This window comes from Microcaecilia unicolor, chromosome 2 (genome assembly GCF_901765095.1).
Source record: "Microcaecilia unicolor chromosome 2, aMicUni1.1, whole genome shotgun sequence".
Classification (NCBI taxonomy): Eukaryota; Metazoa; Chordata; class Amphibia; order Gymnophiona; family Siphonopidae; genus Microcaecilia; species Microcaecilia unicolor.
This window is the reverse complement of record NC_044032.1, coordinates 321874289-322451004: the sequence shown is the minus strand read 5'-3', so window position 1 is coordinate 322451004 and position 576716 is coordinate 321874289. Positions and strand designations below refer to the sequence as shown.

General features: G+C 46.3%; 4 protein-coding genes across 8 annotated transcripts in view; 1 reads left to right on the top strand and 3 right to left on the bottom strand.

Moving 5' to 3' along the window:
- Positions 1 to 27862: 27862 nt before the first annotated feature.
- Positions 27863 to 29117, bottom strand: LOC115462040 (actin-like protein 7A). The gene is given in 3 exon segments (XM_030192087.1): positions 27863 to 27915; positions 27918 to 27995; positions 27998 to 29117. Coding segments are annotated over 3 exon segments (1251 nt in total).
- Positions 29118 to 90903: 61786 nt separating this feature from the next.
- LOC115462039 (actin-like protein 7B) lies at positions 90904 to 92127 on the top strand. Its single transcript, XM_030192086.1, has one exon. It carries the CDS (start codon positions 90904 to 90906, stop codon positions 92125 to 92127), a length of 1224 nt encoding a protein of 407 aa, XP_030047946.1.
- Positions 92128 to 113589: 21462 nt separating this feature from the next.
- Positions 113590 to 445570, bottom strand: APTX (aprataxin). 5 transcript variants are annotated; one of them, XM_030194337.1, is made up of 9 exons: positions 445490 to 445570; positions 391372 to 391508; positions 363755 to 363801; positions 291759 to 292091; positions 284404 to 284463; positions 283981 to 284207; positions 216257 to 216360; positions 145432 to 145492; positions 114767 to 114847 (listed from the first exon to the last, which is right to left on the bottom strand). In XM_030194337.1, the coding sequence occupies exons 2-8, from the start codon at positions 391502 to 391504 to the stop codon at positions 145476 to 145478; spliced, it is 921 nt and encodes a 306-aa protein (XP_030050197.1). In that variant the 5' UTR covers positions 391505 to 391508; positions 445490 to 445570; the 3' UTR covers positions 114767 to 114847; positions 145432 to 145475. The 5 variants fall into 5 exon arrangements, with proteins under 5 accessions (XP_030050194.1, XP_030050195.1, XP_030050196.1 ...); XM_030194334.1 differs by lacking the exon at positions 145432 to 145492 and having other exon boundaries at positions 113590 to 114847; XM_030194335.1 differs by lacking the exon at positions 145432 to 145492 and having other exon boundaries at positions 113590 to 114847; positions 445486 to 445555.
- A 76406-nt stretch (positions 445571 to 521976) lies between these two features.
- Positions 521977 to 576716, bottom strand: part of SMU1 (SMU1 DNA replication regulator and spliceosomal factor) — a 399226-nt gene continuing 344486 nt past the window's right edge. The window contains 2 exon segments of the mRNA XM_030194333.1: positions 521977 to 522462; positions 572237 to 572389. Of these exon segments, the coding sequence (XP_030050193.1) occupies positions 522364 to 522462; positions 572237 to 572389 (252 nt within the window). The 3' untranslated portion in view covers positions 521977 to 522363.

Genomic DNA, 576716 nt, shown 5'->3' with positions numbered 1-576716 from the left:
ACTACTTGCCCCTGAAACACGTTCAAAACAGAATAATCCCTTTGTGTATCTAAAAGGTAAATGTCTACAAAACAGATGAAGATGTGATTCCATGTGCCCCAATGAAAGGAGAGTTTAATTCTACTTTCATTTAATTTCAGTATATTCTATCATCTTTATAACACCAGGCTTCCGAAGGCAGATTACAACTACAGTTAAGATGAACCCATCAGGAAACAGGATAGCCTCACTGAAATCTGGGCATCTATATATAAGAACAGTGAAAAAAAATAAGCACAAACTATAGAGTTTATAATTGCAGTTTCTACCTGCTACAATAATTTTTGAAGCTGTTTTAGTGATAGTCAATTGTTATTTCTTTTCTCCTCCACCTTTTAAGATGGAGCAACATTAAAGAATGACAAGGTGGATGCAGCACCTCATAAGTTTGCTTGCTTTGTTTTGAGAGGGGGGAGGAGGGGGATGGAAAGTGGAAACAGATTCAAATTGGCTTCCTTACCCCTTGCTTACAGTGGACTAGATAGGTTCACTTCCACTCTGGTGTTGGGCAGCGTTTTCTCCCTTCTCCATCCCCTCCCGAGTTTTGCAACTTTCTCCCTCTCTTCTGCCCGCTCTCCCCATCTGCGTGGTCTGGTCACTTTTACTGTCCGAAGCGCCATTCTCCCTCCAGCACCGGCAGCAATTCCCATAGTCAGCTTCTGACAGCGTGCATCATCGGAAGTTGCAGAGTAGGCGAGATGCGCCTGAGGAGAGGCCCCGATGACGCACGCTGTCAGAAGCTGACTATGGGAATCGCTGCCAGTGCTAGAGGGAGAATGGCACTTCGGACAGTAAAAGTGACCAGACTACGCGGATGGAGAGAGCGGGCAGAAGAGGCAGGAAAAGATTGGAGCCTCGTTTGGGAGAGGGCAGAAAAAAATATTGGCAAGAGGCGCATAGGCGCCATTTTTTCTACAAACCTGTTTGGGGGAGCAACTGCTCCCCCTGCGCCCCACCTAGCTGAGTACTGTATTCTGACTATGTCTAACCCTGTTAAATCTTATTCCCATTGTGGAGGTCAACTTTCAGTGTCGGCCATGTGCACTCTCTGTATTAAGTTTGTTAAATTTAATTTATGACGTGATTAACTTTGTTCAAACATGCTGTCAGAAAAACAGCTTCCACTTGAAACATTAAAAAAGTGTTGCTAAACAGCTGAACTTAGCGTAAGGCAATCAGATGATCCTGGATAATCCCAATGGGGACCTGTTTCACCACTCAGCTTCCTCAGGGGACTAGATACACTGCTCACTTTACTCCTATTGCATTGGAACAACAATTGATTGCACCAACACACCTGTTGTAGTACCTTCAAACTACATACCCTACGCTAGTGGTGACTGCTGCAGCAGCAGCAGATCCTATTTAAAAACTGTGTATCAAGTTTGGAAGTGGATTTGTAAGCAGTTGAAACTCCCCTCCACCTTCACCATGTTGCTCCCCCTTTGGAGTAATAAAGACTTTGATCCTGACGCAACAAAGCTATACTTACAACGTTGGTCTCACTGTGGCTTAACTTATATTCGTGACCTGGTGACTGATGCGGGATCCATTAAGTCCTTTGAACTGCTTCAGGAGGAGGAGACCTGCATTCTGGCGACTGGCTTGCTTACCATTAGGTGCTTCACTATGTGAGTGCCCTGGATGCTTCTACTTTGAATGAGGATGCTGTGGACTTACTTTCTGAAACTTTGATTTTATCCCGAACTTCTAAATCAATTTTATCTTTTTATTAGCTCAGCTTGTGACTTCTGATTTTGATCATGATGCTCTGGCTAACGTTTGAAATCAGACTTTATTGATGAAGGAACGATTTACAGGTGATCAGCTGCGGTTGCTAATAAAACACCTGAAGCGCCTGTATGTCAGGGGCGGACTGACCATTCGGGCAACCAGGCAGTGCCCAAGAGCCCAGAGGCTCTAGGGGTCCCAGAAGCTCTGCCTGGATTCCTGCTGCTCTCCCCATTCCCACCCAATATCTCCCTGCTGTGGCCACCACCCCTGCTGCTGTTGTTTCAGCAGTGGTGGCAAAAACAGAGAAAAAGATCGCAGAGCCGCACTGTTCCTGCTCACAGCTGCTGGTCCCATCTTCCTCTGACATAATTTCCTGTTCTGGGGCATAGCCGGTCAGCCGCAAGTGGGAACAGTGCCAGTCCCATGATCTTTTTCACTGTTTTTGCCTCCAATGCTGAAACAGCAGCAACAGTGGTGGTGGCTGCGGCAGGGGGGTATTGGGTGGGAGTGAGGAGACCCTGGTGCGCCAGTGGCAGTTGGGGTGTCTGGTGGGGGGGAGAGGGGTTGGGTGCTGGGGGGCTGAAAAAAAGACAGACAGTGCATGGAGGGGGGAGGGGTAACTGATGCAGGATGGAAAGGAGGAGAGATGGGACAGATGCTGGATGGAGGGGGAGGAGGATGTTGCTGGATGGAGGGGGACAAATGGATGGAAATGATAAGTGGCAGATGCTAGATGTAGGGAGAAGAAGAGGGTCAGAGGCTGGATGAGGGGTAGAGAGGGGTCCGATGCTGGATGGAAGGGGAGAAGTGGCAGGCAATGGATGTGGCCTAGTGGTTAGAGTGGTGGACTTTGGTCCTGGGGAACTGGGTTCAATTCCCACTGCAGGCACAGGCAGCTCCTTGTGACTCTGGGCAAGTCACTTAACCCTCTATTGCCCCAGGTACAAATAAGTACCTGTATATAATATGTAAGCCGCAGTGAACCTGCTTTGAGTGGGAAAAAATAAATAAATGTAGGGAGAAGAGTAGGGCCAGATGCTGGATGAGAGGGCGAGAGGGGACAAATATCAGATGGAAAGAGGGAGAAGAGGGACAAGACACTGGATGAGGGGGAGAGAAGGGACATATGCCAGATGGAAATGAGGAGAGGAGGGACAGACAATGGTTGAGGGGGAGAGAGGGGATTGATGCCGGATGGAGGGTGGAAAGAGGATGCAGATGTTGGATCGAACTGGGGAGAACGAGAGGGGCCTGAGTGAATGGAAGTGAGGAGAGAGAGAGGCCAGATGCTAGATGGAGAAGGGAGAAAAAGAGGAGAGACTGGATGGAAGTGAGGAGAGAGAAGGGTCAGATGCTGGATGGAAAGGGCCGGGGAGAGAGAGGGGGGGGGCAGACACTGGATGGAAAGGGGGGACAGAGAGGGCAGATGCTGGATGAAAAGGGGAGAGAGGGGGCAAATGCTGGATGGAAAGGGGAAAGAGAGAGAGGGAGCAGATGCTGGATGGAAAGGTGGGGCGACAACAAAGGTAGGAAAAAATGAATTTTATTTTTAGTTTAGGATAAAGTAATGTGGTAGCTGTGTTAATAAATACAGAAAATAGAAATAAGGTGATACCTTTATTGGACTAATTTTAATATATTTTTGACTAATGTTTGGAGACCCAACCCTCCTTTCTCATGTCAGAACAGAAAATCTTAACAGCAGTATACTGTCCTGACCTGAGGAAAGATCAGGAAAAGCTCATTGAAAAATGTATTTAGTCCAATAAAATGGTATCATATTTTCCATTTTTTTTTATTTATTTGTATTTGTTAACCTAGTGATTGAAATATGTCAGATTTTGAAATCTGCATCTGCTGTTGAGACCCGCGAGACTACCACAGGCGGGGAAATAACAACAATGCAGTGGGCAGGAAAGAACATTCTCACCCCCGCAGAGGCCACTAAATCACCAGGGCCCTTCAGGTAGGACCGGGATGGCGGGGGCTTCAGCTGCAACAGTAGGGGGGGGGTAGCGTGGCGGTAGGGGGAGGTGTCAGACAGCAGCCAGGTGGGGGGCCCAGACCACTCTCAGTCCACCCGTGTTACACGTTCATTGTCTTTTCAAGAGTAACAATATAAGTTTCTGCTCCGCCTCTACATTTCCCCTCACTGGGCATTTTTGGCTCGTGTTGCATAAACGATGGAATGCCCTTGTTGTAGGGCTGAGATGGCTACATCGGTGTATATGTTCTGGACATGCCCCTAATAAAATCTTTCTGGATGTGGGTGCTGATGTATCTATGTACAATTCTAGATAGACACTTGCCTCTCCGGGCGGATATTCAATTGTTTTTGAATTTTGTTTCATTGGGCTTGAGATCAGGACCCAACCTTCTGCATAAGGCATTTTTTCTGGTCAGAAGGTATATTTTGATGTGCTGGAGACAGGCTGCTACCCCATCAGTCACCACCTGGAGTTATGAACTTTTTTTATTTAATGAAGATGGATGCTAGTCAGTCGGCGGTCTCCCAGGGCCTGGAAAACTTTTCAACAAATTTAGTCCCCAGCGTGAGATCATTTGCCACATCATGCTCGTTGAACTTATAACTTGAAGTACTGACTTTAGGGAGGGAGGGGGTGACAACGTTTTGGTTTGCTATTGTTTGTGGATCAGACTGCCATGCAGAAACAGCATGTGTGGTTTGGTCTAATATGTCTGTTGTTTGGGTGGTGAGGGGGATGAAACTTGAAAAATCACAACATTGTACTGTTGTATTTTTTCTTTTTGGTGTCTATCTTGGTATTGTGTGGTTCCAATGAAGATATTTGTAAAAAATGACCATGTCAGGTCAACAATAAAATTTATGACCAGAAAAAAAGAGCCATCCTAGATATTGTAAGGAATATGAGGAGGAGAGGGAGAATGAAAGCGCAAGGGGGAAGGAGGGGGCTGGAGAGAGAAAGAGAGAGGGTTCTTTTTCCCCAGAAGAATGGAGGAAAGGTAAAAACTACAACTCCCAACAGCCCCTGAGTAGGACATACCATAGAAACAGGGACTTCCATTCCCAACAGCCCCCCAGAGGTTGCTAGGAGAAGGACAAGAGGGGAGAATTTGGAAAACCTGTCACAGAGAGCTAAGGGAACAAGTTCTGAACCTACCCAATCAGGGAGATGAGGAGCAGCTGAGTGGTGGGTGTGGTGAATGTTGGAATTTATTGTATTTTACATGCATTGCCTGTCACCTATTATTTCTCTGTGATTACTCTGTGACCTCTGATGTGAATTGTTTAGAGAGGTCACAGCTATGCAACTTCCTGTGGGGGTTAGACACAGCACATGGAGCTCATGATCTCTCCTAACCTGAGAGGATCTATGGTGGTGTGAGCATCCATTACCATCTAAGCACATGGAAAGAGCTGATAATCCAAATGTATAGTATTATGTATATATAAGCCTGTCTGATTATAATCTAACTACAAACTGTGAGTAAACAGATGTTTTGTTACTTCAACTTTAAAGTGACTCAGCAGTGAATTATTCTGGGGTGTATGAGAGAGAGATGAAGAAAGAAATTAACATTTCTAAAGCTGAAGCTGTGTGTACTAAAATCTGCTAATTATTTACTACAAATAATCCAACAAAAGGGTTATGGGCCCAGGGCCAGGAATTGAAAAAGAAGAGAAATATTACCAGGCAGTAAAAAAGCCACATTTTTCTCTTAAGTTTTAACAGAAAGATTCAGTCTGTCTCTCTCTCCCCCCACACAGCAGACAGAAGGCTAAGAAAATGGCTGAGGGAGGAAATTCACCATTTTTCTACTCTCTCAAGGTGCCTAAATTAACTGAATTTAATTATCAGCAGTGGGAACTAAGATTCATATGTCTCCTTCGAGCAAAAGGATTAAATATATGCTTAGACCAAGACAGAACAGCTGAAAATATGGCTGAATGGGACAATGCAAACTATTATGTGAAGTGCATGTTTTTGGAAGCTCTCTCAGAGAAACAAGCCATATTAGTGGAGGGAAAAGATACACCAAAGGACATTTTATATAAACTGAGAACTATGTATGCAACTACATATGCAAAGCAGCAACCAATTTGGTTAGCAGAGTTGAATGAAACCAAATTAAGGGATAAAAGTAAGTGTAATGATCACATTATGCATCTTATGTCTACATTTCAAAAGTTAGAACTTTCTGGAATTCCCATGTGTGATGCATTGAAAAGAGCATTTCTTTTTACCTCACTATCAAAGAAGTTTGATGTTTTTAGGTCTGTAAATGAAGCCATGGAAGGGCAATCTTTTGAACAGGCAACATCAAAACTAAGGCAGGAATGCATAATAAATGATTCTGAGGAGATGTGTTCTCAAAGCAAGTCAGAGAGAAATGAAACAAATTTCTTGGCAAAGAACAGAGGAAGGCGGAGCTATGGGAAAACTCCACCCAAGGGCAAGCTGATTTGCTACTCATGTGGAAAGGAGGGACATGTATCTAAATGGTGTAAGGAAACACAAAACACTCCCTCTAGCTCACCTAAGCCAATGGAACTAAAGAATTTTCAAACCAGGAAATGTATGAAAGACAATCATAAACAAAAGGGCTTTCTAATGGCAGAAAAATCTTTAACTATGGTAAATAATAATTCAAATGAAAGTACTTGGATTTTGGATTCAGGGAGCACATGCCATTTAACCAATTCTAAGGATTTCTTTCAGGAAATGAGTCCAGAAGAAGGTATTCTTAATACTGCAAACGCAGGGACTGCTCAGATCCAAGCAAAAGGAATTGGATTCTTAAAATGCAAAGTGTCTAATGAAGTTAAAGAAATTCCTGTAAGTGATGTCTTGTATATTCCCCAAGCAGTTTGCAATATGCTTAGTGTATCTACATTAGATAAGAAGGGATTTGTGATTCATTTTGAAAACAGTAAGTGCACAATCTCTAAAAATGATGAAGTGTATGCTGAAGCTTTTATGCATAATGATGTTTATAAACTGAGCATTTCAGGTGAAGCCTCACATATGGCGCAAGTAAGGAAGAATGATGGTAAATGTAGTCTGGAAATCTGGCACCGCCGCCTGGGACATCGTGATTTTAAGGTGATCCAGGATCTTTACAGTAAGCAACTAGCCACCGGCATTCAGATAAGTGCAGATGCTGGTAAAATGGAGAAATGCATAGACTGTGTTACTCAAAAAGGTGTGAGACCCTCATTTCCTGCATACACAGGAAATAGGAGTAATAAAGTGCTGGACTTAATACACAGTGACTTATGTGGACCGTTTAATATCCCATCATTGGGAAATAACAGATTTGTGCTAATATTCTTGGATGATTTCTCTAGATACTGTGTGGCCTATTTGCTGAAAGAAAAAAGTCAAGTCACAGACATGCTGAAGAAATACGTAGCCATGGTGAGCAATAAATTTGAAAGAAAACCAAAGGTTCTTCAGACCGACAATGGTGGTGAGTTCACTTCACAAAGCATGCGCACATTTCTAGAACAAGAAGGCATTCAGCATATCACAACAGTAGCTTATACACCAGAGCAAAATTCTGTTGCAGAGAGAAAATTTAGGTCACTTGTGGAAATGACCAGATGTATGCTGTCAGATAGCAATCTCCCTAAAAGACTATGGGGGGAAGCCATTCTCACAGCAGTGTACCTACAAAACAGAATGCCAACTAAAGGCGCTGAGCGCACACCACATGAGACATGGCATGGTAGGAAGCCAAACCTGTCACACATAAGAACATTTGGAAGTACAGCATATGCTCATGTACCAAAGCAAAGAAGGCATAAGCTGGATTCCACAACAGAAAGGGGCATTTTAGTTGGCTATGCTCCAGGACACAAAGGATATAGAATTTTGAATCTGAAAACTGGCATTGTTGGCATAAGACATGTTACATATTTTGATGAAAACAAAAGGGTTGATAAAGGCTGGATTATCCCAGATGAGCCTTATCATCCAGAATATGAAACTAGAACCATAATAGACATGCCAGTGTATATAAATGCCATACCAAGGCAGATGTCTGAAAGCAACTCATCTGTATCTAACGAGGAACAGGCAGAGGAAGCAGACACAGAAAGGATCATTGCAGGAGACAGTACAGTTGGAGAAGGGGAATCAATTGGAGAAGGACTCTCAGATTTAGAGGATGCGGAAAGGTCAGACCAACCTGTTGTCAGACGCTCATCCAGGGAAAACAAAGGTGTTCCACCCCCAAGACTGTCTTACCTAACAAAGTCAGCAGAAGCTCAAGAGCCCTTAACATGGGATGAGATTGAGAAAATGCCAGCAGAAGAAGCTGCTGAATGGCGTAAAGCTGCACAAGAAGAAATTGATGCATTGGATAAAAATAATACTTGGATTCTGACAAAATTACCTCCTGGCAAGAAAGCTATAGGATGCAAATGGGTATTCAAGTTAAAAAGGAATGCACAAGGAAAAGTGGAAAGGTATAAAGCCAGATTAGTGGCAAAGGGATATCTTCAAAAATATGGAGAAGATTTTGATGAAGTGTTTGCACCTGTAGTGAAACACACGACAATTAGAACACTTCTGAGCATTGCAGTCTCAAAAGGCATGCAAGTCAACCACATTGATGTGAAAACAGCGTTTCTTCATGGAGATATAACTGAAGACTTGTACATGGAACAACCAACAGGTTTCATAAATACAAAACAAAGACAGCTAGTGTGTAAATTAAACAAAGGTCTTTATGGATTAAAGCAAAGTGCAAAATGTTGGAATGACAAATTGCATGAAATATTGACAAATTTAGGATTTATGCAAGGTGAAGCAGATAAATGCTTGTACACTAGGTGCAGAAATGGACAATATGCATACATTTTAGCTTTTGTTGATGATCTGCTCATTGCAAGCGAAAGTGAGCAAGAGTACAAGGACATTGTAAAATATTTAAACCTCAATGTTGAGATAAAAGAACTTGGTAATGTGTCATACTATCTTGGTATAGAAATTGAGAAACAAAATGATGGTTCTTATCTTCTAAGCCAGAAGCAGAAAATAAATGAGCTTATTGAAAGTTTAGGTATGCAAGATGCCCAAGTTGTAAGCACTCCCATGATCACTGATTTTCTGAAGGATGAAACAGTAAGAGAACCTTTACCAGATAACATCCAATATAGATCAGCCATAGGTAAGCTTTTATATCTGACTACCACATACAGGGCTGATATAGCAAATGCAGTAGGAATTTTGAGCAGAAGGGTCAGCTCACCTACCAAATCAGATTGGACTGCAGTTAAAAGGATGGTAAGGTATTTAAAGGGTACCATTGATTGTAAATTAAAGATTTCAGCCAATAGTAATCCAAAACTAATATGTTACTGTGATTCAGATTGGGCAGGGGATCATTCTGATTATAAATCCACAAGTGGATATGTGTTTATGTATGGAAATGTACAAATTTCATGGGCCAGTCATAAACAAAGTATTCTGAGTCTGTCTTCTACAGAAGCTGAATATGTGGCCGTATCAGAAGCATGCAGAGAACTGATGTGGATTGAAAAACTTTTGCTGGATTTTGGAATAGCTGAACAGAGACCAATCTAGATAATGGAAGATAATCAGAGCTGCATCCGACTGTCACAGAATGACAAGGTTCAGTCACGCACCAAGCACATCACAACGAAATACCACAACGTGCGAGAGTTGGCGAAAGAAGGGGTCATCAGTCTACACTATTGTCACACCAGTGAGATGACAGCTGACATCATGACCAAACCGTTACCAAGAGAACATTTTGTGAATCTGCGTATAAAGCTTGGACTTTGTATGAATAAATAATTGCATGACAGTTATGCATGAGAAGGGGTTTGTTGGAATTTATTGTATTTTACATGCATTGCCTGTCACCTATTATTTCTCTGTGATTACTCTGTGACCTCTGATGTGAATTGTTTAGAGAGGTCACAGCTATGCAACTTCCTGTGGGGGTTAGACACAGCACATGGAGCTCATGATCTCTCCTAACCTGAGAGGATCTATGGTGGTGTGAGCATCCATTACCATCTAAGCACATGGAAAGAGCTGATAATCCAAATGTATAGTATTATGTATATATAAGCCTGTCTGATTATAATCTAACTACAAACTGTGAGTAAACAGATGTTTTGTTACTTCAACTTTAAAGTGACTCAGCAGTGAATTATTCTGGGGTGTATGAGAGAGAGATGAAGAAAGAAATTAACATTTCTAAAGCTGAAGCTGTGTGTACTAAAATCTGCTAATTATTTACTACAAATAATCCAACAGTGAAGAACCCATGGACTGGCAAGGGGAAGAAAGGGGGGGGAGGGAAGACAAGAGGGGCCGATGGATACTTCTGCTCTGGCTAAACTGGGAGGCACCCAGGTGAAACAGCAGCTGGCTGCATGGTATGAAGGCTTGGTAGAAAAAGGGAAAAGGTGGCTAGCCCAGAAGGGGAGTTAAGAGAGCATGTTTGCAACTGTTGGGTATTGGAGTGGTGGTCATGAGGTAGTGCTGGCCAAGTTGGGTGGGACCCTTTTACTCTCCCTGTGGTGATTAAGAGGAGGAGGGAGAGGGGAAAGGTAGTGCTCTGCTTAAACTTCTTTATATGAACTGCTGGAGTTTTTTTTTTCTTTGAACCCTTTGAACTGCTGTGTTTTGGGAATTGCTTCGCATAAATTGCTTTATATGAACTGCTGGGGTGCTTGAACTATTTTCTTTGGGTTAAATACTGTATTTTGGGAATCATTCCTTTTTGGAGTGCGGGGTTTTGGACATTGGGGGGCCAAGCTGCTTGGACAGCAGAGTCAGTACCTTATTTACTTGGTGGATTACCATACTATCTGTTACCTGGAGGATATATGTTTTGTGCCTAAATAAACTGCAAACTGCCTCTGTGATGAGCCAGACCTGTACTTAGAGGGCGGAGTATGATGTGCCCAGGTGGATCCGAAGCGAGAGGCTTCACAATATTAAGAAGATCATATAGGGATTCAGGCCATGATCGAGTATTATGTTCACGACAGGACCCAATCCTATGTGCCCTCTCAATTATGAGAAGTCCCATCAAGCTTTTATTTTATGTTTAAGTCATTTTTATTGGTAAACAGCATATGAGAGATATACATTGTATAACTTCTTCTGGGTCAACTATTATTCACATTGGTCCATGTTTTATTAACATAGTAACATAGTAGATGACGGCAGAAAAAGACCTGCACGGTCCATCCAGTCTGCTGAGGAGGAAGGAGGTGTTTTAGTGAGCTCTGCTGACTTCCAGTGGAAAGGGAGTGAGACCTAGCTCCCTCCCCAAAGATGAGGAGGGTCCCTGGGGAGAAGGCCTCAGGAAAGTCCCAGGCTATGGGGCCTCCTGGGGCCCGGGACCAGAAGGCCGAAAGGAGTGGCTCTCTCCCTGGTTTGACTACCGGGAGAAGGGAAAGGAGTCCAGTGGACCGAAGGGAGAAGCAGCCCAGTGGAGGCCACCAGAGCATTTCCCCCTCCATGGCCCAGCTTGCGGAAGGTAAGCGAGAAGACAGTGGAGGGGGGAGGAAGATAGTACAGGCCCCAGAAGGGCGCTTCCAAGGAAGGGAGAAGGAAGAGGCGATGGAAGTTTGCCAGAAGCCTTTGCTGGAGGCAGCTGAGAGTGAGAGTGAGGAGAATGGATCGTCAGATGAGGAGTTCCTTGAAGTGAGCTATGACCCTGATGATCCAGCAAGTAGTGTGGTAAATATTGTAAGACGAATTAAGCTGGTGGAAAAAGAAGTAGTGGAGCTAGGAAAATGTCTGAAAATGGCAAGAACTATGTGTAAATTTGCCCCAGCGGAGCACAGACAAATGTATGTTAAAGAGGAAGCCCGGATATCAAAGTTGTTGGGGAAAAAAGAACACTTGTTGAACTGTTTAAAAAAGGGCTCTGTGAATCCTTTGAGGGAGCTCTCTGTTAACCGAGAAAGGATGGCTTCAATACCTCAGTCTGGGGGTTCAGGAACACTACAGTTGCAGCAAGCTTCAGTGTCTTCAGCAGCATTAGACTCAAAAGAGTTGTCTGGGTTCAGAGGTGACCCCACTTTAAAATACATGAGACAGTTGGCAACACAGTCTAGAGCACTTACCCAGCAGCCAGAGGATAAGGAGGCAGCGGCAGGACATGGCTCTGAGGTGGGGGCTGGAGTAGAGATCCTACCTGTGGAGGGGAGGACAGAACTCAGTAACTTTTCAAAACTCCAGATAATGGAGGCAGCAGAGGGAGACGCAGGTAGCAGCCTGTTTTCTACAGAGGTGGTGGTCGAAGTCTCAGAGGGCTTACCTGCAGTTGTGCAAACAGCAGAGACAGTTGCCGTGAAGGAGGCCCTGTTGGAAAAGGGTCAGCAGAGGCAGACTCCGGTATTTTTGGCCGGGTCTGCAATGACTGAAGTGGAAACCGAAGCAGCATGGCATCTGGAGAAGCCCCGCCCACGAAGTCCGGGAGCAGGGGAGGTCTTCCCTGAGCATGGAGTAGCTGGCGGTTTACAGGAGAGGGGTCGGAGAGAGAGGAATAGGAGCGGGCAGCAGCTGGGAGCTCATTTGACCAGCTGTCCATTACAAGAGGTGAAATCGGGGGGTGCTAACAGCCAGCCTGTGGCGGAATCAGGAACAGACAAGCCATGCCCCCGGGAAGCGCCAGCCATTGGGAGAACGCAGGAGGGACTGCACCAGAAGCAAGGGGGAAGTAACCCGATTGTTGAGAGACTTTCGTTGACTACAGAAGTGGACATGGCAAGTCTAACAGATGTGCAGCGGGTGGTGGAGCAGACCTGCCAGCAGGACGGCTGGGAGCGAGGAGCCAAGGGGAGCGGCGGAGTTCCGGAGGCTTCGCCCCTGGTGCCGGAGGTTGGAGGGAGTTCGGGGGCAGAGCGAGCAGGGAGTCTGGTATCGCCAGCTGCAGACCTGACTGGGCAGGTGCCAGAGTATCGCCAGGAGACAGAGGAGAGGAGGCGATTAGCCCAGAGGCTGGAGCCTGCAGTGGCAGGGACGAGCAGGGACGTTCCAGGAAGTGGTGATGGGCAGGACAATCAGTTGGAGGCAGCCCAAGCCGCAGAACTGACTATGGACGTTGCTGGATGTTTGTCTGAGAGGGAAGGGGACGGGGGACAACGGGAGGGGGAGGGGGCGGTGGATATTGAGGAAGGGAGAGGGATGAGGGGAGGGGCAGAGGGACAGAAGGGGGGGAGGCAGAGGGAAGGGCTGGAACAAGTGTGGAGGGGGGGCGGTGGGGGCTGGGGTCCAAGTCCTTTGCGGCAGTAGTCCAGGGAGGGGGAAGGAGGGAGGGGGGGAGATCGGGTGGTTTTGAGGGCCCAGGGAGGGGTTGGGGGGGAGCGGGGACAGGGGGTGGACAGCTGCCTAAGCGGCGAAATGTGGTACAGCTGAAATGGATAGGGGAGGGGGCAATGCCCTCCAGGGATCGGGTCTTGAGGCTGGTGATGGGGATGGGGTTTATACCCGAGGACTTTTACGCGTGTATACACCCCATCAACATCCCAGAATATGACTTGAGCTTCATGACCCAGAGGGGGATGGAAATATTCTGGGAAAGGTACGAGGGGGTGAGGGGAAAGGGGGAGTGGCGGGACCTCAGGGCCATTCCAGTCAGCAAGCCGGACCTGGTGCAGATCACCCTGCTCGTGAGAAATGAGTCTATCTCTGGGGCAGATTTAGCCTACTGGCTACAGAGGTACGCGGAGCTGAGATCCCCACTTGCAAAGTTACCGGATCCAAGCAGGGTTTGGGCAGGAGGTTGGGGAGCCCTGGTCAAATTGAGACAGGAGAGCCATGTGGTCCAGCACATTCCTTCGGCTGCCTTTATCGGTCGTGACAGGATACTGTGCTTTTACAAGGGGCAGCCGCGGCAGTGCTTCAGATGTGGTTCGTTTAGGCACTTCAGCATGTCATGCCCAGTGGTAAAGTGTGGAAGATGCGGGGATCAGCATGCCACAGAGGACTGCACCGCGATCAGGTGCAACCTCTGCGGCGGGTTAGGCCATGCATATCGGAACTGCCCTAGGGCGGCCCATAACGAGTGGGATATGTGGGGGAAGGGACGTGGAGGGGGGGTAATGGAGGAGGGGATAGGGCAGGGGGTGATAGGCAGGGAGGGGCAAGGGGGGGAGAAGGAGGGGATGCAGGAGGGGGGGCGGCAGGGGGCTGGGTCAGGAGTGGAGCAGGGGGGAGAGGGGGAGTGGGTACAAGTGCCACAGAGGAAAGGGAAGTTTCGGAGGGGGGGGAAAGTAGGGGTGGGCAGGGAGGGGGTCGCTGCAGGGGAAGAGGGGGGGGAACAGATTTCAGGTGTTGGAGGAGGAGGAGGAGGATAGGGAGGTTGGGAGGGAGGAGGAAGAACAGGGGGAAGGAGAAGAGGTGGAGTTAATGGAGGAAGAGGGGGCGGCAGGGGGGATTGGGGAGGGCAAACGGAAATATGAGGAAGCACTGGAGGAGGGTACTGGTGGTAGGAAGAAGGGCGGGAAGGCTCTGGGGGGAGGGGGAGGGGTGAGGGAGGAGGAAGAGGGAAGGGAGGGAGGGAGGGGAAAGGGGAGTAAGAGGAAAGCTGAGGGGGCCGGGCAGGTGGTGAAGGCCCAAGTGCAGGCTTGGGGGGACAGAGTGGAGCTAGAGGAGGATCTGGAGGACTTGGAGGACTTGGGGGAGGTGGAGGACTCGGAGGAGGAGGTAGGGGGCGGGGGTGAAGAGGGGAGAGGGAGGGATCAGGGGGTGGGTCCGGATAGAGCAAAGAAGAAAGGAAGGAAGAAAGGGGGAGGGGGGGGTAAGGTGCAGACAGGACGGCTGCGGGGGGGGGGAGGGGGATCTGGCAGGGGATGATGTAGACCGCATAGCAGAGGACCTGCTTCAGGGTAAGAAGGGGGTATCCCAGGAGATAAGGAAAGAAGTTGGGAGTGAGCAGACCCGTGACTCGCAATGAGGATGGCAGGCTTAGTGTTGACATTTGCCACGCTGAATGTGGCCAGCATCGCCTCTCCGAAGAAGCAGGGTTTAGCGTATGACTGGTTCGCGAGGGTCCAAGCAGATTGCTTCCTGCTCCAGGAGACTCGGCTGCGGTCCATTGAGGTGATCAGGCGGGCAAGGCGGGCCTGGAAGTGGGGTCCCTCGGTGTGGGGGTTGGCGGGGGAGAGGTATGGTGGGGTGGGGATCTTATTTAAGTCCCACCGGGTGAATATTCAGCGAGTGGTGGAGCTGGGGGTGGGGAGATGTCTTGTTGTTGATTGCGATTTGGGAGGATAGAGCACTGAGGGTGGTGAATGTGTACGGGCCCCAAAGCAAGAAGGAAAGGGTGCTCCTCTTTGGGAAGATCAAGCCCTACCTATACACTTCGCGCCAAGTAGTCTGGGGGGGAGATTTTAACACCATATTGCGGAAAAAGGATAGTGGGGGACGATCGGTACAGGTGGGCTATGACGGGGTGAGGCTGGCAGGGATCATGCGGGAGGCGGAGCTGGTAGACGCGCATGTGGCCTTCTGTGAGGAACAGGAGGGGTTCACGTTCTTTCGAGGGCAGTGTAAAAGTAGAATCGATAGATTCCTGGTAAAGAAGGGGGTTTGTCTGGGGGGTCCACGAACCGTGGACGTGGACTTTTCAGACCACCACATGGTCCTCCTTCAGGTGGGGGGGGCGGCAGCGCAGAGGCCAGGGAGGGGGTTATGGCGACTAAATTTAAAGTGGTTAGGTAGCGAGCAGGTGCGGGAGGAGTACCGCCGGTTTTTGGAAGATCAGGTGTCAGTGCAGGGGGCATTTCAGTCATTGGGGGAGTGGTGGGATACAGTGAAAAGACGAACGCGGGGATTCTTTCTCAGACAGGCGAGAAGGGAGGGGAGGGAAAGGACAAAGTTGGGCATGGCAACAAAGAAAAAGAGGGACACATTGATTTCACAAGGGGGGAGGGAGGAAGAAATACATGATCTCCAAGCACTCCTGGAGCAGGTACAGTACAACCGCTACACCTCCTTGGTGTATGAGCGGGACTTCGGGAAAATGTGTAGCCCGGACCCCTTCGCATGCTGCCGGGAGCGGAGGGCGCGCAGGGTGATGGAGGGGGTGCGGGATGCACAGGGGGTCCTGCAGGACACCAAGGAGGGGATTCTGGGGGCAGTGAGGGACCACTTTGCGGCGTTCCTTTCAGCCCAGCAGATTGATATGGAGCAGATGGAGTGTTATGTGGAAGGAACCCCGGGGATAGGTCACGGGGGACCCCAGCTTCAGGCCCTCTTGAACCCGTGGACAGAACAGGAGGTGGAGGAAGCCATCGGGGCGCTCCACAGGAAGACCTCGCCGGGGCCGGATGGGCTAACAACTGAGTTCTACCAGGCCTTTAAGGAGCAGCTGGTGCCGATCCTGGTGAGGGTATGGGGGGCAGCCCAGTTGGAGGGTTCCTTGCCTAGTTCCTTGACAGAGGCGGCTCTTATCCTACTAAGTAAGGGGAAGGACCCGGCGATGCTGGCCAACTGGCGGCCTATAGCACTGCTTAATACGGATCGAAAAATCTTTGCGCGAATGCTATTCCAGAGAATGAGGCAGGTGTCTGGGGATTTGCTAGCAGCCTCGCAAGCATGTGGGGTTAAAGGGAGAGGGGTCTTGGAAGCTGCAGCGTGGGTGCGGGAGGGGGTAGAACGCAGTAGAGTGGGAGGGCATGGTAGGCTGTTGGTAACACTCGACCAGGAAAAAGCGTTTGATAGAGTGCAGTGGGGTGTCCTATGGAGCATTCTGGAGCGCTATGGGTTTCCGAAGGGTTGGATAGAGCAATTACAGCTACTCTATCGGCATGCGGGGTGTTTTCCCCTGGTTAACGGGTGGAGAGGGCAGGGGTTTGAGGTAGGGGCAGGGGTCCGACAGGGGTGCCCACTCAGCCCGCTGTTGTATGCATACGCCATCGACCCTTTTATAAGACGGCTGGAGAAGGGGGGGGCGGAGGGGCTGGAAGGGGTGGAGGTGGGGGACAATAACCAGTTAAGGGTCGTGGCGTATGCAGATGACGTTACAGTGTGGGTAGCGGACCAGAGGGAGGGAGGTAGATTGCAGAACCTGATCCAGGAATACTCGCAGGCAACAGCGTCGCAGGTCAATTTTCAAAAGTCCAATAGCCTGTGGGTTGGGGATCAGGGGCTGCAATTTGAGTTGGGAGGTAGGTTTCCTATAGCTGTGGAACGTATACGGGTCTTGGGAATATACTTCGAGAAGGGGGATTATAGGCTCTACAACTGGGATAGGTGTCTCCAAGAAGTGAAGGGGAGGGTGGATAGATGGAAGGGGTGGAAAATGACCATGGGGGAGCGGGTACAGCTCATCAAGGCACACTTAGTTCCTTTGTTTCTGTTCGTCAGTTACATCTGCCTGCTGCCGGAGAGCTGGTACACGGCCTTGTATGGGGTGTTCTTCCGGCTGCTCTGGGGCAACAGGACGAATCCGGTAAAACGGAATGTTACCTATCTGCCTAGGAGGGAGGGGGGGGTGGGCATGATAAACCCAGTCCTGTTTTTCAGCGCTTTGTTCCTGCAGTTCAATCTGGGGAGGGCGGTAGGGCGGGAGCCACCGGGGTGGGCTAGGAGTGTCCTGCAGTGGTGGCCGAGATATTGGGACCTATGGCGGGAGGGGGGGAGGGTAGTGGCACTGCGAAGGGGGGCTCCGGGGGGGGTGAGTTATTGCAAGACCCTAGTGAAATTGGTGAGGGTGTGGGGGCTGACGGTGGGGGAGGTGAAGGCAGGACAACGGGGGGTCTGGATGGACAGAGTACGGGCGCAGGTGTTCTCAGCTCCTCTGGCGCTGAGGGACGCACCGGCCCCACGGATGCAGCAGGGGTTACGGTTGATTGCTTCGAACCGCATCCCGGTGAAGTATAAAGACCTGGCGTGGCTGTCCTTTCACGGTAGACTGTACGTCCGAGGAAATTTGAAATATCGCAATGTGCGGGATAGAGGGTGCCCACGGGAGGAATGTGCTGGAACTGAAGAGACGATGGAGCATTTCCTGGTGAGGTGCCCATTTACAGTCCAGGTCTCTGACCGGGTTTCCTCGTTGCTGCAGATCCCCAGTTTCCGCAACTACAGCTATGCGGACTGGGTGTATGGCCCAGAGGGTGGAGAGGGACGCGGGGATCCGGTAACACGCTTTCTGATTTCGGTGATATTGCGGTACTGCCTCTGGATGGCGCGCTGCAGGGTGTCCCTGTACCAGGAGGTCCGGCCGGCGGAGGTAGTCAGCTGGGATGTGGTAAGGGCGGTGCAGGAAGCGGCGAAGTGGGAAAGGGTAGAAAAAGGGGTGGGGGTGGCTTCGAGGTGGTGGAGACACGTGAGGCTTAAGCCGCCATGAGGGGACATGCTTCCCAGGGGATTGTGTGCCAGTTGTCTGAAGGGGTTGTGGGGGGTCGGGGGGGGGGTTGATCCATTGTATTATTGAGGAGGGGGTGTACATAGATAGGCAGACCATGTCTAGCTAGGAGCCTGGGGTTTGATTTGCATGTCCGGTTTTTTTTCTTTGGTCTTTCTAATAAACAGTTTCCACTGTACTATTGAGGAGGGGGAGGGGGTGTACATAGATAGGAGGACCGTGTATAGCTAGGGGCTTGTTTTTGATTTGTATGTTATTTGTTTTTAGTTTTTTCCAATAAAAAGAGTTTTCCAGTCTGCCCAACAAGATAACTCATATTTGCTGCTTTTTGTGTATACCCTACTTTGATTTGTACCTGTGCTCTTCAGGGCACAGACCGTATAAGTCTGCCCCGCACTATCCCCGCCTCCCAACCACCAGTCCCGCTTCCCACCACCGGCTCTGGCACAGACCGTATAAGTCTGCCCAGCCCTATCCCCGCCTCCCAACCTCCAGCCCCGCCTCCCGATCTTGACTAAGCTCCTGAGGATCCATTCCTTCGGCACAGGATTCCTTTATGCTTATCCCACGCATGTTTGAATTCCGTTACCGTTTTCATTTCCACCACCTCCCGCGGGAGGGCATTCCAAGCATCCACTACTCTCTCCGTGAAAAAATACTTCCTGACATTTTTCTTGAGTCTGCCCCCCTTCAATCTCATTTCATGTCCTCTCGTTCTACTACCTTCCCATCTCCGGAAAAGATTTGTTTGCGGATTAATACCTTTCAAATATTTGAATGTCTGTATCATATCCCCCCTGTTTCTCCTTTCCTCCAGAGTATACATGTTCAGCAAGTCTCTCCTCATACGTCTTGTAACGCAAATCCCATACCATTCTCGTAGCTTTTCTTTGCACCGCTTCAATTCTTTTTACATCCTTAACAAGATACGGCCTCCAAAACTGAACACAATACTCCAGGTGGGGTCTCACCAACGACTTATACAGGGGCATCAACACCCCCTTTCTTCTGCTGGTCACACCTCTCTTTATACAGCCTAACAACCTTCTAGCTACTGCCACCGCCTTGTCACACTGTTTCGTCGCCTTCAAATCCTCAGATACTATCACCCCAAGATCCCTCTCTCCGCCCGTACCTATCAGACTCTCCCCACCTAACACATACGTCTCCCGTGGATTTCTACTTCCTAAGTGCATCACTTTGCATTTTTTCGCATTGAATTTTAATTGCCAAACCTTAGACCATTCTTCTAGCTTCCGTATGTCCCTTTTCATGTTTTCCACTCCCTCCGGGGTGTCCACTCTGTTACAGATCTTAGTATCATCCGCAAATAGGCAAACTTTACCTTCTAACCCTTCAGCAATGTCACTCACAAATATATTGAACAGAATCGGCCCCAGCACCGATCCTTGAGGCACTCCACTACTTACCTTTCGCTCCTCCGAGTTGGCGTTCCAGAAATACAAAAAAACTCATGAAAAGGGACACAAGGAGGAATACCGGATGAAACTGAAAGAAGCCAAGAGAGAGATACGACTGGCGAAAGCGCAAACGGAAGAACAAATGGCTAGAAAAGTGAGGAGGGGTGGCAAAATTTTCTTCAGGTATATTAGTGAAAGGAAAATGACTAAAGAGGGAATTGTGAGACTAAAAGATACTGCGAACCGCTATGTGGATAATGATGAAGAAAAAGCAAATTTGCTAAATAGATACTTCTGTTCTGTTTTCACAGAAGAAAATCCTGGAGAAGGACCGCGATGGACTGCAAAAAGTACAAATGAGATTGAAGTGGATAGAGCACCATTCACGGAAGAGAGTGTGTATGAACAACTTGAAAAGCTAAAGGTGGACAAAGCCATGGGGCCAGATGGGATCCACCCTAGGATATTGAGGGAGCTCAGAGAGGTTCTGGCGGGTCCTCTTAAAGATTTGTTTAATAAATCCTTGGAGACGGGAGAGGTTCCGAGGGATTGGAGATCGGCGGATGTGGTCCCACTTCACAAAAGTGGTGATAGGGAAGAAGCTGCAAACTACAGGCCGGTAAGCCTCACTTCAGTTATTGGAAAAGTAATGGAAGCCATGCTGAAGGAAAGGATAGTGAATTTCCTGGAAGCCAATAAGTTGCAAGATCCGAGACAGCATGGATTTACCAAAGGGAAATCGTGCCAAACGAACCTCATTGAGTTCTTTGATTGGGTGACAGGAGAACTGAATCAGGGACGAGCTATGGACGTAATCTACTTAGATTTCAGCAAAGCTTTTGACACGGTTCCCCACAGGAGGCTCTTAAATAAACTGGAGGGGCTGAAGATAGGACCCGAAGTGGTGAACTGGATTAGGAACTGGTTGACGGACAGACGCCAGAGGGTGGTGGTGAATGGAATTCGCTCGGAGGAGCGAAAGGTAAGTAGTGGAGTGCCTCAAACAGAGATTTTAATTCCCCCCCCCCCCTTACCTAATTCTAACATTTCCTTTTAAGTCTAAAATATTAACTTGGTAGTAAACATCAGATCTGAAGTCTCTTATCCTCCCTCCCCCCACCCCTACCCTCCCCTATCCCACCCTACTCCTTCAACTTTTTAGTATCCTCCTATTTTGTCCAGAACAGTATATTCATGGATTTAATATATGACTTCTTGCTGTCGGTGTCATTGTTGTCCAAAATGGGCTCCAACAGTGTTGGAATTTTATGCCTTCCATACGCAACAAATGTATCATACGTGTCCTCCACTGCTGCACCATGGGAGGTTGGTGGGACACCCACTCCGATAGTATTGTCTGTTTACCAGCGAGTGTAGCTCGCTGCGCAAATGCAGTATATCCTCGCTTGGGTACCGTTCCCAATTTTGGGTGACCAAATAGTAAGAAAACATCATAGCACCATGTTTGTCCCCACATATTGGTCACCTGAGCCACAATCTGCTGCCAAAAGTTTTGGATATGCGTACAGTGCCAAAACATATGTCCCGTTGTAGCTCCAGAGGTTCCACACTTTGGGCACTCACCCCAAGGCGATAATCCCATGTGGAATGCCCTTCTCGGTGGGATGTGCAGTCGAAGAGCCATCTTATATTGTAACTCCCAATGTGCAGCTGCATTTGTAACCTTCCTAATCTGCAATATATGGGTTTGTAACATTTGTGCAGTTATTGTAATTTGTAAATCCAGAGTCCAAGTACGTGCTAATTTAGCATAATCCAGTTCCAAAGCCATGTCTCGTATGTGTCTATGATGATATGTCATGGGTACTTTTTGTTGGGACTCCAAAGAATAAGCTGAGGAAATTTCTTCCTGTACATCCTCTGTTAATGATGTCCATGGTAAGGATAACACATAGTGTCGCAATTGTCCGTAGTAAAAGTCATCACTGGTAGGCAAGCCATATTTATTTTGTAACTCGTTAAATGGTTTGAGTCTGCCCTCTGCAGTCACCACCTGAAGAAGATACACTATACCCTTCCTTTCCCATCTTCTAAATACAGAGTACATTTGTCCAGGTACAAAAGAGTAATTGTCACAAATAGGTTAGTATGGTGTCACCTTAGATGAGAAGTGGTGGAGGCGACACAACCATTCCCAGACAGCCCTAGCAGCTGTCATTATCCCAGAGTGCTTCAAGGGGTATGGAACTACAGCACCAGTATTATGTAGGTAATTACTAAAGTGTATCCCTGGGGACAAGCCCAATTCTAGAGACGTATTGGTATAATCACTGGTATGCCTGAACCAATCATTTATATGTCTCATGCCACTAGCTATGTTTAAAAAGCGTATGCTCAGTAATCCCAACCCCCCCGTATTCCACTGGAACATTCAATATGGAAATCGGTAGTCTTGCTTTCTTCCCCCGCCAGAGGAATTGTTGTATGTGGCGGTGTAATGTTCGTTCATCCTTTTTTTTCAGGTATAAAGGTAAGGTCTGAAATATATATGTCCATCTTGGGGCAATAACCATGTTAAAGAGTGCGATCCTACCTAATAGAGACACAGGGAGTGCGCCCCAAGCCCGCAGGGTCTGTGTAGTCTCTGTAAGTAATTTGTGTAAATTAAGGTCGTATAACTGGGAAAGGTCTGCCGGTATATGCACTCCTAAGTACTTAATAGAGTTTGCTTCCCAGGTAAGAGGAAATCTATCAGTCCATCCCTTGTGTGGGCACGTTACTATTTCAAGAGCTACTGTCTTGGTCAAATTTAATTTAAACCCTGAGATTCTCCCGAAGCACTCTATCTCCTGTATTAGCAAGGCCATGGATCTAGGAGGGTCTGTTATGGTCATCAATAGATCATCTGCAAAGGCCAGTACTTTTATAGTTTGGCCTGTTATTCGCACTCCCGAGATAGTTTCCTGATTTCTCAATGTATGCAGGAGGGGCTCTAGTGATATCACGAAAAGGGCAGGTGAGAGAGGGCAACCCTGTCTGGTCCCCCTCATTATATTAAATTCAGTCTCTTTTATACCATTGACATGGACACTCGCTCCAGGGCCACAATATAGCGTTTCAACTGCCTGCATGAACCAGCCCTCAATCCCCATCATCCTCATGGTCTGAAAAAGGTATTCCCATCCCACCCTGTCGAAGGCCTTTTCTGTGTCTGCACTCATTATTACTGATGGGGTTTCTTGCCCCTGGCATGACGCCATAGCCAATAATAACCGACGAACGTTGTGTGTTGCCTGTCTATTTCTAACAAATCCAACTTGTTCGGGGCTTATTAATTTGGGGAGGCATTTTGCTATACCTTCTGCCAACATTCCTGCCAATAATTTGGTATCAACATTTATTAGGGAGATTGGGCAGAAGTCTTCTGCTTTATTCAGCGATTTTCGCGGTTTAGGGATTAATGTAATTAATGCTGTGTTAGCGTATTTTGGAAATGCTCATGTGGTTATCACCTCTTCATAATATTCCAACAGTGCCTTTTGGGCTTCTAGGGGTAAAGTCTTGTAAAATTCCCCAGTGTATCCATCTGGGCCTGGTGCCGATCGGTTCTTTAATTTTTTAATGGCCTGCTGGAGTTCTGTTAAGGTTAGGGGGGCGTTGAGCATGGTTCAATCTTCCGGTGCTATGGATGGCAGGCCCGCCTGAGTTAAGTATTCTTGTATCGATTGTTCGTTTGCTGGGTTCTCCACTGAGTATAATTGCATAAAGTGTTTAGTGAAAATTTTTCCAATTTCACTTTGTGTAACTTTAAGTTTACCGTGTTCGTCCCTCAGTGCCGCCACCGACCGAGAACCCCCCCAGTGCTTTATTACTTTGCTCAATAAACGTCCCGTTTTATTCCCAAATCGGTGTAATTTATATTTATAGTATATTGTGGATCTTTGCTCTTTTTCATGGAGCAGGGTATTGAGGGTGATCTGTATGGCCTTTAAGTGCTCCAGTGTAGCCTGGGTGGGTCTGGAAATATGTATACGTTTAGCTTTGGAGAGCTGTTTTTCTAGTTGCAATATTGTCGCCGCTCGGCGTTTCTTTTGGGTATTGCAATAGGCAATAATGTCCCCTCTAATAACCGCCTTGGAAGCGGACCAAAATAAGATTGGATCTGTTCGTGCATGTTCTTTATTATAAAATGCGTAATCTCCCCATTTAGCCAGTAGATATTCTTGAAATTGGGGGTCCCTGTCCAGGTATACCGGGTACCTCCACCCTGCCCCTCTTATCCCATCGCCCGGTATTTCTAAATCAAGCCACACCGGTGCATGATCGGAGATCTCCTCCGGCCCTATGGTTGCCCCCCTCACCTGGTGAAATATAGTGCGGTCTAGAAAAATATAATCCAATCTCGATAGTGTGCCATGCGCCCTTGATCTATGTGTATAATCATGTTCCCCAGGGTGCAATGTCCTCCACACATCCACTAGGTTTAACGTTTTTATAAACATTTGTAACTCTTCTGCCCGTTGCCCTGAATAGTGTGCCGATTGTGGATTGGTAACATCCTCTTTTGGGTTTAGAACTAAGTTAAAGTCCCCTAGAACCAAAATTTTACCCTGTTGGTGTTGGAGACATTTGCTCCCTAGGGTCCTATAAAATTCTTTGTCATATTCGTTAGGCCCATATATTTTATTTATTTTATTATATTTGTACCCCGCGCTTTTTCCCACTCATGGCAGGCTCAATGCGGCAGGCAATGGAGGGTTAAGTGACTTGCCCAGAGTCACAAGGAACTGCCTGTGCCAGGAATTGAACTCAGTTCCTCAGGACCAAAGTCCACCACCCTAACCACTAGGCCTATCAGGTAAAATTCAAACCCCTGTAGCCATATTCGTAGCATTATAAAACGTCCTTGTTTCCCTTTTTCCACCACTGTTACCTTACAGGCCAACCCTTTGCGAAAAAGGACTGCAATTCCTCCCTTTCCCCCTTGGGCATTTACCGCATGACAGTCACCGACCCAAAATCTTTGTAATTTAGAATGTTCTTTGTCATTTAGTCGTGTTTCTTGTATACAAGCAATATCTGCCCGGTGTCTTTTGAGGGCTGTAAGTATTTTACTCCGGTTTATGGGGGACGTTATGCCCCCTACGTTCCATGTTATAACTGTAAGTGGCATAATTGTATGTTCACATATAAATCCTTATGCCCATAAGCAATAAAGATTGTGTTTATGAGAAACCTTGCATATATCCTAATGATCAAACCCCTGTAATTTACCATAGTAATAATATCTTTGGGGGAATCTAACTTTGGCTCCCCACTTACAATATCTGGAGTAGGCCCTTCTTTCCCTTTTCTCCCCCTCCCCCCTCCTTCCCAACCAAACATATACCCTTTTATCAGCCGCCTGGGTATTCCAGGCGGATGACTTGTGACTCCGGTGATCACCTGAAGTTCCTAACTCCCCAAAACTTTAAACATTATTTCATCTATCCACAGAAAGTTAATACTTGCAGTTAATCGCATATTGTTTCAGTCTTTAAAGGAGTCTTAATCAGGCTGCCTCCAGGACTTTGTTGTCCTTGAGATATTTTCTGGCTTCTGCTACTATGGAAAATGACTGCCATTTCTCCTGCACGTATACTTTTAGCTGAGCTGGATATTGTAACCGGAAACGAACATTTTTCTGTGCCAGCATTGAGCAGAGTGGATGGAATTGCTTTCTTTTCTCTTGTACAGCAGTAGAGTAGTCCTGAAATATCAAAATATTCTTGTTATTATATTTTAACGAGTCCCTTTTAATTTTGAAGCCTTGTAGAATTTCTAATTTATGGCGATAGTTCAATAACTTTGCTATGACTGCACGTGGTCTGGTTCTATCTTCCACCTTTCTGCCCATGCGGTGCGCTCTTTCAATAACCACTGGGCCCATCGTGTCCGTGAGCGCTAGTTCTTTAGATAGCCAGGATTCCAACCATGTTTCAAGATTGCGCTCAGGGACGGATTCATCCAGTCCAATAAAGCGGATATTATTCCTTTCGTGCTCTGTTTTCGTAGGTCATCTAGGAGGTTGCGTTGTTCTGCTAATTGCTGTCTCAACTCTGCAATTATCGGGGCCAAACCCTCTTGAGTCATCTTCCGTTGCTGAGACCCTCGTTTCCAGGTCTCCAAGCCGGATACCGAAGCCATCCAAAGTTGTTTGGTAAGCCTCTAATTTATTGTTCAAACTTATCCATTTGGGTTCCCAGGCCCTCTCGGTCGCTTGTGTCAGTTGTTGGAGTTGGGCCTCTATAAACGTAGGCCCCGGTGGCGTGGGCTCTTCCAGCACCTTAGCATCGCCGCTACTTGCTTTGCTTCTGTCTTTTTTTTAATGTTTTTTGTGCCATAATTGTGGGCAAAGTTGTGAGGAATTTTTCCATATAATGCAATTGCGTTTCCTTGCTTCTTGCTGTGGATAGCGATACTTTAAGGGGATTAAGGTTTCGGAGCTTCAGTATCGAGCTGCACTCGAGCTCATGACGTCACCGGAAGTCCCCATCAAGCTTTTAAGATGCAAACTTTGTACAAGCCACACTTTCAGAAAACCATGAAGCTCTAATTCAGTGATTAATTCAGGTAATCCAACCAGTCTTAAATTAAGACAATTTCAATTTTCAATATCATCAACCTTCTCCAGCTGTGTAATCTTGGTTTTTAAGTAGTTGAATTTCTTGAGGCATGCGGCTGTAATCTGCTTCCAATATGTCCATAAATGGAACTCTTTTGAAACCTGTGCATGCTATAGATATATTTATAAGTATTAGCATTTGTAAAAATCCCTGTTTTAATGTATAGAGTCCATAGAGTTTGCTGTTACTTTTACTGCAAACTCCTATGGTCCTACCAGAGTAGTATATTTTTCACTTCATTTTTGTGTCCGTAATAGCTGGGTAAAGAATTGCAGAATGAGTAGACAAACATGGGAGGGAACTCGTTTAGGATAGAGCCTTCCTTGAGTATAAAACCCTCTGTCATATTGAAAAGCTTGTCTTTGACTTCAAGCCTCCCCAGCCATTGACCCTATGAGATCCTCAATCAGCCCTAAAATCCTAGCAATCTAGACCTAGAAATTCAGAGTCAGTTATACCGGCTACCCCATCTGATATAACTTCAGGAGTATACAGGAGACAGAAGTCTTTTGAAGTGAACAGGGAACCCTCTACATCTTTCCAAGAAACTTTGCAGTAAAGAAAAACTGAATGTATGATTCTAGCAGGGTGACCTAGACCTCTTCCATGATGATCCAGGAACAACTCATAGACTGAAGGAAAACATTTAACATCTACTGGGTTCCTGAAAATCCAAATACATCCTAACAGAACAATGACCTTCCTGTGAGCCTCAGTGTCCCTGAGCCTCATCATAATCATACTTATTGCTGTAGTTGAATCCTTTGCTGTATCTAAATCCAGTAATAGGAACATAGAGAGAGGATGGGGAAGTATAAAAAGAGTAAGAGGATGATTGTGGACTTCTGATTAAATGTGAAGTGCTAAAGATCCAGAGACTTTGAACATATCAACTTGTGATACTTGTTGCCCTGCACTTCCTCTGCCACATTGTAATTGTCCCAACTGATTTTTGCAGTTTCAGTAAATAGTTGGTTCAGAACATTAGCTGTGGTGTGGCGGAGTTATTTGAGAGAGTGGAAGCATGGAGAGAGAAAGATTGCCTTTTGTGTTCTAAGCAGGGCTTCTCAACTCAGTCCTCGAGGCACACCAAGTTCCATCAGGTTTTCAGGATATCCACAATGAATATACATGAGAGAGACTGGCATGCACTTCCTCCTTGATATGCAAATCTATCATATATATTCATTGTGGATATCCAGAAAACCTGATGATTTTCCCCGAGGACTGGGTTGAGAAGGCCTGTTCTAGAGTGTTTGTTATGAAACTTAATAAAAATTTAATGTAAGGTCTCCCATCTATATTTGGGCACAAGGAATCTATCTTAACATGTATACGCCCATTTACATCTGTAAACTGGCTTTTTAAACATGTCCATAGCACATAACCCTTCTAAAATTACCTCCTGTATATGCTAGTTTGACCAGCCTTTACTGGTGAAACTACTGATACTCCCTTTCTATTCACCTTTCTTCCAGAAGATTGATTCAACTTAATTATACTCTGAACGCAAATGAGAAGATTCAAGTTCCATAACATGAGATATAAATTGTTATAATCTTTTACAATTTTATTCAATACCTGATGATATGACCACTTAGATCTGAGTTTTAGGGAAGATGCATTTGTTGAAGGTTCATCGAATGGCAATATAAACCTGATAGGTCATAACTGTTCTTTATTTAAATTTCAGAAGCATTTTCTGTAGACAATTTGGGGCCCATCCTCATCATATTCCCTCTAAATACCCAAAGCTGTTGAAAGGACTTGAGTGAGGCCAAGATGGAACCACCAATCCAGACAGAATATTTTCTTTCTGGGAAGCTGTAGTCAAGAGTTTATCTTGAGGGGATAGATTGTTCAGTTCTCTTTGAAAACGCCTTGGAAACCCTTCTAACATGGTGGAACCTCCACACAACAAGACATTGTTCATTATGGTCTTTTTAAACATGTCATCACATTTATTGATACAGGACATGGTCAAACTGTGAAGCCCTAGTTGATTTAACCCTATGAGTGATGGCTTGAAGAGAGCTTCTGAACAAAGGAATCTTTCTTTGCCAATGGTGATGAGATGACCATCTGGAAGTTCTAAATCTGCTCTGTATTCACTGAGTGGTAAATCCATTTCATAATCAAGATCTGAAGAAGAGTAACAACATTTTATCTTAATGTCTTCTATGATTTGAAGATGTTCTTCTTTAAATTTCTTCCCGGTCTCATTTAATAGATTCATTAGGTATTTAGTGATATCTTCTCCACCATAATCCACTCTTCCTGTAATGCTAGGCATAGTATAACCATCATAGATTGGTACCACATAGGAAACACCATGACCACATTCTACAACTAGACCTGAAGTGTTTCCATAAGAATACATAGAGAGTCTAGACTGATAAGATATGTGCATTGCTGGAGAACAGAAAGTCTCAAAAATCATTTCTGCATATTTTTCTCTGTTGGTGGTAGGACTCAGTGGAGGATCTGATACCAGGACAGCATGCTCCTCAGGAGGGATCTTCATCTCTTTATAAAATATGTATTCCCAAATGTCTTGTATGCAGTCCCAGTCGACCACTATGCCATGTCTCAGTGGGTTGACAAGTTTTAAGGGTACTTTAGAATTGGTACGTTCCTGTCCAACATAGCTTTCTTTACGATTGTCTCCAGTTTTAGCAGTCTTCTGAAGATGCTTCCCTACAGTAGATGAAATCACACAGGAAGGGGTAGGCTGTCCAGCATATCCAGCTTTGCAGTATCCTGTTCCTATGTCTATAATCACTGATCTGGTCTCCTTCACTATTCTTTCTACTTTATGTGGTGAAGACTTGTTTTTCTCTTTGTATACTGCATCTTCTTTGCCCAGTGCAGCCTTTTTATCACGATTTTGCTGTGCTGTTTCTACAGGATCTGAGAGAGAGATCGGAACCTTTTTTCCTGACATTTCTTTTCATGCCTTTAATGTCAATTTATCTCTAAAGCCTTGTGGTAGGAAATATGACAGGAGGCAGAGTATAGTTTCCTTGGAAGAGTTAAAATGATGACATCATTGATTATGATGTCACTTGTACAGCTGAATTTCTGGACAAAGCACAGCACAGCCCTCAATTCACTTTGCTACAGATGAGTTTAGAATTTTATATGATGGTGATCCAGGGTCTTTTCAGCAATAGTCCCAGAACTCTGGAATAAGCTTCCTGGGGAAAGCCTGTCAGAAGGCATATTTCACTGGCTTTTCATAAGAAATTGAAAACTATCCTATTTTCTGCATTAAAGAGTTAAGAAGTTCCTTGTGTCTAAAGATGAAGAACAGTTTTGTTTGGGGAAGTGGTATAAAAGATTTTATAAATAAAATATGCATTATAAAAGTATACAATCAGTGCCTTAATTGAATAATTTATTTTTTATTTTAAAATATATTTGTCATTGCATGTAAAGAAAGCAGAATGACACAAAATCCATCATTAGAAGAACATACCAGAAACATGAAAAAGAAAAAAAAAAAGCAGTGATGAAAAAGAGGTATATTATAATCCCACAACCACTTTGGTTTTGGTCCTTGGGAGTCCACTGAAAGTCGCTTCATAGTAAGAAGCTTATACATTTGATTCTCCATTGTAGTAGGTTGTCTGTGTGTGTGTGTGGGGGGGGGGGGGGGGGGTGAGCTTTATTTGTGGTTTTATTCTTTTTGCTTTTTATATAGCTGAATAACTTTTCTTGTAATCTTTTATTTTCTTGTATGTATAATGAAATAATTTAAAAAAAGCATTTACTGAAATGTTTTTGCAGCGTAAACTGAATGAATTTACAGCTCATTTATGGAACAGTGAATTGAGGACGGCACTTAAACTTCATGAGAATGTATAGGCTGGGGCCAATATTCAAAAGGTTAGCCGACAGGTCCACCAGCCAAAAATGGTACTTAAAAAGTTATCTCTGCCAAGGCCAGACAATCTGATATTTAGCGGGCAACAGACAGCCGGCTAAGACTGGGGCCCAATTCTTAGCGGTGAAATCCACCTAGGTATTTGAAGCTGCTATAATTCAGATTCAAATGTTCTCTCACCTACTTCAATGTCATGAGATATTTTCTACCATTATGCCTTTCTCTTAGTAAATTTTCAGTGCTAACCATTAAGTGGGCTATAGTAGGCATCGGGAGGGGAGATGGGGGGGGGGGTGGTTCGGGTACATGAGGAATTTTGAGACTGTGGCTTGCTGGGTTATGACTTTTGGGGTGTTTTATTCTATTATTGTGTAACTATTGATTCAGTTAGGCGATGGATTATAATACCAAGACAAAGTGATAAGAAAAAAATGCCATTTTACTTTTTTAAAAAATTCTTTATTTATGAATTTCATTATACATTCACATCATACAAATGTTTGAAAACAGGAAAAAAGATATGTTTACATATAAAGGAAAAGTGTCCTTTCTCCTTTTCTGTGTTGCCTTGCTTATATCAGGAAAAACTTCCTTGAGCCAAAAATTGTGTAGACATAAGTTTGAATATATTATTCCTGTCAGTTTTGAAGGCAAATGAAGCAAGAAGAGTCGTGCGTTCTGTAATTGTCTCTAAAGAAGTTTCTAGAACTTCTGTTAGATTTAGTTCCGGGAAAGGTTCAGGAGGTAACAATTTAACTCCTGTAATATAGTAAGCTTTTACTACAGGAGGAATAGCTTCTTTCGGAATACCCAGTATCTCAGTAAAATATTTTCTTAACATATCCGTTGCCGGTATTAGAGGCGACTTTGGAAAATTTAAAAATCTAAGGTTGTTTCGTCTCAGTTGGTTATCTAGGTATTCTATTCTCTTTTGTACATTGTCCCTTTCAACCACAACATTACCAACGAGGCTTTGAAGTTTTTTAACCTCTAATTCATTTAAGTCACATTTATCTTCTTGGATTTTTACCCTCGAAGCTAAAGATTGCTGATTTTGTTTAATTTCCATTACTTCAGTTTTAAATAAATTTGTTGTTTGAAGTAGAGATGAATTTAGTACCTGGATTGCATCCCACAGGGCCTCTAGGGTCACAACAGCTGGTCTCGATTTCTCTCCGATACTCACAGGTGGAGCTGCCATGATGGGAGAAGTCGTCACCCCTCAAAATTCTTTCTGATGTCGACCTCATCTGGCGTTGAGGATCCGACTGGGCCTCCTCTAGCTAGCGAAAATTCCAATCGCGGTTCTTCAGTTGAAACCAAATATCCTCTGGGTCTCGGTGGGGCTGTTTGTAGGGGCGGGCTCAATGACACCGCCTCTGTGCTAAGATCTGCTGGTAATCCCGGGGATCCAACCAGGTCTATATCTGTGCTCCGGGCATTTGGACTCTAAAAGCTTCGAGAGTCGTTTGCCGGAGAGTTGGCCTATCAGCGGGGCTAGGAGAGGCTTTAGCCCCGGTTTTACCCTTTCTTTTCTCCATATGGTTAGGGGAAAAAGAAAGAAAACTCTATGGTGCGTTCTGCAAGAGTTCCAGAGCACTCACGCCACACACCCTCTCACGAGTGCCATCTTGATCAAAATGTCATTTTACAACAACCGGTTTTCTCTGATAACCTGTTAATGTACCATTCCTGGTTTTCATTTTAACCTACTATATTTAACACAATCGGCTTGCATTCAGCATGCCTTTTCCCCTGGTGGCATTACATGCAGCTAGACCAGATGGCAAGGTGTCGGAAGAGAGGTGGCAGAGGAGACAACAGCTGTTTATGGCATCTAACCAGGCACAGCCCCAAGGACAAGGCCCAGCATCAGAGGCCCACAGGGTGTACAGGCTCAGAGTGAGTTACCTCCAGCTCATAGAGGAAGAGGCATTTCAGAGAACCAGATTCAATAGGGCCACCATTGTTGACCTGTGTGTGCTTATTATCTCAAGGCCTTTACTCTGAGAAATCATGCCTTGCCAGTGGCTGTCAGGGTCACCACAGCCCTGTCCTTTCAGGCTACTGGCAGTTTCTAGCACCTTGTTGGGGTTACTACAGGTATCACTCAGTCTGCTACCTGCTGTTGCATTGACTCCTTCCTGTGAGCTCTGCTCAGGCACCTATGTGACTGGCACCTTTCCACACACTCCTGAGCAGAGGCAGCAGACCATGAGGCAGTTTCATGCTATTGCTTAGTTCCCCTCAGTGTTGGGGGTGATAGACTGCACACATATTGCCTTCAAACCACCAGGGCAGGATGAGCAAGCCTACCAAAACAGAAGGATGTTTCATTCTATAAATATGTAGGTAGTCTGCAACGCTAGGCTCCTCATAACGAACATGTAGGCCAGATTCCCCAATTCCTGCCATGATGCCTTCATTCTAGACCAGTCCAGGATGGGGCAGGACTGTGCCAACGGTCTACTGGGAGATGTCTGCTTGTTAGGTAAGTACTAGCAACAATAACGTCTCTGGGATTTGAGAATGCATGGAGACACACATGGTGGTATGCAGGCCTGCAGTTTGCACCACACCTATGCATTGTTTAATTATTTACCGGTTCTCCCTAACCCAGAGGAGTGCTCCATTCACTGCAGTAGTTTGGAAGAATGAGTGGACGCCACATAAAGATGAGAAAATACTGTGCTTATTCACTTACCAAGTTAGACATATAGACAGGCAATGATAGTACTGTCCTTTAAGCTTTCTCATGGATAGTACCCAGCTGCATACAGGTGCAGTCTCTGAGCACTTTCTCCGCAGAAGTAGGATATACATTCACTTATATATGGAAAACTTAATATTGAGTCTAAGGGACACACGTCAAAAGTCCTGCCTTTTCTTCTTCCTCAAAGCACTCCACAACTAATCAAGATTGCTAGGGTGGTCCAGAGTGATTAGAATGTTTATTGGCTTGATTCACTGTCCATTTCGCCAGCATCCTTTTATCTTATGTTTGCAGGTACAGCTAACTCTAGAAATCCCCTTTTCACATTCTGTCTAACGCCTCTGGCTGGAACAGTTTTGCACCAAGTTCCTCTTTCTGCAAGGCTGCAAAGCCATCTGCAGAACTGCACAGCTGGCTTCTCACCAAGCATAATCTCTGGGTCACACAGAGGTGATGCTCTCAGCATTAGCTGTTAGCTTCAGGCTTTCAGAAACTTTGGTTCAGAGAAGGCCCAGACACATGGGCGTAGACTGGGGGGGCGAGGAACGCAAACGTGAACGGCAAACACAAGGACTTACCACCATCCTGAAGACGAAGTCGCAGTAAAAGGCAGGCTCGACTCCGTCCTTCGCTTCCCTGCCCTCTCTGCGTCTGCAACCCGCCTTCCAGTGATGTCATTTCCTTTTGGGTGGGACGCTGAGAGGGCAGGAAGCGAACGGACGGAGTCGAGGGGGAGTTGAGCCTGCCTGTTGGTGGTTTACTGTTCGCCGCTGCCTGCAACAAGCCTCCTTCGCTTAAGTTTCGGTGCTGGGCTGGCTGGAAGTGAGCCCTCGACCACAGTAAGGAAGGAAGAAGACGTGGTAAATGTCATGTTTTCAAAGCTGGAAACTGGTTTGTGAGCCCTTGGGCCACTGCCGAGGAGCGGCAGTGGCAGGCAAACCACCCCCACACCGGAGACAAGGCAAAGCTTAATGAACAGTTAGGCTTCACCTGCACCTGGCCACTTTTCACCAAGGGTTGAGCCCTTGGCTTCAGGTGGCCGGCAGGACTTGTAGGACAGGGCAGGAACAGGATCCCAACTAGACTGAACAGGGACTGAGGGTCAGAGGGGAAAGGAACATACAGGGACAGCAGGGCAAGGAAAGGGTAAAATAAAGGACAGACTGAAAGCTGTAAACAGCCACTAAAACAGGGAGCAAAACACTGACTAACAAGACACAAAACTAAAAGCTGCAGAGCAGCCACTAAGATACAACAGACAAGAACTACACACAAAACTAACCCAGAGACAAGACAAGCAAACAAACAACAATCTAATCTAACTATCCACAGGACTAGCAAGAACAGACAAGAATCAAGGCAGGAAACCAAACTAGAACTGGACTCAGCAGAAGTGCACCAGCACCCCAACATACCAGGGCCTTAGACGATGCAAAGGCCAGCAGAAATGTTCCAAGATGGCTAATAAGCCCAGAAGCAGTTGAGACTCAGTTGCTGCAATCACCAGGCAGCTACGGGTGCTGTGCAGGCTCAAACAACACAAGCAAACCTGGCAGCCTGGAAGATCCGGACCGGACTGAGCTAAAATCTGGAACGGGTGATGGTCCATAGCAGCCACCCGTTCTGGCCACCAGAGGGCGAGGAAAGCACAGACGTAAATCTCTTTTTTTTCCACTCCCCCGCGCAGCCGTCGCCATCTTGTTAGAGGAGAGATTTGGATTTTTCTTTGTGACTACTGTAATTCATTTCTGTTAACTGTTATTTTCATTGGTACTAAATTTACAATATGTTATAAAATCAATAAAAAACTGATTGAACTAAAAAAAAAAAAAGAATTTGAAAGTTTACTAATCTTCATGGCTAGGCTAGCCCTAGCAAACCAGGAGGAGAGATTTGGAATTTTTTTTCTGACTTCTAGTTATAAATCATTGTTAAAAATAAAATAATAATGCCTCTAGCAGCCCTAGTAAACCTGCGGCCTGCATCCACGTTGTTGTTCTTTATTGGTCCATCTTTAGTCTACTAGTACTTACACTGTTTTTGTTGGGTAGGCAGTGCCTTTCAAGAAGGAGGAGAATTTCTCCTCCATCTGTGAGGCACTGCCTACCCATGGAGAAAATAAATAAATCCAGATGGCCAGTCCTCTAACACTGTTTTGTTGGGTGCCTTACAAGATGGTGGAGAAAATAAATAAATTCAGAAAATAAATAATTCAGATGGCCAGATCTCTAACACCGTTTTGGTTGGGTGCACCCCTCTTTCTCGCCAGTTTTTTTTAGGGTGCGACTTTGCAATTGTCTAGTTGTAATCTGCCTTGGGAAGCCTAGTGTCATAAAGATATAGAAAATATTAAAATTAAATTTATATTGTTACCACAGTGACATCAAAATTAATGTTTTTTTAGGGTGTGACTGTGACTTTGCAAATGGATATTAGAAAGTTTTTTGTGAAGCAAGTGCTGAACTACCAGTTCTTGAGTCCCATGAGCATTTAGCATCAACTTCCGAGCAAGCCCTGGCTGCTTCACATCAGTGCTACTCTCCTTAGATGCACCAAGTACAAGTATAGTTGATATAAGAAGCCCAGCTGCTGCTTCAGACCTTGGAGAAAAATGTAATGGACCAAATCAACCACATCTGCATGATTTTCCGAAAAGAATGTTGGGAGCAGGGCCGGTCTTAAGGCGAGGCGACCGAGGCAGGCCGCATAGGGCCTCGCGCTCAGGGGGGCCCCGCGCCAGCGCGCCTCAGGTCGCCCTGCCCCGACCGCCCGAGCACCACTCTCCCTCCCTCCTCCCAAGTTCAACAGCGCGCGACGGCGACGTGGTGGGGGTGGTCCGCCCCAGATGTCAGCGGGTTGGGGGGGTGTTCTGAGTCTGCACCCCGGCGCTGCTCGTCCTGTCTGCCTTTAAAAACCCAATTTGAAGCGCTGGAGTAAAAGGCAGCAGCGCCTCGCGTCTGCCCTTCTACTAAAAATCTCTTCGACGACGTCATTGGGCCTTCCCACATTGAGTCCCGCCCTCCTCTGAGGTAACTTCCAATTACCGCGAGGGCGGGCGGGACTCAATGTGGGAAGGCCAATGACGTCGTCGAAGAGATTTTTAGTAGAAGGGCAGACGCGAGGCGCTGCTGCCTGTTACTCCAGTGCTTCAAATTGGGTTTTTTTAAAAGGCAGTGAGGGTGGTGGGCCTGGGCGGCAGGAGAATGGAGCTGGTAGGTGGGGAGGGACTCAGATGGGAGAAGGTGTGGGCTCTCAGGTGGGGAATGGTGGGTAGGGGGAGGGGGGTTCTCAAATGGGAAGGAGACTGAGGTGGAGGGGTTCATGGATGGGAGAAGCAGAACGGGGTGGGGAGGGGGTTCTTGGATAGTTGAAGGGGACGGGTGGGGAGGGGACTGGGGTTCTTGGATGGGAGAGACTGGGGAGGGGGTTCTCGGATGGGAGAAGGGGACGGATGGGGAGAGGCTGGGGTTCTTGAATGGGAGAAGGGGACTGAGGTGGGGAGGGGGTTCAAGGATGGGAGAAGGGGATGGGGAGGGGGTTCTGGATACTTGAAGGGGACGGGTGGGGAGGGACTGGGGTTTTTGGATGGGAGAGACTGGGGAGGGGGTTCTCGGATGGGAGAAGGGGACGGGTGGGAGGAGACTGGGGTTCTTGGATGGGAGAAGGGGACTGAGGTGGAGAGGTGGTTCTTGGATGGGAGAAGGGGACTGGGTCTGAGAAGGGGCAATGTGGGAAAATGGGGGCCATGCCTGGGCTGGTGGGAAAATGGGGTATGCGTGGGTCAGGTGGGAGAATGGTTCTGAAAAGGGGGGCCCTAATACAAGGCATGTGGATGAAGGGGGCTGGAACTGGGGGCTGAAAAGGAGGTTAGGTGGGATAAGAGGCTGGAGACTGAAAAGGGGCAGGGGATGAAACTGGGGACTGGGGGCTGAAAAGGGGACAGGGAGGCTGGGGGCTGAAGCTCGGAACTGGTGGGAGAAAAGGGCTGGGGCTGAAATGTGGAACTGGTGGGATAGTGGGGCTGGAACTGGGGGCTGAAAAAAAAGGGGCGGAGAGAGGGGCAGATCCTGGATGGGGGAGCAAGAGGGAGGGCAAACCCTGGATGGATGGGAGAGGGAGGGCAAATGGTGGATTGAAGGAGCAGAGAGAAAGGGCAGACAGTGGATGGAAGGGATAGAAAGGGCAGACAGTGAATGGATGGGGGGGAGAGAGAGAGGGCAGACAGGGGCAGATGGTGGATGGAAGGGGCAGAGAGAGGGCAGATGTGGAAGGAAGGAGCAGGAAGAGAGGGCAGACATTGGATGGAGGTGACAGCAGAGAAGGCAGACACTGGATGGCAGAGAGAGACCGAAGACAGATGCTGGATGGAAGGAAGACAGTGAAAAGAAGATGAGGAAAGCAGAAACCAGAGACAACAAACTGTAATAAAATATATATTTAAATTTTTTGCTTTAGGATAAAGTAGTATTGTAGATATGTTAATAAATGTTTATAATAGAACATGCAAACAAGGTAATCTTTTTATTGGACTAATTTTAATACATTTTGGCTAACTTTCGGAGAACAAAACCCCCTTCCTCAGGTCAGGATAGGATACTGTAACAGTACTATACTGTATTGACCTGAGGAAGGATGTTTTGGTCTCTGAAAGTTAAATATATTAGTTCAATAAAATGGTATTTTATTTCTATATTTGTTTTATTTCTATTTGTTAATTTGTAAAGTGGTGATTGGTATTTGTTAGTTTTTTTCAAATTTACATCTGCTGTCTTTATATTTTGCACAGTACTGGAGGACATTTTTTGTTTCTGTGGTGTTGCATTGTATGCAGAGTCTGGCATCTTGGGGTTTCATTTTATTTTTTGTCTAAATAGAAAGTTTATGATTACTTATTCTATAGTGGATTAGGGTGTATCTGTGTTTGTGAAAAAGACATGGCTTTCAGTTGGCACTGACTGCAGGATCGACAAGCCCTGGAGCTGGGGGCCTTGGAGCTCGGAGGGAGGGGTGGCGGGCCCTGGAGCTAGGGTGGGGGCGGAGTTAGGGTGGGGGCAGGGCTAGGGTGGGGCCCCATCAAATTGGTCTGCATAGGGCCCCGCACTTGCTAAGACCGGCCCTGTTGGGAAGTATAACTGTTCATTTTCATTTTTCCATTATGCAAAATTCCCCTGGGTTGAATACTCCATCCAGCAAGATGCTGCATTCTGCTTTCCCTGTCGACACTTCCAGGCAGAAACAGCCTATGATGAGGACTCATTCATCAAAACAGGTGTGCGAGATTGGAAGAAATCTCAGAAAAACTGACAAAGCATGGATCTTCTCAGATAGATGTGAAAAGCTTGGAGAAGTGGCAGTGCTTCAAACTGAGTGAAAAGGCTGGATCATAGGCGGTCGGTGGCCCACCTGTTTGGTGAGGCTAAAGGGGGCGGGGTTAGGGGTGGAGCCAGGGGTGGAGCTTAAATCCATAATTGTCTGTTAACACACAGAAAAAATAAATATAAAAGTCACAATTAATACCTTTTATTAAATTTAGATATTAGATATGTATCATAAGTCAAAGAATAAAGTGGTAGCTCAAAGCATATACTAACCACAATCGCTCAACTGTAAAACACTATGCACAAATTTGTGCAAAAACACACTCAGAACCTTACTGTACCATAACACTAGGCAGACCCTAATACACCAATATACCACCCATATGGAAAATGCAGACCGTCAACAATATGAAACAAGGGATCATAATATCACAATTCTCATGTAGAGGCACAAAAGACCCTTTTAGGGTGGATAGTGTTCACAATGAGCTCCTTTTATTAACGACTATATGTAGATCCTTCAAGAGGTAGTGTGTCATGATTTAGGCTCTAAAACCCTTTCTGATGTTTTGGTGCCACCTCAGTAAGGCCAATACACAATCTCTCCACTGCAAAACACTATACACAAACTTGTGCAAAAACACACTCATAACCTTAGCAAACCATAACAGCACTAATTCCAAGGACAGGACGAGCTACAACCTTATGCGTGGAAAGGCAGCACTGTAATTACACCAGGCTCTAAAACACCGGTACACAACCCAGTGAAACAAAAAAAAAACCCCCAAAAAGGGCTGTAAATACTATACACTAGTAGAATACTGCACCTTGATTACACATGAAAAACACATGACACAACGGATATGAAGGCAAAACTGGAAAGTTACCTCAAGAAGTCAGACTTAGCATGCAGCAATACTAGAAAATTGAAACTTACATGCAAAATATCACAGATGCACATTTTCAAAAGCTGACATATTCCAGTTAATAAATTCTGAATAAAATACTTTTTTCTACCTTTGTTGTCTGATCATTTAGTTTTCTATTCGCTTTGGTCCCAGTGTCTTCTTTCCATTTGATATTTTTTCTCTCACCATGTCCACCATCCTCCTGTGTCCTTATGCGTCATTGTGTGTCCTTATGTGTCCTGTCTACCATCTGTAGCCCTGTCCCTATCCTTTCTCCAGTTTCAGCATCTGCCCTCAAAGTGTTCCGATCCAGCCCTTAAATTCAGCAATTTTCCCTCCATCCATATCCAGCATTTTCCCCTCCCCTCCATCCATGTGCATGTACTTCCTTTGTCTTTCCTTCCTTCCATCCTTGTCCAACATTTCTCCTCTGTTCCCTGCCCTCCACTCCATCCATGTCCAGATTTCTCCTCTCTTCCTCCCCTCCATCCATCCATCCATGTCCAGCACCTTCCCTCTTTCTCTCCTACCCTTCCATCCAGTGTCATCCCTCTTTCTCTCTCCATCCTTCTACCCATTACCCTCTCCCAATCCTTCCGTCTATTGTCTCCCTCTGCTTCCATCCATTGTCTTCCTCTATATCTCCTTCCTTCTAAACAGTTCTCTCTCTTGACCCATTTCCATTCAGCATGTCCTCTCTATCCCCATCCTCCCAGTGTCTTTCCTCTTTCCCTCCCTACCCTTACGTCCAGTGTCTTCCCTCTTTCTGCCCCCTCCTTCCAGCTTTTCCCTCTTTCTCCCTCCTTTCATTCAGCATTTCTCCGTCTGACAGCTAGGGTCTCCCCCAGTTTCTCCCCAGCAGCGTCTCTCTCCTGCCCATGTCCCCTCTTTCTCCCGCCATCTTTTCACTAATGTCTCTCTCTCTGTACCCCTCTTCCATCCAGCATCTTCTCTCTGGCTCTCCCCTGCTCTTTTCCATGGCCCCTCTTTCTCTCCCCATTCTCTCTGGCTCTTCCCTGCTCTTTTCCATGTCCCTGGCTTTCCCCTGCTCTCTTCCATGTCCCCTCTTTCTCTCCCCCATCTCTCTCTGGCTCTTCCCTGCTCTTTTCCATGTCCCTGGCTTTCCCCTGCTCTCTTCCATGTCCCCTCTTTCTCTCCCCCATCTTTCTCTGGCTCTCCCCTGCACTTTTCCACTTTCTCTCTCTCTCCTCTAGCATCCTCGTGCATCTCTCCTCCCCCTCATGCATCCCATCTTTCTCTTCCCTACTACTACTACTACTACTACTTGACATTTCTAAAGCGCTACCCTCCCCTTCTTGCTTCCATCAGTCTTACTCCTTTCTCCACCCCCCCCTTTTCCCATTCCATGACCTGCCATTGCTTTCCTTCCTCCCTCTTCCCCTTAGATATGGCATCTCACATCCTCCTCTCTCCACGCCCCTTTCCCTTTGGTCGCTTCCCCTCCCCCCCCCGGACTAGTGTGGTACCGTATCGCTCTCCCCCTCCACTCCTGTCACGTCGTCTTTCAAGGAGGCTTCCTTCCTGTAGCATCAGTAATGATGTAAGTGCCGTTGCTTTCAGCCTGCCCCGGAAGCACTCTCTGAACAGCTTCCCGCGTAGGAGGGACGCTGTCCAGAGAGTGCTTCCGGGGCAGGCTGAAAGCAACGGCGCTTACATCATTGCTGATGCTACAGGAAGGAAGCCTCGTTGAAAGACGACGTGACAGGAGCGGAGGGGGAGAGCGGCACCGCACTAGTGAGGAGGACGGGGGGGGGTAAAGATCGGGACCGTCGCGCACTAGTCAGGGGGGGAGGGAGCCGGGAGGGAGATGTTAACGAGCTGCACCCGCCCCGCCCCGCCCTTGCTGCACTTCTGGCTGGGGAGGCTTAGCCTCCCCAAGCCTCTTATACCGGGCGCCTATGGGCTGGATCAGTAGCAGCAAAGCTTTCAGAGAGTCATAAGAATGCAGTCCAGAGAAACAGGGATTACCTCTGCAAGGTGTGTGATATTATTAAATTACTTTCAAAACTTGGGTTACCTTTCCGAGGCCATGAAGAAGGAAGAGATTCCAATTTTAGAGGAATTTTTTGTGAATTCTGTGATTTTTTTTCAAACTATGATACAAGTTTCCAAAAAATGCAGGACTGTTATTTTAATTACACAAGCCCCAGAATTTCAAAATGAAATTGTTCAGATTTGTGCAGATCTAGTTTGCATACAAATTGTAGAGGCAGTGAACGAAACAGGCTTCTTTGTGATAATGGCAGGTGAGGCCAGGTCTTTTAAGACAGAACAGCTTTCTGTTTGTATCAGATATGCAGTCTTTTGGGACCCTCACCTACCACGACGACGATGACTTCGTTTTTTTTGCCCGCAGCGGCCAGCGGACGTAAAAGCAGCAAGTAGCGAGCCAGTCTTGACTCCGCGTCCTTCGCTTCCTGCCCTCTCAGCGTCCCGCCCGCCTGAAAGGAAATGACATCAGAGGAAGGCGGGACGGCACAGAGAGAGGGCAGGAAGTGAAGGACGGAGTTGAGACTGGCTCGCTGCTTGCTGCTTTTACGCTGCAACTTCGGGAGTGGAAGTGAGCCAGCCAGAAAGAAGCGATTTGGTTTCCACTCCTCCGCGCAGCCATCGCCGTTCGCTCAAAACACAGGGCAAGCAAACCTGTGAGCTGCTGCATCCACGTTGTCGTTCTTTTGAAGGGGGGGGGCAGGGGAGATGCCAGATAGAATGGGGAAGGGGATTGAAATAAACAGGATGGGCAGGGGAGAGAGGAGAATTGCCAGACAACAGGATTGATGGAGGGGGCAAGGGAGAGAGGAAATTTGCTGGAGATGGATGGAGGAGAAGGCAGGGGAGAATGGAGAGTTGCTGCACGGAGCGGAGGGCAGGGGAAGGGGAAGGAGGAGAATTGCTGGACATGGCTAGATGGAGGGAAAAGGGGAGAGAGGAAATTGGCTGGAGATGGATGGATGGAGGAGAGGGCAGGGGAGAATGGAGAGTTGCTGGACGGAGCAGAGGGCAGGGGAAGGAGGAGAATTCCTGGACATGGATGGATGGAGGAAAAAGGGGAGAGAGGAAATTGGCTGGAGATGGATGGAGGGGAGGGCAGAGGAGAGAGGAGAATTGCTGGACGGAGCGGAGGGCAGGGGAAGGAGGAGAATTGCTGGACATGGATGGATGGAGGGGAAAGGGGAGAGAGGAAATTTGCTGGGTATGGATGGATGGAGGGGAGGGCAGAGGAGAGAGGAGAATTGCTGAACATGGATGGATGAATGCAGGGGACAGAGGACATTTGCTGGATATGGGTGGATGGAGGAGAGAGCAGGGGAGAATGGAGAGTTGCTGGATGGATGGAGGGAAGGGAGAGAAGTCAGGGAGGAGATGCGCATGGATGGAGGGGAGGGAAGAGAGGAGAAATGCTGGACATGGATGGAGTGGAGGGCAGGGAAGAGAAGGAAAAATGTTGGACAAGGATGGAGGGGAGGAAAGACAGAGGAAGTAGAAGCACATGGATGGAGGAGAGTGAGGAGAAATGCTGGATATGGATGGAGTGGAGGGCAGGGAAGAGAAGGAAAAATGTTGGACAAGGATGGAGGGGAGGGAAGACAGAGGAAGTAGAAGCACATGGATGGAGGAGAGTGAGGAGAAATGCTGGATATGGATGGAGGGAAAACTGCTGAGTTTAAGGGCTGGTTTGGAACACGTTGAGGGCAGATACTGAAACTCGAGGAAGGATAGGGACAGGGCTACAGATGGTAGACAGGACACATAGGACACAGGAGGATGGTGGACATGGTGAGAGAAAAAATATCAGATGGAAAGAAGACACTGCATAAAACAGAAGACACTGGGACCAAAGCGAATAGAAAAACTAAATGATCAGACAACAAAGGTAGAAAAAAAGTATTTTATTCAGAATTTATTAATTGGAATATGTCAGCTTTTGGAAATGTGAATCTGTGATATTTTGCATGTAAGTTTCAATTTTTCTGGTGTTGCTGCATGCTGAGTCTGACTTCTTGAGTTAACTTTCCAGTTCAGTATTTTGCCTTCATATTTTTTGATTTCTAGTTCCTTGTGTCATGTCTGTTGTGTCATGTGTTTTTCATGTGTGATCAAGGTGCAGTGTTCTGCTAGCATGTAGTATTTGCAGCCCTTTTTGTTTTGCTTTTTTTTTTTCACGAAGTAGTGTATTGGTGTTTTAGAGCCTAGTGTAATTACAGTTCTGCCTTTTCAAGCATAAGGTTGTAGCTCGTCCTGTCCTTGGAATTAGTGCTGTTATGGTTTAGTAAGGATATGAGTGTGTTTTTGCACAAGTTTGTGTATAGCATTTTGCAGTGGAGAGATTGTGGGATAATGTAATTATATTTAAAAATATCAATTTTTCCATTAAGTATTTATGTGGTTATACTGATGCAGGACAGCTGTTGGGCATCAAGTGAATTCTAAGGCATTATTTTGTAGGATCCCAAGAGACGCTACTCAAACTTATATAGACAGTGCGTGCCCACCCATATTAGCTCTGGGCCCACCCAAAAGCTCAGGTCTGGCTACGCCACTGCATCAACCACAGAAAGAAATAGGTGGCGTGAGCAGTTGTACTTCCCTGTTTTAGATGCCATACCAGCTTATTTTCGAAAGTAATCGCTGGCGAAAAAGCGGCACAAAAGGGACATAGCCGGCTTCGTTAGAGAATGCCGGCCAATCCGAATAATCAATTGCGGGTCGAGACGCTGGCGTAAACGTAAAGCCGGCGAGCTATGGCCGGGCAAATACGGGGCGTGTTAGGGGCGGTGTAATGAGATGGCCGGCAGCAACATATAACGGATTGCAAATGAGTTTCACATGGCCGGTAATAGGGGCAGCACTAGTTAGAGCACAAATAAAAGCGACCAGAGTAAGGGGGAAATTGTCTTTACTACTACTACTACTACTTAGCATTTCTATAGCGCTGCCAGGGTTACGCAGCGCTGTACAAGTTTAGACAAGGGGAAGGACAGTCCCTGCTCAAGAGAGCTTACAATCTAAAGGTAATAAGCTATGTAGTCAGTGTATGTATCTGGAATGGGGAAGGTGGTTAGGCGCCAAAAGCAAGAGAGAAGAGATGGGCCTTGAGTAAGGACTTGAAAATGGGCAGGGAGGGCGCACGTCGTATGGGCTCAGGAAGTCTATTCCAGGCATAAGGTGAGGCGAGGCAGAAGGGGCGGAGTCGGGAGAAGGGTACAGATAGGAGTGATTTGTCCTGAGAGCGGAGGTTACGGGTGGGAACATATGGGGAGAGGAGGGTAGAGAGGTAATGGGGGGCTGCAGATTGAGTGCACTTGAAGGTCAATAGGAGAAGCTTGAATTGTATACGGTAGTGGATCGGGAGCCAGTGAAGCGACTTGAGGAGAGGGGTGATATGAGAGTATCGGTTCACGCGGTAGATAAGACGTGCAGCGGAGTTTTGGACAGATTGAAGGGGGGATAGGTGGCTAAGCGGGAGGCCAGCGAGGAGAAGGTTGCAATAGTCAAGACGAGAGGTAACGAGTTAGTGGACGAGAGTTCGGGTGGTCTGTTCAGAAAGGAATGGGCGAATTTTGCTAATATTATAGAGGAAGAAGCGACAGGTCTTAGCTGTCTGCTGGATATGGGCAGAGAAGGAGAGGGAGGAGTCGAAAATGACTCCGAGATTGCGGGCTGAGGAGACGGGGAGGATGAGGGCATTGTCAACAGAGACGGAGAGTGGGGGAAGAGGAGAAGAGGGTTTGGGTGGGAAGACAAGGAGCTCAGTCTTAGCCATGTTCAGTTTCAGATGCCGGTTGGACATCCAAGCAGCGATGTCGGAGAGGCAGGCCGAAACTTTAGACCCATTAGTGATTGTGTGGAGTTGGAGAGTGGCGAAATCGTTGTTGGGAGAGCTGAATTGGCGTTTGCAGAGAAAGCTGAGAGTTTGTTGAGTACCTGTTACCTGTGTCCCAACGTTTTCACCCTCACCTGCCTCATTTGTTGTTTGCCTTTTCAGCTTTACCCCTTTTACCCCCCAAACCCAGACACCCCTACTCCTTCCTCTATCTCCCCCATCCCCTCTCCCTCTCCTGTTAGTGTCTCCATGTTCATAATTCATTCCCTTACCTGTTTGTAGTCTCTGTTTCTGTCTTTGTCCTGCGTACTCCTGCAGCTGTGTGTGAAGAGTGTCGTTTGCTGCTTGGAGAGTGAGTGGCTAGAGGGTGTGGCAGGAGAGATTGTAGTGGGTGTTTGTGGCTGGTGTGAGTGGCAGCTTCTGGTTGTTCCTGCTGTGTTTCACTGGTGTATTGCACCTGTAGTGTGTGGAAATGGAGGCACTAAATGCACAGGTGGCTTGCATGTTGGAGGAAGAGGGGAGGCACCGCAGGAGGTACAGTGGGGGAAATAAGTATTTGATCCCTTGCTGATTTTGTAAGTTTGCCCACTGACAAAGACATGAGCAGCCCATAATTGAAGGGTAGGTTATTGGTAACAGTGAGAGATAGCACATCACAAATTAAATCCGGAAAATCACATTGTGGAAAGTATATGAATTTATTTGCATTCTGCAGAGGGAAATAAGTATTTGATCCCCCACCAACCAGTAAGAGATCTGGCCCCTACAGACCAGGTAGATGCTCCAAATCAACTCGTTACCTGCATGACAGACAGCTGTCGGCAATGGTCACCTGTATGAAAGACACCTGTCCACAGACTCAGTGAATCAGTCAGACTCTAACCTCTACAAAATGGCCAAGAGCAAGGAGCTGTCTAAGGATGTCAGGGACAAGATCATACACCTGCACAAGGCTGGAATGGGCTACAAAACCATCAGTAAGACGCTGGGCGAGAAGGAGACAACTGTTGGTGCCATAGTAAGAAAATGGAAGAAGTACAAAATGACTGTCAATCGACAAAGATCTGGGGCTCCACGCAAAATCTCACCTCGTGGGGTATCCTTGATCATGAGGAAGGTTAGAAATCAGCCTACAACTACAAGGGGGGAACTTGTCAATGATCTCAAGGCAGCTGGGACCACTGTCACCACGAAAACCATTGGTAACACATTACGACATAACGGATTGCAATCCTGCAGTGCCCGCAAGGTCCCCCTGCTCCGGAAGGCACATGTGACGGCCCGTCTGAAGTTTGCCAGTGAACACCTGGATGATGCCGAGAGTGATTGGGAGAAGGTGCTGTGGTCAGATGAGACAAAAATTGAGCTCTTTGGCATGAACTCAACTCGCCGTGTTTGGAGGAAGAGAAATGCTGCCTATGACCCAAAGAACACCGTCCCCACTGTCAAGCATGGAGGTGGAAATGTTATGTTTTGGGGGTGTTTCTCTGCTAAGGGCACAGGACTACTTCACCGCATCAATGGGAGAATGGATGGGGCCATGTACCGTACAATTCTGAGTGACAACCTCCTTCCCTCCGCCAGGGCCTTAAAAATGGGTCGTGGCTGGGTCTTCCAGCACGACAATGACCCAAAACATACAGCCAAGGCAACAAAGGAGTGGCTCAGGAAGAAGCACATTAGGGTCATGGAGTGGCCTAGCCAGTCACCAGACCTTAATCCCATTGAAAACTTATGGAGGGAGCTGAAGCTGCGAGTTGCCAAGCGACAGCCCAGAACTCTTAATGATTTAGAGATGATCTGCAAAGAGGAGTGGACCAAAATTCCTCCTGACATGTGTGCAAACCTCATCATCAACTACAGAAGACGTCTGACCGCTGTGCTTGCCAACAAGGGTTTTGCCACCAAGTATTAGGTCTTGTTTGCCAGAGGGATTAAATACTTATTTCCCTCTGCAGAATGCAAATAAATTCATATACTTTCCACAATGTGATTTTCCGGATTTAATTTGTGATGTGCTATCTCTCACTGTTACCAATAACCTACCCTTCAATTATGGGCTGCTCATGTCTTTGTCAGTGGGCAAACTTACAAAATCAGCAAGGGATCAAATACTTATTTCCCCCACTGTATGCACACCCCAGAGTGTTCAGGCCCCGTAGCACTTTTCTAGACCTCACTGACCTGCAGTGCCTCACTAGGTTCCGGTTTGATAGAGCTGCCATTCAGTACCTTTGTGACCAGCTCCAACCCCTCCTCCAGGCCGGGACCCATAGGAACAACCCCATCTCTGTGCACCTAAAGATCACTGCTTCTCTCTCTTTTCTGGCCACTGGGAGTTTCCAGTCTGTCCTAGCTGTCAACACAGGTCTCACCCAGCCTTCCATTTCTAACTGCCTCACCCAGTTCCTTGATGCCTTCCTTACCCACACCTCTGAATACATCACCTTCCCCACCCCCCACCCCCAGGCCCTGCAGAACAACAAGGCTGCCTTCTACGCTGCAGCTCACTTCCCCTCAATCATAGGTGTGATAGACTGCACACATGTTGCACTGAGACCCCCCCGGGCACGAGAGGCCACCTACAGAAACCGCAAAGCATTTCACTCCATGAACATGCAAGTGGTATGTGATGCCCAAGGGGAGATCATAGATGTGTGTGCCCGATACCCAGGGTCCACTCACGATGCGTGTATCCTGCAGCACTCGGGCATCTTCCAGAGGTTTGAGCGAGGGGAGTTCACTGGTGGATGGCTACTAGGTAAGTGCAGCTCTGGCCAAACTATACCTCCTGCTCAACCCACTACAATCCCCCCCCCCCCCCCCCCCACTACCACAAGGTACCTGCTCCAAACAACACACACTCATCTTTCTCATTCTGTTTCTTCCCAAAGGTGACAGAGGCTACCCACAGAGGACGTGGCTCATGACCCCCATAGTGCACCCACAAAGAAGGTCAGAGGAGAACTACAACAGTAGGCATCGGACCACCCGTGGCATCATAGAGCGGACCTTCGGACTACTAAAGAACAGGTTCCGATGCCTGGACCGTTCTGGAGGGGAGCTCCTGTATAGCCCCCAAAAGGTGGCAAAGATATTCCTGGCCTGCTGCATGCTACATAATTTGGCAAAGCGCCGAGGACAGGCCCTCCCAGAAGAGGTACAGCCACCAGAGCAGCAGGCCCCAAAGGAACAGGATGAGGAGCCCCCTCCACCTCCCGCCCACAGAGCAGAGCAGAGTGCATACCAGCTGGGGGTCAGAGCCAGGCAAAGACTCATTGACACAAGTTTTCAGTGAAGTAAGTGGACCTTTATTGATATCACATGGTATTTACACACCAACACCACCCCCCCTCCCACCACCATCACCCGCTCAGTGCATATTCCCCTCCCTCCACCCCTCACCCCCCCCAGCAATCACTTTCCCCGCCCCCTCCCCGTCCCCTCCTACTCCTCCCACCGTGCTCCTTTGCAGCTCCCATTCTCCTCCTCTGTGTCCACAAGGTAGCCTGCTGCCTCAGCTGCCCTGTGGAAGTCCGGCCACTTTGTGCTGTGGGCCTTGTCCTGCGATCTGGGCACAGGACCCAGAAGGGAAGCTGGTGTGGTGGCTGCTGGACCACTGGCTGTGGAATGTGAGGATCGCAAGCTCCTCTTCTTAGCAGGTGGTTCACGCATAGTGGAAGAGGTAGACGGCAGTTGTTGTGGTGGTGGTTGCTGCACAGCTGGAGTAGGTGCTCTGAAGTCATGGTGGAGGCCCTCAATGCTGTGCTCCAGCCGTTGGAGCTGCTGGGTCACAGCATGTTGGGCCTCTACCGCTTCCCCTTGCACCTGAAGCGCTTCCCGGTTGCACCTGGAGTGCTTCCCGGTGCAGCTCCATTTCTGGACCACTGGCTGGGGAATGTGAGGATCGCAAGCTCCTCTTCTTAGCAGGTGGTTCACGCATAGTGGAAGAGGTAGACGGCAGTTGTTGTGGTGGTGGTTGCTGCACAGCTGGAGTAGGTGCTCTGAAGTCATGGTGGAGGCCCTCAATGCTGTGCTCCAGCCGTTGGAGCTGCTGGGTCACAGCATGTTGGGCCTCTACCGCTTCCCCTTGCACCTGAAGCGCTTCCCGGTGCACCTGGAGTGCTTCCCGGTGCAGCTCCAATTTCTGCCGCCGGTACTCTTCCATCTGCACATTGTGGGCCAACAATTGTGTGGCGAGGTGCAGTAGCTGCCTCCTCTGGCTGCCTGGCCTGTGCTGAGCAGGTGCCCCCCCTTCTGCATCCTCTGTTTCATCTTCGCTGCCACCATCAGCACAGTCTGTGGGTGGTGGAGGGATAGCCGGTGCAGCAGGTGGTGGAGGGATAGCCGATGCTGCTGCTGTTGGGTCGTGTGCTTCCAACCCATGATCCTGTGTGGGTTGTGCAGGCCCACTGGTTTGCAGCTGTGTGTGGTGGGGCTGGTAGCCACTAGGGCCAGCTTCTTCCTCCCACTGGCTGTCATCACCTGCGTAGCAAAAGGGAAAGAAGTGTGTTGGTCAAAATAATCTGCATTTGTTTTTCAGCATTCATACACATAGCCCACCGGCAAAAACCCAGCAAAGAGGTGGTGAGGAATGGGATTGGCAGGCAAGCCACAGATGCCATTGTGCATGGTACAGAGCTGGAGACAAGGAATGCAGTGTACTGCAGAGACTGATGTGCAAGAGAGCCACACAGGCAGGTGGGTAGACATAGAACTGTGGAAGGAGTGCAGAGGACACAGTGGCTATAGCACAGAGGTGTGGGAAGGAAATATGCAGAGTTTGGTGATGGGGAAGGCAACCAAAGATGTGAAACAGTGCAAAGCTACACACAGTGTATGTATTTTATTTACATTGTATATATCATAGGAGCCAACGTTTCTAAATTATTGGGGGTGCTAAGGCCAGTGGAAATAACCTCTCCCTGGACACAGTCAATGAATATTCTCTATATTGGGGGTGCTCAAGCACCCACAGAGTCAGCTCCTATAGTATATATGATATTGTAAATATATTTACATCTAGTATATACATTGCTAGAACCCCCTCTCCCCCCTGCTCTCCCTCTGTCATGGCTTGTAATGAATAGTGATATGCATTGCATCCTATTTTTCCCCCCTTTCCCTACTGCTGAGGAGCACCACACTGTCCTCCACTTGTGTGAAACAGAGTTTAGTACAGCAGAACACATCCCCCAGCTCCCTAATGGTGAACCTACCTGAGCCCTCAGCCTGTGCTGATGTGTCCAGGGACCCAATGCCATGGATCCCCTCCTGGGGTAAGAGCCCATGGATAATACGTTCAATGGGAGTGAGGTTAGCAGTGTCTTGTGCTGGGGGGTTGGCACCAGCTTTCCTGCGGACATCTTGCCTCAGCCGGCGCCACTTTCTCTTGCAGTCCTCCACATCTGGGCCACAGTGGAAGACTGCATTCAGCCTGTCCCTGACTGCTTCCCACTCCCGCTGCTTTGTGCTAGCAGCTAGCCTTTGGCCAGTGGGAGCGAACAGATGCATGTGCCTCCTGTATATTTCTTCCACCAGCATTTGCACTTCAGCATCTGAGAAATTACCCTTGCGGGTTGGTGGTAGCTTGGGTCCCATTGTACCACTGCAATGCAAAAGGTTCGAAAATACCGAGAACGCCGCTTAAATACGCTGTTATGGCCGGCCACATGAGAATGATATGGGCGGGTCTCACATTTCCTGTTTTGTCAAACTCATTTGTGGAACATATATTCTCCGAGGACAAGCAGGCTGCTTATTCTCACATGTGGGTTGACGTCTGCGTTGGGCCGGGAATCAGCATTTTGCAACAGCAAAAATGTTAAAAGTTTTGCCAGAGTCTTCTGGTGTGCGTATTCGTGGACTGACTTCCCACCTGCCACGTGAGCGTGGTGGAGATGAAAACGGTAACGGAGTTCAAACATGCGTGGGATATGCATAAAGGAATCCTGTGCATAAGGAATGGATCCTCAGAAGCTTAGCTGAAATTGGGTGGCGGCGCAGGTGGGGGGGAAGAGGGGTTGGTGGTTGGGAGGCTAGGATAGAGGAGGGCAGACTTATACGGTCTGTGCCCTGAAAAGGACAGGTACAAATTCAAGGTAAGGTATACACATATGAGTTTGTCTTGGGCAGACTGGATGGACCATACAGGTCTTTTTTCTGCCGTCATCTACTATGTTACTATGTTACTATGTTACATAGCCGGCGTAATTTCGATTATCGCGGAAAATGATAACCGGCCTCAGCTGTTTTCGCAGATGGCCGGGCTAATTGGCAAATCAGATAGCCGGAGTAATTTTGATTATCTGTAGGGAACTACGGTGTTTTCACCTGCACTGTGTTTTGGAAAATGCCTTTCTCTGTGCTGCACTTTAGAGGTTTCCGTTTATAGTATGGGCTGGTATTTTAAAGTGTTTGTGCTTCTGTTCTATTACACCTGCTATTTGGCACTGTATAGTTTTCTATACCTGTTTGTTGTTTTGGGTTCTTCTGAGGGGGTGGGGGGGGGTGTGAGTTCTTTGGCAGTGCTTGAAAGGGGGGGTCGGGCACATTTTGGAAGACAACTGATGTGTGCATTTGTTTTCACACTGGGTGGTAGGTGGTAGCCTTGCATATACTCTGCATTTTCTACATGGGGCCAACTCTCCTTCCTGTACCCTCCAGGAGCTCCTTGCTGTGTGTGATGTGCTCACTCTCTCCTTTGTTGAAGCCTCTGTCCCTTGGAGTCAACAGATTCCTGCACCAGAAGTTCAAGGTAAGCTCATACCTCTCAGCCACCTCTTCCCTTTCTGCTACGCAGGGGCGTAGCCAGACAGCAAATTTTGGGTGGGCCTAGGCAAGAAGTGGGTGGGCACCAAGTGCTCTCCCCCTCCCACCAAACAAATATCTCAGCTGGTAGGAAAATGCTTCTCTCCACTTTGGCAGTCTGCAGTAGACATGTGCTGAAAACTGAGCATTCGCAGGTGCCAGTATCATTGACAGCAGCGTTTTTGTTACCATCAGGGGGAAGTTTTCAGCTGGTGGAGCTTGGGATCCCCACTAGCTAAACATGTGCTACTGTTGGGTGGGCCTGAGCCCTAAATGGGTGGGCCCCGGCCCACCTGTAGCTACGCCACTGCTGCTACGCAGTTGCTAAACAAACACTTTTGCATCTTGCAGGACAGCTGGTCAAGAGGATTGTAAGAGACAGCAGTGGAGTGTAATACAGAACTCTGAGAGCCATGATTTGTTCAACCAATTCATTGTACAGATGTCTTGTTCTCTATTGGACACACTGAGTTGTGGCTGGCTGTGGGGTGGGGTGGGGTGGGGTGGGGTGGGGAAGGGGAAGAGGCCCTGAGAACGGATGTGTACAACCCTCATGGTCAAGGGTTCCCCATTCTCTCTCTGTCTTCACTGCACTCAAATCGTACCTCTATTTCCACCAGGTTCACAGGTATCCACAGCTGGTAGTTTGTGTCCCGCTTTGCCCCTCATGTGTCTCCCTGCTAGGTTCTATCCTTCTTTATGTGGTGAACCCAGTCCCCTGTTATGAAGTGCCCACCCATTCTCAGGGTTGTTGGGGGTGGGGGGAGAGGAGAATGCATACATACATAACAATATATAACAAATCAGTTACCATATATGTTCTTTACTATGCCACTGCTGTATTATTGCTAAGTTAATTTACTGCTTGCATTGTTTTAGTATGTCAGTAATACAGTATTCTTGATGTAGCTCTTGTAAGCCACATTGAACCTGTATCCAGTGGGAACATGTGGGATAAAATGCTTTAATTAAATAAAAATTCTATTAATAATCCCTGAATATGTTTTCCAAATTATTAAACACAGTCCTACAATCATCCATAATTATGGAACCACAACATTTCTGCATTCCAGCCTGCAAACTATTTTCAAGATGGCCACAGGTACGTGGCTACTAAGCCCTTAAGTCATGCTGAGAGCAATGGTTTTTTACAATTCCTACTGCAAATTACGTGCAGGTGGCCACAGCCTGGTGGTTGGAGTGGCCTAGTGGTTATGTAGGAGTGGAACGCCGGATACTACCCGAATACTACTGCCTACCAGAACAACCTCATGTTTTGTGCCTACTGATGAACTTATACTTATGTATTCTACCTCTGCTTTTGGCTTTTAGCCATACTTTATTACTGCACTGGACCTTTGTGCCTTACCCACTTTTATTGTTTACTAATGTAAGACAGAATGCAGGGCTATTAGACATATAGCTTGTAACTGTAACTGTAGTAGCAAGGCGTATACGAGATCAGCTTGCACGTAGGTGCCACATGAATAGGTGGCCTTGGATGGTGCTAACACCCCCGCCCTGCAACTCTGAGCCGACGAGCCTTATCTCCTGTGATAGAAAGGAGCATTGTGTGTATGTAGAATAAGCTGCTAAGTTTCGTTTTTCTTGCCAGTATCTTTTCAGTATTATGACGTGTGTATGTACTGAGAACTACAATTATGCACTGTAAGAACTACAACTGTTTACTGCGCATGCCAAATGTGACGTGTAAGGGGCCTAGTGCGCAGGCCCAGTAGGGAAGTATAAATGTAAGTGTCAGGTGATTTGCGACACACAGTGTCCTGAGATTACTCGGTGCTGTTCACTTGCTAGCAATAAAGTTGCCTTGTTTGGAACCAAATTTGGCCTTTTGTCTTCTGATTTACTAGCCTGTTTCATTGGCGAGCCAGCCAGGAGTGTTATCAAAAGGGAAATCGGATTATATTCTTCCCCTCCCCCACTGCGGTCGGATCGGGTCATCGATCCCCTCCCGAGAAGGTGGTGAGTGGCCACCGCTGATTTCAGCGTCCATCTCCCGGAGGAGGGCCGATCAACTCCGCCTGACTGTAGAGGGGGCTGTGTGGTTCCGGCAAGGCACCTTTTTCTATTTCAGAGAGAAACGTACGACGGCGCAGCCTGCGACCCCGGCGGACAGGCGAGTATACTCTACGTAGTGACCGGCCCAGTAAGGACCGAAGAAGAGGCGTGATCACCCTCTTTTAGCCAGTGACTACTACGGACTATTGGTATAAGACTAGGTCCCGAAACTCACTAGGCTCCGACGACGAAACCGAGCGGCGAACGGGAGGGTTTCTTGTGGCGTATGAAAGTGTGTGAATGGGCTTGCAGTTCCAGGCCGGGCGACCGCGATCTGGTCAGGCCGAGTGTTGAACCTTCTGTGTCTGGTGGAACGAGACCCCTTACTCCTCCACCACCCCTTTCCCCTTTTGTCCGTCACCTGTCCTTTGGCACTCAGGTTAGGATGGGCGGGGGTGGGTCCACACCGTTAGATTTGATGACGAAACACTTTAGCGAAGTGTTCGATCAAGATAAATGCAGCAGGGCCGGGATGATACAGCGATGTCAATTTATGTGGCCAGGGCTAGGGATTGCTGAATGGCCCCCGGGAGGGTCATTTGAGTATGAAAAGGTGGCGGCGGTCATGAATATTGTCATAGTTGAAGGGAACCCAGGCTGTCCCGAGGACATTCCGTACATCCAAGCGTGGTTGGATGTAGTCCGGGATCCGCCGGCTTGGGCCCAACGGAAGGTAGAGAAAGCCGCCCTCATGGTGGTAAAGCAGAGAAAGGGCCGGAAAACTAAACTTAAAACCCTGCCGACCTATGCCTTCGCTCTCCAAAGCCCGGCAACCGCTGCCGTTCAGAAGGCCGCAGGGACCGCCCCCATACGGCCGACCGCCCCTAGAGTGGAAGCCACCGAGGCCACGCCCCCTGCTACCATTGTTAAGGCAGGAACTACGCCCAGTACTACCAACACACTTTCTAGAATGAAAACCCCGAAGGAAACTAGAGGGAAAGTTCAGGGTTTGCCCGAAAAGAAGCCTTTAAAGGCCCCGATACTTGCTACGGCGGAAGCGTACGAAGACGATATTGCGCCACCGCCATATGCCCTATATACCCCGACTTCGCGGGCCTAGCAGAGGGCCCGGATAACGCCGAAGCCTCCGGGTCAGAGTCGGAGGCCGAAGAGATTTCCCGACCAGCCTCACCTGAACCAACTGGCCACGCGACTACCCGGAAGAGTAAACGGGTTGTGAAGAACATTACCCGGTTTCCCCAATCAAGTCCGCAACAGGCCCTCCCTCCCGGCCGTAAAGGGGGGCCCATCAATATATACCCAGTCCGACTATCTACCACTTTTACCCCAAACCCGACAGAAGAAGGGGGTCAGCCCATTGAATCGACAGTTTATAGCCACGTTCCCTTCTCCAGTGCCGACTTGTACAATTGGAAATTGCATGGGCCATCTTACGACCAGAAACCCGAGCAGGTGGTAGAATTAGTGGAAGGCATTATATACAGCTATAATCCTACGTGGGGAGACCTAAGACAATTGAGCGCCCATATTCTGACCACTGAAGAACGCCGTCTCTTACAACAGAATATGGAGCAAGCTGTCCGGGATGCGAACCCAAACCATGCAAACTTACAGAACCTAATAGAAGCGGAGGCGCCCCTCGCTGCCCCTGCGTGGGATTACCGAACCGCTGAAGGCCAGACCCTTATCCGCCGGTATCAGCAGGCGTACCTGGCAGCCTTGAAGAAGGGGAAGCAGAAAGTTACAATATGGGGAAAATCCACAGTGTAGTCCAACTGAAGGACGAGAGCCCGGGGGACTTCCTTGAGCGACTTATGGAGGCATTCAGAAGGCACAGTCCAATAAACCCTGAAGATCCCAAGAACCTCCCAACCGTGGTATGAGTTTTGTTAGTCAGTCAGCTCCGGATATCCGAAGAAAGCTGCAGAGAACGGAGGGGTTTGAAGGGATGAGCATCAGCCAACTGAAAGCTATAGCTGATCGCGTATTCGGATATCGCGACCAAGAGGAGAAGACGGAGGCCGGAAGGAATCGACTAGACGGATGCGGGAGAAGGCAGATGTGCTGGCCACGGTACTGGAAGAGCGCCTGAGGTCTAGACCAAGGGGAAAGGGCAGAAGAGGAAGAGGAACAAGGTCCCCTATAGGACGTAACCAGTGTGCAAATTGTCGGCAAGAAGGGCACTGGTGGGCTGACTGCCCGGAAGAGCTACGGGACCGCCCGAGAGAGGAGGAGCCATGGGACCGCCCGAGAGAGGAGGAGACTAACGACCGCACAGGGGGCCCCAGACGAGGCCGGGGCCGAGGGCCGAGGAGGTTGCGGACGGGATGACCAAAGGGAATGGCAGATGGCTGTTGACGCTACCCGGGACAGCACCGCATGAAGAGACCGGGAGGGCAGAGTCCCCACTGACCCTCTGGTGGAAATTCGGGTGGGGACGCCAGTTAATGAGAGCCTTGCTAGACACGGGGGCCCAGCGATCTGTAATCACCACTGCCATAGCCCCGGCCACAAAGGAAACCATACCAATTGTGGGGGCCTCCGGGAAATCTCTTGCAGCGCCCCTCCTCAAGGAACGCCAAGTCCAGATCGGAGGGACGATGGTGTCTCATCAGTTCATACACATCCCCGGATGCCCAGTCCCCTTGATTGGTCGAGACCTACTCTGTAAGCTCCAGGCCACCTTGAAGTTCAAGACCACGGGGGAAGTGGAAGCTCGCTTCGAAGATCGGCCAGTAACACTTGTCTGCCCAGTGAGAGAAGAATGGAGACTACATGTTACCCCCAACTGTAGGACCCGGCGACTGTCGGTATGACCAGAATACCCCTTTTGCCCAGCAGAGGCGAGCCCTGATGGATGAAGTGCCTAACGTATGGGCAGAAGTGAACTCCGGCGGACTGGCCGTTAATGCTATCCCCATATGGATTGAACTTAAACCAAATGCTCAAGTCGTCAACCAGGGACAATACCACATCCCTATGCGGCCCGGCATAGTATGCAAATTCACTTACACAAACTCCTTCAACAAGGGGTCCTTAAACCGATCAGATCCGCGTGGAACACCCCATTACTGCCGTTAAGAAGCCAGGAACATCAGAATACAGACCCGTCCAGGACCTGAGAAAAGTCAACAACCAGGTGGCCGACATAGTTGCTCTCGTACCGAACCCTTACTCTATTCTAGCCCAAGTGCCAGCCCACAGCAAGTGGTATAGTGTCATTGATCTGAAGGACGCCTTCTTCTCCATCCCCTTGCTGCCGATAGCCAGAAGTTGTTTGCCTTCACGTGGGAAGACTTACAGACGGGAAATAAGCAGCAATATACATGGACCCGGCTTCCCCAGGGGTTCAAGAACTCGCCTACCCTCTTTGGTGACCAACTTGCCCAGGACCTGAAAACGTACCAGGACGAGTACGGGCCGGTCGTCCAATACGTGGACGACCTGTTGGTGGCCCGGGAAGCGTACACGGACTGTGCAGAAGCTACCCTTTACCTCTTGAAAACCCTGGAAGCCCAGGGGTACCGAGCCAGTCGCAAAAAGGCCCAGATATGCGAGATCGAAGTCGAGTATCTGGGGTTTCGCCTCCGAGAAGGAACCCGAAGGCTCGGTACCCCCGAACCCAAGCCATTCGCAACCAACCCACTCCTGCGAATAAGAAGGAATTGCGGGCACTCCTCGGAGCCGCTGGATACTGCCGGATCTGGGTCATCAACTTCGCTGTCCTGACCCAAGACTTGTACGCGAAACTGAAAGGACCTGAACTCGAGGGCCAAAACCTCCAGTGGGAGAAGCACGAACTGAAAGCCCTTCAGGACCTCAAGGAGGCCCTTGTGGCCCCACCAGCGCTCGGACTGCCAGATGTGACCAAGCCGTTCCACTTGTTCATCGACGAAAAAAAGGGATTGGCACTTGGAGTCCTTACCCAACTGGTCGGCACCTGGCAACGCCCTGTAGCATATCTCTCCAACGTGGCACGAGGATGGCCGGGCTGTCTCCGAAGCATTGCAGCGGCCTGTCTGCTGATACACGAGGCCAATAAACTCACGTTTGGCCAGACACTTTTTGTGACTACACCCCACACCATCCGCGGCCTACTCGAGAGCCACGGACCCAGATGGATGACCAACTCCCGATTGGTTAAATACCAAGCCCTCCTGTGCGAAAATCCGGAGGTGCGGATCCTGGACACAACTAACCTTAATCCCGCTACTCTCCTTCCGGCCCCTGAACCACCACTCCACGACTGTGAAGAGGTAATGGCCACTGTGCACTCGAGCAGACCTGACCTGAAGGACCAACCCTGGCAAGGGGGCATCACCCTGTTCACCGATGGAAGCAGCCAAGTAATAGAGGGAAGCCGAAGGGCTGGCTATGCTGTTGTATCTGAGGACCACGTGATCGAGGCTATGGCCCTGCCGCCCGGAACGTCAGCCCAGAAAGCGGAGCTGATCGCCCTCACCAAAGCCCTCCTGTGGGCTGAAGGAAAAGTTGTTAACATCTACACCGACTCCAAATACGCTTTCCTCACCCTCCAGGTGCACGGAGCCTTGTACAAGGAGAGGGGATTTCTGACAGCTGAGGGGAAAGGACTTGCAAATGCCACTGAGATCTGTCAATTACTCGAGTCAGTATGGAAACCGAAGAAGGTGGCTGTGATGCACTGCAGGGCCCATACCGGCCGGACGGACCCTATTGCCCGCGGTAACCACGGGCGGATGATGCTGCAAAAAGGGCAAGTCAACTCCCTTACTCCTCTCATCCTTCTGACCCCGTACTCGTAGTCCAGCTCCCCACAGAGACCCCCATCTACACCCCCCAAGAAACGGAGTGGGCCCAACAAGAGGGTCTGGAGTCACGTAATGGCTGGTGGATACTACAGGACGGGCGCATATGGATACCCGAAGCCCTGGCCTGGGCAGTGACCAAAGAGGCTCACGACCGCACTCACCTGGGCAGGGACGCTCTGGGGCGCCTGCTTGAGAAAACCTACTACATCAACAAACTGTCCCTGTGGACCAAAAATGCTTCCAGCCACTGCGTAACTTGTGCTCGGAACAACCCAAGAACAGGACCCAGTCCTGCGCCAGGGCATGTTCTCCGAGGCACTAGCCCTTTTCACGTTTGCCAGATTGACTTCACGCATATGCCCCCGGCTCGAGGCTACAAAGCCATCCTAGTCGCAGCGTGTACATACACCGGATGGATTGAAGCCCAGCCCACTAGAACGGAAATGGCTAAAGAAGTCACCTCCCTACTGATTCATCATATCCTACCCAGATACGGTCTTCCCAAGCAGATAAACTCCGACAACGGGCCTGCCTTTGCCAGTGAAGTAACTCAACAGCTCAGTACAAGACTGGGCCTCGATTGGAAGTTGCATTGTGCCTGGAGACCCCAGAGCAGTGGAGTAGTGGAGAGAGCTAACCGATCCCTGAAGAACCAGCTGGCCAAGCTATGCCAAGAAACAAAAGCCAAATGGCCCGACCTGCTTCCACTGGCCTTGCTACATCTCAGGTGTACCCCCAAGACTACCGGCCTTACTCCTTACGAGATGATGTACGCTAGGCCACCACCACTACCCTCTTTTCCCGACTCCTTGCAGATACAGGGTGAGAATTCCTTAGTGAGACAGATGAAAGCCTTACACGAGGTAGTGCAAAACATCCAGCAATACACTGAGAGGGTAGCTCCCCTGGTTTTTACCAGTCCTATACACCGGTTTCAGGGAAGGAGAGGAGGTATGGGTAAAAGAGTGGGATGAATCGGACTGTCTGAAACCCAAATGGAAAGGGCCCTCCCTTGTTCTCCTAACGACCCCAACCGCTGTTAAAATTGCAGGAAACCCAGTGTGGATACATTGGACCCGACTGAAGCCTGCTGCTCCTACTAGCAGCTCCCCGAAGCGTTGGACTGCGCATCAACATCCTGACGCTCCACTACGGCTGACCCTCAGAAAGACGTGAACGACAGATTCATGCCTGCCCAGCAACAGGAGCTCAGCTTTTGGACCCACTGCGTCTTTGGCTCTGTGTTCATTGCAGCCTTCATCGTGGGCCCTCATTATCTTCTTGCTGCAACGGCTCGGATACCTCCCACCATATATATAATGCTGAGTCTACTACTCCTCCTTTGCTCAGTCCCGAGCTATCCTGCCACCCTGAGCCAGAATTGCACTGAATGTTTGCGCCTGGTGCGCCATCGCATAGAGGGAGGGTATCACCTGGTTACCACCCTCATCCACCAGACGCAGCCCCCAGAAGGCGATTGCAAGTTCCTTCCGGCGTGTGCCATCATTACCCCGGATGGCCTCCAACAGTTCCACCGATGCCTCCAAGGCAAACCTCACCGTCTGCCATAGCCCCACCAAGCCAAGATATTACAATGTCACCCTCAGTGTAGGACTCCCCGCGTATGTGGCCGGGCTCCCGGGGGTCGAAGGAGATGGCATTCTGTATTACGTCAATTCCACTCGCATCCTTGTTGGCGGTATCCAAACTGTGGCTACACTCACCTTCGACGTTTGCGCCGCCATGGACAAACACCCTTGGTCCCGTAAGTGTGGAAGCCAAAGTTGGCGTCAGGCATATGTGAACGACCACAAGTATGTCTGCCCCTTCAGTCCAGACATGAGATGCTGCTCCCCTTGGGTTTGGCTCCCCTGTGCCGGCGACACTCGAGCCTCGGGCTGGGAACGAGTCTGCGCTTATATGGGAGGAGGATATGCCGGATGCACCGGCCTGGGCGAATTCCGTCGAGGTGCTGGTAACTATGTGTCCCTAGATTGGCCCATCCGAGGCCACGACATGCCCTGGCGAGGGACGTGGGGCCTTGGCATTGACGGCGGAGGAATGGATCCACTGACGTATATTACCATCTATCAGAGCCTTGAGGAGAAGGCACCCACACACTACCAGACCACGGTTGTCGGGTACCAAGATGTATTCGACGAAATTGCTCGCGCTGAAGAGGCAGCGACTAAGTTCCCATCTCCACAGAAGCTCGGAATATGTTCCTCAACCTGGCCGAAAACATCGCCTTCTCCTTGGGAATTACCAACTGTTTCGTCTGTGGAGGCACCGACATGGGTGAGCAATGGCCTTGGGAAGCGAAGGAGATCCGACAACAAACGTGGGATGCGCTCAACACAACTAACATTACCTTTCCTCAGCGCCCAAAGCCGTACGAATGGGCCCTGAGAACCAATATCATAGGTACCCTCTGCGCTAGTCGAGCGCCATCGAAGCGTTATTCTGTACCTGTGGGAGATTCCGCTTGCACGGGGGTCCTTCAGTTTAACGGGAGTCGACATACCTGGTGGCAGACGGACCGCCTGCCTGCCCCGGAGCCCATTTGGACTGAACCCACCTTGAACGCAACGTGGACACACGGAGGGAATGCCTCCCTTGTGGGTAGCCCCGGAGGGCTACTACTACATTTGCGGGCGCCGGGCCTATGAACAGCTCCCGGCCCGCTGGTACGGTACCTGTCTCCTGGGCACCGTCCGACCTAGTTTCTTCCTTCTGCCCCTGCGAGTCGGCGAAACGTTGGGCATTCCCCTTTACATGGAAAAGGGGCCTGATAACATTGCCAGACATAAACGGTCCCTTATAAGCACCAAACCCAAAGTCCAAATTGGGGACTGGAAAGACAACGAGTGGCCGCCAGAACGTATCATTCACTACTATGGACCGGCCACGTGGGCTGAAGATGGTACATACGGGTACCGTACTCCTATCTACATGCTGAACCGCATTATCTGCTTGCAGGCAGTGCTCGAGATCCTTACCAACGATTCGGCATTTGCCCTCAACATTTTAGCCCGATCTGAACACTAAGCTCATTACCGCAGTTTACCAAAACGCTTGGCTCTTGACTACCTCTTAGCCCAGGAAGGCAGGGTTGTGCGGCAAGTTTAACCTCAGTATTGCTGCTTACAGATTGATGACCAAAGCCAGGTCATCAGCGAGATAACTGACCGCATGGTCAATGGGCCCACGTCCCCGTCCAAACCTGGAACAGCGCTTGGGATTGACTCCCTCCCTTACCAACTGGTTGCCAACCTCCGGGAGGTCTACAAGGCCTCCTCGTGATGGGTGGCCTGTTTTTGCTGTCCTGCCTATTAATTCCTTTGTCTTCTTCCCTTAGTTTTCAGGTGCTCTCGCTCCACCATGGAAAGTATCGCTGACGCCGAGCTGCTGCCCAACTTATGGTTCTCCAGATGTACTCCCCCATTCCCCAGGCTGCGAAGCTGACGAACCCGAACCTTGTGGCTGACGTGGACTTCTGTCCTTCCGCATCAATTTATGAGCCAATACCCTTGTGCCAGCATAAGACCGGCTACAAAGGGGGGGGGATTCCACTAGGGGCCCTCCGTCTCAACCCCGGCGAAGTAACCAGCGGCTGCACAAGGGCTTAGGGCTCCTTGTTGACCTCCTTACTAATACTTCTTGTCTCTCATTTCCTTTTCAGGGTTCTGGAATGATACTCTCCATCAGAATGAATGTCTAGTATCAAAAGGGGGGAATTGTAGGAGTGGAACGCCGGATACTACCCGGAAATACTACTGCCTACCAGAACAACCTCATGTTTGTGCCTACTGATGAACTTATACTTATGTATTCTACCTCTGCTTTTGGCTTTTAGCCATACTTTATTACTGCACTGGACCTTTGTGCCTTACCCACTTTTATTGTTTACTATGTAAGACAGAATGCAGGGCTATTAGACATATAGCTTGTAACTGTAACTGTAGTAGCAAGGCGTATACGAGATCAGCTTGCACGTAGGTGCCACATGAATAGGTGGCCTTGGAGGGTGCTAACACCCCCGCCCTGCATCTCTGAGCCGACGAGCCTTATCTCCTGTGATAGAAAGGAGCATTGTGTGTATGTAGAATAAGCTGCTAAGTTTCGTTCTCTTGCCAGTATCTTTTCAGTATTATGACGTGTGTATGTACTGAGAACTACAATTATGCACTGTAAGACTACAACTGTTTACTGCGCATGCCAAATGTGACCGTGTAAGGGCCTAGTGGCAGGCCCAGTAGGGAAGTATAAATGTAAGTGTCAGGTGATTTGCGACACACAGTGTCCTGAGATTACTCGGTGCTGTTCACTTGTAGCAATAAAGTTGCCTTGTTTGGAACCAAATTTGGCCTTTTGTCTTCTGATTTACTAGCCTGTTTCAGTTAGAGCACCGGTCTTGTAATACAGAGGTTGCCAGTTTCAAATCCCAGTGCTGCTCCTTGTGGTCTTGGCCAAGTCACTTAACCCTCCATTGCCTCAGTTGCAAAGTTAAAACCCTCCCGGGACCCAAAAAGCTCTGAGCAAAGTCACTACAACAATATACATTTATATCCCCTAGCCTAGCCTTTCTGTACACTGTGGTACTGTATTGCAATTGTGAAGAATCAAAACAAAAAAAAACAGCACCACGTGCCTTTAAAAATGGAACACAGTTCTTTAATGAATGAGCCTTGACAAAAAGACCCGACACGGGCCGTGTTTCGGTGACTAGCACCTGCGTCAGGGGTCACAGTGATGACGTGGAAAACTTGGGAATAACTCGAATATATTCCTCTACAATATATTATTCCTTACCCCACGTCTCATGTAGTAAAAGCTACAAAGCACCAAGGCACTTTCACTTTCTGTATCAAAATGGATGACGACGTGGAAAACTTGGGGAATAACTCGAATATATTCCTCTACAATATATTATTCCTTACCCCACGTCTCATGTAGTAAAAGCTACAAAGCACCAAGGCACTTTCACTTTCTGTATCAAAATGGCTCATTCATTAAACTTTTTGTCAAGGCTCATTCATTAAACGTTTTGTCAAGGCTCATTCATTAAAGAACTGTGTTCCATTTTTAAAGGCCCGTGGTGCTGTTTTTTTTGTTTGGACTTTAGTTTGTACTTTGTTCCCTCTCTTTTGTTACATCCAATTGTGAAGAATCAAACATCCATCTAATGCTTTTAACATTGGTTTCCCTTTTCTGTTGAGCACTATATAGCATTGCTCAATGTCAAAAGATGGTCCAGCTGCTTGTAACATCTTTGTGGCCCCCACCAATGTGGTTTGATTGTGGGTGAGGGTGTCTGGTGATCAAAGAGCAAAACTTGTCTAGGGGCTACCTATAGATATCTCCAAGTTTCTACTTGGCAGGTCACTAGTGCTACACAATTCTGTGCAGCTCTATGGTAAAGGGGGGGTGGGGGGGAGAAGAGCCTGGATGGCCATTTATGTTCCTCACCACAAATACCCAGCCTCTCCCCTTACCATACAGCCATGCAGTTTGGATGGAACAGGTGGCCTTCTGTATGGCCACACATCACACATATGTACCAAAGTTTCTCTGTCACAGTTCACCTGTCATGCAATCCTTATTGCTGGCTCCTCTCACATAAACCCCAGCATTTGATAATATGTAGTGCAGAAAGAGAGACACACACCCTGGTATATGAACAAAATAAAACTTATATTCAAATTTTGGTAACCAATAAATAACGTATTTACAAGTTCCCCCCTCCCCCCCAAATGTCCTTTAATGGTGGCCATGTCCTCCTGCCTGAATGGCCCTGTACAGCAGGCTAATGAGCAGCACCAGGAGCAGCGTCACTGCCCTATGGTGCTGCTCATTAGCCTGCCACATTGCCCCCATCTGCTGCCTCATTGCTGTCACCTCCTGCAGCAACTGGTTTACCCCATCCACCAGTTGCTGCAGGAGGTGCAGTGCTGGGGCAGGAGATGGGGGTGGTGATGGGGGTGGGGGTGGGGATGGGGCTGCAGCTAGGGATGGGGGTGGGGATGGGGGTGGGGATGGAGTGGAGAGGGCAGGGGGTGTGGGCCCTTCGTCATCCCCCTCAAGGGGAGGCATATCTGCCCAGGCCTCCTCCTGATGGGCCTCCTCCTCCTGGGCCACCACCGCCTCCTCCTGGGCCGCTGCCTCCTCCTCCTGGGCTGGCTGCTCCTCCTCCTCCTCCTCTTCCTGGGCCGCCGCCTCCTCCTCCTGGGCTGGCTGCTCCTCCTCCTGAGCTGCCTGCTTTTCCTCCTCCTAGTCCTTCTCCTCCTCCTCATCCTCCTCCTCCTCCTGCTGCTGGTGCTCTGTGTATGTAACAGGATTGTGTTTGAGATCAGCACATCCAACATAGCTTACATAGTGCAGGAGCTGGCTGGCCTGATGGGGTGTGAGATGCATGAGATGAGATGACAGGGAACCGTGAAAGCTGGTGTGACTCTGAGTACGCAGGCAGACCACAGTCATTGCTCAGCAGCATCTTTGCATGATGATTTGTGACTATGGCTGGCTGACTATTTAGGGTTTCTGTTTAGTAATGTTTTTTTTTTTTTTTTTGGGGGGGGGGTGGGGGGGGGGGGACGACACAAGTTTAATATGAGGCAATGACATCCACTAAGAGTAGGACCTCAGGCAGGAATACTATGAAAGAGTATCCACCCCAGAAAGGGGGATACAGAAATGAGGCATGCCATCTCATTCATCTCACAGGAGGTTAGTTGGAAGTTGCAGCCATACCTCAGGCCTTGATCTGGGATAGAGGTGTTATGACTTAACTAGTTGCTTATTAGTCACATGGAAACTGATATTGTACAGGAACATTTGCAGTATGAAATACATTTACCAAGGAGTACAGGTGCGCTGTTTATAATACTTACTTTGATCCCTGAGGCGCCGTCTGCCGCCCTGACCATCTGAGGCCTCTCTAGCCGGACGCGGTGGTACCTCCGGCGGAGGGACTCTAAGTCCCTCCTGATGCCAAATCTTCTGCAAGATTAATTTTTTACACCAGGAGTCAGGGGATGGGCCTTCTTGCCTTCAGCACACAAATTCCTTTGTAAATCAACTAGAAGAGATTCACAACACTGGGGGGGGGGGGGGGGGCGGGGGGGGCGGTCCGCCCCCGGTGTCAGTGGGTGGGGGGGTGATCCACTTCGCTCCCGCTGCTCCCACCCTACCTTTAAAAAACTTTTTTTGAAGCGTCGTTGCAGGCAGCGCCTCGCGTCTGCCCTGCTGGTAAAAGAAGTAAATCTCTTCGCTTCGAAGTTCGTCGTTGCCGGGCCTCACTATGTCCCGCCCTCCTGTGAGGTAACTTCCTATTTCCGCGAGGGCGGGACATAGTGAGGCCCGACGACGACGAACTTCGAAGCAAAGAGATTTACTTCTTTTACCAGCAGGGCAGACGCGAGGCGCTGCCTGCAACGACGCTTCAAAAACTTTTTTGTAAAGGTAGGGTGGGAGCAGGAGAGGAGGGTCGGGTCGGGGTGGGTGGGTGGGGGTTCTCAGATGGGAGAGGGGTATTGTGGGGGTTCTTAGATGGGGAGGGGGGTTTTTCAGATGGGAGAAGGGGACTGGGGTGGGGAGGGGGTTTCCAGATGGGAGAAGGGGACTGAGTGGGGAGGGGGTTCTCAGATGGGAGAGGGGTGTTGTGGGGGGTCTCACATGGGGAGGGGAGGGGGGTTTCATATGGGAGAACGGGACTGGGGTGGGGAGGGGGGTCTCAGATGGGAGAGGGGTGGTTGTGGGGGTTCTCACATGGGAGGGGGTTTTTATATGGGAGAAGAGGACTGGGGTGGGGAGGGGGTTCCTCAGATGGGAGACGGGTGTGTGGGGGTCTTAGATGGGGAGGGGGTTGTTCAGATGGGAGAAGGGGACTGGAGTGGGGAGGGGTTTCCAGATGGGAGAAGGGGACTGAGTGAGGAGGGGGTTCTCAGATGGGAGAGGGGGTTGTGGGGTTCTCCATGGGGAGTGGAGGGGGTTTTTCATATGGGAGAACGGGACTGGGGTGGGGAGGGGTCTCAGATGGGGAGAAGGGTGTTGTTGGGGGTTCTTACATGGGGAGGGGAGGGGTTTTTTATATGGGAGAAGAGGACTGGGGTGGGAGGGGGTTCTCATATGGGAGAGGGGGTGTTGTGGGGGTTTCTTAGATGGGGAGGGGGTTTTCAGATGGGAGAAGGGGGACTGGAGTGGGGAGGGGGGTTTCCAGATGGGAGAAGGGGACTGGGGGTGGGGAGGAGGTTCTCAGATGGAGAGGAGAGGGGTGTTCTGGGGGTTCTCAGATGGGAGAAGGGGGTGGGGAGGGGGTTCTCAGATGGGAGGAGGGGGCTCTCAAATGGGAGAAGGGGGCTGGAACTGGGGTCTGAGAAGGGGTCATGACGGAAAATGGGGCATGCCTGGGTAAGGTGGGAGAATGGGTCGGGGCTGAAAAGGGGGGCAAGGCATGTGGATGAAGGGGGCTGAAACTGGGGGGCTGAAGGAGGGTAGGTGGGATAAGGGGGCTAGTACTGGGACTGGGGGCTGAAAGGTGGCAGGGGCTGAAATTGTGGGGACTGGGGGCTGAAAAGGAGACAGGGAGGTGGCTGGGGCTGAAGCTCAGGACTGGTGACAGAAAAGGGGCTGGGGTTTGAAACTGGGGGCTAAAGAGGGGACAGGGAGAAGTGGATGGGGGCTAAAGCTCGGGACTGGTGGGAGAAAAAAGACTGGGGCTGAAACTGGGGGCTGAAAAAAAGGGGCAGAGAGGGGGCTGATCCTGGATGGAAGGGGGAGTGAGAGGGAGGGCAGACCCTAGATGGGATGGGAGAGGGAGGGCAAATGGTGGGATTGAGCAGACAGAGAGAAAGTGCAGACAGTGGATGGAAGCGATAGAAAGGGCAGACAGTGAATGGAAGGGGGAGAGAGAGAGGGCAGACAGGGGCAGATGGTGGATGGAAGGAGCAGAGATAGAGGGCAGATGTAGATGGAAGAGGCAGGGAGAGAGGGCAGAATTGGATGGAGGGGACAGCAGAGAGGGCAGACACTGGATGGCAGAGAGAGAGAAGAAAGACAGATGCTGGATGGAAGGAAGACAGTGAAAAGAAGATGAGGAAAGCAGAAACCAGAGACAACAAACTGTAAATAAAATATATATTTAGGGATAAAGTAGTATTGTAAGCTGTGTTAATGTTTATAATAGAACGTAAACAAAGTAATCTTTTTATTGGACTAATTTTAATGCATTTCGGACTTAACTTTCAGAGATCAAAACCCCCTTCCTCAGGTCAGGATAGGATACTGTAACAGCACTATACTTTATTGACCTGAGGAAGGAGATTTTGGCCTCTGGAAGCCAAATGTATTAGTCCAATAAAATGGTATTATTTTATTTTCTGTATTTGTTTTATTTCTATTTGTTAATTTGTAAAGTGGTGATTGGTATTTGTTAGTTTTTTCAAATTTACATATGCTGTCTTTATATTTTGCACAGTACTAGTGGACATTTTCTGTTTCTGTGGTGTTGCATTGTATGCAGAGTCTGGCATCTTGGGTGTTCAGTTTACTTTTTGTCTAAATAGAAAGTTTATTATTGCTTATTCTATAGTAGATTAGGGTGTATCTGTGTTTGTGAAAAGACATGGCTTTCAGGTTGGCATTGACTGTGCAAGATGGACGATCTGTGTTATTCTGCCTGGTTTCATTTACAGTAGGTGAATTGATGTTCTAGTGCTCACTGTAGTGTTTAAGTGCTTTCCTTTTCCTTGTGGACTTGTAGAAATTACTGCTTATGGTATGCTAGAATTGCTCTATAGGTCCTGAGTGTTTTGTATCTTTGGCTGCCTAGTACTAGATTTTGGAGGGGGGGGGGGGGTGTTAAAAAAAATGACCGGCCCCGGTTGTCAACTACCCTAGGTACGCCACTGGGGGGGGGGGGGGGGGAGGGGATGTGAGGACAGAGAACCGTTTGTGTGCAGTATTGTAGGGATGTGGCAAGGTTTGTATTTTCTACTACCTAGATATATTAATGAATATGCATGTAGCTACAGGAGGGTTGGGGGCGCTGAAACACTTACCTCTGTAACCTGTCCCTGATCTCAGTCCACGTTCTGATACAGATAGCCCTGGGGGGCAGATGGTGGTGGTATGGGAAGAGAGCATGCCTGTGCTTGACACACAGGTATACAAGAAGGAGGTTCTCTGCCACAGAGAAGTTGGGGCTCCCTTATAGATATATTTGTAAGTGAAAATAGAAAACGTGCCTCGCCTTATATGGCCGGCCATGCGTGATGGCCGCCCTTACACGCAAAGCTCCATATATGGTTCGCGTTTCCATATATGGATACATCAATACGTGCACGTCTTGCCATGTACAATGGCTCCACACATGGCCGGCTATGACGCAGGCCGTCTTTGACGCATTGTCGTCATGCGTGCGGGGCCTACGTGCGGAGTTTCCCTTATATGGGAATTTTCATATATGGATCATTATCACTTATGCGAACTTCATACACAATATTTCCCGTAGCTGCATGTTCCGCAACTACAGTTCAGTTGCGGACATCCAGATATAGGGAAAATTTAAGGCACAGTGAAAATTATCAAGTACAGTAACGTATTTCTCAAGTACCGTATTCTTAGTATACTTTAGCCGGCCCTGATTTGGCCGGGTTGGACCATGAAAATCGAATGTTTAATGTCGGCGTTTTTACTATGCTTTTGCCGGATCACATTTAGCCGGATTCGATCACGATAATGGTATATTTATGGCCGGCCATATATTTTTCGATTATTCCTGCCCTTTTCCCCCCCCCGCCTGTATGAAGCCGGCCAAATTCTGAGTTCGCCAGCATTTCGATTATGCCCCTCATAGTTTCTGAATTAGACAGATCTGAATTAGACAGGGATCTGTCGGGGCTGCGAGTAAATTGCACTAAATCAGAAGTACTACCTTTATCGGGACACATTGGAGACCCGGGAGTAGCTGGATTGCCAATTCCATATGCCAAGGGCGTAAGGCGATACCTGGGCATTTTTCTTAGTACCAATACTAGGACATTTTATAAGAAGAATGTGACGGATCCTTTGGAAAAAATCAGGCAGTTGTGTGTACGTTGGAAGGACCTACCACTCTCCTTAATGGGGAGAATAACAGTAGTAAAAATGATCTTGTTACCCAAAGTTCTCTACCCCATACAAGTGGCATCTATCTGGATTTTAAGGATGGAGGAGCGTCTGTTCCACTCCATTATCCATTCTTTTATTTGGTGTGGAAGGGGGGCAAGAATTGGACATCAGAAACTCTCGCATAACAAGGGGGCAGGAGGTCTGAGACTACCTGATCTCCGGATGTATAATGTTGCAGCACTTTTGCGTTTTATTTTTGAAGGGTTGGCAGATCATTATCTGGGGGCTGATTCTGTTCAATAATTTGTGAGTGACATTGCCGAAGGGTTAGAAGGTAAAGTTTGCCTATTTGCGGATGATACTAAGATCTGTAACAGAGTGGACACCCGGGAGGGAGTGGAAAACATGAAAAAGGATCTAAGGAAGCTAGCAGAATGGTCTAAGGTTGGCAATTAAAATTCAATGCAAAGAAATGCAAAGTGATGCACTTAGGGAGTAGAAATCCACGGGAGACGTATGTGTTAGACGGTGAGAGTCTGATAGGTACGGACGGGGAAAGGGATCTTGGGGTGATAGTATCTGAGGATCTGAAGGCGACGAAACAGTGTGACAAGGCGGTGGCCGTAACTAGAAGGTTGCTAGGCTGTATAGAGAGAGGTGTGACCAGCAGAAGAAAATAAGTTTTAATGCCCCTGTGTAAGTCGTTGGTGAGGCCCCACCTGGAGTATTGTGTTCAGTTTTGGAGGCCACATCTTGCTAAGGATGTAAAAAGAATTGAAGCGGTGCAAAGAAAAGCTACGAGAATAGTATGGGATTTGCGTTACAAGACGTATGAGGAGAGACTAGCTGACCTGAACATGTTGTCAGCAGGCACCTCTTCGTGCTGTCCGCTCTTGTCTCGACACCTCTCAGTGCTGTCCACTCTCCCCTCGACACCTCTCTGTGCTGTCCTTTTTCACCCACACAATTGGGCTAATCCATCACCTTAGGAGAACTGCTTTGCTTATTTGTAACAAGTGATTATTCACAGTACTATTTCCCCAACGGTATCAGAGAAAACCAGTCTGCCCGCTGTATTACAGCTGCTAGTCTCTGTGCACCTTGTTTCACTTCTCCCACACTCAAAGATCCATAACCGTTCAGTTTTAGAATTAGTTAATGACTTGGGATAAACTGTGGTTCAGTCAATTCCTCTTCTCCTTTCTCTTACTGCCTAGGAGATAGAGGCATTTTCACCACCCTCGCTTGTCAGACACCAACACTCTGACAACCTCCCACAAATGTTCAGACTGACCTCCTTCAGGTAATTCCACAGTTCCATGAAGCCAGACCGCATCTAGGCATTGTCACTGAGCGGCCCCACATCGGCTTCCCTTCCCTCTGCAGTCTCTTCCTTTGCCATCTCCCTTTGTCCTGAGCAAAAGAACTCCATTTGCTCCACCTCCGCCTCCTTCATGACATTGTCACTTTTCTCTCCTAGTTCAATCTCCTCCACTCCATGAAGTCTTCCCCCACCCTCTCTCCAGGTGCTGCTCCTCCTCCTGATTATCCTCCATCTCCCAATCACCTCCTGACTTTACTACCTGCTGGGAGTTGTAGTGCTGTTTCTCTTGTTCCCTCCTCCCTTGCAAGTGCTGCTGGGTTTCTGTAGTTCTCTTCCCTTCTTGCAAGTCTCCTACCCCCTTTTCCCGTCAGAGAGTGCTCTTCCTTTCTTGGCTTACTGCCCCTGTCAGCTCTTCTCTGCTTTCCCTCTACATCCTCCTTACAATGTATACCCTGGAGGAAAGGAGAAACAGGGGTGATATTACAGATGTTCAAATATTTGAAAGGTATTAATCTGCAAACGAACCTTTTCCGGAGATGGGAAGGCGGTAGAGCTAGAGGACATGAAATGAAATTGAAGGGGGGCAGACTCAAGAAAAATGTCAGGAAGTATTTTTTACGGAGAGAGTGGTGGATGCTTGGAATTCCCTCCAACGGATGAGGGGGGTATATGAAAAAGCCAATGCAAAGTGGGCTGCACAGACTATGTTGTTGGACTGTATGGTTTAAATTCGATACTTTGTGGGGTATATATTGTATGTATTTTGACAGTGTTATTGGAATTGTGGATTGTGACCAAAAATTGTATTGGCGACAATAAAAATTAATGAAAAAAAAAAGAATAAGATACAATTTAGGTGATCGACTAGGAGTTTACTTTGAATTCTGATTGTGACAATTTCTAATTGGGGTGTTATGGACTCGGCAATAATTTCAATGGTGAAATGGGAGCGATAAATGAGTGCCAGGCCTCCGCCTCTCTTTTCATTCCTGGTCCAATGAATAATTTTATATCCTGGAGGACAAAGGTCAAAGATTATAGGGTCTTTCAGATTATGGATCCAGGCTTCATTGATAAAGAGTAGGTTGAGGTTTTCTGAGGTAATCCAATCTGTTATTGTTGTCGTTTTAGTTATTACGGATCTAGCATTAATGTAACCTACTTGAATATTGTGGTATGGGGCTAATATAAAAGGAGAAGTATGAATCCTCGTAACTTGTTGTGCCCTATTTAGTTGACTTTTCATACCATTTAGGTGGTGACGTCCATGTGTAGGTAATCTACCCTTAGTATGATGATTATTAATTTGGTGACATGCAGAGTTTTTGATCAGTCTATGGTGATTCAATATGATGGGAATGATCTTGTTATCTGAGGGTAGGGTAGAAAGTGATAGATGAAGCAATGATAGGGAATATATTATTAGGAATGATTTAACAGCATTCATACTGGAGTCAATTTAGCAATTAGTGTACAGAGCTCAGACTGATGATCAGAAGTGACAGCCTAGGAGTAGTATAGCTGGACAATTGAGGCAGACGCTTCGGTGTTAGAAGAGTACTGAAACTCCAGACAGGTACTTGTGGTTCGTTTGTTATTTAAATCACAGTCTTCAGAATCACGAGTCCTGACTCCATAATTTGATAGAATCTCTAAAGATACTGGAAGCCCATTTCCAACAGCTATTTGGTCTGTGTGGAGGGTAAATATAGTTGGGTTCTGTCCAAACGCTCCTCGTGGTGCCCGTCACTTGCTCTTCTTCCGTCTAATCCGGCCCCCAGATCTGCTAGTACAGCGCTCTGCTCCACCCACGCTCCGCTCCACCCACGCTGATTAGTTTCATATACAATGATTAGCTGTCTGGAAGGAGGTGCAGGAGGTGATCAGAGTGCAGGCGGCACACAACAACTGAAGATTGGTGGTGCAGTTGTAGATCGCGGCTGGGCAGCACAATTTAGCGGTATTTAATGTAGGCGGAGTTCAGAGACGTCAACGGCCTAGCTGAAACACCGTAGGTATATAAAATCAACTGTTCACCAGGATCAGGTCGACCAGCAGCACATCAGGCTCCCCGCAACACTCTGGACTCAGCAAGGTAAATGAGAACCAGACCTAACTCCGCGCCACCCGTCGCTGCACTCTTGACATGATTGAGCTGATCCGCAACTGATCCGTGGTGGGCGAAGTCGGGTGGTCGCTAAGGACGGCCGATCAGCAACCCAGCAGGCTCCTAATGGCACCCCGGACCAAGCCAGGTGCAAACCCAGCTAAAAACGGGCCAATCCACGGCCAAATTTCAATTTATCACAACGAGGGTTTCTGGTGTTAATGGCTCCCTCGACCCTCTAAATGGCAGCCATTTTCAGAATTGATCACCTGTGTAAATCCTAGTGCTGTCATCGTGTCCAGAAAGGCAGCTGTGGTGGTATCTGGGATTTTGATGTGTAGATTGAAGTCTCCCATGATCACCAGCCTAGGGTAATTCAGGGTCACTTGAGTAATCAGGTCTAGGAGTTCTTGCACAGATAATGTGTTGTTACGAGGTGCTCTGTAAATCATGAGCAGCCAGATTGGCTTCTTCTCTTCAAGCTGGATTAAAAGAGATTCTGATCCATGTAGCTGGGGGATGGATATTCTGCGCAGTTTGATTGTGTCCCGAATCAATACTGCTACCCCTCCACCCTGTCTTCCTTTTGAAACATAAAATAATTCTTTGTAAGTGCTAGGGTAGTGCAGGTCAAAATGAGATGATTAGGAATTCTCCTATGGGTGGTCCTTTTACAAAGAGTACTTTCTATAATGCTCAGAGCTTCAAACCATAATTGTATCAAGCAGCGGGCCATCATATTCCTGCAAAGTATTAATCATATCAGACATATCTCGTACATATGATGGAATCAGTGGGATGAAGGGTCTTAGAAAAAAAAATCTACAAAAATAGAGACAGGTTCCAACACGGAACCATTGCCTGAAACGATTGGTCAGCCAGGTGGATTGTCCAAAGATTTGTGTATTTTAGGTAATACATACAGTGGGGGAAATAAGTATTTGATCCCTTGCTGATTTTGTAAGTTTGCCCACTGACAAAGACATGAGCAGCCCATAATTGAAGGGTAGGTTATTGGTAACAGTGAGAGATAGCACATCACAAATTAAATCCGGAAAATCACATTGTGGAAAGTATATGAATTATTTGCATTCTGCAGAGGGAAATAAGTATTTAATCCCTCTGGCAAACAAGACCTAATACTTGGTGGCAAAACCCTTGTTGGCAAGCACAGCGGTCAGACGTCTCTGTAGTTGATGATGAGGTTTGCACACATGTCAGGAGGAATTTTGGTCCACTCCTCTTTGCAGATCATCTCTAAATCATTAAGAGTTCTGGGCTGTCGCTTGGCAACTCGCAGCTTCAGCTCCCTCCATAAGTTTTCAATGGGATTAAGGTCTGGTGACTGGCTAGGCCACTCCATGACCCTAATGTGCTTCTTCCTGAGCCACTCCTTTGTTGCCTTGGCTGTATGTTTTGGGTCATTGTCGTGCTGGAAGACCCAGCCACGACCCATTTTTAAGGCCCTGGCGGAGGGAAGGAGGTTGTCACTCAGAATTGTACGGTACATGGCCCCATCCATTCTCCCATTGATGCGGTGAAGTAGTCCTGTGCCCTTAGCAGAGAAACACCCCCAAAACATAACATTTCCACCTCCATGCTTGACAGTGGGGACGGTGTTCTTTGGGTCATAGGCAGCATTTCTCTTCCTCCAAACACGGCGAGTTGAGTTCATGCCAAAGAGCTCAATTTTTGTCTCATCTGACCACAGCACCTTCTCCCAATCACTCTCGGCATCATCCAGGTGTTCACTGGCAAACTTCAGACGGGCCGTCACATGTGCCTTCCGGAGCAGGGGGACCTTGCGGGCACTGCAGGATTGCAATCCGTTATGTCGTAATGTGTTACCAATGGTTTTCGTGGTGACAGTGGTCCCAGCTGCCTTGAGATCATTGACAAGTTCCCCCCTTGTAGTTGTAGGCTGATTTCTAACCTTCCTCATGATCAAGGATACCCCACGAGGTGAGATTTTGCGTGGAGCCCCAGATCTTTGTCGATTGACAGTCATTTTGTACTTCTTCCATTTCTTACTATGGCACCAACAGTTGTCTCCTTCTCGCCCAGCGTCTTACTGATGGTTTTGTAGCCCATTCCAGCCTTGTGCAGGTGTATGATCTTGTCCCTGACATCCTTAGACAGCTCCTTGCTCTTGGCCATTTTGTAGAGGTTAGAGTCTGACTGATTCACTGAGTCTGTGGACAGGTGTCTTTCATACAGGTGACCATTGCCGACAGCTGTCTGTCATGCAGGTAACGAGTTGATTTGGAGCATCTACCTGGTCTGTAGGGGCCAGATCTCTTACTGGTTGGTGGGGGATCAAATACTTATTTCCCTCTGCAGAATGCAAATAAATATACTTTCCACAATGTGATTTTCCGGATTTAATTTGTGATGTGCTATCTCTCACTGTTACCAATAACCTACCCTTCAATTATGGGCTGCTCATGTCTTTGTCAGTGGGCAAACTTACAAAATCAGCAAGGGATCAAATACTTATTTCCCCCACTGTATATTGTTGGGATAACTGGGTGTTTCGCTTGAAGAAATTCTTTTTCTTTCTTAGTCAAAAAGCCCATACGGGAAGAGATGTCAATTAATTCTTGAATATCCTGTTGTATGTCTTCTGTAGGGTCACTATAAGTGGAATATAGAATTCTTGGTCTGTCAGTTGCCTCAAAACCTCATTGATGTAACAATCATTGCGGTACATCAATGAGGTTTTGAGGCCTTTGTTTCTTGGGTTATAAGTTCTGCAATAGTTTTGGTCTAGAAGAAGGATCTACTACAAAAGGTCCTACTACAAAACCAAATTAGGACCGGACTATTCCAACTCGTAAATAAGTTACTAGACACCACCCCTATCCCCACACCCAACACAGACATCCCACCCACAGACAAACTTGCTAACGACTTTAACGAAAAAATAATAAAACTACGCAGCACACTTCCTCATCCAATACCGACATCGAAATCTTCTTCAACAATCTGGACCTATCCTCCAAAAGATACCCAGCTGACCGCATTTGGACAACATTTAATCTCCTCAGCACCGAATCAGTTACACAAGCGAACTGCAAACTGGATACATGTCCCAGTCATCTACTCAAGTCTGCCCCAGACCGCTTCATAGCAGATCTTACATCCCATCTAAACTTCATGTTACGACAAGGTCTCTTCCCTGAGGAACATGGCAACATCCTATTCACCCCAATACCAAAAGACGCCAAGAAAAGCACAAATGATATCACCAATTACCACCCAGTTGCATCTATCCCATTAGTAATAAAATGATGGAGAGCTTCATGACTAAACAGCTTACTGAATACCTGGACAAGTTCTCAATACTACATAATTCACAATCAGGATTCTGATGCCTCCATAGCACCGAAACTGTCCTAGTCACCCTCCTGGCCAAATTCAAGCAGGAGATTGCCACAGGCAAAAGCATACTCCTCCTCCAGTTTGACATGTTGAGCTCATTCAACATGGTAAACCACAACATACTACTAAGAATACTAGGCCACTTCAGAATTGAAGGAAACGTACTTAACTGGATCAAAGGCTTTCTAACCACCAGAACTTATCAAGTAAAATCAAAATCAAACATATCACCACCGTTGAAAAACAGTCTGCGGAGTACCTCAAGGATCACCATTATCACCAATACTCTTCAACATGATGATGATTCCACTGGCACAGTCCTTATCCAACCAAGGCCTTAACCCATTCATTTACGCAGATGATGTTACAATATACATCCCCTTCAGACATGATCTGACAGAAATAACCAACAAAATCAACGATAGTCTGAACATCATGGATTCCTGGGCAAACTCATTCCAACTGAAACTGAACACCGAAAAAAACACATTGCCTCATCCTCTCCATATAACAAATACAAACCCACAACCATAAATACTCCAGGACAGTTTGAAAATACTCGGTGTCACACTCGATCACAACCTTACCCTCGAGAGCCAAGTAAACTCTGTAACAAAGAAAATGTTCTATTCAATGTGGAAGCTCAAACGATTAAAACCTTTCTTCCCAAGAGCAACTTTTCGATACCTAATACAATCAATGGTCCTAAGCCATGCAGATTATTGCAATGGAATCTACGCGGGCTGCAAAAAACAACTCATAAAAAAACTCCAGACCACCCAAAATACAGCAGCCAGGCTGATATTCAGCAAAACACACTTCGAAAGTGCCAAACCCCTCCGAGAAAAGTTGCATTGGCTCCCAATTAAAGAATAGATCATCTCCAAAATCTGCACCTTAGTCCATAGACTTACCAATAAGAAACAAAGTCAGATCATCAAGATCCTACCTAAACCTACACTACCCAAATTGCAAAGGACTGAAATGCAAAACAACTTATGCAGCCGGCTTCTCCTACATAAGCGCACAACTATGGAATGGGCTCCCAAAAGCTGTGAAAACAATCCACGAGCACTTGAACTTCAGGAAATCACTAAAAACCAACCTCTTCAAAAAGTCTTACCCCAATGACCCCACGTAACCCTCTTCACCTACCAACACAGCATGACTATAATCGAACAGGACAACACGCAATCTTCATCCATTCCGACCCTCCACTTATACCTCATAGGATCACTATACAACTTTGTATTTGTTATCCACCGACTGGGCAAACGCCTCTGACGGTACTATGTAAGCCACATTGAGCCTGCAAATAGGTGGGAAAATGTGGGGTACAAATGCAACAAATAAATAAATAAATCTGTATAGGACTGCTATTCCTCCTCCTTTTTTCTGTGCCCTGGTCCAATGGGATATTTTGAGGCATATTTTCAAAGCACTTAGCCTTTCAAAGTTCCATAGGTTTCTATGGAACTTTGGAAGGCTAAGTGCTTTGAAAAATATGCCAATTTATATCCCAGAGGGCATATTTCATTGAGGATTGGGTCATCCTTGGAATGGATCCATGTTTCCAGGCCTAGTTTTTCTCCTTCATTCTAGTCTCTGATTATCTCTGCTTTGTTTATCACTGATTGGTATTAATATATCCAATGGGAATAAGAAGTAAGTTTTCCTTATTTGTGGGTTCTGCCGAAATCCTAATCAACTGCCCTATGGATTAATTTCCTGGATTTATTGGTGGGTTTTTTTGACTTCCTCCTTTGTTCTGTTTTAAACCGGCTGGTTGGGTTCACATGCGGTGTTAGGCTGTTTGTGGTGTGCATTAGTCTGAGCCCTGTGAGGGTGTTCAAACGTCAGTTGTAGTGTGTGAGGATCGGGATCATTTGTTCATCCCTGCATAAGAGAGTGGAGGTCCTGATTGTAAGGATGAGCAGTGTTAGTATTAGGAGCATCTTGTAAAGTGTTTTGTGAGGTGTCATTGCATCTTCTGGTTCTTAGTGTTGTCTATTCCTACATGGTTGGGGTCCTCTCTCTCCGACCACTTGGGAGGATATGCAGATAGGCTGCAAGTCCTTCACAGCACCTGGCAGGCAGCTGGAGGAAGTGCTGAAAACTTGGAGCGTAGACCCCTGGGTGAATCTGGGAGTCACCCCGTGGAAGGTTCGGAGGATATGCAGATGGACAGCAAGTCCTCCACAGCACCTGACAGTCAGCCAATGGGAGCACTGGGCACCAGGAGTGGAGGCCCTGGGTGAATAAGGGTTGACCTGGGAGTCACCCAGTGCAGGCTGGGAGGATATGCAGATGGGCTGCAAGTCCTCCACAGCACCTGGCAAGGAGCCGGAGGGAGCACTGGGCACCTGAAGCGGAGACCCTGGATGGACCTGGGAGTCACCCTGGTGGAGGCTGGGAGGATATGCAGATAGGCTGAAAGTCCTCCACAGCAGCTGGCAGTCAGCTAGCAGGAGCGCTGGGCACCTGGACTGGAGGCCCTGGGTGGATTGGAGTGGACCTGAGCGTCACCCTGGAGAAGGCTAGAATTTGTTGCCAGAGAATGTGGTAAAAGCAGTTAGCTTAACAGGGTTTTAAAAAGGTTTGGATAATTTCCTAAAAGAAAAGTCCCGTAAGCCATTATTAAGATGGACTTGGGAAAATCCCTGCATATTCTAGGAAAAGCAGCATAAAATCTGTTTTACTGTTCTGGGATCTTGCCAGAAACTTGTGACCTGGATTGGCCGCTGTTGGAAACAGGCTACTGAACTTGATAGACCTTCGATCTGTCCCAGTTTGGCAATGCTTATGTTCTTATTTAGCCCTTTCTTTCTCAAAATTAATAGGCTTTTTGCCCTCAGGCTGCCTTCTTAAGATTCCTTTGTGCAAAGGAATAGGCTGCCTGTAACTGTTGGTGTGGATGGATGATGTACTCATATGTAGTAGTGTCGCTAGTGAGATTAACATCCTGTGTTCAGTATAGCAGGTGGATGGACAGTCATTTCCTTACCTGGCATTTCAAATGGTGACAGTCCTGTGGACCTGATAGCCATATGTAAGCAGCCTGCGTGTCAGGCTGCAGCTATTTGGGAGCTTTATTTTTTTGCTACATTCCACTAACCAAACAGGGAAAACATTAGACTGTCCGTCTGTTCCTACTGCTTTCATGTTAAGTCCCTGATGCAACCCTTGAGAAGGCGAAACATGGCCACATTGAGAAGGCGAAACATGGCCACATTGAGAGGTAGAGGAAAGTTGTATGCTGATTTTATGTATCTGCGTTGCATAAATTTTGTTTTATTTCACTCACATCTGTCTGATTTTCTTTTCTGCTTTATTCACTTGGAACATCCCTCTTTACCTCCTTGTCTAGTTGGGTGATAGGATTCTTCTTAGGGTCCTCCTGTTGGACAGTGATTAAATCAAATGAGAGTTCATCAGAGAACCACTGCAACACACCGGATTGTCTGCAAGGAATTTGGCTTGCTGTCTGGTGATAACCGCAACAGAGGTGGACCCACACGTCCAAGGATCTCTTGACAGAGCACCTTCCTTAGCTAGCTGATCAGCAAGATCCTTTTGTAACCAGTTTCTCTTTTGAATTGAGCATGTCTTCCAAGTGGGTAGGTGGGTCACGAATGAATGGTGGACATAATTGGAGTCAGTGCAGATGATAACAGTTTTGACTCCTTTCCCAAACCATACCGACTCTGGCCACCACATCTTTATCACCGTCTCTCCAAAAGGCACATCCATCCATATATACCTGAGGGGCTTGTCTATTATGCTCTTCACCATACAGCAAATGGTGCAGAGACCCTTCCAACGCCACACTGGGAGGAACAGCTGTGATAACTGCTTCAGTGTCATGACCTTCCATAGTACAGTCATGTAATTCATCTAGGCCCTGTGCTACTGTGCTCTTGTGCCTCTGAGTATATCTTACCTTCATGGGCCACCCTTGTAGTGCTAATGTCCAGGATATAATTTGGCCAGTCTTGAGGTCGGTCTCCACAACCAGTTCCTGTCCTTGGACATAACTACGAAAATGTTGCAGAGCCCAGATGGCTGTCAATAGTGCCCTTTCACAGTCACTGTATGTCTAGCTTCCTGCATGTTTTTTTTTTTTTTTTAGCTTTTTCAGTACCTCATGGAACCAGGGGGATGGTTTCACTCTGTGTTGCTGTTGCTACTTGTTGATGTACATGTAATTGACAAAACCCTAGATTGATTTATTGAAGGGTTTTGATACTGCAAATTAAGCCTACACAGGCAGCTAAGCAGCTTACAACAACAAAAACTGAACTAATAAGCAGCTGATGTGGAGGGGGAAGAGAAAAGAGTTGGGTATTGTTAGGAAAGGTATGGAAAACAGGTGTGAGGATGTTATAATGCCATTGTATCGCTCCATGGTGCGACCGCACCTTGAGTATTGTGTTCAGTTCTGGTCGCTGCATCTCAAGAAAGATATAGTAGAATTGGAAAAGGTGCAGAGAAAGGCGACTAAAATGATAGCGGGGATGGGACGACTTCCCTATGAAGAAAGATTAAGGAGGTTAGGGCTATTCAGCTTGGAGAAGAGACGGCTGAGGGGAGACATGATAGAGGTATATAAAATAATGAGTGGAGTGGAACAGGTGGATGTGAAGCATCTGTTCAAGCTTTCCAAAAATACTAGGACTAGGGGGCATGCGATGAAACTACAGTGTAGTAAATTTAAAACAAATCGGAGAAATTTTCTTCACCCAACGTATAATTAAACTCTGGAATTCGTTGCCGGAGAAAGTGGTGAAGGCGGTTAGCTTAGCAGAGTTTAAAAAGGGGTTGGACGGTTTCCTAAAGGACAAGTCCATAAACCACTACTAAATGGACTTGGGAAAAATCCACAATTCCGGGAATAACATGTATAGAATGTTTGTACGTTGGGAAGCTTGCCAGGTGCCCTTGGCCTGGATTGGCCGCTGTCGTGGACAGGATGCTGGGCTCGATGGACCCTTGGTCTTTTCCCAGTATGGCATTACTTATGTACTTATGTAAGATGGCAGGAGGGGGGATGGGAACAAGAGAACAAGATGGAAAAGTACAGAGACAGGTTAAATGGAAGAGATGAAAAGAAAGGTTTTAAGTAAGACTTTGAAAGCTTGCAGTGGCATAGGGGTTCTGAGAGAAGAAGGGAGGGAGTGCCAAAGCTTGGGGCCAAGGAAACTGAAAGCGAAATCTCGAATGGAGGATAGTCGCAAGATCAAAGGAGAGGGAATACAAAGAAGATTGTCAGAAACAGAGCGTAGAGCATGTGCAGGGGAGTAAGGGATAAGAAGTCTGTTTAAGTAAGCAGGGGCAGCCAGGGAATGGTATTTAAAGACCAACAAGAGTCATTTATAATGGATACATGCTGAAATCAGAAGCCAGTGCTCAGTGTAACATGGTCAAAATGATGGGCCAGATTAATTAATTTGGTGGCTGTGGACTGAATCAATTGCAAATGTTTACTAGAGCCAGGATAAGGGCACAGATAGAGGAGAGAGAAATGAAGAGGCAGCATGCAGAATCATTTTGCTCTCTCCCTTCTGTCTTGCCCATGCTAGTAAACAACTGGCATAGATATTTGAGGTCATAGCTCTCAGGCCTCTACTGTTTCCTCTGCCAGTCATTAAAGTTTATGTCAGAGGTGGTGGGTTTTACAGAGGATGCTGTAGCAGTAGAGAGCTACGGTCTTATGTGTCTTTGCTGATTGTGTACTAGCACGGGCCCAGTGGAGGTGACAGTGGGAGGGATGGAGAAAAAAAGCATGAAAAATAGAGGGAGAGGGGTAAAACAGGATGGGAAGAGATAATGGAACAATCCTATATGGCAGGGGGGAGGTAGGGAGAGACAGCACAGTAGTACTGGATGGGAGGGGAGAGAGAGTGAGAAATGGGTAGTACAGGGAGGGAGAGAGTGAGAAACAGGGCAATACTGGTTCGGAAGTGAGAGAGAGAGAGAGAGAGAACAGGGCAATGCTAGATGGAGGAGAAACAAGACAATACTGGATAGGAAGGGGGCTAGAGAATGAGATACAGTAGAGAGGGGAAACAGTGCTGGATGCGGAGAGATTGGCATGGGCAATGCTGAATGGTATGGGGAGAAGAGAGAGACAGGCACAGATGCATGTCAGGGGAAGAGAGACAGACACAGGTAATGCTGGATGGTGTGTGTGTGAGGGGGGGGGGGGGAGAGGAAAAAAAGGAGATGCTGACTGGCAGGGGGCAAGAGAGACTGAGGCAATACTGTATGGGGATAGAAAAAGATGGGACAATACTGCATAGGGAAGAGCGAGACAAAGCAATGCTGGATGTGAGGAGAGAGAGAGAGAAAGATACAGCAATGCTGAATAGTGCAGGAAGAGGGAAGGGAGGAAAAGACAGACAGACAGGGCAGTGGATGGCAGAAGCAGGGTACCAACATAGGAAAGTAATTAGCATATGCAGTATAGTATGGAAAGTGGCACTTTCTGCAAAACAGGTGCTGACTACATACATGTGACCTAACAGTGAAAAGAAAACTCTCAGAGATAAAGTGAGAAATAGGTAAGACATATATCAATCCTATATAACAAAAAGCACCTCCAACGTTCTGAAGCTGAGAAATAGGTCAATGTATTCTGACTATATACATAATAGTGTCCACGTATAAAAGCAAGCAGATTATTAGGATTATGCAATTATATCAAATGTTATTAAGTAATGCATATATATATGAATAGTACCCGTACATTAATTTATTATTATTAACTGGATGAATAATTGATCACCGGGGACCAAATCCTATTGAATGCAATAAGGGAACCACATTTCTCAGCTGCAACTTTTTCATATTTAGCGATTAAACATACTGAGTTCCACCATATTTCATGAGTTAACTTCGTAAAGTCTTTCCAATTTTGACAAATCAATTTTATGGCCACTTGAATCAGTATACGCAGCAGTTTGGACATATGCAATGATATATCCGCATTAATACCAAGTTCCCCTGTAATTATAATTTTGTATGTTAAAGATATCTTTAGGTTTAGAATATGGGATATTGTTTTCTCTATGCGGGAAGGATAAAGTGAAATAAATATAGGAATATTAAGCAGTTTGATCGTAGGAGGATGTTTTTGCCTATTGCTATTTCCTGCTTGAATTTGGCTAGGAGAGTGATTAGTACTGTTTCTGTGCTGTGTAGGGGGTGGAAACCTGGCTGTGATTCGTGAAATATTGAGAATTTGTTTTTATAATCTGTAAGTTGTTTGCCTTTCCATCAGTTTGACTGACAATGGAATGGATGCTACTGGATGGTAGTTAGTGATTTCATTTGGTTTTTTCTTGGTGTCTTTTGGTATTGGGGTGAGTAGGATATTGCCATTTTCCTTAGGGAAGAGACCTTGCTGAACCATGTAGTTCAGATGGGATGTGAGGTCTGCTATGAAGCGGTCAGGGGCAGATTTCATTAGGTAGTTGGGACAGGTATCTAGTTTACAGTGAGTGTTGGAGAACCTGCTGATCGCCTGTGCAACTGCATCGCTGGTAAGGAGGGTGAATTTTAAACAGGTTCAGTCAGTGGCTGGGTCCAACTCATTAAGGAAGATTTCGATGTCAGTGTTGTCCTGAGGTAGCGTGTTGCATAGGTTTGCAATTTTTTCATTTAAATACTTAGCAGATGTCTGCAGATGGGGTGTCTGTATTCGATGTAGTGACCAAGTTGGTGTTTAGGAGTTTGTTCACGAGTTGGTATAATTTCTTCATGTCTTTGTAATCTGTCCCTATTTTAGTTTTATAGTATGATCTTTTGGACTGTCTTATTGCGTATTTGTATTTTCTTTGTGATTGTTTCCATGTGTTGAGTGTGTGTTCGTCTTTTGTTTTTCTCCATGCTCGGTCGAGTTTCCTGGATTGTGTTTTTAGCTTTTTCAGTTCATCATTGAACCACGGTATTGAGTTATGCTTACGTGAGATTCTTGTTTGTAAGGGTGCTATTTCATCTAGTATGCATTTGCGTCTTTTATCCCATTCTATGAGGTAATGTATGGAGTCTGTCTACTTGACCTCTTGTGCTGTAGGATGGGTGTTCTTGTGTTTGGTGTAATCCCTTCTTCTGCCAGTGTAGGGATAAGTTTAATTTGTAGTGATCAGACCAGGGTGTTTCTGTCCACTTAATATCTGTTATTATTAGGTTCTGGTCTGTTGAAAGTTTGTGTGAGATAAGATCAAGTGTGTGACCTTTGACGTGGGTTGCTTGCATATGTGGCCATTTGAGATCTCATAGGTGGAGGAATTCCTTGCATTCTCATGCGTTGATTGAGTTTGGGTCTTCTAGGTGAAGGTTGATATCTCCTAATACTAGTACACTGGGGTTGGTTACACATGTGTTTGAAATGAAGTCCATGAAGTTAGTCTGGCCTTCGTTCCAGTTACCTGGAGGTCTGTAGAACAAGACACAATTCAAGTGATTGCATAGAGTTTTGTTGTGGATTCTAATTGAGGCAATTTCAAGTTGAGGTGTTATTGACTTGGCTGTGGTTTCGGTGGTAAAGTAGGATCGATAGATTAGTGCTATGCCTCTGCCTCTCTTTTCCTTCCTGGACCAGTGTGTAATTTTGTATCCTGGAGGGTACAGGTCTTGGATCCAGGTTTCATTGATGAAGAGTAGGTCAAGGTCATCTGCCACGATCTAGTCTGTTAATATTGCTGTTTTGTTTACTGCGGATCTGGCGTTGATGTAGCCCACTTGGATTGTTTGGAATGGGTCTTCAGCATCTGGTGTTGTGAGGACTTTTATTAGTTGTCATTTCTTTGTTGAGGTGAGTTTGTTTGGACCCTTCTTTGCATTCTGTGGTGGTTGTCCGCATGTTGGTGTTCTTCCTGTGTTTACGTTGTTGTCAGTTTGATGAGGTGTGGTGTATTTGATCAGTCTTTGATGATTATATAGTATGCGTATAATGTAAGCGGGGTGGTTAGTGTTACGTGAATCAGTGTTAAGGAGTAGATTATTAGTAGTAGTTTGAAGGTATTCATTTGGTTTCTTTCGCTGTGGACTATTAATAAGACCGAGTTCTGCTGACTGGATACGTGATAAGACTTTTTTCTTTGCTGTGGGGTCTGGTGTTCTGGTCTTATGTGTTATTTCAGGCTTCCCTCTCTTCACTGACATAAGAGGAGGATCTGCCTTTCAGCTGTTGAGATCAGTACTGGATCAGGTTTCAGTGATTAGATAATGAGCAGAGGAGATGGGAGGGGGAGAGTAGCTCTGAGTCAGGGTCCTCCTCAATCAGTCTCTTAGCAACTAATTGCTTCCCACCCTCCTTGCCCAGAGGATCTTCAGGGCTCAGATTTCTGACTTTGGCTAGGGGAAGAGGGAGGGGAACTTTAGATCATCTTCAAGGTGATTAACACAGAGTTGTGGCAAATGCAACACAAAGAACTCAGGTTGGAAGATTCTGTCTCACTCTGATATCCTGCTTCAAAGTTTCTGATCAATTCTGCAACAGTCACTTTAAGCTAATTTAATTTCTTAATCCTTTTTATGCTTCCTTAAAATGTTAAAAGCCTCATAGATTTGCCAATACAAGAACAGTTTTCCTCCTGGCTTCTCTGGCTGCCTTTGATTGCTGACGACCCAGAGAGGAGGGGTTGCTCTTGGGCAGGGAGAGGTGCTTGAAAGACCAAAGGACTTGACTTAATTGCTCTTAGGAATGTGGTCAGTGCATCTCTCAAAGATTCTGGTTTTAAACTTCCACAAATCTTCTTTTTTTTTCATAAGCTTAACTTTTCTGATAAATGTACTTAAACAGTCCCAAACATTGCTTTCTTAGCTACAAGTTCACTTGAATGCAGATCAGTTGTCATCCAGAATAATACAAGCAGAGTTACTTGATTCACTTTTCCTTTCTGGTTTGATTAGCTCATACAAATCTGCCTCTTCATAAACTTAACTCTTTTGATTAATGTACTTAAACAGTTCCAAACATTGCTTTTCTTAGCTAAAAGCTCGCTTGTGTGCAGACCAGTTAACATCCAGGACTTTTGGGTTTTACTTGATTCACCTTTTCATTCCTGGTTTGATTAACTTACATGATTCTCCCTTTTCATGAGCTTAACTTTCCTGGTTTGATTAAATGCAGTTCAGATGGCTCTTTTAAAGGCACACTTGTGACTTGTCTGCAAAGATTCAGTTCTAAACCTCAGTTGAAAATGGAAAGTTTTATATGCGTGCAGGACTTTGTGCTGGTCAGGATGGTCTGTGGCACTTTCTGCTGTTCACATTGCTCGGTAAAATGTGCTGTGTCAATGTGTAGTTAAGTAAATTTTTACTCACGGATTGCAGGTATGAACTTTAGAGTTTCTGGTTCTGATATCCTTGGATGGTCCACATGATGCAGGTTGCTGTAGGCTTTTTCTTTATTGTCCTAGAGGAAGGATAGATGTAAATAAGGATCCAGCTCCAATCTCAGAGCATGAGGAGTGTTATTTAGGGGAGATAACATTTCCTTTCTCCAGCCAAAAATAAATGGAAGAAGTTCCGAGTAAATTGAGGACTGGTGCCTCAACACAGACTGAGCAGAAGTCAGTAAAAGTTTGGGTTGTAAATAAGCAGAAAATAAGTAGAAATGTAGTTATTTAATCTAAGTTGCAGAGCCTGATGTGAACCTAGCCAGCCCAATGCTGGAATAGAGTGTAGAAACTTCAGGGAAAATTAAAAAGGCATGGCACAGGAGGCAATATTATGTTCTATATTCTATAAAGGTTAAAAAACAGAGTAGGGTTAAATGGCTAATTCTCTAAATGGAGGCATCTGTACTGGGATTGGTGCTTTTTAACAGGTTTATAAATAATCTGGAAATTAGAACAAGATATTCAAATCTGCAGATGACAAACTATTCAAAGTTGTTAAATCGCATGTGGACTGTGAGAAATTGCAGAAGGACCGAATGGGCATCCAAATGACAAATGAAGAATGAAGTTTAATATGGACCAGTACAAAGTGATACACATTGTGAAGAATAATCAAAATTATAGCTACTTGATGCCAGGTTTAACATTAGGAGTCATCCCAGGATCTTCTGTTCAGTGTGTGGTGGCAGCAGCCAAAAAAAAAAAAAAAAGCAAAGAGAAAGGAATAGAAAATTGAATAATGAATGTAGTAATACCTCTGATGGTGCAACTTCACCTTGCACATTGTGTGCAATTCTGGTCACCACATCTCAAAAAAGATGTGGAGGGGCATAATTGAACGTGAACGCCTATCTCCATGGGCGTCTATGTCTGAAAATGGGTACGTGAAGAGGCGGGACAGACTGTATTTTCGAAAAAATGGATGTTTTTCAGCTGGGCGTTTGTTTTTTTTAACGATAATGGAAACTAAAAACACCCAGCTCAAAAACGTCCTAATCCAAGCCATTTGGTCATGGGAGGGGCCACAATTCATAGTACACTCGCCCTGCTGACATGCCAGGACACCAACTGGGCACCTTAGAGGTCAGTGCGGTGGACTTCAGACAATGCTCCCACGTGCATAGCTCCCTTACCATGGGTGCTGAGCACCCAACCCCCCTCCCCCAAAACCTGCAGTTAACTGCAGATCAGAGGTTGTGCTCCACTGGCAACGAGTCTCCCTGGTACTGAGATGAGCAGTAGGTCAGAGCTGGCAGAATGCTGTACAATGCCCTCTTTCAGCCACATTCAAGGTAAGAACTAAATGTACACTACCATAGCTCTTAGGGGTGAAGGGGGCACCTACATGTGGGTACAGTGGGTTTTGCAGACCTCCCATGTACCAGCACAAGTGTTACAGGTAGGGGGGATGGGCCTGGGTCCGCCTGGCTGATGTGCACTGCGGTACCCACTAAAAGTGCTCCAGGGACCTGCATACACACAGGCCTCTAGGACTTGTTGCTGCTATATAACCTTGGCACACCAGTTGACACCTGAAGACTAATCTCTCCGAAAACGTCCTTTATTGGAATAAGCACGCTTACTCACAGTTAACTGCAGATCAGAGGTTGTGCTCCACTGGCAACGAGTCTCCCTGGTACTGAGATGAGCAGTAGGTCAGAGCTGGCAGAATGCTGTACAATGCCCTCTTTCAGCCACATTCAAGGTAAGAACTAAGTTCTGTAGCGTGGCTAACACGTGAAAGGGATCTAAAACTGGCTTACAAAAATGGCCACTACCTCATGACTACCGGAAACAAAACAGGGCAAGCTCTGACCCAGTAAGCAGGGGGAAAAGCACCATGGGAGTAGAGCCTACCAACTACCAACATCGTGAGCATTTGCCACAAGCTAGTGGAATCACGGAGCCCAATACCCTACACAATGCATTGCTGATGTGACTCTGCAGTGCCCTTAACAGAAAAGGTGTCACACTCACCCGAGAGCCACATCAGAACCAGGGAAAGGCTGTCACAGGATAGAACACATTCTGCTGTCATGGAGGTGGGTACGGCATTTGAGGCTGGCATAGAGGCTGGAAAAAAAGTTTGTAAAGTGGGTTGTTTTTTGTGGGAGGGGGTTAGTGACCACTGAGGGAGTCCGGGGAGGTCATCCCCGATTCCCTCCAGTGGTCATCTGGTCAGTTGGGGCACTTTTTTGGAACCTGTTCGTGAAAAAAAGGTGACCCCAAATCGCGGTAAAAACGCCTTTTTTTCGATTATCATCTAAAGACGCCCATCTCTCCTCGGCCGATAACCACGCCCCAGTTCTGCCTTCACCACACCTCCAACACGCCCCCGTCAACTTTACCCGTTTCCGCGACGGATTGCAGTTGGAAACGCCCAAAATCGGCTATCGATTATACCGATTTGGGCGCCCACGGAAGAAAGACGCCCGTCTCCCGATTTGGGTCGCAATATAGGCGTTTTTCTCTTTCAATTATAAGCTGGATAGTGGAATTAGAAAAGTTACAAAGAAGGGCAACCAAAATAATTAAGGGTTGGAATGACTCTCATATTAGGAAAGGCTCTTTAGCTTGGAGAAGAGATGGCAAAAAGGGATAACAAAATCTTGAGTGGAGTGGAATGAGTATCACAAATCGATTGTTACTCTTTCAAAAAGAACAAAGACTAGGGGACACTCTCATATATAGTAATACTTTTAAAATAGATAGAAGAGAATTTTATCTCAATATCTTAATCTCTAGAGGATGAGGTAAAAGCAGTTATCGAAACTGGTTTTAAAAAAAGTTTGGATACATTCTTGGAGAAAAAGTCAGTAAATCCAGAGAAAGATAGCCACATCCAGCACACACATTATTCAGCATCTAATACACAAAGGGTTTCTGCGTTGCTTTTACCATTCACAGTAGCAGCTACCAATAATCCTAAGCAAATGTATTACAATAAGCTCATTAGCATTAAAATGAGCATTCCTTCCTCCCCCACATGAAGTAAATGATAGACAATAAGGGCACCCACTATTGGAAGTGGTGCAGCATTGGAATTCTGATACCCCTTCTTGTACACATTATCCCTGGGGGTAAATAGCATGGAATCCTGCTACTTTTTGGAATTCTGCCAAGTATTTGTGACCTGGTTTGATACTATTGAAGCAGAATACTGGACTTGGTGGGACCTTTGTTCTTAAGGATGGTATCAGCTTAGTGATGTTCTGCCACATAAGCTGCTTCTGCTCAGCTGGTACAAGCCTCTTCACACTTGCTCTTAGCCACTCTATACAAAATTGTTCTTGATAATTTTCTAAAACTTTTTCCATGTGTAATACATGTTTTATCTGTGGAAAATGGAATTATAAAATACACATGTAAACAGCAGGCACCCTGAAAGATTGTGCCTACTTTTACAGGCTCTGCTTTCCCAAGGTCATAGTATGGGTGGAGCTGGGGCAAAAGTATGATGTATGCACATATTTTATATAAAATGCACATGAATGTCTATACCTTTCGAGCATAAAATAGTACAAAAACATTTGTGTGCTACTGGGAGTTATAGTAGGCGCCTATTTATAAAGGTACATAGACACATATTTTATAAAATAGATATAAAATAAGTGCATTTTTTCAGCACCTTGTTATGAAATGACCCCTTCCTTCCTCCACATGAGGTAAATTAATAGACAATAAGGACACCCACTATTGGGTGCAACTTTGGAATTCTGATACCCCTTCTTGCACACATTACTTTGTGATGGACGTCAGTGTCTATGAAAATTGATGCCTTCAGATATTTGTAGGCTGTTTTTACTTGCTTATGTTTGAGTGCCTTAGAAGAGCATATAGTGGGGGGCATGTTTACACTGGACAAATCATGTGCTGCTTGTTATCAGAAATATTGCAGTGATGTGTATTCTTCAGTCCCCATGTCAACCCTGGAACTCCACAGGATGCAGGAATTTCAGAATGACATAACAGTGACTTCATAATCAGAAGGTGCCATGGTTACACTATAGATATAAAAACAAGTTGCATATGGAATTTTCTTATTGGAGTCTATTAATGCTACCTAGAGTGATTGTGAAAAATACCATTGAAAATGGCCATACCTGCTAAAGCAGTTACAACTCACTGTGAAGAAAAAAATACAATTGTAACCTTTAGTGAAGAAGAGGAACATGAAAAAAATCCAAAGATAGTGAAGGAAACAAAGGCAGTAATAATAGATTTGGGAACAAGGTATTGCAAATTGGGGCATGCTGGAAAGAGTAAGCCATTCCGTGTGATTTCTTCAGTGGTAGGTAAACAGCTGGAGACTGACAAAAATGGAGATAACCAAAAAGAAAGTTTTGTTGGTCAAGAACTTCTGACTGCTAACATGGCTTTGAAACATGTCAACCCACTTAAACATGGCATTGTAGTGGACTGGAGCTGTGTACAAGATATTTGGGAATACATTTTCTATAAAGAGATGAAGATCCTTCCTGAGGAGCATGCTGCCCTGGTATCAGACTCTCCACTGAATCCTACTATCAACAGAGAAATATATGCAGAGATGATGTTTGAGATCTTCCATACTCCAGCAATGCATATTGCCAATCAGTCTATTCTATCCATGTATTCCTATGGTAAAATCTCAGGTCTGGTGGTGGAGAGTGGTCATGGAGTTACCTATGTGGAGCCTATCCATGAAGGTTATGTCTTACACAATAATACTGGATGGGTGGACTATGCTGGATCAGACATTACCAAATACCTGATGAAGTTACTAAATCACTCCGGAAACAAGTTCACCAAGGAAGATCTGCACATAGTGGAACATATTAAGAATAATTGCTGCTATGCCTCATTGGAGCTTGACAAAGATTTGAGTTTGCCTCTTAGTGAGTACATGGTAGAGTATGAACTGCCAGATGGAAATCTCATTACCATTGGCAAGGAACGATTCCTCTGTTCTGAGATGCTCTTTAAACCATCGCTTATTGGATCGAGTCAACTGGGACTCCAGACCCTGACCACAATTTGTATTAATAATTGTGACACTACTCTAAAACAGGAGATGATAAACAGCATCTTGCTATGTGGTGGTTCCACTTTGCTGGATGGGTTTCCAGAACGTTTTCAAACAGAATTGAAGGCAGCATTGCCTTATGATAAACCCACCATCATAGCCTCCCCTCACAGAAAATATTCAGTCTGGACTGGTGGTTCTATCTTGGCATCACTCAAATCCTTTCAGCAGCTCTGGGTTTTTAAAGATGAATATAGTGAATGGGGGCCCTCTGCCATTCACAGGAAGTGCTTCTTAGGAAGAGATCCTTAGATTAGCATCTCATTATATTCTAAAACTTAACATAAAATGAAATTAACCTATTTTAAATATTGTATTGCAGAGCAGAAACAAGTAACAAACTTGTCAAGTACCAAATTGCCAAATAAAGTTTGGGTATTTCAAATAACTTCTGCTCTACAGTTGTAACTTTGACAAACATTTAAGTTATTAACAAGATCATCAATCAATAAATGCCAGCAGCAATCTGAGCTGCTACTGGCTTCTTGCTCTTGTCACTCCCCTCCCCCAAAGTTGGTCACATTTCTCCATACCACTTATCCTACAAGCATGTGAACTGCTGGTGCTTGGGCTCCTCTGCCTAGTACCATCACCCAGTTTATTGTCTTGGCTTGTGCAGTCTAGTCTCCCCTGGGCTGCAATACTGAACATTGTAGCCAAATAGTTTCACTGGCTGCAAGAGGCTGAATACCCTGATAACCCCCAGAAGGTTATTATCTGTACAAGCCACACCAACCTAAAGAGAATTATCAGGTAAGAAACAATTTATCCTTTCTTAGCATCCATACCAGACTAGAGAAGTAAGCCAAAAAATGTTTATATATATATTTTTATAATATAAATACATTATAGATATATATAGTCAGGACTTAGTGCTGTGTGATATAGTTAGTCACATGCCAGGAGAACTGCATTTGATAGCCAGCAGCTGTAACCATAGCTTTCCCAAGTATAGAGAAGAAATGGAAACCAGAAACAGAAGACAACTGGAATCAGTGAGCTAGCAATCAAAACCCTACAGGAAAGGGACCACCTATCCCAAGATGACAATGATCACGCAGAACAATGCAAGGTGATAGGCCTCCCAAGCTCCCACAGAACCTTAAACTGACACCAAAGCCTACAGGTGTAGCCCTTAGGAACACAGTGCTTGGCAGACCAGAAAGAAGTACCATGGGCTAAGAAGGAAGAATTAGATAAGCAAAACGAGAGTGCTATACAGCAGAAAACTGTGGAAAAAAGCTGCCACCGCATCAGTGGACACAAGAAAGGCGGGTGAGGGGGTGAGGAACTGAGAGATCTGACCGAGCCACTCATCTAAACAGAGATAGCTGGAAGAAAAAGATTACCAGTGGGCAAACTATGGCGCTGAACAAGTGGCCGCCCCCAACCAGCTCCAGACACTGGAAGGGATAAAGAAGGAAGTAAACTGAGAAATGAACCTATTTCCCGAAAAGACCTGGATGAACCATTCAGCCTGCCTAACAAGAGAATTCATACTATAAAATACATCTTCATACTTGAACTTGATTGTTCGCACCATGGTTGTAGGAGGATGCCTGGAACTGGGCTAATGTTCCACTATTGAAGTTGCCATTGAAGCCTGCTCTAGTCTGAACTGTGCTGCTTTAGTTTCAAGGCAAATCATCTGGAAACTTAAAGCTTGTCCTATCTGTCTTCAGATATCTACTTTAAAACAAGAGCTCTATAAAGTAATGCAAGAATTAGATACAATTAAACCAACTTATAGGACTTTGCAGAATCATAACTTCTCACCACTGCCTCAGAGAATAAAACCACAAAGGAACAGATGGCTCACAGTAGGCTCAGGCAGAATTAGTCATGTGACACAGAAGCATCCACCCGCACAAGTGTTGCCACTACAAAATTCTTTTGCTCCACTACAGCACTGTGATGTTCCTGAAACTAAAATTGAAGCAGAAAAAGCAAGGAAGAGGCAACAAAAAGAAGAGAAGGTACCCAAAGAGAAAAGACACTCACAATTCACTAAACCCAAAACACATACTAGGAAATGTAGTTGGAAAGCAATGACCACAAATGCTCACAGTCTAAGCAATAAAATTCATGACCTTCAAGCCCTGATGTTGGAGACTGACTTGGACATAGTTGCAGTCACAGAGACATGGCTCCATGGTTCCCATGAATGGGATGTAAACATACCAGGCTATAACCTTTTTAGGAAGGATAGGGAGGGACGTAAAGGTGGAGGAGTAGCTCTGTATGTGAGAGATGATATCGCAGCAACTGAAATGACAGGGAAGTGGGGAAAGGAAGAAGCGATATGGATCACCTTAGAAAGAGAGGATAGAACCTTGGTCCACGTGGGTGTTGTCTATAGACCCCCGACACATTTGGAAGAACTAGATAAAGATCTGATCGCTGATATTCAAAAGTTGGGGAAGAAAAGAGAGGTGCTGTTGTTGGGAGATTTTAATCTGCCGGATGTAGATTGGAAGGTTCCGTCTGCAAAATCAGAAAGAAGTAGAGAGATTGTGGATGCTTTCCAAAGTGCTCAGCTCAGACAAATGGTGAACGAACCCACGAGGGAGGGAGCCACGTTGGATCTGGTGCTCACGAATGGGGATAGTGTGTCAAATGTCCGAGTGGCTGCACACCTGGGAAACAGTGACCATCAAACGGTTTGTTTTGATATAACGGCTCATGTGGATGGCAGCCACTCTAAACTCAAAGTCCTGGATTTCAAGCGAGCTGACTTTAACAAAATGGAAGAATACCTAAGGAAGGAGCTGAGGGGCTGGGAGGACATACGAGAAGTGGAAGGACAGTGGTCCAGGCTAAAAGAAGTAATAAACAGGGCCACAGACCTTTATGTAAGGAGGGTAAATAAAAGCAAGAGAAAAAGGAAACCGATATGGTTTTCAAAGCAAGTGGCTGAGAAAATAAAGGCTAAAGAGTTAGCGTTCCAGAAATACAAAAAATCTCAAGTAGAGGAACACGGGGAGGAATACCGGATGAAACTGAAAGAAGCCAAGAGAGAGGTACGTCTGGCGAAGGCGCAAGCGGAAGAACAAATGGCTAGAAATGTACGGAGGGGAGACAAAAACTTCTTCAGGTATATTAGTGAAAGGAGAAAGACTAAAAAGGGGATTGTAAGACTAAAAGATACAGCAAAACGCTATGTAGAAAATGATGAAGAAAAAGCCAATTTGCTAAATAGATACTTTTGTTCTGTTTTTACTGAAGAAAATCCTGGGGAAGGACCGAGAGGGACTGGCAATAGTACACCTGAAAATGAACTGGATAAAGCACCGTTCACGGAAGAGAGTGTATATGAACAACTTGGAAAGCTAAATGTGGACAAAGCCATGGGGCCGGACAGGATCCACCCCAGAATACTGAGGGAACTCAGAGAGGTTCTGGCGGGTCCTCTTAAAGATTTGTTTAATAAATCCTTGGAGACGGGAGAGGTTCCGAGGGATTGGAGAACGGCGGAGGTGGTCCCTCTTCACAAAAGTGGGGATAGGGAAGAAGCTGGAAACTACAGGCCGGTAAGCCTCACTTCGGTTATTGGAAAAGTAATGGAAGCCATGCTGAAGGAAAGGATAGTGAATTTCCTGGAAGCCAATAAGTTGCAAGATCCAAGACAACATGGTTTCACCAAAGGGAAGTCGTGCCAAACGAATCTCATTGAATTCTTTGACTGGGTGACGGGAGAATTAAATCAAGGACGGGCTATGGACGTCATCTACTTAGATTTCAGCAAGGCTTTTGACACGGTTCCCCACAGGAGGCTCTTGAATAAACTAGAAGGGCTGAAGATAGGACCCGAAGTGGTAAACTGGATTAGGAACTGGTTGACGGGCAGACGCCAGAGGGTGGTGGTAAATGGAGTTCGCTCGGAGGAGGGAAAGGTGAGTAGTGGAGTGCCTCAGGGATCGGTGCTGGGGCCCATTCTGTTCAATATATTTGTGAGTGACATTGCCGAAGAGTTACAAGGTAAAGTTTGCCTTTTTGCAGATGACACCAAGATTTGCAACAGAGTGGACACCCCGGAGGGAGTGGAAAACATGAAAAAAGATCTGAAGAAGCTGGAAAAATGGTCTAACGTTTGGCAATTAAAATTCAATGCGAAGAAATGCAAAGTGATGCACTTAGGGAGTAGAAATCCAAGGGAGGCGTATGTGTTAGGTGGGGAGAGCCTGATAGACACGGACGGGGAGAGGGATCTTGGGGTGATAGTATCTGAGGACCTGAAGGCGATGAAACAGTGCGACAAGGCGGTGGCCGTAGCGAGAAGGTTGCTAGGCTGTATAGAGAGAGGTGTGACCAGCAGAAAAAAGGAGGTTTTAATGCCCCTGTATAAGACGTTGGTGAGGCCCCACCTGGAGTATTGTGTTCAGTTTTGGAGGCCGTACCTTGCGAAGGATGTTAAAAAAATGGAAGCTACGAGCAAAGAAAAGCTCGTAGCAAAAGAAGCTCGTAGCAAAGAAAAGCTACGAGGATGGTATGGGAGTTGCGTTCCAAGACGTATGAAGAGAGGCTTGCTGACCTGAACATGTATACTCTGGAGGAAAGGAGGAACAGGGGTGATATGATACAGACGTTCAAATATTTGAAAGGTATTAATCCGCAAACGAATCTTTTCCGGAGATGGGAAGGCGGTAGAACGAGAGGACATGAAATGAGATTGAAGGGGGGGCAGACTCAGGAAAGATGTCAGGAAGTATTTCTTCACGGAGAGGGTGGTGAACGCTTGGAATGCCCTCCCGCGGGAGGTGGTGGAGATGAAAACGGTAACGGAATTCAAGCATGCGTGGGACAGGCATAAAGGAATCCTGTGCAGAAGGAATGGATCCACAGAAGCTTAACTGAAATTGGGTGGCAGGGGGAAGAGGGGTTGGTGGTTGAGAGGCTAGGATGGGGGAGGGCAGACTTTTTATACGGGGTCTGTGCCGGAGCCGGTGATGGGAGGAGGGACTGGTGGTTGGGAGATGGGAAATACTGCTGCACAGATTTATACGGCTGTGCCCTGGAAAAGACAGGTACAAATCAGGGTAAGGTATACACATATGAGTTTATCGTGGGCAGACTAGATGGACCGTGCAGGTCTTTTTCTGCCGTCATCTACTATGTTACTATGTATGTTACTATGAACACAACTATACAGACATTAGCAGGTCAAAGACTGAAGAAGCTGAATTCCGGTGACGTCAACAACCTCGATGGCAGCCTGAACTTAGTGCTCCTGACCAACCCCGCTATCAAAGCGAACTTTAGCGAAATGGGCAACGAAGCATAGACTATCTTTATTTGGAAGGAAGTCCTGGTATGCGAGGGTAATGATGTCCTAAAAATTGAAAACGTCTGAAGCCAAACTGGGAGTGCGGAGCAGTCAGCGGGTTTCTAGAGCTGCCGGGCGCCATGTTTCTCTTCGGAATGAAGAGGCGTCTGACTCAGAATCTATACGCTCGGAAGAGCAGACATGCGGTAATCAGGAGCCTCAGTTTACAAGAGTACTCCATGATCTTCAGAAAGATCTGGCACATATGAAAGCAGACATTGTGGAGCGTATAGAGAACCTGAGAAGTGAGGTTAAGGATGTCGGAGCTCGTATGGAAGATCTTGAAGTGCGTGTTGAGGAGCACGTGGAAACAATGCCACAAATGAGACAGAGAGAAGAGGGTTTGCAACTCAATTAGAGGAGCTGCAATATAAGCTTCATGATATTGAAAACAGAGGACGCCGTAATAATCTAAGATTTCGGGGTATCCCGGAAGTGGGAGAACAAGAGGATGTTAAAAAAATAGTACAAGAACTTTGTACACAGATACTTGCGGGAACCCCAGAAGCGATGATTCCAGAAATTGAGCGAGCCCACAGGGCCTTGGGAGCTCTGGTGAATAACAAGCCAAGAGATATTATAGTTAGATTCTTGAAATACTCAGAGAAAGAACAACTGCTCAACTTATTGAGGCAGAAGGATGTACAATTTAATGAGACCCCTGTCTTCGTTTATCAAGACTTATCGGCATACGCATTGCAGCAGCGGAGGATTATGAAGCCTATTCTGGAAGCTTTGGGGCAACATAATATAAAGTACCGTTGGGCATTCCCATTCACCCTCTGTTTTACAATAGCTGGGAAATATCACAAGGTACGCACTGCAAATGGCGGGACTTTTGGGACCGGATATAGAATCGAGTCCGACGAAGGCAACTAATCGGAATAAAGTGTGTCAGTGGCAACAGGTCTTCAATAAAGCTAAGAAACCAAGATTGAATGCAACTAATCCTGCATTGTAATATGTGAAGAAGATTGGCTGATCGATGGCAGGGACTTCACTTCATTTCCTTTTTTTCTATTCTCTTTTAAATAATGAACATGCGACAGACAAGTGTGTTGCCTCTGTAGGTTAATGTAGGGGGGGGGAGGGGGTGTTGGGTGAGGGTTGTGTGATGGGATTGTTGACTTTGCTTGGGAGTGTGTGAGACTGATAGGAGAAGAGTTTTTGTTATCCTTCCCTTGATCTTTTCACAAGGATGGTGATGGGAGGGTTGGGGGGTAGGGGGGAGACCACATTGCCTTATGTTAGATAGAATGTATGGTGTTGATAGGTTACTGCAAGTCTTAAGGTGACTGACTTAAAGGTTATAACTTTCAATGTGAAAGGCTTAAATGCCCCTAGAAAGAGACAATTAGTTTGGCAAGAAATAATTAGATTGAAACTGCATGTGGTAATGATACAAGAAACTCATTTGAAGTGTGCTCATGAATACCTGTTTAGGCATGCTTCATATTCTAAGTTTTTTTTGCTTCAAAAACAAAGAGGGGTAGCTTTACTTTTTCAAACTAATCTTCTGTTATGACCTGGTAAATGTGAGCCCTTGTGCTCCGACTTAGCACGGCGAAGATGGAGTGACACCGCACTTGGTCAGGCAGCCACACAACCCCTAGCTTCACCTGGGAAGCGACCGCTGTTCCCTGAGAGTAGCCCTCGGGTGCGGGCAGCCACCAGGACTTCTGGAACCGGCGGGGTTGCACGGCCACCAACCCGACAGGCGGGAGTAAACACAGTCCAGGAACAAAGGGGTCAGCAGTGCAGCGAGTAATCAGGAAACAGTCCGAGGTCTGGGCAGGCAGCAACACATCGCAAAGTCAAGAAACAATCCAAGGTCTGGTACACAGGAAACACTGGAACAAGGTAGCCGTCCAGGAACACGGGACGAGAACCACGACCTCTATGCAGCAGAAGCCGAAGCAACGAAGGATTGGAGGCAGGGCTTTAAATAGTGTAGGAATCAGGCTCAAACATGTGCAGCTGATCCAAGATGGCTGCCCCCATCAGCCGAGAAGCCCTACACCCAAATATGGGCTTCCTTCCTGCAGCTGCCCACTCCAAGATGGCTGCCACAACCTGAGATGCCCATCCCAAGATGGCCGACCTATCCTGGAGATACCACATCCAAGATGGCCGACTATCTCCGCCGGACCGCAATTCATCGGCAAATCGGCCGCGCAGGCCTGGAGCCAGGTGAGGAACGTAACATCTTCCCATACAGATACAACAGGTGAAAAGGGATCCAATGGGGAGATATATTTTAATTAGAGGGACTTTTGAAAACAGAGAGGTTACATGGGGCTCCATATATGGCCCTAATGCGGGTCAACTATCATTTTTTAAATTGCTTAAACGACAGATACAATTTTTAATAGGGGGCCACCTTATTTTGGGAGGTGATTTTAATGCTACCTTAAACCCGGAGCTGGACCGTTCTGTAACTGTCTCCCGTGGAGACTGGGTGATAGCTAAGCACGTGGCTAATTTTTTGACCAAACTGGGATTGTTTGATTCATGGAGGGATCTCCATCCTACGGAATGAGACTACTCCTTTTATTCCTCGGTATATACCACATATTCTCGAATTGATTATCTTTTTGTAGACAAATCGCTGGGGGGTCAACTTACAGATGCTCAAATTGGAACTATTACGCTATCAGACCATGCCCCTTGTTTGATGCACCTTAAGTGGCATATAGAAAGCAATTTAACTGGTCGATGGACATTAAACAATACTTTGTTGCAACAGGAAGAGATCTGTGAGGATTATGTTAGGGTACTTGAGGAGTATTTATCCTTTAATTTGAATTCTGGGCCCTCGATAGCTGTGGTATGGAATGCACTGAAGGCTGTCTCTCAGGGACATTTTATGACAGTGGCAGGAGGGCTTAAGCAAAAGAGAGAAGCTGAGATGTGTCACTGGAGAGGTCAGATTGAAGTTTTAGAAAAGAAACATAAGTGTACAGGATCCTTTAGGATCTATAGGGCGCTACAATTTGCAAGATTACAATTAGATGCAGTGATTTCTAAAGAGCTTGAATTTATTAATGAGAAGTTAAGGTTAACTACTTATACTGAACGAAATAAGGTAAGTAGGCAATTAGCACTTAAATTACGTAAGTTAAGAGCGGAGAGAACTATTTTCCATATTAAAGGGCAAAAGGGGGAGACTCTTCGAACGTCTCAAGAGATCAGAAATAGATTTAATAACTATTATGCAGCCCTTTATACGCAAGACACCTCAATAAAGGATGAGAACATTCAGTCATATTTGAAGGCAGTGAACTTACCGACTTTGATGCCAGAGCATCCGGCATTGATGGAGGCCCCGATTGAGATGAAAGAGGTTATTGCTGCCATTAAAACTCTGAAAACTGGAAAATCGCCAGGCATTGATGGCTATACAAGTGAATTTTATAAAAAATTGCTCCCCAATTAGCACCTATATTGGCAGAAATATTAAATTTTGTACGTTTGGGGGGCAACTTACCACCTACTATGAAGGAGGCATGGATTGCCGTAATCCCTAAGGATGTGACTGAGTGTTCTTCATACCATTTTTTATTTTTGTTACATTTGTACCCCGCACTTTCCCACTCATGGCAGGCTCAATGCGGCTTACATCCTATATCAGTGTTGAATGTTGATGTGCGTATTTTGGCAAAAGTATTGGCAACTAGATTGACTATGGTCCTGCCAACTTTAATTCACCCAGACCAGGTAGGATTTGTAGCTAATAGACAGGCCTCTGATAACATTAGATGTACCCTAGATGTTATGTATATAGCGAAACAAAGACGGACACCTTATTGCCTGCTAAGTATCGATGCCGAGAAGGCATTTGATAGGGTGCATTGGCAGTTTTTACATTATACTCTGAAGCAGTTTGGATTTGGGTCTAACTTCATGAACTGGATTAGAGAACTATACTCTCTGCCTAGAGCATGTGTAAAGATCAATGGACAGGTATCTCCCTTTTTTGAATTACAGAGAGGAACCTGTCAGGGATGCCCCCTCTCACCTTTATTATTTGCTCTTGTGATGGAACCTTTAAAATGGGGTATTTGGAATAATCCGGGGATCTGTGGGATACTGGTAGGAGAGTGGGAATCTAAGGTTGCACTTTTTGCAGATGATGTGCTATTAACGCTTACCAGTGTTACTCCAGGAAATAGAGACCTATGGTCAGGTATCTGGCTTTAAAATCAATTTTGACAAGATTGAAGCATTGGCACAGGGTATGGAAGAAGAAAACTATCAGAGCTGTCAGCAGTTGTACCCTTTGAAGTGGGTGACCAGGGCTATCCGTTACTTGGGAGTTTTTCTTATGGGCAATCTTGCAGGAATAAGTGAGGCAAATTACAGTCCTCTGTTGAAAGAGATTCAAGCTGATTTGGAACGATGGGATCTGTTAAGCTTGTCTTGGTTTGGTAGGATTGCCACAGTGAAAATGAATATTCTACCACGCCTATTATATCTTGTTCAGTCTATACTGATGCCTATCGGGGACCAATTGCTTAAGTCTTTGCAAAGTCGGTTACATAAATTTATTTGGCGGGGTAAAAGGCCTAGAATTGCTCGCACTATTTTGTATATGGCCCGCAAAGCTAAAGGAGGGTTAGGGGTCCCTAAACTGGAATTATATCATAGGGCAGCTCAAGCTAAAGCAGCGGTAGACTGGTTTCAGGAGGCCCCGCACAAATTGTGGGTGAGGGTAGAACAATATCTGATTCATAGTCCACTGAAGCTAGGACACTTGCTTTGGCTAGTGCCTAGGCATAGACACTTGGGGTTGGAAGTGAGTCCTATCATTCGCTTTACATTTGTGTGCTGGGACAAAATGGAGCGGATAAAGAGAAGTTATAACTTAAGGTTATCACCTAAAGCTTATAATCTAGCCTTTCCTCAGGGCTGCTCTCCTTCGGTGTTCACTAAGTGGAGAAAGAAGGAACTAGATTTATGGGGGCAATTAGTGAGCGGGGAGAGCTTTGCATCCTTTACAGAATTGGCTGAAACATATAACTTGCCTAGGACAGATCAATATGCCTATTCTAAACTTATTCACTTTCTTGCCTCTTCAGGAAGGCGAGAAAAACTATTTGGAGAGGTAACTTTTTTAGAAGAAATGTGTGTGAGAGATCAGGAGACGAAAGGCCTAATCACCCTGCTATATGGTCACTTAAGAGATCTCTTGCCAATATCATATAAGCATTGTGAAAAATGGGAAAAAGAATTGGGAGTATTTTATATGGCGGGTGAATGGCAGAGAATAGAAAGGGCGTCTGTGAGGGTCTCCCCAGCGGTTAATATTTAAGAAAATTGCACTAAACTACTTTATCGTTGGTATTTAACACCGGTTAGATTGAATCACATGTTTAGTAGTATATCCCCCTTATGCTGGCAAAATTGTGGCCAATCAGGTACATTAAGCCACATATGGTGGCTCTGTCAAAAAGTGAAGGCATTTTGGAAAGCAATTCAGGGGAAGCTACAGCTCTGGGTAGGCTCTGCCATACCATGGGACCCTGCAATATATTTGTTTAACAGGAATATTATGGGAATTGATGAGGCGGGTAAAGCACTGGCAAAACATAGTTTTTGTGCAAGTAGACTAATAATTGCTCAGTCATGGAAACAGAGTAACAACCCCTATATAGTTAAATGGTGTACTTTACTCAGATATATAGCTGAAAGGGAGAGACTCTTGGCAAAAGAGAGGAAACAATTAGCTAAATGGGACAAGATTTGGGCTCCTATGGGTTTGTCATTATGATAGGGGTTACCGGGAGGCTTGTGTTACTGGATAAAGTGTGGAAGTAAATTGTAATAGGGCAATGTGAGGGGTTAGGGAGGAGGCGAGTTTTTGTAACGGAATAAGAGATGTTAGGCTTATTATTGGTTCTATAAAAATATCAAAAATATGACAGCAAAATTTATGGTTATATGTGAAAATGCCTATACAGGTGATGCTGTGCTTTTGAGTCCTCTGAAGATAAGATGAATCAATATGTTTTGCATTATTTTGGTGTTTGTTTTGATATTGTATATTTGTTGGAGTCACGTATATAAAGCTTCCTGTTTAAAATAAAAAAAAAAAAAGACTGAAGAAGCTGTCAGGCAGTTGCCCTATGTCCCAACTACTGCTCCAAATCCCAGCATAGGGGGCAAGAGGAATGCTCTCCCAGAAGCAACAGAACAGCTGAAACACATGGCCAAATAAACAAGAAGAGTGAATTTCCAGAAACCTTGGTAGTAAAAGGAGAAATTAATGACTAGTAGCCCCAACACCACATGCAGCAGCTGTTGGAGGGAAGAACTGTGAGTTGGCAGGCCTAATCCACTGCAGCCTCCCAGAGTGGGCAGTTGAGGTAGGCCAGGCAAACATGTGACTGTATCACATAATGAGTCAGGGCTCATTGCTGTGTAATACAGTTACATGTTTACCTTGCCTGGCTAGGATAACTGCATCTGACTGCCAGCACCGTTGTGTTATACCAAGGCAGACAGACATTAGCTGTGCCTAAGCCATACAACTGGCTGACGTAACCTTGCCCCAATGCTTGTTTCCAAGAAAAGACCAATGGGGACTAGAGCAATCAAGCCCTACAGCCAGGTGCAATGGCAGCCATAGTAGAATAATGGATGCTTTAAAAGCTGCAAAAAGGCTGTGGTGGTACCGCAGAGCCAGATGCTGCAGATGTAATAGAGCTGGCTACTGCCGCAACTATTTATTTTTTTGCTCACACCTTTTTCAGTAGTAGCTCAAGGTAACATTCAGGTACACTAGGTATTGCTCTGTCTCTGAGGGCTCACAATCTAATTTTGTACCTGAGGCATTTGAACTGGCCACCTCAAGACTGGTGCTCTAACCACCAGGCTACTCCTCCACAGCATAGATTATGCTAGAGTTGTAGCTAAGCCCAAAGCTAACTCCTTAGCATAGGTGAGAGCAAACAAGAAAGCTCCCATAGCCGTGCTAAGTGCCAACAGAAACATGCAGAACTACCAAACAGTGTAGCAGTGCCATAGCACACAGCACTATAATAGACACACTACCGAGACATGCCCCACCAGAAGCAGTTGCTGCAACTAAATGAACTGCTAGTAACTGTAGTAATTCCCCAGGGCCAGCTGTAACATATGGCTCTACAACACCCAGGTGGGCACTGAAATGGTATGCCTTGCAGCCGGACATACTAGTGGCTCCATATGTTGCCATGTTAGGCAGTTGGCCACCCATATGGTTATAGGCTAAGGCAAGACACATAGCCAGCCCCTGGAAATGTCAAAGGGCAGAAGAGAACACAATGAAGTCCTGTCACACAACTGTGCTGCTGTGGAAGCTGTGCCACAGCAAAGGCCAATGGCAAGCCATCTGATACAGGCGGCTGGAGCTGAGCCAAAGCAGGCAGCCGCAGCTGGAGCTGTGTCCAAATTAGGCAGCTGTGGGTGACATGGGGTGCAGACACTGAGCAGCCCAGAGACAAGCTGCAGACCCAACACAACACAGCCACCAGTGCTGTGGCACTACTTTTCCTCCCCTGACCTTCCCCCTACCCAATTATTTTAGCTGTCAAGTGCAGCACAGAGAAGAGCCACAGCCAAGAAGGGCTGGGGGCATAGCCCAAAGAACAGCTGCAGACACTGGCCACAGAAACACAGAAGGATCTACTTAAGGAAAAAGCTGTATCCAGCCAAGCTGTACTAAAGGCACAAGAGCAGCTGTGGGTTGTATGGAGAGAAGAAAAAAAAACTGTACAGAGAGATCCCAGTATTCGTGAGTAGAAGGAACAAGCATTGGAAGAGTCTGCCCTGAAATTAAAAAACTGGACCTAGCAAGACTGTAGCCTCTGCAGAAAACAGGAGGACTCCAAAGAGAGTGGGAGTGCAGGCCCCAGAGAAAGGGAAAATAAACTCACAAGCATAGCCTGCAGATATAGCTAGGGAAATGAGAGAGCGCCATATTAGCACAAGAAAGGGCACTGCTGGAAATAAGTATAAGTAAGGCTAAGAACAAGAATCAGCTTAAGGAGTGTCAAAGCAAATGCAAGGCGCAGATAAAGAAGGCCAAGAGGGATTACGAAAAAAAGATAGCATTAGAGGCAAAAAAACATAGCAAAACTTTTTTCGGTATCTTAAAAGCAGGAAGCCGGCAAAAGAATCGGTTGGGCCGCTGGATGACCGAGGGGTAAAAGGGACGATCAAGGAAGATAAAGACGTAGCGGAGAGATTGAATGAATTCTTTGCTTCGCTCTTCACCGAGGAAGATTTGGGTGGGACACCGGTGTCGGAAATGGTATTTCAAACGGACGAGTCGGAGAAACTTACTGACTTCACGGTAAACCTGGAGGACGTAATGGGGCAGTTCAGCAAACCAAAGAGTAGCAAATCTCCTGGACCGGATGGTATTCATTCTAGAGTACTGATAGAACTGAAAAATGAGCTTTTGGAGCTACTGTTACCGGAAGATTGGAGGGTGGCCGATTTTTAAAAAACGTTCCAAGGGAGATCCGGGAAATTATAGTCTGACAGGGAAAATGGTAGAGGCTATCATCAAAAACAAAATCACAGAGTCCATCCGAGGACATGGATTACTGAGACCAAGTCAGCACGGCTTTTGTGTGGGGAAATCTTGCCTGACCAATTTACTTCAATTCTTTGAAGGAGTAAACAAACATGTGGACAAAGGGGAGCCGGTTGATATCGTGTATCTAGATCTTCAAAAGGCGTTTGACAAGGCTACAGAGGAAATTGGAGGGTCATGGGATAGGAGGAAATGTCCTATTGTGGATTAAAAACTGGTTGAAGGATAGGAAACAGAGAGTGGGGTTAAATGGTCATTATTCACAATGGAGAAGGGTAGTTAGTGGGGTTCCTCAGGGGTCTGTGCTAGGACCGCTGCTTTTTAATATATTTATAAATGATTTAGAGATGGGAGTAACTAGCGAGGTAATTAAATTTGCTGATGACACAAAGTTATTCAAAGTCGTTAACTCGCGACAGGATTGTGAAAAATTACATAAGGACCTTACGAGACTGGGAGACTGGGCGGCTAAATGGCAGATGACGTTTAATGTAAGTGCAAGGTGATGCATGTGGGGAAAAAACCCCCCGAATTATAGCTACGTCATGCAAGGTTCCATGTTAGGAGTTACGGACAAAGAAAGGGATCTGGGTGTCGTCGTCGATAATACACTGAAACCTTCTGCTCAATGTGCTGCTGCGGCTAGGAAAGCAAATAGAATGTTGGGTATTATTAGGAAAGGTATGGAGAACAGATGCAAGGATGTTATAATGCCGTTGTATTGCTCCATGGTGCGTCCGCACCTTGAGTATTGTGTTCAGTTCTGGTCGCCGCATCTCAAGAAAGATATAGTAGAATTAGAAAAAGTGCAGCGAAGGGCGACTAAAATGATAGTGGGGATGGGACAACTTCCCTATGAAGAAAGACTAAGGAGGCTAGGGCTTGAGACGGCTGAGGGGAGACATGATAGAGGTATATAAAATTTTGAGTGGAGTGGAACAGGTGGATGTGAAGCGTCTGTTCACGCTTTCCAAAAATACTAGGACTAGGTGGCATGCGATGAAACTACAGTGTAGTAAATTTAAAACAAATCAGAGAAAATGTTTCTTCACCCAACGCATAATTAAACTCTGGAATTCGTTGCCGGAGAACGTGGTGAAGGCGGTTAGCTTAGCAGAGTTTTAAAAGGGGTTAGACGGTTTCCTAAAGAACAAGTCCATAAACCACTACTAAATGGACTTGGGAAAAATCCACAATTCCAGGAATAACATGTATAGAATATCTGTCCGTTTGGGAAGCTTGCCAGGTGCCCTTGGCCTGGATTGGCTGCTGTCGTGGACAGGATGCTGGCAGTGTGGCATTATAAGAGTAGCCATACTGGGTCAGACCAATGGTCCCATCAAGCCCAGTATCCTGTTTTCCAAACAGTGACCAAGCCATGTCACAAGTACCTGGCAGAAACCCAACAACCGCAGAGGCAGAAATAAGTACAAGAATAATTCAGATAAGCATTCATGAAACCCAGCAGAAGCTGAGGTATACCAATAGCAGCACAGTGCTTGAGCACTGGAAAGGACAGTTGTTGGTCCCACTAAAATTCCTATTTATTCTGAAGAGGTCCTAAAAACAATTAACTCATAGAATCGGTTATCAATAGAAATCAAACAAAATAAAACATGGAAAAGAAAATAAGATGATACCTTTTTTATTGGACATAACTTAATACATTTCTTGATTAGCTTTCGAAGGTTGCCCTTCTTCGTCAGATCGGAAATAAGCAAATGTGCTAGCTGACAGTGTATATAAGTGAAAACATTCAAGCATTACTATGACAGTCTGACAGGGTGGGAGGATGGGGGTGGGTCGGAGGTATGCATGGGGACATCAAAGCATATCATTAATATTCTAACAGGATGGGTGTGGATAGGTGAGGGGTGGGGTGATCAACAGAGACATACAGCTTTATGGTTTATAATGGGCTAGGAACCCCAGGTCCTTGTTAAGTCCTTTCTGTTGGGTGTTAAAATATTCAATCATTCTGACTTCAAAGGTCTTACGTTCTTGTATGGTTTTAAAGTTACCTTTCAGTATTCTCACTGTGAAATCACTGGTACAGTGTCCTGGTTCTGTGAAGTGCTGTCCCACCGGGGTGGTGGCCCTACTGGCTGTATTGTTCATGTGATGTCTATGTAAATTGAATCTTGAATCTGTCATAGAAATGCTTGAATGTTTTCACTTATATACACTGTCAGCTAGCACATTTGCTTATTTCTGATCTGACGAAGAAGGGCAACTTTCGAAAGCTAATCAAGAAATGTATTAAGTTATGTCCAATAAAAAAGGTATCATCTTATTTTCTATTCCATGTTTTATTTTGTTTGATTTCTATTGATAACCTTAAGAGTGGACTAACACGGCTACCACACTCCCATAGAATCGGAAAGAAAGGCATGCTATAACTGAAATGCAGCAATGGCTATTTCCCCAGCAATAACAGCAACCAGAGCAGAAATTCTATGCCCTAAAAAAGAGCTGCATTGTAACTCAGAGCAGCTTGAGCAATTGCCATTACCAGAGAGAGGGTAATATGAAACGTTTCCTGACAGAGGTTCTGCTGGAGTGTGGCAGGAAACAGACAGGCAATTGCAATGAAAGGAATTACTAAAAGCCAAGAGGGAGGACTCGTTTAAAAGTCAGTGGGAAAAGAGAAAATTATCTAAGGAAACAGCACAAAGACTGCCAACAGTAGAGAATAAAAGCTCTATGCAAATGGAGTTCCCACCAACCTCACCGCTGAAACTGCCACAACGGTTAGAACTACAGAAGCTGAAGTAGATTGCGCAGAGCTGAAAATGAAACAAAGGATCACTTAGCTCAGAAAGCTAGAGGTTAGGGCTCTTCAGCTTGGAAAAAAGACAGATGAGGGGAGATATGATTGGGGTCTACAAAATCCTGAGTGGCGTAGAACGAGTAGAAGTAAATCAAAATTTTTTTTTTACTCGTTCCAAATGTACAAAGACTAGGGGACACTAAAGGAAGTTACATGGAAGTACTTTTAAAACAAATAGGAAGAAATATTTTTTCACTCAACAAATAGTTAAGCTCTGAAACTCTTTGCCAGAGGATGTGTTAACAGCGGTTAGCATATCTGGATTTAAAAAAGGTTTGGACAAATTCCTGGAGAAAAAGTCCAGTCTGCTATTGAGGCAGACATGGGAAGCAACTGCTTACCCTGGGATTTGTAGTATGGAGTGTTGCCACGATTTGGGTTTCTGCCAGGTACTTGTGACTTGGCTTGGCCACTATTTGGAAAACAGGATACTGGGCTAGATGGACCATTGGTCTGACCCAGTATGGCTACTCTTATGTTCTTAAGGGAGGGGAAATTTTTAAAAATCCACATACTTGCTAGTGAGGAGACTGTCACCCAGCAAATCTGACTAAATAATGTTGCCTCAGGGGGGAGGGACCCAGCCTCATTGGGTGCCACCTAAGCAGGGGGGGATGAGGGACCTGGGCCCCCCCGTGTCATCCTAGCTCACACAGGCACTTCAAGCAGAAATGAGCAAAACTGGCACCCAGAAGAAAACTGGGAAAAGAGCCTCCAGACAAGCACCAACGAGGAGCTACACAATCCATCCACCATCTGCTTAGAGACAGAGAATATACTGAACATTCTATGGCCGCAAGGCAGCCTTAAGGGGTGATTCACAAAGAACTACTTAATTCTCCCATCCACTGGTAGACAGACATAACCCAATGGTCTGGACTAGTCTGGATGCTAAGGAAAATTTATTATATTTTACTATAATCATCCCCCACCCCCACCTCTAGACATTGAAAAACATTGCAATTTGAACAGCATTCTCATAGCCCCAATGAAATTTCTATTATGCTGAAAAAGTGATTAAAAAACAGACAAGAATCATGCTTCCCATATTTTTCCTAGTCACCCACCAGCCACTGGAGAAACATTTACCTTAGACACTGTGGATATTCAGAAAACCAACCAGTTTTGGAGGCACCAGAACCTATCTGGTACCCAATGCACACATGAAAGTCACTCTGCTTTAAATCCTTTATTGAAAACGAAAAATATTCCACAATATTTCCTCGACCACAGAGGTGTCAAAGAAAGAGGATGACGAGAGAAAACATAATTAAAAAGGCATAAACATGGCTCCCTGTTGAGCAAAGGATCATTTATAAAATTGCCACACTCACTTTCAAAGCCTTTAGACTTGGTATCCCCTAATATCTCTCTTGTTTAAACTTCCGTTCATTAAATAAATGATGCTTAGTTCTACCTTCTCCAAAACCTGGAATTAACCCATCACAACGCATTCTTCTTCCTGGCTCCTCATACCTTGAACAATCTCACCCTGGCTTTTCCACTTAGCTTTTGGTGAAACAGTTTGCTGAAATTAACAGTGTTACCTTTCGACCCTGTCTTTCTTTTGTGTGTTTGCTTTACCTTCTTTTTGCACTGTGTATGTCTCTTCACTTAATACCCTGTTTTCCTATACATTAATAGAGGTTTTTTTCTTGTTTCCTACTTTTTAGCCTGTACACCATTCTGTTATGCCCGTCAGCTAGAGTGGTATAGAAAGTTATTGCAAATAAAATAAATAAATACAATTACTGCAACATTAGAAAACAGATGGAAGACTATATTTTGAAAATCTAAATTATGATTGAATACATCAATTTCTTCCTCTTTAATTCAACTATGAAATTGAATGTGGTCATGAACAAACTGATTCACATAGGATTACCTTCCCCTAGCTATATAGATACAAAAAGCTGATTCTATATGAGGAGTTACCACCCAGGAAAAGGACTTTGAAGTCATTATGGAAAATGAATGACCAATGATGTATTCTGGAAAATAGAGCAAAAGTACTAAGAAGGACAACAAAATGATAATGGTGATGGAACACTTCCCCTGGTGAAAAAAAAACACTCAACAGGTTATGGATCTTCAGCTTGGAGGAAAGGACTGAGAGGGGATATGATAAATTCATTAGTGGTGTAGAACAGGTTAATAGGAAACAGTTATTTACCCTTTTAAATAGCACAAACCAAGGGATACTCCTTGAAAGTAATTGTTAAATTTTAAAAGCTATTGCCTCCCATAACTTATGAAGAAAGGCTAAATGAGGACTCTTCAGCTTGGTGCAATGTGGAACATGTTAGTAAGGAATAGTTATTTAAGCTAACAAGCAGTACTAGGGCTAAAGAGGTCTCCATGAAACTAACCTGTAGCAGATTTAAAACAAATTTAAATAAACATTTTTTTTCAGGTAGCACACCAATTAAACTGAAGAATTTATAGCCAGAAACAAAATGCTGGGCTCAATGGACCACAGTGACTCAGCCTGGCACTCTTGATGCTTCAATGCTATAATGATGATTTATCTCCAGCTCCTCTCATATGGGCATTTTTGAAATACAGTGGGGCAATTTTCAAACATCACTGGAGGGGGTTTGGCAAACTCATTTAAAAAAGTTGATTCTCCCATAGTTTTTTTTGTTGTTGTTTTGAAAATTTGTATCAATTTCATATTGTGATGAGGTTAGTGCACAAGTCCCCATTAGAAGGAAAAGTCCCCCAAGACTACATTACCCAGATCCCCTTTTACGTGATGAGGTTAGTGAAACAAGTCCACATTAGGAGGAAAAATCCCCCAAGACTATATTACCTAGAACCCCTGTCAGGACAGGGTGGGAAAGGAAGGCCCCAAGAGCAGGAGTGGAGTCCTAGCCAAGATGGGGAGAAAAGTAGCACAGAGAAAGGCTTGCCATTTTTTCTAGCCCTCACTAGAGGCAGTGTCCTGGATGAAGCTCAATATCCTTGGCTGAGAAAGCAATACATCATTCCTCCTGGGTGTGGTGAGCAAAGGGAGGGATTTCTAAGGACTCTACGAGAACAGGAGGCACAGAGAGGTGGCTCTGAGGGGGAATAAACCATGGAGTATATGGAGGAGGGGAAGGACGTGCCTCTGGAACCCTAAGCAGAGCATGCAGTTACGGAATGGGAAACTACTGAACAAGAGAGCTCCAGCAATTAAAGGTAGCGTGGGAGGACACAGGTGAATAAATACTGTGTAGTGGGAGGTGTGCTGCCAGCCCTTGTAGAAGGGCTTCTTGTGTATGAACTGGAGAAGTGCAGGTAAAAAGGTTGCTGATATTTTTGCTGAATTGATGGACTTACTAAGATAAACTGTTTGAACTGCTTGGGGGGTGGGGGTGGGGGTGGGCAGGGGAATTGGGTGAAGCCTTACCAGAGACTTAAGGGCTATAGCTACGGGCTGCTGGCCGGGAAGCTTATAAACTGTTGGACAGAATTGCTCACTGGGATCTTTATTAGGGGAACTTTTCTGTTCTGCATAACCAGAGCCAACCCTGACGACTGGAACTCAACTCTAGGGAAATCCTCCCTGGATCCATTGGAGTCTTTTGCATCGAACTGTGTGTTTGTGAGAGGAAACAGGCATACCGAGGAGGACCAACTGCCGCTCCTAGAGATATCAGCCTCAGCAGGAGAGATTATAATATGCAGGGGTTTCAAAATGAACTTCCTGTGTACACTTTTCCTCCCTTGACCTTCCCCATGCCCAATTATTTTAGCTGCAGAGAGGAAAATTTATCCAGGTAACTTTGAAAGTTGCCCTCAATATGCACTAGGCCCCAAACCATAAAAAATAATGCCTGCAAGTTAAACCCCATCTTTAGAAGAAAATGTTATTAAATGAAGAAATGCTACCATTATGTTAACTACAAAAGATAGCAGAATTTCATATTCCTTGAACTCAACCCTTTCCCTCTTACTCTAGATCAGTGGTTCTCAACCAGTATGTCCCCAACAGTTGTGAGGTGTGTCACCAAATATTTGGTATAGACAAGATGGCTGTGCTTTCCTTAACAACCATCTGTGCCTGCAATTTGGGGAGGCTAGAGGATCCTGAAAGGTTCTTGTACTCCCCGTATCTGGTCCCCTAATTCTGCTTCCCTAGTACACCCAATGATAAATGCTGCCACCAGCTCTAACGGAAAGTGTTGCATGATTACTGTTCATGTCTGTTCACAACATAGTTTCCGAGTAGTATATTTGCAGGGTTTTGTGTTGCTTCACACTGTTTGGGCCATAGAGGGATTTTGTGTTGCTGTTACTGAGGTGACACCAGAATCTGAATATTTGTTTGTTTTGTATGACAAGTGAAAAGTGTAAGACTGATGTGTCACATACAATTTTTTTAATATGGGACTGAATGGTAGGCAAATTCACTCTAAACTTACTGACAAAATTAAATATTTAGGAGCATTTTTGTTCAGCTGTGAATTTTAGTGTTCAGTATGTCACATAAATGAACATTGTCAAATGTGTCACAACAGAAGAAAGGCTTGCTCTAGATGATCTAGGACTTTCCAATCATATATTCACGCAACAGATTTTCACATGTTCACTGCAGGCCTGACAAAAAAAGTTAAAAAAAAGGCAGAGAAACGAAGATCTTTAACGGTATTATAGAGCAAACCAAAATCCAGAACAATAAGCATTACCAAAATAAGGCTATATTGGTTTTTATAATGGTTTATACTCAGGGCTTTTTTTGAGGGGGTACTGAGTACCGGCACCTTTTCCACTGTCTGTTAAAATTGACCCATGGACCCCAAGTTTTAATGAAAGAGCTCAGGCTCTACACACCAATTCTGACTGGTTTCAGGGGGCCTGGCTATTGTGGGATGGGGTCCCTCAGTGATCACCCCATCCCTGAAGGGTGGCCTGGCATTTGAGTACCGGCACTTTTTTGCTAGAAAAAATGCACATACTATTTTAATTGGACTTAATTTTGGTCTGCTGTCTTTTGTCCTTCATTTTTAGTGGTCTGCGCTCTTTTGTTCGTCATTTTTAGTGTCTGCTGTTAAAAAAAAAAAAAAAAGGTGACACTTGAGCAGGGGAAAAAATATGCCCAGAAAAACAAGCCATCTAACAGGAGGAAGAGGAAGAAAATAACAGCAAAGAAAAAAAATAGGAGGGGAGCAAGTGTGAAAAGAGAAACACATTGTGTGGGCAGGAGAGGGGAAGGAAGACTGCAGTTAAAGTTTGTGTTCATTTTTCTAATGATTTTGAGTATGGCCAAAATAGCACCAACAGACTGCTGAAACACTCTCTATTGTAGCACAATAAAGGAACTCATTTATTAAAAACATTTTTCCACTTTTGTGCCCCACAAAACAAGCTATTGGAACTTAAGCCCCAGGTTTTAAAAGATGGCTGCTCCTACAACAGTTTTCAGGCAGATAAGGAGGAAGTTACAAACAGAGAAGCAGCAAAGAAAAGAGGATGACCATATGAGTAGGGAGGACAACAATTAGTGAATAAGATAACATATCTAGGTTAACTTTAGAAACCATTTTCATGCATAAAATGATTTATGTGCATAAAAGGCCTGTTATAAAATTTAGTAACTCCTAAAATATAGGAATAGTACAAGTAGGTGCAAAGTTGTAGAATAAACATGCTCAGAGGAGGAGTTTAGATTACACATCTACTATGTTATGTTACATGGTGGCATCATGATTTTTACACGTGTAAGAAGGCACGATTACTGTAACATAAGGTATTAGTATTTTATAAAGGCACAGAGGCTAAAATACTACACACCTTCCAGACCAATTAACCTAGGCAACCTGTTATAAAATTGTCCTCATCAAGTAAGTCTCTGCTGTTTAAGATTAAATGTGCTCATGATTGACAAGACTCAATGGAAATAATGAAACACACAGATTCCAGAGAAAACACTGATTGCCTCTTCTTACAGTACCTCCGTGTGCTACATACAAAGTTATAAACAAAAATATGCTGACATGTACCACAGAAACAGTACAGAAACTTCAATAAATGCCATGTGTGCTACTTTAGAGCTAAAGGCTTGCTAAGGATCAGAGGGCTTGTTGCAGCATGTAGCATCAGTTTAGGCCATGCTTTTTCAGGTGCTCCTTCAGTTGTGGAATGGTTGCTTGTTTTTGCTTGCATATATGACATCTCAAAGGCAATTTCAGGAGTTCTACCACTCCTTCTTTCACACTCACTTTTCCATCTTTCTTTACCATCTCTATCACATCTGAAGGAAAAGAAAAAAACCACATTAAATGGTTCAGAATTGAGGCATGCTTCAGGTTGCCACACACACTGTTATGGAACATAAGACTTTTTTCATTAAGTGGATCATTTTTAAAAGCAGGTGAAGCACAAAAATATTATAAAACAGCTAGTAAAACATGCCTGTTTCTTGCACAAATGAAACGGGCACTAGCACGGTTTTCCTTCCGAACCTCCCCCCCTCCCTACTCACCCCTTCGGCGTTCTGAAGGCACTGACCGCCATTGTTGCGGACCTCGGCACGCCACCTTCAATCTGCTGAGTCGTTGGTTATGAAGCCACTGACGCCATTGCTCCGCCCTCAACGTCATCACGTTTGACGCGAGGGCGGGGCCCCAACACAGTGTTTTCGGTGGCTTCACTACCACGAACCCTTTGAACTGATAGGAAGTGCCCGGAGGACCTGACAGTGACGTCAGTGTCCTCAGAACGTTGAGGGTGAGTTTTATTATATAGGATGTTTGTGATATGTGAATAAAGTAACATACATGCACACAGCCCGTACAAGCATAATATTATCCAGCCTGAATGGAGACAGTCCTGGAGCAGACTTCAGGGGTTTGTATTTATATACATACTTTCAAAGAACTGACAATCTGCACATAAAATGACCCATAAATTTTGGCCGTGGTAAAGAGAAGGTATAAATGTATTTGCATACATTTCCCTGGGTAATACACATATATTTTTTTCCCTGGGTAATACACATATATTTTTTTCCCTGGGTAATACACATATATTTTTTGTTTTGAAAATCTGCTGAAATCCACAGAGGAAAGTATTTGCATACTTTTTGTGTGCAAAGTTAAAATTGCTCCTTTAAAAAGAGATTTTCCACCTTTTTTGTCTCACAGCATTTTATATGGCACTAAAATTGTCAAGGCACCCCCACACCCACCCATGGTCCAGCATTTTACCTTCTTTCCTCCTCCCCCCCCCCCCCCCCCCCCCCCCCCCATATAGTCCAGCATTTACCTTCTCTTCCAAGTTTATTAAAGTTTGATATATTGGTCAATCAAAAATCTAGGTAGTTTGCAGCAATAACATCTTATACAAATTAGAAAAGAATGCCATCTTTGACAGGAAAGTGACAGGGAATGAAGGAAAGACAACACAGCAATCTTCAGAGACACATATCTCAAATCCCAGACTCTACAGGAAAAGAAATCATGAGCAAAAAGCAGTTGTAAACAAAAATGCTTGCAACTGTTTCTTGAAGATGGAAAGGGAATCTTCCTGGTGGACATTCAAGAGAGAAGGTGTTCCAAAGCGTAAGTCCTGAAACTGTGAACAGACTATTTCTAATAGTTTGGAGAGGTATCTCCCAAGTAGAGACATAACAGACCAGAAGGTCCAAAAGGTATTGCAGACCACCAGTAGTGAAAAACTTATAGATAAGATACAAAATCTTAAAAGCAATCCAAGAACTGATAGGAAGCCAGTCTGCCTTTCAGAGTAGTGGTGTCACATGGTCAAGTCTCTTGGAACCAGTCAGCAACTTAATAGCCAAGAACTGGCCTTTCTGAAGATGCCTAAGATCAGAACAATGCAACCGGTTAGAGAGAACATTACAGTAGTTCAGCTGACTGATAATGAGAGTGTGGACCAGGACCTGAAGAGCCAAGACAGAGAAAAGGCCTCGGACAGAATACAATAGAGTTTAAAGAAACTACATTGTACTACTCGAGAAATCTGTGCCTGAAAGTTAAGATTTTGTTTCAAAATGACCCCCAATATTTTCACTGTAGGGTAAAAATGAATACTACTCACTGCTATCAACGGGGGTGGGGTGGGGGACTGTAGAATCGGTACTCTCAACCTGACAAAAAGAACCCCTGAGGATTTCTCCAGTTTCAATTTTGAAATCATAAGAACCTAGCAGCAAGATGATCTACTTTATGGGACAAGGCTGCAATATCATGGGGAGAAGTGTGATCAATCTGTACATCATCTGCATAAACAAAGCGTAAGACCAAGAGATTGTGCCACATTGTATAGGGGCCAGAAGGGAACTCTAGAGGACACCAGAGGGAAGTGTGTACAGGTGAGATTGAAAACATTGCCAGCAGACAATATTAGAACGGCCGTTCTGGTAAGAAGCATACAAAGCCAAAGCCATATCAGTAATACCAACAGAGTAACAAATCATGATTGACAGCATCAAAGGCTGAAGAGAGATCTAATATAATAAGGGCAACTGTTTTGTCCTGTTCAAAAAAGCAGAGAAGAAGTCATCCCAAGAAGTGCCGTCTCTATACTGTGACCCTTTCTAAACCCAGTTTGATTGGGGTGTAAAACATCAGAATGACAAAAAAAATCCTCTAGTTGTGAAAGAACAATTAATTCTGTCAACTTCCCCAAGAATGGTAAATTAGCAATGGGCTAATAGTTAGTAATCCCGTAGATTTATGATCCTCCCACCCAATAGTCCAGCATTTACCTTCACTCCCCCCCCCCCCCCCAAATAGTTCAGCATCTCTTCTTCCTGTCTCATCTCCGGCCGGCAACCAGCATTTCTCCTCCTCTCTCTTGACCCCCCCCCCCCCCCTGTGTACCTTTTAAGGTTTTAACATTTTTATTGATAATTCCAAAAGAACATTCCAAATAACAACAGATATACAAATCCAATCTGAAGTTGTACTCCTTTCCAACAAAATATTGATACGATCTTTCATCAATCTTTTTTCCCAGTTTTCCTCCCCCCCCCCAACCACTCTCTTTTTACAACTCAGCCTTTGGACTGATGACAATACCAAGGACCGTCATCCCATTTATGGGTATTAATCCCTCATCAATGTCCCAATAGTACCATTCCTCATCAAACGTTTAACTTTTAATCCCCATCCTCTCCCCTCCCCCCCTTTCCCCCGTTCCTCCCCTTCCCCCTTCGGCTCTGTACCATCCAGGCGCGGGAACTCCCTGGCCGCCCCAGGCAATGCCGCGGACCCCCCTGATCCTGTAGCAATGGTCCCCCTTCCCGCCTCAAGAAAACAAATTCAACACCAGGCTGCGGGCTCTGTGGGGCAGGGACTGGATATATTTATCCCAAATGAAGAAAAACAATTTCCTCCGCTTAAATGTCAAGTGAGCATATTGTGATTATAACAGCATCAGGGCATGTAACTTATTCCTCCATTGCCAATATGATGGAGCTTGGTCGCTGGTCCACACCCCCAACACAGTTCTCTTGCCCAACATCCCTGCGTTCCTGATCAGCAACTTAAAATGTTTATCTTGCAGGCCAAAATCTTCATATTGATCTAGCAGAAATCCCGTATAAATGAATTAACTTCAATCTTACATTTTTTTGCAAATTGGGGATTCTATGCCTCCCGCTTTAAAAAGGCATTCTTGTGTAAAATAAGCTCTGTGCAGCACTTGAAAATTACATTCTCTAAGCTCAGCGCTAATCGATCCCGATGGTATTTGTCCTACTAATTGGTTCAGATCTATCAATGTGGCCGGTATGCCCAAATCCTGACCCCATCGTCATTGCAACTCCCCTTTCTCCTGTCTCTTCTGAATTGCCTCCAGCGCTCTTTACAAGGTTGATACAGAGACCCCTCTACAGTGAAACCTCGGTTTTCGTCGATAATCCATCCGAAAACAATTGGTGAAATCTGAAACCAATGAAAACCGAGGCAATTAACGAGGATGCCCAAAATTGGGAGAAGGATGTCCATCTTCCAATACAAATTGGGAGATGGACGTCCTTCTTTTTTGACGAAATCCGAGGCAACCAACGAAAACCGAGACAAATTTCTCATCGAAAAAATCAACGAAATCCGAAACCTACGTCAACGAAAACCAAGGTACTACTGTATCTTGAATAGGCTCATAAAATTTTAATAGTCGCTAAGGGGAAACCGCGTGTCCTTTACATCCAGACTCTGGATATAGTGCTGTACCTGTCTATAGGCAAACAGATCACGCCCGTCCACCTTTCCTGACAACAGCATCGTCTCCCATGTCATTAATCTCCCCTCAGCGTCTAAAAGGCCTCCAACATATCTAACCCCTCTGTTTGCCCACCGTCTAAAACAGATATTGTCATTTCCCGGTTCATAATCTACATTACTCACCAAGGGCATCTGATCTGACTGCTGCGGATTCCCTTCTAACAAAGTTGTCTGATACTTCCATGACATCCGAATCGATTTCAAGAGAAAGTTGTAACACAACTCCTCTGGGAGTTTAGCCGTAGGGCAGTGAACCAGGGAAAAAAACATTTACCATACGTTGCCTGCTCCAATTTCCTAGGTGTGTATACTTGACTTTCTAACACCCAATCTTCTAGGTGCAGGAGTAGGCATGCCCAATTATAGCTCTGCATGTCCAGCAACCCCAATCCCCCCTGCCGCCACGTACCTATCAGGTATCTGAATGGAGTTCTATGTTTCCTCCCCTGCCAACAAAATTTTGAGACTATTCTGTATAGAGCATTAAGTTATAAGTACATAAGTAGTGCCATACTGGGAAAGACCAAAGGTCCATCTAGCCCAGCATCCTGTCACCGACAGTGGCCAATCCAGGTCAAGGACACCTGGCACGCTCCCCAAACGTAAAAACATTCCAGACAAGTTATACCTAAAAATGCGGAATTTTTCCAAGTCCATTTAATAGCGGTCTATGGACTTGTCCTTTAGGAATCTATCTAACCCCTTTTTAAACTCCGTCAAGCTAACCGCCCGTACCACGTTCTCCGGCAACGAATTCCAGAGTCTAATTACACGTTGGGTGAAGAAAAATTTTCTCCGATTCGTTTTAAATTTACCACACTGTAGCTTCAACTCATGCCCTCTAGTCCTAGTATTTTTGGATAGCGTGAACAGTCGCTTCACATCCACCCGATCCATTCCACTCATTATTTTATACACTTCTATCATATCTCCCCTCAGCCGTCTCTTCTCCAAGCTGAAAAGCCCTAGCCTTCTCAGCCTCTCTTCATAGGAAAGTCGTCCCATCCCCACTATCATTTTCGTCGCCCTTCGCTGTACCTTTTCCAATTCTACTATATCTTTTTTGAGATACGGAGACCAGTACTGAACACAATACTCCAGGTGCGGTCGCACCATGGAGCGATACAACGGCATTATAACATCCGCACACCTGGACTCCATACCCTTCCTAATAACACCCAACATTCTATTCGCTTTCCTAGCCGCAGCAGCACACTGAGCAGAAGGTTTCAGCGTATCATCGACGACGACACCCAGATCCCTTTCTTGATCCGTAACTCCTAACGCGGAACTTTGCAAGACGTAGCTATAATTCGGGTTCCTCTTACCCACATGCATCACTTTGCACTTGTCAACATTGAACTTCATCTGCCACTTGCACGCCCATTCTCCCAGTCTCGCAAGGTCCTCCTGTAATCGTTCACATTCCTCCTGCGACTTGACGACCCTGAATAATTTTGTGTCATCGGCGAATTTAATTACCTCACTAGTTATTCCCATCTCTAGGTCATTTATAAATACATTAAAAAGCAACGGACCCAGCACAGACCCCTGCGGGACCCCACTAACTACCCTCCTCCACTGAGAATACTGGCCACGCAATCCTACTCTCTGCTTCCTATCTTTCAACCAGTTCTTAATCCATAATAATACCCTACCTCCGATTCCATGACTCTGCAATTTCTTCAGGAGTCTTTCGTGCGGCACTTTGTCAAACGCCTTCTGAAAATCCAGATATACAATATCTTTCCTAGTAAGTTTAATCGGCAGTAGTTGTAGCGTATATAACCATCTGGGAAACAGAATCATATGAAAAAATTGGATACGTCTATATACTGAGATAGGCAGTGATGTCCACTGTGACAAAAGCTGACTAGTCTGCTCTAACAAATGAGACACGTTCAGGTCCTGTATCAGAAACGTCCTACAAGGGAGTTTAACGCCTAAATATTTAAAGTGACGCACAGCCCACTTCAAAGGAAAGTATCCCTCCCATTGACGTTTCACCAAGCTACTGGTTGGTAAGGCTAAAGACTTATCCAAATTTAATTTGAACCCTGAGAAGTCTCCAAACTCGTCGAAGCTATCCATCAAAGCAGAGAGGGAGTCCCTAGGATTAGTCAGATGTACCAATAGATCATCAGCAAATGTTGACACCTTAAATTCTTGTCCTCCCATTTCTACTCCTCGCACATCTGGGTTCGACAATATCTCCCGTATCAATGGATCGATGCTTAAAACAAACAACAATGGCGATAGCGGGCACCCTTGTCGTGTCCCCCATTGAATATCAATAGATTCTGATGAGATCCTATTCACCCATATTACCGCCCGTGGTGATTTATACAATGCTCGTACTGCCTTAATCCACCATCCCTCAAAGCCATAGATATCTAAGGTCCCAAACAAAAAGTCCCAACTTACCCTATCGAACGCCTTCTCTGCATCAAAGCTGATCAGCAGAGAAGGTGTCCCCTTCCACTCCACCCAGTCCATTGAGGCTAGTATTTTCCGCATTTTTTTTTAGCTATAGTCCGCCTCATGAACCCAACCTGACTATCCTCTTTCAGAGAAGGTAATATCACCGCCAATCTATTGGCCAGTATTTTGGCAAACATCTTGGCCTCCACGTTCAACAAAGATTTGGGTCTATAGGATGATGGCTTCTCAGGGTCCCGGCCCGGTTTCAACAATACCACCATCCGAACTTCATTTAGAGAATCCGACATATCCCCTTGTCTCTACAAACTTATTGAACAGTGCTGCCAGAGGTGTCGCAATCTGATGGTTTAACACTTTGGAAAGCCATCTGGACCTGGAGCCTTAAACAGAGCCCCTTGTTGTATCGTTCTCAACACCTCTTCTTCCGTAATCAGTTGATTTAATCTAGATTGCTATGAATCCTGTAAAGTTGGTAGTTCCCTCCCTTCTAAATATGACCTATTGTCTAATTCACCCTCCTTCGGACAAGTATATAGCTCCTGATAGTATTGTTGAAAGGTTTCTGCTATTTCCTCATCTGATCTCATTATATCTCCCCCAGGTCTCAGAATTTGCAGTATCTTTTGCTTTCCCATTTTCCGCCGCACCAAACCTGCCAACATTTTCCCCTGCTTATTACCATGGAAATATATCTGGTATTTATAAATTTGCATAGACTTTATTGCTCGAGAGTGTAGCAAAGTATTAAGGGAGGCCTGCAATGCCAAAAGATTTGCCTTATTCTGTGAGGTAGGCCTGCAACCCCACTGCCTTCTGGCCTCTCCCACCTGGTGGCCTAAGCAAATGATAGCCTTATCTCTTGCCTTCCTTTTATAGCTCGTGTATGCTATAATAACCCCCCTTAACACCGCCTTGGTGGTCTTCCAAAATAGTATCGGGTCTTCTCGATGGGCGGCATTATGTATTTGATAGTCTGCCCATTGTTGCACTATATGCTCTCGAAATTCATCATCATGCAGCAGATATGAGGGGAACTGCCAATGGAACTTCTGCCCCTCTCCAGTTTGTACCTTCATAGACCACCAAACATATGCATGATCTGAGACCCCGTATGGTCCTATTCCCGCTTCTTGGACCATAGAAAAAAGATTTCTAGACAATAGCCAATAATCTATTCGGGATTGAGATGAATGGGCCCTTGATACATGTGTATAATCTCTATCATTTGGATGTAAAAGCCTCCACACATCTACCAATTCAAGAGCTGCACAAAGCATAGGAATCCCACGCGAATCCGTCCCCCTTTCAGCCCTATGACCTCATGAGGTATCCAAGCTGGGGTCGTGAACCGTGTTCAGGTCTCTGCCCAGAACCACCGGGACACCCTCATGTTTAGCAATAGTGTGGACCAGCGACCGAAAAAACTTATGATTATAGATGTTAGGTGCATATACATTTGCCAGCAAAAATGCTCGTTGGTTAATCAGCACTTTGGCTATCACAAATCTACCATCCTTTGCCCGCCAACAGCCCTGTGTCTGTCAAACGTCTTCCTAAACAGTATCAACACCCCAGCTTTACGGTCCTGCGCTGAAGCTTCCAGCAAGTGTCCCACCCACCAACTCTTAAATTTAGCATGTTCTGCCGAAGACAAGTGGGTCTCCTGTAAAAATACTATATCCGCCTTCTGCCGATTTAGGAGCTGTAGAACTTTTTGGCGTTTAAATGGGGACGTTATACCACTCACATTCCATGAAACAAATCTTAGCAGTCTCATCCTTTCCTCTTTAATTTCCTCTGAACCAAAAATTCCATCTCCTCCATAAAAGAGAGAGTCAGCCCAGCCTCCGACCCTTCCCCCTTCTGCCTGGCTATAGAAGGATCCGCCTCGGAGGTTTCCCCGACCACCCCCCCCCGAAGCTGCCGCAGCGCCCCCACCCCTCAGACCGCACAGAGCCGAAAGCCCCCCCCTTCCGCCCCTATCCTTATCTTGAACTCCCTCCCCCCTCAACCGCCCTAACCCCTCCCTCCCTCCCTTGTTGCATTCGTTCGCTTAATCTCCCACCTCTAACCCTTATATTCCTAACCAACCTCCCCTGAGGTTTGCTCATTCACATCATACCTGTGTCGCAAAGCTTATTAGGTCACTTCGAGAGAGACTCTCCCCCCCTTCCTCAGAAACAACCCACTCCATATTCTATTCATACCATCTTTCATCAGTGTCACCTTTATGCATGGATCATATCTACTTTATCCTAAAGTGTTTTTCCAATATGCAGGGACAACAGGCTATCAATTGCGTTGCTATCCCCTCCCTCCAATAAACCTGCAACCATAATAACATTTCCATTTCCCCCTCCACCCCTTCTCATAACACATTCTTACTCCTTTACAGTATATGATCTACATCAGCTTTCGCCACATCTATAACCCGATCCAAAGCATTTACAATCCTCCCCCACCCCTCATCTTACTTCTTTCTTCCAACACCAGCGTATCCCAACCCTTACTCTTTAGGTGATCCAGTCTTGTCAGCCCGTTTACAGTATATATCCAATTGCATTCTCAAATTTAACCCCCTTTCAAACTGGTAATGAGTCTTATGCTGCATGCTTATTTAGAACAGTCAAACTTTCCATGTCCACTCGCAAAGCATGCAAATTCCCCTGAACTCGGGACATATTATGTTTCCCAAATGATTCAAGGCCTCAGCCTTCCACGCACCCAGCCAAACTTTGCCAATATCTGGGGAGATAGGAATCACAGTTTCCAACAGGTATATCCCCCACCTCCTACTCTGATATGTTTCCTGGGACACTCCGGCTGCTAATCTACTTTATGTCATAGAATCTCTCCAGTCGTGCTCTCAATCAACAGGTTCTTTTAGATTCAATTTATGAGTCTCATAGCCTCCAAACAGAACGGAGTATCTTCCTCTCTCCCCTCTGCACAAGTCATTCTCAATCCAATAAGGTGATTCACCCTAAGGGTGAATTTCCCGGTTCTGATCTTATCCGTTTTTCCCTCTTCTCACTCAGCAGCAGCCCGCTGCGCCGATACTTGTTGATTCAGGAACTCATGAGCCGCCACCGGTGTGTTGAAGAAGGTAGCTTTCCCATCCGAGAATATCTTAAGACGTGCTGGGTACAACAATGCAAATTGCACGTGTCGCTGGTGCAATGTGGAACAGATCTGTGAATATGCTCTTCTAAGCAACGAAACTCTCATTGAAAAGTCCTAAAAGCAGAGTACCGATTTATTTTCGTACTTCAATGGGCCTTTTGCCCTAATCACTCTGAGGATCTCCATTTTATGGACATAATTTAACAACTTGAAAATAACTACCCTCGGTTTAGCGTCTCCTTGTCTCTTAGGGCCCAGTCTATGTGCCCGCTCAATTCGGAGCGGGCCTGCCGTTGATTGCAGCTAACATAGTAACATAGTAGATGACGGCAGATAAAGACCTGCATGGTCCATCCAGTCTGCCCATGACAAACTCATATGTGTATCCCTTACCTTGAATTTGTACCTGTCCTTTTCAGGGCACAGACCATATAAGTCTGCCCAGCAGTATTTCCCGCCTCCCAGCCACCAGTCCCGCCTCCCATCACCGGCTCTGGTACAGACCGTATAAGTCTGCCCACCCCTATCCTCGCCTCCCAACCACCACCCCCTCTTCCCCTCAACTGCTCCGCCACCCAATTTCAGCTAAGCTTCTGAGGATATATTCCCTCTGCACAGGATTCCTCTATGCATATCCCACGCATGTTTGAACTCCGTTACCGTTTTCATCTCCACCACCTCCCGCGGGAGGGCATTCCAAGCGTCCACCACCCTCTCCGTGAAAAAATACTTCCTGACATCTTTCCTGAGTCTGCCCCCCTTCAATCTCATTTCATGTCCTCTCGTTCTACCGCCTTCCCATCTCCGGAAAAGGTGCGTTTGCGGATTAATACCTTTCAAATATTTGAACGTCTGTATCATATCACCCCTGTTCCTCCTTTCCTCCAGGGTGTACATGTTCAGGTCAGCAAGCCTTTCTTTATACGTCTTGGAACGTAAATCCCATACCATCCTCGTAGCTTTTCTTTGCACCGCTTCCATTTTTTTAACATCCTTTGCAAGATACGGCCTCCAAAACTGAACACAATACTCCAGGTGGGGCCTCACCAACGTCTTATACAGGGGCATTAAAACCTCCTTTCTTCTGCTGGTCACTCCTCTCTCTATACAGCCTAGCAATCTTCTAGCTACTGCCACCGCCTTGTCGCACTGTTTCGTCGCCTTCAGGTCCTCAGATACTATCACCCCAAGATCCCTCTCCCCTTCCGTGCCTATCAGACTCTCCCCGCCTAACACATACGTCTCCCTTGGATTTCTCCTCCCCATGTGCATCACTTTACATTTCTTCGCATTGAATTTTAATTGCCAAACCTTAGACCATTCTTCTAGCTTCTTCAGATCTTTTTTCATGTTTTCCACACCCTCCGGGGTGTCCACTCTGTTGGAAATCTTGGTGTCATCCGCAAAAAGGCAAACCTTACCTTGTAACCCCTCGGCAATGTCACTCACAAATATATTGAACAGAATGGGCCCCAGCACCGATCCCTGAGGCACTCCACTACTCACCTTTCCTTCCTCCGAGCGAACTCCATTTACTACCACCCTCTGGCGTCTGTCTGTCAACCAGTTCCTAATCCAGCTGAAGCGCATTAGTGAGCCACTCTTCCAAAAAGGTTCATAGTTCAATACCCATAATAGTTTCTGGTAAGCCCACCAAGCGAAGGTTCCTATGAGATCTGTTTTCAATGTCATCAAGTTTATTTTCCAGATCCGTTACCCTCGATTGTAAAGTTTCCTTGTCTGTAGTTATTTGTTGCACTCGATCCTCCAGGTCTGACAATCTCTGGCATGATGCTGCAAATTCGCCTTTCAGTGCCTCCATTTTCCCGTCCATCATTTCAAGTTTATCTGCAATCCTCTGAAATTTTTGATCCAAAGATAAATTTAATGCCTGAGTTACCTCGGACACTATTTCGGCCACCCATGCAGAGCTTACTGAACTCGGGCCTCCACCTTCTGTCTCCGCCATTTTGTGACTCTCCGACGTCTTCGTCTTATCTCCTTGTTTCCGCACTGATTTAGATGCAATAGAGACCCTGATCGCTTACGTCAGCAATTGTTCCGTCTTGACCTCAGGTCTCTGCTATCTAAAATCTATTTGTGCTGATTTATGCAGCTGTTGTAGGCTGTTCATTCAGTCGGGGCCCGGGAGCTCTCCTCGTCCACGTCTGCTTTTCAGTGTGGCATCACGTGACCCCCGTGTACCTTTTAAAAGTTTTGTCTCTAGCAGTCGGCAGCAGTAAGTAGCAATTCATAGCCTATTCATGTTAACCCCAGAGCCTATGCGGAAGAAGGAATTACATAAGAGAGAAGGCTCCATGGTTGGTGCAAGTATGAAATCACTGCTCACTGCTGCCAACTGCTAGAGAAAAGAAAACTTACTCTTCCGGCACAAATTAAGCTGGCCCAACTCCTATCGCACACTGGTTGAAAGAACACTGCCTCAATTCTGGATTTAATTACTGGAAAAATTGGTCTAGTTGATGTGATATCACAAAGCTGTGCTTAGCAGCATTTAGAATCTATTCACGCATTGACATCTCTAATTCAGTTCAATTAGGAAGTAAGCCATTTCATTTGCATTAACAGACAGAGGCTAGCAGCTGCACTCGTGCCTGCTAGAGGAGGAGGGGTGATTAGTGTACATCCGGGTAGTAAGTGACCGAGCTTCACTTACCTTGAACCTGTGGGATTCTTAGAGCTGGTTTGGATTGGTAGCAGAGTCTGCCTGTGTTCTAAATCTTTTTTTACTAAACTGATTGACGGACTGAGGCTGCCAGAGTCCTAAAACTTTTCTTCTATAACTGTTTGAGTATATACAGTGGGGGAAATAAGTATTTGATCCCTTGCTGATTTTGTAAGTTTGCCCACTGACAAAGACATGAGCAGCCCATAATTGAAGGGTAGGTTATTGGTAACAGTGAGAGATAGCACATCACAAATTAAATCCGGAAAATCACATTGTGGAAAGTATATGAATTTATTTGCATTCTGCAGAGGGAAATAAGTATTTAATCCCTCTGGCAAACAAGACCTAATACTTGGTGGCAAAACCCTTGTTGGCAAGCACAGCGGTCAGACGTCTTCTGTAGTTGATGATGAGGTTTGCACACATGTCAGGAGGAATTTTGGTCCACTCCTCTTTGCAGATCATCTCTAAATCATTAAGAGTTCTGGGCTGTCGCTTGGCAACTCGCAGCTTCAGCTCCCTCCATAAGTTTTCAATGGGATTAAGGTCTGGTGACTGGCTAGGCCACTCCATGACCCTAATGTGCTTCTTCCTGAGCCCCTCCTTTGTTGCCTTGGCTGTATGTTTTGGGTCATTGTCGTGCTGGAAGACCCAGCCACGACCCATTTTTAAGGCCCTGGCGGAGGGAAGGAGGTTGTCACTCAGAATTGTACGGTACATGGCCCCATCCATTCTCCCATTGATGCGGTGAAGTAGTCCTGTGCCCTTAGCAGAGAAACACCCCCAAAACATAACATTTCCACCTCCATGCTTGACAGTGGGGACGGTGTTCTTTGGGTCATAGGCAGCATTTCTCTTCCTCCAAACACGGCGAGTTGAGTTCATGCCAAAGAGCTCAATTTTTGTCTCATCTGACCACAGCACCTTCTCCCAATCACTCTCGGCATCATCCAGGTGTTCACTGGCAAACTTCAGACGGGCCGTCACATGTGCCTTCCGGAGCAGGGGGACCTTGCGGGCACTGCAGGATTGCAATCCGTTATGTCGTAATGTGTTACCAATGGTTTTCGTGGTGACAGTGGTCCCAGCTGCCTTGAGATCATTGACAAGTTCCCCCCTTGTAGTTGTAGGCTGATTTCTAACCTTCCTCATGATCAAGGATACCCCACGAGGTGAGATTTTGCGTGGAGCCCCAGATCTTTGTCGATTGACAGTCATTTTGTACTTCTTCCATTTTCTTACTATGGCACCAACAGTTGTCTCCTTCTCGCCCAGCGTCTTACTGATGGTTTTGTAGCCCATTCCAGCCTTGTGCAGGTGTATGATCTTGTCCCTGACATCCTTAGACAGCTCCTTGCTCTTGGCCATTTTGTAGAGGTTAGAGTCTGACTGATTCACTGAGTCTGTGGACAGGTGTCTTTCATACAGGTGACCATTGCCGACAGCTGTCTGTCATGCAGGTAACGAGTTGATTTGGAGCATCTACCTGGTCTGTAGGGGCCAGATCTCTTACTGGTTGGTGGGGGATCAAATACTTATTTCCCTCTGCAGAATGCAAATAAATTCATATACTTTCCACAATGTGATTTTCCGGATTTAATTTGTGATGTGCTATCTCTCACTGTTACCAATAACCTACCCTTCAATTATGGGCTGCTCATGTCTTTGTCAGTGGGCAAACTTACAAAATCAGCAAGGGATCAAATACTTATTTCCCCCACTGTATCTTATCTAAAACAAACTTTAATAGAAAAAAAAACCCCGCAGTTCTTTCTTTTGCTGTGGATCTATCCTATTACTTAATCTAAAATTGCTAGTTTTTCAATTTTGTGCTGGAAGGTTTTTCTTTAAACTGTATTGAATTGCTGTGCTGGTGATTTCCTATTCTTTGTGCTGAAGTTGGAACTGTGTTCTTCTCTACTGAGTAAAGTAAGCCATTTCATTTGCATTAACAGAGAGCGTAGCAGGCACTGCAGGATCTGGTTTGTTTTCCCACCCACCCTCCCCTAAGACAACTTTACATTTATAGCAGGTGCTGTAATTAGGCTAATAAGCTAGGAGTGCTCTTACATTACTATACATTACCATTAATTACCATTTAAGCAGGTAACACAACAGGGATCATACAATATCCTATATAAACTACAGAACATTCTTAAGATGGAGTCAGCAGTCCAGCAGTGGGAGGGATGCTATCCAGTCTTTTGCATTGAGTGCCACATGTATGATTATCTCCCAGTTGGTGAGAGGTCATATATGTGTGCCCGATGCAAAGAGCTCCTAGACCTCAGAGATTGTGTTTGTTCTCTCGAGGCTAGAGTAGCAGACTTGGTAGAGATGAGGGAGATAGAGAAATACATAAATGAGACCTACAGGGATGTTGTAGAGAGGTCCCACCTCCAATCAGGTGGCCTCTGTACTACCCTGGAGGAGGGAGGACCGCCAAAAGGTGACGTAGGAAGTTCTCCTGTACCCAGGACCTGCCCACCAGGGGATGTACTATCCTCTTGCACCGAGGATGTGTCTCCCGGTGCTGCACGGGAGGGAAAGGATAGGACAGCTGTTGTAATAGGTGAGTCAATCATTAGGCATCTTTTTAACAAGGCTTACCACAAAGATCAACCAATGTGAATATACATAACTCCTCCACACATAGTTAGAACTGCCTTATAATATCTGCTTGTAATGACTGTTCATTATCATATTGCCAAAGATTCTTCTGTAACACTAAATGTCTATTTTTATTATATTTCCACTACTCATGATGTATTGTAAGCCACATTGAGCCTGCAAAGAGGTGGGAAAATGTGGGATACAAATGCAATAAATATTATTATTATTATTAATAGCTGGGTGGCTGGTGGATGGGAGGATCGCCTGGTGACTTGCCTGCCTGGTGCAAAAGTGTCGGATATCACATGTCACCTAGACGGGATTTTAGATAGTGCTGGGGAGAAGCCGGCTATCTTGGTACATGTAGGTACCAATGATGTAGGAAAATGTGGGAGAGAGGGTTCTGGAAGCCAAATTTAGGCTCTTAGGTAGAAAGCTCAAATCCAGATCCTCTAGGGTAGCATTCTCTGAAATGTTACCTGTTCCAGGAGCAGGGCCCAAGAGAAAGGCAGAGCTCCGGAGTCTCAATGCGTGGATGAGATGATGGTGCAAGGAGGAGGGTTTTAGATTTGTTAGGAACTGGGCAACAAGGGGGAGCCTATTCCGAAAGGATGGGCTCCACCTTGACCGGGATGGGTCCAGGCTGCTGGCATCAGCATTTAAAAAAGAAATTGAGCAGTTTTTAAACTAGAAATGAGGGGAAGGCCATCAGTCGCACAACAGCGTATGGCTCGGAATGAGGTATCTTGTAAAGATATTGTCCAAACAGGGAGGATGGGGGTTCCTGATGGTGAGGTTGCAAAGGCGACTGTAATAGATTCACCTGTAAACTGAAATCACGCAGAAGATAGTAAATTAATACTGTCAAGTAATCAACATAATGTGACTAGGAATAACTAGAAGTGTCTTTATGCAAATGCTAGGAGCCTAAGACATAAGATGGGAGAATTGGAATATATTGCACTAAATGAAAAAATAGATATAATAGGCATCTCTGAGACCTGGTGGAAGGAAGATAATCAGTGGGACACTGTCATACCGGGATGCAAATTGTATCGCAGTGATAGAGTGAACCGGATTGGGGGAGGAGTAGAATTGTATATTAACAAGGGCATTGAATCAAATAGACTGAAAATTTTACACAAAACAAACGACCTCTTAGAATCATTATGGATTGAAATTCCATGCGTTGAGGGGAAAAGGACGGTGGTAGGAGTGTACTACCGTCCGCCCGACCAGGATGAGCAGACGTACGCAGTCATGTTAAAGGAAATTAGGGACGCTAATAAAATGGGCAACGCGATAATAATGGGTGATTTCAATTACCCCAAAATAGACTGGGTTAATGTAGCATTGGGGCACGCCAAGGAGGTAAAATTCCTTGATGAAATCAAGGACTGCTTCATGGAGCAGCTGGTACAGGAGCCGACGACAGAAGGAAAAATTCTAGATCTAGTCATTTGTGGAGCACATGATCTGGTAAGGGAGGTAATGGTGCGGGGGCTGCTTGATAACAGTGATCATAATATGATCAGCTTTGAATCTGCTTTCAAAAAAGTAGACAATGAAAGACAAATATGTTGGTGTTTAACTTCAAAAAAGGGAGATATAATAAGTACGTAAGTATTGCCATACTGGGAAAGACCAAAGGTCCATCAAGCCCAGCATCCCGCCTCCAACAGTGGCCAATCCAGGTCACAAATACCTAGCAAGACCCCACTGCCTTCTTTCCCTATCCCCCAGGGGTCAGTTGCCCCTTGTTCAATATAATGCTTCAACCTTTGGGGCAGGAACTTGAGCAGTTGCAAATACCATTCTATATATAAAATTCATGACCTTCAAGCCCTGATTTTGGAGGCTGACTTGGACATAGTTGCAGTCAAAGAGACATGGCTCAATGGTTCACATGAATGGGATGTAAACATACCAGGCTATAATCTTTTTAGGAAGGATAGAGAGGGACGTAAAGGTGGAGGAGTAGCTCTGTATGTGAGAAATGATATCGCAGCAACTGAAATGACAGGGAACTGGGGAAAGGAAGAAGCGATATGGATCACCTTAAAAAGAGAGGATAGAACCTTGGTCCACGTGGGTGTTGTCTATAGACCCCCGACACAATTGGAGGAACTAGATAAAGATCTGATCGCTGATATTCAAAAGTTGGGGAAGAAAAGTGAGGTGCTGTTGTTGGGAGATTTTAATCTGCCGGATGTAGATTGGAAGGTTCCGTCTGCAAAATCGGAAAGAAGTAGAGAGATTGTGGATGCTTTCCAAAGTGCTCTGCTCAGACAAATGGTGACGGAACCCACAAGGGAGGGAACCACATTGGATCTGGTGCTCACGAATGGGGATAGTGTGTCAAATGTCCGAGTGGCTGCACACCTGGGAAGCAGTGACCATCAAACAGTTTGTTTTGATATAACGGCTCATGTGGATGGCGGCCACTCTAAACTCAAAGTCCTGGATTTCAAGCGAGCTGACTTTAACAAAATGGGAGAATACCTGAGGAAGGAGCTGATGGGCTGGGAGGACATACGAGAAGTGGAAGGACAGTGGTCCAGGCTAAAAGAAGTAATAAACAGGGCCACAGACCTTTATGTAAGGAGAGTAAATAAAAGCAAGAGAAAAAGGAAACTGATATGGTTCTCAAAGCAAGTGGCTGAGAATATAAAGATTAAAGAGTTAGTGTTCCAGAAATATAGAAAATCTCAAGAGGAGGAACACGGGGAGGAATACCGGATGAAACTGAAAGAAGCCAAGAGAAAGGTATGTCTGGCGAAGGCGCAAGCGGAAGAACAAATGGCTAGAAATGTAAGGAGGGGAGACAAAAAACTTCTTCAGGTATATTAGTGAAAGGAGAAAGACTATAAAGGGAATTGTGAGACTAAAAGATACAACGAAACGCTATGTAGAAAATGATGAAGAAAAAGCCAATTTGCTAAATAGATACTTTTGTTCTGTTTTCACTGAAGAAAATCCTGGGGAAGGACCGAGAGGGACTGGCAAAAGTACACCTGAGAATGAGGTGGATAGAGCACCGTTCACGGAAGAGAGTGTGTATCAACAACTTGGAAAGCTAAAGGTGGACAAAGCCATGGGACTGGATGGGATCCACCCCAGAATACTGAGGGAGCTCAGAGAGGTTCTGGCGGGTCCTCTTAAAGACTTGTTTAATAAATTCTTGGAGACAGGAGAGGTTCCGAGGGATTGGAGAACGGCGGAGGTGGTCCCTCTTCACAAAAGTGGTGATAGGGAAGAAGCTGGAAACTACAGGCCGATAAGTCTCACTTCGGTTATTGGAAAAGTAATGGAAGCGATGCTGAAGGAAAGGATAGTGAATTTCCTGGAAGCCAATAAGTTGCAAGATCCGAGACAACATGGTTTCACCAAAGGGAAATCGTGCTAAACGAATCTCATTGAATTTTTTGACTGGGTGACAGGAGAATTAAATCAAGGACATGCTATGGACGTAATCTACTTAGATTTCAGCAAGGCTTTTGACACGGTTCCCCACAGGAGGCTCTTAAATAAACTAGACGGGCTGAAGATAGGAACCGAAGTGGTAAACTGGATTAGGAACTGGTTGACGGGCAGACGCCAGAGGGTGGTGGTGAATGGAGTTCGCTCGCAGGAGGGAAAGGTGAGTAGTGGAGTGCCTCAGGGATCGGTGCTGGGGCCGATTCTGTTCAATATATTTGTGAGTGACATTGCCGAAGGGTTACAAGGTAAAGTTTGCCTTTTTGCGGATGACACCAAGATTTCCAACAGAGTGGACACCCCGGAGGGAGTGGAAAACATGAAAAAAGATCTGAAGAAGCTAGAAGAATGGTCTAACGTATGGCAATTAAAATTCAATGCGAAGAAATGCAAAGTGATGCACTTAGGGAGTAGAAATCCAAGGGAGACGTATGTGTTAGGCGGGGAGAGTCTGATAGGCACGGACGGGGAGAGGGATCTTGGCGTGATAGTATCTGAGGACCTGAAGGCGACGAAACAGTGCGACAAGGCGGTGGCCGTAGCTAGAAGATTGCTAGGCTGTATAGAGAGAGGAGTGACCAGCAGAAGAAAGGAGGTTTTAATGCCCCTGTATAAGACGTTGGTGAGGCCCCACCTGGAGTATTGTGTTCAGTTTTGGAGGCCGTATCTTGCGAAGGATATTAAAAAAATGGAAGCGGTGCAAAGAAAAGCTACGAGGATGGTATGGGATTTGCGTTCCAAGACGTATGAAGAGAGACTTGCTGACCTGAACATGTATACCCTGGAGGAAAGGAGGAACAGGGGTGATATGATACAGACGTTCAAATATTTGAAAGGTATTAATCCGCAAACGAATCTTTTCCAGAGATGGGAAGGCGGTAGAACGAGAGGACATGAAATGAGATTGAAGGGGGGCAGACTTAGGAAAGATGTCAGGAAGTATTTTTTCACGGAGAGGGTGGTGGACGCTTGGAATGCCCTCCCGCGGGAGGTGGTGGAAATGAAAACGGTAACGGAGTTCAAACATGCGTGGGGATATGCATAAAGGAATCCTGTGCATAAGGAATGGATCCCTCAGAAGCTTAGCTGAAATTGGGTGGCGGAGCAGGTGGGGGGAAGAGGGGTTGGTGGTTGGGAGGCTAGGATAGGGGAGGGCAGACTTATACGGTCTGTACCAGAGCCGATGATGGGAGGCGGGACTGGTGGTTGGGAGGCGGGAAATACTGCTGGGCAGACTTATATGGTCTGTGCCCTGAAAAGGACAGGTACAAATTCAAGGTAAAGTATACACATATGAGTTTGTCTTGGGCAGACTGGATGGACCATGCAGGTCTTTTTCTGCCGTCATCTACTATGTTACTATATATGCAGATGATATTACTCTGTTATTACCGACTGTTAAAGAGTGAGCTTCTTCATCTTTCTTTTTCACAACACTTTACCCAACTTACACCCTCTTCCGTTCCCTACCTCTACCACCTTCCTCCATTATCATTTCTTAGTCCACCTCTTTATATATTATATTCAAATGTTTTATCCATTTTGTGCTATCTTGTAAATTTGTTTTATTATGTAAGCCGCATTGAGCCTGCTATAGGTGGGAAAGCGCGGGTTATAAATGTTACAATACAATACAATACATTGAATAAAGGAGAATGGTAAAAAAAAGACCTTAGAGGAGCGAAGGATAGGGTAAAAAACCTACAACAGGTGTGGATGCTGTTCAAAAACAGCGTCCTGGAGGCCAGGCCAAATATATTCCATGTATAAGTAAAGGAGCGCAGAAGACCAAACGACAACCAGCGTGGTTAAAAAGAGAGGTGAAGGAAGCTATTGGAACAAAAATAGAATCCTTCAGAAAATAGAAAAGAACCGACTGAAGATAATAAAAAGTGGCATAAGGCATATCAAATTAGATGCAAAGCGCTGGTAAGAAAGGCTAAGAAGGACATTGAAAGGAAGATAGCGGTAGAGGCAAAAACACATAGTAAATATTTTTTCAGGTATATAAAAAGCAGAAAACCGGCAAAAGAATCAGTTGGGCCACTGGATGACTGGGGAGTAAAAGGGGAACTCAGGGAAGATAAAGAAATAGCAGAAAGATTAAATGAGTTCTTTGCCTCGGTCTTCAGCGAGGAAGATTTGGTTGGGATACCGGTGCCGGACAGGGTATTCGAGGCTGACAAGTTGGAGAAACTTATTGAAATCTCTGTAAATCTGGAGGATGTAATGGGACAGTTCTGCAAACTAAAGAGTAGCAAATTTCCTGGGCCAGATGACATTCATACTAGGGCAGTGGCGTAGCAGGGGGGCTGCCACCCGGGGCAGGGCGGTTCGCCGTTGCACCCCCCCCCCCCGGGTGCAGCATGATGACACCCCCCCCTCGGCGCATCGACACCCCCTCCCCCCCGACCAGCTCCCGCACCCTACCTTTAAAAAGAATATCGGAATCCGAGGCGCAGCGCCTCGCGCCTGCCCTGCACGTAAAAGAAATGTGGACCGTCGGGCCTTCTCTCGCTCTGTCTGTCCCGCCCTTGCGGAAATAGGAAGTTGCGTCAGAGGAGGGCGGGACAGATAGAGCGAGGGAAGACCCGACGGTCCACATTTCTTTTACGTGCAGGGCAGGCGCAAGGTGCTGCGCCTCGGATTCCGATATTCTTTTTAAAGGTAGGGTGCGGGAGCTGGGAGGGGGGGAGGGGGGTGTTGATGCGCCGAGGGGGAGGGAACTGGCAGGGAGCACCCCCCCCTCCCGAGCTGACACCCGTGGCGCCCCGCCCCTCCTGCCCCCCCCCTTGCTATGTCACCGTACTAGGATACTGATGGAACTAAAAAATGAGCTTGCAGAGCTACTGTTGTTGATATGTAATTTATCCTTAAAATCGAGCATGGTACCAGAAGATTGGAGGGTTGCTAATGTAACGCCGATTTTTAAGAAAGGTTCCAGGGGAGATCCGGGGAATTATAGACTGGTGAGTCTGACGTCGGTGCCGGGCAAAATAGTAGAGACTATCATTAAGAACAAAATAACAGAGCACATTCTAAAGCATGGACTGATGAAACAAAGTCAGCATGGATTTAGTGAAGGGAAGTCTTGCCTCACCCATGTACTGTATTTCTTTGAAGGGGTAAACAAACATGTCGACAAAGGTGAGCCGGTGGATATTGTGTATCTGGATTTTCAGAAAGCGTTTGACAAAGTCCCTCATGAAAGGCTCCAGAGGAAATTAAAGAGTCATGGGATCGGAGGTAGTGTATTTTTATGGATTAAAAACTGGTTGAAAGATAGGAAACAGAGAGTAGGGTTAAATGGAGAAGGGTAGTTGGTGAGGTCCCTCAGGGATCTGTGCTGGGACCGTTGCTTTTTAACATTTTCATAAATGACCTGGAGGTGGAGGTAACTAGCGAGGTTATCAAATTTGCAGATGACACAAAGTTGTTTAAGGTCACCAAATCGCGGGAAGATTGTGAAAAGTTGCAAGAAGATATTGCAAGACTAGGAGACTGGGCATCTAAATGGCAGATGATGTTCAATGTGAGCAAGTGCAAAGTGATGCATGTGGGAAAGAGGAACCCAAACTATAGCTACGTCATACAAGGTTCAGCGCTAGGAGTCACAGAACGAGAAAGGGACTTGGGAGTCATCATTGATGATACGTTGAAATCTTCTGCTCAGTGTGCTGCTGCGGCTAAGAAAGCAAATAGAATGTTAGGTATTATTAGGAAAGGAATGGAAAACAAAAATGAGGATATTATAATGCCACTGTATCGGTCCATGGTGCGACCGCACCTAGAAGAGTGTGTTCAATTCTGGTTGCCACACCTCAAAAAAGATATAGTGGAATTAGAAAAGGTGCAGAGAAGGGCGACAAAGATGATTAAGGGGATGGGACGACTTTCTTATGAGGAAAGGCTAAAGCTGCTGGGTCTCTTCAGCTTGGAGAGAAGGCAGCTGAGGAGCGATATGATAGAGGTATATAAAATAATGAGTAGAGTGGAAAAGATAGATATGGAGCGTCTGCTTACGCTTTCCAAAAACACTAGGACAAGGGGGCATGCGATGAAGCTGGAGTGCAGTAAGTTTAAAACAAGTAAGAGAAAAGTTTTCTTTACTCAGAGCGTAATTCGACTCTGGAATTCGTTGCCGGAGAATGTGGTTAAGGCGGTTAGCTTAGCGGAGTTTAAGAACGTTTGGACAGCTTCCTGAAGGAAAAGGCCATAGAATGTTATTAAATGGACGTAGGGAAAAATCCACTATTCCTGGGACAAGCAGTACAAAATGCTTTGCTCCGTGGATCTTGTCGGGTGATTGTGACCTTGACTGGCCACTGTCGGAGACAGGGTGCTGGGCTAGATGGACCTTTCGTCTGTCCCAGTGTGGTGATGCTTATGTGTTAGGAGCAGAGAGAAGATAATGACAAAATGTCTTGAAATGTGTAGTTGCTACTATTCAGTTTCTAGCTGTAAGAGGGTTGGCCTTTCAGTGGTGATCATGAACTGCTCTTATCATAATGGTAATTTCTGTGGTGCTCAGAATTAGTCACTTTGATCCACTTTTGTCAGAGCATCTAGATAAATATGGAAATGCTGGCAGAGGAAGCACTAATTTGTCATCTAACATTTGTGATGAATTCATACATTTAATGTCTGATAAAGGTCTGAATGAAATTATCAGTGAAATAAAAAGTAGCAAGTACTATAGTGGATTCCACCCCTGATATTGTTCATATTAACCAGCTCACTTTGATAAGTACCTATATGTAAACTGCCTTGATTCGTGCTTCAAAAGAGGTGGTATATCAAATTGATAAACAAACTTAAACTTAATATGTCCAGAAAGCAGAGTGCTGAGCCTGTTGAGCTGTTTTTGAAATTCTTATCCCTTCATGGTCATATTGCTAAACATGGTGCTAAAAGAACTTGACACTGATTTGGGGGAATGTTGTGGTCAGAGCTCTGATAATACCAGCAACATGGCTGGTAAATATTCAGGACTTCAGGCACGAATTAAAGATGAAAATCCTCTGGCTGTTTTTATTCCGTGCTGTGCACATTCCCTAAACCAACTCTCATTGGGATGATTACAACTATTAAGGCAGTGTTAGATCAAGGAAAGACTGATTCTGATCTCCTTGGATTTGTCTGCAGCATTTGATTTGGTGAATGTATCTTATTAAATAGACTACAGGAAATAGGAATATCTGCAATAAAATGGTAATGGTGCTACTCCTAGTTTCCAAGTTTATTCAACATTTACTACCCCACTCCGTCAAACCCATTTTGTTTCTTTTGTAGGGTACCGCAAGGCTCCCTACTGGCAGCTCTCTAATTTAATAGTAACTCATTAGCTACATTAATACAAACATGGGAACTAATTTCTTTTCATTTATGCCTACCTTATAAAGATTCTGGCAACTTTCAATTCTTGTTAATTCACAGGAACTTTCAGCACTTAATTCTAACAAAATAAAACATGGAAAAGAAAATAAGACGATATCTTTATTATTGGACATAACTTAATACATTTCTTGATTAGCTTTTGAAGGTTGCCCTTCTTCGTCAGATCGGAAGAAGGGCAACCTTCGAAAGCTAATCAAGAAATGTATTAAGTTATGTCCAATAATAAAGGTATCATCTTATTTTCTTTTCCATGTTTTATTTTGTTTGATTTCTATTGATAACCTTAAGAGTGGACTAACACGGCTACCACACTCCAGCACTTAATTCAAAACCGTCTACAATCTCTCAATGGCTGAATGAGAGTCGGATGTAGCTCAACTTGACAAAAACTAAGGTTATTTTCTAAAGGCAGTAAACACATACTGTTGAGTCTATTTTGCAGATGTTCAAACTTCATTAATGAGAATATGAAAATATGGGAGTTATTGAATGAATTCAGTTTTTACCCCACATCTCTCTTCTGTGGTTGCTGTTTTAAATCACAACAAATTTGATAGTTCACAGTCTGCTGGAAAGCCAAGGCAGTCTGAATTCTGTAATAATCACTCTCTTGATATTAATCACGCTTGAACAATATAAAAAAACTTCTAATAATTGCTCACTTTAATGTAATGCACTATTCAAAGGACTCCGCTCATGAAAGTCAACATTTACAACTGATGCAAAATATTGCTATTAAACTAGTTAAAGGTACAAAGAAGTTTAACGTGTAACACCACTTTTAAAAACTGAAAACTGGCTGCTCATTGAATCGTGCATCATCTATAAAACAGTATTTCTACTATAAAAAATTTACCATTCCAGCTTGTCACTGTTTTATTGCTCCTCAATTCCATACCCTCCTTTATGACATTTCCAGCTGTCCCAACATCTTCTGGTAGTTCCTTCATTTCATCATGTTTTCTTAGATATTTCTTGTAACTTAATGTTTGGTGTTATGGGTCAGCTTTAAGGAACGGCCTCCCTCAGTACCTCCATCAGGAAGAGTCCTTTCAGAAATTTAATACCTACTGCTCTCAAAAGATATAAAAATAGCAAAGTTACTTACCTGTAGCAGGGGTTCTCTGAGGAAAGGAGGCACATATTCTTACATATAGGGTGACGTCATCCAACAGAGCCCCAGTGTGGAAGTTTTTTGGCAGCACCCCACTGCGCATGTGCAACCTTCCCACCCAGTGTGAGCGTGCAGGACCAGCAGTATAATATCAAAGCAAAAATATACAACTCCTAGGGAAGGTGGGGGCGGATGTGAGAATACGTGTCCTGCTGTCCATTTGACAACACCTGCAACAGGTGAGTAACTTCGCTTTCTTCAATCCCTAGCTACCAGGTTCGCCCAACCAGAACCAATTAACCTGAAATGATAATGGGCCTAGAAGGGTGGAGTAGGATTCTAGACACCAAACAAATTCTACAGGACAGTCTGACCAAACCAGCTATCAAGTTGAGTATGCTGCTCTAAGCAGTAATGAGAAGAGAAAGTAACATAGTAACATAGTAGATGACGGCAGAAAAAGACCTGCACGGTCCATCCAGTCTGCCCAACAAGATAAACTCAAATGTGCTAGTTTTTGTGTATACCTTACCTTGATTTGTACCTGTCTTTTTCAGGGCACAGACCATATAAGTCTGCCCAATACTATCCCCGCCTCCCAACCACTATCCCCGCCTCTCACCACCGGCTCTGGCACAGACCGTATAAGTCTGCCCAGCACTATCCCCGCCTCCCAACCACCAGCCCCGGCAAAGACCGTATAAGTCTGCCCAGCACTAGCCCCGCCTCCCAACCACCGGCTCTGCCACCCATTCTAGGCTAAGCTCCTGAGGATCCCTTCCTTCTGAACAGAATTCCTTTATGTTTATCCCACGCATGTTTGAATTCCGTTACCGTTTTCATCTCCACCACCTCCCACGGGAGATAAGGGAGAAGAGAAAGTGTGGATTGATGAACGTGTCACAGCTCTGCAAATGTCAATGGAGGCTGATCTCAAGTGGGCTACCGAAACAGCCATGGCTCTAACACTGTGAGTAGTCTGCTACCCTATTGGACAATGTGCGTATTCCGATGGCTGTCCCCATCCTGTTTGGATAAAAAATACAAAAGGCTGGGGGGACTGTCTATGGGCTTTAGTCTGCTCCAGACAGAAGGCCAAGGCTCGCTTAAAGTACAAGGTGTGCAGTGCACCCTTGCCAGGACGGGCATGAGGTTTTGGGAAGAATGTTGGCAGGATGACTGATTAAGATGGAATTCGGACACTAAATTAGGAAGAACTTAAGGTGCATGTGGAGAATTACTCTGTTATGATTAAACCTTGCATAAATAAGGTGGATCTGCTACCAGGGCCTGAAGCTCACTGACTCTGCGAGCTTAAATGACCACCACCAAAAATAACACTTTCCAGGTCAGGTATTTCAGATGAAAAGAAAAGGAAAAGCAGCTGCTGTTTCCCTGAGAAAGCCAAAATAGGACAGCTCCTCAGGAGAGGACTTTCTTCTCTCCTGTGGAGGGGAGGGATCAGACCTAAAGACCTCTCCTCTGAAACGTTTTTAGGTTCCTCCTCAGAAGTCCAGGAGAGGCCCATTCTCGATCTATCTGCTGCTTTTGACACTGTTGATCACAGCCTACTCCTTGATACGCTGTCCTCACTTGGATTTCAGGGCTCTGTTCTTTCCTGGTTTTCTTCTTATCTCTCCCAGCGTACCTTTAGTGTATTCTCTAGTGGATCATCTTCTACTTCTATCCCACTGTCAGTTGGTGTACCTCAGGGATCTGTCCTGGGACATCTTCTCTTCTCCATCTATACTTCTTCCTTTTGTACTCTGATCCAATCCCATGGTTTTCAGTATCATCTTTACGCTGATGACTCCCAGATCTACCTCTCCACACCAGAAATCTCAGCCGAAATCCAGGCCAAAGTATCAGCCTGCCTGTCTGACACTGCTGCCTGGATGTCTCAGCGCCATCTGAAACTAAACATGACCAAGACTGAGCTTCTTATCTTTCCCCCTAAACCAACCTCTCCTCCTCCCCCAATCTCTATTTCTGTGGATAACACTCTCATCCTTCCTGTCTCATCAGCTCGTAACCTTGGGGTCATCTTTGACTCCTCCATCTCCTTCTCTGCACATATTCAACAGACTGCTAAAACCTGTCGTTTCTTTCTCTATAATATCAGCAAAATTCGCCCTTTCCTTTCTGAGCACACTACCAGAACCCTCATAAACGCTCTTATCATCTCTCGCTTAGACTATTGCAACTTGCTTCTCACAGGTCTCCCACTTAGCCATCTCTCTTCTCTTCAATCTGTTCAAAATTCTGCTGCACGACTAATATTCCGCCAGGGTCGTTACGCTCATATTAGCCCTCCTCAAGTCACTTCACTGGCTTCCTATCCGTTTCCGCATACAGTTCAAACTCCTCTTATTGACCTATAAGTGCATTCACTCTGCAGCTCCTCAGTACCTCTCCACTCTCATCTCTCCCTACATTCCTCCCCGGGAACTCCGTTCACTGGGTAAGTCTCTCTTATCTGCACCCTTCTCCTCCACTGCTAACTCCAGACTCCGTTCCTTTTATCTTGCTGCACCATATACCTGTAATAGACTTCCTGAGCCGGTACGTCAAGCTCCATCTCTAACCGTCTTCAAATCTAAGCTAAAAGCTCACCTTTTTGATGCTGCTTTTAACTTCTAACCCTTGTTCACTTGTTCAGAACCCTTATTTTATCATCCTCACTTTAATATTCCCTTATCTCTTGTTTGTCTGTCCTAATTAGATTGTAAGCTTTGTCGAGCAGGGACTGTCCCTTCATGTTCAAGTGTACAGCGCTGCATACGTCTAGTAGCGCTATAGAAATGATAAGTAGTAGTAGTAGTATGTCAGACTCAGCAAAATAGTCATCATAGGATGCTCGAGTCTTGAGCCTGCCTCAGTCTACTGGAGTATATATATGCACTGACTAAGGCAACCAAGGAAAGACAAAAAAATGAGGGAAAAATGGTACCCACTCATGAGGAAGGCACTCAACATTTAAGGTGCTCAAAGCCCACCTCTTCAATGTTGCTTTCGGCACCTAACCTTTATACCTTTCAGGAAATCTAGACTGCCCCTATTTGACTGATTGTACATTTGTCCTTTAGATTGTAAGCTCCTTTGAGCAGGGACTGTCCTTCTATGTTAAATTGTACAGCGCTGCGTAACCCTAGTAGCGCTTTAGAAATGTCAAGTAGTAGTAGTAGTAGGACAAAGGAGAGCTCACAGAAACGCGACTTCTGCACGCCATAAAAAAAAGTTAAAATAAAAAAGATTGCTGGTCCCGCATGCTCATGCTGGTCAGGAAGGAACTCGCACATGCACAGTGGGATGCTGCCATTAAGCTTCTTAAAGATGTACAATGCTGGGTAGCATCAGTACCAGAGCTCCATCAGATGACATCACCCCATATGTGAGAAATGTTGTCCTGCTTGTCCACGGAGACTTTCTTTTTTCCTCTCCCTGTTCTGTAGGACATATACAGGATAAGGTGTGGAGACGGGCATTCTGGAGCTCGGGGATACAGCAACAAAGCACTCTTTTTCTCCGATTCTTTATCCTATTATAACTGTATGAAACGGTCAATACTCAAATCCTTAATTGCGCAATCCTACCCCATGCAACCTGCATAGGGCGAACCACACCAGATCCATTTAATTATACTTTCACCTGTATTTGTTCACTCCAGAGTCTGTAACCACCTCTCCAGAACTATGTAAGACAGATTGAGCCTACAATTAGGTGGGAAAATGTAGGATACAAATGTAACAAATAAATAAATAAAATATGTATTTTTATTGTAAACCGCCATGATGGTTCGTCTATAAGATGGTATATCAAATAAACCTGGAACTCGAAACTTCATATTGAGTTTTACATGGTGTGCAAATTGAGACACACAAGAGGAGGCACTGTTCTGTTGAAGGGGTTCAAGTAAAAAGGAAAAACATTTTTGCTTGTTGCCTCCTCTCTGTATTGTATTGTATGTTGGCAGGTTGCTTTCTGCTCAGTTACTAACCGTAGGGTGGAGATGCTATTAACACCCTGTACCAAAATGTAATAATAAGAAAAGCTCTCCAAACTAAATGAAGTCCTGTTTCACATTCTCTCTCTATTTTATTTTTGAATATGCTGGAGCAAGTTCATTCAAACAGTGTATATATGCACTGACTAAGGCACCAAGGAAAGACAAAAATTCCCCATAATAGAAGCCTCAATTAGTGAAGGCACCAATTTCTCTACCACCAACTGGGTTTAAAAAAAGGTTTGGACAAGTTCCTGGAGGAAACGTCCAGCGTCTGTCATTGAGATGGACATGGGGGAAGCCACTGCTCGCCCTGGGATTAATAGCATGGAATGGTGCTACTAAATGGGTTTCTGCCAATTACTTTGTGACCTGGATTGACCTTTGCCAGAAGCAGAATACTGGGCTAGATGGACCATTGGTCTGACTCAGTATGGCTATTTTTATGTTCTTATGCAACTCACAACTCCACTCCCTCTCCAAATACTATACCAAAGATCCTAATGTACTGTTAGTTAACTGACTTTTATTAGGGCAAGTTAGTTCGTTTATTGTACAGCCTGGGAGAAATTTCATGTCTGGATTCTGGTTCCTTTGGAGGTCAATGCTTCAGATGCGAATGGACCTGGGTCAGAACTGGTTGAACTAAAGAGCCCCTCCATGTATTCTTGAAACCCATGATAATTTCCAGTTGCCATCATTCGACGTGTGGAGTAACTGGAGATCTCACATTCAGGCCAAAAACATGTAAGGTACCAGATGCAAGTATTACTAAGTAATCTAGTCCTGCTGCGCTGCCCACAATACCTGAAGCCAATTGAGCTCTTCAGCTTGCGAGACATCGAGAGAAAACTGCCCAAAATGGCTCGATGTTCAAATAGCCAATACAAAATTGGCTTGACTATCAAAACATCAACCAATGCCACTTGATGCACTAATGCTGGTGCAATCTGTAGCCAAACACAAATTTTAGAAAACTTCTAAATGACAGCAAAGCCTAAAGAGTATACTAAGGGAAAGGGAGAGAAAACTGAGGAAACCCACAGAAAGTTTTTTTCACTAAAAGGACACCTAGTTATAACAAACTATAGAAATGGGAACAATGCACCCGATGGACCGTGCAGAATAAAACAGGAACTGAACTGACAAAACCAGCTCAGGAAATGGATCTATTTAATGCAATAATAATCTACACATAGTAGAATGAGCAAGGGCCAACTGCAGAGCCTCACAGAAACAGCGCAACCATGAGTAAGAGTAAACAGAAAAACACTATTACTGCATTCATATATATAGAGGCATGTTACTTTACAGGCTTAGTACTGTGCTAATAAAGTCTCTTGCAAAACAGAGGGGAAAAAACTTTTATAAATGCTCCAGGCTCAAACACAGTGTGCAGCAAGTTCGAACAGTCACATACACACATAGGCTTGGCTCCAACCTGGACACATGGGATCCGGGTCTTTAGAATGAGTCAAGGAAATAAAGTCCTACTTTGGCAGTTTTTCATACAATCTGTGAAAGCAAAGGGTTGACGGCTGTTCCTCTTCTCCTGGGGCCTCCCTGGCTTATTTCTAGGCTCTTTAAAAAAAAAAAAATCTGATCTGTTTAAACTCCGCCCTTCTCTACTGTGTACCAGGGAACCTGGGTTCTCAAGGTAGAACAGGGAGGGAGTTTCTTTAAAGGGAACCAGCAGTCTTCTATATATATTAAAATAGAGCTTTGATACCTTTATGCGGGCTCTGTTGGAAGACATCTCCCATAGACGAGGAATTATCTTCCTGCTTGTCCTTGAAGAAACAAACGATTAGCTGTAGTACATGGTCTATTTAAGATCTGTAGAAATTTCTCTCTTTATGACAAAAATCCTTAGTAAGTCTTAGTAGACCTTCACGTTGAAAAATATATCAGACATACTGTTATCTCTTTCACTTAAATGCAACAAAAAACAAAGTGGGAATGATGGATGAAAAAAATATTTGCTCACTTCAGGAGCTGCAAACCTTACACCACTTGTTCTTCACTATTCCTCTAACAAAACAAATGCTGATAAAATTCTACTCCATAAAAAATGTCAAAAGAGAAAGGGATCTGGTGCCCTTTGGTAGCCTGAGAAGAAAAGAAAAAAATTGCAACCAGAACACAACTGAATATTTTATCTACCAGGGTGGGATTCTGGACTGGCCTGGTTATACTTAAAGAAAATTAATAGGCAAGACCAAATTTTACATTACCTTCCCTTTTGCCCACCAGACTAGTGTAGAATGCAAATGATTTAACAAAGCACCCCCTTTACACTGGGTAGATGAAGAAATTCCTACTCCAAGCACCTGAGTACTACAGTTGGAATCCTCTCGAGCATGAACATCAAGCCTATAGTGCTTGGAATAAGATGCCAAAGTCAATACCTAAGTCATGACACTACAAATCTCCACCAGGGAAACTACCTGAAATTCTGCCCAACACATCATTACACCTCTGGTTGAATATGTTTGAAGGCCCTTAGGAAGCACCCAATTCTCGAGACTATAATGATGACAAGACTACTTCCGTAAGCTAATGTACTATTGTTGGTTTCATAGAGGTTTCACCTTTCTTTGCACTTGCGAAGGCGTATGAACAAGTGGTCCAATCTGCAAAAGCCACTGGTCACCTCAAGGTAATGCAATGCTGCCTAACACACATCCAAAAGGTAAAGAAAGCAAAGTTCATCTCCACACCGGAAAGGACGGTAACGTCATCATTTGACTAACATGGAAAGGTGACATCACCTTCAGAACAGAAACCCCTGCTTCAGCAGAACACAAAAAGGGTTTTGACAGGATAAGGCCTGGAGTTCTGAAATCCTCAAGTCCTCTAATTTTATTTAGAGGCTCAACGAGTGGAGGACCACGCAAATGAAGAAATAAATTAAAGGTTCCACATTGGAACCACCAAATGGACCTATGGACATAAATGTGCGACATCTTTAAAGAAAGGTCCTACATCCACATGTGACCCTAAGGAAATATCTTCTAGACGACCTTGACATGCCACCTGAACTTTTAGGAATGTCCAGGCTAAGCCATTTTTCATGCAGTCTTGCAAGAACAGTATTTGGACAACAGAAATCAAAGAGGAAACCCATGCCCCATATCCCAAGATAGCAAGGATGCTTACCCGTAGTAGGTATTCTCCGAGGACACCAGGCCATTAATTCTCACAAGATCCATGTCGCCCGGTGCGAAACGCTTCTACAGCATACTCTAACTGCTTGTGACAGCACTCCCACCACGCATGCACAAGTGCCTTCCTGCCCATCGCGAGAGTGTAAAATTGTCAGTACAGTAAAAAAGCTAAACAAGACAACTCCTAGGGGAGGATATGTGAAAATTAAAAGCCTGCTGTCCTTGGAGAATACCTGCTACAGCTAAGTATCCTTGCTTTCTCCAAGGACAAGCAGGCCAGTTCGTTTTCACATGTGGGAATCACTAGTTACCAGGCTTACTGAAAATAACAATAGGCCAATAAGAACATAAGAACAGCCTACTGGGTCAGACCAATGGTACATCTAGCCCAGTATCCTGTTTTCCAAACAGTGGCCAAGCCAGGTCACAAGTGCCTGGCAGAAACCCAAATCGTGGCAACACTCCATCCTACAAATCCCAGGATATCCCCGCTTGTTGGTGTAATACATTGCAACTTGATTGTCCGTTTGAATGAGCACAATTTGATTGAACAGCTAAGCTCCGAAAGCCTTTAGAGCGTTCCAGATTGCCCGTAGTTCTAGGATAGGATGCATCCCCCGTCTTCTCTGTGACAAGGAAGTACCTGGAATAGAATCCTTCCCTTCTTCCTCTGATGGAACAGGCTCAACCGCATGGGCTTTTAGAAGGGTGGAGAGTTCCTTTGTACCTCCTTGAGCTGAGAGCAGAAATAAGATGCAAATGTAAAGCATAACTGAGACAGACTATTTGAAGAACCCACTGGTCGGAGGTTACAAGGGGTCACCTTGCTTGGAAAAAAACCTCAGCCGACTCCCCCTCTCCCGGCAGGTTGTCCAGAATGGTCACGGTTATAGCGGCCATGCTCTGACGCTAGTTAAAAACTCGTCTCATTTCGAACGGGGAGCCTGATGGGGCTTAGGGGCATGCTGTTGATGAGACTGAGCGTGCTGAAGCTGAATAGGACATAACGAAGGGGGTGTACATACTCCTCTGTAATAGGGACAACTCTTTGACTTGCCCGAAAACCTCCTAGATGAGGAGGAGGGTGCAGAAGGTGTCTGGAGGGGGAGAGTGTCTATGGTATCAGTGTGTTTCTTGATGAGGTCAAATGCAAAGCGCTGATAAGGAAGGCAAAGAGAGACTATTATAAAGAACAAAATTACAGAGCATATTCAAAAGCATGGATTAATGAGACAAAGCAAACATGGATTTAGTGAAGGGAAATCTTGGTGCACCAATCTACTACATTTCTTTGAAGGGGTGAACAAACAAGTGGATAAAGGTGAGACGGTCAATATTGTGTATCTGGATTTTCAAAAAGCATTTGACAAAGTACCTCATAAAAGACTCCAGAGGAAATTGAAAAGTCATGGGATAGAAGGTAGTGTTTTATTGTGGATTAAAAAAACTGGTTAAAGGAGGAAGTAATGTCACCCGGCTAGATGGCAGCTTGATTGCTTCGCTCCCCTCCACTCCATTAGATATCGCCTTTCATCATCGCTTACCTGAAGCTGTTTTGGCAGATTTTGTGCACATCTGCTTTCTGACTCCTTTGGAGATGAGTAAATCACAGAATTTAGCAACTAAGAAGGCAGAGAGGAGCGCGTCCCAATCTTTGGTGAAAACACCTCACTGCCGTGTTGTCTTGGACCCTGCTCCGGAGTCGGACTCTGACTCTGCGCTGTTGGATCCGGGCTCACTGGGCAAGACGGGAGAGATGTTTGGAGGTACCCGACGACTGCGGCATTGGTTGGTGGAGATTAAGGAAGAAGTTAAGGCATCCTGTCAGGATATCATAGAGTACATTGATAATTTGAGGGCAGACATGCGGGACCTGGGCAATCGAGTCGCGGAGTTGGAATCTAAAGTGGAAGAGCATGAGGAGCAGTTCACTATGACACAGATGCGGGTGACGCAGTTGTGCGAGCAACATGAGGAACTACTGTACAAACTTGATGATTTAGAAAATCGTGGCCGCAGGAAGAATTTGTGGTTCCGAGGGGTACCAGAAGGAGGGGACAACGAGGAAGTCCCGGTAATAGTGAAGACATTGTGCAGTCAGTTGTTGGTGGAGGGAGATGAGTCTGAGCCTATTCCTCTTGAAAGAGCTCATTGAGCCTTGGGAAAACCTAGGGAAAATCTTCCAAGGGACATTGTGGTGCGCTTTGTTCATTATAAAGATAAAGAGCGTGTTTTGCTGCGAGCCAGACAAGAGTCCTCTGTACTTTACAATGATACCCGGGTTTCGATTTACCAAGATGTTTCAGAATATACCCTACAGCATCACAGAGCAATGAAACCTGCTTTAGATCTACTTGTTTCAGCAAAAATTAAATATCAGTGGCTATTTCCATTTGCTTTGAGCTTCACTGCTGGCAGGAAATTACACAGTGTGCATAAATTGGCAGAGGCCTGGAAGAGACTACACAAGGCTGGATTTGCACGCACGGCACTTCCCCCACTGCTAGTGGCTCCTGCTATGAGAGAAAAATTGCAGAGATGGAAGAGGGTTGAGAAGGGACGTAAGAAAAAGTGAACTGTTATGTTATGTCTATAATTTTTAGCTATAAGCTATACAGTTTTACTGCAGGTATACTGAACTATTTTCCATCCCCCATCTCTCTTTTTCCTTTGCCACATGAAGCAATTTCTGGCTAGTCACATGCTCTGATGGGGTCTCATGTTGCTAAGGCAATTCAGATACCTGGTATATCCTGTTACAAAACTAATTCACTGAGAAGAGGAATGGCAAGGACCAACTGCAAGCTTCCAGTACATATGAAAGTCCCAATTACAAGTCTCCAGCCCATATGCAGCACCTATGATTGGTCCAGGGTTGAGGAGAGGTGGATGCTCACAACAGCCTATAAAACCACGCTGCAGACAAAGGAACTCTGAAAAACTAGGCATGGAGAGAGAGTTTCAGATCCATCGAATGGCCTATGGTTTTTCCCAAGGGGGTTTTACTTTCCCCCCTTTGATAGAAATGAATTCTCTATAACTATGAATCTTTCTTTCATTCATTCTCTGCTTTCTCTCTGTTCTGTGACCTTTGTATGAGGAACAAACTTTCTTCTTCCTTTCTCTCTTCTTGATCTAATTAGTCTAATTACTTATAATTACCAGAGGTACCGATGTTAGATTGTTGTAAGTTTTGTTATAACTTTACAACTGATGTCTGATGCTGTGCTGGTGGGTGAGTAATTAAAAAGACCAGTGGCGTAGCTAGGGTAGTTGACACCCGGGGCCGGTCATTTTTTAACACCCTCCAAATCCAGTACTAGGCATACTCAGGACCTATAGAGCAATTCTACCATACCATAAGCAGTAATTTCTACGAGTCACACAAGGAACAGGAAAGCATCTTAAACACTACAGTGAGCACTAGAACATCAATTCACCTATTGTAAAACAAAACCAGACAGAATAGTACAGATCGTCGATCCTGCACAGTCAATGCCAATTGAAAGCCATGTCTTTTTCACAAACACAAATACACCCTAATCCACTATAGAATAAGTAATCATAAACTTTCTATTTAGACAAAAATTAAACTGAACCCCCGATGCCAGACTCTGCATACAATGCAACACCACAGAAACAGAAAATGTCCCCTAGTACTGTGCAAAATATAAAGACAGCAGATGTAAATTTGAAAAAACTAACAAATACCAATCACCACTTTACAAATTAACAAATAGAAATAAAACAAATACAGAAAATAAAATAATACCATTTTATTGGACTAATACATTTAGCTTCCAGAGGCCAAAATCTCCTTCCTCAGGTCAGTACAGTATAGTGCTGTTACAGTATCCTATCCTGACCTGAGGAAGGGGATTTTGTTCTCTGAAAGTTAAGTCAAAATGTATTAAAATTAGTCCAATAAAAAGATTATCTTATTTACATGTTCTATTTATAAACATTTATTAACACAGCTACAATACTATATCCTAAAGCAAAATAATAAAAATATATATTTACAGTTTGTTGTCTCTGGTTTCTGCTTTCCTCGTCTTCTTTTCACTGTCTTCCTTCCATCCAGCATCTGTCTTCGCTCTCTCTCTGCCATCCAGTGTCTGCCCTCTCTAATGTCCCTTCTACCCACTGTCTGCCCTCTCTCTCTGCCCCTTCCATCCACTGGCTGCCCTCTCTCTTTCTTCCATCCACATCTGCCCTCTATTTCTGCCCCTCCATCCACCATCTGCCCCAGTCTGCCATTTCTCTCTCTCCCTTCCATCAACATCTGCCCTCTCTCTCTCCCTCCCTTCCATCCACATCTGCCCTCTATCTCTGCCCCTTCCATCCACCATTTGCCCCAGTCTGCCCTCTTTCTCTCTCCCCTTCCACCCACCATCTGCCCTTTCTCTCTGCCCCTTCAATCCATCTGCCCTCCCTCTCCCATCCATCTAGGGTCTGCCCTCCCTCACGCTCCCCCCTTCCATCCAGGGTCTGTCCTCTCTCTCTCTGCCCCCTCTTTTCAGCCCCCAGTTCCAGCCCCCTTATTCCACCTGCCCCTAGTTCCAGCCCCAGCCCACATCTCCCACCTGCCTCCCTTTTCAGCCCCACTATCCCACCAGTCCACAGCCCTTTTCTCCCATCAGTCCCGAGCTTCAGCCCCCAGCCACTTCTCCCTGTCCCCTTTTCAGCCCCTCGTTTCAACCCCAGCCCTTTTCTCTCACCAGTCCCGAGCTTCAGCCCCAGCCAGTTCTCCCTGTCCCCTTTAAAGGCCCTAGTCCCCACAGTTTCAGCCCCTGCCCCTTTTTTGCCCCAAGTTCCAGTACTAGCCCCCTTATCCCAACTACCCTCCTTTTCAGCCCCCATTTCCAGCCCCCTTCATTCACCACATGCCTTGCATCCCCCCTTTTCAGCCCCAGACTCATTCTCCCACCTGCCCCAGGCATGGCCCTATTTTCCCTCCTGCCCACTTGTCAGACCCCAGTTCCAGCTTCAGACCCCTTCTCCCATCTGAGCACTCCATACTGGGAAAAGACCAAGGGTCCATCGAGCCCAGTATCCTGTCCACGACAGCGGCCAATCCAGGCCAAGGGCACCTGGCAAGCTTCCCAAAGGTACAAACATTCTACACACGTTATTCCTGGAATTGTGGATTTTTCCCAAGTCCATTTAGTAGCGGTTTATGGACTTGTTCTTTAGGAAACCGTACAACCCCTTTTTAAACTCTGCTAAGCTAACCGCCTTCACCACTTTCTCTGGCAACGAATTCCAGAGTTTAATTATACGGTGGGTGAAGAAAAAGTTTCTCCGATTTGTTTTAAATTTACTACACTGTAGTTTTATCGCATGCCCCCTAGTCCTAGTATTTTTGGAAAGCGTGAACAGACGCTTCACATCCACCTGTTCCACTCCACTCATTATTTTATATACCTCTATCATGTCTCCCCCCTCAGCTGTCTCTTCTCCAAGCTGAATAGCCCTAGCCTCCTTAATCTTTCTTCATAGGGAAGTCGTCCCATCCCCGCTATCATTTTAGTCGCCCTTTGCTGCACCTTTTCCAATTCTACGATATCTTTCTTGAGATGCGGCGACCAGAGTTGAACACAATACTCAATACTCCGGCACAGACTTGTGCGGTCTGTGCTGGAGCCGGTAGTTGGGAGGAGGGGCGGGGGGTTGGGAGGCGGGGATAGTGCTGGGCAGACTTATACGGTCTGTGCCCTGAAGAGCACAGGTACAAATCAAAGTAGGGTATACACAAAAAGCAGCAAATATGAGTTATCTCGTTGGGCAGACTGGATGGACCGTGCAGGTCTTTTTCTGCCATCATCTACTATGTTACTATGTGCGGTCGCACCATGGAGCGATACAACGGCATTATAACATCCTCACACCTGTTTTCCATACCTTTCCTAATAATACCCAACATTCTATTCGCTTTCCTAGCCGCAGCAGCACACTGAGCAGAAGGTTTCAGTGTATTATCGACGACGACACCCAGATCCCTTTCTTTGTCCGTAACTCCTAACATGGAACCTTGCATGACGTAGCTATAATTCGGGGGGGTTTTTCCCCACATGCATCACCTTGCACTTACATTAAACGTCATCTGCCATTTAGCCGCCCAGTCTCCCAGTCTCGTAAGGTCCTTATGTAATTTTTCACAATCCTGTCGCGAGTTAACGACTTTGAATAACTTTGTGTCATCAGCAAATTTAATTACCTCGCTAGTTACTCCCATCTCTAAATCATTTATAAATATATTAAAAAGCAGCGGTCCTAGCACAGACCCCTGAGGAACCCCACTAACTACCCTTCTCCATTGTGAATAATGACCATTTAACCCCACTCTCTGTTTCCTATCCTTCAACCAGTTTTTAATCCACAATAGGACATTTCCTCCTATCCCATGACCCTCCAATTTCCTCTGTAGCCTTTCATGAGGTACCTTGTCAAACGCCTTTTGAAAATCCAGATACACAATATCAACCGGTTCCCCTTTGTCCACATGTTTGTTTACTCCTTCAAAGAATTGAAGTAAATTGGTCAGGCAAGATTTCCCCACACAAAAGCCGTGCTGACTTGGTCTCAGTAATCCATGTCCTTGGATGTGCTCTGTAATTTTGTTTTTAATAATAGCCTCTACCATTTTCCCCAGCACTGATGTCAGACTCACCGGTCTATAATTTCCTGGATCTCCCCTGTTGCCTTTTTTTAAAAATGGGCGTTACATTGGCCACCCTCCAATCTTCCGGTACCACGCTCGATTTTAAGGATAAGTTGCATATCACTAGCAGTAGTGCTGCAAGCTCATTTTTCAGTTCTATCAGTACTCTAGGATGAATACCATCCGGTCCAGGAGATTTGCTACTCTTCAGTTTGCTGAACTGCCCCATTACGTCCTCCAGGTTTACCGTGAAGTCAGTAAGTTTCTCCGACTCGTCCGCTTGAAATACCATTTCCGACACCGGTATCCCACCCAAATCTTCCTCGGTAAAGACTGAAGCAAAGAATTCATTCAGTCTCTCCGCTACATCTTTGTCTTCCTTGATCGCCTCTTTTACCCCTCGGTCATCCAGCGGCCCAACCGATTCTTTTGCCGGCTTCCTGCTTTTAATAAACCGAAAAAAATTTTTACTATGTTTTTTTGCCTCTAATGCTATCTTTTTTTCGTAATCCCTCTTGGCCTTCTTTATCTGCGCCTTGCATTTGCTTTGACACTCCTTATGCTGCTTCTTGTTATTTTCAGACGGTTCCTTCTTCCATTTTCTGAAGGCGTTTCTTTTAGCCCTAATAGCTTCCTTCACCTCACTTTTCAACCACGCCGGCTGTCTTGTGGACTTCTGTCTTTCTTTTCTAATTCGCGGAATATGTATGGCCTGGGCCTCCAGGATGGTATTTTTGAACAGCGTCCACGCCTGTTGTACAGTTTTTACTCTCTCAGTTGCCCCCCTAAGTTTTTTTTTTACCGTTCTTCTCATTTTATCATAGTCTTCTTTTTTAAAGTTAAACGCTAACGTATTTGACTTTCTGTGTACAGTTACTTCAAGGTCGATATCAAAACTGATCATATTATGATCACTGTTAGCAAGCGGCCCCAGTACCATAACGTCCCTCACCAGATCATGCGCGCCACTAAGGACCAAGTCTAGAATTGTTCCTTCTCTTGTCGGCTCCTGCACCAGCTGCTCCATAAAGCTGTCTTTGATTTCATCAAGGAATTGTACCTCTGTAGCGTGTCCCGAAGTTACATTTACCCAGTCTATATTTGGATAATTGAAGTCACCCATTATTATCACATTGCCCATTTTGTTCGTGTCTCTGATTTCTTTTATCATTTCTGCGTCTACCTGCTCATCCTGGGGAGGCGGACGGTAGTACACTCCTATCACCGTTTTTTTCCCTTTTATACATGGAATTTCAACCCACAATGATTCAAAGGTGTAATTTGTGTCCTGCTGAATTTGTACTCTATCTGAGTCAAGGCTCTCGTTAATATACAATGCTACCCCTCCACCAGTCCGGTCCACCCTATCACTACTATATACTTTGTACTCCGGTATGACAGTGTCCCACTGGTTATCCTCCTTCCACCAAGTCTCAGTAATGCCTATTATATCCAATTTTTCATTTAGTGCAATATATTCCAACTCTCCCATCTTATTTCTTAGACTCCTAGCATTTGCATATAGACATTTCAGAGTATGTTTGTTCCTATTTGCATGATGCTTAGTACCTGACACTATTGATTTGCCATCTTTTGTCTGATCTTTAGTTGTATTTAAGGGCACCTGGCCTACCACGGTCTGTTGTGCAACCTCACTATCCAGAAACCCTATCTTCCCTGTTGGTGAGGTATCTTTGCAAGATACCTTTTCCCAAACCATGAGCTTTTGAGCGACTGTCGGCCTTCCCCCCATTTCTAGTTTAAAAGCTACTCTATCTCCCTTTTAAATGCTGACGCCAGCAGCCTGGTCCCACCCTGGTTAAGGTGGAGCCCATCCTTTCGGAATAGGCTCCCCCTTCCCCAGAATGTTGCCCAGTTCCTAACAAATCTAAAACCCTCCTCCCTGCACCATCGTCTCATCCACGCATTGAGACTCCGGAGCTCTGCCTGTCTCTTGGGCCCTGCGCGTGGAACAGGTAGCATTTCAGAAAATGCTACCCTAGAGGATCTGGATTTGATCTTTCTACCTAAGAGCCTAAATTTGGCTTCCAGAACCTCTCTCCCACATTTTCCTATGTCATTGGTACCCACATGTACCAAGACAGCGGACTCCTCCCCAGCACTATCTAGAATCCTATCTAGGTGGTGCGTGAGGTCGGGCACCTTCGCACCAGACAGGCAAGTCACCAGGCGATCCTCACGTCCACCAGCCACCCAGCTATCTATATGCCTAATGATCGAATCACCAACTACAACAGCTGTCCTAACCTTTCCCTCCCGGGCAGCACTTGGAGACATATCCTCGGTGCGAGAGGATAGTACATCCCCTGGTGGGCAGGTCCTGGCTACAGGAGTACTTCCTACACCAGGGTGATGCTCTCCTTCTAGGAGACCTCCCTCCTCCAAGGTAGCACAAGGGCTACTAGACTGGAGGTGGGACTTCTCTACAACATCCCTGTAGGTCTCCTCTATGTACCTCTCTGTCTCCCTCAGCTCCACCAAGTCTGCTACTCTAGCCTCAAGAGAACGGACACGTTCTCTAAGAGCTAGGAGCTCTTTGCATCGGGCGCAAACATATGACATCTCACATCATACATGTGACACTCAATGCAAAAGACTGGATAGCACCCCTCTCGCTGCTGGACTCCTGACTCCATCAGTGTTTTTTGAGTTTTTCAATAATTTAAAACTTGCTACAGTATTAAGGATATTAGCCTAATATGAAAGTGTCTTTTACTTTATATAGTATATTGTATGATTTATTTAGTATTTCCTTCTTAGATGGTAATGAAATGTATTTAAAACTCTGTAAGAGCACTCCTTACTTGTTACCCTAATTACAATAACTGACTATAAATGAGGAGTTGTCCTAGGGGTGGGTGGGTGTTGGGGAGGAATACTAAATTAGATCCTGCAGTGGCTGTTAGATTCTATCTGTTAATGCTGTGGTCCAAAGCTTTTAAAACTAAGTGGAAAAGACTATGGAGATCAGCTGTTAAAATTTGCTTTTTAATTTTGCCTAACACTAACCTACAATTCCTCCTTTAAACCCCAATCTTTAAGTTCCCAAAGCACAAGCAAAGTAGCGTTCACTTACCAGAGAAATGTCCTCTTCTCTCAGAACTTCCCCAGTCCCCTTCTCCCCTCTGAGCACCCACATCTGGGCTCCCCCACCCTCCCCAATCCCCTTCTCCCCTCTGAGCACCCGCATCTGGGCTCCCCCACCCTCCCCAATCCCCTTCTCCCCTTTGAGCACCCCTCTCAGCTCCCCCATCTGAGTCCCCCCTCCCACCCGACCCGACACACCAACCCGCTCTGTTCTCCTGCTCCCACCCTGTCCTACCTTTAAAATTTTTTTTTGCAGCGCCGAAGTGGCAGGCAGCGCCTCGCGTCTGCCCTGCTGGTAAAAAAATCTCCTCGACGTCGCCTCCGGCCTTCCCACATTGAGTCCTGCCCGCCCTCGCGGTAATAGGAAGTTACCTCAGAGGAGGGCGGGACTCAATGTGGGAAGGCCACTCCGGCGCTGCGAAAATGTTTTTTAAAGGTAGGACAGGGTGGGAGCAGCGGGAGCGGAGCACCCCTCCACCCACTGACACCCGGGGCGGACCGCCCCGCCCTTGCTATGCCACTGAAAAAGACTTTTAATACTCTCTAATTCTTAAATAATTTTTTCTATAATATTTGATGGAATTCGTGTTTTAGCGAGTAGCAAACCAAATTGCGCAGCCTAGAACAGTTAAGAAGACTTTCTGGTTCTGATCTCCTATATGAGGCCCTGATGTTGTGAGATGAGTGTGGATGAGGGTCAAGTATGTGTGTATTATAATTTGTTTTGAAGAGAGGACGATGACTCAGCAAGTTTTGGGGGGGGGGGGGGTTAAATGTGTTGATGCTTGTATGGAGTGGTGGGGGGGATGAGGGCTGTGTCTGGCTGGGGTTTATGCCCTTGTTTATCCCACCAGGTGGCTCTTTTGCGGGTATGGAGAGCTATGGGTTGGTGGAGGTGTTCAGTATGTGGGTGGTGGGGGGAGGCAAGGGGTTGGGGATGGGTAGGGGTCTTTCTGGATGAGGACAATTTGGACTCAGGGTGCTGTGCTCTATTGTTTGATGTCATTCTGTTAAAAGTTATTTACCTGGTTGAATGTCAGCACAAGTTAATGAGTTATAATGTTAAGCGCGAGGTACAAATGTAACAAAAAAAAAAAAAAAAAGACTTAATTCCTGTAGAAATATGATACAACCAGGGGCCCCCACCGGAATGGTGGAAGGCCAAGCCTTAGAGTCAGGCCATATAGAACCCTGGCCAGGTCAACAATGTAATGGCTTGTATGGCTGGAAGCTTGCTGGAAAAGCAGGACACAGCTTTTAGCCCAGATTGAGGCCTAAATGACCTAAAATTGGGAAAGAATAGTCAAGGAATCTGAAATCAAAATGGAAACTGTCAGCCACAAGATGGATTCCCTTATTTCTGTATCTGAGTTAGAAAAAAACTTGTTTTTCTGAGATAATGCCAGGTACAAGAAAATAGGGAAGTAACATTTAAGATAGGGGAGGAGGCTTTTCCGGTGAAGCATCTTGCGGTCAGGCAAGTTTTGAAGTAAACAAGTTTAAAATTGAAGTCTATGGAAACCCACTGATTTGAATGCAGCCAGGAGGGTATGAAAGTAAAAGCAAATTTGGGTGGGGTTGGAGAACTCCCAGATGCCATGCAGAAATGCTGTCAGTCTGTGAATCTACTTGCCTTGTATTGCTTTGGTGAGTTGGAAAATAAAGTCTAATATCTTTGCAGCTTATCCTCTCTCTCTTTCTTATACCATAATCAAAGGAGTAACTAATCTTGTGGGTAAAGATGGGTATGAGAAGGTGTTTATATTTCCTCTACACCCACAAGGAGTCAGATGATTATGGGTACTACTGATAGCCTTCTAGAAGACCTCTCTGGTATGTGGGCAATTGACCAGCCTACCAGAGGGGACCAGGGTTGCCATATAAAAAAAAAATTCCCACACAAAACCGCTCAAAACCGGCCCAAAAACCGCACATACCCCACCCCCGCCGTCATCACCCCTGCCCCTTCTGTCATCACCCCCACCCCCGCCGTCATCAGCCCCGCCCCTTCTGTCATCAGCCCCGCCCCTTCCGTCATCAGCCCCCACCCCTTCTGTCATCACCCCGCCCCCGCCGTCATCAGCCCCACCCCCACCGTCATCGCCCCGCCCAATACGTCAACAAACCCCCCCCCAAAACGTCACAAACCCCGCCTGTCGCCATTAGCCCCACCCCCGCCGGCCGAAAAAACCACCCAAAACCCGCACAGAAAAAAGAAAACGAGCCCAAAACATCGCAACCGCCGCAGGCAAAAGTTTCCTGCGGCGGGTTGCGGAAAACCGCCCAATTGGGCGGGAAAACCGCCCATCTGGCAACCCTGGAGGGGACCCATGGAGCAGTAGATACCCCCATAAAATTCATTCCCCTTATAAACGTTCAGCTCTCTTTATGGAACTGTTGAAAGCTCAACCGCATGTTGTGTGTTTACAGGAAATGCATTTTCTAAAACAACATGTGACGTTACTGAGGCACTCTCGCTATCCTAACATTTACTTTGCCTCTGATGTGCATGGGCAAAAAAAGCAAGGAGTGGTCATACCATTTCATGAATCTTTACTTGTTCAGGTAATCAATCAGTATTAGGCGAGATCCCGATGGTCATTTCCTTTTATTACACGTTTTGCTTGACCGGGTGGCAGTTACTGTAGTTTCAGTCTATGCTCCTAATGAGCATTAGGATCTCTTTTTTGCCCAGCTTTAGTCCACTCTGTCAGGCTTTGTCCATGGTAGGCTTCTTTTGGCGGGGGATTTTAATGCGATCATGCAGCCTGCCATGGACAAGACTGGTTCTTCATCATCGGTGGACTTGAGGATGGCGAAGGCCTTGTAGTCTATGGTTGACTCCCTAGGCCTGTATGATGTTTGGCGGTTAGCGCACCCTGCTGCTCGGGTGTATACTTTTTTTCCCATCTCCACATGCTACTTATTCTCGTTTGGATGATATTTTTGTAGACAAGACCTTGCCGGATGTGGACTGTTCTCCAGTAATTGGTAATATCATTATATCAGACCACGCTCCTGTCTGGGCAGTTATACCTTCCCTCTTGCAGGAAGCTTGTGATAAGACAATGGGCATTGAATAACTTGTTATTACAGGACCAGGATGTATGTCAATCTTTCCAAAAGTAATTGAGGGAATATTCTGATCTAAATATGGAATCTGGGCCTCCTATGGGAACGGTCTGGGATGCCTTTAAAGCAGTGGCAAGGGTTTTTTTTCCTACAGAAAGTTAGTAATCGGGCGCGAAAGCAAAGGAATAAATTGGCTCAATGTATTTCAAGGCTGGAGATCTTGGAGGAGAGACATAAGGCCTTTGGGGATGTGGCTGATCTTTGGGAACTTCAGGAGCTGCGTCTTGAAGTAACTGCTATTCATGATGAACAATTGCAATTTACAAACTCTCGCCTGAAGCAAAATTACTACGAGTTTAGTAATAAAGCAGGTCGGTTGTTGGCTATAAAGCTGTGGAGGGCGAGAGCTGAGCAGCATATTCCTCGTGTGAAGGATGGTCGTGGGGGGTTCCTGACTAAATCTTCTCAGATTATGGAGAGGTTTCAACATTTTCATGAGGTCTTGTACAAAGCAGACCCTGGTATTTCTCCACATGAGATCAATGCTTACTTGCAATCCAAACGTCTCTCAGCCCTATCTAATACCCAAAGGGAGGCTTTGGATGCACCTACTACAGACCAGGAGGTTCTTCTGGTGGTAAAAACCTGCCTACTGGTAAATGTCCTGGACTGGACGGTTTTACCAATGAATTCTCAAGGGCCTTTAGAGCGGATTTGGCTCCCTATTTGGCTTTGATTATAAATTCAGTTCGAGAGGGAGGCTCCTTTGCCCCCATCGATGGAAGCATGGGTGGCTGTTTTACCAAAGCCTGACAAGGATAGGACTGAATGCGTGTCTTATCGCCCTATTTCTATTCTGAATTCTGACGTTAAGACATTGGCAAAAATTTTGGCTAACCGGTTGTCTGTGGTGCTGTCAGATTTGGTGCATCCGGATCAGGTGGGTTTCGTGGCTAAACGTCAGGCTATGGATAATGTGCGGAGAACTGTTGATTTGCTTTACCTTTGAAGGCAGGAGGGGCTACCTATGTGCCTATTGGGGTTAGATGCAGAGAAAGCCTTTGATAGGACCCATTGGGAGTTTTTGGATAGGGTTTTGTCAAGATATGGGGTTTGGGAGGGAGTTTCGTCACTGGATTCAGGCCTTTTATACGTCACCAAAGGTCTGTGTAAGTATTAATGGGGGTAACTCAGCATTGTTCTCTCTCACTCGGGGTCCGCGTCAGGGATGCCCTCTCTCCCCCGTTATGTTTACTCTGTTCATCGAGCCTTTAGCGGTGGCAATTAGGAGTAACCCAGATACAGTGGGCATTAGGTGTGGATCTGAGGAGTTTAAAATCGCTCTTTTTGCAGATGATGTTCTTTTGTCACTTAGCCGCCCTTTGATCTCTCGCCCTAATTTAATTGCGAAATAAGGGGCTTTTTCAGCGGTCTCAGGTTATAAACTTAATGCCTCCAAATCTGAGGGAATGTGTATAGGCTTTCCGTCAACTCTCGTGGAGACATTGCGTGCCTCTTTCCCTTTTAAATGGGTGACTAACCAGCTTATTTTCGAAAGAGAAAGACGCCCATATTTTGACCCAAATCGGGAGATGGGCGTCCGTTTCCCGTGGGCACCCAAATCGGTATAATCGAAACCTGATTTTTGGCGTCCTCAACTGCAGTCCGTCACAGAGACGAACAAAGATCACTGGGGCGTGGCGACGGCGGGACTGGGGCATGGTTATCGGCCAAGGAGAGATGGGCGTCTTTAGCTGATAATCGAAACAAGAAGGGCGTTTTTGACGAGACCAACTGACCAGATGACCACCGGAGGGAATCGGGGATGACCTCCCCTGACTCCCCCAGTGGTCACTAACCCCCTCCCACCAACATAAACCCACTTTACAAACTTTTTTTCCCAGCCTGTATGCCAGCCTCAAATGCCGTACCCACCTCCATGACAGCAGAATGTGTTCTATCCTCTGACAGCCTTTCCCTGGTTCTGATGTGGGTCTCGGGTGAGTGTGACACTGTTAAGGGCGCTGCAGAGTCACATCAGCAATGCATTGTGGTGGGTGTAGGGTATTGGGCTCCGTGATTCCACTAGCTTGTGTTAAATGCTCACGATGTTTTTCACTGAAGAAAATCCTGGAGAAGGACCACGAGGGTCTGGCAAAAATACATTTGAGAATGGAGTGGATACAGCACCGTTCACGGAAGAGAGTGTGTATCAACAACTTGGAAAGCTAAAGGTGGACAAAGACATGGGACCGGATGGGATCCACCCCAGAATATTGAGGGAGCTCAGAGAGGTTCTGGCGGGTCCTCTTAAAGATTTGTTTAATAAATCCTTAGAGATGGGAGAGGTTCAGAGGGATTGGAGAACGGTAGATGTGGTCCCTCTTCACAAAAGTGGCGATAGGGAAGAAGCTGGAAACTACAGGCCGGTAAGCCTCACCTCGGTTATTGGGAAAGTAATGGGAGCGATGCTGAAGGAAAGGATAGTGAATTTCCTGGAAGCCAATAAGTTGCAAGATCCGAGACAACATGGTTTTACCAGAGGGAAATCGTGCCCAACTAATCTCATTGAATTCTTTGATTGGGTAACTGCAGAATTGAATCATCGACATGCTATAGACGTAATCTACTTAGATTTTAGCAAAGCTTTTGACACGGTTCCCCACAGGAGGCTCTTAAATAAACTCGATGGGCTGAAGATAGGTCCCGAAGTGGTGAACTGGATTAGGAACTGGTTGACGGACAGACGACAGAGGATGGTGGTAAATGTTCGCTCGGAGGGAAAGGTGAGTAGTGGAGTGCCTCAGGGATCGATGCTGGGGCCGATTCTGTTCAATATATTTGTGAGTGACATTGCCGAAGGGTTAGAAGGTAAAGTTTGCCTATTTGCGGATGATACTAAGATTTGTAACAGAGTGGACACTCGGGAGGGAGTGGAAAACATGAAAAAAAGATCTGCGGAAAGCTAGAAGAATGGTCTAAGGTTTGGCAATTAAAATTCAATGCGAAGAAATGCAAAGTGATGCAACTGGGGAGTAGAAACCCACGAGAGACGTATGTGTTAGGCGGTGAGAGTCTGATATGTACTGACGGGGAGAGGGATCTTGGGGTGATAGTATCCGAGGATCTGAAGGCGACGAAACAGTGTGACAAGGCGGTGGCTGTAGCCAGAAGGTTGCTAGGCTGTATAGAGAGAGGTGTGACCAGCAGAAGAAAGGAAGTGTTGATGCCCCTGTACAAGTCATTGGTGAGGCCCCACCTGGAGTATTGTGTTCAGTTTTGGAGGCCGTACCTTGCGAAGGATGTTAAAAAAATGGAAGCAGTGCAAAGAAAAGCTACGAGAATGGTATGGGATTTGCGTTCCAAGACGTATGAGGAGAGACTTGCTGACCTGAACATGTATACCCTGGAGGAAAGGAGGAACAGGGATGATATGATACAGACGTTCAAAGGTATTAATCCGCAAACGAATCTGTTCCGGAGATGGGAAGGCGGTAGAACGAGAGGACATGAAATGAGATTGAAGGGGGGCAGACTCAAGAAAAATGTCAGGAAGTATTTTTTCACAGAGAGAGTGGTGGATGCTTGGAATGCCCTCCTGCGGGAGGTGGTGAAGAAAACGGTAACGGAATTCAAACATGCGTGAGATATACATAAAGGAATCCTGTGCAGAAGGAATGGATCCTCAGAAGCTTAGCCGAAATTGGGTGGTGGAGCCGGTGGGGGGAAGAGGGGTTGGTGGTGGGGAAGCGAAGAGAGTGCTGGGCAGACTTATACGGTCTGTGCCAGAGACGGTGGTGGGAGGCGGGGCTGGTGGTTGGGAGGAGGGGATAGTGCTGGCCAGATTTATACGGTCTGTGCCCTGAAAAGACAGGTACAATCAAGGTAAGGTATGCACATGAGTTTATCTTGTTGAGCAGACTGGATGGACCGTGCAGGTCTTTTTCTGCCGTCATCTACTATGTTACTATGATGTTGGTAGTTGGTAGGCTCTACTCCCATGGTGCTTTTCCCTCTGCTTACTGGGTCAGAGTGTGCCTTGTTTTGTTTCCGGTAGTCCATGAGGTAGTGGCCATTTGTGTAAGACACTTTTACTACTACTACTACTTAACTTTTCTAGAGCACTACTAGGATTACGCAGCGCTGTACAGTTTAACAAAGAATGACAGTCCCTGCTCAAAGGAGCTTACAATCTAAAGGACGAAATGTCAAGTGGGGGCAGTCTAGATTTCCTGAATAGATGTATAGTGGTTAGGTTCCGAAGGCAACATTGAAGAGGTGGGCTTTGAGCAAGAATTTGAAGATGGGCAGGGAGGGGGCCTGGCGTATGGGCTCAGGGAGTTTGTTCCAAGCATGGGGTGAGGCGAGACAGAAAGGGCGGAGCCTGGAGTTGGCGGTGGTGGAGAAGGGTACCGAAAGGAGGGATTTGTCTTGAGAGCGGATGTTACGGGTAGGAACATAAGGGGAGATAAGGGTAGAGAGGTAAGGAGGGGCTGCAGATCGAATGCATTTGTAGGTTAGTAGGAGAAGCTTGAACTGTTTGCGATACCTAATTGGAAGCCAGTGAAGTGACTTGAGGAGAGGGGTGATATGAGTATATCAGTCCAGGCAGATAATAAGACATGCAGCAGAGTTCTGAACAGACTGAAGGGGGGATAGATGGCTAAGTGGGAGGCCAGTGAGGAGTAGGTTGCAGTAGTCAAGGCGAGAGGAAATGAGAGAGTGGTTGAGAGTTCGGGTGGTGTGCTCAGAGAGGAAAGGGCAAATTTTGCTAATGTTATAGAGGAAGAAGCGACAGGTCTTGGTTATCTGCTGGATATGAGCAGAGGAGAGGGAGGAGTCGAAGATGACTCCGAGGTTGCGGGCAGATGAGACGGGGAGGATGAGGGTGTTATCAACTGAGATAGAGAGTGGAGGGAGAGGAGAAGTGGGTTTGGGTGGGAAGACAATAAGCTCTGTCTTGGCCATGTTCAGTTTCAGGTGCGGTTGGACATCCAGGCAGCAATGTCGGATAAGCAGGCCGATACTTTGGCTTGGGTTTCCGCAGTGATGTCTGGTGTGAAAGATAAAGCTGGGTGTCGTCGGCATAAAGATGATATTGGAAACCATGAGATGAGATCAGGGAGCCCAGGGAGGAGGTTAGATTGAAAAAGAAGGGTCCGAGGACAGATCCTTGAGGAACTCCAACAGAGAGCGTGATGGGGGTGGAGGAAGAACCATGAGAATGTACTCTGAAGGTACGGTGGGAGAGATATGAGGAGAACCAGGAGAGGACAGAGCCCTGGAACCCAAATGAGGACAGTGTGGCAAGAAGTAAATTGTGATTAACAGTGTCAAAAGCGGAGGATAGGTCGAGGAGGATGAGGATGGAGTAGTGACCTTTGGATTTTGCAAGGAACAGGTTGTTGCAGACTTTAGATAGTGCCGTTTCTGTCGAATGTAGGGGGCGAAAGCCGGATTGAAGCGGATCGAGGATGGCATGAGAGGAGAGAAGAGAAAATCAAGGCAACGGCTATGAACGGCGCGTTCAAGTATCTTGGAGGGGAAGGGTAGGAGGGAAATGGGGCGGTAGTTGGAGGGACAGGTAGGGTCAAGTGATGGTTTTTTGAGGAGTGGTGTGACTACAGCATGCTTGAAGGTGTCAGGGACAGTTGCAGTGGAGAGAGAGAGGTTGAGGATATGATAGATGGGGGGGGGGGGGTGACAATAGGAGAGATGGTGTTAAGCAAATTGGTGGGGATGGGGGTCAGAGGAACAGGTGGTGCATTTCGAGGAGGAAAAAAGATGGGCGGTTTCCTCTTCAGCGACATCAGGAAAAGAGGAGGAGGAGGCCTGGGTTGGTTGGTTGAGGGAGTGGGTTAAAGGGTGAAGAGGAGGAGATGGCTTGGTGGTGAGTTCGAGGTTGATCTTCTGCACCTTGTCGTGGAAGTAGTCAGCCAGTGATTGAGGAGAGAGTGAGAGGGGTGGGGGGTGGGAGCGGAGGGCACTTTGAGGAGGGAGTTAAGGGTGGCAAAGAGACGATGAGGGTTAGAGCTGAGGGAATTAGTCAGTTGGGTATAATAGTCCTGTTTGGCGAGGAATAGGGAGGACTGGAAGGAGGAAAGCATGAATTTATAATGAACGAAATCAGTGGGTGCGAGATTTCCTCCAGAGGCGTTCAGCCGATCGGGCGCAGGAGCGAAGGTATCGGGTGCAAGGGGTCAGCCAGGCTGGGGATTAGTACGCCTTGTGGGACGGGAGATGGATGGTGCAAGGGGTGTCCAAAGCAAGAGGAGAGAGTGGCGTTGTAAGTGGAGACAGCTTTGTCGACAGACTCGGAGAAACATGATGAGAGTGAGGAGATTAGAGATACTAGAGGATAAGGTGGGAGGGTCGACAGCCTGGAGATTCCTGGAAGTAGTGGTTAGTGTTGAGTGGGACTGAGGGGGAGGGTGGTGAAGTGTGAAGGTGATCAGGTGATGGTCAGAGAGAGGAAGAGCTGAGGCGCAGAAATTGGAGGGTGAGCAGGTAGAGGAGAGGACGAGGTCAAAACAGTGGCCAGATTGGTGAGTAGAGGTGGTGGAGCTAAGTTGGAGGCTGAAAGAGGAGGTTAGAGTGAGGAACTGAGAAGCGTAAGAGTCGGATGGGTCATCAGTGTGTATGTTAAAGTCTCCAAGAATGAGGGATGGGGATGAGGGCCTCAAGAAAAACAGAGGAGCCAGGCATCGAAGTCGGTAAGGAAGGAAGAGAGGGACTTCTCAGGGGGGGCGGTAAATGACTGCAACTCTTGAGTGGCAGCGGGTAGAATAGACGGATGGAGTGAACTTCAAAGGATGAGAAGGAGTGAGACTGCGGTAGGAGGAGAGGTTGAAAACTGCAGAAGGGCAAAAGTAGTAACCCGACGCCGACGCTGCCAACTGGGCGTGGAGAATGGGAGAAAAGATAACCTCCATGGCATAGGGCCGCAACTGAGGCAGAGTCGTCGGGGGTGAGCCAGGTTTCAGTTAGGCCGAGCAGTTGAAGGGAGCGGGAGATGAAGAGATCATGGGTGAAGGAAAGTTTGTTGCGGACCGAGCGGGCGTTCCACAGGGCACACGAGAAGGGGAGGGAGGAGGGGGGAGGAGGGGAATAGAGATGAGATTGGAGACATCGTGGAAACGTTTGCATGGATGAGACGAGGACGAGGACAGGTGTGAGGGACCTGGGTTGGGATTGATGTCTCCCGCGGATAGCAGGAGGAGCAAGAGAGTGCGGAGGAGGGTGTGGGAGGTAGGGCCGATGAAGGCGGATGCGCTTAGGAGGAATGGGAGGGAAGGGTTCATGGCAGGAAGGAGGTGTTGAAGGTTGAGAGCTAGGAAGGAGGAGGAGGCCAATAGAGATGGTGAGGTGGTGGGGGACGGGGGTGGGTAGGGTATTGCAGTAGTGAGTAGGACGGGAGAGAACATGGAGTGAGTTCGTGCGGTATACAGCAGTGGGGGGAGGGGGAAAAGATTAGGAAGGGATAGGACAAGGAAGAGAATGTGTATGGGGGCCATAAGTAGTGACTGAGGTAGTTGTGCAGGCTAGGAGGCAGGCGGGGAGGCAGGTAGGTAGTTGTGCAGACTAGGAGGCAGGCAGGTAGTTGATGGGCAGATAAGCAGGCAAGTTGAAGGGCTGATAGCAGGCAGGTTTGTTGATTGGCTAGCAGGCTTTCATGTGTTAGCCACGTTACAGCACTTAATTCTTACCTTGAATGTTGCTGAAAGAGGGCATTGTACACCATTCTGCCAGCTCGGACCTACTGCTAATCTCAGTACCAGCGAGACTCGTTGCCAGTGGGGCACAACCTCTGATCTGCAGTTAACTGTGCGTAAAGGTGCTTATTCAAATAAAGGACGTTTTCAGCGAGATTAGTCTTCAGGTGTCAACTGCTGTGCCAAGGTTATACACCAGCAACAAGTCCTGTCCCCTGGAGCACTTTTAGTGGGTACGCAGTGCACTTCAGGCAGGCAGACCCAGGCCCATCCCTCCCACCGTAACACTTGTGGTGGTAAATGGGAGGCCTCTAAAACCCACTGTACTCCCTTCACCCCTAAGAGCTATGGTAGTGTTGTACATTGTGTCCCTCCCTACGACCAAATGGCTTGGATTGGGACGTTTCTGAGCTGGGCGTTTTTAGTTTCCATTATCGCAAAAAAAAAAACCAAAAAAAAACGCCATCTCAGAAGGGTACCAAATCCATGGCATTTGGTCCGTCCAAACCGTATTTTCGAAACGAAGATGGACGCCCATCTTTTTCGATATACAGGTCTGTCCCGCCTCTTCACATACCCGTTTTTGGCCATAGACGCCCATGGAGATGGGCGTTCGCGTTCGATTATGCCCCTCCACGTCTATTCGTTACCTTGGTGTAAATAACCTACAACGGTCGAGGCCATTTTTCAGGCTAACTACCTGGCCCTCGTCCGAGAGACTCTAGAGACCTGGATAGGTGGTCGTGTTGGAACTGCCTTGGTTGGTAGGACAGTCACTCTTAAGATGAACATTTTACTTAGATTCTTGTATCTCTTTCAGGTACTGCCACTGCAGCTTCCCAGATCTTTTTTGGCTGGGATACAGGATAGACTAATTAATTTATATGGAATAACAAGAGACCTTGGCTTCCTGGGACCTTTATATAAGGGAAAGAGTCAAGAGGGCTTGCAGCACCTGAATGTGTTCTGGTATTATAGGTGGGCACAGGCTTCGTGCGGTCATTGAGTAGTTCCATGCATCTCCATCTAAACGATGGATTTTCTGGAACAACACAAATAGAGGCTCGTCCGCTAAAAACACTTATCTGGCTTGCCTCGTAAATATCGCTCTTGTCGTGGGATCTATGCCCATGCCATTATTTCTACGTTTCATTACTGGACTCTTTGTTTCTACTCCTAAAGCTATCTTATCACGGCATATACCTATTGTGGGTAATCCCTACGTTTCCCCCCTGGGATGGGTGGGGTTTTCTTTTCTCGGTGGGCATGTCTGGGACTGAGTATGTGGGGCCAGCTATTTGAAGATGAGTGTATACCTTTTGTATCCCTAGTGCAGAGTATCAGCTCCCTCTCTCAGATCAGTATGCCTACATGCAGCTGAAACATTTTTTAGTTGCTCCTAGTACTCGAGCATGTATTGTCAGAGATGATTCCTATTTGGAGGACTTGTGCGAAGACTCGAGGGGTACTCGGGGACTTATTACCTGTTTGTATCAACATTTGAGTAAACTAATTCCCGTGTACCATCGTTGATGATACTTTGAAACAGTCAGCTCAGAATGTTGCGGCGGCAAAGAAAGCAAACTCCCATGAGTGCTCCTCATCTGTGTCAGCAAAGAACTCCTCATGAGATGGTCTGAGACAGAGACTAATTTGCCTTGAGTATAAGGAAGTTAGTCCTTGCCTAGAATGGCACTGAGATGCAGGCTTCACCCTCAATTCCGGTGAAGCTTCTTCCATCGACATCGAGGGGGTACCCCACATGGGCAGCAGTGGACACTGCTACCACACTTGGCACTGGCACTCAGTGACATCACCCGCTGGCTGAGGGCCCCTGCAAGGGAGCAGATAGATGACATGGCTGGAGCAAGCACCCTGATGGCAATGCACTATTGATGGAGAATCCCCAGTGCTCCTGGATCATAGGCTGGATGTGCTCAGCAAAGGGTCGCATCAGGAAAGGCTGGAGTGTCTATTCAGAAAACAGCTGTTGGAACTGCTGGCGTCGTCTTGGGTATCTGGTTCTGGTGCATTGGAGACCCCTGCACCAGCACTTCCTCGATGGAGAGGGAGCGCTCCTTCCTGGTGCCGACATTTCTTGGATACCAAATTTCCTCGGTGCCCAGGTGTTCCCAGCACCGTGTTGTCGTAGGGGGATTGATGCTTATGCTTCTTGGGTTTTACCCGAGGACGAGCATCAACGCTCCTCAGTGCCAAGGACGATGTCAAATCCTCACACCTCCTCTGTGTCAGGTCCGATGCTGACTGGTTCCAGGGGCCCTGCACAGTGGGCGGCCTCAAGGCAGGAGGAGACCTGCTCCATGCATGCCCACTCTCAATGTTGGATATGGGTCCTAGCAGCCATTAGAACTGATGCACCTGATGTTCGGACTGGGCTCCAATAATTTTCTCTTTCTGAACCTCTCTGGATAACCGTATTCTTTTCTGAATACACAAGCAAAGAACACAGTTGAGTCATGGTCTGGTCCCAAACACTGGATACACTAGGAATGGGTGTTAGCCCCAGAGATGGTTTGATTGCCACCAAGCACAGCACTTGAAGCCACTGGGGCACCTTCACTGACATGGACGGGGAAACAGCCATGGCCAAATCAAACAATTTGATGGTTATAGAACAAGGGAAAATAACACAAAAAAAAAACAAAAAAAAGAAGGGAAGAGATCCTGACAAAGCTCAGGCATATGAGGGCCTCATGAGCCTAGGAAAATAAGGAAAACTTAAAAACAGGGACAAAAACTAAACCCAACCCTGAAAAGGGGGGGGGGGGGGGGGGGAGGGAAATTAGGGCAAAAAATACCTGCAGGGAAGGCACCAAAGATCCAAACAAAATAATCACCAGGACCACGAGAGTACCACCGCAATGCATTTCTCTCACCACAGATGGAGAGAATTGATGGTCCTGCACTCTCGCAACGGGCAGGAAGGCTACTTATGCATGCCTAGTGGGAGTGCGAGGTGAGCTCTTAACCTGATAGTATGCTGTCGAAGTGTTCCGCATCAGGCGATGTGGATGACGTCACCCACACGTGAGAATCAACTGGCCTGCTTGTCCTGAAGAATCAAAGTCTCTCAGGTTCTAGCATACGTTAAAGAGGTAGACCTTTTTCTTGCTTGAACGAGAGCTGTGATTATCTCATCTGCATATCCTTTACTCCTTAGGTGCGCACTATCAAGAGCCAAACCATAATAACAAAAGTGAAATGGGCTGTCAATCATTGGACTCTGCATGGGAAGGTCCTTCTCCTGTGGAAGTCTCAAGCTCTCCCCTACCTGGAGATGAACAATGTCTATGTAACATGGTTTTCTGGGCCAATCTGATGTCACAAGGGTCACCATCCAAGGATTGGACACCATCCTTTGCAAAACTCAGCCCAAACAGAGGCAAGATACACAAGAAATTTAACCAAGGTGATTCTTGCTGAAGGGCTTCTAACTCTGCAACTCTGTATTCCTTCCAATGACTGAAATATAAGAGGACCTTGGTCTCACATCACTGTAGTTCCCAACTGTTTCTGGATTATAGCAAAAGCCCTCTGATAACTCCCATTCTCCTGAATGCAGAGACTGCCCACTCAAATCAGTTCACTTGCACATTCTCGGAGCCCAAGATGGTTACCGCTACATCTTTTGATCCTCCCTGCTGAATGAGATATGCCACTGCTGTGGCTTTGTCTGGTGGGAAAAGAAATCTGACTACCTTACTTTGAAACCAATGTAGGAATACCAGAAGAGTTTCCAAATGGTTGATGGACCATGACGCCTCACTCGCTGGCCAATGCCCTTGAGCCACTTTTCAGCTGTCATCAACATAAACCAAGCTGAGGCTTCAAATTGCATACCTCTAAAAAGATTTTGAGGTTTCATCCATTAACTTCAGACTACCTTTGGCTTTCAAAGTCCACAAAACGGCATCTCTTAACTTTAATACTGTACTGACCAACATCGTAGAAATGTTGACTATAAAGATTGCATATGGGGGGGGGGAAGAGTCAACAAGGCAGCACGCTGAGATCTGCTCTCTGGAACTCTCTAAGTTTGTTGGCAAAAAAACTCTTTTTCTTCATTTAATTATGCCTCATACAAAACGAAAGGGGTTAGTGAAGGTTGTTACCTCTACGACCAAAATCTCCTCCCCTTTTCAGCAAACAATTGAGAGGGGCCCTGCTGCTGCTTAGGGTGGAGGAGAAACCAAAGCCTTGGGGCTAGATGTTACCTTATCACCTCCAGCGCTTAATCCACCAACTCTCCCTGCTGGGCCTATACCCCAGGGGAGACCTCCTGTATTGGAAGGAAATCAGGAAGGCACTCCGTTTCGAGGTACTGGGGAAGTGCAGCCAGCAGGAGGTCGGGAAGGCTTGTTAGCCCTGACTGAATGCCAGTCATTTTTAAAAAAAATCGAATGAGGTGGTCACGCTGGATTCTATTTGGGAAGTTCTCCAGCGTTTGGACAAAACAGTGGTTAAATCTACAAATGAGATAACAACATTAGTAAGTACTGTTAACACTTTACTGCTTTTTCTTCTATGAAAAAAGAAGTTAATGACCAGATTAAAGATATAAAAGATTAACTAAAATCTGTTCAAGACTGTACTGGGACCTTGATTAAAGATAATATTACTACTACTATTTAGCATTTCTATAGCGCTACAAGGCGTACGCAGCGCTGCACAACCATAGAAGAAAGACAGTCCCTGCTCAAAGAGCTTACAATAATATGTTTTTGAATTGCAAAATTGAACAAATGGAAAATTATAATCGAAGATTGAATTTAAGATTTTTGAATTTTCTAACTGCATCAGGCTATATGCCTATGGATGTCTTTAAAAGCTATTTACTTGAAATACTTAAATTTACCGCTGAAACGATACCTCCAATGAACCGAATTTATTACCTACCAAAGAAAAAATTATCAGGAAATATGGCTGAAGTACTTACTTAAGATAAGAAAGATATTTTAAATATTTCTGACATATTGGAAACATCATTATCAGCAGATTCTGAAAGATTGACTTTATTAGTTTCTTTTGTTTTTGAGCAGGACCTGGAAGCAGTTAGGAGACTAGCCCTCCGTAATATTCAGACTTTGTTCTGTGGGAAGAAATTTTGGACATACCCTGATGTAATAAAATCAACGCAGGATAGGAGGAAAGCCTTCTTAGCTTTAAGACCAGAAATATTAGCATTAGGAGGTTTTTTTCCCACTTAAATTATCCATGCAAATGTAATGTAAAGTATTTAGGTGTGAAGCATGTTTTCTTTTTGCCAGAGCAATTGTGAGCTTTTATCGATTTGAAAAAGATAACTTAGGAAGAGAGAATAACAAGTCTTTTTAGATTCTAGTTAGAATTAATACTGTTTTGCACCTGGAATAAGGATTTCTATAAATAGGTGAGCTATGTGCTAGGCTTTTTGTCTGGAAAATTTTTCTTTTTGTATACTCTTCTTCTGAGTTTGTATGACTATATCTCCCTCTTATAGTGGTCTAAGCCAAGGAACTAAATTTATTTTTTAGTTAAAAATGGGAAACCCAATTTCTTCAATTGTATTTTTCTTCCTGATTTTCATGTTCAAGATTGAAAGCTTGTAAAATCTTTAAATAACAATAAATATAATTAAAAAAAAAAGATTGCATATGAGCCCCAGCCTAGGGGGCTGAATTGAGCATTGTTGCTGTGGACCATAAAAGCTGCATATAGTTTGCAGTGCCTTTTTCACCACAAGAGTCTGAACCTTGACCACTCTCTGCATGGGAAGCTAAACCTTTCCAATCCAAGTTTTGAAATGTGGCCCAATATAGTCTATGTCCTGCGTGGGCTCCAATCTGCTATTCTCGAAATTGATAACTGAACATAGGAATTGCAATATCTGGACCAGCTGAGCTGATTCTACACTTCTGGTTTCAATTTTATGAGCCAATCCACCAAATATAAGTGGACTAGAATTCCTTCTCGGTGAAAAAAGTTTCTCATTGCACGGCGGTTGATTAAGGACCACAGCAAATTTTAGAATGATTAACTCATTCCTCCAACGTAGTGCCTGAAGAGTATTGAAAGCAGACTCATTTGTTCACTGAGGAAAGTATCAGAGACTTTTTACAAAAGTCCATAGACACTGTGAGAAACTGGAAACCGGAAGATCAATGAAAGCAGAGTTATACTTAGAACATTTGCCTTTAATCCTGTTTAAATTTTGCAAATTTTGTGACATTTATTCGGGGAATGTGAAAAGTGAAATGTAATATGCAGTGCATTAATATCTCAAACAGCAAGTTGTATATATCATAAAAACTTGTAGAGTCATCAAGCAGACACGATAAAGGAGTGAATGGGTATGAAAGAGAGAAGAGAGAAGTGTGTATAATTAGATTTTAAAATACACATGAGCAGATTTGAAGCACATGTGTTTAATAAAGACTTTTTGTATTTAAATAGTCTGGAGCAATTTTTGTGATTTATAAAACGAATGCTCCGGTAGTATTTTGAAGTCCCTAATTGTATAATATAAAGTCTTATCTTTTAGTCACAACTATCCAAGGCTCTCCAACAAATTTTTGATTTTGAGTATCAGTTTATTTAATGAAATCCATTCTCAGAAATATGAAACACTGTGGTTCTCAAAGACTATATTGTGGCTATCACAGAGACATGGTTCAATGATTCCAATAAACAGGACACAACAAAACCAGGATATACGTTTTAGGAAAGATGGGGATGGACGAAGGAAGAGGAGTTGTACTGTACAGGAAAATAATATTAATGTGACTGAAATGCAGGGAACCTGGAGAAAGAGAAAATGGAAACTCTATCAATACAGGTGTTGTCCCCAAACCTCCATCACAAATGGAAAAGCTGGACAATAATCTGATCATAGATATCCAAAAGCTGGAAATTAAAGAGGCAGTGCTGTTGCTGGGAGATTTCAATTTGCCTGATGTGGACTGGAACATGCCCATCTGCAGAATCAGAAAAAAAGCAGAGAGATCATAGATACCTTTTGATGTGCTCTCCTCAAACAAATGGAGATGGAACCCACAGTGGAAGGGGGCAATGCTGGATCTAGTGCTCACAAATGGAGAAAGGGTATCTAATGTCCAGGTGGATGCCCACCTGGGCAGCAGTGATCATCAAGAAGAAAACAAAAGCACAAACGGGCCTCCAGGAAAAGGCCCAAAGGTAGACTTTAAGACCTGATAGGGGCCATGTTTCGGCATCAAAACGCTTGCATCAGGGGTCAAAAGGAATACAAAACATTTAAAAAATTACATATACATTAAAATATAATCAACTTCTAAGTAATATAAACAAGGATAAATAATAAAATATAAAATCCACATTAAACTAAACCATTAAATTGACAATACAAATAGAATAAAAATATTGCTGGGAAAACAAAAAATAATAAATCAAAACAGAGAAGCAAAGTATCATGAATTACTACTTATTGAGTAAAAAAACAAAAGCAGCTAAATGCTTACTGCTGAAAAACTGATGATGTGAAAAAACAAAGCTAAAAAGAAAAGAAAAAAAAAAGAGAATTTCAAAAGGGTAATTTCAGAGAAACTTATTATGCAATCTAATGCAAACAAAAAAGGTCCAAGAGGGTGCACCCATGAGAAAAAATAGACTGCAATGCCAAGATTCCAAACGCTTCTAAAATAAAACAATTGGAACAAACTCAATATAGAAAAACAAAACTATGCCTGCGATAACCACCCATATCACAGAACAACAACAAAAAAAAAATTGTGTGTGCTACTGGGCAAAAAACATTTGTCCTTTACTAAATTCAGTGTGCGTATTTCAAATCCAAAGTCAGAATTGTTGTAACACATCAGGAAATTTTGTTATGCGTAAGTTTGCCCACATGAATTAAGCACTTGAAAAGCATTGAATATTTTTTTACAGAACGAGTTTTACTCCAACAATTACCTGATCTACATCAAAGTTTTCATAGTAAACAGTATATGAAAATGTAATGGAATAACAACATTTCAAAAAGGTCTCGTATTACTACTACTACTACTACTACTACTATTTAGCATTTCTATAGCGCTACAAGGCATACGCAGCGCTGCACAAACATAGAAGAAAGACAGTCCCTGCTCAAAGAGCTTACAATCTAATAGACAAAAAATAAATAAAGTAAGCAAATCAAATCAATTAATGTGAACGGGAAGGAAGAGAGAAGGGTAGGTGGAGTAGAGTGGTTACAAGTGGTTACGAGTCAAAAGCAATGTTAAAGAGGTGGGCTTTCAGTCTAGATTTAAAGGTGGCCAAGGATGGGGCAAGACGTAGGGGCTCAGGAAGTTTATTCCAGGCGTAGGGTGCAGCGAGACAGAAGGCGCGAAGTCTGGAGTTGGCAGTAGTGGAGAAGGGAACAGATAAGAAGGATTTATCCATGGAGCGAAGTGCACGGGAAGGGGTGTAGGGAAGGACGAGTGTGGAGAGATACTGGGGAGCAGCAGAGTGAGTACATTTATAGGTTAGTAGAAGAAGTTTGAACAGGATGCGAAAACAGATAGGGAGCCAGTGAAGGGTCTTGAGGAGAGGGGTAGTATGAGTAAAGCGACCCTGGCGGAAGACGAGACGGGCAGCAGAGTTTTGAACCGACTGGAGAGGGGAGAGGTGACTAAGTGGGAGGCCAGCAAGAAGCAGATTGCAGTAGTCTAAACGAGAGGTGACAAGGGTGTGGATGAGGGTTTTGGTAGAGTGCTCGGAAAGAAAGGGGCAGATTTTACGGATGTTGTAAAGAAAGAAACGACAGGTCTTGGCAATCTGCTAGATATAAGCAGAGAAGGAGAGAGAAGAGTCAAAGATGACCCCAAGGTTTCGAGCTGAGGAGACAGGGAGAATGAGAGAGCCATCAACAGAAATAGAAAACGGGGGGAGCGGGGAGGTGGGTTTGGGGGGGAAAATGAGAAGCTCGGTTTTGGTCATATTTAATTTCAGGTAGCGTTCAGACATCCAGACAGCAATGTCAGACAAGCACGCTGAAACTTTGGTTTGGATGCAAGGTGAGATATCAGGGGTAGAAAGGTAGATTTGGGAGTCATCAGCATAGAGATGGTAGGAAAAGCCATGGGATGAGATTAATGAACCAAGGGAAGAAGTGTAGATAGAAAAGAGGAGGGGACCAAGAACAGAACCCTGAGGTACGCAGACAGGCAGAGGGATAGAAGTAGATCCACCAGAGTGAACACTAAAGGTGCGGAGGGAGAGGTAGGAAGAGAACCAGGAAAGGACAGAGCCCTGGAATCCAAGTGAGGACAGGGTATCGAGAAGTATGCTGTGATCGACAGTGTCAAAAGCAGCGGAAAGATCAAGAAGAATGAGGATGGAATATTGACCACTGGATTTAGCCAGTAATAGGTCATTGGAGACTTTAGTAAGTGCAGTTTCGGTTGAGTGGAGAGGGCGAAAACCAGATTGTAGTGGGTCAAGAATAGCATGTGAGTAGAGAAAATCAAGGCAGCGGCGGTGAACAGCACGCTCAAGTAATTTGGAGAGAAAAGGAAGGAGGGAGATGGGTCTGTAATTAGAGGGACAAGTAGGGTCGAGTGAAGGCTTCTTAAGGAGAGGTGTGACCACAGCATGTTTAAAGGCAGCAGGGACAGTCGCAGTGGAAAGTGAGAGGTTGAGAATGTGACAGATAAAAGGAATAAGAGCAGGAGAGATGGCATTAAGAAGGTGGGTGGGAATGGGATCAGAGGAACAGGTGGTACATTTTGAGGAAGAAAGGAGAAGTGTAGTTTCCTCTATAGTAACTTCAGGAAAGGAGGAAAGGGAATGAGGGGAAGGAGAGAGAGGGGAACGGACTAGTGGAGGGAGAGGTGGTGAGGTAGAGAAAGCAAGGTTTATCTTTTGAACCTTGTTGTGAAAGAATTCAGCAAGGGTCTGAGGAGATAATAAAGGGGGAGTTGGGGGAGGGGGCACCTTGAGGAGAGAGTTCAATGTGGTGAAGAGAAGTCGAGGATTAGAGCCAAGAGAGTTGGTCAGTTGGATATAATAATCCTGTTTGGCACGTAAAAGAGCAGATTGGAAGGAGGTCAGCATGAACTTAAAGTGTAAGAAATCAGCAAGGGCCCGAGATTTCCGCCAGAGGCGTTCGGCGGAGCGGGTACAGGAACGTAGGTAACGGATATTAGAAGTCAGCCAAGGTTGGGGTTTTGTACGCCTTACAGGGCGGGTCATCAAAGGTGCAAGAGTGTCTAAGGCAGAGGATAGAGTATTGTTGTAAGAAGAAACAGCCTCGTTGACAGATGTGGATGGTGCCACAGTAGAGAGGAGGTTTGAAACATGGGAGGATGAAGGGTCAATATCGTGAAGATTCCTAGATAAATTAGATAAGATAGGACGGGACTGGGATGGAGGAGATTTAAGTGTGAAAGTTATAAGATGGTGATCAGAGGAGGGAAGATCAGAGGCAAGGAAACTAGAGGGTGAACAGTTGGAGGAGAAGATGAGATCAAGACAGTGACCATTTTGATGAGTGGGGGAGGTGGAGCATAGTTGGAGATTAAAGGAGGACGTTAAAGCGAGTAACTTGGAAATATAAGAGTTGGAAGGATCATTAGCAGGAATATTTAAGTCACCAAGGATGAGAGAGGGGGAGGAAGGATCATGGAAGAAGGCAAGCCAGGCATCAAGGTCACTGAGAAAGGATGAAAGGGACTTATCAGGGGGACGATAAATGACCGCTATTCGAAGAGGCAGAGGAGAGAAAAGGCGGATAGAGTGGACTTCAAAGGAGGAAAAACAGTGAGATTGAGGTGGAAGAAGGGGTTGAAATCTGGAGGAGGGAGAGAGAAGTAGTCCAACACCGCCCCCACGGCCAGCAGGGCGAGGAGTATGTGAAAATAGATAACCGCCATGGCACAGGGCTGCGACTAAAGCAGAGTCATCAGGGCAGAGCCAGGTTTCTGTTATGGCGAGCAGATGGAGGTGACGCGAGATAAAGAGGTCCTGGATATAGGCGAGTTTGTTACAGATAGAGCGGGCATTCCATAGGGCGCAAGAGAAGGGCAGAGAAGAGGAGGGGAGTAGAGAAATAGAGATGAGGTTAGAGAGGTCGCGGTGAGATCTGTAGAGTTGGGATAATAGTTGGTGAGGGGGGCCAGGATTGGGATTGATGTCACCAGCTGAGAGTAAGAGAAGGAGTAAAAGAGAGCGGAGGAGAGTAGGAGAGGTGTGGCCACGAAAGCGTCGAAGGCGAGAGGTATTTAGGTGGAATGGGGAAGGCAAAATGGACGGAAGAAAGAGGCGGAGATTAAAAGCCAAGAGGGAGGAAGAGGGTAGGAGAGAAGGTGAGGTGATGAAGTCGATGGATGGGCAGTGAGTTCCTGTAGCGGAGAGAGGTAGGGGGTGAGGGAAAAGATTAGGAAGGGACAGGGCTAGGAAGAGAATGTGAATAGGGGCCATAAATGACTGAGGTACAGTGGGGGAAATAAGTATTTGATCCCTTGCTGATTTTGTAAGTTTGCCCACTGACAAAGACATGAGCAGCCCATAATTGAAGGGTAGGTTATTGGTAACAGTGAGAGATAGCACATCACAAATTAAATCCGGAAAATCACATTGTGGAAAGTATATGAATTTATTTGCATTCTGCAGAGGGAAATAAGTATTTGATCCCTCTGGCAAACAAGACCTAATACTTGGTGGCAAAACCCTTGTTGGCAAGCACAGCGGTCAGACGTCTTCTGTAGTTGATGATGAGGTTTGCACACATGTCAGGAGGAATTTTGGTCCACTCCTCTTTGCAGATCATCTCTAAATCATTAAGAGTTCTGGGCTGTCGCTTGGCAACTCGCAGCTTCAGCTCCCTCCATAAGTTTTCAATGGGATTAAGGTCTGGTGACTGGCTAGGCCACTCCATGACCCTAATGTGCTTCTTCCTGAGCCACTCCTTTGTTGCCTTGGCTGTATGTTTTGGGTCATTGTCGTGCTGGAAGACCCAGCCACGACCCATTTTTAAGGCCCTGGCGGAGGGAAGGAGGTTGTCACTCAGAATTGTACGGTACATGGCCCCATCCATTCTCCCATTGATGCGGTGAAGTAGTCCTGTGCCCTTAGCAGAGAAACACCCCCAAAACATAACATTTCCACCTCCATGCTTGACAGTGGGGACGGTGTTCTTTGGGTCATAGGCAGCATTTCTCTTCCTCCAAACACGGCGAGTTGAGTTCATGCCAAAGAGCTCAATTTTTGTCTCATCTGACCACAGCACCTTCTCCCAATCACTCTCGGCATCATCCAGGTGTTCACTGGCAAACTTCAGACGGGCCGTCACATGTGCCTTCCGGAGCAGGGGGACCTTGCGGGCACTGCAGGATTGCAATCCGTTATGTCGTAATGTGTTACCAATGGTTTTCGTGGTGACAGTGGTCCCAGCTGCCTTGAGATCATTGACAAGTTCCCCCCTTGTAGTTGTAGGCTGATTTCTAACCTTCCTCATGATCAAGGATACCCCACGAGGTGAGATTTTGCGTGGAGCCCCAGATCTTTGTCGATTGACAGTCATTTTGTACTTCTTCCATTTTCTTACTATGGCACCAACAGTTGTCTCCTTCTCGCCCAGCGACTTACTGATGGTTTTGTAGCCCATTCCAGCCTTGTGCAGGTGTATGATCTTGTCCCTGACATCCTTAGACAGCTCCTTGCTCTTGGCCATTTTGTAGAGGTTAGAGTCTGACTGATTCACTGAGTCTGTGGACAGGTGTCTTTCATACAGGTGACCATTGCCGACAGCTGTCTGTCATGCAGGTAACGAGTTGATTTGGAGCATCTACCTGGTCTGTAGGGGCCAGATCTCTTACTGGTTGGTGGGGGATCAAATACTTATTTCCCTCTGCAGAATGCAAATAAATTCATATACTTTCCATAATGTGATTTTCCGGATTTAATTTGTGATGTGCTATCTCTCACTGTTACCAATAACCTACCCTTCAATTATGGGCTGCTCATGTCTTTGTCAGTGGGCAAACTTACAAAATCAGCAAGGGATCAAATACTTATTTCCCCCACTGTACGTTAGCAACTGGGAAGAAGATTAGATGTAAAGAGAAAAATGCCCCGGCGCACGGCACCTAGAGCGGAGGCCCTGAGTGGATCGGAGTGGACCTGGGTGTCACCCCGGAGAAGGCTGTAAGGATATGCAGATGAGCTGCAAGTCCTCCACAGCACCTGAAAGGCAGCCGGTGGTAGAGCTGGGCACCTCTCAGCTGAGGAAAGGCTTACCAGGGGTTAGGCCGAAGCCAGCATTCCTCCCCCTGAGGGTCGCCTGATCCAGTATTCCAGTTTAAAAGTCTTACTTCAGCAAGGAAACTTAAAAGCGTGAAACCATTCTTCCCGAGGGTAGCTTTCCACGACCTGATACAATCAATGGTATTAAGCCATGCTGACTACTGCAATGGACTGTATGCAGGATATAAAGAGCTACTCATAAAGAAACTACAGACTGCTCAAAACACAGCAGCCAGGCTTATATTTGGTAAATCTCTATTCGACAGCGCCAAACCCCTATGAGAAAAACTGCATTGGCTCCCAATCAAAGATCGTATTACTTTCAAAATCTGCACCCTGGTCCACAAGATTATCTATGGCAATGCCCCGAGTTATAATCTCATAGATCTACCAACCAGAAACACAATTAGAACATCACGAACATACCTAAATCTTCACTACCTTAGCTGCAAGGGACTCAAGTACAAATCGATTTACAGAACCAGCTTCTCCTATATAAGCACGCAACCATGGAATGCATTACCGAAAGCCATAAAGACAATGCAGGATCACCTTAATTTCCGGAAATCACTAAAGACCAATCTGTTCGAAAAGGCATACACTACTGATCCAACTTAAGTAACTGAACTCAGCAACACAACGAAGCCATAACCTGCAATGAACAATATATCACTCTTCTTCTCTTGATTCTCTAATGTTCTGTAACAACATCACTGTATTTGTTTCATCACTGGAGGTGGCTAACACCTCACAGTACTCTATGTAAGCCACATTGAGCCTGCAAAGAGGTGGGAAAATGTGGGGTACAAATGCAACAAATAAATAAATAAATAAAAGTGCTTCAGGCATCTGCATTTGTGACCGGTCATATTTTCCCGTTGCAAAAACCAGCAGTAGTCCTCCATCATGTTGGGATTCCAGCGGCCTTGATATCTGTTCTCCATTGTAGAAATGTCTTTATGGAACCTCTCTCCATGTTCATCACTTACGTGTCCCAAATTGGGTGGGAAAAAGTCAAGATGGGAATGTAAGACATGCATTTTCAATGGCATTCGGCAGCCAAGTTGTTCATATGCTTCAAGCATGTTGTCTACTAGTTCAGCATAGTTTTCAGCTCGTCTGTTCCCAAGGAAGTTCTGCACTACTAGCACAAATGCATCCCAAGCTGCAAGTTCTAGAGCGCTGAGTTTTGTTCTGAATGTGTCATCAATCATTAGTTTGTTGATTTCGGGGCCAATAAAAATTCCAGCCTTTATTTTAGCCTCAGTTTTCAGTGTGCTAAATATCTCCTTCAAATACTGGAAACCATTTCCATCACGAACAAATGCAATTACAAAATATTTTATTAAACCAAGTTTAATGTGAAGTGGTGGAAGATAAATTTGAAGTGGATCAACCAGTGATTTGTGTTGTACATCGTACCGACCAACTGTGTGCTCAACTCTGAGAGGCCACTGTCTCATTTTGTAATGATTTTTGTCATCACGACTGTTCCATAGGCACAAGAAACACATATGCTTCGTGTACCCTAACTGTAGGCCACGCAGCAGTGCTACCACTTTCAGGTCAGCACAAATATTCCATTTATGTTCAGAGTATTTGATCATTTTCAAAATTAACTCCATAGAAGCATGGGTCTCTTTCATTCCAACCCCATGAGCCAATGGAACAGATGGGTTTTTGTTACCATTGTGCAATAAGACAGCTTTCAAACTCGTTTTACTAGAGTCTATGAATAGCCTCCATCCATCGGGAACATGTGTACCATCTAACTCCATCATAAGACCATTTACATCAGTACAAACAGACATCGCTTTCCATTGCATAGTAAGCAGCTAACTTGGTGTGTCGATGACGGAAGTGTGAAGTTGTGGTGCTTTGTTGTAGAAAATTCCATTCCTGAAGTCTAGAAGCTAGCAGTTCTGACTTTTCTTTAGATAATGACAGATCTCTAACCAGATCATCTAAATCTGATTGGCTCAGCAAGTGCGGCTGACCCTCCAGTTGTTCTGGATCAGGAAATACATCATGCCAATCAACATCTTCTTCTCCATCAGGATCAAAAGCGTCAGTTTCAATTGCCATTCCTGATGCAGGAGAGGCAGGCACTGGATTCTCTACATCGTGTGGTACTGGTTTAAGAGCAGACTCACAGTCAGGATACACAATTTGTGACTTGTTTCTCTTTGAATATCCGGCGATTTTAGTCAAACAGCCACCTCCACCAGTTCCACAGTTGCCACCCCTGCAGCCTCCGCCACCACTACTGCTACACCTGGTTCCTGTACCTGAAGAGCGCATCCCCTACTTGCAAGCCAGGATAGTGCATATCCTTGATTTGGTTGAGGACTTGATCACTCCTGATGCCCCTGACATTGAACGTCTTCACCATCTTTACCATGAACTTTTTGATTTACACAGTCTTTGCTACTACCGTTTTATGCTGATGGACTAAAACTTTCTGTCCTATGACCGAGTATCTAACCACCACAGACAATACCTACCAGGACGCACCACCTGTACCGTCACCAAGAGCCCACCCTTGTTGATTTGACCCCATTGAACCTATTGCTGAGCCTGCATCTGCTATTCTTCCACCGGAACAATGCGACGCAAGTCCATCCTGTTTGTCTGAAGCTCAGGGCAACGCACCAGAGGACATTAAATTTTGCACACCAAAACTTGCACTAGAGATTGTTGTTCTTATAGTCCTTATAATTTTGATGGTTGGATTGATTGTTTATGTATTTGAAAAACTTCATGAGTTTCTCCAATATAGACATTAAGGTTACTATCACCTGTACCTAGACTGTTAGGGGATTGCTCTTGAATTCTTTATTGTCCCTATACTCTTGTTTACCCTCCCTATCCTTCCCACTGTTACCTAACTGCTGTCCTTCTGCTATTTCATCCTCATGCTTAAGGGAGGTACTTCCCACTGCATGACCCAAGCCACCGCCACACGACCCCTACCTTGGGCCTTCCCATGGGACCCCGCCCCAGACGATGACCCTACCTGGGATCCCCTAACCAGGTATCAGATACTGTGTTCCACATTGTTTGACACTTGGACCATAGGCCCTGATAGAGAAGTAGTAGATGTTTTTGACATATTTGAAGGATGTGGCGTTGTAAGAGTTGAACGACCAGAAATCATTAACCATACCTGAGACAGGAGAATTGTTTGTCTTTTGGCTTGTCATGTATAACATTATCAACAGTGGTTGGCAACCTTGGTTCTACATTAAGACAAGAGGGAATCAAGGTCTTGAGATTTATTCCCTTTGCCCTGTTGGAGAACAACAACTCAGAGCAACAAGGATCTACCCCAGGTACCTTAACAGTTGACTTAATCATTTTTCCTGAGATTTCTTCCCTTTCAGTAGAAACCCCAGGATTAACCTCTATACAATGTCTTATTTCAGCCCTCTTAACCAAGACAATCATGACTGCTATTTTCTTCCTAACCTGTTTCCTGTTCACCCTTCCCATACCCACTGTACCTCAGGTAATGTCAGGACCTGACCATCCTATCATCTTATCTCCCACATATAACACATTGGTAGTTACTCTTGGTGTTTGTGCTTATGTTAACTGTGGGGATTTAAGTTGGCAACAATATTACTCTGCATATGACATGTACATGTGTCCAGGTTCCAATTATAATAGATGGTCTAAAGTCTGGTGGAAATCAGGCCAAGGCCAATACCAAGGTAATGACAATCCCCTAAGAAAGAGTATTACCATTCTCAAGTTAAAAGCAGATGTCCAGCATTGCCAGATAGGCCATTGTAACCCTGTTGCCATCACCTTTACAAGTGTAACAACAAGTACTTACCAGACCTATTCTGCTGGTAGAGATCCTATTGCCACAATCTGTATTCTTCCTCCTGCCAATTCTTTATTCGGAATTGATATTCCCAATAAAGACACAAATACCACAAGCTATCACATTGCCTTTCTCGCCCCTCGAGAAGAGAAAAACCCATTAATGCCAACCTTAGCCCCTGCAATGAAGATTCCATATCAGGTTCGCAGAATTGAGAATGCTAAGGATTGGGTCGTTCTGGAAACTGGATTTGGTGAACGGAACCTTTGGCTAGAATGGGCCCACTTCACCACAGCCAGTTTGAATGTCTCCAACTGCTACTTCTGCGCCCATGCCCGTGCAGATCCCTTAGCAGTCCCCTTTCCTTTTGACCTTTCCCACCATCCAGAAGGTTTCCTGTGCATGTTGCAGTTACTCCAGGTGTTAGAGCCTATTAATCAGTCCTGTCAAGCCTTTGCAGAGAGTCATCCTGCATTGCCTCTACGACAGAGAATTCCCCCCACCTTCATAAGACCTGATCCCACTACAATGTTCCAGACTTGTCTGGCCAGGTACCCAACCCGAAACTCGAGGTTTGTAGGTAATCTGACTTCCTGCAAAACTACCCATTACAGTATTGAACAGGTAAATTTTACAGCCTTTTCTCAAGCCCGCACTGATGTATGGTGGTATTGTGGGACTAATGCCCTTTATCACACCCTACACAAAAGTTGGAAGGGAAATTGGTAATTCCCCTAGTAATTGCCTCCCTAGGTTCACCCCATTCACCCTCCTCACACCGACTGAAGAGGGAGGCCCCTGTACCAGGCTCATTTGATGATCATGTCTATATAGACTCAATTGGATTTCCTAGAAGGGTACCTGATGAATTCAAGGCCCGCAATCAAATTGCCTCAGGATTTGAGTCGTTTTTCTTTCCTTGGGCTACAATTAACAAAAATGTAGATTGGATTAATTACATCTATTATAATCAGCAATGATTTGTTAATTATAGCAGAGATGCCATTCAAGGAATAGCAGCCCAATTAGATGCCACCAGTAGAATGACAATGGAAAATCGTATGATTCTTGATATGACGACAGCATATGATGACAGCATCAGATGGTGGTGTGTGTGTTAAACTGGGTACTGTACTTTTATCCCCAATAACACCGCTCCAGACGGGTCAATCTCCAGAGCTCTGAAAGGCCTCACCTCACTTTCAGAGGAACTGAATCGCAACTCTGGTGTTAACACCTCTTGGACCGGATGGCTGGATAAAACCTTTGGAAAATGGAAGAATCTCTTTGTTTCAGATGCGATTGCTATTCTTGTTTGCATTGTTATTTTCATAGTTGTAGGATGCTGTATCATCCCATGCATTAGGGAATTAGTGGTACGTGTAGTTACTGCTGCTATAAGCAAGAGAGAACCTGCAGGCCATTATGTCCTGTATGAACGCCTTATGACTGATATCGATTTTGTTGCTGGAGCAGAAGAAGGAGAATACGCTTCTATGTATTTTCCAAGCTATTAGCAGTTAATATGGCCTTCCTATATATTCTAGGCTTATTAGAGTTAAGTCATTGCAACACTCACAATTATAATGCTTTTGAGTTTGCAGTAGTTATTCATATTAGTAGATTTTCATGTATCCACTATTAGTTTTTTATTAATGTTAAATGAAACATGGCTGCTTTATTAATACCAATTTAAGCAATACTTATATAATCAAAGTTTGACTACTGATTACTTTTGTAGCAATGATACATTAGTTTGTTTCAATCATATATACACTCAACTTTATTGATTCCATTGTATGGTACCTAGACTTAATTGATTTCTCATGTTTCCAAGTCTCACACTGCTCCAGAGGGATACATAGTTAGGTTTTTTGGGTGGTTTACCTTACAAGGGGTACACAGAATGGAGAATTTTCACGTAGTATATATCTACGTGCTCAAAGATTGATTCTCACTGAGGTCTAAGTCCCACATCATGACAGAGCACCCCTGTCCCCTCGCAGATATTCCTTCCCCCCCCCACAGAACTCTAACAGCCCTCTGGAAAGGATGGCCACACCCACTCGTAGTTATGTGTGCCGGCCCTTTGGAGGTCCGGCAAGAGGGGAATGTAGAAATATGCTAGCCCTTGCTCTCAGTAAAATACAGGCCAATGGCTCAGGCTAAAGAGCTAGGCCTCTGAAAAATCAAAATCATCTCTAACATAAAATACATTTCACTGCAGCTCAAGCTGAAGTGAGTTCCCAGAGAGCTGGCAAGGAAGGGGGGGGCATTTGCTCTGGGACTGGCACCTGTGAAAAGTCATGAGAAAGATGTTTTGGCTAATAGAAGTTGATAGAGGGTTAGATGTACGTAGGATGAGAATACCCAAGGGGAGGGGGGGAACTGAAGAGAGCAAGATGACCTGTGAAGTCATCTCACAAGATATGCTCTGAGCATATCTTGTTTATAGTTAGAGCTTGAGAATATGTGAAGTCATTTCTTATCAACTGATAAGGGCCAAGAGCCCTGATGAGAAAGCTAGGGTCCATTGGAATCAATAGGGCCAAAATGGTATAAAAGGAGCAGTCTGAGGGGTATTAAATCAGAGAGAGAAAGAAGGAAGGCTACAAGAGAAGGCGGGTGACAGACGTGTCGTGAACTGCTGCTCAACCATATGAGTGACTGAACTGCTTGTAATGTCTTTGGGTAAGCTATCAATGCAAATAAACTGTATCTCCTTATCTACTAAATACTACATAGTATACCTTACCTTGATTTGTACCTGTCTTTTTCAGGGCACAGACCGTATACGTCCGCCCAGTACTATCCCCACCTCCCAACCACCAGCCCCGCCTCCCACCACCGGCTCTGGCACAGACCGTATAAGTCTGCCCAGCACTAACCCCGCCTCCCAACCGTCTCTGCCACCCATTCAAGGCTAAGCTCCTGAGGATCCCTTCCTTCTGAACAGGATTCCTTTATGTTTATCCCACGCATGTTTGAATTCCGTTACTGTTTTCCTCTCCACTACCTCTCGCGGGAGGGCATTCCAAGCATCCACCACCCTCTCTATGAAAAAATACTTCCTGACATTTTTCTTAAGTCTGCCCCCCTTCAATCTCATTTCATGCCCTCTCGTTCTACCGCCTTCCCATCTCTGGAAAAGGTTCATTTGCGGATTAATACCTTTCAAATATTTGAACGTCTGTATCATATCACCCCTGTTTCTCCTTTCCTCCAGGGTATACATGTCCAGGTCAGCAAGTCTCTCCTCATACGTCTTGTAACGTAAATCCCATACCATCCTCGTAGCTTTTCTTTGCAACGCTTCAATTCTTTTTACATCCTTAGCAAGATACGGCCTCCAAAACTGAACACAATACTCCAGGTGGGGCCTCACCGACTTGTACAGGGGCATCAACACCTCTTTTCTTCTGCTGGTCACACCTCTCCCTATACAGCCTAGCAACCTTCTAGCTATGGCCACCGCCTTCTCACACAGTTTCGTCGCCTTCAGATCCTCAGATACTATCACCCCAAGATCCCTCTCCCCGTCCGTACCTAGCAGACTCTCCCCGCCTAACACATACGCCTCCCGTGGATTTCTACTCCCTAAGTGCATCACTTTGCATTTCTTCGCACTGAATTTTAATTGCCAAACCTTTGACCATTCTTCTAGCTTTTTCAGATCCTTTTTCATGTTTTCCACTCCCTCCGGGGTGTCCACTGTGTTACAAATCTTAGTATCATCCGCAAATAGGCAAACTTTACCTTCTAACCCTTCGGCAATGTCACTCACAAATATATTGAACAGAATCGGCCCCAGCACCGATCCCTGAGGCACTCCACTACTCACCTTTCCCTCCTCCGAGCGAACTCCATTCACCACCACCCTCTGGCGCCTGTCCGTCAACCAGTTCCTAATCCAGTTCACCACTTTGGGTCCCATCTTCAGCCCATCCAGTTTATTTAAGAGCCTCCTGTGGGAACCGTGTCAAAATCCTTACTGAAATCTAAGTAGATTAGGTCTATAGCACGTCCATGGTTCAATTCTCCTGTCAGGTTTATACTGCCTTGACTGTGTAACACTGTCATGAGCAGATACCAGGTTGGGGTAATTAAGTATCTAGAGGGGATAGGCAATTCTGTCCAGGGTAGTAAAAGGGCCATGGCTCCGCTGCCCAAATGGAGATAGCAGACCTAATAAATTAACATTTTCCACTCCACAATGCAGCCGTCATTCACATACACTCAAAAACCAAACAAAATCGCCGCTGCACCCCGTCCCCCCCGCCCACAGTCCCCCTCACCCACCCTCCCGCAGCCGCTCGCTCACCATTCCGCCGCACCCCCTCTCCTCTCCGACTCTGGCCATGCAGCAGGACGATCACACGAGTGGAAGTGACCCAATCAACTACAATGTAAGCAAGGAAGCCCATTGGTTAATCTCTGTTTCCACTCCACAACACAGCCATCATTCCCATACTCTCAAAACCAAGCACACCTAGGAGCTGCTAATCCACATTTCCGTTTTTTTTTCCTCTTCTTCCATCTGAAACACGTCTAAAGCTGTTTCTACTGGATAAACTACGCCTTAACAGGTAAAAGACAAAAGGTTTTTGTTTTCTTACTGCACACCTTTCTAATTTATTTGAAAGCTACCCATCTGTACATATGAATATCATGAAATCTAAATTAAATATCACTAAAACAGCTTTAAAAATTATTCTACCTGATAGAAACAGCAATTTTAAACTCTGTATTTTCAGATCATTTGTCAACAATACAAAGTTTATCCAGGGAAGTGCCCGTGGCTGCGTCAGCCCCGCCGCTGCCTGTCAATGTGTGTCACTGAAAAAGTATGAGGGAGCTCCAACTGCCTGTGGGTCAGGACAGGACTTAGCTGCTGGACGCCAGAAGCAGTGTCTCCTTAGGTTGACAGCAAATAGCAACCCCCCAACCACCACCACCACCAAGCAGGGAGGGGACAGGACCGTGGATCTTGGAGGGAAAGGGAGGGACCCTTGAACTGGTAGGGGGACCCTGGAACTGGGAGGGAGACTATGGAACTGGGAGGAAGGGAGGGAAGGTGACCCTGGAACTGGGAAGGTGGGGACCCTGAAACTCTGAGGGAGGGTGGTGGGGGGACCCTGAAACTGGAAGGGACCCTGGAACTCGGAGGGAGAGGGGATGACCCTGGAACTCGGAGGGATGGAGGGAGGGATGGAGGGGGGACCCTGGAACTGGGTGGGAGGAGAGAGGGGCCCCTGGCACACACTCTGATTCTCACATACACACTCTCACGGACACACTCGCACCCAGTCTCACTCTCTCTCTCATACACACACACTCGCACATTCACTCTCTCTCACACAGTCAATCTCACAAACACTCTCTCAAACATACACACTCCGAGGAAAACCTTGCTAGTGCCCGTTTCATTTCTGTCAGAAATGGGCCTTTTCACTAGTGTTACACTAAATGTGGAAACTCAAACGTGTGAAACCATTCTTCCTGAGGGAAACATTTCGCAACTTGATACAATCAATGGTACTAAGCCATGTAGACTACTGCAATGGAATTTATGCGGGATGCAAAGAACAACTCATAAAGAAACTTCAAACTGCTCAAAACACAGCAGCCAGGCTTATATTTGAGAAACGTGGTTTGAAAGCACCAAACCCCTCCGAGAAAAACTACACTGGCTACCAATCAAAGAACGTACTGCTTTCAAAATCTGCACCCTGGTCCATAAAATTATCTACGGAGAAGCCTCGGGTTACATGACAGACCTCATAGACCTACCAACAAGAAATACAATCACATCAGCACGAACATATCTAAATCTCCACCACCCAAGCTGCAAAGGACTCAAATGCAAATTAACTTATGCATCCAGCTTCTCCTACATCAGCACACAACTGTGGAATGCACTACCAAAAGCCGGGAAAACAACTTACGATCACCTAAACTTCCGGAAATCACTAAAAACCAACCTGTTCAAAAAAGGCATACCTCTTCGACCCATGCCTAAACCTTGCAACACAACAAAACCAAACCTGGAAACAGACATTGCATAACTCTTCCTCTCTGCGATTCCCCAATGTGTCTATAACACATGAACCTATTCAAATACAATAACTTTTTGTATTTGCTTCTCTGCCGGAGATGGCGAACGCCTCTACGGTACTATGTAAGCCACATTGAGCCTGCAAATAGGTGGGAAAATGTGGGATACAAATGTAACAAATAAAAAAAAAATAATAACAGACCTTGGTCCTGTGCACCAGAAGCGTAGTTTTAAAAATCGCCGAACTTGCCAAAAAGAGCGTCCTCTGAAACTGCTGCTACTAATATTACATCAAGTTACCGTAACTGGCGTAATGTCACACATATGTAAATTAGTAACAAAATTAAAAACCATCTCTGCAGAATGTATAAGACCTATTTGAAAAGTGGCATTTAAAACTAGTCTCTCAGTATTTATGAAAAATAAAAAATAATCAATCGTCAAAGTCACGTGACTAACCCGGATGCACCGCAGAGGCGTAAAACATAATTAAAGAATGTCTTTGCTAAATATATAAGATGTATATGCAGATGAAAATAAAATTGAATGTTACTGCAAAATGTGAAAGGTGCATTTGAGAACTATTTCTTAGTCTATTAAAAAATAAATTAAAATCAAGATAATAAATCATTTGAAAAATCACGTGACCAACATGGATGTGCCCCAAAAAAGTAAACTGGAAACACAATTGAAGAGCATCGCTGCTGAGCATATGTAAATTAGAAACAGAAATCAAAATTCAAGAATGACAAGGATAAATCATGACAGCAGCTTCTCACACTCGATAATCACGTGAAGAATACAACTAAGAAAATGTTCCATGCCATGTGGAAACTCAAAAGAGTAAAACTTTTCTTCCCAAGGGCCATTTTTCGGAACCTGGACTATTGCAATGCACTTTATGCTAGCTGCAAAGAACAGACCATCAAAAAACTTCAAACAGCCCAAAATACCGCAGCCAGACTCATATTTAGGAAAACAAAATATGAAAGTGCAAAACCCCTAAGAAAGAAACTACACTGGCTCCCACTCAAAGAACGTATCGCATTCAAAATCTGCACGACTGTTCATAAAATCATTTACGGTGATGCCCCGACCTACATGCTGGACCTTGTGGACCTGCCACCCAGAAATGCTAAGAGATCTTCCCGCACCTTTCTTAACCTACACCTCCCCAGTTATAAAGGACTAAAATACAAACTAACACACGCGACCAGTTTTTCTTACATGAGCACGCAACTGTGGAATTCACTTCCAACTCACCTGAGAACAATCAACGAACTAACGAACTTCCACAAATCCCTGAAGACTTACCTCTTTAACAAAGCCTACCACGAGATCCCTTAACTGACTATAACACAACACCTACCCAACTTTATTCAGAATGTATCTTTTCACTGCTTGACCAAATCCTCGTCTTCCTTGACTTCTTTGTAACACCAATTGTATTCTCTAACCTGGTATGGCGATGCTATAACAGATCTTTGTAAGCCACACTGAGCCTGCAAATAGGTGGGAAAATGTGGGATACAAGTACAATAAATAAATAAAAGAAATATATCTGTGCTGAATTCCTTTTGAATACCAATCCAAACTACACAAAATGCATAATGCAATAGAGCAATAGTGTACAAAATGCTAAATGTGCCTTACAAAGGAACAAAGTGCAGAGTACAAAAATTGTTCTGATTGGGATACATATAGATTGAAAATCGTGGTAGAGAAATAGCATTACACGTTGGCAAAAATATCTTGACAAATGTAAAAATAATTTAGGTCATAAAAAAATGAATATTCTTATTAAGACATACCAAAATATATCAACTCAACAATACTGAGCAACTGTATCTTATGAATTCCAAATTCATATGCCTCCCCAGCCACAGCAGGATGGATCAGCTGTTTCTAAAGAAATGCTAAATAGTAGTAGTAGTAGTTCTCCCGCGAGTCCCGCTGCTCTGGGGGGTTTAAATAGCAGCAGGTGCAGTGAAAGCCGTCTCTAGCCTTGTGTATAACCAGTTGTAATTTGATTACCTTACTGCTGGGAGAGCAGAGCAGGGGGGTTGGCTGGAGGTGTCCTGGGTTGCCAGGGAGATATTTAACTAGGATGAATTCCTGCACATGAGCACTTCATACCAAAGAGACTTGCACTGACCCCTGAAATTTTAAAAGTGCTAAAAATAAGTTTTAAAAGTATTTGCATTAAATCTAATTGCAGAATTTAGGTGCTAGGAAGTGGGATTGGTATGCCATGTATTCAAATTTGCTCAAGCCATATGCAAATTAGTGTGTTTTTTTTTGGGGGGGAGGGGTTCTCATTTGCATATTTATGGGTAAAAATTGTTGGAAATGTTTACAGCCTTAATGTTAGGGCATGGCTCTGATCAAAAATGTGAACTTTTTGATCCAAAAACGAAGGGTTCAGCTAGTGTTTTTGACTAAGAATTCCCATTAGAGTGTCTGTATGTTAATCTGCATTCAAATAGAGCTCTCTGATTGGATGAGCAGCTCCTGTTAGGAAATCTGCCCGGGAACAGAGAGGAGAGGAGAGAATCAATGGGTGGGTGGGTGTGGATGGCTGGAGGGGGGGCAGGGGAGAGGAGAGAATCAATGGGTGGGTATGGATGGCTGGAGGGGGGGCAGGGGAGCGAGGACAAGAAATGAAGAAGAAAGGCAGAAAGTAAAGAAATAAATGGAAAGGAAGCCCTGGAAACGGAGTTAAGAGGACAGATAGCAGCAGAATCGGATACTGGGCCAGCATGATCAGAAAAACAAAGTCACCAGACAACAAAGGTAGAAAAGATCATTTTATTTTCATTATAGTGTTTGGAATATGTCCACTTTGAGAATCAGGTGCTCAACATTAAAAATTTATATTTATTTACTTATTTATGGCATTTTATCCCACATTAAACATGAATTAGGGTGTTTGTGGCTCTACATGATTCCTTGTTTCATATTGTTGACGGTCTGCATTTTCCGTATGGGTGGTATATTAGGTTCTGCCCAGTGTAATATTTATGGTACAGTAAGGTTCTGAGTGTGTTTTTGCACAAAGTTCTGCACAGTGTTTTGCAGTTGAGCGATTGTGGTTAGTATATGCTTTGAGCAACCACTTTATTCTTTGACATATGATGCATATCTAATATCTAAATTTAATAAAAGGTATTAATTGTGACTTGTATTTTTATTTATTTATTTTTTCTGTGTGTTATCAATTATGGATTTAAGCTCCACCCCTGGCCCCACCCCTAACCCCACCCCCTTTAGTTTCCCCAAACAGTTGGGCCACCGACCGCCTATGACGCCCATCTCCCGATTTGGGTCGAAATATGGGCGTCTTTCTCTTTCGAAAATAAGCTGGATAGTATATACAGGTACGTATATGTACCTGGGGCAATAGAGTGTTAAGTGGGAATTGAACCCAGTTCCCCAGGACCAAAGTCTGCTGCACTAATCACTAGGCTACTCCTCCACTCAGTTAGCTTTCAGTATGCATTTCTAATATGGATGGTTATTGCAGGCATAGTTTTTTTTTCTATATTGAGTTTCTCTTATTTTAGAAGCGTTTGGAATCTTGGCATTTTGGCGGGATTTTCTTGTCACTATTGATGATATATAGTAAGCAGTTCTTTACTTTTATATTCGCTTTTCTTTTGATTTATGATTCACCGTTGTTTGCTGTAAACACTTTGGGATTCTTTCCAGGTATAGATCTATGTATGCATAGATTACCCCTGATTTCCAATATATTTATTGCAGCTAAATGCTTACTGCAGAAAAACTGATAATGTAAAAAATATACAGCTAAAATGAAAAAAAAGAGAATTTCAAAAGGATAATTTCAGAGAAACTTATTGTGCAATCTAATGCAACACAAAAAAGGTCCAAGAGGGTGCACCCATGAGAAAAAATAGATTGCAATGCCTGCTAGGTCCTATATATATATATATTATATATATATATTATCAGTTTTTCTGCACTAAACATTTAGCTGCTTTTGTTTTTATACTAGGTAGTAATTCATGACATTTTGCTTCTCTATTTTGATTTATTATTTATTGTTTTTCTATTCTATTTGTATTATTGTCAATTTAATGGTTTAATTTAATGTGGATTTTATATTTTATTGTTTATATTACTTACAAGTTGATTATATTTTAATGTATATGTAATTTTTTAATGTTTTGTATCCCATCAGACCCCTGATGCAGGCGTTTTGACGCTGAAACACAGCCCGTGCCGGGTCTTTATAATAAAGTCTACCTTTGTCCTGCTCCTGGAGGCCCGTTTGTCCTTTTGTTTTCTTCTTGCTCTATTGGTGTACTTGATATCCTCTTTTTTTTTTTTTGCCTCAGCAGTGATCATCAAGCTGGAGTGGAGCACAGACACACAAAAAAAAGTCCCTGATTTCAAACACGCTGACTGTAGTAAAATGAGGGAGTTCATGAGGGAAAGGTGAGTAGTGGAGTGCCTCAGGGATCGGTGCTGGGGCCGATTCTGTTCAATATATTTGTGAGTGACATTGCCGAAGGGTTACGAGGTAAAGTTTGCCTTTTTGCGGATGACACCAAGATTTGCAACAGAGTGGACATACCGGAGGGAGTGGAAAACATGAAAAAAGATCTGAAGAAGCTAGAAGAATGGTCTAACGTTTGGCAATTAAAATTCAATGCGAAGAAATGCAAAGTGATGCACTTAGGGAGTAGAAATCCAAGGGAGACGTATGTGTTAGGCGGGGAGAGTCTGATTGGCACGGACGAGGAGAGGGATCTTGGGGTGATAGTATCCGAGGACCTGAAGGCGACGAAACAGTGTGACAAGGCGGTGGCCGTAGCTAGAAGATTGCTAGGCTGTATAGGGAGAGGTGTGACCAGCAGAAGAAGGGAGGTTTTAATGCCCCTGTATAAGACGTTGGTGAGGCCCCAACTGGAGTACTGTGTTCAGTTTTGGAGGCCGTACCTTGCGAAGGATGTCAAAAAAATGGAAGCGGTGCAAAGAAAAGCTACGAGGATGGTATGGGATTTGCGTTCCAAAACGTATGAAGAGAGACTTGCTGACCTGAACATGTATACCCTGGAGGAAAGGAGGAACAGGGGTGATATGATACAGACGTTCAAATATTTGAAAAGTATTAATCCGCAAACGAATCTTTTCCGGAGATGGGAAGGCGGTAGAACGAGAGGACATGAAATGAGATTGAAGGGGGGCAGACTCAGAAAAGATGTCAGGAAGTATTTTTTCACGGAGAGGGTGGTGGATGCTTGGAATGCCCTCCCGCGGGAGGTGGTGGCGATGAAACAGTAACGGAATTCAAACATGCATGGGATGTGCATAAAGGAATCCTATGCAGAAGGAATGGATCCTCAGAAGCTTAGCTACAATTAGGTGGCAGAGCAGGTGGGGGGAAGAGGGGTTGGTGGTTGGGAGGCGAGGATAGGGGAGGGCAGACTTTTATACGGTCTGTGCCGGAGCCGGTGATGGAAGGCGGGACAGGTGGTTGGGAGGCAGGAAAAACTGCTGGGCAGACTTATACGGTCTGTGCCCTGAGAAAGACAGGTACAAATCAAGGTAAGGTATACACATGAGTTTATCTTGGGCAGACTGGATGGACCGTGCAGGTCTTTTTCTGCCGTCATCTACTATGTTACTATGTTACTATGATTGGATAGCAGGACAAAAGAGAAGTGGAAAGACAGTGGTCAAAGTAGAAAGGAGCTATAAAAATGGCCATGGAAGGCAAGTTAAGAAAAGTAAAAGGAAACTAATGTTTCTCCAAGCAAGTAGCTAAAAAAAAATAAAGGCAAGAGGCAATGCTCAACAAATACAGAAGAATGCAAGAACAGAAACAGAAAATAACAGATAAAGAAGCAAAGAGAGAAATATGTCTGGCCAAAGAACAGGTGGAAGAAAAAATGACTAGACAGGTAAAGACTTTTCAGGTATATTATGGAAAGGAGGAAGGCTAGAAATGGAATTGTACAACTGAAAGATGCTGAGAACCACTATGTGGAGAGTGATGAAGAAAAAACTGAAGTGTTATCAAATACTTCCCCCTTCTGTTCATGGCGAAAAAAAAATCCTCGGGAAGAATCTTGGTTGGCTGACCAAAGGTATAGATGGGAATGGAGTAAACAGATCGCACTGTCAAAAAAAGTGTTTATGAACAACTTGAAAAACTGAAAGTGGACAAAGCCATGGGAACGGATGAGATCTATCCCAAGATACTGAGGGAGCTCAAAGAGGTTCTGGTAAGTCCTCTTAAACATTGTTTAATAGATCCTTGGAGACAGAAGAGGTTCTAAGGTATTGGAGAAGGTAAAATTATGTATCATACCTGATAATTTTCTTTCCATTAATCATAGCTGATCAATCCATAGACTGGTGGGTTGTGTCCATCTACCAGCAGGTGGAGATAGAGAGCAATCTTTTTGCCTCCCTATATGTGGTCATGTGCTGCCGGAAACTCCTCAGTATGTCGATATCAAAGCTCCATCCGCAGGACTCAGCACTTAGAGAATTACACCCACAAAGGGACACTCTGCCCAGCTCACCACCGCCGAAACGGGGGAGGGGAATTAACCCAGCTCATCCACACACAAGTGGGGGAGGGGAATCCGTCCAGCTCATCCCCGCAGAGCGGGGGAGGGACACCACACCCGCCGATGTGGGGGGATCTGGCTTATCCTGCAACCGCAACCGCGGGAGGAGCTGACTGACCCCAACACCGCCGAAGCGGGAGGGGTACAAAGCTGCCCTACAGCCGCACGAAGCGGGAGGGAGCGCCGGCAGAATTTAGGTCTCAATCCAGCCCCATAAAACGGAGGGGAGAGGAATGCAGCAGCTCACTGTAACACAAAATCGTCTCAACTCCTGAAGAATCCAATTGAAAAAACTTGAACACGAAGTCCTCCTGAACAGGAACTGAAGACTAAACTTGAACCTGAAATGCAACCAGAATATAAACAGTACAGATATCTGGGAGGGGCTATGGATTGATCAGCTATGATTAATGGAAAGAAAATTATCAGGTATGATACATAATTTTACCTTCCATATCATCATGCTGATCAATCCATAGACTGGTGGGATGTACCGAAGCAGTACTCACCCAGGGCGGGACATAGAAATCCCTGACCGCAACACTGAAGCTCCAAACCGGGCCTCCGCCCGAGCAGCCACAGTCAAGCGGTAATGCCTGGAGAAGGTATGAGCCGATGCCCAATTTGCCGCCTTGCAAATCTCTTCCAAGGAGACGGACCCGGCCTCTGCCATCGAGGCCGCCTGTGCTCTAGTGGAGTGAGCCTTCAGCTGTATAGGCGGCATCTTCCCCACGGCCACATAAGCCGCTGCAATGGTTTCCTTGATCCATCGTGCCACTGTAGGCTTAGATGCCTGCAGACCCTTATGAGGACCTGCGAACAGCACAAACAGATGATCCGACTTCCGGAAATCATTGGTCACTTCCAAGAATCTGATGATGACTCATCTCACATCTAGATATTTGAGAGCAGAGTACTCCTCTGGGTAGTCCTCCCTATGAAAGGAGGGTAGGCAGAGCTGCTGATTCACATGGAAGCGAGAAACAATCTTGGGCAGGAAGGAAGGCACTGTGCGAATAGACACTCCTGCCTCAGTGAACTGCAGGAAGGGTTCCCGACATGATAGCGCCTGGAGCTCGGAAACTCGTCTGGCTGAAGTGATAGCCACCAAAAAGACTGCTTTCAACGTCAGGTCTTTCAGAGATGCCCTAGACAAGGGTTCAAAAGGCGGCTTCTGCAAAGCTCTTAGCACCAGATTGAGATTCCACGCAGGCACCACAGAGCGCAGAGGAGGGCGTAGATGATTCACTCCCTTGAGAAAGCGCACCACATCTGGCTGAGAGCCAGGGAAGCACCCTTCAGGCGACCCCTGAAGCAAGCCAGAGCCGCAACCTGGACTTTAAGGTAACTGAGTGCCAGGACTTTCTCCAGACTTTCTTGCAGGAACGCTGAAGAAATTGGAGCAGTGAAGGGAGAAAGAGAGCCTGCCTCACACCACGATGCAAAGGTACGCCAAACCCTGGCGTAAGCAGTAGAAGTAGAGCGCTTCCTCGCTCTCAGCATAGTGGCGATGCCGCTCAATAGCCAGGCTGTAAGACCAAAGGGGGAGGGATCCTCCATCACCACGGGACCCTGATGCAACAGGCCTTGCCCCACTGGCAGCCGCAGAGGGCCGTCCACTGAGAGCCTGATCAAGACCGCATACCAGGGACGTCTGGGCCAGTCCGGACCCACCAGGATTATCCGGCCCGGATGCTTTGCCACCCGGTCTAGCACCCTGCCCAACATGGGCCAGGGCGGGAACATATAGAGAAGCTCCTGTGTCGGCCACTGTTGGAGAAGAGCATCTACTCCCAGAGATCGAGGGTCCCGTCCTCTGCTGAAAAAGCGCGGCACTTGGCAAATGGCCGATGATGCCATCAGATCTAGGCTCGGCTGGCCCCAGCGCTTCGTGATGTCCAAGAACGCCTGAGCCGATAACTGCCACTCTCCGGGATCCAAGGTATGGCGACTGAGAAAGTCCGCCTTGACATTCATGACTCCGGCAATGTGGGCCGCCGACAGCTGTTCCAGGTTCGCTTCCGCCCACTGGCATAAATTCATGGCCTCCTTGGCTAGAGGGGCGCTCTTGGTACCTCCCTGGCGATTGACATAGGCCACAGCCGTGGCATTGTCCGACAGGACCCGTACTGGCTTCAACGCCAGTACCGGGAGAAACTCCAAAAGCGCCAACCGAACGGCTCTGAGTTCCAGGAGGTTGATAGACCACTTTGCCTCTGCAGGAGACCAGAGCCCCTGCGCTGTCCTTCCCAAGCAGTGGGCTCCCCAGCCCGTCAAAGAGGCGTCCGTCGTGACGACAATCCACTCCGGGGTCAAAAGAGGCATTCCTGCGGACAACCTGTCTGTCCTCAGCTACCAGCTCAGCGCCTTGCGCACCGCTGGGTCCAAGGGAAGGCGCACAGCGTAATCCTCCGACACTGGAGTCCAGCACTGCAGCAGAGAGTGTTGTAGTGGTCTCATATGAGCCCTGGCCCAGGGCACTACTTCCATCGTGGCCGTCATAGAGCCCAACAGCTGCACATAGTCCCAAGCCCGAAGAGGAGAGGCTACTGGCAGGAACACTCTGCCCACTTGGGTGTTGAAACGAACTCCCAGATACTCCAGGGACTGAGTCGGGCGCAGCTGGCTTTTCTCCCAGTTGATGATCCACCCCAGGGAGCTCAAAAGAGCTACAGCTTTGCCACACTCTGCATAAGAGGGGGTTAGGATCAACCAGTTGTCCAGATAAGGATGTACTCCTTCCTTTCGTAGGAAGGCCGCGATGACCACCATTACTTTGGAGAAGGTCCGCGGAGCAGTAGCCAACCCGAACGGGAGGGATCTGAACTGGAAGTGTCGGCCCAGGACTGCAAAACGCAGAAAGCTTTGATGAGGAGGCCAGATGGGAATATGCAAGTAAGCTTCCTTGATGTCCAAGGATGCCAGGAACTCCCCTGCCTTCACTGCCGCTATAACAGAGCGGAGAGTCTCCATTTGGAAGTGCCGAACTTTCAAGGCCCGATTGACCCCTTTGAGGTCGAGGATAGGCCGCACAGAACCTCCTTTCTTTGGTACCACAAAGTAAATGGAGTAACGTCCCTTGTCAAGCTGATCTTCTGGCACCGGAACGACCGCACCCAGGCAGATCAGATTGTCCAAAGTCTGCTGCACTGCCACAGCTTTGACCGGAGACTTGCAGGGAGAGTGTACAAACCCGTCTCTTAAGGGTCGGCAGAACTCTAGCTTGTAGCCGTCTCTGATGACTTCCAGCACCCAAGCGTCTGAAGTTACCCTGGTCCACTCGCCCAGAAATGAGGACAGGCGTCCTCCAATCTGCTCTGGGCCATGGACCAGGGCCCCGTCATTGGGTACAAGACCCTGGGGGAGGACCGGAGGACGCACCTCCGGGACGGCGGTCTCTGCGAAAGGAATGCTGCTTGGGGGAGAAGTTCCTCTTGAAGGAAGAGGGGGCAGAGGAGCCCGACTTGCCCGGGCGATACCGACGGTCTTCCTGAAACCGTCCTTTGGAGGAACCGGGGCGGGCACCACTGGCCCGAGCCCTGACCTCTGGTAACCTCTTGCCCTTAGACGTGCCGAGATCGGTCACAATTTTGTCCAGCTCAACCCCAAAGAGCAGCTTGCCTTTAAAAGGCAACTTAGCCAGGCAAGACTTAGAGGCGTGGTCAGCAGACCAATGCTTCAGCCAAAGCCAACGCCGTGCAGAGACTGTCTGAGCCATACCTTTAGCTGAGGCTCTCAAGACATCATACAGCAAGTCTGCCAAATAAGCCAAGCCCGATTCCAGGGCCGGCCAATCAGCCCTCAAGGAAGGATCCGAGGGGGAAGCCCGCTGCACAATCGTCAGGCACGCCCTGGCCACATAGGAGTCGCAAACTGAGGCCTGCAAACTTAAGGCAGCCACCTCGAAGGACGACCTTAAAGCCGGCTCCAATCTTCTGTCTTGGGCATCCTTTAGGGCCGTGCCACCTTCCACCGGCAACGCCGTTTTCTTAGTCACCACAGTGATTAAAGAATCCACGGTAGGTCAAAGAAAAGCCTCCCGTTCACCATCAGGCAGAGGATAGAGGTGGGACATAGGCCTAGCCACTTTGAGGCTCCCTTCCGGGACATCCCATTGAGCCGAAATCAAGGTGTGCATGGCATCATGCACATGGAAGGTTCTAGGCGGGCGCTTCGTCCCCAGCATAATGGTGGAGCCAACAGAGGCTGAGGGAGAGACGTCCTCCGAAGAGGAAATCTTCAAAATGCTCATGGCCTGCACTAACAGGTTGGGCAAATCCTCTGAGCGAAAGATCCGCGCTGCAGAGGGGTCATCCGCTCCATCTGAGCGGGAATCCGTCTCCTCCAAGGAATCCCCAAAGGACCGTTGGGAGAACTCAGATACGCTGCCCTCATCTACATCAGAGGAGACAGAGTCCTCTAGGGCCTGGAAATCCACCCGAGGGCGTTTGCTTCCAGAGGCCTCAACCCCTTTATCGGACAAGGGAGCAGGGGCAGCGTTTTGCATAAGGAAAGCCTGATGCAGCAGCAAAATGAACTCAGGTGAGAAACCCCCCAGACTGTGCACTTCTGCAGCCTGGGCCACGGCCCTAGACGCACCCTCAACCGGCGCTCGCAAGAGCAGGGGAGAAACATGCTGCGCATCCAAAATGGCGTCCGGTGCGAAACTCCGAGAAGGAGCCGCGCGGGAAGAACGGCGCTTAACTTTGGCCGCTTTTTTGCCGTCGCCCGAATCAAGTGCGACCATAGCATTAACGTCTCCCACCTCGAGGGCGGCCCAAGAAGAAGCCGTCTGAGCAGAGTGGCTGGCCAAAATGGTGGGGGCGAGCAGCGGGGGATGGGCGTTTATGGCGGGAAAAACCGCCGCACCGGAGGAAGAACCGGGACACTGACCGGCCTCCAAACTGACGTCCAAAAAGGGCGATTCAGGTTTTAAAACCCCCGCATCCCCGCTAGATGCACACACGCGGTCCGGGGAGCGATTCTTTGCGCCCTCGCCCTCCGACGCCATAGGCCACGTGGAGACCGATCGGGGAACCCCCTGCCCGCTACAAAAGGTAAAAATTACCTGCTTCTCGCTCCGAGCTGTAACGAACTGGTGTCCCAGTGTGCAGCTGCAATAAACGCTGATATAAACGTTGAAATAAACGCCCTTAAAGGACGTCCAAATTTTTTTTTTTTTTAACGGAGCCAGCGGGAGGGGGGAGAAAAGGAGGGACCTGGCACCACCAGGTTTGCACTTGCTCAAGAAGAGCCCTCAACCCCAGGTACTCAACAAAACCTAAAGATTAGGCTTGGAGACCTAGCCAGAGCTGCTGCTGTGTGTGACCACCACCTGCTGAGATAGAGAACATACTGAGGAGTTTCCGGCAGCACATGACCACATATAGGGAGGCAAAAGGATTGCTCTCTATCTCCACCTGCTGGTAGATAGACACAACCCACCAGTCTATGGATTGATCAGCATGATGATATGGAAGAGAATTATATGGTCCCTCTTCACAAAAATAGTGACACAGAAGTAGTGAGAAACTACATGTTTGTAAGTCTCACTTTGCTGGTTAAGAACATAAATGTTGCCATTCTAGGACAGACTGAAGGTCCATGAAGTCCAGTATCCTGTTTCCAACAGTGGCCAATCCAGGTCACAAGTATCCCCCCCCCCCCCCCCGAAAGTCAAGGAACTGAGTGAAGTAGCCTAGTGGTTAGTGCAGTGACCTGAGACCCTGAGGAACTGGGTTCAATTCTCACTGCAGCTCCTAGTGACTTTGGGCAAGTCACTTAGCCCTCCATTGCCCCAGGTACAAAATAAATACCTGTATAAAATATGTAAACTGCTTTGATTGTTACCACAGAAAGGCAGTTTATCAAACCCCATCCCCCTATCTTGTTTTGGCAAAAGAAATGAAGGCTGAGGGATCGAGAACCAGGCAGGGGAGTGTCCTGTCAGTGAAGGAGGTGGGTGAAAAGTAGATGAGTAAATGGTCTGTTCCCTACTCCTCCTTGGGTACAGGAGGGTTTGCAGTAGGACTGTGGAGTTGGTACACCAAACCTTTGACTCCGACTCCAGCTTCTACTAATATTATGCTTTAAATTTTTTGTTCTGGATCTAAAGTACTGGTAATATAATTTTAGATCCAGGGCAAAGGTATGTATATATTAAGGCTGCATTTTGATTAAAAATTTGAATCGCACAATTAATTGCGCAGCAGTCCAATATTGGGGGGGGGGGGGGGGGAGGTAGCGGCATGGAGCAGGGATGGGGCCACACATTTCCTCCCCCCCCAATCTGGCATGTCCACCAGCAAAGATATGATACCTAAGCCCTGCCAGACAAAGCAATCCGCTGCCAAAGCTGCCCCCTTCCTCCTCTCAGGAGCAAGAAGTCAATGGTGGCCTCCAGCTGCCAATGCCAATACTCCCTGAGCATACTCAGTTCATGCATGAACTGAGCATGCTTGGAGAGTTCCAGTGTCAGCAGCTGGAGACACACTGCTGACTTCCTCGCTCCTGAAGCAGTACAAGGAGGAAAAGGATGACTCGGGCAGCGATTTCTTTAACTGGCGGGGATTTGGCTACCCCAGCAGCCATTGAAGTTACTGCAGCTTTGGACGTGGCCTGAGCCCAAAGTGGAAAGCCCAGGTCCCCAAGGCTACTGATTAAAAGCCCAACATCTCGGAGGTCATGTGATGACGCGCTGAAGACCAGACGCATCCGAGGAGAGCTCAGTCGCACCGACCCCCTGAATGGCTCTAAAACGACGGTTAAAGCTGATACCGAGCATTCCAAGTGAAAGAAAACCGAACCGAAGGATACCAAGGGCACACCAAATATCGTTAACTCGATGGCGAGCAAAGTAACCCGGAAACAAGGTGAAAAACAAAAAGCGCCAGAACTAACCACATGGCTGACCAAGAGAGCGGAGGCCCCAGTTCAGTGAGTTCCACGTGGGTGGCGGAGTTAGTTACAGAAGTCACCCAAGCTCTAACCCACACGCTGGATAAAATATTTCAGGGGATCAGCGCAACACTGGAGAAATTGGATGATAAAATGGAAGCGATCAAGGGAGAATTTGCTGCTTCATGCCAACGCATATCGGATTTGGAGGACTGGATGCAGCAAACGACAACTGACACAGAGTCACTGCAGAGACGGGTGTCTGACCTTGAATCTAAATTAGATGACATGGAAAACAGATCACGTAGAGGCAATCTACGATTAGTTAGATTACCGGAAAACATCGCAGACAGAGAATTAAGGACCTTTCTGGAGAACTGGCTTACTACTACACTGCAATTACAATCGACGGCGGGCCCCCTCTGCATTGAGAGGGCGCACAGACTGGGACTGAAGCACCAGGGGGAAACCAGGCCGCGGACAGTCATTTTTAAGCTGCTGAACTATGTTCGCATACTCTCCAATTTGCTCCACTTTGCACCAAAAACAAGTGCAGTTCGCGCTACTATACCCAGCATGCCTCAAGATCTACTCAGATGGGAAAACTTCCTTTTTTGATACACTGGAGGCGGCGCGGGCTTTTTTTGCAAATCTGACTTGAAGACTCCCAGCGGCATCGCACACGATATGGACTATGAGGTGTATGAGGACGAAAGTCAGAGTTGTAACCCGTAGATCTCAGTGGGACAAAAATGATGTGGATTATTGATATGGGATACTTACCCCCTCCAGCAAATGACTATGGAAACCTACCAAGAACACTGGATCAGATAAACGCAAAGAAAGATTGGTGAGAATGGATAACGGAAATACCATCTGAAATGCAAACATGATGAGGCAGAATGAGCGAAGACGGCTTGAAGGACTTGCAAAGCCTAACTTCTTATACAAGCAAAGAGGATTAGACATAGGACATCTCGATCACATGCAGGGCTGAAGGTTTGCTTGAGTCCATGATTTGTGGTAATAATGAATGCACGTAGGATGCTTATAGTTTAAAAGGAATTTGGAGGGAGGAGAGGGGAGGAGTACTGGAACTTTGATATAGCTATAATATACACATCATTTTTGACTATGTTAAAGGTTGCATTATTCAAGGGAGACAGATGATTTTTCCATCATGATAACTCTATAAATAGGTAAACCACCCCATAAAAAGGGACAAGATAACACCATAGAGGATATGAAATCCAAGACACACAAGAATGAGGAACACAAGGCTGAAGTAGTAAAAGCCCCCAGGCTCGTAAATTACTACTACTACTACTACTACTTAACATTTCTAAAGCGCTACTAGGGTTACGCAGCGCTGTACAATTTAACATGGAAGGACAGTCCCTGCTCAAGGAGCTTACAATCTAAAAGAAGGGGTTCAACCTAAAGACAAGTGTACAATCTAAAAGACAGGTGTACAACCTAAAGACAAGTGTACAATCTAAAAGACAAGTATAGAGTCAATCTGATAGGGCATACTATATTTCTCGAAAGCAGCATTGAAGAGGTGAGTTTTAAGCAGAGATTTGAAGATGGGTAGGGAGGGGGCTTGGCGTAGGGGTTGAGGAAGATTGTTCCAGGTATAGGGTGAGGCAAGGCAGAATGAGCGGAGCCTGGAGTTGGCAGTGGTGAAGAAGGGTACTGAAAGGAGGGATTTGTCCTGAGAGCGGAGGTTACGGGCGGGAACATAGGGGGAGATGAGGGTAGAGAGGTAGTGAGGAGCCGCAGACCGGGTGCATTTGTAGGTAAGGAGGAGAAGCTTGAATTGTATACGGTATCTGATCAGAAGCCAGTGAAGTGACTTGAGGAGAGGGGTGATATGAGTATATCGGTTCTGGCGGAATATAAGACGTGCGGCAGCGTTCTGAATGGATTGAAGGGGGGATAGATGGCTAAGTGGGAGGCTGGTGAGGAGTAAGTTGCAGTAGTCAAGGTGAGAGGTAATGAGAGCGTGGACGAGAGTTCGTGTGGTGTGCTCAGAGAGGAAGGGGCGAATTTTGCTGATGTTGAAGAGGAAGAAGCGACAGGTCTTGGCAGTCTGTTGGATATGCGCAGAGAAGGAGAGGGAGGAGTCAAAGATGACTCCGAGGTTGCGGGCAGATGGGACAGGGAGGATGAGGGTGTTATCAACTGAGATAGAGAATGGAGGAAGAGGAGAAGTGGGTTTAGGTGGAAAGACGAGGAGCTCGGTTTTGGACATGTTCAGCTTCAGGTGGCTGTTGGACATCCAGGCAGCAATGTCGGATAAGCAGGCCGATACCTTGGCCTGGGTCTCCGCAGTGATGACTGGTGTGGAGAGATATAGCTGGGTGTCATCAGCATAAAGATGATACTGAAAACCATGAGATGAGATCAGTGAGCCTAGGGAAGAGGTGTAGATTGAGAAGAGAAGGGGTCCAAGGACAGCTCCCTGGGGAACTCCAACAGACAGTGGGATGGGAGTGGAGGAAGATCCATGAGAGTGTACCCTGAAGGTGCAGTGGGAGAGATAAGAGGAGAACCAGGAGAGGACAGAGCCTTGGAACCCAAAAGAGGACAGTGTGGCAAGAAGTAAATCATAATTGACAGTGTCAAACGCAGCAGATAGATCGAGGAGGATGAGGATGGAATAGTGGCCTCTGGATTTGGCGAGGAGCAGGTCGTTGCAGACTTTAGAGAGTGCTGTAAATTAGAGCTTAGATGTATAGGAATGTTTATAATGTCACCCATATACAGAGAGGACGGGAGACAGGATGGTGTACAAAGAGAGGGCTGTTTGGGGGGTGGGAGGGAACAGGAGATTCTCCTCAGGGGGACCTGTTAGAATGCCGGACATGATAGATTCATGGTCGGGCAGGCCTTGCAAAAGGCCATACTGAAATTGGGGGGTCAGGGGATTAGATCAAGGTGGGGGGCAGGGATGGGTAGGAAAGATGAGGAAGGGGCAAGGGGGGGTGTATTAGAGGGGAAGAATAATGGGAACAGGGAGGGGTCGACTCTGTGTGGGCCGGGGGGATGGGGTGCGGCGGAAACCCATGAGAGGATGATCGGGAAGACACAGGAGCATAACTTAACTGCTGCTCGAGACGAAAAGGGGGAGTTAGGAGCTGGGCTGGCTCCTTCTACTCAGGGAGAAATTCGATCTTTGATTCAGAAAGAACCAAAAGGAGAGGGATGAGACCATTGAAGTTTGTCTCCTGGAATGTGGGAGGAGTAACATCTCCGATTAAATGCCAAAAAATATTGCAACTGTTAAACAGGATCAAAGCAGATGTAATCTTTTTGCAGGAGACCCACCCTTCTTCAATTGAACATGCTAAATTTAAACAATGGTGGGTAGGGAATCTCCTAGAGGCCCCAGCGCAAAACCGAAAAGCAGGAGTGATGATATTGTTTAGGAAGACACTGGTAGAGAATTCACAAACGTGGAGAAATCAACGAAATCCCACGGATAGTCACAAAGCAGTGGGTAAAAAACCAGGAGTTCCAGAGTGAAGATGAACCAAACTTTATTAATCAGTATATTGACTCGACACAACGTTGTGTTTTGGCCAAAGGGCCTACATCAGGAGTCTACAAATAAAAACAATATATAAACAAAATATAAAAGAATATAACACTAAAAACAAATGATAATACATATATAATCTGAAAACTGTGCAAATATCAAATGAGAAAATAAAGAACAAAACAGCTAGAGCATTCATATGTCATGAAACATGAACATCTTGAAAGTAAAGCTTAAAACATATATAACAAATATAAAATTTAAATGCTATGCAAATGTGATGTGATTTTAAAGTGAAAAGCTAATATAAAGAACAAAACAGCAAGAGCATTCATATAAAATGAAGCATAATAATAGTAAATTAAACCTAAAACATATATATGTCAAATTGAATGACATTGATATATCCTTGTGATACCCTGTGATAAGGATCTTTTTTCCCCCCTTTTTTTCCCTTTCACTTACCTGTAGCAAAGTTTCCTGACTGTGCCTAGTTCAGAATGCAATATACACATTGTATCAGACGATGTTTAAATTTCTTTGGGTTTGGTAATCAATAGAAATCAAACAAAATAAAACATGGAGAAGAAAATATGATACCTTTTTTATTGGACATAACTTAATACATTTCTTGATTAGCTTTCGAAGGTTGCCCTTCTTCGTCAGATCGGAAATAAGCAAATGTGCTAGCTGACAGTGTATATAAGTGAAAACATTCAAGCATTACTATGACAGTCTGACAGGGTGAGAGGATGGGGGTGGGTCGGAGGTATGCATGGGGACATCAAAGCATATCATTGATATTCTAACAAGATGGGTGTGGATAGGTGAGGGGTGGGGTGATCAACAGAGACATACAGCTTTATGGTTTATAATGGGCTAGGAACCCCAGGTCCTTGTTAAGTCCTTTCTGTTGGGTGTTAAAATATTCAATCATTCTGACTTCAAAGGTCTTACGTTCTTGTATGGTTTTAAAGTTACCTTTCAGTATTCTCACTGTGAAATCACTGGTACAGTGTCCTGGTTCTGTGAAGTGCTGTCCCACCAGGGTGGGGGCCCTACTGGCTGTATTGTTCATATGATGTCTATGTAAATTGAATCTTGTCTTAAGCATCTGGCCTGTTTCTCCAATATAGCATCCTTCGTTACATTTTTTACACTGAATGATATATACCACATTGGAAGATGAGCAAGTGAAAGATCACGGCTACCACACTCCTCTACTTTGTGTTTGGTATAAACTCACAGTATATTGATACAATCTAATTGAGATTACAGATACAATGTTGTATATATTTTTGCTAGTTTTAAGTCCCCATTTCATTGCAATTTTTCCTGATGGCCACCCCTGTTTCTGATTTAAAACAATTCTTGTTTTCAACAGTCACACTGAGCTCTCGTTTTAACAGCCATACTAAGCACTTGTTTATGAGATCTTCAGGCAGTGTCTCACATTACATTGCATTTCTCCCTACACACCTAAACAAATTCTTGGTTTCAACAGTCTCACTGAGCTCTTGTTTTAACAGTCTCACTGAGCTCTTGTTTTAACAGTCACATTGAGCTCTTGTTTTAACAGCCATAGCCAGTACTTCCTTATGTCTTCAGGCAGTGTCTCACATTACAGTGGTTTTCCCTTTCTGTTTAGTTACAGTAGTGTGCTTTTTACTATTTTCACAGACCACTACAATACAGACTGTATTTTACAACATTGCCAATTCTGGATCATCATTATCGTTCTCAACTCAAGTATTTAGGTTTGTCCTACTTTTTCTCTGGATTGTTTCATTTTTTTTTTAAATGGTTTGACATATGTTTTTAAATGTTTTTAATTGTCTTTGTCTTATCAATACATTTGAGTTGTATGGTTTTATTTTCAAATTTGTATTTATAAATACATAAGATTGTATACCTTTTGGTATGTTATATTTTGTTTATTTTTAGACCCCTGAAGAAGGCCGGTTGGCCGAAACACGGACCGTGTAGGGTCCTAATAAATTTTTTTGGTGCTCTTACTCTCTGTGGTTTTTATCTGGTCCATTTTGGTTTCCTTCCGCTCTCTTTGTTGTTCCATGATTATAAATTTCAAGAATATATAGCGCGCCAATGGGTAGAATTTCAAACACATAATGCGGTCCATCAGGAGGACTCAATACTGTTTTGGGAAACTGCAAAAGCGGTCCTACGAGGGGAGATTATAGCCTACTCTAGCCATAAAAAGAAGATGAGAGATAAGGAAATTCTGGTACTCGGTCAACAAACTGTGAAAGCTCGAGGAAGGTGGGGAAACACAGGGACACTACACGATAAGGAGCAGCTCTTAGTTTAACAGACATCCCTCAATACCCCTACCTGCATGAAAGGGCAATTAAATCTTATACAATATTATAAATACCAATTATACCTTCACGGAAACAAACAAGGGAGGTTGTTGGCCAAGGTAGTGAATCGAAAATACTGCAGATTAAAAATCAGGGGGGAGATCTAGTTAGAACAGATAAAGACATTGCAGAAGCATTTCGGCAGTACTATGAAACACTATATAAACGACCATCAGAGGAAGAACTAGACAGTCGAATGTATTTGGAGGGGAAAGACCTTCCCAGATTGACTGAGGCGCAGCAAACGAGGCTAAATTCCGAGATAACGGAACAAGAGGTTTCTAGAGTAATCCGTCAAGGAGCCTCTCTTAAAGCGCCAGGGCCTGATGGGTTCTGCTATGAATTTTATAAAATTTTAGAACATCAAGTGGCGCCGACTCTAACAGCTCTCTTCAATAAGTTTGTAGAAACTGAGAGCATGTCGGACTCCTTAAAAGAGGTCAGAGTGGTGGTACTACTGAAACCAGGCCGTGACCCAGAAAAAACATCATCCTATAGACCAATCTCATTGTTAAATGTAGAGGCCAAGATGTTCGCTAAGGTGTTAGCTAACAGGCTGGCGGTGATCCTGCCTTCTTTTATAGATGACAGCCAGGTAGGATTCGTTAGGGGCCATACCATTGCCAAGAACATGCGAAAAATCTTGGCCTCGATGGATTGGGTGGAGAGATAAGAAACGCCTTCTCTGCTCATAAGTTTTGATGCGGAGAAGGAGTTCGATAGAGTACAATGGAAATTTTTATTCGCCACCCTGATGGAATATGGCTTTGGGGGATTTTGGATAGCGGTGGTACGGGCGTTATATGAGGCACCCAGAGCACAAATATGGGTAAATGGGATCTTGTCGGAACAAATACATAAAGGGAGGGGAACGCGACAGGGATGCCCACTCTCCCCTTTACTATTTGTAATAAGTGTAGACCCATTGATAAGAGAAATTAACACTAACCCAGACATTACAGGTGTGGTAATGGGACATATGGAATTCAAGGTGTCGGCTTTTGCGGATGACCTCTTAGTGCATCTGACTAACCCGCAGGAGTCCCTGCCACATCTGATGGACAGTGTAGCAGAGTATGGGGACTTCTCGGGGTTTAAACTCAACCTAGACAAATCCTTAGCATTACCGACTAACCCGGCAGTCCCCAGGCACTGGGAGGGACAATTCCCCCCTGAGATGGGCGACATGTCAGTTTAAGTATTTGGGGGTTAAGCTCCCATACAAAACTTTCCTGATACGAGATCAAAATGTAGCTCAGATGTTAAACCACACAGAACAATTGCTCTCACGATGGATGACCTTGCCTATATCGCTCCACGGTCGCATACAACTATTTAACATGATCATATTCCCCAAATGGTTGTATATGCTACAAATATTACCTATTCAATTACTCAAGAAGGAAATCAAAGCTTTGTATAAAATATTATCGAAATTTTGTTGGCAAGGGAAGAAGCCGAGGACTCCCTTTCAAAACTTAGTAGGCCCCTGGCGCCAAGGGGGCTTGGGGGTACCAGATATGCAAAAATACAATTGGGCATGTCTGCTTAGACTCTTGGGGGATTGGATTTTAGTATTTTTTCTTTATCACAAAAACATTTTATTATATTGCAATGCCCGCTAACCTCACTAGCACTGCTACCTACTATTAAAACCTCACACATTCACTCCTCCGCTCACCTTGCACACCTGTATTTAATTTAAATACAAAACAGTTGATTTTACATTTTAAACTACATACTTATACTGTTTCATGTTGTGCATATGTTTTGCCATGCTTATACATTATATCATACTCAAATAATCAAAACTCAGGTCCTGGCCAGCAAAATAGTCCTTTTCCTACAAACGCCACGCCTTCCGCATGGACGCAGTAAAAATGTTTCCACATAAATGCTGGATGACTGTTCTTCATGGACAAACTCTGTATGTCCATTAAACCTCCATTGGCTGTTCAAATACGCCACCTCCATAAGTACATAAGTAGTGCCATACTGGGAAAGACCAAAGGTCCATCTAGCCCAGCATCCTGTCACCGACAGTGGCCAATCCAGGTCAAGGGCACCTGGCACGCTCCCCAAACGTAAAACATTCCAGACAAGTTATACCTAAAAATGCGGAATTTTTCCAAGTCCATTTAATAGCGGTCTATGCATCACAATACAGGTGCTGTGTGCTCGGTGACTAACTCAACAGTCCACCACGTCTATTTCATGTTTTTGTGATAAAGAAAAAAATACTGGAGTCTTTGTGTAGTTGATATTAAAAGTGACTCTGGAATTAAAAGAGTTATCCCCTGATTAGTAATTTTGGATTGGATTTTAGACAAACAACGATACACTCCTAGGCAATTAGAACAAGAAATGTATGGCAAGTGGAATGTTTTTTCATTGGTGCATTGCCTGACTGGTGAGCTCCCTGGGGAATTGCGAACTAATATTCTTTTGAAATCACTGAAGGCGTCGTGGAGTTTCCTAGTATCACTGCTAGGTGGGAATCCATGACAATCAGACCACATATCATTGGTGGGGAATCTGGAGTTTATCCCAGGTAGTGATACTGGTAGTTTTCGTCGATGGGAGAGCAAAGGAATACGGTACATATATGATTTATTAGATACAGAAGAGAAGTTAAAGACATGGGAATCGTTATTGGCAACAGGGAAGGTGGAGACATGGGATATGTTTGCATATAGACAGATACAACACTATGTTAAGAGCCTGGACATAAGAGATCACAAGTTTCCTATTCGACAGAAAGTACTCAAGTTCTATGAACCTCTTTAGGATAGGGGGATTTCAATCTCAAACCTGAAATTGGCACTAGATAATATACAAGTGGCTCCTGTGAAAGAAATATTACAGCAATGAAGGAGTCGAGATCTAGGCCTCTCCATAAATTTTATAGACCTCAATAAAATGATTAGGAGAATACCAACGGGATCGATCAGTGCAGAGTTGAGGGAATGCAACTTTAAAGTAATACATAGGGCGTACTTCACGCAGGAACGACTCTTTAAAATAGGAGGGATTGAATCCCCGATTTGCATGAAATGTAGACAAGAGACTAATTCGTTCATTCATGCACTTTGGGAATGTACACAAATACAGGAATTTTGGAAAGAGATAACAATATCTGGCACATCTGGGGGGGCTCGACCAGATGAAAATGTCACCAATGGGTTCTTACTAGATTACTATGAAGACTTTGGGACTCAAGATAAACACTTTAATTGATGATACGGAAGGCAGGAATGGTGGGTAAACGGGTGGTGTTGGGAGCGTGGACCAGCGATCAAGCCCCGTCATACTGGCATTGGAGGAACAGATTCATGGGTTGATGATGTTAGAACTCCAATATGTACGTTCAATGTTCAAACGGAAAAAACTTTTCTTACAAACGTGGGATAAATACATACAGTCCCTTCCCCATAGAGCACGTAGTCTGGTGTTGAACTCGATACCTAGTGGAGATAAATAATAGGGATCAGTAGAGAATAAAATGAATGGAGATGAGGGGGACCGAGGTGCCCTGCGACCTCGGCTAGCACAGAGTCGAACAAAATACTGGGATAGGGAAGGAACAAAAGGAATCATGGGGGGGGGGGGGGATATAGAGGGAAGGAGGAAGGGGAGAAAATTGGAATACTGGGTTAAAGATAATTGGTTAAAAAGGTGATGGGTTCATAGTTCTTTAACAAAAATGTAGAGGTAATAATAAAGAAGAGGAAAAGTCTTGGAGGGCTATCAGAGCACAAGCCCTTGGAGACTAGTCTGTCCAGGCTGCACTGGATGGATGTACGGCTGGCGATTTTAGTAGGAACATAAGTGACTGATAGAATTGTATCACAGCTATAATAAAGAGTTGTTTTAGGTGACCATCATCAATGTACAAAGGTTGATCTCTAGGGATATAGTCATGTTATATTTAATGTTTTGAATCTAAGGGGTCGGACCTGAGGGATAGGAGGGTGGGAATGATAAAAACAACAAAGAGGTTGATGATGACTGTTATTGCTGCAATACACAAATATGTGATATTACTCTCAGTTGTATAATACCAGATTTACTTGTATTGTTATAAGGTTGAACCATCAATAAAAAATGTTGAAACATAAAAACCCAACATCTCCCTCTCTCTCGCCCCCAGGTTCAAACTCTGCCCCCCTCCCCTAGGTCTATTAGCTCTCTCTCCCATTCCCCCCACCCCAGTCCAATACCTCTCTCTTTCTTCCTTCCTTCCCTCCACTCCAAGTCCAACAATATCTGTCCCTCAGTTTCGCATATCTCCCTCTTTCCCTCTCTGCGGGTCTCTTTCAACCCCCACCCCCTCTCCAACAACATGCATGGTCCAGCATCTCTTCCTTTCCTCCCACCCTGCCTGCAACTCTCTCTCAATTGCCTCCTCCCCCTCCCCCCATGTACCTGTTCAAAAGCAAGCAAGTCTTTATGATTGCTGCTGGCGCTGCAGGGCTGCTCACAGGCTGCCCTGTCGCCTGCACCAATTCTTTTCCTCTAACCCATCCCTCCCTTCCAAAAACAGGAATGGTCAGAAGGAAAGGCCAGTGCAGGCCACAGGCAGGGACTGAAGGGGGGGGAGTGAATTGAGAGCCAGCCATGGGCAGGGCCATAAGGGGAGGGAGAGATGCTGAACCATGCACGGGGGGGGAGGGGGGCAAAGTAGGAAGGGGGAAGGTGTGCAGCACTCGATTATTAATCACTACTGATTTTTATAATAAAAATTAGTAACGCGATAATCACAATTAACGTGCAGCCCTTGTACATATAAGTATAAAATGATTTAAAAACACATAATATATGGTAAATTTTAAATTTTGACGCTTAAGTTGGAGTTGGTACATTTTCACCAACTCAGACTCCCAAATCCACAGCCCTGGTATGCAGTAGTACAAACTTGGGGGAATCTCCCCTAGCCTGCATTAGAGAACAAGAGCCGTCAACAGCACTCCCCAAAGAATCCTGCAAGGATACTAAGTGTCCAAACAGGGAGGGCAGAGATCTGGGCATTCAAGCAGTGTCTTGAAAAAATGGCCAGCTCTTTCTCACTCGTCACCAGGTCCCCACTCTCAACCAGACAGAATAGCTGCCTCCATTACAGGGAGCCTGCTTGTCCGACACCAACTATGAGAGCTGTGTGGTGACCGCCACACTGGAAGCAGCATTTGGCATACTCTAACAGGATCTCTATCTGCTCAACTCAATGGCCACCAAAGCCACACAGCTCCCTGCTGAGCCACCACTGCAAGTGGCACTTTCAGCAGTTATGAGGCTGTCATCATGCTGGTTCAGGATCTGATTCCACGCCACTCCCAATGCTACCTAGACCACAGGGAGAGCAGCATAAGGCGCTCCCTCCTGCCACTCCTTCTTACTCTGAGCATCCAGTGTGCTTTGGGTCCTCCCTTAGTTTCCACCTTTGTTAAATGTTTGTCTAGGTGTTTCCTTTTTTGTTGTTGTTTTAGTTTTCCAGGATTAAAAAAAAAAAAGGTTGGGATGGGGAAATAAATCAAAATCCTCTGAAGTCTGTTGCCTGGACTACTCTAGGCATACCCCAAGAATACAGTCATCTCATGCAGAACCCTGAATAACCCACCGACTGATCCAGCTCAATTGGGAGACCAGTTCTCCAACTGGGCCCATGAGCTACTTCACCAGACCAAATGTTTGCTGCACAGAATACCCGTCACTATCTGCTGGAGAGAGAAAGAATACTGAAGAGAAAGTGGCCTTTTACAGGGTAGGGCTCAAAGCTCTTAAGCCTCTTTTGCCATCTGCTTGCTGAGGGCCATAATTCATACTTTCTGGACTGGTCTTGTAGATGAAAAGAAAGTGGTGCCATATTGGCATGAACTTTTCTACTAAATGCCTTGCAAAATCTTCAAAACCTTTGTATATTTTTCACATTCTGCTGTGTAAAACATGCAATTCATCGTGCAAGAAAACAGAAGTCTGTTTCACTGATTTATACAACATATTCTTACGTTTTCAATATGAAAGAGCAATTTTAGAAATATTTTTTAAAACTAATGCAAAACATTCCCCCACAATCAGACAGAACATATTCAGGCCTGCATAAGAAATGAAGGGCTTTTTTTTACCAAACCGCACTAGCAATTCCCGGCACGGCGATGCCGACAAAGCTTTGAACCTACTTAATCAGCATTGCCGCGCAGGAATCGCTAGCACAGTTTGGTAAGAGGCCTTTTCTATTTTTTTTTTCATTTATATTTTATATACATTACCTTGCGACTCTAAGAAATACTCGGTAGTGAATGAATTCCAGTGCTTTTTGTTTCTAAGGCATGGGGAATCAAAATCCTGGCTGATCACATGAAGATGTACATGGCTAAATGCAAATGAAAAAAAGGATGACATATTTAAGTATTACAAACAAACATCAAAATAATTATACCACTTCCATAAGCATTTGGTCTATAGTGCTTTAGTTGATGCTTTGAAGAAAAAAAAAAGAGAGAGAAAGAAGAGCACCTTATGGCAAACTTCATAGGTACTTCCCCCCTTACAAAACTGCATAGTTGCTTATTTGCACCTCTCAAAACTAGTACCTGACTATTCCATGCAGTTTACAAACATTCATAAAATATTATATACAATCTAAAAATACACCAAATTCATCACAGAACATAAAACAAAAAACAATATCACAGCTTATTCTCCCCCTAAAAGCCACAGAAACAATTCATGCATAACCCACCAGATCAAAAGAACAACAATCAACTAAAAGGAAAAAATAATATATATGGAAATAACCAACAGAAAGGGAAGAAAGGACACAACAAAACTAAACACCAGGAAAACAGGCAACTAATAAAAATTAAAACTTCAACGTCCCGATCTGAACCTTACCACTTAATCCAAATAGGATATGCAAATGCCAGATCAGCAGTAACCAAAACAGAGACCATAACAGACTGGATTACTGCCAACAACCTTGACTTCCTATTCATCACTGAAACCTGGGTCCATAACCTCCAAGATCCTATAATCCTACAATTATGCCCACCAGGATACAAAATTACACACTGGACAAGAAACGGGAAAAGAGGAGGAGGAATAGCCATAATATACAAAGCTGAGTTCAACGTCATAAACACAGCTGAATCCATACTGCCACAACTCGAAATTGCTTCCATAAGAATCAGCCACCCAAATCTGCAGGAACACCTTAACGCAGTTATACTTTACAGACCACCAGGTAACTGGCAAGATAGCCAAACACACTTTATGGACTTCATCTCGAACACCTGTATCTCTTCCTCCAACCTCATAATAATAGGAGATATCAATCTACACCTGGAAGATCTCACCATAACAAGCACCCGAGACTTCAAAGAGTTCCTACAATTATGGGATCTACAAGGTTCAAACACGCAACCAACACACAAAAAAGGACACACATTAGACATCATAACACACAAATTTGACCATGACGCAAGCTTTATACTAACCAACACTAAATGGTCACCCATACTGTGGTCAGACCATCACAAAGCACATATCACCCTCCAATGGAGAATGAAAGACATACCTAGCAAACAACCACTAAGAACTTACACCACAAGAGGAAAAATCGATCCGGTTATATTCTGGCAACAGATCTACACTGACGGATGGACAATAACGACAGACACAACTCAGTTCCTATCACAATGGGACAATAGATGCAAATCGATACTAGACAACATTGCTCCAATCCAAACCAGAACATCGCACAGAAAAACCTCAATACCATGGTTCAACGAAGAACTGAAAAAACTCAAAACACAAGTCAGGAAACTAGAACGTGCATGGAACAAAAAGAAAGACGACCCCGCTCTTAACGCTTGGAAGCAACTCCGAAGGAAATACAAATATACCATAAGACAAACCAAAAGACAATACTACAAAACTGAAATCGGACCAAATTACAAAGACACACACAAACTCTTCCAACTTGTGAATAAACTATTAGACACCACTCCAGTCACTAACAACAACAAAGACACACCTGGAGCTGACAACCTGGCGAAATACTTTAAGGAGAAAATCATACAACTGCGACTCAAAATACCTGTCAGCCCAATCGAATACACTACACTCCTAGGGTGCCTAGAAACAGACCCTGAGTCTACCCAGCAGACAGGATCTGGACTGAATTTACTACACTACCAGAAGACCTTGTTTCACAAGCACTTAAAAAATTCACCAAATCTCACTGCAAACTAGACATATGCCCAAACAACCTCATGAAGTCAGCCCCTCAACACTTTATAACGGACCTAACAAATCATATGAACTTCATGTTACAAAATGGCCTCTTCCCATGGGAGAAAGGTAACATCCTGCTTACCTCCATTCCCAAGGACGCAAAGAAAAATGCTAATGAACTAACGAACTACAGACCAGTAGCATCCATTCCCTTAATCACCAAAATAACAGAAGGGGTGGTGACCAAACAACTCACAGAATATCTATACAAGTTCTCAATACTACATGATTCTCAGTCAGGATTTCGCTCTAATCACAGCACTGAAACCGTACTAGTTACGCTCCTGACCAAATTCAAACAATTGATAGCAAATGGCAACAACATACTACTGTTACAATTCGACATGTCAAGCGCATTTGACATGGTCGACCATGGAATCTTATTACACATCCTCGAATACTTCGGACTCGGAGGCAACGTTCTAAATTGGTTTAAGGGCTTCCTAACCACTCGCTCATATCAAGTGACATCAAACTCGATTACATCAGCTACATGGACACCTGATTGCGGAGTTCCACAGGGATCCCCCCTCTCACCAACCATATTCAACCTAATGATGACACCCCTGGCTAAACTACTATCGAACCAGAATCTAAACCCCTACATATACGCTGATGATGTAACGATTTACATCCCATTCAAACAAGATCTAAGAGAAATCTCCCATGAAATCAAACAAAGCCTACATATTATGAACTCCTGGGCAGACGCATTTAAACTGAAACTCAACGCAGAAAAAACCCAATGCCTGGTACTCACCTCGCAATACAACAAGACTGAATTCACCACCATCAACACACCTAAACTAAGTCTACCAATCTCGGGTACCCTCAAAATTCTTGGAGTCACCATCGACCGACACCTAACACTTGAGAATCACGCAAAAAACATAACTAAAAAGATGTTTCATTCAATGTGGAAATTAAAAAGAATCAGACCATTTTTTCCACGGACTGTCTTCCGCAACCTGGTACAATCATTGGTACTTAGTCATCTGGACTATTGCAACTCACTTTATGCTGGCTGCAAAGAGCAAATACTTAAAAAAACTCCAGACAGCCCAGAACACGGCAGCCAGACTAATATTCGGCAAACCAAAATATGAAAGCGCTAAACCATTACGTGAAAAACTGCACTGGCTCCCACTCAAAGAACGCATCACATTCAAACTCTGTACCATAGTCCATAAAATCATCCATGGTGACGCCCCAGCATATATGGCAGATCTAATAGAACTACCACCCAGAAACGCAAAATAATCTTCTCGCACATTCCTTAACCTTCATCCTCCCAAGTGCAAAGGCTTGAAATACAAATCAATGCATGCATCAACCTTTTCGTATACAAGCACACAGCTCTGGAATGCACTGCCACACAACCTGAAAACGGTCTATGAATTGACCAACTTCCGCAAACTACTGAAAACTTATCTCTTTGACAACATATATCATAAAGATCAACACGTATAACTGCACTATCTCTAATATATCCAGAAATGTTCTCTAATGTCTTTTGCTTTAAAACTATCATGTATTTCACGTATCTCTAATATATCCAGATATGCTCTTTAATGTCTTTTGCTCTAAAATCATCATGTATTTCACCACCATGTAACCCAAAACCCTCTGTTAAACCAATTGCATGTTCTCTTCTACCTCCATCACCCTTGAAGAATTGTAAGCCACATTGAGCCTGCAAAGAGGTGGGATAAATGTGGGCTACAAATGCAATAAATATAATATAAATATCTATCCAAAAGAATCTTTATGTTTATTAAACAACTTTATATACCACCTAATTTGAGGACAAGTCTAGGCGGTTTACAAAATTGAAAATAATCATAATAAAAAGAAGAAAAGCGCTTCAACAATAAAATAGGAAAGACACAGGCACACCAAGAGCCATCCGTTCTATCTAAAAGAATAAAACTAAAACAATAAAATAGTAGTATAAGTTTTAACGCTTTCAATCTGTCTAAAATGCAAATAATTTGGCTCTGCTTTGATATTAGGCAGCTAATTCAACATGTGGAGACTAGCAACTGAATAAGCCACAGTTTGCATACTAGTCTAGTTTTTTTTAGCTAAAGGGAAAATTATATATATATATAGAGAGAGAGATTTACATCTGCTTTTCTGTATTTAATTTTTTGACACAATACTTAGTTCACTCTCCTGTCCTCCGGGACCAACTCTGCAGTCAATTGGGAAACGTGTGTACTTTCCACCAGACAAGGCAGGCAATAAACTAATTTCTGTTCATAAAACAATTTTACTAGAGAAAATGCCTTTGATCACTGCCCTTTTGAGCTTTAAACAGAGAAAACTTGTTCATGGCCCAACTGTTTGGGGAGGCTAAAGGGGGCGGGATTAGGGGTGGAGCTTACATCCATAATTGTCTGACAACACAGAAAAAAAAATAAGTAAAAATAAAATAGTTACAATTAATACTTTTATTAAATTTAGATATTAGATATGTATCATATGTCAAAGAGTAAAGTGGTTGTTCAAAGCATATATTAACCACAATCACAACCTTTTTTTTTTTACGATAGTGTACAGCGTGGATTGGATGATATTTTAGATAAAATGAAGAAACTGTAGTGTAAAGTAGGCATTAATTAGAAATACCGCACTCTTGCTACTCATTATAATTCTAAATGACATAAGAGGAGAACTTGTTTATCTAAAACTCTATAAACTTATACAAAAGGTAATTTGTTTTGTAACAGGTTCTTGTTGTGTCTTGCAAGGCGCAACTGTTAAAGACGCTTGCTCACTTTGCATATATAAATATTTAAATTAATACTTAAAGCCATAAATCAAAACATTGTATAGTGCCAGTAGCTGAAATTTGTTACTATAATATTTCAAAAGCTACCACTGAACAAAGATTAATTTATTTTCTACACAGTAAAACTTGTAGGCGAACCCTTTCACATGCAACATGATTCACTAAAACTCGTTTGTGAAGTACTGGGAGCAGAGAATGGAAATTCACCTCATCAGCTTTCCAGAAAGCCTTTTCTTCTTGTTTGAATCTTTTTAACTGATTCCTAAATTGTGGAACAATAAAATCCTGCCAGAAAATATTTTCTTTTAAATACACATGTAAATAAAAATGTAAAACAGTCATATTTACAGCAATTTGTTCAACCATTGCATTTGTACGTCTGGATTTCTTGTCAGCATGGTTCCACTTTAGAGCTAGCGTCAGGGCTAAAGCAACTACGTTTTGTTTTGGCATGTGGAGTACTTATGCAATTTGGAGCAGTTTAAGCGTTGCCACTGTACATTAACAGCTCTGACTGCTTTGCAGCAGGTCTGCAGTTACCTCCAAGTCTGCTGAACTCTTTGGCTCTGATTTCTTGAATCCTGCCTCTGTAGCCATAGCCTCGTGCAGGCCACAGGGACTGAAAGTGCTGAAAAGAAAGCAGATCAGCATAGGCGCCCCCGTATAAGAAGCTGTGACCGCTTTCCTCGCCTTTTCCGCCGCCCACCCCCCCGCTGAGCCCGCCCCTCAGCTCCCCGACCTTTCCATTCCTGCAGTGGCCACCCGGCGTTTAAACTTTTTTTAAGTTGCAGTGACGGCTCACCTCCGCTCCAGCCTTTCCCTTCTCGCTTCTCACTCAGTGTCCCACCCTCGCAGAAACAGAAAATACCTCATCCGAGGAAGGCGGGACACTGAGCGAGAACCGAGAAGGGAAAGGCTGGAGCGGAGGTGAGCCGTGCCCGTCGCTGCAACTTAAAAAGGTTTAAACGCCTGGCGGCCACTGCAGGAATGGAAAGGTCGGGGAGCTGAGGGCGGGCTCAGCGGGGGGTGGGCGGCAGCGGAAAAGGCGAGGAAAGGGTCACAGCTTGGCTGGGGAGGCTGAGCCTCCCCAAGCCTCTTATACGGGGCGCCTATGCTTCATCTACATAATAACACAGTAAGTGACAGCAGATAAAGACCTAAATGGTCCATCCAGTCTGCCCAACAGTCACACTCATTCTCATTTCTAGAATAAATCAACAATGAACATGATATTATATACTTGATCATGGTCTTTTTTTGTTGTTTCTGGGATATAGACTGTAGAAGTCCACCCGGCTCTATCCTTGTGTTCCAAATACTGGAGTCAAATCCTATCTGAATCCGTCTTGTCATTTGTTGGACACAAATGGTAAAAGTCTACCCAGCACTGACATCATGTTCCAAATTACTGGAGTTTCCATTGAAGCATTCTCCAGCCCATCCTGAACCAGATTGCTATATATGGCACTCAGATCGTACAAGCCAGCCCAGCACCGGCCTTAGTTGATACAGCCAGAGTTGTCATCTAAGCACCAGTTGATATATAAGCACGTATGCAACCCTTTAAGTTTTGTTTTTTTTCATACCATTCATTTTCTAATTAGAGATCCTCTGTGTTCATCCCAAGCCATTTTGAATTTTGCAGTTTTTTTCTCTACCACCTTCCTCGGGAGGGCATTCCAGGCATCAACCACCCTCTCCATGAAATAGAATTTTCTGACATTACTCCTAAGTCTACCACCCCGTAATTTTAATTCATGTCGTCTAGTTTTATCATTTTCCCTTCTCTGGAATATATCTGTTTCTATATTAATAAATACCTTTCAAGTATTTAAACGTCTGTATCATATCTCTCCTGTCCCTCCCCTCCTCTAGGGTATACATATTCAGGTCTTTCAGTCTCTTCTCATGTGTCTTTTGGTGCAATCCTCACATCATTTTTGTCACCTTCCTCTAGACCACTTCAAGTCTTCTTAGGTCTTGAGCAAGATACGACCTCCAAAATTGAACACAATACTCCAGGTGGGGCCTCACCAATGGACTTGTACAGGGGAATCAACACCTCCTTTCTTCTGCTGGTTACACCTCTCTATACAACCTAGCACCCTTCTGGCTATGACCACAGCCTTGTCACAATGTTTTGTCACCTTCAGATCCTCAGATACTGTCACCCCAAGATACCTCTCCTTGTCTGTACATTTCAGCCTCTTACCGCCTAACACATACATCTCCCTGGGATTTCTACTCCCCAAGTGCATCACTCTGCACTTCTTTGAACTGAATTTTAATTGCCAAACATTAGACCATTCTTCTTTTTCATTTTTCCACTCCCTCCTGGGTGTCCACTCTGTTACAAATCTTGGTATCATCCGCAAAAAGACAAACCTAACCTTCTAACCCTTCAACAATGTCGCTCACAAATATATTGAACAGAATCGGCACTCCACTACTCACCTTTCCTTCCTCCGAGTGAATTCCATTTAACCACATCCCTCTGGCATCTGTCTATCAACCAGTTCCTAATCCAGTTCACCACTTTGGGTCCACTCTTCAGCCTGTCAAGTTTACTCAACAGCCTTCTTAAGGAACCGTGTCAAAGACTGCTGAAATCTAAGTAGATTACATCTAAAACATGTCCTTGATCCAATTCTCTGGTCACCCAGTCAAAGAATTCAATCAGATTTGTTTGGCACAATTTACCTTTGGTAAAACCATGTTGTCTCTGATCTTGTAACCTATTAGATTCCAGAAAATTCACTATCCTTTCCTTCAGCATCGCTTCCAATAATCGAAGTAAGGCTTAGCGCCCTGTAGTTTCCAGCTTCTTCTCTGTCACCACTTTTGTGAAGAGGGACGACATCCACTCTTCTCCTATCCCACAGAACCTCCCCCGTCTCCAAGGATTTAATAAACCTCTCTAAGCTCCCTCAATATCCTGGGATAGATCCCGTCCGGTCCCATGGCTTTGTCCACCTTTAAATTTTCAAGTTATTCATGAACACTCTTCCATAAATGGTGCTATATCCACTCCATTCTCATATGTACCTTTGCCAGTCAATCGTGGTCCTTCTCCAGGATTTTCTTTCATGAACATAGAACAAAAGTATTTATGTTTAAACAATTTTTATTGAACAAACTATAAAATGGCAATACAAATATCACATGTAATTTGTTCATCTTTTCAATACGTTATCCCCTCCCCTCCCTCCCCCTTTTGGGAAGTCTTGGTCGTATATATACTAATGGATGCAGAACAAAAAGAAAACAGTTACTAAAACAACAATATAGCAGTTACCTAGTCGAGGGAGGGCCTGGTCTCTTTGACCCTCCCCCAACAAATCCTAGGATTCTATAGATAAGACAATTGTTGTTAATCTTACAATCATTTATAACCAAAATACTCCTATGCATTATTCCATTTTCCATTGGCTTCCTTCTCCCTTTTGACTTCCCCATACCTCACCTAAGCCCCCCTCCCCTTTCCCCTCTCCCGCTCATGTCTAGTAGAAGTCTGAGCAACTATCAACCATTACAACACATTAAGGTCTAGGCTTCTCCCCCTATGGGACAGAGAATCTATGTAAACACCCCAGAGTTTTATAAAAGTAATCCTCCTTTTGGGCGTTTGCTTAGCTTCTTTTGCTTCCCACACCATCAATTGATGAATAAGGTTTCGCCAATGCCAGTATTCTGGTCCCGTATCAATCGTCCAGTATTGCAAGATACATTTTTTCGCCAGCAAACTAAGTTTGCGGAATAATAAAGTACCCTCTGGTGTCGCACCCCCAAATGAACCTGGTACATTCAACAACAACTGCACAGGTGTACCCATTATCTCTTGACCTAATAGCTTTGACAGGTAATTAGTTATTTTCCCCCAGAACACTCTAATTTTCCTACAGCTCCAAAACCCATGATAGAATGAGTTATCTGCCCTCCCACAGCGCTTGCACAGTGGTGTCTGCAATCCCCCAAACTTTGCTAATTGTACTTGGGTCATATAAGCCCTATGTATGAAATGGAAGGCACATTCCCTATATTGTGCTCCACTTATCAAATTTGGTATCCCCTTCAACTGTCTAGCAATATCCCACGATGTTAAACTGACTCCCAAATCCTTTTCCCAATGCTCTTTCAGTTGTGTGAAATTTTTGGGGCCCACTTTCATCCACAGTGCCTTGTGTAACCCTGAGATGGATGGGTTTGTCTCTAAAATCTCCTCAAAGAAGTGGAGTTCCCCCGGTTCCACAGCTCCAGGCATGCTGGGTCTCTGTGACCAAAGATCCTTATCCAAGGTTGTCTACATTCCTTTTGCTTACATTAACCGGTTTGCAATCTAGTTGATTCTATTGGGGTTGTAGACTTTTTTTTTCTTCTGGGCAAGAGTCTCTTTGTAGCATAGAGCACACTGCACATGCTGTTAACTGTATAGGATTCCACAGGTCTGGTATAATCAAGCTCTGGCAGGGGCTTTTAGCCCTGTAGTGGGAACAAAGAAATGCTCAGCTGTTGACAGAATTATTTTTCTTTTCCATGTACATTAGGAAACCTTGTGCTGAGCTTTAGTACAGAGCCATAAGGTGTGCTTTCTGCTTCAAATGGATACAGGTGTGTCCTGTGAAAGGCAAGACAAAAAGGTTATCAGATTCTGTAATTGATCCCAGTAAACCGAGTAAGGATCTGGCAAGCAATAAGGCGCATTTGACGTCCAGTGCACAAATTGAAAAGGGGTTAATTTGTGCGGACGCGAACGGTCAGCTCAGTGTTCATGCGGCTTCGGGGCGCCGGCCGGGCACAAAGGGGATTCGTGGTGGCGGCAGCAGTGATCGAGATCCTCTGTGTTCATCCCATGCCTTTTTGAATTCCGCATTTGTGCTGTTAAAGCAAGGAGGAAGAGGGGGAGGAGACAACACTCAAAGAACTTGGTAATCGGTAGATGAGAGGCTGGTGAAGGTGCAGCCTTCCCTCTGCTGTCCAGTCCGCTGATCCAGCTTTCTCCCTGCGTGTCCCAGTCCTTCGACTCCAGTGTGTTCCAGTCTGCAGATCCAGCGTGTGTTCCAGTCCATCGACTCCAGCGTGTTCCAGTCCATCGACTCCAGCGTGTTCCAGTCTGCAGATCCAGCGTGTTCCAGTCCATCGACTCCAGCGTGTTCCGACTATCAGCTCCACTGTGTTCCAGTCCGCCTGATCCAGCTTCTCACTGTTTGCTCCAGTCCACTGGCTCCAGCATGTTCCAGCTCATTCCAGTCCGCCTGATCCAGCTTCTCCGTGTTTGCTCCAGTCCACTGGCTCCAGCAGGATCCAGCTCATTCCAGTGCTCCTGATCCACCTTGTTCCAGTCCGCCGTTCCAGCCTTCCCCCTGCCTGTTCCAGTCCATCGGCTCCAGCGTGTCCCGGTCCGCCTGACCCAGCTTCTCCCTGCTTGCTCCAGTCATTCCGCTCCAGCGTGTTCAAGCTTGTTCCAGTCCTCCTGATCCCAGTTTGTTCCAGTCCGCCTGATCCAACTTCTCCCTGCTTGCTCCAGTCAATCCGCTCCTCCTGGTCCCAGTTTGTTCCAGTTCGCCTGACTCAGCTCCCCCCGCTTGTTCCAGTCCTTCGGCTCCAGCGTGTCCAGCCCGCCTGTTCCAGTTCATCGGCTCCAGCGTGTTCCAGCCCGCCTGATCCAGCCAGCGTGTTCCAGCTCGTTCCAGTTCTCCTGAGCCCAGCTCGTTCCAGCCCGCCTGATCCCTCCAGTCTATCGGCTCCAGTGTGTTCCAGTCCGCCCAATTCAGCCTCTTCCGTCTTGCCCCAGTCCACCGGATCCAGCGTGTCCAGCTAGTTCCAGCCGCCGATCCAGCCTTCCCCCTGCTGTCCATCAACTCCAGTGTGTTCCAGCCTGCCTGACCCAGCCTCTCCTTGCTTACTCCGATCCTTCTGCTCCAGCGTGTTCCAGCTCGTTCCAGTCTTCCTGAGCCCAGTTTGTCCGTCTGCTCATCCTGACTCAGTTCATCTGTCCTGCTCGTTCAGCCTGCCCATCTGTTCCTGCCTATTCCGGCTTGTTCCTGCTTGCCTCAGCTTGCCAGCCTGCCCATCATCTGTTCCTGCCTATTCCGGCTTGTTCCGGCTTGCTCCAAACCATCTGCCTGTTAACAAATCAAGTAGCCTGCCTGCCTGCTTGCGAGCCTCGCAGCCATTGACTTACCTACCTACCTGCTAGCCTATCAGCCATTGACTTACCTAATCACCAACCCAAAACCTAGCGTCAAGCCCTATCTATCTGCTTAACATCTCATTCATTACATAAGCACCCATTAACACCTGTTAACTGCTTAACACCTCATTCACCATACAGTCACCTGTTACACCTCACTCACCACCTATGGCCCCTGTCCATGTTCTCTTCCTTGCCCTGTCCCTTCCTAATCTTCTTTCCCCCCCACTCCCACTGTCTACCATTAGAACTACCTGCTGCCCTCCCACCCTGCCCGCCACCGCAATACCCTATTCACCTCCGTCCCTCACCTCACCATCCCTCTTGTCCCCATCCTCCTTTCTAGCTCTCAACCTTCGGCACTTCCTTCCTGCCATTAACCCATCCCCTTTCCTCCTAAGTACACCCCGTCTTCGTCGCCCGACCTCCCCCACCCTCCTCCGCACTCTATTGCTCCTCCTCCTGCTATCCGCGGGAGACATCAACCCTAATCCAGGTCCCCCTCACCTGTCCCAGTCCTATCCCTGCGAACGATCCCGGGATGTCTCCAATCTCGTCTCTATTCCCCTCCTTCCCCCCCTCCTCCCTCCCCTTCTCATGCGCTTTGTGGAATGCCCACTCAGTCTGCAACAAACTGCCTCTCACCCACGATCTCTTTATCTCTCGCTCCCTTCAACTGCTCGCCCTAACCGAAACCTGGATCTCCCCGGAAGACTCTGCCTCAGTTGCAGCCCTCTGCCATGGGGGCTATCTCTTCTCCCACACGCCCCGCCCAGTTGGCCGCAGCGGAGGTGTTGGGCTACTACTCTCACCCTCCTGTAGTTTCCAACCCCTCCACCTTCCGCAGTCTCACTGCTTCTCATCCTTTGAAGCCCATTCCATCCGGCTATTCCACCCATTACCACTCAGAGTGGCAGTCATTTACCGCCCCCCTGATAAATCCTTCCCTTCCTTCCTTACCGACTTCAATGCTTGGCTCTCTGTCTTTCTTGACCTCTCATCTCCGTCCCTCATTCTTGGAGACTTTAACGTACATGCTGATGACCTATCCGACCCCCATGCTTCTAAGTTCCTCACCCTAACATCCTCCTTCAACCTCCAGCTATGCTCCACCACCCCTACTCACCGTGACGGCCATTGTCTTGACCTCGTCCTCTCCTCCTCCGGCTCACCCTCCAATTTCCACGTCTCAGCTCTTCCTCTCTCTGACCATCACCTGATCACATTCACACTTCTTCACCCCCCCCCCCCTTCACCCCGTCCAACTTTAACCACCACCTCCAGGAACCTCCAGGCTATTGACCCCTCCACCTTATCATCTACTATCTCTAATCTCCTCCCCTCCATCACGTCCTCCGCAACTGTCGACAAAGCGGTCTCCGCTTACAATACCGCTCTCTCCTCTGCATTGGATACCCTCGCACCTTCAATCTCCCGTCCCACAAAACGCACCAATCGCCAGCCCTGGCTGACTCCTTGCATCCGTCACCTTCGCTCCTGCACCCGATCCGCTGAGCGCCTCTGGAGGAAATCTCGTACCCTTCCAGACTTCCTCCACTACAAATTCATGCTATCCTCCCTCCACTCCTCCCTATTCCGTGCAAAACAGGACTATTACACTCAATTGACCAATTCTCTCAGCTCCAACCCTCGTCGTCTCTTCACCACCCTTAACTCCCTCCTAAAAGTGCCCCCCGCTCCTACTCCCCCCACTCTCTCTCCTCAATCACTGGCCGACTACTTCCGCGACAGTGCAAAAAATCAACCTTGAGTTCACGACCAAGCCACCACCACCTCTTCACCCTCTAACCCTCTCCCCATCCAACCTACCCAAGTCTCTTTCTCCTCCTTCCCTGAGATCACCGAGGATGAAACTTCCCGCCTTCTTTCCTCCTCGAAATGCACCACCTGTTCCTCTGATCCCATCCCCACCAACCTACTCAACACCATCTCCCATACCGTCACCCCCTCCATCTGTCGCATCCTCAACCTCTCTCTCTCCACTGCAACTGTCCCCGACACCTTCAAGCACGCCGTTGTCACACCGCTCCTCAAAAATCTTCACTTGACCCTACCTCCCCCTCCAACTACCGCCTCATTTCTCTTTTACCCTTCCTTTCCAAAATACTTGAGCGCGCCGTTCATAGCCGCTGCCTTGATTTTCTCTCCACTCACGCCATCCTCAATCCACTTCAATCCGGTTTTCACCCTCTGCACTCGACTGAAACGGCACTCTCTAAAGTTTGCAATGACCTGCTCCTGGCCAAATCCAGAGGTCACTACTCCATCCTCATCCTCCTCGATCTTTCCGCCGCGTTTGACACTGTCAATCATGACTTACTTCTTGCCACGCTGTCCTCTTTTGGGTTCCAAGGCCCTGTCCTCTCCTGGTTCTCCTCTTATCTCTCCCACCGCACCTTCAGGGTACACTCCCATGGATCTTCCTCCACTCCCATCCCACTATCTGTTGGAGTTCCCTAGGGTTCTGTCCTTGGACCCCTTCTCTTCTCAATCTACACCTCTTCACTGGGCTCGCTGATCTCGTCTCATGGTTTTCAGTATCATCTTTATGCTGATGACACCCAGCTATACCTCTCCACACCTGACATCACTGCGGAGACTCAGGCCAAGGTATCGGCCTGTTTATCCGACATTGCGGCATGGATGTCCAACCGCCACCTGAAGCTGAACATGTCCAAGACCGAGCTCCTTGTCTTTCCTCCTAAACCCACTTCTCCTCTTCCTCCACTCTCTTTCTCTGTTGATAACATCCTCATCCTCCCCGTCCCATCTGCCCGCAACCTCGGAGTCACCTTCAACTCCTCCCTCTCCTTCTCTGCGCATATCCAACAGACTGCCAAGACCTGTCGCTTCTTCCTCCTCAATATCAGCAAAATTCGCCCTTTCCTCTCTGAGCATACCACCAGAACTCTCGTCCACGCTCTCATTACCTCTCGCCTCGATTACTGCAACTTACTCCTCACCGGCCTCCCACTCTGCCATCTATCCCCCCTTCAATCCATTCAGAACGCTGCTGCACGTCTTATATTCCGCCAAAACCGTTATACTCACACCACCCCTCTCCTCAAATCACTTCATTGGCTTCCGATCAGATATCACATACAATTCAAGCTCCTCCTCCTTACCTACAAATGCACTCAGGCCGCGGCTCCTCACTACCTCTCCACCCTCATCTCCCCCTATGTTCCCGCCCGCAACCTCCGCTCACAGGACAAAGCCCTTCTCTCAGTACCCTTCTCCACTACTGCCAACTCCAGGCTCCGCTCATTCTGCCTTGCCTCACCCTATGCCTGGAATAATCTTCCTTTACCCATACGCCAGGCCCCCTCCCTACCCATCTTCAAATCTCTGCTTAAAACTCACCTCTTCAATGCTGCCTTCGGCGCCTAACCGCTCGAGAAATATAAAATACCCCAATCTATCCACCCTATCAGATTAACTGTTCGCTCGTCCTCTAGATTGTTCACTTGTCCTTAGTTTGTTCTCTTGTCGTTTAGATTGTAAGCTCTTTGAGCAGGGACTGTCCTTCTATGTTTGAATTGTACAGCGCTGCGTAACCCTAGTAGCGCTTTAGAAATGATTGTTGTTGTTGTTTCAACTTAACTCCCAGTTTCTGAGTAAGCCTGTCTCGATTCAGTGACTGGATAAAATGCTTTAACTGACAAAATGCATGCGTGTCTCCCCACTGAATGTTATCAATGCCTAGTATCTGTTCCAAGGTTTTAATCTCACCATTTTCACTCATTACATTGCCCAAGCAATCCAGTCCACGTTCTTCCAAACGTCGGAAAATTGGATTATCTATACCTGCCTCCAACATAGGATTTCCCCTAATGGGTAAAAGTTCTGTTACCCCATTACCCACATTCAGTCTACTCTCCAGAAACTGCCACACCCTCCTCAGTGGCTGCAGCAACAAATTTTGCCTATATTTCACGGGTATCTGAGATCTTTGTATTTGCAACAAGGATTGCAGCCGAAACGGTTCAAAAATTGCCTCTTCTAATTCTAATGGCGTATAGTAGTTTGAGTCAAAAGTCCAATCCCGAACATGTTTTAGCAGACAAGCCATGTTACATAGCTGCAAATCGGGTAATCCCAAACCTCCCTGTTGCCAATTGCCCATCATTAACTGGTATTTCAACTTCGCTTTCTTATTCGCCCAGCAGAATCTCACCACCATCTCATAAAAAGCACTCAGATCTTTACGCAGTAAGCATTTTGGGATGGTTTGCATCACATATAGCCACTGGGGAAGTATTACCATACGAATTAAACACATTCTGTCTATTAACGGCAGCTGCAGTAGATTCCAGCTCTCCAATTGTTGTCTAGTCTGGGTCAACAATAACCTAATGTTGGTAGAGTAAAGATCTGCAGTCGTTGGAGTTAATAGTATTCCAAGGTATCGGAATGTACCTGTCGCTCGTCTTAGGGGAAACCTCCCATGTCAAGCCAATTCTATGTTTACATTACTAGCCAAGGCCTCTGATTTCTCCAAATTTAGTTTAAACCCCGAGTAGTCACTAAATTCTTTAAACATCTCCAACAGGGCTTGCAGCGACTCTACTGGGTTCATAAGCGTGACTAAGAGATCATCTGCGAAAGCAGCCAATTTAAATTCTTTCTTCCCAATCTTTACCCCTCTCACTGTGGGCATGGAGCAAATGTCTCTAATCAATGGATCCAAGTATAGTGCAAATAGTAATGGCAAAAGTGGACACCCTTGCCTGGTTCCCCGTCCTATTTCAAACTCATCTGAGCAGCTGTCATTAAACATTATTCTTGCTTTCGGCAAAGCATATAATGTTTTGATCACTCTTGTATACCACCCAGCAAAGCCATATGCCTTCAATGTTGCAAACAGATAATCCCAATTAACTCGGTCAAAAGCCTTCTCTGCGTCAAAACTGACCACTAGTGCAGGCTCTGACTCCATCCCAAGTTTCTCCAACGCCGTCAAAATCCTTCTGAGGTTCTTGGAGATTGATCTTCCCTTAACAAATCTCACCTGCCCATCTTGCATGAGTTTTGGCAATACCTGGCTCAGACGCTTAGCTAGTATTTTTGCAAATAACTTCATCTCACAATTCAGCAACGATATTGGGCGGTATGATTCTGGCAAGGTTAGATCCCTTTTGGGCTTGGGGATCAAAATAATTTTAGCCTTATTTAACTGTCTAGGGAAGAGACCTTTTTCCATCCAACCATTAAAGGCTTCTACCAGTGCAGATTCCACCGCCTCACCCATTATCTTATAAAACTCAACCTGCGGGAGGGTGGGGCTTGAGAAGAGAAGATAGGATACCTATGATATGATACCACCTGCCAAGTTGATTACTAGAATATAAATGTACTAGATATAGATAAGGGGAGGGGGGGGGGAAAAAAGAAAAACTAAAAATGTTCACATATTAACATATGGAAAGCTGTGGGAAATGGTTGTACTTAGAGACAAATGTTGACTGTATTATTCTCGCATGATGTTTGATAATAAAACATGATTTAAACATAAAACTCAACCCGCATGCCGTCCGGACCCGGTGCCTTCCCCATTTGACTATTAGCAATTGCCCAATGCACTTTATTTGCAGTTATAGGGGCATTTTAAGTGTCTTTGATCTATGTTCGAGAGGACTGGGTGGGTCACAACTTCTAAATATACTTTACTCGGGAGACCTGATTCTTTCTCTACTGTGTATAGCTTCTGATAGAATGTTTTGAAAATATTTCGTATTTCCCTGTTAATATTGTTACCTTGTTGATGGCCGATCTTGCATTTGTATAACCTATTTGGATTATTTGATAGGGATCAGTAAGATCAGGGACAAGGTTGATTTTCTTTAATTGTCTATTGGTTAGTAGTGAAGGTTTATTACGCTCACTTTTTTCATTTTTTCGGTGTTGTTCAGGTCAAGAATGAATTCCATTTTTTGATTGCTATTGTTATTATGGCAAAGATCATTATGCTTAGAAGGCCGGTGAGATCTGTAGATAGTAGGAATGCTGATATTTTCTAGTGATGGGGTGGTCAACGTGTGGTGAATTAAGGTAAGTAAGTAAATGATGAAGAAGAATTTAGTGGAGTTCATCTTGATATTACAACTCTGGAATACTAGGCTAGTTAGGATACATCAGTTGATAACAGAGTGCAGCTGATAATATAGCTTTATGAGAGAACAATCATAAAGGTGGGTGCAGGCAGGAACAGATGAGGTAGTCAGCTGTGGTAGTCAATGTTGTTAAGAAATGCAATAACTTTGCTGACTAGATATTACATCAGCTGAATATTTGTCTAAAGTTAAAGCAAGTTACTGTTTGATATATATATATATATATATATATATATATATATAATCAAAAGATTGTCAGTATTGTTATGAAATGCAATAAATTGACTGACTGGAAAATACATCAGCTAAATGAATTGTCAACGGTTAAAGCAAATGACATATTGATATACAAATGCAATCAGTAGTGTTTAGTACAGCTCTGCAATTGCTGCCTATAAATTATATCAGCTAAATGAATTGTCTACAATTAGAGCAAATGACTATTTAGCATGTAAGCAATCAATAGTGTTTAAGTAGAACTGTTCAATAACTTACTAACATCTACAGTTAAAGCAAATGTCTTTTGCTATGTATGTGATCAATAGTGTTTAAGTAGGACTCTAATATAGCTGCCTAAAATTTACATCAGCAGATGCAGTAATCTGTAATTAAGGCAGACAATAATTTATGTAAATTCACAGTCCAGTTCCAGGATGAAAACAGTGCTACACAGTACTAAATCTATGCTTCTAATGAGAGGTTAGCACTAGTAAATTCGAATGAAACTAAATAATTGTATGAGAATTATATTATATTATATGAGGGCTCAGGGAGAAATCAGCTGATCAGGAGACCGTTCCGATCTCACCCAACGCTCCGCTTCATTCTCGTCAGTAACTTCCACGATCCTCAATGCCGGCAGCCAGGCAGTTAACAGTTCGGCAGTGAGATCTGAAGCGGGCCCGAGGAAATGCTAGCTGTTCACAGGATGGTTCGGGGAGCGGAGGGTAATTGCACAGTCATGCTGTGATCCGCTTAAACGTCCACCCCCAGCAACAGCACTGCCTTGAAAACTCTTTTAATATAATATAATAAACAATGAGGTTGAACCATCAGTGAACCTTGCTGCAGTATCAGACCTGCATATATAGAAAAGGTTCAAGGGTCCTCCATCTATTCGTATTCAACGTTCCATCTCAACAGTTGTGATCTGAATCAGCAGCCACATTCTCTATGTTTTATTCATCAATCCGGTAATCAGCTGATCTGTTAGTCAACTAATCGGTTCTTCTTTAATGGCTGGTCTAGTATACTGCGGTGATTAGAACCTCGTGGCTAGACGAGATCTTAGGCTGGCGAGCAAAAGGCCTCAGCAAACGAAAGGGGCTTTAGCCCACTTGATTCCGGTCTTCGTTGACTCGCTTGACTTGTCCTCACAACGGCTGTGCACCCGATCCTGCAGCAGCTCTCTCAGTGTCCTATTCATCCTTCTAGCCCGGCTACCAGTCAATTTGTCAGTCAGTCGGTTGGCAGATCCTCGGAGGCGGGTCTGGCTGGCTGCAACGGTCAATACCACGTGGTAGATGGAAGCCTCAGTTGGTGTGTAAAGGCTCCAGCAATAAGAGGGAACGTGGTCCTCCCAATCACGATCCGATCAGTTCGATCATCGTAACAATCAGCTGATGATTTATTGCTCTGTTGGTTGCAACGTCTTATTCCGATGTCATAGGAGGGAGCCTCCAATGTCATGCAAGGCCTTAGCAGGAGCGAGAACATCAGGAACAGCCACCTCAATTCAATCTTGGTCGTCTCACCGCCTAAAAGTCGGCCAATTCTCTGGTGCTCCCCAGAGGGCAGGTCCAGCTAATCACAGCGATCCAGCTTCAAGGTCTCCGATCAGTCAGTACGATTCGAGACCAATTCAGGACCGATTGCCGTCTTACCTGATCTGGGCAATCAAAGCAAGTTGTTAGCTTGACAGATAACAGATTACCGGTTCCAGCTCAAAGGTAAAATTATGTATAATCATACCTGATAATTTTCTTTCCATTAATCATAGCTGATCAATCCATAGACTGGTGGGTTGTGTCCATCTACCAGCAGGTGGAGATAGAGAGCAAACTTTTGCCTCCCTATATGTGGTCATGTGCTGCCGGAAACTCCTCAGTATGTCGATATCAAAGCTCCATCCGCAGGACTCAGCACATAAGAGAATTACACCCACGAAGGGACACTCTGCCCAGCTCACCACCGCCGAAACGGGGGAGGGGAATTAACCCAGCTCATCCCCACACAAGTGGGGGAGGGGAATCTGTCCAGCTCATCCCCGCGGAGCGGGGGAGGGACACCACACCCGCCGATGCGGGGGGATCTGGCTTATCCTGCAACCGCAACCGCGGGAGGAGCTGACTGACCCTAACACCGCCGAAGCGGGAGGGGTACAAAGCTGCCCTACAGCCGCACGAAGCGGGAGGGAGTGCCGGCAGAATTTATGTCTCAATCCAGCCCCGTAAAACGGGGGGGAGAGGAATGCAGCAGCTCACTGTAACACAAACTCGTCTCAACTCTTGAAGAATCCAAGTGAAAAAACTTGAACACGAAGTCTTTCTGAAGTAACTGAAGACTAAACTTGAACCTGAAATGCAACCAGAATAAAAACAGTACAGATATCTGGGAGGGGCTATGGATTGATCAGCTATGATTAATGGAAAGAAAATTATCAGGTATGATTATACATAATTTTACCTTCCATATCATCAAGCTGATCAATCCATAGACTGGTGGGATGTACCGAAGCAGTACTCACCCAGGGCGGGACATTGAAATCCCTGACCTCAACACTGAAGCTCCAAACCGGGCCTCCGCCCGTGCAGCCACCGTCAAACGGTAATGCTTGGAGAATGCATGAGCTGAAGCCCAAGTTGCCGCCTTGCATATCTCTTCCAAGGAGACGGATCCGGCCTCTGCCATCGAGGCCGCCTGAGCTCTTGTGGAGTGAGCCTTCAGTTGGATAGGCGGCACCTTCCCCGCGGCCACATAAGCCGCTGCCATGGCGTCCTTGACCCATCTTGCCACTGTAGGCTTAGCAGCCTGCAGACCCTTACGAGGACCTGCAAACAGGACAAACAGATGATCCGATTTCCGGAAATCATTGGTCACTTCCAAGTATCTGATGATGACTCATCTCACATCCAGATATTTAAGAGCAGAGTACTCCTCTGGGTAGTCCTCCCTACGAAAGGAAGGGAGACAGAGCTGCTGATTCACATGGAAGCGAGAAACAATCTTGGGCAGGAAGGAAGGAACTGTGCGAATAGTCACTCCTGCCTCAGTGAACTGCAGAAAAGGCTCTCGACAAGAGAGCGCCTGGAGCTCGGAAACTCTTCTGGCTGAAGTGATAGCCACCAAAAAGACTGCTTTCAACGTCAGGTCTTTCAGAGATGCCCTAGACAAGGGTTCAAAAGGCGGCTTCTGCAATGCTCTTAGCACCAGGTTGAGAATCCACGCAGGCACCACTGAGTGCAGAGGAGGGCGCAGGTGATTAACTCCCTTGAGAAAGCGCACCACATCTGGCTGCGAAGCCAGGGAAGCACCCTTCAGGCGGCCCCTGAAGCAAGCCAGAGCCGCTATCTGGACTTAAAGGGAACTGAGCGACAGGCCTTTCTCCAGACCTTCTTGCAGGAACGCCAACACTGAAGAATTGGAGCAGTGAAGGGAGAAAGTGAGCCGTAGAAGTAGAGCGCTTCCTCGCTCTCAACATAGTGGCGATAACCTTGTCTGAGAAGCCCTTCTTCCTCAGACGCTGCCGCTCAATAGCCAGGCCGTAAGACCAAAGGGAGAGGGATCCTCCATCACCACGGGACCCTGATGTAACAGGCCCTGCTCCACTGACAGCCGCAGAGGATCGTCGACTGAGAGCCTGATCAAGTCCGCATACCAGGGACGTCTGGGCCAATCCGGACCCACCAGGATTACCCTGCCGGGATGCTTTACCACCCGGTCTAGCACCCTGCCCAACATGGGCCAGGGCGGGAACACATAGAGGAGCTCTTGTGTCGGCCACCGTTGGAGAAGAGCATCTACTCCCAGGGATCGAGGGTCCCGTCCTCTGCTGAAAAAGCGCGGCACTTGGCAATTGGCCGATGACGCCATCAGATCTAGGCTCGGCTGGCCCCAGCGCTTCGTGATGTCCAAGAACGCCTGAGCAGATAGTTGCCACTCTCCGGGCTCCAAGGTATGGCGACTGAGAAAGTCCGCCTTGACATTCATGACTCCGGCAATGTGGGCCGCTGAAAGCTGCTCCAGGTTCGCTTTCGCCCACTGGCAAAGACTCATAGCCTCCTTGGCTAGAGGGGCGCTCTTGGTACCTCCCTGGCGGTTGATATAGGCCACAGCCGTGGCATTGTCCGACAGGACCCGTACAGGCTTCAACACCAGTACCGGGATGAACTCCAATAACACCAACCGAATGGCTCTGAGTTCCAGGAGGTTGATAGACCACTTGCCTCTGCAGGAGACCAGAGCCCCTGCGCTGTCCTTCCCAAGCAGTGGGCTCCCCAGCCCATCAAAGAGGCGTCTGTCGTGACGACAATCCACTCCGGGGTCACCAGAGGCATTCCTGCAGACAACTTGTCTGTCTGCGTCCACCAGCTCAGCGCCTTGCGCACTGCTGGGTCCAAGGGAAGGCGCACAGCATAATCCTCCAACATCGGAGTCCAGCGCAGCAGCAGAGATAGCTGTAGTGGTCTCATATGAGCCCTGGCCCAGGGCACTACTTCCATCGTGGCCGTCATAGAGCCCAACAGCTGCACGTAGTCCCAAGCCCGAATAGGAGAGGCTACTAGGAACTAGTCCACCTGAGCCTGAAGCTTGACCAACTGATTGTCTGGCAGGAACACTCTGCCCACTTGGGTGTCGAATCGAACTCCCAGATACTCCAGGGACTAAGTCGGGCGCAGCTGGCTCTTCTTCCAGTTGATGATCCATCCCAGGGAGCTCAAAAGAGCAACTACCCGGTCCATAGCTTTGCCGCACTCTGCATAAGAGGGGGCTCGGATCAACCAGTCGTCCAGATAAGGATGGACTTGCACTCCTTCCTTTAGCAGGAAGGCCGCTATGATCCCCATTACTTTGGAAAGGGTCCGCGGAGCAGTAGCCAACCCGAAAGGGAGGGCTCTGAACTGGAAGTGTCGTCTCAGGACTGTAAAACGCAGAAAGCGTTGGAGAGGAGGCCAGATGGGAATATGCAGGTACGCTTCCTTGAAGTCCAAGGAAGCCAAGAACTCTCCTGCCTTCACTGCCGCTATAACAGAGCGGAGAGTCTCCATGCGAAAGTGCCGCACTTTCAAGGCCCGATTGACCCCTTTGAGGTCGAGGATAGGCCGGACAGAACCTCCTTTCTTTGGTACCACAAAGTAAATGGAGTAACGTCCCTTGCCAATCTGATTTTTTGGCACCGGAACGACCGCACCCAGGCGGATCAGGTTGTCCAAGGTCTGCTGCACTGCCACAGCTTCGACCGGAGACTTGCAGGGAGAGAGTACAAACCCGTCTCTTAAGGGTCGGCAGAACTCTAGCTTGTAGCCGTCTCTGATGACTTCCAGCACCCAAGCGTGTGAAGTTACTGTGGTCCGCTCACCCAGAAACGAGGACAGCCATCCTCCAATCTGCACTGGGGCATGGACCAAGGCCCCATCACTGGGTACGAGACCCTGGGGGAGGACCGGAGGGAGCACCTCCGGGACGGCGGTCTCTGCGAAAGGAATGCTGCTTGGGGGAGAAATTCCTCTTGAAGGAAGAGGGGGCAGAGGAGCCCAGCCTGGCCGGGCGGTACCGACGGGCTTCCTGCAACCGTCCTCTGGAGGGACCGGGACGGGTACTAGCCCGAGCCCTGACCTCTGGTAACTTCTTGCCCTTAGACGTGCCGAGATCGGTCACGATTTTGTCCAGCTCGACCCCAACGAGCAGCTTGCCTTTAAAAGGCAATCTAGCCAGGTGGGATTTAGGGGCGTGGTCAGCAGACCAATGTTTCAGCCCAAAGCCACCGCCGCGCAGAGACTGTCTGAGCCATGCCTTTAGCTGAGGCTCTCAAGACATCATACAGCAAGTCTGCCAAATAGGCTAGGCCCGATCCCAGGGCCGGCCAATCAACCCTCAAGGAATGATCCGAGGGGAAGCCCGCTGCACCATAGTCAGGCACGCCCTGGCCACATAGGAACCGCAAACCGAGGCCTGCAAACTTAAAGTAGTTGCCTCAAAGGACGACCTTAAGGCCGCCTCCAATCTTCTGTCTTGGGCGTCCATTAGGGCCGTGCCACCTTCCACCGGCAAAGCCGTTTTCTTAGTCACCGCAGTGATTAAAGAATCCACAGTAGGCCACAGATAGGCCTCACGTTCACTTTCAGATAAAGGATAGAGGCGGGACATAGCCCTAGCCACTTTAAGGCTCGCTTCCGGGACATCCCATTGAGCCGAAATTAAGGGGTGCATGGCTCATGCACGTGGAAGGTTCTAGGCGGGCGCTTCGTCCCCAGCATAATGGCAGAGCCAACAGGGGCTGAGGGAGAGACGTCCTCCGGAGAGGAAATCATCAAAATGCCCATGGCCTGCACTAACAGGTTGGGCAAATCCTCTGGGCTAAAAAGCCGCGCTGCAGAGGGGTCATCCGCTCCATCCGAGCGGGGATCCGTCTCCTCCAAGGAATCCGCAAAGGACCGTTGGGAGACCTCAGACACGCTGCCCTCATCTACATCAGAGGAGACAAAGTCCTCCAAGGCCTGGAAATCAACCCGAGGGCGTTTACCTCTGGGAACCTCAACCTCTTTATCAGAAGAGGGAGCAGGGGCAGCGTTTTGCATGAGGAAAGCCTGATGCAGCAGCAAAACAAACTCGGGGGAGAAACCCCCCATACTGTGCACTTCCGCAGCCTGGGCAACAGCCCTAGACGCACCCTCAACCGACGCTCGCAAGAGCGGGGGAGAGACATGCTGCGCATCCAAAATGGCGTCCGGTGCGACACTCCGCGAAGGAGCCGCGCGGGAAGAACGGCACTTAACTGTAGCCGCTTTTGTGCCGTCGCCCAAATTAAGGGCGTTCATGGCACTAATGTCTCCAACCTCAAGGGCGGCCCACGAAGAAGCCGTCCGAGCCGCGTGGCCGGCCAAGATGGCGGAGGCGAGGAGCGGGGGATGGGCATTTATGGCGGGAAAAACCGCCACGCCGGAGGAAGGACCGGGACATTCATCGGTCACGAAACTGTCACCCAACAAGGGCGAATCAGGCTGTAAGACCCCCGCATCCCCTCTAGAAGCGCTCAAGCGATCCGGGGAGCGCCCTTTGCGCCCTCGCCCTCCAACGCCATATGCCACGAGAAGAATCGGGGAACCCCCTGCCCGCTATAAAAAGGTAAAATTACCTGCTTGCCGCTCCGAGCTGTAACGAACTGGTGTCCCAGTGAGTAGCTGCAATGAACGTTTAAATAAACGTCGAAATAAACGCCTTTAAGGACGTTTAAAATTTTTTTTTTTTTTAAACGGAGCCAGCGGGAGGGGGGAGAAAAGGAGGGACCTGGCACCACCAGGTTTGCACTTGCTCAAAAGAGCCCTCAACCCCAGGCCTCAACAAAACCTAAGGATTAGGCTTGGAGGCCTAGCCAGAGCTGCTGCTGTGTGTGACCACCACCTGCTGAGATAGAGAACATACTGAGGAGTTTCCGGCAGCACATGACCACATATAGGGAGGCAAAAGTTTGCTCTCTATCTCCACCTGCTGGTAGATGGACACAACCCACCAGTCTATGGATTGATCAGCTTGATGATATGGAATTACCAGTTTCAGCTTAAAGTTCAGACCGAATACAGCCCGAATTCAGGTAGTACTTACCGCGATGTCAAGATCTGCCTGATTAATCGTCCATTTTCAGTTTGTTTAAGCTGAGGTGAATCGGAGGTGGCCAGAGCTAGCTGTTAGCGTGTTGTTCAATCAGCGGCCATGTCTTACCAGGTTCATGGCCACATTAAGCAATGGTATCCCTTTGGTTAAATTGATCCGATCAGTCAGCCCTGGATTACACTTCACGATCCTTCCTTAGATAAGTGTAATCCAAAGTGTATTCACAGCAAGGAAGGATCGTGGACTGTAGAAGATCACCCCTTAAAATAATTGGGTAGCCTCCCATAGATGCTATTTCCCAGATAAGAGTAGACAAGATCAAACTGCCCTGGGGCAAAACCTTTTCTTTGGAATTCCATGCCCTTAACACTCTGTGCTGAACATTCACTGAAGCAGTTCAAAATTGACTTAGACATGGCCTTTTACTCTTGCTCTCATCCCTGCTTGAGGGGTATTGCACTGGTCTGCTGGGTTGAGCCTTTTCTTTTGCCATCTTCCCTTTCCACGATTCTCCTTACCCCCTGCTGAGACCTCCCTATCATTCTATTTCTCTCTTATAGGACTCTCTCTGTGTATGAGTTATCTTTCCTGTCAAAATATTGTAGTTCATTTTTTCCATCTGTTTTTGTTGGTCTGCCAGTTAGGGAAGGTGGTATAGTAAATGAAATAAATGAAATGAATTCATATATGTTAAGGGCATATGCATTACAGAGAATCAACTTCTTGTCAATCCACTGTCGGATAAACTATGACATAGCGCTCATCTACTCTGACAGCTACCTTATAGAATTGCACATTCAAATTCTTATGAAATAAAATTATACAACCAGCCTTCCCTTTAATAGAAAAATGTTCCCACCCACCACCTTTTGAATTTAGCATGTTCAGTCTCATACAAATGTGTTTCTTGTAACATTGCAACGGACACCCTTTTCCTATGGAATGTCTGAAGTATTTAACTACATTTTACCGGGTAGGATACACCTCCCACATTCCAAGAAACTAACAATGTTTACATGATACCAGGGGCACCACCAGGTCTAAAAGTAATGGCACAAATATACAATATAGAGGAAGATGTCCCAGCCCTACATCCCCATCTTTTTGTATACAAAGGATGTGATCCTCTTGTGAAGTGTTAGTGCATAAGGTCAATAATGAAAAATCCTATCTGGGTTCATAATGTTAACACCAATCCCACCCACCAAAATTTTGCCACCAGGATGAACTCACATTCCTGCCTTTCCTTACTCCTCCCTCCCGCCTCTGAGATTTAGCCCCTAATAACAAGATAGAAACCTAACCAGTATAGACCCCACCCCTCCCTCCCTCCCCTCCCTCCCTCGAAATATCAAACAGTCAAGGACAACTAAACTTCTACCAGGTAGAGTAAACACAACCTGCGAATATAGAATAAGGACCACTGAACAAAAGGCAGGTTTAGGCTGACACACACATTGGAGGTCCCAGATTGCCTCAGTATATGCGACACAGCCCAAGAAAGTCACAGTGGCCATCACACACACCCAGACCCATCAGAACATAGTTTAAAAGTTGATCATCCAGAACCAAGGTCCAGGTTCGCTGACTGACTGAAGTAGACTGGAGCCCTAAATGAAACAGTAGGTGAGAGCTTCAATGTCCTTTTAAATGACCTGTGATCCCAAACAGGAGAAAAGTCCAAACTAACTCGAAAAAAAAAAAAAAACCCCAAAACACCAGTGCCAAGACCAGCACCACAGGTCCAAGTGAAATTAGGAATCTTCATTAGGTGGTACCAAATGGTACCTCCTGGGCTATAGTGAAGAACTTAGGTTGACCTTGGTCCATCACTCGTAGCTTTGCTGGGTAAAGTGCAAACTTCATCTTCTGCTAGAACAAGAGAGTGCAGATGGGTGCAAATGTGCAGACAACTTTGGAGAGTAATTTTGAAAACTTAAGCATTACCATACTGGGACAGACCGAAGGGAAAGGGAATGGGACTTGATATACCACCTTTCTGTGGTTTTTGCAACTACATTCAAAGCGGTTTACAATAGTATATACAGATACTTACTTATACCTGGGGCAATGGAGGGTTAAGTGACTTGCACAGAGTCACAAGGAGCTGCAGTGGGAATTGAATCCAGTTCCCCAGGATCAAAGTGCACTGCAATAACCTCTAGGCTACTCCTTTATTCTGAAGCAGCCCAGCATCCTGTTTCTAACAGTGGCCACTCCAGGTTACAAGTGCCTGCACCCTGGAGGAAAAGTCCATAGTCTGTTTGAGAGACATGGGAAAGCAACTACTTGACCTAGGATTTGTACCATGGAATATTGCCACAATTTCGGTGTCTGCCAGGAACGTATGATGACCTGGCTTGGCCACTATTGGAAACAGGATACTGGGATAGATGGACCATTGGTCTGACCCAGTATGGCTACTCTTACGTTCTTATGGCAAGATCCCAAAACAGTACAATACATTTTATACTGCTTATCCTAGAAATAAGCAGTGGATGTTCCCCATCTTCATAATGGCTTATGGACTTTTCTTTTAGGAAGCTATCCAAACCTTTTTAAACCCCACTAAGCTAACTGCTTTACCACATTCTCTGGCAATGAATTCCAGAGTTTAATTTACACTTTGAGTGAGAAATATTTTCTCTGACATGTCCTAGTATTTCTGGAAAGAGTGAACAAGTGATTCACATCCACCTGTTCCACTCCGCTCATTATTTTATAAACCTCTATTATATCTCCCCTAAGCCGTCTCCTCTCCAAGCTGCCCTTGCCACTTTAGCCTTTCCTTATAGGGAAGTCATCCCATCCCCTTCATCATTTTCATCGCCCTTCTCTTTAGCTTTTCTAATTCCACTATATCTTTTTTGAAATGCGGTGAACAAAACTGCACACAGTAATCAAGATGTAGTCGTACCAAGGAGCAATACAAGGTAAAATTATGAATCATACCTGATAATTTTCTTTCCATTAATCATAGCAGATCAATCCATAGACTGGTGGGTTGTGTCCATCTACCAGCAGGTGGAGATAGAGAGCAATCTTTTGCCTCCCTATATGTGGTCATGTGCTGCCGGAAACTCCTCAGTATGTCGATATCAAAGCTCCATCCGCAGGACTCAGCACTTAGAGAATTACACCCACAAAGGGACACTCTGCCCAGCTCACCACCGATGAAGCGGGGAAGGGGAATCAACCCAGCTCACCACCGCCAAAATTGGGGAGGGGAACCCATGCCCGCCAACACGGGGGGGGGGGGGGGGGGGGACTGGCTTATCCTGCTATCGCAACCGTGGGAGGAGCTGGCTCACCCTAACACCGCCGAAGCAGGAGGGATACAAAGCTACCCTACTGCCACACAAAGCAGGAGGGAGCACCGGCATAATTTAGTTATCAATCCACCCACCGTTGAAATGGGAGGAGAGGAAGCAGCAGCTCACTGTAACACAAAATCGTCTCAACTCGATGAAACTCCAATTGGAAGAACTTGAACACGAAGTCCTCCTGAACAGGAACTGAAGACTAAACTTGAACCTGAAATATAACCAGAACAAAAACAATACAGATGTCTGGGAGGGGCTATGGATTGATCTGCTATGATTAATGGAAAGAAAATTATCAGGTATGATACATAATTTTACCTTCCATATCATCAAGCAGATCAATCCATAGACTGGTGGGATGTACCAAAGCAGTACTCACCCAGGGCGGGACATGGAAATCCCTGAACGCAACACTGCAGATGCAAACTGAGCCGCGGACCGAGCAGCCACATCCAAGCGGTAATGTCGTGAGAAGGTATGAGCAGACGCCCAAGATGCTGCTCTACAAATCTCTTCCAAGGAGACGGATCTGGACTCTGCCATCAAGGCCGCCTGTGCTCTAGTAGAGTACGCCTTCAGCTGAATAGACGGAATCTTCCCTGCAGCCACATAAGCTGCCGCAATCTTCTCCTTGACCCAACGTGCCACAGTAGGCTTAGATGCCTGCAGACCCTTACGAGGGCCTGCGAACAGCACGAACAGGTGATCCGACTTCCGGAAGTCATTGGTCACTTCCAAGTATCTGATGATGACTCGTCTGACATCCAGACATTTGAGAGCAGGGTACTCCTCTGGGTAATCCTCCCTATGAAAGGAGGGTAGACAAAGCTGCTGATTCACATGGAAGCGAGAAATAATCTTGGGCAGAAAGGAAAGCACTGGGCGAATCAACACTCCTGCCTCAGTGAACCGCAGGAACGGCTCTCGACACGAGAGTGCCTGGAGCTCGGAAACTCTTCTGGCTGAAGTGATAGCCACCAAAAAGACCGCTTTCAACGTCAGGTCCTTCAGCAATGCCCTCGACAAGGGCTCAAAAGGCGGCTTCTGCAAGGCCCGTAGCACCAGATTGAGATTCCACGTAGGCACTATCGAGTGCAGAGGAGGGCGCAGGTGATTAACTCCTTTGAGAAAGCGCACCACATCTGGCTGCGAAGCCAGGGAAGCACCCTTCAGACGGCTCCTGAAGCAAGCTAGAGCCGCCACCTGGACTTTCAGCGAACTGAGCGACAGGCCTTTCTCCAGACCCTCTTGCAGGAACGCCAACACTGAAGATATTGGAGCAGCGAAGGGCGATAGAAAGCCTGCCTCGCACCACGATGCAAAGGTACGTCAAACCCTGGCGTAAATAGTAGAAGTAGAGCGCTTCCTAGCTCTCAGCATAGTGGCGATGACCTTGTCTGAGAAGCCCTTCTTCCTCAGTCGCTTCCGCTCAAGAGCCAGGCCGTAAGACCAAAGGGTGAGGGATCCTCCATCACCCCGCTGGCAGCCTCAGAGGGCCGTCCACTGAGAGCCTGATTAAGACCGCATACCAGGAACGTCTGGGCCAATCCGGACCCACCAGGATCACCCAGCCCGGATGCTTTGCCACCCGGCCTAGAACTCTGCCCATCATGGGCCAGGGCGGGAACATATAGAGAAGCTCCTGTGCCTGCCACTGCTGGAGAAGAACATCGACTCCCAGAGATCGAGGGTCCCGTCCTCTGCTGAAAAAACACGGCACTTGGCAATTGGCCGAGGACGCCATCAGATCCAGGCTCGGCTGGCCCCAGCGCTTCGTGATGTCCAAGAACGCCCGAGTAGACAGCTGCCACTCCCCGGGATCCAAAGTATGGCGAATGAGAATGTCTGCCTTGACATTCATGACTCCCGCAATGTGGGCCGCCGACAGCTGTTCCAGATTCGCTTCCGCCCACAGGCATAGCTTCATGGCCTCCTTGGCTAGAGGGGCGCTCCTGGTACCTCCCTGGCGATTGACATAGGCCACAACTGTGGCGTTGTCCGACAGGAACCGTACTGGCCTCAGCACCAGGACCGGGAGAAACTCTAGAAGCGCCAACCAAATGGCTCGGAGTTCCAGGAGGTTGATAGACCACTTCGCCTCTGCAGGAGACCAGAGCCCCTGCGCTGTCCTTCCCAGGCAGTGGGCTCCCCAGCCCGTCAAACAGGCGTCCGTCGTGACGACAACCCACTCCGGGGTCATGAGAGGCATTCCTGCGGAGAGCTTGTCTGGCCTCAGCCACCAACTCAGCTGGATCCAAGGGAAGGCGTACAGGGTAATCCTCCAAAACTGGAGTCCACCGCCGCAGAAGAGAGTGCTGTAGTGGTCTCATATGGGCCCTGGCCCAGAGCACTACCTCCAACGTGGCCATCATGGAGACCAACAGCTGCACATAGTCCCTAGCCCGAAGAGTAGAGGATGCTAGGAACTGGTCCACCTGGGCCCGAAGCTTGACGCTCCGGTTGTCTGGCAGGAACACTCTGCCCACTTGGGTGTCGAATCGAACTCCCAGATACTCCAGGGACTGAGTCAGGTGCAGCTGACGTTTCTCCCAGTTGACGATCCATCCCAGGGAGCTCAGAAGAGCAATAACTCTGTCCATAGCTCTCCCACACTCTGCATAAGAGGGGGCTCGGATAAGCCAGTCGTCCAGATAGGGATGGACTTGCACTCGTTCCTTGCGGAGGTAAGCCGCAATGGCCACCATTACTTTGGAAAAAGGTCCGCGGAACAGTAGCCAACCCGAACGGGAGGGCTCTGAACTGGAAGTGTCGGCCCAGGACTGCAAAGCGCAGGAAGCGCTGATGAGGCGGCCAGATGGGAATATGTAAGTAAGCTTCCTTGATGTCCAAGTATGCCAGGAATTCTCCTTTTTTCACCGCAGCTATTACGGAGCGGAGAGTCTCCATCCGGAAGTACCGTATTTTCAAGGCCCGATTGACTCCCTTGAGGTCGAGAATATGCCGAGCAGAACCTCCCTTCTTTGGCACCACAAAGTAAATGGAGTAACGTCCCTTGCCAAGTTGATCTACTGGCATTGGGACCACCACGTCCAGGCGGATCAGGTTGTCCAAAGTCTGCTGCACTGCCGCTGCTCTGACTGGAGACTTGCAGGGAGAGTTCACAAACCCGTCTCTCAAGGGCCGGCAAAACTCCGTCTCTGATGACTTCCAGAACCCAAGCGTCGTACCCTGGTCCACTCTCCCAGAAACGAGGATAGCCGTCCTCCTATCTGCTCTGGGCCATGGACCAGGGCCCCGTCATTGGGTACGAGACCCTGGGGGAGGGCCGGAGGACGAACCTCCGGGGGCGGTCCCTGTGAAAGGAATGCTGCTTGGGGGAGAAGTTCCGCTTGAAGGAAGAGGAGGAAGAGGAGGTGGACTTGCCCGAGCAATACCGACGGGCTTCCTGAAATCGGCCCTTGGAGGAACCAGGGCGAGCACTGCCGGCCCGTGCCCTGACCTCCGGCAACCTCTTGCCCTTAGACATGCCAAGCTCCGTCACGATCTTGTCCAGCTCGTCCCCAAAGAGCAGCTTGCCTTTAAAAGGCAACTTGGCTAGGCGAGATTTTGAGGCATGGTCAGCCGACCAGTGCTTAAGCCAGAGCCACCGCCGGGCAGAGACTGTCTGAGCCATACCTCTAGCCGAGGCTCTCAAGACATCATACAGCAAGTCTGTCAAGTAGGCCAAGCCTGACTCCAGGGCCAGCCAGTCCGCCCTCAAGGAAGAATCCAAGGGTGAAGCCCACTGCAAAACAGTCAGGCACGCCCTGGCCACATAGGAGCCACAAACTGAGGCTTGCAAACTCAGGGCGGCTGCCTCAAAGGCCAACTTTAAGGCCGCCTCCAATCTCCTGTCCTAAGCGTCCTTCAGGGCAGTGCCACTTTCCACCGGCAGAGACGTTTTCTTATTCACCGTAGTGATTAAAGAGTCCACTGAAGGCCAGAGAAAGGCTTCCCGTTCCCCCTCAGGCAGAGGATACAGACGGGACATAGCCCTGGCTACTTTAAGGCTCACTTCAGGGGAATCCCATTGAGCCGAAATTAAAGTCTGCATGGCTTCATGAACGTGGAAGGTTCTAGGCGGGCACTTAGTTCCCAACATAATGGCTGAGCCAGCTGAGGCTGAGAGAGGGCCTTCCTCCGGAGAGGAAATTTTCAAAATGCTCATGGCCTGCACTAACAGGTTGGGCAAATCCTCTGAGCGAAAAAGCCCCGCTGCAGAGGGGTCATCCGCTCCATCCGAGCGGGGATCGGTCTCCTCCAAAGAATCCCCTAAGGACCTTTGGGAGAACTCAGATACACTGCCCTCATCCACATCAGAGGAGACAGAGTCCGCTAGGGCCTGGAGATCCACCCGAGGGCGTTTGATCATAGAAGCCTCATCACCCTTATCAGACAGGGGAGCAGGGGCAGCATTTTGCATAAGAAAAGCCTGATGCAGCAGCAAAATGAACTCAGGGGAGAAACTCCCCAGTCTGTGCACTTCTGCAGCCTGGGCCACGGCCCTAGAGGTACTCTCAACCTGCGCTCCCAAGAGCGGGGGAGAGGCGTGCTGCGCATCCAAAATGGCGTCTGTCGCGACACTCCGCGAAGGAGCCGTGCGGGAAGAATGGCGCTTTAATTTTGCCGACTTTTTACCGTCGCCCGAGTCAAGGGCTACCATACTATTAACGTCTCCCACCTCGAGGGCGGCCCAAGAAGAAGCCATCTGAGCAGCGTGGCCGGCTACAACTGGAAAGGTGGCCAGCGGGGGATGGGCGCCTAAGGCAGGAAAAACCGCCACACCAGAGGAAAAACCGGGGAACTCTCCCGACTCTGAAAAGGCGCCCAAAAAAGGCGACTCTGCCTTCGAACCCCCCGCTTCCCCGCTAGACGCGTGCACACAGTCCAGGGAGCGTCTTTTCGCGCCCTTGCCATCCGACGCCATTAGCCACGTGGAGACCGTTTGGGGAACCCACTGCCCGCTATAAAAGGTAAAATTACCTGCTTCTCGCTCCGACCTGCAACAAATTGGTGTCCCAGTGAGCAGCTTCAAGGAAAGCTATTGTAGATTCAAAGCACTTTCATTTTGGGTTTGTTTTTTTTTCTTAAACGGAGCCAGTGGGAGGGGGGAGAAAAGGAGGGACCTGGTACCACCAGGCTTACACTTGCTCAAGAAGAGCCCTCACACCCCAGGTACTCAACAAAACCTAAACAATTAGGCTTGGAGACCTAGCCAGAGCTGCTGCTGTGTGTGACCACCACCTGCTGAGATAGAGAACATACTGAGGAGTTTCCGGCAGCACATGACCACATATAGGGAGGCAAAAGATTGCTCTCTATCTCCACCTGCTGGTAGATGGACACAACCCACCAGTCTATGGATTGATCTGCTTGATGATATGGAAAGGCATCATAACTGTTTTATCTTATTTTTGTTTTCCATTCCTTTCCTAATAATATCTAACATTCTGTTTGCTTTCTTAGCTGCTGCTACATATTGAGCAGAGGGTTTCAACATATCATCAACGATGACACCTAGATCCTTTTCCTGGGTGGTGACTCCTAATGTGGAACCTTGCATCATGTAACTATGGTTTAGGTTCCTCTATCCCACGTGCATCGCTTTGCACTTGCTCACATTAAAAGTCATCTACCATTTGGATGCCCAGTCTCGTAAGTTCCTCTTGTAATTTTTCACAATCCTCTTGCGATTTAACAACTTTGAATAACTTTGTGTCGTCAGCAAATTTAATTACCTCACTAGTTATTCCCATCTCTAGATCATTTATAAATATGTTAAAAAGCAGCAGTTCCAGTACAGACCCCTGGGAACCCCACTATCTACTCTTCCCCATTGAGAATACTGACCATTTAACCCTACTCTCTGTTTTCTATCTTTTAACCAGTTCATAATCCACAATAGAACACTACCTCCTATCCCATGACTCACCAATTTCCTCTGGAGTCTTTCATGAGGTACTTTGTCAAATGCCTTTTGAAAATTCAGATACACAATATTGATCGTTTCATCTTTATCCACATGTTCGTTCACCCCTTCAAAGAAATGTAGTAGATTGATGAGGCAAGGTTTCCCTTCACTAAATCCATGCTTCTGAATATGCTCTGTAATTTTGTTCTTTATAAGTCTCTACCATTTTGCTCAGATCACCCCAGAACCTTTTTTAAAAATTGGCATCACATTGATCACCCTCCAATCTTCCCGTACCATGCTTGACAATGCAGAGTCCCCCAAGGATCGCCTTTATCCCCGATCCTCTTCAATCTTATGATGATTCCTCTAGCTAAATCCTTATCCAAAGCTGGTCTAAACCCCTTCATATACGCAGATGACGTCACCATATTCATCCCTTTCAAGTCCAACCTTGCAGATATCTCTGAAAAGATAATTACCGGCATGAACATATTAGCTTCCTGGGCCAATGCCTTCAAATGAAATTGAATAAAGAAAAAACTCAATGCTTAATCCTATCATCAAAACACTCCACTCTACTCCCAACCACTCTGATCACTCCCGATGTTACAATCCCGATATCTGACAATCTAAAAATTCTAGGAGTAACGTTGGACAACCATCTGACTCTGGAATCTCACGCAAAAACAATAACGAAAAAGATGTTCAACATGATGTGGGTACTGAAAAGAGTAAAACCATTCCTCCCTCAAAAAACTTTCCGCAACTTGGTACAATCCACAGTACTCACCCACGCCGACTACTGCAATAGCATCTTCATTGGTTGCACTGCCCAAATCCTGAAAAAACTCCAAACCGCCCAAAACATGGCAACCAGACTAATTTTTGGTAAATCACAATTTGAAAGTGCAACACCACTCCGCAAAAAATTACACTGGCTCTCCATCAAAGAGCGAATAAACTTCAAAATACACACAAGGATCCACAAGATCCTCCATGGAGAATCTCCAAGCTACATGACCAAACTAATCGACCTCCCAGACAGGAACAGGACCAAATCCTGCCGAACATATCTCAATCTTCACCTTCCTAATTGCAAAGGCCTCAAATACAAAACCTACTACGCCTCCAACTTTTCCGTGATAGGCAGTCAACTCTGGAACGCCATACCAAGACACATCAGAACAACCAACGAACTTCTACCCTTCCAAAAGCTGTTGAAAACATACCTCTTCAAACGAGCCTATTCGAATGAACCAACTTAATCTAAGTACCCAAACTACATCACTAATCCAAACCACTAACACTATCCACACCTTATCTTGCTCCCATATCCCTTCATCTTCTCATTCTCTTTACAACTTGTTATTTCTGTAATTTGATGTATCCATACATTGTTATCTCTGTTACACATTGTTCCCATTTATTGTAAGCCGCACTGAACCTGCTATTGAGCGGGAAAGAGCGGGGTATAAATGCTACAAATAAATAAATAAATAAATATTACTAACAATAGTTCTGGAAGTTCATTTTTCAGTTCTATCAGTAATCAGGGATGAATACCATCAGGCCCAGGTGATTTGCTACTCTTCACTTTGTCAAATTGCGCCACTACATCTTCCAGGTTTATAGAGATTTCATTCAGTTTCTCTGACTCATCAACTTTGAATAACATTTCTGGCACTGGTTCTCCCAAATCTTCCTCGGTGAAGACCGAAGCAAAGAATTCATTTAATCTCGCCGCTTTCACTTTGTCTTCCATGAGCGCCCCTTTTACCTCTCGGTCATCTAGCGGTCAACCAATTTTTTTTTTGCCAGCTTCTTGCTTTTAATATACCTAAAAAATGTTTTTACTATGTGTTTTTGCCTCTAATGCAATTTTGTTTTCAAAGTCCCTCTTTTGCTTTCCTTAGTGCTTTGCATTTGACTTGCCATTACTTATGATGTTTCTTATTTTCAGTTGGATCCTTCTTTCATTTTCTGACGGATTTTCTTTCAGCTCTAATAGCTTCCTAGACCCACTTTTTAACAATGCCAGCTATCATTTGGCCTTCCTTCTTCCTTTTTTAATACATGGAATATATTTGGCCTGGTCTTCCGGGCTGATTTCTTTGAACAGCATCCACGTCCGATGTAAATTTTTGACCTTCGCAACTGCTCATCTTTTTCGTTTCACCACTTTTATCATTTTATCATAGTCTCCTTTTTGAAAGTTAAATGCTAACGTATTGGATTTCCTGTGTGAACTTACTCCCAAAGCTGATATCAAATCTGATCATATTATGTTCAATGTTATCAAGCGGCCCCAGCACCATTGCCTCCTTCACCAACAAATGTGCTCCACTAAGGACTAAGTCTAGAATTTTTCCTCCTCTTGTCAGCTCCTGTACCAGCTGTTCCATAAAGCAGTCCTTGATCCGCAGGAGACATTAACCCTAATCCGGGTCCCCCCCACCTGTCCCCATCCTATCCTTGTGAACGGTCCCGCGATGTTTCCAATCTCGTCTCTATTCCCCTCCTTCCCCCCTCCTCCCTCCCCTTCTCATGCGCCTTGTGGAATGCCCACTCAGTCTGCAACAAACTGCCTCTCACCCACGATCTCTTTATCTCTCGCTCCCTTCAATTGCTCGCCCTAACCGAAACCTGGATCTCCCCGGAAGACTCTGCCTCAGTTGCAGCCCTCTGCCATGGAGGCTATCTCTTCTCCCACACGCCCCGCCCAATCGGCCGCGGCGGAGGCGTTGGGCTACTACTATCACCCTCCTGTAGTTTCCAACCCCTCCACCTACCGCAATCGCACTGCTTCCCATCCTTCGAAGTCCATTCCATCCGGCTATTTTACCCGCTACCACTCAGAGTGGCAGTCATTTACCGCCCCCCGGATAAATCCTTCCCTTCCTTCCTTACCGACTTTGATGCTTGGCTCTCTGTCTTTCTTGACCCCTCATCTCCGTCCCTCATTCTCGGAGACTTTAACGTACATGCTGATGACCTATCCGACCCCCATACTTCTAAGTTCCTCACCCTAACATCCTCCTTCAACCTCCAGCTGTGCTCCACCACCCCTACTCACCGTGACGGACATTGTCTTGACCTCGTCCTCTCATCCTCCGGCTCACCCTCCGATTTCCACGTCTCAGCTCTTCCTCTCTCCGACCATCACCTGATCACATTCACACTTCTTCACCCCCCCCCCCCCCCCCCCCCACCCCGTCCAACTTTAACCACCACCTCCAGGAACCTCCAGGCTATTGACCCCTCCACCCTATCATCTACTATCTCTAATCTCCTCCCCTCCATCACGTCCCTCGTAACTGTCGACACAGCGGTCTCCGCTTACAATACCGCTCTCTCCTCTGCTTTGGACACCCTCGCGCCATCCATCTCCCGTCCCACAAAGCGCACCAATCCCCAGCCCTGGCTGACTCCTTGCATCCGTTACCTTCGCTCCTGCACCCGATCCGCTGAGCGCCTCTGGAGGAAATCTCGTACCCTTTCAGACTTCCTCCACTACAAATTCATGCTATCCTCCCTCCACTCCTCCCTATTCCGTGCAAAACAGGACTACTACACCCAATTGACCAATTCTCTCAGCTCCAACCCTCGTCGTCTCTTCACCACCCTTAACTCCCTCCTAAAAGTGCCCCCCGCTCCTACTCCCCCTTCTCTCTCTCCTCAATCACTGGCCGACTACTTCCGCGACAAAGTGCAAAAGATCAACCTTGAGTTCACGACCAAACCTCCACCTCCCCTTCACCCTTTAACCCTCTCCCTCAACCAACCTACCCAGGTCTCCTTCTCCTCCTTTCCTGAGATCACCGAGGATGAAACTTCCCGCCTTCTTTCCTCCTCGAAATGCACCACCTGTTCCTCTGATCCCATCCCCACCAACCTACTCAACACTATCTCCCATACTGTCACCCCCGCCATCTGTCGCATCCTCAACCTCTCTCTCTCCACGGCAACTGTCCCTGACACCTTCAAACACGCTGTTGTCACACCTCTCCTAAAAAAACCTTCACTTGACCCTACCTGCCCCTCTAACTACCGCCCCATCTCTCTTTTACCCTTCCTTTCCAAATTACTGAGCGCGCCGTTCACAGCCGCTGCCTTGATTTTCTCTCCTCTCATGACATCCTCGATCCACTTCAATCCGGTTTTCGCCCCCTGCACTCGACAGAAACAGCACTCTCTAAAGTTTGCAATGACCTGCTCCTGGCCAAATCCAGAGGTCATTACTCCATCCTCATCCTCCTCGATCTTTCCGCCGCGTTTGACACTGTCAACCATGATTTACTTCTTGCCACGTTATCCTCTTTTGGATTCCAAGGCCCTGTCCTCTCCTGGTTCTCCTCTTATCTCTCCCACCGCACCTTCAGGGTACACTCCCATGGATCTTCCTCCACTCCCATCCCATTATGTGTTGGAGTTCCCCAGGGATCTGTCCTTGGACCCCTTCTCTTCTCAATCTACACCTCTTCCCTGGGCTCGCTGATCTCGTCTCATGGTTTCCAGTATCATCTTTATGCCGATGACACTCAGCTATACCTCTCCACACCTGACATCACCGCGGTGACCCAGGCCAAGGTATCGGCCTGTTTATCCGACATCGCGGCATGGATGTCCAACCGCCACCTGAAGCTGAACATGTCCAAGACCGAGCTCCTCGTCTTTCCTCCCAAACCCACTTCTCCTCTTCCTCCACTCTCTATCTCTGTTGATAACACCCTCATCCTCCCCGTCCCATCTGCCCGCAACCTCGGAGTCATCTTTGACTCCTCCCTCTCCTTCTCTGCGCATATCCAACAGACTGCCAAGACCTGTCGCTTCTTCCTCTTCAACATCAGCAAAATTCGCCCTTTCCTCTCTGAGCACACCACCAGAACTCTCGTCCACGCTCTCATTACCTCTCGCCTTGATTACTGCAACTTACTCCTCACCGGCCTCCCACTCAGCCATCTATTCCCCCTTCAATCAGTTCAGTACGCTGCTGCACGTCTTATATTCCGCCAAAACCGATATACTCATATCACCCCTCTCCTCAAGTCACTTCATTGGCTTCCAATCAGATATCGCATACAATTCAAGCTCCTCCTCCTTACCTACAAGTGCACTCAGTCTGCGGCTCCTCACTACCTCTCCACCCTCATCTCCCCCTATGTTCCCGCCCGTAACCTCCGCTCACAGGACAAAGCCCTTCTCTCAGTACCCTTCTCCACCACTGCCAACTCCAGGCTCCGCTCATTCTGCCTTGCTTCACCCTATGCCTGGAACAATCTTCCTTTACCCATACGCCATGCCCCCTCCCTACCCATCTTCAAATCTCTGCTTAAAACTCACCTCTTCTATGCTGCCTTCAGCACCTAACCGCTCTAGATAGACAGAATGCCCCTATCTATCCACTCTATCAGATTAACTGTTCACTCGTCCTCTAGATTGTTCACTTGTCTTTAGATTGTTCTCTTGTCTTTTAGATTGTAAGCTCTTTGAGCAGGGACCGTCCTTCTATGTCTAAATTGTACAGCGCTGCGTAACCCTAGTAGCGCTTTAGAAATGCTAGTTAGTAGTAGTAGTAGTAGTAGATTTCATCAAGGAATTTTACCTCCCCAGCATGCCCTGAAATTACATTTACCTAGTCAATATCGGGATACTTGAATCACCCATTTTTATTGTGTTCCCCAGTTTGCTAGCCTCCCTAATTTCTGATAACATTTCTGCATCTGTCTGTTCATCCTGGCCAGGTGGATGGTAGTACACACCTATCACTATCCTTTTCGACTTTACACGTGGAATTTCAATCCATAGGGATTCCATGATGTGTTTTGTTTCCTACACAATTTGATTCAAGGCCCTCCTTAACATACAATGCTACTCCTCCACCAATTCGATCCACCCTATCACTACAATATAATTTGTACCCTGGTATGACAGTGTCCCACTGGTTATCCTCATTCCACCAGGTCTCAGAGATGCTTATTATATCTAATTTTTCAATTAGTGCAATATATTCTAGCTCTTCCATCTTATTTCTTAGGCTTCTGTCATTCGCATATAGACATTTCAAACTATGTTGTTCTTACTTGTTCAGCAGTTGGCAGTGTTAATTTGAAATCTTTTGTCAGTATTTTATTTGATGGCTGTTCCTGCAAGGCATTTTACTTTGTTGGGTCCCATGGACTATATTTTCCAAGTTAATTCCTCTGAAAATGGAGTCCCCTAGTACCAAGAATTTTCTGTTTCATACTGTTTTGTTTATGCATTGTTACCTTCTTTCCCTCGGACTCCATCTTAGCTCTTATTTTCTGAGCATCATAATGTTCCACTGCATCAAAAAAATTACGGAAGGTGGATGCCTCCTGTTTCACAGGTCGTAATATATCTGAGCCTACTATGACTCATCTGTTCTTCAGCTGATTTATTCACTGTGTTAGCAGTTATGGTAAATTGGTTGGAAGCTGCATAGTCCTGGAGCCACCTTCAATTGCATCTAATTCCTGTTTAAGTTTGTTGAGTTCCACTTTCACCGCAGAGTGTTGAAGAAAGATGGAGAAAACCTTAAGTCTCCAAATAGATTGCCTTAGGACTAATGAACCGCAGCTATTACACTGAATGAACGTAATTTTGATTGGTTGGGGTGAGTGTGAACAGGTGTACTGTGATAAAGGGATACCAATGTGCAAAATTATATGAATGTGATTGTTATGAAGAATATTGCTAATGTGTATTGGGTTATTTATATAGGTACAGCAAGCCCAGTGGTTTGTGGGTGAAATTACAAGTGTTTCAGGTCCTAATCCCTAAACTCTCTTTATACAGTCCATCAAACAGGTTCAAATAAAGTTAGCATTTCTACAGCTAATAGCCTCATATTAGCAGTATACTAAAATAGTGGAAAGGACTAGATGATTAGGGGGAAAATTAGCACTTTACTTTCTCAGAAAGACAAGTTTCTGTTTGTTTGTTTGTTAAAAGCAGTATATATGCCAGAGTAATGCAGAAAAAAAGGTAGCAGAAAGTTATAAAGCTTTCTATAACCAAGCAGTGAAACAGAAAAATTAACACCAGTTTAGAGAGTTTTCTGTAGTGTTCAGCTCCCCATTTGTTTGATAAATTAAAAGCTATTTTAAAGCCTGTCCCACCTAGGTTCACTTCTGTGAAAGCCTCCCCCAACAGAGGTTGTTATACAATGGAGAAGGTCAGATACTCAGGCCCACAGAGAGCAAGAGAATAAACTAAACACACTGTTTTGTGTAAAAAAAAAATACATATAGAGAAAGCAGTGCACATTACCTGCTTCATTGTATAACAACCTTTCTTTGAGTGAACCTAGTTGGTTTTCTGTTAAATTCAGTCTGACAGGTTAAAAGAAAATTATCTGAGTTGATTTTGTGTGGCTTATTATTTTATGAAACCTCACAGAAAGGACTCAAACAGAAAGCACACAGGGAAAACCCAAGACAAGGCCACACAAAGAACACTCACAGCTATGCCACACATAGTAACATAGTAGATGACGGCAGAAAAAGACCTGCACGGTCCATCTAGTCTGCCCACGATAAACTCATATGTGTATACCTTACCTTGCTTTGTACCTGTCTTTTTCAGGGCACAGACCGTATAAGTCTGTCCAGCAGTAATTCCCGCCTCCCAACCACCAGTCCCGCCTCCCATCACTGGCTCCGGCACAGACCCCGTATAAGTCTGCCCTCCCCTAGCCTAGCCTCTCAACCACCAACCCCTCTTCACCCCGCCACCCAATTTCAGCTAAGCTTCTGTGGATCCATTCAACCATTAGGCTGAAGATAGTTGGTGAGAGGGGGGATCCTTGAGGGACTCCGCATTCTGGTGTCCATGGAAGTGATCTTTCAGCGTCTGTTATTACTTGGTAGGATCTGGTGGTGAGGAATCCCTCGAACCACTTGAGGACTGGGCCTCCGACTCCGAAGTATTCTAGTATATGAAGTAATATGCCATGATCAACCATGTCGAAGGCGCTTGACATGTCAAATTGTAGTACGAGTATGTTCTTCCCGGTTGCAATTGTTTTTTTGAATGAGTTCATTGCCACCACTAGTAAAGTTTCGGTGCTGTGATTTGATCGAAATCCTGATTGTGACTCATGTAGAATTGAGTGTTTGGCTAGATAATCAGTGAATTGTTTCGTAACTATTCCCTCCATTAAGTACTCAAGGATAAGGGAAGCCACTCATGAAGGAACACTCTTAGCTGTACCATACATCACTCAGGGAAGAGGGAAGCCACTCAAAGGAATACACAAGGCTGTGCCACACAGCACTCAGGGATAAAGGGAAGCCACTCATAGGAATACACAAGGCTGTGCCACACAGCACTCAGGGATAAAGGGAAGCCACTCATAGGAATACACAAGGCTGTGCCACAGAGTCAAATAACAGAGACAAAGGGAAAAGCAAGCAAAAAAGGGAAGGCTAACTTTACATACACATATCAGATAAGGTGCAATGCTCACAAGAACCAGGAATCAAACACAGCAGACAATGAGTTAAAGCATGCTAAAGGGAAGGACTGCTTCTAATACACAAATCAGAAAGAAGCAAGGCTTACAAGAGAAAAATAACAAACACTGCAGTCAAAGGTTTAAAGCAAACAAAAGGAAAAACAAACAATGTTCTCACCAGAACTCTGCCTGCACCCACAGCCGGGTAGGGAAACGGAAGGCAGGCAGAGACAAAGCAGACAGAGCACACACACAGCTGCACGGAAGCAAAGTAATCAAGGAAAGCAGCTGGCAACAACCAGCTCTCTGAACAGTGAAAGGTAACAAGGGGAAACCACAAAGGAAAACAGAACAGGCTAAGCTGGAGAGCCTAGTTAACAAGGAAGTAATCCATTCAGGTTCAAACCAGAACCACACACACAAAAAAACAGAATAGGGCTTCGCTTGGGAGCAAAGCTAACAGGCAAGTAATTCATACAGGTTCAGATCAGAACCACACACAGAGAGAAACAGAACAGGGCTTTGCTTGGAAGCAAAAACAACAGGCAAATAATCCATACAAGTTCAAACCAAAACCACACACACAGGGCTCAGGGTTATGTCCCAAAGCCACAGCTAACAAGGAGACCAGTTCCCTCAGAATCAAACAACAGTACAACAAGAAAAGGGCAAATAGACTGTTACGTTTGTGGCCGTGACCTCTCCCAGACTTACCTTATTCTGGTAGTCAGCTTCTGTGCTGGCTTCGGTTTCTTCTTTCTGTGTTGCTAGAGCTGGCTCTGTGTCTGTGGGCTGGCTGCTCCCAGCATGAGTCTAATTGCTTTACTATACTGCAGCTGTGTGTGTTACCTGAGCTAGCTGCCTCTGTGTGCTGGTTGCTTCCAGCATGGCTCTAATTGCTCTGCTATACTGCAGCTGTGTGTGTTACCTGAGCTAGCTGCCTCTGTGTGCTGGTTGCTTCCAGCATGGCTCTAATTGCTCTGCTATACTGCAGCTGTGGGGTTAAGCCTGAGTTAGCTCTAGCTCTGTTTCAGTATGCTGCCTGCCTGTGTCTGGTTGTGGTGACATCATCAGGCAGGGCCTTGATAAGGAAGTGGTGTTCTTCCCTTCAGGGCCTTTGCAACGTTTGCTTTTGCTACGTGCTTTAGGTCAAGGTTAGTGTTAGTGCAGTGTGCACTTGTGACTGTGTGTTTAGCTTTCCTGCTTTTCCCTTGTGGTTCCCCCGCTTTTCCCTCTTGGTGATTTGGAAGCATTGCTGTGTGTAGGGGCTTTGGAAGCTCGGTTGCTGATAGAAGTACTTCAGGGTTTGGTGTTGTTAGGAACACTGCAGATTTGGCTGTTAGAAGTACTTCTGGTGTTTGTGCTGTTGGGAGAATTGCAGTCTTTGCTGTTTGTGTTTGGTGGTTTGGAAGCACTTTTGGCTTACGTGTTTAGCTTCCCTGTTTTTTCCCTAGTGGCTCCCATCTTCCCTTTTAGTGCTAGGAGCTCTTCTGGTTGTTTGGTGCGTGGGAGCACCCTAGTTAGTTTAGAGTTGTAGAGCTTCTGTAACTTGGTGCTCAGAGCACCTGTGTTAGGTCTGCTGAAGTTTGGTGCTTAGGAAGCACCTTTATTAGCTTATGTTCCCTGTTCTTCCTTGTGGCTCCCCTGCTTTTCCTTTTGGTGCTGTGAGAAGCACTCCTGTTAGGTCAGTGCCTTGGGGCACTGCTGTTAGTATAGGGCTTAGGAAGTCCTTTTGTCAGTTTACTGTGAGGAACACTTCTGTTGGTTTAGGGCTTGGGAGCACTTAGGTCAGTTTAGGATTTAGGAGTACTTCTGTTTTCAGTCCTGGTCCCTGTGTCATCCGGTGTCATCCAGTAAGTCCTGCCGGCCACTCGAACCCAGGGGCTCAACCCTTGGGAGGCAGTGGCTAAGTGCAGGTGAAGCTGTACGGACTAGTCCAGGGTGCTCCAGTCCAGTGTGTCCCAGTCCTGTGTCCTCCAGTCCGGGGGATTCCAGTCCAGTGTTCCAGTCCTGTGTCCTCCAGTCCGGGGGATTCCAGTCCGTGTGTTCCGGCTCGCTGGGCGGTGCCTGCAGTCCCTGCCGGTGCCGGTGTGCTTGCCCAGCGTTGGTTGGTGGGTTTTGCCTGCTGCTGTCGCTCCTCGTCAGCAGCCCAAGGGCTCACGTTTGCTCCAGAGCCCGGCCCCGCGGGCTCTGAACCTGAGAAACTGACATAGACCTGTTGCAAAGGCAACGCAGGAAAGTTCCCTGGGTCCTTATAAAGGAGTAGGCCGATGATGTCACAAGTAAGAAATGAAGCAGAAGCAGGGAAACCAAAGCGAGGCTTGGCTTCAGAGACACCAAAGTGAGGCTTGGCTAACAGGAAGAACAACAACAGGAAAAAAGGCAGACTGGGGAGGTCACAGGCCTAGATACAGAGAAACAGTAGGTCTAGACATAAAGGCACAGCCACAGCCGTGACAGCATCATTAATGATTGGTACTGGGAGTCTTGTTCTTTTTCTGCCACCCTGTCAGAACTGGAATTTTTTGGCTCTGAACATTTTAGCTGGTTGCTTCACAAGTTGCTCAGACGCTCCCCACCAGCACTACGATGGAATCCTTTTCTCCTTAATGCATGAGCCACATGGTGGTGGCTTTGTAAACTGCATCATTTCTCAGTAGCAACGCCGCCAACTTGTCATTCTACACATTGCAACCCAATATTCCCCCTGGTATTGACTTGCCAGTGTTTACTCATTGCTCAGGGGCTGTGCCATCTGTATCAACTATTGACTGAAGATGGTAAACTTCACTTTTTCAGGGAGCTTCATTCCACTCACTCTGTCTCGTCCAGTCTACAGATCATTTTGCACACATCTAGTTACAACATTATGTGCAGAGTTTGGGATGGGAAATCTTAATGAGGACGTCAAGGATACTGTCTTGTCTGGGAAGAAGGTGAGCCCTTAGGTCCTGCAAGGCCCCGAAGGACCTCAGAGGACAGCCGTGCAACCCGAAGTCTTCACCCGCGGCGACCGCCGTTCACCGGGGGTTGAGCCCCCAGCTTCAGGCGGCCAACGGGACTTCCGGAACCGCGGGGTTGACGAACTGACCCAGCACTAGAACCGTGAGCAGGGAGGGCAGGTGGAAAATCAGAGAAGTCCAGGAACAGGCAGCAGGTCAAGGTAGGCGGCTATCAGAGTCGTCCAACAACAGGCAACAAGTCAGGGCAGGCAGCTATCAGGGTTGTCCAGTAACAGTCCAAAGGTCAAAACAGGAGAAAACGAATGATACATACCTGTAGCAGGTGTTCTCCGAGGACAGCAGGCTGATTGTTCTCACGACTGGGTTGACGTCCACGGCAGCCCCCACCAACCGGAACAAAACTTTGCGGGCGGTCCCGCACGCAGGGTACGCCCACCGCGCATGCGCGGCCGTCTTCCCGCCCATGCGCGACCGTTCCCGCTCAGTTGAATGACAAGCAAAAATGATCAAAAACGCAACTCCAAAGGGGAGGAGGGAGGGTAGGTGAGAACAATCAGCCTGCTGTCCTCGTAGAACACCTGCTACAGGTATGTATCATTCGCTTTCTCCGAGGACAAGCAGGCTGCTTGTTCTCACGACTGGGGTATCCCTAGCTCACAGGCTCACTCAAAACAAGAACCCAGGTCAATGGAACCTCGCAACGGCGAGGGCATAACAGAAATTGACCTACAAAGAACAACTAACTGAGAGTGCAGCCTGACCAGAATAAATTCGGGTCCTGGAGGGTGGAGTTGGATTTACACCCCAAACAGATTCTGCAGCACCGACTGCCCGAACCAACTGTCGCGTCGGGTATCCTGCTGGAGGCAGTAATGTGATGTGAATGTGTGGACAGATGACCACGTCGCAGCCTTGCAAATCTCTTCAATAGTGGCTGACTTCAAGTGAGCCACCGACGCTGCCATGGCTCTGGCACTATGAGCCGTGACATGACCCTCAAGAGTCAGCCCAGCCTGGGCGTAACTAAAGGAAATGCAACTGCTAGCCAATTGGAGATGGTGCGTTTCCCGACAGCGACCCCTTTCCTATTGGAGTCGAAAGAAACAAACAATTGGGCGGACTGTCTGTGGGGCTGTGTCCGCTCCAAGTAGAAGGCCAATGCTCTTTTGCAGTCCAATGTGTGCAACTGACGTTCAGCAGGGCGGGTATGCGGTCTGGAAAAGAATGTTGGCAAGACAATTGACTGGTTAAGATGGAACTCCGACACCACCTTTGGCAAGAACTTAGGGTGAGTGCGGAGGACTACTCTGTTGTGATGAAATTTAGTATACGGAGCACGAGCTACTAGGGCTTGGAGCTCACTGACCCTACGAGCTGAAGTAACTGCCACCAAGAAAATGACCTTCCAGGTCAAGTACTTCAGATGGCATGAATTCAGTGGCTCGAAAGGAGGTTTCATCAGCTGGATGAGGACGACGTTGAGATCCCATGACACTGCAGGAGGCTTGACAGGGGGCTTTGACAAAAGCAAGCCTCTCATGAATCGAACGACTAAAGGCTCTCCAAAGATGGCTTTACCCTCTACACGATAATGGTAAGCACTAATCGCACTAAGGTGATTCCTTACTGAGTTGGTCTTGAGGCCAGACTCTGATAAGTGCAGAAGGTATTCAAGCAGGTTCTGTGCAGGGCAAGAACGAGGTTCTAGGGCCTTGCTCTCACACCAAACGACAAACCTCCTCCACTTGAAAAAGTAACTCTTTTTAGTGGAATCCTTCCTAGAGGCAAGCAAGACACGGGAGACACCCTCAGACAGACCCAACGAAGCAAAGTCTACGCCCTCAACATCCAGGCCGTGAGAGCCAGAGACTGAAGGTTGGGGTGCAGCAGCGCTCCGTCATTCTGCGAGATGAGAGTCGGAAAACACTCCAATCACCACGGTTCTTCGGAGGACAACTCCAGAAGAGGGAACCAGATCTGACGGGGCCAAAAAGGCGCTATCAGAATCATGGTGCCGTGGTCTTGCTTGAGCTTCAGTAAGGTCTTCCCCACCAAAGGTATGGGAGGATAAGCATACAGGAGGCCGGTCCCCCAATGGAGGAGAAAGGCATCCGACGCTAGTCTGTAGTCTGGAACAGAACAGAGGCAGCTTGTGGTTGGTCTGAGAGGTGAAAAGGTCCACCGAGGGGGTGCCCCACTCTCGGAAGACCTTGCGTACCACTCTGGAATGGAGCGACCACTCATGCGGTTGCATGACTCTGCTCAGTCTGTCGGCCAGACTGTTGTTTACGCCTGCCAGGAGGTATGTGGCTTGGAGAAGCATGCCGAACTGGCAAGCCCAACGCCACATCCCGACCGCTTCCTGACACAGGGGGCGAGATCCGGTGCCCCCCTGCTTGTTGATGTAATACATTGCAACCTGATTGTCTGTCCGAATTTGGATAATTTGACAGGACAGCCGATCTCTGAAAGCCTTCAGTGCGTTCCAGACCGCTCGGAGCTCCAGGAGGTTGATCTGAAGATCCTTTTCCTGGAGGGACCACAGTCCTTGGGTGTGAAGCCCATCGACATGAGCTCCCCACCCCAGGAGAGACGCATCCGTCGTCAGCACTTTCGTGGGCTGTGGAATTTGGAAAGGGCGTCCCAAGGTCAAATTGGTCCGAATGGTCCACCAGAGCAGTGAAGTGTGGCAACTGGTGGAGAGACGGATGACATCCTCTAGATTCCCGGTGGCTTGGCACCACTGGGAAGCTAGGGTCCATTGAGCAGATCTCATGTGAAGACGAGCCATGGGAGTCACATGAACTGTGGAGGCCATATGACCTAGGAGTCTCAACATCTGCCGAGCTGTGATCTGCTGAGACGCTCTGGCCTGGGAAGCCAGGGACAGGAGGTTGTTGGCCCTCGCTTCGGGAAGGAAGGCCTGAGCGGTCTGAGAATTCAGCAGAGCTCCCTTGAATTCCAGAGATTGGACTGGCTGGAGATGGGACTTTGGGTAATTTATCACAAACCCCAGCAGCTCCAGGAGGTGAATAGTGCACTGCATGGACCGGAGAGCTCCTGCCTCCGAGGTGTTCTTGACCAGCCAATCGTCGAGATATGGGAACACGTGCACTCCCAGCTTGCGTAGATACGCCGCAACCACCACGAGGCACTTGGTGAACACCCGAGGGGCAGAGGCGAGCCCAAAGGGCAGCACACAATACTGAAAGTGCCGTGTGCCCAAACGGAATCTGAGATACTGTCTGTGAGCTGGCAGTATCGGGATGTGAGTGTATGCGTCCTTTAAATCCAGGGAACATAGCCAATCATTTTTCTGAATCATTGGCAGAAGGGGGCCCAAGGAAAGCATCCTGAACTTTTCCTTGACCAGGAATTTGTTCAGGCCTCTCAGGTCTAGGATGGGACGCATCCCCCCTGTTTTCTTTTCCACAAGGAAGTACCTGGAATAGAATCCCTGCCCTTCCTGCCCGGGTGGCACGGGCTCGACCGCATTGGCGCTGAGAAGGGCGGAGAGTTCCTCTGCAAGTACTCGCTTGTGCTGGGAGCTGAAGGATTGAGCTCCCGGAGGACAATTTGGTGGAGGGGAGGCCAAATTCAGGGCGTATCCGCACCGCACTATTTGGAGAACCCACTGGTCGGAGGTTATAAGAGGCCACCTTTGGTGAAAAAGTTTTAACCTCCCTCCGACTGGCAGATCGTCCGGTACGGACACTTTGATGGCGGCTATGTTCCCATGGATCCAGTCAAAAGCCCATCCCCGGCTTTTGCTGTGGAGGCGCAGGGGGCTGCTTAGGCGCACGCTGTTGACGGGAACGAGCGCGCTGGGACTGTCCCTGTGCCTGGTGAGGCCTTCGGGCCGGCTGGGTGTACCTACGCTTGTTATAGGCGTAGGGCGCAGCCTGCCTGGCCCGGGACAAACATCCACCTGCTGAGGTGGATGCTGAAGGCGCCCGGTGGGAGAGCTTGTCGAGGATGGTTTCCCGCTGATGTAGTTGGTCCACCAACTGCTCGACCTTCTCGCCAAAAATATTATCCCCCCGGCAAGGGACGTCGGCCAGTCTCTGCTGGGTGCGGTTGTCCAGGTCAGAGGCACGCAGCCATGAGAGCCTGCGCATCACTATACCTTGGGCCGCAGCACGAGATGCCACGTCACAGGTGTCATATATACCCCTGGACAGGAACTTTCTGCACGCCTTCAGCTGCCTGACCACCTCCTGAAAAGGCCTGGACTGCTCCGGAGGGAGCTTGTCGACCAGGTCCGCCAGTTGCTTCACATTATTCCGCATATGGATGCTCGTGTAGAGCTGGTAAGACTGGGTGCGGGTCACGAGCATGGAAGATTGGTAGGCCTTCCTCCCAAACGAGTCCAGAGTGCGAGACTCCCACCCCGGGGGCGCCGAGGCGGTATCCCTCGAACTCCGTGCCCTCTTCAGAGCAGAGTCCACGACCGCCGAGTCATGAGGCAATTGGGGCCGCATTAACTCTGGGGCCGAGTGGATCCTGTATTGGGACTCCGCTTTCTTGGGGATGGTGGGGTTAGATAGCGGTCTCAACCAGTTCCGAAGCAGTGTCTCCTTGAGGACATTGTGCAACGGCACCGTGGAGGACTCTCTAGGTGGTGATGGATAGTCGAGGACCTCGAGCATCTCATCCCTCGGCTCATCCACAGAGACCATGGGGAAGGGAATGCAAATAGACATATCCCTGACGAAGGAGGCAAAGGAGAGGCTCTCAGGTGGCGAGAGCTTCCTCTCTGGTGAAGAAGTGGGGTCAGAGGGAAGGCCCACAGACTCCTCTGAGGAGAAATATCTGGGGTCCTCCTCCTCCCCCCACGAGGCCTCTTCCTCGGTGTCGGACATGAGCTCCTGCAGCTCAGTCCTCAACCGGGCCCGGCGCGACGTCGAGGCACCGAGACCTCGGTGGCGTCGTCGAGCGGTGGACTCCCGCGCCGGCGGGGATGAAGCTCCCTCCATCGACGGGGACTCCACCTGCGTGGCGGTCGAGACTGGCGCCGCAAGCGGCGTCGAAGGCCTCGGCACCGGGTTAGAGCACGCCGGCGCCTCCATCAACGGTGCCGAGGGCGCAAGCACCCCCGGCACCGGCACAGTCTGGCGCATCAGCCCTTCCAGGATGCCCGGAAGGATGGCTCGGAGGCACTTGTCCAGGCCCGCTGTCGGGAAAGGCGAGGGGGCCGGTAGAGGTGTCGGTGCCGGAAGCTATTCGGGTCCAGGAGACTGCACCGAAGTGCTGGCACCCTGCCGCGGCGGTACCTCTACTACAGAGGGGGACCTCTCCTCTCGACGCTGCCGCTTCCTCAGCGTCGACTCATCCCTGGCGCCGGGAGCCGGATGCATCGTGGGCGACTGATGACGGTGCTTCTTCGCCTTCTTGCGGTGCCCGTCATCGGCGCTCGGTGGTACCGATGAGGAGGAAGTAGATCCCCCTCGGCCTCGAGGGATCGGGTCCGACAGGGCTCGGTCCCGAGGGCCCTGGGTAGAGGGAGTGACCGGGGCCGATTGCCCGCGCGGCCTCTCACCCCTGCCATCTCCGGAGAGCCGGTGGGCCGACGGGACCTGTGCTCCTGGGGTCGATGCCGTCGGTGCCGATTTCGTGGACATTGATACCGGTACCGAAGAACCGGCCGTCGATACCGATGCCGTCGAAGTCGACGTCGAGGGGCCGGCGCAAGTTCCAAAAAGACGGTCCCGAAGAACTTGCCTCGCTACCTGTGTCCGTTTCCGGAGACCGAGACACAAGGTACAAGTCTTGGTATCGTGCTCCGGCCCGAGGCACTGGAGGCACCAAGCGTGAGTGTCGGTCTGCGAGATATGCCGGCCGCACCGACCACACTTTTTTAAATCCACTCGGGACCTTCGAGGACATCGACAGAAAAATCGCGTCGGCGAAGTCAAAGTCATCGATGGTGGCGGTAAAATCCACACCTCGAAAATAAATCGACCGTGCGGCCACTAGGCCGCAACGCGACGCCCCCGCTAAGAGACGAGGAAAAAACAAAGTTCAGCGGTTTTTGTTTTGTTTTTTAAGAAACTAAATAGAAAAAACGGAGAACAACGAAAAAAGAGAAAATTCGCGGCGAAAGCGCGATCCGGTTTCCGGGGCTGACAGAGAGAGAGACGAACGCGGCTCTCTCCAGCGCGGAAAAGAAAAGACTGAGCGGGAACGGTCGCGCACGGGCGGGAAGATGGCCACGCATGCGCGGTGGGCGTACCCTGTGTGCGGGACCGCCCGCGAAGTTTTGTTCCGGTTGGTTGGGGCTGCCGTGGACGTCAACCCAGTCGAGAGAACAAGCAGCCTGCTTGTCCTCGGAGAACAAGGGAACGCACAGAAAACAGGAGCACACGAAGACTGGCCTCGGGAAACAGAACCTGAAGCAACGTCTTGTTCCAGTCCTGCTCCTAAAATACTGTCAGCAATCAACCGCCCAGCCCAGCCAACATGGGCGGCCAATCGGAACTCAGTTATTGAAGGAATCCCTCTGGTTGGTTCCGTCCGGCTTCCCAGGCGGGGCAACAGTACCGGCATCCCACTCTGGTTCTTCTGAGGCGGAGCTTCTGGTTCCCGCGCCCGAATGTGGAGAAGACGCCGGCCATCGCGCCTCAGCGCCATCTTCCCTGCTGGTGCCAGCGCGGACTCCGTAACCGGCGACTGAGAGCCTAGAAGCCGCGATCGCCGGCCTACGGGCCCGGCCGCGGACATGGCAGCTATCGCTGTGACGGGTCCTGGCTCTTGGCCGCGGTTCTAGAAAGGCTGGCCATCGCCGCAAGGGATACCGGCTCGGCCCCGACTGTAATCGAGATAGGCGGCCATCTGGGGAACCGTCGGGTAAGTCCTCTCTGGCTGCGGGTCCTTCCTCCCGGCCCTTGCTTCCCGCAGAGGAGCAGCCTGAGGGAGCGAAGGATGTGATAGATACTTTGAACAAAGTGCTGACACTTGGCTCCCAGATCCAAGTGCCTCTGACATATCACCTCAGATTTTTGAAGATATTACGGAGGATTTAGATTATGCACACCTGGCCTCTCATTGGTCGGAGGATTTACTGGTTGATATCACAGTGGCACAGCTTCAGAACAGTATCCTGGGTATATAATGTTGGATGCAGAATGTGGTGTTATGGGAATTGCAATATAAATTTGTGCTTCGACTGTATATTGCACCCACCCAAGTTTACAAAGCAGCGCTTTAACTGGAACATGTAGCTTCTACTGCTACTCTGAGTCGTGTGTTTTGGCATTTACCGGTGATTATATCCTTTGGGTTGGTCCAACATATTATGCATCAATGGTCTCGAAGAGTAACGTTCTCCCCAAAATCATTTAGACTTTTTTTTTATTGCGCTCCGGTGCCTCCTGGTCTATGCGGTTTTCTCTGCAGGACAATGCTTATGGGGAAATAGTCCATCTTACTTTGCTGGTTGGATTCCACTGCGCCCAAACTAGTGCTTTGGTGGACACAGATGATTACTCTATTAGCTATGGAAAGACTGAACTTTTCAGATATCTCTTCACCCTCAAGGTGTGCGATTTCAGCTGATATGGAAGCAATTTTGGGCAACTCTGCAGGCAGCTGCCCGGGTCTCAAATACATCCTTGTAGATATTTGATAAGTTGTGGGGGCAGGGAGGGTGATTAGGGGGAGTTTTTCGGGGCGCGAACGGCGAAACACGACCGTACCGAGCGCGGACAAAAGAAGACTGGCCGGCACGAGCCGGTTCGGGCGGGAAGACGGCCGCGCATGCGCGGTGCGCATCGGCGCGCGAGGACTAGCAAAGGACTTTGCTAGAAAGTGTTCCGATTGGAGGGGCTGCCGTGGACGTCACCCATCAGTGAGAACAAGCAGCCTGCTTGTCCTCGGAGAAAAATGTTATACCAGGATCTGGATTTGTGTATTTAACTGAACGTTAAAAGTTCAATAAAGAAGATTTAAACATAAAATACTGATAAAGGAGGATTCCAACTTTGGTACTTTCTGCCAATTTGTGCGAATGCCAGATTCTTCAGAGTCTATTTTCATAAAGCCAAGCCTATGAGTAAGGTTGTGTTGTAAGGCACAAGGATGCACACGAAAATACCTTACTGCATGCTTTGTAGAGCTTTTGTCAGATTCAGGATTACTGTTGTTCAATATCTGGAACAACTGCTATGGAGAGAAATATGTATCCTACAGGTCTGGATGCAAGAGAATCGGCCATCATATTGGCAAAGGAGGAACATGAATTATGCTCTCTTAATAATGTAAACCTGGAATGCTGAATGTACACTGAAACACAGGAAAATATTTATTTTGTTCATATGGTTCAAATATATAAAATCTCTGTCTCCTAGGGCCTATAACAGTGATGGCGAACCTTTCAGAGACCGAGTGCCCAAACAGCAACCCAAAATCTAATTATTTGTCGCAAAGTGCCAACAGGGCAATTTAACCTGAACAACAGAACTTTAAAAGCATTTGGCATGCTTTTGAATAATTAATGTGATTTTTGCTGTTGCAAATTAAATGATCCCAGGTTCCAATCTAATTCATGTTTAATGTGGGATAAAATGCCATAAACAAGTAAATAAATAAATATAAACTTTTAATGTTGAGCACCTGATTCTCAAATTGGACATATTCCAAACACCATAATGAAAATAAAATGATTTTTTCTACCTTTGTTGCCTGGTGACATTGTTTTTCTGATCATGCTGGCCCAGTATCCAATTCTGCTACTATCTGTCCTCGTAACTCAATTTCCAGGGCTTCCTTTCCATTTACTTCTTTACTTTCCGTCTTTCTTCTTCAATTCTTGCCCTACATCTGTAAGTAAATGCTGGGTCCTCCGCAGACTTGACTGTCCAGTGGATCCAGCTGCTGTCTATTTTCTTCATCCATGTGCAGTTTTTCTCCTCTCTTCCTTTTCCCTCATCTCATCTCCTTCCTCACTCTTCCCTTCCCTCCCCTCCATCCATGTCCAGCAACCCTCCTCTCCCCCAGGCCCTCCCCTCCATCCACCCATGTCCAGCAACCCTCCTCTCCCCCTGCCCTCCCCTCCATCCACGCATGTCCAGCAACCCTCCTCTCACCCCTGCCTTCCCCTCCATCCACCCATGTCCAGCAACCCTCCTCTCCCCGTCCTCCCCTCCATCCACCCATGTCCAGCAACCCTCTCACCCCTGCCCTCCCCTCCATCCATCCATGCCCAGCAACCCTCCTCTCCCCCTGCCCTCCCCTCCATCCACCCATGTCCAGTGACCCTCCTCTCCCTCAGCCCTCCCCTCCATCCATCCATGTCCAGCAACCCTCCTCTCCCCCGCCCTCCCCACCATCCTCCCATGTTCAGCAACCCTCCTCTCCCCATGCCCTCCCCTCCCCTCCATCCACCCATGTCCAGCAACCCTCCTCTACCCCCTGCCCTCCGCTCCATCCACCCATGTCCAGAAACCCTCCTCTCCCCCTGCCCTCCCCTCCATCCACCCATGTCCAGCAACCCTCCTCTCCCCCTGCCCTCCATCCACCCATGTCCAGCAACCCTCCTCTCCCCCTGCCCTCCATCCACCCATGTCCAGCAACCCTCCTCTCCCCCCTGCCCTCCCCTCCATCCACCCATGTCCAGCAACCCTCCTCTCCCCCGCCCTCCCCTCCATCCACCCATGTCCAGCAACCCTACTCTCACCTCTGCCCTCCCCTCCATCCACCCATGTCCAGTGACCCTCCTCTCCCCATGCCCTCCCCTCCCCTCCATCCACCCATGTCCAGCAACCCTCCTCTCCCCCCTGCCCTCCGCTCCATCCACCCATGTCCAGAAACCCTCCTCTCCCCCTGCCCTCCCCTCCATCCACCCATGTCCAGCAACCCTCCTCTCCCCCGACCTCCCCTCCATCCACCCATGTCCAGCAACCCTCCTCTCCCTGCCCTCCCCTCCATCCACCCATGTCCAGCAACCCTACTCTCACCTCTGCCCTCCCCTCCATCCACCCATGTCCAGCAGCCCTCCCCTCCCCTCCATCCACCCATGTCCAGCAACCCTCCTCTCACCCCTGCCCTCCCCTCCATCCATCCATGTCCAGCAACCCTCCTCTCCCCTGCCCTCCCCACCATCCACCCATGTTCAGCAACCCTCCTCTCCCCATGCCCTCCCCTCCCCTGCAGCCACCCATGTCCAGCAACCCTCCTCTCCCCCCTGCCCTCCGCTCCATCCACCCATGTCCAGAAACCCTCCTCTCCCCGCCCTCCCCTCCATCCACCCATGTCCAGCAACCCTACTCTCACCCCTGCCCTCCCCTCCATCCACCCATGTACAGCAACCCTCCTCTCCCCCTGCCCTCCCCTCCATCCACCCATGTCCAGCAACCCTCCTCTCCCCATGCCCTCCCCTCCAGCCACCCATGTCCAGCAACCCTCCTCTCCCCCTGCCCTCCTCTCCAGCCACCCGTCCAGCAATTCTCTACTCTCCCCCTGCCCCCCTCCAGCCACCCATACCCAGCGATTCTCCTGTCCCCTGCCCCCCTCTCCAGCCACCCATACCTAGCGATTCTCCTCGCTCCCCTGCCCCCTCCAGCCACCCATACCCAGCGATTCTCCTGTCCCCTGCCCCTCCCTCTCCAGCCACCCATACCCAATGATTCTCCTCTCTCCCCTGCCCTCCTCCAACCACCCATGCCCAGCGATTCTCCTCGCTCCCCTGCCCCCCTCCAGCCACCCATACCCAGCGATTCTCCTCGCTCCCCTGCCCCCCTCCAGCCACCCATGCCCAGCGATTCTCCTCGCTCCCCTGCCCCCCCCTCCAGCCACCCAGGTTGTCCAGTGGATTATTCGAGGCAGGCAGGAAAGATCCCCAGTCTTGGCTGCCCGCTGCCGGCGCTGACTCTCCCGCGGCGCTACTGCATAGCTCTTCAAAATGGCTGCCGAGACTTACAAGGGCGGCCTCCAAGACTTCAGCAGAAGTCTCGCAAGGCCGCCACTAGAAGTCTCGGTGGCCATTTTTAAAGAGCGATCCGGCAGCAGGGGAGGCAATTTATTCATGACATTTATACCCCACATTATCCCAAGCAACCTCAGGTTCAATATGGCTTACAAACCACAGTGAAAGGTAAAATTGGGTCTTACCTGATAATTTTCTTTCCTTTAGTCGCAGCAGATGAATCCAGAAACTGGTGGGTTGTATCCGCCTACCAGCAGGTGGAGATAGAGACACTGAAGAGATAGCAGTGACCCTGGACGCCCAGCTCCCTATCACCTCAGTATAGGTTGCATCCCCAAAGCAGAAGATAAGGATAAAATCTTGAAACAAGAACACTCCTCACAACTATGCGGCAACAGCCGAACCCATAACTTGAACTTGGTAGAAAAAACAACATCAATAACTGTAGTAACTCTTTTTCTTTCTTCTCATTCATTTCATCTTAATTTCAGAAAACAGACCCCTCATCCGAAGAAGGAAACGTGTGGCTAGAACAATACAGGGTAGGGATCCTGGATTCATCTGCTGCGACTAAAGGAAAGAAAATTATCAGGTAAGACCTAATTTTACCTTCCTTAGCCTCAGCAGCAGATGAATCCAGGAACTGGGGTGTATCAAAGCAATCCCCTAATTAAGGGTAGGAAGCCGCCGCCCCCCGAGCAAGCACTGTCACCCCAAAAAGCGCATCCTCCCGCGCTGAAACATCAAATCTGTAGTGCTTAATAAAACAATGGTGAGAAGCCCAAGTGGCCGCTCGACAGATGTCGTCCAGAGAAAGGACCCCCGTTTCCGCCCAAGAAGTAGACTGACCTTTCAGAAGGTAGCCGAAAGAATGGAGCAATGGTTGCTTTGGAAGCAGGAAAACCCCGTCCGGGGCTTGAAAAAAGGCCAAAAAGATGATCCGAACACCGAAAGTCATTTGTCATCCGAAGATAGCGGAGGAGGGAGCAAACAACATCCAACAGTCTTAGAAACGAAAAATTCTGCAGAAAATCCGACCTCTGGAAGGAAGAAAAATTGGCTGATTCAAATGAAAAGCCGACACGACTTTAGGCAAAAAGGACGGAACAGTCCTCAGAGACACACCAGAGTCTGAAAATTGCAGAAAAGGTTCTCTACACAACAGCGCCTGCAGTTCAGAAACTCGACGCGCCGAAGTAATGGCCACCAAAAACACTGTCTTCAGAGTGACATCTTTATCAGAGGCCAAACGCAAGGGTTCAAACGGTGGACCCTGCAATGCGCTGAGCACAAGATTCAACTTCCAGGAAGAACACGGACATCGAATTGGAGGCCTAAGGTGAAGAACTCCTTTCAAAAACCGAGTCACATCAGAGTGAGCCGCCAAGGACAAGCCAGACACCCGACCACGGAAGCAGGCAAGAGCTGCCACTTGAACCCAAAGGGAATTATAAGCCAAACCCTTCTGCAGCCCTTCTTGCAGAAATGCCAAAATCTGAGAAATAGACGCCTTAAGGGGAGACCAACCCCGCTCTGCACACCAAGCGTCAAAAGTGCGCCACACTCTGGCATAAGCTGTAGTAGTGGAACGTTTCCAGGCTCGAAGAAGAGTAGCAATGACTGAGTCAGCATAACCCTTCTTCCTCAATCGTCCTCTCAAGAGCCAAGCCGTAAGACCAAGGCGGAAGACATCCTCCATCAGAACAGGGCCCTGATGGAGAAGTCCGGAAAAAACTGGGAGCCGGAGCAGAGGCTCCAGCAGAAGACGAACTAGGTCCGCATACCACGGACGATGTGGCCAATCTGGGGCAACCAAAACCACCGGACCGCGATGAAGTCTGATCCGACGTACAAGACGCCTGATTAGAAGCCACAGTGGAAAAACGTAAAAAAGACGAGCTTCCAGCCAGGGCTGTAACAGACCGTCTAGTCCTGCAAAGTCGACCTCTTTCCTTCTGCTAAAGAATTTGGGAACTTTGGCACTGGATTTGGTTGCCATCAGATCCACTACTGGCGAGCCCCACTTTTGGCAGATCAAAAGGAATGCTTCCGTAGCCAACTCCCATTCCACTGCATCCAGATGACGACTGAGAAAATCCACTTGAACATTGTTCTGGCCTGCAATGTGAGCCGCTGAGAGACAGAGAAGATGAAACTCCGCCCAAATCAACAGGACAGAGGCCTCCGCAGCAAAAGCTCTGCTCTGAGTGCCACCCTGCTGGTTGATGTAAGCCACCGCTGACGTGTTGTTCGAGAGAATTCGAACTGCCTGGCCCTCCAGGATATCCTGAAAAGATTGAAGGGCTAGCGACACAGCTTTCAACTCCAGTCTGTTGATGGGCCACTTCGCTTCCATCACCGATCAACGCCCCTGCGCCACCCGGTGAAGACAATGCACTCCCCAACCCGAGAGGCTGGCATCCGTAACTATCTGAAGCCACTACGGGGATGCCAAAGGCATTCCCTTCTGAAGATTGGGAGCACACAACCACCAAGTCATGCTGTCCCTTTACAAAGGAAGACAAGGAAGACGACGTTGGTAATCGTGAAAAAACTGGAGACCATCGGAATAACAGGGCGCGCTGGAGGGGTCGCATATGAGCCCATGCCCACGGCACCACCTCCAGGGTGGATGTCATCGACCCGAGAACCTGGACATAATCCCAAGCCCAAGGAGAGGGAGTCTGAAGAAGATACCGAATCTGAGAACAAAGTTTGAGTCTCCAGGCTTCTGGTAAGAAGACCCGTCCTTGGGCTGTGTCAAAAACTACTCCCAGATACTCCAAGGACTGGGAGGGAACCAAATGATTCTTGGGCAGATTGATTACCCAACCTAGAGACTGTAGAAACTGCAAAACTCGAGAGGTGGCCGACTGACTTTCTTGTTCCGAGTCTGCCCAGATCAACCAATCGTCCAGATAAGGATGGACTTTGATCCCCTCTTTTCGAAGAAAGGCCGCAGTGACTACTATAACCTTGGAAAAGGTTCAAGGAGCCGTAACCAGGCCAAAGGGAAGTGCGCGAAACTGAAAATGGTGGCCTAACACTGCAAACCGAAGAAACCGCTGATGCGGAGGTCAAATGGGGATATGCAAGTACGCCTCTTTGTATTGTATTGTAACATTTATACCCCGCGTTTTCCCACTTATTAGCAGGCTCAACGTGGCTTACAAAAATAACAGGTTTACAAGAATACAAAATCCAGAGCCATGAGAAACTCTCCCGCTGGACAGACACAATCACCAACCGAACGGTCTCCATGCGAAAATGGCGAACTCGGAGACGCGGTTCACAATGTCTGAGGTCAAGAATTAGGCCTGACAGAACCCCCTTTTCGTGGAACCACAGATGGAATAACGACCGGTGCGTACTCGGTTTGTGGTACAGGGACCAACCGCTGCAAAGTGGCTTCTACTGCCGCTCCTTCTGGCTTTTGTGCACATCGAGATTCCAAAAGAAGCCTGCAACGAGTAAGCAAATTCAAATCTGTAGCCAATCTCTGATAAGATCCACGACCCACTGGTCTGTAGTAATTTTGGCCCACTCTTCGTAAAATAGGGTCAGCCAACCTCCTATAGAACGAACTGAAGAGAGGGCCTGCACCCCATCATTGTGCAGGTCGACCTTGGGCTTGAGGTCTGGTAGCTGCAGTCGACGATCGTTTGTCATTCCAAAAGGAAGACCGCTGCTGGAATCTCGAGCGCTGAAATATCGAACCACAACCAGGACGATAATGGCGGGAGTCACGGAATCGAGGTTTAGAAGAGGCCAACCTCACATTAGGCTTGGGCTTGTCTTCCGGAAGTCACTGGGACTTTGAATCTCCCAAGTCTTTCACAATCTTTTCAAGATCCTCACCGAAAAGAGCTTCCCCTAAAGGGAAGCCTGGTAAGGCGCTGTTTAGAAGCCATGTCCACTGACCAGTGGCGGAGCCACAGAAGACGACGAGCCAAAATCACTAAAGCCATCTGTTTAGCAGATGCCCTGACCAGGTCATAAAGGGCGTCCGCCAATAGCAAGAGCCGACTCCATAGGAGGACCAGCAGAAGGGGGATAAGCAGGGTCAGGTGTTCTATATCCTGCTGGAACCAAGAAAGACAAGCCCTGGCAGCATAAGAGCTGCAAATAGAGGCCTGTAAGGTCAAAGCCGACACCTCAAAGGAACATTTAAGGGACGCTTCCAGACATCTATCCTGAACGTTTTTAAGCGCAACCCCACCTTGCACCGGAAGAGTGGTCTTCTTGGTGACTGCAGTAAAAAGAATCTAAAGTCAGAGCAGAAACCAGAGAAAGTCGGGCCATAGCCCTAGCCACTTTGAAAACACTCTCAGGGTCAGACCACTGAGCGGAAATCAGCTCTTGAATGGAATCATGCAGAGGAAAAGCTTTAGAAGGTCTCTGCGTGCTTGCCATTTTCAAATTAACTGAGGTTGACGCCTGAACCTCTGGATCTGAAATATTCACAGCCTCCAGGCCTGCGAGATCAGGACAGGTAACTCATCACAATTAAAATCCTGACAACCGCGGGTCATCCTGTTCAGCAAGAAGAAATTCAGCCTCTTCCAAGTCCTCCAGCCTACAAAGACGGCCAGACTCACCAGAGCCCGCCAAAATGGAAGGAGGAGGAGGAGAATGGGGTCCCAAGGACCCTTCCTCTGGCAAAGAAGTAATCCTCCTACGCTTAGCCCCAGAATGCTCAAGAAGCAAGAGTGAACCCAAATCTCCCTGAGAAAGAGAAGCCTCTCTGCCTACCAAAGGCTCTCTAGAAGGAAGAGGAATGGGAGGGGGGCACTGGGTACCCTTTCTTCATCAAATATGCCTGATGCATTAACATGATAAATTCTGGAGAAAAATCGGAACCCGAAGGGGCAGCAGGAGAAACTGCAGAAACCACCTCAGAAAGTGTTGGAATGTATTGTATTTTACATGCATTGCCTGTCACCAATTTTTTCTCTGTGATTACTCTGTGACCTCTGATGTAAATTACCTAGAGAGGTCACACCCATGCAACTTCCTGTGGGGGTCAGGCACAGCACATGGAGCTCATGATCTCTCCTAAGCTGAGAGGATCTATGGTGGTGTGAGCATCCATTACCATCTAAGCACATGGAAGAGCTGATATCCAAATGTATAGTATTATGTATATATAAGCCTGTCTGAATATAATCTAACTACAAACTGTGAGTAAACAGATGTTTTGTTACTTCAACTTAAAGTGACTCAGCAGTGAATTATTCTGGGGTGTATGAGAGAGATGAAGAAAAGAAATTAACATTTCTAAAGCTGAAGCTGTGTGTATAAAATCTGCTAATTATTTACTACAAATAATCCAACGAAAGGGTTATGGGCCAGGGCCAGGAATTGAAAAAGAAGAGAAATATTACCAGGCAGTAAAAAAGCCACATTTTTCTCTTAAGTTTTAAAAGAAAGATTCAGTCTGTCTCTCTCTCCCCCACACAGCAGACAGAAGGCTAAGAAAATGGCTGAGGGAGGAAATTCACCATTTTCTACTCTCTCAAGGTGCCTAAATTAACTGAATTTAATTATCAGCAGTGGGAACTAAGATTCATATGTCTCCTTCAAGCAAAGAAATTAATATATCTTAGACCAAAACAGAACAGCTGAAAATATGGCTGAATGGGACAATGCAAACTATTATGTGAAGTGCATGTTTTTGGAAGCTCTCTCAGAGAAACAAGCCATATTAGTGGAGGGAAAAGATACACCAAAGGACATTTTATATAAACTGAGAACTATGTATGCAACTACATATGCAAAACAGCAACCAATTTGGTTGGCAGAGTTGAATGAAACCAAATTAAGGGATAAAGTAAGTGTAATGATCACATTATGCATCTTATGTCTTCATTTCAAAAGCTAGAACTTCTGGAATTCCCATGTGTGATGCATTGAAAAGAGCATTTCTTTTTACCTCACTATCAAAGAAGTTTGATGTTTTTAGGTCTGTAAATGAAGCCATTGAAGGGCAATCTTTTGAACAGGCAGCATCAAAACTGAGGCAGGAATGCATAATTAATGATTCTGAGGAGAAGTGTCTCAAAGTCAGTCAGAGAGAAATGAAACAAATTTCTTGGCAAAGAACAGAGGAAGGCGGAGCTATGGGAAAACTCCACCCAAGGGCAAGCTGCTTTGCTACTCATGTGGAAAGGAGGGACATGTATCTAAATGGTGTAAGGAAACACAAAACACTCCCTCTAGCTCACCTAAGCCAATGGAACAAAAGAATTCTCCAACCAGGAAATGTATGAAGGACAATAATAACATAAGAGCTTCTAATGGCAGAAGAAAAATCTTTGACTATGGTAAATATAGTTCAAATGAAAGTACTTGGATTTTGGATTCGGGGAGCACATGCCATTTAACCAATTCTAAGGTATTCTTTCAGGAAATGAGTCCAGAAGAAGGTATTCTTAAACTGCAAACGCAGGGACTACTCAGATCCAAGCAAAAGGCATTGGATTCTTAAAATGCAAAGTGTCTAATGAAGTTAAAGAAATTCCTGTAAGTGATGTCTTGTATATTCCCCAAGGCAGTTTGCAATATGCTTAGTGTATCTACATTAGATAAGAAGGGATTTGTGATTCATTTTGAAAACAGTAAGTGCACAATCTCTAAAAATGATGAAGTGTATGCTGAAGCTTTTATGCATAATGATATTTATAAACTGAGCATTTCAGGTGAAGCCTCACATGGCGCAAGTAAGGAAGAATGATGGTAAATGTAGTCTGGAAACCTGGCACCGCCGCCTGGGACATCGTGATTTTAAGGTGATCCAGGATCTTCACAATGGGCAACTAGCCACAGGCATTCAGATCAGTGCAGATACTGGTAAAATGGAGAAATGCATAGACTGTGTTACTCAAAAAGGTGTGAGACCCTCATTTCCTGCATACACAGGAAATAGGAGTAATAAAGTACTGGACTTAATACACAGTGACTTATGTGGACCGTTTATATCCCATCATTGGGAAATACAGATTTGTGCTAATATTCTTGGATGATTTCTCTAGATATTGTGTGGCCTATTTGCTGAAAGAAAAAAAGTCAAGTCACAGACATGCTGAAGAAATATGTAGCCATGGTGAGCAATAAATTGAAAGAAAACCAAAGGTTCTTCAGACCGACAATGGTGGTGAGTTCACTTCACAAAGCATGCGCACATTTCTAGAACAAGAAGGCATTCAGCATATCACAACAGTAGCTTATACACCAGAGCAAAATTCTGTTGCAGAGAGAAAATTTAGGTCACTTGTGGAAATGACCAGATGTATGCTGTCAGATAGCAATCTCCCTAAAAGACTATGGGGGGGAAGCCATTCTCACAGCAGTGTACCTACAAAACAGAATGCCAACTAAAGGCGCTGAGCGCACACCACATGAGGACATGGCATGGTAGGAAGCCAAACCTGTCACACATAAGAACATTTGGAAGTACAGCATATGCTCATGTACCAAAGCAAAGAAGGCATAAGCTGGATTCCACAACAGAAAGGGGCAGTTTTAGTTGGCTATGCTCCAGGACACAAAGGATATAGAATTTTGAATCTGAAAACTTGCATTGTTGGCATAAGACATGTTACATATTTTGATGAAAACAAAAGGGTTGATAAAGGCTGGATTATCCCAGATGAGCCTTATCATCCAGAATATGAAACTAGAACCATAATAGACATTGCCAGTGTATATAAATGCCATACCAAGGCAGATGTCTGAAAGCAACTCATCTGTATCTAACGAGGAACAGGCAGAGGAAGCAGACACAGAAAGGATCACGCAGGAGACAGTACAGTTGGAGAAGGGGAATCAATTGGAGAAGGACTCTCAGATTAGAGGATGCAGAAAGGTCAGACCAACCTGTGTCAGACGCTCATCCAGGGAAAACAAGGTGTTCCACCCCCAAGACTGTCTTACCTAACAAAGTCAGCAGAAGCTCAAGAGCCCTTAACATGGGATGAGATTGAGAAAATGCCAGCAGAAGAAGCTGCTGAATGGCGTAAAGCTGCACAAGAAGAAATTGATGCATTGGATAAAAATAATACTTGGATTCTTACAAAAATTACCTCCTGGCAAGAAAGCTATAGGATGCAAATGGGTATTCAAGTTAAAAAGGAATGCACAAGGAAAAGTGGAAAGGTATAAAGCCAGATTAGTGGCAAAGGGATATCTTCAAAAATATGGAGAAGATTTTGATGAAGTGTTTGCACCTGTAGTGAAACACACGACAATTAGAACACTTCTGAGCATTGCAGTCTCAAAAGGCATGCAAGTCAACCACATTGATGTGAAAACAGCGTTTCTTCATGGAGATATAACTGAAGACTTGTACATGGAACAGCCAACAGGTTTCATAAATACAAAACAAGACAGCTAGTGTGTAAATTAAACAAAGGTCTTTATGGATTAAAGCAAAGTGCAAAATGTTGGAATGACAAATTGCATGAAATATTGACAAATTTAGGATTTAAGCAAGGTGAAGCAGATAATGCTTGTACACTAGGTGCAGAAATGGACAATATGCATACATTTAGCTTTTGTTGATGATCTGCTCATTGCAAGCGAAAGTGAGCAAGAGTACAAGGACATTGTAAAATATTTAAACCTGAATGTTGAGATAAAAGAACTTGGTAATGTGTCATACTATCTTGGTATAGAATTGAGAAAACAAAATGATGGTTCTTATCTTCTAAGCCAGAAGCAGAAAATAAATGAGCTTATTGAAAGTTTAGGTATGCAAGATGCCCAAGTTGTAAGCACTCCCATGATCACTGATTTTCTGAAGGATGAAACAGTAAGAGAACCTTTACCAGATAACATCCAATATAGATCAGCCATAGGTAAGCTTTTATATCTGACTACCACATACAGGGCTGATATAGCAAATGCAGTAGGAATTTTGAGCAGAAGGGTCAGCTTCACCTACCAAATCAGATTGGACTGCAGTTAAAAGGATGGTAAGGTATTTAAAAGGTACCATTGATTGTAAATTAAAGATTTCAGCCAATAGTAATCCAAAACTAATATGTTACTGTGATTCAGATTGGGCAGGGGATCATTCTGATTATAAATCCACAAGTGGATATGTGTTTATGTATGGAAATGTACAAATTTCATGGGCCAGTCATAAACAAAGTATTGTGAGTCTGTCTTCTACAGAAGCTGAATATGTGGCCGTATCAGAAGCATGCAGAGAACTGATGTGGATTGAAAAACTTTTGCTGGATTTTGGAATAGCTGAAAAGAGACCAATCCAGATAATGGAAGATAATCAGAGCTGCATCCGACTGTCACAGAATGACAAGGTTCAGTCACAGCACCAAGCACATCGCAACGAAATACCACAACGTGCGAGAGTTGGCGAAAGAAGGGGTCATCAGTCTACACTATTGTCACAACCAGTGAGATGACAGCTGACATCATGACCAAACCGTTACCCAGAGAACATTTTGAGAATCTGCGTATAAAGCTTGGACTTTGTATGAATTAATAATTGCTGACAGTTATGCATGAGAAGGGGTTTGTGTGAATGTATTGTATTTTACATGCATTGCCTGTCACCAATTTTTTCTCTGTGATTACTCTGTGACCTCTGATGTAAATTACCTAGAGAGGTCCACCCATGCAACTTCCTGTGGGGGTCAGGCACAGCACATGGAGCTCATGAATCTCTCCTAAGCTGAGAGGATCTATGGTGGTGTGAGCATCCATTACCATCTAAGCACATGGAAAGAGCTGATAATCCAAATGTATAGTATTATGTATATATAAGCCTGTCTGAATATAATCTACTACAAACTGTGAGTAAACGATGTTTTGTTACTTCAACTTTAAAGTGACTCAGCAGTGAATTATTCTGGGTGTATGAGAGAGATGAAGAAAAGAAATTAACATTTCTAAAGCTGAAGCTGTGTGTATAAAATCTGCTAATTATTTACTACAAATAATCCAACAGAAAGTGCTCCTGAGGCGCAAGGGGCCGAAACAGTCAGACCAGAAAGGAGGGAAGGATCCACAGAAGAAAATGGCACTGGCTCCACAACCGCCTCCGACGTGGAAAAAACCAACGCGCACCGCTGAGACAGACACGTGGGAAGACTCCCCTACAATACTCCCCGGAACCCCTCAGAGTTCAGGCAGACCTCGGAGCATCGAGTGCTATGCAACAGCCCGCTGGAACACCATTTGACACTTTCCGCCACCCATAGGCACCAGTCCGCCCCCCCCCCCCCCCCCCCATCCCCTCACTCCCCCCCGTTCTCCCCTACTCCCTAGTCCCTCCCCCCCCCCCCCCCCCCCCCCCCCCCCCCCCCCCCCCGGAGCTGAAGCGAGACGCCGCCCAAACAAAGAAAACACTCACTGAGGCAGAGAACTCAAGTGGCAGCGGCGACTCTCAGAAGGAGTTTACTGTACTCCAGCTCCCTACAGCTGCTCAGAAAATCAGACGAGCCCGCCTGCCATTTTTTTTTTTTTTTTGTTTAGCTGGCTGTAAGCTGCAGAGCTGTGAGGAGAAACTTTTTTTTTTTTTTTGCAGCACAGGGAGCTGAGGAGACAGAGTAGGACAGGGACTTGCGAAACAAGTATGTCCCTAAGGTGGGCACCGTTCAGCCACACGCCCCCAAGCTCAACTGGCAGACTAGCCCAGGAGCCTCCTCAAGGAGAATCCAGGAGCTGGGAGGAATCCGTCCACAACCTGCTGGAGATAGAGATATACTGAGGTGATAGGGAGCTGGGCGTCCAGGGTCACTGCTATCTCTTCAGTGTCTCTATCTCCACCTGCTGGTAGGTGGATACAACCTACCAGTTCCTGGATTCATCTGCTGCTGAGGCTAAGGAAACAAGCATATAAGGAAAACAATGCATAATACACTGCACTCAGTTTCAAAAAGTACAAAACTGTTGGATATGCCTTTATTTTGTATACTAATGTAAGTTTGAAGACATTTGCACATGCTTTAATCACCAATAAAAACAGGTAAACAATAAAGACACATAGGTGTCTAGGTTCCTTTTATAAACAGGCTTAAAGTACCTTTCTGGTCTTCTCATGGAGATGTCCTGTTATAAAAATCAGGCTCTTGATGTAAATTTGACTTTAAAGTGTTTGATGTGGACCATCTGAATATATCACTTCTTACCTCATGCTGGGAATGGCATGGTACCCAAGCCTGAAGGTCACACTGTCTGAAGCCAAACCATCTTGTATCATCTTTTCCCCAATCTTATGCATGTGCTGTAGTAGTTCCAGATGTTCTTTTTTTATGGCTTTTAGACTAGAGACAGCTTCCCAGGGCAAAACTAACCAGTGGAACTGGGCTTTGGGATATTTGTCCTTGATAACCACAACCCTTTCATCTTGATAAACCTGGTACAAACAAGAGGACAGTAATAGCTTTCCTTACTGCACTGGTAAGCGTGGTATGCATGCTACTTTCAAAAAAAAAAACCCCCACAGCATTCCAGTAATAAACAGCTCCAGGATACTAGGTAGGGGAACATTTGATGTATACTGTATATGGAGTCTGTTTGTCTTACTTCAGATCAAATGCTACAATTCTGACCTGCAAGGCAGGATCCTGCATAGAGGTCTTCAGGCCCTGACTCCAATGCCTGGTATGACTCTGAAACATAAGAGACAATGTTGCTCTTAACTACAAGAGAAAAGAAATGGAGAGGACAAGAAGGGAAAGTTGGCTCCAGTGTAGGTCAGGATCACCAAAGTGAAGAAGAGAACCACTATTACACCAATCAATACAGGCAAACCACCTCCTCTAACCCCCCCCCCCCCAACACTACTGCCTTGTATATAAATCTATAACTAAAATAACCTCACAGGAAGGTGGGGGTGCCCTCTTTGGTGGCAAAATTGAGAAGGGTATCGGGATCAGTTTTACTTTTATTAGTTATCATAGTAGACTGTCTCTAGGCTTTCAACTCCTGACTTGTCACTTTTATCTTATCCTTGTGTCCTTCTGTCTGTCCTTCCCTTATCCTTATTGATCCTGTTTGTCCTGATTTAGATTGTAAGCTCTTTTGAGCAGGGACTGTCTTTCTTCATGTTCAATTGTAAAGCGCTGCGTACGACTGATAGCGCTATAGAAGTGATTTATAGTAGTAGGCTCCAACAACTGATAAAAGAAAAATATGCACTATTTACAGATCTATCCATTATTACTGCACTGTCTTGTGAACTGTACAGAAATGAAAGGAAAGATATTTTAAATACGGAGAGGTCCTTGTATCACAATAATTACATGAGATTTACTAGCAGCTCTCCTGTTGTCATAGGCTATGGCACTACCAGAGTTGGCAAAATGTCTCAGCTATGTATTCAGATACTTTATGTCACTCCCTACAATGTGAAACAAACAACTCTGCTGCCTAGCCTCCATGACCATTTTTCCTCCATCAACAGCTTTCCTTTACTTCTGCTCAACCACTTTCTTCCCCAGCTTCTCTCATTCTACTCCTCTCTCCATTGCTTCCTTGCATGTTCCCCAATTTATCAGCTGCTTCCATGATGGTATGGAGCATGCCCCTTTTTGAGACAGAAATGGCTATGCTGAAAAGACTATACAGTTTTCTAAAGTATCATATCTCTCTGTTTTTGTCCAGCTTATGACCCTTTTTGCCTGTTTGTGCAATTTCCCTATTTGTGTTGAAAATTATCTTTTTCTTCATTTTAGGTGAATTTCCTAGTTGCCTTTCAATAGTACTGCAACCTTTCATTGGCACTAAAACTGTGACCTACTGAAAATTGTTTTTTAAACATACTGCCCTGTGTCTTTACTGTTGTATATTTGTATCTGTATTTATGGTAAAATTATGTATAATCATACCTGATAATTTTCTTTCCATTAATCATAGCTGATCAATCCATAGACTGGTGGGTTGTGTCCATCTACCAGCAGGTGGAGATAGAGAGCAAACTTTTGCCTCCCTATATGTGGTCATGTGCTGCCGGAAACTCCTCAGTATGTCGATATCAAAGCTCCATCCGCAGGACTCAGCACTTAGAGAATTACACCCACGAAGGGACACTCTGCCCAGCTCACCACCGCCGAAACGGGGGAGGGGAATTAACCCAGCTCATCCCCACACAAGTGGGGGAGGGGAATCCGTCCAGCTCATCCCCGCAGAGCGGGGGAGGGACACCACACCCGCCGATGCGGGGGGATCTGGCTTATCCTGCAACCGCAACCGCGGGAGGAGCTGACTGACCCTAACACCGCCGAAGCGGGAGGGGTACAAAGCTGCCCTACAGCCGCACGAAGCGGGAGGGAGTGCCGGCAGAATTTATGTCTCAATCCAGCCCCGTAAAACGGAGGGGAGAGGAATGCAGCAGCTCACTGTAACACAAACTCGTCTCAACTCTTGAAGAATCCAAGTGAAAGAACTTGAACACGAAGTCTTTCTGAAATAACTGAAGACTAAACTTGAACCTGAAATGCAACCAGAATAAAAACAGAACAGATATCTGGGAGGGGCTATGGATTGATCAGCTATGATTAATGGAAAGAAAATTATCAGGTATGATTATACATAATTTTACCTTCCATATCATCAAGCTGATCAATCCATAGACTGGTGGGATGTACCGAAGCAGTACTCACCCAGGGCGGGACATAGAAATCCCTGACCTCAACACTGAAGCTCCAAACCGGGCCTCCGCCCGTGCAGCCACAGTCAAACGGTAATGCTTGGAGAATGTATGAGCCGAAGCCCCCGTTGCCGCCTTGCATATCTCTTCCAAGGAGACGGATCCGGCCTCTGCCATCGAGGCCGCCTGAGCTCTCGTGGAGTGAGCCTTCAGCTGGATAGGCGGCACCTTCCCCGCGGCCACATAAGCCGCTGCAATGGCTTCCTTGACCCATCTTGCCACTGTAGGCTTAGCAGCCTGCAGACCCTTACGAGGACCTGCAAACAGGACAAACAGATGATCCGATTTCCGGAAATCATTGGTCACTTCCAAGTATCTGAAGATGACTCGTCTCACATCCAGATATTTAAGAGCAGAGTACTCCTCTGGGTAGTCCTCCCTACGAAAGGAAGGGAGACAGAGCTGCTGATTCACATGGAAGCGAGAAACAATCTTGGGCAGGAAGGAAGGCACTGTGCGAATAGTCACTCCTGCCTCAGTGAACTGCAGAAAAGGCTCTCGACATGAGAGCGCCTGGAGCTCGGAAACTCTTCTGGCTGAAGTGATAGCCACCAAAAAGACTGCTTTCAACGTCAGGTCTTTCAGAGATGCCCTCGACAAGGGTTCAAAAGGCGGCTTCTGCAATGCTCTTAGCACCAGGTTGAGATTCCACGCAGGCACCACTGAGTGCAGAGGAGGGCGCAGGTGATTAACTCCCTTGAGAAAGCGCACCACATCTGGCTGCGAAGCCAGGGAAGCACCCTTCAGGCGGCCCCTGAAGCAAGCCAGAGCCGCTACCTGGACTTTAAGGGAACTGAGCGACAGGCCTTTCTCCAGACCTTTTTGCAGGAACGCCAACACTGAAGAAATTGGAGCAGTGAAGGGAGAAAGTGAGCCTGCTTCACACCATGCTGCAAAGATACGCCAAACCCTGGCGTAAGCAGTAGAAGTAGAGCGTTTCCTCGCTCTCAGCATAGTGGCGATGACCTTGTCTGAGAAGCCCTTCTTCCTCAGACGCTGCCGCTCAATAGCCAGGCCGTAAGACCAAAGGGAGAGGGATCCTCCATCACCACGGGACCCTGATGTAACCGGCCCTGCTCCACTGACAGCCGCAGAGGATCGTCGACTGAGAGCCTGATCAAGTCCGCATACCAGGGACGTCTGGGCCAATCCGGACCCACCAGGATTACCCTGCCGGGATGCTTTGCCACCCGGTCTAGCACCCTGCCCAACATGGGCCAGGGCGGGAACACATAGAGGAGCTCTTGTGTCGGCCACTGTTGGAGAAGAGCATCTACTCCCAGGGATCGAGGGTCCCGTCCTCTGCTGAAAAAGCGCGGCACTTGGCAATTGGCCGATGACGCCATCAGATCTAGGCTCGGCTGGCCCCAGCGCTTCGTGATGTCCAAGAACGCCTGAGCAGATAGTTGCCACTCTCCGGGCTCCAAGGTATGGCGACTGAGAAAGTCCGCCTTGACATTCATGACTCCGGCAATGTGGGCCGCTGAAAGCTGCTCCAGGTTCGCTTCCGCCCACTGGCAAAGACTCATAGCCTCCTTGGCTAGAGGGGCGCTCTTGGTACCTCCCTGGCGGTTGATATAGACCACAGCCGTGGCATTGTCCGACAGGACCCGTACAGGCTACAACACCAGTACCGGGATGAACTCCAATAACACCAACCGAATGGCTCTGAGTTCCAGGAGGTTGATAGACCACTTGCCTCTGCAGGAGACTAGAGCCCCTGCCCTGTCCTTCCCAAGCAGTGGGCTCCCCAGCCCATCAAAGAGGCGTCTGTCGTGACGACAATCCACTCCGGGGTCACCAGAGGCAATCCTGCAGACAACTTGTCTGTCTGCGTCCACCAGCTCAGCGCGTTGCGCACTGCTGGGTCCACGGGAAGGCGCACAGCATAATCCTCCGACATCGGAGTCCAGCGCAGCAGCAGAGATAGCTGTAGTGGTCTCATATGAGCCCTGGCCCAGGGCACTACTTCCATCGTGGCCGTCATAGAGCCCAACAGCTGCACGTAGTCCCAAGCCCGAATAGGAGAGGCTACTAGGAACTAGTCCACCTGAGCCTGAAGCTTGACAATCCGATTGTCTGGCAGGAACACTCTGCCCACTTGGGTGTCGAATCGAACTCCCAGATACTCCAGGGACTGAGTCGGGCGCAGCTGGCTCTTCTTCCAGTTGATGATCCATCCCAGGGAGCTCACAAGAGCAACTACCCGGTCCATAGCTTTGCCGCACTCTGCATAAGAGGGGGCTCGGATCAACCAGTCGTCCAGATAAGGATGGACTTGTACTCCTTCCTTTAGCAGGAAGGCCGCTATGACCCCCATTACTTTGGAAAAGGTCTGCGGAGCAGTAGCCAACCCGAAAGGGAGGGCTCTGAACTGGAAGTGTCGTCTCAGGACTGTAAAACGCAGAAAGCGTTGGAGAGGAGGCCAGATGGGAATATGCAGGTACGCTTCCTTGATGTCCAAGGAAGCCAAGAACTCTCCTGCCTTCACTGCCGCTATAACAGAGCGGAGAGTCTCCATGCGAAAGTGCCTCACTTTCCAGGCCAGATTGACCCCTTTGAGGTCGAGGATAGGCCGGACAGAACCTCCTTTCTTTGGAACCACAAAGTAAATGGAGTAACGTCCCTTGCCAATCTGATTTTTTGGCACCGGAACGACCGCACCCAGGCGGATCAGGTTGTCCAAGGTCTGCTGCACTGCCACAGCTTGACCGGAGACTTGCAGGGAGAGAGTACAAACCCGTCTCTTAAGGGTTGGCAGAACTCTAGCTTGTAGCCGTCTCTGATGACTTCCAGCACCCACGCGTCTGAAGTTATAGTGGTCCACTCGCCCAGAAACGAGGACAGCCGTCCTCCAATCTGCACTGGGGCGTGGACCAAGGCCCCGTCATTGGGTACGAGACCCTGGGGGAGGACCGGAGGGAGCACCTCCGGGACGGCGGTCTCTGCGAAAGGAATGCTGCTTGGGGGAGAAATTCCTCTTGAAGGAAGAGGGGGCAGAGGAACCCGACTTGCCCGGGCGGTACCGACGGGCTTCCAGCAACCGTCCTCTGGAGGTACCGGGACGAGTACTAGCCCGAGCCCTGACCTCTGGTAATTTCTTGCCCTTAGACGTGCCGAGATCGGTCACGATTTTGTCCAGCTCGACCCCAAAGAGCAGCTTGCCTTTAAAAGGCAATCTAGCCAGGCGGGATTTAGAGGCGTGGTCAGCAGACCAATGTTTCAGCCAAAGCCACCGCCGCGCAGAGACTGTCTGAGCCATGCCTTTAGCTGAGGCTCTCAAGACATCATACAGCAAGTCTGCCAAATAGGCTAAGCCCGATTCCCGGGCCGGCCAATCAGCCCTCAAGGAAAGATCCGAGGGGGAAGCCCGCTGCACCATAGTCAGGCACGCCCTGGCCACATAGGAGCCGCAAACTGAGGCCTGCAAACTTAAAGCAGCTGCCTCAAAGGACGACCTTAAGGCCGCCTCCAATCTTCTGTCTTGGGCGTCCTTTAGGGCCGTGCCACCTTCCACCGGCAACGCCGTTTTCTTAGTCACCGCAGTGATTAAAGAATCCACGGTAGGCCACAGATAGGCCTCACGTTCACTCACAGCCAAAGGATAGAGGCGGGACATAGCCCTAGCCACTTTAAGGCTCGTTTCCGGGACATCCCATTGAGCCGCAATTAAGGTGTGCATGGCATCATGCACGTGGAAGGATCTAGGCAGGCGCTTCGTCCCCAGCATAATGGCAGAGCCAACAGGGGCTGAGGGAGAGACGTCCTCCGGAGAGGAAATCTTCAAAGTGTCCATGGCCTGTAAAAACAGGTTGGGCAAATCCTCTGGGCTAAAAAGCCGCGCTGCAGAGGGGTCATCCGCTCCATCCGAGCGGGGATCTATCTCCTCCAAGGAATCCGCAAAGGACCGTTGGGAGACCTCAGACACGCTGCCCTCATCTACATCGGAGGAGACAAAGTCCTCCAAGGCCTGGAAATCAACCCGAGGGCGTTACCTCTGGGAACCTCAACCTCTTTATCAGAAGAGGGAGCAGGGGCAGCGTTTTGCATGAGGAAAGCCTGATGCAGCAGCAAAACAAACTCGGGGGAGAAACCCCCCAGACTGTGCACTTCCGCAGCCTGGGCAACAGCCCTAGACGCACTCTCAACCGGCGCTCGCAATAGCGGGGGAGAGACATGCTGCGCATCCAAAATGGCGTCCGGCGCGAAACTCCGTGAAGGAGCCGCGCGGGAAGAACGGCGCTTAACTTTAGCCGCTTGTGCCGTCGCCCAAATTAAGGGCGTTCATGGCATTAATGTCTCCAACCTCAAGGGCGGCCCACGAAGAAGCCGTCCGAGCCGCGTGGCCGGCCAAGATGGCGGAGGCGAGGAGCGGGGGATGGGCGTTTATGGCGGGAAAAAACCGCCACGCCGGAGGAACGACCGGGACATTCATCGGTCACTAAACTGTCACCCATCAAGGGCGAATCAGGTTGTAAAACCCCCGCATCCCCTCTAGAAGCGCTCCAGCGATCCGGGGAGCGACCCTTTGCGCCCTCGCCCTCCGACGCCATATGCCACGAGGAGAAGAATCGGGGAACCCCCTGCCCGCTATAAAAAGGTAAAATTACCTGCTTGCCGCTCCGAGCTGTAACGAACTGGTGTCCCAGTGAGTAGCTGCAATGAACGTTTAAAGAAACGTCGAATTAAACGCCTTTAAAGACGTTTAAAATTTTTTTTTTTTAAACGGAGCCAGCGGGAGGGGGGAAAAAAGGAGGGACCTGGCACCACCAGGTTTGCACTTGCTCAAAAGAGCCCTCAACCCCAGGCCTCAACAAAACCTAAGGATTAGGCTTGGAGGCCTAGCCAGAGCTGCTGCTGTGTGTGACCACCACCTGCTGAGATAGAGAACATACTGAGGAGTTTCCGGCAGCACATGACCACATATAGGGAGGCAAAAGTTTGCTCTCTATCTCCACCTGCTGGTAGATGGACACAACCCACCAGTCTATGGATTGATCAGCTTGATGATATGGAAGCAATTGTTTTAACTGTAACCCCTGGATGTAAGTGTAGTTCCAAAACATGACCATGTTGTGGTTTTAAGATGTTTAAAAACATATTAAAGTATGAATTAAGTTATTTTTCAATAGTAAAATGTGATATTGCTAATGTACATTGGATAACTAGTTCATCTTGGGCCCCCTGCTCTCCTTTTTAGCATTTGAAGCATCATGAAATACAGGAAAAGTTTTGCTGACAAAGCAACTCACTCACCTTTTCATTGGGAATGTAGGGATGTTTCATGGTGCAGACATTACCACTGCTTGGCTTAGAATTCAAAGGAACATCTTGCAACTCTGAATGTTCCACTTTTATGCTCTTTCCAATCCTGGTTTCAGTGCTACTGCCTTGAGAACTTTCACATGGCCTCTTGGTGATGTTTTTCTTCAAAAGTACCTTTGTGTGCTGCCCCCCTGTTTCTTCAGAAAATTCTACAGCATAGGGGTAAAGTCTGTTTACAATGTAAAGAACTTGTCCAGGCCTTAGCTTCATTCTTTGGTCCTTACCAATGTCCACAAAATCCACACTGGTTGGATTAATTCCTAGCTATATAGAAGAAGCAGTTATTTTTCAGCTATAGCCAGGGCTAAATCCAAATACTGATACTAATGCTCAGAACATTAACAGTATGCAGCACAAAATATCCTTTGACTTCAGGCAATCAGTTTTTGGTGAAGCACAGATTAAAAAGTCAGATCTGTTTATCATTTGGTTTGGGGTTTTTTTTTTTTTGGGGGGGGGGGGCAATTGGGTTTTTTTACTTTTTAACTTTGGGATGCCAGCTCAGTCAGAAATGCCCCCCCGCCACACCAAAAAAAAAGGGATATTGCATCATGAGCCCTCATTCACAGCTGCTCGGGATTTTAACACCTTGTTCTTTTCACTCATCTACCCTCCTTCCCCTGTAATTAAGCCAACTCAGAAAATCTTGCCTCAACAATCTACTACATTTCTTTGAAGGGGCAAATAAACACGTGGATAGATGAGCTGATTGATGTGTATTTGGATTTTCAAAAGACATTTCACAAAGTGCCTTATGAAAGACACCTGCGGAAATTAGAAAGTCATAGGATACGAGGCAATGTGGATTAAAAACTGGTTAAAAAGAAACAACAGTAGGGTTGAATGGTCAGTATTCTCAACAGAGTAGGGGAAAACGTGGGGTTGCCTAGGGGTCTGTGCTGGGATCGCTGGGGTTTTTTTTTTTTGGCATATTTATAAATGATCTAGAGATGGGAAAAACTATGAGGTAATTAAATTTGTTGATGACACAAAGCTATTCAAACTTGTTAAATCGCAAAACCATTGCGAAAAATTGCAAGAGGACCTTACAAGACTGGGTATCCAAATGACAGATGACATGTAAGGGGTTGTTTACTAAAGCATAGCTCGAGTTATCTGCAGCAGAGCCCATAGGAATAAAATGGGCCCTGCTGCAGATAACTTGAGCTAAGCTTTAGTAAACAACCCCCTTAATGTGAGTGAGTGAGCAAAGTGATGCATGTGGGAAAGAGCAACCCAAATTAATATGCAAGGTTTCACATTAGGAGTCCCTGCCCAGGAAAAAGATCTAGGCGTCATCAACCTTCTGCTCAATGTGCAGTGGAGGCTAAGAAAGCAAATAGAATGTTAGGAATGGAAAACAAAAATAAGAATGTTATAATGCCTGTGTATCATGGTGTGACCACATCTTAACTACTGTGTGCGATTCTTTCTGGTCATATCTTTAAAAAAAAAACCCATAGCAGAACTACAAAAGGTACAGAGAAGGGTGACAAAAATGATAAAGGGGATGAGAACTTCCCCTATGAGGTAAGGCTAAAGCAGCTAAGGCTTTGAGGGGCGATATGATAGAGGTCTATAAAATACTGAGTGGAGTGGAATGGGTAGACATGAATTGTTTGTTTACTCTTTACAAAAATACTAGGACTAAGGGGTACGCAATAAAGCTACTAAGTAATAAATTTAAAAGTAAACTGAAGAAAATATTTCTTCACGAAACGTGTAATTAAACTTTGGAATTAGTTAACAGAGAATGAGGTAAAAACAGTCAGCTTATCAGAGTTAAAAAAAAAAAAAAGTTTGGATAATTTCCTAAAAGAAAAGTTCATAAGCCAGTGGTTTCCAAACCTGGTCCTGGAGGCACCCCAGCCAGTCAAGTTTTCAGGATATCCACAATGAATATTCATGAGAGATTTGCATGTACTGCCTCCACTGCAAATTTATTTATGCCTCCAGGACCAGGTTTAAGAACCACTGCCATAAGCCATTACAGACTTGAAAATCCACTGCTTATTTCTAGGATAAGCAGCACAAAATCTGTTTTACTCTTTTGGGATCTTGCTGGTTGTTGTGATCTGGATTGGCCACTGTTGGAAACAAGATACTAGGCTTGATGGACCTTTGGTCTGTCCCAGTATGGCAATGCTTATTTTCTTATGTCTATGTTATGAAGCATAGATTTGGTATGTATACACCCTTGATCCCACCTGTAGGTGTCACTTTTGTGTAACGATTTGGATTCCCTTTGCCAAAGGGCTGTGATCATTGTTTTATACAACCTCCAGCCTCTACTGACCCAATGAGCAGAGGTTGCTACCAGGGATTGTGTCATAGCAAAGCACTGTTGCTAGGCCAGTAATTATCAACCTTTTCAATTCTGTGGCACACCTTTCAGTTTGAATCCTCATGACACATCTAACAAACTTTTGCATGATCCTCAACCTCACATCCCAACCCTCACCCCTCACCCACCAATAGAAAGTCAGCAGGTTGCAACACAAGATTTTTTTTAAAAAATTGTTGGCTTCAGTCTGATGCCTGAACATAAGAGGACAGCAGGTCCTGACTGATTACAGAACCCTACTACACTTTGATATCAGACTGAAACCAGAAAACACAGCACCCAGACAGAAAGCACTGATCTTCTCCGGCCAGTGAAAAGGAAGAAGGGAAAGTAAGATCTCCAGTTTTCTGGTGGATGATGCAGCGACTGCTTCCCTAGGCTGCCAGTAATGAGCAAGCTGTTCATTCTGGAGGAAGAGAAGGAAATGCAGGAAGTCCAGAGGGTTGTCTCTATGGAAAATTCTAGAATCTAAACTACTTAAAACCAAATTTAAGTATTTTGGTTATCACAAACTACTTTTGACCCCACTATAAAGACTCACGACTAGTGGGTATGTCCTATCTACAAGAGAATTAAGTATGCACCTGAAAAAATAAAATAAAAGCCAACACAATCCAGTTATTTCCAAATGCTGTATGTAATTTTGATCATGTTACAATTTTAGACTTCATGCTAATATTCTCATGAAATTTTAACTTTATGATCATATAGAAACATGAAACATGGCAGAGATTCCAAGATGGCACTGTAGCGAGTCGCAGCACCGGACACTCCCAGATGTGCCCCGTGTTAGCGCTGAGAAGGACTCCTGAATTCCCCGAGAGAAAATGGGGAAAAGGAGAGGGAAAGTAAGGGAGCTTCCCTCAACCCCTGCTGGAACTCACCCTCCCCAGCAGCTGATGCTGGAGCGCTTCGGGGTGATGATGGGACCTAGGCAGGCTTTTTCCCCTACTACCAGCGCCGACACATCAGTGTTGGCCGACAGTGTAGATGGGGTTTCCCTAAGCCCCATCATGCGTGCAGTGCCCCCACAGCCAGGAGAAGGAGGTATGGAAGCGGGGCCTGTAGTTCAGCTTCCAGAAGAGGGGCGGAATATCCAGGAAGGGAACCCGACCATACCAGCGGAAGTGGTGTAGAGCGGTCTGGTAGGCGAACATACTTCAAATTTTCCTTTAAAGACAATTGCTAATTTAAACCAGATCTTTAAAGCCCTCCCCCCCCCCCACCTTTTTCTTTGGGGTTATTGATTAAACCAGCCGTACTGACATTGGAGTCACTCTGGGATTTGACATTTACAGTGCATTCTTCCTTGCAAATTTTGGTTTCAAAAAATTCATAGGAGATTAAGGTTCTGACCGAAGCAGTCCTAACTCGTGAGCAGATACATAAACAGCAGAATCTTGAAGTGAAACAATTCGGGGAAAATTTACAAAAATTGGAGAACCTGACTTTAATCTCAATTAAGGAAAGAAATTTCACTTTACGGAGACTGGAATATTTGGAAAACCAATCTAGGAAACTTAATTTGAGATTTACTAACTTCCCAAGGTCTCCATTAATTTCATCTGTGGAAATGGTTAAAAAATATATGGTTGAGATTCTAGGGATTTCAAAGGACTCACTGCCTCCTATAGTGTGGGTGCAATATCTTCAGAATAATATAAAATCTGGTAATAGAACCTTACAGCCACATGTGGGAGATGGTATGAACTTAACATCCTTTTTGGAATCATCATTGGAAACAATTACCCAAAGAACTACTGCTGTAGTAACGTTTGCTCTTGAAATGGATAGAGATGCTGTACTGAGACTTTTCTTCAGACACTTTGACTCTCTTTTTTTGGGATCTAAGATAAGAACGTATCCAGATTTATCCAGAGAAACACAGAAGAGACGCAAAGCATTTTTGGCAATGCATCATAGGACTTTGGCTCTAGGGGCCAGTTTTACACTTAAATTTCCGTGTATTTGTCGAATATTATATCGGTTAAAAAATTACCAATTCTTTGATCCTAAACAATTAGAGGAGTTTTTGGTTTCTAAGGAAGAAATAAATATCAATGTAAATGTTTAATTAACAGGTGCACACTGTAAAAAGTAAGATAGACTGGGGAAAGCAATAGGTTAGTAGCAACTCCTGGGTTAATTTATTTTCAAAAGAATGTAGTAATAAAGTGAAGAATACCTGCAGCAGATATTCTCTGAAGACAGCAGGCTGATTGTTCTCACTGGACGGCGGCCCAGGAACGAAATTTTTCCCAGCAAAAATAAACAAAGTTTTGCCAGAGCCTTCAGGCGCGTGGGACGTGCGCACCGTGCATGCGCAGCCATCTTCCTGCCCGTCGCACAAGAGTCCCCGCTCAGGTAGATCAAAAAGCAATAGCAAGGAGAAGAACAACTCCAAAGGGGAGGTGGGCGGGTTTGTGAGAACAATCAGCCTGCTGTCCTCAGAGAATACCTGCTACAGGTATGTATCCTCGCTTTCTCCGAGGACAAGCAGGCTGCTTGTTCTCACTGATGGGGTATCCCTAGCACCCAGGCTCACTCAAAATAACAAAGAAGGTCAATTGGGCCTCGCAACGGCGAGGACATAACTGAGATCGACCTAAAGCAGAAACATCTAACTGAGAGTGCAGCCTGGAACAGAATAAAAATGGGCCTAGGGGGGTGGAGTTGGATCCTAAACCCCAAACAGATTCTGCGGCACCAACTGCTCAAACCAACTGTCGCCTCAGGTATCCTGCTGAAGGCAGTAGTGAGATGTGAATGTATGGATTGATGACCACGTCGCAGCCTTGCAAATCTCTTATATAGTGGCTGACTTCAAGTAGTCCAACAACGCTGCCATGGCTCTAACACTATGAGCCGTGACATGATCCTCAAGATTCAGCCCAGCTTGGGCATAAGTGAAGGAAAGGCAATCTGCTAGCCAATTGGAAATGGTGCATTTCCCGACTGCGACTCCCCTTCTGTTGGGATCAAAAGAAACAAACATTTGGGCGGACTGTCTGTTGGGCTTGTCCGCTCCACGTAAAAGGCCAATGCTCTCTTGCAGTCCAAGGTGTGCAACTGACGTTCAGCAGGGCGGGTATGAGGACGGGGAAAAAATGTTGGCAAGACAACTGACTGGTTCAGATGGAACTCCGACACCACCTTCGGCAAGAACTTAGGGGGCGTGCGGAGGACTACTCCGTTGTGATGAAACTTGAGATAAGGAGCATGCACTACCAAGGCTTGGAGCTCACTGACTCTACGAGCTGAAGTAACAGCCACCAAGAAAATGACCTTCCAGGTCAAGTACTTCAGATGGCAGGAATTCAGTGGCTCAAAAGGAGGCTTCATCAGCTGGGTAAGAATGACATTGAGATTCCATGACACTGGTTTGACAGGGGGCTTTAACAAAAGCAAACCTCTCATGAAGCGAACAACTAAAGGCTGTCCAGAGATAGGCTTACCCTCTACCTGTTGATGATAAGCACTAATTGCGCTAAGATGAACTCTTACGGAGTTGGTCTTGAGACCAGACTCAGACAAGTGTAGAAGGTATTCAAGCATGGTCTGTGTAGGATAAGAGCGAGGATCTAGGCCCTTGCTATCACAGCAGACGGCAAACCTCCTCCATTTGAAAAAGTAACACCTCTTCGTGGAATCTTTCCTGGAAGCAAGCAAAACCCGGGAGACACCCACAGAGAGACCCAAGGAAGCGAATTCTACGCTCTCAACATCCAGGCTGTGAGAACCAGAGACCAGAGGTTGGGATGCAGAAGCGCCCCCTCATTCTGGTTCTTTGGAGGACAACTCCAGAAGAAGAGGGAACCAAATCTGACGCGGCCAGAAGGGAGCAATCAGAATCATGGTTCCACGATTCTGCTTGAGTTTCAGCAAAGTCTTCCCCACCAGAGGTATGGGAGGATACGCATACAGAAGGGCCTGTCCCCCAATGCAGGAGAAAGGCATCTGATGATAGTCTGTCGTGGGCATGAAGTCTGGAACAGAACTGAGGGACCTTGTGATTGACCTGAGTGGCAAAAAGATCCACCGAGGGGATCTTGTGTACGACGCCCGATTTGAGCGACTACTCATGAGGTTGCATTATCCTGTTCAATCTGTCGGCCAGACTGTTGTTTACGCCTGCCAGATACGTGGCTTGGAGAAACATGCTGTAACAGCGAGCCCAAAGCCACATCTGGACGGCTTCCCGACACAGGGGGCGAGATCCAGTGCCCCCTTGCTTGTTGATGTAGTACATGGCAACCTGATTGTCTGTTGGAATTTGGATAATTTGATTGGACAGCCGATCTCTGAAAGCCTTTAGAGCGTTCCAGACCGCTCGCAACTCCAGGAGATTGATCTGAATACTTTTTTTCCTGGAGGGACCAAACTCCTTGAGTGTGAAGCGCATCGACATGAGCTCCCCACCCCATGAGGGATGCATCCGTGGTCAGCACTTTGTGTGGCTGAGGAATTTGAAAGGGACATCCCAAGGTCAAATTGGATTGAATTGTCCACCACTGAAGGAAATTTTGAAAATCAGTGGGCATGTGGGATCCCTTAGGAAAGGAAGAGTTAGTGGCTACTGAGGATGGGCAGACTGGATGGGCCATTTGGCCCTTATCTGCTGTCATGTTTCATGTTTCTTTCTTTTTTTTGGGGGGGGGGGGGGGGGGGGAGAATAGACCCACCAGAGCCATCCCTAACCGGACCGGAACGGTCCAGGAAAGAACTAAACCAAAGCCGGACCAGTGCTGAATTAAATATTCCAATCGGGTCCCAAAGGCAAACGGAGAGTTCTGACGAACACGTCCCCACCACGCGACCCACCCACCCACGGACGACCGAGGCCTAAAGAGAACAGACTCACCTGGGCCTTTTGGTTGTAAGCACACATCCCTAACCGGGAAGGAGGGGATTGGACAGAAACGGAATCGCGGAAGAGTTGCTGCTGGAGCAGCCGATCCAGACGGCGTTGCTCAGGCCCATCACCCGTCCCGGGGCCGCTCACCTGCACGAGCTAGGAGCGGTGCAGAGAGGCCCAACTCGAGTGAACTAACTGCGGGAGATTGACTGCATGAGCCCCGGGAAAGACAGCAGAACTCCCGACAGGTAAGGAGGTCCGAGGTCACAAACCTAACGTACCGACGTGAACCATCCGTGACCGGACCAAGTCGCTGCTGACTTGGAGCCGACTGGTGGAAGACTAGTGGACCGGCTAGTGGGAGATCAGCGAAACAGAGCGAAAAGACTTCACCTCTGTTAGCGAGGACGAGAGGCCCGAGGCTGGCCGCTACTGCTGACCGCCCCGTGAACGAAGCAGACTCAAATTCGGAACTGGCTCACGAAAAGTTGCTGACGGATCAGGAGAGCACTGCGGAGCTCCGAGATGGGCGAGCGATCCGAGATTGAAGCGGATTGCTCGCGGAGGCGGAATGCTTCGTGACCACGATCCGGAGAACTGGTGGATCGAGAGAGCGTCGATAGGCTCCAGCGCGGGTGAGTGATCCGAGGCTGGTCACAGCCATAGACCGTCAGTTGACCAAAACACATCCCCAACCAAATTGGAGTCCAGTTACGCCGAGTTCCTCCGACCTTGGTGGCTTCGCTGACCGACGGCACTCACGAGAGGACGCCACGGGGTCAGCTCTACAGGATCGAGGCCTAGAAAGCTGGCGGTAGCCTCGGAGACACGTACTAACGCCTAGGGTGAAAAATTACACGGTCGGGGTAGCATGAGGCTAGATCAGATAGACATTACGCTTATCAACGGCTTATTAAGCATCTCATACCATTTCACTGCATCAAAAACTGCAACCCAAATACCAGCTTAATATCATAATATTGCATCGAAAATTGTAAATTGAAATGCTTTAAATGTCTGCTAGGTTTTCCCACAGCATTTTTTACTGGAGCAAGATTTGTCATGCTTTCAACTGCTTATTAGGCGTCTCTTATCTCATTGTAATTTAAATGCTTTTAAATGTCTGCTAGGTTCTCCACAGCATTTTCACTGGAGCAAGATATGTCATGATTTTAACTGCTTAATAGGCGGCTCATATCTCAGTGTAATTGAAATGCTTTCAAATGTCTGCTAGATTTTCCACAGCATTTTTTTTTTTTTTACTGGCGCAAGATATGTCATGCTTTTAACTGTTTAATAGGTGGCTCATATCTCAGTGTAATTTAAATGCTTTTAAATGTCTGCTAGGTCTGATATGCCAAGCTATTAACATGATTCATAACCTACTAAATTACCTCTAAATGCTCAATAGGCATCTCATAGTCTCACAATCACACACTGCATCTGAACTATAATTTGTTAAACGCTCCCTAAATAACTAACACTGATATGAACCCCAGCAAATTATTATTCATAATTTCATATTATCTCTCCCTAATTAACTACACAACCACACAACCTAACATAGGCATCACTACTCATCATCAACAGGAAGGAATGAAAGGACATAAACTCATACATAAAGAAGACAGACAACTGATAAAAATTAGTACTACCTCAAACCTAACTGATCACCACCAACAAATACAAATAGGATACATCAATGCCAGATTGGCAGTCAATAAAACCACGACACTCACCGACTGGATTACAACTGACTATCTCGACCTACTACTAATTAGCGAAACTTGGATCCATGATCCCAAAGATCCAATAATTTTAGAACTTTGCCCCCCAGGATACAAAATTACTCACTGGACAAGAGAAGGAAAAAGAGGAGGAGGAGGCATAGCAATAATCTATAAATCTCAATTCAAAGTCACAACAACAGCGGAATCTATCTTCCCCCAACTCGAAATAGCTTCAGTCAGAATTAACCACTCCAACTTAAGTGATCACCTAAACCTAATCCTATTCTACAGACCCCCAGGCAACTGGCAAGACGCACAAACGCACTTTCTGGACTTCATATCGAATACATGTATCTCCAACCAGAACCTTCTTATAGCAGGTGATATTAACCTTCACCTTGAAGATACTAACTCAAGCAATGTTCGTGAATGCAAAGACTTCCTTCAACTATGGGAACTCTACTGGTCAAACACACAACCCACTCATGAAAAAGGTCATACACTAGATATCATCACCCACAAATTCTCACCAGAACCAAATATCACACTAATAGACACAAAATGGACAGCCAGGCCATGGTCCGACCACTACAGTGCAAACTGGAGAAAAAAAAAAGACACAACAAAAACAAAAACAACAAACATATACTACGAGAGGCAAAATAGACCCACTAACATTCTGGCAGCAACAATATCTACAGACTCACCCCAATTTCTCCAAGAATGGGAGAACAGATGCAGAATAACACTAGACAACATAGCACCACTTCAAACCAGAACCTCACACAGAAAAAACTCAATACCATGGTTTAACGAAGAATTAAAAACACAAGTCAGAAGATTGGAAAGAGCATGGAGCAAGAAAAAAGACGAAAACACACACAAAGAATGGAAACAACTACAAAGAAAATACAAATACACTATCAGACAAACGAAAAGGACCTATTACAAAACCAAAATAGGGCCAAACTACAAGGATACACACAAACTCTTCTCACCCGTAAACAATCTTCTAAATGCTACCAAGGTCACAACTCAGATACCCCATCAGCAACTTTTAGAGATAGTCTGCCTGCAGAGAACAGCTCTGTCTCTTAGGCTCTTGACCTCCCTTCCCCCACATTTTTCAAACTTAGTGGGTGTGACTAGTTCTTTCTGGGGAGAGCAGATTTCAGCCTCAAAAGCAACTGCTTTTTCAGAGAAAATACCTTTTAGAGATAGTCTGCCTGCAGAGAACAGCTCTGTCTCTTAGGCTTAGTCCCTCCCACCCTCCCCCTCTACCCACCCACCCCTAGAGTGACATCTCTTAAATAGCCTCCCTACAGCCAAATTATCACTACTGACCTCTTCCAACTACATCTATTCCTAATTCATCACCTTCCCCCAGTAGCCTAGCCTACCAGTTTCACCCATTCTAACATTCCAGTGTTCCAGCAATCCAATTCTGCATGGCCATGTCCCCTATACACACTCTCTTCCTGATGCTGTCCCTTCCCAACCTACTTCTTAACCCCAAAACACTTTAAACTGCTGCTACACTTTACCCTCCCCTTACCCTCATTACCTCACCTTCTCTCCTTTCCCCTTCCTTCTCCTTAGCCCTCAACCTTCAACATTTCCTTCCTGCTGTTGACCCATCTCCATTTCTCCTATGCACATCCCGCCTTCGTCGCCCTACCTCCCCTACCCTTCTTCGTATTCTCTTACTCCTTCTCCTACTATCAGCAGGGGACATCAATCCCAATCCAGGTCCCCCACAACAATCCTCATCCTATCTACGCAGACCACTCCGGAATGTCTCCAACCTCATTTCCATTCCCCTCCTCTCCCCCTCTTCCCTCCCCTTCTCGTGCGCTCTATGGAATGCCCGATCTGTCTGCAACAAACTCTCCTTTACCCATGACCTCTTCATCTCCCATTCTCTCCAACTCCTCGCCCTAACTGAAACCTGGCTCACCCCTGACGACTCTGCCTCAGTCGCGGCCCTATGCCATGGAGGATATCTTTTCTCCCATTCTCCCCGCCCAGTAGGCCGCAGTGGCGGCGGCGGGTTACTACTTTCGCCCTCCTGCAGTTTTCAACCTCTCCTCCTATCGCACTTATTGCTTCTCATCCTTTGAAGTTCACTCCATCCGTCTATTCTACCTGCTGCCACTCAGAGTTGCAGTCATTTACCGCCCCCCTGATAAGGGACTTCCTTCCTTACCGACTTTGATGCCTGGCTCTCCGTTTTTCTTGAGCCCTCATTCCCATCCCTCATTCTTGGAGACCAACATACACACTGATAACCCATCCGACTCTTACGCTTCTCAGTTCCTCACTCTAACCTTCTCCTTCAACCTTTAACTGAGCTCCACCACCCCTACTCACCAATCTGGCCACTGTCTTGACCTCGTCCTCTCCTCTACCTGCTCACCCTCCAATTTCTGCGCCTCAGCTCTTCCTCTCTCTGACCATCACCTGATCACCTTCACACTTCACTACCCTCCCCCTCAGTCCCGCCCAACACTAACCACTACTTCCAGGAATCTCCAGGCTGTCGACCCTCCCACCTTATCCTCTAGTATCTCTAATCTCCTCCCTTCCATCATGTCCTCCAAGTCTGTCGACAAAGCTGTCTCCACTTACAATGCCACTCTCTCCTCTGCTCTGGACACCCTTGCACCATCCATCTCCCGTCCCACAAGGCGTACTAATCCCCAGCCCTGGCTGACCCCTTGCACCCGATACCTTCGCTCCTGCGCCTGATCAGCTGAACGCCTCTGAAGGAAATCTCGCACGCATACTGATTTCATCCATTACAAATTCATGCTATCCTCCTTCCAGTCCTCCCTATTCCTCGCCAAACAGGACTATTACACCCAATTGACTAATTCCCTCAGCTCTAACCCTTGTCGTCTCTTCACCACCTTTATTTCCCTCCTCAGTGCCCTCCACTCCCACCTCCCCTCACTCGCTCCTCAATCACTGGCTGACTACTTCCACGACAAGGTGCAGAAGATCAACCTCAAATTCACCACCAAACCATCTCCTCCTCTTCACCCTTTAACCCACTCCCTCAACCAACCACCCAGGCCTCCTTCTCCTCTTTTCCTGATATCACCGAAGAGGAAACCGCCCATCTTCTTTCCTCCTCGAAATGCACCACCTGTTCCTCTGACCCCATCCCCAACAACTTAACACCATCTCTCCTACCGTCACCCCCCCCCCATCTGTCATATCCTCAACCTTTCTCTCTCCACTGCAACTGTCCCTGACACCTTCAAGCATGCTGTAGTCACACCACTCCTCAAAAAATCATCACTTGACCCTACCTGTACCTCCAACTACCGCCCAATTTCCCTCCTACCCTTCCTCTCCAAGATACTTGAACACGCCGTTCACAGCCGTTGCCTTGATTTTCTCTCCTCTCATGCCATCCTCGATCCGCTTCAATCCGGCTTTCGCCCCCTACACTCGACAGAAATGGCACTATCTAAAGTCTGCAATGATCTGTTCCTTGCCAAATCCAAAGGTCATTACTCCATCCTCATCCTCCTCGACCTATCCGCCGCTTTTGACACTGTCAATCACAATTTACTTCTTGCCACACTGTCCTCATTTGGGTTGCAGGGCTCTGTCCTCTCCTGGTTCTCCTCTTATCTCTCCCACCGTACCTTCAGAGTACACTCTCATGGTTCTTCCTCCACCCCCATCCCGCTCTCTGTTGGAGTTCCTCAGGGATCTGTCCTTGGAACCCTTCTTTTTTCAATCTACACCTCTTCCCTGGGCTTCCTGATCTCATCTCATGGTTTCCAATATCATCTTTATGCTGACGACACCCAGCTTTATCTCTCCACACCAGACATCACTGCCGAAACCCAGGCCAAAGTGTCGGCTTGCTTATCCGACATTGCTGCCTGGATGTCCAACCGCCACCTGAAACTGAACATGGCCAAGACCGAGCTTATTGTCTTCCCACCCAAACCCACTTCCCCTCTCCATCTCAGTTGATAACACAGTCATCGTCCCCGTCACATCTGCCTGCAACCTCGGAGTCATCTTCGACTCCTCCCTCTCCTTCTCTGCGCATATCCAGCAGATAGCCAAGACCTGTCGCTCCTTCCTCTATAACATTAGCAAAATTCGCCCTTTTCTCTCTGAGCACACCACCCGAACTCTCGTCCACTCTCTCATTACCTCTCGCCTTGACTACTGCAACCTACTCCTCACTGGCCTCCCACTTAGCCATCTATCCCCCCTTCAGTCCGTTCAGAACTCGGCTGCATGTCTTATCTTCCGCTGGACTGCTATACTCATATCACCCCTCTCCTCAAGTCACTTCACTGACTTCCGATCAGGTACCGCATACAGATCAAGCTTCTCCTATTAACCTACAAATGCACTCGATCTGCAGCCCCTCCTTACCTCTCTACCCTCATCTCCCCTTACGTTCCTACCCCTAACCTCCACTCTCAAGACAAATCCCTCCTCTCAGTACCCTTCTCCACTACCGCCAACTCCAGGCTCCACCCTTTCTGTCTCGCCTCACCCCATGCTTGGAATAAACTCCCTGAGCCCATACGCCAGGCCCCCTCCCTGCCCATCTTCAAATCCTTGCTCAAAGCCCACCTCTTCAATGTCGCCTTCGGCACCTGACCACTACACCTCTATTCAGGAAATCTTGACTGCCCCAACTTGACATTTCGTCCTTTAGATTGTAAGCTCCTTCGAGCAGGGACTGTCCTTCTTTGTTAAACTGTACAGCGCTGCGTAACCCTAGTAGCGCTCTAGAAATGTTAAGTAGTAGTAACTAACCTTGCAAACTACTTCAACGAAAAAATCATAAAGCTCCGACTCATGATACCCACTACCACAACAGACTACACAAATATCTTTGAATGTCTAGACCCAAAACCCGGAGAATGCCCAGCAGATCGATCATGGACCGACTGACACGCTCTCATCAAAAGAAATTTCATACTGGCTAAGAAAATACGCCAAATTGCAGTGCCGATTAGACATCTGCCCTAACAGTCTAATAAGATCCGCACCCAAACAATTCAAAACAGACCTCACGAAGCATATAAACTACAGGCTTCAAAATGGACTCTTTCCTATGGATAAAGGAAACATCCTACTCACTCCGTTACCTAAAGATGCTAAAAAAAGCACAATAGACTTAACTAACTACCGACCAGTAGCATCTATTCCACTCATGACCAAACTCATGGAAGGCATAGTGACGAAACAACTTACTGAATACCTAAATAAACACACAATTCTGCACGAGTCCCAATCAGGATTTCGGACAAATCACAGCACTGAAACCGTACTAGTGTCCGCAATGAACTCATTCAAACAAGCAATTGCAACAGGTAACAACATCCTCCTCATGCAATTCGACATGTCCAGTGCCTTTGACATGGTCAACCATGAAATACTAATACATATACTAGAATACTTTGGAGTAGGAGGCACAGTTCTAAAATGGTTCAAAGGATTCTTGACCACAAGATCATACCAAGTAACAACGAACGCGGACAGATCACCACCATGGATACCTAAATGTGGTGTCCCCCAGGGATCCCCTCTCTCACCAACATTGTTCAACCTAATGATGATACCTCTAGCCAAACTATTAGCCAATCAAAACCTCAACCCCTACATTTATGCAGATGACGTCACAATCTACATCCCATTCAAACAAGATCTAATTGAAATCACCAACGAGATCAACCAAAGCTTCCAAATAATGCACACCTGGGCAGATGCATTCTAACTAAAACTTAACGCAGAAAAAACACAATGTCTTGTACTCACCTCACAACATAACACAAAAAACGTCAACGCCATAACCACACCATACTGTTCTCTTCCGGTCTCACAAAACTTGAAAATTCTCGAAGTCACCATTGACCGAAACCTCACTCTTGATACCCATGTGAAAAACACGACGAAAAAGATGTTCTACACCATGTGGAAACTTAAAAGAGTAAAACCTTTCTTCCCAAGAAACATCTTCTGTACCCTGGTACAGTCAATGGTAATAAGCCATCTGGACTACTGCAATGCACTATACGCCGCAGAACAGACAATCAAAACACTTCAAACTGCCCAGAATACAGCCGCCAGACTCATATTTGGAAAAGCCAAATATGAAAGCGCAAAACCACTAAGAGAGAAACTTCACTGGCTTCCACTGAAGGAACGCATTGCGTTCAAGATCTGCACGTTGGTACACAAAATTATTCATGCAGACGCCCCAATCTACATGCTAAACCTCGTAGACCTACCTCCCAGAAACACCACAAAATCATCCCGTAAATTTCTCAACCTACACTACCCCAGCTGCAAAGGACTTAAATACAAGATGATGCACGCCACTACCATCTCTTACAAGAGCACGCAGATATGGAATGCATTACCTACAGACCTGAAAGCAATCAAAGAAACATCTATCTTTTGTAAATCTCTGAAAACATTCTTCTTCTTCAACAAGGCCTACAATGAGAACTTATAACCTCACCAAGTCCACTCAACTATGAGCGCACACCTCCTATAATTACCCTAACAACTCTCTTCCCTTACCCCTTCCTAAGCGCTACACATTACTAATTGTATCCGATCAATGTTATTAAATCTATGTAAGCCACATTGAGCCTGCAAATAGGTGGGGGAATGTGGGATACAAATGCAATAAATAAATAAATAAAATATTATTTATATTATTATACAGCTCAAAACTGAAACAATATTGCAATCTGTAATATTTAACCAAACCAATATCTCCATAACATTAAGTTGAAATTACTTAAATGCATCGACCTTTACATTAGGCAATACAGATCCAAGCAGAGGAAATAATAACAATATAGTATTATTCTCCGAGGACAAGCAGGCTGCTTGTTCTCACTGATGGGTCGACGTCCACAGCGGCCCAGGAACGGAATTTTTCACAGCAAAAATAAAAGACGTTTTGCCAGAGCCTTCTGGTGCGCGGGACATGCGCACCCGTCTTCCCTCCTGTCGTGCAAGAGTCCCCATTCAGTTTTTTCTTTTTCCACGGTGGAGCGTAGCTGCTATGTCGGTCTCTCTCGTCAGGCCCTTCAAAACTTTAAAAAAAAAACACCCTTTATTTCTTAGTTTGGCCCTTTAAGTTTCCTTTCGTTTTCGTCGCAGCCTTCTCATTTTTGTGTCCTTTTATTTGGCACAATCGCACAAGAGCTGCTTCTGTCCCCATGGGAACCCCACAGGACTGCTTCCATCCCCACGGGAACCCCACAGGAACTGCTTCCATCCCCGTGGGAATCCCATTCCCGTGCAGGTCTCTGTTTTACACTTCATTTGTTCCTGTGCAGTTGATATACTGCTGCATTCTTTTAAAGTCACCATTCCAGAGATCACGTGACGCCATGCCGGAGAGAGGTCGCGAGTGAAGAGCTCTCCAGCCCCTGACTTCTCCCCCCGTGCATCAAGCCATCTATAATTACCCCAAAACTAAAAGTAGATCAGAGGAAAGCGGGCGGAATACCTGGTAAAAAGCAGGGACACTCGAGAGCGACGAAATGGCATCAAAGACAGCACAAAAAGAGAAGCTGAGAAACAAGCCGGCGGAATCCAAGATGGCGTTGCCGACGCATAGCGCCGGCTCTTCGGTGTCTTCCTCATGGGTGGCAGATATCACTTCAGAGATAACCACAGTAGTAGAAGATCTGCTGGAAAGGCATTTAACACCAATAGACTCAAAGGTGGAGAAGCTGCAATCTCGCATGGATGACTTGACCCGTGAATGCATGGCATTTCAACAAGAGCCAGCGAGGTGGAGGACAGAGTAACGGAAGTAGGAGAACAAAAAAGCTTCAGGAAACAGCTATCAGATCTGAAGCAGAAGGTAGAGGACTTGGAAAATCGATCGAGGAGGAATAATCTGCGCCTGGTGGGGATCCCAGAGACACTGGGGGGTAGAGACCTGGCTAACACCATGGAAAGATAGCTGGCTGATCAAATTGACTTCCCTACCAGTATGGGGCCCGTAAGGTAGAGAGAGTGCATCGCATAGGACCCCGCCAGGAGGAAGGCTCCAGACCAAGAGTGATTATAATGAAGGTGCTGAATTTTGCCCATAAGCAATATATCCTTCAGGCATCAAGATCGGAGGGTGCCCTAACATATGAAAACAAAAAAATCCTATGTTTTCAAGATTATTCGGCGGGAGTCTCTGGGAAACGGCTAGCGTTTTCAGGAATCTGTGCCAAACTGTATGCCATGAAGGTGCGGTTTACTTTACTGTTCCCGGCTATGCTGAAGATAACACACAAAGGGACAACAAAATCTTTTGAGTTAGCGGAAGAGGCGAAGGGCTTCGTGGATCAACTGGAAGCCGAACTAGCGGATAAAGCGGATAAAGATGCGCCTACCTGAAACAGTGGTGGAAACCGTACTGACAGAAGCTCTGTTCGGGGAGACGGACCGAGAGATGGGTACACAGGTGTTGGCTGCTCAACCTGCAAAAAGTGGCGACACTAAGTTAAGCTTGGGGCAGGATGTTTACATGTTTAACTGTTTAGAATGTTTAAGTTGCATTGGGGGAATGGATCCTATTGTTGTTTACAAGACTAATGTAAGGTAAAAAAGGGCGGAGGGGGAAATTAGAGTGTAATGGAATCTTGTAATATGGGTTCGGGTGGGGGGAGGAGATGGGAGGGTGTCTACACGTGATAGTTCCCTTGCAGGGAGCAATGGAAGAAGGGGGCAGGGTAAGGAAGTGGGAGGGAAGAGGTGGGGGGAGGGATAGGGATGGGGGGCTGGGGAAATGGTGGAGCTCATCAGGGGTTAATACTAATTGGAGGAAGGAGTTCAAGGGGGGAACAAGTAGGCTGAATGCTAATAAGTGAGTGGAGCATGATTGGTGGGAGCGGGTCGGACCTGGTGGGGCGGAGGCTGGGACGCTTGCCTGGGTCATGTTTTCGGGACACTTTCAATAATACACATTACACAACAGGTAAACCATAGTAAAGTTGGTAACATGGAACGTAGGAGGAATTAATTCTCCAGTAAAAAGAACAAAAATTTTACAGCAATTACAGAGGCACAAAGTTGATATCGCCCTACTACCTTAGCCAGGCGGAGCATGTTAAATTGAAAACGTGGTGGGTGGGGGAGTGCGTGGCAGCGGCAGCTCAGGGGAAAAAAGGTGGGGTGGCAGTGTTATTTCATAAGGGGTGGCTGCAGCAATCAAGCCCAGGGGGGAGATATGTACTGGTGGAGATGGAAAGTAAGGGTCAAAAAATCCTACTTGGTAACATCTATGCTCCCAATCAGTATGATAAGAAGTTCTATCAGGCGGTGATAGGTCACTTAATTGATCATTCAGGGGTTCCGGTGGTGGTGGGCGGAGATTTTAATACGGTCTGGGATCCCTATCTGGATTGTTCGCAAGGGGGTCTGGAGGGATCTGGGGGCATCAAATAGAGGCTTGAAAACACTGGGGAACCTTATAGATTTAGTTGACGTTTGGCGTATCTTGCACCCCATGGAAAAAGATTACACGCACCTCTCCCGTGTTCATCCCACCGAGGCGTGAACTGATTATATCTTAGCATCACAGGAATTATTTGGTAAAATACTTACGGCTGAAATTGGGCCCTATACAATCTCAGATCACGCCTGGGTGAGCATGGACTGGGAGGTGGGACCCCAGACTTATAAGAGCAGCTCGTGGCGGTTTCCAGTTGATTATGTATAGAGATATGGGCTTTAGGGAGAAGCTTGTGGAGTGCTGGTGAGAGTATGCGACCTTGAACAAGGGGCATATGGACAATCCGATACTGTACTGGGACGCCGCAAAAGCGGCGCTTCGGGATGAAGTCATTAGCTACACACACTATGTCCATTCAGCGCGGAATAGAGAGATATTGAGATTAAGCGCCCAAGTATGTACGGCTCGAAAACTGTTTGGGCGGACACATCAGGAGGCGCACAGGACCCGTCTAATGGAGTTACAGGTGGCGCTCAATAAGTTATTACATCAAAGAGCCACCAAATCTTTAGCCTATTATAAATATCAGCTATACAAGCATGGAAATAAAGCAGGCCATCTACTGGTCAGACTGGCGTGTCCTAAGGGGAGAGGTCGAAGGGTGCTGCAGCTGCATGATGGTCACAGGGGGAAGGTGCGCTCGGACGGGGCTATTTGCGAGGTTTTCTATAAGTTTTACAGTCAATTGTACGAAAAGCCTCCGAATCAAGGATTATCAGGGGGGCTTATTATTTGAATAACCTTAACTTACCCTACTTGAGACAGAAGGATGTGAGGAAATTAAACAGGCCAATACAAGAAGAAGAGGTGGCTTTGGTGATAACAAGGAGCCCATTACTCAAAGTCTCAGGCCCTGATGGATTACGGATGGAATTTTATAAGATGCTGGGGGAAGACATAATACCAACTCTGACTCGGTATCTTAATACGGTGGTTGATATGGAGGAATTGTCGTCCAATCTGGCGTTGGCACAGATTATAGTCCTGCCAAAGCCCGGTAAAGATCCGGAAAAACCAGAATCCTACCGCCCCATTTCACTGTTGAATGTAGAGGCGAAAATACTGGCTAAGATCATGGCCAATTGTATGGCAGGGGTATTACCGGGGTTAGTGCATGAGGCGCAGGTGGGTTTTGTGGAGGGGCGAACAGTAGCAAACAATCTTAGAAAGATCCTGACAGCACTGGAGCTAAGGAGAAGGAGGGGGACGCCATCTTTGCTTATAAGTTTCGACGCGGAAAAGGCGTTCGATAAGGTCCATTGGAACTTTCTGTTCGCCACCCTGGAGGCGTATGTCTTCACAGGGCGGTTTTTATCAGCACTGTGGGCCTTATATCACTCCCCTCAGGCCAGGGTATCGGTAAATGGTATGGAGTCCCAGATCTTTCCCATACTTCGGGGAATGAGGCAGGGATGCCCGCTATCTCCCCTATTATTTGTATTATCTTTAGATCCCCTTATTCGGGATATCATAGATAACCCCTCAGTAAAGGGGATAGGAGTAGGACCATCTCAATTTAACATAGCAGCTTTTGCTGATGACCTTCTGGTGCTGCTAACGGAACCGCAAGATTCCTTTGGGAACATAGTAACATAGTAGATGACGGCAGAAAAAGACCTGCACGGTCCATCCAGTCTGCCCAACAAGATAAACTCATATGTGTATACCTTACCTTGATTTGTACCTACCTTTTTCAGGGCACAGACTGTACAAGTCTGCCCAGCAGTATTTCCCGCCTCCCAAGCACCAGTCCCGCCTCCCATCTCTGGCTCTGGCAGACCGTATAAGTCTGCCCTCCACTATCCTCGCCTCCCAACCACCAATCTCTCTTCCCCCACCTGCTCCGCCACCCAATTTTGGCTAAGCTTCTGAGGATCCATTCCTACTGCACAGGATTCCTTTATGCACATCCCACGCATGTTTGAATTCCGTTACCGTTTTCATCTCCACCACCTCCCGCGGGAGGGCATTCCAAGCATCCACCACCCTCTCCATGAAAAAATACTTCCTGACATCTTTTTTGAGTCTGCCCCCCTTCAATCTCATTTCATGTCCTCTCGTTCTACCGCCTTCCCAGCTCCGGAAAAGATTTTTTTGCGGATTAATATTCAAGTATTTGAATGTCTGTATCATATCACCCCTGTTCCTCCTTTCCTCCAGGGTATACATGTTCAGGTCAGCAAGTCTCTGCTCATATGTCTTGGAACGCAAATCCCATACCATTCTCGTAGCTTTTCTTTGCACCGCTTCCATTTTTTAAAATCCTTCGTGAGGTACGGCCTCCAAAACTGAACACAATACTCCAGGTGGGGCCTCACCAATGACTTGGACAGGGGCATCAACACTTCCTTTCTTCTGCTGATCACACCTCTCTCTATACAGCCTAGCAACCAACCTCATGGAAATCATGAGAGAATATGGTGATTTTGCAGGACTGCGTCTCAATCTAAGTCAGAGGCACTGGCATCCTCTTCAGAGGTGAAGCGAATGATGGGCCAGGATTGCCCCCTGAGTTGGGCTGAGGACTCATTCAAATACTTAGGCATCAGGCTGACCCTGGATTTGAGGACATTATATGATTTGAAATTTAAGACTTTAATGAGGGATACTAAGAAGCAGCTGGAGATATGGGGATCCTTTCCCCTATCATTGAGAGGAAGGGTGAACCTGATACAGATGATTATATTTCCTCGTTGGTTGTACCTGCTGCAGACATTGCTGCTCCGATTGCTGCAGAAAGATTTGAAAAGCTTATATGGGTAAGCTCTGCTGGGTGAGGAAGAAACCTAAAATGCGGTACACATTCATGCTGGGAGGTTGGAGGCAGGGGGGGCCTAGGGTTGCCGGACCTGTTTTCATATAACCAAGCATGTCTGCTCCGACACCTAGGCGACTGGTTCGGTCAAACTAGCACTTATACTCAGAAAGAAATGGAACGGGAATACTTTGCCCCTTTTGAATTTTTCTCGTTGTTGCATCAGACATGTAGGCAGCTCCCGCGCTATCTTAGGAATAGTGTGTTACTAAATCCATTGCAAGAGGTATGGAGGGGGCTAGTGAAAGCAGTAGGAGGGAGCCCCTCGACGTCGGACCAGCTGACCCTACGGGGGAATCCAGCTTTTGACCCAGGCCTGGATAACCCGGTATTCTTGACATGGGAGCGGCTGGGAATAACAAAGATTGAACACCTATTGGGGGAGGATGGGAACTTAATAGGGTATGAGGAGTTGCAGACCCGGATCGGGGTATCTTGGGGGGATCGGTTTGCGTATGCCCAAATTAAACATTATGTCTCAGCATTGGACCCTTCTCTGTTGAGGCTACAGTTAGGAAACAGGTTAAGAGATTTCTTTCAGGAAATGGAGGCCACAGGAATGTCAGTGTCCGCACTCCATAAAGCACTAGTTAGAAGGAAACCCCCTAAAAACTATGCTGACATCAAAAAAAGATGGGGGCACACAAACGATTCAAGATGGCCGACGCAAGTGGACCTGTGTTAGCAGAGCTCTGACCGAGTTTGAATCCAAGCCTTCGCGATGCCTAAGCGAAGGGGCAAATGAACCAGCACAGTGACCTCCGGTAGACAAGCTGTCCCGACGATTGGACCTATGGACTCATTCGTTCAGAGCCAACAGGAAACGCGGTCTGAGAGCGGCGTGATTGCACCGACCGGAGCAAATGGAGGCCTAGTGTCGATGCCTGCGCTTGAAACAACTTTAAGACCAGACCGAAGGACTCCCCCTCCGCAACCACAGCGAACAAGTTCCCCTTTGTTGGTGTCGCTTACAGAGAAGTCGGTGCGACATGAGGCACAGGAACAGCAGGGGCTCGTTTTGGGAGAATCCACTAAGGTGGATGTTGTAAACGCTGTAAGTCAGACATCTTTGCCGGCGGGAAATCGCTTGGTTACGGGACATGAGATAACTAATCCTTTACAACTTAATCTGCTATTTCAAATATTTTCCTCTATGGAAAAACCCGCTGAAGTGACTCTTGACTCTCTGTGGGCTTTGATAACCTCTTTGGGTAAAGCTTTGTGTCCTCAAATTAACCAATCTACTATAATAAAACACACCCTGAACGTTCTGAGGACAAAGGTAATGAAGTCACAGCAGAACGATAAGGGTTCGTAAGTTCATGGTGGTGAAGCCATCCCACTGAGAATGCCTCCCCTGCCCTGCCCGACCGAAAAACAGGAAAAAAGCAGAAACGTTACCAAGCAACGCAAAGCCACAAAACACGGACCTATCACAACAAAGCACCAAAGCAGAAATGTTACCAGGCAACGGAATGCGACATAGAAAGGACCTATCAGAAGAAAAAACAGAACAAGAAAGGAGGAGCATTCAGCTGTAGAACGCCGCATTGTCTGAGCAGCACAGAGCAGAGCAGATGAACAACGCTGGAAACAGACAATATCCCAGCAGTGGGTATGTAGACAAACGCAATATACTGTTCTTCACGTGGAGCCGGGGGAATAGGAGTACTGGGACGTGCGCGGCTACGACTACCTAAGCGCCACCTGCAAAAAATTAACCCGACCCAGCCAGCATCACAGACAGACCCAGGCGGGGGGAGGAGTAGTGTTTCCCTACTCCTCCCTTGCCTAGGAATCGCTGGAGACTGGTAAATTCAACCCCACACAGCCAGCACCACAGACAAACCCAGACAGGGGGAGAAGTACAAAGATGCACGAAACTCCAACCCCCCACTATCTCAGGAGTCAACCCAGGACTTCCAAAAACAACCCCCGCAGGGGCCTGGGTCATGCAGTGGGAACTACCTCCCTAAAGCAGGAGGAGAAAAGAGCCCAAAAATGAACAGTGGAAAGGAGAGGGAATTCAGTAGCAATCCCCTAGGCCTTAATTTCTGTACTGGAGGAACTCATGGAGTTTCTCAAATACATAAATTATCAGACCAAGCAGCAAAATTATAAGAACAATAAGAACAGTAATTTCGAGTGCAAGTTTAGGTGTGCAAAATTGAAAGTCCTGTGGTGTGTAGCTTGGAGGGTCAGGAAAACCGGGTGGGCTTGCGTCACACTGTTCCGGTGGGAGAATGGCAGGTGCAGACTCAGCAATGAGTTCAACAGGGGACAGATCAACAAGGGTGGGGTCCGGGGGATGGACAATATTCCGTACAGGGACAGGTGAAACGTCCTGGCAGGTATTGTCTGTGAGGGTTAGAAGCTCGGTCATAGGACAGGATTTTTCAGTCCAGTGGCTCTAAATGTTGGTGGCAAAGATGGTGTAACTCATGAAGTTCATGGTAAAGATGATGAAGACGGTCAAAATCAGGAGCATCAGGAGAAAGCAAATCCTCAACCAAATCAAGGATATACAAAATCCTGGCATGCAAAGAAGGAATGCGCTCTTCAAGTACAGGAACCAGGTGTACCAGTAGTGGTGGAGGTGGAGGTGGTGGTTGCAGGACTGGTAGTGGCGGAAGATGCAAGAGTGGCACCTGTAGAAATAGTGGAGGTGGCTGGGGGACTTGTGGTGGGCGCTCTGGGATCATCAAGTGGCTGCAAAAGGTCGGAATCAGGAGCCTTGTAGACCCAGATATTGCAGGTGAACCCAGGAAGCGTGGTCTTGCAACTTGACTGCAGTGGCTGACAGAGCCTCGACTCGGAAGGGGCCTATGTAGATAGGATCCTTCCAGGACTTGTGGGTGTAATACTTCCGGTGAACCCAAGCTCCGACTTTAAGAGGTGTCAGGGAACCAGGGGCAGGGCTATCATTATCCTCCCCTCTTCTGTCTGAGATTTCCTGTGAAAATCGAAGACAGAAAAAGTAATGATAATAAACAGAATATTGGCAGGCAAGTTGTTATCAGGATTGGCTTTAAAAAGGCAGATGGGGTGGCTTGAAGAGCTAACAAAGCAAGCGGCAGAGCATTGAGCCAATTGTTAATTCAATTTACCATAAGCTGTATTAATTTAGTTTTTAAAAGTGCATCGTAGTGCTTAACTAGGCCATTGCTAGTAGGTTTGTAAATACAAACAGTATGATGTGAAATACTTAGTACAGGAATAAAAAGACTTTAGGAACTCATCAAAAATGAAAACCATGGTCTGTAGTAATTTTGCAGGGAATACCAAATATGGGAATCTCTTGACAGAGAGAAAGTCATGGTCATGGCACTTTCTCTGATGCAAGGATAAGCTTCTATTCATTATTATTATTTTGTTTTAATTTTTTTAGAAAGCATCTACTCAGACAAGCAGGTACCTTTTATCTTTCACAGGTATCTGCACATCTGTAAAATCAGTATAGGCCTGGCCCTTGCACAATGGGCACAAGTGACCAGTAGGTATAAAGCAGATGATACACTGATCTGGAATGACATTTGATAGAGAAGCTTGCTCATGTGGGATTCAAATTTGTTGCCAGTAATTCTTATACATTGCCTGAGAAACAGAACAGCATTACAGAAAAATTTAGAGAATATGGGAAATTCAGTATTGGGTAAATTGTAAGGGATACCCATTCTTGTGAAATACCTAATCCAGGAAAGGGTACTTATTATTATGAAAAAGAAATAAGCAGTTTGTGTAGAGACTTCAACTATTGTTGTGTGTAAATAAATGTGATCTGTTTGAGAGCATATACAGATAAATAGAAACAAGATATGGGCATAACACTGTTTGTTGTTATTGTGTAGACAGACAAAAAGCATTATAACTCAAAAAGCTTTAGGTAGAATAGAAGGCCTCATATAAATAGAGCACAGAGGATAGCAGATACATTACCACATTCAAACTTTTCAAAATTCCTCTGGACCTTCTACGACTTTGCTCTGCACCCACTCTACTTGCGATATTCTTTCTTAAGGGTCTGTCATGCGAATGTCTACTTATATGCACTTATAGAAAGCACATCCAATGATACATGAACAGCTAAACCATTTTACACTGCAAACATTTCTGAAACCTGTCATATTTGAAAATATCATTTCCTTATAACCTTTATAATTATCCCAACATTAATGGGATTCACACATCCATTTACCTTCCTCCACAACTTAATCAAAACTATACTGGAAAATTGTATCATGATAGCCCCCATGGTGACTAAAAAGGAGAAAAAAACAATTTGCAAAGTCAGAAAAATAAAAATAATTAAAAATAAATAAATAAAGTTGAATGGCAGGCTTTGAACCCATCAACTTGGTCATATGGAATGAGTGCAGTAGAAAAGAGAGTATGGACTGAGTAAATTATCAGGATTGAGAAAGCAGCCTGTTCATTTCCATTGCATAAGTTTTGCTTGTGTAACTGAAGACTGCAAAATAGAGAAAAAATAAAAAAATAAATAAAATAAAAAAAAATCTTGTGAAGGGGGGGGTAGGGGGGACGTCAGGGGGAGGGGGTAGAGGAGGGGGTGTGGGAGTGGAATGAGGGGTGGAGGAATGGGGGTAGGAGGCATAGAGGAAGGAGGGGCTGTGCAGGGAGAGGAGAGAAAGGGAGGGCTGAGGGGGAAGAGGGGGGGCTGAGGGGGGATAGGAAGGAGGGGGGTAGAGGTTAAGTATGGGGTGGGGTTAATGCATCCGGGGTGTGCAGTGGCAGGGTGAGATCAGGACCAAAGGACACCTGACCTGCTGTTACCTGGCGTGCCAGGTCATCAGCTAAATTGCTGTTATTAGGGGATTGGATGAGTGATCTTTATAATATAGATCAAGCATAAAGGAGTCTAGAATTTGGACATGAAAAAGTGCAGTGCATTTTAAATATTCCTGTGTCCTGTAATTCAGCAGCTGTGAAACAGAAAATAGTTAATTTGTGGGCAGACGAATCTGCGCTTGCGAACAGAAAGACAGTTCATAAATCTTTACACACACAGTGACGTCGGAGAGAAAATGGAAGGGAAAGAATTTCCTTTAAAGTTCTCCAGTAGCAGAAAATACAAATATAAATCAAAAGAGTTGAACAGAAAGCAGTAAACTAAACAATGAGAATTTATTAAAAATCAAAAGTGAGAAATAATGAGTTTTATCTTGTCAGCGGCATTGCTTATCTTTAAAAGTTTAAAGAAAACTGTTCAGTGCTACAGACAAGTATTATAGACAAGTAGCAGAAGAAAATACAGCTGTTAATCAAAAGAAAGTTAGTCAGAAGGCAGTGAACAGTGAGACTTCATTATTCAGATGTGTGAAATAAAGGAAAAAATAAACAGAGGATCACATTTTTTCTTTTTTTTCCTTTTTGTTTCCAGTCTGTGAATAACAAGGTAAGGAAAAAATCTAAGTGTAACAGAATAGCTAACTCTATCTGTAAATCACTAGTTTGCAGGAGTTCATAGTGAATGTTTAAAGAAGCAGGCTAGGGCTTCCGGTGGCTTTAGGGGGAAGTGCCGTATAATTCTGTCTTAATCAGGCAATAACTAAATCATTACCGTGCTACAAGCAGGGTGTGAGAAAAAGAAAACCCAAAAGTAAGAAATAATGAGTTTATCCTGTTACACAAAAGTTTTAGAAATAGCGGCACCTCTCTGCCAGGGGAGGGGAGGGGGGAAGAGTACTCAGCATGACCTTGAAGTACAGAAAAATGAAACTGTCAGGCTTTCCCAGTGTGAGCGTTTACACAGAGAAAAGCAGAGATGCAGCTTTAAGCATGAAGCACAGAAGAATGCATTTGTAGGTCTGAGTAACTCGGGCTCAAACCAGATGGACACAAGACCACTGTGTTTTGTTTTTATTATTATTTTTTTTTTTTTAAGAATGAGTTGCACAATATATTTAAAAAGTTAGCTAAAAACAAATCTATTACAGGGGATTCTGGAGTGGAAAAGCCTGATGAACTGGGACCATTTTATTCCTAAGTAAATATCAGATAAAGTAATGGCATTAAAGCAGGGCATGTCAGTACAAGGTGTGGTAAAAAAAAAACCATATATGGATAATACAGTAATTCAAGACAGTGTAGAAAGTAACCACTATTTAGAATTAAGTCAGAAGAGACAGTAGGACTACTAAAACTAGAATATTACCAAACACACTCAGGATAACTTCTAATCTTTAATCTAATAGTTTAAGCATTGTTCTCCACAAAATTATAGTTGAGCAGAGTGACTACAGGGTGCATATAATCTGCTCTGGTACAGGCCATGCCTAGTTACAGAGAACGGCTGGACAGGAGGATTAGTACGCCGGGCATACCTATGAAAGGCCTGCGGATTTCGGTGACATTCTGCTGCAAAATGACCTAACTGATGGCATCTCCAGCACCTAATATGTGTGCGGCAATTTGGGCAGGCAATTTCTGGATGTCGCAAGACATTAGGAGCCTGGTCCATTTTGTCAAGTGCAGTCTCTGCGTCAATTGGTGACTGACCTGGACAAGCATTGCCCGAAGGGATGGGGAATAACTGGGAATTCACTGGTTTAGAGGGCTGGGTTAGAAGTTCATTGGAGAACCCATATGATGGCGGAGCCCCCTCACATGGAGTTGGAGCTGGAGGTGCGGCTGCATCCAAAGGTGGATGTGCCGGGCTTTGGGAAGGGTGCAGAGATTGGGGATTACCTTTCTGTGCATAGTTTGTTACATATGCAACAGTAGGCATCCTGTGTTCATACAAGTTTGGCACATAAGCTAACAGCAAAAACATAGTGGTAAACATCAGCATACAGTGCTTTTTAAATATCTATGGTAATGAAAGTGTTAAATATCAAAATGTAGGTGTAAAGAAGTGTATAAAAGACTTGCGCACAGGTTTCTTTTAATGCTGGGACTTAACATCAGGTCTGAGGAGGAGAAAAGGGTTAGCCTGTTCTTCTGTAGTCAACTTTAGTGAAGATTTCTTGACTATTTCTTCTCTTTAGTGTAGGGGTTCTCAACCAAGTCCCCAAGGCACATGCAGCCAGGCAGGTTTACAGTATATTCACAATAGATATACATGAGAGAGATCTGCAAACAATGTAAATTTGTCTTGTCTTATATTCATTGCGAGTATTCTGAAAGTCTAGCTGCCTTGGTGTGATCTGAGTTCAGGGTTGAGAACTACTTATTTATTGTGAACATGAAGGGCCTTCAACTTTTTCCTGACTTTGAAAAGATGGGCCACAAGAGGAGGAAGAAAAAAAAAAAAGCCCAAAACAAACATGTTGGACTGCTGACCTAAATTACAAAAATATTTCTGCACAGAATATTAATGGTTATGCACATCTACAATCTTCCTGATTCCTTCAAAATGCGTACACTGAATAGCAGCTTGACATATCCACATGCAATTTGTACACACAATGTAGCATTTGCTAGTGCAGGTGTGTGTTGTAAACAATTTGTGCACACAGTGTGGCTGTTGCTAGTGCAGGTGTGTGTTGTAAACTGTGTCCCAATAAGGAGGAGTATCGCATTAAGGTATTTATCAAAAGGGAAGAACTGTAGAACATTCTCTAGGGGCGTGGCCATGGTAAGAAAAGTATATGGCAGTAAAACTGGCACTAATGGTGTTGTGTAATTATGTGCTTAACTTTTATTACAGTGGGAAAGGAGTCTAACACGTAAATCTGCATTAAAAATTAATTAAAACGGAGTGGCATCCCAAAGGTTTGCAATAGCCCGGGGCACTAGGCAGGGGTGCCCATTGTCCCCTCTCTTATTTGTGCTGGTGATAGACCCCCTAATTCGAGATATTACGAGTTCCGAAGAGATTCAGGGGATATACGTGGGGCCTGAACACTTCAAAATATCTGCTTTTGCAGATGATTTGCTGGTTATCCTTAGACAGCCGAGTGTGTCTCTCCCAGGGGTTTTGGAGCTCGTTAGAGAATTCGGCGACTTCTTGGGATTTGGCCTTAACCTGGATAAATCTGAGATCCAATCGCTATATATGGCGGAGGACGACTGGTCTCATTTAACTTGCCCACTTAGGCGCACAGATAACTCGTTCACCTATTTCGGAATACAATTACCAGGGGATCCCTCAAATTTATATCAGAGGAACCTGGCTGTCCTGTTTGAATATACAAAGCGCCTATTAGAGAGATGGTCTAACTTACCGCTATCACTTTTGGGACGAATCGCCTTATTTAATATGATACTCTTCCCGAAATGGCTCTATTGCTTTCAGATATTGCCAATATACTTTTTGAAAAGAGATTGGAGAAAATTGATGGGTATGCTTTCAAAGTTTTTTTGGAATAAGAAAAGGCCCCAGATAACCTGGCGAAACCTGTTAGATACTTGGGAAAGAGGTGGAATGGGAGTGCTAGACTTAATGAGATATAATAGAGCCTGCTTAATGAGACACATGGGGGATTGGTTAATGGGAACAGCTTATCATACGCCAAGAAACGAGGAGGAAAAATGGGTTAGTCCGTTGCACCTGCAATATGTGTTGCAAGCCAAACAATCCTCTCTCCCGAAAACTATCAGGAACAGTTTATTGGTTAGACCGCTTAGGATGTTATGGAGAGAGTTAGGCTGTATATGGGCCTTTAATACACATCAAAATGGGCTACTGCCTATAAGGGGGAATGGAGATTTTCTCCCAGGAATGGATAATTTACAATTCAAAATTTGGGGACAAAAAGGGATTCATAATATACAAGATATGGTAGACCCCACTGGTAAGATTAAACGGCTGAGCTCCTTGGGACTCGGAGAGATAACTTGGATGGACACCTTTGCATATCAACAGCTTTCCCATTATACAGCAGAGATCCCTAAACAAACGCTCGCTATGGATATACCCCATAAAATAGATAAATTTTACGAGCTACCAACAGACGAAGCCATATCAATATCAATACTACACAAACGGCTCCTGCAACAAGAAAAGCATAAACACATAGAACATCTTATAACAAAATGGTCGGCAGACACTAAAAGAGTGATAACAATGCAAATGCTTTTGAGCAATATGAGACAGATCCCCAGAAAAATACATAGTGCAGAACTAAGAGAATGCCAAGGAAGGGTGATTTTTCGAGCCTATACATCTAAATCGAGGCTTTATAAAATGGGAGGAGTGGACTCCCCTATTTGTGAAAAATGTACTAGGGCCCCCTGTACTTTTTACCACGCCCTGTGGGAATGCCAGGGAATCCAGCGGTTCTGGACTAGGATATTTAGATTTTTGGGATTTTTGTTAAATAAACATATCACACCACGCTCGGAGCAGGTTCTCCTGGGGGAAGATGCTATGTTGGAGACTGGGGCTGGCCATCATAATCTATTGATTTATAAAGCATGTTTGATAGGCAAAAAATGCATAATGGTCAACTGGGTTAACCCCGAACCACCCACGTATTGGCAATGGCGTAATAGATTCCATGCTTTGTTGCTGCTGGAATTGCGAGATGTTTCTTTGAGACTCAAAAAACAGAAAAAACTGTATTTGGCCTGGAGGAATTATATACATAATCTTGCACCTAGAGCCCGCAGTTTTATTCTTAATCGACTGGGAGACCCCCACATTCCTGCATGACATAGTTGGTGACACTGGCTGGTGATACAGACCCTCTGAGAGTTTGAGAAGCTTCCTGTTGGGGAGGGAAAGGGAGGGGGTGGGATATAGGGGATTTTCAAGAGGAAGTAATTGGAAGAACATAAGGAGGAGAGAGGAGGAGACCTCAACTCCATTATTGACAATCATAGACAGCACAAAAATAAGATAGGCTGGGAGTGGTACTACTGATGGATGTTAGTTTTAGGCTGATGATTTGTAACCAAGGACACATATTATTTTACCTGTCAATAATTGCTTAAAGGAGATGTTAAGAGCCTTGGATAGTTATTACTGGCTTTGTTTCCAAACACGGTGATAAACAGTTTATAATAAAGATGGGAGGAAAGAGGGAAAGGGTACAGAGACATAGAAGAATGTGTCTGACTGGTTGAACTTGCTCTGAATGGAGACAACTGTGTTAATAATACTAAAATGTTGAATTTAAAAAAAAAAAAAAATTTAATTAAAGTGAATTATATACTTACCTGTCTTCAGAACTTTCCAGTGTGCAGGGATACTTCACAAAAGGGAAGGAAACCTGTGAATATGTCTACGTAAAAAGAAAAGGTTGCCTAGGGCAATTTCATCAAGGTACAATTATAGCTGAACCAGTCAAAAACAAAAAGAAAATTGCAATGTGCATGCAAACAAAAAACTCTCAATATGTGTTTGTAATAGTCAAGGTACTTAGCAAAACCCCGCGGTCTAAACCCGGCCCATCAATTAGTGCGTCCACTTATTGAGAGTACACTCAGGATACATCACAAGACACTTAAGACAGGGTGGCTAAAGGTTACCTGTATTACAAAAAAAACCACGGTTCACCTTGAACCGGAAGAAAAAACCCTCAACCTCGGTCAGGAGATCGGACAAAAAAAACCCTCAGTTACTCTGAACTGGACCCTCAGTTTCACTGGACTGGACCCTCAGCCTCTCTGGACTGGAAAAACTCTCGGTCACGCTAGACCGGAAAAAAGAACCCTCAGTTCCACACCTAGAACCGGAATAACCCTCAGTCAATTTAGACTGGAATACAAAAATATCCCTCAGTATTAAACTGGAACTCTTGGTCACCTTGACCAATATAAAACTCCTTGGCCAACTGTAGACCGGTTAACATAAAAAAAACTTATTAAAAAAAAACGTAATGGTCAGCTAAAATTATAGTACCTGAATGAGGGCAACCCAAAAAAAAAAACTACCTATGGGCATTCACCAAGGGACATAGGGTCCAAACAGCTCTCTGTAATAAAGAGAGACCTCAAGAGAAACCCACAGCTCTGTAAAAAGACAGTAAAAAAGTGTGTTTGAAATCAGCGTGTCTATCCTGCTTCAGTGAGTGTCTTTAGACAGCACAGGCAGGGCTGAATCGGTAAACGATGTATGGTTGGCCACTTGCCCAGAAACAAGACAAAGAAAATGTACTGTGCAATGGCCAGTCCCAAAAAATTGTCCTGCACAAGGTCTAAAACCCTCAAAAGTACCTTGGTAGAGGTTAGAAGGTGCTTCTTACTCCCTTTATTAGTACTGGGGAAAGCGCAGCAACCCACAGACTGTAAGAAGTCCGGAACCTGTACAAAGGGTGGGGTCAGTGTCCAGTAATTGGAAACTGGCTACTGCGTGACCCAGCTTAAAGTGGTAATTTGGGACCGCAGCCAGGGGAAGGCTATTTGTGTATCAGAAAGTGCTGCTGAAGGAGGCAGACTGAAAATCTAGAGATAGGGAATCATAAATCTCATCGGCGTTAAGGGAAGGACCCTTGCATAAGTCCACCGTCGAGAGTATGTTGAAAAAAAAAGTTGTACCAGTTCCAAGAGATGAAACTGGAGTTTAAAGGTGTGAAAAAGATAAGAGAGGGAGTTAGTTAGATGGATTTAGGAGCAATACAGTTGACAGAGAATAGACAGCGGGAGGTTAAAAAGAATACCTGTGTAAATGACTGTTTTAACTTAAACCACCACAGCAAGGAGCAGGGACAAAAAAACGAACGGAAAAGGGAACAAAAATCACTTTCTGAGCTTTTAAAAGTGAACTGTAGAGCCTCCTGCGCCGAAGCAGTGCTGGACTGATAAAGCAGCTAAAGTGGGCAAGCTTCCCAGATTCTCATGTCCTTGAGATAGTGAACTACAGCATTTGTTAGGGAAAACTTTTAAAAGCTACAGAAAGAAATGGCAGTTTTGAGGGCCTGAATAAGGATATTAAAAAATGTGAGAAAAAGGGTTTAGAACTTACAGCTCTTCGGGCAATTTTAAATAAATTTACAAAGGCAGATTCGAAGCCCAAGAGGGAGTAACCATCCTCTGCTACCAAAAAATGTTTATAATTAGGTCTGCCTCACCCATTTGCGCAGCGGAAGCCATGGGCTCTCTGTACTATCCTAGAGAGAACTGCAAATACCCTCTAGATACTTAATTACCCCAACCCTGTATCTGCTCATGACAGGCTTATACCGTCAGGCAGTATGGACCCTCGTAATTAGAAAGGAACCCAGTATGTAGTAGATATAATAAGATAGTTTATTACAATCTTACCAATGGTAATACAGGTAGGTTAAGCATTCACATAATGGAGCAGCATATCATGGCACGTCCTCTCTCTCTAGCCTTCTGGAGTCTTCCTTCTCTGGTCTTCTTCTCCTCTTGTCTGATCTAATACTCCTCAAACCGCTGCTTATATACAATTTTGGCCCTATTCATTTCAATGGACCCCAGCTGTCTCAACAGGGCTCCTAGCCCTTATCAGTTGATCAGAATGACTTCATATGTTCCCAAACCTTCCTCTAGCCCCTCCTTTGGATGTTCTCACCCGGGGTGCAGCTGATCCAGCACTATCTCTACATAACCATAGCAACTCTTGCTCATGACGTCTTGCAGGTGCCAGTCTCAGGATTGTTTATAGAGTAGATTGCCCCCACCCTTGCCAGTTCTCAATTACCTCATCTCAGCACTTGCCACAGTGAAATTTAACTGTGTCAAAGGTGATCTCTGATTTTTACAAGCTAGCTCTTTTTTGTATCAGAGGTGATTTTGATTTTAAGAAGCCTAGCTCTTATTATGAGCCATTGGCCTGTATTTTACTGAGAGCAAGGGCTAGCATAACTCTTCAGTATGTAGACAAACGCAATATACTGTTCTTCACGTGGAGCCGGGGGAATAGGAGTACTGGGATGTGCGCGGCTACGACTACCTAAGCACCACCTGCAAAAAATTAACCCGACCCAGCCAGCATCACAGACAGACCCAGGCGGGGGGAGGAGTAGTGTTTCCCTACTCCTCCCTTGCCTAGGAATCGCTGGAGACTGGAAAATTCAACCTCACACAGCCAGCACCACAGACAAACCCAGGCAGGGGGAGAAGTACAAAGATGCACGAAACTCCAAACCCCCTCCCCTCCACCTTCTCAGGAGTCAACCCAGGACGTCCAAAAACAAACCCTTCATCCACACAGCATACGGAATAATACCGCGCTGCTTCCAGCAGCGCATTCGTTTTCCATCGTTCCTACGAAGCCGGCCTCTAACGGACTGAAACAGCAGCCTACTCTCCCTTCCGCAAACCACCGGAACCCAGAACAAGACTGCTTCCCACAGCGCTTTCCTCTTCAACTGTTCCCCGATAACAAAAATGCGGTTGCAGACAGTGCTCCTCTCCCGCCAAACAACAAAAAACATCCCCTGCATAAGGCAACTCCTAACCCACCTCAAGGATTCGCCGACCTCATTCAACCCGGGAAAACACAGCGCCGCTTCACACACTGCTTTTTTCTTCAAAGGAAAACCTACAGGAGCCCTAAAAGGCCAAAAAAAAAAAAACGATCACAAAAATAACGAGTATCTCTCCCTTCCGCCCACGTAAACAAACACTGCTGCCTCAGCACAACACCAAAGAAGCTTAAAAAAAAGAGAAACATCTATCCAGCACTCTGCAAACACTGACCCCCCTACAAACACCCTTACATTTCACCAAAACAAAGATCTACCTACACAAACCCCACAGACAAAGAAACAGCTTGCAAGCACTGCACATCCACCAACCCCCTCCCCAAAAACAAAAGTAAAAAAAAAAAAAAAACCACCAACAACCTGCACACACACACAAACTAACTCTGTCACACATGCACAGACAATGCACCACAAACACATACATTAACAGAAACACCCCTCCCACAAAAAAAAACACAGAACCTACACAAAAATACATGCATACTCAATTGCTATCTGAATCACTCTATATCATCTCTGCAGCGATAAACACTCTCAAAGCCACACTCTGCTCCATCGCACTTTGCAAGCCTGGGGGGGGGGGGGGGGGGGGGGGGAAATCCCTGCAACTGACATAAAGACCAGGGAACTGGGAGGGAGGGGGGACCCTGCCACATACTCTCATTCTCACACATGCTCGCAACCAGTCTCTGTCTCTCTGTGTGACACACAGACAAACGCACATTCACTCTCTCTCACACAGACCATCTCACACACACTCTCTCAAAGGTTGTTTGAAAGTATGTGACTGGTAAGGATTTTTACCTAAACCCGACAAACATGTTTTTATACTAAAACTCTGACGTGTATTGTAAGACTATCAGGAACTGTATCATTTACAATTACTGTCTATGCATATGACTTGCTGTATTACTTTGTCACCCGTCAAACAACCGTCCTATCTACATTGCCCTCCCCCACTATCAAGCAACTCTGCTCTATCCTCTTTTCTCTCACGATGTCCACCAAAACTGCTCTCTCCCATTCCCTGCCATGTCCGCAAACCCTGCTCTTTACCTTCCTCCTGCAGTCATGTCGAACCCTGCTCTCTACCCTATCCTTGACACCATGCGCACCAACTTTCCTCTCTACCCTGCCCAACTCCCTTTCTCTCTCCTCTGTCCCCTCCTACATGCCTCTGTCCCCAGTTCTGCTCCCCTCCTCTCTACCCTGCCCTCACCCCATGTGCAACAACCCTTTTCCTTAGCCTACCCTCCCACCCATCGAAAAACCCTGCAGAAAAGTATGATAACAAAAAAAAAAAAAAACTTGCTGCATTACTCTCTCCCCTGTCCACCAACCCTCCTGTCTCCACTGCCCTCCCTCCATATCAAGCAACGGTGCTCAATCCAGCAAACGTGCTCTGTCCTCTGCCCTGTCCCCATGACCACCAACCCTGCTCTTTCCCTTGCCTATTACCTTATCTACAACAAACATCCTCTTTCCCTTGCTCCTAATCTCTTATATACCAATCCTGCTCTCCACCCTGCCCTTACCCTGATGTCCACCAACTGTCCTCTTTCCCCTGCTGTACACTCCCGTCCTCTCTCCCCTCCTCCCCACCTCTCTTCCCAGACCTCCTCCCTGTCTGTCTCACGTGCCCAACAAACCTCTCCTTTCCCCTTCCCTCCCACCCGTCCACAAACACTGCACTCCTACCATGTCCTCCAAAAATCCTGGCACTCAATTTACATATCCAGGGTCCCACATGTCTGGGTCAAAAGTCTATGCCCCCACAACTCCTCCCCTCGCCTGTGTCAGTTGTATATGTGGTACTCTCTGACAGGAGGTGGCGATGCCACCATTGGCAAGGGGAGCCTTTAATCATTCATCTTTCTACTTCTGTTTTACATGCCCCCTCTCTTTCACACGCCCTGGGCTTCTCTCGAAGTAGATCGGTCTGTTTTGTGCTCTCTACATTCCACACCTCAGGCTACTCCTCCTTTCGGGAGCTGGTTGAGGCACGGGTTGCACTTCTCCCATTACCATGTAACAGTTGTACTGTGCATTTCCAGGTGAGACGATCATATATCATTTATATACACTGATTATTAGAAACAAAAAGAAAATTATGGCGATCTTTTCTACAACAGCTATGCACATGAATGCTTTATTTAATTCTTGAACTTTAGTTTTTTCACTGCAGCAAAGGCACAGCAGCAGAAGCCAAAACAACCAAATTCACCAAGCAAACTGCATGAGAATGAAATACTATGAAGTTACTTCTGGAGGCTGTGGGTCATCCAAGGACTGTTCCATATGACACTTTATTGATTTTTTATATGCCAACTAACACAATAAATGCATGGTTTAATTCTTAAATTTCAGTTAATTTACAGCAACAATCGCACCGCAGCAGAAGGCAAAACAGCCAGCACGACAAAACTTCATCAAGCAAACGGAATGAGGGTCATGCCACGACTGTTGTGGACCAGACTACATTGATTTAACACATACTTAAATTCTATCACTCTAATCTTTATTGTTCCATCAACCCACTCATATTCTGCATAACCCCCCCCCCCCAGATCCAGGAATGCAGTACAATATATCTCACCTCCACCCCTAACAATATCACACACACTCACTATCTGTGACACACATACTCACATTCTCTCACTCTCATACATCTGTTTAATAACCTTTCCCTTTCATATATAACTATCATTACATGATAATTCCAAAACTATATGCTTCATTTCTTTCAGAACAACAGAAAAAGAAGACAACCACGGAACCACCAAATCTGCAAGGACACAGGAAATCCAGAAAAAAAACCTCACTTCACTGACACTGAGAATCACAGTACAGACATCAACTGGCCTTAAACATTCAACTACCAGGTATGGAGGTTGGTACTGGGAGCTGCACGGGTTAGAAGGGATAGAAACATTGATGCAAACAGATATGTTGGTCGAAAAAAAACTTATCACTACAACTGTGACTTGCAAATTTACAATCTTTAAAGTCTCTGTGACAAAAACTGTCTCTCTCAGATACTATCTCTGTCACATACTCTCTGTATGACATATACTAACTGTCTCACGCATACTTTCTAACAGTCACATAAATACTTTGTTATAACATTTTACTACAATACATAATTGCCATCCTATGATAACTTACATATTTCAAAAAAACAAAAAAAAACTCTTTCTAGCCCCTTTCCCGTACGTAACTATCAACACTATCACACTCTCTGTGTCACACACACACTGATTCAGGATTAAACAATCCTCTGGAAATCTCGCACAAACACACTAATGCAGGACATAGATAAATGGACAGTAACTCTCTCTGTATCACAAACTCAAGTACTGACTGCGTAACCCCCCTCCCACCACCACCAATGCTGTGACCCCCCTACTTTTCTTACACTCATTCCAGCTCACTTTACCACTCAAACTACACCAAACAAGTAAACTACTAACAATACTCTTACAAACACCCGACCCCCCCCCCCCAACACAGATTACTGTGTAAGCCCCAAACCACATCCTCCATGTAAAGAACTATCAACCCTCTCACACTCTTTGTGACAAACACACAATGATCCAAAAAACCAGTTTGCTGCTGCTCATCCCCATTCCCCCCCTGTCAATCACACACACACACTCACTATCTGTGACACACATACTCACATTCTGTCACTGTCATACTTTAGTTTAATAACCTTTCAAATTCACAAATTACTGTGATTGCATGATCATTAAACAACTCCCTGCTTTGTTTCTTACAGATCAGCACATATAGAACACAACCAGGGTGCCAGCAAATCTGCAAGTTCACAGGAAACACATCTCACACCTTAGTACACTGACGTGCTGACCCTGAATATGAAGAAAAACTGGCCTTACCCAATATACTAGCAGGTATGGAGCTGCATGGAGTCAGGAGTAGGAGACAAAACGGAACACACATATTGATGCCTTGGGGAAATACAAACAAATAAACTGTAACCTGTAAATTACTCATCTTTACACTCTCTCAAACACAATGTCACTCAGTCTATCTCATACAGTCTCTCAGTCTCTGTCACAGATACTCACTATCTTTGTTACATCCTCTCTGTATTAGATGTTATCAGTCTACTAGTAAAAAAGGCCCGTTTCTGGAAAGAATGAAACGGGCGCTAGCAAGGTTTTCCTGGGAGTGTGTATGTTTGAGAGAGAGAGCCAGAGTGAATGTGCGGGTGTGTGAAAGAGTGAGACTGTCTGTGTGACAGTGTGTGTGTGAGAATGAGAGTGTGTGATAGGGCCCCCTCCCCTGTTCCTAATGCCCCTCACCCCGTTCCCTCCCCTCCTTTTCCTCCTCCTTCCCACACTTTGGGTTCCTTAAGGTTTTCAAAAGTCTATGTACCCCCGTGGCCCTAACGCCCAATATCCGGATACCCCACCGCTTTCCTCCTGACCCCTCCCCCAAGATGTAATACTTTCACGTCCTTCATTTTTTAAAAAAAGTGTCCTATCTACCCTGTGTACAAATGCCCGGCATTCAGATTGTGTTCCTCTCGTAAATTTTCATTTCTTTCATTCATTCAGAACTTGCCCCCCCCCCCCCCGAAAACACTTTTGGTTCCTTCAGTCTTTTAAAACTGTCCTATGTACCCTGTGTGCTAATGGCCAGCATAGAGATTGTTTTCCTTTCCCAAATTTCATGTCTTTCAGTCATTTACAACTTCCCCCCCCTTCTCCAGTTTAACACTTTCGTTTCCTTCAGTCTTTTAAAACTCTCCATTTACCCTGTGTCCTAATGGCCAGCATTCAGATTGTTTTCCTTTCCCAAATGTTCATGTCTTTCAGTCGTTCAGAACTCCCCCCTCCCCACATTTAACACTTTAGGTTCCTTCAGTCTTTTAAAACTCTCCTATCAACCCTGTGTCCTAATGGCCAGCACTCAGATTGTTTTGCTTTGCCAAACTGTCTGTCACTGATGTCACTGAGGTCAGTACGTGCCTGCCTAGCAGACCACTTCCGGCAGGCACAGTCCCAAGCACATCCTGTTGGAGGTGAGAATTATTATATAGGATGTCTCACACATGCTCACTCACTGTATCACACAAACTCACTCACTGTCTTATACATAGTCACTCACGGTCTCACACATATTTTCTAACACTCACATACATACCGTCTCCAACAATTTCACTTTAACACATAAGAGTCTAGATATGATAACTTACTGTATCCACTTTCATTCCTTTCAGAACACTGGACACACAGATAGCTACCAGAATACTGCCAAAAAGAGAATTCCACTGAGCTACTGATTTACACTTTCAGTTGTCGAGTCAAGCATAAAAACAGCTTCCAGATAGCAGCCAGCGTGTTACCCAACAGACTGCCAGAAAGGCATCACCTAACGGATTGATCACTGTCTCTTTCTCAATCACTGTCTCAGTCATTCAGTCTCTGACACACAAACAGATTGTAACTCTCATACATAAAGAGTGCATCTCACACTTACAGTTATCTCTCACACACACTCAGTGACAAACACACTCCCATACAACACTGTCACAGGATATGGATACAAGAAATAAAGACACTCCCTGTTCTACTCTACCACCAGATTACAACTATGAAAACAAACCACTACCAGCACAATGTAATACTGAACGTAAATTTAAGAAAGCACAAAGAAAAGAAAAAAAATGACAAAATGACAACGAAAACACACCACAACATCAACAAAATATAAGCACAGCAAGTGATGAGCAGGAGCCACAACATCAGCAAACAACTGAACCACAATGCAAAACCCATGCACCTCTCAGTGAGGATGAACAAATACAAGAAAAGGAGCAAGACACTACAAGGAAAAGGTGCAGAAAACTATATATTAAAGAACAAAAACCAGAGGAACTGGCAGCACGTAAACACAAAAAAAAATGAAGCACAAAAAAAAGGCGAGCTGCACTAAGTCAGGAACAGAAAATACTTATAGCCACTGCAAGGAAAAGTTACAGAATAAAACATTTAAGAACACTCACTGATGAACAACTCACACAACGTAAACAAAAAACAGCAGCAAGTGAAAGAAAAAGACGAGCTTCTATGAGCCAGGAGGAAAAAGCACAACTAAGTGAAAAAGCAACTGCAAGAAAAAGGTTAAGATTACAAAAACTAACAGCACTAAGTACTGAGCAGAAGGTCAACCAAAAATAGCACAAACAGAAAGGAAAAGGCGTGCCGGCATGAGGCAAGAGGAAAAAACACAACTAAGTAAACAACCAACTACAATGAAACTATTTAAAACACAAAATGTAATACTACCTACTAAACAGGTTGCACAATCTAAAAGTAAAAGAACAAAAGCACAACCAAAAACACTTGCTACTATCACTGAGGACAAAAATGCATGTACAACTGAACAACCCACTACAAGCAAAGGTAAAATTATGTATAATCATACCTGATAATTTTCTTTCCATTAATCATAGCTGATCAATCCATAGACTGGTGGGTTGTGTCCATCTACCAGCAGGTGGAGATAGAGAGCAAACTTTTGCCTCCCTATATGTGGTCATGTGCTGCCGGAAACTCCTCAGTATATCGATATCAAAGCTCCATCCGCAGGACTCAGCACTTAGAGAATTACACCCACGAAGGGACACTCTGCCCAGCTCACCACCGCCGAAACGGGGGAGGGGAATTAACCCAGCTCATCCCCACACAAGTGGGGGAGGGGAATCCGTCCAGCTCATCCCCGCGGAGCGGGGGAGGGACACCACACCCGCCGATGCGGGGGGATCTGGCTTATCCTGCAACCGCGGGAGGAGCTGACTGACCCTAACACCGCCGAAGCGGGAGGGGTACAAAGCTGCCCTACAGCCGCACGAAGCGGGAGGGAGTGCCGGCAGAATTTATGTCTCAATCCAGCCCCGTAAAACGGAGGGGAGAGGAATGCAGCAGCTCACTGTAACACAAACTCGTCTCAACTCTTGAAGAATCCAAGTGAAAGAAGAACTTGAACACGAAGTCCTCCTGAAGTAACTGAAGGCTAAACTTGAACCCAAAATTCAACCAGAATATAAACAGTACAGATATCTGGGAGGGGCTATGGATTGATCAGCTATGATTAATGGAAAGAAAATTATCAGGTATGATTATACATAATTTTACCTTCCATATCATCAAGCTGATCAATCCATAGACTGGTGGGATGTACCGAAGCAGTACTCACCCAGGGCGGGACATAGAAATCCCTGACCTCAACACTGAAGCTCCAAACCGGGCCTCCGCCCGTGCAGCCACAGTCAAACGGTAATGCTTGGAGAATGTATGAGCCGAAGCCCCCGTTGCCGCCTTGCATATCTCTTCCAAGGAGACGGATCCGGCCTCTGCCATCGAGGCCGCCTGAGCTCTCGTGGAGTGAGCCTTCAGCTGGATAGGCGGCACCTTCCCCGCGGCCACATAAGCCGCTGCAATGGCTTCCTTGACCCATCTTGCCACTGTAGGCTTAGCAGCCTGCAGACCCTTACGAGGACCTGCAAACAGGACAAACAGATGATCCGATTTCCGGAAATCATTGGTCACTTCCAAGTATCTGATGATGACTTGTCTCACATCCAGATATTCAAGAGCGGAGTACTCCTCTGGGTAGTCCTCCCTACGAAAGGAAGGGAGACAGAGCTGCTGATTCACCTGGAAGCGAGAAACAATCTTGGGCAGGAAGGAAGGCACTGTGCGAATAGTCACTCCTGCCTCAGTGAACTGCAGAAAAGGCTCTCGACATGAGAGCGCCTGGAGCTCGGAAACTCTTCTGGCTGAAGTGATAGCCACCAAAAAGACTGCTTTCAACGTCAGGTCTTTCAGAGATGCCCTCGACAAGGGTTCAAAAGGCGGCTTCTGCAATGCTCTTAGCACCAGGTTGAGATTCCACGCAGGCACCACTGAGTGCAGAGGAGGGCGCAGGTGATTAACTCCCTTGAGAAAGCGCACCACATCTGGCTGCGAAGCCAGGGAAGCACCCTTCAGGCGGCCCCTGAAGCAAGCCAGAGCCGCTACCTGGACTTTAAGGGAACTGAGCGACAGGCCTTTCTCCAGACCTTCTTGCAGGAACGCCAACACTGAAGAAATTGGAGCAGTGAAGGGAGAAAGTGAGCCTGCTTCACACCATGCTGCAAAGATACGCCAAACCCTGGCGTAAGCAGTAGAAGTAGAGCGCTTCCTCGCTCTCAGCATAGTGGCGATGACCTTGTCTGAGAAGCCCTTCTTCCTCAGACGCTGCCGCTCAATAGCCAGGCCGTAAGACCAAAGGGAGAGGGATCCTCCATCACCACGGGACCCTGATGTAACAGGCCCTGCTCCACTGACAGCCGCAGAGGATCGTCGACTGAGAGCCTGATCAAGTCCGCATACCAGGGACGTCTGGGCCAATCCGGACCCACCAGGATTACCCTGCCGGGATGCTTTGCCACCCGGTCTAGCACCCTGCCCAACATGGGCCAGGGCGGGAACACATAGAGGAGCTCTTGTGTCGGCCACTGTTGGAGAAGAGCATCTACTCCCAGGGATCGAGGGTCCCGTCCTCTGCTGAAAAAGCGCGGCACTTGGCAATTGGCCGATGACGCCATCAGATCTAGGCTCGGCTGGCCCCAGCGCTTCGTGATGTCCAAGAACGCCTGAGCAGATAGTTGCCACTCTCCGGACTCCAAGGTATGGCGACTGAGAAAGTCCGCCTTGACATTCATGACTCCGGCAATGTGGGCCGCTGAAAGCTGCTCCAGGTTCGCTTCCGCCCACTGGCAAAGACTCATAGCCTCCTTGGCTAGAGGGGCGCTCTTGGTACCTCCCTGGCGGTTGATATAGGCCACAGCCGTGGCATTGTCCGACAGGACCCGTACAGGCTACAACACCAGTACCGGGATGAACTCCAATAACACCAACCGAATGGCTCTGAGTTCCAGGAGGTTGATAGACCACTTGCCTCTGCCGGAGACTAGAGCCCCTGCGCTGTCCTTCCCAAGCAGTGGGCTCCCCAGCCCATCAAAGAGGCGTCTGTCGTGACGACAATCCACTCCGGGGTCACCAGAGGCAATCCTGCAGACAACTTGTCTGTCTGCGTCCACCAGCTCAGCGCCTTGCGCACTGCTGGGTCCACGGGAAGGCGCACAGCATAATCCTCCGACATCGGAGTCCAGCGCAGCAGCAGAGATAGCTGTAGTGGTCTCATATGAGCCCTGGCCCAGGGCACTACTTCCATCGTGGCCGTCATAGAGCCCAACAGCTGCACGTAGTCCCAAGCCCGAATAGGAGAGGCTACTAGGAACTAGTCCACCTGAGCCTGAAGCTTGACAATCCGATTGTCTGGCAGGAACACTCTGCCCACTTGGGTGTCGAATCGAACTCCCAGATACTCCAGGGACTGAGTCGGGCGCAGCTGGCTCTTCTTCCAGTTGATGATCCATCCCAGGGAGCTCACAAGAGCAACTACCCGGTCCATAGCTTTGCCGCACTCTGCATAAGAGGGGGCTCGGATCAACCAGTCGTCCAGATAAGGATGGACTTGTACTCCTTCCTTTAGCAGGAAGGCCGCTATGACCCCCATTACTTTGGAAAAGGTCCGCGGAGCAGTAGCCAACCCGAAAGGGAGGGCTCTGAACTGGAAGTGTCGTCTCAGGACTGTAAAACGCAGAAAGCGTTGGAGAGGAGGCCAGATGGGAATATGCAGGTACGCTTCCTTGATGTCCAAGGAAGCCAAGAACTCTCCTGCCTTCACTGCCGCTATAACAGAGCGGAGAGTCTCCATGCGAAAGTGCCTCACTTTCCAGGCCCGATTGACCCCTTTGAGGTCGAGGATAGGCCGGACAGAACCTCCTTTCTTTGGAACCACAAAGTAAATGGAGTAACGTCCCTTGCCAATCTGATTTTTTGGCACCGGAACGACCGCACCCAGGCGGATCAGGTTGTCCAAGGTCTGCTGCACTGCCACAGCTTGACCGGAGACTTGCAGGGAGAGAGTACAAACCCGTCTCTTAAGGGTTGGCAGAACTCTAGCTTGTAGCCGTCTCTGATGACTTCCAGCACCCACGCGTCTGAAGTTATAGTGGTCCACTCGCCCAGAAACGAGGACAGCCGTCCTCCAATCTGCACTGGGGCGTGGACCAAGGCCCCGTCATTGGGTACGAGACCCTGGGGGAGGACCGGAGGGAGCACCTCCGGGACGGCGGTCTCTGCGAAAGGAATGCTGCTTGGGGGAGAAATTCCTCTTGAAGGAAGAGGGGGCAGAGGAACCCGACTTGCCCGGGCGGTACCGACGGGCTTCCAGCAACCGTCCTCTGGAGGTACCGGGACGAGTACTAGCCCGCGCCCTGACCTCTGGTAATTTCTTGCCCTTAGACGTGCCGAGATCGGTCACGATTTTGTCCAGCTCGACCCCAAAGAGCAGCTTGCCTTTAAAAGGCAATCTAGCCAGGCGGGATTTAGAGGCGTGGTCAGCAGACCAATGTTTCAGCCAAAGCCACCGCCGCGCAGAGACTGTCTGAGCCATGCCTTTAGCTGAGGCTCTCAAGACATCATACAGCAAGTCTGCCAAATAGGCTAAGCCCGATTCCAGGGCCGGCCAATCAGCCCTCAAGGAAAGATCCGAGGGGGAAGCCCGCTGCACCATAGTCAGGCACGCCCTGGCCACATAGGAGCCGCAAACTGAGGCCTGCAAACTTAAAGCAGCTGCCTCAAAGGACGACCTTAAGGCCGCCTCCAATCTTCTGTCTTGGGCGTCCTTTAGGGCCGTGCCACCTTCCACCGGCAACGCCGTTTTCTTAGTCACCGCAGTGATTAAAGAATCCACGGTAGGCCACAGATAGGCCTCACGTTCACTCACAGCCAAAGGATAGAGGCGGGACATAGCCCTAGCCACTTTAAGGCTCGTTTCCGGGACATCCCATTGAGCCGCAATTAAGGTGTGCATGGCATCATGCACGTGGAAGGATCTAGGCGGGCGCTTCGTCCCCAGCATAATGGCAGAGCCAACAGGGGCTGAGGGAGAGACGTCCTCCGGAGAGGAAATCTTCAAAGTGTCCATGGCCTGTAACAACAGGTTGGGCAAATCCTCTGGGCTAAAAAGCCGCGCTGCAGAGGGGTCATCCGCTCCATCCGAGCGGGGATCTATCTCCTCCAAGGAATCCGCAAAGGACCGTTGGGAGACCTCAGACACGCTGCCCTCATCTACATCGGAGGAGACAAAGTCCTCCAAGGCCTGGAAATCAACCCGAGGGCGTTTACCTCTGGGAACCTCAACCTCTTTATCAGAAGAGGGAGCAGGGGCAGCGTTTTGCATGAGGAAAGCCTGATGCAGCAGCAAAACAAACTCGGGGGAGAAACCCCCCAGACTGTGCACTTCCGCAGCCTGGGCAACAGCCCTAGACGCACTCTCAACCGGCGCTCGCAATAGCGGGGGAGAGACATGCTGCGCATCCAAAATGGCGTCCGGCGCGAAACTCCGCGGAGCCGCGCGGGAAGAACGGCGCTTAACTTTAGCCGCTTTGTGCCGTCGCCCAAATTAAGGGCGTTCATGGCATTAATGTCTCCAACCTCAAGGGCGGCCCACGAAGAAGCCGTCCGAGCCGCGTGGCCGGCCAAGATGGCGGAGGCGAGGAGCGGGGGATGGGCGTTTATGGCGGGAAAAAACCGCCACGCCGGAGGAACGACCGGGACATTCATCGGTCACTAAACTGTCACCCATCAAGGGCGAATCAGGTTGTAAAACCCCCGCATCCCCTCTAGAAGCGCTCCAGCGATCCGGGGAGCGACCCTTTGCGCCCTCGCCCTCCGACGCCATATGCCACGAGGAGAAGAATCGGGGAACCCCCTGCCCGCTATAAAAAGGTAAAATTACCTGCTTGCCGCTCCGAGCTGTAACGAACTGGTGTCCCAGTGAGTAGCTGCAATGAACGTTTAAAGAAACGTCGAATTAAACGCCTTTAAAGACGTTTAAAATTTTTTTTTTTTTTTAAACGGAGCCAGCGGGAGGGGGGAGAAAAGGAGGGACCTGGCACCACCAGGTTTGCACTTGCTCAAAAGAGCCCTCAACCCCAGGCCTCAACAAAACCTAAGGATTAGGCTTGGAGGCCTAGCCAGAGCTGCTGCTGTGTGTGACCACCACCTGCTGAGATAGAGAACATACTGAGGAGTTTCCGGCAGCACATGACCACATATAGGGAGGCAAAAGTTTGCTCTCTATCTCCACCTGCTGGTAGATGGACACAACCCACCAGTCTATGGATTGATCAGCTTGATGATATGGAAAGGTCCATTACAAAAAGCAACAGGCCCATGACAACAAATAATACAACACGAACTGAAGAGAAACAGGCTAACCGTAGGAAAAAAAAAATAGAAGCACAACGAAAAAGACGCGCAGCTTTAAAAACCAGAAAAAACCCTGCTGAAGAAGACAAGGACAAAAATGTATGTCCAACTGAACAACCCACTACAAGCAAAAGGTCCATGACAACACATACTACAACACGAACTGATGAGGAACAGGCTAACCGTAGAAAACAAAAAGCAGAATCACAACGAAAAATACGCGCAGCTTTAAAAACCAGGAATAACCCTGCTCTACATGACAAACACACTAGGAGGAAAACTACCACTTTACTAGATACAACATAACCACAGACAACAGTCACTACACATTCTTCAAATTCAAACATAGGAATTGCAATAACAGACTGTGTAAATGAGAATAACACTCTATAGTACAATTGTGGACCAATGAATGCTATATGTATATATTGCAAAGCTAAACATTTTAACAATGAAACGCCTTCTGACAACTTATTTACAAAGTGTTGTAGTAAGGGAAAAGTACATCTTCAACCTATTAGATCTAATGAATTTATACAACAGCTTCTCTCCGGGGAACATCAATATTCAAAACATTTCTTTGAAAACATTCGCTCCATTAATAGTTCCTTAGCCTTTGCATCTATGGGAGCTAACACTTCACCTCCACCTGGATATGGGCCTTACTGCTTTAGAATCAATGGCACTATTTACCATAGAACAGCATCACTCCATCCGAACAAAGACAAACAAAGACAGTTTGCTCAATTATATATTCTAGATCCAGACAAAGCATCTGTTCAGAGACTACAAATCTTACCAAATGCACACATCCATGAGACATTAATGACACAATTAAGCAAATTTATGGCATCTGAAAATCCTTTTGCAGACGCCTGTAAAATGCTGTATGAAGTAGAGAATGAAAGTATAGCAGAAGCAGAAAGACTAACAATAGAACCACCAAGAATCTCTATGGCTATTGTCCAAGATCGGAAACATGATCCCAGGCGATACAATGCACCGAGAGCCAATGAAGTTGCTTTCATTTTTCAAAACACGGAAGGCGAACCTCCTTTACATCAAGATCTCATAATACACTGCCGAAAAATAGAAAATCAAACAAATAAAACTGAAATAATAAGTGTATTGGATCCAAACCTTGAACCAATGGTATACCCATTACTCTTCCCACATGGAGATCAGAGCTGGGGGATAAATATTCCTTTGTCTGAACAACCTGAATGTCTCAGGAACATATCCAACAAACAAAAAAAAAAACAGAATTAGAGTTACACAAATGCAGTATTATGGATACCGGTTTGCAATACGAGATGATTTCAATCCTTTCCTTTCAGCTGGAAAACTAACCCAACAGTACTTTGTGGATGCCTATATTAAAACTGAGGCCAACAGACTAAATTATATTAGACAAAACCAAAAAATTCTAAGAGTAGAAAAATACAAAGGATTAATGGACCACCTTGCCAGTGAAATTACAGATCCACAATTTACACCTGGACAGCCATTCATTTTACCATCTACATTTTCAGGAAGCCCAAGAAATATGCACCAAAATTATCAAGATGCAATGGCCATAGTTTGGAAATATGGGAAACCAGATCTATTTATTACTATGACATGCAACCCTAAATGGGAAGAAATTACTGAAAACCTACAGAAAGGACAAACGCCAGAATTTCGACCAGACTTATTGGCAAGGGTGTTTCATTTAAAACTAAAACAAATACTACAAGACATATGCAAAGAACACATACTTGGTATCCCTCTTGCAAAAATACATGTAATAGAATTTCAAAAATGTGGATTACCTCATGCACATATTTTACTCATCTTAAAAGAAGAGCACAAGCCAAAAAATACAGAGTTAATTGATAAAATCGTATGTGCAAAAATACCTGACACAAAAATTCCCACGTCTCCATGCTATTGTTGCTAAACATATGATACATGGCTCTTGCAATGACACCACCTTACATTTACCATGCATGGTTTCTGGCAAGTGTTCAAAAGAATTCCCCAAATCCTTTCAAAATGAAACTATTCAAAACTGTGATGGATACCCAAAATACCGTCGAAGAGATAATGGTGTTGGTACAGTTTTACATGGAAAATTCATTAATAACACTTGTGTAGTCCCCTACAACTCTTTTTTACTACTGAAATACAACTCACATATAAATGTTGATGTCTGCGCATCTATTAAAAGTGTGAAATACCTTTTCAAATATGTGTATAAAGGACATGATTGTGCTAATGTCGTCATCACAGAGCACAAAACTTTACAACACGATGAAATTAAAACCTTCACAGACTCAAGATATGTTACTGCTCCTAAAGCTGCATGGCGACTTAACTGTTTACAATACACTCCAAGATGCAGCAAAAAAAATGGGACTCATTCATGATGAAGCAGTGTGGGAAAACACATTAGACGACGCAGTCACATGCAGCATGCCCCAGCAAATACATGAAGTTTTTGCATACATTTGTGTTTTTGCAGCATCATGTAATGCTTTACAAATTTATCAAAAATATAAAACTTTTATGCAAGAAGATTTTACACATATGCATGGATGCACACAAGAATGCAGTGTTTGTGAACAATTATGCCTTCTCAAAATTCAAACTATTTTTCAAACACATGGCAAAAACATACAACACTTCGGCTTACCAAAAACAACACACAAGATAGAAGATCCTACCCTTGCATTCAAAGCTGCAGAAGAAAAGCATAACGCAGAAATAATGCAACAAAACTTAAACCATGACCAACAAGAAGTTTTAAAAACTATACTTTCTGCATGCAATGACAAACAACAAACCAACAACTGTTTTTTCTTAGATGGCCCAGCAGGAAGTGGCAAAACTTATACATATAAAACTATCCTCAGTACCATCCGAGGAGAAGGTAAAATTGCACTTCCTGTTGCATCAACAGGAATTGCAGCAAACCTACTACCTGGAGGACGAACTTATAATTCACAATTTAAATTACCAGTTCCTCTACTTGAGAGCTCAACATCAACTATCAGATTAAACTCCAATAATGCTTCAATCCTTAGAGATGCACACATAATAATTTGGGATGAATCAACTATGGCTCCCACTATGGCACTTTCTGCTGTAGATAGCGAATGCTACATACCTGTAGAAGGTATTCTCCGAGGACAGCAAGCTGATTGTTCTCACTGTTGGGTGACGTCCATGGCAGCCCCTCCAATCGGAACACTTTCTAGCAAAGTCCTTTGCTAGTCCTCGTACGCCCATGCGCACCGCGCATGCGCGGCCGTCTTCCCGCCCGAACCGGCTCGTGCCGGCCAGTCTCATATGTAGCAAGACAAAGAGAAGGGAAGACACAACTCCAAAGGGGAGGCGGCCGGGTTTGTGAGAACAATCAGCCTGCTGTCCTCGGAGAATACCTTCTACAGGTATGTAGCATTCGCTTTCTCCGAGGACAAGCAGGCTGCTTGTTCTCACTGATGGGGTATCCCTAGCCCCCAGGCTCACTCAAAACAACAACCATGGTCAATTGGGCCTCGCAACGGCGAGGACATAACTGAGATTGACCTAAAAAATTTACCAACTAACTGAGAGTGCAGCCTGGAACAGAACAAACATGGGCCTAGGGGGGTGGAGTTGGATTCTAAACCCCGAACAGATTCTGAAGCACTGACTGCCCGAACCGACTGTCGCGTCGGGTATCCTGCTGCAGGCAGTAATGAGATGTGAATGTGTGAACAGATGACCACGTTGCAGCTTTGCAAATCTCTTCAATAGTGGCTGACTTCAAGTGGGCTACCGACGCTGCCATGGCTCTAACATTATGAGCCGTGACATGACCCTCAAGAGCTAGCCCAGCCTGAAGGAAATGCAATCTGCTAGCCAATTGGATATGGTGCGTTTTCCCACAGCCACTCTCCTCCTGTTGGGATCAAAAGAAACAAACAATTGGGCGGACTGTCTGTTGGGCTGTGTCCGCTCCAGATAGAAGGCCAATGCTCTCTTGCAGTCCAATCTGTGCAGCTGACGTTCAGCAGGGCAGGAATGAGGACGGGGAAAGAATGTTGGCAAGACAATTGACTGGTTCAGATGGAACTCCGACACAACCTTTGGCAAGAACTTAGGGTGAGTGCGGAGGACTACTCTGTTATGATGAAATTTGGTGTAAGGGGCCTGGGCTACCAAGGCCTGAAGCTCACTGACTCTACGAGCTGAAGTAACTGCCACCAAGAAAATGACCTTCCAGGTCAAGTACTTCAGATGGCAGGAATTCAGTGGCTCAAAAGGAGGTTTCATCAGCTGGGTGAGAACGACATTGAGATCCCATGACACTGTAGGAGGCTTGACAGGGGGCTTTGACAAAAGCAAACCTCTCATGAAGCGAACAACTAAAGGCTGTCCTGAGATCGGCTTACCTTCCACACGGTAATGGTATGCACTGATTGCACTAAGGTGAACCCTTACAGAGTTGGTCTTGAGACCAGACTCAGACAAGTGCAGAAGGTATTCAAGCAGGGTCTGTGTAGGACAAGAGCGAGGATCTAGGGCCTTGCTGTCACACCAGACGGCAAACCTCCTCCATAGAAAGAAGTAACTCCTCTTAGTGGAACCTTTCCTGGAAGCAAGCAAGATGCGGGAGACACCCTCTGACAGACCCAAAGAGACAAAGTCTACGCTCTCAACATCCAGGCCGTGAGAGCCAGGGACCGGAGGTTGGGATGCAGAAGCGCCCCTTCGTCCTGTGTGATGAGGGTCGGAAAACACTCCAATCTCCACGGTTCTTCGGAGGACAACTCCAGAAGAAGAGGGAACCAGATCTGACGCGGCCAAAAAGGAGCAATCAGAGTCATGGTGCCTCGGTCTTGCTTGAGTTTCAACAAAGTCTTCCCCACCAGAGGTATGGGAGGATAAGCATACAGCAGACCCTCCCCCCAGTCCAGGAGGAAGGCATCCGATGCCAGTCTGCCGTGGGCCTGAAGCCTGGAACAGAACTGAGGGACTTTGTGGTTGGCTCGAGATGCGAAGAGATCTACCAAGATCTGCCCCACACCTGGAAGATCTGTCGCACTACACGGGAATTGAGCGACCACTCGTAAGGTTGCATAATCCTGCTCAACTTGTCGGCCAGACTGTTGTTTACGCCTGCCAGATATGTGGCTTGGAGCACCATGCCGTGACGACAAGCCCAGAGCCACATGCTGACGGCTTCCTGACACAGGGGGCGAGATCCGGTGCCCCCCTGCTTGTTGATGTAATACATGGCAACCTGGTTGTTTGTCTGAATTTGGATAATTTGGTGGGACAGCCGTTCTCTGAAAGCCTTCAGAGCGTTCCAGACCGCTCGTAACTCCAGAAGATTGATCTGCAGATCGCGTTCCTGGAGGGACCAGCTTCCTTGGGTGTGAAGCCCATCGACATGAGCTTCCCACCCCAGGAGAGACGCATCCGTGGTCAGCACTTTTTGTGGCTGAGGAATTTGGAAAGGACGTCCCAGAGTCAAATTGGACCAAATCGTCCACCAATACAGGGATTTGAGAAAACTCGTGGACAGGTGGATCACGTCTTCTAGATCCCCAGCAGCCTGAAACCACTGGGAAGCTAGGGTCCATTGAGCAGATCTCATGTGAAGGTGGGCCATGGGAGTCACATGAACTGTGGAGGCCATGTGGCCCAGCAATCTCAACATCTGCCGAGCTGTGATCTGCTGGGACGCTCGCACCCGCGAGACGAGGGACAAGTTGTTGGCTCTCGTCTCTGGGAGATAGGCGTGAGCCGTCCGAGAATCCAGCAGAGCTCCTATGAATTTGAGTTTCTGCACTGGGAGAAGATGGGACTTTGGATAATTTATCACAAACCCCAGTAGCTCCAGGAGGCGAATAGTCATCTGCATGGACTGCAGGGCTCCTGCCTCGGATGTGTTCTTCACCAGCCAATCGTCGAGATATGGGAACACGTGTACCCCCAGTCTGCGGAGTGCCACTGCTACTACAGCCAAGCACTTCGTGAACACTCTGGGAGCAGAGGCGAGCCCAAAGGGTAGCACACAGTACTGGAAGTGACATGTGCCCAGCTGAAATCGCAGATACTGTCTGTGAGCTGGCAGTATCGGGATGTGTGTGTAGGCGTCCTTCAAGTCCAGAGAGCATAGCCAATCGTTTTCCTGAATCATGGGGAGAAGGGTGCCCAGGGAAAGCATCCTGAACTTTTCTTTGACCAGATATTTGTTCAGGGCCCTTAGGTCTAGGATGGGACGCATCCCCCCTGTTTTCTTTTCCACAAGGAAGTACCTGGAATAGAATCCCAGCCCTTCTTGCCCGGATGGCCCTTGCTTTTGCTGGGGAGCCGAGGGGCCTTGCTGAGGCGCACGCTGCTGACGAGAGCGAGCGCGCTGGGGCTTAGCCTGGGCCGCAGGCTGTCGAGAAGGAGGATTGTACCTACGCTTGCCAGAAGAGTAGGGAACAGTCTTCCTTCCCCCCAAAAATCTTCTACCTGTAGAGGTAGAGGCTGAAGGCTGCCGGCGGGAGAACTTGTCGAAAGCGGTGTCCCGCTGGTGGAGCTGCTCTACCACCTGCTCGACTTTCTCTCCAAAAATAATATCCGCACGGCAAGGCGAGTCCGCAATCCGCTGCTAGATTCTATTCTCCAGGTCGGAGGCATGCAGCCATGAGAGTCTGCGCATCACCACACCTTGAGCAGCGGCCCTGGACGCAACATCAAAGGTGTCATACACCCCTCTGGCCAGGAATTTTCTACACGCCTTCAGCTGCCTGACCACCTCCTGAAATGGCTTGGCTTGCTCAGGGGGGAGCTTGTCCACCAAGCCCGCCAACTGCCGCACATTGTTCCGCATGTGTATGCTCGTGTAGAGCTGGTAGGACTGAATTTTGGCCACGAGCATAGAAGAATGGTAGGCCTTCCTCCCAAAGGAGTCCACGGTTCTAGAGTCCTTGCCCGGGGGCGCCGAAGCATGCTCCCTAGAACTCTTGGCCTTCTTTAGGGCCAAATCCACAACTCCAGAGTCGTGAGGCAACTGAGTGCGCATCAGCTCTGGGTCCCCATGGATCCGGTACTGGGACTCGATCTTCTTGGGAATGTGGGGATTAGTTAGAGGCTTGGTCCAGTTCGCCAGCAATGTCTTTTTGAGGACATGATGCATGGGTACTGTGGACGCTTCCTTAGGTGGAGAAGGATAGTCCAGGAGCTCAAACATTTCAGCCCTGGGCTCGTCCTCCACAACCACCGGGAAGGGGATGGCCGTAGACATCTCCCGGACAAAGGAAGCGAAAGACAGGCTCTCAGGAGGAGAAAGCTGCCTTTCAGGAGAGGGAGTGGGATCAGAAGGAAGACCCTCAGACTCCTCGTCAGAGAAATATCTGATGTCCTCCTCCTCTTCCCACGAGGCCTCACCATCGGTGTCAGACACAAGTTCACGGACCTGTGTCTGCAGCCGTGCCCTGCTCGACTCCGTGGAACCACGGCCACGGTGGGAGCGTCGAGAGGTAGACTCCCTCGCCCGCACCGGCGAAGCTCCCTCCGCCGACGTAGTCGGGGAGCCTTCCTGGGAGGCTACCGCAGTCGGTACCGCAAGCGGCACCGATATCGGAGACCTCACCCCGGGCAATGGGCCAGCCGGCGCCTCGCTCGAAGGTACCGGTGGCGCAAGCACCCCCGGTACCGGAGGGGTAGGGCGCAACAGCTCTCCCAGGATCTCTGGGAGAACGGCCCGGAGGCTCTCGTGCAGAGCGGCTGTGGAAAAAGACATGGAAGCCGATGCAGGAGTCAATGTCAGAACCTGTTCCGGGCATGGAGGCTGTTCCGGGCTGTCCAAAGGGGAGCGCACCGACACCTCTTGAACAGAGGGCGAGCGGTCCTCTCGGTGCCGATACCTACTGGGTGCCGACTCCCTCGGCGACCCAGAGCTCTCGGTGCCGACACGGGAAGGGGACCGGTGACGATGCTTCTTCGACTTTTTGGGATGAAGCATGTCACCGGAGCTTCCCGGCACCGACGAGGAGGACGTAGAATCCAGCCGTCTCTTCCTCGGGGCCGATGCCGAAGGAGGTCGGTCTCGTGGGGGCTGTACCGCAGGAGCCCTCAGGGTAGGGGGAGACCCACCCGAAGGCTCACCGCCACCAGCAGGGGAATAGACAGCCCTCACCTGCACTCCAGACGAAGCACCACCGTCCGACGACATCAGCAGACGAGGAGGTCTCGATACCACCGACGCCGACGCAGCCCTCCGATGTCGCCCCGATGCAGAGGGCCGATTGAGGCCAAATTGAGGGTGTATCCTTGCCGGACTATTTGGAGAACCCACTGATCGGAGATTATGAGAGGCCACCTTTGGTTAAAAGCTTTCAACCTCCCTCCGACTGGCAGGTCGCCCGGCACTGACACTTGGATGCGAAAATGGCACCACAAAAATAGGGGGAAGAAAACTTCGAACCGAGGCCTAAATAGGGCCTACCCCGACGACGAAAGAAAACTTACCGGGGCAAAACTAGAAGTACAGGAAGGGAGCAGACCGAAAAGGTCTCCTTCCGACACTCTTTTTTTTTTTTTTTTTTTTAAAGCGAAGTCGAAAAACGACGCGCGAGGTCAACTTTCGGGGCGCGAACGGCGAAACACGACCGTACCGAGCGCGGACAAAAGAAGATTGGCCGGCACGAGCCGGTTCGGGCGGGAAGACGGCTGCGCATGCGCGGTGCGCATCTGCGCGCGAGGACTAGCAAAGGACTTTGCTAGAAAGTGTTCCGATTGGAGGGGCTGCCGCGGACGTCACCCATCAGTGAGAACAAGCAGCCTGCTTGTCCTCGGAGAAACACTACTCAAAGACATCATGAAGAATGACAAACCATTTGGGGGAAAAGTTCTTCTACTAGGTGGAGATTTCAGACAAACTCTACCAGTCGTACCACATGCTACTCAAGCACACATTATTGAATCAAGCATTAAATTTAATAAACTATGGAAACAATTTAACATACTTAAATTACACAACAATGTACGCTGTACAGATCCACAGTACAACAACACCTAATCACACTGACCACCCTTCAACATCTTCTGTCCTTCTGTGACTGTTCTCTTGTGCTTGACTGCTTAAATATTTTAAATTTAAATGCTTTACTTTTTGTCTATTAGATTGTAAGCTCTTTGAGCAGGGACTGTCTTTCTTCTGTGTTTGTACAGCGCTGCGTACACTTTGTAGCGCTCTAGAAATGTTAAATAGTAGTAGTAGTAATGGATTTAGCTAATGGGAATCTGCCATGTCCACATGGTTTCCAGCTCCCATTGCCGGCCACTGCTGCTTTTCCTGTTGAGCAGCAGGGCCGGCGCTACAAAAAGAAGAAGCGCTAACGCTAAGGACAAAAAATGTTAAAAAAAAAAAAAAAGCGCGGCACCGGCAGGCACTGTCTAGGCAGCCATGAGGCATTGGCTGCTGTCTCGCAGGCTCCTCCCGTCTCTTACGTTACTGCATTGAGTGTCACATGTATGATTATCTCCCAGTTGGTGAGATGTCATATGTTTGCGCCCGATGCAAAGAGCTCCTAGTTCTTAGATAACATGTCCGTTCTCTTGAGGCTAGAGTAGCAGACTTGGTGGAGCTGAGGGAGACAGAGAGGTACATAGAGGAGACCTACAGGGATGTTGTAGAGAGGTCCCACCTCCAGTCTAGTAGCCCTTGTGCTACCTTGGAGGAGGGAGGTCTCCTAGAAGGAGAGCATCACCCTGGTGAAGTAGGAAGTACTCCTGTAGCCAGGACCTGCCCACCAGGGGATGTACTATCCTCTCGCACTGAGGATATGTCTCCAAGTGCTGCCCGGGAGGGAAAGGTTAGGACAGCTGTTGTAGTTGGTGATTCGATCATTAGGCATATAGATAGCTGGGTGGCTGGTGGACGTGAGGATCGCCTGGTGACTTGCCTGCCTGGTGCGAAGGTGGCGGACCTCACTCGTCACCTAGATAGGATTTTACATAGTGCTGGAAAGGAGTCTGCTGTCTTGGTACATGTGGGTACCAATGACATAGGAAAATGTGGGAGAGAGGTTCTGGAAACCAAATTTAGGCTCTTAGGTAGAAAGCTCAAATCCAGATCCTCTAGGGTAGCATTTTCTGAAATGCTACCTGTTCCACGTGCAGGGCCCAAGAGACAGGCAGAGCTCCAGAGTCTCAATGCGTGGATGAGACGATGGTGCAGGGAGGAGGGTTTTAGATTTGTTAGGAACTGGGCAACATTCTGGGGAAGGGGGAGCCTATTCCGAAAGGATGGGCTCCACCTTAACCAGGGTGGGACCAGGCTGCTGGCGTCGGCATTTAAAAAGGAGATAGAGCAGCTTTTAAACTAGAAATGGGGGGAAGGCCGACAGTCGCTCAAAAGCGCATGGTTCGGGAAAAGGTATCTTGCAAAGATACCTCACAAACAGGGAAGATAGGGTTTCTGGATAGTGAGATTACACAACAGACCGTGGTAGGCCAGGTGCCCTTAAATACAACTAAAGATCAGACAAAAGATGTCAAATCAATAGTGTCAGGTACTAAGCATCATGCAAATAAGAACAACAAACATACTCTGAAATGTCTATATGCAAATGCTAGGAGTCTAAGAAATAAGATGGGAGAGTTGGAATATATTGCACTAAATGAAAAATTGGATATAATAGGCATTACTGAGACCTGGTGGAAGGAGGATAACCAGTGGGACACTGTCATACCGGGGTACAAAGTATATCGTAATGATAGGGTAGACCGGACTGGTGGAGGGGTAGCATTGTATATTAACGAGAGCCTTGACTCAGATAGATTACAAATTCAGCAGGACACAAATCACACCTTTGAATCACTGTGGGTTGAAATTCCATGTATAAAAGGGAAAAAAATGGTGATAGGAGTGTACTACCGTCCGCCTCGCCAGGATGAGCAGGTAGACACAGAAATGATAAAAGAAATCAGAGACGTGAACAAAATGGGCAATGTGATAATAATGGGTGACTTCAATTATCCAAATATAGACTGGGTAAATGTAACATCGGGACACGCTACAGAGATACAATTCCTTGATGAAATCAAGGACAGCTTTATGGAGCAACTGGTGCAGGAGCCGACGAGAGAAGGAAAAATTCTAGACTTGGTCCTTAGTGGAGCGCATGATCTGGTGAGGGACGTTATGGTACTGGGGCCACTTGATAACAGTGACCATAATATGATCAGTTTTGACATCGACCTTGAAGTAACTGTACACAGAAAGTCAAATACGTTAGCGTTTAACTTTAAAAAAGGAGACTATGATAAAATGAGAAGAACGGTAAAAAAAAAACTTAGGGGGGCAACTGAGAGAGTAAAAACTGTACAACAGGCGTGGACGCTGTTCAAAAATACCATCCTGGAGGCCCAGGCCATACATATTCCGCAAATTAGAAAAGAAAGACGGAAGTCCAAAAGACACCCGGGCCTGGTTGAAAAGTGAGGTGAAGGAAGCTATTAGGGCTAAAAGAAACGCCTTCAGAAAATGGAAGAAGGAACCGTCTGAAAATAACAAGAAACAGCATAAGGAGTGTCAAAGCAAATGCAAGGCGCAGATTAAGAAGGCCAAGAGGGAGTATGAAAAAAAGATAGCATTAGAGGCAAAAAAACATAGTAAAAAATTTTTTCGGTATATTAAAAGCAGGAAGCCGGCAAAAGAATCGGTTGGGCCGCTGGATGACCGAGGGGTAAAAGGGGCGATCAAGGAAGACAAAGACGTAGCGGAGAGACTGAATGAATTCTTTGCTTCAGTCTTCACCGAGGAAGATTTGGGTGGGATACCGGTGTCGGAAATGGTATTTCAAGCAGACGAGTCGGAGAAACTTACTGACTTCACGGTAAACCTGGAGGACGTAATGGGGCAGTTCGGCAAACTGAACAGTAGCAAATCTCCTGGACCGGATGGTATTCATCCTAGAGTACTGATAGAACTGAAAAACGAGCTTGCGGAGCTACTGCTAGTGATATGCAACTTATCCTTAAAATCGAGCGTGGTACCGGAAGATTGGAGGGTGGACAATGTAACGCCCATTTTTTAAAAAGGCTCCAGGGGAGATCCGGGAAATTATAGACCGGTGAGTCTGACGTCGGTGCCTGGGAAAATGGTAGAGGCTATTATTAAAAACAAAATTACAGAGCACATCCGAGGACGTGGATTACTGAGACCAAGTCAGCATGGCTTTTGTGTGGGGAAATCTTGTCTGACCAATTTACTTCAATTCTTTGAAGGAGTGAACAAACATGTGGACAAAGGGGAGTCGGTTGATATTGTGTATCTGGATTTTCAAAAGGCGTTTGACAAGGTACCTCATGAAAGGCTACAGAGGAAATTGGAGGGTCATGGGATAGGAGGAAATGTCCTATTGTGGATTAAAAACTGGTTGAAGGATAGGAAACAGAGAGTGGGGTTAAATGGGCAGTATTCACAATGGAGAAGGGTAGTTAGTGGGGTTCCTCAGGGGTCCGTGCTAGGACCGCTGCTTTTTAATATATTTATAAATGATTTAGAGATGGGAGTAACTAGCGAGGTAATTAAATTTGCTGATGACACAAAGTTATTCAAAGTCGTTAAATCACGACAGGATTGTGAAAAATTACAAGAGGACCTTACGAGACTGGGAGACAGGGCGGCTAAATGGCAGATGATGTTTAATGTGAGCAAGTGCAAGGTGATGCATGTGGGAAAAAAGAACCCGAATTATAGCTACGTCATGCAAGGTTCCACGTTAGGAGTTACGGACCAAGAAAGGGATCTGGGTGTCGTCGTCGATAACACACTGAAACCTTCTGCTCAGTGTGCTGCTGCGGCTAAGAAAGCGAATAGAATGCTGGGTATTATTAGGAAAGGTATGGAAAACAGGTGTGAGGATGTTATAATGCCGTTGTATCGCTCCATGGTGCGACCGCACCTTGAGTATTGTGTTCAATTCTGGTTGCCGCATCTCAAGAAAGATATAGTAGAATTGGAAAAGGTGCAGCGAAGGGCGACTAAAATGATAGCGGGGATGGGACGACTTCCCTATGAAGAAAGACTAGGAGGCTAGGGCTATACAGCTTGGAGAAGAGACGGCTGAGGGGAGACATGATAGAGGTATATAAAATAATGAGTGGAGTGGAACAGGTGGATGTGAAGCTTCTGTTCACGCTTTCCAAAAATACTAGGACTAGGGGGCATGCGATGAAACTACAGTGTAGTAAATTTAAAACAAATCGGAGAAAATTTTTCTTCACCCAACGTGTAATTAAACTCTGGAATTCGTTGCCGGAGAAAGTGGTGAAGACAGTTAGCTTAACAGAGTTTAAAAAGGGGTTGGACGGTTTCCTAAAGGACAAGTCCATAAACCGCTACTAAACGGACTTGGAAAAAACCAAAATTCCAGGAATAACATGTATAGAATGTTTGTACGTTTGGGAAGCTTGCCAGGTGCCCTTGGCCTGGATTGGCCGCTGTCGTGGACAGGATGCTGGGCTCGATGGACCCTTGGTCTTTTCCCAGTATGGCATTACTTATGTACTTATGTACTTATGCCCCTGCGTCGCTCCAGGGGCAGTGACGTAGGAGACGGGAGGAGCCTGCGAGCCAGCAGCCAATGCCTCAAGGCTGCCTAGACAGTGCCTGCTGCGCGCTTTTTTTTTTTTAACATTTTCGTCCTTAGCGTTAGCGCTTCTTCTTTTTGTAGCGCCGGCCCTGCTGCTCAACAGGAAAAGCAGCAGTGGCCGGCAATGGGAGCTGGGGCTGGCGCTGGCATGCAGGGCGGGCCTCGAGGAAAAGAGAAGGAGGGAAAACAGATGGAAGGATGGAGAGAAAAGAGGGAAAACAGATGGAAGGATGGGGAGAAAGAGGGAAAACAGATGGAAGGATGGGGAGAAAGAGGGAAAACATGGAAGGAAGGATGGGGAGAAAAGAGGGAAAACATGGAAGGATGGGGAGAAAGAGGGAAAACAGATGGAAAGGAGGGGAGAGGAACGAAAAGGGGAAAAAGGGGACAGATGGAAGGATGGGGAGAAAAGAGGGAAAACAGATGGAAGGATGGGGAGAAAAGAGGAAACACAGATGGAAGGATGGGGAGAAAAGAGGGAAAACAGATGGAAGGATGGGGAGAGAAAGAGGGAAAACGGATGGATGGGGAGAGAGACTCTGGATGGAAGGATGGGGAGAGAAAAAGGGAGATGGATGAAAGGATGCAGAGAGAAAGGGGAGAGACTGGAAGGATGTGGCGAGAGAAGGGACACTGAACAGAAAAGGGTACAGAGATAGAGAGACACTGGTTAGAAAGAGGGAGAGAGAGACATTAGATGGAAGGATCAGGAGAGAGGGTAGATGGATGGAAGGGTGGGGAGAGAAAGAGAGAAGACGCTGGATGGAAGGGTAGGGAGAATGAGGTGACACTGGACAGAAGGATGCAGAAAGAAAGAGGGGAGACTACTGGAAGGATGGGGAGAGAGACTGGAAGGATGGGGAGAGAAAGAGGAGAGCTGCTGGATGGAAAAGGGGAGTAGTGAAAGACTGGAGAATAAGAAGAAGGGGCATGGGGAGAACAAGGGTGAGAAAAAGATGAAAAGCCATAAGTAGATGAAGGAAATTAAAGAATGGATAGTAAGAATGAATTAAATCAGGACAGAGAGAGAGGCAGAAAAATATTGAAGAAACCTGGCAAAAGAGTTAAGCGAATATGAAGGAAAGCAGAATCTAGAGACTGGGAGCGACACAATGAGAAAAAGTAAATGGCCATACAAGAAAGGTAAAGAAGGTAAAATTATGTATCATACCTGATAATTTTCTTTCCATTAATCATAGCTGATCAATCCATAGACTGGTGGGTTGTGTCCATCTACCAGCAGGTGGAGATAGAGAGCAAACCTTTTGCCTCCCTATATGTGGTCATGTGCTGCCGGAAACTCCTCAGTATGTCAATATCAAAGCTCCATCCGCAGGACTCAGCACTTAGAGAATTACACCCACAACCCTGGCATAAGCAGTAGAAGTAGAGCGCTTCCTCGCTCTCAGCATAGTGGCGATGACCTTGTCTGAGAAGCCCTTCTTCCTCAGACGCTGCCGCTCAATAGCCAGGCCGTAAGACCAAAGGGGGAGGGATCCTCCATCACCATGGGACCCTGATGCAACAGGCCCTGCTCTGCTGGCAGTCGCAGAGGGCCGTCCACTAAGAGCCTGATCAAGTCCGCATACCAGGGATGTCTGGGCCAGTCCGGACCCACCAGGATTACCCGGCCCGGATGCTTTGCCACCCGGTCTAGCACCCTGCCCAACATGGGCCAGGGCGGGAACACATAGAGAAGCTCCTGTGTCGGCCACTGTTGGAGAAGAGCATCTACTCCCAGAGATCGAGGGTCCCGTCCTCTGCTGAAAAAGCGCGGCACTTGGCAATTGGCCGATGACGCCAACAGATCTAGGCTCGGCTGGCCCCAGCGCTTCGTGATGTCCAAGAACGCCTGAGCCGATAGCTGCCACTCTCCGGGATCCAAGGTATGGCGACTGAGAAAGTCCGCCTTGACCTTCATGACTCCGGCAATGTGGGCCGCCGACAGCTGTTCCAGGTTTGCTTCCGCCCACTGGCATAAATTCATGGCCTCCTTGGCTAGAGGGGCGCTCTTGGTACCTCCCTGGCGATTGACATAGGCCACAGCCGTGGCATTGTCCGACAGGACCCGTACTGGCTTCAACGCCAGTACCGGGAGAAACTCCAAAAGCGCCAACCGAATGGCTCTGAGTTACAGGAGGTTGATAGACCACTTTACCTCTGCAGGAGACCAGAGCCCCTGCGCTGTCCTTCCCAAGCAGTGGGCTCCCCAGCCCGTCAAAGAGGCGTCCGTCGTGACGACAACCCACTCCGAGGTCAGAAGAGGCATCCCTGCGGACAACTTGTCTGTCCTCAGCCACCAGCTCAGCGCCTTGCGCACCGCTGGGTCCAAGGGAAGGCGCACAGCGTAATCCTCCGACACTGGAGTCCAGCGCTGCAGCAGAGAGAGTTGTAGTGGTCTCATATGAGCTCTGGCCCAGAGCACTACTTCCATCGTGGCCGTCATAGAGCCCAACAGCTGCACATAGTCCCAAGCCCAAAGAGGAGAGGCTACTAGGAACTGGTCCACCTGAGCCTGAAGCTTGAGAATCCGATTGTCCGGCAGGAACACTCTGCCCACTTGGGTGTCGAAACGAACTCCCAGATATTCCAGGGACTGAGTCGGGCGCAGCTGGCTTTTCTCCCAGTTGATGATCCACCCCAGGGAGCTCAAAAGAACAATCACCCAGTCTACAGCCCTGCCGCACTCTGCATAAGAGGGGGCTCGGATCAACCAGTCGTCCAGATAAGGATGGACTTGTACTCCTTCCTTGCGTAGGAAGGCCGCGATGACCACCATTACTTTGGAGAAGGTCCGCGGAGCAGTAGCCAACCCGAACGGGAGGGCTCTGAACTGGAAGTGTCGGCCCAGGACTGCAAAACGCAGAAAGCTTTGATGAGGAGGCCGATGGGAATATGCAAGTAAGCTTCCTTGATGTCCAAGGATGCCAGGAACTCCCCTGCCTTCACTGCCGCTATAACAGAGTGGAGAGTCTCCATTCGGAAGTGCCGAACTTTCAAGGCCCGACTGACCCCTTTGAGGTCGAGGATAGGCCGTACAGAACCTCCTTTCTTTGGTACCACAAAGTAAATGGAGTAACGTCCCTTGCCAAGCTGATCTTCTGGCACCGGAATGACTGCACCCAGGCGGATCAGATTGTCCAAAGTCTGCTGCACTGCCACAGCTTTGACCGGAGACTTGCAGGGAGAGTGCACAAACCCGTCTCTTAAGGGTCGGCAGAACTCCAGCTTGTAGCCGTCTCTGATGACTTCCAGCACCCAAGCGTCTGAAGTTACCCTGGTCCACTCGCCCAGAAACAAGGACAGGCGTCCTCCAATCTGCACTGGGCCATGGACCAGGGCCCCGTCATTGGGTACGAGACCCTGGGGGAGGACCGGAAGACGCACCTCCGGGACGGCGGTCTCTGCGAAAGGAATGCTGCTTGGGGGAGAAGTTCCTCTTGAAAGAAGAGGGGGCAGAGGAGCCCGACTTGCCCGGGAGATACCGACGGGCTTCCTGAAACCGTCCTTTGGAGGAACCGGGGTGAGCACCACTGGTAACCTCTTGCCCTTAGACGTGCCGAGATCAGTCACAATTTTGTCCAGCTCGACCCCAAAGAGCAGCTTGCCTTTAAAAGGCAACTTAGCCAGGCGAGACTTAAGAGGCGTGGTCAGCAGACCAATGTTTCAGCCAAAGCCAACGCCGCGCAGACTGTCTGAGCCATACCTTTAGCTGAGGCTCTCAAGACATCATACAGCAAGTCTGCCAAATAAGCCAAGCCCGATTCCAGGGCCGGCCAATCAGCCCTCAAGGAAGGATCCGAGGGGGAAGCCCGCTGCACAATCGTCAGGCACGCCCTGGCCACATAGGAGCCGCAAACTGAGGCCTGCAAACTTAAAGCAGCCGCCTCGCAGGACGACCTTAAGGCCGCCTCCAATCTTCTGTCTTGGGCGTCCTTTAGGGCCGTGCCACCTTCCACCGGCAACGCCGTTTTCTTAGTCACCGCAGTGATTAAAGAATCCACTGTAGGCCAAAGAAAGGCCTCCCGTTCACCTTCAGGCAGAGGATAGAGGCGGGACATAGCCCTAGCCACTTTGAGGCTCGCTTCTGGGACATCCCATTGAGTCGAAATCAAGGTGCGCATGGCCTCATGCACGTGGAAGGTTCTAGGCAGGCGCTTCGTCCCCAGCATAATGGCGGAGCCAACAGAGGCTGAGGGAGAGACGTCCTCCGGAGAGGAAATCTTCAAAATGCTCATGGCCTGCACTAACAGGTTGGGCAAATCCTCTGAGCGAAAGATCCGCGCTGCAGAGGGGTTATCCGCTCCATCCGCGCGGGAATCAGTCTCCTCCAAGGAATCCCCAAAGGACCGTTGGGAGAACTCAGATACGCTGCCCTCATCTACATCAGAGGAGACAGAGTCCTCTAGGGCCTGGAAATCCACCCGAGGGCGTTTGCTTCCGGAGGCCTCAACCCCTTTATCAGACAGGGGGGCAGGGGCAGCGTTTTGCATAAGAAAAGCCTGATGCAGCAGCAAAATGAACTCAGGGGAGAACCCCCCCCCCCCCGAACTGTGCACTTCTGCAGCTTGGGCCACGGCCCTAGACGCACCCTCAACCGGCGCTCGCAAGAGCGGGGGAGAAACGTGCTGCGCATCCAAAATGGCGTCCGGCGCGAAACTCCGAGGAGCCGCACGGGAAGAACGGCGCTTAACTTTGGCCGCTTTCTTACCGTCACCCGAATCAAGGGTGACCATAGTATTAACGTCTCCCAGCTCAAGGGCGGCCCAAGAAGAAGCCGTCCGAGCAGAGTGGCCGGCCAACATGGAGTGGGCGAGCAGCGGGGGATGGGCGCTTATGGCGGGAAAAACCGCCGCACCGGAGGAAGAACCGGGACACTGACCGGACTCCAAACTGATGCTCAACAAAGGCAATTCAGGCTTTGAAACCCCCGCATCCCCGCTAGACGAACACACGGGGTCCGGGGAGCGAATCTTCGCGCCCTCCGACGCCATAAGCCACGTGGAGACCGAACGGGGAACCCCCTGCCCGCTATAAAACGGTAAAATTACCTGCTTCTCGCTCCGAGCCGTAACGAACTGGTGTCCCAGTGAGCAGCTGCAATAAACGTTGAACTAAACGTTGAAATAAACGCCCTTAAAGGACGTCCAAATTTTTTTTTTTTTTTAAACGGAGCCAGCGGGAGGGGGGAGAAAAGGAGGGACCTGGCACCACCAGGTTTGCACTTGCTCAAGAAGAGCCCTCAACCCCAGGTACTCAACAAAACCTAAAAATTAGGCTTGGAGACCTAGCCAGAGCTGCTGCTGTGTGTGACCACCACCTGCTGAGATAGAGAACATACTGAGGAGTTTCCGGCAGCACATGACCACATATAGGGAGGCAAAAGGTTTGCTCTCTATCTCCACCTGCTGGTAGATGGACACAACCCACCAGTCTATGGACTGATCAGCATGATGATATGGAAAATAATTTTATTTTTAATTTAGGATAAAGTAATATGGTACCTGTGTTAATGAAGTTTCAGAGACCAATACTTCCTTCCTTAGGTCAGGCGAGGATACAGTAACAGCATTATACTGACCTGAGGCAGGAGGTTTTGGCCTCTGAAAGCTCACTGAAAAGGGTGTTAGGCTATTAAATTTTCTGAAATCTGATGCACTGAAAAGCAGCACTTTACCCTGTGTGACAAATGCATCTGATTAGCGTGGCTAAATTTTGCTGGGGGAGGGGGGTAGAGAGAAACTTTGGTGCCCACCCACTTTGGGTTCAGGCCCATCCAAAATTGGCAGTCTGGCTACGCCACTATTTCCAAGATATGATTGAAATACCTGATCAGCACATTTGTTACACAGATATAGTTGAAGCTGTTTTTGGAAACAAAATTACTGCAGACACAGTTGCAAACTTTGCATAAAAGACTATTCTTTGCCCAAAAAATACACATGCAGACAAAATAAATGACGACGTTTTAAATATTTTAAAAGGAAACACAAAAACTTACTTAAGTACGGATTCCATAAATGACTCAACAGAAGAAGAACAACACTTATATCCTGTGGAATTTCTTCATCAACAAACTCCTACTGGGATGCCACCACATAAACTACATTTGAAAATTGGTGCAATAATTATACTACTCAGAAATGTAAACACCAAAAAAGGATTGTGTAATGGAACTCGCCTAATAGTCAAAGACTTGAAAAACAACCTTATCATTAGTCAAGTACTCACTGGATCAAGTGCTGGGAGTACTGTTTTCATACCACGTATTGACCTTGCACCATCAAACACAGACCTACAGTTTACACTATGTAGAAGACAATTCCCTGTCAAATTGGCCTTTGCAATGACTATTAACAAGTCACAAGGACAAACTTTTGACAAAGTTGGGATTTTCCTTCCAGAACCAGTATTTACACATGGACAACTGTATGTAGCCTTTTCAAGAGTAAAGAACTCTTGTGATGCAATTGTAAAAGTGATTGAGGGACCTCAACAAGGACACCTTTTGCCTGATTGTAACAAAATTTATACAAAAAATATTGTTTACAAGGAAATGTTACAAATGTAAGAAATAATTACAAAAACATTTTACAAAGTTGGCATGCTCCTTACAGAACTGATATTTACACATGGACATCTGTATGTTATCTTTTCAAGAGTAAAAATCTCTTCTAATGCATTTGTTAAACAGATTTATGCACCTCAACAAATAAACCTTTTATCTGATTGTAACAAAACATATTGTTTACAATGAAATGTTAAATATGTTAGAAACAATTACAATACAAATACAACTTTTAAAAAAAAACATTGTCTTTTTTGAAAACACTTATATCCCTTAATATCAAACAGGAAAAACAAAAAAAAAAAACCCAAACCACATGCTAGCGCCCGTTTCATTTGTTACGGAAACGGGCCTTTTTTACTAGTTGGAAATAAAAACTCAAACTTTAACTGAAAGTCTGACCAAAGTTACAGAGGACGTTAAACAAATAAATGAGAAAATAATGAATCAAGATCAGAAAGGAAAACAAATGCAAGAAACTCAAGTTATAATGGTTAAAGATTTAACAAACATGCGTAGAAAAATAGAAGCGCTTGAAAATAATCAGAGAAGTAATAATCTTCGATTCATTAATTTTCTAAAGATTAAAACAGTTTCTCCAAAAGAAATGTTGTTGAAATATATGAAGGACATACTTTTAATCCCTGAACAATCTACTCCGCCTTTGCTACAGGTATATTACCTACCAGGAAAGCCAGGAGAAATACATGAGTCTTCAGATTCCCCCCTTGGATGTGTCAGCTATATTAGAGTCTTCGGACTCAGAAAAAGTAATTTCCTCAACATTGTTAGCCACTGTAGTTTTGGCACCTGATAAGGGGTGGATGATGAAACTTTTCTTTAAAAATAGAAATAAAGACTTTTTTGGATTGAAAGTAAGGATATTCCCAGATGTGTCAAGAGACCCAAAAAAGGAGGCGCCAATTTCTTTTGCATAGACCTGGAGTCCAACAGTTGGGAGCTTCCTTTTTCCTACACTATCCATGTAAATGTATAGTTAGATATCAGGCAACTAAATACGTATTCTTTGAACCTACGCATCTCACTGAATTCCTAGTTACCAAGAGAACTGGACAAGAGACTCAAAAGTCCTGAAGGAAGGAAATTTTAGTAGCTACACAGGTTCCATTCTTTTTTTTTCTTTTTTATTTAAGTGATGTAATTTCCTTGTTTTCTCCATATATGTAAGTCTTGAATCACATTTGTGGACTTGTGCAGTGGAATATATAAATAAAGATGCTTAGGAATGGATATTCATGTTTTCTTTATTATATTGTTTTCCTATTGTAAAAGATTACTGTATTCCAACTGCTTTTCTAAACAAGCGTTTTTTGGCTTGAATTGTAAATTTGAAATTATAAATAAATAATTAAAAAAAAAAAAAAGAAGATGGGAACAGGAATCAGGGGCCCCATTAACGAGATGGGATGTTGGGTCCACACTGCAGGGAATTCCAGCTCTTAGTCTGGACGAGAGGCTCCAGGGAAGTGGGTATAGGGTCATTATGCAGGCATATATATCGGGGCATATATGCTCACGCTCACGCAGATTTCTTGCAGGGAGCTACTTGTGTTAAATGTGGCCACTATCCTCATACACTGTTTCACGCTTTCTGAGATTGCCCAGGAGTGAAGGCTTTCTGGGGGGAGATTAGTAGGTTTATGACACAGCTGTTGGGGACCCCTGTGATAGGAACCTGGGATCATTTTGTACTAGACACGCAAGGGGCCTTTCATATGCAACCCAAGGCAGCTCGACTCCTGAGCCGTAAAATGAGCTTGGTGGCGCGTAAAAGTATTTTACAATACTGGACAGTGCCGGAGCTGCCAGCTTATTGGCACTGGAGGAATCAAGTGCATCTGCTGGCAACATGGGAGGCAAGCGAGGCCAGAGGGTCCTCGAAGCGCTTAGTGTGGTTCACACAGACCTGGGACCCCTATCTACGGGCACTGAGTTCCAGAGGGCGCAGTTTGCTTCTCAATAAGGTGTAACATGTTATTAAAGAGAGCCCCTGGGAGTACCCTTGAAGCACACACAGTTCCACCAGGGGAAGGGGGGGTAGCCTAGGGCTATCGGAGCACAAGTCCTAGGGTACACGGAGGTGGGGGGGGGGGATTTAGATAGGACGTGGGGGGGGAACGGAGGTGGGTCGGAGAGAGGGGGTAACGTTGGTGGAAGTACTGTTTTTTTAAATATATTATTCTTTGCTGGAAGCGTGAGGCTGACAACATGTTTTGTTGTATACTTACTGCAATGGCTGTGTATGATGTACTGATCCATTAATAAAAATGTTGAAACATAAAGTCACCATTCCATGGTTGGTTAAATGGTGCCACAATTGTTATTTCTGTTTGGACTCATTGAATCCTGCGTTAAACATTACTGTTTGTTGTGCTTTTAGATGTCAATTAAAGCCAAACCCTTGTGTTTCAACGTTATTGGTCTACCTCCATTTTCTTGTGGGGTTTTTTTTTGTCCATGCAAATGGGGGCAAACAGTTGTTCAAAAACTTGAAATCTGACATAAAATCGTGGCTCTCCCTGGTAGGGTTACCATGAGGCTCATTTTCAAAGCACATAGACTTACAAAGTTATGTATGTTACTATGGAACTTTGTAAGTCTATGTGCTTTAAAAATGAGCACCCATATGTCCAGTTTTTGAAAACACGGCCAGGCATCTGGGTGGGTTTTGCCAGCCTGCCCGTTTGCCAGATTTGTGGATGAATGGGCAGGCTGGAGGGCAGACAGCTGGGCGGTCCTCAGGGTGTCCTATCCTCCCCTCCTCTCCTTTACCTTACTGTGGTGCCCTGGTGGTCTAGTGACCTCTTCAGGGCAGAAAAGAGCTCCCTCTTTCCTGCCCAGCACACCTACAGACTGTCTTGCTCCCTGTGCCGCTTCAAAATTGCTGCTAACAGTTCAAGCGGCAGCCTTGCGAGACTTCCATTGAAGTCTTGCATAGGGGGGCGGGGTGTGACAGAGGGGCGGGGTATGTGTCCTCTTTTTTCTTAGGGCAAATACGGTAACCCTACTTTTCCATCAATCTTCTACATTTTGGTGCCTTTCTTCCCCAGCAGCCATGCTTATCTTCTGCAGAAGAGAAAGGTACTACTATTTGCTCTGCAGTGTCTGCTCCAGTCACACCCATCTCACCTTTGCTCTATCTGGGGCTGAAGCAGAAAGCTAGCATTGGTGGACGTGCACAGCTAAAAAAAACATCTGTAAGTCATTTTATGGTTGCATGATGCAGAGAAGTGTTTCACACAGAGATAATATTGAGCAAATCTGTATATATGACAATTATTAAAAAGAACGGTAATGAGACTAATAGCTATGGCCCCAATGCAGAGAAATATTTGGGCAAGCATGTACTAGAATTTGGATGCCAACTCCGAGGTAACGTAGAAGGATTAGTACTGAAGATTTAATTTCAGCTTTTTTTTTTCTTTTTGCTGCAACTAAAACAGTACCTGTGACTAAGACAAAATGGGAGGTGGTGACAGTTCTACACACACATCCAAGCAGGACAAAAAATGTATATCTGCACATGGTTCTGTGCATAAATATTGGCATCGCAAAAATGTTATGTGCAAGAAATTTTTGCGAGGCTGTGAGAATAACATTCCAGTAAACAAATGTGATTGGACATGCACACAGCTTCTAGGTAGCTGCATAGGAGCCAACTTTTCACAATTATTGGGGGTGCTAAGTCCAATGGAAATATTCCCTCCCTGGACACATGCAAGGCATTTTTCCAATATTGGGGGTGCTCAAGCACCCACAGCACCCACAGAGTCGGCTCCAATGGGTAGCTGCCCTTAGAACAGAACCCTTGTGTACATGTGTCCAGCAGGCTTACCCTAATTAGTGCACAAGTTCTGTGTGCTTCAAATTTGCATCCAATTAGCTTACTGCATTGGCGGACAAAACTTTCTCGTTAAGTTTGTGTTAGAAGCTGTGTGCTCGACCATCAGCACAGGGCTCTAACACAATCTTTCTGCATCAGCCCTTCTGTTCCAAGTTCATCCCCCTCCCCTTCTGTTTCCAACATACTGCCAGAGAAGGAGGAGCAACAGTGGGAAACATTTGATAAAGCCATGACAGGAGCCTCATGAGACCATCCAAAGCCATGCCACTGGCTGTCCCCACCAAGGTTAAGAAGCACTGTGCTAGGCCATCAAACTAGCTTGCCATTTAATTCCATTCTGGATATTTTAAACCCAGAGTAGAAATGATTGCTTTGGACACTGAATTTGCTTCCTTCAAGTTCCACATTACAAATCCACTCGTTCTTACTTTCAACAAACTGGAATAAATGTAGTACCAGTTGAGAAAAATCTTCCTCTCCAGTAGCCTCATATTCAACAGAAGTAACAATGAACTGTGTGTACACTAACTTTGTAGTACCACATCTGCTCAAGCAACAAAGCAGAAAAACTGGTCTTGGTGAACAGCTGGCACTGGTGTGTGGATCAGCATATAAAAGCAAACTTGAAGCTTGACCATCAGTGTATCTAGTTTCTGATGTACCCAAGAACAGGAAGTGCAGACTCAGCTTCTGCATCAAATTTGCAAATCCATGCATACACACATACATATAAACACAAAGATAACACAGAAAAAATGTAGATTATAACAGTAGATAGCAATCATAGGGTTCAGAATGTCTGCTCATATTCTTTTCCTGCTGCAATACTACTGAGTTTTCTCTGATTTCACCAACACTTTCCCCATTGCTACAGCTTCTGTGTCCATCCCAATTTACCTGCTTCATCTTAACATATCCTTTACTGCAGTCTGCTATCAGCTCCACTAAGGAAAAGACAGAAAGAAAGACATCTGTGAAATTTTTACTCATCATACAGTAAACTTGCTGAACAGGAACAGGTAAGAGGTGGCGGAACTCTCCCTACTACACACAAAAACCTCTTACATATTGGCCAATAGCAACATTTCAAACAGAAGTATCATTTTCTAAGATACAGCAGTCTGTTGATAGAAGATGGCTGAACCTATACTGCCAGAATGTACAATAGTGCATTTTTCCATCGTGTCAGTAGGTGCCCAACAGGCTTATTTTCGAAAGAGAAGGGCGCTCATCTTTCAACACAAATCGGAAGATGGGCGTTCTTCTTCCAGGGTCGCCCAAATCGGCATAATCAAAAGCAGATTTTGGGCGTCCTCAACTGCTTTCCGTCGCAGGGACGACCAAAGTTCCAGGGGACGTGTCGGAAGTATAGCGAAGGCGGGATTGAGGCGTGCTTAACACATGGGCATCCTCGGCCAATAATGGAAAAACGAAGAGCGTCCCAGACGAACACTTGGGCAACTTTACTTGGTCCATTTTTTCTAGCAAACAAGCCTCACAAAGGTGCCCAAACTGACCAGATGACCACTGGAGGGAATCAGGGATGACCTCCCCTTACTCCCCCAGTGGTCACCAACCCCCTCCCACCCAAAAAAAATTTTTTTTTTTGCCAGCCTGAAATATACCCAGCTCCATGACAGCAGTAGACTGCCCCAATTTGATGACCCCTACTTGACTAACTGTACATTTGTCCTTTAGATTGTAAGCTCTTTGAGCAGGGACTGTCCTTCTATGTTGAATTGTACAGCGCTGCGTAACCCTAGTAGCGCTTTAGAAATGTTAAATAGTAGTAGTAGTATACAGGTTCCTGGAGCAGTTTTAGTGGGTACTGCAGTGTACTTCAGGCAGGCGGACCCAGGCCCATCCCCCCATACCTGTTACACTTGTGGTGGTAAATGTGAGCCCTTCAAAACCCACCAGAATCCCACTGTACCCACATGCAGGTACCCCCCTTCACCCCTTAGGGCTATGGTAGTGTTGTAGAGTTGTGGGGAGTGCGTTTTGGGGTGGCTCAGCACCCAAGGTAAGGGAGCTATGCACCTGGGAGCAATTTGTGAAGTCCACTGCAGTGCACCCTAGGGTGCCCGGTTGGTGTCCTGGACTGTCAGGGGGGACCAGTGAACTACGAATGCTGGCTCCTCCCACGACCAAAGGGCTTGGATTTGGTTGTTTCTGAGATGGGTGTCCTCGGTTTCCATTATCACTGAAAACCGGGCACGACCCTCTCTAAGGACGACCTTAATGTTAAGATTTGGGCGTCCCCAACCGTATTATCGAAACAAAAGATGGATACCCATCTTGTTTCGATAATATGGGTTTCTCCGCCCCTTCCAGAGGACATCCTGCGAGGACGCCCTCAGGAAAACTTGGGCGCTCCGTTCGATTATGCCCCTCCAATTCTCCCACACCATCATCAGGATAGGAAATCCTTGATGAATTTCAAACAATGGTACCAATCAGGGAAATAAGAGCATGTTCATTAAACAAAGCAAGTATTTGTATTTCAAATTCTCCTGGGCATCAATACAGTTCAGGTCTTTACCTCGTCATCTGATTTTGCTCAACTGTTTTCATTAGCAGCGCAAGGTGAGTTACAATTCAGTTACAGGAGCTAATTCCTCATCCCATTTACAGTTTAAGAGGCTTTTCATCTCCATTTTCAGAGTAATTCCATAAAGAGCAGTGTAGGTTCATGTGGCAAGTACATATGTAAAGCGAAGATGCAGTGGCCTAGTGGTTAGGGTGGTGAACTTTGGTCCTGGGGAACTGAGGAACTGAGTTCGATTCCCGGCCCAGGCGGCTCCTTGTGACTTTGGGCAAGTCACTTAACCCTCCATTGCCTGCCGCATTGAGCCTGCCATGAGTGGGAAAAAGTGCGGGGTACAAATAAAAAAAAAAGTACCTGTAGCAGGTATTCTCCAAGGACAGGAAGCTGATTATTCTCACACATGGGTCGACGATCCGTGTCAGCCTGGGAATCGGCATAAAAACATAGCAAAAATAAAAGTTTGCTAGAGCCTTCTGGCACGTGTGCAGCGACACATCGCACATGCGCGAACTGATTTCCCGCCCGTCACGCGCTCTTCAGTTAAGTCCCAAAGCATAAAGAAATAAGCTAATGTGAGGTGGGCGGAATTGTGAGAATAATCAGCCTGCTGTCCTCAGAGAATACCTGATAGGTAAGCATCTTCGCTTTCTCCAAGGCCAAGCAGGCTGAATTATTCTCAAACATGGGGTATCCCTAGCATCCAGGCTCACCCAAAACAATAAACATTGGTCAACTGGGCCTCGCAACGGTGAGGACAAACATAGCTTAACCTGAAAGTACAGTGGGGGAAATAAGTATTTGATCCCTTGCTGATTTTGTAAGTTTGCCCACTGACAAAGACATGAGCAGCCCATAATTGAAGGGTAGGTTATTGGTAACAGTGAGAGATAGCACATCACAAATTAAATCCGGAAAATCACATTGTGGAAAGTATATGAATTTATTTGCATTCTGCAGAGGGAAATAAGTATTTAATCCTTCTGGCAAACAAGACCTAATACTTGGTGGCAAAACCCTTGTTGGCAAGCACAGCGGTCAGACGTCTTCTGTAGTTGATGATGAGGTTTGCACACATGTCAGGAGGAATTTTGGTCCACTCCTCTTTGCAGATCATCTCTAAATCATTAAGAGTTCTGGGCTGTCGCTTGGCAACTCGCAGCTTCAGCTCCCTCCATAAGTTTTCAATGGGATTAAGGTCTGGTGACTGGCTAGGCCACTCCATGACCCTAATGTGCTTCTTCCTGAGCCACTCCTTTGTTGCCTTAGCTGTATGTTTTGGGTCATTGTCGTGCTGGAAGACCCAGCCACGACCCATTTTTAAGGCCCTGGCGGAGGGAAGGAGGTTGTCACTCAGAATTGTACGGTACATGGCCCCATCCATTCTCCCATTGATGCGGTGAAGTAGTCCTGTGCCCTTAGCAGAGAAACACCCCCAAAACATAACATTTCCACCTCCATGCTTGACAGTGGGGACGGTGTTCTTTGGGTCATAGGCAGCATTTCTCTTCCTCCAAACACGGCGAGTTGAGTTCATGCCAAAGAGCTCAATTTTTGTCTCATCTGACCACAGCACCTTCTCCCAATCACTCTCGGCATCATCCAGGTGTTCACTGGCAAACTTCAGACGGGCCATCACATGTGCCTTCCGGAGCAGGGGGACCTTGCGGGCACTGCAGGATTGCAATCCGTTATGTCGTAATGTGTTACCAATGGTTTTCGTGGTGACAGTGGTCCCAGCTGCCTTGAGATCATTGACAAGTTCCCCCCTTGTACTTGTAGGCTGATTTCTAACCTTCCTCATGATCAAGGATACCCCACGAGGTGAGATTTTGCGTGGAGCCCCAGATCTTTGTCGATTGACAGTCATTTTGTACTTCTTCCATTTTCTTACTATGGCACCAACAGTTGTCTCCTTCTCGCCCAGCGTCTTACTGATGGTTTTGTAGCCCATTCCAGCCTTGTGCAGGTGTATGATCTTGTCCCTGACATCCTTAGACAGCTCCTTGCTCTTGGCCATTTTGTAGAGGTTAGAGTCTGACTGATTCACTGAGTCTGTGGACAGGTGTCTTTCATACAGGTGACCATTGCCGACAGCTGTCTGTCATGCAGGTAACGAGTTGATTTGGAGCATCTACCTGGTCTGTAGGGGCCAGATCTCTTACTGGTTGGTGGGGGATCAAATACTTATTTCCCTCTGCAGAATGCAAATAAATTCATATACTTTCCACAATGTGATTTTCCGGATTTAATTTGTGATGTGCTATCTCTCACTGTTACCAATAACCTACCCTTCAATTATGGGCTGCTCATGTCTTTGTCAGTGGGCAAACTTACAAAATCAGCAAGGGATCAAATACTTATTTCCCCCACTGTATATACAATTAGCTAAGAGTGCAGCCTGGAATAGAATAAAATGGGCCGGGGGTCACGTGATGTCACAGAACTGAACGGACGTCGGAAAGCTCAGCTCCCTTCCCCATGTCTAACAGACCCGTTTTGACGGTACTTACAGCTCCCTAATCGGGATAGCGAAAGTTCCGCTAGGCTCCGGAGAGTGAGAGATATCGGGAGGTGTGGTCCCCAAGCCGGTGGAGGAGAGGAATGCCCATTAAATCGGCGAAATTCGGGAAAGACAAGGGCAGCGTGCTGAAATCTAAGATGGTGTCGCTGAACCCATTGAAGTCCTCCGAGCTCCGTGACCTCGCCGAAACAGGCAGCCCCGGCGCTACAGGCACAGAATCTGGTCGCGGGGCACGAAGATATGGTGCAAATTTCCTTAAAGCACCTGTCGAAGTTACTAGATGATAAGCTGGCAAAGCTCAACGAGGGAGTCGACAAAATTAAAGAGTGCATCAGCACACACGCGGCCCGACTGCACGAAGCAGAAGACCGTATTACCTTGCAGGAGGAGCACGTCTGCAGCGGAGGGCAAGATTAGAGAAATGGAGCTGCAAATCAACCAGCTGAGAGATCGCGTGGCGACCAGGAAAACAGGAGCCGGCGAAACAACATCCGCATTGTGGGACTACCTGAGTCTGTTACCGATGCAGAGCTTAAAGATTTTACTGAAAAATGGCTGAGTGCAGAGTTCAAATCCAAGAAGACAGGAGGAGCCTCCACGGAAAGTCAAAGCAAAACAGCAAAAGTAGAGGCTGACAAATGCGCAAACCAATAGGGAGATAATATCGAAAACCAGTTTATTCAGAATATTCATATCAATATCAAAGACCCGACACGGTCCGTGTTTCGGCGCCAAAGCGCCTGCCTCAGGGGTCACAATCAACTTTCTCTGAGAAGAAGCTGATAGGCTTGAATAATTCCTTTATGTATGCAAGTTAATCCACAGAGAGAACAAAAGAACAGCTAACCGCATTATTCAAGCCTATCAGCTTCTTCTCAGAGAAAGTTGATTGTGACCCCTGAGGCAGGCGCTTTGGCGCCAAAACACGGACCGTGTCGGGTCCTTGATATTGATATGAATATTCTGAATAAACTGGGTTTTGATATTATCTCCCTATTGGTTTGCGCATTTGTCAGCCTCTACTTTTGAGTGCAGAGTTCAGCAGAGGCCAAGTGGAGCGAGTCCATCGAGTTGGGTCATGGAGAGAAGGAGAGGGGCGGCCCAGATTCATCATTGCCAGATCCCTGAGCTACGTGGTTAAAGCCACACTAATGGAGAAATTTAAGAAGCTCTGGAGAGTGGAATACGAGGGGGTAAAAATTTTGCTCTTCCAAGACTTCTCCGCGAGAGTGATGGAGCAGCGGAAATTTCTAGCTCCGTTCTGCACCCAGCTATTTGAGAAAGGCATCAAATTCGCCTTCCAATACCCAGCTCGTATGCGGATCACATATAATAACACCACATGCACGCTAACGACAGCGGAGGAACTGCAAGCTTTCTTGGAGAAAGTGCCGAGGGACCAAGTCCGAAATGAGGAAGTGCGGTGAGCTGTAATTAAGGCCCAATGGTGAGCAGCAGTAGTCTACAAGGAAGTTGCACTAGTTGGTTCCTGTTAGTGGTTGATTTTATTGCAGCTGGGTTGGTTGTTGTTTCTTTTTTTTTTGAAAATATCTTTATTGTGTCTTTGGTGCATAATAATGTCAAGATATAGTACAAAAATTAAAGTGCAAATACATGTCCCTACAAGGGGACTTCTGCTGGTACAACAACAAACCAAGTGAAAGCCAACACGCAAGTATATCACAAATTAGACTGCACATCTATGGCTTATAGTTATGTAAAACACCTTTGACTTTTTGGTTATGGTTAAACTTCCCACCCCTCCCAACCTCCCCCCCCCCCCCCCCCCCCCCCCCTGTTGTCCACTGCTGGTAACCAGACAATGCTAGTCTCTCTGATTTCCTCTTGGAGATTCCTTTCACTCCCCTCTCCCGAGTGTTAGTTTAGCATCATTTAGTCCTTAATTATTCTCAGCTGAGGGATCCGACAACAATACTTCAGCCTCAGGAATTCTACTCCATAGCAGTCGGTATTGCTGCAATCCTGGAGATGCATGAGGTTGTATCGTCTTCATTACCCAGCTAGCCATTTCTCTCATCAGGCCCATCCACACTGAGTTGGGGAGGGGCATTATCTATCCATGACATCAGAATGCACTTTTTGACTAGTATGGTGGCCACTATTACGAACTTACATTGGGCCTCACTCAGCCCTTGCTCTCTCAGATTCATCGAGCTACCCAAGTATGCAACTGAGTAGGACCAATCAAATTCATCTTGTACCAAGCGTTCTATGTGTGTAAGGGCGCCCTGCCAAAGCTTACCCAGCTTAGGGCATTCCATAAAGGAGTGTAGTAGTGTTCCCACATGCGCTCTACATTTCACACATTGATCATCGGACCACAACCCCAGTGCCTTCCCCTTTGCCCTGGAGACGTGAACCCTGTGCAAAATGCGAAATTGTATCTCCTGTAAAGCAGTGTTTGGTGTGACTTTGCAAAGCTCTCCAAAGGCCTTCCCTAATTCTTCCTCAGTCACTGTGCCCCCAATTTCTTTACTCCAAGTGTGCGCTAAGTGCTGCAGATATGTAACTTGTCTATTGTCCCTGATAATCTTGTGCCACATAGACAACTTATTTAATATGGGTGGCACTTGCATAAACACCAAATCCATTTTACCAAAGGATACCGGGCCCCCAATTTTACGCTCTATGGACAGTACATAGTCCCTAGCTTGCAAAAAGGCAAAAAACTGGGTATTAGGGATGCTCCATGCGCGCCTGATCTGTTCGAAGGACGGGAAAGTCTGCTCACCCACCCGGCGGAAATCCCCAATGTATCTACACCCCTTTGCTCTCCAAGGGTGGAATATCGTATTTCCAAGGCCTGCTGGGAAGTCCGAGTTTCCTGTCAAAGTGACAAAAGGACCCACTCCTCCCCTTGTTCCACCCAGCTCTCTCCACCATTTCCAAGCCCTCCACAATGCAAGCAAGTATGGACTGATTTTTACCCTGCCAAAACCACTAGCCTGTGCCGTGTCTATAAGTACGAATGGATCCAGAGGAGCACACCAACTCTCCCAGAAATCCTCCGGAGAGAAGGTCGTCCCTCCGGAATGTAACTCATGTATCCATCGCATCAGTGCTGCCACGTTGTATGCTCTGAGATCAGGCAGCCGAAGGCCTCCCTGTGTTTTATCTAGGACCAGTTTAGCAAATGAGATTCTGGGCCTCTTCGCATGCCATATAAACGAGGTAATTAAACTGCGATATTGACTCTCCTCCCGTTTGCGAACCCATAAAGGCACCATCTGTAAAGGGTATAATACTTTCGGTAGTAGGACCATTTTTACTAAAGCCACTCGCCCCATAAAACTGACTGGGAGATCTTTCCATTTGTTGCATAACTTCTTAATGGCTTCCAATCTTTCCACTACATTTTTTTTGTACACCCATTCTACTTTTGCACTTAAGTACACTCCCAGATATTTGATCCCCTCCCTGGCCCATCCCAGCGGGAAGTCTGACATCTGGACACATGCACATGGGTTACTAATTGGGAGTGCCTCAGATTTTCCAAAGTTGATGCACAAACCCGAAAATTGACCAAACTTTTTAATAAGGTCCATCACTTGGAAGATACCTGTGGAAGCATCATCCACCAGCAGCAACATGTCGTCAGCAAACATATTTATGCGGTATTCCCGACCTCCTACCTGAACCCCTTTCAGAGTCGGCTCTTGTCTGATTTTAGCTGCTAGTGGTTCGAGGGTGAGGATAAACAGAAGGGGCGACAATGGGCACCCCTGTCTGGTTCCTCCCCCCCAAGCGCACAACAGGAGTCAGCATATCATTTATTATAATTTGGGCAGTGGGATTGCTGTATAGTGCCTGAACCCATTCCAAAAACTCGCCCGTAATCCCATATTTTCGGAGCACCCAAAACAAGTATTCCCACACTACTTTGTCGAAAGCCTTTTCGGCATCTAGGCTGGCCATAATCTTATCCCCTGCTGTTTTTCTACCCTCCAACAGAATGCGGCTGACTTTTAATATGTTGGCTGAGGCGAATCGGCCCCTTACAAAGCCCACTTGATCTTGATGGACCAGATGTGGCACCACTGCGCCCAGACGCGCTGCTAAAACTGCCGCCAGAATCTTAATGTCCTGATTCAACAGGGATATAGGGCGATAAGAGCCTACTAGCTCCACATCTTTACCGGGTTTTGGTAATACCGTGATGTGCACATGATTCAGAACTGTGCCCATATCACCCGAGACGCGTATTTCCTCACACATAGCCACTAATGATGGGACTATCTTACCCTGTAGTATTTTATAGAACTCTGTCCCCAGGCCATCAGGTCCAGGAGCTTTTGCTAATTTCAGTTGTTTTATGACATTCAGCTCCTCCCGGCCCTCAATCGGTCTATTTAGGCTAGCTACCTCTGACTCTGTAAGGGATGGTAATCTCAGCCCTGCAAAGAAGCTCTCGCAGCTTGCCTCTGAGAAGGAACCCTTTGCATAGAGGGAAGAGTAAAACCGAACAAATTCTTGTTGAATCTCTGCCCTCCCCGTTTGTGCTTTACCTTGTGCATCCTTAATCTTTCCTATGAAACTTTTTCCACTTCTTTGCCGCACCAGTGTTGCTAGCAGTTTCCCCGTTTTGTTGCCCCATCTGTGCATGCGGTATTTGTATAAACGGATATCATACAATGCTCTGGCATCTAGCGCTGTCTGCAGCCTCTTTCTTGCTGCCGCATATTCTATCCTATTAATCTCTGAGGGCGAGAGAACAAGCCCTCTCCTTGCTCCCTGTACCTGGGCTATGAGTGTGTGGAGCTCCTTGTCCCTCTTTCTGTTGAGGGCTGCGGTATACGCTAATATCTTTCCGCGTATCACTGCCTTTGCTGCTTCCCAAAAGACTCTGTTATTTACTGGCTGCTCTGAGTTTTCTTCTACGTATTCTCCCCACACTTGCTTTAGATACTGGCAGAAGGCTTGGTCCTGGTACAGGGCCGGGTTCATGCGCCAGCGACTCATCCTTTCCTTTTCACCCCACCTCAGTTGAACCCACACTGGGGCATGGTCAGAGACGACCGCCTCGCCAATTTCTGCTCTCTCAGCCAATCTCACTAAGGATTGACTTATCAGCACGTAGTCAAGGCGCGCATGGACTCCGTGAGGATGAGAGAAAAAAGTGAATTCCCTCTCTTCTAGATGTAGTAGCCTCCAAATATCAATTACTCCCAGTTCATTGATTAGAAAGTTTACTCCCTTCCCATCATGGTCCCTGCTAACTGTCTTAGCTGGTTTCCGGTCTATTGAGGGATCACTAGTTATATTGAGGTCCCCCCCTAGTACAGTGGGGGAAATAAGTATTTGATCCCTTGCTGATTTTGTAAGTTTGCCCACTGACAAAGACATGAGCAGCCCATAATTGAAGGGTAGGTTATTGGTAACAGTGAGAGATAGCACATCACAAATTAAATCCGGAAAATCACATTGTGGAAAGTATATGAATTTATTTGCATTCTGCAGAGGGAAATAAGTATTTAATCCCTCTGGCAAACAAGACCTAATACTTGGTGGCAAAACCCTTGTTGGCAAGCACAGCGGTCAGACGTCTTCTGTAGTTGATGATGAGGTTTGCACACATGTCAGGAGGAATTTTGGTCCACTCCTCTTTGCAGATCATCTCTAAATCATTAAGAGTTCTGGGCTGTCGCTTGGCAACTCGCAGCTTCAGCTCCCTCCATAAGTTTTCAATGGGATTAAGGTCTGGTGACTGGCTAGGCCACTCCATGACCCTAATGTGCTTCTTCCTGAGCCACTCCTTTGTTGCCTTGGCTGTATGTTTTGGGTCATTGTCGTGCTGGAAGACCCAGCCACGACCCATTTTTAAGGCCCTGGCGGAGGGAAGGAGGTTGTCACTCAGAATTGTACGGTACATGGCCCCATCCATTCTCCCATTGATGCGGTGAAGTAGTCCTGTGCCCTTAGCAGAGAAACACCCCCAAAACATAACATTTCCACCTCCATGCTTGACAGTGGGGACGGTGTTCTTTGGGTCATAGGCAGCATTTCTCTTCCTCCAAACACGGCGAGTTGAGTTCATGCCAAAGAGCTCAATTTTTGTCTCATCTGACCACAGCACCTTCTCCCAATCACTCTCGGCATCATCCAGGTGTTCACTGGCAAACTTCAGACGGGCCGTCACATGTGCCTTCCGGAGCAGGGGGACCTTGCGGGCACTGCAGGATTGCAATCCGTTATGTCGTAATGTGTTACCAATGGTTTTCATGGTGACAGTGGTCCCAGCTGCCTTGAGATCATTGACAAGTTCCCCCCTTGTAGTTGTAGGCTGATTTCTAACCTTCCTCATGATCAAGGATACCCCACGAGGTGAGATTTTGCGTGGAGCCCCAGATCTTTGTCGATTGACAGTCATTTTGTACTTCTTCCATTTTCTTACTATGGCACCAACAGTTGTCTCCTTCTCGCCCAGCGTCTTACTGATGGTTTTGTAGCCCATTCCAGCCTTGTGCAGGTGTATGATCTTGTCCCTGACATCCTTAGACAGCTCCTTGCTCTTGGCTATTTTGTAGAGGTTAGAGTCTGACTGATTCACTGAGTCTGTGGACAGGTGTCTTTCATACAGGTGACCATTGCCAACAGCTGTCTGTCATGCAGGTAACGAGTTGATTTGGAGCATCTACCTGGTCTGTAGGGGCCAGATCTCTTACTGGTTGGTGGGGGATCAAATACTTATTTCCCTCTGCAGAATGCAAATAAATTCATATACTTTCCACAATGTGATTTTCCGGATTTAATTTGTGATGTGCTATCTCTCACTGTTACCAATAACCTACCCTTCAATTATGGGCTGCTCATGTCTTTGTCAGTGGGCAAACTTACAAAATCAGCAAGGGATCAAATACTTATTTCCCCCACTGTATAAATGGGTAGTTATCAAATGTGGTGAGCTTTGCAGCCAGTAGGGTAAAGAACTTCTGTGAATATATATTGGGTGCATATATACTACATATAGCCACTTTCTGTCCCTGCAGAAGGCCTGCTATGATTACATACCGGCCATCCGGGTCCTGATACAATCTGTGCAACTCAAATGCCAAGTTCTTTTTTAATAGGATTGCCACACCTCTCTGCCTGTTATTGTACGAGGCATAGTATACTTCCCCCACCCACTCTCTGCGCAGTTTAACATGCTCAGCGTTCCCCAAGTGTGTTTCCTGCAATAAGGCGATGTCAGCCTGTTGTTTCCTTAACGTCTGTAATATTTTAAAGCGTTTGACTGGTGAGTGGACTCCGTCCACATTTAGGGATATAACTCTCAAACTAGCCATACAGAAGCAATCTCCATATCCAAATGTTCACAATAGATTTCATGAGATTCCCACCAAGGGGGCCTCCCAGCCAAACCCCCCAGGAGACTCTAGTAGCAGCGTAAAATGCGTTGAATAGCTCCTTCTGTTGTGCGGTGGACAACTTCCCTCCCACTCCCTCCCCCCTCCTCTTCCCTCCCAGCCCCCCTCCCATGGAAGGATACCCCCCCTACCTTCCAAACTCTCCCAACCATTCAACACATTCAATCTCCCCCCCAACCACATCCACAGCTTCTTCGCCTCACTCATCCCCTTAACACTAACTCCCCCCGGTCCCTTGAGCTTACCCTACCCCCCTTACAAAATAGTCTCTTATAACCCTCTATGTGCATGTCCTATTTCTTCCCCCATGGCACCCTACCTGTGTCATGCGGTACAATACTAATCATAATACCTTTGAACTGTAGTCTCTGTGCATATACCGTTAACAGGTCTCTCACTAATGAGGCTTATAACATTTGAAACATATTAACCTTAACATGTAAACATAAACATAACTTGTCTCATGCAGATATTCAATTACATGTTGAGAGACTCAGAATACCTGCGGACCATGTCTGAGTGTTATACTCTTCAATCAGTCACTACAGCTTGTCTTGTCTCTCACCCCACAGCTCGGGCATTTAAGGTATAGTAAGAACTTCGAGGAGGCTCCTCTTGCTTCCATACCGATAGAGATGTCCACTCGCTGCTTAGCATGATTCTGCTCCTCCCAGCTCCCCGCAAAGCCAACTTTGGCAGGCATTTCTCAATGGTCTGCTCCACTGATCTGCAGAAGTTCAACACATGCAGTGAGCCTCCTACGTCTTACTTAGCTAGCTGTGGGGTTCTGCAAATTATCAACTGTTCATTGGCCACCAGGGCTGCGGCCACATCTTCTGAGTCCCAAAAACTAAGGAAGAAAAATAACCGTTAGATGTAGGTTGGAAACAGGCATTCAGGGCTGCATGCGTTCCACATAGTTTCCCAGTTCTTTAGGTTCTGTGAAGAAAAGTACTTTATTGTCCTGCATGATCCGGACTTTAGCGGGGAAAAGCAGAGCAAACTTTACTCCTTTCTCATACAGCCTCTTGCAATGCTGCCCCATCCTCCGACGCTGTTCAGTTACTGCAGCAGAATAGTCCTGAAACATTAGGATTCTATGCCCGTCATATTCCAACTCCCCTTTCTTCTTCCGGAACGCTAGCAAAAGTTTCTCCTTATCAGCGTAATTTAGGATTCTGGCAATGACCGTCCTGGGGCGTGCGTCTCCCTCTTTCAGGGCACCGAGTCTATGTACCCGCTCAACCTTCAGTCCTTTCTCAGGCCCCTGCAATCCCAGCTTTTCCGGCAGCCATGACTCCATAAAGTGCCATAAATCTTTCTCTTTTACTGTCTCAGGGAGTCCCACTACTCTCACATTATTTCTTCTGCTCCTATTTTCCAAGTCGTCTAGCTGTTTTTCCAGTTTCCCGCATTTTTGTTCAAGTTCCACCAACCTCGTGTCTGCTGCCTCTGCCCTGTCCTCCTGCCTGGAGATTCTTTCCTCTGCTTGTTGCAGCCTCGCGCCCTGCCGCTCCACTGCCTCTCTGATTTGCTCCACCGATGTTTGGAACTTGGATAGTTTTTCTTCCAGTATTGCGGTAACTTGCTGGATCAAATCTTTAAAGGCGTCTGCCGGCTGGCTGATCTCTCCCGCGGCCACATTTACCGTCGCCATTTTGGCGCGCGCTTCCACCTCGCGGGTCTTTTTAGGCCGCTGAGTCCTAGCGGGCATACCCGTCTCCCGTCCTCGCTGGGCTGCCGACTAGGGCGCAGATGCGCTGCCCTACTCTTCCGCTGCTCTGATCTCCGTTTTACTTATCTTAAAAGAGATTTTTGCGTTTAAATTAGCTGGTTTTCAGGGGCGTCGGGAGCGGAGCTAGATCGCGTGCGTCCGATCAGCCGCGTTGCATCATGGGACCGGTTGTTGTTTCAATGACATGACCCCTGGACATATATCCTTGACAGCAGAGGAGAATGGCCGGGTCAGGACTATAATCAACCCTCCTCGAGCTGGGTAAGCGGCCTAAGGAGAGTGAACTTTGTTTTGCGTGGCAAAGAGTTGGAGGCTAACAGATGTAGTGGGTAAAAAGACATTACTGAACTCAATTTCCATCAGTTCTTTATCACTGAGTAAGCAGCCTATGCAGCTGTCGGTTGATAAGAGGCACATCCCAGCTGCAAGTGTGTTAACAGTTTAGCCTTGTTCCACCGGGGTTTTGGTTTACATACAGTTATATAGTGGGGGGGGACAAGGGGGGGGGACAAGGGGGGAGGGAGCTGGATGCTTATTGATAGGTGGGAGGTGGTTGAATATGGGTTTTTCAATCAATCAGGGAGGATGGGAGAAGGGGAGGAAGTGGATATGGGTTGTGATAGGAGTTGTGGGCTGCTGTATGGGAGTGATAGGGTGGATGTGGGGAAGACTGAATGAAGTGTGGATGGAAGGGGATGTTCGGTCTGCTAGGGTGATGACAGTAGTGCACCAGGGGGAGGAGAGGGGAGGGATGGGGTGGAGCCGGAGGGGGGGGAGGGAGGGAGGGACGGGGACCTGGAGGAGACCGGCCTAGGGGGAGACTGAAGACTTCCGCAATATTGGTTTTCCAGGGGGAGTACAGGGCACAGACAGAGGTCAGCTGGAAATTATTGAGGGGAGCCGCTGCTGGGACGGAGCCCCGAGCCGATCTATTGACATACTGGTGTGTGGACAATATGTGGGCAAATTGGGACAATGGGTAGTATTCGGGTGGCGACACTCAATGTAGACAGAGTGCACTCTCTGATTAAACTGAAGAAAATCTTGCAATATGGGAAGCAAATAAAAACAGAAACTCACCTGTCAGCCCCGGAACATCTCAAACTGAAACAGAGCTGGGTGGGAGAAATAGTGTTTTCATCCTCCAATAGCAGATAGCGAGGGGTAGCGGTCCTTATACGGAAAGTCTTGACACAGTATTCCATAAAACCATTCAAGACCCTGAGGGACGGTTTGTGGTTTGGGTAGGGGTTATTCAAGGGTTGAAACTCGCCCTTTGCTCCGTATACGCCCCTAACATCTACTCTAGGAAATTCTACTCCCATCTCCTCTCGACTTTAATGCAGCTGCAAGATTATCAATTGTTAGTGGGGGGGGGGGACTTTAATATCACAGCGGACCCCCTCATTGATTGTAGTCCACCGAAGAATCGACCTAAGGAAATGGAGGAGAGAGGTATAGGACTTTTGAACAGGGAGCTGGGACTAGTAGATATTTGGAGGGCCTTACACCCTGAAGAACGAGAATACACCTACTTTTCAAATGTACATAATTGTCATGCCAGATTGGATTATCTATTATTATCCCCATCTCTTTTTTCGTCCAGTAGATCCGCAGAAATCAAAGCGGCTGTTGTGTCGGATCATAGTCTCCTATGGGTAGAAATTGGCACTGCGGGGGTGAGGAAACAGCCTGGGTGGCGAATGAACCCAACCTTATACAGAGACTCCGAATTCCGGAAAGGAATGGGCATTGTTTCTGAAAGATAATAAAGCAAGTGATGTTGATCCGTTACTCTTATGGGAAACAGGGAAGGTAGTCATGCGGGGAAAAATCCTGGCATGCACAGCGAGCTCCCGTAAGCAAAAAGAAAAAGAGCTGTTAGCAACACTCTACTACTACTACTACTATTTAGCATTTTTATAGCGCTACAAGGCTTACGCAGCGCTGCACAAACATAGAAGAAAGACAGTCCCTGCTCAAAGAGCTTACAATCTAATAGACAAAAAATAAATAAAGTAAGCAAATCAAATCAATTAATGTGAACGGGAAGGAAGAGAGGAGGGTAGGTGGAGGCGAGTGGTTACAAGTGGTTACGAGTCAAAAGCAATGTTAAAGAGGTGGACTTTCAGTCTAGATTTAAAGGTGGCCAAGGATGGGGCAAGACGTAGGGGCTCAGGAAGTTTATTCCAGGCGTAGGGTGCAGCGAGACAGAAGGCGCGAAGTCTGGAGTTGGCAGTAGTGGAGAAGGGAACAGATAAGAAGGATTTATCCATGGAGCGGAGTGCACGGGAAGGGATGTAGGGAAGGACGAGTGTGGAGAGATACTGGGGAGCAGCAGAGTGAGTACATTTATAGGTTAGTAGAAGAAGTTTGGATGCGAAAACGGATAGGAAGCCAGTGAAGGGTCTTGAGGAGAGACAAAAAATAAAGTAATCAAATCAAATCAATTAATGTGTACAGGAAGGAGGAGAGGAGGGTAGGTTGAGGCGAGTGGTTACAAGTCAAAAGCAATGTTAAACACTCAGTCAGTTGCAGAAGGTCAGAGGAGCAGCAACGAGGGGGGACACGGCGGCCCAGAGTAAGTTTAAAGAGTTAAAAGCCCAGATTAATGACATTCTATCTCAGAGGGCCCTGGGTGACATCCAACTGTACAAACATCGCCTCCACCGGTGGGAAAATAAAACTGGGAAACTGCTGGCAAATATGGTGCGTAACAGAGCAGCGAAGCAGGTGATAACCCATATTAAGGGGGGGAATGGGCAGCCGGTAGATAAGGAGGAGGACATACAACAAGCTTTCGTAGACTTTTATAAGACATTATATGACCGGGGACATTGTGACAGGGACAAACGAGAGCTCTTTTTTCGGGATCTGGGACTCCCATCCTTATCACAAGAGCAGAGAAACTTCCTCAATGCGCCGGTCCAAGGGCTGGAGATCCAGCACGCAATAAAACATCTTAAATTGGCTAAGGCCCCGGGGCCCGATGGACTAGGCACTGAATTTTACAAGATTCTGAGAGAGCAACTCGTAGGTCCATTTAGTGAGCTTTGCGAGGCATTATGCAGGGAGAGGCAGAGTACAGGTACTTTGACGCATGCCTCAATTATTGTTCTTCCGAAGCCGGGTCGGGACAGGGAGTTACTGGGCTCCTATCACCCAATTTCCCTCTTAAATCAAGATATAAAACTATTCGCCAGTATTATGGCCGCCCGACTGGGAAAGGTGTTACCCCTGTTGGTACATGCAGATCAAACAGGGTTCGTACCAGGAAGGTACGCCTCAACTAACATCTTACAAGCCTTGAGTACAATCTAGGAAAAGAGGGGCGGTCGGGGGGGATGACCTTCTCGTGAGCCTCGATGTGGAGAAAGCATTCGACAAGATCCTGTGGGACCATCTTTTCTGGGTCTTGCCTCAATTTAGCATTTACGGAGAGTTTTTGCAGGGAGTTCGAGCCTTGTATAGAAACCGTACAGCACAAATTTTAATTAACAATACGCTTTCTCCGTCCTTTGAGTTGCAGCGAGGCACCAGGCAGGGCTGCCCTTTGTCACCAATGCTTTTTGTGCTGGCCCTGGAACCCCTAGCAAGTAAAATCAGACAGTCCGCAGAGATAAAGGGTATCAGGGTGGGGCAGTGTGAATACAAAATAAATTTATTTGCGGATGACGTTAATATTCCTGGGCCAGGCATCTGCAGGGATCCCCACCCTCATAAATATTATTCAGCAGTTCAGGGAATTCTCTGGGGCTGCACATCAACTTCGACAAGTCGGAAGCCATGGCGCTGACGGGTGTGCTTGCCAGCGTCTCCCACACTTCCCTTTGTCCTGGACGAAGGAGGCCATGAAGTACCTAGGAGTTTATTTACACTTAGACCCAGTGGTTATGTATAAGAAAAATGTACAAGACAAGTTAGACCAGATCAAACAACTATGCGTTAAATGGCGGGAGGTTCCAGTGTCGTTCCTGGGAAGAGTGGCACTAGTTAAAATGGTGCTGTTCCCCAAGATACTATATGTGCTACAAACAATGCCGCTGTGGATCGCTAGCAAGGATGAGGCCGTGTATAGAGGAACGATTTTGTCTTTTATATGAAAGGGGCACAGGGCCCGTATAGGGTATCAGAAACTCCTTCGGGAACGTCGGGAGGGGGGTGTTAATTTGCCGGATCTCAGGTTGTACAATGTAGCGGCACTCCTCCCATGGTTGCATGAAGTATATTCAGGGCACTATAAATATGCTTCTCCAGAGGTATGGGTGAATGCTGCCCACCCTTGGTCAGTCTTTAATGCCCTTCATGCTAAAAAGACGGGGGTTAAGCTGTCCCCAATACTGAGACCGCTTCGCTTAGCCTGGGATTGGTGGAGACAGAAAGTGTGGGGGGGGGGGGGGGCTAGGGGGTCGTCCCCATTTATTGAGATTCAGGATAATCCACATTTTCCCTCTGGACAGGGTATTTCACACTTCCGAGTGTGGGCACACAAGGGGTGCAGATTCGTGGGTCAGGTGGGAGTGGGGGAGAGTCGAAATGTCCCAACCTTTGCAGAGTGTCAAACTAAATGGGGTTTACCCGGGCACCTACCCTTCTCGTATATGCAACTTAGACACTATCTCCTCTCCTTGCGCAACAGGGATAAGCAAATTCCTGCATTCACGGCACTGGATGTGGTGTTTAAGCAGATGCCGGTGGGCAGTAATAGGCTGTCCAGTTGGTACCAACTGGGAAAAGCAAAGACTCCTAACACAGCTCTAGTCTTACTGGCGCACAAGTGGAGTGACATGTTGGGGTTGGAGGTCTCAGTTCCTGAGCTCCAGAAATGTTTTGATCTGGCATACCAGATAACTCCCAATGTAAGCTGCCACGAAACTCAGCTTAAACATTTGCACTGTGCATATATTACTACTACTACTACTACTACTTAACATTTCTAGAGCGCTACTAGGACCCTACTATTACCCGGAGCAGGGGACAGACAATGGGCCTCTGGGACTCTGCAGATTGTGTTAAGTGCGTTAATCACAAGGGCACTTTGGTACACCATTTTATAGAATGTATGATACTGCAGAAATTTTGGAGGGGAGTCTTGGCACATCTGGAAGAGGTCATTGGTTTCCCAATAGAGTGGACTTATAACATTTTAATGCTGGGCTTAAGACTCCGAACTGGCTTGTCAGGGGGTACCCACCTTACACTGTAGGTTTATCTTACTATCCCTGGTGCTTGCCAAGAAAGTTATTTTGCACCACTGGGTGGATAACAAGCCACCGCCCCTTGCCCAGTGGTGCACCGCTATGAAACAAATGGCAGTCTGGGAAGGCGGGAGGTGCATGGAGTTTGAGGGAGAGAGGGAGAGACTGTCAGCGGGGCACAAAGTCTGGAAAAGCAGCTATGAGTGTCTTTCTCATTTACACAGTGGGCGGTTGGCTGACTCATAGTTCTATGCTGACTGCCTGGTCACTCTCTGTAGTTGGTCTCCAGGGAGGAGGGTGGGGGAAGGTAGGGAGGGAGGAGATTCTCTGTGGGGGGGAGGGAGGTCGGGGGGGGGGGGGGGGGGGAGAAAAGGGAAATCAGTGCCAGAGAATGTGGTATGGTACAGCTTTGAATGAAGAATGTGAGTTATTATCCAATCTGCTGTTCGTTCTGAGTTGGTGGGACCCAGCGGTGGTGAACCCCACTTGCACAGGTCCCTATACTGCCCTGTATCGAGTTGTTTGTCACTCTTTTGTTATTCTCCTGATTCGAGTACTGGACACATGTATTGCTTAAGTGGTGTTTGGAAATAGGGGAAACCCCGCTTAGTAGACATTGTATACTGGCACAGGCTGTGTATTGCGGATGTTTGTATTTTGTGTTATTGGTTGTACATGTGCGCTTCTCCTGCCAATAAAAATTATTATCAAAAAAAATAATAAAATGGGCCTAGACGGGTGGAGTTAGATTCTTAACCCCGAACAGATTCTACAGCACCGATTGCCCAAACCGACTGTCGCGTCGGGTATCCTGCTCAAGGCAGTAGTGTGATGTGAATGTGTGGACTGAAGACCACGTTGCAGCTTTGCAAATCTCTTCACTGGAGGATGACTTTAAGTGAGCCACCGACGCAGCCATGCCTCTGACATTATGAGCCGTAACATGGCCCTCCAGAGTCAGCCCAGCTTGGCCATAAGCGAAGGAAATGCAATCTGCTAGCCAACTGAAGATTGTGCGTTTTCCGATGGGGACTCCCCTCCTGTTGGGATCAAAAGAAACAAACAACTGGGCGGACTGTCTGAAAGGCTTCGTCCGCTCCATGTAAAAGGAAATGCTCTCTTGCAGTCCAAGGTGTGCAAGCTGCTTTCACCAGGGTGGGCATGAGGACGAAGAAAAAAAGGTTGGCAAGACATAAGTACATAAGTAATGTCAAACTGGGAAAAGACCAAGGGTCCATCGAGCCCAGCATCCTGTCCACGAAAGCGGCCAATCCAGGTCAAGGGCACCTGGCAAGCTTCCCAAACGTACCAACATTCTATACATGTTATTCCTGGAATTGTGGATTTTTCCCAAGTCCATTTAGTAGCGGTTTATGGCCTTGTCCTTTAGGAAAGCGTCTAACCCTTTAAACTCTATCAAGCTAACCGCCTTCACCACATTCTCCGGCAACGAATTCTAGAGTTTAATTATGCGTTGGGTGAAGAAACATTTTCTCCGATTTGTTTTAAATTTACTACACTGTAGTTTCATCGCATGCCCCCTAGTCCTAGTATTTTTGGAAAGCGTGAACAGACGCTTCACATCCACCTGTTCCACTCCACTCATTATTTTATATACCTCTATCATGTCTCTCCTCAGCCGTTTCTTCTCCAAGCTGAAAAGCCCTAGCCTCCTTAGTCTTTCTTCATAGGGAAGTCGTCCCATCCCCACTATCATTTTAGTTGCCCTTCGCTGCACCTTTTCCAATTCTACTATATCTTTCTTGAGATGCGGTGACCAGAATTGAACACAATATTCAAGTTGCGGTTGCACCATGGAGCTATATAACGGCATTATGACATCCTCACACCTGTTTTCCATACCTTTCCTAATAATATCCAACATTCTATTCGCTTTCCTAGCCGCAGCAGCACACTGTGCAGACGGTTTCAGTGTATTATCGACGACGACACACAGATCCCTTTCTTGGTCTGTAACTCCTAACGTGGAACCTTGCATGACGTAGCTATAATTCGGGTTCTTTTTTCCCACATGCATCACCTTGCACTTGCTCACATTAAACGTCATCTGCCATTTAGCCACCCAGTCTCCCAGTCTCATAAGGTCCTTCTGTAATTTTTCACAATCCTGTCGCGAGTTAACGACTTTGAATAACTTTGTGTCATCAGCAAATTTAATTACCTCGCTAGTTACTCCCATCTCTAAATCATTTATAAATATACTAAAAAGCAGCGGTCCTAGCACAGACCCCTGAGGAACACCAATAACTACCCTTCTCCATTGTAAATAATGACCATTTAACCCCACTCTCTGTTTCCTATCCTTCAACCAGTTTTTAATCCACAATAGGACATTTCCTCCTATCCCATGACCCTCCAATTTCCTCTGTAGCCTTTCATGAGGTACCTTGTCAAACGCCTTTTGAAAATCCAGATACACAATATCAACCGGTTCCCCTTTGTCCACATGTTTGTTTACTCCTTCAAAGAATTGAAGTAAATTGGTCACGCAAGATTTCCCCACACAAAAGCCGCGCTGACTTGGTCTCAGTAATCCATGCCCTTGGATGTGCTCTGTAAGTTTGTTTTTAATAATAGCTTCTACCATTTTCTCTGGCACCGACGTCAGACTCACCGGTCTATAATTTCCCGGATCTCCCCTGGAAAAAATCGGAGTTACATTGGCCACCCTCTAATCTTCCGGTACCATGCTTGATTTTAAGGATAAATTGCATATCATTAGCAGTAGCTCCGCAAGCTCATTTTTCAGTTCTATCAGTACTCTAGGATGAATACCATCCGGTCCAGGAGATTTGCTACTCTTTGGTTTGCTGAACTGCCCCATTACGTCCTCCAGGTTTACCGTGAAGTCAGTAAGTTTCTCCGACTCGTCTGCTTGAAATACCATTTCCGACACCGGTATCCCACCCAAATCTTCCTCAGTGAAGACCGAAGACAATCGACTGGTTCAGATGGAACTCCAACACCACCTTTAGCAGGAACTTAGGGTGCGTGCGGAGAACTACTCTGTGGTGATGAAACTTAGTATAAGGTCCATCCACTACAAAGGCCTGAAGTTCACTGACCCTACAAGCTGAAGTAACAGCCACCAAGAAAATGACCTTCCAGGTCAAATACTTCAGGTGGCAGGAATTCAGTGGCTCAAAAGGAGCTTTCATCAACTGGGTGAGAATGACGTTGAGATCCCAGGACACTGGCGGAGGTTTGACTGGGGGCTTTGACAAAAGCAAACCTCTCATGAAGCGAACTAAAGGCTATCCAGAGATAGGCTTACCCTCTAAATGCTGATAAGCACTGATTGCACTAAGGCCCTTACGGAGTTGGTCTTGAGACCAGCCTCTGACAAGTGTAGACGGTATTCAAGCAGGGTCTGTGTAGGACAAGAGAGAGGATCTACGGCCTTGCTGTCACACCAGATAGCAAACCTCCTCCATTTGAAAGTGTAACACCTCTTCGTGGAATCTTTCCTAGAAGCAAGCAAGACCCGGGAGACACCCTCCGAAAGACCCAAGGAAGCGAATTCTAGGCTTTCAACATCCAGGCTTTGAGAGTCCAAGACTGGAGGCTGGGATGTAGAAGAGATCACTCGTTCTGGGTGATGAGGGTCGGAAAACACTCTAATCTCCACGGTTCTTCAGAGGACAATACCAGAAGAAGAGGAAACCAAATCTGACGTTGCCAGTAGGGTGCAATCAAGATCATGGTTCCATGGTCTTGCCTGAGTTTTAAGTCTTCCCTACTAGAGGTATGGGAGGATACGCATACAGAAGACTTGCTCCCCAATGTAGGAGAAAGGCATCCAATGCTAGTCTGTCGTGGGCCTGGCCTGGACCATTACTGAGGGACTTTGTGATTGATTTGAATGGCAAAAAGATCCACCGAGGGGGTGCCCCACACTTGGAAGATCTTGTGGGCAATGCCCATATTCAGCGACCACTCATGAGGTTGCATTACCCTGCTCAGTCTGTCAGCCAGACTGTTATTTACGCCTGCCAGATAAGTGGCTTGGAGAAATATGCCGTGACAGCGTGCCCAAAGCCACATCTGGATAGCTTCCTTACATAGAGGGCAAGATCCGGTGCGCCCCGGCTTGTTGGTGAAGTACATCGCAATCCGACTGTCTGTTTGAATTACGATAATTTGGTTGGTCAGCCGATCTCTGAAAGCCGTCAGAGCATTCCAGATCACTAAGAGCTCCTGGAAATTTATCTGAAGACCTGTTTCCTGGGGGACCAGGCTCCTTGAGTGTGAAGTCCATCTACATGAGCTCCCCACACCAGGAGAGATGCATCCGTCGTCAGCACTTTCTGTGGCTGAGGAATTTGGAATGGTCGTCCCAGGGTCAAATTGGGTCTGACTGTCCACCACTGAAGAGAGTTCCGAAAGTCGGTGAACAGTTGGAAGACATCCTCTAGATTCCCTGCAGCTTGATACCACTAAGAAGCTAGGGTCCATTGAGCAGATCTCATATGCAGACGTGCCATGGGTGTAACATGAACTGTGGAGGCCATGCAGGGGTGTGCTGGTAAATTTTTAACAACGGGCTCTCTCTCCGGGCATAGCTGGCCCTGAAATTTTTTTTTTTGGGGGGGGGGGGGGGGGGGGGGAATACATGCCTCTCTCTTCCCTCCCTTGTGCGGGCATGCTAGGCATACCTTTGCTGAGCCCCACCAGCCAATAAATGAACTGCCACCATTCTCTGCTGCTTGTTTCTGGCTCTGAGCAGCATGATGGAACTTTCTTGCGCTTGCATGAAAAGTGCCAGCCTGATGCTCAGAGTCAGAAACAAGGAGCAGGGAGCATCAGCAGTCTATTTACTTGGCTGTTGGGGCCAGCATCACTGCCAGCAAAGTAAAAGAGAATTCAGGAGGGGGCCCAAGCCTACATTTTGGGAGTCAGTTGTTAAAGTAGCCATGGGGAGACCTACTTTAACAACCGGCTCCCAAAATTCTTAAAAACTTAACAAACGGCTCTCGCGAGCCCGTGAGAGCCCGCTCCACCACACCACTGAGGCCATGTGCCCCAAAAGTCTAAACATCTGCCGAGCTGTGACTTGCTGAGATGTTCGAACCGTGGACACTAGGGATAGAAGGTTGTCTGCCCATGCCTCGGGGAGATAGGCTTAAACCGTTCTTGTGTCCAGGAGTGCTCCAATTAACTCCAATTTCTGAACAGGAGTGAGATGGAACTTGGCATAATTTATCAAAAACCCCAGTAGTTCCAGCACCTGAATAGTCATCCGCATGGACTCCCAAGCACCATCCTCCGAGGTGCTCTTCACCAGCCAATCATCAAGATAAGGGAACACATGCACTCCCAGTCTGCATAGCAATGCTGCGACTACTACTAGGTATTTTGTGAAAACTCTGGGAGCTGACGTTAGGCCAAATGGCAGTACACAGTACTGAAAATGCTGTGTTCCCAACCAAAATCGAAGATATGTCCTGTGCGCTAGAAGTATCAGGATGGGTGTGTAGACATCCTTTAAGTCCAGAGAGCATAGCAAATCGTTTTCCTGAATCATGGGAAGAGTGCTCAGGGAAACCATCCTGAACTTTTCTCAGACTAGGAATTTGTTTAGAGCCCTTAGGTCTAGGATGAGACACATCCCCCGTTTTCTTTTGCACAAGGAAGTACCTGGAATAGTATCCCAGCCCTTCTTCCCCTGGTGGAACGGGTTCGACCACATGGGCCTTGAGAAGGGCAGAGAGTTCCTCTGCAAGTACCTGCCTATGCTGAGAGTAGTACAAATGAGCTCCCGGTGGACAATTTGGAGGTTTGAATTCCAGATTGAGGATGTATCCTAACCAAACTATTTGAAGAACCCACTGGTCGGAGGTTATGAAAGGCCACCTTTGGTGAAAAAATATTAACCTCCCTCCAACTGGCAAGTCGCCCGGCATGGATACTGTTATTACAGCTATGCTTCTCTGGAGCCAGTCAAAAACCCGTCCCTTGCTTTTGCTGGGGAGCCGTGGGGGCCTTGGACGCACGTTGTTGACGGGAACGAGCGGGCTGGGGCTGAGCCTGAGCGGGCTGGCGGGATGCCGGAGTGTACCTACGCCTAGCATAGGAATAGGGAGCACTCCACGATGCACCAAAAAACCTCCTAGTTAAGGAGAATGTAGCAGAAGGCGCCAGGCGGGAGAGAGAAGCCATAGCATGTGTGCTTCTTGATCTGGGCAACCAGATCTTTTACCTTCTCTCTGAAAAGATTATCCCCCCGGCAAGGAACATCCTCTATTCTCTGCTGGACCGAACGGTCTAGGTCAGAGACACGCCGCCATGAGAGTCTACACATCGCTATATCCTGAACGAAGATTCTGGATGCTACATCAAAAGTGTTGAATGCGCCCCTGGCCAGGAATTTACGACACGCCTTCTGCTGCCTGATCACCTGGCAAAAAGATTTGGCCTGCTCCGGAGGGAGTGCATCGACCAAAGAAGGCAGCTGCCTCAACGAGTTCTGCAAATGAATGTTCATGAAGAGCTGGTAAGACTGGATACGGGCAGCGAGCATAGTGGCCTGATACGTCTTCCTCCACAAAGAATCCAAGGTCCTAGCTTCTCTGTCTGGGGGCGCCGAGGCATAGTCTCTAATACTCTTGGCTCTCTTGAGGGCGGAGTCCACCACCATGGAGTTTTGGGGTAACTGGGACCTCATCAACCCAGGTTCACTGTGGATTCGATACTGGGAAAGTCTTCTTGGAGATCATGGGGCCAGACAGAGGGAAAAACCAGTTTACACTTTCAAACAACAACAAAACCAGGGGACACAAGATGAAGCTAGAATATGGTAGATTTAAAACAAATAGGAGAAAGGTTTTCTTTACTCAGCGTGTAGTTAGACTTTGGAACTCGTTGCCGGAAAATGTAGTGACAGCAGCTGGCCTTACGGAATTTAAAGGGGGTTTGGACAGATTCCTGAGGGAAAAGTCCATTGAACATTATTAAGAATTAAGTTTTTTTTGGGGGGGGGAGGGGGAGGGAGGGGGGGGGGTTGCCGGGTTCTTGAAGCCTGGATTGGCCACTGTCGGAGACAGGATGTTGGGCTTGATGGACCCTTGGTCTTTTCCCGGTATGGCGGTGCTTATGAACTTATGCTTATGTACTTATGAGTACCTTATGCAAAGGAGTCGTCACTGCCTCCTTAGGAGGAGAGGTGTAGTCCAGGACCTCGAGCATCTCAGCCCTGGGCTCATCCTCCACATCGTCGGGGAATGGAATAGCTCCAGCCATTTCCCGCACAAAAGATAAAAAGGAGAGGCTCTCAGGAGGAGACAGTCTCTTTTCAGGTGGAGGGGAAGGTTCAGAGGGAATCCCAAAAGACTCATCAAAAGAAAAGTACCTGGGATCTTCCTCTGACTCCCACGAGCGCTCCTCCTCAGTGTCAGAAAGCACTTCCCTCAAGAATCTCCAAGACTGATCCTGCCTCGACACTGAAGACCTACAGTCTCAATGGCGATGTCGAGAGGTCGATGCCCGCGTGGACTGCGGTGAAGCTTCTTCCACTGACGTCGATGGGGAGCCAACCTGGATGGCAGCCGATACTGGAGCCACAAGCGGCACCGAGCTCGGGGACCTCACTGCAGGTGGAGGGCCAGACACAGCTGCAGCAAACAGCACAGTAGGCGCAAGCACCCCGATTCCGAAGCAGATTGGCGCACCAGTCCTTCCAGAAGCTCTGGAAGCAGGGCCCGTATGCGCTCGTCAAGAGCCACCATCGGAGAAGGCTGCGGGGCCGGTGGTGCAGTCAGTGGCAGAGTCGCCTAAGGCTTGGAAGTAGGAACCGGACTGCCGAGAGGCTGATGCACCGGCACCTCCTATATGGAGGGGGAGTGGTCCTCCTGGCGCCAACACTTCTCAGGTGCCGAATGCCTCGGCGCCCTGGAGCTCCCGGCACCGTGCATTGAGGGGGAACGGTGTCAGTGCTTCTTAGCCTTCATTCCATGCACCTCACCGAGGCTCCTCGGTGCCAAGACGGCATCGAATCCCCACGTCACCTCGGGGTCGGGTCCAACGATAGCCAGTCCCAGGGAGCCTGTACAGAAGGAGGCCTCGAGGCAGGTGGAACCCACTGCATGCAGTGTCCTCTTAGCAGCCATGCCTATCTCCAATCCCAATGTCCATGCATCCCTCGATGTTGATGCCACCGACCTCGGTTCCGACGCCAAAGGACTGGACTGAGCTCCAAAACGTTTCTCTCTCTGGCCTTCTTGAGCAAGTTGAGTTCTTTTCTTCATATGAAGACAAAGGGCACAACAAGCTGGGCTATAGTCGGGCCCAAGGCACTGGATACACCACGAATGGGTATCTGTACCTGAGATGGTCTGGTTGCACCAAGTACGTTTGAAGCTGCTGGGAGTCTTCGATGACATGGAAGGGAAGACTGCACCGGCGAAATCAAATGGCTCAATTGTGCCGAGAAAAGGAGGCACAAAAAGAGAGAGACCCAACTGCGCGGCCTAAAAACGGCTGCTACAAAAAGAAAGGAAACTTTAACAGAAGGAAACCGAAATTTTTAAAAAATGAAGAAGGCTCTTTCCCGGGCACACACACAAAGGAACCACAGAAAACGGTCGCGCGGTGTGGCGCTGCACGTGCACCAGAAGGCTCTAGCAAACTTTTATTTTTGCTATGTTTTTATGCCAATTTCTGGGCCAACGCGGATCATCGACCCATGTGTGACAATAATTCAACCTGCTTCTCCTCGGAGAAATACTGGTATTCTAGTAGTTATTTGCATGTAACTGGGCGCCCCACCCTTAATCATGTATATATACCCTTGCATTTACAACCCATAGCACTTATATACACCGTTACAGAATAGCACTTGGAGCACTAATGTGCACAAGTGCTACTTTCCTGTGCATTTGCATGCACAAGTGGCACATAACTGGCCACCTAGTTACAGAATTGCCCTTCACATATTTATCGCACCAACAAGGTTCTAAGTTTGCACCTAAGGCAAGAGATAGTGAAGCAACCTCTTTCAAGGAGCAGCAGTGGAATTTGAACCCTGGCTTGACAGGTACCGCAGCCTGCTGCTCTAATCAGTCCAAGGACTGCCCTCAAAGCATTTGAGAATACTCTAAGATGCACATACCTTGCTGCCGGGAGCATTTCTTATCCACTATCTCAGTCTCAGGCCCTCGCCCTATCACCACTGCTTCTAAGTGGGGCAGTTTTATTGTAGGTCTGCGGTGTATCTCTCTGCTCACCAGCCAGCACACCAACATGGCACTGTTGAAGGGAACATTACACAAAGCACAGGTTTAGAGAAGATTATGCTTAAACTCCACAGAGAGGAAAAACAGAGTCTGAAAATACTACATTTCGCATTGGGACATGGCATACGAGGAAGTAAAAAGCCCGCACAAAGCAACACCCAAAGAAATTATGAATGATAGCCTGCTAGTACCATCTGTCGTCAAACGATAACTTTCCTCAGAAAGGAGAAATTAGGGCTTACCTGCTAATTTTCTTTCTTTGAGTCACTCCAGACCAGTGGTTCTCAACCCAGGACACACCCAGTCAAGTCAGGTTTTCAGGGTATTTACAATGAATATATATGAGATTAAATTTGCATGCACTGCCTCCACTGTATGAAGCTCTCTCTCATGTATATTTGTTGTGGATATTTTGAAAACCTGACTAGCTAGGTGTGTCCTAAGGACTGGGCTGAGAACAACTGCTGCAGACCAATCCAGATGTGTGGGTATATGGCTCCACTGCCAGCAGATGAACACTGAGAACTACTGGTTCAATGCCCAGCCACTATTTCTTTTCACAAAGCACAGATGGAACCAAATCCCCCAAGAACCCCAGGGGCAAGAAACAACTAAGAAAAATACAATTGGAACTCTTAGAACTCCTGACCTTTTGCAGCTTAAAGAGCTCAGTAACACCCCCAGCTTCCACTTTCTCTCTCTTCTTTATCTCCCAGACTATAGTATGGGTTAGGTTCTAGACTGGTCTGGAGGGACTCAAGAAAAGAAAATTAGCAGGTAAGCCCCAATTATCCCTTCCTCTTCGTCCCTCCAGATCAGTCCAGATGCTTGGCCAGTATCATAGGTGTGTTCAAAATGGGTGGGAGTCAGACAAGCCTGCCATCAAAATACTAGCCCTAAAGGCTGCAACTTTATGCACCCACATATCTACCTACAATGCCGCATAAAGAAATGTAGCGACAACCATGTGGCAGCCCTACAGAAGAAGAATCCTGCAGAAGAATTAAGCTGTGCTCCACCCATGACGCCGCTTGTGCCTTTGTAGAATGCACTTTCAAAGCTTTGGGCATTTGCTGCACATAAACAATGTACGCTTACACTACAGCTTCTTTAATCCATCTAGCCACTGTAATTTTAGAAGCTGCTTTTCCTTTCCTAGAACCCTCAAATACAAAAAGCCAATCCGAACACCAAAATTCCTTGATCCTCTTCAGATAACCACAAAGCTCTCCTAACATCCAGGTCGTTCAAGTGCCTTGCCTCTGCTGAATCATCTTCCTTCTCAAACACCGAAAGCGACACTGACTGGTTAATGTGGAAGGGAGACACTTCCTTAGGCAAAGAAGGGACTAGATGGAGCACCAGTCTTTTGTGAAACATTACCAGGAAAAGGCTCCCAACAGGAAAGAGCCTGCAACTCCAAACAAATGGATACCAGAAATACTCTTTTCAGTGTGACATCCTTAAGCGACATCTGTCTAAGCAGCTCAAATGGCACCTGGACCAGCACTGAGAGTACCAAATTTAAATCCCAAGGAGGGACCACCAATCTCTACAAGCACCTCAAGTGTTTCACTCAAGAAATGAGACCTGTCTAGATGAAGATCCAATCCATGGCTGCTAGGTGAAATCTCAGAGAAGCTAGTGCCAAAGACTGATTTAAGCCACCCTGGCGAAAACTCCTGAACCTCACCGACCGATGCATGAAATGGAATCATATGCCTGTCTAGACACCAGTCCTCGAAAATACTCCAGACTCCGACATAGGTTAAAGAGGCCGAAGTTTTCTTGGACAACAAAAGAAAGTTTATCACTGAACAAGAATAACTATTTCCTCAACCTCATCCTTTCAAGAGCCATGCCATAAAACAGAACTCCAAAAAATGTAAATGCTCTCCCAACACCATATATCAAGTACTTTATGTTTTGCTGAGCACTCTATTTCATATACATCAACATAAGATGCTATATTTTCTTAGACCCGAGGCAGCTGCCACCCAAATTGAAAAATTATGTCTGATTCTTTCCTTTAGTCACAGCACATGAATCCAGAGAAGTGACCATCTACCAGCATAAGAACTTAAGTATTGCTATACTGGGACAGACGGAAAGTCCATCACGCCCAGCATCCTGTTATCAACAGTGGCCAATCAAGGATACAAGTACCTAGCAAGATCCTAAAACAGCATAATACATTTTATGCTGCTTATCCTAGAAAAAAGCAGTAGATTTCCCCCAAGTCTCTTCATGTTCAAGTGTACAGCGCTGCATATGACTAGCAGTGCTATAGAAATGATAAGTAGTAGTAGTTAATAATGGCTTATGAACTTTTTTTTTAGGAAGTTATCCAAACCTTTTTTAAACACCGCTAACTGCTTTTACTACATTCTCTGGCAAAGAGTTCCAAAGTTTAATTACACATTGAGTGAATAAATATTTTCTCCAATTCATTTAAAATTTACTACTTTGTAGCTTCATTGCATGCCCCCCAAGTCATAGTATTTTTGAAAAGAGTAAACAAGCGATTCACGTCTACCCATTCCACTCCACTCATTATTTTATAGACCTCAGGCCATCTTTTCTCCATGCTGAACAGCCCTAGCCGCTTTAGCCTTCCTCATAGGGAAGTCATCTCAACCCCTTTATCATTTTCGTTGCCCTTCTCTGTACCTTTTCTAATTCCACTATATGTTTCTTCAGATGCAGTGACCAGAATTGCACACAATATTCGAGGTGCGGTCTCACCATGGAGCGATACAAAGGCATTATAACATCCTCATTTTTGCTTTCCATTCCTTTCCTAATAATACCTATCATTCTATTTGCTTTCTTGGCTGCAACCGCACACTGAGTGGAGGGTTTCAATGTACCATCAACGATGACGCCTAGATCCCTTTCCTGGTCAGTGACTCCTAATGTGGAACCTTGCATTATATAACTATAGTTCGGGTTCCTCTTTCCCACATGCATCACTTTGCACTTGCTCACATTAAACAAATTGTGTCACATCTGCCTTTTGGACACCCAGTCTCCCAGTCTTGTAAGGTCCTCTTGTAAGTTTTCACAATCCTCTTGCACGCTAGGGAGGTAAACTTTCTTGATGAAATAAAGGACAGCTTTATGGAGCAGCTGGTACAGGAGCCGACGCGAGAAGGAAAAATTCTAGACTTAGTCATTTGTGGAGCGCATGATCTGGTACGGGAGGTAACGGTCCGGGGCCAGTTTGACAACAGTAATCATAACATGATCGCCTTTGAAATTTGCTTTCAAAAAGGTAAACATAGGAAGTCAAATATGTTAGCGTTTAACTTTAAAAAAGGAAGCTATGATCAAATGAGAAGAACGGTAAAAAAAAAACTTAGAGGAGCGACTGAGAGTGTAAGAAACCTACAACAGACGTGGATGCTGTTCAAAAACACCATCTGGGAAGCCCAGGCCAAACATATTCCATGTATCAGAAAAGGAGGACGGAAAACCAAACGACAGCCAGCGTGGTTAAAAAGTGAGGTAAACGAAGCTATTGGAGCTAAAAAGGAATCCTTTAGAAAATGGAAGAAGGAACCGAATGAAGAAAATAAGAAGTGGCATAAGGAATGTCAAGTCAGATGTAAAGCGCTGATAAGAAAGGCAAAGAGGGATTTTGAAAGAAATATAGCGTTAGAGGCGAAAACTGATAGTAAACATTTTTTTAGATATATTAAAAGCAGGAAACCAGCAAAAGAATCGGTTGGCCCGCTGGATATAAAAGGGGCGATCAAGGAAGACAAAGAAATAGCAGAAAAACTAAATGAGCTCTTTGCTTCAGTCTTCACCGAGGAAGATTTAGGTAGGATACCGGTGCTGGACAGGGTATTCAAAGCTGAAGAGTCGAAAAATGAAATATCTGTAAACCTGGAAGACGTAATGGAGAAGTTCTGCAAACTGAAGAGTAGCAAATCTCCTGGACCGGATGGTATTTACCCCAGGGTAATGATAGAACTAAAAAATGAGCTGGCAGAGCTACTGTTAGTGATTTGTAATTTATCCTTAAAATCGAGCGTAGTACCGGAAGATTGGAGGGTGGCCAATGTAACGCCGATATTTAAAAAGGGTTCCAGAGGAGACCTGGGAAATTATAGACCGGTGAGTCTGACGTCGGTGCCGGGCAAAATGGTAGAGACTATTATCAAGAACAAAATTACAGAGCACATTCAAAAGCACAGACTAATGGGATTTAGTGAAGGGAAGCCTTGCCTCACCAATCTGCTGCATTTCTTTGAAGGAGTAAACAGACATGTGGACAAAGGTGAGCCGGTTGATATTGTGTATTTAGATTTTCAAAAGGCATTTGATAAACTCCCTCATGAAAGACTACAGAGGAAATTAGAGGGACATGGGATCAGAGGTAGTGTCTTACTGTGGATTAAAAACTGGTTGAAAGATAGGAAACAAAGAGTAGGATTAAAAGGTCAGTATTCGAGGTCACGTGATGCGCTGGGAGCGGTAACAGCATAGAGGCTGAGCTCCGGGTCCCCGCTCCTCACATATCACGTTAATTACCGAAAATAGCAGAACAACCGGAATCTAAACAAGACCCAGGCTTTCGGAGTGTGTATGGAACATTACTTGCTCCCCATGCCGGCTGGAACCTCCAAACGAAGCGTAAAGGTGGAGAAAGGGAAGCTACCACCCTCTCCCGCGGAGCCCAAGATGGCGGATAGTGGGCGGGAAGAACGCGATGAATTTTCAGAACGGCAGCTCACCCAGTTGACCACGGCGGTAGTGGCGGCTTTGGAACCGAGATTTCAATCGCTGGCGAATCAACTGGGGAAGATGGACGCAAACATGGCGGAGCTATCAAAGCGGACACACGAGTTAGAACAGAGGGTATCTACCCTGGAAGACACGTGCAATGCCAGCCAGCCGCGAATGGCGGAAATAGAACAACAGCTCAAGACACAGGCCGAGAAAATGGAAGATCTTGAAAATAGAGCGCGGCGCTCAAACTTGAGGCTGGTCGGTATTCCTGAGTCGATCGCCGAGAAGAGTTTGGGCCCCCTACTAGAAAAATGGCTGCAACAAGAATTCGCCCTTTCGGACAGCAGTGGGGGTTTCTGCATCGAGAGAGCCCACAGGCTGGGGAGATTTCAAGTAGAGAAACAGAAACCCCGCGTGGTCATCATTAAAATACATAATTTCATTCACAAAGAAGAGATCATGCAAGGATTTAAATCCAAAAGGGACAATCTACAATATGATGGAAAGCGGATTTTAATTTTTCCCGATTACTCTGCAGGAAAAGAGAAGACGGTTTCATCCAGCATGCTCTACTTTAGCGGAGAAGAAAATTCGCTTTGCTCTGGCATACCCAGCGACTCTTAAAATCCAGAAAGACGGGAAGTGGAGCACCTTTACTTCTGAGAAATTGGCCATGGACTACATAAACAGAGAGCTGGGCCAACAGGAAGAGGCTACATGAAACAGGATTTGGGTATGAGACTGTCTGGTTTCTGTTTTTTGATGAGACTCAGTGCTCTAAATAACTTGTGGAGCTGAAACCGAATAGTGGAAGTTAGAGGACGGTTCCAATTGAGTTTTTGAAAGTTGTAGTAAGCAATAAGGTTGTAGGGGAGCGGGGACCCCCGCAGAGATATGACCTCGGTGACGACAAGTTGGCGTCACGATACAGCAGTTATGATGGGGTGTTTAAGGGGGGGGAAGGGAAATGTTTAAAACAGGTTATGTTGGTTCAAGGAAAGGGGTTGGGGGCGGGGGGAAGTTCGAGAGGGATAATGGGCTGTTCTAACTATGAATGCGGGATGACAGGCTGCGGAACTCTGATATGGATGGGAAGGGAGAGGCCTCCTAAGCTAACAATAAAAAGGTACAGTTGGGTGCCGGGGAAGGGCTGGGGCCCTGGCGCCAATAAATTAGCAGGAAAGGTACAACTGATGGATTGTTTGGTGCGCTGGCTCTTCTAGCTATAAAATAATTACATGGAATGTGGGGGGAATTTCATCCCCGATAAAACGGAGGAAGATCCTCACACATTTAAAGAGGTTGGGAGCTGACATAGCCTGTATACAGGAGACCAGGCTCTCTGATGAAGAACATCAGAAATTACAGAGAGCCTGGGTGGGTCAAGTAGATTATGTGTCATCTGGAAAGAGGAAGGGGGGAGTGGCGATTTTATATCGCAAACAGCTGGTCTGTGCATCTGAGGTCATGTTACGGGATGATAACGGGCGTTATCTGCTAGTTAAATTAAACCTACAAGGGTCTGAAATATTTTTGCTATCTGTATACGCACCCACCCCCTCTAATCCAGATTTCTTTTCAGAGTTATTACGTATTCTGTTACCATACAGAGATAAGAGATTAATAATTGTTGGGGATATGAACACACTGATGAACCCAAATATAGACTGCACAGGTAGACGGAATGAGGGGGTGGGGGATGGTGGGGACCGGGGGATCCTTCCAGCATTTGCCACTGATCTTGGGATGGTGGATGTTTGGAGGTCCCTGTTCCCTGAGGTAAAGGACTACACTCACAGATCTCGGGCACATGGGACCTGGGCCCGTTTAGATTACCTGTTTATATCTGGCCCGCTTTTTTCCAATGTAACAGCAGCTGGCATAGAACAAGAGCTAATTTCGGACCATTCCCCAGTGTGGTTTCAGCTGACAGATCATAAGGAAAGTCAGACAGCTAGGACATGGAGATTTCCAAATTATTTAATTAAAGATGTGGATTTTACGAAGTTTTTACATCAAAAATGGGAGGAATTCTCCATGCACAATCAGCAGCACAAATCTGACCCGATTTTGTTTTGGTGCACAGCAAAAGCTGTGATAAGGGGGGAAGTTATCTCCTATGTAGCGGCAAGGCGGCGGAAAGTAGCAGCTAGCATTATTAATCTGTCAGATCGGTTGGGTGGGGCCAGGCGCACTTATTTGAACTCCCCGACCCAAGTTAACAGAGATAACTATGAGGCTCTCCAGGCCACCTTAAATTCGTTAATACACGAACAGACCCAAAGAGGCCTAATATATCAAAAATACAGATTACATAAGCATGGTAATAGACAAGGGAGCGTATTGGCGAAACTAGTTCGGCCATGGGTGGGAAATCGCACTATCACGGCCATGAAGAATAAGGCGGGAGAATTAAGGAATAAAACAACTGACATTTTACAAATTGTACAGACACATTTTCAGGAATTGTATAATTCATCTGGTTCTCCCCCGCAGCAAGTAGTAGAGGCACTTTTAACCAGGGCGGGGATGCCAAAGTTAACACCAGAAGCTCGGGAACACTTAGCTCAACCCTTACAACCGAGAGAGCTCCAAAAGGCTATTTGTGGCTTGAAACATAACTCGGCACCTGGGATTGATGGTTTTTCAGGAGAGTTTTATAAAACATTACAATTGCCTCTGATTCCGACTCTGTTAGACTATTTTCATGAAGTGACAGAGGGAGGGGAGTTCCCGAAACATGAAAACACGGCCTTAATTACGTTGTTACTAAAGCCAGGGAAGGAGGCGTCGGACCCTGACTCCTACCGCCCTATATCGCTCATCAATGTGGATATTAAACTATTTGCCAAAATGTTGGCTAATAGATTGGCAGAGCACATTCCAGTCTTGGTAGGCTCAGCACAGGTGGGATTCGTACCTAAACGACATTCGGTTTTACATGTTCGCAGAATCCTTCTTGCTATGGCTCACTGTAAAAGTAACAATGAACCCCTTATGTTAGTAAGCTTGGACGCCTCCAAGGCCTTTGATCATGTTAATTGGGGATATCTGTTACAGTTGCTGGAATGGATGGGGCTGCCGGAGGAGGCCATACAGATTATCCGTGTGCTTTATACAGGACTGGGTGCGCAGATCATAGCAAATGGAAACCGATCGGAGTGGTTCCCAGTCAAGCGAGGAACGAGGCAGGGGTGTCCCCTGTCCCCGTTCCTCTTCGATCTTTCCTTAGAGCCCCTGATAAGACTTTTGAATGGGTCCCGGGAGATTAAGGGGGTGCGGATGGGAGGGGAGGAGGTCAAAACATTAGCGTATGCGGATGATATTTTTCTGGTTTTGCGGGACCCCCGGCCCTCACTACAATGTACCCTAGCAGTTTTGGAAGAATATGGTGCGTTATCGGGATTTGCTTTAAACCTGCAGAAATCTGGCGCCCTAGCAGTGGATAATGCTATACGTGAGAGGTGGCAGGGAATTTTTCCACTGCAGTGGGCAGATCAGGCTTTGAAATATTTAGGAACAATGATACCTCGGGACGTGACCTCTCTGTACAGAATTAATGTGGGTCCACTGTTAGAAAGTACGAAGCATAGATTGTCTCTGTGGCAGACTTTACCATTATCACTCTGGGGGCGTATTGCTCTCTTTAATATGCTCATAGCACCGAGATGGCTGTATCTCTTTCAGCAATTACCTTTGTACTTGAAAGGGAAAGATGAGAAAACCCTAGATAAATGGATTCAGAGATTTTTATGGAAGGGGAAGCGCCCCAGGCTACCGATGACTGTGATTACAACCCCGCGGGAACAGGGGGGGATGGGACTCCTGAGTATACGGAATCTATCAATTGCCAGCGCGATGCGCCATATTAATGACTGGTATCGGGGTACTCAGGAGTTTTCTGTCACTGAGGTTGAGACTTCCATCTTTCCTCGGATACACTTCAGTTATTTGTTACATTCGGGTAACCGATTACCTACCTTAGCATTTCAGAAGCACCCCTTGTTACAATCACTCAGAAACACATGGCGGTGGGTGTGTAGGAAACATCACTTCATGGCAAAAACCACTCCTCTACTAGCCATTAATAATAATCCTGACTTCCCACCGGGACAGGGCAACAGCATCTTCAGACAATGGGCAACGAAGGGTATCCTTTATTTATCACATGTAGTTAATGAAGAGGGGAAAATAAAACCTCTCACGACATTGGTGGAAGAATTCGGTATACAGGGGAGGCATCATTTTGAGTATTTACAGTTAAAGCATTATATAACATCATTGTTGTGGACCGACCTAACAGAGGATGTAATAGACATTCTGACAGAGACATACACATTAGGTGCACAGTTATCGGTTCCTCTCAGATTTCACCACCAGCAATTAAAAGATTCTACATCTGAAATAGACTATGGGCGATTGGCCCGAGATTGGTCAAAAGATCTGGAAGCAGCAATCACGACTGACATATGCAAGGAGTTTATTAAAAAATTGTATCGGTTGCAATTGTCAGTCACACAGTGCGAGAGACTATACAGATTTTTATTAAGAACATATATGCCACCTAAGAGGGCTGCACGCGTGATAGAAACCTGTGATGGAACCTGTCCTAGATGTGGTGGAGGAGAAGCAGGTTTAGGTCACATGTTCTGGCTGTGCCCCTTAACAAAGGAGTTCTGGGGGGAGATCGTTCAAGCATTACAACAAATGTGGGGATGCACCGTAGTCTGTGATCCCCTCCTATTGTTCCATAAATACAGGACCACCACCTCCGGGGTTCAAGCGTTTTGTGTGCTTGGCGACACTATATGGGATCTCCACCATTTTAAAGTTTTGGCTGTCTGACTTGAAACCACCATTGGCATATTGGAGAACACAGCTACTGTACCAAATGAAACTTGAAAGATGTGGTGTCCATTCACTGGACTCTGTATCAGGGGAGAAATTTCGTACACACTGGGAACCTTTATGGTTGACCATGCCTTCCAGAGGCCGCAGCTATATTCTGAACATCTGAACAGCTCTAAGGGGAGGGGGAGGGGGGATGGGGGGGATAGTCACATGAGAAATGGATGCCAATGTTTGTCTAATTTTCAGGTTAAGTTGTATTCATAAGTAAAGACAACAATAATTGTTAATCGGTAGGGGAGGGGCGGGAGAAGGATAGTCTTGGCTAATGTTAAATGTGATGACGTGGAGACAAGTGCAATTTGTTCAAGGTGATGTTATTGATATCTGTCTTGTGCGTGGTTAAAAGACTGTACTGTTTCTTGTCTGTGCAATGTCATCAATAAAAAACTATTGAAAAAAAAAAAAAAAAAAGTCAGTATTCGCAATGGAAAAGGGTAGTTAGTGGGTTCCCTCAGGGATCTGTGCTGGGACCTCTGCTTTTTTTATTTTTTTTATTTTAAACGTTTTTATTGATGACTAAAACACCATTACAAAAAATAAAAAAATGTACAAGTAATCAAATATTATACAATACCTTACACATTGTCACCAAATTTTCCGAAATAAATCCCTCATCCCCCTCCCCCTCCCCCCCCCAGCGACATAATATATTTCAACATTTAGTTGTTTAGGTGATGATATTAACAACAGAGATTTCCACTGTATCAATATGCTCCGTACTTCAGCTATCAACATCAGCATTAAATGCGAGTTTGCTAAACCATCACAGAGCCAAATGTCATTTTATTCCTTAATATATGTGCAACCCCCCCTCTTCTCTCCCTCCTAAATCTAACTTAATCTACCCCTCCTAACCCCTCCCACCCTCCTCTATCCCCTACCCACCCATCCCCCCCTCCCGTTTACACTGAGTAGATATCTTCCTCCTAATAGGTATTACAAAACATTTAGCACTAAACTCCTCCCTCCAGGGGACAGGGAATCTATATATGCACCCCACATTTTAAGAAAAATGTTTTTGCGCTGTGCTGATCTTTTAGCTTCCCTCGCCTCCCACATCATCAACTGGTGTACAAGACTTCGCCAGTGCCAATATTCCGGGGCCATCTCAACTGTCCAGTACTGTAAGATACACTTTCTGGCCAGTAATCCAAATTTACGAAACAGCAAGGTTTCCTCGGCCGTCGCCTCTCTAAATGAACCCGGTATATCTAACAACATTTGTTTCAGTGTTCCTGTTATTGTGCGACCCAGGATCTTAGATGGGTAGTTAATTACTTTCCCCCAAAACCCTCTTTCCCACAACTCCAGAAGGCATGGTAAAATGTATTATCTGTTCTCCTACATTTCTGACACAGTGGCGTATGCTGTCCTCCAAATTTCGCTAATTGCGCTTAAGCCATATAAGCTCTATGGAGTACACGGAAGACACACTCCCTGTAATGAGCACCACTGATCAACCTCGGAATCCCCTTCAGGTGGCGATGTATATCCCAGGATGCCAAATTCACAACCAGATCCCTTTCCCACCGATTTTTCAGATGAGTCAAGTCCCCCCGTTCCCGACATTGCCACAGTGCCTTATGTAGGCCAGAGACAGATAGTATATCCTCTGAGACTTCATTAAAGAAATTCTCTATCTTCTCTCCTGGTCTATGAAGAAGCTGCCCTTCTAAAGACAGGATAAAATATTTTAGTTGGCAATGGGCGAACATATCTCCCCAACAAATATTATCACCTAGCATTTGCACGAGGGATTTAATCTTGGACCTCTGCTTTTTAACATATTCATAAATGACCTAGAGATGGGGGTAACTAGTGAGGTAATCAAATTTGCCAATGACACAAAGTTATTCAAAGTCATCAAATCACGGAAAGATTGTGAAAAACTACAAGAGGACCTTACGAGACTGGGCGTCTAAATGGCAGATGACGTTTAATGTGAACAAGTGCAAAGTGATGCATGTGGGAAAAAGGAACCCAAACTATAACTACGTCATGCAAGGTTCAGCATTAGGAGTCACGGACTAAGAAAGGGATCTAGGTGTCATCATTGATGATACGTTGAAAACTTCTGCTCAATGTGCTGCTGCGGCTAGGAAAGCAAATAGAATGTTGGGTATCATTAGGAAAGGGATTCAAAACAAAAATAAGGATATTATTCTGCCATTGTATCGCTCCATGGTGCGACCGCACCTTGAGTATTGTGTTCAATTCTGGTTGCCGCACCTCAAAAAAGATATAGTGGAATTGGAAAAGGTGCAGAGAAGGGCAACTAAGACGATACAGGGGATGGGACAACTTCCCTATGAGGAAAGGCTGAAGAGGCTGGGGCTCTTTAGCTTGGAGAAAAGGCGGCTGAGGGGAGATATGATAGAGGTCTATAAGATAATGAGTGGAATGGAACGGGTCGATGTGGAGCGTCTGTTTACACTTTCCAAAAATATTAGGACAAGAGGGCATGCAATGAAGCTGCAGTGTGGTAAACTTAAAATGAATCGAAGGAAATTTTTCTTCACTCAACGCGTAGTTAAACTCTGGAATTCGCTGCCAGAAAAAGTGGTTAAGGCGGTTAACTTAGCGGACTTCAAAAAAAAGGTTGGACGGCTTCCTGGAGGAAAAGGCCATAAAATGTTATTGAATGGGCGAGGAAATAATACACTATTTCTGGGATGGGCAGGACAAATTGCTTGTTTTTTTGGCTGCTGTCGGAGACACGGTGCTGGGCTCGATGGACCCTTGGTCTATCCCAGAATGGCGATGCTTATGTACTTATGATTTAACAACTTTGAATAACATTGTGTCGTCAGCAAATTTAATTACCTCACTAGTAACTCCCATCTCTAGATCATTTATAAATATGTTAAAAAGCAGTGGTCCCAGCACAGACCCCTGGGGAACCCCACTATCTACCCTTCTCTATTGAGAAAACTGACCATTTAACTGTACTCTGTTTTCTATCTTTTAACCAGTTTTTAATACACAATAGAACACTACCCCCTATCCCATGACTTTCCAATTTCCTCTGGAGTCTTTCATGAGGTATTTTTTCAAACGCCTTTTGACAATCCAGATACACAACATCGATCGGCTCACACTTGTACACGTTTATTCACCCCTTCAAAGAAATGTAATAGACTGGTGAGGCAAGATTTCCCTTCACTATTTTATTTATTTTTTTTTTTATTTATGTTAATTTATATACCGTATCTTATTGCATCTGCAAAACAGAACGGTTTACATATATATAAAAAAATTGGTATATACAAATAAACAGACATAGGAATTCCATTCATGACAGGAAAGCACAGCAATCAAGATAAACTACATAATAAATCAATACAAGTTAAAAATCTAATATCCAGTTAAGCTATCCCATTTTTCTTTGTCTTTTTGACCTTATCTCATTATGCTAAGTTCTGTTCTACGTAGCTTATAAAGAGAAAGGTTTTCAGAAGTTTTCGGTAATGGAGATAAGATTTCTCTAATCTGATCTCCTTTGGAAGGCTATTCCAAAGGGAGGGTGACAGGTAGAAAAAAGCCGATCTCCGTGTAGATTCCCATCTAGCCTTAGTAAGAGGGGGAATGACTAACCTGTTATCTGTTAGGGATCTGAGAGTTCGCATAGCGGTGTAGGGGATTGTTAAATTCGACAAGTAGCTAGGGTTTAATGTGTGAAAGGCTTTGTGTGTCAGGACAAGAGCCTTAAACTTTATTCTTGCTTCGACCGGGAGCCAGTGCAGATGATGCAATAAAGGTGTTGCTCGATCATCCCTCCGGGCCCTACAGATCATACGTGCTGCTGTATTTTGAATTCTCCACGTTGGCTTTGTCTCATTAATCCATGCTTTTGAATATGCTCTGTAATTTTGTTCTTTATAATAATTTCTACAATTTTGCCCGGCACCGACGTCAGGCTCAACGGCCTATAATTTCCTGGATCACCTCCAATCTTCCAGTACCATGCTTGATTTTAAAGATAAATTACATATTACTAACAATAATTCTGCAAGTTCATTTTTCAATTCTATCAGTACTCTGGGATGAATACTCTTCAATTATTTCTTTGTTTCTAATTTTCTTGCTATCTAATGTACCTTAATTGTATTAATTGTATCAGTACTTTGCTCTTCTCACACCATTAGTGACGATTGTCATTGTGGCATAATGTAAGCCACGTTCAGCCTGCAAAGAGGTGGGAAAATGTGGGATAGAAATGCAGCACATAAATAAATAAATAAATGCGCTATTAAATCTTCCAGGTTTATAGAGATTTCATTCAGTTTCTCTGACTCGTCAGCTTCGAATACCATTTCTGGCACCGGTATCTCTCCCAAGTCTTCCTCAGTGCAGACCAAAGCAAAGAATTCATTTAATCTCTTGCTATGGCTTTGTCTTCCCCTTTTACCCCTCAGTCATCTAGCAGTCCAACTGATTCTTTTGCCAGCTTCTTGCTTTTAATATACCTTAAAAATTTTTACTATGTGTTTTGCCGCCAACGCAATCTTTTTTTCAAAGTCCCTCTTTGCCTTCCTTATCAGCGCTTTGCATTTGACTTGACATTCCTTATGCTGTTTCTTATTATTTTCAGTCGGATCCTTCTTCCATATTCTGAAGGATTTTCTTTTAGCTCTAATAGCTTCCTTCACCTCAGTTTTTAACCATGCTGGTTGTCGTTTGGTCTTCCTTCCTTCTATTTTAATACACAGAATATATTTGACCTGGGTTTCCAGGATGGTATTTTTGAACAGCAGAATAGCAAACAGGAAGGACCTCTATGTCAGATAATCCAATCAAACAGGAGTAGAGGCTGACCAAAGGACACATCCAACACTGGAGACAGTGCTAAAAAAACTAGTTGCTTGAACAAAAGGACCCAATATGGTCCGTGTTTCGGCGCTGCACAACGCCTGCCTCAGGGGTCAAATTGGTGTTCTAAAAAAACATATAAGTGTGTCATATATAGTTTGCATATACAAGGAAAATAAACAATCATAAAAAGATATGTAAAACACATGAACAAAAATAGAAATAAAACTAAAAGTAAAAATAAAAATAGAATTAAAAACAAGACATGAACCTGAGAATATATATATGTATGTATAAAATACAATACATAAAATACCAAAATATGCATAGATTTCCCTCTTTTTTCCTTATGTTATTTGTTCACCAACCCAATAAATCTATGCATATTTTGGTTTAAGTAATGATGCACACTCATATGGTGACGTCTCCACTTCTTCGGTACTTTGGTCTATGCTCCAATTTATGGTGCCAATCTCGCTATTTTGGTGATTTATAATTTACTACTGCGATTCATAGATGCCACAAGCACATTAGTCCACACCAAGTCTGTTGGTCCACTCTTTTTTTTAGTCACTCACCACTCTTTTATATATATATATATATATATATATTTTTTTTATGTATTGCATTTTGTACATACATATACATATTTATTCTCAGGTGCATATCTTCTTTTACTTCTATTTTTATTTTTGCTTTTATTTCTATTTTTGTTCATGTATTTTACATATCTTTTTATGTTTCAATTATCTTTATTAAAGCAGGTAAATAAACAGTGTACATATTTGCTCCGTTCTTTTCAAGTTAACATCTTAACACTATTAACCAGGATGAACTACAAACATATCCCACTACCCCCTCCCTCTTCCAAACCCCCCTTCCCCCCCCCCCTCGCCCTTCCCTCTACCCTCCCCGATCCTAAGAACCTATGAACCTTATAATACCACAGGTATTAAGTCCTCTCATCATCCTACACAGTTCCTCAATTTAAAATTCTACTTCGTGCTGCTGGTTGTAATGTGTCCCAAAAATTCGCCCAGGTTTTTACCAGCTTTTTCCCCTCGGCAGAGGAGAAATCTGTAATTCCACACCGCTCCAGTTTCAATAGTTCGATCATGTTTGTCCTCCAGGCCCCAAAAGAGGGGCCCGCGCTCTCTCTCCAGGTCAGCAAAATGATCTTCTTTCCAATCAAAACCGCTCTATGAAGAAAGGAATTAAGTCCTGGCGGGGCGAGCCCTGTACACTCATATTTGCCAAAAAGTAACACTGGTTGTCTCTGTATTGTGCTGCAGCCCCAGTACCGTTTGACTTCGTCTAGCATTTGAGACCAAAATCTCACCACTCGGGGACAAGACCAGAACATGTGCCCCGGCCCTGCATGTATCTGGTCGCAGCGGGGGCAGGCTCCAGCGCCACCAAACCCCGCTTTTGATGCTCTGGCTGGTGATATATATAGCCGCAGTGCAAACTTATATTGTAATTCCCAATGTCGAGTGTATACAGAGGTCCTTAAGGCAAGGGCCAAAAAGGTCTGGAATACCTCTTCCGAAACCTCTGCTGCCAAGTCTGACGCCCATTTCTGCGCCCTGCCTCGATAGTCAATGTCCTCAGTGGAGTCTTGAAGGTATCTATGGTGAAACCGCAGGGGTACTGTATTCTGTGCCCCCAGTGTCAATGCTGTGTTCAACGTGTCCTGCACATCTTCACTCAAGTTAATCCATCCCAGTTCTGTCATATAATGCTGGATCTGCAGGTGCGCCAATTGGTCTGTCCCTGGCAGTTTAAATTCTCTTTGCAGATCCTGGAAAGGTCGCACTTTTCCTTCATCTGTCAGCAGTTGGTACAAGTAGTGTATTCCTTTTCTCCGCCATCGAGCAAATATCACTGAAGATGTTCCTTCTGGGAAATCTGGATTGTGGAACAGAGGCAGGAAGGGCGTTGCAGTCCATCTAAACCAATGTCTTTTACACAGCCACTTCCAAGCTGCTCTTGTTGACAGTAAAAATGGGTTATTTCCAAGTTTATGTGTGATTCCCGTGCCTGATGCGTGTAACCACCACCCCAGATGCTCTTTGGGAGAGAGTGTCTGCTCTATTTGTGTGTTTGAGAATTCCTGCTGTCCCGTGAGCCAGTCTCTAATGTGCCTCATCGAACATGCGACTGTCAGGTATCTTATGTTGAGTAGACCCATCCCCCCGTGCCCTCTTGGTTTTTGTATTATGTGCAGAGGAAGCCGAGGCCGTTGTCCTCTCCACAGGAATACCTGAATCGCTTTGTTGAGTGCCAGTTCCTCTTTCTTTCTTAGGTATAAGGGAAGCATCTGGAATGTGTAGAGCCATTTGGGGACTATCAACATATTAACCAGCCCTATGCGTCCTGACAGGGAAAGTGGGCAGTTACCCGAAAGATGCAGTAAGCGCCTGGTCTCTCTCAGAACCGGGATCACATTTTTATCATACAGTCGCCCTATGTCTGTTGGAATGACTACCCCCAAGTACTGAATCTGATCCTCTGCCCACTGCAGCGGGAATGCACCCCTCCAACCCCACCGCAGTTCCGGATCCAGAGGCAGCGCCAGTGACTTGTCCAGATTTAATTTAAAGCCCGAGAGTCTGCCATATTTATGCACTGTATGCAGGAGATGCTTTAGAGATGTCTGAGGGTTATTCAGCAGTAACAACAGGTCATCAGCGTACGCCAACACCTTAATCTCGTGTTGTTGGAGCCTAATACCCTGTATTTGTTCGTGTGCCCGGATCTCATTCAGCAACGGCTCTAAGGACAACAAGAATAACAGTGGAGAAAGCGGGCAACCCTGTCGCGTCCCTTTCTTAATGTCAAACCCCTCTGTTCTTATCCCATTGACTAATATCATGGCTCGGGGGTCAGTGTATAGTGTGGTGATAGCCTTCAAGAGCCATCCGGTAAGACCTATCCACTGCAGTGTTTCAAACAGAAAGTGCCATTGTACCCGGTCGAATGCCCGTTCAGCATCAAGGCTCACCGCCAGCCTTTGTGATTTTGTGTCAGGGTCTGCTAATGTGGCTAGAATGAATTTGCGCACGTTAAGGACAGATTGACGCCCTCGAACAAATCCGGCCTGATCTTCCTTCACTAGCTGTGGCAGCAGTGGTGCTAGTCTATCCGCTAAGATCCGAGACAGCAGTTTTGCCTCCACGTTAATCAGTGAAATTGGTCTGTAGGAACTGGGTTGCAGTAAATCTTTTCCTTTTTTTGGAATTAAACTGATAAGAGCCGTGTTGGCATGTAGTGGGAATCGGCCTTTCTCTATTACTTCATTAAGGTATTCTAATAGGGGTCCCAAGATCTGCAGTTTCAACATCTTGTAAAACTCACCGGAGAGACCATCAGGTCCCGGTGCAGAGTGCATCTTCAATGCGCCTATAGCTTTCTGAAGCTCTTTTGCCTCTATCGGTTTATTGAGGGGGTCTAGTTGCTCTGGATGTATCTTCCCCATGTTAACTGTGGCTAGGTACTCTGCTGTAGCATTCCTGACGTCTCTCTCACCCTCCTCTCCTTTGTAGAGATTAGCAAAATGCTGTTGAAATACCTGCACTATCTCGTCTGGATTGTTGGTAATCCCCCCCGAATGTCTGCCTATCGCAGCAATATAATGGGACTTCCTTGTGCCCTTCACCAGCCTCGCTAGCATCCCTCCCGCCTTATCTCCAAATTTATGCAACCTGTACTTCCTGAATAGCAGGGATCGTGTCGTGCGTTCCTGAAGTAGGCTGTTCAGCGCCGCTCTAGTGGATGTAAGGAGTTCATAATTTTGCTGCGTGGGGTGTCTGCCATACTGCCGTCTTATAACCCGGATCTTCCGTTCCAGCTCCACTATACCCTGCGTTATTTGCCTGTTCCGTCTGCTTACGTATGCTATAATCTCTCCTCTGAGTACTGCTTTAGCAGCAGACCAGAACAGAATAGGGTCATCCACGTGTGCCTGATTATGTGTTTGGTACTCCTCCCATTTCCTGTGCATGTGCTCTGTGAATGCTTTTGAGGGGTACAGATATGCAGGGAACCTCCACCCAGGGGATTGCTGAAAATATGTTGCAATCTCTAAATCCACCCATATAATGGAGTGGTCCGATATCTCTTCAGGGCCTATGACCGCTCCCGTTATTTTCTGAAATATATCAGGGGAGGTCAATATATAGTCTAAGCGAGACTGCGAATGATGTGCCCTGGAGATGTGCGTGTAATCTCTTTCATCTCCATGTAATATCCTCCAGGGGTCAAGCAGGCCCACCTTCTGACAAAAGGAATCCAGGAGGGACACCTCCGATAGAGTGTCAGGACGCGCCTGCCTTGACCTGTCTAACACTGGGTCTATCACTTGATTCATATCTCCAGCAATTACTATTGGGAGGGATGCATGTGTGTGGCAAAGGGTCAACAGCTGAGCGTAAAAGTGTGTAGCTGAGGTGTTAGGGCCGTACGCTGATACCAGTAGCATCTCTTTTCCTTGTAGATTGAGCTGAATTCCAACATATCTCCCTTCTCCATCTTTGAACAGCATTTTTGCCGCGCCCATCAATGATTTGTGCAGCAGAATTGCTGTCCCACCTCTCCTGCCTGTTGCTGGGGAATAGAATACCTCCCCCACCCATCCTCTTTTTAGCTTATCGCTTTCCTCTTTGGATAGCCTCGTTTCCTGCAGGCAGGCAATGCCTACCCCATGACGCTTTAGAGCTGATAGGATTTTGGTTCTCTTAATTGGGGATGTGATGCCGCCTACATTCCAAGAGATCAAACGTGTTTTAACCACCTTCCCCTTGGTGTCTTGAAACTTGCACTGTTAAATACCTCTGAGGCCTTTGTCTCCCAGGCTCCCAGCCTAGCCCCGAAGACATCTCTCTCCCCTGTTGCATCAACGTGTATGTCTCCCTCCAGCTTGCTTTCTTCCACTTCCGCCACCCTGGACTTCTTTGTGTAGGTTCCCTCTCCATTTTACCATACCTGAGGATACTTCTTTTGCCTTTTGCTAATCCCCCCCTCCCTTCTCCACCCCTCCCCCCCTATTAATCTCTACACTCCCAAACATGCCCTAGACAACAACTTATGTGGGAGCCCCTGCCATGCCCGAGGCCCCCCCACCCGATCCACCACTTTGTGTTGTGAACCAGCTCTTTACTGGGTGCAATACAGAACAACCATTTTATAGTTCTCACCCACTTTGGGTCTTAGAATCGTCCTTGTTTCCAATCTGCTCCGCCGTCTGTTGTTGTTCCCTCTGTTCCAGGGCTGTTATGTACTCTTTGGCAGCTGCCTCTGAATCATAGGACCTCCATTTGCCATCTTGTCGGATTTTTAAAATTGCTGGGTAAATCAGCATGAACTTGATCTGCAAATCCTGTAATCGTCTACACAGGGGGGTGAATCTTTCGACGGTCCTGTAAAGATACTGAAAAGTCCTGAAAGATTCTTATTGTCTTCCCCTCAAACTTTGTATCGTCCCGTTTTAATCGGTAGCCTCGCAAAATCTCCATCTTGTGCAGGTAGTTATGTACTTGCAGTATGACTGCACGCGGGCTCTGGCGGCCATCTTGGATGCGGCCCACTCGGTGTATTCGTTCTAAGCACAGTGCTCCTGCATGGTCAGACAGCGCAAATTCGGCTTTCAGCCACTTTTCTATCACCGTGGCCAGCACTGTGTCACTCACCGATTCTGGTATGCCGATCAGGCGTAAGTTGCTCCTTCTGGCCCTGTTTTCTAAATCATCCACTTTCTGTTGCAGCGCTTCGACCGTAGACTGCGTGTTCTGAAGCCGACCATGCACTGGGGAAAGCGCATCCTCAATCTCTGACACCCGCCTCTCTAGCTCCCCAGCCCGTTGTGTTACATCTGTCAGGCGCGATTCATATTGTTCTAGCTGTGCAGAGATTTTTTCCAATCGCGGCTCCAATGCTTGCGTTACCGCGGCAGTCAGTTGCGCCAGCTGCGTGGGAGTGAAGTTCTGCTCGCTTCGCTGCAAGGCCTTCTCCTCGGTGGTATCCGCCGTCTTTGCCTTATCCTTCTCCTTTTTAGCGTTGCGTGGCGGCATTGATTTAGTTGCTGTTTCTACGAACTTATCCATTGGTTGTACTGCTTCTGCTAATATATTAGGTCGCTGGTCAGCCATTTTCTGCGGTTTATATGGTTAAATCAGGCACGGGGGCCCCGGAGAGCAAAGACACACGTCTTACTCTCTCAACGCATCACGTGACTCCCCCTACATATCTTTTTATGATTGTTATTATATATATATTTTCTTGTAAATGCAAACTATATATGTATGACACGTTTATATGTTTTTTGGAAAACCATTGTGACCCCTGAGGTAGGCGATTCAGTGTTGGGTCCTTTTGTTCAAGCAACTAATAAAAAGGTTTTTTTAGCACTATCTCCAGTGCTGGATTCATCCTTTGGGTCAGCCTCTACTCATTTTTGAACAACATCCATGCCTGATGTCAAATTTTGACCTTGGCAGCTGCTCCTCTTAAGTTTTTTTCACAGTTTTTCTCATTTTATCATAGTCTCCTTTTTGAAAGTTAAATGCTAACATATTGGATTTCCTGTGTGTACTTACTCCAGAGCTGATGTCAAACATGATCATATTATGATCACTGTTATCAAGCAGCCCTAGCAGCATCGCCTCCTGCACCAAATCATGCACTCCACCAAGGACCAAGTCTAGAATTTTTCCTCCTCTTGTCAACTCCTGTACTAGCTGCTCCATAAAGCAGTCCTTGATTTTGTCAAGGAACTTTACCTCCCTAACACGTCCTGATGTTAACATTTACCCAGTCAATATCAGGGTAATTGAAATCATCCATTTCTATATCTGTCTGTTCAACCCCACAGAGAAAAGTAATAAATCAAGAACTGTAAACACGGTTTTACAGGATGGAATGCTCCTTGGTCAGTCAGTATTTCTCATAACAAAGCAGACGAAAAGTGCATTAGAACACTTCTCCCTCCCCACAGAGAAAAGTAATAAATCAAGAACTGTAAACACAGAAATTACACCAGTCCATCTAATACCGGTATATAAAAAGGGAAAAAGGCAGCAACCTGGTCCAACAGAGTACCAACCGATAGAAACCACAGGAAAAACCAGGATGGGACTCTGGATTCATCTGCTGTAACTAAAGGAAAGAAAATTCTCAAGACAGACAATTTTTCGTTCCTTAGCATCAGCAGCAGATAGATCCCGAGTCATGTGGAATGTAAGGTACAGTGCTTTTTTTGTGCCGGTACGCAACGGTACGGCGTACCGGCACCTTTTTTTTTTGCTCCCCCCGCCCCGTGACAGACGCAGTGCCAGCCCCCATTTCCGGCCGCTGCTGCTTCTCCTGTTGAGCAGCAGTGGCCGCTACACAAAGAAAAAGATTAAAAAAAAACTTCAAACCTGGCTGAAACGCAGCACCCCGGCACTGTAGACAGCCATTAGGCATTGGCTGTTGCCCCGCAGCCGCTCCTCCTCTTGCCTCTACGTCACTGCGCTCCTCTGGGGTCTTCCTCCAGGGGCAGTGACGTAGAGGCAAGCGGAGGAGCGGCTGTGGGGCAACAGCCAATGCCTAATGGCTGTCTACAGTACCGGGGTGCCGCGTTTCAGCCAGGTTTCAATTTTTTTTTTTAAATCTTCTTTTTCTTTGTGTAGCGGCCGCTGCTGCTCAACAGGAGAAGCAGCAGCGGCTGGAAATAGGGGCTGGTGCCGCGTGCGTCACGACTTCGCGCCGTTCGCGGGAAACTTGGCAGGGAGAGGGAAACCAACAGAGGGAAGGATTGGGGAGAGAGAGAAAGAGGGAAACCAACAGAGGGAAGGATTGGGGACAGAGAGAAAGAGGGAAAACAACAGAGGGAAGGATTGGGGAGAGAGAGAGAGAGAAGGAAAACAACAGAGGGAAGGATTGGGGAGAGAGAGAGAGAGAAGGAAAACAACAGAGGGAAGGATTGGGGAGAGAGAGAGAGAGAAGGAAAACAACAGAGGGAAGGATTGGGGAGAGAGAGAAAGAGAAGGAAAACAACAGAGGGAAGGATTGGGGGAGAGAGAGAAAGAGGGAAAACAACAGAGGGAAGGATTGGGGAGAGAGAGAAAGAGGGAAAACAACAGAGGGAAAACAACAGAGGGAAGGATTGGGGAGAGAGAGAGAAGGAAAACAACAGAGGGAAGGATTGGGGAGAGAGAGAAAGAGGGAAAACAACAGAGGGAAGGATTGGGGACAGAGAGAAAGAGGGAAAACAACAGAGGGAAGGATTGGGGAGAGAGAGGGAAAAACAGATGGAAGGATGGGGAGAGAGGGAAAAACAGATGGCAGGATGGGGAGAGAGGGAAAAACAGATGGAAGGATTGGGGAGAGAGGGGAAAACAGATGGAAGGATGGGAGAGAGAGAGAAAGAGGGAAAACAACAGAGGGAAGGATTGGGGAGAGAGAGAAAGAGGGAAAACAACAGAGGGAAGGATTGGGGAGAGAGAGGGGGAAAACAGATGGAAGGATTGGGGAGAGGGGAAAAACAGATGGAGAGATGGGGAGAGAGAGGGGAAAACACAGATGGAAGGATTGGGGAGAGAGAGAAAGAGGGAAAACAACAGAGGGAAGGATTGGGGAGAGAGAGAGAGAGGGAAAACAACAGAGGGAAGGATTGGGGAGAGAGAGAAAGAGGGAAAACAACAGAGGGAAGGATTGGGGAGAGAGAGAAAGAGGGAAAACAACAGAGGGAAGGATTGGGGAGAGAGAGAAAGAGGGAAACAACAGAGGGAAGGATTGGGGAGAGAGAGGGGAAAAACAGATGGAAGGATTGGGGAGAGGGGAAAAACAGATGGAAGGATGGGGAGAGAGAGGGAAAAACACAGATGGAAGGATTGGGGAGAGAGGGAAAAACAGATGGAAGGATGGGGAAAAAGAGAGGGAAAACAGATGGAAGGATGGGGAGAGAGAGGGGGAAAACAGATGGAAGGATGGGGAGAGAGAGAGAGGGAAAAACAGATGGAAGGATGGGGAGAGAGAGAGGGAAAATGGAAGGATAGGGAGAGAAAGAGGGAAGACGCTGGATGGAAGAATGCAGAAAGAAATAGGGGAGACACTGGAAGGATGGGGAGAGAAAGCAGAGCTGCTGGATGGAAAAGGGGAATAGAGAAAGACTGGAGAATAAGAGGAAGGGGCATGGGGAGAACAAGGGTGAGGAAAGATGAAAAGCCACGGGTAGATGAAGGAAATTAAAGAATGGATAGTAAGAATGAATTAAATCTGGACAGAGAGAGAGCCTGAAAAATATTGAAGAAAGCAAAGAAAAAGGAGACAAAAAATGACAAATGGCACAGAAGAGTTAAGCGAAAACAAAGGAAAGGAGAATCACAGACTGGGACCAATATGGAAAGAAAAACAGTCACCAGACAACAAAGGTAGAAAAAAATCATTTTATTTTCATTTTAGTGTTTGTAATATGTCCAATTTGAGAATTTACATTGGCTGTCTTATTTTGCACTGGGTATACTACTACTACTACTTAGCAAATCACGTTATTTTTTTCTCCTATAGTACTGTAATATTTTCAATGACGTCTGTTTATATGCGCCATGGCTGGTATAGGGGGTGTGGTTAATGTGGGTGTGGCTATCATAGGGGTGGAGCCATATGTGGTGACCCCGCCCATAATGAGTACCGGCACCTTTTTTTCTACAAAAAAAGCACTGGTAAGGTATGAGTGGTATATACAAATTTTTACAATAATCAATAAAAAATCGATTTCACACAATTGTCTATGGGTGTCCCACAGGGGTCAGCTTTATTGGCCCTTTTTTTCAATATTTATGTGGCATCAATAGGGGGAGTTATAAATTGTAGGATGATGTACAATTTTTTTCCTGTATCAGTGGGCAATCATGTCTCTATAGAAGTCAATCGTTGTATGAGGCACACTGAATCTTGGATGAAAATAAGATTGTTGCTTAACCTGCTGAAAACAGAGGTATTGCTTATTGGAAGAAAAACAGAGTTATTGCCAGATTTGACATCTAGTTTGGAAAAAAGTGTGATCCCTGTTCAGACTACTATGGGGAATTTGGGTATGCAGTTAGACTGTGATCTTTCTTTTCAGAATCAAGTGACAAAAGTCATTCAGACGTGTTTTTATTATTTGCGCTTAGTCGCAAAGTTGAGACCAATGCTTGCAGCATATGACTTTAGGATCCTTGTACAGAGTTTAGTGTTGTCTAGACCTGATTTTTGTAATAGCCTTTACTTGGGTATTTCACAGAACAAAACTGATGCATTACAAACAATGCAGAATGCAGTAGCCCGCATGACTGGGCATTTGGGGGAAGAACGATCATGTGTCACCAATGTTGCAAGTTTTGCACTGGTTACCTGTAAGATATCAAGTACAGTTTAAAAGTGCTGATTTTCATGTTTCAATGGAGTTTTTCCTTTTTCTGATGTAATAACATTTCATACATCAGAGTATATAAGAAGAAATCAAAAGTACCGGATTTGAGATGTATTCACTATGCAGAAACAATAAAATGTGCATTCTCTGTGGCAGGTCCATTACTATGAAATTCTCTTCCAGGTCTGTTGAGGTTTTGTATATCTTTGAGGCAGTTTAAGAAAGATCTAAAAAGATCTTTTCCTCCAGGCGTTTAATGCTGGATAATTTTGAGGGCTCAATAGTGCAGGTAATGTTGTATTAGGATTCATCTGTTTTTGTATTTTACCTGTATTTTATTTTGAATGTTTTACTGTAAACTGCTTAGTAGTTAAGCAGGGTATAAATTTGTTAAATAAATAAAATAAATCTGGGCAGAAATCCTGGATGCCACATCAAAAGTATCTTAAGTGCACCAGGCCAGAAACTTATGACGAAGGGATTCGCCCTGCTCTGGTGGGAGAGAATCCGCTATATCAGTCATACTGCACACCAAGTTCCACAAGTAGAGGCTTGTATAAAGCTGGTATGACTGTATACATTGAGGCCTGATTCATCCTCTGCACAAAAGAGTCTAGGAGTTTGAGCTTCTCTGCCTGGGGGAACTGAAGCAAAGTCTCTAGAACTTCTGGCTCGTTTGAGTGTGGATTCCACCACTAGGGAATGAGATGACTGCGGCATATCAAATCCAGGGAAAATCTGGATTGATTTTCTTAGGGAGGACAGGGACCGACAGAGCAGACTCCCTGTTGTTCACCTGAACATCATACTCTTGTGAAAAAGAACCGTCATAGCCTCTCTAGGAGACTAGGAGGAGAGTCATAGTCCAGGACCTCAAACATCTCAGTCCTGGGCTCCAAATGAACTGAAGAGCAGCCACCATTTCCTTCGTAAAAGCTGGGAAGGAGAGGATCTCGGGTGTATACTTTAGTCTCTCCTCTGGTAAGGAGGGGTAAGATGGGATACCACAGGACTCCTCCTCCAAGAAGTACCTAGGATCCTCATCAGATGCCTATGAGCGTTCCGTATCGGTGTCAGCAAAGAACTCATGGGAGGAACTTGGTCCTTGGCTGAAGCAACATCAAGATGTAGGCTCCACCCTGGACTCTGGTGGTTTACTCCACTGATGTCTAGGGTGTACCCACATGGGCAGCTGTTGACACCGGTACCCCATGCAGCACCAGCATCAGTGACCTCACCTCATGCTAAGGCCCTGCGAGGCAGCAGGTAGAGGCATGGCTGGTGCAAGCATCCCTAATGCCAATGCACTCTGCAGTAGCATCTCCGCCAAGTGCTCCTGGAGCATGGACTGGATGCATTCGAGGGCCGGTGTCGGTTCAGAGACAGCCTGCTGAACTGACTGAATCAACTCTCCTTGTCCCAGTTGCATGGAGACCCTTGTGCCAGCACCTCCTCGATGGAGGCGGGAGCACTCCTCCCGGAGCCAACGCTTCTCGGGTACCGGATTCCCCAGTGTTACTGACACCATGCATCGAGGGAGATCGATGCTTATGCTTCTTGGACGTCGCCCAAACTCAAGCGTTGGACACCCCTCAGTGCTGACATCAAATCCTCATGTCTCCTCAGTGTCAGGTACAATGCTAACCAGTCCCGGGGGCCCTGCACTGTGGATGGCCCAGAGGCAGGAGACCTGATCGATGCACGCTCACTCCCATGTGGACAGATACACCCGATGCTGGTGCAAGCACTGACACTGATGCTGTCATTTCGGACCTGGCTCCAAAAATTCTCTCTCCGAGCCTCTCTGGAAAACTACTACTACTTATTTCTACAGCACTACTAGACGTACAGCGCTGTACACTTGAACGTGTAAGAGACAGTCTCTGCTCGACAGAGCTTACAATCTAATCAGGACAAACAGGACAAATACACCTCCCCGGGAACTCCGTTCACTGGGTAAATCTCTCTTATCTGCACCCTTCTCCTCCACCGCTAACTCCAGACTCCGTTCCTTTTATCTTGCTGCACCATATGCCTGGAATAGACTTCCTGAGCTGGTACATCAAGCTCCATCTCTAACCATCTTCAAATTTAGGCTAAAAGCCCACCTTTTTGATGCTGCATTTAACTCCTAACCCTTACTCACTTGTTCAGTACCCTTTATTTCATCATCCTCACCTTAGTAATTCCCTTATCTCGTATTTGTCCTGTTTGTCTGTCCCTAATTAGATTGTAAGCTCTGTTGAGCAGGGACTCTCTCTTCATGTTCAAGTGTAGCACTGTGCACGTCTAGTAGCGCTACAGAAATGATAAGTAGTAGTAGTAGTAGCAGTAATATGGGATAAGAGAATTACTTAATGTGGGAATGATACAACAGACATGGGTACTGAACAAGTGAATCGGGTTAGGAGTTAAAAGCAGCTTCAAAAAGGTGGACTTTTAGCCTAGATGGAGTTTGACATGCTGTCTCAGGAAGTCTATTCCAGGCATACGGTGCAGCTGTCCTGTTTCTGTTATAGGTGAGCCCTTAAGTTCCCTGAGGCCCCGCAAGACCTCAGAAGACAGCCGCGCACCCCGAATCTTCACCCGCGGCGGCCGCCGTTCACCAAGGGTTGAGACCCCAGCTGCAGGCGGCCAGCAGGACTGCTGGAACCGCGGGGTGACGGCCGGCCTGGCTGGTAGTCAGCAACTCAGTCTCTGAAGGGCAGCTAGCAAGGACGGCTAGCACTGAAGAGGAACACAGTCTCTGAAGACAGCTAGCAAGGACGGCTAGCACTGAAAAGGAACACAGTCTCTGAAGGTGGCTAGCAAGGACGGCTAGCACTGAAGATGGACCCAGTCTCTGAAGGTGGCTAGCAAGGACGGCTAGCACTGAAGATGGACCCAGTCTCCGAAGGTGGCTAGCAAGGACGGCTAGCACTGAAGATGGACCCAGTCTCTGAAGGTGGCTAGCAAGGACGGCTAGCACTGAAGATGGACCCAGTCTCTGACGGGGGCTAGCAAGGACGGCTAGCACTGAAGAGGAACACAGTCTCTGAAGACAGCTAGCAAGGACGGCTAGCACTGAAAAGGAACACAGTCTCTGAAAGTGGCTAGCAAGGACGGCTAGCACTGAAGATGGACCCAGTCTCTGAAGGGGGCTAGCAAGGACGGCTAGCACTGAAGATGGACCCAGTCTCTGAAGGGGGCTAGCAAGGACGGCTAGCACTGAAGATGAACACAGTCTCCGAAGAGCAACACTCCGAGATCCACTGTGTCGGCTTCTGACATCTGAAACGGAAGCACTGGACCCTTCCCGTTCCGTTGTTTAAATCTCCCGCCAGTCCATCCCCTCCCTGGAAGAGGAGCCAATTCCCCCGGCCCTGGCAGGCAAGGAGCGCCTGGATTGGCCAGCCTGCCTTGCAGGCGGAGTCTCCACTTCAATGCGCCAATCCGGCGCGAGTAGGCGGAGCATGCTCGCTGGTCCGCTCCGGGCCAGGGAGACGACGACGCCGGCGCCGCCATCTTGGCCGGCGTGTTCCCTTCTCCGAGGCCGGCGTTAGTTCCAGCGGGTCACCGGCCTCGGGCCGACCCGCGGCAGCGCCGGCCCCGTCAGCGGCTCGTCTCCGCCGCCCTGGACACAGCGAGCCCCGCCGACCATCGCTCCCCCCCGCGGGAGCACAGGTAAGGACCCGGGACGGGACAGCAGCAAGATAAAAGGAACGGAGTCTGGAGTTGGCAGTGGAGGATAAACGTAGGGGTATGAGATTTACCTGATGAATGGAGTTCCCAGGGAGGAGCGTAGGAAGAGTTAAGTGTGGCGAGGTACTGAGGAGCTGCAGAGTGAATACATTTGTATGTTAGCAAGGGGAGTTTGAACTATATGCAGAAATGGATATGTATACGCAGGAAAAGAATACAGTTATAGTAGAGCTGTGGTCGGGCTCCAAACACTGGAGACACCATGAATGGATGCCAGTTCCAGAGATGGTCTGATTGCACTGAGCAGTGTGCTTAAAGCCACTGGGAACCTTTGACGACATGGAAAAAACAGCTTTGTTTCAAACGAATCAATGGGGATAGAAAAAAAAAGGGGTAATCACCACGAAAAATAAAGGGAAAAATCCCGAACAAAGCTCAGGCCTAAGACCTTGTGAGCCCAAGAAAAAAACAAATGTGTGTGTGGGGGGGGGGGGGGGGGGGGGGGGGGTAAGAAATCACTAAACCTTTAAGGGGTAAGGTAGAAAACAATCCCAAAAAGGGAAAAATAGAAAATAGAACAAAAAAATGCCCATAGAGAAAGCACAAAAAAGTTCAGAAAGATCTTACGCACCAGGTGCTTTGAGAAGCTGGTTCTCTCCTCACTGTGGATGAAGAGGCTGATAGTCCTGCACTCTTGCAGCAGATGGGAAGGCACTCGCACATGGGCAATGGGGGCACTGTTGTGTGTTCTTAAATATATTAGGCTATAAAAGAGTTCCGCACCAGAAAACATGGATGACATCACCCATGTGTGAGAATTGTTTGGCCTGCTTGTCCTCTGAGAATAAAAGCTACAGTGCTTTTACAATGACTGACTGTGTCACATTTGTAGTGACAGCTGATATATCTCCACAGAGAGACTAATTCCTAAGTTTATCCCAAATTTATAGACTTAAATTCCTGCTAAACTTTTGTATCAAAAATCATTTATTTGGAGCACTCTGTTTACCATATAAACTACTATGCAAGATCATACAAAGAACACAAAGAATTGTTCCCCACAGACTACTTTACAATCCCTTGTGTTCTAGTATTGTAGTCATGGCAGGAGTGATCCCCAGTCTCTCTAGCCCATGTCAGTTCTACTCTCAAAATGGCTGCCATGATCTCTTTCGGCAGTCATTTTGAGAGCAAAGCCAGCATGGGCAGGAGCAACTGGGGATCACACCTGCCCTAACTACACCCCTAGTCCACTAGGGATTGTAAGATAGGCCTGGGGAGTACCTACAGGGGGAAAAGAAAACTCCTGTCTGGAAGGGAGGGGAAGGCAGGGAGACAAACAGGTCAAAGCATGCGTTTTTGGCTTCCACCGAAAACACATGGTCAGTTTCGGCCGAAACCAAGAAGAAAAAAAGATTTTCTGTCTGTTTCGGAACCATAGCCGAAACTCAAATCAGCCTCTAAATTGAGCTATATAAAACGAGTTGCTATTGAGGGTGCACAAGATGCATCAATAGTTACACCTTGAACTTGCTCAAAATAATAATCATAGAACAAAACATTTTTAGTGATGGCCAAAGTGGCCAGTTTCATCAGAATTGTTGCAGAATACGTTGATTACCAATTTTGTTGTTGTTCTGCATAAGGGATAATGCACTAATTTAACTTTTATTTTTCAAGAAGCCATGGTCCTGAAGCAGACAACAAAACATAGCAATGTTGGCAACTGGTCTTCCTGAGCAAAAATAAATAAGAAGTTTCATTTTTCACATGGTTCTCCATTTATATATAGAAGATTTTATAAAATTACTTAACACAAAAGTTAGATCTATGAAGATTTAAGGCACGCACTGATCCCCCAATTAAAAATTTGGGTGGCAGCTGCATCTGATTGGTCTAAGAAAATATATGAAATAGAGTGCTCAACCAAATACATAAGCACTTGATATACGGTACTAGGAGAGCATTTACATTTTTTGGTTTTCTGTATATTCCTCCAGTAAATCAGAACAGACACATCCTGTATCTTAACGAGTCCTTGAACCAGAAGTCCTGTCTTCCCAGGGTTTCTCATCTTGAACTGCACGAGATCTCTGTACCAGGCTCTCTGTGGCCAATATGAGGCTATCAGAATTACCAACTCCAGATGGACATCTACTACTATCTCTACTTTCTGAATAACCCAACCTATCCACAGCCATAGAGGGAAACAGATAAGCCGGTCTTGTGACCAAAACTGCACCAGGGCATCTATGCCTGTTCAATAAGAAGAGTTTGAACTGTATGCAGAAACAGATAGGGAGCCAATGAAATGACTTAAGGAAAGGGCTAATATGAGCACAGCGACACTGGCTGAATGTAAGTCATGCAGCAGAATTTTGAAAAGGTTGAAGGGGAGAAAGATGGCTTTGTGGGGGACCTGTGAGAAGTGAGTTGCAATAGTCTAAGCAAGATAGATAAGAGCGTGCATAAGGGTTCTGGTAGTGTGCTCAGAAAGGAAAGAATTTTGGTGATTTTATAGAGCAAGAAATGACAGGTTTTAGGAGTCTGTTGAATATGTGCAGAGAAGGAGAGAGAGGAGTCGAAGATGACCCCAAGGTTACAAGCTGAGACAGGGAGGGTGACAGTGTTATCCACAAAGATAGAGAATGGGGGAAGAGAAGTTGGTTTAGGGGGAAAGATAAGAAGCTCAGTCTTGGTCATGTTTAGTTTCAGATGGCAGTGAGACATCCAGGCAGCAATGTCAGACAGGCAGGCTGATACTTGGGACCTCTTCTTTTCTCCATCTATACTTCTTCCCTTGGTTCTCTGATCTCCTCCCATGGTGTTCAGTATTACCTTTATGCTGATGACACCCAGATCTACCTCTCCAAACCAGAAATTTCAGCAGGAATTCAGGCCAAAGTCAGAGCCCTGAGGTACACCAACTGATAGTGGGATAGAAATGGAGGAGGATCCACCAGAGTATACACTAAAAGTACGATGGAAGAGATAAGAAGAAAACCAGGAAATAACAGAGCCCCGAAATCCAAGCAAGAACAGCATATCATGGAGTAGGCGGTGATCAACAACAACAACAACAACCATTTCTAAAGCGCTACTAGGGTTACGCAGCGCTGTACAATTCAAACATAGAAGGACAGTCCCTGCTCAAAGAGCTTACAATCTAAAAGACAAGAGAACAATCTAAAGACAAGTGAACAATCTAGAGGACGAGTGAACAGTTAATCTGATAGGGTGGATAGATTGGGGTATTTTATATTTCTCGAGCGGTTAGGCGCCGAAGGCAGCATTGAAGAGGTGAGTTTTAAGCAGAGATTTGAAGATGGGTAGGGAGGGGGCATGGCGTATGGGTAAAGGAAGATTATTCCAGGCATAGGGTGAGGCAAGGCAGAATGAGCGGAGCCTGGAGTTGGCAGTGGTGGAGAAAGGTACTGAGAGAAGGGCTTCAACAGTGTCAAAAGCAGCAGATAGATCGAGAAGGAGGAGTGACCTAGTGGTTAGGGTGGTGGACTTTGGTCCTGGGGAACTGAGTTCGATTCCCGGCACAGGCAGCTCTTTGTGACTCTGGGCAAGTCACTTAACCGTCCACTGCCTGCCGCATTGAGCCTGCCATGAGTGGGAAAGCGCGGGGTACAAATGTAACAAAAAAAAAACAAAACAAAAAAAAAAGGATGAGGATAGAATACAGACCTTTGGATCTGGCCAGGAACAGGTCACTGGAGATTTTAACAAGCGCTGTTTCAGTTGAATGCAGAGGGTGAAAGCCAGATTGAGGTGGATCAAGAATAGCTTCAGATGAAAGAAAGTCAAGACAACAGTGGTCATCAGCACGTTCAAGTATCTCGGATAGGAAAGGGAGAAGGGAGATGGGGCGATAGTTGGAAGGACATTTGGGGTCCAATGAAGGTTTTTTGAGGAGTGGTGTGACTATGGCATGTTTGAAGGCATCAGGAACAGTCGCAGTGGAAAGTGAGATTGAGGATATGACAGATAAAAGGGATGACAGTAGGAGAGACAGTGCTAAGTAGATGGGTGGTGTCACGTTCACTAAACAGGAACTGGGTTTGTGAGCCCTTGGGCCACTGCCGAGGAGCAGCAGTGGCAGGCAAAACCACCCCACATCAGAAGCAAGGCAAAACAGACGTACCGGTAAATCCAGGCTAGGTCTCTGGCAGTCAGCCAGCAAGCAGAAGACAGGTCCAGGCAAAGGTTCAAAAGGCAGGCGGCAAGCAAAACAAAGTCCAGGTCCAGGCAAAGGTTCAAAAGGCAGGCGGCAAGCAAAACAAAGTCCAGGTCCAGGGAAAGGTTCAAAAGGCAGGCAGCAAGCAAAAGAATAGTCCAGTAACACTCCGGGTCTAGGCAGGCGGCAAGCAGAAGAATATTCCAGTGACACTCCGGGTCTAGGCAGGCGGCAAGCAGAAGAATAGTCCAGTAACACTCCGGGTCTAGGCAGGCGGCAAGCAGAAGAATAGTCCAGTAACAGGCAGGGTTCAAAAGGCAAGAAACCAGCAAACACAGAATCAGGATCAGACAAAGTCTCTCAGGCAGAAATGCACAGCACCCACGTACCAAGGCCTAAGACACAATGCAAAGGCAACCGACTGCAGTCTCTAGGTGATTAATAAAGCCCATCCACACCTGAGGTGCAGCTGCAGCAAATCTGAGTAACAATGGAGGCTGTTCCCACAGGAGATCTCTAAGGACCAAATATGGGCTTCCTTCCTGTTCTCATTACTCCAAGATGGCTTCCTATAATATGATCTATCCAAGATGGCTATACCTCTTGAGCTATCCAAGATGGCTACCACTCTTGAGCCATCCAAGATGGCTGCCGCCCTTGAGCCAACCCAGCTGACGGCTGCCAGAGATAGGAAACCGAAACAGATCTTCCCAAAGCCAGAACTACTCCAGAAAGGCTAGGCAGAAGCCAGCTCAGAAGCGGACCCCCAGACATCAGGTAGAGGCGGTGAGGGGTCACGACCACAGACGTGACAGGTGGGAATAGGATCAGAGGAACAGGTAGCTAGTATCGAGGAGGAAAGAAAATATGTAGTTTCCTCTTTAGTGATTTCAGAAAAGGAAGAAAAGGAGGCAGGGGTTGAAGGAGGGTTGAGAGAATGGACTAAGGGAAGGAGAAGTGGAGGTGACTTGGTTGAGAATTCTAGTTTAATCTTGTGAACCTTATCATGAAAGTACTCAGCCAGAGTCTGGGGAGAAAGTGAAGGGGGAGTTGGAGGTGACGGCACTTTGAGTTCAGTGTGGCAAAGAGACATCGAGGGTTTGAGTCAACAGAATTTGTCAACTGGATATAGTAGTCCTGTTTGAAAAGCAGACTGGAAGGAGGTCAGCAAGAATCTGAAATGAATAAAGTCAGCATGGGCACAGGATTTCAGCCAAAGGTGTTCGGCAGAGTGTGCACATGAACGAAGGTAGCAGATTCTAGAGGTCAGCCAAGGCTGGGGTTTGGTATGCCTTACAGAACGGGGAATGGGAGGAGTGAGAGTATCCACAACAGAGGAGAGAGAGTATTATTATATGAAGAGTCAGCCTCATTGACAGACTTGGATAACATAGTGGTTGAGAAGAGATTTGAAACACTGGAGGACAGAGTAGAAGGGTCAACAGCTTGAAGATTCCTAAATGTATTGGTTGAGACTGGAGGGGACTGGAGGGTGTTTAAGTGTGAAAGTTATCAGATGATGGTCAGAGAGGGGAAGAGCTGAGTCGCAGAAACTGCAGCAGTTTGAGAAGAAGATAATATCAAGACAGTGGACATTCTGGTGAGTGGGGGCAGCGGAGCACAGTTGAAGATTGAAAGAGGATGTTAAAACGAGAAACTGAAAAGCATAAGAGTCAGAGGGATTATTAGCATGAATGTTAAAATCCCCAAGAATGAGGGAAGGAGATGAAGGTTCAAGAAAGAAGGAAAGCCAGGCGTCAAAGTCAGTGAGAAAGGAAGAAAAGGACTTATCAAGGGGTCGATAAATGACTGGTACTCGGAGAGTAACAATATTCTTTGTTACTTATCCTATACTGTTTATTGTAAGCCACACTGAATTCAAACATGTTTGGGATAATGTGGGATATGAATGTCACAAATAAATAGACTATAGTGATAGAATTTATTGTTGTCCAAATCAGAACAAACTTGTAACACCTTACTGGAAAAAAGTCAGCTAAATCCTGAGCTGAGGGCTGAGTAATCTGAGTACAGCACTGCGTACGTCTAGTAGCGCTATAGAAATGATAAGTAGTAGTAGTAGTAGAGAATTAAGGGGAGATTCAGGCAGAACTGTCAAATTATTAACAAGGCTGAATAATCTCTTACTATGGACAGGTCCAGTAACTATTAAAAACAAATAGTAATTTCACCTAGCAACGACGAATTCAGTCTTGTAATTCTTGAAAGCTATCTTCTATAAATAATTGTCTACTGAGAGCAAAGTCTCTGCCAACGCTGCTCAAGGTGACGACAATTTTGCTTCAACGCCTTTAACACATCAGAGAACCAAGGAGATTTCCTAACAATTTTAATCTCCTTGTTTCTCAATGGAGCTATCTTATTGAGGATAGATGAGTCCCAACTGGACTTAATTGAAAAATTATTACAATCCAAAGTTGGCAATGTATTAATTTCTGACCAAAATGAAGCATCATCAATTTTACCTGTAGTCAAAATTTATTTAGTTGGCCTTCTTATGATAAGTTTAGTTAAACAACGTCTTCAGGGCAGATTCCAGCTTCCTATCCTGGACATCCTTAACAGCAATCCCACCTTCCACTGAAAGAGTTGTCGTGTTTGTAACCGCAGTAACTAAGGCATCCATCTTCAGTAACTGGAGCCTCTCTAACTTATCAAGCCATCACTCTGGTCACCTTTAGGCTGGCACCTAGAGCAGTCCACTGTACTGAAATGAGCTCCTGGTTCGCCTCATACACTGAAAGGACTTGGGCGACTTCTTAGTGCTGGCCATCATAGGATTAGAAAAAGTAGCAGCAGATGGCTGAGAAGAAGATATTAAGAACCTCCAAAGCTTTGGTTATAAAGGAGAGAAGCATTTCCTTATGAAACATACAGACTTATGTAGAGACAATCTCATTTGGTAAACACACTCCCTCCTCCAGCAACTCTGCCATAAGCGGAATGGAAAGGAGCTGCAGAAACACCACTCTCTGAAGGAGAGGGATATGTGGACTTGGTGTCTCCTCCATCAGCAACACTGTCAATCCTCCTGTGCTTAGAGGAAGTGCCAACTGCAGAGGCTAAGAAGCACTTGCTGAGGCAGAAAATCAAAATGAGTCCCCTCCCCCAACTCCCCCTTCATTATCTCCTCAGACCCTTGCTGAATTCTTTCACGACAAGGTTCAAAAGATAAACCTTGAATTCTCTACCTCGCCACCTCTCCCTCTCTCTCCTTCCCCTCAATTCTTTTCCTCCTTTCCTGAAGTTACTATAGAGGAAACTACACTTCTCCTTTCTTCCTCAAAATGTACCACTTGTTCCTCTGATCCCATTCCCACCCACCTTCTTAATGCCATCTCACCTGCTCTTATTCCTGTTATGTCACATTCTCAACCTCTCACTTTCCACTGCAACTGTCCCTACTGCCTTTAAACATGCTGTGGTCACACCTCTCCTTAAGAAGCCTTCACTTGACTCTACTTGTCCCTCTAATTACCGACCCATCTCCATCCTCCCTTTTCTCTCCAAATTACTTGAGCGTGCTGTTCACCACCGCTGCCTTGATTTTCTCTCCTCACATGCTATTCTTGACCCACTACAATCTGGTTTTCGCCCTCTCCACTCAACCGAAACTGCGCTTACTAAAGTCTCCAATGACCCTATTACTTGCTAAATCCAGAGGTCAATATTCCATCCTCACTCGTCTTGATCTTTCCGCTGCTTTTGACACTGTCGATCACAGAATACTTCTCGATACCCTGTCCTCACTTGGATTCCAGGGCTCTGTCCTTTCCTGGTTCTCTTCCTACCTCTCCCTCCGCACCTTTAGTGTTCAATCTGGTGGATCCTCTTCTACTTCTATCCCTCTGCCTGTCGGCATACCTCAGGGTTCTGTTCTTGGTCCCCTCCTCTTTTCTATCTACACTTCTTCCCTTGGTTCATTAATCTCATCCCATGGCTTTTCCTACCATCTCTATGCTGATGACTCCCAAATCTACCTTTCGACCCCTGATATCTCACCTTGCATCCAAACCAAAGTTTCAGCGTGCTTGTCTGACATTGCTGTCTGGATGTCTCAACGCCACCTGAAATTAAACATGACCAAAACCGAGCTTCTCATTTTCCCCCCCAAACCCACCTCCCGCTCCCCCTGTTTTCTATTTCTGTTGATGGCTCTCTCATTCTCCCTCAGCTCGAACCCTTGGGGTCATCTTTGACTCTTCTCTTTCCTTCTCTGCTCATATCCAGCAGATCCCCAAGACCTGTCGTTTCTTTCTTTACAACATCCGTAAAATCTGCCCCTTTCTTTCCGAGCACTCTACCAAAACCCTCATCCACACCCTTGTCAGCTCTCGTTTAGACTACTGCAATCTGCTTCTTGCTGGCCTCCCACTTAATCACCTCTCCCCTCTCCAATCGGTTCAAAACTCTGCTGCCCGTCTCGTCTTCCGCCAGGGTCGCTTTACTCATACTACCCCTCTCCTCAATTCGCTTCACTGGCTCCCTATCCGTTTTCGCATCCTGTTCAAACTTCTTCTACTAACCTATAAATGTACTCACTCTGCTGCTCCCCAGTATCTCTCCACACTCGTCCTTCCCTACACCCCTTCCCGTGCACTCCGCTCCATGGATAAATCCTTCTTATCTGTTCCCTTCTCCACTACTGCCAACTCCAGACTTCGTGCCTTCTGTCTCGCTGCACCCTCCGCCTGGAATAAACTTCCTGAGCCCCTACATCTTGCCCCATCTTTGGCCACCTTTAAATCTAGACTGAAAGCCCACCTCTTTAACATTGCTTTTGACTCGTAACCACTCGCCTCCACCTACCCTCCTCCTTCCTGTACACATTAATTGATTTGATTTGCTTACTCAGTCACTCACTCTCTGTCTCTCACATACACTCTCTCTGACACACTCTCCATCTCTCACACACACTCTCTCTCTCAAACATACACTCCGAGGAAAACCTTGCTAGCGCCCGTTTCATTTCTGACAGAAACGGGCCTTTTTTACTAGTGTTTATATATTTAAACACTTTTTTATTGAACACCAATAAAATAACCATCCAAATATCACTTGTGATTTGTTCAACTTTTTCATTATATACCCTCCCTCATACCCCCCCCCCCCCCCCCCAATGATTAGAAACAAACTTGTTCCCAAGGTAAAGACATGGAGGATTGTAAGCTCTTTGAGCAGGGACTGTCTTTCTTCTATGTTTGTGCAGCGCTGCGTACGCCTTGTAGCGCTATAAAAATGCTAAATAGTAGTAGTAGTAGTAGTACTTCAAAAGATATACCTGGTGAAGCAGCAGGAAGCAGGATAAATTCAAGAGAAAAGGACTCCTGAGAAGACCACCTCGCAGCAGCCAACAAAAAGCCGAGGAGGAACTTGACTCCAAACCAGCATCCACACCACTGTCCCCTGCAGCAGTAAAATCACAGGAAACAGCAACAGCCACCATGGTTGAGGCGCCAGAATCATGAAACCTCGTAGCCGATGCCATCACACAGGGACACATTGGCCCTGCAAGCTCCAACACACAATCGACTCCAAGGCAGCCAAACACTGAGTATACTGCCCTGACTCTGCTCTTCGCGCCCCACAACAAGTGCAGTGCTTCACCACTTCAGCCACCATTTCTCCCCCCCAGCTAAAAATAAATTGTGAGTCTGCAAAACATCCCAGAGACAAGAACATTTAAAGCTTTACTCACCCCCGAAGTGCTGCCCACACCGGGTCTATCAGAATCTCCTTCAGCAGCCAACCCCTACACCTAGGAAACAGTGCAGGCAGAACCCTCTACAAAACGAAGTCGCAGCAGCCTTAAACTACAAGCCTCAAAACTCCTTTCCTTCCTTTTTGTTTTTTTTTTTAAATCCTGTGAGGAAGAATGGAGAAGAAAATGGCAGGAGGGGTAAGAAGGTACCTGGCACCATCAGATGTACTCCAAGAATAGGCATCAATAACACCACCCTGCTCAACTGGACTAGGAAACCCAGAACAGGAGCTACATGTAGATGAAACCAGGAGCTGGTGAGAGATCGTCCACTGCCTGCTAAAGATAGATGTTTGCATATAACAAACAAAATACATGCAAATCTCTCATGTACGTTCATGATGGATGGCCTGAAAACCAGAACGTCAAGATATGTCCTAGGACTGGGTAGAGAAACATATCCTATATAATAATTCACAACACCAACATTCTAATGTGTCTGCCTGTGTCCGTGGCTCCTTCGGAGTTGCTGAGCTAGGCTCCGTAGCCAGGCTGACGTCACTCACAGTTGATTGCCAGGAAGGGGGAGGAGTAGGGAAACACACAGGGGAGAGGAGGGTCGTTGTTTGATGCGCCGCTCCCTGCCACTTGCTCCGCGTGTTTCCCTACTCCTCCCCCTGCCTGGGAATCAGCTGTGACATCAGCCTGGGTGGCTGGGGGGGGGGGCAGGGGAGAGGAGGGTCGATGGACATGGGTGGCCGCAGGGGGGGCAGGGGAGAGGAGGGTCCTGAGACCAGAGAGGTGGGGGTGGAAGGGGGGCCTCAAACCATAAAGGGAGGGGGGAGGGGGCACACAGTCACTCACTCTCTGTCTCTCACATACACTCTCTCTGACACACTCTCTACCACACTCTCCATCTCTCACACACACACACACTCTCTCTCTCTCTCTCTCTCTCAAACATACACTCCGAGGAAAACCTTGCTAGCGCCTGTTTCATTTCTGACAGAAACGGGCCTTTTTTACTAGTGTTTATATATTTAAACACTTTTTTATTGAACACCAATAAAATAACTATCCAAATATCACTTGTGATTTGTTCAACTTTTTCATTATATACCCTCCCTCATACTCCCCCCCCCCCCCCCAATGATTAGAAACAAACTTATTCCCAAGGAAAAGACATGGAGGATAAAACAGCCGTTAGGACGTCAATCTACCACTTACATTAGAGAGAGGAAGAAGGCCTGTGTTCTGATAGCCTTCTTCCATTAGCCCCAACATTCCAGTATATTAAATTCCAACCATGCTCCCCAAGAGCTCAACACTTTACCACCCCCCAAACTCTATGGAGAAACATATGTTTAAATTATTGAACTGTATTTGACCCTGGGGCAGGGGGTGGGGCAGGTGGGAGCCAGAGGAGTGGCGGAGAGGGGGGGGGTGTGCAAAAAAAAAAGTTGGTCCAAGGCAACACAACCTCTAGAGCCGGCCCCGAACACCTCTTAGTGGAATTTTCTCTGCCAGCAAGCAAGATTTTGAAGATAGCCTCTTAGGCAGATTCAAGGATTGCAGTTCTATGCTCTCAACAGCCAAGCCTTGGAGGTTGGGATGCAGAAGGGATCTCTCATTCTGCACTGAGAGTAGAAAAAACACTCCAATATCCAGAGTCCTTTAAAAAACAACTCCAGAAGAAGTGGAATCAGATCTGCCTCGGCCAGTAAGGTGGGAGATTAGGGTCACAGTCCTTTAATCTTGCTTGAGTTTCAGCAGTCTCTTCTCTTAAGAGTGGTATTGGAGGAAAGGCTAAAGTGGCTAGGGCTCTTCACCCTGGAGAAAAGGCAGCTGAGGGGAGATATGATAGAGCTCTATAAAATAAGGGAAAATTAGATTCTTACCTTGGTAATTTTCTTTCCTTTAGTCATAGCAGATGAATCTATTACGAGTGGGTTGTGTCCATCAACCAGCAGGGGGAGATAGAGAGCACTGAAAAACCATAGTGCCTCTTGGCCAGCTAGCTCCATCTGCCTCTTCAGTATTTGAAGCTTCCAAAGCAGTGTTACACCGCAAAGCATAATAACATGAACTTTCCTCACAGCAGATGAACGCCCCAAAACTGGAGCTATAAGTCAAAGGAAGGAATGGACTCATCCTCCTGGAGGGAATGAACTCATCCTCCTGTAACTGAACAGAAATCCTGAAGACTGTTTTCCAACTTCTCCCAATGAGGGAACATATCTACAGGAAAACTGAACATAAAAGTAACATAAATCACATAATGAACCACTGAGGGAGGGCTCATGGATTCATCTGCTATGACTAAAGGAAAGAAAATTACCAAGGTAAGAACCTAATTTTCCCTTCCTTGTCATCAAGCATCCATTACGAGTGGGATGTATCAAAGCAATCCCTAGATAGGGTGGGAACAAGCCACACCATGCGCCAGCACTTGTGCTCCAAAAAGCGCGTCTCTCCTGGCAGCCACATCCAGCCTGTAATGTCGGGCAAACGAGAGCTTAGAAGCCCAAGTAGCTGCACTACATATCTCTTGAAGAGAGAGTGCTCCAGTTTCAGCCCAAGAAGAGGAAATTGCTCTTGTGGAATGTGCCTTAAAGGCTTCAGGCGGAGGCCGGCCAGATAGCAGATATGCTGAAAAGATAGCTTCTTTGAGCCAACGGGCTATAGTGGCCTTAGACGCTGGAGACCCTCTGCGCGGACCTGACAAAAGAACAAAAAGATGGTCAGAGGTCCTGAAGGCATTTGACATGCGCAGATATTGCAACGGAGCCTTTCGCACATCCAGAAGATGCAACTGCCCATAGGCTTCTGGAAACTCCTCTTTAGAAAAGGAGGGCAGGAAAATAGCCTGGTTTAGGTGAAACGCTGAAACCACCTTAGGCATGAAGGAAGGCACCGTACGTACCATTACTCCGGACTCTGAGAATTGCAGAAATGGGTCTCGACAGGACAGTGCCTGGAGCTCAGATACCCGTCTCACCGATGTCACGGCCACCAAAAAGACCATCTTTAAGGTCACATCCTTCTCCGAAGCTCGCCTAAGCGGCTCAAAGGGCGAACATTGAAGGGCCTTTAAAACTAACCCCAGGTTCCAGGCCAGACACGGAGCCCGTACGGGAGGACGGAGCCGAAGCACCCCTCTAAGAAACCGTGTCACATCCGGCCAAGCAGCCAGAGAGAGGCCAGCGACCTTCCCTCGAAAACATGCTAAGGCTGCCACTTGAACACGCAGAGAATTATAGGCCAAGCCTTTTTGTAAACCATCCTGCAAAACGTATCGGCGAGACAGAAGCCCACATGGGTGTAATCGCTTTAGAAGCACACCAAGCCTCAAACTGGCGCCAAATCCTGGCATAAGCCATGGAAGTGGAACGCTTGCGGGCCTGTAGGAGAGTGGAAATGACTTTACTGGAATGTCCCTTGTCTCTCAATTGCGCCCTCTCAATAGCCATGCCGTAAGACCAAAGCGGCAGGCGTCCTCCATGGTCACCGGGCCCTGTGACAACAGTTTCGGTACCAGAGGTAACGGCAGGGGATCCTCTACCAGCATCCGCCGGAGGTTCGCATACCACAGCCGCCTGGGCCAATCCGGGGCAATGAGAACCACCTCTCCTTGGTGGAGCCGAATCCGCAGGAGTACTCGCCCTATCAAGGGCCACGGAGGGAACACATACAGGAGGCCCTGAGGCCAGGGTTGAGCCAAGGCATCCAACCCTGCCAAGCGAGGATCTCTCCGTCTGCTGTAGAAGCACGGGACTTTGGCATTTGTGCTTGACGCTATAAGATCCATTATGGGCTTTCCCCATTTGGCACATATCTGCAGGAATACTTCGTCTGCAAGTTCCCACTCCGCTGGGTCGATCTGATGCCTGCTCAGATAATCGGCTTGCATGTTGCTCTGACCTGCAATATGAGCTGCTGACAGAAACTGCAGATAAAGCTCGGCCTGCGCTGCTAGTGCTATGCACTGAGTGCCTCCTTGGTGATTTATGTAGGCCACTGCTGTCGTGTTGTCCGACAGAACTCTGACAGCCAATTCTTCCAGGGTCAATTGAAAGGCCAGAAGCGCCTGGAAAATCGCTTTCAACTCCAAGCGATTGATGGACCACTCCGACTCCTCGGGTGTCCAAAGACCCTGGGATGCCTTCCCCGGCAATGTGCACCCCAGTCCTTCAGACTGGCATCTGTTACCACCAGGCACCAATCGGGGAGCGCCAGCGGAATTCCTCGCCATAGCATGCTGTCTGAGAGCCACCGCTCCATACTGAGCTGGGCCGCAGGGAGCCACGTGAGTCTGCATTGATAATCCTAAGATATTGGAGACCATCGTTGAAGCAGGGAACACTGCAGAGGTCTCAGGTGCGCTCTCGCCCATGGCACCACTTCCAAAGTGGCCATCATCGACCCCAACAGCTGGACAATATCCCAAGCTCACGGGCGAAGCATCCTCAGGAGCAGACGGACCTGGTTCTGAAGCTTGCACCGCCTTTGCTCGGGTAGGAAGACCATCCCCAAGGCTGTGTCGAACCGGACCCCCAAATATTCTAGAGATTGAGAGGGGGGTCAGGTGACTTTTGGCTATATTGATGACCCAGCCCAGAGATTGCAGTACTAAGACCACTCTGGCTGTAACCTGATGACTCTCTTCTGCAGAGTCTGCTCTGATGAGCCAGTCGTCTAGGTACAGGAGAACCCGGATACCCTCTCGCCTGAGAAAAGCAGCTACTACCACCATTACCTTGAAAAGGTTCGGGGAGCTGTGGCGAGGCCAAAAGGCAAGGCCCGAAACTGGAAATGTTTTCCCATCACCACAACACGCAGAAACCTCTGGTGCGCGGGCCAAATTGGTATGTGCAAGTAAGCTTCTTTCAGGTCCAGAGACATGAGAAACTCTCCTGGCTGTACCGCCGCTATGACGGAGCGCAGGGTTTCCATGTGAAAATGCCGCACGTTCAGAGACTTGTTGACTTGTTTTAAGTCCAGGATAGGGCGACAAGACCCTCCTTTTCGCGGCACCACGAAGTAAACGGAGTAACGGCCAGAGCCGCATTCAGCGGGAGGCATGGGGGAAACCGGCCCAATGTGAATCAAGCCTTGCAAGGTCTCCTCTACTGCCGCCCGTTTGGCGGCAGAACCGCATCGGGACTCCACAAACACGTCTCTTATCGGGGCATTGAATTCTATTCTGTAGCCTTCTCTGATCAGGTCCAAGACCCACTGATCTGATGTAATCTTGGCCCACTCCTCAAGAAAGAGGGAAAGTCGTCCTCCTATCACAGGAATCGAGGAGGGGGCCGGCGTACCATCATTGAGAGGGTCACCCATGAACTCCAGGTCTTGAGCCTGCTGTTGCGGAACGTTTGTCCAAGCGAAAGGAGTTCCTCTGTTGAAAATGGGCATGCGAAGTGACCCAGCAGTACGCCCCGGGCGGTACCTTCTAGCTTCACGGAAGCGAGGTCTGTAAGAGGAGGAGGGAACCGCCTGACCCTTGGAAGAAGGCCGCGGCCTATCCTCGGGTAAGCGCTGGGGTTTGGCATCCCCCAGGCCTTTCACAATTTTCTCCAACTCCTCACCAAACAGGAGAAGACCTTGAAAGGGCAACTTCACCAACCTTTGCTTAGAGGCCATGTCAGCTGCCCAATGCCGTAGCCACAGAAGACGGCGAGCCGCCACCGCTACAGCCATCTGTTTAGCCGAAGCTCTGACCAGATCATAAAGGGTGTCAGCCAAAAATGACAAGGCCGACTCCATCCGCGGTGCCACCTCCGTAAGGGGCTCCACTCCATCTCCCGGCTGTTCAACTGCCTGTTGTAACCAAGCGAGGCAGGCTTGGGCAGCGTAGCAGCTGCATGCAGACGCCCGTAAGGATAGGCCTGAAATTTCAAAGGACCATTTCATAGCTGCCTCCAGGCGACGGTCCTGCACTGGGAGGGTAGTTTTCTTTGTCACAGCCGTGACTAGGGCATCCACTTTAGGCACTGCTAGGCGCGTCAAATGCTCCTCACTTAGAGAGTATAATTGCCCCATAGCCCTGGCGACTTTCAAAGGCCCCTCGGGGTCAGCCCATTGAGCCGTGATAAGCTCTTGGATGGAGTCACACAAAGGAAAGGCTCGAGCAGGCTTCTTAGTACTTGCCATCCTCGGATTACCGGAGGAGGTCTCAGTACTCCCAGGGTCTTCTATAGAGAGGACCTGCAAGGCATCAGTAATAAGCGCTGGCAGCTCATCATGGTGGAAAATCCTCACCGCGGAAGGATCATCTGGATCCGGTGGCAATCCTGCACCATCTTCTGGCTCTCCAGACCACGAAGGCCTGCCAGACCCCTCAAAGTCCTCACATCCCGACCACGGGGGAGGGGGGGTGCGCCACTCTCTGAAGGGGAATCCACCCTTCTGCACTTGTCTTGCGGCCATCTGTCAGGGGAAAACGCGCCCGGTGGTAATCCAAGGCCAGACTCCACTGGAGGGGATACAGAAAGCAGGGCCGCAGAGGACCCCTGTGGAAGAGCTCTTTTTAACATGTATGCATTATGCAGCAATAAAACAAATTCAGGGGAAAATGGCTCACCCTGGCCTCCCGGTTCCAGTCCGGGGGAAACAGCTCTTTTATTAGCCTCTACACGAGGCGCCCCTCCAGGCTCAAACCCCTCCCCCCTCCGCCTCAGCAGGGGTCGAGCCATGCTGTTCCAAAATGACGACCGCTACCAGCTCCACGGAGCGGGAAGGAACATCGCTCGCCATGCTCGGGCCGGCTCTACCGTCTGAAAACCACGCCTTACAGAGCCCCGTTGCAGATTTGCGCTTGCCACAAACGGAACAGTGCTTTACTTTCTCAGCAGCCATAGCGCTTTACATTCTCAGCAGCCATCGCCAAAAGCAGTGGAAATTCAAAACGGCGGATTTGCGCCAAAATCGTCCCAAATGCGGCCCCTCCCCGGAGGAGCTACAAAATGCTCTTACCTCGCCAGACCGAGTCTCCGAGCTCCGGTCACGCTGCACAATCAGAAGAAAACCTTTTTTTTGTTTGTTTGTTTTTTAACGCTGTGAGGAATGTTTGAGGCAACAGCGAAAGAGGCAAATTTCCAACTCCGGAGGATCTGTAGCGTGGGAAAGGCAGGGAAAGGGCAAACCTATATGCCTGCATCCACAGCTTGGGCAAAGACAGGGACAGGGCTTGCCTATTTGTCTACTTCCACATCGGGGGCCGAGTAAGGCAGGGAAAGGGCTAACCTATTTGCCTTTAAAGTGGGTACCATCAGCCACAACACCCCTGCTACAACTGGCAAAAGCACAGGAGCCACCCCAGGCAGATTTTCTGAAGGAGCTTGAACAAGCTGCAACCACCCTGCTGGGGAGATAGAGAATACTGAAGAGGCAGATGGAACTAGCTGGCCAACACTATGGTTTTTCAGTGCTCTCTATCTCCCCCTGCTGGTTGATGGACACAACCCACTCATAATGGATTCATCTGCTTGATGACAAGGAATGAGTGGAGTTGAACGGGTAGATGTGAAGAGTCTGTTCACGCTTTCCAAAAATACTAGGACTAAGGGGCATGCGATGAAGCTACAATGTAATAAATTTAAAATGAATCAGAGAAAATGTTTCTTCACTCAACGTGTAATTAAACTCTGGAATTCGTTGCCAGAGAATGTGGTAAAGGCAGTTAGCCTAGTGGAGTTTTAAAAAAGGTTTGGACGGCTTCCTAAAGGAAAAGTCCATAGAGTGTTATTAAATGGACTTGGGAAAAATCCACTATTTCTGGGTTAAGCAGTATAAAATGTTGTGTACATTTTTGGGATCTTGCCGGGTATTTGTGACCTGGATTGGCCTCTGTTGGAAACAGGATGCTGGGCTTGATGGGCCTTTGGTCTTTCCCAGTATGGCAATATTTATGTACTTATGGCTAAAGCTCATCAGCTTGGAGAAGAAACGGCTGAGGGGAGATATGATAGAGGTCTATAAAATACTGAGTGGAGTATTTTATAGACCTTAACTTTTTCATTAGTAGCTCAAGGTGTCACCTTTTTAGTAGTAAGTCAAGGTGAGTTACAATCAGGTACACTGGGTATAGCCAATTAGCAAACAGAAAAGGGAAAAATACAGCAAAATTAAAGGAAAATTAATCCTGTATTAAATTCACATTAATGGCCTAATGCAGTTTGGTAAAAAGGCCCTTAAGATAGTGTGGAGAAGAAGAGGAAGGGAGCCGCTTGTCATTGCCCTCCGGTTTCAGCAGCTCCACGGAGGATGAGTCGGTTCACATTGGAGGAATGTGGAGTTACGCTTGGGCCTGGGACACCATCCCTTTCCACTTTGCTGGGGAGATCATCGAGCAGCAGTGTAGAAGGGGTTTCTTTGACCCCTGACCAGAGGCTTAACCCACCGCAACCCAGAAGTAATAGCTACAGCATTTTTGAGGAGCATTGGCCCACGGCTGTACTGCTGGTGATGAAGTCGCTGGAGGGCCCTTCTGCTGTGGCCTCCTCCCCGTTGCAAACACCCTGTGCCTCCTGGAATGAAGTGCAGCCTTCAGTCAATGAGGAAGCATGGAACTAGGGAGAAAGGGCTCTGATTCTTGCAGTGAGGGAGCTGCACAAGCCTTGTGGTGACATTGGATTCACTCTGGGACACATTTCAGGTACTTAAATCTTCAATGCTTAAATTACTGGGAAAGTTTGTTTCTGATATAGAAACTGTGAATAAAGATGTGGAAGTCCAGATCCAAATAGTGGGTCAGCATTCTGCAAAGTTACAGTTCCATAAGAGTAAAATTTCTGCACTACAATTATTGAATGAAGCTTTGGTAAATGATAAGAATTCTACTGCCAGAACACTTTTATTTATGGAAAATCAGATAAGAAAAAAACACATTGACCCAGGTTGCTGTTCCTCTTCCAGACCCTACTTGTACAGGTTCCCAGAGGGGAGCTATTGAAAATACAATCGGAATTGGGAAGGTTCATCTGGGAGGGACGCCTGGCTAGAATATCCAGAAAAATTATGTGGAAGGGGGTGGAGCAAGGTGGCAGAGGTGTGCCTAACGTACTTTGGTATTATTGGGCAGCACAATTAAAACAGATTGGGGGATGGAGCAAAGTAGACCTGTCACCGGTTACTAGGCTAGAGCAAATTTTTGTACGAGAGGGACAGCTGGATGGACTGTTATGGGCATCAATCCTGGAGAGTAATTATAAAAGATTATCGCTAAATCCCTTTATCTCCCACTTGTTTGATCTCTGGGGCTCCCTGAAACAGAAAGTCCGAGGCCCTCAGAGAAGCTCAACTTATGCTTGGATCACACAGGAGCCAGGGTTTACGGCAGGTGGGGAGAGTGGGGTATTTAAGACCTGGGCACAAAAAGGGTTGATACGCTTTCGTGAACTGATTGGAGCAGGGGCTATTAAGACCTTTAAGGAACTCCAATCTGAATATGAGCTTCCTGAGACAGATCGTTTTGCCTATCTTCAAATTCAGCATTATCTAGTTACAGAAAACTGGGCAAAGGCCAATGCTTTGGAACGGGAGAGCTTTGAGAACTTATGGGGGGAGATAGTAGGAGGGGGGAGGGGGATTTCCCGACTATATGCATATTTGAGAGGTCAAAGAATGGAGAAATTGCCGTATATGAGGGCCTGGGAAAGGGATATGGGGACAAGCTTAGTATTCTGGAATGGAAAAATAGTATGTATGGAAGTTAAAAAGACTTCAATCTGTGTGTTAATTAAAGAAAATGCTTATAAGATCCTAAGCAGATGGTATTATAGCCCGGATAGGTTGAAATTAATGTTTCCAGAGGCTTCTGATCAATGCTGGAGCTGTGAGCAAGCAATAGGCTCGTATTACCATATCTGGTGGGAGTGTGAGCCTTTGCAGAAATTTTGGGGAGAGGTAACAAATCTACTCACCAAAGCCCTGGGGATATTATTCCCGTGTGACCCTAAATGGTGTTTGCTGCGCTGGGGCAATGGGAAAGGAAAGAGATGGCAATGTAGACTTAAGAGGATGAGCCTGGCAGCAGCAAAAACAATTATCGCTGTGAACTGGAAACAGAAATCGGGCCCAACAGTACAGACATGGTTATTGAAACTTAAAGCAGTATCTGCATTAGAGAAACTAACAGACCGTCGTAAGGGGCGATTAAACCTGGAAGCAGAAGAGTGGAAACACCTGAATGAACTTTTTGAACAGAGTATATAAACATGGTCTAGAATAGCCAATGCAGGGGTACGGGAGGTGGGGACAGGTGGGTGGATGAGGGGGGAGGAAAGGGTGGGAAGGGGGAGGGAGTTGGGATGAGTTGATTGATACATATGTATTAAAAAGGATGCGGAATGTCTCATGTTTATTTTACAAGATCATTGTTTGAAGTTTGGCGCCTTGTACAGTTGGGACATGTATGATTTAAACAATAAAAAAAAAAGAAAATTAAAAAAAAACAAAAAAAAAACGAAAAAAAACACATTGAGATGTTTTAACTTTCCCAAATCTCCACTCATTGCTCCTATGGAAATGGTGCAAAAGTACTTAACAGAGATATTACATAGTAGATGACGGCAGGAAAAGACCTGCATGGTCCATCCAGTCTGCTCAACAAGATAAACTCATATGTGCTACTTTTTGTGTATACCTTACCTTGATTTGTACCTGTTCTTTTCAGGGCACAGACCGTATAAGTCTGCCCAGCACTATTCCCGCCTCCCAACCACCAGCCCCGCCTCCCACCACCGGTTCTGGCACAGACCGTATAAGTCTGCCCAGCACTATCCCCGCCTCCCGCCACCGGCTCTGGCACAGACCGTATAAGTCTGCCCAGCACCATCTCCACCTCCCAACCACCAGTCCCGCCTCCCACCACCGGCTCTGGCACAGATCATATAAGTCTGCCCAGCACCATCCCCGCCTTCCACCACTGGCTCTGCCACCCAATCTCGGCTAAGCTCCTTAAGATCCATTCCTTCTGAACAGGATTCCTTTATGTTTATCCCACGAATGCTTGAATTCCGTTACCGTTTCCATTTCCACCACCTCCCACAGGAGGGCATTCCAAGCATCCACTACTCTCTCTGTGAAAAAATACTTCCTGACATTTTTCTTGAGTCTGCCCCCCTTCAATCTCATTTCATGTCCTCTCGTTCTACCACCTTCGCATCTCCAGAAAAGGTTCGTTTGCGGATTAATACCTTTCAAATATTTGAACGTCTGTATCATATCACCCCTGTTTCTCCTTTCCTCCAGGGTATACATGTTCAGGTCAGCAAGTCTCTCCTCATACGTCTTGTAACGCAAATCCCATACCATTCTCGTAGCTTTTCTTTGCACCGCTTCAATTCTTTTTACATTCTTAGCAAGATACGGCCTCCAAAACTGAACACAATAATCTAGATGGGGTCTCACCAACGATTTATACAGGGGCATCAAGACCCCCTTTCTTCTGCTGGTCACACCTCTCTCTATACAGCCTAACAACCTTCTAGCTACGGCCACCGCCTTGTCACACTGTTTCGTCGCCTTCAAATCCTCAGATACTATCACCCCAAGATCCCTCTCCCCGTCCGTACTTATCAGACTCTCCCCGCCTAACACATACGTCTCCCGTGGATTTCTATTCCCTAAGTGCATCACTTTGCATTTCTTTGCATTGAATTTTAATTGCCAAACCTTAGACCATTCTTCTAGCTTCCGTAGGGCCTTTTCATGTTTTCCACTCCCTCCAGGGTGTCCACTCTGTTACAGATCTTAGTATCATCCGCAAATAGGCAAACTTTACCTTCTAACCCTTCAGCAATGTCACTCACAAATATATTGAACAGAATCGGCCCCAGCACCGATCCTTGAGGCACTCCACTACTCACCTTTCCCTCCTCCGAGCGAAATCCATTCACCACCACCCTCTGGCGTCTGTCCGTCAAACAGTTCCTAATCCAGTTCACCACTTCGGGTTCTATCTTCAGCCCATCCAGTTTATTTAAGAGCCTCCTGTGGGGAACCGTGTCAAAAGCTTTGCTGAAATCTAAGTAGATTACGTCCATAGCTCGTCCCTGATTCAATTCTCCTGTCACCCAATCAAAGAATTCAATGAGATTCGTTTGGCACGATTTCCCTTTGGTAAAACCATGTTGTCTGGGATTTTGCAACTTATTGGCTTCCTGGAAATTCACTATCCTTTCCTTCAGCATCGCTTCCATTACTTTTCCAATAACCGAAGTGAGGCTTACCGGCCTGTAGTTTCCAGCTTCTTCCCTATCACCACTTTTGTGAAGAGAAACCACATCTGCCGTTCTCCAATCCCTCGGAACCTATCCCGTCTGCAAGGATATATTAAGCAAATCTTTAAGAGGACCTGCCAGAACCTCTCTGAGCGCCCTCAATATCCTGGGGTGGATCCCATCCGGTCCCATGGCTTTGGCCACCTTTAGTTTTTCAAGTTGTTCATACACACTCTCTTCCGTGAACGGTGCTCTATCCACTTCAATCTCATTTGTACTTTTTCCAGTCCATCGTGGTCCTTCTCCAGGATTTTCTTCTGTGAAAACAGAACAAAAGTATCTATTTAGCAAATTTGCTTTTTCTTCATCATTATCTACATAGCGGTTCGCAGTATCTTTCAGTCTCATTTCCCTTTTTAGTCATTCTCCTTTCACTAATATACCTGAAGAAATTTTTGTCACCCCTTCTTACATTTCTAGCCATTTGTTCTTCCGCTTGCCAGACGTCTCTCTCTTGGCTTCTTTCAGTTTTATCCGGTTTTCCTCCTCGTGTTCCTCTTCTTGAGTTTTTCTGTATTTCTGGAACGCTGACTCTTTAGCCTTTATTTTCTCAGCCACTTGCTTGGAGAACCATATCGGTTTCCTTTTTCTCTTGCTTTTATTTACTTTCCTTACATAAAGGTTCGTGGCCCTATTTATAGCTTCTTTCAGCCTGGACCACTGTCCTTCCACTTCTCGTACTTCCTCCCAGCCCACCATCTCCTTCCTCAGGTATTCCCCCATTTTACTAAAGTCAGCACTCTTGAAATCCAGGACTTTGAGTTTTGAATGGCCGCTCTCCACTTTAGCTGTTATATCAAACCAAACCGTTTGATGGTCACTGCTGCCCAGGTGGGCACCCACTCGGACATTTGACACGCTATCCCCATTTGTGAGCACCAGATCCAGCGTCGCTCCCTCCCTCGTCCCTCACCATCTGTCTGAGCGAAACACTCTGCTTCTTTCCCATTCCGCAGACGGAATCTTCCAATCTACATCCGGCAGATTGAAATCTCCCAGCAACAGCACCTCTCTCGTGTTTCCCAACCTTTGAATATCTGCGATCAGGTCTTTATCTAATTCCTCCAATTGTGTCAGAGGTCTGTAGACAACACCCATGTGGACAGAGGTTCTATCCTCTCTTTTTAGGGTGATCCATATCGCTTCTTCCTTTCCCCAGGTCCCTGTCATTTCGGTCGCTGTGATATCATTTCTCACATACAGAGCTACTCCTCCACTTTTTCGACCCTCTCTATCCTTCCTAAACAGATTATAGCCTGGTATGTTTGCATCCCATTCATGGGAACCATTGAGCCATGTCTCTGTGATTGCAACAACGTCTAAGTCTGCCTCCAACATCAGGGCTTGAAGGTCATGAACTTTGTTGCCTAGACTGCGAGCATTTGTGGTCATCACTTTCCATTTACATTTCCTGGTATGTGTTTCAACATTTGTTATTTGGGTGTGTGTTTTGTCTTTGGGTACCTCCATATCTTTTTGTTCCACCTTAATTTCTTTTGCTGTTTCTTCTGGCTCAGTTCTATTTTTAGGAAAATGCCATCAAAAGCATTACCCCCTATAATGAGGGATCATTATCTATCTCTGAGTAAACTTTCAGCTCCTGTAGATACAACAAGTAGCTGCTTCTCCTTCTTGGATGAATCTAATAGAATCTCAGCTAGGGAGAAACCTAGTTTCAGGGTAAGATGTCCTTGCTGTAGTAGTTGGCTTGGGGAATGATAGCTATGTTAAGCGTCCTTCCCATAAATTTAGTTAATTGCCTGTATCTTTAAATTTAAAATGATCCCTTGTTTTTTCTGCTTTTTCTTAATTTTTTGTGGATGACTAGATTTATTTTCTCTTTATTATAATATACCATATTGAAATAATCATCAGTATACCATATTGATGATTATTTCTTATGTCACAACTGTTTGCTGTGATTGTATAAATGAAAATATTATTATTTTTTTTTTTTAAAGATGCCATGTTGCAGTTTGTTTTCTGCAGAGCATTTATTTTGTTTGAGACTCAGTATCCTCTAACATATAGTGCAACGGGCCCCTTTTACCAAGCTGCAATAAAAGGGCCCCTGCGGTAGCATCAGTGCATGGATTTGCTGCACACCAAGGCCCCTTTTACCACAGAAGCAAAAAGTGAAAAAAAAAAAAAAGAAATGGCTGTACGGTAAGTAAATACTTGCCATGTAGCCATTTCCAGGAGGATCCCTTACCACCACCTATTTAGGAGGCAGTAAGAGCTCCTGTGGTAACCAGGCAGCGCACAGCACTGCCCAATAACTGCAGCAGTAAAAAAAATATATATATTTGTCTTTTCTGGTCGTGCCAGGGGCGACACTACCACCAGCTGTGGTAGTGTCAGACTGGCGTGCCACAAACTGGTGGTAGTTCTTCAACTTGTCATTCACCTTTTATGGTAATGGCCTGAAAAAGGGGGCAGAGTGGGAGAAGAGAGAAAGGAGATACCACACAAGGGGGGAGGGGGCGCCAACTGATAGGCTGCAGGGGGACACCAGAAACCCTAGGCACGGCCCTGGTCAGGCTTTATTGTTTTGCTTTGACTACAGCTGCTGTTCGCTGCCACACCAACCCCGTCTGCCTTAGGCAACTGCCTACTCTTGCTTAATATTTGGGCCAGCCCAAATATCAGAGTAAAGACGCTGAAGGTGGAACCTCAGTTAGGTATCGGGCGCACTCTGCTGAGAGCCTAATAGAATCAAAAACCCGCTTCCCGACCAAAACAAAAACCCAAAGGCTCAAGTTTTCCCTTCCCCTGCCCTCTTTTCATGCTTAAAAACAACGCAGTGTGTGCTTTGCAGGGAAAAAAAAGGCCACAGCACACTGATACAGCTCCGGCCCTCTTCCTAGTCTTTCCACTTTTGTAACACAAAGATACCAAGTCACACGCCGAGCAGCCCTACTCACCCGCATCTTTCCCTCTCTCTTCCGCTTTCCTCGATCTAGCATGCCCCCCTCCCTGTTCGCGATCCGGCACCTCTCCCTTTCAAATTCATAGCTAAGATTGCTCAATCTCACACAGCTTTCCTTCTCCGGTACCCGTACTCGTCCCTATGATGACACAATTTCTCTGACTCCCCCTCTGAGGCGTCCCGGCGGGACGAAGAAGAAAAGCTGCTGGGGCTGCCGCGGCGGGTGACTGATCTCAAATCTCAAACACAAGTTAGAAGTAGAGACCTGCACGTGAACGCGGTTTGTGGGAATCCCACGGGGATGGAAGTACCGTACGAGTCTATCAGTAACAACATACCTACCCAGGTTCTCTAAGACGTCCCTTCAATAATTCATGGCCAGGCAACCACACTTACTCTCTGCCCGACGAGCAAGGAGGTTTAATAAACAGTAGTGGAAGTGAGCCTATCTAGCCCATTCTAAGCAAGGAAGCCAATTAGGACTCTCTAAGTTTCCCCTTCCCATCACAGCCGTCATCCCCATTCACTCAAAACAAAGCAAGCAAACCTTTGAGCAGCTGCATCCACATTGTCGGTTTTTTTTAATGTTGGTCCATCTGTAACCAGTCTAAACTGTTTCAATTGGATAGGCAGTACTTTAAAAGGTGGAGGACAAAAGTTTTGGGGGGATTTTTTTTTTTTACTTATTGGACAGCTTTTTAATTAATTTATTTATTAGAATTTATTTACCACCTTTTTGAAGGAATAGATCAAGCATGAGCAATAGACAATTACAGTAAAAATATTCAAAAACAATACAAAGTATGGCATGGTATACTATTTACAATGTCAACACAATACGTAATAGAACATTATAGGTGATAGCAAAGGGTAAAGCAAAGATGTAACATATAGAAGGGTAAGAAAGTAGAAAGATTTAAAGAAAGTTGCACATGAGGTCAGAGAAATGGTTAAATGTTATCTCAGCTAGAGTAGGAGTGGATAAACATGTTCTGCTGCAGTATATGCAGCCTGGGTACTCCTTGTGTGTGTGAGTGAGACTAGCGAGTTAGTTACTTCCTCAAGTATTGGCCTGGTTGAAGAGCCAAGCTTTCACCTGCTTCATGAAGTAGAGATAGTCTTGTGTTAAACACAGCCTTTCAGGCAGTGCATTCCAGAATGTGGGGGCTACTCCAGAGAAGGCTCGCTTGCGGGTATCACATCGTGTAATATCTTTTGGAGAGGGTGTGGTTAGTGAAAGTCCTTGGGAGGACAGTGTCCTTGGTGGTGTGTGGAGGATCATCCTATTTTTCAGGTACTCAGGGCCATTTCCTTTCAGTGCCTAGAAGATCAGACATAAATTTAGCCCTGTATTGTACTGGTAGCCAATGAAGTTTTTGCAAAAATGGTGTGATATGGTCACGTCGCTTGCAACCTTCTATGAGTCTTGCTGCCGCATTCTGAATCAACTGGAGCTGGTGCAGGCCCTTTGTTGTCAGACCATTGTATAGTGCATTGCAGTAATCCAGTCTTGATGTTATCATGGCATGTACAATTGGGATAAGATTTACCTTCTTGATGTAAGGAGAGGCAGCGTAGCTGTCGCAAATAGTAGAAGCAGCTCTTGAAGGTTGCTTGGATTTGGGGAATCAGAATAAGTGTTGAATCTAACTGTATTCCAAGGTTTCTGACTTGTGATTTGAGGGGGAGTTCATACGTCCCAAAAGGGATTTTGATGTCAGGTATGTATCCATTTGTGTTAGGGACCCAGAGAACCTTGGTTTTACTTGGGTTCAGGCAAAGTTTGTTGTGTTTAGCCCATTCTTGAATTGATGTTAGACAGGTAATCAGTTTATTCAAGGCTGTAGGTAAGTCAGGTTCAATGGGTATGAGTAGCTGCACATCATCCGCATAGATGTAGAACTGAGTATCCATTGACCGAATCAGCTCAGCTAGTGGTTTGAAGTAGATATTGAACAGAATAGGTGACAGTATTGATCCTTGTGGTACCCTGCAGGTCAGTGTCCATGGTGGTGATGAGTTGCTGCCAAACATTATGGATTGTTGCCTGTCTGATAGGTAGGATCTGAACCAAGCAAGTACTGTTCCATTGATACCTGTTTCTGTCAATCGTGCTAGCATGATATCATGATGCACGGTGTCAAAAGCTGCAGAGAAATCAAGCAATACTAACGTTGAGATGAATCCCTTGTCTCGGTTTCTGTGAAGATCATCTAGTTTCTGTACCATAACCAGGTCTGAATCCAGATTTGTTGGAATAATGTAGTGTATTTTACATGCATTGCCTGTCACCAATTTTTTCTCTGTGATTACTCTGTGACCTCTGATGTGAATTACTTAGAGAGGTCACACCCATGCAACTTCCTGTGGGGGTCAGACACAGCACATGGAGCTCATGATCTCTCCTAAGCTGAGAGGATCTATGGTGGTGTGAGCATCCATTACCATCTAAGCACATGGAAAGAGCTGATAATCCAAATGTATAGTATTATGTATATATAAGCCTGTCTGAATATAATCTAACTACAAACTGTAAGTAAACAGATGTTTTGTTACTTCAACTTTAAAGTGACTCAGCAGTGAATTATTCTGGGGTGAATGAGAGAGAGATGAAGAAAATAAATTAACATTTCTAAAGCTGAAGCTGTGTGTATAAAATCTGCTAATTATTTACTACAAATAATCCAACAAAAGGGTTATGGGCCCAGGCCAGGAATTGAAAAAGAAGAGAAATATTACCAGGCAGTAAAAAAAAAAAAAAAGCCACACCTTTTTCTCTTAAGTTTTAAAAGAAAGATTCAGTCTGTCTCTCTCTCCCCCCACACACCAGACAGAAGGCTAAGAAAATGGCTGAGGGAGGAAATTCACCATTTTTCCACTCTCTCAAGGTGCCTAAATTAACTGAATTTAATTATCAGCAGTGGGAACTAAGATTCATATGTCTCCTTCAAGCAAAGAAATTAAATATATGCTTAGACCAAAACAGAACAGCTGAAAATATGGCTGAATGGGACAATGCAAACTATTATGTGAAGTGCATGTTTTTGGAAGCTCTCTCAGAGAAACAAGCCATATTAGTGGAGGCAAAAGATACACCAAAGGACATTTTATATAAACTGAGAACTATGTATGCAACTACATATGCAAAACAGCAACCAATTTGGTTGGCAGAGTTGAATGAAACCAAATTAAGGGATAAAAGTAAGTGTAATGATCACATTATGCAGCTTATGTCTTCATTTCAAAAGCTAGAACTTTCTGGAATTCCCATGTGTGATGCATTGAAAAGAGCATTTCTTTTTACCTCACTATCAAAGAAGTTTGATGTTTTTAGGTCTGTAAATGAAGCCATTGAAGCAGGGGCGTATCTGAACTGCGGCGGTAGCGGGGGCCAGGGCCAGAGAGGGGGGGCACATTATAGCCCCCCCCCCCGCCGCCGCCGCCGCCGCCATTGCCGATCCCCCTCCCCCCAGCCGCTGCCATTGCTAACCCTCCCCCTCCGTTGCTCGCCTACCTTCGCTGGCGGGGGACCCCAACCCCCGCCAGCCGAGGTCCGCGTCCTCCTGCCGCTGCCGGCTGCCTTTGGTCCTTTCATTCTTCCATTGAAGCTGGCGCCGACGAAAAAGTTTCTTTTGAATCTGACGTCGCTGCACGTTGCACGTTGTACGTGCAGGACGTCAGACTCAAAAGAAACTTTCGTCGGCGCCAGCTTCAATGGAAGAATTAAAGGACCAAAGGCAGCTGGCAGCGGCAGGAGGACGCGGACCTCGGCTGGCGGGGGTTGGGGTCCCCCGCCAGCGAAGGTAGGCGAGCAACGGAGGGGGAGGGTTGGCAGCGGTAGGGGGGTCCAGGGCGAAATCTGCGGGGGCCCAGGCCCCTGAGGCCCCACGCAGATACGCCCCTGCATTGAAGGGCAATCTTTTGAACAGGCAGCATCAAAACTGAGGCAGGAATGCATAATTAATGATTCTGAGGAGAAGTGTTCTCAAAGTCAGTCAGAGAGAAATGAAACAAATTTCTTGGCAAAGAACAGAGGAAGGCGGAGCTATGGGAAAACTCCACCCAAGGGCAAGCTGATTTGCTACTCATGTGGAAAGGAGGGACATGTATCTAAATGGTGTAAGGAAACACAAAACACTCCCTCTAGCTCACCTAAGCCAATGGAACAAAAGAATTCTCCAACCAGGAAATTTATAAAAGACTATGATAAACATAAGGGCTTTCTAATGGCAGAAAAATCTTTGACTATGGTAAATAATTCAAATGAAAGTACTTGGATTTTGGATTCGGGGAGCACATGCCATTTAACCAATTGTAAGGATTTCTTTCAGGAAATGTGTCCAGAAGAAGGTATTCTTAATACTGCAAACGCAGGGACTGCTAAGATCCAAGCAAAAGGCATTGGATTCTTAAAATGCAAAGTGTCTAATGAAGTTAAAGAAATTCCTGTAAGTGATGTCTTGTATATTCCCCAAGCAGTTTGCAATATGCTTAGTGTGTCTACATTAGATAAGAAGGGATTTGTGATTCATTTTGAAAACAGTAAGTGCACAATCTCTAAAAATGATGAAGTGTATGCTGAAGCTTTTATGCATAATGATGTTTATAAACTGAGCATTTCAGGTGAAGCCTCACATCTGGCGCAAGTAAGGAAGAATGATGGTAAATGTAGTCTGGAAATCTGGCATCGCCGCCTGGGACATCGTGATTTTAAGGTGATCCAGGATCTTTACAGTAAGCAACTAGCCACCGGCATTCAGATACGTGCAGATACTGGTAAAATGGAGAAATGCATAGACTGTGTTACTCAAAAAGGTGTGAGACCCTCATTTCCTGCATACACAGGAAATAGGAGTAATAAAGTACTGGACTTAATACACAGTGACTTATGTGGACCGTTTAATATCCCATCATTGGGAAATAACAGATTTGTGCTAATATTCTTGGATGATTTCTCTAGATATTGTGTGGCCTATTTGCTGAAAGAAAAAAGTAAAGTCACAGACATGCTGAAGAAATACGTAGCCATGGTGAGCAATAAATTTGAAAGAAAACCAAAGGTTCTTCAGACTGACAATGGTGGTGAGTTCATTTCACAAAGCATGCGCACATTTCTAGAACAAGAAGGCATTCAGCATATCACAACAGTAGCTTATACACCAGAGCAAAATTCTGTTGCAGAGAGAAAATTTAGGTCACTTGTGGAAATGACCAGATGTATGCTGTCAGATAGCAATCTCCCTAAAAGACTATGGGGGGAAGCCATTCTCACAGCAGTGTACCTACAAAACAGAATGCCAACTAAAGGCGCTGAGCGCACACCACATGAGACATGGCATGGTAGGAAGCCAAACCTGTCACACATAAGAACATTTGGAAGTACAGTATATGCTCATGTACCAAAGCAAAGAAGGCATAAGCTGGATTCCACAACAGAAAGGGGCATTTTAGTTGGCTATGCTCCAGGACACAAAGGATATAGAATTTTGAATCTGAAAACTGGCATTGTTGGCATAAGACATGTTACATATTTTGATGTATTTGATAAAGGCTGGATTATCCCAGATGAGCCTTATCATCCAGAATATGAAACTAGAACCATAATAGACATGCCAGTGTATATAAATGCCATACCAAGGCAGATGTCTGAAAGCAACTCATCTGTATCTAACGAGGAACAGGCAGAGGAAGCAGACACAGAAAGGATCATTGAAGGAGACAGTACAGTTGGAGAAGGGGAATCAATTGGAGAAGGACTCTCAGATTTTGAGGATGCGGAAAGGTCAGACCAACCTGTTGTCAGACGCTCATCCAGGGAAAACAAAGGTGTTCCACCCCCAAGACTGTCTTACCTAACAAAGTCAGCAGAAGCTCAAGAGCCCTTAACATGGGATGAGATTGAGAAAATGCCAGCAGAAGAAGCTGCTGAATGGCGTAAAGCTGCACAAGAAGAAATTGATGCATTGCATAAAAATAATACTTGGATTCTTACAAAATTACCTCCTGGCAAGAAAGCTATAGGATGCAAATGGGTATTCAAGTTAAAAAGGAATGCACAAGGAAAAGTGGAAAGGTATAAAGCCAGATTAGTCGCAAAGGGATATCTTCAAAAATATGGAGAAGATTTTGATGAAGTGTTTGCACCTGTAGTGAAACACACGACAATTAGAACACTTCTGAGCATTGCAGTCTCAAAAGGCATGCAAGTCAACCACATTGATGTGAAAACAGCATTTCTTCATGGAGATATAACTGAAGACTTGTACATGGAACAGCCAACAGGTTTCATAAATACAAAACAAAGACAGCTAGTGTGTAAATTAAACAAAGGTCTTTATGGATTAAAGCAAAGTGCAAAATGTTGGAATGACAAATTGCATGAAATATTTACAAATTTAGGATTTAAGCAAGGTGAAGCAGATAAATGCTTGTACACTAGGTGCAGAAATGGACAATATGCATACATTTTAGCTTTTGTTGATGATCTGCTCATTGCAAGCGAAAGTGAGCAAGAGTACAAGGACATTGTAAAATATTTAAACCTCAATGTTGAGATAAAAGAACTTGGTAATGTGTCATACTATCTTGGTATAGAAATTGAGAAACAAAATGATGGTTCTTATCTTCTAAGCCAGAAGCAGAAAATAAATGAGCTTATTGAAAGTTTAGGTATGCAAGATGCCCAAGTTGTAAGCACTCCCATGATCACTGATTTTCTGAAGGATGAAACAGTAAGAGAACCTTTACCAGATAACATCCAATATAGATCAGCCATAGGTAAGCTTTTATATCTAACTACCACATACAGGGCTCATATAGCAAATGCAGTAGGAATTTTGAGCAGAAGGGTCAGCTCACCTACCAAATCAGATTGGACTGCAGTTAAAAGGATGGTAAGGTATTTAAAAGGTACCATTGATTGTAAATTAAAGAATTCAGCCAATAGTAATCCAAAACTAATATGTTACTGTGATTCAGATTGGGCAGGGGATCATTCTGATTATAAATCCACAAGTGGATATGTGTTTATGTATGGAAATGTACAAATTTCATGGGCCAGTCATAAACAAAGTATTGTGAGTCTGTCTTCTACAGAAGCTGAATATGTGGCTGTATCAGAAGCATGCAGAGAACTGATGTGGATTGAAAAACTTTTGCTGGATTTTGGAATAGCTGAACAGAGACCAATCCAGTTAATGGAAGATAATCAGAGCTGCATCCGACTGTCACAGAATGACAAGGTTCAGTCACGCACCAAGCACATCGCAACGAAATACCACAACGTGCGAGAGCTGGCGAAAGAAGGGGTCATCAGTCTACACTATTGTCACACCAGTGAGATGACAGCTGACATCATGACCAAACCGTTACCCAGAGAACGTTTTGAGAATCTGCGTATAAAGCTTGGACTTTGTGTGAATTAATAATTGCATGACAGTTATGCATGAGAAGGGGTTTGTTGGAATAATGTATTGTATTTTACATGCATTGCCTGTCACCAATTTTTTCTCTGTGATTACTCTGTGACCTCTGATGTGAATTACTTAGAGAGGTCACACCCATGCAACTTCCTGTGGGGGTCAGACACAGCACATGAAGCTCATGATCTCTCCTAAGCTGAAAGGATCTATGGTGGTGTGAGCATCCATTACCATCTAAGCACATGGAAAGAGCTGATAATCCAAATGTATAGTATTATGTATATATAAGCCTGTCTGAATATAATCTAACTACAAACTGTGAGTAAACAGATGTTTTGTTACTTCAACTTTAAAGTGACTCAGCAGTGAATTATTCTGGGGTGAATGAGAGAGAGATGAAGAAAAGAAATTAACATTTCTAAAGCTGAAGCTGTGTGTATAAAATCTGCTAATTATTTACTACAAATAATCCAACAAGATTGACATGGAGCTAGCCAGTTTCTCTTTTCTAACCAATCATTAAGTTGAACACAGACTGTTTTGTTTTATGAGTTTCCCTAGAAACGGGATGTTGGATACCGGCCCGTAATTTCCAGGTTTGTCCTGATCGAGGTTGTTTTTCTTCAGCAGAGGGTGGACCACTGCCCTTTTTAATGCTGTTGGTAGCTGCTCATTAGAAAGAGAGATGTTCACAATTTTTGTGGCGCCTTCTATGAGGCCCATACTTGTCTGCTGCACTATTTTTGATGGGCAGGGATCGAGGGAGCAGGTAGTTGGTCAAAGATCTCTTAAGATTTTGTCAAGGCTCTCCTCTGTCATTGGGTTAAAAGTGTCCCATTACCTATATCAGACAGGCCTCTGAGGAGAAACCAGACAAAGAGTGTCCCAAACTAGGGAGAGTGGAAAGATGGTGACCTGAAGCTTGTTCGCTCAACGGCCCAGCTGTCCTCTGAAGTTCTGTCTTTGTTTACTTGAAATTTTCTCTCTGCATTTGCAGTTACCTTAACTGAAAGGAAGGGGACAATGGGGGGGTCAGCCGCCAATGACCAGCGTTTTGTCCCCTATGCAACAAGTGTGGGACCGCTGCGTGACGAGCTGCCGCAGATGATTGGGTTGATGAGTCCTTTGATTAGCGCCGGCGAAGGAGCATCAATGCTCTTGGACCTGGAAACAACTTCATCGCTCCCGAGTCATTTAACCACCATGTCCAAAGGAGTGGAGGAGTGAGTTAGGAGTGTATGCTGAAACGGAAGTCGTTTACAGCTGAACCCGTGTCGGTTGTGCCACTCCTAAACCCGTAAGAGCTATCAGCTTGGAGTTTTTGGCTCCCGTGGAGGTTACATTGAATATCATCTGGAAGGCGCTCCAGGACCTAACGGTGGTAGTAAATAATTTTGCTTCAGATATAATCTTATTAGTGAGCCACATGGATAATCGAATCCTTTGAGAATGAAAAATTGATACAGCAAATGAAGTTCTACAGGAGTAGGAAACGGTTAAGATTTTGAAAATGATAATAGACCAGAAAATTTTGAACAAAATGATTATTATTACAGATGATTAATATCGAGATTGTTGTTTTCCCAGAGTTCCGGGTATGACTCCTAGTTTTTTCCTCTGAAATGATTCCTCTTAGTATATTAATTCAAAAGGAATGAAGCCTGTGAAACTGGGATTACCTTAATCAATGGGAATTGGATTAGAGATTCAAGTGTTTGTATTGTTAAATAATTTCTGGTTTTAAAATAGGAAAAAATGAAATTAGATGTATTATTTCCACTAATATTGGACAATAAGTATGTTTCCAACAAAATTAATTGACTATACACCGTCTTGGGTTTGAAGAAGCCAACCAGACAATCAATGTGGAATAATGATTCAGATAAATAATAACTGGGGATAATCAGGTTAATATCACGTTTTCTTTGTTTACGGTTGTTTAATTGATCTCCTTGTCTTGTTTCACTCTCCCTATTTATTTTTTTTTTTGTTTCAACATTTTTTTATTGATGACACATATTATCATTATCACAGCCATGGGCATTCTCGGTAATGCCCCAAACAGATTTTCATCATACACAGCAGCGATAACATCTATCATCAAACTTTATTGCTTTTCTCCCCTCCTCCCTCCCTCCCATCCCCTGTGTCTCCCCCACCGAGCCTTTACTCTTATGGACTCGGTGGCGTCTTCTCTCCTTTCCCTTCCAGGATTGCATCCAGTAATTCAGCCCTTTCCATTAACATTACAAAATAATTGTCACATTCCATTTAAGAAAATATCTTAACTAATCCATGGTTAAGCTAACATCTATTACATGTGGGCATCCTCCGTCAACCCTTTTATGTCACTTCCCCTCTCCCCTTCCTCTTATCCCCGTCCCCCTTTATAAATGTGCCTCATGTTTCTGATTATACTCTTATCGTGAATATAGACTAACCCAAAATGTTCAAAACATGACTACGTGCTCGTGGTGATATCTTGTGTAGGTATGCCCCCCATATCTTCATGAATCGTTGGCGCCTCTTAGGTGTATTACGGGCGTCTTGCATTTCCCATAGCATGAGCTCATGTAACTTATTTCTCCAATGCCAATATGAAGGACCTTTGTCTATTGTCCAGCAACTTAAAATACATTTTTTCCCCAAAATACAAAGTTTACTGAGGAACATCTTTTCTTCCAATGTTCCTTTGTGCCATGTCGCCATGGAGCTCAATATCACTTTTTCAAAAGATAGATCCACCCGATACCCCATAACCCAGCCCATAAACTTGGAGAGAGCTGTCCAAAACCCCCGTATCTCTCTACATTGCCACAAACCGTGGCTAAGTGATGCATTTACTTCCGCACATTTGGGGCACTTATGTGTTTCCACCACTCCCGCATACCATGCCTGTTTTACTGAGAAATATGCCCTATGTATGATGTGGAAGTGGCACTCCTGTAACTCGGCACTATGTACCACCCGTACCCCGCCTTGAAGTGCCGCTAATATCTTCCCTTCTGTTATTTGGTCTTTCACCTCCCGGTCCCATCTTTCCACAACCATCTTAACATCTCTTTGTGGTTGTTTCCCCTCCAACACCTTGTGAAATCTCGACACTGAAATCTGTCCCATTGCATCCCCGGCCAGAAGCTCCCTAATTTCCCTCTCAAAGCCTGGTAGGAGACTTGCGGTGGGGAGCTCATGTATGTAATGTGAGAGTTGAAAGTAGGCTAATTTCGCCAACATCCCCCCTCCATAGTGTCTCTCAAACTCTGAGTAAGCCATGGCGGTCCCATCCGCTTGCAAAAAATTTCCCAATAGTATGACCCCCTGCTTTCCCAGATCTCGAAAAAATTTACTTTCTCTCCCAGGTGCAAACTCTGCATTACCCGTGATTGGCAACAGCACGCTGCACTCTGCACTGTGTTTCCAGAGTTTCGTTATCTCCTTCCACAAATATCTCAAGGGCTGTAAGAGTAAGCTATGTTTTACTTGCTGCGGGAGATTTCTAAATTTTGCGTGTATTAAGTAATTTAAATGCCAGGGGCTGAAATGCAATCTCTCTAATTGTATATCTGTGTAATTGTTCGTACCCATAATCCAATCTCCCAAATGTCTTAAGAGACATGCTTGATTGTATGTACGCATATTGGGGATCCCTAGACCTCCTTGTGCCTGTACCCCAATGAGATATTCCCATCGAAGTTTTGGCTTCCTACCAGCCCAGCAAAATCGCGCCACTTGTCTCTGGTGTGCCCGAAGGTCTTTTTCCCAGAGCCTTATTGGCAATATTTGCAGTACATATAGCCATTTCGGGAACACCACCATGCGGTATAAGTGGATTCGGCCCAAGAGCGTTAATGGCAGGGAGCTCCATCTATTTAATTGCACCCTCGTATCTCGCAACAACTGTGGGACATTAGAAATGTATATCTGAGCCGGATCCAAGGTCAATTTAATACCTAGATATCGGAAGGACCCCGTCGCCCACCTCAATGGGAATTGCCCCCAATCTGCTTTTTTTAACGTCTGGACTCGCCAAGGCCTCTGATTTTGTCAAGTTTAAATGAAATCCAGAAAAATCCCCATATTCCTTTATACTTTCCATTAGGTGTCCCAAAGAATGCTTGGGATCTGTTAATAGTACTAGTAAATCATCTGCAAAGGCTGCTATTTTAAATTCTCGGTCTTTTATTTGTACTCCCTTTATGTCTACATTATTGCTTATTTCTCGTATCAACGGATCAAGTGTCAACACAAACAGTAAAGGTGACAGAGGGCAACCCTGACGGGTACCTCGACCAATGGGGAACCAATCCGAAGCTAGGCCATTGGCGAGAATTCTCGCTCTGGGATCAGTGTATAGAGTCTTGATCGCCTGCGTGAAAAACCCCGTCACCCCATATGCTTTGAGTGTTTCTAGTAGGAATCCCCAATCCACCCGGTCAAAAGCCTTTTCGGCATCGAAACTAATTAACATGGTTGGCTGTCTTTCCCATTGTGCTTTTTCCAACGCAAGAAGGATTCTCCTCATATTCTTTGCTATTTTTCTACCCTGAACAAATCCTGCTTGTGGTTCCTCTATCAGGGAAGGGAGATATCTGGCCAACCTATTAGCCAACAATTTGGCCAAAAACTTGGCTTCTGAGTTTAAGAGTGAGATTGGTCGGTATGACTCCGGGAGAAGAGCTGTTTTACCGGGCTTAAGTATTACTGTTATATGAGCCTGGTTCATGTATAATGGTAAAGAGCCCCGCTGGACTGCTAAGTTAAACACCTCAGTCAGCACCGGGCTAATCTCGGCCTGCAATAACTTATAAAACTCATTCCTCATTCCATCAGGGCCCGGCGCCTTCCCCAGAGGACTTTGCTTGATCACCCACATAACTTCATCTATTGTAATTTTTCCATTCAACACCCCTAACTCCTCAGCCTCCATTTGGGGTAAATCTACGCTAGCCAGGTATGTCTCACCAGGCCTGACCAGATCCTCTTGTGTTTTATATAACTGTGCAAAGAAATCTTTAAATATTCCCGAGATTTCCTTATCCTTATGTACTAGTGACCCTTGACTATTCTTAAGTGATAGTATCTTTTGGTAACCTAATCTTCTGCCCATAACCTTCGCCAGAAAACCCCCTCCCTTATTTGCGAATTTGTAAAGCTGATATTTATAATAAGCCTGGGATTTTCTAACTGTGCGGTGCAACAATTCGTTAAGGCTCTGCTGGGCCTCTAGCAATTGCACTCGGAGACTCTGAGTATGTCCCATACTATACTGACGTCGCAATTTAGTCACTCTCCTTTCTAATCCCAGAATTTCTTGTCTCCTCATTTTCTGCTTAAAACTAACATAGGCTATGATCTCCCCTCTAAGCACTGCTTTAGCTGTTTCCCAATACAGTACTGGGTCATTCTTGTGGATCTCATTAGTGATGCCAAAATCTTTCCAACTTTTAATCAAATGGGGTAAGCATTGTGCATCCCTTTATAGCCAAGTTGGGAATTTCCACATGTAATCCTCTCTGATCCCTCCATCCAACTCCACCCTCACCATAACCCAGGCATGGTCGGAGACTGCTATGGGCCCAATTTTCGCTATGTCCACCTTTGTGAAAATGTCTCCAGTTACGAATATATAATCGATACGGGATAAAGTGGCGTGGGCCCTTGATAAATGGGTGTAATCCCTCTCTAGAGGATTCAGAGTTCTCCACACATCTACTACTGTGAAAGCTTCCTCCAGCGTTGCTATTCCCTTCCCTGGCTTGGCTCTCCCTTTCCCACTTGAGCCCGATCTGTCTAGTGCCGGATCCGCGACTTCATTAAAGTCTCCTCCCATTATAATCGGGGGTCCTCCAATCCCCTGTATGGCACTAGTGAGCTGTGTGTAAAAGCGCCGGTCAAACGAGTTTGGCGCATATATATTGCATAGCAAAATTGGTTGTCTGTCTAGTACTACGGATGCCAACACGTATCTTCCCCCAGTGTCTCCTACTACCTGATTTACTTTCACGTGTATACCTTTCCGTATTAGTGTAATCACTCCTCCTTTCCCCCCACTGCCGGGGATTCAAAAATTTCTCCTACCCACCATCGCTTCAATTTAGCATGTTCTATGCTTGTTAAATGTGTCTCCTGCAAAAATGCAATCGATGTCTTTTGGTCATTGAGTATTTTAAAAATTTTTTGTCTTTTAATAGGTGAGTGGATACCCCCTACATTCCAAGTTATTACTTGTATTGGAGTCATGTTATCTCCATTCGTTCATCCATACTTCCCTGTAATCTTCCCGCAATCTTTACAGAGGGGTGTCCCAGCCACCACCCCTCCCACTCCTCTTTCCAAGACATCTTTACTCGTGCACTACACCATGTGTCAGTCATAACATCACTACATTCATAGAAACATCGTGTTCCCGTCCCAATTCTTATCCCTCCCTCCCCCCCCTCCCCCCCAATCTTCTCCATCCCTCCCCTCTCCCCCTCCCCCCCTCTACCCCTCCTGTCATTCTCCCAAGGCCCTCCCATGCCTTTGACTTCTCTCGCCCCTTGCAGCCCCTAGGTTATCTATGATCACCTGATTTCTTAATCCACATCCTCCATAACAGTCAGCTGTGTTATTTATCCGGGCATCCTTAACCCCGTCCCCAAACAGATTCTGGGACTCCCTGAAACTCAACCCATATTTCATACCTATGAAACAACCATAACCTTGAAACAATACTTTTAACTTTCAAAACATCACCCACCATATACCATTTCATGCGGGTTAATCCCCGCAGTCTCTTTCACCAAAGGAGAAGGCTCCCCCCAGGTGCCCGTCTTAGCTCGGACTCCACTGCAAAGTCATGTGTCTAGTTCTTTCATTTCCGTGTCTAGGAATCTTTGAGCCTCCTGGGCTGTCTGAAAGGATCTCCACTGATTTTTATGCTGAATCTTTAAAATGGCTGGGTATAGTAACATGAATCTGGTGCTCTTGGCAACCAGTGTGGAACATATGGGATGAAAGCGACGTCTTTGTTCTTGTACTCCTGCCGAATAGTCTTGAAAGATCTTTATTGGGGAGCCCTCATAGTGAAGGGAGTCTCGCTTCGTTCGGAATCCTCTTAGTATTTCTTCTTTATGTAGGTAATTAAGCACTTTAATAATGACAATTCGTGGCCTCTGCAAATTTGGTTGCCAACGCCCTAGCCTATGGGCTCGCTCGATACACAACTCTCCTCGACTATCTGATAAGGCCAACTCTTTCTTCAGCCACTGTTCTAATACTTGCCCAAGAAGTCTTTCTGGGACCTTTTCAGGGATACCCACAATTCTCAAATTGCATCTCCTGGCTCGGTTTTCCATATCATCCATTTTTTCTTGTTGCAACTTGAGTTGAGTCCTGAGCCTGGCAAGCTCCTGCATGTTTTGGGAACTGGAGTCCTCCACTGCTGCTATCCGCGTTTCCGCCTCTCCCACTCTTTTCTCCGTTTCGGCTCCTGATGATTCTAAGTTTTTTAGTTGTCCTGCCAACAGATCGAATCGTGGGTTGAGGGCTGCACTCACCGCTGCTGTTATTTGCGCCAGTTGTTTATCAGTGAATTCTCCCCCAGCTGTACCTTTCAAGTCCGCCATTTTGTGGCTAGGCTTAGGAGATGTTAGCCTTTCTTTGTCAAATTTTGTGCCTCTACGGGTGATTCCAGATGGCATGGGTTTCAAATATTGCTCCATACATTCAAATATACTGCTCTCAGTCAATCTCCCAGCACTTCGGCACGCAACACAATTGCCATTAGACAAATGCCTCTGTCCAGGCGCTGTTTTTATTCGGAGGCACAGGCTTCGTGGGGTAACTATGCTGGGCCTTCCGCCCACCACCTCACGGTAGCGTGATTACATGCACCAGGGTATCCTTTTAATTAGCTGGCCATCTCAGACACCCAAAAGCAGTCTAACAAGCCATTCAGTTAGAGTTTCTTCCCTTTATCTCGGGAATGCTTCTATCCAATGTACTATCGCAACCGCCGAGAGAGCGTGTCCCCCAGCTAACGTTGCTTCACTCCTCCAGCTCTCAAGGTGCTCCCTCTAGATCCGTTACCGAAATTGGCTGGGTGCTTCGTGCCCCGAACTTAAAAAAGGGTACTCACTACCACCGTCTCCACAGCAGGACCCGGACCTCCCCTGTCTGTAGGGACTCTCGTCTCTCCTGTTGTCTGCCCGCAGCTCTTTTTTGTTTAAACAATCCGGACTTCCTTTGCCGCCGCCATCTTGGAACCGCTCGTGTTCGTTTTCAAAGTTGCTTTTTTTGCTGGGTATGGCGCCGGCAGTGCCGCTTCTATGTTCATCTAGGTCCCGGGTGTTCTCCGTGCTCACTGGATCTTTTTCTTGGAGCGGGATCAGCGATGGCTAAAGACGGGCTTCATTTGGGCGGAGCGGAGCTCACAGCGCGACGTCCATCTCGCTGCTCGTCTCCACCGGAAGTCTCTCTCCCTATTTATTTTATGGTCTAAGAAAGAGAAAGATTGTATATAATCCATTTATCTAGTTGAGATTGTTTTCCTCTAATATTGTATTAATGTACAGTTATCTCTGTATTACTGTTTGCAAGTGACCCTTGTAAAATGAAAATTTATAAATAAATGATTTTAAAAAAAGTGTCCCATCCATCTCTGTCAAGAGGGGGTGAGTTTGTGCACCCCTGGTTGACTGGTTGGGGACTGGGTGAAACTGAAAGCTTCCCATATGTAGATATAAATATCATGAAATAACAATTGGATATCACTAAAGCAGCTTAAAAATTATTATAGCTGGTAGAAACAGCAATTTTAAACTCTGTATTTTGTGCTCATTTTTCTACACTACAAACTAAATAAATATACTGTATACAACAAGGAGGTGGTATACAACTTTAAATGAGCAGTTTGTTAGAAATTAAGCAAACCAATTCAAAACTGAACTGGAGATACCTAATGAGGAAAGATGAGAAAGAAGCACAAGGTCGAACACTGCAGAGAGTTCCAGAGAAACAGCTAGGACTATCTTATGTTGATCTAGGTGTAAGTGAATATCACTAAGAAGTGCTGTAGTGACTGTCTCGGTGCTAAAATGTTGTAAAAAACCAGATTGCCGGTGATGGAGAGCTAAAACTTTATCAGAAAAGGTGGTCAGTTGATAGAAAACCTCCCACCCACCCCCACCCCCTCACTCTCTCCTCAATCACTGGCTGACTACTTCCGCGACAAGGTCCAGAAGATCAACCTCGAATTCACCACTAAACCTTCTCCTCCCCTTCATCCTATCATCCACTCCCTCAACCAATCAACCCAGGCCTCCTTCTCCTCCTTTCCTGATATCACCGAGGAGGAAACTGCCCGCCTTCTTTCCTCCTCGAAATGCACCACTTGTTTCTCTGATCCCATCCCCACCAACTTACTTAACACCATCTCTCATACTGTCACCCCCTCCATCTGTCATATCCTTAACCTCTCTCTCTCCACTGCAACCGTCCCTGACACCTTCAAGCATGCCGTAGTCACACCTCTCCTCAAAAAAACATCACTTGACCCTACCTGTCCCTCCAACTACCGCACCATCTCCCTCCTACCCTTCCTCTCCAAAATACTGGAGCGCGCCATTCACAGCCGCTGCCTTGATTTTCTCTCCTCTCAGGCCATCCTCGATCCGCTTTAATCCGGTTTTCGCCCTCTACACTCAACAGAAACAGCACTCTCTAAAGTCTGCAATGACCTGTTCCTTGCCAAATCCAGAGGTCACTACTCCATCCTCATCCTCCTCGATCTATCCGCCGCTTTTGACACTGTCAATCATGATTTACTTCTTGCCACACTGTACATAAGTACATAAGTAGTGCCATACTGGGAAAGACCAAAGGTCCATCTAGCCCAGCATCCTGTCACCGACAGTGGCCAATCCAGGTCAAGGGCACCTGGCACGCTCCCCAAACGTAAAAACATTCCAGACAAGTTATACCTAAAAATGCGGAATTTTTCCAAGTCCATTTAATAGCGGTCTATGGACTTGTCCTTTAGGAATCTATCTAACCCCTTTTTAAACTCCGTCAAGCTAACCGCCCGTACCACGTTCTCCGGCAACGAATTCCAGAGTCTAATTACACGTTGGGTGAAGAAAAATTTTCTCCGATTCGTTTTAAATTTACCACACTGTAGCTTCAACTCATGCCCTCTAGTCCTAGTATTTTTGGATAGCGTGAACAGTCGCTTCACATCCACCCGATCCATTCCACTCATTATTTTATACACTTCTATCATATCTCCCCCTCAGCCGTCTCTTCTCCAAGCTGAAAAGCCCTAGCCTTCTCAGCCTCTCTTCATAGGAAAGTCGTCCCATCCCCACTATCATTTTCGTCGCCCTTCGCTGTACCTTTTCCAATTCTACTATATCTTTTTTGAGATACGGAGACCAGTACTGAACACAATACTCCAGGTGCGGTCGCACCATGGAGCGATACAACGGCATTATAACATCCGCACACCTGGACTCCATACCCTTCCTAATAACACCCAACATTCTATTCGCTTTCCTAGCCGCAGCAGCACACTGAGCAGAAGGTTTCAGCGTATCATCGACGACGACACCCAGATCCCTTTCTTGATCCGTAACTCCTAACGCGGAACCTTGCAAGACGTAGCTATAATTCGGGTTCCTCTTACCCACATGCATCACTTTGCACTTGTCAACATTGAACTTCATCTGCCACTTGCACGCCCATTCTCCCAGTCTCGCAAGGTCCTCCTGTAATCGTTCACATTCTTCCTGCGACTTGACGACCCTGAATAATTTTGTGTCATCAGGCGAATTTAATTACCTCACTAGTTATTCCCATCTCTAGGTCATTTATAAATACATTAAAAAGCAACGGACCCAGCACAGACCCCTGCGGGACCCCACTAACTACCCTCCTCCACTGAGAATACTGGCCACGCAATCCTACTCTCTGCTTCCTATCTTTCAACCAGTTCTTAATCCATAATAATACCCTACCTCCGATTCCATGACTCTGCAATTTCTTCAGGAGTCTTTCGTGCGGCACTTTGTCAAACGCCTTCTGAAAATCCAGATATACAATATCAACCGGCTCCCCATTGTCCACATGTTTGCTTACCCCCTCAAAAAAATGCATTAGATTGGTGAGGCAAGACTTCCCTTCACTAAATCCGTGCTGACTTTGTCTCATCAGTCCATGTTTTTGTATATGCTCTGCAATTTTATTCTTAATAATAGCCTCCACCATCTTGCCCGGCACCGACGTCAGACTCACCGGTCTATAATTTCCCGAATCTCCTCTGGAACCCTTCTTAAAAATCGGAGTAACATTGGCTACCCTCCAGTCTTCCGGTACTACACTCGATTTTAGGGACAGATTGCATATTTCTAACAGTAGCTCCGCAAGTTCATTTTTTAGTTCTATTAATACTCTGGGATGAATACCATCAGGTCCCGGTGATTTACTACTCTTCAGCTTGCTGAACTGACCCATTACATCCTCCAAGGTTACAGAGAATTTGTTTAGTTTCTCCGACTTCCCCGCTTCAAATATTCTTTCCGGCACCGGTGTCCCCCCCAAATCCTCCTCGGTGAAGACCGAAGCAAAGAATTCATTTAATTTCTCCGCTACGGCTTTGTCCTCCTTGATCGCCCCTTTAACACCATTTTCGTCCAGCGGCCCAACCGACTCTTTGGCCGGTTTCCTGCTTTTAATGTATCTAAAAAATTTTTTACTATGTATTTTTGCTTCCAACGCTAATTTCTTCTCAAAGTCCTTTTTTGCCCTCCTTTGGGTTCCAGGGCTCTGTCCTCTCCTGGTTCTCCTCCTATCTCTCCCACCAAACCTTCAGAGTACACTCTCGTGGATCTTCCTCCACCCCCATCCCGCTCTCTGTTGGAGTTCCTCAGGGATCTGTCCTTGGACCCCTTCTTTTTTCAATCTACACCTCTTCCCTTGGCTCACTGATCTCATCTCATGGTATCCAGTATCATCTTTACGCTGATGACACCCAGCTGTATCTCTCCACACCAGACATCACCGCGGAGACCCAGGCCAAGGTATCGGCCTGCTTATCCGACATTGCTGCATGGATGTCCAACCGCCACCTGAAACTGAACATGGCCAAGACTGAGATTATTGTCTTCCCACCTCTCCTCCTCCTCCGCTCTCAATCTCAGTTGACAACACCCTCATCGTCCCCGTCTCATCTGCCCGCAACCTTGGAGTCATCTTCGACTCCTCCCTCTCCTCTGCGCATATCCAGCAGACAGCCAAGACCTGTCGCTTCTTCCTGTTTAACATCAGCAAAATTCGCCCTTTCCTCTCTGAGCACACCACCCGAACTCTCGTCCACTCTCTCATTACCTCTCGCCTTGACTACTGCAACCTACTCCTCACTGGCCTCCCACTTAACCATCTATCCCCCCTTCAATCTGTTCAGAACTCTGCTGCACGTCTTATATTCCGCCTTAACCGATATACTCATATCACCCCTCTCCTCAGGTCACTTCACTGGCTTCCGATCAGATACCGCATACAGTTCAAGCTTCTCCTTCTTACCTACAAATGCACTCAGTCTGCAGCCCCGCATTACCTCTCTACCCTCATCTCCCCTTACGTTCCCGCCCAAAACCTCCGCTCACAGGACAAATCCCTCCTCTCAGTACCCTTCTCCACCACTGCCAACTCCAGGCTCCACCCATTCTGCCTCGCCTCACCCTAAGCTTGGAATAAACTTCCTGAGCCCTTACACCAAGCCCCTTCCCTACCCATCTTCAAATCCTTACTCAAACCCCACCTCTTCAATGTTGCTTTCGGCACCTAACCTTTATACCTTTTCAGGAAATCTTGACTGTCCCAATTTGATGACCCCTACTTGACTGACTGTACATTTGTCCTTTAGATTGTAAGCTCTTCGAGCAGGGACTGTCCTTCTATGTTAAATTGTACAGCGCTGCATAACCCTAGTAGCGCTTTAGAAATGTTAAATAGTAGTAGTAGTAGAAAACAATCTTTTGTAAGACTCTCGAAATAAAGCAAAGATTGGATACCAGGTGGTAGTTGGAAAGGATCAAGGGATCAAGGTTAGGCTTCTTTAAAATTGGGAGACAATGGTTGCTTTCCAAAGGTCAGGAAACTGGCCAGAGGAAAGACTTAAATTAATTATTGATAGCAGAGTGAGGAGAAGATTTAATCCAGGCACTTTTTTTTTTTTTAATAAATATTGTTTATTGGCACAACTTCATACGATACAAGATATTATGACCACAAAATTGAGAAACATTTCACAAAGAAATTGTTGACTAACAAAAAAAAATATCAAATCTGCTCAAACAAATGCTGAACCTGTGATTTTCGTTTTTCTCCCCCCTCCCCTCCCTCTTTGCTTCCAAACAAACTCTCTCCAACTAATACCCCTCCCCCACCCTCCCCTAACAATTCAAAATCCTGCTTTTTGCTGTGGAAGTAAGTGAGTCCCAGAACGGTGACCAAACCTTACAAAAATGGTCTCCCCTTGCAGAGGCCAGGTCTCGGATCCTGTTTCTCCACTGAGCAGCACTGCATCATGGCGCTACGCCAATGTGATGTGCAGGGGGCCTCTCGTGTGATCCATTGCTGCAAAATTGTTCTTTTCCCCATCAACACGGCTCTCCTTAAAAAAGCCTTCAGTCCCTCTGGTAGCGGTCCCTGCACCAGAAAGACATCAAATAGTTGGCCCGAGGTAGGTCTCCACCGTATCCTCCACATGCCCGACACCTGTCTGCCCATTGCCAACCAAAATGAACGCACCAATGGACATGACCAAAACATGTGTCCCAGGGATGCTCCCGGGCCCCTACATTTAGGACAATCATCTGACTCTCGCAAAGTTGCTCTGAAAGCTCTGTGGGGCGAAATATGGAGGTGCAGCAAGAATTTGTAGTTCAACTCTGTCCATGCTGCATTCTCAGTCACTCTCTGAGACGATTTCAAACAAAGCTCCAGTTGTTGTGGTGTCAAACACCAGCAAAGCTCTTGGGACCATCTATCGCATATGAGAGTAGTGTCCAATGGTGTTAAAGAGTCTCGCAAGCAGCTATGGTAGTATTTCAGTGGGGTTCTCTGCTGCACCTCCAGCCCCAACAAATCATCTTGCAATTCCCACACACCCTTGGCCAGGGAACCGGTCGGCAAGGAATGGACATAGTGACTTAGCTGTAGATATGCAAATGTATCACCCCCCTCCAGACCAAATTCCTCACATAAGGCCTGAAACGGTTTCATTAACCCCTGCTCTGTTACTACCTGAAATAGGAACCGGATCCCCCGCGCTGACCATTTTTTAAATAGGGCCGAGGACCCTCCCTCCGGGAATGCCAGGTTACCCCGAATTGGCAACAGGGGCGACACCGATCCGTCCCACTTATAGGTTTTGCTTATCCAGTGCCATGTTTTCCTCAAAGGATTCAAAATATATTTGTAGGGACCCAGAGGAGGTAACTGGTTTGTTGGCGCCTGTAGCCAGTATGCAAAATGTAGCGGTTCTGTCAGAGCAGTCTCGATCTCAGTACATGAAAAGTGTTCAGTGGATCGGAACCAGTCCGACAGATGGCACAAACAACTGGCTATCGAAAATAATTTCAGGTCCAAAAGTCCTAGTCCCCCTTTCCCTTTCGGCCGCATCAGTGTCTTGATCCCAATAAGTGCTCTCTTTCCTTGCCATAAGAACCCATTAAGCTGTCTCTGAAGCCATGTGTCCTCTTTACGACTCAGAATGAGCGGGAGCATTTGTAAAATATATGTCCACTTGGGGAACAGGGTCATGTTATATAGAGCTATTCGTCCTTGTAGTGAGAGAGGTAACCCCCTCCACCCCCGCAGTGTTGTTGCTAGCTTGTCTTTCAGTGGACCGAGGTTTATCTCAGCTAACCGGGAAAGATCAGATGGAATTAGCACACCTAAATATCTGACCACCCCCTCTGCCCATTGGAACGGAAAGTCCCCCACCCACTCCTCCCTCACCGCAGATTGAACCGGGAGAGCTACTGACTTGTGTAAATTTAGAGAAAGGCCAGAAAAAAAACCAAACTCCTCTATAACCTCTATTAGATGGGGGACCGAGATGGTAGGTTGGGTGAGGGTCAAAAAAAGATCATCCACGAATGCAAGTACCCTTGTTTCTTTCCCACGACATGTTACTCCTTTTATTTTGGAATCTTTTAGTATGGTGCGCAAGAGGGGTTCTAAGTACAATAAGAACACTTTAAAAGCGTCCGAACGAAGTCCATTAACCAGTACCCGTGCCGTGGTGTCCCGGTAAAGCGTCTCTATGGCAGCCAAAAGCCTCCCTCCCACCCCAATATATTCAAGGGTTTGGAACAAGTAGTCCCAGTTGACTTTATCGAAGGCCTTGGCTGCATCAAGGCTCACTAATAGTAGTGGGTCCCCTGTAGCCTGCCCGTAGGCCGTTGCCAACAATACTTTCCGCACATGGGTAACTGCATGACGGCCTCGTACAAAGCCCACTTGGTGTTCCCCTACCAGAGATGGAATATGGACTGCCAACCTGTCCGCCAGTATCCTAGCCAAGATTTTTATATCCACATTGAGGAGAGATATAGGTCTATAGGACTCCATCTGATCCAATGGCTTGCCAGGTTTAGGAATCAGAGTAATAAGTGCTTCATTTTCTCCCTTAGAGAAAAAGCCCCGGTCTATCACTTCGTCATAATAATCTACTAAAGGACCATATAGCTGGGGTGCCATGATTTTATAGTATTCATTTGAGAAACCATCTACCCCTGGGGCAGACCCCAGCTTTAGTTTCTTGATGACTTTTTGCACCTCTATCCCCTGAAGTGGTTTAGACAGAGCCTGTTGGGCCTCTACCCTCAACTTGGGCATCCCTGCATCGTCTAGATAGTCCCTCAACAAAGGCCCACGTTCACAATTCCCTGTGGCATACATATCCTCAAAAAAATCTCGGAACCCATCTAAGATAGCTTGTGGAGTAGAAACTTGTGACCCCCGCTGGTTGATGATCTTGGGGATAAACTGGCGCGGAATGTTCGACCGTGCCACCCTCGCCAAGAGTCTACCCGGTTTATTTCCAAAGCACTGAAACCTAAGGCGACCCGCCGATAGATGTCTCTGCGCTTGTTCGTGAAGAAGAGAATTAAGCGCCACCAAGGAGGCATCATCTTATCTTTGTGGATCCTGGAGGGATCAGCAATAAATTTTTTCTTTGCTAATTTATACTCCCCTTCCAGGCGCAGCACCCCTGCCGCCATTCTCTTGGCCCTAGCACTTTGAAAAGCAATCACCTCTCCTCTAATAACAGCTTTAGAGGCCTCCCAAAATGTGATTGAGGAATCACATGAGTCAGCGTTAGTGTCAACATAAAATTGCCATTTTGTCTGTAAGTGTTCTATGAACTGTTTGTCTTGGTGTAAAAAGGACGGAAATCTCCATGGTCGTGCCCCTGTTACACCCACAGCCAGATCCAAAACCAGCCAGATCATTGCATGATCAGAGACAGCTATTGGGCCTATCTCAGCCCTCCGGACCCTAAAGAACCAAGACTGGGAGATCAGTGTGTAATCAATTCTCGGCCAGGTTTGGTGGACTTTGGATTGGTGGGTATAATCTCTAGTGGTGGGGTTATGCACCCGCCAAGGGTCCACCAAATGAAGTTGGTGGCAAAGTGTCCCCATGGCCTTCCCTCTCCCCGGAAAGCCCTAGGGGAAGATCTATCCAGGGCAGGGTTCAGTACTTGGTTGAAATCCCCCGCCCAGATCCATGGAGCGTCCGCATATTGGAGGCCCAGGGCAGTAAGAGATTGAAAGAAACTTGGGCTATATTCATTGGGGCCATAAACCGTGCACAGATAGCATTGCTGGCCCTGGTGGTTCATCTGCACTAACACTATACGGCCCTCAGCGTCCTTTTGGATTAATTTGAACTGACATGGGAGACCCTTTTTAATTAAAATGGCCACCCCACTTTTCTTACCCCCTGAAGAGGAATAAAAACACTCCCCTACCCACTGTTGCTTTAGTTTTTTGTGTTCAGTGTCCGTAAGCTTAGTCTCTTGGAGACATGCGATGGTGGCACCCCTGCGCCTCAACTGTGTCAATATTTTGTACCGTTTCACTGGGGATGTAATTCCAGAGACATTCCAGGAGAATATTTTTATCTGAGAACAATCAGCCAGTCGCCAGAATTTCAATAGTTAGGATGACAGATTTACTACTCTGAACATCCCCGGGGGCCAGCCCCTCCCCCCAAGGGATCCAACTTCCATACAGAGCAGGGGTTCTCAGTACAACCATATGATTCACTAATGATATCCCCCTTCTCGTACCTTTACTCACTCCCACAGCACATCCATGTAGCCCTCTCCCCCTCTCTCCCCTCCCTCCCCATTAACCCAATCCCCTTCCCTCTCTCTCCTCCCCCCTCCCCCCCTCCCTTATTCCTTCCATCCCTCTCCAACCCCCTCCCCTCCACCCCTTCCTCCCTTCCCTTTAAACCCACACATGTATTACCCATTAGAATGGGTCCCAGGGGTTTTCCTTGTCTCCCTGCACCCGACTCCTAATGCAATTTAAACAATATACCAACCCTGCAACTTAGTGTTCTAGTCCTAATCAGAGTAGCCCAGTGCTTTGACTATATGCAGTTCAGCCACTGCCTGCAGCGTCCCGGTCTTTCAGCTCCAGTTGCTGCACATACTTCTGTGCCTCCTCAGGAGTTCCAAGGGTTCTCCACTGACCATTGTCTTTGACTTTTAGCACTGCGGGGTAAGCCAACATAAACTGGGTGCTCATTTCATGCAGCTTTTTGCAGTATGGTGTAAACAGCTTCCTCTTCTCTTGCAGAGCTGCAGAATAGTCTTGGAAGATAAGTATTTGATTACCATCAAATTTAGTTTCATTCCGTTTCATCCGAAATCCCCTTAGAATTTCCTCTTTATGTACATAGTTGTGTACCTTCAGGATTACTGTTCTTGGGTTGCGTCGGCCATCTTGTTGCTTGCCCACGCGGTGGGTCAGGGCAGGCTGTAGGCAGAAGAATAGTCCAATAACAATCCAGGTCTGGGCAGGCGGCAGGCAGAAGAATAGTCCAATAAACAATCCGGGTCTGGGCAGGCGGCAGGCGGCAGGCAGAAGAATAGTCCAAAAAACAAGCAGAGTAAAAGTCACCAAAACGAAAAGCACAAAGGTACTGCAACAACTCACACCAAAGGAACGCCTCTGAAGAACACTGTTGCAAGGCAACTAGGAACCTTACCAGGTGGTTAATAAAGGCAGGTCACAAGGGAGTTCACCAGGTATGGGTGCTGCTTGGTTCCAAAAAACTCCCAAAACAATCTGGAGAGCTGGAAGATCCGGACCAGACCAGCATATCTTCCGGAACATGGGAAACGGTAAACCATCACTTCGAAACATTCCCCAGGTCTAAACCCCCGGGGACCGAGGTGACTGCGAGCCAGGGACTTGGGCACAACCGTGACAACAAGCTTGTCCATTGGCCGCGTCCAGGTAGGAGAGGTGGAGGTATAGCTCTCGTCTATCGTTCCTCCTTCATCGTAGAGCCCATTGCTCACTCCATTATGCCACAACTTGAAATCGCTTCAGTGAGAATATCTAATAAAACCTTATTTGGTCATCTAACATGTATCCTATTTTACCAACCTCCAGGCAACTGGTGTGATGTGCAACCTATCTTTATAGATTTCATCTCTACAACGTGCTTGTCCTGCCCCAACGTGCTAGTCCTGGGAGACATTAATCTACACCTTGAAGATTCCTCCTCTTCACACACGTGTGACTGTTTGGCCTTCCTCCGCCCTTGGGATTTTACTTACTGGAATACTCAGGCTACCCACTCCAGAGAACACACTTTAGACCTCTTCTCTTTTAAGTCGGCTACCTGCTATCATCTTTGCATAGCCAAAGCTCTGTGGACAGCTGTCCCTTGGTCTGACCACTTCAAGTTCACCTGCTCAATTCTGTGGCAGCTAAAAGGGCCACGCTGACTGCATTCCCCAACATTGTACACAACGAGAGGGTATGTCGACTCTGCGGCATTCTGGCAGTCTATATATGAGTCGGACTGGCCCGGCCCGGTAGATCCTGGCAGCTTTTTGCACAATTGGGATAACCATTGTAGAACTACCCTAGATGCCATTGCGCCGCTCAAGGAGTGTTGCATAAAGAGGAAAGTAGCTGCCCCGTGGTTCAATGATCACCTCAGAATGCTCATAGCAAATACCAGAAGGCATGAAAGAGCCTGGCGAAAGTACCAGGACACTCAGCATTTATCTATGTGGAAGCAGTCTCACAGAACGTACAACTATGCACTCAGGCTGGTGAAAAAGAATTACTTCAAGAAAAAAATTGGCCCGGATTTCAAAGATGCCAAGAAACCCCACCTGCTGCCGATTTAGCAAAATTTTTCCAGGACAAACTCAAGAAGCTGCAGAGCACCCTTCCGCAAAACAATTCCAACATTGGTGACTTTATTGCAGGCTTGGACCCGGGGCCTGACGAGCAACCAGCGAACTGTTTACTCTCTAGCTTTTCCACTCTCTCAGTTGATTCTGTCAAGAGGGAGCTTCACCGATTTGTTAGGAAGTACTGCAGGCTGGATGTATGCCCCAACTATCTGCTTCAAAGTGCCCCTGCCTGTTTCCTTGATGACCTGACCCTGTACCTAAACCATATGCTCGGTGAAGGCAAGTTCCCAGCAAGCCATGGTAACATCTTGCTGACCCCGGTGCCTAAAGACGCTAAGAAACTAAGTAGTGATTTGTCCAACTACCGGCCAATTGCCTCCATTCCCCTTTTCGTCAAGCTTATGGAGAGCCTGGTGAATAAACAACTCAATGATCACCTGGACAAATTTAATGTTCTGCATGCCTCACAATCGGGATTTTGACCACTCCACAGTACTGAGACCATGCTTGTCACTCTCCTATCTAACTTCAAGCGGGAGATAGTTGAGGGGAAGAGCATTTTACTCTTGCAGTTCGACATGTCCAGCGCCTTTGATATGGTTCACCATGATATACTTCTGTGGCTCCTCAATTACTTCGGTGCAAGTGGAAATGTATTAGCCTGGCTTAGAGGTTTTCTAACATCCAGATCCTACCAAGTACAAGCCAACTCCACTCTGTCATCTCACTGGAAAGCTGACTGCGGAGTGCCGCAAGGCTCCCCGCTATCACCTAACCTGTTCAATGTGATGTTGATCCCCCTGGCAATGGCTCTCTCCAAATTGGGGCTAAACCCATTCATCTACGCAGATGACATCACTATCTACATCCCGTTTGAGAAGAACCTGAATGAAATTACTAGTCGGATTCATCACGGCTTTAACACCATGCTTGACTGGGCCAATTCTTTTTGATTCAAGCTCAAAGCTGAGAAAACGCACTGCTTGATTTTCTCCTCTCCTTATTGCAAACTCTGGCCTCCTGCGCTAATTACTCCTGAGCTCACCCTGCCTATCTCGTTATCCCTAAAAGTCCTGGGTGTCCTGGTTGATCGAACTTTGTCGTTGGAGCAGCATGTGAACTCTACAGTCCAGCAAATGTTCTACTCTCTCTGAAGACTTAAGCGTATCAAGCCATACTTCCCTTGGGGCGTTTTCCGCAATCTAGTCCAGTCCCTGGTGATTAGCCATCTTGACTACTGCAATAGTATCTACGGAGGATATGCGGGTATGCTCCTAAAATATTGCAAAGGGCCCAGAATACAGCTGCCCGGCTCGTCTTTGGGAAATCCAGATTTGAAAGCTCGAGACCATTGCGTGAGCAGCTGCACTGGCTTCCTGTGAAGGACCGCATCGCGTTCAAGACCTGTGCATTGGTGCACAAACTTATCTATGGAGATGCCCCTTCCTACATGGACCCTCTTGTTAACCTACCGGCCAGGAACTCCCGAAGATCGGCCCGCTCGTACCTTAATCTCCATTACCCTGCTCCCTGTGGCCTCAAATATAAGGCCATCTATGGCTCCTCTTTTCCTTATCTCAGCACTCAACTGTGGAACGGGCTGCCTCGTGAGATCAAACTCACTTCAGATCACCCAACCTTTAAGAAGCGTCTCAAGACCTTCCTTTTTGGCAGAGCGTTTACCACGAGTCCTGCAGGAGCCGCAGCCTTTTAGCCCACAGTATTTACCTGAGATCTCACCTGAGCTGGTCTTGGTTCATACAAGACTAATACAGCCTGTTACAACAAGATGGATTCTACAACCTCTGACCTGAACACATCTGTGTCAGCAAGATCCAGCTTTTCAGCTTCTGGAAAATCACTGGCAGGCATACCGCATCCAAGGACATTCTGTGTTACAACCACCCTGTTATCACCCTGAGAAGCTGCAAGGGGAGTAGACCCATGGCTCCAGTAAGCCTGGTTGGAGACAGATATGCAGACCTAAGGTATCAACTTCAGGGTCACGAACAAAGGACGCTTCATGCTCATGGAGTTAGCTGGACAGGATCATGATTGGTCCTGTGGTATCATCTGACTGGGAGGTACTAAGAAAGCAGGAACGGGAGAGAAAGGACAGTTGGGACTAGCAAGAGGAAAAGAGGAGACCTGAGAAGCCCATCAAGGTTAGAAGGCTCAGAGTGAGCAAGAGACTGTTGTTCTAACCTTGTGCTATTGACGTATTCACAGGTTTCCTTCTCTCTTGTGAAATATCCCTGAACACTGGAAAATTCTGAAGACAGGTAAGTATAAAATTCACTTCTTCTTTTTTTTAATCAATTTGTAATGCGGATTTAGATATAGTGCTAGTCTTGTTGTTTTTCCTTTACTCTGTTAGACTTATTTCACACTATAATATAGTTCAGCACATAATTACACAACACCTAATTACACAACACCATATGTGCCACTCTTTGTGCCATACACTTTTCTGACCATAGCCACGCCCCTGGAGACTGTTCTACAGTTTTTCCCTTTTTGATAAACACCTTAATGTGATGGATAAAATTATTCTTCTTGAGGCGCAAGAAAGTAATCCAAAATCTCTGTGCACTTCCCGAAACCAGGTGCATCCACCTACAGCTCCATCTCCATGTGAAGGGGCGTCACATCCTATCACTTTTGACACAGCTATCCCTTCCATCCCCGGACCAGAATCTCTGCTCCAGACCCGCCCTTCAGTCCCCGAATCAGTAACCCTTAATTTGCCCTCTGATCCAGTGAACCCTCTGTTACTCCCCATCCCGTTGGGTAATACTTATCCAGGTCAGTCACACATTGATACTATGACTACCCTTGACAAAATAGACCAGGCTCCCAATGTCCTGCAGCAACCAGAAGTTGCTAGCCCAGACCAGCGCACATATATTAAGTGTGGGCGCTGCCATAGGCTAGGTAATTTTGCTACAGAATGCCACAGAAATCCACAGACCTTTCATAAGCATGCACGGCGTAATAATCCCCCTGTCCAGCAATCGTTCCCCTTGTGGAACCCAGACCAACACCGTTCTCAGTAACTAGGCATGGACCGTATCTAAGCAGATAATCACTTTGCTCAAACTGTACTATTGTGAAGAATAATACTTAAGCTATTAGATTAAAAATTTTGAGTTATACTGAGTGTGTTTAGTTAATTCTTACTTCTTCTGCTAGTATTTTATTTTTAGTAGTCTCTTCTGACTTAATTCTAAATAGTGGTTACCTCCTACACTGTCTTGGATTATTGTATTATCCATGTATGTTTTTTTAACACATCTTGTGCTAACATGCCCTGGTCTAATGCCGTTACGTAGGAATAAAATGGTCCCAGTTCATCGGGCTTTTATTTAAAGATTATGTGCTCTTGGTTCAACTCCTGAAATCCCCTAAATCAAAACAATGTAATAGATTTGTTTTTAGCTACATTTTCAATTAAATTGTGCAAGTTATTCTTTTCAAAATGAACAGGACTGGTCTTGTGTCCTTGCTCTAATTTATCATAACAGCGAGCTATATCTCTCTTTCTACAGACCTGGCTGGTTGCCTAGATTCGGTCCCTGCTTTTCTTTAATCCTAATAGCATGCCCTAACTTATAACTTTATATTAGTGTTTGCTTTGAAATGCAGCTTTTAATTGAACTGTGATGTCATTCATTTACTTGTCTATAACACTAGGTTTGCTTTCGAAATGATTAACATTTTTTGTCTGTAGCACAGCACTGATTCCTTTAAAGAATCTTATGCTGCAGCTCGATATGAACCTGACTCTGTTTTTTTTTCCTTCCCTCCCATGGTTCTTTTCTACTTTTACTTAAAACATATCTGTTAGTAGTTTAACATCTTGTCACATTAAATTATTTACTTTGAAAAAGTGTCTGATTTATTGTGTAGCCTGTCCGGTTTGTTTTTTTAAACACAACGGTCTGATTAATAAAATGCTCACCGTTCACTGCTTTCTGTCCAAATCTCTTTTTCTATTTTCTGCTACCAGAGCACTTAAAGGAAATTCTTTCCCTTCCATTTGCTCTCCAACGTCACTGTGTGTGCAAGGATTTATGAACTGTCTTTCTATTAGCAAGCACAGATTTGTCTGCCCATAAATTATGTCCTGCTTATCTTAGTCAAGTTTTTATGCTCGCTGATTCACAGGACAGAGGAAACTTTAAAATACAGTACAATCTTGATTATTCTATTATGATTTGAACTTTTTTTTTCAACCTAGCTTTTCTACCCACACCCCCCTTTCCACTCCCCCTCCTACCCCCCTTCCTCTCCCCCTTCTACACCCCCTCCCTTTTCCCCCTCTACAACCCCTCCTCCTGACACACCCACTCCCCCTGCTGACCCATCCCACCTTACCCCCCCCCCTTCACCAGAATTTACCTCTACCTTACAGTCTTCAGTAACAACTTAAGCAATGGAAATTAGTAGGCTGCTTTACTCCTACACTCACTCCATTACCCACTTTACTTGCCTACCCTTGTTTTTCTGCCCTCTTGTACAATTGTATTCTCTTTAATTACATTCTCTTTAATTACATAAGAGATCACTTGTTCCAATTCAACTTTATTTTTTATTATTTTCTAAATCTGAAAACTGTCTTTCTCCTTCTTTTTGGCCACCAGAGGGGGCTACCATGATACAGATATCCAGTATAGTTTTGATTTAAGTTGCTTAGGAAAACTAATGTATGTGAGAATCCCATTCATTTTGGGGTAATTATGAAAGTTAAACGGAAATGGTATTTCAATATGACAGGTTTCAGAGATGTTTGCATAGTACATTGTTTCAAGCTGTTTATGTGCCATTAGGATGTACCTTTTATAAGTGGATATTGTTAGAAAGCCACGTAACAGAAACTTAAGAAAGAATACCGCAAGTCGAGATGGTGAGAGAGAAAGTGCTGAAGGTCCAGAGGTATTTTGTAAAAGTTTGAATGGGGTAATGTATCTGGTATCCTCTGTGCTCTATTTATTCTGATGTTTGCCTCCTTTTGAAGCATGATGTGAGGCCTTACAGTGTCACCTACAGTTTTTGAGTTACAATGCTTTGTGTCTGTCTACACAACAAGCAGTGTTTTGTTCATTTCATCCCTATATCTTCTTTTTTGTGTTTCTATTTCTCAGTATATGCTCTCAAACAGATCACATTTCTTTGCACACATAATAGTTGGAGTCTCTAAACAAACTACTTATTTACATATCAGTCTTTTCCATATGAATCAGTACCTTTCATGGATCAGGTATTTCACAAAAGGGGGTATCCCTTAGTATTTACCCAATACTGTATTTCCCTATTTTTATAAATTTTTAGATTCATAATGTTGGGAGACCAGAATTGACTTCCTTTGCTTTTCTGTTTTAGTAAGCAGTATATAACACAACAAGAGAAAGCTTCTCTGATGTCATTCAAGATCAGTATATCATCTGCTGCATACCTGCTGGTCACTTGCCCATTGTGCAAGGGCCAGGCCTATACTGATTTTACAGATATGCAGATACTTGTCCAAGGTAAAAGGATACCTGCTTGTCTGCGTGGATGCTTTCTGAAAACATGAATAGAAGCTTATCCTTGCATCAGAGAGCTTGCCATGACCATGACTTTCTCTCTGTCAAGCGATTATTCCAATATTTGGGATTCCCTGCAGAATTACTACAGACATTAGCAATGGCCTAGTTGAGCACTAAAAACTAAATTGAGACAACTTATAGTAAATGGAATTAAAAACTGGCTCGATGCTCTGCCACTGGCCTTGTTAGCTCTTCAAGTCACCCCATCTGCCTTTTTAAAGCTGTTTCCTTTTTAGATCTGTACAGGCCGCAATATGCGCCTTCTTCAAGCCAATCCTGATAACCACTTGCCTGCCAATATTCTGTATATTAAGATGTGTTACCAAATATCATTACTTTTCTGTCTTCGATTTCACAGGCACTCTCAGTCATAAGAGGGGAGGGTAATGATAGCCCTGCCCCTGCCACCGGTCATCAAAAAGCTCTCAAAGTTGGAGATTTGGTTCACCGGAAGTACTACCCCCTATTTACGTAGGACCCTTTCAAATTAGTCAAGTTACGAGACCACACTTCCTGGGTCCATCTAAGAGACATCCGCATCTACAAGGCTCCTGATTCAGTCCCTTTCAAGCCATCCCCACCAGTTCCGCAGTTGCCACTCCTGCAGCCTCCACCACCACTTCAAGTTGATAGACTAAAAGAACATTTTCCAAAATTTCTCACTTCCATGACCGAGCATCTGACAACTACATTACCTTACAGAAGAAATCACTGTACCTGAACGGAACATTGCCCCTCAAAGCGAGACCACCGCTGCACTTGTCAACCTTCCAGTGGAACCATGTGACGCAAGTCCAACTTTTTGCTCTGAAACTCAGAGCAGCCCTCAAGAGGACACTGTACTCTGTACACCAAAAACTGTGTTGGGACTTTTGTACTTATATTACTCTTAATTTTGGTTTTGGGACTAATCTATTATACATTTGAAAAGATTCACAGGTTTCTTCAGTATACTCATTAATGTTACATAGTAATAATCACCTAGACCTAGACTAATGTTAGACTGCTATTGAATTTCTTGTTACCATTCTCTTGCCTACCTTCTCTATTCTCCTTACTGTTACTTGGCTCCTATATTTTCCCTGTTTAATTCTCCTGACTTAGGGAGGTATTCCCCACTGCATGACTCAGGCCAACACCCCACAAGTCCTATCTTGGGCCTCAATCATAAGAATCCACCCTAGGTACCCCAACAGTTGACTTACCCTGTTTTAATTGAAACCCTGTATCTAATCATTACTTGCCCTTTTAATTCTATTTAGTTCTATTTAATTTAATTCTATTATTCCTGACAATACGAATCATCATTTGTTTTGTTTTTTTCTTTTGACTTGACATTCCATACTTGTTGCATTACACCTGCCTGGCTATCAAATGGCTGGTGCTCACTCTAATGAGCCTCTGAACGGTGCTTGTCCCACTCACCCCCTAGATTGGGATCCTGGAATGGATGATGATCCTAACTGGGACCCTTTAACTAGATTTGATATCTTGTGTTACCCTTTATTTGATACATGGACGGGACTTCCGGTGGAGCTGAGCAGCGGGATGGACGTCGCGGTGTGAGCTCCGATCCGCCCGCATGGAGCCCCCGACTTTAGAGCTGCTGAACCCGCGCCCGAACGCCAAATGAATATCGGGGAGTAGCAAGAACACAAACGAACATAAATAGCGAAGTTAACAACGCCGTGGCCGTTCACCGAAAGGGCAAACAACACCTTAACTGAATGAGTGCCTGTACAAGATGGCGGCGGAGGCTGAATCACGAGGCTCATAACGGCCCTCCATGGTGGTAAGCGTGAGAAGGGATCAACCAGACAGGAGGAGGAAACTTGACCCAGCTGTGGAAGGCAGCGACGGCGAACGGGGAGGACCACGAAAAAGACCCGAGTAAGGGTGGCGCCCTCACGGAGGTGGGGCGGGAGAGTTGGTAAGCCCAATTTCAATTTTTGAAAGGAGAGCTTGAGGGGCCCGCAGGGCGGAATAGCCAAGGATCAAAAGCAAGACCAATTTCGACCCCCTGAGATTGAGGAATTTATAATTACGCCCGCAAGTCTGGGAGATGATTCTGTAGTTTACCTAGGTGCCCTGACCAGGAGGACGTTTTAGAAATATCATACCAGATGCGAGGGACATGAACTGAGACTCTGATATACCTACAAGGTAACTTGAGGGCCCGGGACGCAGTGCTGGTAGAGGCCTCGCAATAAATAATAGTTCAGTGAGACTTAAAGGTGCGAGGAGGTCATAAGTGGCTTATTTAATTGTGTATGGAGCAATACTTGAAGCCCATGCCACCAGGGACTACCCGCAGAGGAACAAAATTTGATAAGGAAAAAGTATCACCTTTTAAGACTGGCCACAAAATGGCGGACTCGAAAAGTGTGTATGAGGGAGAATTTACGGACAAACAATTGGCGCAAATAACAGCGGCGGTGAGTGCTGCCCTAAATCCACGATTTGACTTATTGGCTGGACAATTAAAAAACCTTGAATCGTCTGGGGCCGAAACGGAGAAGAGAGTGGGAGAAGCCGAAAATCGGATTGCAGCCGCAGAGGACTCTTGTTCTCAGAATACGCAGGAATTAACCAGGCTTCGGGCACAGCTTAAATCGCAACAGGAAAAAATAGAAGACATGGAAAACCGTGCCAGAAGATGTAATTTGAGAATTGTGGGGCTGCTGGAAAAGATTCCTGAAAAAGCACTTGGGCAACTGTTAGAACAATGGTTAAAAAAAGAACTGGCTCTCTCTGATAGCCGAGGAGAGCTGTGCATTGAACGAGCCCACAGGTTGGGGCGTTGGCAACCCAACCTGCAAAGGCCAAGAATAGTCATCATTAAAGTGCTCAATTACCTGCATAAGGAAGAGATATTAAGGGGCTTTAGACTGAAGAGGGACTCACTTGCATATGAGGGGAACCTGATTAAGATTTTTCAGGACTATTCGGCGGGGGTACAAGAACAACGACGCCGTTTTCACCCAATATGCTCTGCACTGGTATCCAAGAATACTAAATTTATGCTACTTTATCCAGCCGTCCTAAAGATCCAACGTGGAAGTCAATGGCGCTCCTTTCAAAACGCACAAGAGGCCCAGCAGTTTCTGGATGTAGAAATGAAAAAGCCAGATACATGACTTTGGGAAGGACTGTGAGTTGAGCAGGACATTTGAGGCCCCCCCCTCCTCCCCGGGATTCTCAACTTGGGGAGAGGGGGTGAGGGGCCTGGATAAGTGGATGTGGTAAGAGTTGCATTGAAAGTCTCTATTCGAGATTTGGATCATTGATGTATAGTAGTTGCAGATGTTATGATATACACTCAGGGGGCAGTTGCTATTCGCCCAGAATGGGGTCTATTTGGGCTAATGGTTGATACTCCCTTGAGGGGTGAGGGGTTTAGAAATAAGAAGATCATAGCTAAAGTGGGGGCTTTATGGGGCGAGAGAAGTCTAGGGTATGAAGGGGACCTGGAAGTGTGATAAACGGGGACGAGGGGAGAAGGGAGGGATGGGAAGAGGCTTGAGGCAGGGGAGAGGGGTAGGGAATGGGAGGGATACAAGCTATTTGTGTGTATGTAAGGAGACTGAGTGGGATGTCTGGAGTGATGGGAGAATGGGGAAGGACTGGAAGTTAGTGCTGGGGAGGTGGTGGCTGGGACGCCTCCCTGGCATGATTGCTGGAAGATTGTATGGAAGCATTGACCGACAGATTGGGATTACATGACTTCATTACAAATTATAACTTGGAATGTGGGGGGTATCCACTCGCCTGTTAAAAGACAAAAAATTTAAAAAACACTTAATGATCAACAGGCATCAGTTGCATTTCTGCAGGAGACACACTTAACAGGAGCAGAACATGCCAAACTGAAGCGCTGGTGGGTTGGGGAAATTTTCGAATCTCCGGCAGTGGGGGGAAAAGGAGGAGTGATCACACTGGTACGCAAAGGCATACATGTGAAGGTTATTAAGATTGTAAAAGATGCCCATGGTAGATATGTACTGGCATCCCTAATATTAGATCGACAGCCAGTAGTGCTATGTAACATATATGCTCCCAACACGTATGAAAAGCGATTCTATCTACAATTAACTCGAGCACTGCAAGGACTAGGAGAGGCCCAGATTATAATGGGAGGAGATTTCAATGAGGCAGCGGACCCATCATTGGACAGGTCCAACCCATCGAGGAGGGAGCTGGCCAGGTCTGGGAGAGGTATAGCAGGGTTGGAAGAGGCGTTTGCGGTGGTGGACGTGTGGAGAACCTTGAACCCGTTAGAACGGGATTATACCCACTTGTCGAGAGCACACGCCTCTTTATCTCGTATAGACTATATACTTGTAACTGGGGACTTGTTTACACAGGTGGAAACAGCAAAAATTGGGCCAATAATGATCTCAGACCACGCCTGGGTAATGGTGAGATTGCAGATAAAAGGGGAAAGGAGAGAGGCTTTTGTATGGAAATTCCCAACTTGGCTGTACCGGGACAATCAATTTTTACCTCACTTGATAAAATGTTGGAAGGATTTCAGTGCCAATAATGAGAGTCACAGGACAGACCCAGTGCTCTATTGGGAGGCAGCTAAAGCTGTACTTAGGGGGGAGATCATAGCTTACACAAGTTTTAAACGGAAAGCGAGAAAACAGGAAATCCTTAGATTGGAGAAGAGGGTGACTAACTTACGGAGGCAATACAGTGTAGACCACTCACAGAGAATAAGGGTGCAACTATTAGAGGCGCAGCAAAGTCTAAATGAATTGATGCATCGTACAGTCCAGAGGTCTATGGCCTATTATAAATACCACCTTTACAAATTCGCTAATAAAGGAGGGGGTTTTTTGGCACGGATCATGGGTAGGAAAGCAGGTTACCAGAAGATACTTACATTAAAAGACCGCCAAGGATTACTAGCAAATAAAGATAGTGAAATCTCGGGAATCTTTAAAGAGTTCTTTTCTAAATTATATAAACCACAGGAAGATCTGGTCACACCTAGTGCGGCTTATTTGGCTAGTGTTGAGTTACCCAAAGCGGATGATGAGGAACTGAGGGTGCTGAATGCAGATATCACTATAGATGAAGTGATGTGGGTAATTAAACAAAGCCCCTTAGGGAAGGCACCAGGTCCTGATGGACTGAGGAATGAGTTCTACAAGTTATTGCAGACAGAAATTGGCCCAGTATTGACCGAGGTCTTTAACATATCAGTTCAACGAGAATTACTGCCGCTACATATGAATCAGGCCCATATAACGGTATTGTTGAAGCCGGGTAAATTGGCGCAATGCCCAGAATCTTACAGGCCCATTTCACTATTAAATTCGGAGGCAAAATTTTTGGCCAAACTGCTAGCTAATAGGCTGGCTAGATACCTTCCCTCCTTAGTAGAACACCCACAAGTGGGATTTGTAAGGGGCAGGAAAATAGCAAAGAATATGAGGAGGATAATCTTAGCGTTGGAAAAAACACGACGGGAAGGGTTACCAACAATGTTAATTAGTTTTGATGCCGAAAAGGCATTTGATAGGGTGGATTGGGGATTTCTTTTTGAAACACTCAAAGCATATGGTGTGGGCGGATTCTTCCTGCAAGCAGTTAAAACTTTGTATACTGATCCTAAAGCGAGAATCCTGGTAAATGGTATAGTCTCGGATTGGTTCCCTATAGGTCGAGGAACGCGCCAGGGATGCCCTCTATCACCACTTCTCTTTGTCTTAACACTTGATCCACTGATAAGAGAGATAAGCAACAATATTGATATAACGGGAGTCCATATCCAGGATAGGGAATTTAAAATAGCAGCATTTGCGGACGACCTATTAGTCCTGTTGACGAACCCCATGACTTCTTTGAGACACCTTATGGAAAGCATAAAGGAATTCGGGGATTATTCTGGATTTCATTTAAACTTGATGAAATCAGAGGCATTGGCGAGTCAGGAGATAAGGAGGGAAGCCTGGGTACAGTTCCCGTTACGGTGGGCGACAGGATCATTTAGATACCTAGGTATTCAATTAACATTGGATCCTATGCAGCTCTATGCTGCTAATATTCCCAAGTTATTGCGAGATACGAGGGAGCAATTGGCCAAGTGGAACACCCTACCATTGTCACTTTGCGGTAGGATTCATTTATATAGAATGCTGGTGTTTCCAAAATGGTTATATATATTGCAAGTACTGCCCTTATGGTTATGGAAAAAAGATTTGAGGGCGCACCAGAGGCAGGTAGCTAGATTTTGTTGGGCAGGGAAGAAGGCAAAGCTTAAATGGGAATACCTTAGGGGGACTCAAGGGAGCGGAGGGTTAGGTATGCCAGACATGCGACTATATAATCAAGCGCGTCTCCTAAGACATTTAAGAGACTGGATTTTAGGAACGAGTACGTATACAGATTTACAGTTAGAAAATAAGTATTTTAGTCCTTGGCACCTTAATTACTTAATACACGCAAAAACTGGAAATCTCCCTCAACAGGTTAAACACAGTCTACTGCTACAGCCTTTAAGACATTTATGGAAAGTGATAACCAAACTTTGGGGGCATAGCGCAGAGAGTAGTGTGACGTTGCCCATTGTTGGTAATGGGGAGTTCTCACCGGGGCGGGAAAGTAAAATTTTCAGAGATTTGGGGAAGCGGGGAGTGATATTGTTGGGGAATTTTTTATTAAAAGACGGGACAATAATGCCTTATTCTGAGTTTGAGAAACACTACTCGGGAGGATTGTTAGCAAAATTAGCTTATCATCAACTTTCTCACTATGTGCGTAGTCTCCCCACTGTAAGCCTCTTGCCAGGATTTGAAAAGGAAATCCAGGACTTCCTGACTGGGGACGCAGCAGGACAGATATCAGTGTCCTGGTTTCATAAAGTACTGGAGGGGAAACAACCCAAAAGAGATGTTAAGTTGGTTGCTGAAAGATGGAGTCAGGAGGTGGGAAGTCGAATAGCAGAAGGGAAGATACTAGCAGCGCTTCAGGGAGGTGTGAGGGTGGTGAACAGTGCCGAATTGCAGGAATGTCATTTTCGAACTGTACACAGGGCATATTTCTCGGTGAAGCAGGCTTGGTACGCAGGGGCGGTGGAAACAAGTAAGTGTCCTAAATGTGCGACAGTGGGTGCCTCATTTTACCATGGCATGTGGCAATGTGGAGAGATACAAGGGTTTTGGTCAGCTCTCTCCCGATTTATAAGCTGGGTTCTGGGGCATCAAGTGGTCCTGTCCTTTGAAGGGATGATACTGAGTTCTATGATGGTATGGAATAAGGGAACGCTTGAAGAAAAGATATTTCTTAGTAAGCTCTGTATTTTGGGGAAAAAATGCATCTTAAACTGTTGGACTGTAGATAAAGGTCCCTCGTTTTGGTATTGGAGAAATAAGGTGCACGAGCTCATGTTATGGGAAATGCAAGATGCCCGCAACACGCCAAAGAGGCGGCTGCGATTTATAAAAATTTGGAAGGCGTATATAAATAAAATATCCCCACGAGCAAGGAGTCAAGTCCTGAATACTTTAGGGTAGCTGGAGTGCTTGAATGAGAGTGGAAAGAGCGTGAAGTTAATTGTTAAGTCAGACATCATTGCTAAGTGGTAGAGTGCATGAGAAGGGAGGGGGGAAGGGGAAGATCAATAAAAAGCCTCTGAGATTTTGATGATACAGTTATGTTAATGAAGGTCTTAATGTTAGATGCAATGTGTTAAGAATGTTCTAGATGCATAGAACCTATGAACTTCAGTAACCATACTGGGATGGAGGGGAAGGGGGGAAGAGCAGAGAGTCTGAGGGAGGGGGGAGGGGAGTAGTTGGGATGGGACTGTTATAGTAGGTAAAGAACAGTGATAATATTAAAGAGTTATGTTCTAACGTGTTACTTTGGAAGGGACTTGTGTTTGTTTTGCATCGTGAATATGTGTGAATATTTAGAACAAAATGTATGAAGATGAACAGATAAGGATGGGGATATGTAGGGTATAAAATGATGACTGTCTATACGAGTTAAACTCTACTAATGTATGAGGTGAGATAGAGAGGGAAGTATGGTTACTGTTGAGAATATGTTTGTATTGATTTATCATCAATAAAAACTGTTATTATTAAAGCAGAGGGGAGGAGGGAGGGTTAGGGGGGGATGGGAGAAAAGGTCAAAAAGATTGATGATGGACTTTATTATTGTATTTCTATTTTGAAAGTTTGATGATGGTTTTTTTTATGGTTAAACCAGATATTGGATGTGGTTAATTTTGTCTTCATCAATAAAAATGTTGAAATATATTTGATACATGGACTACTGGATCTAATAGGTCCGTGTTTGATGACTTTGAAATTTTCCAGGGATGTGGACAAATTACAATTGAACAGACTACACATCCAATAATCAGACTCTCTACCGGAGAACCTGTATATTTTTGGTATGCCACTTATAACATTGGTCAAAGTGGGTGGCATCCTTGGTTTTTCATCCGGAAAATTGGAAATAGATATGTTGAAATTTATAAACGTTACTCCGTATATGGATTGACAGATGCCGTACCTCTATTGTCACTACAGATGCTATAGGAGTGTCGAGAGGGGTACCTGATCAATTTAAAGCTAGAAATCATTGTTGCACTTACATTCCCAGTAATACTGACACTGATGATTCTGTTATAAAGGCATTACAAGACCTTTTTGCCTTAGCCAACAAAATTAGCTACTAAATCAGGTGTTGATACTGTTGTCTGGTGCATTATTCCCTATGTTCAGAGGTTTGTCTTAAGCCTCCCTGTTACTACTCTCGGTACAAGACAAACTACATTTCCATCATAAATTTTGTGTAGGACTATTTCTATTTATTGTACTTATTTTTACGTTTATTGCCTGTAACGCAAGTACACCTCTTTTATTAAGGAAGATATTTATTCTGCTTATGCTTTTTAATTGAACTATTATACGTTTCTTTTCAGTTTGTTATATTTTGCCAATTTGTATAGATAGGTTTAGATTGGGTTTTCTTCTATATTTTTAAACGGTTGTACCTTTCATCATTGGACCTCGAGTGGTAACTAAGCAGACTGTTTTCTACTGTTGATGATTTCTTAATCATCAAGAGAGAACTGAATTGATTTACTTCATTTTCTGTACAAAGGAAGAAGAAGATACACTATAACTCAACAGTGCCTTCATATACGATCTAGGCCCATTACACTCAGAGTGTTGCCACTGCCTCACTCATAATCATAATGCTTTCTAGCAAGCAGTAGTTATTCATTATATTTGCTCTAGTGAGTCTTTTAATTTGGCCAATATTAACCCTTTTATTAAAGCTAAAATGAAACAATGCTGCCCTATTAACACCAGGTTTAGCTATATTTGCACAATCAAGTTTGACTAATGATCAGCTTTGTAATAATGAAGTCTGCAATCATATGTACTCAAATTTGTTGACTTTACCCTATGTCAAATAGACTTAATTGAATTCTCATGTTTCCAAGTCTCACTCCGCCCTAGAGGGGTAGGTGTAGGATAGTTAGGCCCCTTGGGTTGGTTCTGGTAAATGGGGAAACCCAATGCTGCATTTCATCCAGCATAAAGTTATGTACCCACATGCTGACTCTTGCTATGGCCTTGTCCCTCACTATGTCAGAGCACCCATGTCACCTCAAACCTACTGTATACATCCCCCCACAGGACTCTAGGAGCCCTCTGGAAAGGATGGCCACACACACTAGTAGTCATGTGTGCCGGCCCCCCCTGGGGGGGGGCCCAGCAAGAGGGGAATATAGAAATATGCTAGCCCTTGCTCTCAGTAAAATACAGGCTAATGGCTCAGGCTAAGAGCTAGGCCTCTTAAAATCAAAAATCATCTCTGATACAAAATATATTTCACTGCAGCTCATGCTGAAGTGAGTTCTCAGAGAGCTGGCAAGGGAGGGGGCATTTGCTCTTGTCAACAATCCTGGGACTGGCACCTGCGAGAAGTAATGAGCAAGATGTTTTGGCTAATGCAAGAGTTAGTAATGGGTCAGTAGAGGGAAGGGGAACTGAGGAAGGCAAAATGACCTGTGACGTTGTCCTAAACATAATTCATTTATACTTAGAGTTTGGGAACATGCCATTCTGATCAACTGATAAGGGCCAAGAGCTCTGGTGAGAAAGCTAGGGTCCATTGAAATGAATAGGGTCAAAATGGTATAAAAAGGGCAGCCTAGAGGGTATTAGAGCAGAAGACTCCAGAAGGCTGGGAAGAGAGATAGACTGCACCTGCTGTGTGAAATGTTGTCCCATCATGATCCAGAGATGAATGCCTAATTTGCTTGTACTACTTTTGGTAAGATTATAAAAACTATCTTCTTATATCCCAGCAAGTCCTTCTGATTATGGAGTTTGTTAATTCCCGGACTGTGTAGGAGCAGTCTGGGGAACATGAGGTCAAGATAATTGGTGGGAACACGCAAATTATTTACAATATCTGGTGAAAATACCTTTGGGTTCAGCTACATCCGCTCTGAGACGCGACATTGAATGACTGTGACACCTGCTTTCAGAAGATAGACCTGATTTGAATCCGAGACTGAGACTCGCTGTGGATACAGCTGGAGTCTAAGGAGAAATCCGTGCCAACCTCATCGGGAGACTGCCTCAGAGACAGCATGGTGAGATCACAGATTGTTGTGCTTGTGAGCTCCTATGCCCAGCGAAGCACAGATGAGACAAACTCGGACCTGAGCTCCACCAGGCGGCCGAACAATTCCGAGACTTCACCTGGAGCGACCCCTTCCTCCGGGGATTGAGCCCCCAGGCCCCAGGGTCGACAGGACTTCAAGACTCCAGCCGTGAGAAGAAGCATGCCAAGAGCATGGTCGGAAGTCAGGCAGAGGTCCAGGCAGGCAGCAGACAAAGAGATGGTCAGGATACAGGCAATGGTCAAGGCAGGCAGCAAACAAAGAGATGGTCAGGATTCAGGCAATGGTCAAATTCACCAGACACAGGAAAACAGGAAACACCACGAACTCCTCCGAAGTTGAAGCCGAAGCAAAATGCTGACTGTGTTCTGCTCTTAAGTAGGCCTCTCATCAGCTGCCAGGCGAGGACTCTCATTGGGCAAGTCCCATAAGGATAAGCTTCCCAAGATGGCTGCCTCTCAGGAACAGATACAGATGAACCTCCCAAGATGTCTGCCCCTCAGATAAACCTATCAAGATGGCCGCCACCAAGAGTAGCAAGGTAGGAGTGTAACACAGATTTACTGCCTATAGTCGGGGATTAGTGATTGGTGTTTGTCTGTGATAAGATTGGTTAGGTCATGACTCGTCAGGGAATAAGCTGCTAACAGTTGTATTTTGCATAAGAAGTGTAATATAAGTTTTCACGATTACAAAATCAGTATTGTGTAATCACCTAGTATTCCAGTAAGAATCATTTTGCATAGTCTTTATTTTGGTAGCAATCTATTTGTTTTTATTATTATCAGCAAGTTATATATTGTATTTTTCTAAGCCTTGCTGCTGATCCAATCTATATATATTTTTCTTAATCCATAAATAAATAATATGTTACATCTGTGGCTTTGGTTTCGTTTTCTCTAACAGCCAATTTGGTAAGGTGCCAAAGGGAGGTCCTATTTCCCCTAGTACGAGTCCAGAATATTTGCTTGGGCAGAGTTCTGACCCATAGGACCTTGGCATAAATAATCTGTTGGGAGTTGGTTTCCTATAAGAATTATTTAGACTACCTACCTGATTGGGGGCTCGCCAGGATCTCATATATTTGAGAACGTTTATTCCTGCGTTTTCTGTTTGAGAGAGAGAGATACCAGGCTGTATAGTTATCTGTACTTCTGTGATTTATAACTTGCTGTGTGTTCACTGAAAGTTCTTGCCGGAAAACTGCAGAAGGACTAGCTAGTCCCATTCAAACTTCTGTTTGAAGTGTGCTGTGCTTGTTAGCTGGAAGGCTGCTGGGTCTGTCTGGTATTTACGACTTAGCGATAAGCAAGACTTTTATTGCCTGCTGTGTTTAGATTATCTTACTTTTGTACAGTCCATTCAGCCAGGATGACTTCACCTAGCAGTATGTTAACTGCATTAGAATTATCTGTGTTTGAAGTCCTAATATCTGGTGCGCAGAACAAGTCCACACCGGATTATACGATAGATTCTTTGCTTTCCTTGTTTCGGAAAGAATCTCCTGCGAGTCATACTGCATACACTGCTGTGTTGAATCAGGTTTTAGAGGGCAAAGCTCAGCTTACTATTACAGACCTGGCTGAGCTTGCGTGTACCCTGTTGGCTATAAAAGATACTGCTGCTTGTTCCTCGCTACAGGTTAAGCTCCAGCACTTGCATGACGCTGTGAAGGCTCTCAAAAGAGAAAAGGCTGAATGACAGCTTGAGTGGGAGACCCGGCTTGCTCAGGCGACTGCTGGAGGAGGGGGGTCTGAGAATACCTATGACAATGCTGCATGCTCTAAATGTGCTGTACTTAATGATAAATGCTCGGCTTTAGAAAATTAAAGGTTGCAGTGGGAAAGCCACGCCCACTCCTTGAGGTGAACTGAAGCTGAAAGATGCCTCTCTGTGCTCTAAAACTCAACAGTTAACCGATGTAATGGAAACTTTGAGTTTAAAGAACCAAGAGACAGCTAGGTTTCAGTCGCTCTATCAGGAAGTGAGAGAAAAATATGAGGGTTCTATTCAGTGGCGTGCTGGTAAATTTTTAACAACAGGCTCTCTCCCCGGTTCACCTCTGCGCCCCCCCCCCCCAGTCCACCCTTGCGCCCCCCCCCCCCCCCGTCCACCTCTGCGCCGCCCCAAAATTGCAGAGCTGGCTATAGCCGGAGGGGGGGGGGGGGCAGCAATGCATTACTCTCTCCAGGAAAAAAAATTAAATGATCCCAGGTTTCAATCTAATTCATGTTTAATGTGGGATAAAATGCCATAAATAAGTAAATAAATATAAACTTTTAATGTCGAGCACCCGATTCTCAAAGTGAACATATTCCAAACACTATAATGAAAATAAAATGATTTTTTTTTCTACCTTTGTTGTCTGGTGACTGTTTTTCTGATCATGCTGGCCCAGTATCCGATTCTGCTGCTATCTGTCCTCTTAACTCCGTTTCCAGGGCTTCCTTTCCATTTATTTCTTTCCTTTCTTCTTCATTTCTGGTCCTCAACTTATGCCTATTTTCTTCATCCATATGCAGTTTTTCTCCTCTCTTCCTTTTCCCTCATCTCATCTCCTTCCTCACCTCATCTCCTTCCTCCCCTCCATCCATGTCCAGCATTTCTTCTCTCTCCCCTCCTCTCCCCTGCCCTCCATCTACCCATGTCCAGCGACCCTCCTCTCCTCTCCCCTGCCCTCCATCCACCCATGTCCAGCGACCCTCCTCTCCTCTCCCCTGCCCTCTATCCACCCATGTCCAGTGACCCTTCTCTCCCCCTGCCCTGCATGCACCCAGCGACCCTCCCCTGCCCTCAATGCACCCATACCCAGCGCCTCTCCTCTCCCCTGCCCTCCATCCACCCAATCCAGCAGTGACCCTCCTCTCCCCTGCCCTGCATGCACCTATATACCCAGCGACGACCCTTCTCTCCCCTCCATGATCCACCCATGCCCAGCGATGACCCTTCTCTCCCCTCCATGATCCACCCATGCCCAGCGACTCCCTAGTTCTCTCCCCTGTCACCCCCTCCCGAGTTGTTAATAGAATTCTCCTCCCGTCACCGATCTGACTCCTTTAATTCTTCGGGGCAGGCAATCTTGCCTGCCCGCTGCAAGCACTGACTTAGTCCCCCACTGGCGCTGCCGGTTCGCGCTTCAAAATGGCCGCCGAGACTTACAAGGGCAAAGTCTTGCAAGGCCGCCTCTGGAAGTCTTGGCGGCCATTTTTAAAGTGCAAACCTGCAGCGCCAGCGGAGGAGAGTCAGCACTTGCAGCGGGCAGGCAAGACTGCCTGCCCCGAAGAATTCGTCAGGTTGGTGATGTGAGGGAAGAGGGAGGGAGGAGAGCCGGCTCGTGGGTTTCAACAACCGGCTCACAAGAGCCGAGTAAAGTTAACAAGTGGCTCTTGCGAGCCGGTGCGAGCCGGCTCCAGCACACCACTGGTTCTATTTCTGTTTTGCGCCAAGTGTTACAACATGAAAAGGGGAGTCTTAGCTTTGCCCAGCAGGCTTGGCACAGTGCTAACTTGGAACTGACTAATTTATGGGAGAAAAATAACAGGCTCTCGCATCGTTTATCCCAAGCTCTGCAGGCTAAAGATTCTTGTTTAATGGCATTAAATCAGTGCAAAGGAGACTTAGATACGGTGAGAAAGGAGGTGTGCAGCATGGGTCCTGACACTGCTGCAATACCTATGGAGTTGCAGGATAGTGATGATTCTAGGTCATCCAGCCCTTCGCTGGAACAGCACAGAGTGCCCGATCGGTCCCCGAGATATGATCAGGAGCTGGAGCCTAATAGCTTTAAGTTCTCGGGATCACACTACGGCAGCTCCTCCCCAGTAAAGTTCTATAGTTCCTGAGGCTTTTGACAGTTTGCAGGAGCACAGGATCCACCCAGTCAGGTCACGGAACACTGTACCCCTTGATGATGTCACCAGTACACTGGGCCCTATGCACCACCCAGGATGGACACAGCTCCCTGCCCCACCTGATGATGTCACTAGTGCAATTGGGCCTGAGCTCTACCCAGGCAGGTCACAGCCCTCTGCACTACCTGATGACATCAGCAGCACACCGGCACCACTGTTTTCTTCCCCTGCTGGTGAGCAGCGGTACATAAGTACATAAGCACTGCCATGCTGGAAAAAGACCAAAGGTCCATCAAGCCCAGCACTCTGTCTCCGACAGCGGCCAATCCAGGCCCCAAGAACCTGGCAAAAACCCAGAATTTAATAACGATCAATGGACTTTTCCTTCAGGAATCTGTCCAGACCCCCTTTAAACTCAGCAAGGCCAGCTGCTGTCACTACCTTCTCTGGCAATGAGTTCCAGAGTCTAACCACACGCTGAGTAAAGAAAAACTTTCTCCAATTTGTTTTAAACCTACCACATTCTAATTTCATCTTGTGTCCCCTAGTTCTATTATTGTTAGAAAGCGTAAACAAACGCTTCACATCTGTCCGCTCTACCCCACTCATTATTTTGTAGACCTCTATCATATCACCCCTCAGCCGCCTTTTCTCCAGGCTAAAGAGTCCTAGCCGTCTTAACCTCTCCTCATAAGGTAGTCGTCCCATCCCTTTTATCATTTTCGTCGCCCTTCTCTGCACCTTCTCCAATTCCTTTATATCTTTTTTGAGATGAGGCGACCAGAACTGAACACAATACTCCAGGTGCGGTCGCACCATGGAGCGATATAACGGCATTATAACATCCTCATGCTTGTTTTCCATCCCTTTTCTAATAATACTCAACATTCTGTTCGCCTTCTTAGCCGCCGCAGCACATTGAGTGGAAGATTTCAATGTTCTATCCACGATGACTCCCAAATCCCTTTCTCGGTCCGTAACTCCTAAAGCGGAACCTTGCATGACATAGCCGTAATTCGGGTTCCTCCTTCCCACGTGCATCACTTTGCACTTGTCAACGTTGAACTTCATCTGCCATTTGGACGCCCAATTCCCCAGTCTCACGAGGTCCTCTTGTAATCTTTCACACTCCTCCCGCGACGAGACGACCCTGGATAACTTTATGTCATCTGCAAATTTAATTACCTCACTAGTTACTCCCATCTCAAGGTCATTTATAAATATGTTAAAAAGCAGCGGTCCCAGCACAGACCCCTGAGGGACCCTACTAACTACCCTTCTCCATCGAGCGGTATTCTACTCAGACACTCAAAGGTACCACATTGTCTAGGGAACAACACTCACAAATAATGAAGACACTTCACACAATGATTAAGCCTTTTAAAGAATCTTCTAAGGTATCAATACACGCTCACCTGCAGTCAGTTCATGACCTCTTTCAAACGTTACAAGTCCATACGGATTCAGATAAAAGGGCTTTGCTTAAATGGACGTTCAATGAAGAGTGTCGGACTTATTTGCAGGCTATTTTGGCTGACTGCCCTGACCTGTTTGCAGTGGAACAAGCTTTAAAGAAGCGTTATGGTCTGTTTGCCGATGCCATGGAAGCGAAGCGTGCAGCATATACTATGTGCTGTGGTTCCAATGAGAGTCCGCATGAATGGGCCTATCACCTGAAGCAAGCCTACTACCGGGGGGGGGGGGGGGGGGGGGGGGGGGCTACCCCAGATGTAAAAGATCTTGAATTTGGTGAATTCAGAAATCTTTTTTTGAAAGGTCTGCCGGACCAACTGAAAATCTCTTTGGCAGGAAAACATAAAGATCCTTTTTCCAGCCTTCTGAGGCAGGCTGGCGATATTTTTTGATATCTGTCGCATGCAGCCTGCTGCGGCTGCTCCCAAAGTAGCTTCTAAAAATCGCCTCAAGGTGGCTTCACCCAACATCTGTGCTGTTTCTCTGGAAAACAAGGTGTCAAGTCCTTCTACCCAGTCCCGGGTTGGCAGTACCCCACCTTGCCAACCAAGTGGCACAGCACCTCCTACAGCGCGGGAGGGCCAACAACACCCGAAAAAGAAGCAGAGGAAGTGGGCTGCGGAGAAGATCCGGGCCCTAGAAGCACAGATTGACCAATTGTTGGTGAAACATCAGCGTCCAGATCCTGTAGCCATACACCAGACATCCTCTCCACAGAAGAAAGGAAGCAAATACCAAAAGAATAAGGATAAGGCACCCGGCCTAACCCCCAAGACTGGGCCTAGTGTCAAGTCCGTTGAGCTGGAACATCCGGGTTCTTCAGAAGAAGAACTGGCATGACTAGACTCGGCCCCTCCTTCACCAACCATCGTGTCCACAGTTCAGGTGGATGCTCTGACGTCCATCAGTGAGGAGTCCTCCGTGACCAATGCTGATGCCCATCCCTCAAGTCCAGAAGGGTCTCTGTTACAGGACTCAATTAAGGAAAACAGGTATCTTCTAGGTAAACTTATGCCGAAAGGTTACAGACATACCTTAGATCTGTTGATTCAACTGAAATTTTCCTGTCAGGGTCTACTGGATACAGCCTCAGAGGTGACTTTGATTACCCAGGGCCTGTTTCAGAAACTTGAGGCATTTCTAGGGAGCGGTCGGGATGCACTGCGCGTCACTCCATGTGACTTGTCACTGGTGGCCTATGGCAATCAGAGCATTGGCACTGTGGGACAGGTTTGGCTTTCCTTGCAGCTTGGTCAGACGACTGTCAAGCACTCTGCCATCATTACTACCAGTGATGGTGACAAATTCTTGATTGGAAATTATCTTCTGAAGAGATTGCGGCCTATTTTGGATTATATCCAAGAAGTTATCTGGTCTCAAGTCGCCCATAGCATTCCTTATGGGAGAGTAAAGCATTTGAGCAGAGTCAGTGGTTCCAGCTCCGTGGAGCTTAGGGACACCCCTATTCGAATTAATTTCCAGAATTCAGCAGACTATCAGATTGTGGAGCTCCAGTTGGATGTGTTTCCGAAAGGGGGGGAGCAGCATGGTGAACTAAACTCCTCATAATGTAACCATAATCATGTAATAACTTATTGTACTTCCATCGTTACAATGTATTGTAAGCCACATAATCATGTAATAACTTATTGTACTTCCATCGTTACAATGTATTGTAAGCCACACTGAGCCTGCAAATAGGTGGGAAAATGTGGGATACAAAAGCAATAAAAATAAATAAATAAGTAATCCGAGTCCAGAAAGATCGGATAGCTGACATTGTTCTACATGCTGACAATTTGGAGATTATTTTGAATGACTCGCCTACTGCAGAGGACATGCCAGATGCTGCTGATGACATACCACAGGAGGCCTTGTCTTCCACTTCCAGTCCTGATCCACCGCATCCTCGCAGGTTGACTGCCATCCAACGGAAGGATGATACTTACACCATTTCCGTCCAGGTAGCTGACCTCCAATCACTTCAGTCCACTTTGCTGTTGCATAGCGATGTGTCCTTCATCAGTGACACTCTGTATAGCTGTCTTCGCAAGTCTGTGCAACTTCCCTTCAGGAAGTGTGCCTCCATTTCTGTGCAGGTACCTGGACAAGGTGCCAAGACGCTTGTGGGAACGTGCAGCCTTCCATTGACTGTGGGACTGGGAGTTTATGTGGATCTGGTGAACCTTGTCTTGTGGAGTAGACTAGATGGCAGCCCAGTGGAATCTGAATCTACGCATGTTAGCCCGAATTTGGGACAGACCATACCCCAGGTCTGTGAGGTAGTCTGTGATGAAGATGTGTCCATTCCGGCAAGAGTGAGGGATTTTTCCATCAAGCTCCGTCTAGCACATGGACAGCGTCTATTGGACAAAGTGGTGTTCTTCAACCCGCATTCTCACTTTCGGGACCTAGGGTTGTCTACCGGTATTCTGCAATGTTTAGAGGTGACTGGTACTTCTTTTCACTTGTTGGTCACCAATCCGCAGTCAGATGAAGTAGTTGTGTCTGCAGGAGACCCTTTTGGATTTGTGGTGGGAGATTCTTTTCCTGATGTCGAGGTAAGTTTGCCTATTATTGGCAGGCTGCCTTCCTCTTGGAATACCTGCTGGGGGGGGGGGGGGGGGGGGGGGGAGAAAACTGAATGTCTGTTTACCTCTCCCAGAGGCCTCATCTCTCTTGAGTTTGTTTGGCCTTATGATGCAACGTGTTCACAAGTGCAGTTGGAAGATGACAGTTTGATTTTGTCTAGGAGGATGTCTTTACCCCAGAGGTCTAAAGTGGTGAATTCTGTTGAAACTTCATCTCTGCAGGAGGAAATTGAAGAGCAAGTGGAAATTTCATCCAATTTCATCCAACCAGCCTCTCTCAGAGTTTGATGCTATGGTGAAAGATCAAGTGGAACAGGCTGATGCTTGTACTACTGATACAGAGAAGATGCAGTTGACTGAGTTGCTGTACAAATACAAGGACCTTTTTGCTGTAGACTCATATGATTGTGGGCTTACAGACCTGCATGTCACCAGAGTTCCTACGGAGCCAAATAGCAAGCCTGTCTTTGTATGCCAGTATAAGATTCCATTGGCTTCCTATGGATCTGTGCAAGAGATTCTCAACACTTTGGAGGCCAGGGGCATCATTAGGCAATGCAACAGCACCTACAACTCCCCTCTGTGGCCCATTTTGAAAAAGAACAACAGTTGGAGAATCGCCTTGGATTACCGTCAACTGAAAAAGCGAGTACCTTTGTCCAGGTGGCCTATGGCTCCTCTGGATCAGAATCTTGCTACCATCAAAGGGGCTAAGTATTTCACCAGCTTGGATTTGGCGTCAGGGCTTTGGACAGTGCCTGTCCATCCCCATGATCAGTATAAATTGGCTTTTACGTTTGGGAAGAAACAGTATACGTGGAACAGAACTCCCTTTGGTTTTCTGAATTCCCCTGCTGAATTCAACATCTTCCTGCACAAAGCACTTCCAGATGCTGAAGCTCGAGGAACGGTGGTCTATGTGGATGATATTTTGATCAAAAGCCCTACTTTTCAAGAACATTTGGCAGAGATTGAGCATGTTTTCTTACAGCTGACTGATGCTGGAGCTAAACTGACGCTGGCCAAAGGACAATGGTGCAGGAAATCACTGAATTACTTAGGGTACGAAATTTCTGCTGAGGGTCTGCGACCTCACAAGAAGCGAGTGCAGGCCTTACAACAGCTGAAACAACCCACCAATCTCACAGAACTTCGTTCCTTTTTGGGAATATGCAATTACTCCTGACAGTTCATAGAGGAGTATGCGGAGATTACCAGACCCTTGGTCAAGTTATTAAAGAAAGATATGCCCTGGGCTTGGGGTCCAGAGCAGGAATCTGCTATGCAGGAGCTGCTTTCCATGCCTCGTGTACCCTGAGGGGGGTCGTGAGTTCTGTGTTGACCTGGGATACTCCAAGCACTCCATGAGTGCTGTCTTATATCAGAAATATGATTCTGATAAGCGCGTCATGGCCTATGCCAGTAAAGGCCTATCCGATGTGGAAAAGAAGTATTCCGACTGCGAGAAATCGCTTTTGTTCACTGTTTGGGCTCTGCAACATTTCCGGAGTTATATCCAAGGCGAAAAGCTAATCGTGGAGACTTCTCACCAACCCATCAGTTTCTTGGATAGCGACAGAATCAAGTCCGGTCGGGTGTCCAACAGCAGGATAGTCTCCTGGACATTGGCTCTGCAAGGATGGCCTTTAGAGGTAAGGTATGCTCAGAAACATCGTAATGTAGTAGCCCAAGGTATGGCTGACCTGCATGACTGTGCGGGACATGATTCCCTTGCAGGTATTCTTGAAACAGATGTTCCACCACAAGAGAAAGAACTGCATCAACACCATCTGTATGATGAGAAGATCTGTGATACAATGCCTAAAGTCTATGTGGATGGTTGTGCCTTCCGTCTGCCGCAACACAGACCATGAGTTGGTTGCAGGTGTGGGAGTGGTTTGGAATCCAACCATTCCTGAAGAGACTTTGAAGCACAGCTTAGGTTCACAGACAAACCAGTATGCTGAGATAGTTGCAGCTTTGGTGGTGGTACAGTCTGCAGTTCAGAAAGGAATGCGAGAATTAGTCATATGTACAGATTCAGATTATGTGAAACAGAACTTTGTCTCTCATCTACCCAATTGGAAGCAGAACAACATGTTAAACTCTAAAAGAAAACTGGTACACCATGGAAATTTGATTCTGGCCTTAGATAAACTGGTACGGGACCATGACATGACCATCTATTGGAAGAAGCTCAAGGGTCATGCAAAAGTTGATAGTCCTGACAAGATAGGGAACTACTTGGCGGATCTACTCGCCAAGGAAGGTGCGCTCGCAGGAGAATTATGGCAGTTCTCAGAGTCTGAGACACTGGCCGTTCATGCTGTCACCCGACAACAACAAAACAGCATATTGAGACTCCAGTGTTCCAGTGGTGTAGTGACAGTCCATCATTCGATCTTGTCACGGCTCAGAAATCAGATCCAATAGTTGGACGATTTTATGAGTACATACAGAATCCGCAAGAACATCCGTTGTCAGAAGAGGAGTGTCAAGCTGAAGAACTGAGGATACTCTATACATCCCAAGAGAAGTTTAAGATCCGTCAGGACCTGCTTATTCGGACGAGTAAGCATGGCATTGAGCAATGGGTTTGGCCTCAGGCATATCGTGGCATCATGTTGCAACATGCTCATGATGAACCATGTGCAGGACATCGAGGTGAAGGCATCACCTATGAGACATTGAAGCAAGTGGCTTATTGGCCCCACATGAGTCAGGATGTGCAGCTGTATACTCGAGGTTGTCTGACCTGTTGTCGTTTACAGCCATCTTCTCCATCCCATCAAGCACCACTCAGGAAGAAGGGTATTGCTATGCCCTGGTCAGATATCCAGATTTATTGGATTGGACCTGTGGTTCGATCCACCCGTGGCAACAAGTATATGCTTACTGTGACATGTCTATTCACCAAGTGGGTGGAGTGCCTACCTGCACCCAATTGCACTGCCCAAACTACGGCTACTTTACTACTGAATCATGTGTTCAGTCGGTGGGGTTTGCTGATGCAAGTGGATTCAGACCAAGGATCTCAGTTTACTGCAGAAGTAATCCAACATATGTGGAAGATGCTAGGCGTGAAGAGTAAATTGCACATTACCTACCGACCTCAGTCCTCAGGACAAGTGGAAAGAGCTAATTGCACCATCATCACCATTCTGAAGAAGTATGTGTCATCTTCAGGTAAGGATTGGGACATGAAGTTACCATTGGTCCTTATGGCTATTCGTGCCACACCCCATCGTTCTACCAGAGTATCACCCTTTGAGATGATGACAGGTAGGGAAATGATGTTACCAATTCATTTGCTTTACAGGACTAATGATGTGAACTTGTCCAGTACTACTTCCTCTCATGAGTATGTCACCCATTTGCGTCAACATTTGCAAAGTGCCTTTGCCTTTGCCCAAAAGAAGTTGGAAAGTAGTGCTAGAGGTAGGAAAGCCTACTATGATCAAGGGACTATCTCCAAAGAGTACCAAATTGGCGACAAGGTATATTCTATTTCAATTTTGCTAGAAACAAGGTAAAGGAAAATACATTTCTGCCCAGTTGGCATGGTCCTTTCCCTATAGTGGAAAAAGCTTCACCTGTGGCTTATCAAATTCACCTCAATAAAAACTCTCAAGGTGAAGACAACCTTAAATGGGTCCACATTAATCAGTTGAGACCGTGTCATCCCAGTCATTCTGTCCCGGATGTGTGCATTGTGGATATGAACTGTACTAACCAGACAACAGCATAGTCTGTTTTCTTTGGGGGGGGGGGTTTGTAGATGCAGAAAAGAACGTTGATGACTTTGTTCCTGTTCACACTGCTGCTGGGATCATGTCCAAGATGACTGAACCCGGTCCCATGTCGGGAGTCATCCTACAAGATACCTCTGTCTTCTTGATCGCCCAATCAAAGATTGTCACTCAGAAAGTGGTTGTTTCCCTTGACCCCCATGCACGTTATCTTGAGACATTTTAATTTGACGATGCTGGAAAAGACCCCCTCCACTCAAATCTGGTTTTTCAATTATATGCAGTATGCCTGGGCCCAAGTTAAAATCATTTTGGGTCAGCTAGAGATAGTGATGGTTCAACCCGTACAACCCCAGAATGCTAGATCTAAACGTTTTATAGGCCTTGTGGGTGGTCTGATCTTATCCGCCCTTGGTTCACTCTTTGGGTCATCCATGTCTGTTGCTACTACAATCTCTGTACGTCAACTGCAAGCAACAATAAAAGCTCTTGAAGCAGATTTGAAGAATGTTGAGACAAAATTACAGTTCCAACAGAACCAGCTTATTGCCCAGGATAAAACTATTGCAGATACTGTTACCCTGGTTAACTTGCATACTTGCCAAATTGATATCAACACTGCAGATTTGTCTATAGTTAAAGGTGTTTTGAATGATGAACGTATCTTTATACACCCTGTTAAGGACCTTATGCAAGATTTATTTAGGGAATTGGATACCAGTGTCAGTAATCTTATGTTAGGTCACATACCCACTTATTTGGTCCCCTCTGAGGTTATTCGGGATGCTTTTGCTAAAATTACCCATTGAACCCTTTCAGATTCAGACTGCCTTTCATTTAGGTACGGCCCTTCCCTTACTTCTCAATATGGAGCATATGGAAATTGCCTTTCTCCTACATTTACCTTTTATTGTACCCGAGAATGTGTACCAGCTTAAACAAGTTTTGAATGTGGGAACTTGGCATGATAACATGTACCTTCGTGTTGAGACACCAGAGTATGTTGCTTACCAACAGGATGATCCTCAACATTATCTAGTTCCGAATTTGGATCTGTGTAAAAAAACTAAAGATATTCATTGGCTATGCCCAGTTAAACCCTTTTTGAAAGACACCACAGAAGCTCTTTGTGGGTTGTCCACTGAGAATGTTCAAGAGAAATGTATCATTGCTAATGACAAGGCAGTGGAAGCAGACTTTTTTTCATCACAAGTTGAGATGGTGGTGATAGATGGAGATACAAGCACGCGTGGTCTATTTACAAGACTGTTTTCGACTTGTGCGCCAACTCCATCTCCCTTGTCTATCCACATACACCTGGTCTTTAACAAACCGTACACCTGCTCTAACATAAATGAACAACCCCCCTGTCTTACCCTCCCCTCCAGGTTCTGCAAGTGGGAAAACACTCTCCCAAACCCGATTTCATAAGCAAGGACTCATTTTTCTTCTGAATATGAGTTTCCTGCAACATAACAACATCCCACTTCAGTCTACGTAACTCTTTGAAGATAATACTTCTCTTTCCAGGACAATTCAAACCATTAACATTCCAGGAACCTACCCAAATCCCTCCAACCCCCCCTCCCCCCCCCCCCCCCCACCATCTGACCATCTCCCTCTCCAGCCAGTTCTCACCCTGAGGAAGTGTGTCCTCGCCAGAGACCCACCCTCTGTCTTTCATACCCCCTTTATGTTTTTCCACTCTGCAACTCTCATGCATTCCTCACCATGCAAACCACTTTTCCATTTAACATCAGTCAGCTTTACTAAACTCATAAAACCCTAACTCAGCATCTTGGCCGGGACGGCAACTCTCACCGGACTCAGCATCTTGGCCGGGACTGTAACTTGACCCGGACTCTGCATCTTGCCCGGGACTGTAACTCAATTCTGATTCGGCATCTCGGCTGAACTCTGCACCCGGTGCAGACTCAGCACTCATCGTGGACTCGTCATCTTGGCTGGGCTCTGCACTCAGTGTAGACTCAGCACTCATCGTGGACTCATTGTCTCGGCTGGACTCTGTACTCAGTGCAGACTCAGCACTCATCATGGACTCATCACTCGATGTAGACTCAGCATCTTGACTGGAACTACAACTCGCTCCAGACTCAGCATCTTGACTGGAACTGCAACTCGATCCAGACTCAGCATCTTGACTGGAACTGCAACTCGATCCAGACTCAGCATCTTGACTGGAACTGCAACTCGATCCAGACTCCGCATCTTGACTGGAACTGCAACTCGATCCAGACTCAGCATCTTGACTGCCAATGCTGCAACTCACTCCAGACTCAGCATCTTGACTGGAACTGCAACTCGATCCAGACTCAGCATCTTGACTGGAACTGCAACTCGATCCAGACTCAGCATCTTGACTGCCAATGCTGCAACTCACTCCAGACTCAGCATCTTGACTGGAACTGCAACTCGATCCAGACTCAGCATCTTGACTGCTAATGCTGCAACTCGCTCCGGACTCAGCATCTTGGCTGCCACTGCTGCAACTCGGAGTGGACACAGCATCACGGCTGGCCTCAGCACTCGGTGTAGACTCAGCCCACAGCGTGGACTCAGCAGCTCGGCCAGGACTGGCACTTGGCCCGGGACTACTAAGCCACCTTCTTTCAGCTTGGGCTTCAGGAGTATCCCGTAGGGTTGGCTCCGAGAGGAGTTGGAAGCGGTAAAAGAACAGCTTGGTAGAGGGATCAATAGCAGAAACTGGGTTCTCTTCGAACCCAAGCCAGGAGACACGCCTTCTCTCCGCTACAGCTTCAGGAGTATTCTTCAAGGCTGGATCAGACAAAAGTGCAACCCGGTAATCCTGGAGTGTCAGAAACGGATCCAGATCAAAAATGGGGTTGTAACTGGGATCCAAACTTGTACTAGGAGGCTTGGTTTGAAGCGCCACTTGAACTGGACTCCGAGGCTTGCGTGGAGGCGCCATCTGGACTGGCACCGGAGGCTCGGTGAGAAGCCCCTCTCGGACTGGAATCGGAGGCTCGGCCAGCAGCGTCCCACGGACTGGACTCGGAGACTCGAATGGAAGCGCCACCTGAACTGGCATCGGAGGCTCGGTCAGAAGCGTCCCTCAGACTAGGCTCCGAGGCTTGGCTGGACGCGCTGCTCGGACTGGATTCAGAGGCTTGTCTGGGCGCGCCGCTTGAACGGGACTGGACCCCTGCTGGGCCCAGAGCATGGAATTCCCAAGACGTCTCCTCTCCGCGACAGCTTCAGGAGTATCCCACAAAGCTGGATTCAAGACAAGGCTGCGGCGATATTCAGCGAGCGTGATAAAAGGGTCCATATCTGAAACTGGGTTTTCAGCGATTCCAAGCCACCGGACACGTTTTCTCTCAGCTGCCGCTTCAGGGGTCTTCTTCAAAACATGATGAGACAAAAGTTTCCCACGATACTGACGAAGAGTCATAGAAGGATCAAGAACAACGATGGAGCTGGACCCCAGCTGGGTCAGCTGGGCGGGGGTTCTTGCCGGGCTCATGGCCTTTGCAATCTGTCAGGTTCTCAGGTTCAGAGCCCGCGGGACTGGGCTCTGGAGCAAACGTGAGCCCTTGGGCTGCTGACGAGGAGCGACAGCAGCAGGCAAAACCCACCAACCAACACTGGGTAAACACACTGGCAGGGACTGCAGGCACTGCCCAGCGAACCGGAACACATGGACTGGAATCCCCCGGACTGGAGGACACAGGACTGGAACACTGGACTGCAATCCCCCGGACTGGAACACACACCGGACCGGAACACACTGGACTGGTCCCCCGGACTGGAGGACACAGGACTGGAACACGGGACTGGAGCACACTGGACTGGTCCACACAGCTTCACCTGCACTTAGCTACTAAGCCCCCCAGAAGTTGAGCTCCTGGGTTCGAGTAGCCGACAGGACTTACTGGATACCGGATGACATAGGGACCAGGACTGGAACAAGGTATCTTTCAAAGATATCACCAAAACAGGGAAGAAAGGGTATCCCGATAGCGAGGTTGCAAAAGAGACTATGGTAGATCAGGTGTCCTTAAATAAAAATAAGCCAAAAGATTTCAAATTAACACTGTTTTAAAATTAACACTGTCAACTACTGACCAAGATGTAAATATGAACAACAACATAGTTTGAAATGTTTATATGCAAATGCTAGAAGCCTATATTGCACTAATGAAAAATTAGATATAATAGACATGTCTGAGACCTGGTAGGAAGAGGATAACTAGTGAGACACTGTCATACTAGGGTGCAAATTATATCGGAGGTGTCTTGGTATGTTAAGGAGGGCCTTGAATCAAATAGATTGAAAATTCTGCAGGAAACAAAATATCTTGGAATCCCTATGGATTGAAATTCCATATGTAAAGGGGAAAAGGATAGCGATAGAAGTGTACTACTGTCCACCTGGCCAGGATGAACAGATGGATATAGAAATGTTATCAGAAATTAGGGAGGCTAACAAATTGGGCAACACAATAATAATGGGTGATTTCAATTACCCCAATATTGACTGGGTAAATTTAACCTCAGGGCTTGCTAGGGAGGTAAAATTCCTTGACAAACTCAAGGACTGCTTTATGGAGCAGCTGGTATAGGAGCCAACAAGAGAAGGAAAATTCTAGACCTAGTCCTTAGTGGAGCGCAGGATCTGGTGTAGGAGGTAATGGTGCTGGGGCCGCTTGATAACAGTGATCATAATATGATCAGATTTGATATTGTCAGCATGCACCTCTCCGTGCTGTCTGCTCTCGACCAAACACCTCTCCGTGCTGTCCGCTCTCCACTCAACACCTCTCCGTGCTGTCCGCTCTCCACTCAACACCTCTCCGTGCTGTCCGCTCTCCACTCAACACCTCTCCGTGCTGTCCGCCTTCACCCACACAATTGGGGCTAATCCACTTCCTAAGAGGAACTGCTTCTGCTCACTTGCAAAAAGTAATTATTCACAGTACTATATTTATTCTGCAGAGTACTTTATTCCACAGCGGTACCAGTGGGAAAACAGTATGCCCACTGTACTACAGCTGCTGGTCTCTGTGCACCTTGCTTCACTTCTCAAACACACAACAATCCCCAACAGTTCAGTCTTAGAATTCCCTAACCACTTGGGATAAACCTGTGGTTCAGTCTATTCCTCCTCTCCTTTCTTCTACTGCCTAGGAAATAACCTTAGGTTCAATCTATCACTCCACTCCTTCCTAGTTCCTCATAGGAGTCAGAGACATTTTCACCTCCCTCGTTTGTCAGACACCAGCACTCTGACAACCTCTCACAAAATGTTCAGACTGACCTGATTCAGGTACACAATCCCCACAGTTCAATGAAGCAAGTCCGCTCATAGGCACTGCCCCTCAGTGCCTCCAAATCTCTAGCTTCTCTCTCCAGCCTCCCCCTTTTCCACCTTCCTTTGTCCTGAGCAAAAGAACTCCGTCTGCTCCTCACCCTCCTCCTTCATTTCCCTTCCCTCTCTTGTTCAGACTCTTCCCAATCCATAGAGTCTTCCCCCACCCTCTCCCCAGGTGCTGCTCCTCCCCCTGATTATCCTCCATCTCCCAATCACCCCCTGACTCTACTACCTGCTGGGAGTTGTGGTACTGTTTCTCTTGTTCCCTCCTCCCTTGCAAGTGTTGCTGGGCTCTGTAGTTCTCTTCCCTTCTCATCAGTCTCCTACTACCTTTTCCCCTCTGAGGGTTCTTCTCCATTCCTCGCTTACTGTCACTATCAGCTCTTCTCTGCCTTCCTTCTACCTCCTCCTTACAATATCAAGTTTGGAGTAAGTACACACAGGAAATTCAATACATTAGAATTTAACTTACAAAAAGGAGACTATGATAAAATGAGAAGATGAAAAAAAATATGGAAGAAGGAACCGACTGAAAATAATAAGAAACAGCATAAGGAATGGCAAGTCAAATGTAAAGCGCTGATAAGGAAGGCAAAGAGGGACTTTGAAAAAAAAAAAAAGATTGCATTGGAGGCAAAAACACGTGGAGGAGCATAATTGAAAGGGACGCCCAAGTTTTGTTGAGGACGTCCTCGCAAAACGTCCCGATGGAAGTGCGGGGAAACCCGTATGATCGAAACAAGATGGACGTCCATCTTTCATTTGATAATATGGTCGGGGAAGCCCAAATCTTGAAATTTAGGTCATTCTTAGAGATGGTCGTCCCTAGACTTGGTCGTTTGATTTTCGGCAATAATGGAAACCAAGGACGCCCATCTCAGAAACAACCAAATGCAAGCCCTTTGGTCGTGGGAGGAGACAGCATTTCTAGTGCACTGGTCCCCCTGACATGCCAGGACACCAACCGGGCACCCTAGGGGGCACTGCAGTGGACTTCATAAATGCTCCCAGAAACATAGCTCCCTTACCATGTGTGCTGACCCCCCAAACCCCCTCTAAAACCCACTACCCACAACTGTACACCACTATCATAGCCCTTATGGGTGAGAGGGGCACCTAGATGTGGGTACAGTGGTTTTCTGGTGGGTTTTGGAGGGCTCACTGTTTTCTCCACAAACGTAACAGGTAGGGAGGGGGATGGGCCTGGGTCCGCCTGCCTGAAGTGCACTGCATCCACTAAAACTGCTCCAGGGACCTGCATACTACTGTTGTGGACCTGAGTAGGACATCTGAGGCTGGCAAAAAATATTTTGAAAGATGGTTTTTGAGGGTGGGAGGGGGTTAGTGACCACTGGGGGAGTAAGGGGAGGTCATCCTCGACTCTCTCGGTAGTCATCTGGTCATTTCGACCACCTTTTTGTGCCTTGGTTGTAAGAAAAACAGGACCAGGTAAAGTCCTCCAAGTGCTCGTCAGGGATGCCCCTTTTTTTTTCCATTATGGGTCGAGGACGTCCATGTGTTTAGGCACGCCCAAGTCCTGCCTTCGCTACGCCTCCGATACGCCCCCTTGAACTTTGGCCATCCCTGTGATGGAAAGCAGTTGGGAACGTCCAAAATCGGCTTTCGATTATACCGATATGGACGACCCTGTGAGAAGGACGCCCATCTTCCAATTTGTGTTGAAAGATGGGCGTCCTTCTCTTTTGAAAATGAGCCTGATAGTCACATTTTTTTTAGGTATATTAAAAGCAAGACGCCAGCAAAAGAATCGATTGGACCACTAGATGACCAAGGGGTTAAAGGGGAACTTGGGGAAGACAAAGCCATAGCGGAGAGATTAAATGAATTCTTTGCTTCAGTCTTCACTGAGGAAGATTTGGGAGAGATACCGGTGTCAGAAATAGTATTCAAAGCTGATGAGACAGAGAAACTGAATGAAATCTCTATAAACATGGAGGACGTAATGGCGCAATTTGACAAATTGAAGAGTAGCAAATCTCCTGGACCGGATGCTATTTATCTCCGAGTACTGATAGAATTGAAAAATGAACTTGCAGAACTAATGTTAGTAATATGTAATTTATCTTTAAAATCAAGCATGGTTCTAGAAGATTGGAGGGTGGCCAATGTAACGCCAATTTTTTAAAAAGGTTCCAGAGGAGATCCGGGAAATTATAAACTGGTGAGCCTGATGTCGGTGCTGGGAAAATGGTAGAGACTACTATAAAGAACAAAATTACAGAGCATATTCAAAAGCATGGATTAATGAGACAAAGCCAACATGGATTTAGTGAAGGGAAATCTTGCCTCACCAATCTACTACATTTCTTTGAAGGGGTGAACAAACGTGTGGATAAAGGTGAGCCAGTTGATATTGTGTATCTGGATTTTCAAAATGCGTTTGACAAAGTACCTCATGAAAGACTCTAGAGGAAATTGGAGAGTCATGGGATAGGAGGTAGTGTCCTATTGTGAATTAAAAATTGGTTAAAAGATAGAAAACAGAGAGTAGGGTTAAATGGTCAGGTATTCTTAGTGGAGAAGGGGAGATAGTGGGGTTCCCTCAGGGGTCTGTGCTAGGACCACTGTTTTTTTAACATATTTATAAATGATGGGAGTTACTAGTGAGGTAATTAAATTTGCTGATGACCATAGGCGGTCGGTGGCCCAACTGTTTGGGGAGGCTAAAGGGGGCGGGGTTAGGGTGGGGCCAGGGTGGAGCTTAAATCCATAATTGTCTGATAACACGCAGAAAAAATAAATAAAATACAAGTCACAATTACTACCTTTTTTAAATTAGATATTAGATATGTATCATATGTCAAAGAATAAAGTGGTTGCTCAAAGCATATTCTAACTACAATCGCTCAACTGCAAACACTATGCACAACTTGTCCAGAAACACACTCAGAACCTTACTGTACCATAAATATTACACTGGGCAGACTAATACACCAATATAACCACCCATACGGAAAATGCAGACCGTCAACATATGAAACAAGGATCATATCATCACAATTCTCATGCAGAGCCACAAAACACCCTAATTCATGTTTAATGTGGGATAAATGCCATAAATAAGTAATAAATATAAACTTTTAATGTTGAGCACCTGATTCTCAAAGTGGACATATTCCAAACACTATAATGAAAATAAATGATCTTTTCTACCTTTGTTGTCTGTGACTTTTTCTGATCATGCTGGCCCAGTATCCGTTCTGCTGCTCTCTGTCCTCAGTGCAGGTCAGGAAGTCATCCTCCTTAAATATCTCCCTGGCAACCCAGGACACCTCCAGCCAACCCCCCCTGCTTTCCCAGCAGTAAGGTAAACAAACCGTAAACCAATTTCTACAACTGCTAGAGGCTTTCACTGCAGCTCCTGCTGTGAGGATGGAGGTAAATCAACAATTTAATCCCCTCAGAGCAGCTGGACTCCACAGCTGATCCATTCTTGCTGGCAGCAGGGGGAGGCTTAGCTTCTCCAAGCCTCTTATACCGGGCGCCTATGCTGATGACACAAAGTTATTCAAAGTTGTTAAATTGCAAGAGGATTGTGAAAAATTACAAGAGGACCTTTTGAGACTGGGAGACTGGGCATCTAAATGGTAGATGATGTTTAATGTCAGCAAGTGCAAAGTGATGCATGTGTAAAAGAGGAATCCGAACTATAGTTACATAATGCAAGGTTCCACATTAGGAGTCACTGACCAGGAAAGGGATATAGGCATCATCGTTGATGATCGTTGAAACCTTCTGCTCAGTGTGTGGCGGCGGCTAAGAAAGCAAATAGAATGTTAGGTATTATTAGGAAAGGAATGCAAAACAAAAATGAGGATGTTATAATGCCTTTGCATCACTCCATGGTGCGACTGCACCTCAAATATTGTGGTTCAATTCAGGTCACCACATCTCAAAAAAAGATATAGTGGAAGTAGGAAAAGGTACAGAGAAGGCCAACGAAATGATAAAGGGGATGGGACGACTTCACTATGAAGAAAGGCTAAAGTAGCTAGGGCTCTTCAATTTGAGAAAAGACGGCTGAGAGGAGATATGATAGATGTCTATAAAGTAATGAGTGGAGTGGAACGGGTAGACTTGAATTGCTTGTTTACTCTTTCCAAAAACACTAGGACTACGGGGCATGCAATGAAGCTACAAAGTAGTAACTTTTATACGAATCGGAGAAAATATTTCTTCACTCAATGTGTAAATAAACTCTGGAATTTGTTGCCAGAGAATGTAGTAAAAGCAGTTAGCTTAGAAGAGTTTTAAAAAGTTGGATGGCTTCCTAAAGCAAAAGTCCATAGACCATTGTTAAAATGGACTTTGGAAAATTTACTGTTTATTCCTAGAACTAGCCATTGAGCCCATTAAAACGGGCTAGTATGGGGTTTTGGCAAGGCCCCCTCCCCTCGCTGCTGCCCCTCCCCCCCCCCGAGGCCGCCGCTACCGGTCCCCCGGAGTCACCGCCACCACCCCTGCACCCGGCCCGGGCCCTCTCTTTGGTACTGAACTTACATTGGTGAAACGCAGCACGCAGAACAGCTGAGCTCCCGTCGGCCTTCCTTCTCTGCCTGTGTCCTGCCCTTGTGTGACGTAACGTCGGTGAGGGCAGGACACAGGCAGGGAAGAAAGGGCGACGGGCGCTCAGCTTTTCTGCGTGCTGCGTTTCGCCAATGTAAGTTCAATACCAAAGATAGTGCTCGGGCCAGGTGGAGGGGGGCAGTGGCGACCTCGGGGGGGGGGGGGGTGGGTGAGCGGTAGTGACGTCGGCGGCTTCGCGCAGGTTCCCTCTCTGTCCCGCCCCCGTCATCACGTTTTGACACAGGGGGCGGGACAGAGAGGGAAGTCTCTACTGCGCATTTACGAGTGAGTACGGTCCACTCGCCATTTATACGTTTGATAAGCAGCATAAATGTATTGCACTATTTGGGATCTTGACAGGTACTTGTGACATGGATTGGCCACTGTTGGAAACAGGATGCTGGGCTTGATGGACCTTTGGCCTGTCCCAGTAATGCTGGATGGGAGTGTGGGAGAAAGGAACAGGTGGAGGAAAGGACAGATGATGAAGGGAAGAGGGGGAGACGAAGGGGCAGACACTGGATGGAAGGGGGAGAGGGGGACAGGTACTGAATGAAAGGGTCAGTAGGGACAGGCACTGAAAGGAAGGGGCAAACGCTGGATTGGAGTGGTGAGAGAAGAAAGAGGGCAGAGTTAGTGAGGGACTGGGAATAAGAGGAAGTGAAATAGGAGAGACAGGGTAGAAAAAGACATGGCAAGCTGTACTGCCCTTCAATGGCAAAAGGAAACGATGCAAAACTCATATTTTGAGAAAACCGGGGAAAACATATTTTGAACTACAGTAATTAGTTTATGCTGCTAGGTAAACTTTCATAGAAAGGACCCTCTAAAGTATTTAATTCAAGCAGGATTACAAGCATATACAGCACTCGCTTTCCCAAAGTGAGATAGCCAGTAACCCAATTTAGATAAAAATGTCATTTGCTTCTTTTTGTCATTGAAGAACAGTGTAGGCAGACACAGTAAAACGAGATAAATTAAGACTGGATAGTGAGAAAAACTTAAATCTGGACACAGACAGAACAATAAATTGAAGAAAGCTTAAAGGAGGAAAGAAAAATTATTAATGGACATGAAATCCTGGCAAGAGAGTTAAGAAATGATGGAAGCAGAAATTGCGTGGCCATTTATAAAAAATGAATATTCCACCAAAACATACTTGGGAAAAATTAAATAACCATTCATACATATAATCGTTAATATAATTATTTAAATTTTAGATTGTGCTCAGTCCATATCCATTACACCCATAGCGTTCCCAGGGAAAGCATGTGGTAGTGTTTAGATGGAACTATCATAGCACAGCCTGTGTGTTCCACCTCCTCAAAATGTATGCGCACACACCTACTGTTACTTATAATGCACTTACAGTTAATGATGTTTCAAATTTTCAAAACAGATCTCATTAAGTCAACTATGCATTCAAACCATAAAGCAGTTATTCAATAAAGGACATTTCAGAAATATAAAGGGACTTCAGGGTGTATTGATGTGCTGAGGTTATACATCAAGATACTAGGATCTTACAGTAAAAGATCCTGGGAGGCTTGAACAGAGGTCACACCATGGAATGATACAGAGGCATTCTAGCATTTTGGTCTTATTTACCATCCCTTTCCTATAATTTCTAGCATAGATTTTAGCTAACATTGCTGTCTTGAAAGCAAGGCATAAGCAGACTGGGTCTCCAGCGATCTGGCACGCTTTGCAGGATGTGTGCCTCTCTTTGGAAAGCCTTCATCAGGAGAAGTTAGCTTTTAACTTGTCAAGGCTTAAGCAAAGACATTACAGGTACACTGGGAAGGAGAGTAGGATTTTGGCCTTCTGTTTGCACAGCAGCACATGGCTCGAGCCATTGTTAAGTTTAAGGATGGTTCGGGTGGGCTGTTGAATGAATCACAGCATATCAGGGAGTGCTTTTGTTGTTTTTGAGGGATCTATAACCAGATTCCCAGATACGAAAGCCCCGTATAGCCGATTATTTGGCCTCTAGTATTTTGCCTACCTTATCTAATGAGTGTAAAACTAGATTGTAGAGGCTTATTTCCCCTCTAGAGGTAGTCAAGGCGATTCGGTTCTTGCCTTCTGGAAAGTCCCCAGGGATGGATGGATTTCTGGTGGAATATTAAAAGGCCTTTGTTGGTGAGTTGGCTGCTCTGCTTGCAGAGATATTTAGTTGGATGAGGCCGGGGAGCCACTGCTGGATACCATGCGAGAGACCTGGATTCAGTGGTGTGCTGGAGCAGGCCCGCACTGGCTCACAAGAGCCGGTTGTTAAATTTTTTTAACATCTTGCGAGCTGGTTGCTCTGGCACGGCGAGCTGGCTCTCCAGGGCCGGCGCAACCCGGTAAGCATAGCAGGGGGCGCCGACCTCCATGCTTACCGCCGCTTACCTCACCTCCCACAGCCATTTGCCTGTGCCCACACCCTCCTGCCTGGATTACTTTGGTCCCCAAGGAGTGTAAGAACCCTGTGGAGTGCTCTTCCTGTCTCCCCATTTCAGTATTGAATGATGATAAGATTCTAGCTAAGGTGCTTGGAACTCTTTTTGCCATCTTTGGTTCACCCCAACCAGGTGGGCTTTATTATGCGCTGACAAGCAGCTGATAACATCCGGTGGGTGGTTAATTTGATATTACTGGCCTATGCCTGTCCATTGTTTCTTTTGGGGGTGGATGCCAAAAAGGCTTTTGATTTCATTGGGCCTTTTAAGAGGATATGAGCAAGATGGGGTTATTTTATGGGTTCGATTCAGGGTCTACTACTACTACTTAACATTTCTAGAGCGCTACTAGGGTTACGCAGCGCTTTACTGAGCAATAAAGAAGGACAGTCCCTACTCAAAGGCGCTTACAATCTAAAGGACGAAATGTCAAGTTGGGGTAGTCTAGATTTCCTGAGTAGAGATATAGTGGTTAGGTGCTGAAGGCGACATTGAAGAGGTGGGCTTTGAGCAAGGATTTGAAGATGAGCAGGGAGGAGGGGGCCTGGCGTATGGGCTCAGGGAGTTTATTCCACGCATGGAGTGAGGCGAGGCAGAAAGGGCGGAGCCTGGAGTTGGCGGTGGTGGAGAAGGGTACCGAGAGCAGGGATTTGTCCTGAGAGCAAAGGTTACGGGTAGGAACATAAGGGGAGATGAGGGTAGAGAGATAAGGAGGGGCTGCAGATCAAGTGCATTTGTAGGTTAGTAGAAGCTTGAACTGTATGCGGTATCTGATCGGAAGCCAGTGAAGTGACTTGAGGAGAGGGGTGATATGAGTATATCGGTCCAGGCAGAAGATGATACATGCAGCAGAGTTCTGAATGGGGGATAGATGGCTAAGTGGGAGGCCAGTGAGTAGGTTGCAGTAGTCAAGATGAGTGGATGAGAGTTCAGGTGGTGATATGAGCAAGATGGGGTTTGGGGGTTATTTTATGGGTTCGATTCAGGGTCTATATACTGAGCCTAAGGCTTATGTGTGGATTAATGGAGGAAATTTTTCTCTTTTTGTGCTGGTGAGGGGAACGAGGCAAGGGTGTCCCTTATCCCTTCTTTTTGGCTCGTACCTGAAGCCCTTAGCAGCAGATGGCATCTTGCTGACACTCTCTTCTCCGCTGACCACTTTGCTTATCTTGTACAGTGGAGGAGTGGCCTAGTGGTTAGGGTGGTGGACTTTGGTCCTGAGGAACTGAGTTCGTTTCCCGGCACAGGCAGCTCCTTGTGACTCTGGGCAAATCACTTAACCCTCCATTGCCTGCCACATTGAGCCTGCCATGAGTGGGAAAAAGCGCGGGGTACTAATGTAACAAAAAAAAACAACCAAAACTAGAGGCTTTCTCTGGGGTCTCCAGGTTTAAAGTTAATATGGGGAAAACTGAAGTTTAGTAATACTTTATTGGAGCATTTGAGGGGCTCTTTCCTTTTAAGTGGGTGGAGGGTAGTTTGAAGTATTTAGGACTATATCTTATTCTCAGATCAGTAAAACGCCGAGGGAGGATTTTTCTAGGTAGAGGGGCTTGGATCTTACCCGGTTCAGTAGAATTACCACTTTGAAGATGATGGCTCTCCCTGGATTGTTTTATGCTTTTCAGGTTCTCCCTATTGCAGCCCCACTAAATTTCTCAAAACTGCACACCAACTTTTGTTGGTTTGGTCTAATAGGCGTCCATGGTTTTCCTGCAGGAGCAGGGAGTGGCCTGGGAGTTCCCAATATTTCTATTACACAGCTGCTCAGGTGAGGGCGGCCAAAGAAGAGTTACCCACAACCTTCTAAGCTATGGGTGGCTATTGAGCAGACATTGGCTGGGGAGGTACCTTTGAGGCATTTCCTTTGGTTTCCTAAGCTTTATAGTCTCTCTCTTCTGCTAGTGCTCTCACCTCGCATACTTTGCATCTGTGGGACTGTATGAGTAAGGAGACCGATTTTTGTCTAGATTTACTCCCATATACTTCTTTGATTCCCTCTGGGCTTATTTCAGCTGTATTTAAATTTTGGAATGACCAGGGACTTTCTGAAAATGCTACCTTGGAGGATCTGGACTTCAGCTTTCAATCTAAGAGCCTAAATTTGCCTTCCAGAACCTCCCTCCCACATTTTACTATGTCACTGGTATCCATATATACTAAGACACCTGGCTCCTCCCCAGCACTATCTAAATTCCTATCTAGGTGATGCGCAAGGTCCACCACTTTCACACAGGTAGGCAAGTGACAAGGTGATCCTCACATCCTCCAGCCACCAAGCTATCTACATGCCTAATGATCAAATGATCAACAACAGCTGCCTAACCCCCCTTCCCGCTTGGGCAGAAATTTTTGGAGACGAATCCTTGGTGTGAGAGGATAGTGCATCCCTGGTGAGCAGGTCCTGGCTACAGGAGTACTTCTTACTTCGCCAAGGTGATGCTCTCCTTTTAGGAAACCTCCCTCCTCCAAGGCAGCACAGGAGCTACCAGACTGGAGGTGGGACTTCTCTACAATGTCCCTGTAGGTCTTCTCTATAACTCTCTTTCTCCCTCAGCTCCTCCAAGTCTGCTGCTCTAACCTCAAGAGAACACTGTTCTCTGAGAGCTAGGGGCTCTCTGCATTGTGCACACACATATAACCTCTCACCAACTGGGAAATAATCATACATGTGATACTCAATGCAAAAGATTGGATAGCAAACCTCTCACTGCTGGACTACTCGTTCCCCATAGTACTGAGTTTTTCAATAATTTAAAACTTGCTAAGGTACTAAGGATATTACGTAAATACATAAGTATTGCCATAAAGGGAAAGACCAAAGGTCCATCAAGCCCAGCATCCTGTTTCCAACAGTGGCCAATCCAGGTCACAAATACCTGGCAAGATCCCCCAAAAGTACAAAATATTTTATACTGCTTATCCCAGAAATAGTGAATTTTCCCATAGTCCATTTAATAATAGTCTATGGACTTTTCCTTTAGGAAGCTGTCCAAACCTTTTTTAAACTCCGCTAAGCTAACCGCCTTTACCACATTCTCTGGCAACAAATTTCAGAGTTTAATTACACGTTGAGTGAAGAAAGGTTTTCTACGATTCATTTTAAATTTACTACATTGTAGCTTCATCGCATGACCCCTAGTCCTAGTATTAGTTTAATATTTTTAAAAAAGCCTTTAGCTTATATGGTATATTGTGTGTTTTATTTAGGGCTTTCTTCTTAAAAAGTAATGAAATGTAATTTAAACTCTGTAAGAGGACTCCTCCTCTCTTGTTAAAGTAACTAAATGAAGAGTTGTGCTATGTGTATGTGGGAGTTGCGGGTGGGAATGAAGACTAAACTAGGCCCTGCTGTGCCTTCCATAGGCTATAATGTTGTAGGCTGTGGCAGGAAGTTCAAGTTTTAAAGTTTTAAAATGATAGAGAAAAGGGTTTTTATACTATGGAAACTAACCTGTGCTGCAAAACAGAAGTTAATTCTCTAAACTTGGGTTTCCTGTGACTATCAGCTCTGTATTCCTTATTTGAACTGGCTAAGCTGTGCTATAAAAGTTAAAACTCTATACTGTATATTGTGATATCCCCCCTTCTCGCTCAGGGTGACCTGGTTCCCACTCAGCAAATTAAACAGGTCTCACCAACTGCATATTTCTCAGGCAACTCTTTATTCCAGCACCTGGGCACACTTCTTCTAGCTTAATACTTTATACTTTCATAGGTCTTCACACTGAGCCTACCCACACAGATACATGGGCTCAGTACCAGCTTCAATACTTTGGGGACTCCCAACCCCAGGCTTTGCAGCCTGCTTCTCTCAGTACTTTGGACACACAGTCCCCTCTTTGAACACACAGTCCTTCCTTCTTTGAACACACAGTTCCTATAAGTACTGAGGACACACAGTCAAACACTAATGCTTTAGGGACTTCTTACCCCAGGATTTTCAGCCTGCTGATCTCCTTTGGACACACAGTCCACCACAAGTCCACAGGGCTAGCCAGTCCCTTCCAGGGAATCTCTCCTCTCCTGCTGCCAGCTCACTCTCTTCCTTTCACAACTCAGGTGGGGTATAAAGTGGTTAATTAGCTACACAGGACCCAGCCCACAACCTCCTACACCTGTGGACATCCCCGGGCTCTCCCCGGTCCTAGCACCCTCCACTTCTTCTGCTACTAGCGCCCTCTAGTGGCCCACACCGTATAGGACACCCTCTTACTTATCACAATATGAGATTGATTTGCATACACTGCCTCCATTGTATGCAAATTTGCCATGCATAGTCACTGTGGATATCCTGAAAACATGACTGGAAAGGAGGTATTATAGGACCGACTTGGAGAAGCACTGGTCTACTGGTTCCAGCCCACAAAATGGGTCAGTTAGGCTCATGCCGTCTCCTTTTATCAAACCTCCTTAGGAGAGATAATGGACCTATAGGGGAAGAGTGAGAAAGATGCTGGACTGGGGGGGCAGGAAGGAAGGGAGCAAGAATCATCAGGGGGAATGGGGAAAAATGATGGAAACATAGATGAAAGGAGGGAGCATGGGAAGACAGAAGGGATATAGAGATGCTGGACATGGAGGGACCATAGGGGATATTGGACACTCAGGGGCAATGCTGGAGGTGGAAGAGACACAGACACAGAAGGGAGATACTGAAAATAGAGGGCGGATAGGGACACAAAGGGCAAATGTTCAACATGGGTGGGAGGTTACAGACAGGGACACAGATGGGAGATGGCTAGTGAGGACAGATAGGAATGCAGAAGGAAGGTGGGTACGGAGAGGCAAATGTCAATGGACAGGAGACCCTGCAAAGACAGAAAACAGTGGTGAAAAGCAGAAGAGACACTGGGACCAAAGCAAATGGAAAAATAAAATGCTCAGACAATAAAGGTACAAAAGTATTTCATTCTGAAATTATTAATTGGAGCATGTAAGCTTTGGGAAATACACATCTCTGATATCTTGCATTTCATCTTCTATTTCCCTAATATTGCTGTATATGCAGAGTGACTCCTTGATGTTTCCAGTTCAGTTTTTGCCTTCATATCTCTATTACTGATATGTGGACCCTTTGTCCATATTTGTTGAGAATCTGTTTTATGCATGTGACCAAGGTGCCATAGTCTGCTAGCATGTAGTTTCTATGTAGAGATCTTATAGCAGTCTCGTCTGTTCTTTCTTTATGAGGTAAGTACATAAGTAATGCCACACTGGGAAAAGACCAAGGGTCCATCGAGCCCAGCATCCTGTCCACGACAGCGGCCAATCCAGGCCAAGGGCACCTGGCAAGCTTCCCAAACGTATAAACATTCTATACATGTTATTCCTGGAATTGTGGATTTTTCCCAAGTTCATTTAGTAGCGGTTTATGGACTTGTCCTTTAGGAAACCCTTTTTAAACTCTGCTAAGCTAACCACCTTCACCGGCAACGAATTCCAGAGTTTAATTATACGTTGGGTGAAGAAAAATTTTCTCCGATTTGTTTTAAATTTACTACACTGTAGTTTCATCGCATGCCCCCTAGTCCTAGTATTTTTGGAAAGCGTGAACAGACGCTTCACATCCACCTGTTCCACTCCACTCATTATTTTATATACCTCTATCATGTCTCCCCTCAGCCGTCTCTTCTCCAAGCTGAAAAGCCCTAGCCTCCTTAATCTTTCTTCATAGGGAAGTCGTCCCATCCCCGCTATCATTTTAGTCACCCTTCGCTGCACCTTTTCCAATTCTACTATATCTTTCTTGAGATGCGGCGACCAGAATTGAACACAATACTCAAGGTGCGGTCGCACCATGGAGCGATACAACGGCATTATAACATCCTCACACCTGTTTTCCATACCTTTCCTAATAATACCCAACATTCTATTCGCTTTCCTAGTCGCAGCAGCACACTGAGCAGAAGGTTTCAGCGTATTATCGACGACGACACCCAGATCCCTTTCTTGGTCCATAACTCCTAACGTGGAACCTTGCATGACGTAGCTATAATTCGGGTTCTTTTTTCCCACATGCATCACCTTGCACTTGCTGACATTAAGCGTCATCTGCCATTTAGCCGCCCAGTCTCCCAGTCTCGTAAGGTCCTCTTCTAATTTTTCACAATCCTGTTGCGATTTAACAACTTTGAATAACTTTGTGTCATCAGCAAATTTAATTACCTCGCTAGTTACTCCCATCTCTAAATCATTTATAAATACATTAAAAAGCAGCGGTCCTAGCACAGACCCCTGAGGAACCCCACTAACTACCCTTCTCCATTGTGAATACTGACCATTTAACCCTACTCTCTGTTTCCTATCCTTCAACCAGTTTTTAATCCACAATAGGACATTTCCTCCTATCCCATGACCCTCCAATTTCCTCTGTAGCCTTTCATGAGGTACCTTGTCAAACACCTTTTGAAAATCCAGATACACAATATCAACCGGTTCCCCTTTGTCCACATGTTTGTTTACTCCCTCAAAGAATTGAAGTAAATTGGTCAGGCAAGATTTCCCCACACAAAAGCCGTGGTGACTCGGTCTCAGTAATTCATGTCCTTGGATGTGCTCTGTAATTTTGTTTTTAATAATAGCCTCTACCATTTTCCCCGGCACTGACGTCAGACTCACCAGTCTATAATTTCCCGGATATCCCCTGGAGCCTTTTTAAAAAATCGGCGTTACATTGGCCACCCTCCAATCTTCCGGTACTACGCTCGATTTTAAGGATAAGTTGCATATCACTAGCAGTAGCTCCGTAAGTTCATTTTTCAGTTCTATCAGTACTCTAGGATGAATACCATCCGGTCCAGGAGATTTGCTACTCTTCAGTTTGCTGAACTGCCCCATTACGTCCTCCAGGTTTACCGTGAAGTCAGTAAGTTTCTCCGACTCATCCGCTTGAAATACCATTTCCGACACCGGTATCCCACCCAAATCTTCCTCGGTGAAGACCGAAGGAAAGAATTCATTCAGTCTCTCCGCTACGTCTTTGTCTTCCTTGATCGCCTCTTTTACCCCTCGGTCATCCAGCGGCCCAACCGATTCTTTTGCCGGCTTCCTGCTTTTAATATACCGAAAACATTTTTTACTATGTTTTTTTGCCTCTAATGCTATCTTTTTTTTCGTAATCCCTCTTGGCCTTCTTTATCTGCGCCTTGCATTTGCTTTGACATTCCTTATGCTGCTTCTTGTTATTTTCAGACGGTTCCTTCTTCCATTTTCTGAAGGCATTTCTTTTAGCCCTAATAGCTTCCTTCACCTCACTTTTCAACCAGGCCGGCTGTCTTTTGGACTTCTGTCTTTCTTTTCTAATTTGCGGAATATGTATGGCCTGGGCCTCCAGGATGGTATTTTTGAACAGTGTCCATGCCTGTTGTACAGTTTTTACTCTCTCAGTTGCCCCCCTAAGATTTTTTTTTTCCGTTCTTCTCATTTTATCATAGTCTCCTTTTTTAAAGTTAAACGCTAACGTATTTGACTTTCTGTGTACAGTTACTTCAAGGTCGATATCAAAACTGATCATATTATGATCACTGATATCAAGCGGCCCCAGTACCATAACGTTCCTCACCAGATCATGCGCTCCACTAAGGACCAAGTCTAGAATTTTTCCTTCTCTCGTCGGCTCCTGCACCAGCTGCTCCATAAAGCTGTCCTTGATTTCATCAAGGCATTATACCTCTGTAGCGTGTCCCGATGTTACATTTACCCAGTCTATATTTGGATAATTGAAGTCACCTATTATTATCACATTGCCCATTTTGTTCACGTCTCTGATTTCTTTTATCATTTCTGCGTCTACCTGCTCATCCTGGCGAGGCGGACGGTAGTACACTCCTATCACTGTTTTTTTCCCTTTTATACATGGAATTTCAACCCACAATGATTCAAAGGTGTGATTTGTGTCCTGCTGAATTTGTAATCTATCTGAGTCAAGGCTCTCGTTAATATACAATGCTACCCCTCCACCAGTCCGGTCCACCCTATCACTACGATATACTTTGTACCCCGGTATGACAGTGTTCCACTGGTTATCCTCCTTCCACCAGATCTCAGTAATGCCTATTATATCCAATTTTTCATTTAGTGCAATATATTCCAACTCTCCCATCTTATTTCTTAGACTCCTAGCATTTGCATATAGACATTTCAGAGTATGTTTGATGTTCCTATTTGCATGATGCTTAGTACCTGACATTATTGATTTGCCATCTTTTGTCTGATCTTTAGTTGTATTTAAGGGCACCTGGCCTACCACGGTCTGTTGTGCAACCTCACTATCCAGAAACCCTATCTTCCCTGTTTGTGAGGTATCTTTGCAAGAAACCTTTTCCCGAACCATGCGTTTTTGAGCGAATGTCGGCCTTCCCCCCATTTCTAGTCCCTCCACAGGTGATTTATTGGTGTTTAGGGCCTGGTGTAAAATTTACAGTGCTGCCTTTTCATAGATAAGGTGGTTGTTCTGTGAGTTCTGGGAGTTAGTGGTGTTATGGTATGGTTTTGGTTTGTTTTTGCACAAGCTCCTGCCTAGTGTTTTACAGTGGAGGGACTATGTACCAGTCCAAGGTGACATCAAAACTAATATACTTTTAGCTTGTCATAACATCAATGTTTTAGAACATTTTGCAGGATTTGATGAGTGCTGTGGTGGTTCTGTGTTTCTGACAAGGTTAAATTATGAGGGATCTTTAAATACAGCTGAATTGATTCCATAAATATAGGTGTGGTTTAGTTTTGGTAAGTACTAGAAACAGAATTTAAAATATTTAACATGTCACCCATGATATAAAAGTCCACTTTTAGGTGCACATAAAGGCATTACTTGCCAATAAGACAAGTAGCACTTCCCTTAGTCCCTTCGCCACCATGCCAAATTTATACCTCGAATGCTGCAAGAAAAATCTCTCATTTTAGTAGGAGGTGGGGCCAGGGAGGGATATCTCTCACTCTTTGGAATGGGTTACACTTGGCATCTCTGCACTCTAGTCCAGCAACTTCCTCCTAAAAGGGCCATATAAAGGTGTGGAGCTGTTGTTTAAACCATACCATTAATGGCTCAGCCATCCTCATTCTTCTGACGTGAGCTTCCTGTTTCTGAGGGGGAGTACTGGCAGAGCCATCAGCGGTATGGCCTCAACAGCAGCTCTGTACCTTTATGCTGCATTTCTTTTGGGCAAAAAGCAACTTGGCTGGCAGGGGGCTAAGAAAGCTGTGTTACTGGACTGGGAAAGGGGGCATATACAAAATCTGGCCCAGTGAAACATTTGTGGTTAAAGCAGCCCTAGTGAGGCTCCTAAATCCATATTTTTGAGCCAAAAATTCATCTTAATTTAGACCTTATAAAATTTGCGTAGACTTAGGAGCCTAGTGCTGAAAAATCAGTGCTAAGTTCTTAATTTTTTTTCCCTACCTGAAATCCACCCCTTTTACTACCTACTTTTTATGTTCCTCAATTTAAGTATTTAATGAAATTTTGAGTGTAAATTTAGGCACTTAGCCCTAGTAAATTTTCAGGGGCCAATTTAGTAGCATAACTGTCAAAGTTAAAAGTGTAAATCTTTTGAATATCATTCAAACTAGGTGCCTATATAAAATCACCTTCAATATGTACTGATCACAGGGAATGAATAATAAAATGGAATATTAAGTCAAAAATAATCCAGCAAAAATAAACAAAATATATTGCTAAAGGCTTTTATACGATTCACTGAGTAGAAATGGACAAACAGCAAAATAAACTACTGCTTAGAAAGCAGGTAAGGCTTTAACTCTAGAAAAGTTTAGTCTACATTTATACACAATTTCAAAAAATATTGGCCAGACAACACAAAAGTAATCTTGTCAATAAAAACATTAAGATTCCAAATAGTTTCTTAAAATCAAAGATAAACAATGTTTTTCATACCATCAAACAAAGAAGAGGGCACTCACAAGACATTTAGCATTTGAACTTATACACAGGATAGGCCAATTTATTCTCAATTAAAAATAAATAAAATAAAAAAACAATGAGAAAAGACATTAGCATGATGTCCTTGTATTTCTTCACGTGACCCATAACGTAACTATGGCTTCCATAGTTTCAAAAGGCCATCTTCACTGTAGGTTGCAATCATATTTTGATGAGGATGGTGTGCAATACCAATAACATCTTTTTCATGAACCTAGACCAAAAGAAAATGAATATCTCAAGCAGGAGTAGCTCCTTGATGATGACATTTGCATACACTTTTCTAGATCAGAACACTTACTCGTGTATATTTTAACTTTAATGTTTATTAACATTTTTATTCTATAGAAAATGCAAACTAGTAGGCTGAGAATGTCAACCAAATAGTTCATACCACACAATCATATCTCTACTATACTAAATTCCCTACCTACTTCAACCACCCCCACCCCTCCCTTATACAGAAGAAACAAAGTCAATATAACCTCTCTATAAGTACAGGGTTACTTTGGTATCGGAACAGTGTAACAGTAAATCCACAGCCAGTAAATAAGGAACCAACTGGCAACACAAAAAAGGACTTATAGCCTCACCACTAGGGACCACAATTTAACATGTTTGTAACTTTTTATTTATTTATTTATTTAAATTTTCCAATATATCACCACATAAAGTGAATATGCAATTGGCATTTTTTAACATTAGGAAACAAAAATGATAAGTATATATCTTTACAGCCCATTTGTCCACAAGTTAAAGAAATTTGATTACAAGATTAAGGAAATTAAAAAAGAAAAAAAATACAAAAATTAATAATCAATAGATGCTTCTTCTGGTTCAGACCCCAGCCTGCTAATTAGGGGAGGTTTAGAGCACACCGCCAGTTTACCTAAGACTATGTAGTACCGTGTTTCCCCGAATATAAGACACTGCCTTATATTAATTTTTGCGCCCAAAAAGGCGCTAGGTCTTATTTTCAGGGGATGTCTTAATATTTCGAGGAAACACGGTTGGCCCGCCCACCTTCCCTCCGTCGCTCCTGCAACTACCGGTAACCCCCCACCCGAGATGGCGCCCCCACCCGAAGTCGCCGGACCCCACCCCCCTCCGTCGCTCAGAAACTAACCTGAACTTAAGCCTCCTTTCACTTTCCTTCCAGTTCGCAGGAGCAGCAGGGCAGGGCAGGCCTCTCCTTCCTTCCGAGCCCCACCCTCGCCTGACGTTACGTTACGTCAGGCGAGGGCGGGACACGGAAGGAAGGAGTGGCCTGCCCTCCTACTGCTGCTGCTTGCTGCGAACTGGAAGGAAAGTGAAAGGAGGCTTAAGTTCAGGTTAGTTTCAGAGCGACAGAGGGGGTTGGGGTCCGGCGACTTCGAGTGGGGGCGCCATCTCGGGTGGGGGGGGCGACCTCGGGTGGGGGGTTAGTTTGAGAGCGACGGAGGGGGGGCCCGGCGATCTCGGGGGGGGGGGGGGGGACCCTACTTACCGGGAAAAGAAAAACTTTGCTAGGCCTTACTTTCGGGGGAGGCCTTATATTTTCTAAGGGCACCAAAAACCTCGGTAGGTCTTATTTTATGGGGATGCCCTATTTTCGGGGAAACACGGTAGTAGGGTTCAAGTTGTTAAATTATTGAAAACTTACCTATTTGAACATGCGTAGAATTGATATTTGCTGATCAGCTGGAATACTATATTTTATCTATAGATTTGTTTTATTTTAATTGTGTATGTTGATTTTGTTACCTGCCTAGTTGTAGGCAAGTTAGAAATTTTTAAATAAATAATTTCCATTTTACCAATATTTTCATGGAAGGGGTTTCCTTTATTGTCCTTCGATGTAGAAGGAAGTTTTACAAGATCCCAATGACCTAGAAGTGGTTCTCTTTAAGTTGCATAACAGAAAGAATTATTATACCGTATTTATCTTACTTTAGAGAAACTGTATCAGCCAGCAGGATAGAGGATGACTCCTGGGTTACTGTATATGCCTATGTCCACAAGTGTATGGGGGTCACAAACTTCACCCAGTTGGTACACAGGGCATAAGACAGCCATGGGCCTGAAGTCTGGAACAGAACTGAGGGACCTTGTGGTTGGCTCGGGTAGCAAAGAGATCCACCAAGGGGGTGCCCCATGCTTGGAAGATCTCGTGTACCACTTTGGAATTGAGCGACCACTCGTCAGGTTGCATGATCCTGCTCAATCTGTCGGCCAGACTGTTGTTTACGCCTGCCAGATATGTGGCCTGAAGACACATGCCGTATCGGCGAGCCCAAAGCCACATTCTGACGGCCTCCTGACACAGAGGGTGAGATCCGGTGCCCCCCGGCTTGTTGATGTAATACATGGCAACCTGGTTGTCTGTCTGAATTTGAATAATTTGGTGGGGCAGCCGATCCCTGAAAGCCCTTAGAGCGTTCCAGACCGCTCGTAACTCCAGGAGATTGATCTGTAGAACTTGTTCCTGGAGGGACCAACTCCCTTGGGTGTGAAGCCCATCGACATGAGCTCCCCATCCCAGGAGAGACGCATCCGTCGTCAGCACTTTTTGCGGCTGAGGAATTTGGAAGGGATGTCCCAGAGTCAAATTGAACCGAATTGTCCACCACTGCAGGGATCGAAGAAAACTGGTGGACAGCTGGACTACATCTTCTAGATCCCCAGCAGCTTGGTACCACTGGGAAGCTAGGGTCCATTGAGCTGATCTCATGTGAAGACGGGCCATAGGAGTCATACGAACTGTGGAGGCCATGTGGCCGAGCAATCTCAACATCTGCCGAGCTGTGATCTGCTGAGATGCTCGCACCCAGGAAACGAGGGACAAAAGATTGTCGGCCCTCGCTTCTGGAAGGAAGGCACGAGCTGTCTGAGTATCCAGCAGAGCTCCTATGAATTTGAGATTTTGAACTGGAAGAAGGTGGGACTTTGGATAATTTATCACAAACCCTAGTAGCTCCAGGAGTCGAACAGTCATCTGCATGGACTGTAGAGCTCCTGCCTCGGAGGTGTTCTTCACCAGCCAATCGTCGAGGTAAGGGAACACGTGCACTCCCAGTCTGCGTAGAGATGCCGCTACGACAGCCAGGCATTTTGTGAACACCCTGGGCACGAAGGCGACACCAAAGGATAGCACACAATACTGAAAGTGCTGTGTTCCCAGACGGAATCGAAGATACTGTCTGTGAGCTGGCAGTCGGGATATGACTGTAAGCATCCTTTAAGTCCAGAGAGCATAGCCAATTGTTTTCCTGAATCATGGGGAGAAGGGTGCCCAGGGAAAGCATCCTGGACTTTTCTCGGACCAGATATTTGTTCAGGGCCCTTAGGTCTAGGATGGGACACATCCCCCCCCCCCCCGTTTTCTTTTCCACAAGGAAGTACCTGGAATAGAATCCCAGCCCTTCTTGCCCCGGTGGCACGGGCTCGACCACATTGGCGCTGAGAAGGGCTGAGTTCCTCTGCAAGTACCTGCTTGTGCTGGAAGCTGAAGGAATGAGCTCCCGGTGGGCAATTTGGAGGCTTTGTGACCAAATTGAGGGAGTATCCTAGCCGGACTATTTGAAGAACCCACTGGTCGGAGGTTATGAGAGGCCACCTTTGGTGAAAAAATTTTAACCTCCCCCCCCAACTGGTAGATCGTCCGGCACGGACACGTTGATTGCGGCTATGCTCTGCTGGAGCCAGTCAAAAGCCCGTCCCTTGCTTTTGCTGGGAAGCTGCAGGGGCCTGTGGAGGCGCATGCTGTTGACGAGAACGAGCGTGCTGGGGCTTGGCCTGGGCAGCAGGCTGGCGAGAGGGAGGATTGTACCTACGCTTATTAGAAGAATAGGTAACAGTCCGCCTTCCCCCATAAAAACGTCTACCAGTTGAGGTAGATGCTGAAGGCGTCCGGCGGGAGAATTTGTCGAAAGTGGTGTCCCGCTGGTGGAGCTGTTCTACCACCTGTTCGACCTTTTCTCCAAAAATATTATCCCCCCCGGCAAGGAGAGTCTGCTATTCACTGCTGGAGCCTATTCTCCAGGTCTGAGGTGCGCAGCCATGAGAGTCTGCGCATCACCACACCTTAAGCAGTGGCCCTGGACATAACTGTCATGTCTGTGGCCGTGCCCCCTCTCAGACTCACCTTATTTCCTGTGGTCAGCTTCTGAGCTGGCTTCTGTTCTTTGTGAGTTAGTTCTGTCTCTGTGTGCTGGCTGCATTAGATTGTCTGTGTGCTGCCACCCGTTCCAGATTTCAGCCCAGTCCGGTCCGGATCTTCCAGACTGCCAGACCTGCTTGTTTTGTTTGAACCTGCACAGCACGCTTAGTTGCCTGGTCATTGTTGCAGTGAGTCTCAGCTGCTGCTGGGCTTATTAGCCATTTTGAAATCTTTCTGCTTTGCCTTTGCATTGCGTCTAAGGCCCTGGTATGTTGGTGCTTTTGCACTTCAGTCTGAGTTTGCTTCCTTGCTCTAGTTCTTGCCTGAAGTCTTGCCTGTTCTAGTTAGTCTATGTTTAGTTTAGGGTATTGCTTGTTTACTGTATTGTTTGTTTCCCAGTCTTGTGTCTTGTTTGTATGTCTTTGTCTAGTTCTGGGTTTATCTGTGTTTGTTCCCTGCTTCAGTGGCTGCTTGCAGCTCTCAGTCCTGTTCTTTAGCCTATCCTTTCCCTGCCTTGCTGTCCCTGTGCTGCCTAGCTGTTATCCAGTCCTGCCCTGTCCAGTAAGTCCTTCCGGCCACCTGAAGCTCAACTCTTGGTGAAAGCTGGCCAGGTGCAGGTGAAGCCTAACTGTTTGTCAGAGATCTGCCCTGTCTCTAGCGTGGGGTAGTTTTGCCTGCCATTACCGCTCCTCGGCAGTAGCCCAAGGGCTCACAAACCCAGTTTCCAGCGTTGAAAAAGTGACAGCGACATCAAAAGTATCGTAAACACCCCCTGGTCAGGAATTTTCGACATGCCTTCAGCTGACTGACCACCTGCTGAAAAGGCTTGGCTTGCTCAGAGGGGAGCTTGTCCACCAAGTCCGCCAACTGCCGCACATTGCTCCGCATATGAATGCTTGTGTAGAGCTGATAGGACTGAATTTTGGAAATGAGCATTGAAGAATGATAGGCCTTCCTCCTAAAAGAATCCAAGGTTCTAGAGTCTTTGCCCGGGGGCGCTGAAGCATACTCTCTAGAACTTTTGACCTTCTTAAGGGCCAGATCCACCACACCAGATTCGTGAGGCAACTGAGTCTGCATCAACTCCAGGTCTCCATGGATCCGATACTGGGATTCGATCTTTTTGGGAATGTGGGGATTAGTTAGCGGCTTCGCCCAGTTCGCCAGCAATGTCTTCTTGAGGACATGATGCATGGGTACTGTGGACGATTCCTTAGGTGGCGAAGGATAGTCCAAAAGCTCAAACATTTCAGCCCTCGGCTCATCCTCCGTAACCACAGGGAAGGGAATGGCCATAGACATTTCCCGGACAAAGGCCGCGAAAGATAGACTCTCGGGAGGAGAAAGCTGTCTTTCAGGGGAGGGAGTGGGATCAGAAGGAAGACCGTCAGACTCCTCATCTGAGAAATATCTGATGTCTTCCTCTGCCTCCCAAGAGGCCTCACCATCAGTGTCGGACACCAGTTCATGAACTTCTGTCCGAAGCCATGCCCGCCTCGACTCCGTAGGAACATGACCACGGTGGGAGCGTCGAGAGGAAGACTCCCGTACCGGCGGCGATGGAGCTCCCTCCATTGATGTCGTCGGTGAGTTCGACTGGGAGGCAGCCGATGCTGATACCGAACGGGAGACCTCACCACGGACAAGGGCCCAGCTGTCGCCTCAGTCATCGGTACCGGCGGCAGCACCGGAGAAGGGCGCAACAGCTCTTCCAGGATCCCTGGAAGGATGGCTCTGAGGCTCTCGTTCAGAGCGGCTGTCGAGAGAGGCAAGGAGTCCGGTACCGGTGATGAGCTGCAAATCTGTCCAGGACGCGGAGGCGGTACCGAGCTGTCCACAGGGGAGCGCATCGACACCTCCTGAATGGAGGGTGAGCGGTCCTCCTGATGTCGACGCTTGGGTGCCGGTGCCACCGGCGACCCAGAGCTCTCGGTACCACGTCTGGAAGGCGACCGATGATGATGCTTCTTTGCCTTCGCAAGAAGCACGCCACTGGTACCTCCTGGTACCGAAGAGGAGGACGTCGAATCCAAACGTCTCCTGTGGGCCAGGTCCGAAAGAGGTCGATCCCGGGGGGGCCTGTACAGGGGCCCTCGAGGCAGGTGGAGACCTACTCGAGGGCTCACCGCCACCAGCAGGGGAATGGATAGCTCTCACCTGCACTCTGGAAGACGAAGCACCCTCTGATGACCTCGGTATCGTAGACGCTGGATCACCGGCAGAAGAGCTGGGTACCGCAGACGTCGACACATCGGACAATGACCTCGGTACCGAAAACGTCGAAGCACCGGACAAGGCCCTGAACAAAAGATTCCACTGGGCCAATCTCGCCGCCTGAGTCCGTTTCGTCAAGAGAAGACAGAGACTACAGGCCAGGGGGCAATGCCTGGCCCCCAGACACTGAAGGCACGAAACGTGCCTGTCAGTGAGGGAGATAGTCTGGCTGCACTGGCAGGCTTCGAGGACATGAGCGGAAAAATCACGCCAGCGAAGTCAAAATTCGCGATGATGGCTAATGGCACCAAAAAAGTTAGAAAAAACCCGTACGGGCGGCAAAAAAAGCCACGCCCGGCAACGAAAGGAAACTTACGGGAAAAAACTCGAAGGGAAGTTTTTTTTTTTAAAACTAAGAGACACAAGACCGAAAAAACAAAAACCGGACACTTCCGAACAGAAGAACGCGGCAAAAAGACGCAAGGGGTCTCCTTGGGGCACAGACAGACCAAAAAACAGCCACCCTGAGCCGCGGAAAAAAGAAGACTGACGAGCACGCTCGCGTTTGGGCGGGAAGACGGTCGCGCATGCGCACGTGATGGCTAGCAAATGCTGTTGCTAGTGAAGATCTCCGGTCGGAGGGGCTGCCGTGGACGTCACCCATCAGTGAGAACAAGCAGCCTGCTTGTCCTCGGAGAAAATCTAGCTCAGTGCCATTCATCTCCCTCCAAATATCATGTAGGCCCCACTGTGTAACAAACAATGCAGGTGGGCACAATCAGTCCTGGCATATGTGACCCGCGAGGCAGAATTAACTAGAATAGGACTAAGGGTAATGTTAAAGTCACCACTCACCAACAGTATACCCTCTATAATTTTAGCTAGGTTATCTGATATGTGGGTAATGAATGTCCCTTAGTTTTGATTTGAGGCATATATATTAAGCAAGGTTAGTACAAGTCCTCGAGTTTCAACCACAAGGAGGAGAAACTGGCCAAGTTTTTTTTACGGACATTCCATGGATGAGCCTTATTCAAAAGAATGCCAACCCCAGATATTTTGGGGCAAACACGGTCGGAGGCCGCTGTATAAGTAAATGTCCATGCTTTGGTAAAAGATGAGTCTCTTGCACAAACAGTACATCTGCCCCCAAGTGTGTAGCTTCTTTAAAAAGCAGATGTTGTTTATAAGGTATATTAAGCCCATAAACATTAACATACGTGTCAATTCCAGCTAAGTGTCTGAAACAAAAGCAAGAGAAAGCAACATGACCCAACCTCCCAAACACGCATACCAAGACCCCACAAGTAAATGCGCATGACTCAAGTAGACCCAGTAACAATAAGAACTAACCCCACCCCATCCTCAAGAAACCTGCCAATGAAGGCAGAAACAAAACTGAAAAAATGTTCCCAAAATTATAAGTATGCAAAGTCAACTATACACATACCAAAGCATACTCTAGGAGCCCAAAACAGTGAAACGATTGACCTAATAAGGTTCTGGGTGACCACACTATAAATGTATAATTTTTGATAATAGAGATGTCCTCAGAGATGTAAACTCACCCAAGCGAGGTGCCTCCTGATTGGAAAGCCAGGTTGGACAAATTTCTCGATCACAGGACTTCTCTAGGGTATTTTTCTAACAAATTTTTTATATATACCAAAACACCCTTATGTGCTTCAATCAATCAACATTCAACGTTCACAAATCACAGAACCGAGTAAGTCAAACCTAACACTCACTCCTATAAAAACCTCATGCACATCTAAAACTTTCCGATGTGCTCAAAAACTTTCAGGACTTAAATATGTGTTTAATGTCTCTATAATTAGGTGCTGTTCATGCAATAAGCAATTCAAAAAGTCAAATAATCAAAAAGGCACTTAGCATATATGTAGTCAGGAGAATCCTCAATGGGTACAATCCTTGACAATGTTCCACCGCCTCCTAAATTATTGGAAAGAGCTGACCTCCGTATCCTCTATGTCAGCTGTGATGTCTCCGTATCTTGTTTCTTTCAAAGAGACGTTATCCAATAATATAGGTCTCACTGGACCTCACTCCAATTGTCCCAACCTGATTCTCAACTACTGACTGATTGTATCCTTCAGAGTAAAGTCATAACGGGTCCGACTCTGCAGGGTTTCGAATATCTTCTTCAGGAACTCCGTATATGATAACATTCATTATCTTCCAAAGAGCTGTTATATAAGCGTGCCTCTCCACCATTAGTAAATGCTGTCGCCACTCTTGAGGATATTTAAATGTTCCCAGGCAGGAAATGATGTCAACACTCTGAGACAGTTAGACGCTAATTCTACTCATTAGCGCCATAACAAGTGTCTTTATCCAAAATGAGTTCCATCCTTGTAAGAAAATTGCTAAATGAACTAAATAACTGTATCCCATTCAATCATGTCATTCAATCCATCTGGACTCATAGTCCCTAATTCAAAAATCCAGTACTGTTCTTTTCTGTTCAAAACCTGATCCATGTCTCCCCCTCTAGCAGTCTGTTGTACTTGGTCAATGATCAACCATTGTAACTGATTGAATTGATGATTGTATTCAACACAATGTGTTACTAACGGAGCAGACAATACTTGTCTATGCAATCTGCTCTTATGTTCGGTGAGCCATAACTTTATCTGTCTCTTCGTGCGGCCCACATACCATTTATGGCAAGGACATATAATACCATAAACAACACAGGTGGACTCGCAGGTGGTATTAGTTCTATAATAAAACACTCTATAGGGTGCTTTTGGAGATGTCCACTGCGTTCCCGGTATGGTCTGTGTGCAAAACTGGCAATGGCCACACGGCTGATGACCCACTACTTGTTGTAAAGGAAGTTATTTTATGGTAGTTACAGTATGTACAGTATGTACCAATTTGTCCCGTAAATTTTGATCTCTTGTATACGCTATACAAGGCCGCTGTAAAAAAGGTACATGCAAAGACAGAACATACCAGTGTTGGTTAATAATTCGCGCTACCTGCGGCGCCAAATCAGTGTATGTAAGAACACAAACGTTTCCAATGCATCAACTGGTTTTTCTTGCAGCAATAATGAGCGTTGAGCAAACCATGCCCTTTTGTATGCTCTACGTATGGTCTGTTCAGGATAACCTCTCTCTAACAACCGATTGGTCAGCACAATAGATTGTTGACGGAACAATAGATTGTTGACGGAATGTAGCATCCAAAGTGCAAATGCGTCGAACACGTAAAAACTGTCCTATCGGTAGGGACTCTTTCATACGATATGGATGATGACTCTTGTATTGCAGCAAAGAATTTTGATCAGTAGGTTTTCTAAATAAAGTAACTGCAATCTCTTGATTGTGTTTATATACCCAGGTATCCAAGAACGATATGTTCTCTCTGCTACTTTGCATAGAGAATCTCAGATTATTGTCTAAGGTGTTCAACCATGTCACAAACTGATGCAAAGTACACTGAGATGCTGTCTAAATAAAAAAGACATCATTGATAAATCGATGTCAAATTTTGACATGTTGAAACCATTCAGACCTATACAGATGATTTTCTTCAAATGCGCTCACGTACAAATTGGCAACACTGGGAGCCGCTGCTGAACCCACCGCAACTCCATGATGTTGAGCATAATACCTGGATTCAAACAAGAAATAATTTTTTGAAAGGACCAACTTTACTTCCAACAAAAAAGTAGTGGCAGTGTGGTCACCCAGAACCATATTAGGTCAATCGTTTCACTGTTTTGGGCTCCTAGAGTATGCTTTGGTATGTGTAATGAAGGCAGAAAGGCATACTGTAAGAGGCATGTACCTAGAAGAAAGGAGGAGGTACCATCACAAGCACTATAATATAGTAAAGAGAGCCTTCATCAGGCTATCCCAGTTTTACTCAAAAAACTAGCCTCATAGCTAGAACAAAATGAATTAGTGACAGTATAACCAGATAAATTTAGATTCACATGAACAACAGCTCAATGAGTCTGCAAGAATGTCTCTGAGCTGCTGCAAACTGTAGCCAAAAATGTATCCATTGTAAAGTGTGCAAAACAAAACCAAGCACAGAATGCCTAAGGCACCTCAGGTTCCTGTTGCAATGGGCAAAGGAGAGCCCGATTCCCGTCAGGTCAGGGGACCCTTGCCTCAAGTGACCCGTTGCCATTTGGGGCACATGGGGTGAGGTTTCAGGGCGCCAGAATGTAGGTTATCTGGTGCAGATCGGAAGGACCCAGGGTCCAAATCCGGGAACAGAGGTAGGGCTTCCTCCAGAGTTTTCAGAACATGTAATTTCCCTTCAAAGTAAAATGCTAGCGCAAAAGGATGTCACCAGCAGTATCCGACAACCTTGTCTCTGAAGTATTTAGTCAAAGGTCATAAGTCAATCCAGCAGCACAGAGTTAGTGCCACTATATCTTGGTAGATCTTGATGGAATAAGTGTCCCAAATAACGGGGGAGTGCACTCGGGTGCTTTTTTGGTTTTATAGTCCGTAAAACAAGCTATAATATCTTGGGGTAAATGCATCCTATCAAGCTTGATACCGTCTGGGGGTATAGTTTGATCACCATCGAAGAGAAGCATGCTAGCCTCTCTCTGGACTACCGATTTGCAGTTATTATAATCCGCATTTCTGGGACTCCCCCTTATACGGATGTTTGAGCAGTGACTATGGTTTTCCAAATCTTCTACCTTGTTCATGAGGAAAAGATGTTCTGTATGATATGCAGAGAATGATGTTGTTCTTCCAGTCGAAGTTCTGAGTCCTCCACCCTCTGACCCAGCTCAATAATCTCCCCACGGAGATCCACTGCCAGCGTTGAAAGCTCCTCCCACATCGCCTTGATATCCTGTTTGACTTTGTGGAGGAGCTCCCAAAACTCAGTTAGCGGCTCTGATGGATCTGCTGAGGTGGGTAGGAGCTCCTGTGGTTTGTCAGCACCCTGCACTGGTAGAGGTGTGGGGCTGCCATTGACTGGTGCAATCTTTGCTGCAGCCATGAGGGGAAGCTACAACTGTGATCAATAAGTAAATTCTCTGAGACTGGATTGCTGAAAATGCGACATTTCCCCCTAAAGGGAGCAGGATGACAAAGATAGCCAGGATAGGTGAACAAGTACTGGTACTGTTTTAAAGGTGCTTTTATAGAACTGTGTTTTGAACTTCTGTGCCAGTGATTTCATATTTTTATGCTGGAATTGTCTTAAAGGTGCTCTCATTAGAACTGTGTTTTGAACCTGTGCCACGTGACTTAATCCAATCAATTTGGTTACACAGAATTTGGTGACTCTGGTGTCTGTCTTAAAGGTGTGTTTATTAGAATTGGGTTTTGAATCTTCAGTGCCAGAGACTTAATTATGTGGAGAGTGATAAGGATAAAGCGAACGTACTAAACAAATACTTCTCTTCTGTGTTCACGGCAGAAAATCCTGGAGAAGCAGCACTGCTGGCTGCTAAGGGTATATCTGGGAATGAAGTTGATATTGCACTGCTCATGGAAGAAAGCATTTATAAACGGCCTGAAAATCTGAAAGCAGACAAAGCTATGGGGCTGGATACTGAGGTAGCTCAGAGAAGTCCTGGTGGGACCCCTTAAGGATTTATTTAATAGATCTTTAGCGATGGGAGAAGTTCTGTGGGATTGGAGATGAGCTGATGTGGTCCGTTCTTCATGAAAGTGGGGACAAGAAAGAAGTGGGAAACTACAGGCTGATAAGCCTCACCTCAGTGGTAGGAAAAATAATGGAGTCACTGAAGGAAATAATTAACTTTCTAGAATCTAACGGGTTGCAGAATCCAAGGCAACATTGCTTTACCAAAGGAAAACCCTGCCAAACGAGTCTGATTTCTTTGTCTGGGTGACCAATGAACTAGATAAAGGACATGCGCTTGATGTGATCTACTTGGATTTCAGCAAAGCCTTCAATATGGTTCCTCACAAAAGACTCATGAATAAGCTGGGAGGGCTGAACTTAGGACCCAAAGTGATGAACTGGATTGGAAACTGGTTAACTAACAGGCAGCAAGGGTGGTGGTAAATGGAATCCTCTTGGAGGAAAGGAAGGTGAGTAGTAGACTACCTCAGGGGTCAATACCGGGGCTGATTGTTTAATATATTTGTGAGACCTTGCTGAAGGGTTAGAAGGAAAAAAGTTTGACTTTCTGCAGATAACACGAAGATAGCCAACAGAGTGGATACCCTGGAGGGAGTAGAAACCGTGAGGAGATCTCCAAAAATTAGAAGAATGGTCAAAGGTCTGGCAGTCAAAATGTAATACTCACATAAAGTACTCCTTACAACTGAATTTGTTCAAACTATTTATTAAATCGCATGTGTCTATATCCTACTACGAATCTCGGAACTCTCATTCACTTGCCTCTTTCACTACTACTACTACAAATCATTTCTATAGCGCTACCAGTCGTACGCAGCGCTTCACAATTGAACATGAAGAAAAGACAGTCCCTGCTCAAAAGAGCTTACAATCTAAATCAGGACAGACAGCCAGGACAAATAAGGGATAAGGGTAGGACAGACAGATAAGACACATAGGGAAAATGGACTATTGAAGAGAGGAAGACAAGATAAAGGTTACGAGCAGGTGACAAGTTAGGAATTAAAAGCACTCATAACATTCTATTCTCTTTCCTATATAACATAGTTATCACTATGATACACAAAACTTCCATTTACTAACATCAGTGACATCATACTCAAAGAACGTTGGTTCGATTGTTCACCATACCCAGTCACACTGTGCTGGGATTATTGCTTTTTTAGTCCAATATTCAATGATTCAAATGTTATTTTTCAATGCAAGTTCATATACTATGAGAACATCTTCTTCTCTCCTATCCTGAGAGGCACTTCATGTGAGGAACAGCTCGGTAGGGGAATGGCTACCGAGAAACTTTGTGTATAATCAATCACTTCAGCTGATAGCCCTTGCATATCATCCAGGTTCTCTATATATCATCCAGGTCCTCTATGCGAGACCGCATTTCGAAACTTTCCTTCATCAGGAGGAACCAGCCACCGGAGTCTATGATGTACACATATGCAAACAAACAATAACGAAAATAGGCACTGCCCTATATCCACATAACATTGTAAAACTCTCTTAATCACCATGCATTATAAACTTAGCTGCTTACCGTCAGGACTTCAATCCAAGTCAGGGGTATGCTACCTGCTCAAAGACACTACACCCTTATTCACACTGGTGGGGATTTAAATATCTCATAAGCTCCACCCCTATTGTGACATGGCCTCTCTATCTTAAGATTGAGGCCATTCGGGGCCACCGTACCCCACTCAAAAATATAACTTTCTATGTTGTGCAGCTGGGCACATCAAGCAGAAGAAAGAAAGTGTTGATGTCCCTGTAGAAATCATTGATGAGGCCCCATTTGGAGTATTGTGTTCAGTTTTGGAGGCCATATCCTGCTAAGGACGTAAAAATACAAAGTGATTCAGAGAAAAGCGACAAAAATGGTATGGGGTTTACGACACAAGATGTATGAGGAGAGACTCGAGGACCTGAACATATATACCCTGGAGGAAAGAAGAGACATGGGTGATATGATACAGGTTAATCTCACAGCCAAATTCTACTCAGAAAAAACCTGGTATTGAAGGTGTTAAGTCCATTTATTCATGAAAATATGTGGAGAAAAAAAGACTTCAGAAACCATGGAGATATCTCTTTAAAGACAAACCTTTCAAATATTTAGAGGACTCCTCTTCAATCACTAGTCTTCACAAAAAAAACTCCACTCTTCTTATTCATGAAATACTTGTACATACACCTTTCACAATACACTAAGGTAGAGGCTTATTTCAACATCATATATCCGGTGAAATAAACATTCATTTATAACTTAACTTGGATAGTAATGATGCCACTGGTCCACATTAGATTCCACAGTTTTCGATGTCCATAAAGCCCAACAGGAGACCCTGTTTCGGCACAATCGGGCTGTTTCAAGGGCTAGACACTGCATCCAAATTTTCTATCCCAAGCTTCTTACATTCACCACACACTATGCCTCTTCATGGCGTCTTTGAATCCAGGACGGCTTCCTTCACTATATATACGTCATTTCCTTCCTCGTTGCTTACTTCCTCCCTGACGTCAAAATTCAAAGACTCAACCTGCCACGATCCACTCACAGAAATGCTTTCCACTCAATTGATATGTTTAACCCTTTAGGGATTACGGTTTGCAGACAGTATATCCATCTTTGTTCTTTCTGTCTTAATATTCTCTTCACATCTCCTCTTCGCTCTGTCATATAGACTTGTTCCAAAACTATACATTGTAAGTCCAAGAAATCATGCTGTTTCAAAAGACAATGAGACACTAAAGGTTCATAAGTTTTTTTTAGCCTGTCTACAATGTCTGTGCTTTATAAACCTCGTTTTCAACATGCATGACGTTTGTCCCACGTAAAGCGAATGCTACATACCTGTAGAAGGTATTCTCCGAGGACAGCAGGCTGATTGTTCTCACTGATGGGGAGACGTCCACGGCAGCCCCTCCAATCGGAACACTTTACTAGCAAAGGCCTTTGCTAGTCCTCACGCGCCCATGCGCACCGCGCATGCGCGGCCGTCTTCCCGCCCGAACCGGCTCGTGTTTGTCAGTCCCATATGTAGCAAGACAAAGACAAGGGAAGACACAACTCCAAAGGGGAGGCGGGCGGGTTTGTGAGAACAATCAGCCTGCTGTCCTCGGAGAATACCTTCTACAGGTATGTAGCATTCGCTTTCTCCGAGGACAAGCAGGCTGCTTGTTCTCACTGATGGGGTATCCCTAGCCCCCAGGCTCATTCAAAACAACAAACATGGTCAATTGGGCCTCGCAACGGCGAGGACATAACTGAGATTGACCTAACAATTTTTCCAACTAACTGAGAGTGTAGCCTGGAACAGAATAAACATGGGCCTAGGGGGTGGAGTTGGATTCTAAACCCCGAACAGATTCTGAAGCACTGACTGCCCGAACCGACTGTCGCGTCGGGTATCCTGCTGCAGGCAGTAATGAGATGTGAATGTGTGGACAGATGACCACGTCGCAGCTTTGCAGATCTCTTCAATAGTGGCTGACTTCAAGTGGGCCACTGACGCAGCCATGGCTCTAACATTATGAGCCGTGACATGACCCTCTAGAGCCAGCCCAGCCTGGGCGTAAGTGAAGGAAATGCATCTGCTAGCCAATTGGATATGGTGCGTTTCCCCACAGCCACTCCCCTCCTGTTGGGATCAAAAGAAACAAACAATTGGGCGGACTGTCTGTTGGGCTGTGTCCGCTCCAGATAGAAGGCCAATGCTCTCTTGCAGTCCAATGTGTGCAGCTGACGTTCAGCAGGGCAGGAATGAGGACGGGGAAAGAATGTTGGCAGACAATTGACTGGTTCAGATGGAACTCCGACACAACCTTTGGCAAGAACTTAGGGTGAGTGCGGAGGACTACTCTGTTATGATGAAATTTGGTGTAAGGGGCCTGGGCTACCAGGGCCTGAAGCTCACTGACTCTACGAGCCGAAGTAACTGCCACCAAGAAAATGACCTTCCAGGTCAAGTACTTCAGATGGCATGAGTTCAGAGGCTCAAAAAGAGGTTTCATCAGCTGGGTGAGAACGACATTGACATCCCATGACACTGTAGGAGGTTTGACAGGGGGCTTTGACAAAAGCAAACCTTTCATGAAGCGAACAACTAAAGGCTGTCCTGAGATCGGCTTACCTTCCACACCGTAATGGTATGCACTGATTGCGCTAAGGTGAACCCTTACAGAGTTGGTCTTGAGACCAGACTCAGACAAGTGCAGAAGGTATTCAAGCAGGGTCTGTGTAGGACAAGAGCAAGGATCTAGGGCCTTGCTGTCACACCAGACGGCAAACCTCCTCCATAGAAAGAAGTAACTCCTCTTAGTGGAATCTTTCCTGGAAGCAAGCAAGATGCGGGAGACACCCTCTGACAGACCAAAAGAGGCAAAGTCTACGCTCTCAACATCCAGGCCGTGAGAGCCAGAGACTGGAGGTTGGGATGCAGAAGCGCCCCTTCATCCTGTGTGATGAGGGTCGGAAAACACTCCAATCTCCACGGTTCTTCGGAGGACAACTCCAGAAGAAGAGGGAACCAGATCTGACGCGGCCAAAACGGAGCAATCAGAATCATGGTGTCTCGGTCTTGCTTGAGTTTCAACAAAGTCTTCCCCACCAGAGGTATGGGAGGATAAGCATACAGCAGACCTTCCCCCCAGTCCAGGAGGAAGGCATCCGATGCCAGTCTGCCGTTGGCCTGAAGCCTGGAACAGAACTGAGGGACCTTGTGGTTGGCTCGAAATGCAAAGAGATCTACCAAGGGGGTGCCCCACACTTGGAAGATCTGTCGCACTACTCGGGAGTTGAGCGACCACTCATGAGGTTGCATAATCCTGCTCAGTCTGTCGGCCAGACTGTTGTTTACGCCTGCCAGATATGTGGCTTGGAGCACCATGCCGTGACGGCGAGCCCAGAGCCACATGCTGACGGCTTCCTGACACAGGGGGCGAGATCCGGTGCCCCCCTGCTTGTTGATGTAATACATGGCAACCTGGTTGTCTATCTGAATTTGGATAATTTGGTGGGACAGCCTATCTCTGAAAGCCTTCAGAGCATTCCAGACCGCTCGTAACTCCAGAAGATTGATCTGCAGATCGCGTTCCTGGAGGGACCAGCTTCCCTGGGTGTGAAGCCCATCGACATGAGCCCCCCCACCCCAGGAGAGACGCATCCGTAGTCAGCACTTTTTGCGGCTGAGGAATTTGGAAAGGGCGTCCCAGAGTCAAATTGGACCAAATCGTCCACCAATACAGGGATTTGAGAAAACTCGTGGACAGGTGGATCACGTCCTCTAGATCCCCAGCAGCCTGAAACCACTGGGAAGCTAGGGTCCATTGAGCAGATCGCATGTGAAGGCGGGCCATGGGAGTCACATGAACTGTGGAGGCCATGTGGCCCAACAATCTCAACATCTGCCGAGCTGTGATCTGCTGGGACGCTCGCACCCGCGAGACGAGGGACAACAAGTTGTTGGCTCTCGCCTCTGGGAGATAGGCACGAGCCGTCCGAGAGTCCAGCAGAGCTCCTATGAATTCGAGTCTCTGCACTGGGAGAAGATGGGACTTTGGATAATTTATCACAAACCCCAGTAGCTCCAGGAGGCGAATAGTCATCTGCATGGACTGCAGAGCTCCTGCCTCGGATGTGTTCTTCACCAGCCAATCGTCGAGATAGGGGAACACGTGCACTCCCAGCCTGCGAAGCGCCGCTGCTACTACAGCCAAGCACTTCGTGAACACTCTGGGCGCAGAGGCGAGCCCAAAGGGTAGCACACAGTACTGGAAGTGACTTGTGCCCAGCTGAAATCGCAAATACTGTCTGTGAGCTGGCAGTATCGGGATGTGCGTGTAGGCGTCCTTCAAGTCCAGAGAGCATAGCCAGTCGTTTTCCTGAATCATGGGAAGAAGGGTGCCCAGGGAAAGCATCCTGAACTTTTCCTTGACCAGATATTTGTTCAGGGCCCTTAGGTCTAGGATGGGACGCATCCCCCCTGTTTTCTTTTCCACAAGGAAGTACCTGGAATAGAATCCCAGCCCTTCTTGCCCGGATGGCACGGGCTCGACCGCACTGGCGCTGAGAAGGGCGGAGAGTTCCTCTGCAAGTACCTGCTTGTGCTGGAAGCTGTAGGATTGAGCTCCCAGTGGGCAATTTGGAGGTTTGGAAACCAAATTGAGGGTGTATCCTTGCCGGACTATTTGGAGAACCCACTGGTCGGAGGTTATGAGAGGCCACCTTTGGTGAAAAAGTTTCAACCTCCCCCCGACCGGCAGATCGTCCGGCACTGACATGTTGATGTCGGCTATGCTCTGCTGGAGCCAGTCAAAAGCTCGCCCCTTGCTTTTGCTGGGGAGCCGAGGGGCCTTGCTGAGGCGCACGCTACTGACGAGAGCGAGCGCGCTGGGGCTTAGCCTGGGCCGCAGGCTGTCGAGAAGGAGGATTGTACCTATGCTTACCAGAAGAGTAGGGAACAGTCTTCCTTCCCCCATAAAAACGTCTACCTGAGGAGGTAGATGCTGAAGGCTGCCAGCGGGAGAACTTGTCGAAAGCGGTATCCCGCTGGTGGAGCTGCTCTACCACCTGTTCGACTTTTTCTCCAAAAATATTGTCCGCTCGGCAAGGGGAGTCCGCAATCCGCTGCTGGATCCTATTCTCCAGGTCGGAGGCACGCAGCCATGAGAGTCTGCGCATCACCACACCTTGAGCAGCGGCCCTGGACGCGACATCAAAGGTATCATATACCCCTCTGGCCAGGAATTTTCTGCACGCCTTCAGCTGCCTGACCACCTCCTGAAATGGCTTGGCTTGCTCAGGAGGGAGCTTGTCCACCAAGCCCGCCAACTGCCGCACATTGTTCCGCATGTGTATGCTCGTGTAGAGCTGGTAAGACTGGATTTTGGCCACGAGCATAGAAGAATGGTAGGCCTTCCTCCCAAAGGAGTCTGTTCTAGAGTCCTTGCCCGGGGGTGCCGAAGCATGCTCCCTAGAACTCTTTGGTGTGGTGGATCTAAAGAAGGCTAAGAGTTCTAGGGAGCATGCTTCGGCGCCCCCGGGCAAGGACTCTAGAACCTTAGACTCCTTTGGGAGGAAGGCCTACCATTCTTCTATGCTCGTGGCCAAAATCCAGTCTTCTTTAGGGCCAGATCCACCACACCAGAGTCGTGAGGCAACTGAGTGCGCATCAGCTCTGGGTCCCCATGGATCCGGTACTGTGTCTGAAGCCGTGCCCGACTCGACTCCGTGGAAACACGGCCATGGTGGGAGCGTTGAGAGGTAGACTCCAAGGGGCGAAGGTCACGTGACAAGATGGCGGCACGCAAGTTTGTGGGTTGAGAACTCCAGAGTTTAGTTTGCCAAATTTTTTCTTCTTTTAAGCGATGCCGCATACAAAGCGCAAAGGATCGGTCAGGGGCGAGTCCTCGCTGCCCAGACCGCCCGTTAGGCAACAAACAATGGAGCGATACACCACGACTTCATCTACCCCGATAACCGGAGGCACTCCAGCAGCCCCATTGGGAGGAGACCAACGGAGCCTTGGACTTGATGTTACCTTATCTCCTCCGGAACTCGAACCACCGCCCCAGCCCGAAGGACGCTACCCTCAGAGAGGGTTCCCGGGACCGGAAGTGGTTTTGCAGGGGCCCTCGGAGCGAGGAGTGGAGGTGGCGAAGACCGACGGAGGGAAGGAAGAGAATGTTCCCCTTCCTCAGCCAAGTGCTTCAATCACCAGATCTGGGACGGTGACGCTGGAGAGAATCTGGGAAACTCTCCAGCGTTTGGACATGTCAGTGGTCAATTCAACAAAAGAAGTTTCATCTCTTGTAAGTAAAGTGGATTCACTTTCTATAAATATGGAAAATATAAAACAAGAATTTGGTTCGCAGGTTAAAGATTTAAAATCAGAATTGAAAACTCTCCAGGAGTTCAACATAACTACAGTCAAAGATAGAACCTTTATTCACCGGAAAATAGAACAAATTGAAAATTTTCAGCGTAGATTAACTCTACGTTTTTTGAACTTTCCAAAATCTATGGGAGTCAGTCCTCTGGACGCATTTAAGAAATATTTAATGGAGATCTTACATTATTCCCCAGAAACGTTTCCGCCAATAAGTAAAATCTACTATATTCTACCAAAGAAAGACTTACAACAATTTCCAGAGGTTCCTGACTTACCAAGAGTAAATAAAGATACTCTGAACTTGACTGATTTCTTAGAGGCCTCTATATCTGAAGAATCTGAAAGGTTGACTTTGATGGTGACGTTTGTATCTGAGCAAGATCTGGAGGCAATTAAACGCCTATACTTTAGAAACTCAAAGATACTCTTCCTGGGTAAAAAGATTTGGATGTTCCCAGATGTAACTAGATCAACCCAGGAAAGAAGGAGAGCTTTTCTAACTCTTAGGGCTGAAACTTTGGCTCTGGGAGCATCATTTTATCTCAACTATCCTTGTAAATGTGTGATTAAATTTTTGGGGATAAAATATATTTTTTTTCAGCCTGAACATCTTAGTGAATTTATAAAAATGAAGAAATTGGCTGCTGGCTAGAACCAATTAATTGGGTATATTTAGTTTGGATAGATGGGTGCTAAGCTATATTATTCTTAAAGTTTTCCTTAGCATTTCTCCATGTATTTTCTTTCATGTGGCCTTCCCTATAGTGGTCTAAAGAGGGGGGAAAAATGTTTTTCTTATAAAAATATAATTGTGATTACAATTTTAAGTTCCGTATTGCTGGTTCAAGTTTGTACATGACTTGTAAAATTTAAATGCATTAAAAAAAAAAAAAAAAAAAAAAAGAGAGGTAGACTCCTTCGCCAGCACTGGCGAAGCTCCCTCCGCCGACGGGGAGCCTTCCTGGGAGGCGACCGCAGTCGGTACCGCAAGGGGCCAGCCGGCGCCTCACTCGACGGTACCGGTGGCGCAAGCACCCCCGGTACCGGAGGGGAAGGGCGCAACAGCTCTCCCAGGATCTCTGGGAGAACGGCCCGGAGACTCTCGTGCAGGGCGGCTGTGGAAAAAGACATGGAAGCCGATGCAGGCGTCGAAGTCAGAGTCTGTTCCGGGCGTGGAGGCTGTTCCGGGCTGTCCAAGGTGGAGCACATCGACACCTCCTGAACAGAGGGTGAGCGGTCCTCCCGGTGCCGATGCCTACTGGGTGCCGACTCCCTCGGCGACCCAGAGCTCTTGGTACCGATGCGGGAAGGAGACCGGTGTCGATGTTTCTTTGATTTTTTCAAATGAAGCATGTCACCGGAGCTTCCCGGTACCGACGAGGAGGACGTAGAATCCAGCCGTCGCTTCCTCGGGGCCGAGGCCGAAGAAGGTCGGTCTCGGGGGGGCTGTACCGCAGGAGCCCTCAGGGTAGGGGGAGACCCACCCGAAGGCTCAACGCCACCAGCAGGGGAATGGACAGCCCTCACCTGCACTCCAGTCGAAGCACCACCGTCCGACGACATCAGCACTAGTGGAGGTCCCGGTACCACTGACGCAGCCTTCTGATGTCTTGGTACCGACGATGCAGAGGGTCGATGCCTCGATGCAGCCGATGCCGAGATCAAAGGTCTTGGAGCTGTCGACGCCGATGCCCTCGATGCCCCCGGTGCTGTTGCCGACGAAGAGCCCGAGAACAAGACGTTCCACTGGGCCAATCTCGCTACCTGAGTCCTTTTCTGTAAAAGGGCGCAAAGACTACAGGCCTGCGGGCGGTGCCCAGCCCCCAGACACTGAAGACACGACGCGTGCCTATCAGTGAGCGAGATTACCCGGGCGCACTGGGTGCACTTCTTGAAGCCACTGGGAGACTTCGATGACATGGGCGGAAAAATCACGCCGGCGAAATCAAAACTCGTAATGACGAAAAAGGCACCAAAAGCAGGGAGAGAAAAAACCCGAACCGAGGCCTCAAAAAGGCCTACCCCGAAAGCGAAAGGAAACTTACGCGGGGCAAAAGCTGGAAACACGGGAAAGGAGTAAAGACCGTAAAGGTCTTTTTCTCTCTTTTTTTTTTTAAGCGAAAGAACGTGAAGACGCGCGAGGGTCAACTTGAGGGGCGCGAAACGGCGCAAAACACGACCGTCCCGAGCGCGGACAAAAGAAGACTGACGAACACGAGCCAGTTCAGGCGGGAAGACGGCCGCGCATGCGCGGTGCGCATCGGCGCGCGAGGACTAGCAAAGGCCTTTGCTAGTAAAGTGTTCCGATTGGAGGGGCTGCCGTGGATGTCACCCCATCAGTGAGAACAAGCAGCCTGCTTGTCCTCGGAGAATATAAATTACAGGGACATTTCAAAAGATAGATCACGTTTCTAGATTGACAATTAGTTAAAGATTTTAAATCATACATCTTCCCCGTATGCACATCCCTGAATCTATCCACATCTAGCATATTATGGCATACTGAACATTGACCACATGCACTATGATGTCCCTTCATCCTGTCATCGCTTTTTTGACGATTCCACGTGTCAGCCACACATAGTAAGTCACTCAAGTTACCCTGTCTTTGATAAGCAAACATAATCCTTAGATCACGAAAACAAGGGTAAATCCTTAGCATTGCAGCATTTATTTTAACCATCTTGTTCGTATGTATATTATATTTAGTTACAAATGTTACCACCTCTTCTTGCTCTGTGTATAGTTTTGGAACAAGTCCGTATGACAGAGCGAAGAGGAGATGTGAGGAGAATATTAACATAGAAAGAACAAAGATGGATATACTGTCTGCAAACCGTAATCCCTAAAGGGTTAAACATATCAATTGAGTGGAAAGCGTTTCTGTGAGTGGATCGTGGCATGTTAAGTCTTTGAATTTTGACGTCAGGGAGGAAGTAAGCAACGAGGAAGGAAATGACGTATATATAGTGAAGGGAAGCCGTCCTGGATTCAAAGACGCCATGAAGAGGCATAGTGTGTGGTGAATGTAAGAAGCTTGGGATAGAAAATTTGGATGCAGTGTCTAGCCCTTGAAACAGCCCGACTGTGCCGAAACAGGGTCTCCTGTTGGGCTTTATGGACATCAAAAACTGTGGAATCTAATGTGGATCAGTGGCATCATTACTATCCAAGTTAAGTTATAAATGAATGTTTATTTCACCGGATATATGATGTTGAAATAAGCCTCTACCTTAGTGTATTGTGAAAGTTGTATGTACAAGTATTTCATGAATAAGAAGAGTGGAGTTTTTTGTGTGAAGACTAGTGATTGAAGAGGAGTTCTCTAAATATTTGAAAGGTTTGCCTTTAAAGATATCTCCATGGTTTCCGAAGTCTTTTTTTCTCCACATATTTTCATGAATAAATGGACTTAACACCTTCAATACCAGGTTTTTTCTGAGTAGAATTTGGTTGTGAGATTGATATACATTCTACTAATTCCTTTACTATATATTAATGATATTTGAAAAGTATTAATCTACAAACAAACTTTTTCCAGAGATGGGAGGACGGTACAACTAGATCACATGAATTGAGGTTGCAGGGGAGGGGGGACTCAGGAATAAAGTCAGGAAGAACTTTTTCATAGATAAGGTGGAGATAAAAATGGTAACAGAATTTAAAAATGTGTGGGATAAACATAAAGGAATCCTGTATAAAAGGCATGGAACCAAACAAGCTTAGCGTTGATTAGATAGCAACACCAGTAATTGGAAAGCAAAGCCAGTGTCGGGCTGACTTCTACAGTCTGTGCCCTGATTGTGACTAGACAGATCTGGAGAGGGTGAATGGAGCTTTGATGACAACTTCAGAAGTTGGAGAACAAGGCCAGTGCCAGGCAGACTTCTACATCTTATGCCCTAAAAATGGCAAGGACAAATTAAGATCAAGTGTACATATGTAGTATCACACCATACCTTATGCTATGAATTTATCTTGTTGGGCAGACTGGATGGACCATACAGGTCTTTATCTGCCATCATCTACTATGTTATCCACGCAGGTGACAAATCTCAGGGAATCTAGATGATATAACTACTACTATAAATCACTTCTATAGTGCTACCAGTCGTATGCAGCGCTTTACAATTGAACATGAAGAAGAAAGACAGTCCCTGCTCAAAAGAGCTTACAATCTAAATCAGGACAAACAGACAGGACCAAAAAGGATAAGGTAAGGACAGACAGAAGGACACATAAGGATAAGATAAAAGTTACAAGTCAGGAGTCAAATGGACTGGAATGTATACATTCTAGAGTACAGAAATAACTAAAAAATGAAATTGTACCCTGTCATTAAAATCATCTAAAGTACTTGATGGGCAGCCAACTCAATATCAATTTTTTAAAAGGGTTCCAGGGATGATCCATGAAACTATACTGAGCTTGAAATCAATGCTAGACAAAATGCTAGAAACTATTAAAGAATAAAATTAGTAAACACATTTTTAAACATGGTTTAATGGGTAAAAGTCAACATGGATTTAGCCAAGAGAAGCTTTGCCTCAACAATCTACTACATTTTTTTTCTCAGAAGGCATGCAGAAACATGTGATAAGCAATTGATGTGGAGAGTCATCTTTGAAAGGATGTCCAAGTCAGAATACAGACGTCCAAGCTTATGTCCAAAATGGACGTCCATCTCGATGTATTTTCCAACAGGAAATACATCAGGAGTTCATGTCTGAAAATATGTGAGGACACTCAGCAAGAACATCCAACACAGAAATGAGGAAAAAAACAGCAAGGACAAGGAAGTCTGTCTGGCAGCATTCTTAGAAGAATGGCCATACAGCTGTCTCTGCAGAGCAGAGGTTCAGCCTAATGGTTAGTACAGTAGACCTCAAACCAAGAGACCTAGGCCCAAAGCCCACTCCAACTCCCTTACTTTGTAACTGAAGTTTAAATTTAGCCCTGTAAGGTAATGGTAGCCACTGTAGATTTTGCAGGAAGAGTGTGATGTGGTCACAACACTTGCAGCCTTTTATCAGTCGTAAAGCAGCACTCTAAATTAGTTGGAGCTGATGAAAACCCTTTGGTTTGACCAGTGTATAGAGCATTACAGTAGTCTACTTGTGATGTTATCATGGCATGCACACTGTGGTCACACTCATCTTTTCAATATATGGAGTCAGATTTCATAGTTGATGCAGATAAGCGACCATTTTTAAAGGTTGACCATTTTTAAAGGTTGTTTGAATTTACGGATCAGAGTGAGTGATGAGTCTAGCAGAATCCCAAAATTCCTGACCTGTGATTTCAGGGGGAGTTCATACTTCCTAAAGGTATATTGAAGTTAGGCATTTGTGCACTTGTGTTAGGTACCCAAAGAATCTCTGTTTTGCTTGGGTTCAGGTAGAGTGGTGTTTTTTTTTGCCCATTCCTGAGTTGCGGTTAGACAGGCAGTCAGTTCAAAGTTGAGGGTAGATCTGGTTCAACAGGTGTGATGGCTCATCATCAGCACAGATAAACAATTTTGTGTCCATCAATCGAAGTAGCCCAGCCAGAGGTTTGCAGTAGATATTAAATAAAATGGGAGACAGTATAGCACTCCACAATTCAGTGCTCAAGGTAACGATGTGCTGTTGCTAAAGAAAAGTGGATTGTTGTGTGTCTGATAAATAGGATTTGAACCATGTAAATACTGTGCCGCCTTGTAAACATATTATGGATCCACAGTGTCAAAAGCTGCTGAGAAATCAACCAGAACTAGTACCAAGGCAGATCCCCTGTCACGGCTTTTCTGGAGATCATCAAGAAGGGACACAAGAACTGTCTCTATCCCGTACACAGGTCTGAAACCAGATTGACATGGATCTAGCCAATTACTTTCATTTAGCCAATCAATGAGTTGAATGCAGACTGTCTGTTCTATACGTTTTGCCAGGAAAGGAATGTTAGAGACTGGTTGGTTGTTTTGGAAGTTGTCCTGGTTCAGGAAGCTTTTTTTTCAGTAGGGGGTGTGCCACAGCTCTTTTTAGTATTATTGGCAGCTGCTCTTCCAAAAGAGAGGAGTTAACAATTTTAGTGGCCCCTTCAATGAGATCTATGCTATCTTTGCTAGCCAGAGGTCAAAAGGGCAGGTTGTCAGCTGTAGAACTTTCAGGATTTCTTCAAGAGCTTCCTCTGTGACCTGGCTGAATGAGTCCGAGATGGCTGTGCATGATGGGAGAGAGGAAGTGTTCTCCTCGTTAACTAGTGGGAGCTTTGATGGGACTGTAGGTCCTGATGGAGACTTTTAATTTTGTTGGCAAAGTGTGTGGCACAATCATTGCTGGTTACTTGTGATTATTTTTTATTTATTTTTATTTGTTACATTTGTATCCCGATTGTGAAGGCTGGCTCTGTTGTGAGATTTGCAGTAGGCTGTTTACTATTTTAAATAGCTGCTTGGTTGAACTGGCAGCTTGTTCAATATGTTGAGAAAAAATATTCTTTTTTGGCTGTTGTTAAAGTTTGGTGGTACATTGCTATGTGTTTCTTACAGTTGAGCCTGTCTTCATCTAGGTGAGATTTTCAACATTTTCTTTCAAGTTAGGGAGTGTTGTTTCCAGCCCTGCATTATATGAGGCTCTCTAGAACAGGTTGTGCTACAGTAAAAGTTAAACAAGGGGTTGATAGGTAAAATATACAGGGTGATAAAGAAGGTTTCTATTCAGGCTGAGGCATCTATAAAAGGAGTATAGTAGGTAGAATGGGGGATTGGCTCTCCAGGTGGTTTGGCAGTGCTTTATTTCTTTGGAGACAGTAGAGCAGCAATACAGAATGCTCCTTAGAGTGTATTTAATAATGATTCAACTAAAAGCCATGGATCAGAGGTCTTCTAGTCAATATTGGAGACATTGCAGGAAAAATGAGATTTAATGCATGCATTATACAGATGTCCAATGACTGGCCAATTCTGGGAGAATACTGCTGTATGTATTCAGGCTATTCTAAAGATAGCAACTTGTGTTACATTTTCTAGTGTTGCTGACATGACCTTTTCTGCTTCGCCTAGTTATCTTACGATTGAAGGTGCATGTGCAAAAGGCTATGGGGGTTTATGGGTGGCATTAAGATTGTCAGGGTGGGTGGAATAGGTAAAAAGGGATACTGATAGCTTGAGTGTAAATACATAGTGGAGAACGTTTGTCTACTGGGTGACTATGGAGGGTTGCTCATGTTGCTCTGTTCTGATATTCAGTCTCATTTTTTTCATCATCTGGGATGGGGGGGGGGGTGGTAATAGGAAGACGAGGGTTTTTGCAGGTGCTTACAGGGGGTGTTCCATTCGTATGAGTTCTCTTTGTATTACTGATTTACAGATATTAACAAACAAGGGGTATAAAAAACACTCACCCAATCTCCCACCTTGCCAAGACCATCTCTGACTTACCAGAGCATCCTAGTGAATTTAAGAGTGATCATATGCAGGGTCAAAGGAGTACGGGGTCAGCTGGAACCAGTTTGAAAAATGGTGTTGGTGGGATAGCGAGGACTCATTCCTACCCTCGCTAGATGCCAGGGTTTTCGGATAAGCCAGAGGGGGTCTAGGGTTAAGAGGACTGGGAGAGGATTTTTTCCCCCATATTTTTGAGAGCGGACACTGGAGAGAGGGAGGATCTGTAGCAAGATGTGCAGTGACGTTCCTAGGGGGGCTGATACCCGGGGCGGATTGCTGATGTGCCCTCCCCCCAGGTGCAGCGCCCCCAGGTGCAGCGCGACACCCCCCCCCCCCGGCGAAATGACGGACACAAACGGGCTGGCTGGCGGGGGCGGGCACGGGACTCCCCTCCCCTTACTCTGCTATCCCTGGTGGTCTAGAGGTACCTCTTTGTCTTCGGGGCAGGAAAGAGCCCCCTCTTTCCTGCCCGGAGCGCTGCTGCTAGCTGCCCTGCATACTGTGAGTCCGGCTCTCAGCGTTTCAAAATGGCTGTCGAGAGTTGAAGCAGCCTCGCAAGACTTCAACTCTCGGTGGCCATTTTGAAACACTGAGAGCTGGACTCACCACAGGATGCAGGGCAGCTGTCAGCAGCGCTCCGGGCAGGAAAGAGAGGGCTCTTTCTTGCCCTGAAGAGGTACGTCTAGACCACCAGGGATAGTAGAGTAAGGGGAGGGGAGGTGATGGGGGGGGAGGGGAGATGACAGGGGGGAGGCAAGGTGATTGGGGGAGGAGGGGAATATGTGCCGGGGAGGGGTAAGGGCGTAGAAGGGGCGGGGCAGGGGACATGAAAGGGGCAGCTCCCCCGGCGAAACGGCACCCCCCCCAGTGCATCTTTACCTGCTTGGGGGGGGGGGGGGGGGGTGGTGCGCGTCTGTCAGCAACGCTCGTTCCATGCTCCCTCTGCCCCGTTACAGGAAATAACCCGTTCCGGGGCCAGAGGGAGCAGAGAATGAGCGTTGCCGACAGACGTGCAGCACCCCCCCCAGCGGCGTGCACCCGGGGCGGACCGCCCCCACCCCTTAGTACGCCACTGAAGATGTGAGGAGGGCAGCATTTTTTCGTCTTACATTTGGACAGAGAGGACAAGAAAGAGTGAAGTTGATTAGCAGGACATTTTCTTCATTTTTAAATTTTTTTGACAGTGGGACACAGGAGGAAGGGGATGTAGCTGGCATTGGCATTTCTTCCATATTATTTATTTATTTAGATTTTGCTCACACCTTTTTCAGTAGTAGCTCAAGGTGAGTTACATTCCGGTACACTGGACATTTCTGTTATAATATGGAGAAAGGGAGCGCAGTGAGGACTCTCCCAGAAACTACAGAGGGGTTGGAGAAGTAAAGACTTTTGGAGTAACCTACAGTCAGGAAGGAGAGTGGCCTAACCCACCAGATTTAGACCTACTGCAGTGCCTTGATTTTGCTGGTCAAGTTAGGCAATCAGTGATTAAAAATAGCACTAGCCATTTAACTTTCTCCAAGTTCCTAAAAAAAAAAGTCCATAAGCCATTACTAAGATGGACTTGGGAAGCACTGCTTATTTCTGGGATAAGCAGCATAAAATCTGTTCTTTTGTGATCTTGTTAGGTACTTTGTGACCTGGATTGGCAACTACTGGAAACAGGATACTGGGGCTGGACTGACCTTTGGGTCTGTCCCAGTATGGCAGTACTTATACTCTTATATTCACCTGCCCTAACCCTACCCCCTGGCTCACCCAGGATTTGAATGGCTAAATTTATCTGCTTAGTATGTAATTTCAAAAGCATTCCCATAGATAAAAGACAGTGCTCTGAAAATATAATGAAGCCTGCACGTACTTTGTATGTGGGTGAAGTTATAAGATATCCCTTACTGAGATGATCACGTGATGCACGGCTAGAGAGCGGGTGTCGTCGTGCTGAGCTCCCGCCTCCCTTGCGCCTGTTCTCGCACAAAAAACCTTACCTTTGCCGCTGTGATAAGCGGAACGCCAATCAAGGGAGAGCGGACAGCGTGGAGAATTGCTGGAGGAAAGCGCGAAGCCAAAAGTGCAGGCGATGGCCGCTAAATCGGCGAAGAAAGATGCGACACAGAGTCGCGTTGCTGAAACAAAGATGGCAGCCGGAGAAGGAGAAGGCCCGAAATCGGTAAGCTCCGTATGGGCAGCGGAGGTCTCGGCTATGTTGGGCACCTCGGTGGACACCAAGCTGCAGAAGATCACAGAGCAGCTAGGAGGCATTGATGCAAAGCTGGAGAAAATACAATCGGAGTTCTCCCTTTACAAGCAGAGGCTTTCAGATATGGAGGATCGAGTCCAGCAGCATGAGACCACACAACAGGACTTGAAAAGCAAAGTGGAAAGACTGGAAAGTAAATTAGAGGATCTGGAGAACCGGGCCCGCAGAAGTAACATCAGAATGGTAGGCCTGCCTGAAAAGATTAAAGATTCAAAACTGAGAGACTTTTTGGAAAGCTGGCTCCCTAAAACTTTAAAGTTACAATCGCTGGCTGGGCCCTTAAGAGTGGAGCACGCTCACCGACTGGGGCATGGAAGCCCGAAAGACCCGTGCCCCCGAGTGGTTATCTTCAAAGTCCTCAATTTTGCTCATAAGCAAGAAATTCTCAGAGCCTTTCGGAAAGCAGGGACTGTACAATATGAGAACGCTACGGTGCGTTGCTTCCAGGACTTTTCAGCTGGGGTGTCGATGCAGCGGCGAGCTTTTCGAGAGGTATGTCAACTGTTATTTGCCAAGAAAATACAGTTTGCTTTGTTATACCCAGCCCGTTTAAAGATCTGGCATGATGGGATTCAGACCATGTTCTCCTCGGTGACCGAGGCTCTGAAATTCGTGAAGCGAGATTTGACGGCTGAAGGATCAGCGTGAGTTGGCGTATGATGGGCGGCTGGAGGAGCGCTGAGGATGGAGATTACTGGAGACTACATTGGAGCTGAACAACTAGGAAGTTTTTCTGACAGAGACCGGTATACTCATTGGCTCGGGGAGCTGCAGTTTCTTAAAAGACTGGAGAGTTATGGAGGCTATGTAGTTTGCAAAATGAGACTTGATTGCGGAGGATCATATCGGAACAGGCGTCCGAAGACGACTTGATGGAACATTGAGAGAGTGATCCCTGAGAGCCACAATGGAGCATTCATACCACCTGGTCGAGGCAAAGTTGGGTAATTTCGTGATCCGGAGTGTGATGGCATGCTACAGACCGTGGAGTGGCAGAAAAAGCTCAAATGTGTTTATTGTTAGTGTTTCAAATGTTAACTGTTTGGTTGGGGCATAAGACCTACACTTTAAGGGAAAGAGGCAGTGTTTTACAATTTATGCTATTAAAACTGATGGGGGGACCCTGATGTTAGGGGAAAAGGGGTCTGTTATGCTAACTAAGGTTGAAAGATTTTACAGTGTAATTATGGGTTAACACAGGCAACGGGTTAATAGAGAGGTCAATGCTGCGGTATACTGGGGAGAGGGGTCCCTTGAGAAAGTACCATATTGGGTAGAAGATAGAGGGAGGTGTCGGGGGGGGGGGGTGGGGGGAGCTCACGTGAACCTAGGCCATAGTGGCACTGTGGAGAAGTTCCGAGGTAGGGAAGGGGGGAGGGGGGATAAGAGTGAGAGGGAGGTATCTGAAAGAGTTTTGTTTTCAGGGACAAAGTCAAGGGGGATTGAAGAGGGGAACCCTAAGGGCTGGGAGGGTTTCTCTCATGCTGTTCAGATGTATAACCTTTTTTACGTTGATATTAGAGTTCTGGTGTACTGGGGTCACTTAAAATTGTCTCTTGGAATATTGGGGGAGTTTCGTCCCCCATAAAGCGGACAAAAGTGCTTCAGGCGCTGAAAAGACAACAACTGGATATAGCTCTATTGCAGGAGACACATCTGTCATCAGGGGAACATTTAAAATTCAAGACAGGATGGGTAGGATCCTTGTTAGAGGCACCAGCGGTAGGGAGGAAGGCCGGAGTACTAATTCTCTTTAGGAAATGTTTACAAATAAAGATCACTTCCACATTTAGGAGTTCGGAGGGCCGTTATATTGTGACACAGATGGAAATTGATGGTCAGCAACTGGTGCTCTGTAATGTGTATGCCCCAAATGTGTTTGATAAAAAGTTTTTTCAGGGGCTGATATCCAAATTAACCAAGTTCAAAGGGGGGAATATTATCATGGGAGGAGATTTTAATCTGGTGGTCGATCCCTGGCTTGATAAATCAGGCTCTGGTGCTGGGAGTTCGGGAGGGGGTGCTTACGCCTTAGCCCTGGCTTTGTGAGGCATTGGACCTTGTGGATGTGTGGCGTATTCTACACCCATCGGATAGAGACTTTACTCACCTTTCCAGAGCACATGCGTCCCAATCTCATATAGATTACTTGTTTGTCTCGGGCCCTCTCTTCTCGCAGATGGTGCAGGCAGAGATCGGTCCTTATGAGGTCTCAGATCATGCCCTGATATGGCTAAGATGGAGGAGACCCATGAAGGGAGATGGAATGCGCCTTTGGAGATATCCCTTAGATTTAGTAGGAGATCAGAAATTCCAGATATTTCTAACCGAGAGGATGGCGGACTATGAATTCCATAATGATATTCACAGACAGCAACCGACCCTTTTTTGGGAAACAGAGAAAGCTGTATTGTGAGGGAATAGTATTTCTTATTGCGCTAGAACTCGGAGGCTTCGAGACAAGGAGATTTTACGTCTAGAGTTGCAGGTGCATAATTATAGGAAGCTTTATAGCCAGAATGCTACTGATGAGAATAAGTCATTGCTTTTGGGTGCACAGAAAGAACTCAATGAACTGTTGCATCAGAGAGCAGTCAAGTCCCAGTTTTATTATAAATATAAACTATTCCAATATGGCAACAAGGCAGGGAAATTGTTGGCGAATATGGTGCGGAGTAAAAGGGGAGCCTCCAGAGTTCTGCAACTGAAAGCTTCAAATGGGTAGTTCCTGAGAACAGATCAGAACATAGCAGACCGATTTGGCCAGTATTATGAGACCCTTTATGCTAGGCCGGAAGATGAGGGGCTGAATGCTGAAATGTTTTTAGATTCGGTAGAGCTCCCTAAATTGTCCCCTCGGCAGTTGCAGAGGTTAAATAGCCCAATTGTGGAGGGAGATCTAACGTTGGCATTGCAGCAAAGTGCTTCTCACAAAACACCGGGTACAGATGGCTATCGTGTGGAGTTTTACAAGCAGTTCTACGAAAATCTTAAGAAACCGCTTTTGGCCCTGTTTAACTCCATGGTAGAGAAGCAGACTGTGCCGGAAACGATGAAGGTAGCTCAGATTGTAGTTATCCCGAAGGCGGGTAAGGATATGGCAGATCCGGGATCGTATAGACCAATTTCCCTTCTTAATATGGATGCCAAATTGTATGCTAAGATTTTGGCAAATCGGCTGGCTCGAGTACTCCTGGAGTTAGAAGAAGAAGCTCAAGTGGGGTTTGTGAAGGGGAGGGACAGCGGTTTGGAACCTCCGTGCTATATTGGCATCTTTAGAGACAGTGCAACATAAGCGTCTGGCTTCTCTGTTAATCAGTTTTGATGCAGAGAAAGCTTTTGACAGGGTGAGGTGGCCCTATCTGTTTGAGACTTTGAAGCAATATGGTATTCAGGGGTTCTTTCTAGATGCGATTCAGGTGTTGTATCTGGAGCCTTTGGCATATGTCTGGGTAAATGGGGTTCGTTCCCGCTCATTTAACATCTATCGAGGCACCAGGCAGGGGTGTCCGCTCTCTCCTCTATTGTTTGTGTTTCCTTAGATCCACTGGTTAGAGCGATACAAACCCACCCGGAGATCAAAGGAGTACCGATAGGTGTCTCTCGATTTTTGTTGCCGGCCTTTGCGGATGACTTACTAGTACATTTGACACAGCCCTCCCAGTCACTCCCAGCTTTGTTAGAACTCTTTCAAGAATTTGGTGATTATGCAGGGTTCAAGCTTAACTATATGAAATCTTTGGCACTGGCCTCCTCAGAGGAGCAGAAAGGGGAGTGGCGGCAGACTTTTCCACTTCGGTGGGCGCAAGGATCGTTTTGTTATTTGGGGGTTTGGCTGTCTATGAACTCGGCGGATATATATCGATTGAACGTGAATAGACTGCTGGGCGCTACGGAGACATGGCTGAAGAGTTGGGTGACTTTGCCCCTTACACTCTATGGGCGCATTCAGTTATTTCGGATGGTGGAATTCCCTAGGTGGCTTTATTGTATAAGGCTATTGCCCGTCCTTATCTACCACCGAGATTTTAAAGTATTATATCGCTTGCTTAGACGGTATTGTTGGGGAGGGAAAAAGGCCAAACTGCCGCTACCTCTGTTGATGGGTCACTGGAAAGAGGGAGGATTGGGCTTACCAGACCTGAAACGGTATAATAGGGCATGTTTATTGAAGCATTTTAGTGACTGGTTTTTTGACCGTGAAGATTATACACCCCGTAAAATAGAGGGTCAGTTCTTTGCCCCTTGTCATTTTTATTTTCTATTACAGGCACCTAGGGCTAGCGTTCCGGAACATCTGAGGAACAGCTTGTTGCTGACATCTTTGTGGTCTCTTTGGAAAGACCTGATGGGTATTTGGGGCCTGTCGAACAATACGTCGGATATGTTACCCATATGTGGAAATTTGTCCTTTCAGCCTGGGATGGATAATAGGACATTTCAGGTTTGGGGGCACTTAGGCATTAGTCGTTTGGAGCATCTGTTAAATAAGCAAGGGATGCTGTTAAATCTTGGAGCTTTAGGTATCGGTTATGATATGAACAACATTTTTGCCTATCATCAAATAACACACTATGTGAGGTCCTTAGACTTGGAGGCTTTGAGAGACAGGCATTGTCATTGGATGAGACAATTCCTGGAAGGAAAGGGAACGGATCGATTTTCAGTCTCGAAGTTGTTTAAGTTATTGGGGAAGCTGCCACTTAAGAAGGACAGAGAGTCAATTAGAATGCATTGGGCTAGAGACTTAGCTAGGCCGGGACTATCCTTGGATTTTGATATACTGCTTTCTCGGATTCCGGAGATGACCGGTAATGTGGGCCTCCGTGAATGCCAATACCGAATTCTTCATAGAGCATACCTCACAAAAACCTAGCTTTTTCGGATGGGAGGGGTAGAAGACCCGTTGTGTGAAAAGTGTGGGAGATTGCCAGGCTCTCTATTCCACTGTTTGTGGGAATGCTTTCAGGTACAGCATTTTTGGAAAGCTGTTTTGCAGTATTTGTCATTTTTACTGGGCTCTAAAATTGTATGCTCTCCGATGGGTGTACTGCTGGATAGACATGAGGTCTTTGTCTTACAGAGCACATCTGGGAGGCATCTGGTCCGTAAGGCCTGTCTGGTGGGTATGAGGTTGCTACTTTGTCAATGGGTAGGCAGTACTCTCCCGGACTTCTGGCACTGGAGAAATAGATTTCATGAGCTGATGCTTTGTGAACGCCGGGGAGTAAGAGGCTCCTCTAGGAGGAGGAAGACTTTCTTGGACATTTGGGGCCCATACATTCAGTCGCTACATACAAGAGGTAGAAGTCTGGTACTAAATTCCCTTTGATTTTGAAGAAGGAGGGCATAGGATATAGGTTGGTTTCTCTGGAAGATACCTTAGGGGGGGTTGGAAGGGGGGGAAGGGATGAGGGGGTAGGTACAGTATAGAGGGAAGGGAGGCTTCTGGGGGTGGGACAGAGATAGTGGCACCACACGGATGTGATGTGATTCTCCTGCTTAGCGGATGATACATTGTTGATCGGCAGAATTATAGTATAAGGCGGGGAAGAAATGACATTAGTAGAGCAATGAAATACCAAACCAAGACCACAGAATGTTGTCAGCAGTCTACATTTTATTTTTCAAAAAATTTTGTTGAAGAATGCCCAGGTTGCTACTTGATACATTTCAAAGTTAATGCATAGATTTCCTGACAATAGTTATGTACAGCACATTGCATACTATATGCCAAAGTTAATCAATATATTAATATGGAAAGACGGGAGGGGAGATGGGAGGGGGGAAACAAAAGAAAATGTTGATGATAGCAGTTTAGCTGTATTAGTACAGGTTTGAAATGCTTATTACCAAAGTTCTACTGATTGGCATGGAATTGTTTCATGTATGCATTCATCAATAAAAAATTATTAAACTCTTAAAAAATAAAAAATAAAAAAAAAAGATATCCCGTACTGAAACCTAGATTAAATACAGCCAGTTATCCTAGTCAGTTTTGAAGGTTTCATCTGGCAGACTAATCCTTCTCTTAGCCAGCTAGATCCCTCTGGATACCTACCTCTGTATTACAATGTACTTTATCTAATACATGTATACTTACTGAACTTCACTGCTGCTCACTTTCAAACATCACCTAATTCTAACACCTCACTATAAATCCCAAAATACAAGTTAACATGAACATTGTTTCTGTTCTTAACACTGCACAATGTACTTCTGACTTGTTTGCACATCTGTTATAGGTATAAGGCTGATTTATGTATTAATGCAAGTTAATAGAACATCAGGCATGGCCACCAGTCAGAGTCAAATGGGTCCAAACACTGAAACCCTTCCATACATAGTTCATATGAAGCACTTGCTATTAAGGCGGCAGCTCAAATAATGTGACTTCAAATATCCTAAGCTCACTTATATAGCTACATTAAGTATCCCCCACAACTTCCTGATTTCTCCTGTTATTGCATATGTGTCCCCCTGAATGGTTTCTAATCTTTAAATAAAATGTACTATTAGACAAGGGGAACCTGAGTAAACACCTGAGCAAGTTAGGTAGCTGGAATTTAAAAAGCACTGCAGGCAAATACTCATACCCCTCACTACGCTCTCAAACTTAGTTTAACTTCTGTATTTTACCTTCTCTCATCTGTTTTGTCCTATTAATGTTGGTGTTCATTTCTGTTGATTAATTATTGAATTATAAACTGCTTTGCTGTACCTTCTAAAGGCAATATAGTAAACACTAGGGCTGTACCGAATATTCACATATTTGTTTGGCTGAATATTGATTTCAATTGGAATAAGAATAATCTGGGGTTCTACAGTGCTAAATTCTACTGAAATAAACACGATCTCTGATTTCACGTTGCTTCTTTTATTGCACCCTTCCCCTCCACTGTTAACTCCAGACTCCGTTCCTTTTATTTTGCTGCATCTATGCCTGGAATAGACTTCCTGAGCCGGTACATCACGCTCCACCTCTGGCCGTCTTCAAATCTAAGCTAAAAGCCCACCTTTTTGTTGCTGCTATTAACTCCTAACCCTTATTCACTTGCTCAGAACCCTTATTTTATCATCCTCACTTTAACATTCCCTTATCTCTTGTTTGTCCTGTTTGTCTGTCCTAATTAGATTGTAAGCTCTGTCGAGCAGGGACTGTCTCTTCATGTTCAAGTGTACAGCACTGTGTACATCTAGTAGCGCTATAGAAATGATAAGTAGTAGTAGTAGTATTATTTGTTACGTTAAAGTCCAATGCCCATTATTCGCATTAAGTATTCGTATTTGGCCAAATAATATTTTTCATTATTTGGAATTGCAGGTAATCCTTTCTTTCAGTTGAAACCTTTGTTTTCACCGGTTACCTTACAATGAAAAATGTTAGGCTGAAATCAATTCTTGAGAATTCTTTTCCTTATCAGAGGGCACGTTTTTGGAATGTGCTACCTGTGAACGTGAAATTTTTGCATTCTTACTTATTTTTTAGGAAGATATTAAAGAGTTATCTATGGAAACACTAGTTTTTTGAGTTTGTATTAATGAGCTTTTATATATTAGCTTTAACTTTCAACAATTTTTATTAATGACAACTCAGAATATGTACAGTCATTGATATGGTGCATTAACATTCATTTACGAAAGGTTGTCCTCATCAATTTACGCAATAAAACGTACTGTCATCAATCTTTTAGCTTGTATCCTCCCCCCCCCCCACACTCTTATAGCTAACATTACCACCTTCCACATCTCATTTAGCAATTGATCCCTCCTCCCTTTCCCCTGTCCCCCCCTATCCTTCCCTCTCATGCCCCCTCCCTCCCTCCCTTCGATAATCCTTCGTCCTTCCGTCCCTCTGAACTTGAACTCTAATGTTCCAGGCTGACCCACCCTCCCCCCACGTACCAACCATTGCTGGGAAAAAGGCATTAAAACTTTATTAGTTCCCGAGACAGATTTATAACAAATTTAGAAGCAGGCTTCGCCCACGTGGACCGAGCCCCTGTATATATTGGCTCCAGACTAACAAGAAACACTTTTTCCGCTTCGGGGCCCCCTTCGCCTCCCTAGCTTCCCATGTGGCCAGCTCGTGTACCTGGTTCCTCCATTGCTAATACGCAGGTGGGTCTGGGGATATCCACCTTTGCAGGATGCTCTTGCAAGCCACCAGACACTTTGCGACACCAAATTCTAGCTCCCTCCACCTGTGTTTTAAATGCTGACTGCGTGTCTAGCACATATTGATCCCAAGTCCCGTTCACTGGTGTCTGTACTGTTGTAGTCATGAACCTCTGAATTTGCCCCCAAAAGGCTCGCACTCCTGGGCAGCCCCAGAAGGCATGATATAAAGTGTGGGGCGTGTGTCACATTTAACACATTTCGCATCCCTTGTGGTACTCATATGCCCCCATTGTTGTCCTGACATATATGCCCGCATAATCACCCTGTATCCACATTCTCTTAGTCTCTCGTCTATGGTAAGTATCGGTATATGTTTCAGCGTTGCCCCAATGTCCCACCTCTCTAGTATCCCCTCCCCCCCCCCCCCACGAATCCTGTTCCCACTTTTGTATGATATATCTTAAATATTTTGGAGGGGTGCGTTTCACCAATGCTCTGTATAAGGTTGACACTGTCATTCCCACTGCCTATAGATTTTGAAAAAAATGTATATGTTATGTCCAAGTTTCATCCGTAAAGCTGATGGGTTTAGATTTAAGATATAGTGTTTAGCTTGGGCATATGCAAAACGGTCTCCCCATGCATTTCCTATCTTGGCTTGTAACTCCTCGAATTTTATGAGGCCCCCTTCCCTTCCTAGTAGGTGTTCCACCCTTGTAATTCCTTGCTTCTCCCATCTGATAAATGTAGGATTGCTCTGCCCGGGTTCAAAATTCGGGTTTCCTCTGAGGGCTAGTAGCTCTGATATTGCTGGTGTTCCCCCAGGCTTTTAACCAGCGTCCTCCATGTCACGCGCATTGGCTGTAACAGCTTACAGCGTTTAAACTGAACTGGGAGCTGGCCCTGCTCTAAGTGCAGCAAGGTGACAACGTCATAAGGGGCAAAATATTCACGTTCTGTCTCCAAAGGTGTAAATACACTGGATTGACCCACTCAGTCTCCTATATGTCTCAATAGACATGCCTGGTTGTACAAGGCTAAATCAGGCAATCCCAGCCCCCATCATCAATTTAACCTGCATTTTGGGTTTCTTTTTTGCCCAGCAAAACCTACTAAAAGCCCTGGTGACCTTCACTAGGTCTCTCTGTCGCAAGCGCAGGGGAAGCGTCTGCATAGATATAGCCATCTTGGAAATATCACCATTTGTATAGGTTTATCCTGCCTCTCAGGGACAGTGGAAGACCCTCCCACCTATCCAACTGCTTCTTGTCCCCGCTAACAAAATGTTTATGTTCAGGTCATGCAATTTCTCTAGCTCCATGGTCAGTTTAATCCCTAGGTACCTAAATGACCCCTCCGCCCAGCTTAAGGGGAAGTTATGGTCCCATAAACTTCTCACTGCCCCAGAAGAAGCTAACGCTTCCGATTTAGTCAAATTCAGGCTAAAACCTGCATAATCTCCATACTCTTTCAGTATTTCCATTAACGCCAGAAAGGATGTCCGTGGCTTTGTTACTAGCACTAAGAGATCATCTGCAAAAGCTGCTATTTTGAAGTCAGCATGGCCCATCTGCACCCCCTGTACCGTCGGACTAGCTATTATGTCCTGGATCAATGGGTCAAGTGATAAAACAAATAGCAACGGGGATAGTGGACACCCATCTGGTTCCCCGATATATCGGGAACTCCTCCGATTCCACTCCATTGACCCGCACCCATACTTTTGGTTTATAATAGAGGGCCCGGACAGCCGATAAAAATCGGCCGTCAAACCCATATTTTTCCAGCAAGGGAAACAAGAATGCCCAGTGTACCCTGTCCCGCATCGAAGCTTATGAGTAGGGAGGGAGCATCTTTGCGCCTCCTCATCTCTAAGGTCCCTATGATTTTCCTTCTTAGCTATTACTCTACCTTCTACGAATCCGACTTGAGCCTCATGTATTAACTTTGGTAGTACTTTTTTCATTCGATTGGCCATTATTTTTGCTAATAATTTGATTTCCACATTTAAGAGCGAGATTGGGCGATAGGACTCTGGATTCTGTGGGTCCCTGCCCGGTTTAGGCAGCACCACTATCTGTGCCGAGGACAGGCCTTCCAGTAGCTGTTCTATGTCCACCATTCTATTAAAATAGAGTCAGTGCGATATTTTCTCCTAGTATTTTGTAGAATTCTATGCGCAGACCATCTGGGCCAGGCGCCTTAAGCAGCTTCCCTTGTTTTATTCCCAGTAGTACCTCCTCCACCTGGATCGGTTGGTTTAGTTTATCTTTATCCCGTTGACTGAGGGACGGTAGGTCCAAATTGTCCAGGTACATTGACCCTGGCAATCCTTGTTTCCCTGGTTTCGCATATAATTTACTACAGAATCTGGCAAAGGCCTCACATATCTTTTCCTCTTTGCGTTCTACCATCCCGTTCCCCTCGCACTTGTAAGACCTGCCTCTTATTCCCTTTTGGATTAGCCAATCGTGCCAAAAGGCGCCCTGCTTTATTGCCAAATCTATGTAGCTGATATTTATAATATAGTTGGGATTTAGATGCCCGTTGATGTAATAGCATATTTAATGCAGCCTGTGTCTCCATGAGTCTGCTACGGTGAGCTTCTGTGCGTGTCTGACCATATACCTTTCAGGCCTTGCATACTAATGCACTCAACCTTAGGATTTCTCTGTTTCGGGCTGTCTTAACGTGGTTGTGGTAACTGATTATCTCACCACGTAGCACTGCCTTTGCTGCATCCCACAATAAGAATGGGTCTCCTACATGCTGCTTATTCAGAGTTTCATAATCCTCCCAGCGCTCCTTTAGTTTCTCTCTGAATGCCTCATCCCCAGACAGTTCTAATGGAAACTACCAGGAGCCATCCTTGGTTTTCCGTGCTCCCAGTTCCCAATCAAGACATACCCAAGCATGGTCTGAGATCATGTATGGCCCTATATACACGTCTTTTACCCTCCCAAACATTGCTTCTGATGTAAGTATATAATCTATTCTGGCCTGTGACGCATGTGCCCTTGCGTGGTGAATGTAGTCCCGCTCAGCAGGGTGTAGCACTCTCCACACATCTATTAAATCTAACAGCTGTCCCAACCTTTTCAGACCCTTGGACGCCGCTGTATCACTCCTCTGGCCTTGTGAGCTATCTACCGAGGCGTCCTCACTGTATTAAAGTCTCCTCCCACCAGCATATGTGTCCCAGAATATGAAAGCAGGTGGCGTATCACTTGATTATAAAACTGCCTATCATACTGGTTGGGAGCGTATAAATTACAGATTAATATCTTTTGACCTGAGACCTCTATCTCTACTAAGACATATCTGCCCCCAGTATCGGCTATGAGGGGGCGGACCGCCGTGGCCACCCCTTTGCGAATTAACACTGCCACCCCTCCGTTTTTCCCCTGCACTCCTGCTGAAACACATTCCTCCACCCACCATTTCTTCAGTTTTGCATGCTCCTCTTGACTAAGATGTGTTTCCTGCAGCAAGGCAATGTCTATTTTGTTTCTCTATAAGTGTTGTAAAATTTTTGTTCTTTTTATCAGCGAATTATTCCCGCCCACATTCCATGTAATTAACCTAACCATAGTCTACAGGCAATCTACTTCGCCTCTGTGTCTCTCTCAATTCAAGTGTTCTCCTCAGAGGGGTACCCCAGCCTATGCCCCCCCCCCCAAGCGTACCATCTTCGTCTATCCCAGTTCCTTCTCAGTGTCCATTCCCCACCCCAGCATATTGGTTGGCCTCCCTCCCCCCTCTCCCTCCCCCCCAACTTCCACTCCCTCTCCCCTAGGGTTACCATTTTTTGTCCTTAAAAAAAAGAGGACACTTGCCCCGCCCCCATTTTCACACCAAAACCCCGCCCCTTTCCACTCCTCACCCCGCCTCTTGTTGCATCTCGCTCCGCCCCCCTGTCACATTGGTTCCTTATCACCCATTTACCAATATGAAAGAACACAATCATATCAAGAACAGTCACATCACTGTATCCTAACTGCAGAGGGGCTGCCTGCCATCCCTGGTAGTTTCCCTACATTATGAACCAGAATAAGCTTTAGTACAGAAATAAGATTTTAACATAATCTTAAATTTCTTGAAAGATTGCTCAGAACTAATACCTAAAGGTAAATTGTTCCATAAGATTCTCTCCTGCTACCAATAGAGAAGACTCCAACTGAATTAGCCACTGCTCTTGCAAGGCCCAGCAGTTATGCTGCTGTTTGTAAGAGTGATGAGTAATCTTGCAAAAAAAGACATATACTTTTCAGACTTGCCTGTGATAGAACACGTTAAAAATTCTCTAATGACCATAGTTACATTTCAGAGATGCAACATTACTCAGTTCCAGGACTGAGACTTTTTGGTCAGTCCTGGTTTTAAAGGTACACCCCAAAGCAGTGTGATATTGGTAGTCCCTGGTTCTTTTTTTTTTTAAGTTCAGAGATCAGTGCAGTAGATCCCACAATACAACAGGATAGGGCTGTCAGAAATCCAGTCCTGGACTACAATCTCCCTCCTGGAAATGGGTTACTTGGCAACTGTAAAATGTAACTGCCCATCCCACCTTGGCAAGTTTTACCATCTTCTTGGGCTAAAACATGCTGTCTCAGAAACCCACAGGCTGTTCCTCTTTAGGCTCCCACCCATCCCTTCAGCCAATTTACCCTTTTCCCTCAAGATTCGTAAGGGACTCTTGTACACACACACAAAAGACTGTCTCTCTCTCTCTCACTCTCACAGACACACAAATGTCAGCTCTGCTTGCAGCAGCTGAATCAATTTAACCCCTGCAGCTCCAGCTTACAGTGGGGACCACTGACCAGCACAGCCCACACTGATTTAAGGGTGCTTGTTTTGTTTCTGTTTGATTTATTTGTAGATATATTTTTTCTCTCCCCCTACCCCCCTCCAACTGCCTCAAGACTAATTTAAAGATGCAAAGTCCTCTAATACTAAAACGTATTTTAACCACAGGTTACAGAAATTTAGAATTGTAAGACATGAACAAAGGATGTGTTTGTTGAAAAAAAAAAAATCAAAAGACTTAACTAGGGAATTAGGATTCCAAGAATGGATCTATTGGACTTGGTGCACGGTGCTCCATTGAGAGAGCACCCTCCGTCTGTACAACGAAAACAGCTCCCGAGCTTATATACAGAAAAGGAGGAGGGAGAGGGAGCGGGAGATTTGGGGCTGGTTTCTCTACAGGAGCAGCCAGTGAGCCGTTTAAATCGCATAAATGAGGGGGGGGGGGGGGGGGGGGGGGAATACCCGGAAGGGAAGACAAATCCATAGCTTTATTTGCATCTTGAGGGAGCGGGAGATTTGGGGCTGGTTTCTCTACAGGAGCAGCCAGTGAGCTGTTTAAATCGCATAAATGAGGGGGGGGGGGGGGGGGGGGGAATACCCAGAAGGGAAGACAAATCCATTGCTTTATTTGCATCTTGAGGAAACGGCAACATAGTGAACGTCTGCAGCTAAATACACTCTTGTATTACTGACCTGTCCATTCAAAATGTTTATTTCCCTCTTACCTCACTACCTCAGGACGTTATGGTAGCAGCTAAGGGCAGCAAGGCAGGGCAGGGGCACACAGAGTCACCAGAGCAGACGGTTCAGAGTTCTAGATGCTGCAGCCTCGTCGTCGACTGCAGGCAGAGAAGGCAGGCGGTTGCAGTAGCAGCGTGCGTGCAGCAGGATCATCAGATCAGCTGATGCTGATCAGCTGACTGGCAGGCACACGCACAGACGCTGCCTGCGCTGCAGCGCTTGCATGATCAGAGGAGGAGTCAAGTCAGTGAAGAAGTTGGACTCGGAGGACAGGTGGTCATAATGTGATGACCCGACCGACGGTGACGGGAAACCCGGACAAATCAAGCAATTGCTGAAATCCGCCCGGACTCCCGACGGCGCCCTCAAAAAGAGGACATGTCCGGGGAAATCCGGACGAATGGTAACCCTACTCTCCCCATCCCCCCTCCTCCCCGTATTCTCCTCCCCCCTCCCCTCCCCAATATCCCCCTTTCCTTTGTTCCCAAAATAGGAACTGATCACGCTTAACGCCCCCCCCCCCCCACCATTCAGCACCACAAAAACCGCAACCCCGTACAACTCTTCTTCACTTATGATTCCCATTGCTCCCCACTCATGTATCCTTCTCTTACACTCATTCCCCTTCAGCCATATCTATTTCCACCAAACATATCCAGTGGTGTGCTGGAGCAGGCTCTCACAGGCTCGCAAGAGCTGGTTGTTAAGTTTTTAAAGAAGTTTGGGAGCCGGTTGTTAAAGTAGGGCCCTCCATGGTTACTTTAACAACTGGCTCCAAAAATGTGCTGCTGAATTCTCTTTACTTTGCTGGTGGGGATGGTGAGCCCTGCCTGCCAAGTAAATAGACTACTGCTGCTCCCCGCTCCTTGTTTCCAGCTCTGGGCAGCAGGCTGGGACTTCTCGAGCATGTGAGAGAAGTTCCAGCATGCTGCTCAGAGCAAGACGTTGGGAGTGGTGGCAGTCCATTTATTGGCTGCCAGCAAAGGTATGCCTAGCATGCCCGCACGAAGGGAGGGAGGAGAGAGAGGCAAGTGTTGCTCCCCCCCCCCCCCCCCCCCGGCCACCCCTGGCCCTTCCAATTGCAGAGCTGGCTACGTCCGGAGAAAGAGCCTGTTAAATTTTACCAGCACACCCCTGGACATATCCCTCAAAACCAAACATCTTCTCACCCTCACATTCTCTTACCCAACTTAAGGAACTTATATACTTTAAACTTAACTCCCGTTTTTAAAACCTCCCTTTAGCTATGATCCCCCAGGTACCGCTCTCCAGGCTAGTCTTTCAGCGTCCAAGCTTTCATACTTTGGTACCTGGGGCTCCTCTTCACTTTTCATGACCGGCACTCGTTGCTTGCAGGCGCAGGTCTCCCTGTCTGCTCAGGTCTCTCCCCCACCGCTCAACACGAACATAACATTCCTAACCTTAACATTCCCTTTAGAACCTATAAACATTCTGGGTCCTACGGGTAGCAGAGTCAGCTTATCCCTATTCACACTCTGTCCAAACCTGTCACTATTTAAGCAGCTGGAACCTGTGGAACCGAAAGCTGTGCGCCCTCCTTGAACCGGATAACAAAGCAGGTACATCAGTCTCTCCTCCAGCTCATGGCGGGGTGTCTCTCCCAGTTCTTTCTGCGGTTTCCTCCTGAATCTGAGCCACGAATCCTCTCGCCTCATCCACCGAATCAAACGAGCGTGCTGATCCATTATGTGTGATCTTCAGCAGTGCCAGGTACAGCAGGGTGAATCGTACTTTCATGTTGAATAGTGTAGTGCAGACTGGGGAGAAGGCACGCTGTTTCCAAGCCACTCCCGCCGAATAATCCTGGAAACATAGGATTCTTTTCTGTTCATAAAGAAGTATGTTATCCTTCCTTGAGGCTTGCAAAATAAGTTGTTTATGAGTAAAATTCAACACCTTCATAATAATCACTCGTGGCTTGTTACCGTTGTCCGGGCAAGGCCCTAGCCAGTGTGCTCTCTCCACTCTCAGGGGGCCCATGCTAGCTGGGAAAGCCACTCTCTCTGTTAACCAGTGTTCTAATACCGTAATCAAGTCTCTGCCGCCCAGGTTCTCCGGGAGTCCCACCAGACATAAGTTATTTCATCTAGAGCGATTCTCTAGATCTTCTACTTTTTGTTCTAAGGCCTCAATTTGTTTTTTGAAGGTTTTTTGCTCGTCTTCCACCTCCTGCATCCTGTCTTACACAGCGCTTGTTCTAGTCTGACAAGCCACACACTCTCTCGTTAGATTCTCCATTCGTGAGTGTAGTTTTCCAGTTTGTATCAATGGGAGATAGGCATCTTTTCTCCTCCAATACGGTGGTAATCTCCGCCACCCATGCGGATGAGACAGAGGTTCCGGCTACGCACGGTGAGGACGCCATTTTGGAGTCCGCTGGTTTCTGTCTCAGTTTTTCTTTCCGAGACATTTTCGCTGCCATCTCCCTCTCCCGATTCTTGTTAACCACGCTCGGAGCTGCAGTCTTTGCTCCGATGCCAACCACTGGTCTCTGTGGTCCGCGAACGGCCTGATTCTTAGGGGAGAGATGAGCGGAATAGGAGAGCACTTCACTTACGTCTGCTCTCTGGCATGGCGTCACGTGATCTCCTCTTATATATTAGTTTTACGATTTTGTTATTCTCTATTGTTTTGTGAACCTTGGTGAATCCTGTTAGGAACAATGGTTGATATACATGACTCAGATAGAATAGAAATCAGCCAAATAGTAATGTTATAAGGTACTGCTCTAACTGAAACCATAAAAGTTTTAAAATTATTCCATTTATTTAAGGAACAACGTTATCTAACACCCACATAACCCTTATGAAAAGGTAACTGTACCCTTAATTAATCAGCCAACTGACTAAATTTGATAATTAGATTCAGCTGACTGAACACAGTCAGGCTTGACTGCAGCCAGCCCCACTGAATCTAAACATTACTAAATATTGAACTTTACTACGAGAGTGAAGCCGGGGGGGGGGGGGGGGGGGGGGGGGGGGGGGGGGGGGAGGGGGGGGGGGGGGGTGTCTAGAGTAAGAGGACTGGGAAAGGAGAGAGTATTTCCACCCCCCCCCCCCATATTTTGAGCGTGGACAGTGGCGACAGGAAGGATCTGTAGCAAGATATTGGAGGGGGGCAGCATTTTTTGTTTTACCTTTGGACAGGGGGGGACAAGAAAGAGTGAAGATGGTTAGCAGAGCATTTTCTTCATTTTAACATTTTTGACAGAGGGACACAGGAGGAAGGGGAAGTAGCTGGCAGAGGCATCTCTCTATATAAAAGGCAACACCAACGTTCTATGAAGCCTCCAGCCGGAAGTGTGAAGGGGGCGAGATATCCGATTTCCCTATGAGTGTCTGCCCCGCCCTCTCTGTAACACAGTCAGTGAAGGAAAACAGCAGAGCACGAAATCAAATCGCTGGCTCTGTAACAGTGAAGGACTCAGAGGGGGGAGGGGAGAGAGGCCAGAGGGCAGGGACACACACTCCCACATGCACACAGAAGAAAACATTGCTAGCCCCCGTTTCATTTGCATCAGAAACGGGGCTTTTTTACTAGTTTTTTCATATTTTTGATTGTTGGAATATAGGGGAAGAGGGAGAGCAGTGAGGACTCTCTCAGAAACTAGAGAGGTTGGAAGTAAAGACTTTTCGAGTAACCTACAGTTAGGAAGGAAAGTGGCCTAACCCACCAGATTTAGGCCTCCTACTGCAGTACCTATGAGAGTGAACCACAAAGGTTCTACAATAATTCTGTGCCATGATCAAAGGACATTCCAGAAGAGATGAGAAAAAAGGTTTGTTGAAATATTTGTCTGGAAAGTGCTATAAAGCTCTGGGACTCCACTGAATCTCAGTGAGAGCCATTATCTCCAAATGGAGAAAACTTGGCCACTCCCAGGAAGATTCACTACTGTTCCAAGCCTGCCAAAATTACTCCAAGGGTGGAGCAACAACTCATCTGGGAAATCACAAAACTTCACAGATATCCACAATAATGCATAAATCACTGCAATCCACTGCTCGTTTCATCTGCAAAAACACACCTGGACGATCCCCAAGCTTTTTCATTTAATGTTCTATGGGCAGATAAGTAAAAAGTGGAATTCTTTGGACAACACAGGTCCCATTATGTCTGATGCAAGCAAATACAGCATTCCACAGCAAGAACATCGTACGAACAGTCAAACATGGTTATAGTGTAAACTGCTTAACTGTCTGTATGACTGGCAGCATATCAAAACCAACCTTGATCTTGGTGTAGAGAGGCTGTGCTGCCACAGAACCTGGAAATCTTGCCATTATTGAAGGAACCATGAATTCTGCACTGTGAGAACATTTTTAAGGAAAATGTCCAGTCATCTGTTTTAGAGTTGAAGCTAAAGCGTAACTGGGTTATGCATCAAGACGATGATCCAAACCACAAAAGCAAGTCTGAACAGCCGAGGAGAAACAAAATCGAAGCTTTAACAGATGCTGTTGCTAGACTTGAAATGAGTAGTTCATGCACCATCTTTGCTCCTTAGAATATATTTAACAGTTATTCATCTAAAAACCCAGAATGTGAATTAAAGCAGTTCTTCAAAGAGTCAGCTAAGATTCCTCAAAAGCGTTGTGAAAGACTGATATCAATTTATAGGAAACCTTTGGCTACAACTACTGCTGCTAAAGATGGTGCAACCAGTTATTAAGTTTAGGGAGTGGTTACTTTTTCACATGAGTGATATGGATGTTGGATAACTGTTATATGACAACAGTTTTAAAATTACTTCATTTATTTGTTTACTCAAGTTCCCGTTGTTTAATATTACATTGTTGAAGATCAGAAACCATTCAGTGTGACATACATGCAGTGCTTTTTTCTAGGAAAAAAGGTACTACTACTACTACTACTCATCATTTCTAAAGCGCTACTAGACATACGCAGCGCTGTGCACTTGAACACCAGTACTCATTACCGGTCCCCACTTATGGCTCCACCCGATAGCCACACCCCTTATACCAGCCATGGCGAATATAAACAGGCATCATTGAAAATATTATACCAGTATAGGAGAAAAAATAAATGGCAATTTTTTTTCATTATAAATAATTTCTGTAAGCTGTTACAGCTCCAGTATGCCCAGTGCAAAATAAGACAGCAGATGTAAATTCTCAAATTGGACATATTCCACACTAAAATGATTTTTTCTACCTTTGTTGTCTGGTGACTTTGTTTTTCTGACCACATTGGGTCCCAGTATCTGATTCTGCTACTCTCTATCTGTTCCCTTAACTTCGTTTCCAGAGCTTCCTTTCCATTTATTTCTTTACTTTCCTCCTTTCTTCTTCCTTTCTTGCCCTCATCCATAAGGAAAAGCTGGGTCCTCCTCCATGGAATTGACTGGAGGAGGTATAACGTGGATCCAGCTTTTGCCTATTTTCTCCATCCTTGTGCAGTTTTTCTCCTCTCTTCTCTTGCCCTTATCTCCATCCATGTGCATCTTCTTCTTTTCTCTTTCCTCCCCTCCATCCATGTCCAGCATTTCTCCTCTCTTTTCCCTCCCCTGTATCCATATCCAGCAATAATTCTCTCTCCCCACTCCTCCATCCGTCCAGCATTTCTCCTCTCTCCCCATCCATCCCTCCCATCCGTGTCCAGCAACTCTCCTCTCCTCTGTCCCGTCCTTCCCTCCATGTCCAGAAATTCTCCTCTTTCCCCTGCCCTCCCCTCCATCCATGTCCAGCAATTCTCCTCCTGCTCTCCTCTCCATCCATTTCCAGCATTTCTCCTCTCTCCCCTGCCTTCCCCTCCTATCTATGTCCAGCAATTCTCTCTTCCCTGCCCTCTCCTCCATGTCCAGCGATTCTCCTCTGCCCCGTCCTCCCCTCTCATCCATGTCCAGCGATTCTCCTCTTTCCCCTGCGCTCCCCTCCCCTCCATGTCCAGCGATCCTCTTTCCTGCCCTCCCCTCTCATCCGTCCAGCGATTCCTTCCCCCGTCTTCCCCTGCCATCCATGTCCAGCGATTCTTCTCTCCCCTCGTCCTCCCCTTCTATCCATGTCCAGTGATTCTCCCTCCCCAGCCCATCCTCCTTCTCTCTCTGCCTGCCTGCTTGATAGCCCAGGACCCCAGCATCAGCCAGTGCAGCGATTAAGAGAGGCTGCCGGCATTGGGGCCTTCCCTCTGTGAGTCCCGCCTACTTTGTTTCAACTTCCTTTTTCCGCAAAGGCAGGACATGCAGAGGGAAGGCCCTGACCTCTGACAGCCTCTCAATCGCTGCACCACGCTGCTGATTCGTGAAAAAAAAACTAAGGCGGGAAGAGAGGAGCGAGAGGAAGAGTGCAAAGACTCGCTGGGAAAAAAAAGGTGCCAGTATGCCAGCATACCAACACAAAAAAAGCCCTGCATACATGCAATAAAAAGGGACATCAGGAAGAAGGGAAAACCATTTCACCTCACTGTATTTCTTTTGAAAATTTTATATTTTAAATTCTTTTTTAAAAGCTGTTTATGGAAGATTTTTAATTTTAAAATCAAAGTATGTTTGGCTTTTAGGTTCCAGTTTTGACGCCACATTTCATGCTGTACATCAGCTGGGTGCTGGAAGTATTCTAGTGGCTCACAGAAGAACTGGAACATGTATCATCTTTTTTTTTCAGTCTTTTTTTTTTTTTAAACATGCACAAATCATGTGTTTTTCCTTAGCTAATATTGGACAGAGGAAGAATAAGAAGATAATGTAGTCATGTTCTGCACACTAGAAGTTGTTGAACTACTCACCGTCAAAGTTCTTTCCAGCTTGCCCGTCACTGTGCTGAAACAGTAGAGCACAAAATCTTCACCAACACAGTAGATCCATTCCCCTCGTGGCGACAGGGTACAGCATACAAAGTCACCACCTTCTCTCTTACCAGAGCTGAAGCTCCTCACAATCTACAAAAAGCAGCAAAGTTGAGTAATCCTGTACAACCATGATATTTTAATCAGTCATATATTAATATTGTGGCATGAATGGATGTGAGACTATCCTGCGTACTCTGAAGTACAAAACCAAACTACTTTAAAAAGCAAAACACTAACGACAACACAGGAAAAAAGGTCAGGTGCAAATTCACTGCCTTGCAGGTAGCATGCCTCCTCTGAACCAGACATAATTGAGAGTTAAAAATTAAGAAAGAAACATGACCAAAGAAACTGAAAAGATAAATTAGACCTAGTCTGCAAACTTTCTTTCCTTGAGTCCCTCCAGACCAATCCAGATGCATCAGTAATATGTACTTCTGCCAGCAGATAGACTGCAAATTAATGGAGTACTGAGGGTGAGATGGTCGGTGCGGTCTGTCCCAGGTGCAAGCAGTAAGGGGGTACATTGAGTAGTTGCTGAGTCACAGTTTACATGCGTGCAGGTGTTGGCTGTGCCGGTTACCTGCCCTGGAACAGAAAGTTAACGCCAGGAGGGGGCAGGGGGCTGGCAGAGCCAACAGCCGCATGCATGTAGACTGTAGCTTCTGACAGCTCGATGCACCCTTTTACCGCCTGGAGAAGGGAGAGGTGCACCACTCTAGATGGCAACCAAGCTAGGAACGTCCCTGCTGGATTGGATTGGAGGAGTGGCCTAGTGGTTAGGGTGGTGGACTTTGGTCCTGGGGAACTGAGTTTGATTCCCACTTCAGGCACAGGCAGCTCCTTGTGACTCTGGACAAGTCACTTAATCCTCCATCGCCCCATGTAAGCCGCATTGAGCCTGCCATGAGTGGGAAAGCGCGGGGTACAAATGTAACAAAAAACAAAAACCACTGATTTATGCGGTTTCCTTATAAAAAGTTCTGTGCAGCCCATAGCCAGCCAGTATTTCCATAATAAAGCTAATTCCCCCCTCAAAACCTAGGGGATAAGTTAACCAACATTAAATTTCTTAACAAAATTCAAGATAATGCTGCTCAAAGAAAACAAAGGCTAGTGGACAACTCCCTAAACCTGCATGTATTCACCAATTCCCTTCTCCAAACAAAGGCAGATTCTGATCTGGAGGGACTCAAAGAAAATGAGCAGGTAACACCTAATTTTTTTCTTCTCTCATCATCCCTCCAGACCAGTCCAGGCATGTGGGAAGTATCAAAGCAGTACCCAATGAGAAAGGAACCCAGACAAATCTGCTGTTAGCTCGCATTTCCAGAATGCTGCATCTCGATGAGCCTATTATGCCACATAAAATATTGCAACGACAACCAAGTGGCCATCCTAAAGATTTCCTGAGGAGGCACTAAACCAGGGTCCGTCTATGAGGAACCTTGTCCCTAGAAGAACAAGCTTTCCGTTCAGAAAATACTGGCTGACACTACACGATGTACACAGATGCTAAAGCTTCTTTGAACCACCTAGCTTTGTTGTTTTAGATGCTGTCTCTCCCTTCCTAGCACCTCCCAACACCATGAACAGCTGGCCAGCCACAAAAGTCTGCTCTCTTCTTCAGATAAACACAAGTTCTTTCCATACCCAATTTATGCATAAGCTTTGCCTCCACTGTGTCTCCTACCTCTCGAAAACCCAATAGACACGTAGAAAAATAAAGAGCATATGATCCATTCTATCTGCCCATCTGTGACATCTATTATCTCTTCCTCTCCCTTGGAGATCCTATGTACTTCTCCCAATCTTTCTTGAATTCAGATAAAGTTTTCATTTCCACCAACTCCACTGGGAGACCTTTCCATAAATTCACCATTTTCTGTTAAGTATTTCCTTAGGTTACTCTTCAGTCTGTCGTTTTTCACCTTCATCCTATGTCCCCTCATTTCAGAGCTTCCTTTCAACTGAAAGACTTGCCTCCCATGCATTTATGCCACGTAGGTATTTAAACATCTCTATTATATTTCTCCTCTCCTTCTTTCTTCCAAAGTATACATATTGAGATCTTCAAGTCTGTCCTCATACACTTTACAGTGAAGACTGCTGACCATTTTAGTAGTCACCCTCTGGACATATTCCATCCTGTTTTCATTTTTGAATGTCCGGTCTCCAGAACTGTACAGAATTGGGCTCTCTCCTCTGTCAACATCCCTTTCCTACGCAAATTGACAGCCACTACCACCATCACCTTAGAAAACATTCACAGTGCTGTGACTAACCCAAAATGGCAGCAAACGAAACTGAAAGTGCTATCCCAGCACTGCAAATCAGAACACACAAATAGCATTTTGCCCAACTAGGAATATGCAAGTGAGCTTCTGTTAGGTTCTTGCTTAGATATACAGTATGGGCTGTTCGTCCTATTTTCGTAAACTAATACATCAAAAAACTGACAAGCAGCCAATTTAAAACCCAAAGGGTAATATAGAGTGATAATTCAAACAGTATGGGAAACACCCTCAGAAACCAAGGATATACCTGGGTCTGACCTGCAGGACTCTCGTATCTATATAAGATTGTAGTGTCCGCGGTCTACTTTCTTTCATTGGGTAATGTTTTCCCATTCATTTGCATTTTTTCACTTATTAACATTTAAAAGTGTTTTATCAAACATAATATCTCATTTCTGCTGAGTAATGCAACGTATCAGGCAACAGCTTAGCATAAAAAAACTTAGCTTTCAATCAGCTGGCCTGGTAACCCCTTATTTCAACTGCTGATTCAAAAAACTTAGCTTTCAATCAGCTGGCCTGGTAACCCCTTATTCCAACTGCTGATAACGGGGCCCAAATCGTTTCGCCCTCATTCAGGCTTCGTCAAATACTGCCCAGTTTGTACTTTAGTCATGGGAAACATATCGCTAACCAGACTTCTTCCGGAGCTTCTGTTAGGTCCAATAAAATTTATATGGAAATATGATGTTTGATTTTAACAAAATATTTCTAAAAAGCAAGGAAAAGACCTCAAAACGCCCGACCGCTTACTTTCAGTTTTCGGCGGCTTTAACTGGGGGCGTGGTGTTCATCACTGGTCATAAAAACCTTGCTTGGAAAGAATTATTTTAACTTTTAATTTATTTCCAAAAAGATTTTAGCAATTTTGCTCTTTTTTTACAAAAAAAGTTTTTTTTAAATATATTGACAATATCAGTGCTAACTTCAAAATTTATTTGGTTCATAAAAACCTTCACTGATTCTCATGAAGTGCTAAAAAGCAGCTTTACAAAGGTAAAGTAAAGTCGAGCACTTATCTAGGACACGTGGAGGGGCATAATTGAACGGGGCTGGCCCCAGGAAGGGGCGGAGCCAACCGTATTGTCGAAACAAGATGGCCGGCCATCTTTCGTTTCGATAATACGGTCGGAGCCGGCCAAATCTCAACATTTGGGCCGCACTTAGAGATCGCTGGCGTTAGAGATGGCCGCCATTGGTTTTAGCCGATAATGGAAACTAATGGTGGCCATCTCAAACCCGGCCAAATCCAAGCCATTTGGTCGTGGGAGGAGCCAGCATTTATAGTGGTGGTCCCCCTCACATGCCAGGACACCAACCGGGCACCCTAGGGGGCACTGCAGTGGACTTCACAAATTGCTCCCAGGTGCACAGCTCCCTCACCGTGGGTGCTGAGCCCCCCAACCCCCCCCAACCCCCACTACCCACAATACTACCATAGTCCTTAAAGGGTAATGGGGGGCACCTACATGTGGGTACAGTGGGTTTTGGGTGGGTTTTGGAGGGCTCCCATTTACCACCAGAAGTGTAACAGGTAGGAGGGGATGGGCCTGGGTCCGCCTGCCTGGAGTGCACTGCAGTACCCACTAAAAACTGCTCCAGGGACCTGCATAGTGCTGTGATGGAGCTGGGTATGACATTTGAGGCTGGCATAGAGGCTGGCACAAAAATGTTTATATATATATTTTTTTGAGTGGGAGGGGGTTGGTGATCACTGGGGGAGTAAGGGGAGGTGATCCCTGATTCCCTCCGGTGGTCATCTGGTCAGTTGGGGCACTTTTTTGAGGCTTGGTCCTGAAAATAAATGGACCAAGTAAAGCCGGCCAAGTGCTCGTCAGAGCCGGCCTTCTTTTTTCCACTATCGGCCGAAGCCGGCCATCTCTTAACCACGCCCCGTTCCGCCTTAGGTACCCTGCCAACACGCCTCCTTGAACTTTGGCCGGCCCTGCAATGGAAAGCAGTTGAAGCTGGCCAAAATCGGCTTTCGATTATACCGATTTGGCCGGGTTTAGGAGAAGGCCGGCCATCTCCCGATTTGTGTCGGAAGATGGCTGGCCTTCTCCTTCGAAAATAAGCAGGATAGTACCTTAACTTGCTTTAGGTCTAAAGTAGGCTGAAAC

What these genes read in the sequence shown, in the direction of transcription:
- LOC115462039 (XM_030192086.1), top strand. Translation starts at nt 90,904, where the DNA reads ATGGCCATACCTGCTAAAGCAGTTACAACTCACTGTGAAGAAAAAAAT.
- APTX (XM_030194334.1), bottom strand. Translation starts at nt 391,504, where the DNA reads ATGTTGGTGTGCTGGCTGGTGAGCAGAGAGATACACCGCAGACCTACA. An exon ending in GATATGTTAAGATGAAGCAG is followed by an intron (nt 292,092 to 363,754) that starts GTAAATTGGGAT and finishes TCTTCTATATAG; the next exon opens with CTAGGAATTAATCCAACCAG. An exon ending in TGCAGGATCCTGCCTTGCAG is followed by an intron (nt 284,208 to 284,403) that starts GTCAGAATTGTA and finishes TGTTTGTACCAG; the next exon opens with GTTTATCAAGATGAAAGGGT.